The 542,492-nt window shown below is 30.9% G+C and overlaps 6 protein-coding genes across 7 annotated transcripts; 3 read left to right on the top strand and 3 right to left on the bottom strand.

Moving 5' to 3' along the window:
• The first annotated feature begins 151,385 nt into the window (after positions 1 to 151,385).
• On the top strand, positions 151,386 to 375,615 carry LOC131848040 (collagen alpha-1(XI) chain-like). The gene is made up of 25 exons (XM_059197796.1): positions 151,386 to 151,581; positions 182,631 to 182,680; positions 186,492 to 186,964; positions 201,966 to 202,031; positions 202,701 to 202,743; positions 203,475 to 203,503; positions 203,941 to 204,039; positions 204,300 to 204,425; positions 205,154 to 205,318; positions 205,413 to 205,535; positions 205,764 to 205,872; positions 206,468 to 206,557; positions 207,510 to 207,571; positions 214,172 to 214,378; positions 214,837 to 214,929; positions 215,375 to 215,651; positions 215,878 to 215,960; positions 216,694 to 216,795; positions 217,659 to 217,769; positions 218,326 to 218,471; positions 218,795 to 218,974; positions 219,650 to 219,802; positions 220,706 to 220,798; positions 221,387 to 221,431; positions 375,606 to 375,615. Exons 1-24 carry the CDS (start codon positions 151,544 to 151,546, stop codon positions 221,418 to 221,420), a joined length of 2,952 nt encoding a protein of 983 aa, XP_059053779.1. The 5' UTR covers positions 151,386 to 151,543; the 3' UTR covers positions 221,421 to 221,431; positions 375,606 to 375,615.
• LOC131848284 (uncharacterized) lies at positions 268,868 to 448,678 on the bottom strand. The gene is made up of 11 exons (XM_059198091.1): positions 448,305 to 448,678; positions 405,467 to 405,508; positions 339,732 to 339,841; positions 278,962 to 280,783; positions 276,676 to 278,805; positions 276,075 to 276,352; positions 275,476 to 275,682; positions 274,903 to 275,192; positions 271,866 to 271,977; positions 270,759 to 271,022; positions 268,868 to 270,186 (listed from the first exon to the last, which is right to left on the bottom strand). Exons 3-11 carry the CDS (start codon positions 339,798 to 339,800, stop codon positions 270,055 to 270,057), a joined length of 5,304 nt encoding a protein of 1,767 aa, XP_059054074.1. The 5' UTR covers positions 339,801 to 339,841; positions 405,467 to 405,508; positions 448,305 to 448,678; the 3' UTR covers positions 268,868 to 270,054.
• A 16,513-nt stretch (positions 448,679 to 465,191) lies between these two features.
• Positions 465,192 to 490,493, top strand: LOC131848129 (axotactin). 2 transcript variants are annotated; one of them, XM_059197891.1, is made up of 30 exons: positions 465,192 to 465,482; positions 466,606 to 466,740; positions 467,201 to 467,423; positions 467,913 to 468,049; positions 470,245 to 470,396; positions 470,755 to 470,818; positions 471,411 to 471,695; positions 473,676 to 473,782; positions 474,674 to 475,288; positions 476,625 to 476,805; positions 478,036 to 478,153; positions 478,519 to 478,667; positions 478,957 to 479,159; positions 479,831 to 480,042; positions 480,607 to 480,821; positions 481,862 to 482,035; positions 483,196 to 483,421; positions 484,082 to 484,329; positions 484,722 to 485,150; positions 485,608 to 485,811; positions 486,195 to 486,412; positions 486,703 to 486,782; positions 486,865 to 486,977; positions 487,233 to 487,436; positions 488,024 to 488,217; positions 488,930 to 489,082; positions 489,246 to 489,362; positions 489,545 to 489,683; positions 489,824 to 490,020; positions 490,367 to 490,493. In XM_059197891.1, the coding sequence occupies exons 2-30, from the start codon at positions 466,629 to 466,631 to the stop codon at positions 490,475 to 490,477; spliced, it is 5,580 nt and encodes a 1,859-aa protein (XP_059053874.1). In that variant the 5' UTR covers positions 465,192 to 465,482; positions 466,606 to 466,628; the 3' UTR covers positions 490,478 to 490,493. The 2 variants fall into 2 exon arrangements, with proteins under 2 accessions (XP_059053874.1, XP_059053873.1); XM_059197890.1 differs by having other exon boundaries at positions 480,592 to 480,821.
• A 600-nt stretch (positions 490,494 to 491,093) lies between these two features.
• Positions 491,094 to 492,247, top strand: LOC131848122 (mitochondrial carrier homolog 2-like). Its single transcript, XM_059197881.1, has one exon. It carries the CDS (start codon positions 491,163 to 491,165, stop codon positions 492,048 to 492,050), a length of 888 nt encoding a protein of 295 aa, XP_059053864.1. The 5' UTR covers positions 491,094 to 491,162; the 3' UTR covers positions 492,051 to 492,247.
• A 56-nt stretch (positions 492,248 to 492,303) lies between these two features.
• On the bottom strand, positions 492,304 to 496,469 carry LOC131848121 (U3 small nucleolar RNA-associated protein 6 homolog). The gene is made up of 8 exons (XM_059197879.1): positions 496,305 to 496,469; positions 495,773 to 496,085; positions 495,166 to 495,357; positions 494,611 to 494,811; positions 494,427 to 494,528; positions 494,041 to 494,247; positions 493,524 to 493,709; positions 492,304 to 492,730 (listed from the first exon to the last, which is right to left on the bottom strand). The coding sequence occupies exons 1-8, from the start codon at positions 496,394 to 496,396 to the stop codon at positions 492,320 to 492,322; spliced, it is 1,704 nt and encodes a 567-aa protein (XP_059053862.1). The 5' UTR covers positions 496,397 to 496,469; the 3' UTR covers positions 492,304 to 492,319.
• A 2,512-nt stretch (positions 496,470 to 498,981) lies between these two features.
• LOC131848033 (tonsoku-like protein) lies at positions 498,982 to 509,168 on the bottom strand. Its single transcript, XM_059197785.1, has 14 exons — positions 508,971 to 509,168; positions 508,632 to 508,889; positions 508,073 to 508,238; positions 507,289 to 507,565; positions 506,651 to 506,804; positions 506,115 to 506,319; positions 505,437 to 505,626; positions 504,860 to 505,094; positions 504,382 to 504,494; positions 503,558 to 503,744; positions 501,915 to 503,289; positions 501,298 to 501,473; positions 500,227 to 500,935; positions 498,982 to 499,529 (listed from the first exon to the last, which is right to left on the bottom strand). The coding sequence occupies exons 1-14, from the start codon at positions 508,981 to 508,983 to the stop codon at positions 499,184 to 499,186; spliced, it is 4,404 nt and encodes a 1,467-aa protein (XP_059053768.1). The 5' UTR covers positions 508,984 to 509,168; the 3' UTR covers positions 498,982 to 499,183.
• Between the last annotated feature and the right edge of the window lie 33,324 nt (positions 509,169 to 542,492).

The raw sequence follows: 542,492 nt of genomic DNA, 5'->3' as shown, positions 1-542,492 counted from the left end.
GAAATATTTTTTATTATCTTGATAATTAAAGAGAGATGTGGCCTTATTGTTTAATACCTCCACTCACACCTATTAGATAATGAACGGTTTGATCGTTGAGACTGTTAAGACTGGCGTCCATATGGACCGCAACGAGATCTTCGCTAATATTAAAATTTATTTTATCAAAATATTTAGTTAATATCATTATTACATAGTATAAAACAAAGTCGCTGTCGTTGTCTGTCCCTATGCTTGTGCTATGTATGCTTATATCTTTAAAATTACACAACGGATTTGTAAGATAGAGTGATTCAAGAGGAAGGTTTATATGTATAATACATGTACATCCGTGCGAAGCCGACGTGGGTAGCTAGTTATATTATAAACGGCCAGCAAGCAGTCCTGTCAACGGGGCTGTAACAGATAAACGAAAAATTAAACCGAAGGACGGCGGTTGGCTCACCCGCGACCATACATTCAAATATGATATATAAATGTGATGTAGCACGAAGCGGGTGCACCACTATCTCTCTGTGTGATGATGTGTGAGTTTTTTTTAAGTTATCTATTTTTTACTTTTATTTTCATTTTTGCAAAAAGTGTGTTAAGTATTATTTATACTACAACTTGGACAACTGATATTATATATCCATATTACCTCTGCCTACTCTATCTGTACTAACAATAATTAAGGTATTACTGCTTTATATTATTATTATTATTATTATTTTATAAGACCGTTTGCAAAATAAATTTAGTTTACCATTTATTGACCATCAAAAAAGTAACAGTCTGTGAATAAAGCTAGATATTATCAAAATAATTTTAATTCGTTTTTTATACTGTATATATTTCATAATATATGTTGACGCAACCGTATGAGTACATAAACTGAGATAATAGATAAAGATGTATATTCTTATTAAATTAAATGAAACTTTTTAATGTTTAATATGATATTTTAACGCAATTGCTATATTAAACGTGTATATGTATAGATGTGTGATGTATGTATGTATGGTGTTGAAGATGTAAAAGAAATAAACAGATTGTTTTGCTTATTCGCGTTGCGGAGGTGCGCGCAAGTCGAAGCGAGAACAAAAAACGCGGCAACCGATTAGTACTGCAAGAAAAACGCGAGAGGCGCTGCAGTCGCGCTCGCTCGCACGTCCGCCATAACGCGCGTTTATTTAATATTAAGAATATTACAATTTTTATTTTCTATATTTACGTGTCGTCTACACTCCCCTCCCCAGTGCTGGCACAGCACTCAGACCCCGTAGCTATACGTGCGACACGTACAGCTGACCTTCTTAGGATCCCAGACTTCAACTTTATGTCAACTACTCTGATTTTACCGTCTTTGCCCGGTATTACGGCTTCAATTAAGCCCTTCGGCCACACGTTTCTTGGAGAACTGGGGTCTACCACAAGCACTAGATCTCCTACTTGCAAAGGTCTCTGCTCTTTGTGCCATTTCGGTCTAGGTCGCATATCAGGTAGGACTTCGCATACCCATCGCCTCCAGAACATGTCTGCCAGCATCTGTGATATGCGCCACTGTTTGCGGAGGTACACAGCTGACTCATTATATGTACCGAGTACTGGTAAGTTGGAGGACGTCCCCAAAAGAAAGTGGTTTGGCGTAAGAGATTCATTTGTGCCTGGTTCCACGGTTACATGAGTGAGGGGGCGGCTATTTACCATATGCTCCACTTCAGCCATCAATGTGAGGAGGGTTTCTTCTCGTGGAGCTCGCTCTTTCATTATCACCTTCAGTGCTGTCTTAATGTTTCTAATTAGCCTCTCCCATGCCCCTCCCCAATGAGGACTAGCGGGGGGGTTGAAGGTCCAGGTAGTGGCAGTGCTATAATTAATGATTTCTTCATTCAGTTGTTGTTCATCTAGTTCCTGGATACATTTTTTTAGTTCTGTGTCAGCTCCTCTCATATTTGTCCCGTTATCAGAATACAGATACCGCGGCCATCCTCTTCTGGATGCCATTCGTCGCAGTGCCATTATCAATGCGTCGGTTGTGAGTTGACTAACTATTTCAATATGAATGGCCCTCACAGTAAGACAAGTAAAAATTACACCGTACCTCTTTATTCTGCTACGGCCGGCTGTTACTTCTAGAGGCCCAAATAAATCTAGCCCTGTATGAGTGAAGGGGCGCTGGTGATGAGCCATCCTCGCCTCTGGCAGGTCACCCATTCTGGGTGGTTGAGGTTGAGCTTTCTTAATCCGACATAGCATGCATTGTGAAGTGATATGCTTTACTGTGGGTCGCAATCTAATAATCCAGTACCGCTGTTTCAATTCATTCACGACCATTTCCTGGTTACCATGACATGCTCTCACATGGTAGTGCCTTACAATCAAGTGTGTGACATGACAGCGGCCATCAAGTATTACAGGTCGTTTGACTGCACTTGAAATTTCAGAAACGGCGTCAATTCGACCAGCCAAGCGAAGAATACCGTCTTCATCTAGCATCGGCGACAAGGTAAGTAATTTACTTTTCTTATCTAATTCTTTTTTATGTTTCAGGTTATGCAGGTCATCAGGGAAAGATTTCATCTGCGAGTACATCAGTAACAGGTTTTCAGCGCGCTCCATTAATCTCTGGTCTGCATTACAAGTAAGTTTCTTACATTTTTCTATGAAGCGCAATATAACACACGTAGATTTCAACAAGCGGAGCCATGAGGAAAACCGTTCAGGATCAGGTACAGCAGGTAAGTATACAGGCGTGAAGCTAATATTATTTATACATTCCAGGTCCATCTCAGACGCATCCAGCTGTTCACGCACTGTAGGCCACAAGTCTTCATTTTCTTTTAAAAATATAGGTCCATATAACCACTCATTTTGTAATGTTTTTATTTCACAGGTCTCTCGAGTGGCAATATCCGCAACATTCAACTTTGTAGGTATGTATCTCCATTCATATAATTGTGTGAGTTCATCAATCTCTCCCAGACGGTGAGCAATATATGATTTATAATTTTTATTATTGTTTCTTATCCAGTGCAAAACAGTAGCAGAATCACACCAAAAGTGCCTTTTTATTGGTTTTATTCTATGTTCTTTACATATACTATCTGCCAATCTCCCAGCGATCACTGCCGCCTGTAATTCTAGACGCGGTATGGACATATATTTCACAGGCGCGACTCGACACTTACTGGATACGAATGCAACTTGTATTTGTTTATTATTATCAATCCAGCGCCAATAAGCCACAGCGCACATCGCCTTCGACGAAGCATCGCAAAACACATGTAAATCTAGGTTTGTATAGCGCGATGTGCCCCGACAGCGATCTGTAGGTACATTCAGTAGGCTCGCCGGCGGAGACTGGTTATTCGGTGCACGTGTACCGAGAGTTTGCATCTCACTCACACTCGTTGTCGTAGCCGGCACCCCGTTATCTCTAGTTGCAAGTGTGTAACACCTGGGCAAGCGTATACTATTTATAGATTTCATTATGTTTATCCAATGTAACCATTTTATAAATATTTCATCTGTTATTTCGTCGTCCCATTTTATTTCAGATTTCCATGTATCTTGAAGAATGATCTTTCCTTTTATTGTGACAGGTGATAAAAATCCGTAAACATCAAAAATAGACATTAATACTCTCAGCATCTCTCGTTTAGTGGGTTTCTTTTGACCCGTCATAATCAGCTTGGGTATTCGTTTAAATGAGACATCGAATCCCAGCGTGTCATCGGTAGGAAACCAGATAAGGCCCAGCGTACGTTCTCCGTCATAGGGCTGACCATTTTTAAATGAGACAGATGACTTTATACTGTGATTAGGTAAATTATTAAATACTGTCTGATTGTTTGAAGTCCAATTTCTTATTTCAAATCCTCCCTGCTTGTGAATATAGGTGATATCATTCACTAGCTGGGCAGCTGTCTGTTCGTCCTCCAGGCTGTCTATATAGTCATCCATGTAGTGCTGCCTATAAACAGCTTGTACAGCTTCTGGCATGGACTTTTCATATCGTTTAGCATTTTTATTTTTTATAAATTGTGCTACAAATGGAGAACAGTTCGCACCAAATATTAATGAACTCATAGCATATGTCTTTATCGGTTGATCTGGTGATTCTTTCCATAGGAAACGGAGTGCATTTCTGTCTTCTTTTTGTACTTTTATTCTCAAGAACATATCTCTGATGTCTCCAGTGACTGCTATTTTATTTTCACGAAATCGTAGCATTATTCCATACAGTGAAATGAGAAGATCAGGACCTTTCCACAGGTAATCATTCAAACAGACATCTTCACTTCTAGCTGCGGCATCAAATACTAATCTTAGCTTTTGTTTGTTAGGGTTGTCAACTCCAAAATGTGGCAGGTACCAAGTTCTGTCGCTTGTCTGTGAACTCTCGATTTCTGAGGCGTAATCGTTGCTGAACAGATGATTCATTCTGTCCTTGTATCTTTCAGCGTAGCCTGAATTAAATTTTATTTTATTTTCGATGCCTTTCAATCTTGTCACAGCATTACGGTAAGAATTAGGCATCTTACTGTTCATATCTTTCCATGGCAATCCTACATGCCATTTACCATCTATTAATGTTGCAGTACGTTCCAGATGTTCACAGGCTCGTACTTCTTCTATATTCTGTCTCGGCTTAGTGGAAATGCCAACAGACTCTAATGCAAAAGATTGACGTAAGTCCTCATGCATATCTCGTAAAATACGTTCGGCTTCTGTACTCACAGGTATTCTATTCTCATACAGGAACAGTGTCGACCGCGGTGTCGCTAGTGCAGTGCAGCGCGACCGCAGGCAACCATGGATACACCAACCCAGTGGTGTACGAGTAAGGTAAGTTTCATTAGGTTTGCCCTTTATTATTTGCAAAGGTAAGAGCAACTCATAATTGTCCTGGCCTATCAACAGTTCCGGTTTACACTTTTCATCACTAATTATGTTTTTTATTTCAGATTTCATCAGTTCAAAATTACAAAGTTCATCGGCGGAGACATTTTGCACAGGTAAGTCCATATTTTTTACACAACGCGCACGAATTGAAAACATAGTTCCCTCTCTGTTAGATACATCAAAATCCATTATTTCACTATCACACACAATTTCACTATTGTCCCACGCACCACATACACGCATAGTTTGTTTATTACCGCGACGCAACCCTGCCCGTGCGGCGAGCTCGTCACTTATCAATGTGACAGTCGAACCGTCGTCTAGTAATGCACAACTACGAACTACACCGCTAGGTCCGTGTAGGTATATAGGTACAGTTTTTAATAACACTTTACAGTTGTTTATGTTTATATGGGTTATAGTATCTACGCGCGGCTCAGTCTCACTCACTTCGGTAATATGCACATTACTGTTCGGTTTAGAGTTTTTATTTATTGTATAATGCAACAAGCGATGATGCGATTGTCCACAACTGTCTATATCACACACCGGTTCGGGGCAGTTATTTTGTTTATGCTGTGACGTCAGACACTTATAACACAGACCATGACGTTTCACAAAGGTCCACCGATCTTTACGTAGTGATTTTTTAAACTTTTTACAGTCGGGTAACGCATGTTTAGATATCCGACAAAACCGACATACTGTTTCTTTACTACACGTATCACTGAGTTCATTATTAAATAAAATAGTTTGTGTGCGATTGCGATATTTATCACTATAACTATGCTTCGAATAACTTTGTACACTGACGAATGTTTTTGTTATTTTCACAGCTTCTTCACTTAAAAACTCGGATAAAATCACAAGTTTAGGCTTGCTTCTTTGGTTAAATAAAGGATAACTGTAATCAGTCCATTTCGATACCAATACGGTCGGTAACTTAGAGAGAATAATAGACACAATATTCATTCCTTGTAGGTACTCATCACAGCCGATGGCGGTGACGGCTGCCACGTAGTTTTTCACTTTAATGGAGAATGGTATTATATCTCTCTGGTAATCCGGTGGTATCTGGCGAAGTTTCTGTATGTCCTGTAGGATCCTTGAAATAATCACATCAGGGTTTCCAAATTGTAGTTCCAATGTGGACATCACGGCTTCTGGGGATGTAGCACCAATAAGTAAGGCTGTAACTGCCTCTTTAGCCGCTCCATGGAGACTCTTCCTCAAGCGCCATAGGTTCTCCCGTTCACTAAAGTTACAGACTTGTGATGATTCTTCATAAGCTACTTTGAACTGAAGCCATTCCAGAGGATCTCCTGAGTATGCAGGCAGATCTCTCGGTGTACACAAACGATTGATCAGCTTGTCATTATATCCACGAGCACTGGCAGCGGCTAGGTCCTTCAGTGCACTCGACAGTGCGTGCACCACGTTTTCATCAGTACCGCCAGGGATTACAGCTTGTGGCGGTGACGTGGGTGCTGTTTCGAGTGTACGAGTATGTTTAGCCACTATGGATGGTTGCAGGCCGGCGTCATGCGTACTCTTGTCGTACCTTGAGTTTTCTGGTCGTTCCGGCTGCAGCAACTTATCAACAACGGGTTCATGGCGTGTGGTACATTGTGTCAACGTAACTTGTTTGCTATTTTCTAACCACTCTTCGACTAAATCGTTATTTTGCTCACTAGGTTCCTTCGATTGTGAACTGCAACTGCCCTCCTCCATTTCCATTTGTGCAATGTCTGCTGCTAACTTTTGATCTATTAATTCCATACGAACACGTGTCTTTTCTTCCTCAGCTCTCAACTCAAGCAGCTTTCGCCTTTTTGCGATTGATGACGTCGTTGACAGCTTCTTATTAGTTGATTTACGGTCACTTTGTACTGTAGAAGGTCCAGGTAAGTTCAAATCCATCTCGTTCCCGGCTTCATCTGCAGCTTTTACCGAATCATTTGAACATTGCTCGTGTCGACGTGTATCTTCTAAATCCTTCTTTCCTTTCCTAGTGTATACCATTGTACGTGGTGGAGTTCGGTACATTAAGATCCGGCCGAAGACCAAACTTATGTTGAAGATGTAAAAGAAATAAACAGATTGTTTTGCTTATTCGCGTTGCGGAGGTGCGCGCAAGTCGAAGCGAGAACAAAAAACGCGGCAACCGATTAGTACTGCAAGAAAAACGCGAGAGGCGCTGCAGTCGCGCTCGCTCGCACGTCCGCCATAACGCGCGTTTATTTAATATTAAGAATATTACAATTTTTATTTTCTATATTTACGTGTCGTCTACATATGGATTATATTTAATAAGCGCTGAAATGTCTCCAGTATAAAATGAATTACGTTGCCCACGTCACGTATTAAATTAATTGCAGAAAATACATCACCCTTCTAAATTGCTTTATGCAAATGAAGTATATAACGGAATATTCAATGTACACGCTGTTTATCAATACAAAGGTATGAATCGGAAGGAGGGCCTGACGTCCTCTATTGTGTAGTGACAGGAACGATAACCTAGATACAGTCAATAGACATTCAATAACTGACGTTAGTAGAGACGGTCAAATCAAAATTAATTAATACATACATATATATAAATTTTGAACAAAGTTATGTTTAGAGTGTGAGTAATATGTATGTTAAAGAAGAGCCTGTGCTATATCGAAAAAAAATCATCTTGTTCAACATTCGTGTTCTAAAACTCAACAACTTGAAATTTTATCAAAACCCTAAAAGATCCGTAGTACGCAGTTCTGCATACTTGGAAAATACAAAACAAATATTAAAAAAAAACAACTAATAATTAAATATGAAATAAAAAATTTGGTTAATGTTACTATTACCTCTTAAGTTAATATAAGTTAATGTATTATAAATACTTTCTGCCTTATAATAGTCCCTAACTTAGTTTTAGTAACCCGCCCCAAGTGGCCGTTAATCCAGTTACCCGAGGGTTGTTGCCCCCGAAGATGATACCGGGGCTAAGGGACGCGCCCTGATGACCCAACCTTTACCCCCCTAGGGAGATGCAGACCAGTGTCCATACACAGTTCTGTAAACCAGCTTTCAAATTAAAAATCAGACAAGCGACTTAAAAATTCGTGAATTTCGATTGGAGTTTTAATCGGTATACGTGTTCTGATGTTTGTTGTTTAGATGAGTTTTGTAGCCCTAATTGCCTCTTATAATATCTTAAAGAAGAAATCAAATAATGATACTTGTATATTGTATCCTTCTTCCGTCACTACATGAAGAAAAACTAATAAGTAAATATGTTATACGTACATATCAAACAATTACCTAGATTTTCTCCGGTGATTTAAGCAATTAAACATGTCTTTTATATACTAACTTTGAAAATATTGTATATAATAGAATTTTATTTCATCGATTTCATATTATTGTCGGAATAAAATTCTAATGAATTATTCCCATGGGTAGTACGAAATAAAGTATTAAACATTACATAAATTTATTTTACTTCACTTTGTTAAATTAAATAATAATTTATTTAAATATTATATTGATTGATTTATAGTAGGTACATTATGTTTTCATATAAAAATAATATACTATAAGTCGATACATTGATTGTGAATGTGAGACAGTTCATAAAAAAAAATATCGACACAAAATTTCACCCAAGGATTGAATAATATCTGTTAGGTGAATAGGCAGTAACATGAATAGAGTAGGTTTCAATGGATAATCAGTAAAGTGTGAAATTTGACGTCTAGAAATTTTATATGGTCGTAATATTTAGATGTAGGTATACGTACCATTGCTGTGATTTTTCTAGTATACTATTTTTATATATTAATAACAATAATTGTCAAATAATAAAATTATTCCTCATTATTAACTAATTATGTATATGTAGATATATCAACGTTAACTATGATATGTTTCATTTCATATTAAAATATGAATTACGTTTGCGAACAATAAACTTGTGTAGACGCTGCAATGAAAATTCGAAGTGAAATTTAAATTTTTATTTAGCAATTTACGAATAAAACGTTGCGTAATAAATAATGAAATTCACGTATTTCTTGTAGACGCTTTTACGTTCCAGAAGGAATTTTTTGATGTTCATCCCACGTCGTGAGAATTTCTACATCCAATTGCTAAAAAGTAATGTTTTAGTCATAAAGTGGGTGTGTTTGATATCTTATCTAAGTTCATTTTGTGGGTGGGTATGGCCTAAAATTTTTATATAAACAATAAATAATTATCTAGATTCCTAAATGTCTACTCGTAATAAAAAAAGAAGATATCCTCTTAACTCAGAATTTTACATTGTTTTATCATAATTAATATTCATGTAGGTAGTAAGATTTAAAAATGTTTCGACTTCTAATATCATAAGATATTAGAATTATTATTAAGAACTTAAAATTAAAAACCTTAAAAAGTATAATATACTAACTAAAATATATTATTAAAAGGAGTCCGTTTAAGCAAGGTTCCGAAAATACTGGCAGCGTTCCGCCTTTGAATTGCTAGACTAATCATTATTATATATTATCATGTTGATTTGTTGCTTTTGTGTAGGAATTTTATTTATGTGGATTGTCACTAACAGAGGCGTTGGATTGTCCTGAAATTAATTTCTTATTATTTTTCGACATTTCTAGATAGCGTGGTATCCTGCCATTGGCTAAAATGGGGCTTATGATCTTTTTAATTAATTTGGAAGCTATAAGGTATTTATAAAATATATTTATTTTATAAACCAGTAATATAATGTAATCTAGATGAAATTAGGATAGGCATCCTGATTTCATCTGGAATATCATTGTTATTGAACATGGCATGGTATATATGTATATAACACTAACAAAGTCGTACTTTCGATTGCTGAAAGATTTTTTTTGGTGACTTCAAAGTCTCGAAACTAAACAAAAAATACACTGATTTAAAAAAATCACATATTACTTAATCATCTAATCGTATGTAATTTCATACGCAATAACAATCAAAATTAATTAACCAATGCTTAATTATATGATATTAAAACTAAACGACGCATGTGTATAATTTTAGGAGTCAAGTACAGCCGTATTTTAAGCGGGAAAACGCCCAACTGCTACTAATTACGTAACAGTTTGTCAAAGCATACTGGCGTATGTACTACACATATTATGTAGTTAGAAAATGAATGTATGTATTTAATAACATTTTATTATGATATTTAATATTGCACTACATTAAAAAATTTAAAAAGAAATATTTATTATGAAAATCTCGAATGTATATTTCCAAATCCAGGTAATTAGTTTTAACTTATTTTGGAAATTGACAGTTTGAATAATTTATAAGATTTGCTATGTTGCTGTTACTTTGTTTTTTATTTGATTAATTTATAAAGCTGTAGGTGGCACATTGAAAATTTTCTATAATAGGTTTATTGCTCTATTTAGCGGGTATTTTATAAAAACTATTTGATCCACATTGAAACTTCACAATTTGAGTCGCGCGTCTCTTCGCGATTCTAAAAAGCAATAGTAATAGATAGGTATTATTATAAAAAGACCATAAAATTATAAGGAGAAAACAAAAATAAACGAAATATTTATGTACAAAAAAATAGCCACTAAGTTTCACTTTTAATGCGACAAAAACACGTTATCTATACTCACATAAAAGTAACAGAGGTAAGAAAATAGTTCTCATCAATTTCGTTTTACATAACATATGCATGCGAACGCTTTAAAAGGAGCCGGGTAAATGGCTTAGGGATGATATTTGGGTAGTGAAATAACAAGAATTTGCAGTAACGTGTGCCCTCGTTATCAATGCAGGAAGCACTAAATCTAACATTGTGTCGTATAGGTGTGCTGAATTGTGTACGTGTAAATGGTAGGAAATGTCCACTGCGGAATGGATATGGGTAATAACATCCTATGTCGAATAGCGGGTAAAGAATTTTGAGGAAATGCCTCTCGCCTCTAAATTCAATTTGGCAACAATTTTGTTAGTATCACATGGCAGATATAAAACAATTTATAGTGAGCAGTATTAGTGACATCTATCACATACTTTACAAATGTTTAAAACAGGTTTTATTATCATTTAACCCGACTCATCTCAACACATTATCATGTTATATTATACTAATACAAAATAATTTAATCTGTATGTAATAAATATTTGTTCGTAAGCGCTAACTAAAGAAAAGCTAGATCAATTTATGAATTTAAATAAAGTTCGAAATTAGGCTTATGATAAAAAAAATAGATTATTTTCTCGTTAAAAACATAAGACCATACTTTCCTTTCCCGTACAAATTATTTCTAGCTTTCAATATAAACACTCTATAGAAATAGAATAAATAAGATTTTATGGATTAAAGCGGAAACAGAGTAAATTGTAGGTGACACGAAGATCACCCGGTCACCTAGTTAATATTGTTGAACCATTATCAAGTTTTAATCTCTCTTCCTTTTCTTCTATTCTTCACTTTCCATAAGGGGAAGGCGTAAGATTTTTACGAAGCCAGTTTAAAAAAATTATGTAAATGTAGGATAATACAAAGCACCACTCAAACAGTGAAAAAAGAATGACTCTAATCAATACAAAAGTTTTTGAGTTGACTTCCTTCATAAGAAAATCCACTCTGTTTTTTATAATATTATCTTTCCATGTTCATATAACTTACAATGTTCTCTTGAATAGATATAATCTAACATGCAGTAAAATTTTGAGCAAAAGGAGCAGGATAAAAATCAGAACTATGATTACCTGCAGTATAAATATATATTCGGAACTGTCACCAATATAGGGGCGGAAAGCGGACTTAATGACATGTGTAATCGTACTGCGGGTCACGTGTATAGAAAGTGGTCGCATGAAATGACCCTCAGATATCACGCAAACTAAACTTATTAATATCGATTGGAGCGATAAACACCTTAGAACCACAATAATAATGTGTTTACTAAAAGATTATATGTAGTCTACTTTTCAATTGGTCAATTAAAATTAATTTTTGCACTACCCTTGTGTAGTTTAATGATATATATATGAGACTTTGTAAAAATTCAGCTATTTGAATACTCCTGTATCATATATTTAAGGCACCAAATATCATACTTTATAAGCTGTATTTCGGTTGAAAGGTGAGAATTTAGTAAGTTGGAATCTGCCGACTACGGTAGTGGAAACACTATTAGTAAAAAAATTGCCAACTAAACAATAGACGTAGCATAGTGTTATAATATTATGCAGCGATTTAAAGTAATTATAATGTATATAATTATAATGTTTAGTTGTTAATAAATTTCTTTCTTTTTGTTTAAACTAAATTAATGTGAGAGGTGGCGTCATACTCGCCTTTGTCATGTTGGAATAAATATATTAAAATAACATGATAATTGCTAGTTGAGGAGCTTAAGGTGCCAGAACGTAATAAACCACCAACTCACTTGAACCCACGGTTATAATATTAACAAAATTCTTTATTTCCACAATAAAGATTTCTCTTTATTTTGGTCTTTTTGAAAACAAAGATAAATTAATTTTCTTTCACTTTTGCAATAATGGTAGTTAAATATAATCCCTATCAAAATAGCAACCATGTAAATAGGTAAGCATACAAAATATTCATGATGATACCACTTAGGAAAAAAATAATTTAAATAAAACAAATATTATATCAAATTTATTGAAAATAATATAAAGCTACAGTCTAACTGAAACGATTTCACTAAACCAATATTAGGTACCATTATTAAAACGAAATTTCCATTTTCTTTCGTAACAAAACGAATCAGAAGCTATCAAAAGTTGAAGGTAAGATAATTGTATTTACAGCTGTGGATTTTGCTACTAAGTTATTGTTAAGCGAACATTAAAAGTTATAAAGTGGAGTAACCGAACTTAGTTTAACGTGATCCGGAAACCAAGAAACGAGAAAAAGTTTGCATTTAAAATTTATCCAATATTATTTACAAAAGTAAGTGATGCGTATTTTACGCGATGACCAGAAATATAATGTATGTTTTTTATAATATGTTTATATAGGTAGGTATGGTTTGTTTTTAGTGCATCGTAAAGCGTAACATTGATTGGATTTTTTGCTAGTTTATATATCTTATTTCAATTATATGCACATTTAAATAATACTTTTGATTTATGATTATACATATTCTTATATAATTAATGTAACCTAAATTTATGCAAAATATAAAAATAATAATAAGAAAATTTATTTTTCCTAATTAAAACAATAAACTTTTGATACCAATTGATTACCAACAATTGATTTTATAGTAATTTTAATGAATAAATAAATGGAGATTATTATATTATATATTTCAACAATATGACGACCGCGAAATCATTTCAAAATATATTACGCTGTAATATTACGTGAAAAATTGGAGTTTTAACTGAGTGGAGGTAATATTTTCTTGGCAAAATAAAGGTTTGCTTGCTTCCTTTTTTTATGAAACCTATTTACAAGAGTTTGTTCTTTTTATTGCGGGCTACAATGGCCGTGTGTTTCCCTGACTTTATTTTTATTTTCATTTTCTCCTTTGTTACGTGTGCGATGATAAATAGAAAATGTTCCTACATTATACATTCATATACTAGTATCTGAGTATAGACAGATGATATGTAAGAATTATTTTATATTCAAAAACCAAAAAAAATACATATATGTAGGTATTCGCTTGTTATTTTGAGTTTGGTGAAATATTTTAGACTGTAATAAATAAGTTTAAAAAATATATAGATAAATATTGACAGTTATATCTAAACTTAATATTTCAAAAATTAAATATCGATTATTATTTTTTAGTATTTCCAACAGAAAAATAAAAATATCTAACTATAATAAACACAGTGGAAAGTATGACTATACGTAATATAATTACCATATTGAATAAATAATATGAATTTACATTCATCGTGGTAACACAAATTCCTGAACAAAATGTCTACGCAGTTCCAAGGTTTGATACTTTTTTTATAAAAATTGTGACTTGTATAAGTATTCAATTTAATATAGTCTTCTACTTGTCCGCACTTAATTAAATTATTATATAGTATAAATAATTTATTTTCATTAAACCGTAATATATTCATATAAAATTTCATTGTCTATTTACATACGAATCTGAGTAGTTTATTGATAAATAGCGTGCTAATGCACTATCCTCGAATTACAACTTTGCGTTACTGAACCACATTCAAGTACCTTCAACAAAACAAAGTTTATTCGTCTAACATACGCCCTTCAGACAATTGAGAGCATAAGCGAAACATTCAAACGTATCATATTTACTAAAAAAATTTACTGTTATAATTATAATAAAACTGCAATGTCAACATAAAATGCAATGATAATAACGGAAACTATGTAGAGATAGACTTAATCATGAATATTAATGTTTAGGTTTTTCACTAAATCTTTTTATTTTATATTCCAAATACTCAGTATGTACATGTACTATTAAATTTGACCGAAAGTTGAAATCATATGAGCTTCAGAATACTTTGTGTCAATTTATATTTCTGAATAACTCTTCAGTATTTAAAATACTGAGAACGAAACTAATCTAAACGATATTTTATGATGTCGTTGATAGTTGACAATACCTCTGACAGACAGTCGTGAAAATATATGTATTAGAAATATAATTTACGTGTTTGTGATAATTCAATTAAATAATATGCGTTTATATATATCTGTATATCTTTATAATAAATTTGTAAGCTTGTTGTGTTAACTAGCGAGTTTTGTAGTCTAATAGATTGCTATTGGGATTAGTAAGTTTGTGTCAAAAACTTTATCCCTATAAATAAGTTAGTTTAAGGTTAGAAATTTAAACTAGCTAACATACTATAGTAATATGAGGACGGTATGCTTGCTCTTTATAATCTTTTTTCGTTTCGTTTTTATATTTACAACTGGTACAAAAGTTGACGCCTCAACTTATGAAAATGGTAATCAGACACGGACGGTTAGTTGTTTTAGATTCAATGGTAGATAATGGTCATCAATATGTATTTATTTAGAATAATAATGTACCCAATAATACATAACTTCATCAAATCACAATATATTTTTACACAGAATTCCATTAACAATTAGTATAGACCTAACCACCTAGCTACTAAATATATTTTATGTTACCACAATTACTACCCTAAATATTGTAATATTAACTATGTACTATCTAATACCATTACGAAAATACCTAATACCCTGTAGATATATAGTATATGACACAAAGAAAACTACATTTATTTGAAACTCGGAGATAGGTATTCGTAGCTATTATATTTAGATATTTCCTAGTATGATAGAGTGGAGAATCACTAAAATTACCATTACTAGTGTACATTACATTATTTTCCACTCTTACAATATAATCGATTTATATATTAAACATATAGTAATATTTTATTCACCCCTCAGTTCACAGATAAGTAGAAATTTATGATACACGCGTATTCACAAGAACCGCAATCCTATTACAGTATTTTATTACGGTATTTCCCTACTAAATAGCTTTCCTTGGAGACTATCTTTACTCCGAAATCAATGTGTTTTCTGCAATAAAATAGCAGAGACTGTCCTAAATTGAAAAGGTTAGTGATTTCACAAATATGTAGTACTCTACATTTAGTATAACGAAATGTACTAATGATAATTATATTCTTTTTTTTTATAAAACATAAAGTATTTGTAACAAAGAAATTTAATCGCCACAATATGTATATCTCACTTATAATATTATACATAAACTGGAAATGAGGTATTATTACATTAGAGATGCAATATATATATATATATATATACGAGCGCACTTGTTCACTATTTCGTTCTGCTTTACTGCAGATCATAGATAACATAATATTACTGTAGTTTGACGAAATCGCAGTCAAACCATAGAATTTTTATATGATAACGGTTACGAATTGGGCCAATGACAAAACTTAAAGATATCTGATGAAATCCAGATCACAGCATACGAATACAGATCGATTGCAAATCGTTACGGTCAACAGTAGGCAATAATTCAGTTTCTTATCGGTTGAACCGATCCGCTGAGTCAGAGATTTGATCCTATTCCTACACGATTTGGGTTGATGTGATATTTCTGGCTGAAGGATATCGAAGGATTGGCCAATGCAAATATTGTGGTTGGAGTGGCTCTATAGGTAAGCATGAATAATAGAACCGGTCCCATGTTGCTTTACTTACATTAGCCTTGATTTTATATATCGGAATATACAACAAGTTATTGTCCATTTAAAAATATCGAAGTTTTACTTCTTTTTTACAAAATGTCTTCTTAAATATAATACAGAATTGATGTTAATTTATTATATATAAAAATAGTTGTATTTGGCGGCCCATCGCTTGCAATTATACAAGGCGCAGATCCGGCCGCACATGGAATACTGTTCTCACCTCTGGGCGGGAGCACCACAATACCAGCTACTTCCATTTGTATCATTGGTAATCAACGTCTATGTGACAGACTCGACCCATTGGCTTTGCGGCGTGATATTGCATCTCTGTGCATTTTCTACCGCATATATCACGGGGAGTGTTCTGAGGAATTGTTCGGATTAATACCAGCTGCTGAGTTTCACCACCGTACCACCCGCCAGAAACTGAAATACCATCCTGATCATCTGGATGAATGGCGGTCTTCCACAGTGCGGTTTTCTAGAAACTTTTTGCCTCGCACAACCACATTATGGAATCACCTTCCAGCAATGGTATTTCCGAACCGATACGATATTGAAACCTTCAAGAAAAGAGCTTATTCCTTTTTAAAAGGCCGACAACGTACTTGAAATTCCCCTGGTGTTGCGGGTGCTCATGGGCGGCGGTAATCATTTACCATCAAGTGAGCAGCATGCTCGTTTGTCCTCTGTGTTATAAAAAAAAAAAAAATTATAATAACTCCATACTTACTAACTTAAAAATGTTTTCGAAGTATATTTTTCTGAAGATACCCGGTAATTTGTGATGGACCCAAAAATGGTTATTCTCCTTTGTCATTGCTTCTTTCTAAATGGGAGTAAAGGATTTATTATACAAGTCTCTGCCAAAATAGCAATTAAGGGTTCCTTCACTTAAAAAGAACTTGGTTGGCGCCTCGTTCTATTAAAATCACTTCCAATGTTATTTGACTGACAATTGCTATTTCCTCGGTAATATTGTACTATTTAATATCAAATATATATACAGACTGCTATGTTACTTCATTTGCTATCACTAAAACAATTTACTATTTATTTGAACTGACTTTAATTTCGCGATTCTATGTAGTATAATACATAATTGAGCATATTAAAGGAAAAGTAATAGCTGTTAATTAAATCAATCAAATGACTTGGATTGGATGGAATCCAATATTTTTATTCATTACAGATATAAATACGAGTACGCAGATTATTAATTGTAATTATTATTATTTTCTTCATCTAAGATTTATTACATTGTTCAACTATTCTCATATAGACTCAAGTATTCAAATAACGCTTTAGATATGAAATCTTACTTGTATTTTTTTATAGAATAACGAATTTAATATTTAAAATACCAAATCTCACTTTAGGTTTAGTTTTGTTCGTTATTTAAATCATTACCTATTTCTGCCCTACTTTAGCCTTCATGGCATTACATTATTACGTATACGATATATACACATTCAAACAGTAGCCAGACTGCAAAGGTACGAATTTTATTCTGTTGTAGTATGACAATAGAAACACACACAAGCCAGCTTCCTTGATTCGCTATATAACGTCTGTCAAGAGAAGTCGTATGACTATAATATTAAATATTATATCATCCCCTGTGTTAGGCTGAGATCATTGTTATAGCTGGTACAAAAGGCATCGTCCTCAATAAAGGCAACGCAAGAATGACATGAGCGGAACCATACATATAAACTCTATGGTGATTTGTATAACTTTCTATATTCTGTGCTAGTAATATATAGAAATATAATTAATTGATTTAATAAAGCAACTGAATTTATTTATAAAAACCTAACAAGTTAACTCCTTTAAATTCGGGGGAAGGGAATTAGTAATGCTAGCAATGCAGGGTGCATTTCATTCAACCTCCAAGTGGTACTCCCACGAATATATAATAGTTCATGGTGTTTACATAACATGAAACTGATCTGTTGATCTTATCTTCTTCCCGCTAGCGTATATATATATACCTTTAGTTCCATTATTAATATTAAAAAAACTAAAAAAATACAGGAGATATAAAGGACACCACGCTCTTTTATTCCATAGTTTACTACTGTAATCCTAGTTTATGAGTTTCTTAATAATTAAAAAAAACATATATATAAAAGATATAAAGAAGAGCACACTCCTTTATTACTTAGTTTACTATTAGAACCCTAAAGGGCTACTTAACTGACCGACACACAAAAAAACTTTATTAATTGTATATCCTATTACCAATTGAAATTGAAATAAAAATCCGACAGTAAAAGCGGTGAAAGAAAGTTTCTTACGTAAATAAAAAATATTACAAGCAACAATGTCACGAACTACAACTTGCAGCGTAATTTCTCAATTTACTATTTTAGTAGGTCGTAAGAAAGTGAAAATTCAATATTGCAATTTCATTTTAGAACTAATGAATAGCTACAGCAAAATAAATATAGTTTTTTTTGTAATTGTATTATTAAAGCAAGTTTGTAATTATTTACCTGAGGTATACTTGGTGTAGATCGTAGGGTATTGTAGATTTGCATTTTGTATATTTCAAAGATAAATAAATGTATATAAAATAAAATAATATAAGTAAATAAATAGGTACTAATTTGGGATGCCAAAGGCATTTCAAATTACCATTAGCGCCATCTGTGTATGCGTAATGTTAACACTTTTATGTTTGGATTAGCTATGGGACTATTTCGCTAAATGAACGAATGAGGCGCTACTGTCGGCACTAGGATTGGTTCCCGCCAATTCTTCGATGTATAGCTATTTACCTGTTTGCAAGAATGTAACTCCGGCGTTTTCATGATGCCTTAGTTATTTAAACGTGAATTACTAAAAATGTTCCCAAAAAGTCATGTTTAACCATATGTGGTCATGATATACTATTTTAGACAATTGGGTCGAGCTCCGGTGATGTGATCGTAAGTCCAAGCAATTACTACTAGCGGTGCGTGTATAGTGAGAGACGAGTCTGGCTTCAAGGTCAGTGGTGTTTGATATTACGTGTCTTTACGATGGCCTTTGGTTCTGTTGGAGAGCCTTCTGGGGAATAATAATAGATATTTTCTTACGTTATCCTTGGGCCTAATTATTAGGTTTAAATACATTAAACTCTCCGTGTTGAAGGCTTTTTACACACCTCAGTCCATCTGTTGTTAACAGATGGACTGAGGTGTGTAAAAAGCCTTCAACACGAAGTAATCAAAGGACAACAAAGTAGAAAGCATCTACATGATGCTTTCAATTATTTTATTAGTATCTTAATTAAGAAAATAGTTCGTAGATGGTGTGTTGAAAGAATGTAATAATACTATATAATAATACTCTTTTCCTTGTTTTCTTTAGCCTGTAATTTGATCCATATCGAATATAATAGTTTTATGTCAAGCATTGTTTTTAACGCGTCAGAATTTTACGATTTTACTACATATAAAACTAAATACATATTTCCCTTTGCGTTGTCATGCAACGAATTTCTTAGATACGAAAAACATATATGACCCATAAAGAGACAAATCGCCGCCATATATTCATATTGTTATTATTTCAAAATATCTAGAAAGTTTAAAATTACCAAAATATAAATGAAACCTGTTATGAGTTAAATCTAATCTAATCTAACCCAAGTCATGATGATGTAGAGTACTGAAAAGTTATTAAACTATAGGAAGTATATATAACTATAATATAATAAGAACACATATCGAAGCCAAGTAGGCTATCTAAGAGCTACTAAACTAAATGAAAAAGGTCTTTAGCCCAGCAAGTTCATTATATGCTATTTTAGCAATAATAAATAGTTTTAATATGGCTATAATAACGTTTCTCTCAATAAAAATTAAGTAGGTAGCCCATTAACCCTTTGCCATGCATGTAATGTACGAGCTATAGTGATTTAAAACAATAAATGTGTAGCTTAATTGCTTCTCTTAAAAAATGTGACAAAATATATTGCGTTCTTTTAAGGCATGTAGTACAGCATGTGTCTATATACAGTACATTATGTAAATGCAATCAGAATGTTTTACAACTAATAAGATTTATTCATCATTTCAGCCCAAAAGACATCCACAGCTGGACAAATGCCTGCCCCAAAAATCTCCACGATGATCGGACCTGTGTTGCTCGCAACCAACGCTTTCCAGCAATCTTGACCAGATCCTCGGTTCACCTTGTCGGTGGCCTTCCCACGCTGCGGCTTCCGGTTTGCGATCGCCACTCGAGAACTTTACTGCCTAGGTGGTCATCTGCAGGATCATACTTCGCCTTTCATCAAGGATTAATGTTCCTTGGTGAGTGTTGATGTATACATATTATAGTAAAGTTCAATAATAGCAAGGCTAAGGCATTCTGTTAGAATGAAATTAATAAATCTTGACCTTTAAGAGTTATGTACCTAATTAAGTGTAAGCAAAACTCCATATAAACTTTGCGTGAACCGTGTTACGACTCTGAAAGCTGCTTGCTAGCTACTGCTTTGTAGAAGGGTCACATATAACTAGGCATAGTGGCCTAATAATTATTTCATGTTCAATACAAAATAGATATACATACCTTATTATATTATTTATGTATTTTTCAGTACATATATACATTATATATATTACAATAGAAAATATATTTAATTACCAAATGAATTTACAAGAGATAATACTTTTACCCAGGACTTTGTCTGCATTTTTGGATTTTATTGCTTATATCCAGTTCTCGTGATACAATTTATATGTAATTACAATCCCTAATGCTGTATAGTCAGAAAAAGATAACAAACAACCAGACAGACATAATTTCTTATTTTTAATCATTAATCCTGTCTAATAGTTTATTACCAATGTCCCAAGCTCTTTTTTGTTACTTTTAGACTAAATGGCAGTTATATCTTTTATATATTTTGTTTTCTAGGAAATTTGTTTGTCCAAAATATTTATTATCTATTATAATAGATTATCAGAAAATAATCATAAAAGAACTACGTTCTTCTTTGTAAGTGAATGCTACATTCCGCTATATGGACATCAAATTTCATTGTGATTGATTGAAATGTTCTAAGTGTCAAGGTAACAAATATTATCAACCATAATAGTATTAACCAAGGACAACAGCGCCACCCACCTGTGTTCATTATTATACAAATGCCCAAATAAAACGCGAGTTAAATACTCCAAAGTAAGTTTACAGATACAAAATAAAAGACAATTTGAATGCAGCACAATAAAATATGATTTTACAGTGAAATACGAACCCCTAAAACAAAATATCAAAATCCCGAGCTAACTCACGGGAGCAGTTTCTTCAAATATTTTATAAAAGCAACAGAATACTGAATACCTTTTTTCAGAACGAAAGACAACGATTTCTAGCACCTCGTCATATATAGATAAGATTTATATTTGTTATTTGTCTTTATTTTAATATTGTGTGTTTGGAATTTTACATAATAATTTTAATAAATCCGAATAAAAATATGTTTATATTTGCATCTGAAAACCTATATATATATACATATATATTTATTTAATTTATTCTTTAACGCATACTATAACTTGCACAAAAAGGCGAGCTTAATGCAGTATGCGGTATGATAACTATATAAGTATATAATATTAAAATGAGGATAAAAATAGAAAAATACTCCGAAAGTATTATTAAATGGCAATAATTAATTTTATGTATTTATTTTTTATAAATATATTTTAGGTGGTGTCGCATTGATCCATTATTTATTATTGTAATTTGATCACTAATAATATCATATATTAACCGTTTACCATCAAACAGGTCGTATGCATGTTTGCCACCTACGTAGTATAAAAAAATAGATGGATCAAGCTACAAAAGTCGTCTCCATCATCAATACTACGTAATAAAAAAATAATGAACTAATTTTCTACATACTGTAATCTTTAAACTTTTTAATACCTTCATTATAATATATATATCTATATTTAAGTTTCTCTATTTAAAACGTTTAGAACTTTTACACAAACTTTAAACTTTTCCTTCTATACGTACGTTGCCTCTAATATGTCAAGGTCAGGAACATATTTCTTTGTAATAGCAGTACTACTACAGTTTCCTTATCGTAAATAATGTATTCTTATGAAAACAAAACGATGAATACTGATTGATAAGGTTTTCATTAAGATATAGTAACTGATTTATTATTATTTATCAATATCTCGAAATTTTGATAATTCTTAATATCGGCTTGATTAACGGTCATTTTAAAATATACTATACATATATATAATAGTGTGCAGCTTTAAGTACTGGCTAACAATGGTGACTTAATTTGAATAAGTCTACCTACTATGTGAAAACGTATTCAGTAGATAGATTACAAAGCATTTTGATATTTAGTTTTCTCAACGATATATGTATAATATAGAAATAAAATATAACTTTTGTAGTCGGTGAAAACTGTTCGGGATTTTGTCTTATCTTATAAAATACACTACGTACGATTTATTTACAGTTCATTGATTCAGGATGCTTTCAACCGAGTACAATTTGCATATATGTAGGTACAATCGCGTAGAATAATCATTCACAATGTTATCGGAAAATTCTAAAAAATGATTGTACAAACTGGATTGGATGTAAAAATATGGTAGGTAATGAACGAAGGTAGTCGTTTTTCAATCAAAATGAATTTCTAATCGTATAAACTACACATTATATATCACGTTTATTAGTTTTTTTTGATCAAAGAATTGATATCATAAAATTAATTAATTCATAATTACATTCATGATGTATAATATAAAATTAATATAAATTTTATTTAAAAAACTAGAATCTTTTGACCATCATTCCCATCATCCATTTGATCATCATGTAACCCCTGGTGATAAAAAATTACCTTCAAAATCAATTCATAAATATAATGAAGTATTTAATAAAGTTTTCAATACAAATCCTAGGTTCACTATAATTAAAAACTTTCAAACACTAAACAAAGACTTCTGAGTGCTTTAAAAACAATTAAACAGCTGCTGAAAACTTAAAACCAATATGTTGTCAGAACCATGTTATTATTTATTTCGAAACGCCAATCTAAAGTAGATTACCAGCTCTGAATTCAGATAATTATACGCATACTTCTATAACGCTTTTATGAATATAAATGAAAGATAAAATCAATATAAGGAATTGTATTTAATCATCATTATCTCTATCCTAGTATGTATTTAAAATTTGCACAGTCTATTAATACAATATGTATAATTATAACCATACAATACAATAATTTAATAATAAATTTTATACGTCTACGGCTACTATGGCGTTGAAAAGTATACTTTTATATAGGAAAATTTTACAATACTTAATTTGAAACATAATAATATGATAGACAAAACTAATTTTAATTTAATGAAACAAAGCGGCTAATCAACTTACAAATTTAGTTGTGGTAATTATAACCATCGCTATCAAAGATAGTTAATGTTGTTCTTTCTTTACTTTCTATTGACGTTTTTGCTGATGTTTTCACTTAATACAACTATATGTAGCCAGTTCTTTTCCACCAGAGTAACCTTCTTACAAATTCACAAGAATCGCAAGAATGTAATGATATGTACTTGGTAATGTTATATCCCTTCGTAAGATACTTTGGTTGCAGAGTGCAATCAACAAACTACTTTGTAGCATTGTATTCGTAGTTTGTAGCGGTAATATTTCTTGTGCTGCTCAGGAATAATACCATGTTCACGTCATCAAAAAGAACTGACTTTCATCCTATTATTAAGGATAACCCAAAAGCCACGGGTCAGATCTAGATTTATTCATGTATGCTCTAATATATAGCAAAATAAGTTCTAGTGATACCAGGTAATTTGTACCTACTATCTTTGTAATTGTCTTTGTAAAGTGGAAACCGGACTCTCTTGATAAAAAGTAAAAACATTCAGTAACGGACTCGTATTACATAACTATATCATTAGTAAAGCACTTTCATCATATCAGTGTGCAAAAGTTTTAAAACATTCCTTGATAGTGAATGTTCATGTAACAAAATAATATTCTCAACTTGGAGTCCACACAATGGTTTAGAGATATAAATATTTATATCACCAATGGCTATTTACTCCCTGTGACGTTGCAAGCATCGAAAGGTACGAAAATTGCTTACAATTAGGTTTGCTTGTTTGCTTTTACATCTTTATGTCATTAAAAATATATTAGGGAATTAACTCATCTGTTTGTGGAGTTTGCCTCTCATAAAAAGTTGAATATAAAAGATATTAACAATAAACCATAACGTTATGCCGAAATCCCATTGATATGATAAAGGAAAATCACGAAGGGGAAATTGCTGAGGAAATCGTATAGAATAACAAATTCGTGCGTCATAATATGTCGTTAACTGGAGCCAAATAACGTTTGTGTTTATAACTGAGGTTTACAATGTAATCGTATTGCCTATAAATGGAGGCCTGTATTGCCGAAAGATGCTACTTGATACGAGTTATGTTTTATCAATATTTGTATGTATATATAACCTTGGTCAATGACTTCAGATCAATACCCATGGCTGTACAAAATATTCTTTAAATTGAACAATTAAGGAGTGTTCCTAATACTTACAAATCTATATATTAAAACATTTATTCTTTCCTTTATTATCCGAAAAAAGCATATTTTTTAATGTAAAAGATTCTTATGCAGATTCCAACAGTCTTATTCAAAGACATATTCTCCTTCTGAACCATTTTGGTGTAACAGCTTGTTGGCTATTCCAATTATTTTCGATAAATATAAAATTTATAAATTGAATATTATAATCAGATTATATTTTAAATAATTTTATGTGATACTTAATTCACAATAATAAAAACAATCTCAGAACAATTCACACAGCGCCATATAGTCCCAAGTTAAGCTAGCTAAAGCTTGTATTATGGGTACTAGATAAATGATAGATTTTTTTCGTAAAGTCTTACATACACATAGTAAACACTCAGACCGATACAAACTCCTGAATACATGTGTACAAATAATACTCTTGAATACATGTATTCGTACCGTGCAAGGAATCGAACCCGCGACGGCGAGGCGGTGTTCTAAACTGCAAGACTACCGAGGCCGTCAACCACGCCACCTAATCAAAACCTATCGTTTATCCCTTATGTACTTATGTATATATATATATATATATATATATATATATATATATATATATATAAACTTTTTAATATGCACCTATAGTCGCGCATTAAAAAGTTTTGAAATACTCCATGTAGGTACTCCTCTTACCTATTTTATCTTCCTAACTTTATGTTCTCTAGAAGATAAAAGCAGAGAACCTATTATTGATAGCTTCTAACCTCCCATATTTCTTACTTTGTCCGCTTACTTTTCATCTCAAGTATGCATGCTGTTCTTATGGAATACTTATTATCTATGTTAGATATACACAGTAGTCTATAGTATAGTATAGTAGTGTATAGTAGTAGTTTTAGAACTACTTAAATTATTGTTTTAAAAGTCTGTAAGTCTGTATGTTAACTACATTTCAGAATTCGTGTGGAGTTAAGTCAATATAAAATTCTAGTTAGTTAAAATTATTTTTTATATTAGACAGAATTTTAATATTTTAGATTTCGATATTTTCAAATTAACAAAAAGCTGTTAATTTTATAACGTGGTCCCTTCATTTTGTCAAATTAATTATTTGATAGAAAAAAACATATTACACAATTTTTTCTTAAGAATCTGATTTAATATGAACAAAAATAATAGTTATCACAGTATATGTTACAGATTTCCGAAAATCTAAAATACCATATTACTTATTATTACACATATCTGGACACTATTCAAACTATTATTAAAATGTCATGTATTAACATCATAGTCTAAAGATAGAATTTACTAAGATTAATATTAATATACGATAAAAAGTAGAAAGCTGTAAAAAAATATTTCTTCGTTTGCCAGCAATTTATAAAAAGTTAAAGATAATTATAGAATTAAATTGCTCTCTATTCGGTTAAGACATGAAAATAATACTAATTGGTTTCACAAAGAACAAAAGGAACTAAATAATTTTAATAGACATACCTAATTATCTACTTTAAAAGACAAGGAAAGGTACTCGTTTACATGAAATTAGGAATATATTTAAACATTCTTTATTTGAATAATTGTAATAACTACATCTAATTCTAAGAAACAATATAGACCAGAAAGTTTGTTCGTTTATTTTTGTTTCATATTGAAGCACCTTATTTAATAATTTAACTAGTACTCACAATTTTTTTTAATTTGTATAAGTCAATGATTTATATCACTAGCATGTGGCAAAGTTATAAATGAAAAGTAGTTATGTAATTGAAATTAATGTGTAACGGTGACCATTTACCATTAGACAGGCCGTATGCTGGTTTGCCACCATTGCTGTATTAAAAAAAATGAAAATTGGAAACATATTGAAACTGACTAGATTCTTAAATTCGAAATATAAGGGAGTTATAACATAGGTATTCTCTGCCAATCATGTGAAAGAAGTCCTGTGTGCCGAATCTCCCTTTGGTAAACATTTTCAAATTACTGTCTGAGCGACATCTTTAGATGACATGTGAATATTAAATTAATCAAATATTTACAACTTCATAAATGTGTGTTGCTAAAGTCAAGAAAGTTGCTTATAGTTATTATTAATAGCAATAAGATATTTTAATTTTGTGATAAATCAGAATAACATTACGTTTATAAAAAAATCTGAATATAATATGGTAATCCTGTATTCATTCATTTTTAAATTAGAATTAAGTCTTTCTGACATAAAGACAATTTTATACATGTACAGATACAGTCATAGTTTAGCCGTGCCTGGTTTTAAGATTACGAAAACTTATTTTATACCGAACTGCAAATATTTTGTATTCGAGATTTATTTATATACGTTTTATTTAAGCAATTTAAGCAAGTAAGTGCATAGTTATATTAAATAATATATATTTTGTAATATGTTCATCAAATATACTGAGTTATATTTATTCATTATTTATCTGAAGAATAATATAAACCTTATCAAAAAAGGATCATTGATTAACTTGACTAGTTCACATTAATTGATTAGTATCAATCTCTAGTTCAAGTTAAATAATACTGTTAACTGATTGACTAGATGATTAGGAAAACTATTTAGCAGTTTTTTATATGTTGTTACAAACAAAGATGTATATTGTTTAATTAGGTTGGTTCTGTCTAGAATTAACATTTTATTATCATGACCATTGTCATTATTTATAGTCCTCTATTTACTATTATATATCATGTTGCCTCGATAGACAGGTCTAAGTAGAGTACATCATTTGATTTCTTAATATATGTAATACCATGGCTATACAAAACTTTGTTCATATAAATAAGTTTTCTGTTATACTTTTCTATAATTTCCTTGCCGAGCGACATTGATTGAACATAAAAAAATCCAAAATGTATAATATTTTTTTCCGGGAATAAAATTTCTCTAAGACAAATCAATATAACCTAATTGCTAATCATTATAGTAAATACAAAATAGCCCTATGCTTCTACAAAGGTTATTTTCGACAATTCACATTTAACTATTCAAATATTATGTTTTTGCCGAAAGATTAACTCTTATTCTCAATATTTTTACATTGTAGTTATAGTACACAGTGTTCCATTTTTGTTTATTTAAAAATAGCACCACTGCTTTCAGTAATCATAACTTTAAATGTGTAGTTAATCAAAATTCCCATAAATCGTAAGTTATTTTACCGCAATTACAGCTAAATAAAACTTACGAAGCCACCGTCTCACGCTATCTTAACAGACCATTAGTCTCGAACGCTTAACGTCTACCGCTCTTCCTATAAAGAAACCTTTACAGCCCCAGCATTTACGATACGAAAGATTCGAACACATTTACGAGCACCGTAAATTTTAAAAAGCGACCGCGATTAAATTACTGTATTCGTACACAAAAATACACAACACAGTCACAAAATAATTACTTTAGTCACAGTACACGCGAAGACGCATTCGGTGACTCAGGTCCGAATTACGGCTGGTCGAGTTACGGCCGAGTCGCGTAGCAGTCGACCAACTCGCTACGGCGCCGCGGTGCTACTGGCTACGCTCGCGCGCTACAAACCGTACGCTCGCTATATCTTGGTTTATTATTCGTAGCACAGATTTCACAATCTATAATTATTTATTATTCAAAAGTAAATATAATATAAACAATTAACTATATGTTTAAAACCGTATAGTGGACTTAGGCTATCGGTTATTAAAAAGAAAGATCGCTGTTTTAATCCCAAGAGTTGGACATAGTTACAGCGTGTACTTCCCTTTTATGAAATGTATGTAAAAACTAGTGTATTTTTTGTATTTATACATATTTTGTTTATGAATATTATGGTAAAAAATAATTTTATATAAAAATGTACCCTTAATTATAGTAATTAATATATTTATAATATACTCGATTATTCTATTACGAATGTTTAATATGATTGAAGACAATTTGATTGATCGTTAACTAACATATGCTAGTTGTATATGATTTTTATCAAGAACATAAGTGTTCAATTATTTAATCGAGTACTATATTATACATACGTTTTTTTTATCAAATTATAATTATAGATCCCAATGGTAACTTAGTAAGAATGTAATGTTTAATATATATAATTGCCGGCCCTCGAAGGTTAGCGGTTTAGCACACCTCTTTGCTTCCTCTGGTCGCGAGTGCGATTCTTGCACGATACATAAAATTTGTATTCATGAGGATGATTTTCTATATTAATCTGGATGTTGTTATGTATATTGTTTCCAAAAAAATATTTCATTATTTTTATCAGTCGTTGAGTAGCTATAGCACAAGCTGCTCTGCTTAATTTGATACTAGATGGTGCTGCATAAATTATTCTCTTTATTACTAACTGGTCACCACTCCATTTTATCATCGGTCATTCTACAACTCCTTGAACAAAGCACGAATTCACAAATGTAAGAAAAATAAAACATTATCAATAATTAATATTACATTATTATAATGTATCACCAGTTGTTATAAAACTAAAGGAATCACATTTAAAGAATATCACATTTAAATTACTAATTTAAATGTGTGTTAACAACAACAATCGCCGTAGATCGATCTTATGAAATAAATTATCTTTTTATGAGTAGAATCTTATGGCTAACAATGTTATGTACATAAATAAATATTTTTATCGTTGTAAATACATATGTGATATTTTTTTTCATATATATTTTATAGTAGCAAAGATATTTCAAAAACAATGTTTAAAATCAGTACATTGAAAACATCCTCTAATTAGAATCCTTCTTCTCTGATGTCACTGAAAATGAAACCTCTTTTCACTTACCATACAAATGTGTTTCTTTAATTGAAAAAGTCACCAACCCTGTCGCACACACTGTACGAGAGTTCTGTAGACTAGACTGTACAAAAGTTCATCAATTTGCAGTCTGAAAACTGGTGTAGTAACAAACCATTATAATTGGAACCCTCAGAGAAATAACTTTAAGAGAGTTGAGTATGACAAACTCTTAATACAGGTTTCAATAATTTTCAAACAAATTGACGCATATCTTTTTAAGACTGCTAGTTATGTAATAAGTAAAGAAATCCATATAAGATTCAGATCAAATGTATTTGTTTTATATATATATATATATTTAGGTTGATTTTAGTATTCCCCGCGGTACCACTGATAATTTTAAGAGATAGATTTTTATTAATGTAATATTACGTAAAAAATACTTATAAACTATACCATGATATATCATTCCGAAAACTAAAATGACATACCTACATATTCTGTAAATTCCCTACCTAATCTGCAAGCGTAACACAGCTTACAAAGCAAGCTGCTTTGGAATTTCAATAGGTGAGACTGTGGTACCCACGCAGTTGATTATCTGCGTAGGTACCTGTTATATATCTGTTAAATATTTAACAGACTATTTCGGGTAGTAAATGCAAACTCTAAACTAGAGAAATGCAAAGGAAGCCTTCTAAAGCTATTGTATTCATGTTTGTCCTATTATTCTGCGACCTTTTATTATCATTAAAAAAGTTAAAACACAGTATTTACCTTTTTAGTATCTTGATCCGAAGTCTCAAGAAAATATATAGTTCATACGATAATCAAAAACATTAATGAAAATAAAACATGATATTATCTCACAAAGCAACCTGTTCAGCGGCTGAAATGATTGAGACAGAGAAACCCACGCAAACGACTTCATACAAAGTCTACTACTTCTGAAGGTTTTCTTCCAATTCAGTCTCATAAATATTTACTATTTGTAGTTCTACAAAGAAGAAACTATAAAATTTGTTTATACTATACGTCAAACTGTCGAATTAAATAAATGTTATTGATGTTTCTGAATTATATTACAGTCCGTTTGATGTATTCAATTTTCAATTATTACATATTCTTAAATTGAAAGATATTAAGAAATAAGCTATTTGTGTATTGTGTATTTACTAGTTAAATAGTTATGAACATAATGCAACATACACATATAACTTCAGATATAGTAACTATTAAACGCAATATGACCCATTAGTCCAAAGTAAGCTTAGTATGCTGACACTACAAGCGCCTTGTGCCGACTAGTCACAGATAATCCAGATCAATGATTTCCAAAGTAGTGATGCACTTTTTTTTTCATCTGTTCAAGTAACATACGAAATTGCATTCCGTATTTTATTTTAATTCCTTAAGGGTAACATTTTTACAAACTTTGTATGTCATATTTATTTATATTTAATTAACAGCCTAAAACATAAATTTCAGGCTTCAAGCTTTAAAAATGTCGATACAACGCTTCATCTCCCCTTTCAACCCCTTACAACTATTTCTTGCATTAAAAAGTAGCCTACATCCTTTGTAATGATTTAGACTATCTGTGTACCAAATTTAATTTAATTCGGTTTAGTAGTATGGGCACGAAAGCGCTATATCTGTAGAAAAACCTGCTTGTACCTACTGACATCGACGTCGCTGTGCTCCAGTCAACTGTTGACCACGGCTAGTGTAACCTAGTCGAAACATTGAGAAAAATAAATACCTTTATTTATCATAAATTCATTCATGTTAAAACTTGATTATATTAATAAATTTTGAATGTATATTATTAGAATTAAAGTAGGACATCGATATTATAGTCTACGAGGCATATCGTGGGAAGTAAACAACAATTACTTGTTATCGTAAAGCAGGAAGCAACCACCAAACAACATTGACAAACATTATCTCATTAATCTTGATAATAAGTAATTGCCTCATCGATCAACCCCCACATACGATGAGACATCGCACTAATGCGAAATAATTATATTCGAAGTAATATTCAACACGAATGAGGAATTATATCTACTACGTATAAATTATAATACATACAGTTATAATTTCTTTGAACAATCGAATTTACTTAAATAATTTTGAATTTTTCGAGCTGAACATTAATCTTAATAAAAAATATTGTAACAGACCAGACCCATTTAAAAGTTCGTAATAACCCATAACCTTCGTAAATTAATTTGAACAGTATAACAAACTATAGTGAAAATGCAATATAAAGTCTTGCCACTACTGCATTACAATCACTGAAGACAAAGAGATGTTACGTTACTTTTTATACAAAGTAATTTATATAAACAGGCTTCATCTAAAAAATTATTGTCATCAACAAACACTGTCCATTGTTCAGTCACGTTACGGGATTTACTTACCAAAAGTAACCCTTTAATATAACCGTTTACCGTCATTTTACATTTTCTATTTACCGTTATTAAATAGCAAGTATTGTGTTGTACAAAAATAGCAAATATCCTACAATTCGATTGGTAAACAAGAAAGCATATTTTTTTATTTAATTACTAGTTGATGTCAAAAATCATAAACTATGCACATGTAAATTAATAAACGTCGCATCGTAAGCGTGGGAATCCAAAATACTTTGCGTAGTACAACATTGGTATGTATGTACCAGATATAATGAAGTCAAACAAAAACTTTTGTAATAAACATGAGAGACGCTTTGACATTACGTATATTTTAATATCAAATTTTATCTAGCTCGGATATATTACGAGTCTTGAGCACTACTATACATATAAAATTAAAACAAATCTTATTACTAAAATAGGGCTAAAATAGATTTTTTTTAATAAACAGTACTCATTACTAAGTTATGTAAGTAACTTTCTAATAGAAATTAAAATAGAAGAGAAGCTAAAATTAACTTTTTAAAATTAACGCTTTTATAGAACTTAATGTTAATAATTTAGTTTGACAAGATGACACAGTGAAATTTATATAATTGCAAGAAACTTTCTTGCAAATGTACAATATTTTTAGAACTTAATAGAATACATTTTAAATAATTATTCCTCGTTAATACAAGGTAAAATAACGTGATAGCTAACAGTCTAAGTAATAAACTTTGAACACTAGTTGAAATTAACTTTACGTGTATATTTTATAATTAATTCATTTGCAGGGAATTTTATTGCACTACTGAATTCCATTGGCGTCTGCTTCAGTTCGTACCTGCGAAGCGATATCTCCATATATTTGTGGAACGAGTTTAATATGTATTTTGTGTGTGAATTCCATGATGAATTCCATCTCTAACTAATATTTTCTTAACGTTAAAATAGTTTTTTTATTTTTATACTGAAAATAATCAGAAGTTAAAATAGTAAGAGAGTGAGTAATGGGCGAGATGACAATCATTTTAAAATTAAAAATTCTAATTTTAAAGTATCAAGAAAATAGTAGCTGTAGTTGTATTTAAACTAATGTTACCTTATTTATGTGAACAATAATTCCAACATAATGAAGAACATAATACCTTACCCTTTGCCCTTTAAATAATAGCTTTGATCCCTTAAATAATTGAGGTACCACAAGACTTGAAGACTCGAAACCATGAAACGAAAAGAACATTTGTTGAGCGTTCAATTATTCTTGTAAAATATAGGGTCGTACTATTAATTACAAAGTAGAAATTATCAAAAGTTCATGGTCGAAAGTAAAGATAATCTTTTAGGAAAACACAATGTAGCCCTAGTAAGAATTCTAAAATAAAACAATGTATAACACAGATAAAAGAGTATTACATGATTTATAATTATGTCTATATATATATATATATATATCATTAAAATAAATATTAACTAATTGTTAACTGAACAAAATAGGTAAACGCTATCACTACGCTATATGATTTCAAGAGATACGTTCGTTGGGATGTCATTCAAATACCACAGCGTTGTATGAAGCAATTATCACTCATTAACGCGAAGTGCTAAGGAATAGACTTTTCTTGTGTATTTCGAAAGAAATTTTATAACCTGCGACTAATTAATAAGCGAATAAACATACTCCATACCAGGTTTAACTGTGAGGCCATTGCGTCGTTATTCTCTGTTATTACAGAGAATAACGACATTCTTACCAGTACCTACCGAAACCATGATGGTTATACTCCTCTATATACGCATAGCACATATACGCCCTCTACTGGTACCTTGCCAGCGAATACCTTTAGCGCAGGCTATGCATTTTATTCATAAGGTTTTACTATTACTTCAAATCACGTGAAGTAGAAAAATAGTAAAAAATACAGCGATATCCTTAGTCACAAACAAATAGCACCTTCTATAAACAAAAACAATAAAACGTAAAATAATTTAGAAATGTTACCTAATTTAAATATTTTCAGTACTTAATATTACCAGAGATAGATACTTCTCTAAGAATCATGTTTCCGTATAATTTGAAACAGTTGGTTAATTATAAAATGTAAGGGTACTTTAATTCAAAATTTCTCTTGATAATTTAACTAATTTTGGACAAATCCTTTTCCATTTCAATATTAGTCTTTCATTTTAATTCAACTTCGGGAACTTCTATCAGAATTGACTTAAGTATAGGAACTTAGTTTATATTAAGTTTATGGATTTTGAAAGTTTTCCATACTTATTTTAATGAGACTAATTAATATTTGAATACAATTCGTATACTACATACAACTATATTTTACCTATCAACTTCATAATCTGACAAAACCAATTCTGATTAAATATTGATTGATTATTTTATTCTGTAATGCTACTTAAATTTGGTGACTATTCAAAACTTGTTGTACGATATCAGAATTATATACGATATTGCAATTACGATTACGATATTGAGAATTAAACAAAAATATATTTTCAATACAGAACACGTACTCGCATACAAATGTTTGTGTTTATAAAAGGCTTTTTGTATTCAACAAGTTTATAAAATGAATACGCCGTCGAATGGAATACCAAAACAAGAATTATTCCTCTTTCACACACTGGGGATTCCTGACATTTTGATATGAATGGTGCATAGATAAAGTATTATTTATCGCCGACGTTGACAGTATATGGCTGGGCTATGAATGTTTTATTAGACCACAATAATTGTATTCGCACTTCAATCTCTTACGTAAATTGACTGTCTTGAATCACAACATCATGTAAAGAAAATCTTGCTGCCTACCTCGTCTAAGAAGCGGCCTAATATTATAATAAATTTTCATAACTATTGTCACAGATGAGGAAGTTTCAAACATTTGTTGTATCGATGTCGTGGTGAACGCAATACATATAATTATAATATTAATAATATAATATAATTATAATAAAAATAATAATAATAATAAAAACATATCTCCTACAAAAAGCCACAACATTAAATACCTGTCGCATAACCCGAAAATTCTTAACCTCCTCAACAATATCTTCACCCAGCCCAACCTCTCCCACACTTGGCTAAGGCCCGTGTAGGTGAGTATTACCTTCTTTTAAACATATAAAAGAAGAGAAGAAAAGAATAATAATAGTAATTATATACAATAGCGTGGCTAAGAGTACTTGGTATCTTTCGGTTTGATGTTGGTTGGTTTGAAACAAAGTTTCTTTGAATATAGATATACAATTTATCTACTTAGATAAATAAGAAACGTTAATTGTAAACATGTTTTATTAGTCCATACCTTGTTGATAGAGCCAATCTCTTCAGCCGATCCCTTTTGTAATCAACGTCTTATAAGAGAATTAACTAACTAATGTTATCCTACAACGATTTCTATGGAGATGAGATAGAAGTCAGGGTCAAATGTCAAGATTAGCTGAGCAAGGGACCTTTACATGCGCCAACAAGTATAGGATTTCGAAATAATTATAATTAGAAGAGTTTTGAATTTAGAAATAAACCTTTGAAATTAAAAAAAGAAATTAACTATCTAACAATATTACAGTCCTCATCATAAACAGTTTATATTACTCGCTGATAGCTTAGCAGGCTATGAGTGAAAGATTTTGAAAATCTGACAAGTATTTTTTTTTGTATAACTATTACATGTATAACTAAAAGACAATATTTTCTCTTTATGCATTGAAATACAGATTTATAGGTATATATAAAAATCACAATTTCTTTCTGCATAACATAATACTATTTCAAATATAATACTTTATTTAACATGCAATAAAATTGTGTTTTGATGCCACAAAATAGAATGTCAACACAATGACAATAATGAAATGAAGATAATGCATTTCGATAATTCATGAAATCTATTACATAAATTAATAATTCCTCGGAGAAAATTACTACTTAAAAAATATGTACTTTTATATTAGACTGACTATGTATAAACTTTAGAATATTATATTGCGTCTACGGGAATATTGGGCTGGTCTAAGCTCGTTTACTACACCCGCGTCTCTACTGCACATTCACAAGTACCAAAATTCATTAAGTACACTACTTTATATTTAAATATTGAATATTAACATATGCTAGATTCAGTTTAATATAATAATATTTAATATTATATAATAATGATTCACATTTACTATTAAATAAGAACACATATATAGCAATATCTATTATATATTATATGGCGAATTGCAATATAAAATTAAATATTGGCACTACAGTTTTTTAACCAAATACTATGTAACTTTTGTTGTCACTTCGATATAGAGTTTCATTATAGGTATCTCTTTTGTCTTACTTTAAGTTTTTAAAATAATATAGTATATATAATGTCCTATTTATTCTATTATGCACCCCATATCTATTATTAGTTACCGATACACTGTCATAGATTTTTGATAAATAGTTGTGAAACTAATGTGAAAACTGTGATAATGAATCATCTGAAGACAACATATACTGACTTGTTTTGAAAGGGATCGAAATTAATTCTCTTAATTGGTTTGATCGAGAATTGGAAATCGGGAGGGATACAGTGAGGTCAAACGTGATAACAGCCACATGGAGGGCTAACTTTTCTTGTTCTCAAATCTCAAGTAGATCTCATTTCCATTGGAATTCTATTCATATTAATTTAAATTACATTTTTGTAAAGCAATCTGAGATTGTACGAAATGTACGTTAACGGTACACTGGAGAGCTTTGTACCAAAATGTTTACTTTTACATTTACATTTTTTACTTTTTTGTTTAACACAACATTATTTTATATACAAACTCCTTGTTACTCTTTTACTAATAAATTTACAGAGAATAACGTAAAATAGTTGATTTATACAACTAGTCGTCAATATTTAAATTCAATTCTTTTAAATGTTGACATAACGATATCTATGAACAAGTGAGGATATACGTCTTATCATTTTCAAAAGACAAATGCTTATTCTCAATACAATTGTTTCTTTTATTCGGTATATATATATATGTTAAGCAGCGAATTTAGGTTACGCAATATTTTATTCAATTTCTTACAGATTTAGATTATTATTATTGTATCTATTTCTTAGTGTTATCTTGTATAGGTAAAATTACTACATAATGGAATAATAATATTTTCTTTCATTCCGTTACAATTAGCATTTATGATATCAAAAATATTCAATGAGGGAACTTGACTACCGTCACGACCATCTCTATTAGTGATCAAATTCTGACCGTTATTGAGTCTACACCTATATTGCGATACCTTTTTCATATTTTAGACTTCCGCAAAATAACATATACTTCGATAAAATAAGTAAAATTAGTTTATATCTATAATTTGGGTCGAGTCTTCATGTAAAATTTCCCGAATTACTATGTTTCACGAAAACATGCAATGAAACTAGGTTGAGAAAATAAATCCAACGTTAAAAATATAACACGTCATAATACTTTAATTCCAACTTCAAATAATTTATAAAATTATGGAGTTACTTAGAGCTGCTTAAAATTCATTTGTGCGCATAAAGTTGAGTCGAATATACGGAACCAGAGAAAAGAAATACAAGTTTCTGGGTCGAAGTGGGAACTTGAACGGTTATAACAAATTTAATAAGACCTCTCTTAAAGAGGATTTCTTTAAATATTTTAGTCAAATATGCAAATGACTAAAAGGAAGTTATAATCTTTCCTTGAATAATGAAATTTTAATTAATTCTCCTTTCAATAACGGAGGAAAAATTAGGCTGTAAACCCAATAATGTGCTTCATAAGCAAATTTTTGTATGGATCGGCGAGATAAGCGTGAAACAAATGTTGATAGTCCATTAATAATTTTATTCGATAAGATAAGAAGATTGGGCTTTTAACTGTGAGGAATAACTTTTCAGAACTGAATTTTAAGTTGTAAATGGGCTATAGGTATTACAAGTAACTAATTCCAAGATTCATAGTCGAAAATCTGTATTAAAAATACCGATTTCAACAGCTAGAGCAATTTTAGATACATCTAACCTACACACATCCATACTAATGTTGTAAATATAAAAGTCTGTTTGTTTGTTCTTTTCATGACTAAACGAATGAACTAAAATTAATAAAAATTGACGAGACGATAAATGATATCCTGCAGATGGACATTAATTTATATATATATAACGGTTTTAAAACGTTTGCTTATTTTTTATGTTGGCAAACAAGCCTATGGGCCATGATTATAAACGATTAACATCGCCTATGGATGCCTAAAATACTAAAAGTATCACACGCAGGTTGTCGAAACTTAAGAAACACCTTCATAAAAACCTATACTGTGGTCTTAAACTAATTCAAATCCAGCATATAATCGTTCGTTTGTTTAGTCCTTAAGCTCATAGAACAATTGACTAAGAAATCTCCGACAGATATAGGGTAGAAGAACTTTTAAAGGACTTGTCAACGGGCTGATAGGGTGACATGATTGATGTTTTATTTACGGGGGAACAAAGTGAAAATGTCATTATATATCAGGTGTCGATGCCGGCGAAACCTTCATTTTGTGGAGTGACATAAATAAACTGTATTATAATTTAAATATATAACATTTACTTCTTAATAACGTTTTAACAGAAATATAAAGCTGACTAATAAAGTTTTTAATAATCTTGATCTTCAACTATGAGTAACTAATTTTCAACAACATCTTTTCCAAAAAATATATGTATACCTTCACGACTGCCAGTCCAAATGTGATGGTCAGAGGCATTGTAATAAAAGCAATATTTAACTTTTGTATGATATACATATTTAAGTCCTGACTAATGAAGGTGAAACTGTTATAAAACCAAGATGGTAATGAAATGAATTGTGGCAGTGGCTATTAGTATTAAGTGCTATAAACTAGAAGTGTTCAATATTATCTCAAGCTAATGAGTTTACTTACCGATTACTTTAAAGTTCGTTGAATGTGCAGTCTTATAATATCGTAGTTACATATTCTTAATATATTTTTTTTTCTATAGATATTATAGTTATGTATTTTAGACTCATTTTATAATCAAATTGAGCTCGTTTAGTTGCACAGTCATGTTCGGGTTAGAATTTTTTGTTCCTTTATCGCCTAAGCAAGCTAAAGAGTCAATATAAATCACACGCCTATTTTTACTGAAGGATTTGACCGTCCCACTGAATAAGGCAACTTGGCGAAAGAGGGATGAACGTGGTTCAGATAAAATGAAAAATATATTTACTTGCGTCCATATGGTTGACGGGGGTTGTAACACTATGAATTTTTTATAAATCGCAATTCGTAAATCTGTTCTCGAGTTTTCCCATTTTATTTATCGCCAAAAATTATTTACATATCCAAGATTTCTTTACACACAGTGAAATCCTTTAATATCGTGATTATTTTGTATTAGAATTTTATGGTCAATTGTAATATATCTGAAATTATATAAAATACGTGGATTAAAATTATAGGATTAGTATATAAATATATATTATTCCTGATTTTTGACGGCCTCAGGGGTCTAGCAGTTTAGTACTGATGGCTGCGGTACAAATATCTGTATTCATGAGTAATTGTTTGTTTCAGTATGGGTGTATTATATGTCTAATACGTACGTATTTACAAAAAAAAAAATCTATATTTATATCAATTATCTAGTACGCATAATATAAACTCAGCTTACCTTGTGTTTATGTGTATTATGTGAATTATCCAGGGTATCATAATATATTTTATTATGTAGGTCTATTACAGACTCTTAAGATATCTCAAATCTACTGTCAGTTCAGGTTGCTTTCAAACTAAGAAGAACTGACAAGGAAATTAGCTCTTATTATTGCTAGTACATGATTAAAAAAATACAGATATATTTTCAAATTATATTAGGGAGAATGATGTGACCAGCAGCATAAGCTATTGTGCTTTTTATTAAAAGAAAATAATGTAATCAATGACCAAGTAACCCGAACAGACCTTATTTATTTCATTACTCAATAATTAGTTATTACTTTTTATTTTAATTGGAATGGTATACAAGTTGACGGGCCGCCTAATGTAAATAGTCATCGCTCTTTTATATTCGAGCACCACAGCTATCACGTCATCATTGTCGGCCGTCGCAGCACTCCTTCTAGAGCATTAATATTTATGCTTTCCTATTTAGTAATATCACTGACCTATTTCACCATGCAATCGAAACACAGTTCATAAAGCAAGCTGCTTGGCAGCTGCAATATTTGCGACAGGGTTACCCCCACACAGGCAACTTTGTTCAAGTCTAGTTCTATTAGCAAAAATTGGCAATTAAAGTTGTTAATTCCTTTCTATTAATACCTGGATTGCACTGTACAGATTCTAACATTCATTTTACAAAACCAATGGTTGTCTCATATGTCATACTCGTGAACGAGTGCTGCTTGTAGGGACTGCTCTAATCATTACTTAATCTTATTGTGTATTTATGTTTGACCCTAATAAATTAGTGCTAGTTGGTAATTTATACTCACACGTTTCGACTTAAAAATGTAAACTTACAACGATTATTTAATAGAGCAACACACAACTTTTTTGGTCATTTTTCTTATGATGAGGCGGCATACTGAATGAGCGGTAGATTAAAAAAAATGTAATGGATACAATACAATAGTGCTTAAATTAATAGAATAATATAATTAATAGAATAGAAAATACTTTATTCAAACAAACTATTTGAATAAAGTATTTTCTATTCTATTCTATTTAATATCATATAATATATATTATATTGCTGTTATGTCTACATATTAAACTAATAGTATGGTTCATTTTAATGGCCGTTTTGTCTCGCATGACGGAAATAACGAAATAACCTAGCACAATGGTTCACATCTGCCGTTAAACGGTTATAGCCGCGTGTAACTATTGTCTAAACTACCCCGCAATCGCTGCGCTTTGGCACGTGATATTAGGTTTTTCAAATTGCCTAAAAATATAATACAAATATTTTAAATATATGTTTTTTAATAGTAAATGATTACCTTGCTACATACTACTGCTGGACATTGGAGAGAAGAATTTAGCGCATTATCGTAGAAGGTTCATTATTGGATTGATGATAAAATTATAAGATATTTGATAAAATTTCAGTGTTAATCTTTTTAAAATATGTAATAATTTAATAACAAATACATATAAATAAAAAGAGAAAGAGCGAATTTTCGAAATTGAACAACGGACCAATTCACGATTTGAGAAATTCTTTCACTATTTGAAATATCATAATTGTTGTGTAACATGCTATATATTTTATTAATCAATATAAAACTCATAAATCTATGAACACCCGTCTTAAGCCGAGGCTAAATACTAATAAAAAATAATATTAGAATGAAAATTCAGTAGAATGGACATACAAAGTCACATAAGCGTTCATCTCTACCTTTATGGTTCAGAGCCCTAAAAATGTAAAATGTTTATCCCAATTCGTATTTACCATTGGTGTAATCCTCAAAGCACACAAAACATTTTTTCTATTACTTGTAATATGTTGGATGATCCTAAAATATACGTATTTCGAAATGTCAATGGGACATGTGGGAGTTGTAAAGCAAGATATATGGATGTTGTTATCATACACCACGGCTCTAAGATACCTGATACTTTTTAGGAATATATCGCAAGAAACTTATATAATATTATACAAGTTACCTAATAGCACTACTTGTTGCTATCACGTACATATATATACAATATAGGCTACGATTGCACTTTTATCAGTAGTGGTAGTGTGTAGTACATTTAAGTTACCATGACTATGGTAACATTTCGTACAGTGACATCTAGCCCCAATCTAATCAAAACTTATGTTGTGGGTACTAGACAATTTATAGATGCATTTAAACATATATTTTTAAATAAAGTCATACATAATATACATAAAAAACACACAAACAACGAATACATAAACATTTGATATAATAATATTTGATTGAACATAATATAAACATTTACATCGAACCCGCTACTAGCTAAAGTCGGTGTGCTACCACTAAACCATCGAGGCCATCCAATAGACTAAATATACAAAATACAATACATGAGCTAAATGGCAGATGCGGTGCGGCTATCACGTTGTGACTATAAAAACACGCTGCGAAATGGCGTTATCCACTGGCGTTGTGAATATTTGACATTCAGAACGATGAACACAAATACAGAAATGTGCATCGTCTAAATAATGTTGAATTGTTGGCAATGTTTTCTATAAGTGTGAATACATTTTAATTTGAACATAATAATATTTAGCCTAATTGAACATTAAATTTTGTGGATATTTTCTACCATTGCTACGTCGTCACACCTTCATAGTACTTCTTGTGCATTGCCATTTCTAAGAAATAAGGCTATATATAGTCGGCCTTAATTCAGATAGTCACGGGTTCAATTCCACATAAACATTCATTCATGACTATGATTGTTTGTATCGGTCTGGGTGTTTTCTATATATATTATGTATGTATTTACAAAAAATAAATAAATATGTAAGTTAGTACATCAGTTATCTAGTACCCATAACAGTAGCTCTGCTTACTGTGGGACTAGATGGCGCTGTGTTAATTGTCTTGGGATATTTATTTATTTATTATTATTTATATAGCATGCGCATAACAAATATCAGCTTTTAAAATTAACAATATAATGATAAAATGATCTTCCCATGCAAGACGTATATACCTATATGTATACATATATATATATATATATGTAAAATAAAATTTACGTCCGCTTGTTTGGACTTGGACAGGGAAGCTTGGGTCTAAATAAATTACCAAGGAATACCGACGCGACGCATACTGGGTTGAAAATGAGAAAAATGGATATTTCATTTTTTTTTCAAACGTTTGAGTAAATATGTCAATCGATAGGACTCTCATCCTCATCCAAAATTTTCTTAAAACTAATATCTGTACCGTACAAAAATTATTTCTTTTCTTTTATAGAATGCCAGACAATATGTAGTAAGGACTTAGTCGTTCCGGCTTTGAAATGACCTATGTCGGGATCTATGAAAAAATGCAATTACCCATTTGCCATTTTCGACCTAGTGTGCGACGGTCCCATGTTTCGTTTTTGATGTAATTACCTATGTTATGTCATGGGGCCTGCGGAATGGAGATGGATGGGTCACATGACGAAGGTGTTGTGAAATCGGTTTGATGTAATCGTGGTTTTGAATAGAGTTAATTTGATAGACAAATATAAATCTTTTGTTACAGTATGTGAGGTTTATATTTCTCTACATTTAAAATCAGATAAAGAAAATAAATTAACAGACTATAAATTAAATATACATCTCATTTTTTATTATATAGTTTAATCTCAATAGAAGAAGGAGTAGACTGGAAAAAAATATTTTATAATTTAGAGAATGTTTTTTTTTCATCTTTTAAATACCTTAATATTGGGGAGCTTTTTATTTACCTAAACGTTTAGGAAGCATTCAGCACCCATTATTTGCAAATAATTTTACGAAAATTTCTGAATGAAATTATAAACTTCCACAACACGATTTTTATTTAAAATTCAAAATTGATTGCAGTAGGGTTACCGTATAATATATTCGAGGATCTACAATAGATCGTTAAAATTAAATGTATTATAATAACTTATGACTATTCGTCCAGATGGAGCAGTCAGAGGCAATGTCAACAGTAGAGGTCGTAGGGAAACAACGTTTGATTGACATGCCAATATTTCGCTGGGTATACTTAAATTTAATGATCTCGAAGACGAGCCCACCACCATTTCTCAAATTATATTTGATTTTGGTATCGATATTCCCTTCACCTTTTAAAATATATTAGATATACAAAGTCTGACTTAAATTTATTTTAGATTTGAACTCATCACCTCTTTGGTGAAAGTCAGGATTATAAGACTTAACATAACCCTGACGTTATAAGAATAGAATAGAATAGAATAGAATAGAAAATCATTTATTCAAATAAACTTACATTGAAGCACTTTTGAATAGTCATAACATTTTTTTTTTTTTTAATCTACCGCTCATTCGGAATGCTGTCTCATCACAAGAAGAACAAGCAAGAAACTTGTGTGTTGCTCTTTTAAATAATTTATTCTTACTTACAATTTAAGTTTAAGTGTAAGACTACTAAACTACGATGCTGTCGTTGATAAATTTAGTTCAACAATAATAGTAGTTATTAAAAATACAACAAAGTAGTTGCAAGTTACTTTACATACCCATTTTAATGCGATTTCTATAAATAGATTTTAAATAGATATTTATATCCTAATATAGATAGAGTTCACGTTTGCGTGGGTTCACTTCGCAGTCTCAAAACAAGAAATAGTTAACATAACTACGTATTCCACTGACTAATAATAACTTCTACATGAACGTAACTCACCACTCGGTACTACGAATAAAATTCATATACTCACAATGTAAGTTAAACACAGACCTGTACATTCTAGGCGACTTTATACAAGTAACTTAGCTGTATACCATGATTCTCTAGATTCTGATGAAAATTATTAGTTCATAAATTATGCTAAAGTTTCAATGAAAATTTTCATATAATGTTTTAGGACAGAAAGAATCCCTAACTCGAAAATGGTAGTATTACAACATACTGTTTATCTGACTCTTTGACTTTTACCATTTTCCATCAAAACGGCTAATTTGATATTTATGGTCTGACTGAGGAATGGGAGTCCTAAACAATTCAGTTCAGGTTATTCAGTAACACTGATGTTTTATCTATTTTTTATGTACCCACATTTACCACAATTATAACAATTATTTAAACTACTATAATAGATATCGTTAATAGCGTGTAAAAATAATCATTCTGATATTATATTTATATCTACTAACATTATAAATATTAGAAATATGCGCACGATCTTCCTTATTGCAGGCTGTTCATATAATCTCTTTTTTTGGTCCAAATAATTGTTAAACTCTATCTGTTTGTTACCCTCTCCCGACGAAACTGCTGAATGGATTTAAATAAAAGGGTAAACATAGACAAAGACAGACGTTGGCTAACTTTTAATAAATTAAAATAAATTTACATATTTGTGGATCATATGTTAGGTAAAAATCAGACGAAATCAGAAGAAATGGTTAACAATACATAAAAAGAACGTCATGTAGCTACGTGATTCAGTTTTGTTCGTTATCAATAGCAACAAAGGACAGAAAATTTTCATCTTCAAAATTTATGATATTTTCAATGCTTAGATTTGGCGTAGTTTTCTGAACGCTGCCCAACCAATTTGATTTCGACGAGCTCTCAGTCGAAGTTAGACTTACAGTTTGACTAGTTTCCACAGGTAACATATGCACTTGTCGGCAACTTCAAGCGCATAGTGTTTCAACCACAAATATTATGGATATAATTTGCCTACCTTACACATTTTAACTTTGTTCATATTTATATTAATACCAATCCATGAAGAAAGCCTATTAATATTCGTAATAATAATAATAAAACCATATGAGGTTAACCTTCACACTGTCTTTCCTAGTAACAATCGCAATAATTCATGGCGAATTCATCATAGTACACTGACTGATCTGATTGACTTCCTCATTGTTTACTAGCACCCAGCAGCGCAGGCTATGTACCATTCCATCGTTATTTATTAACCTCTAACCTAAACATGCTTATAAACATTAGTTAGTTTATATGTGCCAGAATCTCTGCTGTTCTATATTTGCAGTATATAACTTTAATTTGTTTCAATTTATTTAATAACATGACAACGAAATACACTTTGTAAATAATCATTTGCAGTCATACTTATTTCAGCCAAGAAAACAGTTTGCTTTATAAGTTATGTTTCGATTCTAGACTAAGAAAAGGCAATGAAATTATAAATAAAAGCCTAACAAGTGTTGCTTTTACCACGATATCGACAGTGGATAATTGTTACAAGACTTTTATTAGACAGTAGCCTCTACCTATATTTTTGTTAAAAATATTCTAAATTAATAACGATAGTCTTATATAAAACTAGAATGACGGTTGATTTTGTTAATTTACCTGTGTACTGTATTTTTATGGAAAGGACTCAATCACGCTGGTCATTAAATAAGTTTTAAACTCGGAGCACTAGTTTAGCAGTGGTATGCAGTTTTAAACTTGTTTGACTTCAGGATTTTGTTTAAAACTGTACTAGTCAATTGTGGGCTTAATACAATTTAAGGTAGAAATTATATATAATCTCTGGTTTAATTGAAAATAGACTGGATACAATTTCCTTGATGCGAAATTCATGTTATTGGATCAGAATAATAGATCTGATATTGAAATAACTACAATGGCAGTGTCAAATTCATCCACAAATTTTGATAAGTATGAAAGGGATAAAGTGTATAATTATTTTATAGATTTATAGTTTTATAATAGCTTGCTAATTTATAAATTTGACCATTATAGTTCACTAAAAATACTTTACTATTGTATTTAAAAATAATAAAGAAATTATTATTGATTTTGAGCACTTTCGGCTGTTGTAAATAATAAACTGTTCATTTTGTATGATTATTGTAATAATAGTTGTTCACTGTGACATCGGTCACTTATTATTAGATAAAAGGTAGAAAACTATGTCTTCAAGTCAAATTTGATTAAGATGCGTATATACCGATGTTTATAATACTTGCAGTTACCTCCAACGTTGTCTACAATTTTTAGATAAAAGGTATCCTACATCCATCTTAGTTATACAATCTATCTACATATGAAATTTATTTAAGATCTATTCAACAATTCAGTACTGAAAAAGTAAGAAACGAACAGACTATCACATTCACAATATTCGTATGGACTACTAGCAAAACGTTTAAATCTCTAGCTTTTATTAGTTTTATTCCAGTCTGTATATGTAATTCACTGTTCCTATATACAGCTATGCGGCTGTAGTTGCTTGGCAGGAGAAATAGGTGAGAGAGTTTGGCGAGATGCCATGATTCATGATATATGAGACAAAGTTAGATTACCTTTAAATATAATAATAGAGACTATTCTCTTACCTATGGTGAATTGGAATGAATGAACTCCATAATTACATCCTGGGAAATTTCATGCCTGTTTCATTGTATGCATTCAATTTAGCGTTAAAATTACCTGCGTAAGAAACGACTTGTTAACAGCTGGAACATGCACCGTACAGGTCTAATTAGCCAACTTGGGAACTAGGTCAGGTATAGTCAGCACGGACAAAGCGTGCAAGTCAAGATAATTTTCGTAGTTTTAAAAGTTTCAAGTTCTACAGGATCACCTTTCTTGTTCGCTGTTAAATAATTGGTCGTAAAGTATAATTATGATCTTGGTTCAGAAGTATTTTTATCATGTATCATAGTCTTTTCATTGTATGTTATAAAAAGGTATTGATTTTTTTAACTCTCATCGAACATACACTGTGGGTGTCTGTGCATCACATACCAAACGAGTGGTAGATTTTCATGCGACTTTATTTGTTCGAAAGCTGGTTTAAACGAAGAACTTATAATTTATGAAGATTTCTTTAAACATTAATACTTTTCTAGTTAACAATCGGGTTTCATTAAGTTTATATGTGAGATTTTTTTTTATTATTATTTTTTAACTCAATGAAAATTCAACTTTTTTTTTATTCCGTCTATATCACAGACAAAATTAAAAAAACCTTTTCAATAATACTACGTATGGTAAGAAAGTACTTAGTTCTTTACAACTTTCCTCAAAATTACCTGGCAGCTCTTTTAAACCTCTTTTTATGTAGATATCTAAGAACTTCCCGAAGATGTAAAGTGTATCTTAAAAGTAACAGCTGCTGTGATTACCTGTACCCCTGTACAAACCACAAGGGATAGTGCGAATGTATGGGATTACGCAATATCTACTGAATGCAAGCTTCCTGCGTTCCTTTTCACCGAATGTTTCTATCGTTTGTTGTGATTTTGAAGAAATTTCTTATTTTCTCTGTATCGTTTTCGAATTCCTCATGGAATAAACGTAATGGATAGCACATCACTTGTGTATTGACGTTTTCTTACCTAAAGGGAAAATAAAGTATTCAACTGTTTCAAATAGATGCGAAAAATAAACAATTCCTATGTTCTTAGTTATTTTTCGTGTATGGACAATACAAAAACAGAATATATATGGGACACTTTTTCAGTTTATTTTTTTCTTTTCATCCCTTAATAATCTAATTTTGACAATGGATAATAGCATCAACAAACAAACATTTTTAATACTTTCACAGGCGTTATAACTTACTTTGATTCAATTATAACGTAGTTGAACGTTATAAAAACTGTAGGTATAATAAAAAAACATAATTTATAATACCTTTGATTGCAATAATATTAATTTTTATTATAAATTATATACTACAAACTCAACAAGCATACCATCTTATGTTAATGTAAGTATAATATATATTGCCAGAAATTGCATGTGCGCGTTACCTTCTCTTAAGAAAAATATTGTCTCTAGCAACAGTAGTATTTTAAGTAGAATCAATTAAAATATTTTATTTACAAATGAAATATGTGGTTAGAATTAATTTATTAATACTATTATAATTAAGGTGTGTTGAAACTTTATCTGATGAAAAAATGTAGCCGTTACTAGCCAATTGAATAATACTAAAATAATATTAATTACGTGAGCTTATAACTAACAAAAAATTACAGACTAAGAAAAATAAACTATACATTTCATATGTACCTTCTATAATATATATTCGAATTAGTATATATAATTACATTAATGCTAAATAACCATTGAGAATTATCACAGCGCTATCTAGTCCCACGGTAAGTAGAACTTGTTATAGGTACTAGCCAACTAATGTGAGTACTTAGATTTTTTTTTGTAAATACATACATAATATACATATAAAATACCCAGACCAATAAAAACAATCATATTCATGAATACAAAAGTTTGCAGAGTGCGAGGAATCAAACCCGCGATTATCGAAAGTACAGCGGTATGCTAAACCGCTAGACGTCCGACGCCATCAATATATATTCATATTTGTATGTTTTAGAAGTCGGATAAAAACAACTGGTATTAGCAGCACGCCAGGATACAAATTTACAAATGGCTGTTTACTCGTTGTTTTGCCTTGCAACCAAAGTCCGTAGTTTGGCCAAGATAATGGGCAGCTAGGTTGTAAATCTAACGTAATGGCTTAAAAATAAACAGACAAAACTACCAGTTTCATTTCGATTGTTGCTTTAATAGGTCTTTCTAGAAAAACTGTAAGACTATACTCTTGTATGAGACAGTATCCTTGGTTTATTAATACGTTCGATATTTTATGAGGTAAGTCAGAACTATTCTTCGCTGTCTATGGATTCAGCAGAGAATAATGACTAACTAAAATAATGCCATCTTCATTAAAATTGTTGATTTTCGTTATATGTATATTTTTTATAATTGGTATGGTAAATAACCTGATGGTATGTAGTAACCTCGAACATGATGTTATCATATGACACTAATGGGTTACGGAGGACTAAGATATTATACCTCCATACGCTACAATTTAACTTCCCTATTCATATTCATTCTAAACAGCCTACAAAGTTACTTATAGAAATATGTACACAGTTTTGCCGACTGAACAGCTGAATGCAATTTAATGAAATTTCATGACGATAAATTTATATTGATATGTGATGCACAGATGATAATACACAGATTATATTTTATTTAAAAAAAAATTCGCTAGTAATAGGTAATATAAAAAGAGATAACATTCGAAATCAACTTTTTGACTTAACTTCAACGGTAAATATAGGTGACAACCCACCTAATAGAAAGTAATTTATAAAAATAAAAAGTTCACTTTTATAATTATTATCACCTTAAATTCTAAAGGAAAGCACAGGTAATATAATACAGATTAAAAAGTACTCAAAGTATGAATAAATTGCTATATCGATTGAAAATGTAGGATTATATATTATAATAAATCTTTCATATAAAGCAGCAAAAGCAAAGAGCGAGCTTTAAATGAAATATGTCAATTTCAGGAAAAAGTATTCAACGTGAGCGGATTGTAGTTATAAAAAGATCTCTATTACCGTTAAATTATTTTCAAGTATACATACATGTTTCCAGTACATATTTATATATGTCTTGTTATTGCTAATATAAAAAACATAAGAGTATTATAACTATTATTATTAATATTATTTATTAGCCAATATAATCTTGCCTGGCTGATGATGATGATGATGATGATGATATCATCGTAGTTGCTGATCTCGCTGATGTGGTGGTTTGTGTTACACCAGAAAATAAGAAACGATATATCCTTATCGACACGTTTCCTACGATTTTTCCAGATTTGTATGTGAAAACAAACTTAGAAATATATATATATGTTCATATAATCTGTACCAACACCTACCAATAACAATAAAAAAAATCTCACGGCAACTCCCGACTCAGTGCACCGAACTTTCCGCTTTTCCTTCCGCAGGCAGCAGAAACTTACGGTAGCAGCTGCAAACCTCCTTGCCAAGTAATTATACGTATTTCAAAATTATTCCTCTCATCTTAGTTGTGCTCATTTTAGACGACTTACATTTTAGTTATTAGCCATTTCTATGTTTTTAATGTTTGTGTATTTATTTTCTTTCTTTTCTTTTCTTTCTTTCTATACCAGTTTTGTACATTAAAAACGTTTAATTTACTATATTGTTATAGTACTTGACAGTTTTCGCGTCATTTTTATTAACAACACAAACGTTTATATAATTTTCTATAATGTAATATCTTTGTATGAAATTCTGTATAAAAATGACACTGGTATGCTTTAGAATTAGATATATCATAAGTATATATAAAGTACAAATTTTCGTTTGTACATCATATACGTCCATGGCTCTGATATGGTGATATATGACAAAAATACCATAACTCTATACTCCTATAATGCCACTTGCTATATCAAACAGCATAACACAAGCTGGTTGTTGGTGCAAATAGCTAAGAGAAGAGGTCGCCTTAATATAAAGTCTACATTGGTAAATAACACATTATTATCATACTTCCCACAGAATAAATAACGACACCCAAATCTACCGTTACATTAATATTGATATTAGAGAGATTTCGAGTTATTTGAAATATTATTGAACTTGAAACTTATATAGATATGAGTAGCGAAACCAACATGAGCTTGACCTCTTCATTCTATGAAGTTACTTTGAATATCACAGAACAGTGAAGTTCTGTATTGAATACAGAGATCTATTCAATACAGAACTTCACTGTATTGATTTGAACGGTCACATATGAAAAACACTGAAAATAGAGATAAATATATATATTACATACCATAGTAATCAGAATAAATCAAGTATAGTATCTATAGATATACTGACATGAATCTCACATCATCATTCACGAATACTGATGTCAAAAATATCCCTTATTCAACGGAAAAAAAGACGAACGCAACAGAAACGCACGAGATCCCTTTTTCCGCAAATGATATCACAAGAAGCACAGATAGCGAAGTGTCGATTTATTGCAACCATTATCCGATTCCTGCATTCGTGGGCATTCTGACCGCTCCCTAGAGACCTTTGGAACGACAATCGCCGATATACAACGGAGATAACCGAAATACAAAATAGTGTTTCAGATACAGGGTAATAATATACCAATGCTATTACCTAATGTCACTAAATCATCCAGTTATTGTACGTACCTTTACTTTTATTTTGTTGTGTATATATATTAAGTTTAACTTATTTTTATTACACGAACCACGGAGCATAAAATTTAGCGTTAGCTAAATCAATAGTCTGTTTTTCATAGATTTTTACAATCATAAATGTTATGTACATTATAATGTTCTATACATTTACAATGATAATATAATTTATAAGCTTTCGATACTTCAACGCTGTTACAAACGTCTTGATCGCTAGTCGACAGGAGATGGTAGTGGATTTAAACAATGATTACTAGCAGACAACTGTCTGTTTGTTTTTCCCACTTTCCCGTCCCACTTTCTCAGTATCTTTCTACGTTTACTGTAACCACTAAAAATTGAAAACATTTGACAACTCGGAACAAAATACATAGTATTTTTTCGACTTTCTTATTTAGATTTAACTCTATTTTTAAGTATGCATAATATATTAAAGTCTATAAATTTAGGTATTTAAGTCAGCATTAGCTTTTATTAACTAATTTCTATTTCTACTTTTGAAGTCCTTCAACAATATAGCTATTTTTCTTCTGATTTATTATAATTTTTTGATATTTTTTTCCTAGAATACACTAAAACATCCTCCATATTTTCAAAAAGCCTGATATAATAGTGAAATCAAACTGCATATCATAATTAGATCAAATATAAAAAAATATATATCCACACCAGTTTTTACGAAGCAGAATGTAAAATACCGTTTAAAGTTCTAATCTTTTTTTAAAACGTCCTAAATAATACCTTCTGGTTATGTGTTTCATTAGATTATTCTTACCTATTTTAGTTAATCAGCACTGTTTGATCCATTTAAAACCATTTCGGCTTAAACAAGTGTAGATATATAATTTCTATTAATATTTTAATATGACATTTAAAACTCAATTTGAAACATAATCAGAGAAGCTTTCAAATATAACAAAGCACTTAAATCTTGACAGTAACATGACCTTTTATTTGAATATTAATATTTTAATTCACGAGAAAGCAGAGTCCGAATACAAAGTTTGCAACTAAGATTGTTATGATTTAATTTATAAATTGTAATACCATCATGTCGGACAAATTAAAAATAACTTGGCTCTAATCGCGGAAATTATAAATTAGTCAAGTCGGTGGAATGAGGGCGGTTGGCTCATAGCATATTCTGAATAAACCAACAGGTCTTTGCAATTTGCGGACAAAAAGCGCTTAACGCAACTCGAATATAAAACAGAAGGTTTTTTAATTATTTTCCTCCTCATTTTTGTACTTTATTATTTATATGCATTCGCCGGTTGTTTTTATTTTATTAATTTGGTTTTTATATTTTCAGAATTAATTTCACATTGTGCTTTCTGCTCTTAAACAATTAATTTTTGGAATGAAGACTGTTGTCTTTTCTTAACAAGTTTTGGTTATTATAATAAATATAAAATGTAAGCAAAACACAAAAATGAATATTAGCACTTGGTACTTAAGTATTTCGCACTTAGGCAGTACGAGAAATATCTGTATAAAATGAGAACATTTTGTTATTAAATTAATTTAGAGTTAAAAAATTTATTAAAATGCTGCTTTAATATATTGTTCAATACATTTTTCTTATTTTTCACAGTTCGTGAATAAAAGCTTTTATTTGCTATTAACAAGAAAGAAACAAAACCGCATAGCATGTTGTTTATACGTTATGTTCCGAAACGTACGTTTTAACTTGGTTGCCTATAGGGAAGTGATTAAAATATTTTTCGACTTATTGTTCTTTTTTAAACTCCTATGGTGGCAAACAAGCATACGGCCCTTCTTATAATAAATGGTTATGCCTATAGACGCATGAGACACCAGATATTTATTGTGCTGTTTTAAAAAACTAAACATTTTACTTTACTTAAATAGTTGTCATACAGACGTTTTACTACATCTCTCAAGATACCACAGACAAGTCTTATTGTGACAATTCTTATTATGGGAAAAACTTTTTTTAATTTGAACACATGAATAGAAAAATATCAGTATAGTGTAATGTTTTGGATCAATTTCTTTTTTCTTCTTATACCTCGACACAAGGTGGATGATTTTTTTTGTTTTATGTAGAAGTTAAAAAACGCCCAGAAACATTCTGCAAAAAGTCGTCTGCGGCGAGATTGAGGTACCCCTCAATCTTGCCTATTTCAGCTGAAAATAAGTTTGTTCTATTATAGGAATAAGGCAGAAAAATTAGTGGATATGAATATGACATCGTGGTACTACGTTATAGCAACGTATGAGTGGTATCACGGATCTCATAATAAGTACTACTTACTTACCATCAGGTGAGTTGTAAAGTTTTTTGTAAGTCCAATATATAAATAAAAAAATTTATTACAATATTATAAAATCCAGTATCTCTAAAAACTGACATGAAAACTTACGAACATTTTTCATAATTGATTAGCAATGTATTCATGGTCTTGAGGGTGTAAAAATGATACATCAAAATATAGGTAACATCTTTCATAAAAAGTTTTAATAACATCCTTTATAAGTTACTATCTGTTTAACACGACTTCATGTGTTTCTTATAGATAGAGGCTTTCCTATGTTTTTCCTAGTAATACAAATTATATCCAAGACAAATTTCATTAATCTATTTATTCGTCAAAAGACAACAAACAAATAGACAGACATACTTTAGAATTTATATTATTAATATGGATAATTAAAAGTATAATATCTAAAATGTTATATTATACTTACAATATAAAATATATTTAATGTAATATAATTTTATTACATAAGAACTCATGAAATCTAAGTTCGGAATCTTTTACGCTACGTTGACATGTAGTCGTTTCATGAACGTCTCCTACTAAATTCTCCATCTACAGAGGAAATTGACCCCAGAATTGTCTCTCGAGCGTGCTCAGTAACACTACGTGCCTAACATATTAATCGACAGCTGCCTCGCAACTCAGCCTAATTTAGTATTTGATTGGCATTGTTTATTTTGACCCCGAATTAAGTAGCAATAATAGTATGGCACATTATATTTGTCTCATTGCCAAAAAGAGGGGGTTAATATTGGTTATTAAGCAATCCTAGTAATATAAAAATGGAGATTATTAATGAACGTAACTAGTGCTCTAAAAGTCTACAGTGCCTAGGAATGTACAATATCATGTTGACCTCCACGTACTCCCCCCTAAAAACCTAACTTCATACTCATTCCATCATGCTACCCTTGTTAGCATGGACGAAAGCACCATTTCATCTCTTTACTGATCTTGCTTTGTGTCTCATAATTTTATATGCAATTCATATGCGAGGCTAACAATTTTAATAGTCATTGTATGTAAAACAATTGAATTTATTTTAAAACACACAAATACATTTAATTTATAAATTAAAGTTTCAAGGTTACGATATTGATTGTAGTTTCTTTATAATAATAATATAAAAGAAAGATCTCAGACCATTAATGTCCAGGTACTCGAGTGTTGCCATCTACAGTATATACACAATAAACAATAGTAATAAGTATTGTTTATTGTGTATAGACATTGATGCAGTGGTTCCAATTTACTTTCCTTATAACAGAACCACTCTCCCTCCTTCTAATATTGGTATAGATTAATCGATATAAATGAGACTAACAAATGTCACAGCCATAATTAAAATACATTAATTTCCTTTTATAGATCATTACAAGCGGCCTTTATTAAAGTAGTTAAATGAAGTATTGGCGGCCTGGTAACATTAGACATCGGAACAATCATAAAATAAACTGCAAAGTTCTTACAAACCGCAACATAAACATTAAAGAGACTATAAAAGAAAAAGAAGGTTACGCTTTATTTTATGTATTTTACGCACAAAACAATAAATATTATCTGATAATACCTAGATTATTGTTCAGTTCAGGAAAGGTATATTAATGTTTCTAAGGGTCGGCAACATTTTTAAAATGTCCATAGCCTATGGTAACCGTTAATCGTCGATGAGCCGTATGCTTGTTTGCCACCATCGTAGTATAAAAATGAGATATACTAGTTTATTAGTTAACAATATAGTCCTACCTAAATCGAATATTACTTTACGCTCTACTTCGTTACTAAGGTATAAAATTATCCTTGTTCGTATTCGTCATACTCTATTTACACATTTAAGTTCATTAAAACCCATTCAAAGATTTATTCATGAAAAGGTACCAAACAAACAAATAGATACACTTTCGTATCGTAATATATCGTATCTGTAATTTCCAAGTCGTACCTATTGAATTTCAACGTATATGTTATATTTAATAACAATTAGTTAAGCCGATCAAGATTGAAAACAGAACGAAAAACGATTTAATTATTATTTGGGACCAATATGCTAAGTAATTATTAAATCGTTTATTTTTAATATAACATATTTAAAATATAATATTGTTCTCATAAACCTTTTTGTTGTATCACTTTAGAAATGCCTTCATTTCTAACTCCATATCTATAATGGCTACAAAGGGCGCCAAAAGTTACAAGAAGCATGTTGCAAAGATGAGAGAGCTCTTTGATATACTATCGTCTGCAACAATGATATGTCTTTAAGCAATAAAGTCGCACTAAAATATAAATACAGTTTTCGTTTTATTTTTTAACAAGCTGGATTACTTTGTTCTCTGCGAGAGTACTTCAAGTAAATTGTTCTGTAAGATCTAGGAACTAGAGCAAGTTAATATATGTGAAGCAATAGCAATATATGACATAATATAATCTCCGTACTGCTGTTTATATACATACATATAGGTATATAGGCCATTAACTATGAGGTAAGAAGTCAAGTTGATTTCATTCTAGGTTCATAATAAAAAAATAGCAAATTAAAACAACAGTGTTTTCCCAAACATCTTATTTTAGACTATAAATTTGTTAAATTGCCCTTTCAAATTATACATCGGAATCCATAATTATAATTCCAGTTTACCTCAGTGTACAATTTTCCATTCGTTAATTTAGTTCATTCCGTAAACTCGGTCGGAAGAAACCAAAACAATAAACTGCTTGAAAAATTGTAGCCGAAAGCTATACGAAATATCTCACGAAAGTTTCATGATAAAAAAAGTTTGTTAAGCCATTTTTTAACAAAGAACACTTCGAACGGTTCTTAGTAGGTAGATAATTTTCCATTATAATACTTTCCTTGTGAAAAAAAAATTAACAATGTCCGCGCGCCGAATTTTTCCATTGTAACCTTTTGTTTGATGGATTGAGGGTCATTAATTTTTTAACGCACATTACATTTTTAAGGACATTAAGTCATTACCGTAAATTGAACACGGAATTATTTTGTTCTAGAAGGTTTCATTGATACAGTAGTGTAAATTATGATAATGTTATACATCGAGTTTGAAGGATGAGAAACTATTTAAAATATTGAGAATTTTATAAGTCTATTTATGTGATTTTAGTAGTATAAGTTTATTACATTTATACACCTACTTCGAATTATCACAAAATATTTCGTAGGAAAATTTTCAAGTAATTTATAATTGGAAAATATCACCGAAAACATACCAATTATTAGGAAAAATATGTTTTTCTCTTTTAAAATAATATTATATGGTTTCAATATTGGCAAGTATCTAACAGTGTTTATTATTAAGTATTAGTTAATAGTATATTAATGTGATTGTTGATGGTTTTTAAATCGTGAGTTGTTGTTGTGTTCGAAACACAATAAACGGAAATGTTTTTGAGTACAGATGGATTGATGATTGGCTGGATGTTTATTACTCTTTCAGGCAAAACAACTAAATGGATTTTATATAAACTTTATAGTAACATAATTTATACATCAGAATATCTAAAAATTTTATGCAGGTGAAAACGCGGGCACAGCTTATAATATATGTTTTAAATTTTAAATATGGTAAGTTACAAAATGTTGAACAAATGTAAAAAAAGTAATGATGATATAAAAGAACGACGGATTGTTTGCAATTTTATTATAAGATACAAAGAAATAACGACCTCGTGGACCACTGTACTAGATAGAGGTGAAAGGAAAAATTTTAAAAATATCAGAAATCAGAAAATACTGTGCAATCCCAACACAATGGGCAAAAGCAAAAAAACGACGACGAAGATTAAAAAATATAAAATTGACAATTTTCAATATAGGTGAAGATACCTACAGAAAATATTTTTAGTAAACTTTTTACTTTGTTTTATTGAACGGGCGTTGCATGAAAAATAAAAGCTTCCAAAATGCGTATTTCCGAACACGACGTGAGATAAAATTTTAATTTTCTAACACGTAACAGCCGCGATCGTCACGTACACAAAACTGCTGTTCTGCCGTACGTTGCGAAGAGAAAATCACTTTGCAATGAAGTTAGCGGCGCGCGAATAGCACCACTGAACCGCGAAATTAGTTCCAACTTTTCTTAGATGAACAACCGTCGTATGAAATGTAAACTCAGTTCGCTTTTCGAATTTAGAATAATTTGAAATTCGAACTCCCAAAATGGAAAAACAATCGCGTCAAACAAATTTGTAAAAAAAAGGAATCCCAAAATAACATTACGAAATAACAATAGACGCTGACAATGTAAAGGTCTTTCTACAAAGTTCTATTCTTTGGTTATTGAAATTTAAAAAAAACTTTTACATCTTTATTTTTGCTATCCATAAATTCATATGTCAGTATATATATATCAGTATATTAATGAAATGATTTTTGTAAACTAAATTGCAGGTCTTATTAATTAAAGTAGGATAGTAGTTATGCAATTATTATATATTTTTTTCTATTTATCTCCATACCAAGTTCTTTACTTTTACGTAAAGAGATACGTATGGTCATAATATTCTATACTTAAACACAACTTCGCCGTTTCAATAATTTAAATTTGTTTTTTTTAATAAATTGTTTATTTTCGCACTTATATATTGAAACGAATTATGATTGCTATGTCATTTCCGTGGCCTATATTCATCTTCCCATATACCCATTTGTCAAAAATCATAACATTACTTTTTTCTCATCCATCTAACTGATTCAAAAGCGAAGGTATTCATTTCGGACCAACGTGTTGCAATATTTTAGGAAGAAAAATTGTGCAGATCTTACGCGATGCGAATGCTAGGACTATTACTCAAGGTGTCATCTACTCAGGCAAGGGAACTGCGTGACGCCTGTTTTCCTGTTCCTAAAGAATATAACTAGCTATATAAGTCAGAAATAGCAAGGGTGAACAGTATGGATAACAGGATATTTTGTACGATGCAATTTTATTTCACAATTAATTAATAGTCATGAAAATATAAATAGTTACATGAAATACTCAAGCATTTGTATTTTTTTTTTAATTACTGCTGATAGCACATACATAATTTAAAGTAAATTATTTGCTATTCTGTACGGAAGGGTGAATCTTCCACTTTTCCACTTCGACAAAAACTGACTTAAAATAGTCAAAATATTAGTTATTATTATTAGTTAAAATATTAAAGTTCATATGTAGTTAAAGTATAAAAATACCCAGTTTTTTTTAATAATTTCTGCATGACTTCTGACTATATTATTTTATTGTTACGCCTAGACCACATGTAAGTCAAACCACTCCTATCATTTCTAAGTTTGTCATGGAAGAGATCGCTTCTGTAGTCAGAAGCCGCCCTTTGTTACTCTTTGGTGTTGCTCATCATTAAAAAAAATATAGGTAGTATTTTTTTCTGTGAAAGGAACGATAGAGTTTTATTTCATTCCGTACTTAGTACTACCGATCTTAGAGTAACTGTACCACTGGGATAGGGGATTTTTTGTAGCCACCTTGTGGGTTTTGGACAAAAGTTGGCAAACGGTTGGCAGTTGGGTAAAGGCAATATTTCGTTTGACAATTCACAGGGGATGTTGCTACCTATCCGCTGGTTATTTGGTTCTCTAAGTCGACGTTTACGACACCCACGGGAAGATAGGACCTTTTCTATGCTGGAGGTCACACAGCAATGGTGATATATATATTATTCTAATTAGGATATTTTTTAATTTATTTGCATAGCAAAGAAGCTGAAGGCAGTAATAATTGTCGCCTATATATATATATATATATATATATATATATATATATATATATATATATATATATATATATATATATATTGACAGTACAACATACGTCAAGTTCTTCCCTTTATCATGTGATACTCTTGATACACCTGTACAGGACTCCTTACATTCGGGCCGCTGGCTGGCACGACATTCCGTATTTCTAAATATTAAAATTTTTACATGAAAATTTTCTAATTACCATGGTTTTGTTATTAGTCTAGCCTTCTTATTCATATAATTTATTACGACATATATTTTTATAATATACTGTTATTATTCTATTGCGAATTTAATTATCACCATCGTTAGTTGCCCAGACCCCAGCGCGCTACACACAGTTCCATACAACTCATTATACCTTCTTTCCTCTGTAACATTACAATGTAATAAGGATTTCTTCATTTTGAAAATTGAAATTGTGTTTCGATTAAATGGTGAGACTGTTCAACTGAAACAAACACTTGCACAGCAAAGTCACCTGATTTTCTGTATATTAATAATACAGTAAGGTTTTAATTTATTGATGGTAATAAATCTTTTTACTGATGTCTATGGCGTCTGTAACAGCAGAGTCATTGTGAACATTATTGTCAAAATCTAGGACGCCTTCAACTTTTTATACAAGTTACATTTTTTATTACTATCCTTACCGTCCAGTTTGGCTAAATTGCGTAGAACTGAAAATAAACTCAAAGGGTACATATTTTTGTTACATATTTTTTTAATTAGTGTCGATGGAAGCATTTCACTCAATTTTTGAAGAACCTTGTATACTTAATAGAATGTACTTTAATTATATTTTGTGCAAATATTACCTACATTACACTTACGTAAGATTATAGTAAATAAGTATTTAATATGAACTGTTATTTTTAACAACAATGTAATTGAGTATATGTATAATATGATATGTGGTATGTTCATATTGTACGTCCGAAATGAATAAACTGGTCGTTTCCGTAATATATGATGTAACACAGTTATAGACAATAAATGCTTATCTTATCTTATCTTTGACTTAACGCCGCTTGTCCGAATATGTGTGTGTTCGGAAAAATAAATACTTGAAAACAATCTAAGTTTCATTTCGAAGACCTTTAACTCTAACAGTACATATCCAAAAATTCCTTAGCTTTTCAATTATGGAGAGAAATCTCAACACACACTATTACAATATTTTTTTCAGCAGTTTCGTGGAATATATAGATGAATCGCTCAAGACATTTGGAAAGGGTAAGAGGTTTCAAAACCGTATTACATCAATTCGTTTCTAAGAATTTTGAATCCAAGGAATTGGTTACTGAGGGTATTCTTTTGTTGGTTGACAGATCCTATTTGCAATTCAATTGGAGGAGTTCAGATCGTTACAGCTACGGAATGTTCTATGTTCACGACATTTTAGCTTTCTGCAGTGTTAGGCCGTTGTATTCTTATATTAGTATACAGATTTAAGCCTCTACCATTTCGTAGTATCTGCAAAGAACTTTGTATCTACTCGTTCAATATACAAATAGATAGATAAGTGATATAAATAAAACGCAACTTTTAGTAATGTAATCTATTTCTATCTATTAGGATTGTGGTCATCATCATCATCAACGTTCTTACATTTCCTCTGGTGTTGCAGTTGCTTATGGGCGGTAATCACATACCATGATGATCACTTGTCAGGTGAGCTGCAAGCTCGTTTGTCTCCTATACTATCAAAAAAAGACTAATTTAGTGTTTAGCTATGGTAAACATTCTATGAGGTCACTGCGTAAGTAGCTCTGTCTCATATACGTCGGTCGCTATGCAGTTTTCTTTAAAATATGTATTTCGATTGAAGTAGAATGCTGAATTAAGACATCTTAATTCTCCGGAATGCCACAGTGCACGTGAATCTCAGTGGTACATGTATATTGTACATATATAAGCAACAACTACCCCTTATATCATGGTTGACCAACAGATCGCTATTCCAATTAAAAAAATATGTTAATGCAACAACCAGACATTTTATGAGTATATTTTTATTCCAAACTTCCAACTGGTGTTCCTGTGGGATAATCAAATACTATATCTCAGAAGCGGAATAGCTTAATCCTGCGAGCACAGCTGCGAACATTTGTTTGCAGTAAGTATATTCATGCACAGACGTCTCGGTCTGTGGCATTGTGTATGTAGTTGAGGAATTAAAAAGGTTTATAATTTAATGAAATATTTATATAAGACAATACCTAAGTAACTAGCTGTTTACCATTATTTCCTCTGTTTTTATTGAGATAAATGATAACATATGTTTCTCTTCGTAATACACTCCATCTGGAGGAGGCATCTGTGAAAAAAAGGACGAACATTATAGATCTCAGCATATCGCAGTGCAAACTGAAACAAATAAAAATATAAATGTATTACGATTGTTTTTTTGATTCTCCAACACTACTATGTATACTTTTTTTTGGAAATATTTCATTTCTCAGGCTTCGCAATTCTTCGTCTTAATATGTGTTTACTTGACGTATAAAAGTTGGGCCTGATCCTGGATTCCTGGAGATTTCAATGCATTTAACAGGTTAATTTTACAAAATGTCTATATTGCGATTTATTTTTATATTATACAATACTATTAATGTCATAGGTACATTAAAAAATAACATCTAAAAAACTACTGGAAAACGTATTTTCACAAAATAAAGTGCAAAGTTTTGTTACTCGCTGATATTTTGATATAAAATGAACAAATATCGTATTACATGTATGTTTGTTTTGCAACATTCATAATTTTTTTAGACGGTTCTAAATATTTATAACATGTTTTGTATAAAATATCATTGGTGGAAATGGGAAACTATAACAAACGATGTTTACAGATTACAAAACATTAAAATCTGAACCGCAAAGTAATATGGATCATTCGTATATTATTAATGTACTGTATTTGCGAAATAATCTGACGAAAGCCTGTTTATTCCCCTCCCATTAAGCACTCATTGCGGAGGTGATCCCGCTCTTTTGTGAAAATGATTCTTTGTAATTAAACATTTTGCTTTTATTGCCTACACCCAGATACAGATTTAATATTTCAATGCACATTTCAACACAGCAATTGATTTGATTTTTATTTTCTCTATACAGGATTATAAATTCCAAGCAGAAATCCATTAATACAATATTCATACCTTTATACAAATTTTAATTAATTGTACTAATCATGCAACTGAACTTTACACAACTGCGGTTATGGGATAAATATAATATGAAAAGTTTAAAAATTAATTTCAAATTTCTGCTTTGTTTATTATATATTACTTACTAGACGTGCCCACGACTTCATGTACATTTGTATACAGCATACTTATTAAACAGCAATAACAAATAATAATATAAACTATAAAATATATTTATACTATTATAATTTGACGATAAATTTAATCCACCATATATATTTCGTATATATACGTGTATTAAAATAAATATATGTAACAAATTAGTGAAATAGTAAGTGACGTGTTGGAGTCATTTACAAAAAGATGTATATACTCGGCTTTATATTTAACTTTCCTGATCTGTCATGTTCTGAGAAAATTGTATTCGAATTCCGCCAGACATTTCTGTGAAAACTTAATACATAAACAGATAAATAGACAATTCAGCTTAGTCGATTTTAAAGATAAAGACTATAGCAATAATAATTTTTACAAGTATTTAGAATAATTTTGTTTTTATAACACAGGCTCAGATTTCACATTTGACTGAAACCTGTAAAGAACGGCTTTCGGCGTGCGACCTCGAAACAAAGAGTATTCTTGTTTCGCCACTCCTTACACTGAGACAATGCAGCTTTGTTCTTATGTCCGCGTGATTATTAACAAGAAAAATAACGGCGACTTTAAAATTACACGTGAGATGCCAAGGCACAATGGCAAGAATCTTAAATAAATACGCAAATAACTTGTTATTTGCGTATTTATGTTATCTGTGCTTAATATTAACTTCGTGATTAAAACATTTCGTCCAAAGATTAAGGTAGATTAGATAAATACCGTAATTTAAGACTAATAAAATTATGCATATTTACAAAGAATCACAAGTAAATAGATAGTGTAAACTTCCTCTATTATCACGTTATCATTCGACGCCTGTGATATATCTCAGAATTTTCCTTTCCGTAGTACACTAAAGTATCATGCTTCTATACCTTCTAATTTCACTGTAATATTAATTTTACTGCCCTTCAACCTAAATAAGGCTAACAAAGATTGTTGCGGTGGCTGAAATAGGTGTGACAGAAGTACCCACAAAGACCATCTTGTATCTTGTTGATACGGCACAATTTTAGCATAATAGAAATAAGAAAATCTCGTATATTCGAATGACTCCTAATATTTTGATTAATTATCAAAGTATAAAATAAGAAAGTAACATTATTATTATAGACTATAAAATATGAAAAGAATTAACTTTAAGGAATCAAATACTAAGAAAGCTATTGTGTGCCTCTTATTTAGAATAACTAATTAGTTATACACTCAATTTCGAATTTCTGTTTGAAACAGGTGAATTTAGGGATTTGTCGTGACCCATATAATGTAATTAAATGTGATGTTTAAACAATTATGCAAATGAAGGTAAGGTGAAACTTTGGTGAAGGTCTCATTATCAAACAAGGGTTGTACCGTATGAATACGAAATATTTCTACGTTACACCCGTCACCCTCTTTTTACGTTGTGTAAATTTTACAAAACAAGTCAGTCAATACTTCTGTGCTTTGTATTTTTTGGGTTTCAAGAGTTTCGTAAGAATCACTAAATAAATCTTAATGAATCACTGTTCTAACCCTTATTGAATAACTACTCTTCACTTACTGGAAATAATAATATGAACAATAGTTCATATTGTTCATGGACAAAGTCATGGACATATTACAAATATACATATAGCCAATACGTAAATTTTGTTGTGTCCTGATGTTTTAATTTTATTCATTAATCAGGACTTAAGCATGTACCAAAATATATGTCATGAAAGGACTTTTAATATTAATAGTAGTGCCATGTAAATTTAAATCTAGTATGTACTTATTTTTTTATTATATTTATTAAATAAATCTCTTTTTTCAACTACAACTCGTTTCTACTACTAAACTAGTACAGTTTACATACATATGTCTTATATAAATAAATGTTATATTAATGGATAAGGATATACAATCGTGTAATTTTACATAACACAATAATAAGTAATCAATAAATATTATTTTTAGAAAAGATACACTCGTTTTTCCCTTCGGAGAATACCCCATTAAATATTCTCGTTCGTGCTTCGCAAGTTATAACACGGAAACAAATGAATTCCATGAATCATCTCGAAGTCTTGATCTTCCAAGTGACTAGCTTAATAGCTGATTTTTTTCGTTTGTACCCATTTTCATAGTTGATTTATGGGTGATATCTTATAATGATTTCTGAGAAATGGAAGCCTGAAATAGTATTTAGTTGTTAAAATACCTCCTAAACTTTTATATATAATATAATAACTAGCTGCCTCACACAGGTATATTAGAAATCTTTGACTATCGCGAGTTTTCTGTAAAATAAGCATGTATTATAAATCTAATTCTTGAATCGCATTATCCATTGTTGAAAAGTACATCTAAACCCATTGCATACAAACAGCGGCGATGACTTCTTTCTACTTATATATAAGATATATATGCTATCATCTGCAACGTCATATTTTCTAAACGTTAAAAATTAACAACTATGTCTTGCTCTAATTCAATCAATATTTATATAATATGAATGAAATGTAAAGATTACTTCTTCGTTTATTAAGATAGTCTCGATTGAAAGAAGTCCCAAAAAACAGTTGATTTTAGAAGGCACAGAATGACTAAATGTATTTTCCTCAGGCAAACAGCCTGAAATAACAGACCTTTTATAACTACGAACATGCAATATGGAAACTAAAATAAACACATGCCTATATTTGCAAATGCATTCAGTTGGCAGTTAAGAAACAAATAGCCAACTGTTTTCAAACAGAACACAAACTAAACTCGAAACGCAAAGTCGCAAATGTCTGCCAGCGGCCAGTTCGAATACCATTTGGTATTGGCACTCGTTACATATTAAACTTCAATTTGTACAAAACAAATAAAGAACCGCTAACCCTATGAATATATATTATGAACATATGTACTTTTACAAAAGCCCGGAAAAAGTTAAGCAAACAATTCTGGCACGGACACATTACTTGAGAGAAAGAGTTTTATGTCATCTTGGATGACATAACAACAATAGCAAAGACATAAAGTAGATGGTCCACTAACTATATGTATATAGACGGTGACAATATCTTCAAAATAATCTTGACTGACTTATCGATCTTTATGTTGATTGCTATATATAGTATTTCCACTGTATACCTACTGTTTTTTTGCTGTGCTTTATTTTTTTAGAAACTATAGTTGTTAAATACAATTTGGAAAGAGAAACATCTCTCACTTTCATTTTTATTATCCCATAAGTATTATTAATAATGAGAATTAATTGCCCTTTTGTTCGTAATGTACAATTTTTGGTCGACCTCCACGTGGTACTCTCATGAAACCATAGTGTTTAATTCATGCTGTATGGCTAATTGACATGACTTCACGCTCATCCTATTATCCTCTGCTGGTACTATGCCAGCGTGTACTATTAACCCAAAAGCAGACACCATACCTTTATTACCTATTAAAAAATATACAGCGAAAGACAGTTATGTGCTATATTTTTTTTAACAATATGATGGAAGAACGCGACTCCTTTCTCTGTAGTATCACCACTAGGCTCCTCAATGATGCATCGAACTTGAAAGGTAATGTTATTTCCCGTTCTAATTGAGAAAGTTTTAAGTTCCCTTTTTTATTGTCTCTGCCGGGTGCCCATTGTTCACTGCGAAGTAAATTTTAACATTCCCCATCTCGACAATTATAAAAGTTTTAATTGCTCGTACTTTTCTAATTACAAAAAATACAGTCTCATGAGCGGGGGAAATATTCAGGGGAAACTTAGTACAGGCGTTGTTATGACTACGTCTGAAATTGAAGATTGGCTACCTTTTTTTACATAATTACGATCGTAATTTTTCTAAGATGTTTATTAATCAAATATTCTGAAGTACTTTTCTTTGAAATGTAAAATAATTACAGACTAATATATTTAAAGGTCAATGGACGTAAGTTACCAGCCAGGAGATGGTTTCATACTAAATAATAAGATAAATTGCAATGACAGAGAATATACTCATGTGTAATTAGATGATATTATAGAACTCGGAATTAATTTACGATGAACAAACATAGGTAAAATATGTGGAGTGAATTTGTACAAATTTGCCAAACCATAAGTTTATTTATAATGTCAATATCGTAATAATAATATCGGATATAATTATTATATCCGATATATACTTATTACTTTTTACTATCAATATAGTAAAAAAAATGTCTATTAAATAAAAATTGTCATTTTTAATTATTAGAATACTGATAATATGATAATAATATAATAATAATGAAGAATGACAAGATCAGGTTAAATCGTAAAAACTTTTCTACTTTTATAATTTTAGTAATTATATAATATAATATAAGTACATTTATAGTATAATCTTTCAAATATTTAAAATAAAATGTTTGTTCTTAATTAACTATTAGATAAAATATTTATATATGTATACTGTTTACAGAGAGTACATACATATAGTATTTAAAGTCTACAATAAATAAATACGTACTTGTAAGTACAGTTACTAATAGTGTATCATAACTTAAAAAAACATTTACGTCCTTACTAATGTACATATAATAATAATAGGAGAAACCCAGCAAAAGCTAAGGAAAGAAAAAATTTAATAATAATAATCTCAGGACAATTCACACAGCGCCTTCTAGACCCAAATTAAGCTATCTAAAGCTTGTGTTTCGGGTACTTGATAACTGATACAAGTACATAGATATTTCTTTTTCGTAAATACATACATTTTATACATAGAAAACATCCAGACCGATACAAACAATCACACTTCATTAATACAAATGTTTGTGACCACCGAGGTCGTCGTGGTAAATATCTTGTTCATACATATGGTATATTTACCACATAAATTTTTAAGAGCTTCAGATATTTCGAAACTCTTACGAATGTTCTCATCATGGGTCGACTGATATTAACTCTTTTTATAATGTATACAATTGAAAATAATAAAATAAACAATGAAAAAAGTTTAAAATAGTATATATGATACGTCCTTAGTATTTAGATTTAAAATTAAATTTACAAAAATCCCCTGCATACTAACATCGGAAACGTCTTCAGTGACAATGAAAAGAAAATCAGTGTTTCTGCACTTTAGTCTGTTCACAAAAACCGTTTGCATATCAGTCTAATCGTGAGCTACTAAAATCTAGATGTGACATTTTTGATATGTCAAATCAAATAAAATAAAAAATAATTTATTCTGCTTGGACATTTTTTGTATTAATATATTTTCCCCTACCTTAAAATTGAGTATATAGTCAATTAAAAATAACAATAAAATGTGAATAAACTGTAAGACATTGATAACAGATCATAGTAGAGTATTTTTCATATTATTCATTTGAGATGATTCTATAGTAAAATATAAAAACAAATTATTTCAATTTAAAGAATAGATATCAAAATTTCAGATATTACCCGTTCTGGTATAAAATACATTCACATTGAAATACTGTTTTTTTAATGATTCTTTAAATATATAAAATACTATTATATAATTATGTATACTATTCATCACTATGTATAAAATAAAAAAATCCAAATTTATGGAAGTACAATAGCAATTAATAACTCATATTATATATTTGTCACATCTTTTTAAGTATACTATCTACTTAAACTGATTATTATTTTGATTATAAATAAGAATAGTTCATTTACCTGAAATGGATTCATTTGAAATTAAAAGAACAGAAACAATGCTTTGTCGCATCCGCTTACTTCGCAAAGCGAAAGAAATCTCAAAGTGTCAGGAATAAACTTCTTTCTGTTGTGACCTTTTATCACTTTGCTCTCGCGATGTCACATCTTTCATTTGCGAAACCCGACCTCCGGAGTTTGCCATACAACTTTGTGATACAAAGTAGGTACGCTTTAGGTGCATGAAAATGTTTGTCTTACTAAGAATAAGGTAAAATTAGCTTTTGATTGAAACTCAGACTGCATTTATCCAACTTTTAATTTTCTAATGAACAGTACTTCTAAAAAAGACTTTGTAAAAAGTTGTTGAAATATCTTAAAGCAAAACAGTTGTGTTTGCTTTGTAGGATGCGTTTCGATTGAAGACTAAGACAAAGCAGCTGAAATTAAAGGATAAGATTCATGACATCTTAGTCCTTTGAAATGGCAACATATGAGTGGTGTATATATACCGGAGGTTGCCACTTATCATTAGTCGAGTAATACTTGTTTTCCATTTCAAATCAAACATAATAAAAAATAATTTATCGAATGTTCTATTTTGACAATCCAATTGGAGAAAGTTAGTAATCATCACTCACAAACACGACTATGACCAGCGTAGTAAATCTTAAGTTTTCTGAAATCTAAGATGTTGTATTTCAATACTCGCTAATTTCACTAACATTTTAAATAATTTTATAACAGAAACTACAGTAATAATCTATTAGTTTCTGTAGTTTCTGCTATAAATTTATTAATTTGAAATAATACAATGGTTTCTGGAAAGTTTAATTTTGCAATTATAATTGAATTTTACTGAACATTGAAAAGTAAATATAATTTCTTCTTTTTGTAGATGTCATGACGGGACAGTTTCCAAATTTTACTAGCGCTGATATAAACGTGAACAAATAGAATACATTTTTCTTAATATTATAACTATTAACATCATTCTATTTTAAATGGACATAAGACTTTATTAAATTTAGAAATTATTAATAACACGTGACTGTGTGAATATTGGTGTTCGAAGGAAATTCGATAGAGAATTCGAGTCACGTAGTCACAGACAGCGCGCGCAGTAGAGTTCATTTTCACAAATATTGCACTGCATCACTCTTGAGATTCTAATATCCGTGTTAAATACATGTTTGAATATGAAAATCTGTTGCACACATTGTAATATGTAGCCAGAAACCAACCAACAAGTATTTTGAGTTATCGTGTAATTTCGTTTCGGTATTTGATTCTTGTGAGTGAGAGTTATGTGATTGAACCAAAATAAAGTATGTGGTAATTTTTTTAAATTTGTTTTACGACTTCAGAGACGACTTGAAATGAGAGATTCGTGTTCGACACAATGAAACTGTTGCACTCATATTACGCGTCAAATTAAGTGTTAGCGTTAACTGAAGCCACTGTGTTTCAGAACGTCGTGGTTTACTACCTAGAATTACACAAGGTCGTGAGTTCAAATCTGGCCGAGAAAAACTTGTATGTTAATTTATATTTCTGATTAACAACAACTCTAAGAGACAGTGCTTGTGGGTATAGCCGTCACGGTATGTATAACATTTTTATACATACGTACGTATATGTATACTCTATTTTCTAATATACTAAGTTCACTACAATAGATATCCTGAGATACTTTTATTAATCAGCTTTAGGATTAATAAAACATTCTCGAGAGGGGTGAGTAAATATACGAATACAGTATATAAATTAATAAATAATTTATTTTATATCCGAACCAGTGAGTTCTAATGATTAAGAATCCAGTATAAGACTTTTCAAATCATGAGATGGGTTATCTCATGATTTGAAAAGTCTTGAAGTATCTTAATTCCATTGTAATCTTTAGTAACATATTTTGATGGCAAATTAGTGGATAAAATAGGTATGAAAAGGAAATAAAAATAGGCATGGAATAATGGAAGTTAAAGGCGTTCTTAGCTGGCTTTATTCTATAAACAACAACGCGGAAATAAGAAATCTGTATCCCTACCAGATAAAAACAGCTGCCACTTGACCCGCTCAAAAAGCACCTACACAATTAACTTGAGGGTCTGAAACAGATCAAAGAGCTTCTTCAGAATTGAGATTCTTTCCATTTCCAAATAATAAAATTAATTTTACTTCCATTGCATTACACGGATGGCACAATTTATTTGGAAGTGTAGTATTGTAGCGTTGTTTGAAGCCTCGTCTCGGATTACGATTTGCCAGGATAGCGGATAAAATGGGAGTAATAATAATTTTAATCAAAAACAATGAGATTGCTCGACGCAAATTGGTCTTCTTTCGCTATTAACGTTATGATGAACAGCCAGTGACGCTTGGCCGAGGGAGGTGTTAGTCGTCAACTGTTACACCGAAGTGTAATCTTTACATAGTCTAAAACAAAGATGCCGCCTCTGTCTGTTCGTTTATAACTTTTACTACTGCATAATTGCAACGGATTTTAAAACAGTATCCAGTAATAGGTAGAGTAATTCAAGAGAAAGATTTATATGTATAATACATGCGTGTTATAGTAAAGAATAAGCCGAGAAAATAGAAAGATTTGTAATGATCTATGTGAATCCGGGGTACTTACTTATGAAATAAACCTTAAGAAGAAATAATATAAACGTTAATACTGAATTAAAAAGAAATTAAATTGAAATATATAGATGAATACTTATTTATCACCAAATATGTGTGAATTGATTAGCTTCATTTATACACGAAGATGAGTAATTTTTGTATTTTTGTTTTCCAGATGAGAAAAATGTTATAATTATAAATATAATAATATCAGGATATATGTATATTACATGATATAGGGACCGAAATTAAATTAATTGGTTAATAATAGTGTAGGTACATTATCTCATCATCCTAAGGTAGCCTGGAAGAGATCGCTTTTTAGCGATAAGGCCGCCCATTGTTACCTCTTTGTCTTGTTTATTGTATTTTTTTTCATTTTATACATAATTGTATATGTAATTGTATTTTCTGTGAGAGGAACAATAAAGGGTTTCATTCATTCATTCATATATTTATGTGATGATTCCGTAATTTTGTAATTATTAAATTCAGTACTTTTGCGAAATAGAATAATTTTTATTAAATATCTCTTTTGTACTTTTTACTATGTCATTAATAAAAAATACCCTATTGTAATTTATTTTACAAAATTAAAAGCGATAGCATATTTTTTAAAATATAAGTGTATAAATGTGTTACGAAACAGTGTCAATGCGGTCTGTCTAGGGAACGACTTAAAGCGGGGTTTATCGTAATTCTTTTTTTATTCAACCTGACTTAAAAACCCTACTTGTTTTGGTGTGCGCCTGACTTATTTTTTCTACAACTACATAGAGGAGTTATCACAGCTATACCTGATCGTATACATAAAACAATAATTTAAAGGTAACTGGACAAAAATATATAAGTAATATTTATTTAAATTTAATTTATTTTATCTGTCTACATGTATTAATATTTCTTACAACACGTTGTAAGAAATATCAATACATACATACATAAAACATAAATAAAAACATAATTCAAACATAATTTTTACGAATTATGCACTTCAGGCTATTGTTAATTCAAATATTACAATATAATATCTTATCCATGATATAAAAATATTTATTGAGAATCGTATACATTTTACATAAAATAAAGTGCAAAGTTAAAAGACACCTAATGATGGCTTTTACTATGCGGTGTTTACAGCTTGTTCCAGAAGAACCTTCATGTGATGGATTGTTCTGATTATTCTGATCTATTTGTGTATCTAAATTGATCATAATCTGCCAAGTATTTTTTGTTTGAAAAAGTAATAAATATCCACTCCTTAAATTTATCTACCCATCCTCACAAATTTATTTTATAACTAGCTGACCCGCACAACTTCATCTGCATCTTATTTAGGTATTTAAAATTTATTATATTTCGTTCAATTTACATATTTTTTTGTTATAGCCTATGTGTTATGTACAAACTATATTTCTGTAAAGTTTCATCAGTGCAGTAGTTTTTGCGTGAAAGAGTAATATACATCCATCTGTACATCTATACTTATAAACTTTCTCTTTTATAATATTAGGAAGATATACAATATTTACATTAAAATTATTTACGTTTATAATATTTTGAATAAAATACAAAACATTCACGGTTTTCTAAAGAATTCAATAGTACTTGTATTCTATTTTCGTTAATTAAGACATAGTTCGACCTGATGGCGGAGAAAGCTCGGTTTTCCTTAACTTTAATTACTTAACCATGTGGATTGAAAAGTTTATTCCAATTTAAATAAGTCTCTGCGGCTAATCTCGCGTTAACTTCCAGTTTTCCCTTTGTGAACTTTTATTATCGATTGACGTGATACTGATTAATTATTTAACTAGTATACTTAGGAATTGAGATAATCCATTTAAATTTTAAATATATAAATCGAAATTTACTTAACTTTTAATATTGAATTTGTTCTTGTTATTGTTATTGTGACGTCTATGATAAGAGGTACGGTAGGGTAAGGGGAGGCGCTGATTCTTGTGAACTAATGCTACATGACTTGTAATTTCGATAGACTTCTACCAATATATTTTGCTAATTATAATTATTATTCACGTTGACACACACAAATACAACAAGAAGCTGTGTATAATACTAGCGACCCCTCCTGGTTTCGCACAGATGCATTACAAATCTTTGAATTTTGTGGCTTGTTCTATTATATCACACATGTATTATGTCACTCTATTTATTAATTAAAACTGTATTAAAATTCGTTGCGTAGTTTAAAAGATCTAAGCGAACGGATAGTGGGAGTGACTTTGTTTTATGTAAAGATATAAAAAATAATGTATATTATTATTATTATTATTGAAGCTTTAATTTAGATATTAGATTTTATTTAGGCCATTAGAGAGCTTTTGAAATGTACTCATTTACACTTTCAAATCAATACAATTTCCCTTTCTATGGGCGTAAACTTTCATTCTTTAAATTCCAGAAATAGTGTAGCTAATTTGATAAGAGAAAAAAACGATCAAGGAATAAAGTCCAAATTAGAATGGCTATAGCGCCGTCTAACTTTTAACAACGTCGCGTCGGACTGTTGAAAATATAGCTCCATTTCAATAAGTTCAGGAATTCGAATCTACAGTCCAGTACTACACAGTTTTTCGCTTATTTCCATTAACATTCCTACAGCTGTGGATCACAGTATGGTAGAAATAACACGGCCAGTAGCGAAACAAATACTTTTGTTAATATTCTTTACTTTGACTTGAATTGAATATCATTTGCTATTAAATATTAGATCTAATTTAAATTATTTATAGATGAACAAATATTATGTAATTATTTATTTTTAATTATGTTTAATATTCTATAGACCCTGTTTAAGTTTGTTTAAATATAAATCATGTAGGAGGATTTAGATATTCCATTCTAATTGTTTAGTAATTAATCAATTAAATATTTTCTAAAATAAAACTAAACCGTTATTGTAACCCTATTTTTAATAAAAAATATTCGTATATATAATATATATCAACCATTCAATCAGAGGCAGACCTAGGAAGGGGTTGGGGGATGTTACAGCATGATGATGGATTTTGATATGATTTGAAGCTTGTTTCTATACTTGACAGAGTGAAAGATCTCTGAGGACGATATCCGAAGCAAAATATAGTGGAGAAGAAAAATAAGGAACGCTGACCCCACCGCTAGTGGGATACATAGCTATGAAAATAGAGAAAGAGAGAGCACTTTAGGGCACTATACAAATTTTAAATATATGTTAATAATATATATCTTAGTTTATATTTCTCCTGTGTACATGGTAGATGGTAGTGGTTTATTATAACTTTATTTAGTTAAGTTAAGTTTACTTATTTTTATTTGTTAAGATTGATAAATATGAATTATCATTAGCTTGTTTGGCATACCAATTTCGTATTGAATATGTAGATTTTTTTATAATGTTGATTTACCGTTCAGTTGTTTCTTTTATCCAATTTCACTCATTCAGTACGTTACAGCAGTTTTACATTTATTCACGGCTATCGAGATTTTATTTAAAAATATTTCAGTATAATTTTTACGATCCGAAACAGAACTCTTTGTAGTATCATCATTGATCTGTCAACTTTTTGTTATTCGATACTTATTCTTTGACCCTTTTAGCTGTGTAGATTTTATTATGATACCGAAGAAAGGAAATCTGCAATTTTCCAACGATTTTCCTGCTTGGTTAATTTCTATTCGAGTTTTATATAGCTTCTGTTTAACTGATGATATAAATTATTTATGGAAAATTAGTCATTTTGCAGCCGATGTACGAATAATTCGGTAATTAATAATAATAACATGGTTTTAATATTTAACTTAGAGGTTAGCCATATACTCGCAAGATACATATATTTATACTCCATTTCAAAAACACGTTTGTCGTGTTTGTTTGTCTAACGCATCGATTATGATGCAGTATAATTATTTAAAAGCTGATGTGATCAAAATGGTACAATTTGAATATATTTTGAATATTAGTAAATATAGTTACGTATGTTTCTCTTCTTTCAATTTTAAAGCAATCTCTAACTTAAAAAAGCTTTATAATATTACTGAAATTATAATAAACACATTTCCGATTATAATTTTCATACATGTTGTATTATATTAGGTATATTTTATAAAACAGATCCGTCATAACTCTCATGTATATTTAATAATAGGATTACAGTGATATAATAAACAGTGTAACTCAATCGAATACTAGAGAATTCTGGTGAAGAATCAAAAATTTTATTTACGATTTAATAGACTATAAAACTGCATGAAATTATATTACTTAATCTTTTTTATCTAACTATAATGGCAAAGGAGTAAATCGTCACCAATATATGTACAATAACAGTACCACGGACATCACAAAATATAATAAGATGCTCTTGTATCGCGATTTCTGAGTACTAAGGTTTTAAGTCTGTATAGCACTATAACCTCACTGACATACCCAGTCTTTAAACCTGATCATAGCTTACAAAGTCAGTTGGTGGCGGCAGAAATAGGTGAGATCTCTTTATATTGGATAATAAGTTTCATAAAACTCAATGCAGGCCTTTTCATTTTCATTCATGTTGTCGCATGGTAATGTTTTAAGACGAATAATTTATGAAAAGAGGGTACGTGACGTGAATCTTTTAGCCGACGCCGAGAGAATATTTTAAATTATTTTTTGAAAACGCGATATAAAAACGGCCTTTTAAGTAAACATGACTAATACAGACGATTTAACTAACGCGCTTTTACTCTGTACTGCGCACTCGGATGAATTGAAATTTTCTTACATTCAGTTTTCACTCACCTTCAAGCAAAGAAGCTTCTTATTTCCACTGGAATATATATGAGAGCTACTTCATTTCTTAAATGTTGACTATTACTTTTAAACTATATGTATTCTTATTACATTCTAATGCTTCAGCTATGATGTACACATTATTTTATTGAAAATATTGAGTATTACAATGATTATTTATTACTATTGGTTACATAATTCTATGGGAGCATCATAGAAGACCAAGAAATTGGTGTCGGGGTAAGTCATGGATTTTTACCAGCCAGCTACTAAGTTAAGATAGTCCATCTATGATTTAGGTTACCATAGCTATCGCAGCACCAAATATAATGCCAAAATTGCCAGGAAAGTTCAATATTTTGTTTATGATGAATAATCTCAAGTACACAATAATATAGGTATTATTTTATTTTTTAGAAAAACCGCCATTGATATCTATAGTAATAGTAAATATATTCTGTCATAATAAGCTTACTTCTCCCATCGAATTCTGTTTTGTTTTAACATGAATTTACAATAAATTTACAGGAAATTACTTGCTAAACGTCGCACGTAAACATCCAGCAGGTAACAAACAACTGAAACAAATTAACAATACGTAACTACCGGTAATAAAGCATCGGACACCGAACAAAGGTCGGTTATATAACCACTGACAAACTGTAAGAGCGCGGACAATTCCAACAGTCAGACGGACAAATGCGTCGGAAGAATGGACCCACAATTTATGGCTTACTATTCGTTAACTCGCCTTAGACGCGAGGAATGTGTCTTCAACCTTGCCCACTGCCCATTTGGGACGTTCGGGGTAATTTGTAATTTTTTCACTAAAGTACCGGAGATATTTTCTTGTTATATGCCATTGTGGGGTCAAATTGGAGTGGCTTGTTTTGTTTTATATTATTAGCGAAATACTTCGTCCGCGTCATTTTTATATTACTTACAGTTTAGACTAGAAATATGAGATGTAGCCTTCAATCAAGTAAGGATACTGCAGAACCTTACGTAATAAGTTATGACTGTTTTATATGTAACATAAATCGAGTATACAATACGAAACATATCAATTAAATAACATACATATTTTGAAATATATTTAATAAATGTGCATTTGACTTCTGCTTCGTGCCAAATGCGGAACTCCCTCGTTTGCATGCCAAACAGCGCGAAGTAAAATGCTTTATAACTAGCCGTCACAGTGAAAGATGTTCACAAAATTGCATGACCTTCAGGTATTAAATATCTAGAATTAATGTATATTAGGCCTTAAAGTATATTATATATAATGCCAGAAGTAGACTTTGAATAATGATAATGACAATGTATTGTTGCATTGACTGCATCTCTGTCTCATTAATTTCAGCCAGCCGCAAAGCAACTTCTTTATTAGCTGTGTTTCGATTGAAAGGGAGATATAGGGGCAATCCGACATGAAGAGTGCTACATACTGTCACTCCTTATATACATACATATATAGATGACAGTTGACACTTACCACCAGGTAGGAGGTCAGCGTTTTCTATATCTAAACACTATAAAATGTATATATATGTTTTAATAGATATAGATCTTATAATGTTTTTAAGTAACAACAAATGTAACTAGAATATCAAATAAGCTGACGTCCTACCTGCTGGTAAGTGTCAATCATCGCATGTGTTTCTTCTACCTATAATATGTAACGTGTGTGATATAAATTGCAAAACTATTAAACTTGAATATTCTTATCGGGAACAAATCTCTAAGAGTTCCAACAGGGTAATATTCGTACAAAGCAAGGATCGTGGAGAATCCCAAAGTATTAAAGCATGAAAGGAAACTGTCCGGAACTTATTGAAGCAATCAGATTGTGCAGATTCCGTTTAACATTAGCGAAATTCTTGCCGGAATCCAATCGCATTAAGAGCCCATTTAAACTTTTTGCCGCGAAAGGATTCTGTAATTTCTCTCGTACTGAAAAATAAATAGGCTTCACAATGTCTGCCCCAAATACTTTTAGGCAATTAAATAAAAGCACCTGGGTGACCAAGCTTCGCCTGACATCATCTAGTATAAAATCAGTAAAATCTCTAAAGATTGAGACGTGAAAGCTATTAGAGTACAAAGTTTCCTTCAATTCGTTAAATCCGTTTACAAAATAGTAAACTAATAAAGTGTAATAGTTGCATAACACTTTTATGCTGTGTCTTTGACTCTTCGTATTTAACAAAGAAATAAATACATTGAAGGAACAAAAGCATATATGCATCAGCATGAATTGCTAAAAAAATATCAAAATTAAAAGCACAAAGATTCTACTGCCATAAATTGTTCTCATGTAAGGCTTCCGATATAAACTTGCAATCTACTGTAACAATGTGTTCCAAAACGATGGTCATGAAAACCTACAGCACTGCGGAGGTACGTGCCTGAAATTTACAAGTCTAATTTGGGCCTAAAATGAACGGCGCTTTAGCTACAGCTAAAATTTGAGGATATTTTTTATTACGGAATATAAAGTATGTTTTTATATTACAAACATGTCACAGAATTGTCAAAAAGTTATTACTTTAGTTTAACAAACTAAGACAAAATAGACTTTAGAATGGAAATTAAAATTTTTAGCGTATTTGTATAATGCTTAAAATTATTTCACAACTTTAACAAAAGCAGTGTCTTCATCAAATACAAGTAACGTCTAAAATCTTTATTCCTGAAGATACTACTACGATAATACCGTATGTGAATATAGACAAAAATTAAAATCCTGGAATGACATATCTCAAAGTTTTCTATTTGAGTCCACTACCGCTATTATTTTTTTTATATCTGCAAAGTACTAGATAGATTTGTGTAATAGTATAAAATATTAAATTGAAATAATTTTATTACAAGAACAGACATAACAAAATTAATTTGCGAGTTGTTGAGATAATAGTTGAGCTGAACTACTCATATGCCAATTACAAGCAAGTAAATATAATAACACGTAATAATGGTTGTTACGAGAAACAGTATCTACAAGTAGATATACTGAGAAAAGCAAGTCACATAGTTCAACCCTCATTACTCGGCAGAACTTTAGTTTGTATGCTTATCACACAACTGAATTAGGTCACATTCAGATAAATAAGCTGCTTCGAGTAAATACAGAAATAGTTTGCACAGCGTTTTGTATCGTTCTTTATTTATATATATTTACTTAATATTGTACATATCTTATATATAAAATTTTCGTGTCACAGTTTAGTTCCCATACTCCTCTGAAACAGCTTGACCGACTCTCATGAAATTTTGTGAGCGTATTGAGTAGGTCTGAGAATCGGCCAACATCTATTTTTCATCCCCCTAAATGTTAGGGGTAGTCCACCACAATTATTTTTTTTTAATTTTAAGGCAAAACAGCGTTTGCCGGGACAGCTAGTTATATTAAAATTAATGTAAATATTATATATAAATATTGTATTTATTGTATATATACTATATATACACAATACTTGACATTCCCACGTTTCGCATACTTGAATTCAACTTTGCAAGTAACGAGTCTACCGCCGCCTTAATGGATTAATTTTTAATTTGATATCCGTATTTCTTTCATTGGAAGACAGAATACTAAGTCCAAATTTTTTTTTTGTGTGTCCGTTAAAATGTAACTCACGATCTCTTGGGCCTAATTCACCCTGAATAAAGAAGTAAATCACTAGGCCAGGAAGCTCTTACTAATACAGCCAGTTATCTAATTTTTGTTTATGACTGTATATTAAAATTTTCGATATTTATGGTTCTATGCTATTTATTAATAAGCCAAACAGACAAAAGAAGCAAGCTTAATTCTATAGATGTTTTCTTTTAGTAAGTTATATTCTTGCAGACTTGAAGTGATTATTTCTCTCTCTTAGTTTTATAAAGGAGTTTTAAAAGTTACTTTGCAATTGTACCTACATATTTTCTTTGTTGGAGAATATACCGTTTACTTTATACAATTTTGCTTTATAGCTTATTAAACTTTGTTGTTTTTGTGCAGGTTATCAATAAGAAGTGTCTGTTATTCTACAGTAAGTTTCTGTAGTCCGTTGATACATTACATATATATTTGCTATTCTAATTACACAAAAAATACTTATATAACCGAATCACGAAAAACAAAGTGCATCTGAAAGTAAATTCCGAAATCTACATACAAAACTTATCATTATACAATGATATCAGTATGAAGGTTTTAAAAATTATTTTCAATTAACTACTTCTTTCGAAAAGTTTGATCTGATGATCCCTGTCGTGGCTAACTAACTAAATGTATTAGTAACTAAATGTAATAGTAGTATTAGTTTTAAAACTAAATTTACATCTATCAAGTACAAAGTAAAATACAATCCTCGGTACAGTACAACAAACAAGCTAACGAGATTGTCAGTTCAAATCACACAGCCATACAACATACATTTTGTTCTCAATTTCCGTAAAACAAAGTGTAACAGTACGACATTGCAATTACTAGGGCATAAATCTAGGTGTAGCATCTTACGATTCGCCGGCGAGATCCTGTTTGGAAGCAATACGCGTGCTGGTAAATGCTCCCAGTAGTTTATTGGGCAACGTGAGGGGAATACAGGACGACAGAAAATTCTCAGCAATTAACCGGGAGCCGTTCTTGTAGAGTCAAACGTTAATGTAATTAGAAGAAACGGTCGAATTATGATTGTTTTTGTACTTTTTTTCTGTTGACAATTGCTGACAAATATAATTACGATTGGCTGACTAGCGTATAACTGTTTAAATCGATTGAAAAATACAAAAATAGAATTTGCTAAAGTTAAATTTACATTGGCACACACAAACACACTGCAACACTGCCTAACAGGAAGCAAAACACAATAATGACTGTTAGAATTTTTAACGTTTTATACGTTAAAAATTCTAACAATCATTATTGTGTTTTGCTTCCTGTTAGGTTAATATGAGAAGAGCGATCGATTAGATCTCATATATGTATCATTTGTCTTTGTAATATATATATATATATATAACATTAATAAGTTATTGTATCAACTAGATGTGTTGAAAAAAAAACAAATATCAAACATTTTTTTCCGATCTACATTAACCCTACTTTTCATCTGTATCATTGCTTATTTATATAATCTATATTCAGATCATAGCTTATTCTGGTATGAGTATTTTTATTACACCATAGTGGCGAGCTTACTAAGCTAGTTTATATTCTGCTATTTCAGCTCGATGTTAGACACTAATCAAAGCACAATGACAGGCAGCTCACATCCGCTGGCACGTTGTCGTGGACGGACAGACATATTGGTGGACAGGCTGTAAGTTGACGGATTGTGTCAAGCTATCACACTGATTGGATTTAGTCCATTGTTTACCATATTGAACTCAAAAATATCTGAAAGTTGTTACATTTTGCCGTCTATTTCGGTTTATAAAATGTCTTTTGTATGAGTAACTCAGGCTAGCCTACTACATTGACAAATATACATAGCTTGATTTGTAATATATGCACTCAATTTCGATTGAAATGCATATAGCAATGAATTTACAAAATTTACAGATATGATATTATATTCCTCCGAAATGACAATGTCAAGTGCATTGCCATTGATGATGATAATGATGATGGGCACACGATAGTATGATGTACGTGGTACAGTTCATCCGAGTTATATATAGCGCCAGTTCTCATTTACCATCAAGACTATGATCAGTTTATTTCCCATTACAGTTACAAATAAAAGTCAATGGTCAATTTTAGTGTGACATAAAGCAAACATTAATTATAAATTAATTGTGAAACCACAAACGCTTGAAGGACCTTCATTATTTATATGCTCATAGCTTCACCGCTATGTCAAAATTATTATGTAATACTGTACTTATTTTCAACCCTGACAATATGATTTTAAGGTAGGTTTTCGCTTGAGAATTTTAATTCATAAAATAAATTCAGAATATCTTGTTGTGCCGTGGCGCACCTGTTATTAATTTTGATGTTTAGCGTAAGTATCCTTAGAGATTACCCTCAAAATTGTGTGGACGTTAAGGAATATATTAACAAATTGGAATGTCGAGATTCATCATAATTCTTGTTTAGATTTAGGGAACTATTATTTTTCATCATTTATTTAATTATGTTGCTAAATCATCAAGTAACATGTATTGGAACGTTTTTAACCAACATGCGTAATTAGACATTAAAGGAGTAATAAGACTTATTCAATTCTATTAAGTTACCGTATGCTTTAACAACCGAAGCCTATAATAAATTCAGTCTTCTGTAATTCAATATGTAGTTATTACGTTATTTTGTATTACTATAATGGGATTTCATAAATTTTAAAGTAAGTGTCGATCATTTTAGACTGTCAGCCGGTTGCATTATATACGTAATAATGTAAAATGTATAATTCATTATTAACGTCACATTTGTAAGAAACTTCAGTTTTATTATTCCGGAAAAACAATATTTTCAGATTAAGCACGCAAAAGTATAGTCCAGGTAAGATAGACCCGTTTATCTCAATTTGCATAAAATATTGTGTCGCATATCCCATAAAACCACACATACTTGTTTTGCCAACTCTTATTAACCATTTCCCAGTTCTTGTCAAGGTTGATGGAGTGTTTCTACGTGATAAAACGAGTGGGACGGACGGCAGAAGAGCTCAAATTGCGTTATTAATATTTAACATCTGCGCCTTGGATTGCCTCAAGGAAGTAATATTGGTTAATATCGTGAGTCCTTTGTGGTGTATGTATTGTTTGTAGGTCTATCAACCCTGTATATTTAACGGTACACCGTCGCTGTGTAAATAGTAAGCTTTATAGTAGAATAGAATAGAATAATATTCTTTATTCAAATAAGTTTAAATTTAGCACTTTTGGATAGTCATTACTTATTACTCTCTTTTTTTTATCTATCGCTCATTCGGAAAGTCATCTCATCGCAAGTAGAAGTAGCAAAGACTTGCGTGTTGGTCTTTTAAATTATTGTCGTAACTTTACATTTTGAAGTTGTACGAATACAAACTACCTACTAGCACTAATTAATTAGAGTCGAAATATATAATTAATTACAGTGATAAATTTATTTACTAAAATTATTTTATTAAAATGTAATAATGTAAATGTAATAATGATTTTTACTACAGTTTTAAAATTATACAAGTTCGGGAATATGTATATTATATTACTATATTTTTTTATTGCATTAAATATTATTGTGTTAGTTTATTTTTATATATATAAAATGTTAGACCTTTTAAAACATAATTATATTAGAATTCTACTGTTCTCTCTCTAACTCGTTTACCATTACATCAATCCGATGATGCATCAGTTTTCTTTTCAGTCAAGTTACATAAAAATTTAGTTAATGTGTATTTTTGCTACAGTAATCTGAATTTTTTTTTAGAAATCAATTTATACGATATAAAATACTGAATTCGATGAATATGTGGATAAAATCATATTCCTAATTTACCTGGATCTAGATGATTATAGTTCATATGATAAACCTAAAAAGGTTTACATGAATGTAGCCCCAGGCAAATATCAAATTGTTTTGCCAAAACCGTGCTTACAGTTTTTGTACCGCTAGGAATATACAAACTAACATGTTATCTAATCGAACTGTGCCTATAGACGTGGAAAATACTAAGAAATATACACATTATAGCGTCTACACTGAGCTATCATAATCAGACAGATTGTAGCAATCTGATGAAGCAAGACTTGTATTATAGTATGTGATCGATAGCATTTAATATTTAAATAAAATAGATCCTCAACAATAATAAGTATATAAAAATAAAGATTTACTATCAATTTATGTAAAATTGATAATAGATTGTTTTTATAGAATGGAGCTTTATAGCGACTGACGGATGACATGAGATAATTTTGTAGATGAACTATGGACGCTTCTGTTTGGTCTACAAGCGGGCACTCATAAAAAGAGGTAATGACGTAAAATTATTATTCTGCAATTATGTACACCATAACATTCCTTTACCGAGACCGTGTCTCGGGCGATAATAGTCTTGGGAGGAAGAACTGACATCTTCAGCAGCAGAACTCGTCTACGGCGAGACACCCCGATTACCCGGTAAGTTCTTCAATACAGCTGATAACATCACAGCTTAAGGTACTGAAATGAATTCTTCCTACATGGAGTATAAATACAACATCAATGTATAATCATAATGTTGGAATTGTTTGTGCAAAGCCATCTGCGTATATACTTTTGTCTCACCTATTTCAGGGCCCAAGTGAGATTTGGTAAAGAAATTACAGTGTACTTAAATCTATAGTTGTGCTTCTGCAACACTACTTACCGTCAGGTAGGCCGTCATATCCGTCTGTATTATATACAAACGGATTCCAGTTACATAAATAATAAAATTACACTTTTCAGGTTGAAATAGATTAATGCAATTTATTAGATATTTTATTATATACATAATTTATTTTTATTATTTACGTAATATATATTACCCAATAGTCGCGGTTTAGACTTCTCATCATCATCTGCTTTTTCCTTATCCCATTTATTTGTGGTAGGCGTAATATGTTTTTCTCTTCCATTCATCTCTGTTCGCAGTCATCTCGTTATATATTCCCTTTCTCACCATATCATCTTTCACACAGGCTATCCATCTCTTTTTCGATCTTCCTCTGCCCTTATAACCATCCACATTCATAGGTGACACCTTCCTTAGGATATGATCTTCATTCCTACGCATTACATGCCGATACCACGATTACCCTTTAACCTCTCCGGGTTAGACTCCTCGCACGGTACAAACATTTGTATTTATGAGTATGATTATTTGTATATGTCTAAGTATTTTCTATCTTCTATTGTGTATATTTAAAAAAAAACTATTTGTATTAGTTGTCTAGTACCCATAATACAAACTCTGCTTACCTTGGGACTAGATGACGTTGCGTGAATTGCCCAGGGGTAGTATTACTAGTTCGGTCATTACTCTAAAATTGTGAAGCTTTTATCTAATTTCCAGACAAAGTGGTTTATTTGCAAATAAATTCCCTGCAGATATTCTACGATTAATTGCAAGAGGTCCGTCGTAAATAATGAAAAAAAAACAAGCAAACAAGTAGCCAATTTGTAGTAGCAATAAACAAAACTACTATATACCACTATTTAAAAATTATATTTGTTATATTGCAAATGAATTGAATAGTATTGTTATTAACATTCCCATAAATATTATAGTAATTAACTATTTACGAAAAAATATTTTTATTGCATTACATGTACATAGGTACATATATTTCCATAAACAATGTGGGTAGTATTATAATCTTTAAAATTATTAAACGTTCTGTTACACTCTTAAGTTTTAATCTACAGGAGCAACTGCATGAACATAGAAATGTGGCTTTATTTGATGATTGTACCTGCAGTAAGTGGTTGCTACGTCAAGTAAATTGCGTGCACATTTACGTCTCATCGTGGTCTCAGTGGAGTCATTAAGCGTCACGGCGACTGTTCTATCCTGAAACTGAGGTAAGTACCACATATGCGACTATATACTATTAATATCGACAAGAACACATTCATTATAATAGTGTGTTTTCATTAAATATACATCATGTTCTAAATTTCTAATATTACGGGGTAATTTTCAGAAACCAGCTAATTTAAGAGCCACATTTTACAATTCGGTATCATTAAGAAATTCTCAACATAATTAACATATAGTTATAAAAATATAGTCTACTGTATATTGTATTAAATGTTATATTTTTAATTTTACACTTATTTATAACTGTTACTATTACTCTCTAAAGACTCTTTTTTAGTTTGGTAACCTTTCTATGAAAAGGTAGTTATAGTATCGCTAACCGTGTGACATCTGTCGGCTGCTCACTTAATCAAAGGTGAAATTAGAGTTGTCCCTAGAATACATATTCATCAGACCTGAGTGTATTGTTCCAAATCACAACAGCGAAGGAATATGGACGTTAGACATAACCTCGGTATGAACTATTAAGGTTCTACTTCAATATATCGGTTATAGTGGAAGTTATTATAAAATTTACTATACTATTGTCTGACATTAGTCCTGCAATGTAAAGTGTTAACCATATGCTATACGAGTAACGAAATATAAATCTGTTTACATTTTCCGACGTCTGTTAATCAGACCACCCTAGAAAATGTACACCAACATTGATGGCCCAGTAAATTCATTGCTCCCGTGGGACGGTTTATCTAATTATGCAAAACAAGCAGGAGTTTGTACGTAGTTTGTCGTGTACCGACCAAAACTGGGTAACAACGGTGAAATAATAAACGAAAATCTCCCTCAGTGAGGATAAAACAGAGACGGATTCAGAGCAAAACGACCACTCTTTATTACAACACCTTATGAGTGGCGATGCTCGTGTCTGTGGCTATATGATGACTTATACATATATAGTATTTCCACTTTATATACCACTGTAATATTTAGACGTTGAGTCGGTATATGAAATATTTCCACTCTGTGTTTCCTAGAAGAAAACTCTTAAAAATGAGCTCGCTATTTTTTTTTTGTGTATTGCTTATTATATACATAAATATCATAAATCAAAATAAATTAAACACTTATAAAAAAAATAACATTTTTAATAAGCATCTGGGTAGGAGAATAACTGCTACACTTATTTATTGGACAATAAAAATAGAATTAATAAGGCCTGTATTTCACTTAAAGTCGCCTTACCTACTTTCAACTTATTTGTTACCATATAGTCACGCAAGAAAGCCGTGACAAGATTCATAGATGCTACGTCGCAACGCATTGCAGTAAGTTGTTTTTATTAGATACAGGCTATATTGCGCATTTTTTCAATAAACTTATTTTGTGTGTCATCCGTTTATAATTAAATAAACGATTACTACAAGATGCTAGCTACAATGCATGAATGAAAATCGTATTTAAATTGCCTAAGTCTTTTATTTGATTAATGTTAACAAACGCTCAATTGTATAATCTTTTATTACATTACTTTTATCTAATGTATGAAAAAAAAATATGTTATAAGTAAATATACGAGTATGATGTAATACAATAAAACTTTACCGCTGTTCGATAGTTTCTCAATTTGAAAATAGACTAGCTGATTTAAATTTTTCATACATAAATAAACTCTCTTAGTTCGTCCCTGTCGTATAGAGAAATTTTAATATTACAATCAATGAATATTAATGCTGCATGAATTTATACAGAGCTTGTAGGCTAAGGTATTCCAGTAGGTAAACTATTCATTAGATCCTTAGTTATCATATTAGCCGTCATCAAATTGTAAGTTAATATTTATTAATTTAGGACAAAGACAGTAAGAGTATTTTTATTTACGAATAGTACACAAACTGACGGCCTTTATAATATTAAGTAGAAAATGTTACCCCAATATCTGAACAGCATCATGGATATCATGTCATCGGTGCCGCATTCCAATTAAATAAATGTGTAAACTCACTACTTCAGACTGAAATAGGATAATGCAACTTATTATATATTTTATTATGTAAATAATTATTTTAATATCATTAAGTCAGTGCTTATGACACTAGTTTAAAAAACAAAACAAAAATTAATTGTTCTTTCTATAATTTATTCTTAGTTCAGTCATTACCCTAAAATGGTGTACCGTTTACATTTTGCTGTTCTTAATTTTTAAACAAAGTGGTTTATTTATGAATAAATTTCTTTTGCAGATATTTCATGGTTCATTGGTAGAGATCTCGCTTTAGGATAAGACTAATAATGTACATAATAACAGATTATGTACATTTTTTTGTAATGTATATTTTTAAATAACGAAAATAAAAAAAAACAAAACACAAGCAGCATTAGCGTTAGCATATGATAGAAATGAACAAACTACTACTGGAATGGCCCTCATGATATTGAATGGTAAACGTCGCCTGTATTCATGAATAGTACTGTGGACATGATGTTATCAAGTGATGCCAGTTGTAACCCTCATAGTGCTACCACTTATACAGCTTACAAAGCAAGCTGCTTAGTAGCTAAAATATGTGAACCAGAGGTATTTGTACGAAGTTTACCACAGTAAACTATACGAGTATTCTCTGCTTTTTACATTTCTGAAATATTTGAATGTACCATATGTAGCAATAGAAAACTAGGTTGCGTTCTTTTATAAGAAATCTACAATCGTAAACACTGTACAATGATATAGAATAATTATAAACTCTCTAATTAACTCTGTTATAAGGATCCTAGTCAAGTATCGACTGTAAAGGTATATAGTAATCTAAACAAATATCATAAATAGAAATGATTTGTTTAATTATATTTTTGCATTCTATAATACATAATCAAATCAAGAACTACTTAGTCTATTTCAAATTTTTTTAACTGCCAGAGTGACATGGGCATATATTATATATAACTAAACCGCTGACAAACAAGTGACCCACCGACCGACCTACCATCACTGATGGTAAGTGGTAACCGTTGGCTATAGACTACGAACATCACGTTATTCTGTGACGAATTCATGAGTTGCAATTTCTGAAGACTAAGATGTCGCATATCACATTCACGTCACGTTTCTTATCCTATAATTTACCATATATTATGACTAAATGACCACGTATATGTTGTTTTGTCATAAATTAATGTTCCTATCAAAAAATTGGGGTTGATGGTAGAAGAATGAAAGTTTAAGGTAGGTTTAATCAATTCTCAATCTCAATCAATTCTACTGATTATTTTTATAAAATTTCATAAAAATCGGTCAAGGCGTTTCCGAGGAATATGGTAACTAACACTGTGACACGAGAATTTTATATATAAGACTAGCTACTCGCTCCGACTGCGCACGGGTATACATGCATTATATTTATAAACTTTCCTATAGAATCACTCCATCTTTAAAATAAACCGCTTAAAATTCCATTGCGTAGTTTTAAAGATTTAAGCATATATAGGGACAGACAGCGGCAGCTACTTTATTTTATACTATGTAGTGATGATAATGTATACAAAACTCACAAAGTCAAGAGGTCCCAAGCGATCCAAGGCGGGTCACTTGTATTATGTAATTCTGAGATAATGTTATAAATGTTCATAACACAAAGGTTTAAAGTGTTAATGAGTAGTTTGTTTTATTCCACTTTGTTTTGCAGTTTGTAGAACTAATGAACAAAGGAAGTGGCGTGTTAAGGAATTGTTGAGAAGTTGGTACGTATCATTGTTTTGTTGTAGTGGTCAGATTAATGTTTGTTTTATGTCTCCCTTTACTCTTAGTTAAGTTTAATTTATGAACTTTAGGTATCGTAAATAGAAAGTTTGCGTATTGTTGACTTGTTAATTAATTGTTTTCTTTAGGTTTCGTATCATATTATTAGAACTGCTGGGAAGATTAGGTAAGCGTTCCTATATGCTAGACAAAATGATCACTGGGTGATTGCTTAAAGTTCAAATAATAAAGCATAATGGTGAAATAGGTGTGGGCGATGCAATGAAAATAATCTATGCTAAGTTTGTAATAGCTATATATATATAGTTATAAACGGCTTAACAGATTTTAATAAAATTTGTCATAAAGATGTATTATATCACATAGGTTAAATTTGACCTAAAAATGCAGACTAAGTCGCGTGTACTAAACGCCAAAGTTTTTGAGGATTGTTTCCATTTCACACAAAAACTACTCAGTAGTTCGGAATGAAATGTGAAATATAGATAAGTAATATTGTAGATTAACATATTCACCCATAGGTAGCACTTATTTACTAGTAGTAGTTATATACTATTATTATGTAATTAATAACTAAACAATATAAACACTTAATGATTTCCATAAAGAGTAGCAGCTAATTATTGTTTGCAGAAAAAATTACTTAATTTTCATAAGAGTGAGACTTATTGCATGAACTAATTGTATACATTGTAACAACAACAGCTATAACTCAGTTCAACAGTTAAGTTGGCAATAATAAACTTTGTCGTAACAGATAAAATTGTAGATGAAAACTTTAGTTGAGAAATTGAAGAAATCTCTAAGGAGTGAATAAATTATGACAATAGCAAAGTGCAGTTTATATTGTAACCTATATAAAGGCTTATTCTGATATATTTATTACTTCTATATCTATTTCTGACAGATTATTAAATTTTTAAGACTACATTAAAATAGGCATTTGAATAAATTTCTCAATCTCATACATATATGCGACTTTAAGACATAAGTTACAGCATATAAATTAATTTCAAGTCAATACATTATATTTCAAGCGTCACTTGTTGATACATCCAATATTATCATTCATATCACAAGAGAAGAACTTTTACAAAATGATGAGCTTTGGATTGAACATGAAAGTTATTGTTGAAACGTTCATATGAATTAGATATATCACGTGATTGAGATACGATGAGATGAGATGGGACAACTTTCTTCGAGGGATACCGTTGAACTAAAAATGAAAACATACTCCGGAATCAACGACATACATATTATTTACTGTGTTATATTTTAACTCTTAGAATATATTTTAATGAAATACATAATATCACAAGTTAAAAATCGTAAATCAAAAATTACTATATCTCATGAGAAGAAAAATAGAATTGAAAAATATAAGGTTGTTAATACATAAGTTATAATTTTAAGAAGTATACTTCGCTACTGTTTAGATATCTTAATAATTAAAATAACATATTATCATCATTTCCCCATCTTTTATTATGTATAAAGGTTCTAATAATATTAATATATTCCAACCTATAAATTGTTTAACATAAACATTTTCATTTGCAAATGTATTTATTCTAATTGTATCAATATTTTATTTTAATTAGTAACAAGTGAGTGTAAAAGGATATATATTAATTAAAATATACTACGATATTAGTTTCAATATTATCCACCTATTTTAGCGACAGTTCGCAAATTGAAAAATATAGTTCTCTTGCACAAACAGTAAAAAATAGAATAAGTCCTCGCTATACCGTGTTAAACTTAACAAAGGTAGTAAAAATTATATCACCCTCGGGAACAAACGTGCTTGGCTTAATATCGCTCTGAATTTTAATTGTCGCGGTACTTTAACTTTGTTGATTGTTTGTTGCACAATTATAAAAAAGACGATTAATTTTCATATCTATTTGTTTCAAATGACGGCCTTGATGGTCAAGCCGTTTAGCACATTGCCTTATTCCGTTGGTCGACGGTTCGATTCCTTGGACGGTGCAAACATTAGTATTAATAAGTATGATTGTTTGAATCGGTTTGAGTGTTCTCTATGTATGTTATGTATATATTTACAAAAAAATATTTATATCTATTGTCTAGTATACACGTTCTGTTTATCGTGAAACTAGATGGCGACATGTTAATTGACAAGGTTTGTTTATTTGTATTTATTTATTATATATTACCTGAAAAAGTACACCGCCCATTCTTTGAGAATGCGATATATATATTTTTTTAATTCAACGTTAACATTATTTAATTAAAATAAAAATCCCAATGCTCCAACTACTAGAATTTAAAAGGAGAAAATGAAGAAACATAATACTATTTACATATAATACGATTTGCACTGTCTTTAATTTAAAGATACTACACTCGTTGTAGTCTTATGTTCAATATTTTATGGTATTAAACTATCATACTTTTTCTAGTTTTTAAACATAATTATGCCAAACTAACAATAACCTATTTAATTATGGATTGAATAACTTTAACCCAAAATGATCTGAAACTTCTGAATTGTCTGCCTGCGTTGAGGACACTAGGAAAAATCTCATAAGGAAGATTCCTTTGAAAAATCTCATGCTATGGGGGGAAGGGGATTGTTAGCAATGTGGACTCATGACCCCATTACTAGCAATGTATGTCAGGTTCCCCCTGGAAACCAACGTGATAAATTTCTGGTGAATTTGTCACGATGGGCTAACTGACCTGACCTTATGTTCATCTTATCAACCTCCACTGGTGCCCCGCCAGCGTAAACCGTTAGCGCAGGCGGGTGCTCTATTCCATTATCATCCATAAAAAAAACCTCATGCTATATAGACTCTATGGAAAACAGATTTCAAATAACTTATCTTCTTATTCTGTAGTATGTTTGGTGCTAGCACCTGAAACTGCTGTTAAAGTGTAAAATTTTCGACGAGGATCTCTTTTACATAACATGACTTTACTAAGCAATTATTCCTGTCATATTTATTATTTACAAGAGAAAATAATCCGGTTAAAGTAGTTACATAAAAAGCTAAAAAGATGTAGACTTACTCTCGCCAATTTCAGCCACAGATTTTCATAGATTTTAATTCATTTGGAGGGTGTGACATGGCAGCGAAATTCCTTGGTACAGAGAGTACTATCGTCGTCCTACCATGATAATGGAGTTTTTCATATATAAAAGCGACGGTTGCCACTTAATACTTACCACCTCATAATGAGCTTATTTGTCTTTCCAATTACATTAAGAGACAGTGAAATTTATTAGCATGGATTTCGTGCTGATGCCGGGTCCATCGTATGACAGAGGGGGAAACTCTGACCAGTTTCCAGGACTTGCGACACGGTTGTAGGTTTAAGGAGCCCCTTTTCCGTTATACGTCAACCTCACCTTCACCACTCGTATTTCTCTCCCTGCCCAGACAAATCAGATAGGAGCCTGCTAATACAGCTTCAGATACATATTGTAGTTTAGAAGTTACTGTAGTAAAATAGAAAAAAGTAGGACAATAAGCAAATATTGCAATACGTACCCTATTCGTTATTAGACTTTGAAGTTCTATTTTACAAAATAGATAATCGTATAATAAATACTATAATAAATTTTATTCTATTCGTTATTAGAGATATAAGCTTAATACAAAATTGAATATTCTAAATAATATTTGATTTCGTTAACCTTTAATTTTATATAAAAAGAGTAGGTAATTTTACGAATCAATAAACCCAAAATATAACGTCATAAATTTTATGTAAGTAAGTACATATAAAGCTAATCACCCATACGCTTTTATAGCTTCGTAAAACGTTTGAATATTATTCATTGATGGAAATTTAATGCATATAATGATTTGTCCTATATTTTTATAAATTATATTTACTATTTAACAAATGTATTACATTATTTTAATAAAACAAACAAGATTATAAAAAATACTACACTATAAAATTGTACATAAAATCTAAAATCAAATCTAAATCAGCGTAACCATTAACTAATTAAATATTAAAAATAATATATTTACATGTATTAACTAAAATTAATATATAATAAATTGAATACGTTACAAAAACATTGTACTCTGTATTACTCGCTAAGGTAAACATGTCGCCATACTTCTATACCAATATCCCCTGATTTGAACAAATACTTATGAGTAATATTATTTTAAATCTTATTATATTATAATGCATTTTTAATCCCCGACGCAAATATAGAGATGTTATAAGTTTTACGTGTATGTGGCGTAACGTAACTCCTAAACAAATAGACCGACTATAATGCTTTTTTGTTATTTGACAGCTACCATTACCGTGATCATTCTTAATTGCAATGTATTATTATTTTTCTTATTGAATCTTAGTACCTAATATGTTTATAATTTTTCGAGTAGTACTAATAAAAATACAGCCTTCATTCTACATACTACATTTATTTTTAAAGAATCTATACTTAACTTATAATAGAATTAGAACTTTATTGTTACTATAATATTAAAGCTAATTTGCAATGAAGTAACCAATTTCGCTTGATTTAGCAATAGATCTCTTCCGATTAAACGACTTGCACGTGGGTGATTACCCTACAATCTATAAAAGATGACCCCGCTTGTGTGGGCTTAAGTCGGATAGGGAACTATCACAAAACGATTTTATGACTATAAAGCTATTGTATTGATATATGAGAAGTAGATAAGCCCCAGATATGGATATAAAGCGAGCAAAATATGAAAATAATTTTAAATTCAATCCTGGGAACGTATTAGGTGCTTTGTTTTTAAAAGTGTGGGATTTTGTTCATCCTTTGGGAGCTTTGGCGCTTTGGATAATGAACGTTATATTTGTATATCTTTGTTTTATACAGGATTTAAGCTAATATCGAGTTCAATTTAGCTTACTTACATTTCATATTTTTTAGAGGCAAATACAATTAATGTCGTACAATAATGGTATTCTTTGCGTGAAATACAAACGTTTAAAAGGATTTTGGTAATATGCTAATTTGAGGAAGCAAACCTACTTGTATTATATCTACATTTTGATGACCATAGAATATCCATAAACGTTTTGCGTGCTTGAAGTTCACATGTATATTACATTAGATTAAATTTGTCATTAAAATTATATGTAGAAATGTTACCTGTTTGGTAACATTTCTTACATTTATCATGATATGATTATTTATATACGTACTCTAGATATTTTTCCTATGATAATCAAGTAAGTATATAATACGCACCATTCCACATACCAAGAATTGTAAGTGGCGACTAGAGGTATAAAACATGAATCGATTCGTTCATATTTCTGCCTGGTTATTGTGATAAATATTATATACTTATAAGGAGAAATTCCTGTCTAGAAATATGTTAATAGTCGTAAAGATGTTCATAAAATAAGCCAGTAAATTATAACTTTCAAAAATCATAGAGCGGAAATTGATATAAATGTAGAATCAGATTTGAAATGATAATTATTAAAGAAAACAAGCATATAATGATCATAGCATTTTTTTTAAATTGAAACAGGATATATACTTAATTTGTATATAAATTTACATGTATCTATTATGCCATTGTTTTTTTACACGAATTTTGGTAACAAGCAGATGGCTAACATTGTGGCAGAAATAAATGAGACGAAGGTATTGAATGACTTTGTCGAAAGACTACGTCAGTAAAAGTGGGATTATGATCATTTAATTTTATAAAAAAAGAATTCTATTTATATTATACGTAATATAACTAATATAACAGGTTATAGTCACGATTTTCATGTTTCTGTCTAGTTACATATTTTGAGATTGTCTACAATACTACTACTATTAACTAATAGTTCAAATGTCGTGATTATTACTTACTTGCTACTCGCCCCGGCTTCGTACGGACGTACATGTATTACATATGTAAAACTTCTCTAGAATCACTCTATCTATTAAAAAACCACTTAAAAATCCGTTGCGTAGTTTTAATTATTCAAGCATACATAGGGACGGACTGATGGCGACGACGACTACTTTATACTATGTAATGATATACATTAGATTTTAAATTAAACGTCACGATATTTAGTACCACAACTTGTCACACAATGCTACACTTTATTTATAGACCATTACCCTTAACTAGTAATGTAATTCATATATAGCTTAGAATTAGACTGATAGAAATTTTATCAGAATCGACTATCGACCAAAATAACTAACCGCAAACATCACACGATCCTTCAAACTAAGTCCCCTATTAACGCTTGACATTCAACTCAATACGCAAAACTCAATGGGAATACTTAGAGGGCCGAACATCTCACAGATAGATGAGCTTTTAACGGTATTACTTGTAATTCCGCTAATGCCCTTAGTTCGGGGTACTAATGGATTAGTCAGACGTGTCTCCTTACACTGTACATTGTCTCGTTCCGTATTAGTAAGGAAAATGGGATGTAATTGAGTTATAATCTAATTTTGTATTATGAAATTAATATTCTAGAGAGGTAGATTTTATAAAATTCGCCTGCATGGGTACCTAAGTCTCACTTATTTCAGCCGAAAAAAAGCTTTTTTTCAGCAGTGTTTTGGTTGTAAAGTGAGAAAAGTGAAATTAGATATAGTCCTAGTCCTCCGGAATAGCAATACATAATAACGTAATGTTCATATTCAATCCATTGTTATGTTTATATACTTTCGTACAATTAGAAAAAGTTACGGAAATAACGAGGAAGTATTCGAAATACCCGATATTTCAGTTGAATAACGTGGTATGATCCCGTGATTTTTCCAATGTGATGTTTATGTACATATGTAGGTGACATTACCGTTTACTATTAGATGGACTAGTAACTTGGTTGAAATTCCTATCATAATAAAAAAATATATAATAAAATACATATAATAATAAAAATAATTATACCTTGTCATAATAAGAATTTATTAATATGCAAAGGTTTAAATAAATACCATTAATTCCGTCACTTGCTTCTTTTAATTGGCTACAAAATTTTGTAACTTACTTCCTATTAATCATTAAGGGGGTCTTCCTATGTGACGGCCTGTTTTTTAGGGATATTTTAGGATTTTTTTTCTACGACCAGTAAATATTTAGAGCTTCAAGTTTTTTTATCATTTATTAACACATATTTGGACAGTATAAATATAAAATTTCAGCTAAAAATATTCAGTCAAACTAGAGTTACAGCGCTCTGAACACCCCCGCCTCGAAAAAAAGAGCTCCCACTTCCTCCACGATTCCGGCTGATCGGCTTATCTGAAAAAAAAAAAAAACGGCGTTTTAATTTGTAGGCTTAAAAGCACAGAATGACCTATAATCAAATGAATATAAAAAAAATTGGATTTTTGATAGACATTTGAAATAAAAGTTGCAAATTAGGCGTTTTTTTTTTTGTTTTTTGCTATAAAAAAATCGAAGTTTTGAAAATTTTCGATTGATAATAGTTCATTCCATGCGTTTACATATATTGAGTGTGCCCTGTAAATTTCAAGTAATTCGGTCCAGCCGTTTCTGAGATACAATGGAGGAAAGTTTGAAAAACACAGTTTTGAGAAAAACGCGTTTAAAGTTTCAAGTCCGTTAAAAACTATTGAAATATCAACTTACTCTCAATCGGCGATGCCTGGTCCATAGAGTATTCCTTCCTCTTCCTCGTGAAACTCTTTTAAAGCAGATTGTTCAGCTCTTGAGTCAATCCTGGCTTGTTTAACGACATCACTTACGCGCCGCTCAGAGCGTAAGATTCGCTTTTCATCCCGTTTCTCAACATACGCTTGGGCTTCACGACCAACAGGGCATCCCATAATCGACATAACTCCCAATAATCGCATCGCAAATACAAACCGACGATTAACCTCTAATGCATTTCCGATCAACGGGCCTGAGTTTATAACTGTCTGTTTTTCACACTCACACGATAAAATAATTTTAAAGCCTAGGCCTCGGAAACTTGATCGCGAAATAGACACGTCACTTTTACAAGTTTTACATATAACTATTTCAGAGATTGCAGCAAATACAGAAACAAACTCCAAAATGCAATATGCGAAATTCGAAGCGATGGGAACATTCATGTTCATGTTATTTTTAAGTTTTTTGGCCGAAGCTGATGTAAATACCGTATCATTTTGGTGGGTAAAACGGTTTCCACTAAACTTTCTTTTTTTACTACGACCAGGATGAACATTTCCACTCATACTTCCTTTCCGTCCACTCATTATGAAAAAAAATAATTTGTAGCTGTTGCTCTCTTCGAAGTTCAACCAAGACTAAAATAACTTCGGTAAAATATTATAACAATAGAAATTTCTGTTTAAGTCTGTAGAAACGTGTCTAAACTTGTATAAACAAATATATTAATAAAAGGGAGGCCAGGTATAAAGCCGACGGTACACAATAGGCCCGGTCTCTAACTGCCAACTCACCGCTCCGAACCGCTCTTTCTTTTACCTGCTGTATCTTTAAAACGACTTCGAATTTTCTAAAATCGCTTTACTACCGTATTCTAGACATGTTAAGGGAGCAATTTATGAAAAAAAAAAAATCGATTTTTTCAACCCATCACATAGGAAGACCCCCTTAAGCAAATGTCGATTATTTAAAATAACTGATTAACTAATTAAAAAAATAGTATTGACAGATATAAAATTTTTGTACCACTAAAATAGTTATGATGACCACTGAAAATTTCACAATACATTACTGCGCACTCAATTTGTACGGCAGTAGATACTACTGAGTACTAAATAGCTTTTAAGATACACTAAAATTGCATAGGCTATTTTTGAATGAAATTTTAAAGCTTAGTACAGAATTTGACGCAAAATTTTCTTACCCAAATAAAAACAATATTTAAATTAAATGAAATTCTTTTATATTCCCTAAAATGGTATATACTGTATATTTATGAAAATAAAATAAAATTATCATAAAGATATTGATATTCGTTAAATATGATAACACTTTTTATTTTGTGAAAACTAATCAAATTATATTAAGTTTTCGTCAGTCATGTTTGTGATTTGAATAGTACGAAACCTTAATTTGTGCAAAACTCTTCACACATAACAACGTAAGATAATAATTTTAATAGATTAAGCCACAAGTATAATTAATTTAGTTTACTTCGTGTAGATTTAATTGAATCTATTAACGATATATGAAATTCCAATACATTAAGCTTAACTCACATTATTAATAAGGCGAGAGTGACCTTTGTGTGTAAGGAGGTTATTATATTATAAAATAAGTAGATACCATCGTATGTACATTTTACTGTATCAACATTATTAACAATGCCAATTGTCCATAATGGAGAATATTAATATCAATAACGTACCATGTCGGGTCGACTTCGACGCGGTTACCTCTGGAAACCATCGTGATAGGTTCCTGGTGAATTTACCACGATGGGCTAACTGCCCTGACCTCAAACTCAACTTATCATCGTCCACTGGTGCCGCGCCAGCGCATACCGTTAGCGTAGTTGAACATTCCATAAATAAAAAAAACCCTCTCTTCACTCTATAACAAAAAAATATTTTAATGAATTATGTTACAACCTTATTTACATACAGCATCCATTATGTTAAACAAACTATTGATATTATTCCAATAATAATTTTCTTATTATATAATATTTCTCTTTTTATACAGTTACTTCCTGTTTTACTTGATCGCTATAATAAATTGTTGATTATTGGGAAAAATAATGGACCTTTTTCAATTAACGCGCCACCAATGAGCCGTGAGAGATTGACGTAACAGGAAACTTGGTGCACTAATTGGATGGGGGAATGCGGGTGACAAATATATTTGTTTTATTATATACCGACTGTCCGAAACTAAAGGCGGACCGTTGGAATTATCAGACATAAGAACATCAGATATCAAACTTACGAGATACAAATAACTAAACAACATTTTTGTTAATTTACTTAGTCTCTATTATGTTTCAATTTTTTTTATATTATAAACACTAATATTATAAAAGTAAGATGTCTTGGATCGCGAGAATCTATTCTACAATATCAACAGAAATGATACTTTTTGTACTTAGAAAAGTCACAAAATAAATATAATAAATAATAAACTAGTTGTACTTGCGGTATCACCCATGTGAAATTTATAGCCTGTATAATTCTGATGTATAAGCTATATTATTATAAAGATTAATTAAAATCTATTCAATAATTTTTACATGAAAGTGTAACAAACGTTCATCCATCTACACTCATAAATTCCTAGCAAACAGACAGGCTTTCTTTGTGAAAACGAAACTGATATTATTGATTTATATTTCCAATAATAGGTAACTATTATTTATTTTCAGTTGATAAATGATTGTATTTCTGGCCGTATCAAGTTTTACAATTCCCAAATCAATAAAAATTACCGTGAATATATAAATTGATTCAATAGATATTGAAATTGGGGGAAATATCCATTAAAACTTTTACCGTAATGGTTTTAAAACATCAAAAGCAATATATGGATCAGATATGGTTAGTAGTGTTTTGAAAATAGATAATAAATTATTACGGTATAGTAGTTAAATTTATGTATTTCATAAAAAAAGTCAAGAATGCACGGATCACTATTTCTACAAAACCACGTATCAAGTATTTATATGTAATGCAGGATTGATATCTATAAAATTTATTCTTAAAACTTATAATCCGTGGTTTAATAGGTCATGCAGAGAAGCCAGACAGGCTAAACAAACTGCTTATCTGGCTTGGACCACGGCTCGTTCCAACAGTGATGTTGACGTATCTGATGCAAGGCGGAATTTAAATGCTGCATCCAGGTTTAGTAAGAGAGTAATTGCTAGAGCCAAATTCGACTTCGTCAGTAAAATTGGTGAACGACTAGCACGACATCCTTCTGGAAGTCGTGCCTTTTGGTCGCTTGCCAAAGCTGCCGAAGGTAACTTTAGTCAGTCGTCCTTGCCACCACTACGGAAGCCGGATGATAACTTGGCAATCAGTGCAAAAGAGAAGGCCGATTTGTTGTGCGCTCTTTTTGCCTCAAATTCGACTTTGGACGCCGGGGACACCATATCTACTACCATCCCATGGTGTGGTAACTCTATGCCGGAAATATCCGTAACGCAACGGCGTGTCCGGCGAGAGTTACTGTCTCTTGACGTCCACAAGTCGAATGGGCCAGACGGCATACCGGCATTGGTGTTAAAGAAGTGTGCTCCGGAGTTGTGTCCCGTACTCACGCGCCTTTTCGCGCTTTCGTACTCCTCTGGGCAATTTCCGTCTTCATGGAAGACCACCCTTGTGCACCCTGTGCCAAAAAAGGGCGACAGATCAAACCCATCGAACTACAGGCCTATCGCTATCGCATCTCTACTCTCCAAGGTGATTGAGCGTGTAATTAACACACAGCTCCTGGGATACCTAGAGGAGCACGATCTATTGAGCGATCGTCAATATAGCTTTCGCCATAATCGCTCAACTGGTGATCTTTTAGTGTATCTCACACACCGTTGGGCTCTTGCCATCGAGAGTAAAGGTGAGGCATTGGCAGTCAGCCTTGACATGGCGAAGGCATTCGATCGGGTTTGGCATCAAGGTCTTCTATCGAAATTGCCCTCGTACGGTATACCAGAGGGATTATGCAAATGGGTCGCTAGTTTTTTGTCTGGCAGATGCATCAAAACCGTAGTCGACGGTAGTTGCTCCGATAGCATGGACATTAACGCTGGCGTCCCGCAAGGCTCCGTTCTCTCCCCGACAATGTTTTTGCTGCATATCAATGATTTGTTAACTACAGTTAACATTCATTGTTATGCGAATGACAGTACTGGGGACGCATTTTATACGGGCCGTGCTAATATCCCTCTTTCCGTTGTGGAGGCAAACCGCGAACAGCTTGTGTCTGAAATCGAGAGTACTCTTACCAGAGTCTCCGATTGGGGGCGACTGAACTTAGTTCAATTCAACCCTACCAAGACACAAGCCTGCGCGTTCACCGCTAAGAAAACCCCTTTTGCTGTGGCTCCGCAATTCCAGAACACGTCCATTACCATCTCTAAGAGTATTGGGATTCTCGGTATCGACATCTCTAGCACAGTTGAGTTCCGTAGTCACCTCGAAGAAAAGGTTAAGCTGGCGTCCAAAAAACTCGGTGTGCTCAATAGAGCGAAGCGGTATTTCACTGCGGACCAGAGACTCCTCTTATATAAGTCTCAAGTTCGGCCGCACATGGAGTACTGCTCTCATCTTTGGGCAGGAGTACCTGGATACCAGCTCGGTCCTTTTGACTCGGTTCAGAGACGTGCTATGAGAATTGTCGATGATCCCAATCTCTCTGACGGTATCGAGCCACTTAGTTTGAGGCGAGACTTCACTTCGCTTTGTGTGTTCTACCGATTATACAATGGACTGTGTTCTGAGGAATTGTTCGACATGATGCCTACGGCCACCTTTCACCATCGCACCGCTCGCCATCGACAGGGAATTCATTCCCACACGCTGGAACCTAAGTGGTCTCGGACAGTGCGGTTTCAGAGGAGCTTCCTCCCGCGTATACTTAGATTGTGGAATGAACTTCCTGCCGAGGTTTTCTCACGAGACTACAGCATGGGGTTTTTCAAGAAGGGTATATTAAGGTTTCTTAAGGGTCGGCAACGCGCACGTGACACCCCTGGTGCTTCAGGCGTCCATAGGCTACGGTAACCATTTACCATCAGATGGGCCGTATGCTTGTTTGCCACCATAGTAGTATAAAAAAAAAATCTATTCAAAATTCAAAAATCGTTACATAGGACATTTTAGCCGCTTATGAACGTAAATCTTTTTATATTCTGATTTTTTAACTACCGTCCAGTTCAGTGGATAGATTCAATGGAGAAGAACTGGCAAGATTCTAAGTAGAAAATCAATTGAATTTCTTTTTTAAAGCAGTTTATTAATTCAACAACATCTTAAAATTAAATTGACTTATATAGAAATGTCCAACGGCCAGACAGACAAATAATAAAATTGAAATTTTATAATTTCTGGCATATAGATGCAAAACGTAAAAAATGGAAGATATTGAATTTTTTCATACCTGGTTCAGAATAGAATTCAATTCGCAACGTTTTATAGATAAATAACAATATCATAGTTCCAACGCTTTGATTTTTTTTTTAATTTCATATGAAGCGGGCGTTTCAAACGAAAATTTATAGTAAAACTATGCACGAATATTTTGTTACGGTTGTACTCGTATTGTGCTCTCGCTTGTTTGAGTATTATTCGTGTAGTTGTAAGCGAGACTGCATAATAATATTACGCTCGTATTTTTGAGAATAGATGGTCTTTTTCTTATTTTCTGTTCATATTAACTATGATATATATAATTTCATTATACCGAGGGAGATTTTCAAACAAGTCGGCTGCAGTGATATCAATGTTACCTGTTTCAATCGCCAAGCAACTAACTTTATAAGCGGCATTTCGATTAAACGGTAGAATAAGGTAGGGAAATCTGAGGATATGAGGTATGACATCTAATCCATCGAAATGCCAAGGAGGTATCGTGAGCCTCATGTTACATTGACTGTTGTGCTGATAATATGGGCCGTCGTTGTTTGCTATTTGAAAAACATCATGAAAAATTAAACGCTCCTAGGCGACTGAAATAAGTAATAATGAGATACTAACGCAGTTTACTTTTTACAGAATCTACTAATTTATTAAACCTATAGAATAGTACTTTTGACAAGTAATTTAGTAATTCATCTATTGTATAAAAGTTTTTCTGTAATATATATATTTCTAAAATGTATTTTTACAAAATTGCGGAATAAATGAGGATATTTTTCGAATATCTTGTGTATCATTTACATGTTATGTTTTACTAAAAACATCTTAAACAGTGTCTTAATGCAATAACAATACTAAAACTATCATTTACGTAATAAATCTTCTAGTCAAGACAAACGTAAAATGTACAAAAAAAAATTGTCAGACAATCTCCTCTTTTCGAAGTCGGTTAAATAATTATAGCAGTGTAAAATACCTACATGTGTACGTTGTCAAGGCTAAGCTAAATATCCGTATCACTAAATTTATGGTTCAAATTAGCCCATGTCGTGCAATAAATTTACATACGAAACTCATAAGTTAAAATCTTGGCTTGTAAATTTGTAGCTAGAAACGATATTTGTATGTTATTAATTAGAGGGATGTAACATCATACTTACAGTCAAGATCCCACATCTAGATCTAGATTTATTATTAAAATTGTCTAACATATTTCGTATTAAGCATATTATGAATAAAACATTGTATCTTCTATTTTTGTGCTTACTGATAAAATATGGCGGAAGTTTTTGTAATCGCAAAATAAAACAGGTACAATTTATCAGAAAAATCAAGTTCAACCGACAGACCGTGATAGACTGGTTCACCTTTAAATTATATTTCAATTTTATTGTGCAGATTGTCAACATCTAAAATCTGTAACCATCTAAGCATTGCATCTAGAAAATTAGTCGGGAAATATGACTGAATTAACTTTGACCAGAAGATTGATTATATCACGAGGACGGACATAGGCTATCTTATATTAAAAAAGAAGCAGATGAAATCGTGTGAAATAATGGTGTAGTTTATATTATCTCACAGAAAGAGACCTAAGATTAAACACAATTAGAGGATAGAAAGGAAATGAACGTGTAAAGATTTGAATGTATCTATTATATAACAAACCTATTCCATACCATAATAAAAAGGTAGATTCCTACTTGACGTAAGAAGATATCTTCGAAGAGCCAGTTAAATAAATCTGTAAATATTTAGGACCGAGTATTAGCCGATTTGGGTTTTATATCTCATTTCGAGTTACCCTCATAAAATATGACCCCGTTTACTCCGTCATCTAATATATTACATGTCTTAACTCTGCCCAATCTCAAAAGAGGGGGAGTAAGGGTATATCGGATCCAAATATAATCCCCAATATAGATCTAATGATAACTTGCAGGAGTTCACATGGGATCTAGTTAGATCTATGTGATATTATTTATCTATTTTTCCATAGAGCACAACAGAATATATGCATGAAAAAAAAGAGTATAACATTGCAGCTATTACTTACTCTACATACCACAATTAAAAAATAACAAGACTGAGCTAACCAAGCAGAAACTACACCTGAATAAGAAAAACCTTAAAATAATTAAATGTGCTGCTGTGCATAATTTATTTAAGTACACATAATAGATGCAACAGACAGCTCACTTTCTCGAGGCTGCTTTGTGGTTGAAGAAAAAGCTATGTACGTATTCCTGAAGTGCATACCAATGTCCTCCCAGCGTATACTACAAATCTTCGAAACAATAAGGTTGTTCCAAGGAGCATGCGAGGATATTAGGAAGCTTTTGCGCTACTGGAAAGAAGTTCTGTAAGTATAACTGTCCAAATGCCAGCAAATGCAAATGTCCAGTTAAACGTGGATAAAAGAGTCAATTTTACATTTATAGTATGTAGACTTTATAGAAGGTCGCCTTGTTGTAAATATTGTATCATGTTTTATATTTTCATTAGAGTTAAAAATGCAAATTTTATTACCACTTTACTGTTATCTTCCAGTACAACGATGCTCGTTATATTCATTATTTTTGTATAAACTTTACGTCCTATAATCAAATATTTTTAAGAGTTAGTTTGGTTATTATATTTCCTAAAAACAAAGTAAGTAACTATCATAAAACAATTTTAATCATGATTAGAAACATTTTAAATTTTTGTGTTTACAGACTGTTAAAATAGTAAATCTAGTTTCAACATCAATAATTGTAATAAATAATCTGTCTTGCTAAATATTTTCATTCGTTAAAAGTTCGGTAGCATCAGTTAATAAATGTGGATACTGTGAGTGCTGAGTACATCTATCTTTCTTTTTACAATCTAGTCATGATAGTTGAACAAACTGCTGGCACCTACCGACATTGATATCGGTGCACTTCAGTCAGCTCATGACTACGCTACTATAACCTAATCGGAACTTCAAGGAGTAAGCATTTATAATAAAATTCGTGTTAAGACTTATATATTAATAACGATTAAAAACACATTGATATTTTTCAACAAAACGTATATGATTCTGAGAGACTGTTAAACAAGCGAGAATAATGAAGTAAAATTTTCTGAAAATATATTTTGTTTAGGGTTTCTAAAAGTTTTCTCAATCCAATTGTTTTCGTATTAATTTTATTTATTTTTTGTTCTGCAAGAATCTTTAATAAAGTATGAGAAATTAAATATATTACTGAAATTGAACAAACTGTACTCAAGTTATGCCATGAATAAAGAAAATATGTATTTATGTATTCCTTAATATACATATGAGTATATAAACAGATTGTTATAAGTTTTGTATGAATAAATAAATAAATAACCCTGCACAATTAACACAGCACCATCTAGTCTACTGGTAAGCAGAGCTCGTGTTATGGGTACTATATAAATGATAGAAATACATAGTTTTTTTCGTAAATACATACATATTAAACATAGAAAACACTCAGACCGATACAAACAATTATATTTATACTAATACAAATGTTTGCTCCGTGGGAGGAATGCAACCCGCGACCATCGGAAGTATTAATTTTTATTAATAATTATGTTGTCAGTGATTATTATTAATAACACTTGAACAATAACTTGTCATTTATATGAATAACTTACTTCATGAATATTATAATATTTACAATTAATAAGATACAATTAGTGCTTCCACATATGCTTAACGTCTTATTAATATGGAACAAACAAAACCTCGTATCGTAATTAATTATCCAATCTATTGGAACAATAAACCGATTGTTGTTAAAGCAACGTCGTTTAGCATTTGGTTAATTATCTGAAATTTCAATTTAACATACAAACATACAGTCACGATTATTATCCAAGATGGAGTAGTCAGGGGCATAGCTAACTTTTGATGCTATAACTGAAGTAACAGTTTACATTTTGTTCATTTCGGTATATTTTTGAACCTAACGGAGAACGCTACCACTGTCGCTTAGATTGTATTATTGTGTTTCATATCGAAGTTTTCTTCACTGTAGTCTGTCAGGAATATAAATATTCACTCATAGATTTTTTGGTGTTAGCCAGATTTTAACTTACAAAATGAACGTAATTCTAGGTAATAAACTACTAGGCGACGAAATTCATCAATCAAAATTTCTGACTTGAATTAAGCGCTATAATTAATGTTAATCAACTGTTAAGTCTGGTATATGCTGTTTGCTGATGACATTATTGTTATCGGTTAGGATAGAGTAATTTGTCAAAGCTGCAACAAAAGCTAGAGTATAATAGCATCAAGTAATTATGTGTATCTTAATTACATAGTATAAAATAAAGTCGGATTTTAAAGCGGTTTTTTTTTTATTATATAGAGTGATTAAATAGGAATTTTTATGCATATAATACATATACACCCATGCGAAGCCGGGGTGGGCAGTTAGTATATTATAAATTCGAATATATGTCTATATGTTTATTCCCTTTTCAAGACTAAATGATTTAATGCATATTAATGAAATATAATCAAGAATCATAGTTAATTAAGAAAGAGATCATAGTTAATTTCCAAATTACCAATTTTATATGGTAAAAGACGGTTAAAGATGTCCAAAGATGGTTACAATAAATATGCGTTACACGTATAGTTACATTATATGTTATGCACTATTATTATTTACCCTTCAAACTAAATAAAGATTGTTAAGTATAAATACATACATTTAGCATTTTTATATTAGTAATAATTGGTATTATAGACACATTTAAAGTCAAAATACACTTAAAGTCACGTCAGTACATAACTAATTTCTAACATATTATATAATAATATATGTTTAATATGGCAGGAAATCTACAAATGCACAACAAATTATATTTTCAAAATATTTTTTACGTGTGAATACTTTGAGACACTTAATAAACATCAAACATAATATATTAATTGTTCTTATTAGCTTCACTTCTTCTATTAGTGATATATAACATATAAAGCATAATTATATTCTTAATATCCAACTGGTCTCTGTAACCATTATATGAATTCCAAAAAGAAAGCTACACATATGTAAGTCCACAATTATATGACTATTTACAATTAAAAAGATAAGGATTATCAATATTTTTATGAGTCTATGTTACATGCTATTTTCATGGATTCTGTACCAATTTTAATAATTACATTTAGAATGGAATTATCAAATTATCTAAATTGGAGTTTTGACATATCAACATTTAAAGATGATGAAAGGTTGTGGGAAATGGCAAGAGCTTCATTGATAAAAGTGTGGTTCTTAATTTGTGAAAGATTGAAGAAGCAAAAGTGGATGATTTTGTCAAAGATATCGTATAACATGTTTAAAGTTTGAGAGAGACACAAATATGAATCTCTTTATAATGCGGAGAACACCAATAAATAATGGATAAGTACTACTAAGTCTATTTATTACACAGCATTAAATAGTCCGAAACCAAGCTCTAACAAATTAGGAAATAATTTTTAACATTAAAATCTAGCAGGTACGCTATCCATAAAAGTATGTAGTTAGTAAGTTCAAAAACTATTTTCATATTGTGAAATAATTGTGGAAAATTGTAGAGTTTCACAATTACTATGAACGACTGGATTTTAGATTATTATATATTTTACGTCACTGCGTTTAATGCAACTATTTCGAGTTAAATAAAGTTTCAAGCTTTTTGATACTCATTCAGTTTGCAACATTGAGTATTTTTGTATTGAAATTTATTCAAATGACGACGGTGTCAGACTTGTTTTTAATTAGACGACAAATAAAGTGCAGCAATTGTCATGCTTTAAATCCTCCTGACAGATGTCTTTCTGTACGATTTACAGTTTGAAACACTGAGTCAGTTTTGTAAAGCTTGAATATATCACACTGATAATACTGAGATAAATTAAATTCTATTTTAATATCCCTGAGATAGAAACATTAATTACTTTACAAAATACTCATATATAACCTAATGAAATAAAATAATACGTCTTTAATATTTCCAAATTGATGAAAGTTTTGTATCTATTATGACTGTCTTGCTATACATTATTACATTTAATATATATGTATAATAAAGAATATCTTAAAACAATGTTTCTTTTGTAGATGAAATGGCAAATAAGCTGACGACTCACCTGATGGTAAGTGCTAACAGTCCATTTGACCATGTGTACCACGTGACCCCTCCGATACTATTTATGCTTTACCATTTCGGAAGACTGAAATATCATGTCTCTTATACTGTAATACCACTGTCTTATCTAAACCAATAATATAGCTTATATAACCAGCAGCTTGGCGGCTGACAAAGTCTATTTAGGTAATTTTTTTTTATACCACTTAGGTGGCAAACAAGCATACGGCCCATCTGATGGCAAACGAAACAAATATATAGTTTATACGAGTAAATCTAATTATTAATTATTGTTCATTCAAAATACGTTAAAGAAACCATCACTGTGACTACAATAATAAAATATGAACTGTGCATGATTATTCTGTGAATGCAAAATTTATTACCAATACAGAATTAATGCGGGATTCAGCCTATAAAAACTGCCTGTGACGGTTTATAGCATTTTTACACAAAATCGAAACTAACCTGCAATATTTCCGTTTTCATGGTTTTTCATTCTTCAGTTTTTAAATTTTATCGTTGACTGTAAAGAAGGTTTACGTTGCTTTTACACCTTTTGAATATAATACGTTTTATGTCACAGAGAAGTTGAAAATTGGACGACTTTTTAACTTGTAACTTTGTAGGCTCTTTATGTGAACGCTTTCATTTCCACTGAGCAACTTTTTATATATTTTGATTGGCTGATACTTATTTAGCACTTTGTTTTCAACTGACTTTAAAACCGAGGAGGTTTTTAGTTTAACTACGTTTTCTCACAATTTACGAAAACATCTATTATTTTTCATTATATTTTTAAATTATTCTGCAAATATTTACTTTTATTTCACTAACTTCGGTATGAATAAAAGGTCTAGATTTACCTTGAATAAACACAAATGTTGGCTTTTTTTTATAGACTTTACATTGGCTTGTGGAGTCTACAATGCAGTGAGATATCTGATAGTAGACTTGTGGTATAGACGCGAAGAGAGTAAGAAAATACATACATTAAAAGACACTGACTGAGATTTTTTATTGTGATTCTAATGAAAAACAACTTAACGGACGATTCAAAGCGATACAAGGGTTATGGTATACATGTAATACCCTGCATACATTGCATTTCAGAGGACTAAGATGTTACACATCTGTGTTCACAACCTTGGTGACACCTTTGGTGTTTCAGACATCCATAGGCTATAGTAACAGTTTACCATCAGATGGACCGTTGTCTTGTTTGCCCAATTATAGTATAATTCTTTAATTTCACTAGCATGTAGCAGCACCATTGAATCAATACAGTTAAAAAAAAGCTATTTTGACGAATATGGGTGATTATTTACGTAGTCGATTTTGTCCAAAATCTACATCTGTTAAATTTATACAATCAATCCGGTAAATTAAGACGACATTGCGTTATTTTCCATGTTCTACGAAATATCTTCTTTCGCTAATTATCTGTATATAAAATCTTATAAATAGAACCAATATAAAACTTTCCATCGTCTTTTATTTTCAGTCACAACTTGAAAATTATATCCAGAAATAAACAACGAGTGCAAACACTTAAGTAGGTACCAATAATTTCAAATTCATTAATCATAGTTAGGAAGTTGAGACGTTGACAAGGTAAATAAAACTTTAGGCATTTAGCAGTGAGCAAAAATATTTATAATTATTTGTATGCTAGCTTTATTTATGTACTTCATTCTCGTGCTATTCAGAATAACAATATATTATGGCTATTATTTTTTATTTGTAAAATTGAATTAAATGTATAAAACTTTTAAGTTTACAAAAATAAAGTAGTGCAAACCCCGCCTAAATACGATTACTTGTTTTTAAGAATTGAAAACTAAAAACTCTTAAAAATCTAATTATGACCAACGTCCTTACAAATTATGAAAATGTTTAGAAAAAAGGAAGCGCCAGCAAAGTTCAATAGCTAAAATATAAGTATTTCCATCCAAATCTGATACCCTTCTTCACGTTTCAATTTGTTTTCTATTTTGTTACTGGTTTTAGATAAAAATACTGGTATCTGACGCAGATGCAAGTTTATGTTATGAATTTATGAATCTTGATACGAAAAACTGTTGTACGTCTAAGGCTCGTAAAAATATTTTCTATCTGTGGGGAATGGAATATTGCTTTTGAAACTTTGTAAGCCTTCGTAAGGTACGTAAGGTTCGTACCTATTGAAGGGTAAACTACACATAATTTTACATACTTATAGTTACTCTTTTGCAGAATAGTTTTAATACTGACTGTTACTATAATTTTCACTAGTAGATAATAGCCTGTTGTAATTAACAAGTGACTTATTCAAACATTCTTATCTATAACGTAGAATATCTATTATCAACTAATTGAACATTTCACATGACTTTGTAAAAATCTTCTATGTAGGCCCATCAGTGTATTTTAGTCACGAAGCAGCTTGCTTTATAAGATGTTTGTAGGTTAAAATGAGACGAGACAGTAAAGTCAGAGGATAAGAGGCATGACAACTTAGTTCTCTAGATTGTTAATGATATCGCAATGTCCGTAGTACTGTTCAGGTACTCATATAGACAGTCACTATCAGATGTGATTGTTTATTTGTCATTTCAAATACATACAAAAAAAACATTACAACGGTTATCTTGTATGTCACTTATAGTATATGAAAGAATTTTAGGCAATAAACTATAGGCCTGAACGTTTCAAAATACGCTTTACTTTTATGTTTTATAATATTTTAAAAGATTGTGGCAGTATACCAAAAGCAGCTTTAATTTTAAGGACCTGAAATCTATAGGATGATTTATAGGATCATTATAATTGGACAGCAATATATATTATATAACAGCAAACAATATAATATAGTTAACTATAAATACTGATATAACATAAATACGACAGAGTGCCATTGTATTATCGCCTTTTGGTAACGAAGTTACATTAAAAGTAGAGCACTAGATACTCGCATCTGTATCATAGAACTGCGCAATAACCATCACACTCTAGTTGGAGAAGCGTTCAAAGTTTTACCGCTTGAAATTAATACATTTCTCACTGAAAGCGAATTGTATCTGCACTCGATACAAGTAGTAATAAGATATAGTTGTTAACTATTAGTTGATCTCGACAAAACTTATATTGTTCTTGGTGGATAAATGGATTAAAATAAATATATCAATAGCGTGAATCAAATTTTATCGTAAATAGATCCCAGGTTTTTTGTTGTCACTTTTTTAATAATAGTAATTACCCTGGACTAATTATGTGGCGCCATCTAGTACCAAGCTAAGCGGAGCTTGTGTTATGGGTCCTAGATATTGATAGAAATGTAGATAGAAAACACCAATATCAAGAATCATACTCTTGAATACAAATGTTTGTATTGAGCGAGGAATCGAACCTCCGACTATCTGTAGTAAGGCGGTATGCTAAACAGTTAGATAACCGAAGCCGCGTATTAATTTCGTTTGCATGTATGTAGATTAGGACCAGGATTACCTGCCTACCTGATCGAAATGTAATTATTATAAAATTATGTGGAAAACATTTCACAGAATTGTGAATCAAAATAATCGTATTTTTATACACATAGCAAAGCCTTTTTAATAATAAATAATTTCCTTTGGAAATGTTATGACTTTAGTTTAGCAGATGTTTAGTTTTCACCTGATTTGTAAATTTAGATATGTAATCGTGTAGTTTATCTACAGTATATCTGAAGTTTTTGATTTATTATTTTCAGATAAAAGTATACAGCTACAAAGCCTTTTTCTAAAATAATCAGATACATGGAATATATAAATATAGAATATAGTTTCATTTCGAGAATTACGCTTTATATAAATCATAAAAAATATTTTATATTTATGAATTTACCTGCTATTTCATTTTAAATTGTATAATATTTTACTCACAAAGGCAATTAGGTATAAATAAATGTTATAACAGCAAATATCTCTGTTTGTAACGGTCGATTGTTAAATTTAATATATAGTGTGTTAATGAGCCTCTGTGCTCTAACGGTTTACACATCACCTTGCTTCCGATGATTGCGGGTTCGATTCTACGCATAATGTAAACATGTGTATTCATGATTATGATTATTTGTTTTGATTGTTTTCTATATATATTATATTTACAAAACACATATTTAAGTATTACATTTCTATTAGTTGTATAGTACTCATAACACAAGCTCTGCTTATCTTAGGACTAGATGGCTGCCGCTTAGTGCACCTCTCTGGCTTTTATACTTAAAAATATATACGGAACTGAGTGATATCTACGCTCTGTTTATATGGCTGGTGTTAGAAATATGAAGCTTATTTTTTTTTTACGATATAGGAATCCACTAAGGTTATAGAAATTGTTGTATGTAGATAGTAAATAACAAAATTACGGTACTTAATATATTTATATTATTTTGTTTAACTTCGCTGCAATTGGCATGTGTGAGACCACAAATATTCAATGTGGAAACCTACTAGTGATGAAACAAAACAATGTAATTCCATTAAGTCCACAAAATAACAGAAAATTTAATACAAAAAATACCTATAAAATTAAATAGTTTATATATAAATTATAATTAGGTATTTAAATAATAAAGTATAAAAATAGATAACTAATTAATAATAAATAAATAAAACTATGCAGTTTAAAGCCCTACACTTAGTAATACGTACATTGCACGTGAAATTTTAATCCGTCTGAATGTTCTACTTGCTAGAAACTGAGAGAAGCAATCTGTGCAAATACTTAAGGATATTCTAGTGGCGGCTTATCCAAAACCAGAAGATTAGAGATACCTATCTGATTAGGAGGTATCTTTTGTAAGATTCTAACAATTCGCTCAAAGGAGCGAATTGTTAGAATCTTACAAATGGTAAAATAAGACAAGAGGTAACACGGGATGTGCCGACCACAAAAAAGTAACCTCCCGCGATACGGTAATTAAGATGAGAATGGATAACGTTAGATAAGACAGAATTAGTTCAAAAAACCATGCAACGGTAATATGGCCTATTATGTTAGCGAAAAGAGATTCAGATTTCAGATATAGACAAATTTAGTTGATATGAGATTATAACAAAAGTACCTAGTACATTCCAATTCCATTCCAAGTACATTCCAATATTGAATTACTTTAAAACTTGCTTATTTTAAAAAGGATAATATATATATATATTATTAAAGATTTTGTACATTTCTCAAGAATGAATGACTTAATTTGGATTGGTTAGTGTAATTATTGTTTTACGTTTTTACATGCAGAATAATTAAATAAAAAAAAATATATATTTCTAGTTTCATAATTATATTTCACTGAAAATAATTTAGAACTTATGATATGTTATATTAAAATGTTCGATCAAACAGAATTTTAATCCTAAGCATGCAAAATTAATCAAAAACTCTCTTAGTTATTACTGTGTAAGACATTTTATTAGTTTAGTGAAATAAATGCTATTCTAGACGTTACTATATCTTCAACTTTAGTAGTGTAGGTAAATTTTAACGTTATTTACCTATTTTTTGCCGCCCGCTTGTACAGTTTATGTAGAATGCTCCATTTCCCCTCATTGTGGTAAGAGAATTCTTGTAGAGTTAAGCTCGCCTAGTTTACTTCATTTTTCCATATTAGGTTTATTATGGCCATGTTTATAATCTTATATATAAAATTCTCGTGTCACAATTTTAGTTAGCATACTCCTCCGAAACGACTCGACTGATTTTTATGAAATTTTATACGCATATTTTGTAGATCTGAGAATCGGCTACTATCTATTTTTTATACTCCTAAGTGATAAGGGTTGTCCACCAGTAACATTGTTTTAGTATTTTTTTGGATTTTATTTACTATAAAAATTACATTTTTAATGCCACATTATAAAAAATAACAATAACACAACTCTAAATTTTCACCCTACTATCACCTACCAATATTTTTAATAGTGTTTTATTTTTATTTTTATTTATTTTTTCAAAACTTTATTTTTCAAACTCTAACATTGTAATGTCATGATTTTCCGACAGTGATGAAGTGACTATAATAAAAGTAATTTATCATAGTACATTTATATAGTTTTTTCTTATTAATAAATCGTCTATAAAATTTTACATGTTACACTTTATACAGTTCTTCACACAATGTGCAGTTGTATAAATAACGCCTGGCAAACTGCCATAGCAATGTGTTTGTTATGTTATCTTAAGGCGAGGAAGTATATTTTTATGAAACGTTGTTCATAAGGGATTTTGTCGGTTTGGAAATTTATCAAAAATGTGGTACTTAAAATATAATGTTACGAACAATAACTTGCTATTTTTAAAGATAAAAATATTATACGATCAAACTTTAAAAGTACATATCGACGAAGTAAATATCGACTACATTTTGTGGCTTTTAATAAAGTATTATACAAGTAAATTATTAATATACTGGTACAATATATTTGATATTAAACTGAATAATAATTTATACTTATTCATCTTGCGATGACTCTGCGTTCCGAATGAGTGGTAGAAAAAAAATATGAATGTTCAAAAGTATTTATATAACGTTCATTTGAATAAAGATTATTTCTATTTCTATTCTTATTTTTATTATATAAAAAAAAAACATTATCTAATACATTCTTATTATTATTCATTTATTATAGTTTTAAATTTTTATTTAATAACAAGTACCGGATGACCTACCGGATACGTAGGTACGACATAAACTGATTACCTATTATTTCTGTATATTAGTAAAGAAAAAATAAGAAAAATATAGTTTTACGTATATTTATAATTTGTTTTAACAATACAACTAATAAGCATTGTTACACGAGTGGTTGTAATTTGAGCAATATACCTTTAAAATTTAACAATGTTGAACTGAAGTTCATCTTTTAAGATTCCCGTATTTAAGTTTACAGAAAACTACTCACTAATTACGGGATACCTGTGAGACAAAGTTGAATCCCGCAACCTTTGTGAACCGTAAATACACTGAAGTTGTTCGAAGGTTGTAAACGTGCATGTGGTCATTCCCCAAGTTCTAGATCTCACAGCTTTGTTAAACTTCAAACAGGCGAAACCTATCTGAAGTTTCGTTGGTACTCACTTAAACCGAATGTATCTTTATTCGTTTATCTTGGCGCAAACAGTACAAGGGTCTTAATTAACTCAAATAAATTTAAACTAATCTTTCTAGAAGAAATTATTGAGACTGATACTATATGTGTTTACTATATATTATTACATGATCATATTTACTACGAATTATGATATATAGTACAATAATTTTAAAATACACTATATTAAAGAAATAAGAAACATATTCTTTTATACAGTTCTTGATTGATATATGTATAAATAATATAATAGAGGACAGAACAATATAATTAATTATAATATAAAAAATAGTACTAAAGATGAATGCGAAAGTTTTAGACAAGTAAGAAAAGTAAGAAATATAATTGTCCAGCAGGGAATAAGATGTAAAAAGCGATGATAATAAGAAAAAATTAAGGATATTAGATATAGAGACTATATATGGGCTTACATTACATAGATATGCTTACATACATGATTCTTAATTATTTATGCAATTCTAAAGAAAATAAGCCATTGCCCGGCCTGTTGGTAAATGGTAACCTTAACCGTATACGTTAACAGTAGCAAGGACATCTCTAAATCCGTGATGACACTCATGCATGACATTTTATTCAATCGTTCTTTCATAGAGGAATAAAACCTTGAAATCAGATTCTATCACTAGGAATGAAATACTAACATTCATCTTCAAAAAGCAAACAAGACAAGGGTAAAAACTAGTGTTATAGTCATTTATATAATAGCTCAGTACACCGAATAGCACTCTTAATAAATTTGAACCGGGTCTCTTTGTCTGCCGTGCCTACACGTTTAAGTTTCTTCTACTAGTTTAGTTGGACCACCAGCGCATGCGGCCAGTTTCTTTGTACTTTACTCCCTACTGTTTGCTAAACTTTACCACAAACACATTCGTACTGCATACAGGTGCTGTATTTTGAATGAAAATTAAATACTTTCAAATAAAAAATACACGATGTTTGGAGAGTGTATAATGTGTATTGTCAATTAAACTTAGATATCCGAGGAACAATAATAGAAATAGAGTTAGAATTGCGGTTGTGCTTTCTAAAATTAGATATAGATGCGAATTTCTATTATTTGATTGACCCAGTAATTTATTTTCTGTTCATTTAATTCACTATTTTGATTATAACATCTCGATGGAACTTCATTATATGTATTACTAAAATTCTGTTTGTAATTACTGGTATTTATATAAGTCCATCTATATGTGTTTACAAAGTGTTATTATTAATGTTATTCTTAGTTAATATTTTTAGAAGTTTACTATCATATGTCATATATTATTTTAAAGTATGTAACTATACAACAATTTTTTTATGGAATAGACAGGGATCACCATTGGCACAGTTCTCTATACATCTACTTCCATAAAACTTCTCACTTGAACTATTAAACTGACTATACAAGAAGGATATATTTACGGAAAAGAGAAAAAAAAATCTCTCGTTCTGATACCAGTCGGCTTCAGCAACGTCACTCCGTCATGTGTCAATTAGGTATTTTTGATTGACACATACAAAATATAAGAGGAATACGTAGAACGGATCTGGCTTGAAGTTTTTAGAGGCAAGTACATTTGTTGTTGTTTGGAATTAGTGTATGCTTACAGATATTAGCTCTAAAACGCTGCATTGTCCATCAATGTAAGGTAAAAGTTAATCTGGGACTTATTATCTGGTTGATTGTCAGTTTGCTTGTACTATAGTTCCAGTTAAATAAAAAAAATATGATGAGTCAAAACTCAACTCGTAGTACGGCAAGGTTTACTCAGAACTTAAGATAATTACGCCAAACTAATTGTTAGATTGTTTGTTATACGAGTTCCTTTTTTTTAAATGTTAGTCTTTGAGACCTATCTGTGTTTTAGCTACTTAGACTAAGGTGTATCTACGTATCGCTTGTTATTGTATCTTCATAAAATTAAATAATGGCCCATTATAATTATTCTAGAAATGCCTACAAAAACAACACCTTCACGTTATAACCCATCAAGTCGTACGGTGTTTGAAAATAACTTCTAATTAATATTCCCAAACTCCTACGCCTGTACATAAAAATAACGTAATTTATTTCGATACAGGAAATATATTTTTTATCAACATAAATTATCTTATAATAGAATATACAAACTTTGGCTTTGGAGAAATTGAATGCAAACATTAATAAAACTGACTGTACAGGGCTGATGAACAGAGTATATCCCGAGGGCAATGAAACATGAGGCCTACCATTTTGGTTCCATAACATGTTTCTATAACAAATCTATACATTAGGTTTATATAGTCTGCTGTGTCTTGTAATTTTAGTATAATTTAACGCATGACGTTACCATGCACAAATGTGTTGCCAACAATTAGATTATTACTGGATGCTGTGAACCCAACTTTTCATATCATAAAGGTCAAAATTGACTCATATCCCTTTGTTTGTAAGTGTTGATCGACTAATTGTTATAGTCAGTGTTAAGTGTTGAATAATTGTTGATCGACAAAAGTTAATTGACTAAATTCACTGACTTTGAACACCAGACATACATTATTGTTTATTGTGACGTCACACTTGTATAAAATCTATAAAATTAAAGCCCGTATTACATATGTAATAAAACTGATTTAAAAATTTTATTTTTCTGTATAAAAAAACAAAAGTGAACTGTCCGTTTGTAATTTTAAATTAATAGCATTTCACGAAATGCATATAAAACTAAATAAGGTACCTAGGTACAACAAAGATATAATTTACTAGAAAGTACTAGAAACTCTAGAATAGATAGATTTTCGATGACATTTGGACTACGTCATGAGACTTCTGTTAATATATGTAAACCTATCAAAGGTCGCGTTCCAAACACAGTATTAGATCTATCTTAATTTACTACCATTTTTTATAGGTATGATAAATAGCCTATTTAAATAACAGCAAGTACTAGAAGAATAAATTACGTATTGCCGCTTGAAAAGAAGTATATAAATCTAAAGAATAAAAAACAACTCAATAAAAATAAAGAAAAGTCTTACTTAATCTTTTGTTAAAATGAGCGGCCTTATTCCAACAGATTTCATAGTATATATAGGCTTCATATGGATATGATATAATACCTTTTCAATGTAAATTTATATGTACTATCGGACAGAAAATAAAAATAAAATCAATTCAGAAATATTCATGCTAATGGGAGAAAAATAGTTCCGTGCTATGAGCTGTAAAACTATAAAGTTTCCATCGAGTGAAACGAAGATTGTGCGTTAAAATTTGACAGCATTAAAAAATGTATTGCAACAATGCTAGTGTCCGATATGTAGCAGAAAATGATGAAATGTTTTTCATTTATAAACTTTCCTTTGATGTTGACTACATATAGTATCTCACGTAAACATTGGAAACATTTTATTTCGCTGGGGAAAACCAATTTCCTTGTAAGTACTATCTTCACTCGTTTTCTCTTTCTTTGAAGGAAAAACTTAGGGTGACGTGGTAAAAAAGTACTCTTTGTAATTTTTTTATATCCTACTTTTTGTTGGATATTGAGTGTGTATAATTATTTTATGAGAATATTTTAAGCGATACTTTTATACATGACTAGCTTTGACTCGTGAATTCTTGGGATCACGTTTAAAAGAAATAAAGAGGTTTACATTCTTCTTCCTCTGAGTACGTTAATTTTATTACTGGTTAATCCGTTGTTTAATAGTGTAACAAATAAACTCAGTATTGCATGTGCAATTTTAATTACGATTTATTTCTATGGGCTAATAACATTAAAAATAGCATTAATAATATGGAGATACTAGATTAAGTGAAGTCATCGTCTCTGCAAAAAACAACAATAACAACTTGTATAGAGGATATAGTTACATAACCATTTAATTTATTTTATTTATACAGAATAAAATTAAGCTGTACTTCGGAAAAGTAAAATCCGTCTACTTGGCTGTCTCCGTCTACTTACTAGTATTTCAGCCGCCAAGCAGCTTACTTTGTAAACTGTCACAAGATAAGTGTTAGTTGTCAACATCTTAGTCTTCCAGAATGGCAAAGAATGAGTATGAATATCAGGGGCGCAACATCATAACGTGTCGTCGTTGTGCTATTTATGTCAATAAGCTACTATTACACTTATCGTTCTAATTACTGAAAAAAAATACTTATTCATAATCGTCCTTGAAGGACATATCAGTCCACCAATACTATTACTTAAAAGTATATTTTTGTTTGGTTGTTTATAAACAACACTAAACTGCAGTAGAATAAGTGAATTGATATTGAAGTAACTCTGCGTATTGGAGAATTCTCACATAAATCCGGCCGTCTATTCCGAATTGGCTCCGTTTGGCTCGCACATGTTACACGCACATGTTAGCACACGCTAAATATGAAAATAGAAATGGTTTTTGGGTGTCAATTGAGCTATAATCCGCGATTTATGAAATAACACTGTTTATTTTCCACTGTCTCTAATTTCGGTGCTAGACGTAGCATCAAATACGCAAATGCTTACAATGTTGTAATACGGATTTATGAATGAAATGCAAATATTTATTCGAATTTTTAAACAAACATTTTCTATATGCTCGCATGTATAGCTTTTGAACGCACATGAAGAAACCTATGAAGAAATAAAGAGAAAATACGCATACCTTATTAACTTATATGAATAGGTTGATGTATGCAGAGAATAGAAAATAGTTATATGTATATGTATCGCAGAATTTGATATTCCGTTGTTTCTGTTCACCTCATTATATAGAAAAAATGGGGTCTCCATTTGTGCGGAGTCCAAAATGTTGCAAAAAAATACATAATATATTGGCACAATAGTGTACTTTTTGTGTATAAAATTTTATATAACAAGTTTAAATGTACGTTACAAATCATTAAATCTATGTCTGGTGCCCTTGTAATGTACAAATATTAAGTAGAGAAATCTCAGTCCCAAATATAACAAGTCTTGAAAAGATTTTAAATTATCAAATATCAAAGGTTTGTATAACTTTGAAATAATACAATGACACTAAAATTAGTGTGCTGTAAATACAGCAGTGTTTTGAATAAAAATATTGAACAAAAGCATCACTATTTTATTAAGAATTCTATATTTAAAATAAGAATTTACTGTATGTATACAAATGAATGAAAATCTGTCTATAATTTTAAATTAACAAGCTCATAACTCACTAATTTTAAGGTAAAATTATAGGTTCGTACTTTCCCACCGCTGCCCATCAACCGCTTTCTGTTCTTACCTAATGGTTAGCTTAGGAATACCATATGCCATTAGGCTCGCCAAATTGTAAAATTTTTAAAAGTGTAATAAAGAATAAATAAAAAAATAAATAAATACTTATTATATATGGCACCTACATTAAAAAAAGTAATTTTAAAAGTTTTTTCTATCTGCATGTTTGTTTTTGCTAATCTTTGAAATGGCTCGACATATTTTGACCCGACTTCCGCTCGCAGATAGTTAGTTAGTTTTTATAAGGAGTAACTACTACTATGCTACTTTTAATTTAAATATTTTTACTTTTATTTAAAAGCTACATTTCACACGGTCCACGTCGCGGATAACTCCTATTCTTTCATATTACTACAGTCTAAAAGTTCTATTAAACAAAGGAACCGCAATTCGTGAAACTAATTCCAAACCCATTGATTAATTTATAGACCGTAATAACACTTAGTATCATCTAACGACAAATACATTTTCATTCGGGTAATAGTATTTCCTTAGAGATCGTTGAATTTGTAAATTAATGACTGACTATTTAATGAAGTAGTAGGAATGATATATGTCATCAAATTGTACTATAATCTATAAAATATATCCGTACTAATATTGTAATTGTAAAAATGTGTCTTTTCGTCAGCCTGTTCATTATAGACTTCACGAATTTAATAATACTACAAATATACTGGAAAAGCCGTCTGCGCGGGAACTTCAGTATCACTACTTGCAGTAGCCAGACAACTTAATTTCTAAGCTACATTTCGGTTATAGGATCAGATTAGGCAGTCAACTTACAGGATACCTTAGTCCTATGGAATGACAATGCATGAGTCAAAAATGAATCAAAATATACTTATAGAATACATAATAATAATTATATGTTAGCTCAATTTGCGCTGATGTTTTTATTAACAAAGATATATAATATAAAAAAGAGTTATTTATTTTTAAATAAGGAACCTTTTTATTATGTCTACTACATATGTATATATTTTCAGCTGGAGAGGGGGTTATTATGAGGTCTAGTGACCCAATTGCTGATCTCATGCTCATCTTATCATCCTCCACTAAACTCTCAAGTCTCTATAGTGAGAGCAGACGGATGTATTATTCCATTATCACCCATTAAAGTAATATATTTGTAGGTATTATGATGTATACCACATACCTAATGAACATGTAATAGATATGCGATGCTTGTACATTTTATGGTCACTTCACAAATTGACAATTTATTTTAAGCACCGGTTATAAATACACGAGTTGTGTGATCCACAATCCAATAGTGATATTTCTTCGTTAACAAGCAATTTGGAAGACTTCCCGCCAAATGAATTTTCTGAATGACTCGTTCAATTTCTTTAAACATGTTTACTATAATGTTATAAAAATAAAAGCCATTTGTAGCTAAATTATGTTTAACTATTTTTATTACAAGGATTATTGTTTAGAGGAAAAATTTTATTCTTGTACCTTGAGCTTGAATGCGGTTATCGTGGGCTACAAGCAGACTACTCTACAAAATACACCTAGCATATCATATTTGTGACATTTTACTAATCTAAGAAACATTAGTAATCAATCCCTCAATCAATCAACTCTATTTCACTCAATAACTCAATAAATCCCTTATTATTTACAGAAATGGAAAATATCATAATTAAACCTGTTATTGACTTTCTCTAGATATGTACTGTTGATTAATGTATTAGATTGTAAGCTGTTGGTTTTCTAATAAATAAATAAATTTACGTAAGTGGTTATTATTCTCTACTGGTGCTCGAAAGCGGATACCATTTTTGAGATGGGTGCATTTATTTTATATTCATCCATTATAAAAAAATTAATAATACAACTATAGAAACATCACACACATTATGTGTTGTTTTCGTAATTTAAACTGATCAAAGTGCAATGTCCATAAAATTTATATTAATTAAAATTATAAATTCGTATGTACCTGCCAACATTGTTATACGATATAATATTATTTTGTAGAGATATAAAATATAAATTGGATTAAAATAAAATAATAGTATAATACCTATCCAGACTATTTATATATATTACGTATACTTCTTTTCAAATAGCACCATCTAATCCCAAACTAAGATAACCATGCACTATGAGTAACTAAACCACTGACAGAATAATTCAATTAATTTATACTTAGTAATTACATACATAATATAGATACATCATAGAAAACACTCAGAAAATCATATTATTACATTTTTTATATCGTGAGAGAATCGGAATAACGGAATAAATCGGAAATCGGAAGTAACGTCGGAGTAATCGTAATCGGTAGTAAGGCACTTCCGATAGCCGAGGATGTCCTTTAGTGTGCTACATCACTAGCCCGCCTAGACCGTTAATATTCCTATAAATAATTCCAAATTTACATGACAATTACGTAATTGTCATCTAAATTTGGATTTATTTATAGGAATATAAGTCTTTTAGCCACTGAATGAGACAATGAACGTCAATAAGCATGTAATTTCGCTTAAGATATTTAAATGTGTAGGCGAGTAAATTTATATCAATTGGATCACAGCCCAAATAAAAATGTATCACCGAGCTAGAATATACGAGTATTTGTTTCAAAATATATAGTGATGTCACCTGAATCGAAAATGTTTCCTTTATTTATTTATATAGTACTAGCTAAACCCAGAAACGTTGCTTTGCCATAGAAATTAAAATCATTATAAAAAAATAGGGGTTGGTGATAGAAGGATGAAAATTTAGTATTTTTAATGCATATTATAAAAAAATAAAAAGAATGTCCAAAAAATCAATGTTCGGAGTAGACTCTTAGATCACTTAGGGGTATGAAAAATATATAGTAGATTCTCAGACTTACTGAATATGCACATAAAATTTCATAAGAAACGGTCAAGTTATTTCGGAGGAGAATGGTAACTAACATTGTGATATGAGCATTTTATATATAGTGCTAGCTGTCCCGGCAAACGTTGTTTTGCCATATAAATTAATAACGTTATAAAAAATAGGGGTTGGTAATAGAAGGGTGAAAATTTAGGATAGCATGTATTTTTAATGATACATCATAAAATAATATAAATAAAAGATTTTGACCAAAAAATAAAAAAATAATATTAGGAGTGGATGACCCTTATTACTTAGGGGTATTAAAAATTAATAGTAGCCGATTCTCAAACCTACTGAATATGCATATAAAATTTCATAAAAGTCAGTCAAGCCGTTTCAGAGGAGCATGGTAACTAACATTGTGACACGAGAATTTTATGTATAAGATAATATATTGATGTAAGTATATTTGGAGTACATAACATCTTGCAGTATTTTTTACCAAGAAATCATAGATGATGCACATAATAATTATTATCGCTGTAAATATTATAGATATAGAAATATATTACGACAGCCTGGGTGGTCTAATGGTTTGGTGTGCTAAACCACTAGATCACCGAGTTTTACTTCCGATGACCGCTGGTTTGATTCCTCGCATGGTACAAATGTTTATATGATTATTTGTCTGCCTTACTATTGTCTATGTATATTATATATGTATTTAGATGGCACAGGTTATTTATCTAATATATTTATATATATGTATACCAAACATACCGACAGTCATAGAACCACAGAGCATAAATAGAAAAATGTAAAGAGAATGCAAAAAATTTTTTTTTTTTAATTTTGATAATATTTCAGAATTATCACAAAATATTCTTAATTTATTTGCTAGAATTGAATAGCTCTGGATATATTAGTTACATGTATTTTTGTATTATATTTATAATGAATACCTATCGTTGAAATAAAAATATATTACTTTAGATGTTGCGTAACGATTTATTTATAGTAATATAATAATAACATAGGTACTTTAGTATTAATTTTAATTTAAATATGGTAAATACCACAAACGACACCAATTCTGTGGTTATGAGCCTTATAAATACTCTTTCATTAAATTTAATATAATAAGCAATTGTAGAATATTGGCAGTTAAACAGAAATACTTGAGGAAGCATTCGATTTTCTAATCCTTTATTAGATTTCTATAAATAGTATGTATAAAATTAATCCTTCCTATGTTACTTATTTGAAAATACGCTTATATTTCTTCTACAGAGTAAGTAACTACTAAGATAGTTTTTATATAAAATTATCTGCAATGGATCTCAGTCTCACCTATTTAGCCTCCAACTAAATTGCTTCATACGATGTGGTATGGTGAAAAAGTCAGATAAAACGTCTTACTCCTTCGGAAGGGCGAAGCGTAACGTTCTCCACGAAGTTTCAAGATAACTCATTTCATTGCAATTAAATAAAACAAAATATTATTTATTTATTTTAATTACTTACTACTCTTTATTACACACCACCTTAGAAAAAATACAAAAGAAAACAGAATGTTTAGTGTGTGTAGGTCCAAAAGGCGGTTTTATCGCTTAAGCAATTTCTTCCAGACATTATATTTAGTTCTAAAATAGGAAAAAGATTACAATATTTTTCTATTGTTTTACATTGGTTATTTTACTGTAGCATCGTGAATAATAAAATAAAAAAGACGTTAATCGTTCACACCAAACGCTAGCAGCGGGGAACTCCAGCGCACTGGAAGTGATAAAACATTAATGGCGCCCGCTATTAGCATCCAACAAAAAAAATGATATACGGTACCCGATCTTGCCACTGAAGCTGTTTAAAGGTCGTTTCGTGTAATAATATCGAAATTGCCACAGTAACAATGGTATATTGCCCCGTAATTTCATTTATCGTATGAAATTAGGTGAGTTGATACATAAATTAGTATGATTATCTGAAACATGATACTTTGCTGCTCCGGTGAGAGGAAACCACGGTCGGTGCAGTAGTGCTTAGTTACCACTTTTCATAAGGTCGTTTATCATAATTGAAAGTAAAAAAAAAAGTAAATAGATACAACCTATATCTTCAGTGACCTATATATTCAGTGAATAATATAATTTACTAATAATTCTTTAAAATATTTTACCCAATTGGAAAACGAAAAAGTTCTCAGGCAGAGATATCTTTACAGATATCATAGCTGCGTATCAATCTAAACATCGACTCTCATGCGAACTGATGTTTATGGAAATACCATAGTATATACCAAATGTCAAAATATTTAGTACTTCATGCTCAGTCTCTACTGGTGTCCATGTGAGTGCACTATTACAACCAATTCCATCCACATGACCTATTTAAAAAAATGTGGTAATCACCTTATGCTACTGTGCCTGCGATATTTGATAGAGATATTGAGTGGATTACGTATACAGTTGTAAATATAATTTACTTCGTTCCGATTGCAGTTGCACGTTACATACAAACTGTTATTTAGCAACAATACTTATTTTAAATGTGATGGATTATACTTTTTCTACTTCAATCAATGTGCCTAATACGGTCCCTTAATCCATTACATTTAAGACATTCTACATCTCTACATTTAAATAACATACATAATATAAAACAATATACAGAAGAGTAAACAATAGAACTACTAGCAAAAAACATATCCAAAATTAAATCTGTTAAAATACTAATAATTTCTGTTGGATCTATACCGCCCCCTTAACAGAATAATTTTGTAATATTTGAGTCACAACTACCTTTAACTTCGGACCTGATACACATTTCGTCAAGATATCTGCTATCATTTTTTCGGTCGGTAAGTATTTAATTATAATGCTATTATTAGCCACTGCCTCTCTAACGAAATGATATTTTATATCTATGTGTTTAGTCCTATTGTGATTCATTTTATTTGCAGCTATTTTATGCACAGATTGATTATCATTATAAATCAAAACTGGCTTACTACTTCTCTTAAGTAATCTGTTAAGTATATTATTCAAATATACAGCCTCCTTTGAGGCTTGACACAGAGCTACGTATTCTGCTTCGGTTGAGGAGAGTGATACGCATTGTTGTTTTCGGCTTTCCCACGATATAATATTTGTGCCTAATTTGAAAATAAAACCTGTAAAAGATTTTCTGTCATAAGACCCACCCCAATCCGCATCTGCATAGCCATAAAAGTTAACATCTATCGATTTTCTAAAAGAAAGACAATGATTCAATGTCCCCTTTAAATAGCGTAAAACACGTTTAGCACAATTGAAATGTAATTCATTATAACAGGAATTAAATTGAGATAATAAACTAACAACATGTGCTATATCTGGTCTAGTATTTACAGCTAGATAATTAAGACATCCTATTAAATTTTGATATGGCAAGTCGCATTCCGAATTTGATGCTTTTTCTAATTTAAGACCTAGCTCCATTGGGGTTTTAACTGGTTTACAGTCAGTCATCCCGAAGTCGTTCAAGACATTTGTTATATATTATTCTTGATCGAGATATAAGACACCATTTTCTCTCCTCAGCTGCATACCTAAAATATGCCTAGCAGGACCTAAATCTTTAATTTTAAATTTATTCAGTAGCCCCTCTTTCAGTTTCTGTTTTTCGTTTTCACAATTTCCAAAAACAAAAATATCGTCCACATAAATTACAACAATTAACTTTTTATCACCATCTAACAGTTTTTGATATAAACATGGCTCTATTTTAGATTGTTCGAAACCTAAATTCAACATTTCCCTATCTAACTCATTAAACCAAGTATTCGAAGCTTGTTTCAGACCATAAAGTGATCTTTGCAACTTACATACTTTTGATTCTTGACCTTTAACAATCGCCCCCTCGGGCTGATGCATGTAAATATTTTCTTTTAATTTCCCATATAGAAATGCAGTAGTAACATCCCATTGATCAATAAACCAATCGTATTCAGCAGCTAATGAGAATAGTAACCTTAAAGTTGAACTTCTTACTACTGGTGAATAGGTTTCATTATAATCTATGCCACGTACCTGTGTGTAGCCCTTGACAACTAATCTAGCCTTATATTTACTTATTTTACCATCACTATCTCTCTTGATTTTGAATACCCATTTGCATTGAATAGCCTTCTTATCAGGTGGAAGATCTACTAGCTTCCACGTCTGATTTTCTTCTAGTGATCGCAATTCATCATCAATTGCTTTCTGCCATAAATCACGATCAGATCTCGCTAATGCTTGCTTTATTGTTAATGGATCGCCATCAATTTCTGCAATAGCATTACAATGGTAATAATTTACAGGTCTACGTTCTCGAAGAGGGTATCTCCTCTCGGGTTCCACAGGATCAGCTTCGATTTCAGCTTCTGAACTCTCCAAAATCTCACTGTTGACAGGTTCATTGAGTGTGCTTGAATCAGCTTCTAAAGAGTTAATGTCATGATTTATGTTCCGTTCAGGGCATGTTCTTGTCACAGATTCTTTTTGAACCTCCTCCAAATTTATAGGAACCACTGTGCTTTTCATTTCATCAGAAACGTTATCGCCAGGAAAAATATATTCTAAAAATTTGACGTCTCTCGCAATTTTTACATTGCCCGTCTTTGGATCGATTAGTCGGTATCCTTTTGTTGTTGTGGTATTCCACAACAACAAAAGGTGGTTATTACCAACAAAGATCAAAGCTTCCGTCTTTGTATCAAGTTTTTGTCTCTTTTGTTTGGGTTTTAGAGCGTAAGCCAAACAACCAAAAACTTTTAAATGACTTACATCAATTTTCCTTCCTGTCCATAGTTCCTCTGGTACAGCATTGGTAATAGCTTTTGTAGGACTTCTGTTCTTTAAATATGTTACGGTGTTCACTGCCTCTGCCCAAAATTTCTTACTGAGATTTGCTTCATAAAGCAATGTTCTCACCTTCTCCATGATGGATCTGTTTGCTCGTTCAGCTACACCATTTTGTTCAGGTGTATATAGTACGGTGGTCTGATGTTGTGTACCTGAGGACTGCATCCGCTTAGAGAATTTGTTTCAATTGGGCCACATAACATGATGGAAATAATCCAATCATCTGATATTTCTGCATCAATATCAGCTAACTGCTGCGATAAGTATATTTTTTATTTGCGATATATACTTATTCATAGAGTCGAAATTTTCAAGTTTGCATTGCCAAAGCTGTCGCTGTAACGTGATGCGTCTTCCCCGACCTTTATCCTCAAATGCTCTGCAGAGTCTCAACCATACTTCTCTAGCAGTCTTCGCATTATATACATGAGTAAAACATCAGGAATCTAATAATAAACAAATCGTAGTACGGGCTTTACGGTCGTCATCTTTGAATTTGTCATCAAAGTGTTCCAACTCTATTATCTTCCATAAATCCTTATTTTCAAGATAATTACGTACTTGAAATTTCCAGTTGGGAAAGTCCGAAGCACCCTTGAGTTTCATGATACCGTACATTCCATGACTCGACGTATCGTCATCTGCCATTTTCAGAATTTTGATTTGTTTTCACCACTATATTCTAGAATTCACTAAATTATATTCACTTTAGTGCTAGTCCATAACCTGATAGAGATATTAAGTGGATTACGTATACAGTTGTAAATATAATTTACTTCGTTCCGATTGCAGTTGCACGTTACATACAAACTGTTACTTAGCAACAATACTTATTTTAAATGTGATGGATTATACTTTTTCTACTTCAATCAATGTGTCTAATAATATTAAGATTCTGTGTGCTTGATGCAGGAAAATAAAATAGACTTTAGAATGCTTTTTCTATAGATAGACTGGTTAGTTGTTTTCTACTTTGAATTATTATTTACTATAATCTATTTTGTCCTATGTAAACAATGATATAATATTATCTAACTAATAATACAACAAATTCATTTTTAGTATGCTTTACAGTGATTAAAAATGTTTACTGACTAGTTCAACAGTTACTTAATAATAACTAATACAAGTTTATTCGTTAGTTACTTATGTATAATATTCATATAAAAATAGTATCTTTATAATTATTTAATAATTACAATAGAGTGTTAATAATAATCTGTATATATTTATTTACCTGTCAAAATACTATTTATAATTTTATGTTATAATGGTGCTGTCTAATCCCCAGCATTTAGTAGAGCCAGGGATTATGGCACTTATCCCTTTATGCAGAGGAGAGATTCTTATTCATTTGTGGGTTGTTTATGAATTGTTGATTAGTTTGCCATAACCATAATTTCTGTATTCCATTAACGTCTGCATAATAGAATACGAATATGCAAACTATAGGGGTGGAATATATTTCAGAAGTGTATTTTTGTATTACGAGTATATTTGTAATAGGAAGGATAGAGAATAATGCATTGTTAGTGACGTAACACTGGTGATAGGAATGTATAAGATTTTTTTAATACATTTTATGATAATGATATGTTACACATGCTGGTTTAATGGTAAGGGAATAGTGGAAGATGGGGCGATGAGACAAGTACCTGGTTTTTTTTATGGATGATAGTGGATTTGTCCACCGATTTGTATTAATAGTTTACGCTGACCAGGCACCACTGTAGGATGGTAAGATGAGCATGAGGTCAGGTTAGTTGGCCCATCGTGGCAAATTCACCATGAATTTATCACGTTTCCAGAGGAAACCACGTGGAGGTCAACCTGACATGGTATATTACTAGCGTTTGTGTAATAATTATCAGAAATTAACCACCATGTTTTTTATGGAATAATGGTATGGAGTTTGCTAACAATAGGTTAACAATTACTACCAATATCCTTAAACATCACTCCTTATGTATAAATTAAAAATAAATATATGAGACGGGGTTCAAGTAATTGTATCTCTTTTTCTACGTTTTTAGCATTTTTTTCAGCTTCAGGCTGTCCTTCTGAGTATAGTTTAGCCTAAGCAGCTAAGAATATTCAAGAGAACAATAAATTTATTAACTACCACATTAAGTACCTACGTGCAAGTACGTCTGTTCATAGACATGTTTTTTGCATAAATCACAGTTGCAAGTAATATATAGTCTGTGCCCTTTATATGGCACCAAGATCACAAGCTATAACACAAAGTGATATAAAATAGTAATTGAATTATTGTTTGTCAGTTTAGCTTGTACATACCTTCTGTAAGGGATTTTATGTATTTTTGCTATAACCTAACCTAGGTTAGGTTTGGTTACAATTATTTTTAGACTATTCTAATAAAATAGAACTGTAATAGAGAAAATAATTAAGATTTGAAATAATGTTTCTTTACTAAGTTATATCTTTAGGAACCGATGCCACTTTGATTCCCAAGTAGGTATGTATCATATATAAAAAATAATAAAGACTATTACCGATCTCAGTGGTACCATTCATTCGTTACCTGGTAACTAAGCCCTTATATTTTTCTGTCTTAAATGTCCTGTAAAATCATTGCACTACTCACGTATTCACTTTCTCATACAATGAAATTACAAAATTTTAATTGATTAATTTGTCTCAATGATTTCTAATCTAATAACTATTTTAGGTTTAGTCATGTACTTTTAGTCGTCACGTAAACAGTTTCATTATTAAACATAATATTTTTAGTGTATTTTAAAGGAAAGTGAATTTACTTCCATCTTACTACTTCAATCCTTTTTTGATTAAATTCGCAGCGAGACCTGACAGCCTTAGTTTTCTCCGGAGACCGCACGAGCTTCATCGCTCATTGTGTCAATGTGCTATGTATCCCAGCTTATATTTCAGGAAAGTCCCAAGAGAAATAATTATTGTTCATGGTTACGTTCGTAAATTCGAAGTACGGAAAATAAAAAAAAATTATTTTTTAATATTGTAAAATAATGAAATCAAAGTATAAATATTGTATTATTAATTATGATTAGGTAACTTTTACGACTTATTATTTTTTATTTTAATATTTTTACAAAGTAAAAATATTAAAATAAAAAATATTTTGTTTCTGTAAGTCGTAAAAGTTACCTAGTTCAGTTTAGGTGGAACAAATACTAAAAGGTCACAACAAAATATCGAAATTCTATAAGTAATCGAAATATAGACGATGAAATAAGAATCCTAATATAAAAAATATTATCAAGAAAATATAGATTTTCGTAATGATGTTGACTGCATATGTAACAAAAATATTTTACAGAATTTAGATAGCTCTTTCTCAATTATATAGCTTTATTTAAATATTAGAGATATAGCTAACATTTAAATAAAGCTATCTAATTGAGAATATCTACTATTTAAGTTATTTGAAAAATATTATGCATCATATATCGCAAACAAGCTAATTAACCTATCGAAAATTGTAGTCTTTGCCCAATGTATAAAAAGTGCAGACAAAAGATATTGGTCATGGTACTCCTATAATAAAATAGTTTAAAAATATATTAAAAAGAATTCAGAATGTACATTCTTTAGTCTTTGAATAATTCTTACATTAAAGTTTAATACAGACCTGAGAAGATACTCGTAATATTTAAAAAGCTTGCTGTATATAATTAAAGTAGAGTCGCTTCAAAATTGTAGACTTGTAAGAATATTAAAACTAGTGATAAATTAGCTCTGCTATATATCTTAGAAGCTAAATTTCTTCAGCTGCTATCTGTATATTAAATAGCATTAAGAAAAAATATGTGTATAGATAATCGGAATTATATAATAACTTATATTTTATAACAGTGGTTACTGTACTAATACAAAACCTAAAATTTTCTTTAATAAATATTAAAAAAATTGTATATTGGTAATATTTTTATTCTGGTAATTTTAAAAATATTTCTATATAGTTTTTTATTTTATTATAGTTTTTTTTTCTTCGACTAGCAACACCAACGACAGTTGTCATTTTCAGCTGGTCGTAATAAATAAATAATTTTTAATAGTCTATCACACGAATATTATATTTTCGACATCGTTATTAGAGATATAATAGTGCAATAAGTGTCGATTATTGTTTGTGTACAATTTGGTAATGTATTATTTGCAAAAATCGACATTAAAATAGTGCACCGGTCATCTGTCAAACTTCTTTCGTTGGTAAACAACTAATTTTAAAAATATTTTATAACTATTTGTTGGATTTATTCAAAGAATTTCATAATTATACAAGTTTTATAGAAAATATTCATATTAAGTTAAATTGATATTAATAATTGTGAAGTTCAGTTGTTGCGTACGTCGAACTACTATATTTATTTTACAAAAGAAAGCCATACGTTATATTTATGGTATGGGTTCTAGAGAGTCATTACATCAATGCTTTAAACAATCAAATATCCTCACCGTTGCCTCACAGTACATTTATGAAAATATTATGTATACAAGGAAAAACTTAGATAGTTTCAAGAAATTTAAAGACTGTACAAGTAGAAACTTACGCAATAAAAATAAGTTAATTTACCTAAATGCCGTCTACACAAAGTTAGTAATTCAATTTATGGTAATTGCGTAAGATTCTATAATAAACTGCCAGAATCTACGCTAAATCTGACAGAGAGGCAATTCAAACTTTATATTAAACAAATGTTATGTAAAAAAGCCTATTATAGGATTTATGAATTTATAGATGATAGCAATATATAGCAAGTATAAGTTTATTTGCGGACAACGTTATAATTTATTTTTCATAGTGCTTTTTTGATATATGATAGCGTAGCGGCTTTTGTATTGATTGCCGCATGCATCCTCATGTAAAGTGCGAATACTGTAACAACCATATAGTATTTTTTGTAGCTGTGACGTGGTCGAGTGGAATGAGTAGTCATGCTCACTAAAATGTCCAGACATGTGGCGGCGTGGTGGGCCGGGTCATTGGGCTCCCTAAAATATGGTCGAGCGCAGTGATGGCTGGCTCATCCGTCATACTCGTGAACGAGTGCTGCTTGTAGGGACTGGTCTGCTCTTATTACTACGACTGATTTAATCTTATTGTGTTTTTATATTTGAGCCTAAATAAATTAGTGCTGGTTGGTAGTTTGTATTCACACGTTTCGACTTGTAAAATGTGAACTTACAAGGATTGTTTAAAAGAGCAACACACAAGTTTCTTGCTTATTCTTCTTGTGATGAGACAGCTTTCCGAATAAGCGGTAGATTTAAAAAAAATGTTGACTATTCAAAAGTGCTTAAATTAAGTTTATTTGAATAAATGATTTTCTATTCTATTCTATTCTATTCTTTTGTTATTTATATAGCAAAAAAGCTATCGATCTAATTAATGGTAAATGGTAACCGTCGCTTAAAACTATGCAAATGTACATCTATTGAAAAAATTAAAAATTAATGGGTTTAAAGAAATTTTTGCATAGAAAATTTAATTTTCTATTAAAAAATTATCCTTACTTTTTACATTACTATATGTATACATATTTATAACAAACAGTAACCTAAAATCATACTGACTTAGATTTACAGAATAATCGTAAATTTTCAAACAAAATGACATCACTAACTTGTGAGCCATAAATTTTAATTAATCCCATTTCGTGTATGACAGACAGATTGACATTACAGAAACATTCTAAGTATGATACTGTTTCTACAAATTCATAGGTTCGCGTTCATTGTATACTGCAATCATTCTGTATATTAAACCGATTTTAATTAAATATTATGCGTAATATAATAATATGTTATGTAATTCCATTTTTTATAGCTAAATTTATATCCTCCTTACTAAGCAAATTACTCTACCGCGCTATTGTAAAATAATTGAAAAGAAAGAAATCCTTTTGTGATGTAGCGATTTTTCATTGGTAATTCGTGGGTTCGGTATTTGCTCAATCAAATAAACTATTTGTATATATTTTCTATGCATATGTTTGTAATTAAAAAATATATACATATTCAAAGCAATCATGTTAGCAAAATGAACGTCGGCTTCCAACGACGTGATTGTAGTTTGAACTCCATAATGCGTGTAAAAGCACCTAACAATTCGTCTATCCCCATCGTCACCTCTGCTATGGGTAATAAAACCTGTTCAACTCTTGTACATGAGCCTTGTAATTTACATACTAAACTGTATTCATTACTTGCATATGTACATATATAGACAGTTACTTTATTTATATAAACTAATAGATATTATGTGATTGTATTACGGCCTTTGTAGTGAAGTGGTTCCTCATACGATGCAAACATTTGTATTCACAAGTATAATTGATTGTATTGGTGGTGTGTTTTTATATGTATATTATTTAGGTATTGAAAAAAAAAACATTTTCAACAGGACAATAAAAAAGCAAAGTTGCGGTTGACAGTTGATAGTTGTAAAGTGAAAGATTTATTTTTGCTTGTACTGTTTTTACAATTACTACCTGTCCATAGTATTAGCTAGATTCACCTATTTTACCGTTATATGTGAATTTAATATTCACATTCACGAATATTTATTATTGTGGAGTTAAATAAGAAAATATTACAAAGAAATGCTTTCCTTTCATCTCGGATATTGCAATCTCTTTGAATGTATTAGATCACATTATGTTTTACATTCATAATAATATCCAGTAGGTTAGTACATGGACAGGAATCTATTGTGTACTTTATTCTAATTAAGAGTAAATTCTCTCATAAATAAAGTTCCATTTAATAAAATTATTAATTAAATTTTTTATATAATTTATAAGCTCCATTCTTAATACCAATTAAAATACAATGAAGTTGTACCTTTGGAAAAAACTACAAATGTATTATAAATATATATAATTTATTATACAATATATATTAATACATATAAAACTACAATTTATATATTTTATTTATTTATATTAAATAAGCTTCTATTGTTAAGGGACCCTTAAAACAGAGTCCATGTGTGTACTATGTAAATTTATTTTATATGCATGTACAGTTGTTGTTTGAGGAGTTTATAAACAAGTATACGTACTCTTGACACCAAAAAAAAATATATAAACAAATAACAAACAAATAAATTACAACTTAAAATAACTACTCATAATAAACAAAAAATTAAAGGCATTTGCTGCAAATACCTTTAAAAATTAAATTGTTTATTGTCTGGAAGCTGATTACAAAAAAACTCATGTTCAATCAATTTAATGGTACCACAACATTGTTCATACATCCTTCTATGTGTGAGATTGCATCTCTTGAATCAGAATAGAAGATACTATATGTACACCGATTAGTTACATTCCTATTATATATATGAGTATAGATATAGATTGTTCTCTTATTCACTTAATACTAAATCCGGTTACAAAGGTGAGGCGGTTGTGTTGAAATAATTCTTTGCCATTTGACATTCATTACACAGACAGCACATTTATGTGATTTGCCATCTCTTTACTGACATAATTATTATAAAATCATTAACAAAGTAAAACCCTTCAATTATCCTGTTTTAGCTATAATATTTCTTTGAAATCGCTTAGATAGACGATAATAATCTGTTATTAATCAATTTAAAATAAGGCTCTCATTACACGATTACTCATTTTCAAGCGGTAAAAATAGTATACAGTAAAATAAATTTGAATATGTATTTACTCGTAAAATGGTTTTAACGTAAATTTTTATTTAGGAACATCTTTATTTGATTTATATATTAAATTATAATATCATGACGAGAAATTACGAGGACATTTATAGAAAATATGCCGCCTAAATATCGGACTGCATATATACCAAAGAATATGGAGAAAAATATTATAAAGGGGTAAAATAAATATTTTTGTGAATATTTTTTAATATTAATTCATGAATAAAATCACAGATGGCGTCGTATAGTCGTTTTATTTATTGTTGTCATTTCATTATTATTAGTAAATGGATAATACAAATGTACAAAGAAAAAGTACATACTAACATTACACTATTAGTTGTTTCCCGCGACTTCATATGTAAACAAGATTTTTTTAAGTTAAAACATAGCGTTTGTCCATCTTCGTTATATCGTCTTCATATCAATTTCATTAGGATTCAATCAACTGTTTATTCGTGAAAGCGTAACAAGCAGACAGATGAATAACAAATGAATAGACCGACACTCTTTAGTATTTATAATATTAGTATTGATATAGATTACAAGGTTTAAGTAACAATTATAACGGTAGAAAAACTGGTAGTGAAACCTGTAGTGTAATAGACGCTTTACAATAATTATGCGGTAATTATTTGAAGTGTCAGCAAATCATAGTCTATTGGTGACACTTCAAAGCGTTTAACAGAACTAGTTGGTGAATTATTATCATTTTATTAGCTCTACTATTTCTCGACTAAACTTGTTAAGGCAAGGACATAGTTTATAGAAGAAGGTAAAATCAAACACGATACAAAATATTGATTTGTATTTAAACGTTCTATTTAAATGGATACTAATACACTTTCAAGCTCATTAACATTTGAACAACCATTAGTGTATTAAATTTTATGTCAGCGCTGTAGGTAAATAGATTATAAAACAGATAATTTATGAAACTATATTATATACTACGTATAATTTTATAGTTCTAAGAAAATATGTAAATAAACAAGATTAAATACATGTTATGTTATTTTTAAATTATTATATGGCTTAAAAGTGTTTCATCTTAACTCTTATAGAGGGGAGACCCAAGCTAAAGCACAAGTCAATGAATACTCTGTAAATAACCCGTAAGGAATTTAGCATGAAAATAGACAGATAATTAAAGCAAGCAAGGCTGCAAGTTGCAATGCACAATTATGAACGCGGTACTCAATAGTAATTTATTGATATTTCTTTAACGTTATCCACACATTCCGGAAGTACATAGTGAATCATTGGCGCCTGATAAAAAATATGCATCATTGTTTAATAAATATTAGAATAAATAATGAAGTCTAACTATTGATGATTAGTTGCTTACCTAACCAGTATGGGTCGGATTAATTATAGAAAAAAGACTAGGTAAAGTATTTATTTATTTTAGTCTTTATTGCAGTTATAAATAGCAAACTTAATGCCATACGCTCGTTCGCATATTGTAATTATAATAAACGTATTACTAAATTTTTATTTATATAATAATTTGCGCGGGCAGCCAACTTCATCTAGATTTTTGCTACATTTTTTGTAGCAGCTTTGCTTCTATTGGTCGAAACGTGTTATGTTATGTACAGCTTATATATAACCTTCTTCGTAAATGATATCCCATGTATCGAAGAAAGAGAAGAGAGTCTAACATTAAAATAATTTTCAAAATCTAATAAATAAATGTTCCTCGGATCCACATATTAACTCCTCACAAACCTTAACTCTTATTCGCTTTATTTTTTAGAAAATAGATATATGGTATTATACTTATTCTTTCTTACATCTGTTAGTAAAGTTTGATATCAAATAAATTAAAATTTATTTCGGAAATATTCAGTTGATTGAATAAGGTCATGATCTATAAATACAAAATATTGAGTACTCTTGAAATCAGAGATGAAAACGCAGTACGCCTGATAAAATCGAATGCCAGACGTCGAAAATAGAACAAAACAGGTACGTTAATTAAAACTAATTATGGAATCCAACTCAACTTTTTGTAGTAGGCATTAATTTAGTCGTTCCATTATCTTCAACTTTATGTGGGCAATGCAAATAATATTTTGTTATTATTTACACGTTACCTACACACGACACCGAAATATCTAGCAGTGCTGGAAAGCTCTCTGGATCGTTACCTAGATCAACTCGTGTGTAGCGAAATGGATCCGATTTCTCATAATGTACCCGACGAGTCCGTTTTACACCCACCACAACACTTTAAGTGTTGTGTAGGTAAGTGTGATTGTTTCGAAAAAAAATATATACTATTATTCCCTACTTATTGCTGCATATATTCTGCGGTTGCGGTCAGAGTTGCTTCAATATTGCTTCTAATGGTTTTTTATTAGAAGTAAATAAATATTACTTTACTAGAATAATACGGGTCACATGTGTGTGACTTAATTTTGTTGTCAGCAACAGTGCTTTATGTCTTATATATTATTCTATCTGGTCATGCCACATAAAATTGAAAATAAATAATGCATAGGAACAGTACTTGTTATTTTAAAGGTATGTATAATTTAATAATTAATTAATTAATTATAATCAATATTGCTATTAATTACAATTATAAATAAAAATTAATTTTAAATTATGATATTTTGATTTTTACCAATACAAATAATATTGCCTACAAAATATGGTACAAAGTTTTATAATATGAGAATATTATAAGACTTAGAGATAACTTATTTATACGTATTTTCAATATGAGTGCAATTAAACCAGATGTTCATTACGGCATATAAGATAACATGTCATATTCCAAGATATAATAAGGACAATTCACACAGCGCCATCTAGACTCAAGCTTGTATTATGGCTGCTAGATATCTGATACAAATACACAAATACATTTTTTTTTGTAAATATATACAGACTGATACAAACAATCTGACTTAGGAATACAAATGTTTGTTCCGTACGAGGAATCGAACCCGCGACCATCGGAATTAAGACGGTGTGCTAAACAACTAGACCACTGAGGCCGTGTGGTCTAAATATAAACACAACTTTTCTAATTATTATAAGGTGTAATGTAATGGTATAAGTTTGTTTTATGTATATTTTATATACAGGAGTAAAGAATATGGCTCACAGAAAAATATTATAAAACTATATTTGCTTGATCTCACAGCACCACTTACAATCCCGTACATCTACAGAATACTGTTCAAGTTCCGTGATCTCGAGGGAGATTGCAACTGATTTTATAGTGTGAACGCCACTCACGATCATTTCAAGTTATATTTCATACATCGCATAGTGAATAACTAGCTTGAAAATACCAACGAAACTGTATTCAAGCACTACTACAGTGATCTTTCTATAATTAGACGTTTAAATATTTATTTATAAACTCTATATTGCACCAAATGTATATTTGTGAACAAAGAACATAATTTACATAGAGAGAAAGGCAAAAGGCGGTTATATCGTTTAAGAAATCTTATCCAGACAACCTTGAATAAAGGAATGAAGACAAAAAGGCATATGGCGCATGATTAGAATAGAAAAAAGTGATAGATTAATATGTAATTTAATTATGTTTTTATTTGCATAGTGTTAATATTTCTATATAAACTTTTTCTACTCCATGTATCTTTTATTACATTAAAATGCACGCAGTTATACATCTCCCAGACTGTTATCCTAAAAGTGGTAGTGAGAGGCATTGTCAATTAAAATCTCGACGTTCTGGTTACGTTTTATCGGTATTTCAGCCATATACACCCAGAGAAGTAACCCGAATAATTTAATTTACCACCACTGTATCAACAGTGACACGGCTAGAAATATTAATTTACAGACGTTTGTTTATCAATTAATTTTTGTACCGGCCGGACTCGAACTCCGAACTTAGGCTTAGGTTCGGAGTCATAGTAGTAAACCCCTAGGCCACGACATTCTCGCTGGTTACAATATAATTATTTTAAAATATTAAAACGAGTGCTAGCGTAATTTTACATACATCAAACACCCACCTGTTTCGGCTTTGCCATGGATCTAATTAAAATATGCACGCTTTCTTTTTTTTAATTAACCCTAAGGAAATAAATTGGACAGCATACATTTATTCTACATATTTAATAAAAAACGTTATGATGTGCCTATCGAATTTTATTTCGAAAACAAAATTAGGTAATCACTTAACTAGTTTTAGTAACCTAACTGGAGTAACATTCATGTTGCGTAACAATGTGGTCTGAGCTATTACCTGTAAACTTAAACTATATTGAATATCTACATACTCTAACAAATAATATACATGAGAAAGTTTGTCTGTTTGTTTTTCATTGCCTTTTTATTATTAAATGGCTGTTGAAGTCAAACTTTTAGATTTCTTCTAGTAGGTTCCATAAAAATTTTGTCATTGTTAGTAATAGATTTTTTATGTGATTGGAATTAGAACATTTCTGGAATCGCCGCATTTACATGAAAACGTGAAGAAAATAGAATTAATCTTTATTCAAATAAACTCAATAGAAACACTTCTGAATAGTCACATTTTTTATTCTACCGCTCATTCGCAACGCAAATTCATCACAAAAAGAATGAGCAAGAAACTTGTGTGTTGCTCTTTTGAGTAGGTATATGTTTTTTATATATAAATAATTACACAATGGAAAATAAGAGGCATGCGATAATCAACATAGAAACCGCTACGAACTCATTCTTAGTGCAATCAGATAACATTGTCAGCGCTTTGAAGTTAAGTTTTTCTACAAAAACATTATTATCGTTAACGAACTCTTCAATTTTATAATAATGCTTTTTTACAAAAGAAGTTTTTTATACGACATTTAAATCTCTTTTCAGACACATTTAGAATATATTGTTTTATAAGGCAATACTAATTTATGCATTCCTTTCCAATTACTCCAGATTTCGGCCAAGTCATAGAACATGCGAAAGTTAGTGTATTATCGATTTTTACCTAAGACGCGGTTTTCTGCCTAACATTGAAATATATTTTTTAAACTGTCTTTCAACTCATTCCGTAACAGTCACCATGCAGTCAACTTTGTGCAAAGTCCAGGTCGATTTTATAGTACAAAATGTACTTGTTATAGTCGTAAACTATTTACTTAAACCCATATCAGTGGTCACGCAACTGTCAACTGCTTAGAAGCCACAGTGGATTGACGTAAATAGCGCATGCTTGCAGTCTAGTTAACTAGAGGAAATCACTTTTCAAGCGTACATAATATGTTGATTCTATTTTTATTGCGGTTACTATCATTTTCTGTGCACGTTTATAGCATGTACTTTACTAGAGAATGCATAAAGAAATGTTGTAAATAAATGTATATGACGTCATTAATTCGTAATTTACAATTAGTAATTTTTACTAAGATAAAATCTTATTATGTATTTATATTATATGTGTAATTAAATTATTTTTAGATTTATTATTCATGTTCAACGTGATTCTATTTTCGTCTTTTCAAATGAAATATCTTGTAGCATCTTAAAAAAATAATGAGTACCTTTATAGGTATATTTTTAATTTTTTTTTTTTTTTTTTTTTTTTATTTTAATTTATTTATTTTTTATAACTTTGACTATCTATAACGGCATTTATAATGCAGGCGTTATATTGAATGCTTCATTAAGTTATTATTAACGATGATTGAAATCTTGATGACGAAAAATTTTGTTTATTTTGAGAGGTAACCCTAAAAATGAACTTATATTCATTAATTTAGCTGCAAACTAGATGTTCATGAATAATAAATAAATAACCCTAGACAATTAACACAGAGCCATCTATTTCCACAGTAAGCAGATCTTGTGTTATGAGTAGGTACTAGACAACTGATATAAATACTTAGGTGATATTTTTTTGTAAATACATATGCAATATACATATAAATTACCCAAACAGACAAATAATCATACTCATGAATATAAATGTATGTACCGTGCGAGCAATCGAACCCGCAACCATCGGAAGTAAGGCGGCTAAGCCGCTAGACCACTGGGACTGTCAACGTCAACTAGATGTTTTTTGCTCCAATTGTATGTTATAACGTTGTAATTGCGAAAAATAATGAAGACATGACACTTTAAAAGCTGTTTACGACTCTGACATTCAACTCCTTAGATGTAATTTGTCTCTGTCAATTTGATTTATGAGATAAAAAATGTGTCAAGGTTGACTGCATGGTACAATTAGGTTAGTAGTGATTATTGCTAGACATATGGTTCTACACTAGCTGATCCTTTGACTTCATACACGTTTATCACCACAATGTTTTGTGTCTAGCGATTTAGTATAATACTTTATTACTGATGGCCATGTGTTTGATTCCTCGTTCGGTCAAAGTATTTCTATTCGTAAGTATGATTCTTTATATTGGTCTGGGTGTTAGCTATGAGTATTATGTATCTATTAAAAAAAATTGTTGTTCACTACCAATAATGGAAGCCTTGCTTAGCTTGGGACTACATGGCGATATGTGAATTGTCCAGAGTTATTATTATAATTATTATTTTTATTACTTTGTATTTAATCTGACTACCATTATCATGAGTGTGACCACAAACAACCTGATCAGGTTTAATGAACTGAATATTTGTGGTCTCACATATACGGAATTAAACAAAATATTAAAATATAACGTTTTTGTTAGAGATCCAATTATAATAAAATAATCATAAAATTTTAAGTGAAGCTTAACACTATACATTAAAGATAATCCACTTAAATCGGTGAATAAATTTCTGAGATTAAATATACCGCAAATCAAACTGTCTAAATGTCTAATAATTGTAGTTTTGTATTTTATTGAGTTTCTAAAGTTCCCCAATAATAATTTCTCTGATATACACAAATATTTTGTACAGACAGCAATTAGGAACGTTTTTGTTATTATATAGTTCTAAGTAGTAACAAAGAAGCCGTGCCAGTTTAGATAACATGTTGTGACAATGCTACTTTTTTACAAAGACTATTATCTTTAGGATTATTGTACAACTCTATCTAAATATTAGTAACTTTTTTTTTTGACAGGTATTAGTAGTCCAGTGGTTCCAAAACTTTGCCCCATTTTCGATGACCATACGTATTCGATTCTCATGATGCAGATGTTTGAATTCATGAGTATGATTATTTGTATCTATAAATAAGGGTATTCTTATATGTATATTATATTATGTATGGCTTGAAAAATAGATTTAAATATGTACTTCTGTCATTTATCTCATTCCTGTAATATTTAGATTACAATCGAGTTAGCATTTAAGAATCTGATATAGTTTTATACACAAACGTAAATCGCAGTGGTAAAATTGTATAAGGCTGCTTCTATTGATTAATAAGATATATTGCTTAAAGTATACTTTAATCAGTAGGTAATCCATCAAATATGTAATTTGAAAAACAAAACAAATCTAATATAGGTAACAAATAAAGGCAATTCAAAAAAGTTAATGTACTGCCGTTTCATTTCAGAATGAATCGTTTAATTATGCCATCAATCATTTGAAATGATGCAAATGAATGAGCGAACAGAATCATTCATAACACTACAAAAATAAGGTTCGAAATAGGACAAAAAAAAGTAGAAATGTATCCGCCCTAATCCAGCGATTAAACAGGAATCAACGGGCCGTTATTATCAAATTCAATGGACAATGATACGCTGATGACGCGTTAAAATCAATAATAATGTTCGACGGATGCAAGGATCATTAGTTGGGTCGTTAATAAACGACGAAGTGAACGAGTGAAATATGCTCCTATGTGACGTCACAAAGCCCTATTGTTCGGGATTTTCGGCCGCGTGGGTTATTAATTGCACCAGGCTATACTTAGATTTAAGATTTACTTAGAAATTCAACCTACGCCGAGTATATTGTGTATTTATCATTTATCGATAAATTAAAATTGGGTTTAATTACACTCAAATATTATAAATAATTTTGAGAGACGCCCACATTATCTGAAATAATATGATGTAGTGATTTCCTCAGATTTATTCATCAAAATCGTGTTTCAAATGCCGCTGGCACCTATAATTGTCGATTAATTAAAATTTAATACATTTTACAGATTTTAACAGAAGTCTGATTTTAATTAATTAAATGTATTTAAATACAGCAACTTTATTACAACTTAAATATAAACGTATTCAGTGTCAAGTTATTCGATGCGTCTGATGATGCCATACGTATTATTTTTTTATTAGGTTAATTTGGTACCGGATTACTATTGGAGGACAATACAATGAGCATGAAGTCAGGTCAGTTATTGGTTTTGGTTCGTGACAGTTTCCAAGGGGAACCGCGTGGAGTTCAATCTGACATAGAACATTGCTATCAATGAGATCACTAGTCCACGTTCCTAACAAACCCCTTCTCCGAACATGAGCTTATACCGCTTTGCATCCCAAATTGTACGAATATGCGCAATATTATGGTAATTAGCTAAAGCGTTGAAGGTATAAAACCGTGACAAACAAGCAAACTCGCTTTCGTATAAACAAATGAACAAACTGCATACGTCGATGAATGAAGTTTTTGTCCGCATAAGTACTAGCATTAACATGCGTTCTTTGTATTGTACAACTCAACTCAAATTTCAATAAGTAAAACATAACCATTCGCCAAGGATTGTTTTACTTCGTAGAATTAGATTGACAGACTCCCACATTTCGAGAAGAACAAAATCATAATTATTATTATAAGAGTATGACTATAGTTTATGACTATAGATAGGTTAATGACCTGCAATTAACGTTAGGTCACAACACTGCAATAATAATATATTATTATTTTATTTTCAGACAACATGATCCATTTTGCAATGTAATAAGTTAATTTTTCTTTCTTTTATATTTCCTGTTTATTTTATTATATCGTTTTTTAATAATTTTCTATTTATCTATTCCATTTTTGTTATTTATTCACTGGTTTTTATAATTATAACTATTAATTATAGTCTAATTGGGCTGGTTAGATGTGGCAGTCTTGTTACGTCCTACCGTATGTTCCTGGACAATACCTAAAAATTAGTGGTTTACCGCTCGAATAAACAATACACTGAGGTGCTGCCTTTTTGCATATGCGCGTTGCACACATACTGTATTACGCACACGTTTTTTGTACCTATATTGTATTGTGTAAACTTACGGTACCACCAATGTTATAGTGTACTTACTTTATTTTTATATTACTGTGCCTTTTGTATGCGTATGCCCTTGTACGGAAATAAAAGTTTTATCTATGTATATAATTCGGTTTGGTAGTCCATCGTATATAAATGCCTCTACCTTACCTTTTCTGTACAAAAGGGTTATAACTAAGAATAAAGGCCCACACAGACTTTACGCATTTGTGTAAAAGGAAAATCTTACAAATAGTTTAAAGTTTATTCCTTTCATGCGCAGTTCTTTTACCTTTCACACGTTTGGCATTCAACATTTGTTGATTCCTACGATGTAAACATACAAAACATTAGAATGTGACAGCTATCTCTGCTCTGCTGCCTCTATTCCGCATGCGCAATTATGACACATCAGTATTTAGAAAACAAACACCGTGTCCGGTTCAAGGTATATGACGTCAACCGTTCCTGTACATGTGTATACTCAACTCTACTGATAATGTATATATATAATAAAAAGGCATAGTTTTTATTATTAGTATCTACTATCCAGTTCGGCTGATTGTTATTTTTTTATTAGGGTTAATAAATAGTGTGTAATATCAATTTATTAACAATTAACAATACGGTAATATATATAATATTATATATCATATATTATATACATATGTTTGTAACAACAATATTGTTATTGACGATTTTATAAAAATTATGGAGAGTATTAATGATTTTATGCCGTAACAATTGGCAGGAAAAAATACCAAGAATCAACTTATCAAATGTATTGAAATGAAATCGTAAATGGTTGTTGTTGTGTTAGTTTTTTTTTATTATTCTTTATTTCACAATAAAGAATGTATAAAAGGCGAGCTTAATGCCATATGTCCTTCTCTAGCAGCTAACCTTTTATATATATAAAAAATATATATTAACAAGTAGATAAGTTATATGCATTGTATAAAAGACGACATGCATAAATGGAGAGTATGCTCAGATATACCGATAGGATGGATCAATGGATGAAAATGACGTCTACTGCACAGTTACAATAGAATAAAGGCAAGCCATAAATGATAGGGTATTACAATTGATTCCCTATAATTCGAAAGTATTTCGTCGGAGATGAAAATAAATAAATAACGCACAATATATTTTACATAACCGTGTACATCCCATAGGATATTATTTTTCTGTTTACAAACTTGAATTGAAAAGTACAGTGTAAACAGTTTCTGAGGACGAACAGGAGGCAGAGAATAGCCAAGGGACGCAACTATAGCAACAAAATTGACAATACTGAGGTGAAAAATAAGTTCGAATTCAATTTACTTGAAAAAGTATTTGTTATAGTGCGGCATAATTTTTTTATATTTGACTATTCAAATATAACAAATTTATGCCGCAATAAAAAACTTATTAATAATAATAAATCTATTCATTGCCAACTTTTACGTATTTATTTTATTTTATCTATTTATGTTGTCGTAATATGCAATAGAAAAAGAAATTAATGTGCGTCAATTCATATTTTTGACTGTCTCTCCGGTAAAGGAAACATGGATATCGATATCGAGAGACAGCAGTAGCCTCGCCTCCTGCGTTGGATTCAAATATGCGGCGTAAAATATCGGCATGTCATGTAATGAAACGTAACGTATAGACATCCAATATCGACAATTTACAATGCTTCTAAATATAACGGTAAATGTGTATTAGATTTGTACAAAATACATATACCTGTAAATATATATAGCACTCCGAATGCCAACGACAGTCGTGAAATTGAACAATTATATATCAAATGGAACGTTATTCGAATTATGAAAAGTTTTTTTTTAAAGCCTAATATGAACTCCTCTATCAAGTGTTAGTTTTAGTATGTAATATTATATTATCTGTGGTTTTAGTAATATTTATTACCGTACCGTTATAACCTACTTTATAAATTTATTGGTGTATATTTATTGCAATTACATATGATTGGATTTTTTACTATTAATATCCTGTAGTTATAACATTCTTTATTATTTCTCGAACAATTTAATGTTGTCCCCGATAAATATACAAGTTGTTTAAAAATCATACATATATTAGATTCTGTATAATCTAAGTCAGTAATTTTATTATACACTTTATATTAGTTTACTTTATAATAGTATTATAAATATGAATATGAAAGAAATTGATTTTATGGAATCCAGCCAATAAAGCAAGTATGGATAAGTGTTGACTATTATTATTATTATGATATAACAAGTCTTTGAAATGTATTATAAATCAATTTTATACACATTAATTTTAAATTATTATACTTAATATTTACTTCAACACTGGTTTCGCAACTGAACAGTTTTAAACATTATGTATAGCGTAACCGTCGGCAAAAAGATATTGGTATTAATTTGGTTTTTATAAATTTCGTCTCAACGATGTTGATGTTTAACAGGCTGTAGTCTTAAACGATTATTTTTACATTTTACGAGAGACATCGTTATGGGCACAATTTCGGTTCGAATCCGAGCGGCAGCGAAACCGGTTCCACAAAACCAGACACAAATATATATATTATAAATTCGTAAACGAACTGTGTCTGTACGTTAAATATTTAAAAAATAACAATCGTAAACTTACTTCAGATTAAAAAGTGAAAAAAATAAAATAAACTTCATTATGTATACAATATTTCTGTGTATATGTGCACCCTAATCTTAGAAACAGATTTGACCGTTTGAATGCAGTTGATGTACTTAATGAAGCTAGCTTCCCATAATGTTTAGTCTTTATTTCATTGCTATAAGATCCCAAAAGTAATAGCCTATTGTTATTTCTAATACCCAATTACGAAGCAGCTAGTTTGAATACAAGATTTTTTTAAAACATTTATCTCCTCACTTTTATCCTACATTATATAACATTTATTTTACCTCTGTATACTAAAATGTTTACAGTACTGTTACTGTATAAAAAATCACGGTTAACAATTCTACTCATTCCATAACAGATATTTACATTCCATGATATTTTACTATGAATTCCTGAAATTTCGATGCTGTTTCAAAAATCCTGTTTTTTTATGTAATTGGAATGGGTCAGACACTAACACCTCACCTAATTATATCAAGCAACGCCATAGATATCATGATCACATGATACAGGTATCAACCTGTGATAATACTCAAACATTGTTATTCTAGAAGAAGACATCATGCCTCTTATCCTGTAATTTCACTGCCTAATCTGTCCCTACTACCGACACGGCCTGCAATGTAAGACTATGGAACTCCATAAAACTTATAACGTATTCATTTTGCACGACAGATGTAACGTAAATAGTTTCACAAAAATATAAATTACATCATTACCATTTATTTTAAATTTAATCAAGATATTATTATTCTATTTGCGAATATATTTTAGTAATGAATTCCGAACATGAACAATGAGGTGGGGCCAAAAGTCAGTAAAGTACTGCAAATTAATTTAAATGACATGGATATTTTACCATATTATTTATAAATAGTACATACTAATAGAATTCTACATTAAGAAATATTGAAATGAAATAGTATTTATTCCGTACAAACATAACACTCACAATTAATATAACACTAACAATAATAATAAAACACAAACAAAACAAAACAAAACATTACTAACAAAAAATAAACATGTACATATACATATAAATATGTATATATATATACAAAATAAACAGAAAAAAAGCAAGAGAAAGAAATATTTGTTCAATAGTGTTTATAATATATGCATAAATTTACGTTTATTATTGTGTTAAAGGACAGCGTTTTCAACTTTTAAATAATTAATAAAATTAAAGTAAAAAATCTTTCATTGTTTAAGACTGATAACTGTCTTAAAACAATGAAAGATTTTTATTAGCATATTAACATTATTATCACTATTGCTATCATTTAATTCCAACAAAGTCCTGCATCTTAATACCGGCCCAAAGAGACGAGGAAGACCCCTGTTAACTTGGCAGTCCGTTATCATGAACGACCTGAAGAACACGGAAGTAACCGACTCGACGACACAGTTCAGACTCGAAGACTGAAATGAAATGAGAAGAATGAAATGGGAAATGGCTAAGCAGAGAGAGAGCTATCATTTAATTCGGCCAATTCAATTAAGAAGAACTGACAAGAAAATCAAACAGTACATTTTTAATTATACTAATATTATAATAAATATGGAAAGTGTTAATCTATTTTTGTTACCTTACAACAATTTAACAGCAAGATGGGTCTCAATAAAATTTGACGCGAAGATAGTGTCCGTGGACGATAATAGGCTATCATTTATCTAAAAATTCAGACAGGTCATAATATAAAGACTTATCTAATATATAAATATAATAAATTATTATCTCAGAATACCTAATATTTACTACGTCTAGTAGGTATATCTACAACAAGATAATAAATTAGTATTTCACAGCTTCATTGTGATATCTGTGCAGAATACTAATACTCGTTGAACTGGTCTGCACAGAATTATTATATCTGATTGTAAAATTTATCTTTTGTTTCATGTTTTAGAGTAAAATAAAATATATGTGCGTATAAATAAATATTCTAATAAGTTGCAACTGTAGTTAAAAACTAATAATTTCAAATCGTAAATATTTTATGTCACAATAATGAACTGGTGAATAAATTGGTTCTATACGTATGTATACATCATACAGTCGACCCGCCCCAGCTCCGAGCGCATTATAAATCTTTGAATTTCTCAGCTTTACTAATATATTTTATAGTATATAATACGCATGTATATATATATATAGATATTCCTCTTGAATGACTTCATCGATAGATGAAAACTGCATCAGAATCCGTTGTGTAATTTAAAATATTATATCTAAACGTATAGACAGAGCCGTCTATCTTGTTTTATAGTATGTACGTAATGTTGCATTGAGAACACACAAAGATATAGGTATTCCACTATAGTTATGATCGATATTTATTTAACCTTTCAGTTTGGATTTTATACCTGCAGTAATATCGTAACAAATGATGAATAATAAGTCAGTTACTAAAAACAACTAGTACAAGCAAGTTATAATGAATGTACGTACAGTTATGTAGAAGCGTATATGTGTCATGTGTATGAGTTGTATGACAACCATCATTTGATAACGGAGTTTCCGTAGTACTTACTTTACATGTATAGGCGACAGTTTTGTTTAAGGGAGGATAATGGAATGGTGCACTCACCTGCGTTAACGATATACGCTGGCGGGGCACCAGTCGAAGATGATAAGATGAGTAGGAGATCGCGTCAGATGGTCTATCAATTTCACCAGGAAGTTAACAAGATAACAATAACAATAATAAATAGACACAGGCCAATTAACACAACTCCATATAGTCCCACAGTAAGTAGAGCTTGTGTTATGGGTACTAGACAACTGATATAAACACTTAGATGATTGTTTTTAGTAAATACATACATAATATATATAGAAAACTCCCATAATGATACAAACTATCATACTCATGAATACAAATGTTTGCACCGTGCGAGGAAACGAACCTGCGACCATCGGAGGTAAAATGGTGTGCAAAACCGAGGCCCACAAGATGATTTCCAGTAACCGCGTGGAGGTTAACCTGGTACGATACATTGCTAGCCATGGAAATAGAAATAGAAATAATCTTTATTCAAATAAACTCATTACAAGCACTTTTGAATAGTCATATTTTGATTCTACCACTCACTCTGAATCCAGATTCATCACAAGAAGAATGAGCAAGAAACTTGTGGGGTTATTAATCCACATTTTAACAATTCTCTTCCCATATAGATGATAGCTACCGAGAGCGCATAGCTTGTTTCCCATTCCATTAATAAAATAAATTATAAAATACCCATCAAAAATAATTATCTACAGTACTAAACGGTCTTGTTTTTCCTCAAATATAAGTCTTAAAATGGGTATGACGTGTAACTTTGTCATTAGTACAGTGTCATAAAATTAATTGATAGAAGCTGTAAGCTCCCGGCACAGCCGGCGCGGCGTGCTTACAATATCGCAAATTGCAATCCGGCGCCAGTCTACGATTAAACGTAAAGATGTCCGGATGCGTGTACGCATGTCTGTGATATTGTAACTCTGTGCGATGTTTTTGATGCTTGACAAGAGTTTACTAAATATAAAATATATCTTGTTATTGCAATGTGTAATTAACTGGTGGTATAAAGAGTGATTGTTTATTAAGTGAATATGCTTTTTTGGATATCTACCACCATGAGAAATATTCTGTAAGTATTAACTAGACTTTTATAAAATAAAATTTCATGTAAAGAAATTTTATTTGTATTAAATTAAATTAACAAATAAACATATGAATAAATAATTATAATGCATTTTACACATCAATGTAATGTTAAAAAAATATAAAATTAACAACGATAGCTTTATTACATTTAAATGAATTAATATCTTATTTAGGAAATACCTGCGTGGTTAAAAATATTAATATTTTTTTTAATATTCTCACTAATAAAATATTTGAGCTATAGAAAATTAATTAAATTTAAAGCCTCTCATTTTTTATTTGTAATACTGAACGTTATGCTCCTAATATTTGTAGAAAAAAGAGTTCTAACTTTAATAGAGACGTACACAAATAAAATATAAGGCAATATTGACACAAAAAAGTAATATCGTAATGATAAATAACCCGGTATTATTATCTAAAATTATATTATTATCATAAGATAATTGAATATATCGTCTGGATTGAAACCTTCGAAATATTAATAAAAATGTAAATTAAAAATAATGCATATTTTATAATAAAATAAGCATTATTAATAGTTAGCCGGTTGTGTTATTTAATTGTAAGTTGTATCTATTTGTTATGATTAGGTAATCAATAATATAAAATAAATAAGGTTTTTTTTACTTTCTTGGTCAAACTCAAGATATGGTATATCAGTAAACCAGGACAAGTTATGACAAAACATTTTGATATATCGCATACTACATTTTATCACATATTTTATAACAATAAGCTAATACAAGAAAAAGTATGTTATCTAATATATGTAGATACTTAAAACGTTATCAATATAAATGATTAACCTAGAAAACCAATATAGAGTACTGTTTACGATTTCAAAACTTGAATATCGAATCACAATATGGCGACCAAATAGCCGTCGCTGTCAATATACTAAAGCTGTTTACATTAGATACAGTAAAAATTTATGAAGTTACGTGCCGAGATGCAGTTACGGGCACTGTACGAGTAACATGCCGATATCCAAGGATGACGAACAATTTTATTATTCTACTATTTCCACCGAGGAAAACTTTAAAAAAATGAAGTTTGTATCCCATACTTCAGTCTTAGTAGCTTTCTTTGCAAGTTGTGTTTCGGTGGAAGGGTCGAGGTATAGCAGTGATATTACAGAATACGAGGTATGATATAGCCCTAGCCCTAGGGAATGAGCGTCACATTATTATCCCTGATGGGTCTAGATAGCAAACTTTGAAAAACAGCGAAAACAATAAATAAAGAACCCTCGACAATTAACACAGCTTCATCTAGTCCCACGGTAAACTTGTTTTATGAGTAATAGACAACTGATATAAATACCTAATATTTTTTTGTATATACATACATAATATACATAGAAAATACCCAGACCGATACAAACAATTATACTCATGAATACAAATGTTTGCACAGTGCGAGGAATCGAACCCGCGACCATTGGAAGTAAAGCTGTGTTAGACAGCTAGACTACAGAGGCCGTCAGTAGATCTATGCAGGACGCAGTGTTACAGGCTGACAATAGTCCAAAATGCCCAATAAAAAATATACAATATTTTCAAGTGATGTTACTAGTGCTATTCATATATATAAACGATGGGCATCACGTATTTACGTAAGGTATTACCAGCTCGTTGTTATTTATTTAAATAATAATTCTATTAAATAAACTACATAAAGTCAATTAACACTCTTATATCAAAGTAATGATGATTTAACTGTACATGAATTGCAAAAGTCTACACACAATTATACTGATTGACTAACTGCATACAGTGACTATATTGTAAGTTGATAATCATTCATGAAGAATATCATCCCTTCATTATGAATGACTAATCTTAATGAATAACGAGTTTAATATAACGTTATATACGGTTTATTAACTATTTGATATACGTTATTATTTGTTTTAGTTATATTTACTATGATGTGAAATACCAAGACGGAAAATCTGTATAAGACAGTTTATTTCTGCCAGTGAAATTCCTATCACTTGGAGGAAATTTACATGATATTTACAGCTTGGTTTTCAGGAATAAGATGGTTACCATGAACGTAACAATCTCTGTGGTACTGGCTGGCGACCTTTACCTATATACTAGTGGATGTAATACGAGTATATAGGTAAAGGTTATTTTGAGTTTGTTTGCTGTTATATAAAAAATAACTATCGTCTGTTTCCACAGAACCGCATTTTTTTTGTGTTTAAGATATTCTGAAAGCTTACAGTTTACTGGCTTTTCCCCTTCTTAACACTTAATTTTCATTTTTTGTAAAGTTGATATTATTTACACTTACATATTACTATTACTCACTTATTCATAAATTTATTACTTTTTACATTTAATTACATACATATTATATATTATTTAAAATCTAAGAATAAAAATTAAGGCAGATTAAGTTACTCCTTACAAGAATAGTTATCTGCGAGTGAAAGTCACGTTAAAGTCGATCTAACCGTTAAGAGATCAACATGAACAAAGATACAGGAGTGACGGACATAAATAAATATAATGTATTTTTTGGTAAGTACCGTATATACATATATATGTATATACGTGTATTTGAAATTAACAGCTTTTAAGAAAGCATGTACATATTACATGCTTTCTTAAAAGCTGTTAATTTCAAATTACAAACAGAGACTTCAATTTTATTTATTTGTATATAGTTAGAATAGTTTATATTGCAACGTATCACCGACGCCGCCTGTCTGTCAACAGTTTAATAGTTCGTAACTTTTTCTATCTGTCCACTTGTATGGTGAACTGCACTAACATAATGAGCAACATAATAACGCGTTCAATAAATAACAAGTCTGCTCTGTCTAGACTACTACATTATAAAATACTACAAACATACTAAATTATTTTAGACAGTTGTAGAGATAAATCTTATCCATTTTCATTTTATACTATGTAAGCTCCTTTTATCGTTCAACCACGTTTAAGTCAGGCGTATTAGTATAAATAAAATTTTATTGAAACTAGTTATTTGTAGTAGTTTCGCCCGCAAGCTCTTTTTTGTTTGGGGGGGGGGGGGGGACATAGTTTCCTTTCAAATGGATGACATTGAACCAATTCTCCAGGAATTTATCACGATGGTTTACATGGGGGAACCGCGTGGAGGTCAAGCTAACGTGGTATAATGCTAGCTATAGTTTTAATAGTCTACATTACTAACAATCCCCTTTTCCCATAGGGAGGTATGTAGTTAGTACCGAGGACCTCTAACCCTAGTGCTAGCAATGTCATATCAGTTTGCCCTGCTCGCAATAGTTTCTAAGCGATAATGGGATAACTGACTTATCTTCATCTTATCATTCAGGCGGATATAACGTCTGATATTCGTACATAATAACTAATTTTGTGTACTTACTAAAATTTCTAGTAGTATTTTTTTATATTGATAATTATAGTACGTACATAAGGACTATATTCGACTTTTTATACTTCTTGGTCCAACTATTTTTACAAAACATTGATATGTTAACAAACAAGACAATCAAGTCAATTTATTTGCAATAAATACCACAATAGATTTCAAATGGTTAATATATTATGTCAGAATTATTTTATATTACACATTATTAGCTATGTTGATTCGATTTATTTTTAGATGGTATTAAAATATTTTCAAATATGATTAACATTGACTTTGGCTGGTCGCAATCGTAATAAATAATAGAGTGCTTTGATCTTCTATTTTCGCTAGTTACAATAATAAAGACACACTATACTTAGATTGAGATTGCTCAAAAATATTTCATATTTTTAAAATTACGGTATTTTAAACAGGAAAATTTATCTAATCGTTTGTATATAGAAGAGAGTCTGATGAACTATAGAAACGATACTATTCTGTCCTTAATTGAAATATCGGAAGCTATGCCGAAATAATAGAGAATATTTTTGACAGATAAATGAATTATTAGTAGTACATTCAGTCGCTACAAGATTTATTTGCCACAGGTCACTGTACGTGGATGTTTGTTTAGTTTAAAAATGGAGGTGGGCTTGTACAATGTCGTCTGCGTGGGTACCTCTATCTGATCTATTTCTGCGATCAAGTAATTTAGTTTGTAAGTTGTTTTATTTTGATATATCAACAAAAGAAGTGAAAATGACCATATTAGTCCGTGGGAGATGAGATTGTTATGAATGGTTGCAAGTGGCCCTATAACAGGTCAACCTATACGCGGTCTTCCTGGAAATCGTAGCTAATTCCTGGTAAATATGCCTGGACTGACTAAGTTACTTGACTTCATGCTCATTCCATCATCTTCCACTTGTACCCCACTATTGTTTATCGTTACCAAAAGCATTCCCTTTTCATCCATTTAAAATTAATATGAGTATCCTCCGGAATATCAACATTAGCGTCATCTGAAGACGAAATTTTGTAGGAGCTGGTAATGATTATATAATAGTAAAAATAACCCTATACAACGTACCCAGCACCATCTAGTTCCAAGCTAAATAGAGCTTGTGATCTGGGTACTAGAAAACTGATGTAAATACTTAATTCTTTTATAAATTCATACTTAATATATATGGAAAATACCCAGACCAATACACACAATCATACTTATGAATACAAATGTTTGCACCGTGTGATCATTGAACGGTGTAAATCGCTAGACCACCGAGTTGGTCAATATAAGCAACGGTCGTTCTTTAGATCATCCTATTTCGATACCATTAAAAAATAGTTTGAAGGCCTCGGTGGTCTAGTGGTTTAACACACCGCTTTACTTCCGATGGCCACTGGTTCAATTCCTCGCATGGTACATCATTTGCATTCATAATATAATTGTTAGTATCGGTCTGGGTGTTATCTATATATATTATGTATGTATTTACAAAAAAAAGTAGCTAAGTATTTATATCAGTTATCTAGTACCCACAACACAAGCTCTGCTTACCGTGGGATTAAATAGCGCTGTGTTAATTGTCCAGGGTAAAAAAAAAGAAATAAAGTTTACATTTAAAATGAACTTTATTCTCTAACCATCAAGATCGTGTGTATCGAAGATTATACTAAAGAATTTTCATGTGTATCACTAAAAATTTTCAATATCGAACATGTATTGGTTGAGCGGTATCGATGAATGTTATTGTCGTAATACGTGACTTTACCTGAAACCGGGGCCCAATATCGTCACAGGAGATATCAACTGGCACATACACGCTTCAGAGAAAACTTAAGAAAATATGACACATATTTTCTACGAGGACAATACAGTGCAATAACAATATCCTCGTATATTTTTATAGTATTGAAAAGAAACAGTAAAATAGTTAATTTATTAGTGCAATTCAGGCTGCAAGTTAGTTACTCATGAAATCATCTGCTTTTTTTTCAGATTATGCATTTTCTATGTCCGCCCTCGTAAAGCAGTTTCGTCACGTTAAATTTTATTATTTTACATAATTATATGGACTAAAGGTATCAATTATACTATATAAATCTACTCAAAGTATTTACATAAATTAGGTATATATTATTTTTACTACTACTGTACTACTACCACTACTATACTCTTATAACTTTTGTACTATTATTTTATAACTATATACGAGAATGTATTTGTCTTTCTCTTTACAATTGTTTCAACTTCATCCGGAAGTCTTCTTCAGGGTAAGTAAGGATTAGGTACTTAGGATTAGGTATAGTTTTAGAAAATATAAAAGTAATATAAAAATTTCGAATTATCTTATTATATATTTCGACTTCGTTTGCGCAAAATTCCTTTCCTTCATGATCATTGAATTCGATACCATCTATCTATCCAAACATTAGGATTAGGTACATAATTCGAATATATATATACATATATGTATGTATATCATAACATTGTTCTGGAATAACTTACTAAAGCACTAAGTCATCAATTGTTTGGCTGTAATTGATCATATCACAATTCTTACTACTGTAATTGAATATCACAGTTCCTAGTTCTGTTTCATATTGTAAACAATGTTATATCATTGATAGAACACGTAGTGAATCATTACTTTACCTATCATAATGCAATAAATACTCCTCAGCGATATTAAATAATTTCTTGCTGAGAATAAATATCTAATAATATAAACCTAGCTGTTACCCGCGGCACCTTTTGCTTTAAACGCCTTATATAATGTTCACATCAAATTAATTTAATTAATTTCATTACAGTTATGAAACTGTAACAAATAGACGGACATATAGAAAGACGCACACTATACTTTTTTGACTTACGCACACTTTTGAATATATATAGGTACCTATATATATATATATATTCAAAAGTGCATATACGCCATACATAGATATGTATGGCGTATATGCACTGATATCAGTACATTAGTATTAGTGTACAGAGAGATATTATTATCCTGATAAGACACATAAGACCCCGCTCATACCTAAATTATTCTACTTTATATTTTGCTCTTTATTACGTATACCTATTAAATTCAAAGGTAAAAAAAAACTGGTAAAACTGGACGTAAGAAGGGGTAGAGGTGGGTAAGGGGTGGATTGATTCCGTTCGAGATCCCGTCAAACGAAATATGCAGTCGGCGGTCCACTTACCACAGGATAAAGATGTCTGGAGAGATTAAAAATGAGACCCAACAAAATTAGGTATTCCAGCATGTAAAACTACACTTCATTAAAAAAGTTGCTATTTAATAGCTATAAAAATCACATTAGCATTTACCATACATTTTTTTAAATACCACCTACGAAATTGGCTAATAGACAATTATTTTTATACAATAAATGAATTTTTCGTTAAAATGATTCTATAATAAAATTAATAGTACAAATTTTAATAATATTGATTAAAACCTAACGAAAATAAGTATTAGCGATGCCTTCATACTAAAATTGGGTGTGGGGAAGGATTTGACCTTTAGTCTACAAGTCCTCCCGAGAGTTTGGAATGGGCTCGTCCTTTTTCATCCGATTAAACCATGAAGGTCAGCTATGGTAAATAGCACAATAGAGTAATTCGAAAAAAACTTACCATACTTATAAACTGAAAAATATAGTAATTTTAATTAAAATTGTCTACTATCGCTTTTTTTTCAAATAAAAAATTAAAATGTTGTTAATCAAACTTCACTTGGAATATTGCCGTCATATTAAAACTAGTTATGACAGTTCAAATGTTATGCATGCAAATTTCTCAATCGTTTTAGCTTAGTAGTAAATAATATTATTTTATCCTATAATATATAATATACACTATTTTCTGAGATAAAAACATAACATATGTCCGTTCTCGTGATACACTACTACCTTCATACCAAATTTTATCAACTTCTATTCAGCTGTTTAGTCGTGAAAAGGAAATATACATATACAGATTTTTCCACTCCATATTAACATTGCATTACTTCTGCAATGTTAATATGGAGTGATTAATAAATTATAATCTACAATAAATAGGGCCTGAATGCATTTGACATGATTTTATCACACAGATTGACCACTTTCTAAATTTTAAGATAGATAACATACTAATTATCACTCCAATTACCGCAGCACGATATACTGTAATAAACAAATATATAAAAAATAAAACTTTAAAAAGTGATTTTTTTATGTTCGTTTGTTAAAAATGTTTAGTGTTTGGTTAGATAGATTATTCCAAATTAGAAAATAGGATATTTATTCATAAATAATATAAATCCACGGGATACGATAACTTATTTAATAATTGACGAGTTCCGAAAACACTAAATTAATAATATTCATGACATTTTATCAAGACTTTTCAGTGAAAAACACTTATACTGTTATGTTTGTTTTCTGTGTAGTAGTCATTTTCTGAATATATAATTAAAAAATAGGTTAATTACTGCGTTAAAAATACACCAGTCTCAGGTAGATTTTTCTGGTCTCATGGTTAAAGTCTGCCAATAGGCCATTGAACGATATTCGCATAGAAATAAATTGTAGGCCAAAGATAACAGTTGACCGATAAATGCGTCGGCAAACATTTTAACATGACGTTACCGGTAACTTCGTTAATTCGAACTAAATATATCACGCCAAAATGAACTTAATTGTCGCCTATTAGGGATTATTTTATATTGATGGATTATATCTTTGTATTTTGAGTATAACACTCATCTTTGATTCTAGAGTAACATCTGATAAAAAGTCTGCTCCGCTTACTGATAGAGTCAAAAAATGTGTTATCGTAGCAATAACTGATAAGTCATCAATGCATAGGAACTGATAACTAATCGCTACTGCATAAGAACAGAATAAAATCCGAAAATTTTATTAGTCATATGTGGTCGTTTGTACTAATAACTATTACAAGAAATATTATAGTATTTAAACTATAATATTATTATGTAAATTACAGTATAACAAACAAATATAAATAAAAGGTTTTTTATTGATGCACTAATGCGCTAATAGTATAGGTATGTACTCGTACCTATACTATTAGCGCAGGCTAAAAAAATAAAATACCCATGTTACCCACATGCTGTTTTATAACCAATTTACATCAAATATTAATCAAATATATTCACATAAACCTTCTTCAAAATCAGTCTATTGTTGGATGAAAACACATGAAAATCCGTTCAGTAGTTTTTGAGATGCAGCGGTGGACTTTTTTTATAATATGTATAAATAATTATGATTTACATTTAGCACACATGTTGCCAGCTGTTTTTAATCTAACAAGTATGTAAAACATAAAAAACATATGATTTATTTTATTTTACAACATATATTATAAATAAATTGTACTTGCATAAATTGTTCACTCTATTACTCTAGGCAACTAATATATCTAGAGAATTATTAGCTGTGATAATAGTACGGTAATAAATTCTGATCACTAATGTGTTATTATTTATTCGAAACGATGATTCATTACAATTTTATATTTGTATGATTATTATATTAAATAAATAATGTGATAATAATGTAATGAATCCCATTAAAGTTTATCTCACATATAATAATAATTAATTTATATGTGTATATTGAGACATCTTTCAATCTCTTTGTTCATATTTATAGAGTATATATATCTCTGGGCAATATATCACACAGAGCTATCTAGTCCCGAGCTAAGAAGAGCTCATGTTGTGGGTACTGGACAACTGATATAAATACATACATTTTGTTTATACATTCATAATATACAATACATAGTAAAGCAAAAAAAGCTTGTGTGCTGGGTACTAGAAAACTGATGTCAATACTTAATCTATTATATGTAAATTCATACTTAATATACATAGAAATCACCCAGATGAACACAAAGAATCATACTCATCAATACAAATGTTTGTACATTGCGAGAAACGACCCCGCGACCACCGGAAGTATGGCGGTGTGCTAAACCGCTAGACCACTGACGTCGTAAAAAAATAGATTAAATATAGAGACTGCACATATATGAAACATAATCAATCTCTCATAAACACAACTGAGGACCCTTGTGACTAAGGGTATTAAATTACAAGGTCACAACGCAATATATGTATATAGGTAGTCTAGAGGTTTAGCGTATTCGCTTCTCTCTCGATATTGATCATTTGTATTCGTGATTATGTTTATATTGACGTATTTACTGTATTATGTACTACGTGACCCGCGCAACGTCGTCTGCGTCACAGCACATGTAACGTTTTTGCAACTTCGTTCCCATTTCATTCATTCAAATCCGAGTAGTGAATGCGTAACAAATATGCACATAATTTTTTTAATATACATTCAAAAATTTGTACTATTAAAACACCAATTCAATATTTCCTACTATACTCTGTATTATCTTAAAAATGGCAACAATGTATATATATTGTTGCTATTCCAAATAGTTACGTGCTCGTTATGGGTTCGTTAATTCTGGCGACGAAATGTTGGCTGTTCTCCCAAAGTTATTAGTCTGGCGCCTGATCATCTTACAGTTTGAGTTGTTAAAAAAAACTAATACGAAAATAGTATTTGTATCAATATTGAATACAGAACCGTCATGTAGGTGTCAGTAATATCATGTAATACTAGAATCTTCAACACACAATATAAGCATATGGTATATAATAAGCAACTCTAGGAGTTCACATGCCCTTTATTGAAGTGTGCAAATCATCAAAATACTATTACTAGATAACACACGACCAAGAGAAGCCGGAGGATAGATAGTATAGTTTTTTTTTAGAAATAATAATAATAGAATAGTTAACCCTCCCGCGCTAATGGTATACACTAGCGGGGCACCAGTGGAGGATGATAGGATGAGTGTGAAGTCAGTTAATTTGTCTAACCTGGCGAATTTACCAGAAATTGACCAAGATGGTTACCAGAGGGTCCGCGTAGAGGTCATCCTGACATATAATGCTAATGGTTACTAACAATCTCTACCCTCCCAGTCGTATAGGTAAATGCTGGTAGGGCATTAGTGAAGTATGATAGAATGAGTAAAAAGTCAGGTTAGTTGCCCCATCGTGACGATTTTATTTAGGAATTGTTCCTGATTTCCAAGCGGATTTGAAGGTCGGCTTGACATGGTACTTTGTTAGCATTGGGGTGGTTAATCCCTATGACTAATAGTTTCTTCTATATCTCTCCCCAAATGTTTGGATTGGAGATTGAACCTAATTCCCCATGGTCGTTAGGTTCAATCTCCAGGACAGTACAGCAATTACAGGTGAAGTTAATAAGAAGAAGTTATACATATCTTACGTATGATAAATAGATAATTTGCTAAATTTAGTAAGGAATTATTTTATACGAGAATGTGTGAATCACCATATCTTTGTTGACATATGCAAAAATGCTGAAACGACAAATTCTTTGATAACAGCTACATAAAGTATACACTAACATATACACTAATTTTATAAACATTACATTCATTAAGTAAATCATATTAGAAGTAACCTACGTCCAACTGATGAATATATTAATTTTTATGATTTCATCATGATAAAAGTTATCATTTATGTCTTCTTATAAAATTTTTTTATTCGTCATTTTTTTATATACCTCCAGCTACCCGGCAAACGTTGTTTTGACATATAAATTAAAATCGCTATTTAAAAATAGGGGTTGATGCTAGATGGGTGAAAATTTAGGGTTGTATGTATTTTTCAATCCTAAATAATAAGAAAATGAAAATAATATAGTATGTCGAAAAATAAGAAATATATATTTAGAGGATATCCCTTAACACTTAGGGGTATGAAAAATAGTAGCCGATTCTCAGATCTACTGAATATGCATATAAAATTTCATACAAATCGATCACGACGTTTGGTAGGAGTCCATACTCACATTGTGACATGAGAACTTTAGATATAAGATTATAAATTAACATTAAAGATATATATTTTAAAATAGACTAGCTAAAGTAGATTACCCGTGACTCGCCCTCTTTTTTTTTAGATAATCCTTAGCCTATGTCCGTCCTGTTTAGAGATCTCCATATCAAATTTCATTAAAATCCAGTCAGTCATTTAGCCGTGAATAACAAAGACTATCATTGTCCTGAGATTATTATTAGCATGTAGTATAGACAGTAACAGGACCGCATCAAATTCTACCCTAAGACAAAAATTACAGCTATCTATATACGCAATTGTATAAAAATATTTACTTGGAAATAGCGCCATGTGATTAGCAAATATAGTATGTGTTGCGGTGTCCTACCTGAATGACGTGCCCTAATTAGCATTTACCCAACTTTCTGCTTCCAGCCCAACCAAATAGAGAAACAACCGCAAAGCTAAAAGTAGCCATATTCATAAGCTTATTAATGCACATAGATTCTAATAGTGACTCAGCACGTATCGTGACGAATACGTATGACGCCGTGACATAACAAAGACCGTGTGATATGAGGAATATTTATATCTTATTAGGTACACAAAGATAAATTAGATATATCAATCTTCAAAGGTATTTGTAGTTATTATTATCTTCACCCTGTAATCACTGATTAAAATAATAATAACATAGAAAAATACATTAATTAAGTTTCTTGCTAGTTCTTTCTTATCGTAGAGATAGTGATAAAAAATTTGAAGTGCGGAATAGGGTTAAAGGTAAAGGTCGGCTATGTACATGAACAATACTATAGACATCATGAAGTTATGATGCTTATGACATGCCTTTATAATTTTATTACTATATTTTCAACTTAAACTTATTCCAAAGCTAGAGTTACTAGAAAAAAAATTCGCTTACGTAGTCCTACAAAATCTACTGCAGTAGCAAGCCAATGCTTTTACACTACTGTTTATACTTCTCAGTTTCATAAAACATGTCAGTTCATGTGTAATTTGTAATAATGAACCATTGTTTTATTATTAATAAATTTTATTACAATAATAATGACATATTAATGTTCAAATCTGTCGAATAAATTTTATTTCATATCTGTGTTTTTGCTAGCTATAATAAATATATACATATATATATTTAGTGTTGGTCAGGTTCCAAGTAAAATATGTCGTTTTCAGAATTTCAAAGTCAATTGTTAATGTCCTCAAAAAGCCAACAAATTTACATATAATGCCTAGTTACTGTGATGATGACTCGCATAAATATATAAACAGAAGACTCACCTAACCTTGCTTTCAACAATAAATCTCCGCAATTTCCTCTTAAAATAAACGGTCTTGTTTTCATTTGTGATTTAATAATACAGCGGACAAAACATTGCGTCCATGTTGAGACTTAAACGATACAATGCAATGAAAATGCTATTAATTTTTAAGTCGGATGAGAAATAGTTGGTGCAATATAGCCTGTATAGAGATTTTTCTGAAACTCTTATTACTTATTCTTGTGTTAACACTCGTTTTATGCTCCTCAAAGGTGCATCTTATAACTTAGGCTTATATCATAAAAGTTTTACTGGACTTCCCTATTGAGACAGGACTCACTCATTATGTGTTTTAAGTACTTTGAATTTCGTTTTTGAATTCAGCTTTGAATTCAGCATATAATAAAGATTATTTTTTTATAATATCTACGTAATTTCGTATGTATTTTCGGATTTCATCGGCTATCGTCTAAATCATAGAGAGTGTTTTAAAGAATAGTTCTGATTGATGCCAGCTGTTGATTTTTACCATCGCACAGCTCGACAGAAATTGAAATATTATACTAGTCAAGTAGAGAATCGTGCCAGCCAATGTGCGTTTTGTCAGACACTTTTTGCCACGCACAATCGCATTGTAGAATCAGCAATAGTATTTCTAATCCGATAAAGAGCTTATTCCCGAATAAAAAGAGCTTATTCTTTTTTTTCGTACAGAAACGATGGCAAACTAGCATATTTTTCGCACTGATGGTAAATGATTACCGTAGCCTATCAACGCCTGAAATACCAGGACCAATACGACGCCAGCAACTAACCTACAATTCCTCTGGGTACTCATAGGCAATGGTAACTATGGTTATTACTTACCATTAGATGGCAAATAAGCTAGTTGGTACCGTGTGCTATTTGTGCTCAGAAAATTCTTGTGTTTCAACACGTAATAAATTCCTGAAATATGCGCTTTATGATTTGCGCATATCAGAAAAGTTTCATAGTAAATTATTTTGTTGTGTAGGAGACATATGGATTTAGCGATAAAAGTACTTCAAAGGTAATATATAATCAATTAACACAAAACAAAAGTTCTGTTAATAGTTATTTTGATGATACACGATCTCTTTCCTAAAACAAAACAAGGACTGGGACCCCATCACTAGTAATGTACCAAGTATCTTCCCCCTGGAGACCAATTGATTTCTTAGAATGAGCTAATTGACCTGATCCTATTTTCATTTTATCATTCTCCACTAATGCCCCGCAAGCGTATACCATTAGCGCAGTCTAGGACACTATTCCATTATCATCTATTAAAATATATATATGTACATAATATATTACATTTATATATAAACACAATGCTCAGGTTTCGCATTCTTTTTACAAAATCTATACAAATTATGCACGTAAACCTTCATCATGAATAATTCCAATTATGGGTAAAAACCGCATAAAAATCAGTTCAATAATTTCCAAAATTATCGCGAACATATAGACAAACACGGCTTGGTACTTTGTTCTGTAATATGTATATATAACTAAATTCATGAAAGGTAACAAAATCACAAAAATCTTTTTCTAAGGTTTTTGACACATACATGTATATTATAAATTCTAAGTGAAACCCTTATTGTTTAAAAAGTAAACAGACTATGAAGAAACTTAACCTAATCTATGATTTAGAAATAACGAGCAAAGGTTAACAAAACATTGTTTTTGGTTGAGAAATAATGCTAAGAAATAGATTGTTGGGATTTTAATAACAATTATGTCACCGTACCATATAATGATAACACCAGTATTGTTAGTGATCGAATTGACGGACGAATGTTGGATATTCATATTTTGTTATAACCGTAACATCAGTTATAACAAAATATGAACATCCAGACTCACTTTATAATAAAAGACAAAACAAATTTCTTTATAATAAAAGTATAGAATGTAACCAAATTAGTGCTCAATTTTGACCTATAATTGACCATCTCATTTGGCAAAATGTAGTGGCCCGCTTCACTAGCTTCGCCTGGGTAGTTACAACTGTGTGAGTTTTGTACATATGAACATAATATATATAATAGCTTATGTCATATTGGAATGATGTCAAAATGTCAAACATAGGAAGAATTTGTCAAGCAGTGTAGAATTTCCGGAGTTTATTTACCTGTTAACAAAATCCGCTGTCACTTTATAACATTTGATATTGATACCAAAATAATTACAGCGTATATATTTTTCATTATTTAGACACTTAAAACCACCTTTGAGCAGAGGATCAACAAACAGTGCTGGATGGCGCATGATGGAATGAATAAACATAAATAATAATAGTAATATATCAAATAAATTAATGATTATATTCAGTGCTCCATGTCTGCATTGATAAAATAAAACGATCGTATAAATGTATGGATTAAAAGTAAAGTAAATTAATGTCTTCTGCCTTTTTTATATATGTAGAAGCAATAAATTAATGGACAACAAATTTATAACAGTAATCGAATATAGTTGTACTAAATTAACCACAAATAGGTACCTCATTATCTTCCTCTTAATACCCCACATTAAACACTATTTTCGTTACATTCCACATTATAATACAACAGCCCGATGAATATGAACTTATATAATACTAAGTACATTTCGGTAATGATGGTTGACCTTAAGTGCCTCAAATAAGCAATTCATTACCTCAAACAAAATGTAACAATTAACATAATATGCAAATATTTCTCGCTCGGGTATAAATTACTAATTGTACCCGTTTCATGTTCAAGGCTATTCTGAAGTAAGCCAATAAATATTTAGGAAAATTACTAAATAAATAAAAACAAGAATGATACTTGAATGATGAAGTGATTTACCTTCATTGTATAATGACATAATTAATTTTATGAACCTGTGACGCACCCCGGCATCGCATTAAATAATTACGATCTAATAAGATCAGTTTGTCAGATAAGTTTTTTAAAATAAAGTTATAAGGACTATTATAACTTCCTAATAATGCAAGTTAATAAAAATTAAATTTTCATTACCGATAAAAAGAGATACACGGAAAAACCGATGTTATGAGATGTTAATATTAAATCTGTCCAATAAAATTAATTCAAATCCATCCAGTTGTATAATTTTCATTTAGTCGAAAAGATGATAGTAAAGTTCATATATCTTAAATGTTTATTATTATATATTATGCATATACCTACACTAATTATATACATATTATTATGTAATAAATATAATTTTAAAAAATAACGCAATAAAATTATGGTACTCGTAAATGTAACACATACCTAACAGAATAAGTGTCGTTCTATTTATGATTGTTCTTTTTATTCACAATTCGGTTCAGTTTTTCATGCATGTAAAACGAACGGGCAGGTTGTTCAAGTTTACATATTTTGAAAAAAAACTCCTAATGTCCTGTAAAAAACATACTTGTCAAAAAACATACAAAAAGTAAATATTATACATTTTTAAGGAGATATTGTATTAACATAAACTACTTAAAATTTCTTATTTTGTATGTATACCAATTACTGTAATAAACATTTTACAACAAACACTATTAAAGGTAACACATAATCTCTGTGATGTAATAAATTAAACCGAGTAACTCGCATTTCGTATGTGACAAAATTACTTCTGAAATTTCTTTGCCTTTACGATTTCTGTTATCGTAAGGCTACATTCCTACATTCGCACATACGTGTACGCGAGTTTCAACAAACTTCGAACATAAACATCAAAACACGAGAGATTCATCAAAACATTTTAACATAAAGGAATTGATGTGAAGCCGTATAAGGACATTATCTCAGAGGGAGTCAAGTCAATGCGATAATTGTTGCGATAGGACCGTCGTTACACTAATGCTTCGATGTAGGGCCTGCATTAATACACTTATTATATAAGGACATTGTAGATAATGTAGTATGTAGTAACAGATTTGATAACAACTATTATTTAGAAATAATTTTACTCTTCCATGGGTAATAAACTGTTAAACAGACGCACTTGCATTTCTGACATCAGTGTACAAAGTTCGCAGATGTATCTATGAACTTGTCATCTGCGAACTTTGCTACGTACTACATAAAAGCAAAATTGACAGTGCCGATATTATGTAATTATTTTATACTAGCTGTTTCTTGTTATTCATTAGTTCTGCTATTTTTTACGATAAAAGGTAGCCTATATCCATCCACATGATACAATCTATCTTCATGCTAAACATTAATGAGCCTTTCAGCTGTGAAGAGGTAATAAATAGACAGACACATTGCATTTATAATATTAGTATGAATATTTGTATTAATAAATAAATAAACGATCAAAGACGAAGTAAAGGTTACTAATAACTCAAGAAATATTTTTCTAAAACAATATTTCTTGATCTCCATCAAAATTATTTATACTTATCATAAGTTGTAATGTTGTAAAATCTTTGTAATATGTGAATAAACTTTTATTCAAATCTGTAACTACTTAGTTAGGGGGGGAAAGGGGATTGTTAGTAATGGGAACTAGTAACTCCCATTGCTGGCAATGTACTATGTCAGGTCGACCTCCCCGTGGTTCCCCCTGGACACCATCGTGATAAATTCTTGGTGAGTTTATTACGATGGGTAAACTGACCTGACCTCATGTTCATCTTATCATCCTCCACTGGTGCCCCGCCAACGTAAACCATTAGCGCAGGCGGGTGCACCATTCCATTATCATCCATTAAAAAAAAAAAACTACTTAGTTATAATAGTATATTTTTTCGGAACCGTCCCATTCTTTAACAATTGGTTTTTAATAATTACTATATACTATATTCAGTGCTATACTGTACTGTACTATATATTACTATATACTATAAGTTGATAGATTTCATGTATTATTTTTATAACACTCAATTTCCATTGACTCTAAATAGATTACAGCTATTTAGGGTGTCTAAATAGTCGTATTGTATCAAAAAATTTTAATTTTTTTCACTATATCGCTCGGTCTGGTATCTGATATAATATAATAAGAAAGGATAAGTACAAAATAAAAGTTAACGAACAAATAAAATTCTTTAATTTGCAAATTGCTTGGAGTCCGTACAATGCCTAATACATAATCAACAATAGAGTATGTAATACTATAACGTAATGTAGTCAAGCGTATTTGGTAATAGTTAATTCACTTGTAACGCGTTTACAATATATCTACATAGATTATAGATGTCGGTTCTTATCCACTATTAGTTTAATTAAGGTTTTAAGTTTCTTAAATAGAACAGTCCTTGTTTCAATAATGAAGAAAGAACGAATCTAAAATTGGTATATATTATTGTAAGCAATACTCAAAGAGTATCCATGAATTAGAAAGAAAATATCATATATAATGATGTACTAAAGAAGAAGAGTTTATTTGACTGACTGCTCTAATCTCAGGAACTATTGGATCGAATTGAATTTCTTCGTGTTAGTTGGCCCATTTAACAAGGAATGCTATAGGCTATATAATATATAGCAATGCCATTACGAACTAAGCAGGAATCAAAAATGTGGAAAATGTGACCTAGACGATGATGTGCGGTTCGGCTTGTATATACTAACTATCTATAGTGTTCATATTTATTTATTTATATATTATATCAAAGATCTATAATCTTGGCATATCTAGAGTGCAGTGAGCTCTACATTAGAACCTATATCAAAAGCTGCACTAGCAGGTTCCTATCAGATTTGGCTGGGGAGGGAGAGAAACATGAGTGTTGCAAGAGGCCTCTTAAACTTACACCCCGTTCACAAGTCCCGGAAACTACTTGGAGTTTCCCTCTCCACTATACGAATGAATCCGGCTCCACTAAGAAATTAGTCTCCAAGTAATAACACGAACAAACGTACAAAATTTCAATGAAATCCATATTATCATTTATGACGGCCTGGGTGGTGAAGCGGTTTAGCACACCACTTAACTTCCGATGGTCGCGGGTTCGATTCCTCGCACGGTGCAAACATTTGTATTAATAAGCATAATAATTTGTAGCGGTCTGGGTGTTGTAAAATGTAAGTATTTATATCAGTTGTCTAGTACCCATAATACAAGCTCTGATAGCCGTGGGACTAGATGGTGTTGTGTTAATTTTCCAGGGTTACTTATTTATGTTTGCTACTTACTATAAAGTACAACAGGATCTCATTCGCAATTCCATTTACATAAAAAAATTGTATTATCAAGACTTCAAGCTCGGCATTCATATTTGCAAATAAATTTACACCCTACATACATGTCACCACTTCAGTACATTTGGAAGTGATGAAAAATCAAGTCTGCTTACATTTTTAAATTATTTATTCGCAGCATACCCGCCTCTGTTTGGCTTTCGCTTTCACACTTGAAATCCTTATTAAGTTCAGAGATGAAAATATACTGATATTTTCTGTATTATTATTGATACGCCTACAGAGTATGTGAAATAATAGTAAGTGGGAGTTGTTAATGTTTTGAAATGAATAAATTTTATATCATTGAATCGATCACGTACTTATTGATACGTTTGCTCAATTTTATTTCAGTATTTGTATGGTATGTTGGTGTATGACCGCCTCGGTGATCTAGCTATTTAGCACACTTCCTTACAACCAATAGTCGCGGATTCTATTTCTCACACGATGCGTACATTTATATTCATTAGTATGATTGTTTGTATTGATCTGGGATCTTTATTATGTAAGTATTTATAAGAAAAATGTATCTAAGGTCATTAACGATTGATAGTGAAGTTATGGTGCCATTACAAAATGTATACTTATTTTAGAACTAGATGGAACTATGTGAATTGTCCAGGGATATTAAATAGAAAGTATGAAACTTCTTAATCCTTGAGTAAGCACCCAGATAAATCTGAATTAACACTAAACTGCCAAATAATTACAATTGTGTCAATTATATTCGGCGAATGTAGATCATTCGCCAAATATACTCCACAATTGGCAATTACAAGGCCTAAGTATACAATTAGCGCAACTGTCGTATAAGTAGGATACCTAGTTACTTAATCTATACATATAAATAAAATTGGAGTGTCTGTTTGTAATATTGAAATAACCGTTTTTTACTACATGCATATGAATATAAATACGGAGCATACACCAAAATAATATTGTTTACAATTTTTGTCTGTCTGTCTGTTTGTTCCGGCAAATCATTGAAATGGCTGGATCGATTTTGACGGGACTTTTCTTGACATGTACCTGATGTAATAAGGAGTAACTTAGGCTACTTTTATTTTAGAAAATAATAAATAAATTCCACGCGGGCGAAGTCGCGAGTACAGCAGTATCAAATAAAAAACTTTCATTAAATTTTTATTCCTTACTAAAATATTACAGAAAGGCAAACCATATCTATATCCAAACACGTGAAATAACTATATGAAAAACTTACGGTTCCGAAGTTTTTCAAAACTTTTATATCGATTTTAGCAGTCGTGACGTACAGGTATTTCCAATACGGCATCAAAGAGACCCGCAGACATGTAAAGATAACCTAACGTAACCCTATACAGATAACATAAGTAATATAAATTATACATAAATAAAATAAAAGATAAAACAATACATACACAATATTATATTATACGGATATGCAAAAATATGTCTATCTGTGTTAATGCGTTTAAGTTAAGCTTTTCGAGCTCAACTTAAGCGCCTTAACGGATCTTAATGAAATTTTGCGTGAAGATAGATTGTATAATCGAGTCGAGAATAAAATAATCTTATCTATAAAAACAAACGATGTCGCAAGTAATAAATAGTATACATATATCTTCATCTTTTTCTTAGTAATAAAAAAATCGTAAAATATTGACAAAGCTAAAACTGTCTGTTTATCTCTAAATCTATTTCTATATTAATGTTTTACATAACAATGGCTGGAGCAATTCGGACGAATTTACACAGAATATATAGTACAATATGGATCAACATGTGATATGATGCGATGGACTTCTAAACTACTGAACCGATTGCAAATTTGATTTGCGCATTGTGTGCTATTTGATCAAACTTGAAAGATGGGATAGCTTACATCTCAATTTATAGTCGATATATTATTGTATTCAAGAACCTTAGCGACAGCAACGCACAGCAGGGTCAGCTCGTAGACTATATAGAATAAATAAATCGTAGAAGAAATATGCTATCATGTATTATTAATGATGTATTAGTTTATAAATATATATTTTTTTTTGTTGTTTGATTGGCATCAATACAGATGTATATATGACCCTTCATAACAATAACAAATAGTATAAAATAAATGTATACGTATTATCTTCACAGTGATAACTTTAATTCCCTTATTTCTCTTTCAATTGAAGACTAATGATTTTCCAATAACCTAACTTGAGAGTGCATTCAGAATACGATAAAGCAAGACAAGTTTTATGGCCCTCTTATTCTTATACTTATATATCGAAGAAATTCGGTATCTTTATTTAAGTGACTAGTAATATGCAGAAATAAGTGGAATGGAATTGTTAGCAACGGAAAATAGAATATTACTCTTACTGTACCTCCACAGGGTCACCCCTGTAAACCATTGTAGTTAATAGCTAATAATTTGAAACAATGAGCTAGTTTATATAATACTAATCCTATTGTAATTCAGTATTGGTATGGTACACTATTATCACAGACAACACCATTCTATCTTCATCCATTCAAGAGAGAATTCTGTATCCATTTTAATAATATATATTGTATTTCCATTATTATTTATATTTAATAGTAAATATAAATGACTATTTAAATAGTAATTTCATATTATATAGGACGTGCTATATTTAAGTCATACATTTTTGCAGTGAGCAAACAATTTTCCTTTTTGTAATGAAGTTGAATTATAATTAAGCTAATTCAGGAAGCAAACGATTTATGTAGGCAGCTGGTGTAATTATTATTTATAATAATAAAATTCCTATTATAATAATTAATTATTATATATAATAAGTCATTAATATAAATAAATTCCTATTGGAACAGAAAACCACAGTTTTCGTCATAATAATTGGAATTCCTACCATTATCATTAATGTTTGCTAATTACAGTAATATTCGTGATAGTAACAACTTGTCTGCTTATATCCAATTATATATACTATATTTTATCATATCACAGCATGAGTAATAACTGAACTTCACTTCTATATGTACAGTAATAGTAGACCAATATTTAGAATAGTGGTAGCTGTTCTAAATATTATTCTAATGACAATAATAAAATATTTTTTTTCAGGTGCAAAATAATTTTATTAATTGCATATCCATGCAAATATTATAATATAAACTCGAAAACTCTCTGACTGTTTGCTTTTTACATTTAAAAGGCAGAATGGATCTCAATGCATGGTGTTAGGATTGATTGTATCTAACATGGACGTAGGTTTTCTATTATTAAAAAAACTCGTGAATAACAGCCAATAATATATACATAATCTACTAATAAACATAATAATCAATAACAATGCATATCGGTAAGATTTGCTACTTCTTGTATAATAATAAACCTGGACTATGCTAATATCGGTATATTTCAATAAAAAGTTAATAAATTGTACACGTAAACCTTCCTCGAGACCCACACGGTTGAAAGATGAAAACTGCATGATATTCCTTTCAGCACTTTTTGAGAATTAACATACAGCCAGACACGGCGGAGGAGTTTATTTTATAATATGCATAGATAATAATTGTACATTCGATAAAATCACATAAGGTTAATTTGAACTTTTAATAAAGCATATAAACAACACAATATAACAAAACATAAAACTACGTAATTAGATGTAATGAGTTTCGTATAACGAAGACTTTTGACATGGGACCGTTGATATTGACAGCTCTTGTATACTAATGAGATGCGGACGAGCCTTAAGACCGTAAGTTAATTTACATGTAAAAGGACTGGTCATTGTTTCCTTAGCCTATATCGCACACCTAGTACCAAACTGAATTAAGACAAAAGTTACAATTTCGTAATGTCCACTCTATAGAATTAGTTTTAAAGTCTAATTTCAAAAATTTGATATTTTTTATTTAATCCAATATTTTATTGGGTGTGCGATATATTCACATACATTTAACAACATATTCTGTAAAATTTTTATCCTAATTCCTCCAGACAGCTTCTATGTGAAACCTTAACACACGAATAGAAGAGTGAAGCGGATTATTAGTAATGTGGAAAATGATTTTTTATCGGACTACTCTAATGCTGTTGGTCGCCTTTACAGCTTCACCCGACGATAGGGGGCGACTGCAGATAGGACTCTAAACCCGCAGAAGGATTTATGGAGCGGCTGAAGGCCATCTCCCGTCTGACGGATACGACCTTAGTCTGAGGGCACCACTAGGGATCCGAATCTTGGCTCAGGCCGTCGTAATTTCGATCCCCGTTTGAATTACACGGATTATCGATCTGAGGGGAGAGATATGTATGGGTGTACAATAATGCAATAGTTACCAATAACAATAAAATAACATTGCTAATAATTTGCCATGGCAGATTGATCTTGAAACATAAGGATGTTAGTTTCATGTCTTCACTAATATTATAAGTGGAAACAACGAAAAATAATGAAATCATACATAATTTTTTATCGTGATAAGTTACCGATGAATTTGCCACTTTGAGCTGATTTGAGCTGAACTGATCTGTTGGTGTTCCGTCAGCGAAACCGTTAGCACAGACAGATACATCATTTCATTGTTATCCGTTAAAAAAAAACACACGTTGTCACGATTTTACAAGTATTATATGTAAAGATATAAAGCTACAATTATGTAAATGAGTAGCCACTTTAGTAAAACGTTGTCGATCAATCGATTAATTTTCTCGCCGACAGACTGTCGCATAAATAATTATGACGCTGTTTTATAACAGTGTTGCGTGAAATGACTCGTGGTAACCCGCATAAAGACCATTAATCAGCGAGATATTTTCCTCTCAAGCCGTTGATTATCTCTCCATTATGTCGTTTTAATATAATGAGTGACACGCATTACATTATAATAGAGATTTCTCCACATAATCGTTTTAGTTATAAGGATCATATTCTAAAAAATACCATTAAATTCGGCGCAGAACTCACTTAAACATATCCTGAATCAAACATATTGAGACTCGTGATACTTACATTTGGTCTGGCCTTTCTGAATAAATTACATGGTATTTCATATTTAAAAGAATAGTTTTAAGAATAGGTTTAAAAGTATTTTCTATTATTTCGTTGAGTTTATAGGCATGACATTTTGAATTCCAAATATACAATAAACTTTAATCATTTCTTTAACCATTCTACCCCTGTAATAAATAGGTTAAAATCTATGTTTTCCCGTGATTTCATTGCCGCGAACTTCTTATCTCCTGTTAGTTTCTTTAAAGCCGGCATAATAAATATATTTTTCTCTAACAATTTATTATTATTATATAATAATAACATAGAACCAACGTTATGTCAGATTCCTTCTCAAAGTCAAGGAAGTAATTATTTCACGTGCCAAACTAAATGGAATAGCATTGATATTCAATCAATCTATAAATAAAATATTACTAAGAATATTATTTAATGGAGGAAATAGGATATTTTCGTATGTCACCGGACATCCATCGTGTAGACTTGGCCTACTTTTGGCAGACGTTCAAGGATTATGTCACAGTCACGGCTTTGATTTCTAGTGCATTTTTATGTCAAGTTTATTAAAGATTAGGTTGCCAGCCACAAATTTAAAAAACTAGGTTTTGAAGTAGGTATTTCGAGAATATTTCACAGTTTAAAAATAGGATATAATAGAATAGCAATAATTAAATTAATATATATTATAATATTAAATTATAATATTAAATTACATGTGTATAAGGTATTTATAATATGGACAATTAATAGCTTCACTACATATTCATTTAATTAGTTATTTCAATAACTAAATAAATAAATATGTAGTTAAATTAAGTAAATAGAAAATCAATTAAATTATTTCAATAAAATTATATTATGTTTTTTAATTTTTAAATTTAAAACCGAATTTTGAACTTTAAAAACTTAGGACGCCGCTTAAATACTATTCAAGTTGGTAACTATTATAGATGCACATTTGAAATAGAGTTACATAGTCGCCTGTGACGTTGTCGTCACTTTCTAGTCTATTCAAACCGCCAAACTGCGTCCCTTATAAAATGTATTGAATTTGAAGGGTGAGTAAGTGAAGTATAAGGCAGTAAAATGGCCATGAAGACACAGTATTGGGATACTGTGTCTTCATTAGATTCGAAAGAACTTGTTGTTCCTTTCGAATCGCTACGCATGATTATCATATGACGCCCATAGTACCTCCACGGGCGTCATATGATAATGTGATACTTGTGGTGCTATTCACATATATATGCGGCGGTTACCACTAGCCATCAGGTAGTCTTTAAGATTATTTGCCATGCCAGTTACAAAATATTAAATGAGTAGCTGTGTGCCGCAGTTTTATACACAGTATAAATCAAAAATGTGTGAAAATGAATACTTTTGAAATTGTTGAATTTGACACACACTGAGTAGTCTTGATATTATATATTTAGTTATATCATAATATTCTACTATTTTTCATACGCGTAAACCAGTTATCGTTTATATCCATAACTTCGAGAAAAATAAAAAAATAGACCATTTTAAAAATCCTAGCTACAACTGTGACCAGAAGTAAGTCATGATAATACTTTATACAGTTCCAACAAAGTTTTAGAAGTATTCATTCTTACTATTCAGTAAAAGATAAGTTTAAACATCTTCAGACATCGTTGAATTGTTTTAAATAATGTGAACTTAGACATTTGTATCAAACATAAAAATATTCTATTGCTGTTACGTCACAAATATTTAAATGAATTATCCGCTTGGGTGTAATTGTTCTATAAACTTCAAAATAATAAATTATCTAGTTGACCGTGAAATCACTGAGATATTTATTACTCTGTGGAAGGTTATCGTTAAGTCTAATATAAATAAATTAAAACGTTAAATTACCATATAATAATACTATTTTTGTAATCGAGACGGGTTGTCGACACAGAAATAAAGTAGTAAAATATTAATAAATTTTAGAAATTATTTAAATCGTTTCTTTTTATTTAATCATTTATTATTATCAATATTCGACATTCGTGTAAAGGTATCGGGTAACAGAAGGTAATTCATATACATAATTACATCGAAATCTGATTGATAAATTAATAAAGAAATAAAATAAATAGTTACACTTATTTATAAGGAACAATCAATAGTTCTCAATATCTAAATAGCAGCCTTACTCTACAGGTTACTAAGCTGAGTTAATGATAAGTGGTGAGCATCAAAGATATCACAAAACACACTGAGACAACCGGGCACTACCCTAAAATAAATAAAAATTGTAAAAATAAACAAATCTAGAATTCATTTCACAAACTGTCCTCAGTGTAGCGTCAACTCTTGACAAATGCTGACATGGTACTTCTAGGTCACGAATAAAACTGACCTAGTTACGAATGATCTGACACTGCCATGAAAACTGGGACTATTGCCGTCATTTTGTAGTTCTTGATGATATTATCTCTCTACTACAACTGGTAATTGAAAACCGATTAAAATATGAAAAAGAAAACGCAGTCCATTTTCTTTTCCATATTTTTAATCTGTTACAAAATGTTTTCAGCAGTTGTGAACCGAATTGTAACGATAGAACAAATACTTTTATTTAATAACGGTAGATCAAATAGTTTAATATGTATAGGCGCTGATTTTTATGATGGTTTCTACATTTTGAGGAAATTAATATGAATAATGTCATAAATCAGGATAACGTTAGGGTTTGGTGGTAGAGAGTTATACTGATTCTGAGAGTTATACAAAATCTCCCGAAAGACAATTAATTCTTAAATAAAATTTAAGTTGAAATACCTATAATAACCACTATAAGTTATATATGGTAGTATAGTCAAAGTGCACATTTTCGCTTACTACTTTACTTTAAAAATATATATGAACTAAAAGATTGGGAGTGGTTTGTAAATGGCTATTTTACCGTAGCTATAGTACTATCTGACAGTAGGCTCTTTAATAGGTATAGAATCCAAATCGTACTAACTCTATTGTCGACATGCACAAGTAATCTGCATGAGGCTAAAACACGTGGAACAGTCTTGATATTTATTTGGTTTCCATCACACGTGGGAATATATGGTAAGAATGCCGCATCCAGCATGCATCCAGCATTCGCACGATTCCGAAAGTTATTTTAATAAAAGGGAGCCCATATATTTATCTTCCTGTCACAATAAAGTAATAAAATATTCATACCAAATGTCAATAAGATCAGTTTACTCCTTTAGTCATGAAAAGGTAATAAAGAGATTGACAAACACACTGTCGCATTTATAATATTAATATGGATTTGCAAAACAAACGAAACATAAATTATTAAGTTACCATAAAGTTACATTGTAATAATATCTACGTGGCTTACGAAAGCAATGCGAAATGAATGACATGTGACGTCACACGCAGCTTAATTAGTACCTGCTATACAAACAGTGCCTTAATCAACTCGAATATGAATATCTAATTTAATTTAACATGAAAGCAATTTCATGTATGAGTAAAGTATAAATATTCAGGCAGTGTAAAGGCCAAGTTTGACGATTATAATCTTTTAATTATATTAAATAACCCATTTTGAAAACGTTTAGCGACCAAATTTTAGGACCAACCAGTATGTGAACTAAAGATAAATAACAGAAAAAGAAGAATGGAGTATCTCAAACTTAATTCCTGTTTTTTTTTCAATACGGGATATTATCGGCTTAAAGTTTTTTTTTTGTTAATTGAAGTGAATTTAGGCAGTGTTAAGGCCAAGTTGTCAATTAATTTTTAATTTTCCAATATTAACATGTGGGTGTATAACTACCACAAGTAGAAGAAATAGAGTATCAATCTCTGGTCTACATTTTTATGAACACAAAATATCGACTACATATTTATTTAACTATTCATATAACGATATATTTAGCTACAAATACTAAAACCACAGATAAGTGTGGGATGTCAGTGGTTACAACTGAATGCGTGATGACAAAATTAGTTCATTGAGGATTATATTATTTATTACAATACAGTGCAATGTATTCTTAAACTGAGTTGACCTAAAAATATATGTATGCAATAATAAAATAATAGAATATGGTTTGAGTTAATTTTTTATTATAATAAGTAAATAATGTTGTAATAAGGCCATATACGCTTCAGGATGATTTTTGGTATAAATTAGATGGCATTATAGTACCTGAAATATTAAACATTATTATCCTAATTATTAAATTACTAGCGACCCGTCCCAAACTACGCAAGGGTTTTTCAACCACTTTACATAAATATTTAACGAATAAAACCTGTCTCAGAAGTCACTCTGCTCGTGGATGAAAACTTCATGATAATCAATATTTAATGCAGACGGGAATTTGTTTTATAATATATATAATATTTCTATATTAAAAGGTATTATATTTATTTTATTACTACATTAATGAACTATTGCGCATATATTTTTAGGAACTTCAAATTTGCATAACAATAAATGTAAACATTTAATTTTACGTGAATGTAGCACGTATAGCAGAAATAGATTAATATTAATATACATTTCACTATTCCTGAATTAGTAAATTCCTGCGGTACAACAAGTTCTATCGCCCAGAAATTATACTCTATGGCAATGAATATGAAAATTACGCCATCAAGTAAATTGCACGTAACAAACTCGTACCAGATAAGACAGTTGATGTCGTTACCAGCAATTTGACATTCGTAACACGTCTTAATTGAAAGCTGCGGTAATTAGAAGCAGCAGCGATTTTGCTTTCGGTATTCATGAATATATTACGCGTGTTATAAACTAAGAGATAAGAATTTTCATTGCTTAGTTTATATCTACTGTTGTTTTAGACTTTTAGTTGGAGGGAACTTGTTTTGAAAATTGAATAAAATTTATACATTGTTATCTGTACGTTGACAGATTCATTTTCTTGATAAATGAAACTAGAATTTGTATATATTTGTATACTTTACTGCATAAATAGATTAAATCTGCTTCCAGTGGTTTCGTCGACTAAATAAACTGCTATACATTTTATTTTAAAAAAAAGCTCTTACTAATAATTATGTTATGACAACAGCAGTGATATATTTCGAAATTATAAATTAAATATTGCAAATAATTATGTACCTATGTATTATATAAAAGTAATAGTAAACATAAAAACAAAAAGCAACCTAGTCAAAAACGTGCAAATACTTATTTCATTATATTCAAAAGTATGATTGTTTGCATTGGTCTGGTTGTTTTCTGGTATATTGTGTACATTATTATTGAACAAAAAATATGTTTCAAGTATTTGTATCGGTTTTCTAGTACCCATAATTCAAGCTCTGCTTATCTTGGGGCTAGTTGATGTTGTATGGATTATCCAGGATTATTATTATTATTATTTGTTTCACTATTTACTTTACAACTATTTATGACAATTCAAAATTGTAACAAAAAGACACCATTGTTATCATGAAACTCAATTTATAGAACCTGTTCAAATGGAATTCTTCCTCACCTTTTGAACCATGGAATGATAAGAATCTGATTTTCCAACTCCTTCAAAGTTTAAGTGACTAAAACACCTCACATTGTTTACGCCGTACAATGGAGTTAGAAACAAAATTAACCGTATTGTGCCTGCCTATAGTAACCTATTCACTAACTTAATATAATTAGCAGAGGAGAACAATGGCAACTGAGATATTTTAACAATCCCTGACGAAGGGTGAAAGGTATCAAATATTGTTACATAATAATTTTCTGATAATATTAACACTTTTAATCGATTCCGAAAAGATATAAAGTTCTACTGCGGGCTGTAAAGTGTGCTGACAGTTAAAAGGAGTATATTTTTCGATTGGTTTCTTTTGTTATGCCGAAAAAGGACTAAATTTGATTGTCCGAAATATCTTGAAGGATTATTCCGATTATTGAAATTAAAATTTTTATACAACCTTGAGTAGGAATTTCTCAGTTTTGGTTTAAATATATTATTACTACAGTTTTATTAATTGAAAGAGTTGGTTAGTACCTTGTTGATTGCATTATTTTTTTCTGTAACACAATCATTAATATATTGCATGTATTTTTTTTTGGTAATTTTATAAACTAGGTGGATGGCGTCGATATTCGCAACACAGTTTTATACTTCTGTGAATATCATCGTTTCTTCAGTAAATTAGTACACATGTTTTCTGTATTAAGTAAATAAATAAATAAATATCATTGAAGAACATATTCCTAGTGATTTACACATAACGAAGATTGGCTTTCAGTTAACTTTATTTGCAATATTGGTTTGTCTTACTGTTATCTTGTAGAATAAACTTGAACATTTGTAACTGCTAAGCTGATAAAACAAGGTGCAATTAACTTGTCGACTTTAGAGTCAGACGTTAAGTGGATGTTTTTCAAGAACTCAACTTAGTTTTTATACAGAGATCTTAACTTTATTTTTTGTTATAACAGTTAATAAATTATTCTATTTGATAATTTACATCATAAAGAGGAATATTAGACTAAGATTAAATATATTTTAATTAATACTCCAGTTACGAGTATTAATAATTAATTATTTTAACCTACCGTAATTCTACTGATAAACCGTGTATTAGTTGCGTTTCTCTGTCTCTGTGCTTGAATATCACAGTTTTTTGTAAGATTAATAGTCTTTTAATATAAGAAAGAATATATTCACGTACGAGTAGGCTAATAGTCTCGGATTAGAAGGATTGGCAAGGAATTTTACTCTTGCTTTTTTCAATTAGATCCTAAGTTAATAAATTAATGATATATTATTTGCCTACTGAAATTATATCATGAGATTTGTTTTGTAGTTTTCTAGAGAGTTTATATACTGAGCAATAAGTTTTTATAAAGTTTGTCATGACCATTATTATTTATAATTCGTTTTTTTTATATTTTAGAATAATTTACCGATTTATTATAAATTTTCCTTAAAAGACCTATTTATTATTTTTTTCTAAATGATACCTGTATCCAAGGGTCGAAGTGTCAAACCTCAATCTTTACCGAAAGGTTAACTCCTTTATTCTTTAGTTTAGACCCGAACTTGATAGATGGATTGGTACGGTCGTAACTGTTATTGTCCGGTTTACTATTTCACATGAAAATCAACTTTGTTTTAATAAATAGTGGGTTCTGAATTATATTTTATTTTATACTTAGGTACATATTAATATTTAGGTGTTCAATACTAGACTGAAAATAAATTTAAAGATATTATTAACTTAGTGTTCATAATTAAATAAGATTAATATAAATATTGTTTTATTTCAGGTACATCAGCGTGTGTTTCCTATTAAATGCAGTATTAATTGAAGCTAAAGGTTAGTACTAATTTTGCTAATGTTCAGTTTTTACTTCTCTTTTTATTTTTGTCCAATCCATGTTCCCAGTTTATCTGAGGTCGGGTATCCCTGTATATTTGCGCCAGAGAACAATGTTCTGGGCTGTCTTAGTACTAAGGTTGTCCCGGTCCATCAGTTAATGTTGTTCCACCAAGTATAAGGTCGCATGCCTCTACCCCTGGCAGAGTTTGGTATTTAAGTATCTTATAGGTTAGGTTAGGTTAGTTATTTTCTTCTCTCTTAGAAGAATTATTCAAATTAAAATTTCAATACCCAACACTAAATGCAGGTCCCCTATTGGCTATAAAGCATCTTTTAAACCACAGTACACAGTAGTGTATTTATTCTATTTTGATTTTACTTAAATTTACTTTGTCACAAAGTTTTGTTTCTTAATTATTAGAGAGACAAATTTCTTAGCATTCCATAGATTTACCGTACGGGAGCCGGGTTCAAAGTGTGGTAAAGTGGAAAACTCCGAGCAAACATTCCCGGGACTTGTCACCCGGGTGTAGGTTTAAGATGCCCCTTGTTAACGTACGTCAACACTCACCTTACCCAATCGTGTTTCTCTCCTAGCCCAGCCAAATCGAAGAAGGAGAGTAGAAATTACTGCACTATATAAATATATATTAGCTTTACCTTAAACGTTATTGATCGATAATAATATTGGTAACAGTTCATTCACTTATCTCTTAATATCATATATTATACGTATAGTCTAATTGTTTTACATATTTACCTTTCAAACAGTTAAAGAATTTCTTAGTCCAGTAACTCGTGATTTTGCTTTTCTAATAACAAAATTTACTCTTATTTTATAATCAGTATTACTACATATTAGTATAGATAATAAATTCTCAACTTTTATTTATCACTGAGTGCTTTACTGTATAATATAACATCCAAAAAAATTCATTATTATACATTAGAAATTACCATTATTGTATTATTTGAGTGTGAAAATTGAGTATCACAAAATGCTTAGTACCCTTTAAATATGGTAATCATTCCCACACACCATTTCCATACGCGATAAATATTACTAACTACCTTCAAAATGTTAATATCTAACACCTACAAATTGCTATGCAGGTATATTTGTTAACACCAAAACTATATTTTGTTTCAAAATGCTACCGTGACCGTCGCCATTAGTACTCGATCAAGATTAGCTAAAACAGCTCCTACTAATATAAAGGCGCGTCTTTGTGCCTCGTTTAGTTACGCAACAGATTAGTTACTTTACACCGCAACCTCAATATGCTAAATATTATATTATTAGTATATAGTCATTTATTGGGACTGTGAGGGGGGAAGTTACCTCTGAACTTCTCACTTTAAGAGAGTAACTATAGTGGTGTCCAAGTAAGCAACGTAGAATAATAGATTATCAAAATATATTTCTAAACAAGACAGAGTAATATAAAAACAAATTTAATATAATATACAATAATACAGATAAGTTATACGGATACATCAATACGACGACAGACGAGATGTAAAAAAACACTATCTGTTTTCAAATATTCAAACATACTTCTGCCATACTAGCCAGTCTAGTCATCGATTGTAAACCAGGGACGTGTAACAGCTAGTGTTAAAAATATTATTGAGATAAAGAAACAAATAAATGCAAGAAAGAACTGAACGTAAAACACACTAATCAACAATGAACGTGAAATTTTGTCTGTTTGTTAACATCTCACAATTAAAGATATGAACGAATTTCAACGAAATTTTACGTGAAGACAGATTGTGTTATGAGGGCGGTAGACTATCTTTTATCTAAAAAATTTAATGTAGTCACATTTAACAATTAGTTAAATGCGACTATGTTTAACTATGAAAGAATAAATTAAGAAAATGCCAGCATTAAAACCATTCGAAAACACTAATAATGGGGTAATCAATACTGTAATAAAATAATTCTATTGAGTATAATCAATATAAATAAATTATAACAAAATTTTACCAAGCTGAAGAGGAAACGCCACTACACATCCTATGTGGTTATAGCCCACTCATTCATAAACAAAACATCTCCTATAGAAAGTTTACACTCTATTCTGACGCGATAAATAAGCTCCTAAGAATATCCTTCAATTCTTGTCCCTGACGGGTCTAGGTAGCGAATTTTGAAAAAGGATGAGCACAATAGGTCTACATACGTTGCAGTACTACAGTTCTAAAGCACCGGGAAATAGCCCAAACCCCTAAATAAAAATATAAAGAAGCAGGTAATCTATACATATAAATAAAATTGGAGTGTCTGTTTCTGATATTGAAATAACCGTTTTTTACTACATGCATATAAATATAATACATAAATATATATAATATATAAATATGGTACATACACCAAATATTTTTTTTTACAGTTTTTGTCTATCTGTCTGTCAGTCTGTTTGTTCCGGCTAATCTCTGAAATTATCGAATTTTGACTGGACTTTTTTTGGCAGGCAGCTAATGTAATAAGGAATAACTTAGGCTACTTTTACTTTGGAAAAAGAACTACGCTAATCTACGTTAACTGCTACGCGGACGAAGTCGCGGGAACAGCTAGTAGTAAATAAATGAAGTTGACTTGCTTCTAAATCTGAACGCACCTCGGCGAGTGAATAAGGCACTACTAATTCAGCAATTTGTTTGCTTCCACTTTGACAAATAGTGATAGATAAGAAATTCGTGTTAATGGAGATGTTTATGCTTTAAAAATAAACCTTGTTTTATTTCGCGGTAGGTGTTATTTAACAGAGTTATTTAGAGAACATTATTGTGTTCTCAGCTGAGTTTTTTCTATGAATACTTTACTTTTACTTATTGTACGACTACCGTAAACCCGATACTTCCTCTAAATAAACTTTGGTCTATTTTTATTATTTTTGTTGTTTATAAACTATGTCTTGTATTACTCCAATCGTGACCGTAACTACCGACATAAAAAGGAAGAGGTTTTAAAATCATCTGCTTGTTTATTGTTTGTTATCTCAAAACATTTTTAGTACCTCGATGATTTTTTTATTTGAAAGCGAGTCACTCTCATATGTTACTCTGATATCTTTAGTAATGCCTATGTAATTATCGTCAACTACATTGATGATATTCTCAGCCTATTATGATTTGTCTACGTATAAATAGTTAACGATTAAAGTCAGTTTTTTCATGGCCTGAATGCACGTATAAATATTTAAGAAACTAACATAATTAATCTTACAGGTAACACACTTTTAACAAATATTAGTTGCGATATTATGATATTGCTGCATATATATTGTAGGCACTTTTTAAAATATATGATAGAACATCTAGAAAGCAGTACATATTCGTATATATATAAATGCTTAATATATATTTAATGCCATATTTAAATAGCAAAATCCAATCAATTATTATTAAAATATTAAATGTGTATATAGTAGAGTTTTAGAACTTCCTCTCTTTCACAGTTTGTAAAAGTTGTATAATAGTACGGTATTTCTCTATGTTGTGGACGTCGATATACCTTAATGTCATAATGTTCAGTATTACCATAATAAATTTAACTATTAAACGTATAGATACATTTATACTGATAAGTAATAATTCTTTATTTAAACTAGGTAAAAATTAACAATTTGACCCATAATTCCATTTCAAAATTAGGCATTAGATAAATTCTTCTTCTTTATGTACTTTGCAATGTTTTAAGTAAATAGTTCTACGCTTTGCCAATTTAAAAACTAATAATATTAGAAATATGTATAATAAAACCGATATATGAAAATAAAATTAATTACATTTGTTTCAGATTACAACATTATAGACTACTACAAAAGAAAACTTCTCATGGATCCTGAACAATATAAGGAACCTTCGCACTTTGCCCCCTCCGTATCCATAGATAACAATTATTTCTTTAATAACCAACTATCTATTCCGTTTACGATAACTTCTACCTTCAGTTCCAGTTTTAAGGGTTCTTTTTGTGTCTTTACCATAAAGACCAAACATAAAGGTCATGTGATTTTAAACCTGTGCATGAGCAAATCGTCTTCTACTAGTATGACGATAGTTTTAAGAACTAAGAACCAAAAAAGAGAATTATTAATTGATACAACTTTTACTAATGATGATGCAAATATATTAATATCAGTGAAAAAAAATAAAGTGACTTTGAAATACAAAGACGAGGAATGTCCCGAAGTTGATAATGAAGATAGTGTAATGAGAGATCTAGACATGTCCGAACATTTGTTGCTGCAAATAGGAGATTCCACACAGGTATATACCGATGTTTCATATATTATATACAGGTAATAAATTATAAAGATAGTAATAAATTGTCCGATACAAATATTTGTATTCATAAACTGTTTGTATTGAATATGGTATGTCCTAGCATTTAAGGCAATAGCAAAAATATTAATCGACATCACAGGAGACCGAAGAGCTGGCAGCTATCTCAGACAAACAATTAGTCCAGCTATTCAAAGGGTCCACGCTTCCAGTATCTTCAGAACTTTACCTAATGGGACTCCTTTTAATAATGTATTTTAGTTATTATATTCTATTTATTAGGGTTTTTATTTTTAGGTTTTTGTTCTAGTATAGATTAATTTATAAAACATTGTTTCCTACAGATAAATTTCTTTACGTTTAACGTCACGATTATTATCTGAGATGTGATAAATGCATTATCAATTGTAGTTATGGTGAAGATGAGTTCAAATCTGACTAATTTAAAAAACTATAATGACTAAATCTGCAGTGATAGAACACTTATAAGTAAATATTAATCCGAAAGGTGGCTCACCCACTGCTTTAGTTGGATTCCATATAGTCTAATGAATGAATTATTGTAAATATATACAAGCATATTTGAGATGAATACGTGCTGAGTTTCTTGTCAGTTCTTCTCAGCTCTAAACTACTCGGTACTGACAATAGATTTGATATATCGTAAGAATCTCTAATAGACCTACATGATAAAAATATTTTGACTGGATTTGGTTTAACTTCGCTAATTGGGGGCATGTTTAGTGTAGTATTCGTCATAGTGTCGACAGTTGTGTATATACATACAGCTATATAATAAGTTAGTAAATTTTTAGAACTTCAAAGCGTAAGTCATTGTAGATATTAATCTGCAGATATGACAGGAAATATAGCTAGCGCAGTGCCTGGTAAAGGACATATTCAGAATGATATAAACGCTGATTCAAGCAGCCGATTCAATACCGATTCGAGAACATTATTTTAAATTTATATATGAAAGACATACATTTATAGAACAAATAATACAGAGTCCTTTATAAGTACAAATTATAAAAAAATATTTATTTTCATATAAATACATGCAAGACTGTTATATACAAATAATATACGATGAAATTTTGGGAGAGTACGTATATAATAACTATAATAACCATACGTACGTATATATACGTATTTTACGAAAAAAAAAACAGTCATGGTGACCTGACTATTCTCTTTAATATAACATGTACATGGAGGAAACATCTAGCTTTTAATAAATAAAAATAATGATAAGTTATTTATTATAACTCTGAACAATTGACACAGCGCCATCTAATTCCACGGTAAGCAGAGATTGTGTTATGGGTACTATGATGATGGGTAGGATGACTGATATAAATACTTAGATATTTTTTGATAAATACATACATAATATACATAGAATACTCCCAGACAGATACAAACAATCATAGTAATGAATACAAATGTTTGTACCACGCGAGAAATCGAACCTAAACCATCAGAAGTAGCGTTATGGTAAACCGCTAGACCACCGAAACCATCTATCAAATAAAAATACAATATTTCTGTCGACAGTTGAAATAACGCATGGATGAACTACCAAAGTATTTTCAGAGTAAAATGTGCGCTTTAGCCTATTATAAAATGTCGACGTTTCCAACTATAGAGGAAGGAAGTAGTTTGTTCGTGAACATTTGTCATTTTTGAACTTGCACAAATGAGATTTTCAGGAACATGCGTTAATATTCATTACTGTCGTTGAAATACCTTCTATTCTATTTAAACTCTTTTTTTTAGATTTGTTTTTCGTTATATAATGGATAAAAAATACTTTTCGGATTTCAAAATAAATAAAAAAAAGGCATCTATACATCGTAAGATTGCTTGAGATGTGTTTTATTTAAAAAAATAATCTGCTAGTATTACGTGCCATGTAAATTGCACTTATGAAGAGGTTATTTTAGAAGAGATAATCAGAGACTTTGCTAACTTGCAATAGAATTAAATAACATGCTTTTTTTTTATTTTTTGTTTATTTCCACAGACAGCGGTCCGTGCCTTTGTTAATTTTATCTATCTCCATTTTTTCTTCTACTAACATTTTATGATATACCGCCCTATACACATATTGTAAATTACAATTAGAATCTAATCAAACTAAATCAATGAATTATACTTAATTAAAATCAAAACAAACTTAGACCGAATAAAACCCAAAAACTATCAATAAATTAAATTAAATTAACATTATATAATAATAAATTCAAGTTATCGATAACACGATTTAAACCCAGTTTTTTACCTAATTAAATGTAAGTTTTTGAATTACCTTATTATACTATATAATATATTACCTTATATACTTCCAATAATTAAATAATTCCAAATCAGATCTATATTACCAATAATTAACGGAGACGATAATGTATAACCAAGATAATTAAACTAAGTAATAAGCAAACTAACAAGGATAACTGTATTAGTATAATAGATTACAATACATCTTATAATCTATACATATAAATAAAATTGGAGTGTCTGTTTGTAATATAGAACTAACCATTTTTTACAATTTTGGCCTGTCTGTGTCTGTCTGTTTGTTCCGGCTAATCTTTGAAATGGCTAGACAGATTTTAACGGGACTTTTTGACAGGTAGCTGATGTAATAAGGAGTAACTTAGGCTACTTTTAATTTAGAAAAATAAAGTGAAATTCCACGCGGACGAAGTTACGAGTACAGCTAGTACATATTAAATTCAATAACTTGACTAAGAAACACTTTATTTTCGTACATCTTTACATCTTTATGTATATAGGTAAAATGTATATATATATAGTTTATTATCCATCCATCAATTACGAAATTTTAATACAATTTTTAATAATTTTATTTACATTTTCTTTCCACCTGTTTACAATATTTGTCCTGACTGGCTGACTTATGATCAATGACTCATTGTCTTATCTTATCATAAAAGATGTTTTTATATGATTGCTTTTACAATGTAAACATTATCACATGATTTTGGAGAAGGTTTTATTTTATTAAAGTAATTATAAACAATTCTTTGCAAGTAAATGTAAACACTTCATTCATATATTGTAAAATCGTTAAATTGCTTTAATTAAAGATGGCCAAATAGACTAAAATTAAAGCATTTAATAGGCAACATTGGAACCCTAAAACACCTTTATTTCCATATAAAAAGCGTTAAGTTTAACTGGATTCGCGTGACATTCAACCATTTATAAAAGTTAATTACACCAAGAAATTTTACTTCTATGATAAGCCAGCGCTTTTATATCTGCAAGAATATGGTAGACTATATGTCTACAGTTGTGAATAGTAATTCATAATTTGTATAATTTTGAATGGTTGCCATTGGGAATAAGGTAAAGAAAGTTTAATATTTAAGGTAAAAAACATAAAACATATATGGAAGAACGGGGTAAGTTTGATTTAATCTAGCTGTACTTTTATTTTGAACTTCCATAGTTAAATATTTTTTTAGTTATTTATTTTATTTCCACACTTACACTTACTTTTATTATTATTGATGTTCTCTGTAATTGGTGTTCTCTGCAAGAAAATTTCCCGAGGTATACTTTGCACAAAGTAGTTTACGCGTTGCCTCTACATTACTTATTTTGCCTTTATGCAGCTTGATTTGAAGCTGTTTCAATTAAGATATGGCAGCGAGACTGCAGGCTATGAACTGATGATGATATGACTACTGAATTCATCTTCCCAGTGGCAACACATAAGAGATAGGTACAACGAGCATCACTTGATGATGTTATATCTGTAGTGATCTTCGTGTACATAGAGGTGCCTTATAATCTAGTGAGCGAAATGCTAGTTTGCCAGTAACATAAAAACTGGAAAGAGTTAGAAGTTTGAACTGGTCCGAAAACTACAACTGATTAAATTTAGTTTAATTCCCGCTTACGCTAATGTTGCCAAAAGCCGAATATTAAATCAGCCGTTATGAGTTCATTAAGCTAATACTACGCTACATTTTCATGCTCGGATGTAACACGTGTTACTGAATTATTGTTTATACAAATTCAGTAGAGTAAGTTCAATTTACGGTCGCGTTGTTTGCCCGCGACTCGCTAATTGGAGTTTGAGTTTATAACGCATGTGTGCGTTAGCATTATCTGCTTTAGGATTTGCTGATTGTATTTTAACCTGACGATTTGTCCGGTTGTGTAAAAAATATTATAGTCTAACATTTTCATATATAGTTTAAAAATGATCAGCATAACGGAAAAAACATCAAAAATGTTTAAAAAAGTTCTTTTGAATTTATAAATTATTTATATATAATATATTCCTTAATAATGTAATGTCTTACATCAGATATCTTTCTCTCGACCGAATTTAAGTAGAACTTGTCATATGGTGGTCTGTGACGCCTATTTCAGCTGCCAAGCAGATTGCTTTGTATGCTGTGTTTCGTTTGAAGGGTAATAATATTATATAATGCAGTGAAATTATAATATTATAGAATACGAGGCATGACATCTTAGTCCTCCGAAAAGATAACGTAAGAGTGGTAGATAACATGAGCTTCGTAATGCTTTTTTTATATGAGTAATACCCATGACAATTATTACCCAGCGCTATCTAGTTCCACGGTAAGTAGAGCTGTGTTATGGGTACTCGACAACTGATATAAATATTAAGATTTGTTTATAAATACATTCATAATATATATAGAAAATGCCGATGCCAAGCTGATACAAACAATCATACTCATGAATACAGATGTTTGTCGTGCGAGGAATCGAACCCACAACCATCGTAAGTAAAGCATTGTGCTAAATTGCTAGACCACCGAGGCCGCAATATATGTACACATAAGGTTACACTCAGCATCAGGTGGTATTATCTTCATTATCATTCCATTCTTGTTTCTCATACCAATTACATAAAAAAAGTTTCATTTAATAAGGTTTTTCAGTTCTGTCTATATATTTTTTATAGTAGTATTCGAAATGACGAGGGGACCGGTAATAAATACAAACAGTTTTTATATTTATTTGTGTGTCCATGTCTGTATTATTTGCTATTCTTTTAATTTTATATTGTAGTCGATTCAAAGCAAATTCAATTTTCTCTTTTCACGATCCATTTCTTATTTGTTGTTTCATTCAATAGGACAATAATGTACAGAGCACAATGTACTGGCTACTTTACGATTCCTTCTATTTGGATCGGGCGTATAATAACATCTTGTGGCCTGGTATTCAGTTTCTACATTGCACAAATAGAGAAATGTAATATATTTATATTTTTAAGTTAGTCCGTATATTTATTATGGCCTAAATTTATGATCGTTTACCATAACTATACTCCACATTATAGATTTATTGCTGTAATAGGAAAAAGATAAGCATAAGGGATTGATAAGGGATATGAAAGTGTGAAAACAATGAAACTTTTTTCTTTACTCTTTTGAGTTAAATTATTGAATATTTCTTCTTTATTTCGTCTATAACATACGGACGAAGTCGCGGCAGAGTTAGTTAGCTATATTTTTGTCTTTTAACTACTCGTATACATTTATATGTGGCGACTTTCCGACGTTTGAAAATCTGTTTTGAAAATTAATAATATGACTCTTTATCTATAGATAAATTAATTTTCATTTAGTTTTTCTAGCATTACATTATAATTCTCAACTAGAAGAATATTCTAATAACGTTGAACTGTGATGTTTTAAAGTTATTACAATATTCTTATTTTAGATATAATATTTAAAAGGAGTTTTTAATGCTCATTAAATATTATATGAAAAGGATAGAACAAATGTAAAGTATTTTAATTTTATTATATAATTACATGCACACCGCCTGTAATTCTCTCATACTAGTTATTCTCTTTATTTTTGTTTTTTTCCTTTTTATCAGTTCAATGGACTTTTAAAAACATGTATAATGATAAAAGATATAAAACGAAAGAATAGATACGTGAGCTTCTTCTAACTTTAGATATGAATGTGGACATATTATTCTATTTATGTATGTATAAAATAAGTATCCAATTATATTTCAAATCCAATTACAGTGTATCTGAAGACAGACGGTGAGTCATGCTGAAAAATAAAAGATACTTTTGCTCCCTTTCAAAAGGACATAACAATATACAATATACGTATTCTGGCAATAATTTTACGGTGTTATAGTTGAGATAACAAGCGAATTCTTGAACTGAGCGGACTTTATCGTAAGCTATTTATTTTCTAGCTTATATTCTGTCTCAAACACTGACCGGGTTCAATGTTGCCGAAAATTTTATTCAATAAGCTATTTGCTTCACCTGAAATTACGATTTATTTGTAAATAGTAAACTAAATAGAGAAAAGTTTGGCGATTTATTTTTATTTACTTTGAACATCCTAGAGATAGAGAGAAAATCTCTATCATTTAACAAATTATGGTCAAATTGTGCTTTGTAAAAATTGTTTTTATTAGTTAAGTACCTCTGAATGGTTATCCGTAAAATTATAGTTTTAAATCTTTTATAGTAGTGAACTGATTTCGTTCCAAAAGTTATTAGGGTAGCCTAGTTTAAATATAGAGTATGTCGAAAACCTATTCAAGCATTAAAAATGTCTCATCTGAAATGGCTTTTCTTGATTTGCTGTGAAATTTAGTTTATATTAAGAAAATTAACTTTATGCAGTACTATGACATATAATATATTCTAATGAAGCTTAACAGTATTCTAACAATTGACATACATAATAGCATGCTTCACTATTGTTTCCACGGCATTACCTACAACTTCGTACATTTCCGGAATACTTAACTCCTGGATGGCGAAGTTAACGAATTGTAGTGCGCAAGTTAAGTCACGTAGTATGGGTGCAGACAGAAAAACTTTACTGTACCTGTCTGAACAACGCACACATAACCCCTCACTTTGAACTGATAGAGAGTGGTTTAAGTGATGAGCGGTAATTTGGATAGCATCTAGTAATATTATGAATCTATAGAATTGAAGTTAATGGCCGCAAAATGTATCGTGATGTTATTAATACAGGATACAGTCTATTTGTGTACCAAATTTTTTCATTCGAATTTTCGGGTTTTTGGGTTGCCATTCCTGAGCACTAAGATATCATGCATTTTATTTTATAATTTACAGTTCGTATTTATATAATTTTGACAGATTGCTGAGCTCAAACATACCTATCATCACATTATTAGTAATTTTATAAGAATCGATGGCAAGATGATATCCTCATAAAGTTATTCTGTTATTAATGTAATTTGTCAATTTGTATGACAACTTATTAATTAGTCAAGTTACTTGACCAGAAATGTAATGTCGAAGTACGTCTAAAGAGATGACATCGCCTACAAATATAAGATACCTACCTAGCTATTCCATGTATGTCAAATATGACCATTGATTTAGCTTTTAATTTACTAAGAGTTAAGAAAGACACAAAATTTCAAGAAACTTATTTTATTACTACTAAATAAAGGACAAAAATGTTAAACAAATATATATATATATATATAAGTAAATTTAAATTTAATTTAAATTCCATAATAGTCTTTAGATAGAGTTGTACGTTTTTGGCCTGCCTTCAAACCGTTAAATAATCTTACCATTCTTCCTGAAGTGATTGCTTTCTTTCACTTCATTGATACTAGATCTTTGACCTCTATTGCTTAGTCGTACTAATAGAATACAAATATGTATTCTATAACTTAGTCATTATAGTTTAACACGAGTTCTTTAAGTTTGTGCATGTACAGTAAAATATCTGGAGAATATATCATTCACCGCTACCGCTTATGAATTATGTTAAAACATAAAGTAAGATACCAAACGGCGGTTTGGGACTCTTTCTTGGGATTTGAGTGGGGTTTCTTGGTGTAGTCCGTTTTGTTTTGTTTTGTTCGTAGTTTCTTTTGGAAGGGCTTTAAAGGTAAAATAAAATATTTAGTTTTTTATAGAATACATATCTAATATTATTAATTCAAGATGTTTATTACTTACACGTTTTTGATACATCATCCTAAGATATATTAAAGAGATGAGATACGTAAACAAGAAATGAATATATTTACCATTCAATAGCATTATGTATTTTATTTAATATTACTTATATAGTATGTATGAAATTCCATAAAAGGTAAATGATAATACAAATAACAAATTGTATTATTTTTTTTATAAATTCAATGTATAGAAATAATGTTCGAATTTTTTTTTAAAGTGTGTAATTTTATCATTTTATAGTGAAAATTTAATTGAAATTAGGTTAATATTATTTTGATAATGACTTCTTTTTAAATATGAATTCGAATTCCGCATAGTTTTATTTATGACATCGGGTTTAATAAAAAAAGGTACCGTTAAGTTAAGGTGCTCTTTAATGAGCCATTCAAGTTGATTAAATAAAAAAAACTATATCTTAATAATACATTTAATTTTTTTTTTAATTCTACACTTTTGTTGAAGCCCCCTTTTCAGCATAAAAATGCTTGTGCCAGGACTTTTCCACAGGTTATATAGTAAGTTATAAAAAATATTATTAATTTTCTTTATTTATGTAATTCAATTTTACATGCGTACATTGTAGGAGTACGACTGAGAATATGCACGACTGGAAATAAGAATGCAGTGTGTGTATGTGGGAGTGAGTGTGTATGTGCGTATGTATGTATGTAATCTTATATAACAATTTTTGGCATTAACGATAATGATTCAGAAGTAACACAGTTTAGTTATAATTTAATGTTTATATTTAATCGGTCATTACATTTTTATAAAAGAAAATATATATCTTATATTCTCTTTTATTGTATCATATAAGAGTGTAGTTTGCTTTTATATAGTTAAATTATATACTGAATTGTAAACTGACTACAGCATTTCTATTAGATGTTTCGGCTCAATTGGCAAATCACACAACATTCAAAAGCCCTCTCATCTTCATATGCGAGTGAGTAAATTCAAAACGGGATCCTCCTTAAATTTGCCTCAGTTCTCAAGCGGAAAATCCAATGATTTACTGGGCTTAGGGCTTATCATAATCTCGCACGTCCCTCATATTTCACGCTAAGTTAGAGCCTTACTCTGTGGCAATCCACTATTTTCACTATTCAAATAACTATTGGACCACCTCGTTATCTTAGGTGCTATTGGCAGAGATAAATTTTATATTCAATTTTATTAATTCTTGTATTATATATGTACCATATTAGTACATAATTAAGCACAATAACGTGCAGTTTTTGTGGTTTTTTTTTTATTTGAGGAAAAACATGTTGCATTTGCAAACCTATATTGAGCAAGTACTACACCTATATAGCCGAATTGAATAGAACTTTTAAGTTATTTTAAAGTGATATTAAAATGTTTTTGATGGCCGTGGGTTTTATTTATAGCACGGTACAAACATTTTGAATATTGGCTAAGATTGTTTATATTGGTCTAAGTAATATATATGAATATTTGTTACAATTGGTTAGTACCCATTACACAAGCTCCGCTTAGCTTGGGACTAGATGGCGCTGAGTGAGTTCTTCTGAGTTATTATTTTTATTTTAGATAACTGTAATAGAAAATAAGGCTCACTTGGTAACAATTGACAATCGTCACCTATATGTATATATTAAGAGCGCAGACAAAGTCAAGTGCTTTATAATATCGTTATGACGGTAGTACTGCTCATGCTTATATACCACTTACTGCATTGTTTACATTTTTTTTAAAACATATTAGTATTAACTTCTGCATAATGTATAAGTTATAATATATACTGAGATTTAATTAGACAGACCCTGATATATTCCACTGACATTTTATAAGGTATGTAAGCAGAGAATTAAGCAAATCCTTAACGTTTTTCTTTAAATCAACGTTGTCACAATAAAGCACGCAAATTATGAAAAAGTGCTACATTACCAACAAAAAAAGCTATTTTAAACAAAAACAGCGTTCGGGACGCAGCAGCGACCCTTAAAATCCTACAAGCGGTACATGAAGAAATGAGTAGCTAAGGCAACACTTGAGAGAGGTATTCAAACGTCAGCCAAGGTGATCTATCTCCACAATATACGGCTGTACTTTTTGTAAAGTTTACAACTTCACGCGTGAAATTTACGGTCGAGAAGGCTCACTTACAAATTAGCCAGCGCTTTCGAGATACATTCCGAGGTGGAAAGAACCGCGCGTATAATTTTACCCAGCCCTCATATATTTTTTCGCACAATAAAAATGCAAAATTTGAATGGGATTTTCGTACGTTGCGCTTTGTACTCATTTTGTGGGCGGTATATTCAGTGCAAACTTCCTCGTGTATTCACAATTTTCTTTTGAGATGAAAAATTTTTTACTCGACCAAACATGAAAGCGTTTGTAATAAAACTCAATTTGGCTTATTTCACACGCCCCAAGTTATGAATTGTGAATGAAATATGAAATTCAAATGCATTTATGATGTCCCTATTGTTGGATAGTATGACGCATTTCGATAGTATTCCATTATCACACCAGAACAAACAGTTTCTTTGTTCGTTCCAATCTCGGCTATTTATTACAACAGCATTCCATGCGAAAATCGAAAAATCGGAAATATCAGATGCTCTCTGCTGTTCTGTAGTAACTCTTTTGGAGTTCTAAAATTACTACGTACTGTTTTACTTACAAATAGAGAATGGCTGGACCGATTTTAATTATGCCTAATTTCTGATAATTCTAATTCTAAATATCAGAATAACTATAAAAACATCGGTAAATTTCACGATATGAAATATATTTTGTAATATATAAAAAAAATAAGTCAATCAAAATGTAAACAGAATTATTGGAAATAAATGATGACTGCCAGCTTCTAATTGTCAGGGTTTGATGATTCCAGGCTAATCGGTTGTCCTATCAATGTTTAAGTTTCGAAAGTATGACATTCATAGCATCAGCTAGTTTAAGATAAAATAATGCCGTCATGGAAGTAAAACGTTGCCATGCCATTATTTATAGTTTCTAGCAGTACCCGTGACTTTGTCTGCGTGGAATTTAACTTCATTTTTCTAAAATAAAAGTAGCCTAAGTTACTCCTTATTACATCAGCTACCTGCCAATGAAAGTCCCGTCAAAATCAGTCTAACCATTTCAGAGATTAGCTGGAACAAACAGACAGGCAGACAAAAATTGTAAAAAAAAAATAGTTCGGTGTATGTACCGTATTTATATTCATATGCATGCAATAAAAAACGGTTATTTCAATATTACAAACATACACTTCAATTTTATTTATATGTATAGATGTATAGATATACCTTCATTATAAACTATCAAACTAGAGTCGTTTATATATTTATTTTTTTAAATGTAATTTAATATGAATTCAATACACGTAAATACTTAGCTGCAAAATGCCAGTCACGATGTTATTACAAATGTAAGTGCTGCCTCCCCCAGATCGGAGGAAGCTAAAAGAGATACAAACAGACGAATGGGCGACAGTTTAGTGCCTTCTATGCCGTTCGGTTAGGTAATATCCGTTCTGTCATAACTTCGCAGCTGCTTCGAATCTGCTTCCTTCTACAACATGAAATAAGAAACAATTTTGTTACATTTGGAATATATCTATAACTAATATTATTTGTATACTTACATTTATGTTACGCTATAATAGAACTACGTGAAATCAAATTTGATGATCAATACAATTTAGTCCACATTGCTATACTTGCATTATGTATGTACATATGTCTCTACTTATATATGGCTATAGTTAAAATAAAAGAACAAATCTAAGCACTTATGAAAGTATAATAAGTTAACGATAGTAAATACATAACGAACACAAATATGAATGAAAAACCAATATTAAGCCCGCAGACGAAATTAAAAAGGAGCTGGTGAGTGGATTCAAAGTAAATAGTAATATTAGCCTATTGACAAAAAATACAGGACCAATAAAAATAATAAGACGTAGACCTGTTTTTGTAAAGTCGTAATTAAATAAAGTAATAATAAAAAAATAAATAAATAAAGGTAAGAAACTTAACAAGATGCATGCTGTGTATTCATGTTACATACAATTTTCACCAATGTAATAGTTGGTTGAGAGGGGAAGGGGATTATAAGTAATGTGAACTAATAACCTCGTTGTTAGCAATGTACCATGTCAGTGGACCTCTACGCGGTTCCTCTGGTGTCCATCGTGCTAAATTCCTGGAATTCGTCATGATGGGCAAATTGACCTGACTTTATGGTCATCTTATCATCCTCCACCGGTGGCGTAGGGTAGCACTAGCGGCGGCACGGCACGGCACCATTCCATTATCAGTCATTAAAAAAAATACTTAGTTCAACACTAATAATTTTATATACATTTTATGATATAATCATGGAAAGCATCAAGGATATTAAGTTATACAACATATAAAAAAATCATATAGGTATATAACAAAAAGATACTCAGTCACCAAACTGCTAGCCTCTACTATAAATTCGGTCGATTATTTATTATTGTTTAATGCTCAACTTTTAATAAATCTTAGAAATATTTATGGAATATCGTGAAAAGTAGTATAAGCTCCGCTGGCAGGAGCGCGGCTCTTTAATTATGAATGAATAATTAAAATACACACATGTATATCGATTTTAATTAATTATTTTGCAATGAAATATTTTAGTCTCATTCTAATAATCATTATACATGGATAAGTCGGTAAGTGGCTGCCAGTGTTATTATAATACAGAAGCAATTATGCAACTAAATAAGCACATTCACGTGCTCACTTCGCTTCTCACATCAAAGCCATACAACATCCTTTAGTAAGCGAGGTACAGAATCCGTTTGGAATCAAACTGCGGTGAAACAGCTCAGGCAGTGAGTTTGTTGCTAATGTACTTAGACCTGCTGTGTCGCAGTCTGCGATGTCGCTAATAAATTTAATTTACTGTAGTTGTTAGTTTCTGTAATGCCATATTCCTGAAAGTATATGATGTTACCTTTACTACGGTTTGGTTAAAAAAAAAAAGTATAGCGTATACGCAATCTTTTTTCAAATTTGGACTACCTGGACTTAACTGCAGGCTATTGCTACTAGTAGGTCCAAGAGTTCGAAGTATGAAATAAGACAAGTCTATGTTAAGCCCATTCGACCAGTTCTTCACTGTTATCTATTTCTATTGTATTTATATATCTAATTTATTATAGAAATATATATTTGAACAAGTAGTTCTCTTAACTTACTCAGAGTCGTCTATTTTATAGAGAGTTAAGAAAGATACAAGATATTTCACAATGAAATATGTATAAGTATTACTTTGAAATATCTTTTCCAAATAATTATCACTCCAGTAAATTACACACACAAAGTATTTGATCTACATAACACGTGTTGAGTTGAGAAAAATTCAATCTCATAAAACATCGTCGATGAAAACCTTTCTAAAGTCAGTTTCATTAAAAATGTCGCTCCATCTCCTCACAAAGCAGAGACTCAATGATATTTTTAATCTCGTGCGGTAACAATGGATCTGGCATTACACAGGGGAAATGTTAAGCCTTACTCAGGCTCTACCTCGCTATCGTTGTATCGGTAACCAAAAATAAGTTTACAATAAAGTTGATCTTACTTTGTTAGATAAGTCATGGCTGAAGGGTAAGTAAGATATGAAAGACAAGTCATGATGTTTTGGTCTTTTGAAATAGTAACGCATAATGCATAACAGGTGCCATGTGATGTGATGTCCGTCATGCTGTTCTTATGTATATAAACAAATGTTCATACTTACTATCGTTATCCCCTTCGATCGATCTGCCATCCAATTTAAACAGGAATCAAAATTACTATGGTCTGTGCCGAGGTTCGAACCCCTAGCGGTGCTCTCAGACTAAAGTCGTACCCGTCAAGAGGGAGATGACCTTCAGCCGCTTCAAAAGTCCTACCGTGGGTTTAGAGTGCAATTTACACCCGCCCCCTATCCTCGGGTGAAACTATAAAGAGTAGCTGCACCCAACAGCTTTATAGTAGTCCGAAAAAGAAAACCATCATTGTATGACATTCCAGTAAGAAAAATATTCTCTATCATACCATTTACCATATTTCATATAAATAATGTTATAAATGTAGTGAATTTGTAACATTATCTTCTTATTCCACTGATTTCGACGAAAATATCATTAGAAATAATAATTATTAAATATACTTCAAAGAATCTAATCACTTTTGAATTACTCCAACGAATTCTACGAAAATATCAATAGAAATAATCATTATTGAAATAAACTTAATTTAATCACTTTTGAATAGTATTTTTCTCACTCTATAACTCGGAATGTAGATTCGTCATAATAATGCATAAAATATTTGACTGTTGCCCTTTTGAACAGATAAGACGAACAACTCGTTTTACATTATTAAGATTGTGAGAATACAATTTACGAATTATCTGGCATTAATGTACAAAAATATATTAATAAATTACCGTTAATGCTTAAGTAATAAAAAAATCAGTCATATTGTTCAGAAAAGACCAATCCCCACAAGTAGCACCCGTTCATGTATGCCGTCATAGCTGAGCTTATTTTGTTACACTATTAAGATAATACTTAAACTAAAAAAAATGCAAAAATGTAAATCGACTCTAAAATTTCAAATATACAGTCTAGTTTCAATAATTTGTATTAATTGAGTAGATCTGCTGTACTGAGGATGACGATATCGTCTTTCATAAAGTAGACCCCTCTGTACTCCTCTCCCTCTCAAATTAATAATAATTTGTATAAATTAGACGTAGTAAACCATTGATAGAATTCCATAGATATATTTATTTGTGAATACATAGAATACATCCAAACTAATGCAAATATTTATAGTCATGAATACAAATATTTCTACCGTGCAAAGCATGAAACCCACGACCATCGGAAGGAAAGCTATGACTTAAATCGCTAGACAACGAAGCCTTCAAATTATACTTAATACGATATTAATTGTCTTATTATTATCTTTTCAGAGCAGAGTAGATCGTTTGAATATATATACAGGAGAAGATCAGTATAGGATTATTAAGGAATTCTGTGTAAGTATTAATATATAAAATATAAATATAATATTTTTCACTATTGTACTTAACACATAATTGATAAGTTGAAGAATGGGAACTATTAGTTATGGAAAATCTTGGCAATATTGGCATCAACCTCTGACCTCCATGCAGGGTCTATGTAGAATCATGCTATAGTTGTTATTTCCCTTGTGGATTTGCCATTATATGCTTAAGTAACATACATCATGTACATTCATTCATACTGAAACTATGCGCTGGCCGAATATCAAAAAATAATGTTCACCATCATCAAGAAAATGAAAGCTAAGAAAAATATTTTGTTAAATTTGTATCAACAACAATAGAAATTTTGAAAACCTTCATTTTCAATAACAGATGGTCAGATTTATATATACTCTTTCTTCTTTATTGCACTTGTAACTGAAAATAGTATATGGATGTTAGTTGAAAGTGACGTGTTGAAGTGAGTTTGAAGAATTTTATAATCTAAATTGAGCGGCATAATAATTCAGGAGAGACTGAGATAGTCCACAACTTACATAAAAAACTCTTACTCAGCAGTGAGCAACGTTAATAAGAACATGAAAGAAAATAAAAAATATTAATTTATTTACAAAATAATTATAGACAAAAGAAAGAAAAACTACACAATTGTAAATAATATTTGTATATTTTTTTCAGAATTTACCAAGCCGGGGTGACACTGATCCATACTTGCTAATAGGTCAGTGATCTTAATTTACAGTAACACCGATTTTTATGATAAGAATTTATTTATTTTCCTGAACTGAATGCCACAAAAAATCTTAGTTGTTGATGTCATGTGGAACTTGTATATTTTATATGGTACATAGAAATAAATGTTATATCTCCTTATTTTTAAGCCTGTGTGTACTTTAGATGATATAGCATAAGTAGATAATATTTAATTTACCTCAATTTTGAGTTCATTATAATAAATAATTATAACTTTAATATAAAGTAGTACAGTGGTGGTACAAATACATTATAATAGCTTAATGTAATAACATTACAAAATTACATAAAACTTATTTATCAACATTTTACATCACTTTTACAATAATTTATTAAAAAACAGTACCAACATTTAGAAAAAAAATGTCGGCAGCGATAGCGATTCCGAATAAAGGGAGCAATATAAAAATTATTCAAAAATATGTACACAGGTGTGTTGTGTTACCAACACGGTCTAATTAATAAAAGTAAAAAAATATATAGCCGTATAGTAAATTACCAATAAATAAATAAATTCTTCTAAATAAATAAATAATTTTAAATAAATGTATATTGTTTTCCAGGGCAAAGTCAGAAATGTATATAATGTATCAGTGTTGACTGAAAATCAATCTTCAATTTCACATCCGTAAAAGTATTATCAGATCTATTTTATAACACTGATGTAATTGTTAATGTTATGTACTTTTTCAATTTCAGAGCCTGAAAAAGGTGACAAAGGCGCTAAAGTAAGTATTAAATAATAAACTAAGACAAACTCAAAGTTATTATTAAAATGATAAAACATCAAAATCGTAGGCTAAAACTTCTGTCTCATCAATCCGGTGAACTAATTAATTCGTAAAATTTGTTTTGGGTATTCCCTTCGACGAGGTATGACATTAAAATTACAAGCTTTAGAGGTATAACATGCTATGCTATAACATGTTAGTTCTCCGGAATGGCAAGTATGATTGACAACACATCTTAACGTGATGTCCGTGTACGCTGTTCATATATAAAAGTGACGATTTTCATTTGTCATCAGGTGACCCATGCTTGTATGCTATTCTATTTACATGAAAAAAGCATATTTTATAAAAGTCCAAATAAGTTTAAACATTGTTTTCTATGTGAAAAAGATACTTATTTAGTAATAAAAACACCTAACATTATTTTTACACAGGGTGAACCTGGAAAATCAGTGGCCGGTCCATCAGGGTCACAAGGACCTGAAGGTCCCAAAGGTCCACATGGCCCGCCTGGGCCAAAAGGAGAGAGAGGAGTGAGTGCCAATTATTTTATTATATCTTTATATTATAAAAATATGTATTTTAGAACAACTTTACTATATTTTTTTTCAATAGTTAATTCTGTTTATTAAATTCCTTGCGTATACTTCATTTATTTTAATATTGAATTCACGATTAATATTTAGATATGGGTAGTTTATATTCAACTTCGATATATAGTATTTTTTGCGAATATTAACTAAACTAAAACAATAACAATGCTTATATTGACAATGACTTTTTATTTCTTTAGGCATGTGAATGTTCGAAGTCTGAGATAAAATCAGTCCTTATGAAGTCATTACCAGATATGAGGGGATTACCTGGACCTCCTGGGCCTCGAGGAGATAACGGCGAACCAGGAGTAATTGGTACGCCGGTTAGTTTAAACTACGTATACAATAAAATAGTAAAAAAACCTACTTTCTGTTGTATGATATTCAAATAGGTAAAACACTACAGTGATGTTAAGATATTCTTAAAATGTTTAATGGTCTAGAAACATAATTAATAGATATTGGCATAAAAAATTAAATATTCATTTAATTTTATTTTTATAAAGTAGGTAAAGCGCAGTATTGGTAATATTAAATTTTAAGTCTTTCTTACTGTCCCAGTATGTTCTCCGCATCATATTTATCACCGCATAATATTTGTTTACCATTGCAAAATTTATTTATTACTAGCTGTACCCGCGACTTCGTCCGCGTGGAATTTAACTTTATTTTTGTAAAACAAAAGTAGCTTAAGTTACTCCTTATTACATCAGCTATCTGTTAAATAAAGTCCCGTCAAAATCAATCCAGCCCTTTTAGATATTAGCCGGAACAAAGAGACAGACAGACAGACAAAAATTGTAAAAGATGAAAAGTATTGCAACTGGAAAAAAAGAAGAAAATTTTCTTTCTTGGTGAGCTTTTGTTGAAGGTTGTATCAACTCGATTTAGTTCTATCATTTAAAAAATGTTAGTCTGTCATGCTACAAATAGTAAGTTGTTGTGTTTTACGCGTCGAGTTATCCAATTTCGCTGCCCTTTTCTGTAATAAATAATATCGTAATAAATTATGCTAGATAATTTGACAAAAACCTTTTATAATTTTCCTTAGGGTCATCGAGGTGAACAAGGAATACAAGGGGATAAAGGTACTAAAGGTGACAAAGGCGAAATGGGGGACTTCGGTCCACCAGGAAAAGATGGATCACCAGGCAGAGATGGTACACTTGGCCCGCGGGGACAACCAGGACCACCAGGAGTACCAGGTACCTGTAAGGTGATTGTAGAAGCATTAATAATGTATAATTAATGAATATATTGATTGAAAAATAAATTAATATTCTGGATTGTGTAATGTTCATATGACACAGGTCGCGGAAAAATCAAAAGAGGTATATGTAGCTGGAGAAAGAGGTGATCCGGGGCCACCTGGTAAACCGGGAGACCGGGGTGACAAAGGTGAATGGGGAATAAAGGGAGATAAGGGTGATCAGGTAAACATTTGCTTTTATATGTTTTTATGTTTTATTTAATTAAGTTTAGAAAGGTTCTTCGAAAAGAAATGAAGGAAATAAAATGCAAGGACAAGAGTTTTACTATTGCTCTTAATATTCTAGCCCTGTTATATTATTATATTCCATCTAGATATCTTCATATCTGGGCTTAATATTTGTAAACCACATTTGGTCGGAAATTAGTCACTGATTACAATTATTATTCAGGGTCATAAAGGATCAGAAGGATTGAAAGGAGAAAAAGGAAAGACAGGTGAACGAGGCTTCGACGGAAATCCTGGTACCCCTGGATATCATGGAACTGCTGGTAATAAAGGTAAACTGCTTTAATATACGGCATACTGATGGTAGCTATTAACTTATATCGTTTATTCATTATTGTTACCTTAATTTACTTGTAAATACTTTCAACCAATTGCGAAATTCATATGACTATATACGTATTTTTTGTATGAATGTTACGACAGCTTCACCGAAGTTTAATGAATTTTTATGATTTTTTAGTTATGGCTAAACATACGTTTGATTCCATTAAAAAATATTAACTATTGACAGATTGCCATTTAGGTAATAAAACTTATATGTAATCATCAATCAACATTTATTGTATCCTAAAGAGCCATACATATTTACATTGATAAAAGCTTAGAATTGAAGTTTAACTCAGGATGAATTTAATTTAAGCTTTTAGAGAATCTTTAGAGAAAAGAGAGAGATAATCTTTAGACATTCAGATGTCTAAAGATTCTCTATAAACCTATCGATACTTTTCATTATATTTTCAAATGTTTAAACATTTTATTGTAATAGACTAAATATTTTACTTTTACATAAAGTGATTGTTCACTGTAATTGCAGTGTATTTTATTTATTAAACTGTGAATTTTATTTTTTTCTTATAATTATTTCAGGCGAAAGAGGGGAAAAGGGTGAAACGGGTTCACCCGGCATTCCAGCAAAACTCTCTTCAATATTGGACATCGAAATAGACCCTGCCGAAAGTAAGACTCGGATTTATTCAATCGACACAAATTTCTTCACGCGCCCATACAATTTACTGCTTATTTAGACCTTTCCATTCTAGTACAAAAGATAGATGACCTGAATAAATTTCAATAACAAACAAAAGCATTCTGGTCACGTGAAAGTAATAACGTAAGTAGATTGAAACCCCTAACATTTTTTGCTACTATTGGCTTTGATCCTTATCCTAACTCGGTAGTCGGTACTGCTATATCAATTGAACCTCATAGGATAGATATATCTGCCTCTTTCAAACGTTATGCATAGTGATAGAGATAGACTGAGTATGTGCCACAAAATTCTTTCGTTCAGATAAGTGTATACCACGTCTGGCTATGTCATTTTTCGGTCGAACGGAACGCATTTGAGATTCTTTTATCTAAATCAATTTCTTTGTTTCTTTATCCTTTATTTGTTTTACATGTATCGTCGTAAGCAAGCGGAAATATCATTTGTTCCACTTATATAACTAAGTTCGATAGCCAATATTACTTTATAGGGAAAACGTTTCCTATGACAAAAAATATTTCGGTAATTGGATATGTAACTGAAATAGAACTATAATTATTATGCAATTTCAATACATGAATTGCAGAAATATCACATGAATTTATAAACATTTAATACCTTTTATAATAACCGAGCGCCTAAACTAGACTATACTATACTATACCCTGGTGATATAATTCAAGCCAATTTACTAGTTCCTCTCTTAAATTTAACTCAATGAATCGATGATCTCAAGTGTCATAAAGGTTGTGTATTTATATTAAATTACTACCGATATTCAGCAGTATTTTAGTCATTTGTAATCCTAAGATACTATCTACATAAATGTACACTAACTTTCAATAAGTAACTAAACATTTTTCCATTTGTATACATTGTTGTTATTTTGGTCGTAATAAAAGGCAATGTTTCAATTTTCAGGAAAAGAAATAGTTAACAAACTTTTTGACTTCAAAGGAGAACTTGGACTATCAGGAGAAAAGGTGATAGAAATTAACTCACATATAGTATTTTACTTCTTACTAATATTATAATTATTTTTTTGTATACTACGATGGTGGCAATCAAGCACACAGCCTAAGCATGGCATGCATAAGGTAAATTGTTACCGTAGCCTATGAACGCCTGAATCACGGATGATATATAAATGCGGATATTTGTGTGGGGGAGTGGGGATGGATGAATGGCTGGATGTTTCTTACTTTTTTACGCAAAAACTACCGAATGAATTTTCATAAAACTTTACAATAATATAACTTATGATTAACATATAGGCTATAAATTTCACGCAATGCTAGTATGTAATAATTGTAGAATTCTCTGTAAAGTGACTTTAGTGACTTCTTGTAGAAACTAAATGCCGTAATTGTGAAATGAAAAGATGACCAAGTGCAGCTATTTTTAGACAATCTGTTATCTAAGCCTAAATATAGAGAAAGCGTATTCTATTGTTAAAACGTTATAATATTGTAGAAAGTTAATGGTTTTATGTTTATTATTCCTTTATACAAAAAATATTTGGAGACAATTTGTTTGGTAACATGTGTAATTATTTTGTCGTTATAATTTCGTTCATAGTTTCTATCAAATTTATATATCATTCATATTTCTATCAATTTAATCTAAATTTAGTTTTATCCTGTAGATATTATTCATGTTTCGATAACAATCTGAAATGTCATGTAAATGAATTAATTTGCCTATCTTAATTTTTATTTAAATTTGTAAAAAAATTTTTTTTCCTGTTTCCAGTTTAAAATTAAGCTATTTATTTAATAATTCTAACACAGTCTGCAAATAATTAATTTACTTAAATTGTTTATCCTATTTGAAAAATATTTGAATTTAATTATTAGTTAAACAGTTGAATCGTTAATTGTTTGCAACATTAGTTTTGTTAATAATAAAAAAATATATGCACTTTAAAATGTTACTAGCTATTACTTCCATTAAAATTGTTTCTTTTATTTTATAGTAAAAAATAATTTTCTTTTAATAGACAAATGATATTAGGAAATCATTTGACTGCCGTTTACAATACTTTTAACAATAATTTAAACACTCGTGGCTGACCTTGGAAAGAGTTTAACTTTAGATAGCTATTAATCTACAATTGATACTACCAAGTAATCGATGAAGGGAGTTTAAACTTGAGTTTACCACCAGACCACCATTGATATTACGGTAACGGCTTAAAACAGTTATGACTGTGAGTTTGAAGCCAAAAGCAGTTTTGATACTTAATATTTATAAATATTATATTATAAAATATCAAATAAAATAGCCAGTATATAATCTAATAAATTAATTTAACTTTATCTCGGTGATCCAGCGTTTTAACACAGCGCTGTACTCTCGATGGTCGCGGGTTCGATTCCTCACATTGTGCAAACATTTGTATGCCTGTTTGTAGATATGTGGGTACTTTGATTATTATAATATGGGAGGTACTTAATTAGAATGATATTAGAAATAAAGCAGTCATAGCTCAGCACAGTTGTTTGATTGACGTCTCCTTTATACGAACATACATAACATGGCGCAGTCGGTCAAAAAGTAAATATTATACATATAGCTCTTAAACTTTGAATAGTGAACAGACTTAGTGCGTGTGTTCGTGAATTAAAATGGAGCTTGCCTTTACACCTCCACAGCCATTTGATTTTGAAAATAGTCTGACTAATGTCACTTCCGGAAATTTGAGTCGAGAATGGGAGCGTTGGAAGAAATCTTTTAATATCTACTATGAGGCGTGTGAAATATCAAAGAAGAGTGACAAAGTACAAATTAATATTCTATTGCATGTCATTGGAGATAAATGCAGAGAAGTTAGTGAACAATTTACTACAGAATACAAGAATGTAACGGAATTATTAAGGTTATTTGATACATTTTTTATACCGAAAAAGAACTTGGCGGTGGAACGACAAAAATTTTTCAAACGGGATCAAAAAGAATTTGAGTCCGTCGAACAGTATGTATTTGAGCTAAACAAGATTGCATCTACGTGTGAGTTAAGAGATTTAAGGGACGATTTAATATGCAGCAGATTGATATGTGGGCTTAGTGACGTGGCCCTTTCGGAACGATTATTGAGGGAACCGGAAATAAATCTATCGAAAGCATTGGAAATTTGTAGACTAGCTGAAATGTCTCGTATGCAAGCAGCGAACATTCAAAATAAATGCAGCAGCCATCAGATACATACAATTGCACAAAATATGGAGAATAATCAATCAGTGAGGGCAGACATGGTGAAACGTAGTAATAAACAACGGGTTCGAAGCAGCGATGGAAGCTGGCGTTCGTCGAGCGAGCAACCCCCCTTCCCGCCTTGGATCGGCGTTACGCTGCTGGTGTCGCGTTTTCAAATACACGTTATCGTACTAATACTTCAGTGAACTCACAAAACAATAACAGATCACGTCCTACAAAAGTAGTGTCGCCAGTTCAAAGGTCACATCTTGAGTTCGTTAAGTGTAAAAGTTGTGGATTAATGCACAGACGTAATGAGTGTTCTGCATATGGAAAATATTGTAATAAATGTGGAAAATTACATCACTATGCAAGAATGTGTACAAATTATATTTACGCCGTGAGGGATGACTCATCCGATCAGGTAATTTTTTCTATAAATAATAAAAGTGATGTCTGGTCGGTAGACTTAGAAATTAGTGGCCAAATTATTAATTTTAAACTGGATACCGGCGCGGACGTAAATGTATTACCTAAAAAATTACTTTATATGCTAAAAATATACGAAATTCAATTAACAAATACATCAATGAAATTGCATGGCTATTCAGGAAATAAAATTAAAGTTTTAGGTAAATGTTTTTTAAAGGTTTTACATAAAGATATTTTTTATTATTTACAATTTATTATTGTTGATGTTGAGTCGCCCCCTGTGTTAGGTAGAAAATCTTGTGAGGAGCTTTATTTATTAAAACGAATATTGTCAATTAATCAACATCCGTCCATCAGCAGTCAAAATATTTTAAATGAGTTTCCCGCCGTATTTGAAGGTATAGGGTGTCTACCGGGCGAGTATCAAATAAAATTAAGAGACGACGTGTCTCCAGTCATTCATGCACCTAGGAAGTTGCCATTAGCGCTAAAGGACAAAATAAAAAATAAACTTTTAGATATGGAGAAAAATGGAATTATTGCCAAAGTAGAGGGACCCACAGATTGGGTAAATAGTATGACTGTAGTTAGAAAAACAAATGGTGATTTGCGTATATGTTTAGACCCACGGGACCTAAACAAAGCGATAAAAAGAGAACACTTTAAACTCCCTACTTTCGAAGAGGTAACTGCGAACCTTTCAGGGTCAAATTATTTTAGTACTCTTGATGCAAAACATAGTTTTTGGCAATTAAAGCTACAAAAAGATAGTTCGGACTTGTGCACTTTTAATTCGGCGCTAGGTCGTTATAAGTTTTTGAGAATGCCGTTTGGTATCTCATCAGCATCCGAAATATTTCATAAACGACTGTATGAGCATTTTGATGACTTGGAAGGGGTTGTATTATTCATTGATGATTTATTAGTTCATGGTCCCACTTTAGAAATTCATGATAAAAGATTACGAGCTGTATTAAAACGATGTGCTGAAATAAATATAAAACTCAACAGAGACAAATGCAAAATAGGGATGTCGGAAATAACGTATCTTGGCCATAAAATTAGTAAAAATGGAATAAAACCTGATGACACGCGAATTTCTGCAATAAAAAATATGCCTACACCTACAAATGTAAAAGATGTTGAACGATTTCTTGGTTTAGTTACTTACGTTGGTACCTTTATTCCAAATTTGTCTGAAAAAACTTATATTTTACGTGAACTATTAAAAAAAGAAATTGAGTGGCATTGGGACGATCGTCACCAAAAATGTTATGAAAACTTAAAGCATTTTTTAGTTAACCCACCTGTTTTAAAATTTTATGACATAAACATACCAGTAGTGATAACTGTAGACGCGAGTAAAAACGGTTTAGGTGCCTGTTTAATGCAAAATAATAACCCGGTGTGTTACGCCTCGAAATCCCTAACGAAAACCGAGCAATCGTACGCTCAAATCAAGAAAGAACTTTATGCATGTGTTTTCGCTTGTGAGAAGTTCTATACGTATATATACGGCCGCTCAGATATAACGATTGAAACCGACCACAAGCCACTAGTGAGCATTATAAAGAAACCATTAGCAAATGCCCCCGCCCGTCTGCAACGAATGTTATTACGATTGCAACCGTACTCGTTTACACTCGTGTACAAACCAGGCAAGTACCTGTACATTGCAGATGCGCTGTCCCGTGCCGTCGCTACAAACTCTGACCCCCCCACCCCCGCGCGCGATTACTATGAAACCCAAGCGCAAGTGTGTATGGTAACTGCAAGTAATCCGTTGTGTGACTCTCATTTTTTAAAAATTCAGAAATATACTAAAAATGACGATGTCTCACAGGCGTTAATTAGTATAATACGAAAGGGATGGCCGTCAGATAAAAGTAAGCTAGAAGACAGATTAAAATGTTATTGGGATAGCAGGGATGAATTGTCTGTAAATTTTGGCATAATTTGGAAGGGATCTCGGGTGGTTATACCTAACTGTATGCGCCGGGAGATGCTTGAAAAGATACACATAGGACATTTAGGAATCGAGAAGTGTAAACTTAGAGCACGAGAAACCATGTACTGGCCGAATATGACATCACAGTTACAAGATTTTTTATCAAATTGTCAGTCGTGTTTAACATATAAAAATCAAAATACTAAAGAGCCGTTAATTCCTCATGAGATACCTGAGAGAGCTTGGTATAAAGTTGGAGTAGATTTATTTCACTTTAGTAATAAAACATTTTTAATAATAATAGATTATTATAGCAAATATTTTGAAATAATTGAATTACAAAATCAAACTTCAAATCATGTAATCAATAAATTAAAATTAATTTTTAGCAGGGTTGGTATTCCAGAGATCATAATGTCTGATAACGGACCAGAGTTCTCGTCGATGTCATTTAGAGATTTCGCTCGTCAATGGAATTTTGACTACGTGACGTCTTCGCCTAGGTATGCACAGTCAAACGGACAAGTCGAGCGCGCGATCCAAACGGTTAAAAACATCATGAAAAAAACGTTGCATAATCGTACTGACTTTAATTTGGCAGTACTAGAGTTTCTAAATACACCGATTACTAAGGATATACCGTCACCCGCAGAGTTATTTTATAATAGAAAGCTACGCAGTATTATTCCTTGTAATCCAAATATGTATAGGCCAAAGATAAACCACGATGTCATTAAGAAACTTAAAACTCGGCAAAATGCGCAAAAACTCGTGTACGACAGAACTGCGAGATTATTAAAGCCACTTTGTATTGGACAGAAAGTGAAAATTCGTCTGAACAATTGCTGGATACCAGGTACAATTTCAGGCATAGTAGATCCAAGATCTTATTGCATAACGTTACTTTCAGGGGGTATAATTAGGCGCAATAGAAAACACATTATAATAGATTCGAATAGTAGGGATGTTACCATAAGTTATCCCTCTTACGATGATATAATGCCTACGGCCACTTCCAACGTACCGTCACCTGACCATCCACCATTAGATTATAATAATTGTTATCGTACTCGTTTCGGCAGGATAGTTCGGCCTCCTGATCGGTGGGGATTCTCCGCGGAAAACGCTTCAAGGTCATGATATTGATAGGACATGACAACAATTAAGAGTAACACGTACACCTGTTACCTACTGTTAAATGTAATTTATTGATATTTGAATAATAGTCTAAATTTTATATTGTTTAATTCATTTTTCATAGAAAATAAATATGTAAAATCTTAATTATGAACTGCATGATGAAATAATAAATACCTATGTATGCTATTGAATTGTATTAAATCAAGTTACTTACGTTGTAATAATAATATTTGTTTAGATTTTTTTTATGTTCTTTATTGTATTCAATTCAATAGTATTATTATTCTAATTTAAATTTATCAATTTATATTAAGTTTTTATAATTAATTGAATATCTATTTGCATGTATTTATATTTCAAAACATGAATAGATAAATTATTGATATATGATATAGATGATTCTAGAAATAATAAGTTGTATCTTATTTTTTTTTATGGATCCAATTATTGTTATATGATAAACATTTTCTTATATGATATAAAAAAAAATTATTTGTAAAATTTACTGCGAAAATTTAATTTTGATAAGGGGATTGTGGGTACTTTGATTATTATAATATGGGAGGTACTTAATTAGAATGATATTAGAAATAAAGCAGTCATAGCTCAGCACAGTTGTTTGATTGACGTCTCCTTTATACGAACATACATAACAGGTTTGTATTTAGTCTCTTGTATTATTAAATATAATGCGTATCATTATATTTTATATATATTCAGATATGGCGTTTAAGTTAAAATTTACTTAGCAAGATGTGGACAAAACACTTGACACCTTACATTCACGACGACGTTCTCAGTTGAAAATATCTGTGACTGCCCCGTCATTAATTAAAGCACTGTAATATTTACATGTATTACATTTTAGGGGACGAAAGGTGACCCAGGTTTACCAGGTAGTCCAGGACCACCAGGAAATGATGGTAAGAATGGTAATCCGGGAGCTAAAGGTGGAACAGGACCGCAAGGGAAAAGGGGTCCTAGTGGACACAAAGGATCAAGAGGACCGCCAGGGCAGAAAGGTGCTACTGGATTACAGGGACCGCCTGGTCCTTCAAGAAATTTGGACACAAAGGTAATTCAAACATTTTTTAATAATATTGTGCAAATTATTTTTTATCAGCATCTAGCATTATTTAATTATTTAATATTTATGTAAATTGAATTATTAAACTAGGAAAAAACGTAATTTCGTACTTTTAGTACTTGATATGGATATAATATTTTAAAATTATTTATCAATTTGACATTTTTAACCTTTCAAACATTTATTTTCACTATATGGTAATAGTAATTGAAACTTGCAACTTAGTCCGCATGACCGGAAGTAATTAGTTGACATTCGTCTCGAATGGATCGTGTATACCAATTCCCAAGATGATTGGATTTAGCTATTAAGCCTCTAATAATGTAATTAAATAAATAAACAAACACTTTTGCATATTTTATTTTTTCTACGATAACTATTAGTATTATCTGTATTATATAATATTAGTATTTTTAGTTTACATTATTAGTATATAATGATTACATTTCTCGAAACAGGGTCTCAAAGGTGATCGAGGTATTTCGGGCCCTGCAGGACCAAAAGGAGTAAAGGGGGATATTGGGCCTAAAGGAGATGCGGTAAGGATTTCTTCCTTCTTTTACTTAACTTTTTATCGTAAAGACTCAACTGTATATAATAAAAAATACTAGTAATGTTTCTTAAACATAGCAAGTACAGCTTTCCTCCATAATTATAGTAATTTATCCATATGTACAGAAAACTACTTTAAAGAGTCACATTTTATAAGAATAAATTATAATTCAGGGCCTCTGTGGTCCAGCGATTTAGAAAACCGCTTTACTTTCGAAGGTCGCGCGTTCAATTTCTCGCATGATACAAACATTTATATTCATGAGTATAAGTATTTGTTTTCTAAGTATATTATGTTATGTATTTATACTAAAAAAATAATAGGTATACAGTTATCTAGAACCCATATCACAAGCTCTGTTCAGCTTATCTATTATACTATATTATATCATATTATATTATATTAATTAATGTTATTGACTATATCAATAGATTAAAGGAGACAAAGGTGATCAAGGAGGCATTGGCAAACGTGGCGAACCCGGCCTTCAAGGGCCAGCGGGAGTATGCACTTGTCCGAATACGACGACTATCCCCACTGCCGGCCCGCCTGGCCCTCCAGGACTACCAGGATTACCTGGACCTAGAGGACCCCCAGGTTTACCAAGTCCCACGGTATCGGGGCCAAAAGGAAATGTAGTAGTAAACACTTTTACAGGTGAAAAAGATGTCTTTTCAATCAACAGTGAATCCAATCAACACCCAATAAGTGAGTTTGTCTTGTAAATAATTTTAATGATTATGTGTATTTTTAAGTGCATTAACATTTAAAATAAACAAGTCTAAAATAAAATAAAACTAAATTAAATTATTTCAAAACTAATTTGTTTTGAAATAATTTATATACCTCTGTTGTACCAACCAATTAAAATTGAGTAAAAGATAAAATTTGTTTTGTTTAAAAATACTATTAATTTTTATGTTTCATATTTCAGTCAGTGAGACGAATCATCTAAACGATGACGATTTCTACAAAACAAATACAGTTGTTTTTAGAACGAGAACAACTCTCTACAAGGTGAGTACAAATATTAATATTTGCGTATTATTCATAAGGGCGAAGGGATGTTTAGCAGGCGGGTTGGCAACCGTCTACATACTTCTGTGCGCGTGATCTGAATATCTTGATTAGCTGATATAAAAAATAGCCCATGTCCTCTATGTTAAATACTACATATATCCCAAATTTTATTATGATTAGTTAAGCTGTTAGACTACTAAGTATAAACGAATTAACTCTCATATTTATAATATTAGTAAGTATTGTTTACTTACTTAATATACTATGATTTATAATATAAAAGTAAACTGATAATATAAACAAATTATTACAATAATTAATTACTAATATATACCAATGTCGCAATACTTATCATGAATGAATGAATGAATATTTCTTTATTTCTCCAACAAATATTAATAAATATATATTTTTGTTAAATTTGTATGTTACAAACAACAGATCTGGTTTACATGTGACCAGTATTAGCACATATGCATTGTCATTCCCGAGGAGTAAGAAGTCAAGCCTGTATACTTTGTGATATCAGTAACTTATCCTTTAATCGATACATATCTTACGAAATAATCAACTTAGTAGTTGAAATAGATGAGACAGAAGTACCTATGCAGACAACTTTATACAAAGTTTACATCGGTAAGACTGTTATTACTGTTATTAGTATACAATATTTTAAATATCAGATCAGAAAGAAAAGAAGTCAAGTGGTCATAGATAATAATAAAATTAATACTTACAGAAATCGTCCAGCATGCTATTGGGGACATTGGCTTACATTATACATGAGAAAGTATTATTGGTAAAGGTGGATAATGGATGGCATCGTGTTTTGGTAATCATTTTATTTGTATATTTGTAAAAACATATTGCAGAGTAAAACTTCTTTTTATCATATCCTTCGAGTAAATATATAAAAAATATACAAATATTATCTCCTCAAAACATCAAGTTTCGTTGTTTTACCTTATTGCATTGTATAATTTTATTTTGTTTGCGTTGTGACGTAGTGGTTTGCTACCCCGGTTTACACCGAAGTCATCATGAGTTCAAACTAGCTATGGTGTTCTGGCTAACACCAAAATAACTTTGAGTCTCTATTTATATTTTTAACTAATTATTCATTAAAGCTACGATATCAACCAAAAAATAATCCTAAAGACAGCAAGAAGCTTGCTCCCTGCCATGTTGGATTCAGCCAGCGCAAACCATAATGCACGCAAATTACCAATGGATTATCAACCATTAATAGAAGTATATATATGTACTTAGCGAAATATTTACGTTCACAACAATTACTTAACAGTTGACAATGCATTTACTACATTTGGGAAACCGTTGTGACAGTATTTTTTTATATTTGAATTTTAACAAGTAATAATTCTTTTGATCTTTCTTTTGTTTCATATTTTGGCATGGCAAATAATCAACCCCTTTTAGCGATTTTAAAACTACCTTTCTTTCTGATGGTAGCGGGTTCGATTCCTCACACGGTGCAAACATTGGTATTCTTGAGTATGACTGTCTTTTTTTTGTGTATATTCCGTATATACACATTTATATACGGAAAGAGATTAAAGAGGAATTTAAGTTTTGTTAATATCAGTGGTATAACACAAGCTCTGCATAGCTTGAGTCTAGATGGGACTGTGTGGATTGTACAGTGTTATTATTTATTATAATGTAATTATTTTACAGACGGATTCATTTATAAAAGAGCACACTACCGGGGCATCTTCATACCGAAGGCCATCCCGACATGACGGTCCAACCAGAACACTCACGAACTGTGTGAAAATGGGAACTTGTGTAAATAATTATTTATATAGAAACATAATAATAATCTTCCTTCCAATAGCGGCCTTAGTAGTTTAGCGGTTAAACACATCTCCTTATTTCCGATGGTCGCGGGTTTGATTCCTCGCTCAAATATTAGTAGACTTTTTTCTATGTATACTATATAAATATTTATGAAAATAACGTATTTAAAAGTATTTCTATCAGTCAATTAGTATATGTGTAATATTTTCTTTCTGTGATATAGCGTACCTTCCTTGTGATGTTAATTTTGATTGTAACAAATATTTCAAAGCATGTTATTTCCTATTAGACATAATTAAGACTTATCTGTAAAATTATGACTAAAAATCTAGAATGTACAATGTACTGACTAAAAAAACATAAAAAATGTATCAGTTGAGTCTTGCCACTCCATCCCCAATTCTCTACTTACAGAGTTAGATGGGAGAGATAGTGATAAAAATGTAATGTGCACAAGAAGCCGAAAGGTCCTATGTTAATAAAAAATTTAGTTTGAGGGTTTTGTATTACTATACAGGATTACAAATTTATTTAATTGTTACAGATACGTATCGCGGCTTTGAATAGAGCCTATTCAGGACGTATTTCTACAAATGGCAACATTGTAGGCGTGCCGGCCGCTGAAAACGAATGCCATATACAGGCAAAAAATATTAATTTAAAAAATTTTACTCCATTTATAGCTCGCAGGTATGTTTGAATTGTTTAGTGCATTATATAGTTAAAAGTCTAAAAAATATATCAACTGAATTTGAAGGATTTAACATTTAGAAAAGATTCACATGAATTTTTCTCAAGTGTATGATAATGGAATAATGCACCCGTTTGTTCTGATGGTATATACTGGATAGGCACCAGGAGCGATGATAAAATGTGTATCATATTGAGTCAATTAGTCCATCATGAGAAATTTAAGGTAGGCAGGAATTAACCACGACACTTTCCTGGTCCACGTGGAATGTTACATTACTGATATATTTGAGACATATAATAATAAATGTAATTTTTTCTAGCACACAAGCGCTCAGAAAATTGGTGGCAAATGACAAGTTGAAAGTAGTGAATTTAAAAGAAGAATTACTATTCGACTCATGGCATGACATTTTTAATGGATCTGGCGCTCCGTTTCAAAATTGGAAAAACAATATTTATAGTTTTAAAGGGAATAATATTGTAATAGACCACAACATTTGGTATGATTTTTTTTAATTATTTAATTACATGGATAACAATTTTTATTTGTATCTTAGTACACACATATGGGCTTAATTATAAAATTCAAAATATCTTTATCCGTGTAGGTCACATTAGATATACACTCTTATGATTTGTCAAATATACCGTCAGTTCAGAATGATTTCGAGATGAGAAGGACTGACAAGAAACTGTTCTCAAATAAATGTTGTACATTTTTACAAAAAATTTCAAACTTGGGAGAATAGAGTGACCACCAGCAAATGCTATTGCTGAAGCAAATAGCCCTGGCGGGCCGGGTGCTCCCTCTAACGTAATATAAGTAGTATACATTACAGAATATTTTAATCAATGCAATAGAATATGTCTGATTAGATAATGGCTCATAGCTCAGTGTGGAGTCTATTAATCAAAATGGATATTTTATGTTGTTCCTTATTTATTACTGTTTATACTGAAATTTGATTGGGATATTCAGTGGAGAAACGGTAGCTGTAAATACAATTTATTCTTTCATTAGTTTCATCACAACACTTCAGAGATGTCTTTTCCTATGGAACTGTAGGAAAGTACTAATTTCAAATGTGACGGATTAAACTTTTTATTTGAAACAATGTGCCTAAAATTATGAAGTTATTTTATGCTATTTCTATTATTATTTTTTTTTATTACAGGCCTGAAAAAGTAGTTTGGCATGGCAGCAATTTGTACGGAAATTATACAAATGACAATAATTGTTTGAATTGGGAAAATGAGAGTGCTTCGTATTATGGTACAGCATCGGCATTGTATGATAGTAACAACAGCGGTTTACTAAGTCAAACAAAGTAAGATTCTCCTATTTTATCTACAACATACATACAGTTATAAAATATATCTTTATCTTTTATCTTGTATGAATATTAACGCGTTAACTATTTAGTATTATTCAGGCGCGAATCAGCTTTGACACAGAATTGTTACTATCTTATTTTTTCTTTACATAAAAATAAAATTACGTTTATTAATCTCGATAAAACTCGAGAACGGCTGCATGGATTTGGCTAATTTTGGTTCTGAAACATTTGTGGAAGTCCAAGAAAGTGGTAAGAAAATATGATGAAATTTCATGGAAAATAGTAAGATAGACAATTTTACTTTCTCATATAAACTATTCATATCTGTCGAATAGGGTCCGTTCACAAATTTATTGCGTAACCAAACTTCAAAAAATGTAACATATTATTTAATTAGAATAGAAAATAGAATAGAAAATCATTTATTCAAATAAACTTACATTGAAGCACTTTTGAACAGTCATTACATTTTTTTTAATCTACCGCTCGTTCGGAAAGCTGTCTCATCACAAGAAGAACGAGCAAGAAATTTGCGTGTTGCTCTTTTCGAGGCGGAACGGAGTTCACTGTGTCAGTAATAAATAAATATCACTGTAAAATATTTATAAATAAAATTAAACCTGTCTGTGGAAAATGTAATATAAGGGATATAAACACAAAATTATACACGAAAATACGAAAATTCAATACACATGCAATTGCGCGCGAAAGAACGGATAAAAACAATCAGTCATTATTGCCCATTCGTTTCCGATCGCTTGTGAAAGAACGTGTGGTTCTAACATCTATTGTCAAAGCAACTAAATATAGTGAACATATATATGAGTTAAAGGATGATTTTTTTAAATTTACGCGTAAAGCGAAATTTATATGTACAATAATCTTTTTTTTCAGTTATCCATGTGACAGGAAATTTATAATTCTCTGCGTAGAGCAACACCCAAGTTTTATAACCAACGACGTTCTAAGAAGACGAAGACATTTTCCGTAAGTACGGATGGAAGACTGTTTATGTTTGTATGTAAAAAAATGTATATATTTTTATATTAAAGAATATCTGGCCAAGATAATTGGGAGTCGATTCATGTTTGTGTCATGAACGCCTGATAACAATCTGAAATTAATCAGAGAGACGACCGCGACGGTATGCTCCTTACGTCCCACTTTGAACTAAAGTACAAGTATACCCAATGAAAAATGAGTACGTCAGATGTTGCATTAACTACGACCTCAACAGTTGAAATGGTTCTGAATATGTGGAATAATTTTATATTTTAAGCACCACCGAATAAATAATACTAATAAATTGAGCTAAGGAACATCCAGACATAATGAATTAAAAAAAAAAGAAACATCATAATCGGTCCATTTGTTTATGATGCAACAATACCACAGACGGACATACAGATATAATAAACTTATAACTCTCCTTTGTGCCGAGGGTTAAAAAGTTAAAAATACGACTAGAAGTTTTGTTTTATTCTTACATCCTCCAACATTCTACTTGTTTTAGCTATAGGCTATTTATTTGTTTTCTAAAAAGCGATAATTTATAACAATTTAATTTATTTTCAGATCACGAACGAGACAAAGGCAAACGAGATTATAGTACACAATACGTAAAAGATATTGAAGAATATTCAATTATAGTTCTAATTTTAATAATATTTTTAATACGTAAATAAATATAAGATTTATTTAGTCATGCATCATGTTAAGATACTTTCATGATAAAATAATTTATTTTCAATATAACTTTGATTTCACAAAGTACTGAATGTAGGCTTCTAAAGACTAACATAAGAAATTGTCCTGGGCCATTCATATCTTTAATGGGAGTTAAACATAGAGTAGGAACATACGTATTTTTAGTCATCGCTCCATTTAATTAACAGTCGACACTATTAAACTGTACGGGTTGCCCCTGAAAACCATGGTGAATTTACCACTATGGGGTAAATGACCTGGCCTCATACTCATGTTATCATATTGCTTTGTAAACTCTGTTTCGGTTATATGTTGCAGATTAGGCAGTGAAATTGTAGGATAAGAGATACGACGTCGTAGTCCTCTGAAATGATAATGCTTTGGTGGTATCACGGATGTCATATAATAACGTGATGTATATAGATGATAGTTACCGTCTACCATTAGGTGGACCGTCAGATTGTTTGTCATTTGAATTACTTAAAGAAGGTTGCAGATAATAAACTCTACTGCGTTTGATTGTATAGTCCTTTCTCATCGTTCCTCCGTTCAGTTCTTCTCTATGGGCTCTTTAAGTACAGGCTATAAATTACTGTATAACTATAATAACTAAGATAATATATATTAGTAGTTTAGGTTATGAGATGGTAGATGACATTGTTGTTGTTCGATGTATGTAGTATTTAATAGTTAATATTTCCTATCACAAATCGCCGTAACAAACACAAAGAAATCTATGTCTTCTGTGGAAAATACAACAAATTATTGTTGTAATTCTTAAAAGAGACGAATTTCTATCTACTTTATAATCTATATTAATTAAAATTCAAACCAGTGAGATTTACTCCTTTTAGAAATTAAAAATATATATAGTAGAAAATAAAAATATGAGTTGATAATTGAATAATTTAGAAGTGGTTTTTTGGTTATTTTTCGCTATTCTAATGTCAGTAGCTAACTTTTACAGTTTCAACAGACGTAAGATTTAAATTACCTAAATTCTGATATTATTATATGATAAGAATAGTTCTTCGAACTACAATACTTGTTCTATGATAATTCTTGTTAGTTTACGAAAACTTATGATTTATTTTTTATAATTAAGTAAATAATTTAGGCGGTTTCAAAACTACCGCTTTTAAAAGATGTTCATATTACTCCTCACTCTTTAATTTATGTGATTTTCATGTATCCATTAAATATAAGATTAACGTAATTATAATTTATGAAAATTTAATAATCTTTGCTTAATATCACGAAATCTATTTGCGATACCTTTTCTTATTGCATATAAAATATTTATCTACAGATATTATGCCGTCTGCAAAAGTATTGTTGATATTATCTGAATGTCTTCTTTATGATATAATCTTATTGTAGTATAAACGAGAAAGTTTATCACTATTGTTAGATGTTACTCTTTCACGCAAAAACTACTGAACAGATTTTTATGAAACTTTACAATAAATTAGCTTATGCACAGTGCACAGAATAACATATAGGCTATAAATTTCATGCGGGTGAAATCACAGGCACAGCTAGTATAGAATATATTTTCTGATACTCTTTATTATATTTAAAACCAATGATTTTAATTGTATCTATAATTATGTGCCATAATTAATATTTTGTAAGATTTATTGTTTTTAATAAAAAAAATGTTTTATACCTAATTTCATTTCAATTTACCCTATTTGTGTTGTGTACCTTAATATGTGTCGATGTATATCTAATATATGTAATATTTAATAATAATCTTTATTCATAATTATACAGTATATATAAGGGAATATAGTCCTGGCTTTCCGTATAGGTGAACCTGTGCCACGAAAGCCAGTTCCCTACCTATGTTCCCTACATATTTGCAGATAGTTGTGTATATAAAGGAATAAACAAAATATATATAGCACGTCACAAACAATAGGGTATTATTTTGAAGAAACCCAACATTTTTTTTTCGTGATTGAGAAACTAGATTTTTTTCTCTACAAACTGGCAAGACAATGATATTTTTAGCGTACGTAGTTCCAAAGATATGGCAACACATTTCTTTATTGCCTGTTGAAAAGAAAAGCGCGGGAACTTTGAGGCGGGAAGTTCATTTTTTCTACAGTCTTTTGATATTAAATAATTTATAGAGTTAATTAAATCCTAGCCCCGTTTTTGTGCGATAAAAATGGGTGCTGACAGTGGCGGCACCCAAAACAAAAAAGGGATGAGAAATTCTCCTGCTAAACCACCACCAAATAAAAGGAAGAAAGAAGCTACTTTACCACTACCACATGAAGAGGAAAATTCAGATAAAGATGAGGACCCTACATTTTATGCGCCTTATTTAAAACCTAATTATATAAGGAGTTATCAAGAAAATTCACCAAACACAACATTTACTGTATTTATACAAAGCATTAAAGAAGAGGTTAAATTTGGTAATAAAAGTCCAGTTTACTTAAATAATTTATTCAGTAGATATGTAAAAGGAGTCAAGGAATTGAGACGAGTAAATGCACTAAAATATGCCGTAATATTTGACAATGCAAAAATTCATTTACGCTCCAGTCAAAACAATCGCATTATTGTTTACTCAGTTGCCGTTCAACATACACGGTCATCAGACGTCTTCTTCTCGAAATACAGCTAAATCACTGTTAAATTTGGCATGAAAACGTAAAATATAAGTATTTTATAGAATATTATAAGGACTTAATATCCTATTGCCTGTCATATTTAGCACGATTTACTATGTTATCTAGAAATAATATTGTATAGGTTGTAAGGTTTTAATAGAGATATAATTTTTACCGAAATTATATCTAAATGATATTTTATAGCCATCAATTTGTTAGAAATAATATTGTATTACGCGGTAATAGTTGTTCAGTGACCGACTATTATATGAAATATTACTTTATTCTCGGGCATTTATTTTTACTTTTATTTAAAATTTTAGATTAACTCAGAATTATGAAGAAAATTAATAGAACAGAAAGATTGCTGAGGACAGTGCTTTATGATCATGAGAGTAGTTCTGATCACTTCAAAGACGAGAATGATGATCTTTTTACCGATAATGATGACATTAATGATCCAATGTACATTTCCGATAAAAATTGTCTTTCTGAATCTTGTACGTCAATATAATATCCATAAGGGAGTCATCAAACCTGCGAATATATAGTATCTCCTGTTCTTCGGAAATCTTCTCAGCATGTAATAAATTCCTGTGCTTTGATAATTAACAGTCCTTTATTTGAGAGTTTCACAATACTACCCAAAAATATTAAAAATATACAAAATTATTGCTATTAGAATATTATCTGCTGTGATATTATAGGTTTTATCTCTCAACGTATCATCAAACGTTGAGAGATGAAACCTACGATATCACAGCAGAAAATACTCTAATAGCAACAATTTTGTCCGATATAAGCAATCATACAATGCCTAGGATTCCTCTGTATTCCTCATTTTAACAAATTTTATTTGGATAATGACTCTACATAACACAAACCATGTACGACAGGCTCTAAGAATATGAGTACTATAATGGATCGGTGGACTGTATGGGTGTCTAAATGATGAAAACACGTAGTTTGCAATAATAATATATTAATATTGTGCAATTGCGAACTATACGAAAGACAATGATAGAATAATTGAAATGTATCAAAAAACATGACGTATAAAAAGAACTGTTCTAAAAATATAGATTTAAAAATAATAAAAGTATCAAAAGAGGTTGCGGCGGCCGGTCGCCAACAAGTACCATGAGAGTTACTAAAACAATGAAGGTAATTTCCAAGAGGAATCGAAAACTAGGTTAAAATTAGTAGTCATAAGCAAAATGTAGACTGAAGAATTTGCTTAGAACTATAGTTGCGAAGAAATATAGTTTGTTCAATTAACAAAATATATTTTTTCTGTATTATTTAATATGTGAATTTTTATAGGCACCTAATTCCACACGCTGCCAAGCATCAAGCTCCGCTCAATGTATTTTTAAGAAATAGCAAGAATAACGATAAAACAATTATCGTATGGAATACGGAAGCAGAACAAGCATTCCTACAATGTAAACAAGACATGCGTGACATCACAACTATGACGTTTCCAGAGTCGAACGCAACGATCGCATTGATGACTGACGCTAGCTTAAAATGTGTTGGCGCAGTTCTTCACCAAAAAATTAAAAACGAATGGAAGCCAATTTCATTTTTCTCCAAATCGTTAACAGAAGCTCAAACGAGATACTCCACCTACGATAGGGAGTTATTGGGAATATATATGGCAATAAAACACTTCAGACGATTAATTGAAGGTCGTGTTTTCACAATATACACCGACCATAAACCACTAACTCATGCTTTTGCGAAGAAACCTTCGGTGGACGAGTCACCTAGAAGGATCAAATACTTGGATTTCATATCACAATTCAGTACAGATATACAGCATGTAAGCGGACACGATAACACGGTTGCCGATGCATTATCACGAGTCATCGAAACAATATCACTTCCAACCGTTATCGACTTATCCGACTTAGAAAAAAGTCAACAGAATGACATTGAGTTACAACAACTCAAAAAGAATAAATCATTACGTATGTTATTAATTCAAGTACCAAATACAAATAAAAAAATATATTGTGACATTTCCACTGAAATAGTACGTCCTTACTTGCCGCCAAAGTTCAGAAAAACTATTTTCGAAAGTTATTACAATCTTAGTCATCCTGGTAAAAAAACTACAAGAAAATTAATTGGCAATAATTATATATGGACAAACATGAATACAGATATAAATAAATGGTGTGAATCATGTTTAAAATGTCAGAAATCGAAAGTGCATAGACATACAAATTCACCGCTTGGTAAATATTTGCCTGCTACGCGTTTTTCACATGTAAACGTTGACATCGTAGGACCATTACCTACTTCGCAAAATAAACGATACATTATCACTATAATCGACAGATGCACTTCATGGCCTGAAGCTTTTCCAGTTGCAGATATAACTGCAGAAACTGTTGCAAGAGTTGTCTACGAGGGATGGATTTGCCGCTTTGGATGTCCAGACTACATCACCTCTGACCAAGGACGACAATTCGAGTCCGACGTCTTCAGAGGACTCGCCAAGTTGATAGGAAAATGTAAGGTGGGGTGACACAGTTTAGACACAGCAGTGCTTAGTAGACAATATTGAATTGGTCTTACTAGACATTATTAAATGCAATTATTATTTTGATGTATCTAGGTGACTGTGTCCCATACACACCTATTTGTGATAAATTTATTAATTTAATATTAATTATATTTTATAATTCCAACTATGTTAATTTTGTAAGTGCTAAGAAAATAGAACTGATGAGTCAAGACGACGATGACATAAGAATTGATGAGTCTGATCATTTGTAAAATTTAGAATAATATAATAATATTATTCTAAATTTTAAACTTTAATTTTAGTAACTTTGGCAGTAGCCAAAGTGATGATTGGTTTTGTTACATTGTGAGTCTTGTTTTAATTGATTTTTTAAGGTTTGTTTTGTTTGTAGGCTTATCTACTTTTATTATTTAATAAATTGAATTACTTTATTTCTTCTTTCGTTCCTATCCTATTCTATACTGTGATTATTAGAGATTAGTCTAACTAATTAGATTATAATTGATTTCTGTTCTCATTACTAAATTTTAAAACAAAAATTGATTTTTTATGCCGTTACATCAATTTCATATACTAATAAATCTGTATAATTATAATTAGGTGTTATTTTGGTTCAGTTAATCTCATTTTTATAATGTGAAAATCTCATATTTTATTCTTTTAGTAATATATTATTTCAAATTACTACTTGTAAATTTACGATTATAACACATTTCGTTCGCGTTATACAATCGTAACTCGGTCATTGCGGCGATTTGAACTGGTTATACAATACTATCTTCACCCGACCTTATAAAATCACTTATAAAATAAAAACTATCCCTTGTAACTACTTCATTTCTTACAAAAATTAAAGTAGGACAATGTCCCGTCAAATAGGTATATAAATTAGAACATTTAAAACCATATTCAAGGAGCTATGAATTTTTAAACTTTCAAAACGCTGTTGTTGTATATAATACACTATTGTTTGTGACGTGCGAATATATGTATGTATGTATATAGCACTTTTATTTTTCCCCATCAGAGGTACATAAGTAAACCGTAATATGAATACGAAGTATTCTCTAAAGAAAATAGAAACCATTTTCATCTTAAAAATTACGGATGCAAACTCGAAACGTTCCACGAATTGGAATTCCGACCCCGCGAGCATTATCACATTCATGCTGATGCATTTTTCTTGCAACTTCACTCCACCATGGTACTCATTTGCAGTAAGAGCGGTCGCAATGAACACTTTCGGCAACTTGGCTAGAATGCCCTGATTTTATTGTACACAAAGATGCACATATTAGAGAAGTACTTTTTTAATAATTATACCTAACAAGTTGATATGATAAGAAATCGCATTATTGATGAACGCCGGACGATGAATGATTACTTGGAACAATTAAAATTTATTTTTATTCAGGAAGGTTTCCTATCCGTTAGTAATGCAATAGACAATAGACAATATGCACGTTCTCAACCTTTATGACATAAATAAACTAAAACAAAATAAACTTTATACAAAGTAGTCGTTGTGGATATCTATTTGAGATACCAAATAGTACTTTCTGTGTAAGCAGTTTTTCAGTTGAATGAGATACGGCAGTGAAACTACAGGATGCATGAGTAGAGTACCTATCAACGGCGGCCTTCCCCATTGCGAGGTCTTTGTGAGGCCCTTTACCCTTCTTGAAAAGTTTATGATGGGATTTCGTTGATTGCAACTTTATTCGACACGCATACATGAGGACTCGATCGCAGTGATTTAACTTTTTAGTATTAAAAAATTGTAAATAAATAAAAATACATAATTAAAATAGAAAATAAAATTAATATATAAAAGTGATGATTAGTATCTGTGTTCTTTGGATATTTTATTAATAATGATCAAAGGACACCTGCTTTCGTTAATATGAATAATCATAAAATATATATATATACATATTTCAGAACTTTAATTTCTTATCTCGATCGGAATATTTAATCAATATATTTTAGGTATCTGAAGTGAAATAAAGTATTGGTATGTGGGATATAAATGCATATTTAAACGGCCTAACTAGATGTTATTTATTTTTCTAGGAACAAAATCTCATAATACTGTTTTTCTATTCATTAAACTCAGTGGCAAAACTATGCAATGACCGGGGTTATTTTCTGAAATTTGCCACCTCAATTTTAATGCGGCCAGGGTGTTGAAATTAGAATGTATGTAACTACCAATTTAAATATGATTTATGATATTTTCATACATCTGAGGGAACTTTATATTGACTTCTTTTTATGTAAGTCAGTAGTTAGATTTACGTGAGTAATGTATCAGTAATATAACAAATAAGCACTTGATTATAATTCAAGCAGTTTCTGTTTCATTTTGACTTCCTTATACACACTAATGCAATCAGAAAGTTTTCGATAAGAGATAAGATACCTTTATTTTCTAATATAATTAACGATCGTCTCATTACAACTTCACCCAAATCAAACACCGTATTTAACGTAATAGTAATCCCTAAATCTATTTGAAATAAAACCTTTAATACATACACCTTACATACAATGAAAGATTTTTTCATTTAGGTGCAACCTATGTATTACTGTCAATACATATTCATATACTCAGAAAATTCGCGCTTTTATAGTAATAAAGTACATTGAACTGTCATTTATTAATCTTTCATAGCTGATGTTTCCATATTGCAACAATACGCACCAAATTTACCGTTGAATAAAATCCAACACATGCTGAATTGAAATATTAATATTCATTAAATCCTGTATATATTATTATATATTATTCTTTGTTGTGAGAACTATAAAAAACTAAAAACTTCATTGTTTCACTCATTTATATTCGTGGTTTATTCGTTGCTTTTTATAAAAATAGCTACACTACAAATGAATTGTGCCAAATGATATTTCATGGTTTGCATGGAATTTTATAATTGATTGTATTCAATGGACTCTAGTTTGTTAGCACAACAAATATGTTTTATTAACAAAAAAACGTACACAGTTTTCGCATTTTTGGATAAAATACAGACCGGCAATGAGTATAATATTTTTCAGTTTGAATAAAAAAAAATCAACGAATTTTATTCCTACAAACAAAATACAACAAGGTTTTCAACAAAATTATTCATGTGCATATTAGAAATATACACATGTGTTTATAAAATGAACGAATATTTTTTTAGGAAATATTTGTATTAAAAATTAAGGGATGTTATTAAAAGGATTATAATTATTATGCATGGCGAGCCTATATCCCTAGTCCATATTTGACTACTCGCAGAAGTTCATCTAAGTGTGTAGACTAAGATATAGGTAAAGCTACAGTGCTTAGATATATACATCATACTACGTGCGCGTGTTTATTCGTAGATACTGTACACTCATTGCTACTTCAAAAATACACTTCAAAGTCAGGAGAAATAAAACACTTCATGACAAAAGTGTAATGGGGTCGCAATCACCACAACATAAAATAATATGTACACAGGGTAAAATTTTTTTTTTGACTACTCTACTGCTGTTACCCGCTGCTGTCCTTTTCAACTTCCGCGGACGATAGGGCGCGAATGCAGATGGCACTCCAAACCCACGGAAGGACTTATGGAGCGGCTGAAGACCAACTCCCACCTGACGGATACGACTTTAGTCTGATAGTACCGCTAGTGGTTCGAACCTCATGCTAAGACGTAAGTAAGTAAGTCGTAATTTCGATCCCCGTTTGAATTGGATAGGTAATCGACCGGAGGATTTTTAATCAATAAACTTCTACTACTTATAAGTATCTAGTGATTATTATATAAAAACTGAATTTGCAAAAGAAGATTAATTAGATGCCATTGATGATAAAATCAAACGACAATATAAATGAAGGGTCATACCCTTCATTTATATTGCCCTATATAACTTTGTTAATAAAATTAATAAAATAGTAAATAATTGAAAGAAAGATTATACTTTTAAAAATAATTAATTCATCCTTTAAGAGGTCATTTTCTAAACTTTCTTTAATCTATTATCCACATAAATAAAGATGAGGTATATAAATGCAATGTTTGAATACTAGTTCCCTTACAAAATGAAAGGAAGTGAATGTAGTTCCATTTTGATATACCTACTCAAACAAAAGGCATTTTGTTTTTCATGATACCTATATGAATCACTTTGTGCGCTTTGTTGTGAACTGAAAATTTGATACAGTATTAAATAACTCCTATTTGCAGCTTTGTATTTTAAACTTTCTGATAAAAGGCCGCATTTGTACTGTGGTGGAGGCTTTTCGGTCAAATACAATGTGGCTTCAAAGATAAATATGTGCGGTGGATACTCAGGAATATTTACATCATCAAGTTCATTTGGCACTCGCACTCAATAAAACGATTCCTGTATTATATAAATCAATATAAAAAATAAAACCAATTCAAAATATGTTATTATCTTATTTGTTAAAGAAATTAACATAGTTTTAATATATGTTAATTTCCATAACAAAGAAGGTAGTAATAGAAAATTAGGATAATTTTAAATTAATAATAACATTGACTCAGCTTTATTTCCTCAGCGCCATTTTGTCGCCAACTAAACAGAGTTGTCGTAAATGTGTTAGCTTAGCTTAGTACTTCTCAGAATAATTCTCTGAATTAAATGTTAACACTACTAAATTACTGTAATAGGAGACATTTTAGTAAGTTTATATTTATGCACTATACGGAGTGTTCAGGCGAGTACTTACAAAGGAGATTGGTAGTTGGATCGACGCCAAACGTGGAATCGTCATATAACTGAAGTGAAATCGTTGAATCTGGCATATGATAATACGTCCGGGAATTTTATAATATACCTGAACGTACCCTGGGATGTGATAAAAGCTTCTTTTTATATTTTAATATTACTAAAAAAATATAGAGATTTCAAATTTTGCTAAGTATCTGAACTATATAGGTGATACTGTTTTGCTGTAAAATATTAGAATAGTATAAAACCACTTAATATAGTTTTAACTACATTGTAATAAACAATCAAACTGCATCTGATCCATATTCGGAACTTCCTTAGTTGTATCATTGGCATCATGCAGGTTGTATTATCGGCTTACTTACTGAAGCAAAGGGCGCTTAATAATACTGGCCACTAATAAAACATGTGGACACCTAAATTTCAAATTTAGAAGAAACAAAGCAATTGAAAATAAGAACTGGAATAAAACGGACGCTCCATATTTCAATTATTATAAAACAAAAAAATTATTGATTTATTTGATATAATTGTTTTTATTAAAATATACACTCTAGAGTTCGTGGTCACTAAACTGTACTACATATCGGGACGATCCTGAGCAATGAATTTGATGTTACATTGCTTACTTTGGGGTGTTTGGAATGTGGAAGACATTTTTCCTGGGCAAAATCGTATTTCTCCTCCATTTTTCATTAATTATTTTCTTTTAAAAAATACAGTCCACTCACTATTTTCATACATTCTTTATACGGATTCGTAATTCATCAGCATCGAAGAGGGGAGAAGGGATTATTTGTAATGGGGAGAATACTATAATAGTGTATAAGGTTGACCTCCATGCAGTTACTTCTGGACACCGTGATGATAAGTACCATCATGATGAGCTGTAAGTATTAGCGCAGTTGATAAATTTCATAAATGTTATTTAACAATAAAACTAAAACCAAGATATGCCATTTACAAGAAGTACTATCATAATATTCCAAAAACATATAATATATATGCACACAATAACACGCTTAGATTGCGATGTTTCTATGTGGGTTAATGATCTTTTTAACAGCCTCGGTTATCTGGTATTTTGAACACACCGCCTTCTCGATTCTCGCAGCTTATAAACAAATCTGTATTAATTAATAAGATTATATGTATCGAGCTGGTTATTTTCTAAGTGGATTCCGTATAACAAACAAAATATACAGTCACGACTTTTATCCGAGATAGGGTAGTCAGAGCCTTTATCAACTGTCTATGTTATATGTCGAAATAAATAGTCGAATCTATGACCACATCACTGATTCATTCGGTTTATTATTATACCGATTTCCATAAGTACACAAACAGCAGGAATTTATATGTTACGTAAACTTGCTGTAACAGCATTTTCACTGGATGTTCAATTGACAACATTGTAAACTGAGTTAAATAGTCACTACTAGGACTCGTGTTGAATCAACAATAGAGTAGTATTAGCAATAACATATACAATAACCGTCCACACTAGTTTCGTTATAACAACACCGTTATATTACTAGTTACTTTTGATACAAAGATTTCTATTTTTTTAGTATGTAAATGCACACCTTTAATATCACCTGGTATATTCTTATAATAATTAGGCTCTAAATATTTCGTCTTGTTTATTTTAGACTGTAATTAAAGAAATAAATACTTTAGATGTACATAAGTGACAAAAAATATCTTATATGAACAAATTATTTTGACTTTGAATTTTTTTTCTCTTTATATATTTAGGAGCTTAGCGCATGCTCACTATTGTGTTAATAGTGAGCATAAACTTTGTGTTGACTTCTTAATCAGATACACACTTACATTACATCTAAGACTTTAGTAACTATAATAATCAAATAGGTATCTCAAGAAATTAGCCAATTACAGTAACTAAGTATCTATAGTAACTAGTTACTAGAAGAATACCATACGTCGGTACGAATGCCATACTAGTTACTTTGGTTGTGCTCAGTACGTAACATTTGCAACAGCTCTAATGAACAACAATCTTACACCTAAGTAGGAACATCAAAATGCAACATGACAGTTCTGTTTATTTCGAATAGTAGTACAAATCTAGCAAGTTACTTGATCATTACTTATATTGAATTTAAACAGAATCTATCTGGGTATAAAAAGTGTAAAACAAAGACACTTCTTTCGTCTTTTCGCTTCCTTACCACGTAGTACATTTTGACAGAGTAGTCATTATTATATCTGAAATTTAAATAGACGGCTGTATCCCATATAACTATGAAGTACCCACACATTTTCGAACAGTATTTAATTTTAATTTTAAAATTAATAGACTTGGCATCTTTTAGGTAATATAGTATATTATTAATATTAGAAGTATTAAAATACTTCCTACTAAAGAAGGAGCGAGACATTCACTACTCGTGACATATGAAAAAACTTTCATCCTGAAAGTTATCTGGCCCATTGCTATTACGTCTAGGGGTTCGTATTAAACGCGAACTTTTCATACTTATTTGTACGAGAAAAACCTTTCATTTGCAGGCAATAAATTGTATTTGGAGTGGCGTTATTAAATTAAACTGAGCACCTTTTGCTAGCGTCTCTCTTAATATTTTCAACGTCAGTTTTAGTTCTTAATAAGAAATGTGAAATCTTATTTTTCCTGACTCACTCGTAAATTAGGACGTTTCGCGAAATCTTAGAAAATATTGAAGCGATTTTGATGTTTGTGCTGAATCAGGCAACGATATAAATGATTCCTCCTTTACAATTTTTTTCAGGAATAAAGTGTGAGTCATTTCAGTTAGAAAAACAATTACCTAAATTTGTAAACTCTTTTCGTTTCCGTGTCTTTCTAAAGAGTAAGACAAAATTATGTGTCAAAATGGAATAAATTCTGTAGACAATGCAGGATCTGTACCAATTTGAAATACAATAAAAAATGTGATCTAGCTATTTAGTTTGCCTTAATTTCGACAATTTACGGGTTCTAATGTCGCATGATACAAATACTTGTATTCATTACTATGATTGTTTGTAATAGAATTATATGTGTTTTTACTAAAATACAATTATGTAGTATTTTTTTCTTAGTATTCACAGTATAAGCCTTGTTTAGTTTAGGACTAGACATTAGGCGGAATGTGAATTGTTCTGAGATATGTTTATTATTAACTTTCTTTATATCTTTTGTTAAATGTAATAAAAGAACGGACTAGTCAATTCAATACAACATTGTAGACAAGATAGATTTGATGGTTGTAAACTGAAGTCGAGTTTGGACTACGCTATTTTAGTGTCCATAACTGCATATTGACTTGCATACCAATAAAGCTTTATTCACCCTTACATTTGTTCAATTTAATTGAAGCTTTATTTTCAAGGAATACAAATTATTCTTATTTAATAGCTAATATTTATTTTCTAGTTATTGTGAATTTAGTGTTAATGAATCATGAATTTTAATAGACTTGGTATAAGCAAGAATGAAATATAATCAAATTTATCAAAAGTGCCTACTCATATTTGGTATAATTACTTTAACAAAAAATAATATACTATTCTGTTATATTACCAAAATTTTAAAAATTAAATACTTAGTACACTTTTTCAATTAAAAACAATTATAAAATTAACACTATACAATTAAGAACGTGTCTACTAAAGTCGGTAGAAATAATAGGTAATTATTAATATATTTTTATTAATGGTCTTTATATTTCGAAGCCGACTGTACCGTTAATTAGTCCCTGTTTTAGTACTTGGCACTTGACAGACATCTCATTCCTGTTGACAAGTGACGAGTACTAAAGCAAATTAAATTTTCGCCTACGTTTGTGCTTGTGGTGAATAAATTTTATTAACCAGACAAACAATTGGATATTGTTATTATAAATAATGGAAGCCTGTCGACTCTAATTGCTTTCGTTATTTTATTAAATCATTGGTAAATTAAAATTATTTCATTTCATTAAAATTTGTTTATTATACATTTATTGAATACTAAGTAGATATGAATAAGTTTGTATATTGTAAGAAGAATTGTGGCTTAATAAATTCATTATTATTACCATTACTTTTTTAATCTCGGAATAATTCGGTATTTTAATTTAGAGTTGCGGGTCACACTGCCCAAGTGAATTCAAAATGTTTATTATTATTATTAAAAGTATACGAGTGTTAGACATACATATACATTTAAAATTAAAATAAATCTTGTAATGAACTATCTATTGTATGTGGTAATTAAGTATTTTTCTTTCTAATAATAATTATAGTGTTCAGGTGAATATTTTCAATATTTCCACTTCCCGGGGATACCGCAGAAAGCAACGTAAGGCATAACGTACAGTGGCTCGTTTATCAAAGCGTCGGGCACTGAGCGATGCTCTAATATCCGGTACAGAATGGTACCATCTAGGAAATGCCATCGCACCACCGGATCTCGGTGTAAGTGGATGCGAGCGGATGCAAGCGAATGCAAGACGAGAGTGCACCTAAGAATTTATGATGTGTCGTCGATATGTCATAAGTCTGTTAATTTTTAACTTATATTAAATTAAAAGAGTTAAAAATTAGTCCTGATTATATTTCGTCTGGCTTTTAATTGCCATATTTAAACATAGCTTTACTAACTCTATTTATAGACGTAGTAGTAAGTCTAATTTAAAGCTAAATTAAATTTGATCTGATTGGCCATCTTATGATAGGTAACGCTTCACTCTTTTGACATTAAATTTAAATATTGTCAAGTAATTGTGTTCACTACGACATTGACAGTTGACTATTCCAAATGCATTACACTACCTTATCTATCTGGTACCTTAATAGCGTATACCGTTAACGCAGGCGGGTACACCATACCTACATTACCAACCATTCAAAAAGAAACCCCGATTAACAATCCTTACACCGCTGGCTAAAAGAGGAGGTCGGGCAGTGACTTGAAAACTTGAAAATTCACCCTTGGTTTTGCCTACCAAATTAAGCGAACGCAACCTGTTTGCTGACTTAGTAAACAAAAAGCGTCCGTTTTTGTCCCTTAACACAGTTAGTATAGTTGGAATCCTGCCAAATTCTGCGGGAAGTTTCCAACAGCTTATAACTAACTATCGCTGTTTTACAAACACTAACTTATTAACAGATTCCCGTGCCAGTATAAAAACTGTTACTTTATGAGTGAAATTAAATATAAACCATGTAAATATTATTTATTATCTGTTAATGGTAGTAAATAAATAGAGAGAGTTGTTTAAATAAATAGGTTAATGAACATTATATAACATACCATATCGACTGTTATTCCGAATAGGGTAGTCAGAGATCTCAATTGTCGACGTCGTGGTGAACCCAACACTTGACATATCCACATTTCACTGAGCATATTTTAATCCAAACTGGCAAGGGGTAAGTAAGCCTACCGTTGTCTCTCAGATATTTCTTTATTTTGTTATCGGTGATTACTTTATCGGAGAGTAAGTCTGATTTTCTTTATATTACTATTATTTTATTTATATTGTTAAAAATATATTGGTATGTATATAGATTTTTTATCAACTTTTTATAGAAATAGCAATATACGAATATACAACTGCGGTTGCAGACTGTAACTAATAAAATATAATATTATTTAATATTATTGCAGTTATAATTGAAAGTGTCAAAATATATGTACAATATTATTTTTTATTTTAAATGGTCCATACATAATAGTATAATTATAATTTTAATGTTTTTAACATAAAACATATTCGTATGATGACAATAGAAATACAATAGATAATATCAATGTATCATTGCCACGTATAACAAATGAACATTACATTCGCTCAAATATATCATATAAAAATATTCTATGCAAAACTAACATTATGCAATATGATATATTCGGTGGAGTAATAAATTCGAGTACAGTATCGGAATTCAATATGCAAATAGAAGGTACCCAAAATCACAAGGGGAAAATAAAATGGAAGGAGAAACAAAAAAATATGATAATCAAATGTACTGAACCCGGTGTTATATCAAATGTAGACCTTGATTCGGCGCAGAAAATATTGAGCGTCTCGGTTACTTATTCATAGATTCTGATGAAACATTCGACTGGGTATAATTTTCAATAGAAACAATTTCATTTTCATAGTAAAAAATGATAAAATATATTTTTAGCTAAAAATATTATTTATTAATAATACTTCATTCAATGTTACTCAGCTATGAGAATGAAACAGTTTTCAGTTGTATCTGTATAAGCAAATTTTGTACAAATACGTAGAGCGACCCGACTTCTTACAGAAAAACAAATGAAAAATTATTGACTATATTATGTTATGTGTAGTATATATATTTAAGATATCAATATGTATTTTCACAGTGATTACAATTCCTTTTTTTCCAAAAATCAGTGTGAACATATGTATTTATTTTTTTAATTTAACTACAGGTCGGGAAACTCCGCGTTGTTACATAAAAATATTTGCTCAGGAACGCCTGAGCAAGGATGAGCAAGTTTGATGTTGTTTTGATGTACTTTGTAGTATGGGGACGGAGGGTGAAAGATGTCCTTGGTGATATCATATTTCTCCTTGCATCTACAATATTTTCTTTCTTTCTGTAAAATTCAGTTCACTCTCTATTTTTCTCTTAATACGTAGTCGTAATCCAACACATATGTATAAATATATTCGACTTGGTGTTTGTCATTGTAATAATAATAATAATCTCAGGACAATTCGCGTAAATTGTCCTGAGATTGAGTGAGCGAGTGAGTGATTGAGTGCTAGACTAGTCTACAAACTAAACTACAATAAGTTAACTTGGGTCTAGGACCCAAGTTAACTTATTGTAGTTTGTGTTATGGGTAATAACTGATACAAATACATAGTTTGTTTTTCGTAAATACATAATGTTATACATAGAAAACACCTACGCCGATACAAACAATCATACTCACGTAAAGCGGTGAGCTAGACCGCTAGATCACCGAGGTCGTCAAAGTCATTAAGTTGATAAGTTTTATTCTGTGCTATGAAAAACAATCTCATAAATAATCTCAACAATCTCATCTCATATATATAATATAAAACATATAAGTTTTCTGATATTGTTGTTAAATAAAAAATAGTGCACGCCTGCACACATATTAGGTATGAGGAATTTTAGAATACGCAGTCGACAAGAATGATGTATCGTTTTCAATTTCAAATATTGTTTTCTTTCGAATACATTTTCAGGATGATTTATTGTAAAATGCTTATTTCTTCCATGTGTGAGGGAGTGAGAATATAATGAGACCTCCTCTTCATCTCCAGAATGTCTTAAAAAGCAGTTAAGAGAAAAGGCTCAGATACACCGGCGCGAGAAACGGAAAACACGTGGTACCTACCTAACGGCTTATTATTTCACGTAGCAATTCTACGTTGAAGCAATTATAATATTTTTTTCACAAAATATGTTATTGTATATGAATATGTTGTTTTTAGAAACAAACCCTCAATGGGGCAAACAACTAATTTTAGTGATAATTTTCAATACGCTTGAACAACAATTATTTAATAAATAGAATCCTAGATGTTGTCGTATACTTTATTTATAGTTATCATTTAATTGTCATCGATAGCTGTCTTCACATGTATGGTCTTTCACGTATGAATCAAGTTTCACGCAGGAAAGAATGTAGACAAGAACGCATTTCCGCGTTCTTCAATCGAGCGTGCACCTTTTTGATCCTCGTCTATGGAGCAAAAACTTAAAACTAATTATAAATTTTTAATGTATAAATATTATACGTACTATATATTTGGACTATAATTCCGTGGAATAAAAATAAAATTTCAATTTGAAACGACATTAAACATATGTGTAGATACGCGCGACAGTGTGAATACAAAAAATTGTTCAAAGGATTGTTCGTGCTGGCTTTACCGCGCTATATAGCGCATGCACCTGTTCCCGCATGAAAGAACGTGTCTTAGAAAGGCAGATAATAAATCTTCAAATGAACAATTTTGCGGACATCAGTAGTGATAAGTAAATTGCCGATTTCATGAGAACACGAATTCATCTTAATAACATTCTTTTTCTTTTAAAGTCATTGTTCACTAAACCTTGCAATAAAGTGTTACGTACAAAAAATATATTCAGCTTTGCAGTCGTTTGAAAAGAATGTGCTCACGACTGTAACAAAGGCAATTTGAATTTTTTTTCAATCAATATAAAATACGACATACCTATACGATCTATAAAAGGCTTTCCTCCCATTTATTAGGGCAGGTGAACCCTGCTTAAGTGGATATTGGTCTACAATGCGCTATCGACGTTGATTGATAGAGCCAGCCACATGTTGGGTGCCAATAAGCTATCGGTAATATGGGACACCTTTTATCCCAGATAATGTATGTAGTGTATCTGTATTCTGTACTACGGTAAATAGATTTTCTAGGTTTTTCCGTATTTAAATTATATCTAGAAATGTCTCGTGTATAAAGCGTCATCTTATGCTCATAATATCATAGCGAATTACTGAAATATTCGTGAAAATTTGAACAACGAAATGCTAACTAACTTACATTATGCCTGGCTTATTAATGCCTTATTAAACTACTAATTATAAGCTCGACGCTGAACGAGTGAAATTTAATAAGTATCATAAATATATTTATTAGTATAAATCAAAGTCGCGGATCCCATCTCTATACTTAGATCTCATAAACTACACAACTGATTTTAATCTAATTGTTAGCAATAGATGGTGAATGATTCAATATTTCATAGATTTCTTGTGATGTGTGAAAGAGTAACAAACATTATTAGTATATTAGTAGCATATTATTACTTTCATAGTAACTATAAATAGCGACATTATTTATAATTAATATTCATTAAGGCGTTTAGAGATAAAATAATAACATACAGATAGTTAGACAGTCACACTTATGAATTCTTAATATTAGTATGGACAATATAGTGTGATTACGTTTATATTGATATCAATATGTACGACTAACCATTGTCAATAAAAGGTGATAACAACAATCACAAAACGCTCCAAATGCTTTATTGAATAATTTTCTTTAATGCCTACTTATTCTAACCATAACAATTCACTTATACTCAAAAACAAAAGGAAAAACGAACGATAATAGGAAAATGGCTCCTAAAATAATTCCAAAAGAACCTCTGGCTTTAATAAGAAAGGGTTCTTGTTTTGTATTACGGCCTTTTTGCTAATAAAAGGTTGGTTTGCCAATCCACCTTAGGCCATATAGATTGTCTGTATTTTAGAAGTGAATTTTTAATATATTATAATGGTTTGTTAACTTCCATAAGATTCGTTAATAGTTCAGTTTTGATTATTAAGAATGAATATATTCATATTATAAATACGAAAGTAACTCTGTCTGTCTGTCAGTCCAAACTAGCGAACCGATTAAATATTAAATTTTGTACACTGATAGTGTAGACCCTGAAAAAGTATACTTATTAATATGAAAAAAGGGAGTGTAAGTTGTTGATTAAATATGGGTGTAAAATAAAATATGGGATGAAAGTATGCATGGAAATTCGTCATTGATCGCTTATTACACGCGGATGGAGTCGCGGGCAAAGCTAGTAATCAACATAATTAGTAACTAAAATTTTACTATTACGGTCACTACATAGAATCTACGATTTTGTTGATTCTTTTTTTTTAGTAGTATATAAAAGTACTAGTAGTTCTTGTAGTAATAGTAGTAGTACCTACACTATATATATATATATCTCATTACATACCGATTTAATTTGCAATGGGAACCCCTCCCGCTAGTTTGAATGTGCGATATTGTATTATTTTTAGTCTTTAGAGCACCAGTTATCTATTAAGAGTTCTATCTCTAAAATAAAACAATTCTATGACTAGTTTTACAGAATAACATTTTAGAACAAACCTCATTGTACTCGTATACATATGAACTGCATTTTATAGCAAATCTGTGCTATTCCGCAACGTTGACTATCGTTAACCGCTGTGAACGCCACACAGCTGCGATCAAATCGCTAATTGTATACCATTTAACTACATTCTGTAACTTTAACGTACTTTTATCTGCATATATACAAAAGAGGTGATTTTTATTATGATTGAATTTTTTTTTAATATTATATAAAATCTTCATTATGTTTTGAACCGAGTTTCTGCATTCTTTTTTAATTGGTATATTTATTCTAATTTTAACCTATTTTTAACTGTCCGTATACATAATATGTGATTTGTATTATGACTGATTTTTTGGAATGTTACATTATGCCTTTATTTTTTTTAATCGAATTTGTGCATTCGCACCTGGCATATTTATTCATATGATTATATTAAAAAAAATACAAAAATATCTCTAAACCAGCATTAACTATTAAAAAATATTAGATTTATGTGAGTGTCAAATATATAATAGTGTGTGTAATAGTTTTTTTATTAATTTAACATATTCTTATACGTAATAAAATAAATATGTATATGCATTCTGCACTCCTTCTATATGTACACTATAATTGGGGAATTACCTGCTCCTACGTCCGCGCAATTTTCGTAAAAAGAGGTATAAAGATTTCTGCTTCACGTATTTATATAATAAATAAAGTTTTTTTTTATTTCGCTGAAAAATTAATCTCATAAAGCTAAGAGTTTTCTTTCAGTTTATCATTATAAATATGAGGACATATTCAATATCACGGCAAATCTACCCTAAATAAAAATAGACGAGACTGTGTACAATGTCCTCTGTAGGGTTAACACTGTTTTACATATTTGTGCTACGCGTCAGCTCAGAAAAGAATAAACTGTCAGTTTCTAAACGTAACGCTTTTACCATATGTGATACCACAATTCATTGAACAGATTCACATTGAAGGGTACCATAGCTAGCATTGATAGTTATGGACATAAAGGCCATAACTATCAATGATCTTGTCCACCAGGTATACCGTCGGCTTGTAGCAACTCTAGTTGTACAAGAAAAGAATGCAAGTTTTAATAATTTCCCCTTTGAATTCCAAAAGACAGCAAAATAACAAAGAGCGGGTTCAATTTATCCATGTCAACTCTCGCGGGGCAGACACCGTGAAATCTCCACTCCATTAAATGTTATAGAGACTATAGAAACACAAATTCTGCTACGATTTTCTGTACTTCCTAACGTCACTCCAACTGTCAGTGCCTTAAATGTACATGTATATATATTCATGGATATCTACAGTTCCAATTATATACAGTGAACATACAAACTAAACATAAATAACAAAATATTTTTTGTATTAAAATAATATTCTTATGATCGCTAAGTAGTATAAACGAAATAAAACTATCTTTATTCATGTGGAGATATATTACAGAGACTTATGATAAATCAAATCTACTATAGCATCACTTCGGATATGTTCGAGTATATTTGTAATAGGTACATTACTTAATAAATTTATATTATAATACAATTGTAATGTAAATAAAATATTAATAATACTAATATTTATTAACAATTACAATAAAAAAGATACATCGTATATATAATAAATATTTCTCAGTCTCAATTATAATAGTCAAAATAATATATCCAACTTCATTGGAATTACTAAACTTTTAATGGCATCACTTTATCTAGTTTTGGACACAAATCCATTTTTTACAATATTATATCAAAATCGGCTTAGTCTATTAGTACGAATCATTTTTAATTAATAATCATTTGATGAAATAAAATGAAATATTATTTTCAAATGGATAAGTGCAAATGGCACAATACATGAATCACTTTAATAATTGTGTAAATAATTTTATTCTGTTTCTTACTGTTTATTTAATCTAAACTAAAAATTTAGCATAGAGATAAACCATAATATGGACTAATTCAGATACTCTTCATCTTGGATAAAGTCAAGGTTGACACGTATAAATAAAAGTATCATTAAAAATAATGAACACTAAATTGAAAGAGTATCTAGTGATCGGACAAGATATTCTAAACCATCTTTATCAGTGAACAATAAACGAGAGTGCAGATTAATTAAGGTTGTGCAGTTTACACCTTCAACTAATTAATTATAAGGTGCGAGTCGAGCTGAGAATACCGTAGTACAATCGCCTGAAAAGATAAACGGGGAAAATTAATAACAAGCATTAACTATGGCAACACAATCTCGTATAACACAACATGTTTAGAACTACGTCGATGTAATAAATGCGAAGTGCGTCTGTCAATTGTTCTATCCTCTATATATATATATTGATAAATGAGATTCCGTTATCTAAAAAAACAAATGTAGTCGGTGTAATAACTAATATTGCAATAAACTACAACATATTATTATATTAATATGTTGTAGTTTATTATACATACACTAGTTTATTATACAGACACAAGTCTAACTGCGACTTCGTCTGCACTTTTGGGGATAAAGTATAGTTTATATTCATCGTGAAATATTTCAGGACGGCAAATTTCATTCAAAGCCATCCAGCCGTTTAACTTTTTTATTTAATTGTAATAGCAAATAAGCTGACTTCACACCTGATGGCAAGTGGTAATCGTTGCTTACATATACTAACCGGATATATGACATTATATTTAATGATGATGTCCATTAGAAACAAATTTAACAAGCAGACAAACAATATGTTAGGCAGGAGTTGGCCTTCAGCCGCTCCATAAGTCCTTCCGCGGGTTTGGAGTGCCATCTGCACTCGCCCCCTAACGTCCGGTGAAGCTCTAAAAGGCCAGCTACCGCCAACAGCATTAGAGTAGTCCGAAAAAAAAAAAGCAATATGTTATCTATACATCTGTACATATAAATGAAATTGGAGTGTCTGTTTGTAATATTGAAATAAGCATTTTTTACTACATGCATATGAATACAAATACGGTACGTAAGTACATCAAAAAAACATTTTTTACAATTTTTGTCTGTCTGTCTGTTTGTTCCGGCTAATCTCTGAAATTGTTGGACCGATTTTGACGGGACTTTTTTGGCAGGTAGCTGATATTATAAGGACTAACTTAGGCTACTTTTATTGTAGAAAAATAAGTTAAATACCATGCGGACGAAGTCGCCGGTACAACTAGTATATATATAACATAAGACTATGGATGACAGAATTTATGCCTGAGAGACTATGATCTGCAGTAAGACAAATCAATTTTCGTTGTAATTGATTTCATAGTCCAACTGTGTAATGGTGTTCAAAATCTTAGCTAGCTCCGCTCTGTTAATTAAAAAAAGTCAGACTGATAATCCGTCCTGCTGCATTGCGGTGGTGGCAGCAAGAAGTACCAATTAAGAGGAACGACAAAAGAAATTACACATAAACTTTAAAACAATAATAATAACCCAGAAATAAATCTAATAGCTTGTTTATTATATATAATACTGTGGGTATTAAACAAATTATTGAAATACTTAAATATAATATTTTAAATATTTGACGGTTTCGGAGGTCTAACGGTCTATAATATTTTATTTATATTTGCGCGAATTAGATTCCACGCACGATACAAGAATTCGTATTTATGACTATGACACAAACGTATATAAGTCTTGGTCTACTATTCTACGTATATTATTTATTATATTTATTTAAAAAAAAACTCAGTATTCATATTTATTGTCTAGCACGAGCTCGGTTTTGCTTAGGAATAGGTAGCGCTATATAAAGTGTTCAGGGCCATTAGTATTCTACAAATAAAACTGCCAGACTAATACAAATATTCATACACATACCAATTGATTACATCGAAAATTAGAATTTGCGACTATGGGGAGTAAGGCAGCGTTCTAAACCGCTAGAGCACCTGAATGAAATTAAATTATAAAAAGTATAAAATGTAGTAAAAAAATTTTGGTTAAAAATATATATTATTTTTAAATATGTTTCATACGATATATATTTTTTATTAATAAAACAATTATACATTTTTAGTGGTCCTTATACTTGTTTCGAACAAGGTATAAGGGCTAGCTCAGCTCGAGACCAACGCCAGTGAAATGTCATTTAAATATTAAATTCGTTTTTATACCATATAAATCTAATTCTTAAATTTTCAATCATCTCGCAACCATATCATTATAATCTCGTTCTCCCAAATACACCACCGCGCTGCAGTCAGCAGGATTTGTGAATAAGCCACGCTCACCCAGTTCTATTTGTTGCCAGATATTCACATTCCTACAAACGAGTGCTTTTGGTTTTATTAAAAATATTTTTAATGTTACCCACTAGCCGACGCGAACTGGTACAACAACGATTTATGACCGTATATGAGAATTCATAAAGGCATCATACTAGTTGTGTTCATAAATATTACCTACATTGTTATTTAGTGTTATAAAATAAAAAAATAAAAAGTTTATGATTTACATTACAGTCTTGAGAATAAGACTTGCATGCAATTTGTTGGGGGCATCTAATAATAATAATAATAAATGAATAGGCTCGCAATAAGTACACACTCTGTCTCTCTCATACACACACACACTGCACTTACTTGGTTTCGGTCCGTAAGTATGGTATACACCACAAAGCGTAAAAAAACAGCAAAAACTAGGAAATTGAGGCTAATAATAATAATAATAATCACCTTTATTTGTCGCACATAATACAATTTTACAAATACTGCTTATAATAAAATTTTGAAGTAATAATCGAGACTAAACGATCTATATCTCATAGGGGACAGAGAGTCCACCCTCTCTGCTATTCTATATTATAATTTACTATTACCTATATATACATTTAATGTAATTAGAATGGCAAACAAGCTGACATATCACCAGATGGTAAGTAGTAATCGTTGCAATGTAATGTTGTTAATGTTGTAGACGTTGTTAATGTATATACATGAATAGCACTATGGACATTAAACGTTCTCATATAATTCGCGTGGTTTCCATTTTCTAAGACTAAAATTTCCCGCCTTTTCGCTCCATACAACAAAAACACATTACAAAGCAAGCTTGCCAGTTGAAATACATATAATTGAGCTACCCACGTAGACCACTTTTTATAGTCTACCTCGGTATATGTATATATTTAAATTGAAATCGTGTTTTGAAAATGAGATTTTGGAAAATCTTTAGCTAAGTGAATATATATATTTTCTTGTATTTTAATTGTATTTTAGACAATATAATTAGCAATCGTAGTTACCACCTTATTTTTATTTACAACGTAAGTAGTATATTTATAGAGAATTCTAAGTTCCTAAGGAATTTATAGAAATACAAAAAGTAAAATAATTTCTTCCTAAATAAACGCTGAAAATAGAAGTGATTACATAAAATAAGCTTCCTAGAAATAGATTTACAGTTTAATAAATACAGCATCAAGCTCTATTTTCGCTATTAAAATATTAATAGTAATTCTCTACTCAATATAATGGTTGGCTGCAAAGATAATAATAGTAAGAAATAAGAAGATTTACTCGTAAATTAGGGTGTTTTTTGTTGTTCTTCCTTAAGTCAGATTTTGAATGTGTAAATTTTCGGATATTAATAAAACATCCAAATCCATCTACAAGCACGGTGCAATGCTTTGTATTCATAATTTGTTTGTATTGGTGCGGATGTTTTATATGTATAATATTTATATATTTACAAAAAAAGTATGTATATCAGTTGTCTAGTACCTATAACATAAACTCTGCTTAGTTTGGGACTAGATGGCGCTGTATGAAGTATTCTTAATTATTATTATTATTAATTACTCTAATATATAGCTTAAACTTTAGTTTTTGCTAAGATTTTGACGCACATAAATATTTGTGTATACCAATTTATATACATACATAAAAGTACTGAAACTGGTAATAGATTTTTATAATAGAGTACTAGAGCATATAATGTTGGATGAAACGATATCACAAAAGGCACGGGGATTTAAACGGATACGAGGCGAGATTCACACAGATTTATCACGATCAGATAGATCGTATCTAACTTACTAGCTTGAAAAGAAGTCAGAAGTTAAAAGTCTCTGAAGCTCTTACTATGCTGGTAAAGAGTACAAAGGTAAATCAAGGACCTGATATTTGTAAATTATATACAAACAATTCATAGATAAAACTTCAAAACTTTTTATACATAAAAATATTACACCAAAAGCAATACTCATAGATAAAAATATCGTGCGAGGAATCGAACCCGTGACCATTGAAATTAAGGCGGTACGCTAAACGGCTAACCGAGACCGTCAATTGATAAAGTTTATTGTCTTTGTCGAGAGTTAAACTTCCGCTCAGTCTTTTATATCATTTATTTGTTATGAAATATATCAAATTATCAAAAGTAAGGAATCTAATATAAAAAGTATAGTATCGACAACAGTCTTCTTGAAAGTGATTTAGTTATAATTAAATATGTTTTTTATTGTATATAAATAAAATCATTATTAGAATTTCTTTAAATATTACTAATATGTAATAATTAAATAACATAAAAGTTATATGTTGACATATTAAAAAATCTATACATATTTTTAATAAATTATTCGTATTGAAACGAAATAAGACTTCAAAATTAAATATAATGTAAAAATAAATTTTAATGTTAACATTTTATTTTTCACTGAATGAAGCTTTTGTAAAGAAAAAAACGTTTACCTTACAAGAAAACAGCGGCAGCACGAAACCAACTGATTACAAAATTTGTATGCCGATGTAACTGTAAGATAATGCAGGGCGAAATAAAATACTGTTATACCCCCAAAAAAGATAATATCAACTGTTACTTTTTTTAGAGCCGAAATTAAAAAGAAAGGATTGTGAAATGAAGACAAGAATTTTGTATTTATAAACAGAAGAAAATAAATACAGGGTCATCTGCGTGGGTCCACTTATTAATTTTCCAGCTTGCTGCACCAGACTTGCTAGCATTTTATGCTGTGTTTTCGTATTTTGCTTTAAGACATTAGAATGGCGAAAAGGTCACGGTTCACCTGATAGTAAGTGCCAACAAGCGCCTACCTATATATAGATATATATATATGTAGACTGCAAAATAAATAATTACATTGTTTTAAATTAGCTAAAATATTATATAAATGTGTGTATGTTTCGTACAACATACATAAAAAATACAACAGGCATTCAATTTCTGAAAGGCCAGTTTCTGGCAGCCGCCTAAAAACTACATCCATTTCCAAATAACATCTCTGTTCCGTATTCCGAAATCTTAGTGTAATCAGGTTGTATCACCGTGTTGTTTACTGGAGCAAAGGGCGCTTAATAATACTGGCCACCAACAAAACATGTGGCCACTTAAATTTCAAATTTAGAAGAAAAAATCAATTGAAAATAAGAACTGGAAGGAAAAAGCACGCTCTATCTTTTAACAATTTTAAAACAAGACAATTATTCTTTTAATTAATATAATATAATTGTTTTTAATAAAATATACACTCTAGAGAACGTGGACACTAAACTCGACATGTTACTAAACAACGGTAAGTAAGTTTGGTGTTACATTGCTTACTTTGGGGTGTTCGAAGTGTGGAAGACATTCTTCCTAGTCAAAATCGTATTTCTCCTTCCTAATAATAATTATTTTCTTTTCAAAACATACAATCCACTCCCTGCTTTTATTTCTTTTTTGTACGGATTCGTAATCCTACAATCTCTCTCATATAAACGGCACGTACCATAAATTTTATTTTAACGAATTTCTTTATTGGACTCGTAATTTTCTATTGGGTTCGCCCAAAATTCAGCGGGAGACAAATAGTGGCGGGCATCGTGAGTGATTAGGCGACGACAAATTGCGCGAGGGAGCGCGATGTGCCCTAATTGAAGCAATCGATTAGCAAATGTCTCGGTAATTGAATACTCTCTAACGATATGTCCTCGTTCCTTTTTTGTTTTATATAATAGCATTACTGTTCATTGTGTTTTTCTATTTCTAATAGAAACCAATTCTAGTACAACTAGCACAAGACTAGACAAGAAGATAATAATCAGAAGAAAAGAGACTTTTATAGACGTCCTCGGTGATCTAGCGATTTAGCGCTTTACTTCCGACAGTCGCGGGTTCGATTCCTCGTACGTTATATATATTTGTATTCATGAATATAATTGTGTGTATTGTCTGGTTTTTAAATATGTATTTTTTTATATATGTTTACTATATATATGTATTTAATTATTCATATCAGATGTCTAGTACGCATACTACTAGACATCTGATATGAATACTTAAGTTCTGCTTAGCATAGGACTAGATGGCGTCGTGTGGTTGTGTGAATTATTCAGGGATTTTTTTATTCTTATTGACTATCTGTGACCGTACCTTGAAATAAGAATGATAATCACTTCCAGATAAAATCCAGAAAACCCACAATCCAGATAGAATTGGTAAGAACTATTGATACTCGTACATGAACAACATGTACCTACATCACGTTATCATTGATGTGCTTATCCAGAGGAATATGATGCCATACCTCAATCTGAACTCAGCAGTTTCACTGTCTTATATCATCCTTCAACAGAAACACATACATTATTTTTGTGTATATATTTCATTGTGATGCGTATTATTAATTGTACCTATTTCCACCACTCCTCAATTCCTCTCAGGAACTCAAAGGTTGACTGTAAGAAATACCTCTTTTGCGATAAGTCCGCCATTGTACGCATTTTTTTAAAGTCAATTGTGTTCTTTTATTTATAATTTTATTGTACAATAAAATATTACAAATAAACAAACAAGAGTGCTTGATAGCTGTAATATAATCAACAATAACAATAAGTAAAATCTATCTAAATACAGCAAACGTCATCATCAATGTCACAGCCCATTAATATCTCACTGCTGGATGTAATATATGTAATAACATAAAGTGTATGTAATAACATATTTCTTTTATTAATAACTAAATAAATTGGATTATAACATGTGACTCTATTTTACAATCTAATTTATTTAGTTATTACATTTTATTATATAGGATAAATAAAACCAGCTAATATTTGAACTCACTATTTCAGTTGTACGAACTGTGATAGCTGATCGCTAGGCCATGACACATTCAGTGAGCTTACTTACTTTTTTATCCCGGAATATAAAAGGGTTGACCTAAATTTACTTGAACGAAATTGTGTATACTGCTGATAATGTTTATTTTATATATTGAAGTGTAAATAATAAAATAAGTACCAAAGGAAGTGGCCATCACTTTTAAATTATGTATGACTAGTAAAACGCCATAGTTTCGCTTAAGTATTTCGACCAATTTTCCCAAAATCTCATCGAATTATACACTTGAACCTTCATCAAATCAATCTATTGATGGTTAAAAAATCAATTGTGTTGTTTCTGAGATTATCGCGAACATACAGATCGACACAGTAGAGTTTATTTCGTAACATATATGTAGGTAGCACTACTAGTTTATCAAGTACAGTTCTTTAGGAGTAGGTACCATATTATTTGAAGATGTACATATGGTATTATTAATAGTAAAAATACCTTTCATGAAATATCATTAATTCATATACAAAGTATTCCAGTACAATAATACTTATAAATTGCAAAACTCATTGGCTCAAAAAAGGCCACATAAATTAATATACCCAATAGAGGATAATGAACATGAAGAAAATGATCGCAATATAACAATTCTCTTGTTACAAAAGGATCATGTTGAATGACGGATGAAGCAACAAATTCAGACGGGGCTCGATGTAGACTTTGATTGTTGCAATTGGCAACACACCGTATGCTGCTCATACGTATTACCTAGATGTGAATGTGGTCTCATATAAAATATACTAGATATGCTTCGTTTTTTATACTACTATAAAAAAACTGGACAGTTTCTGTATATACACGATACGTTCTTTCACACTCGAATAATGTAGAGAAGACCGTGAAATTAAAGTTGATAGAGATATTTGAGTTATTGATATAGGATTATTTATAATAATAATAATATCTCAAGACAATTCACACAGTGTCATCTAGTTCAACACAGAATTTGTTATTCTGTGTTCTTATAAATTTGTGATTTGTATTACATTAAATATATTTCTGCTTTATATTTTCCGTTTCTTATAAAACATGCATCTTTTAATAGAAACTACAAAGTTAAAAGCTTTTATTGTAGTCTTTGATGTTACAAATTAACAAACCATCTGTTATTTACATTTTTATGTTGAAAACAGACAACATCTAAATTATAAAACATTCACATTCATTTTATAAAACATTCATATTCATTCAAATTATATAACACTCTAGGGGAATTTCTTTTATAGAATTTTTAAATAATACTTGAATAGTATTATTTCATATATAATAGGAATAAATATTCCTTTTTAATCTTTAGAATGTCATAAAATATATTTTACAACATTCTAAAGAATAAAGAGGAATCAATTGTAGAGTTACTCTTCATTAGATAGTAGTAACAATATATTGTAACAAAGCACATCGAAAACTAATATTCCGTCATATCTAGAAGACACTAAGTCCCTGCCTTAGTATGTAGTGCTCATTTCGCACTTACCCCTTCGGCAGCCCTAAAAAGGTCGAGTTCATTTGCCGCCAACGCTCCCTGTTGCCTGAAATGAGATCCGCTTGAAGTGAGATTTCTGAAGTTTGTGAAACATTTTCTTTGTATGTTGATGACTCATTCGTTCAATGTTCGAGCACGTTTTTCACTCGATGGCCGGAATTTCAGTGAAGGTAACAACAGTGTGACCGTTTTCTTCAGAGAGTTTTATTTTTCATTTCGCAGTATTTAAACGGACTTTAAAAAGAATAAAATGAACACGAAAAACAAATCAATAAAATACGAGCTAATTGCAATAGAATTCAAATTCAATTGATTAAAATTGATAGATGCAAAGAATATTGAGACGAACAAATAAATATTAAATCGAATCCATTTGCAACGGACGATATTTATTTCTATTGAATTTGCACTTTCATTGCATTATCGAACATCTATGTTATTCTAATATAATAATATACCTTCAAGCCAGTCATCCCAGATAAAGTAGTTAGAGGCGAAAGATAACTATCGATACTAGAAATGTCCACATTTTGCTTTGTGTAGGTATTTCATTCTAACGTGACAGGTGATAATCTACTTTAGTTTCCTAAATAGTAATATTAATAAGTGTGTATCGATTTTTTCTTTATAGTGCACTTAATGCACCAATATAGTGAATATCATTTTCACCGATCTTCTCATACCTGTTCATTGTTTGACATTGTGTTGTTGTTCTGACATTAGCAAAGAATCATTGTCTCATACGATGCGGTACGTCCCAAATGGTCCCAATTTCTTAGTATTCCGTGGATTTATCGTCTCCATCGTGTGATAGAGAGGAAAAGAATACAGGGTACAAGTCCCGGGAGCTGCTCTTTTCCTCTCTATCACACGATGATCTTGCTTAAGAGACACTCTACGTTAACACTCCTTCACCGTTCGTGTCTCTCCCTGCCCAGACTAATTTGGTACGAGTCTGCTAGAGTAGATTTAAATACATGTTCTATTATAGAACCCACTACAATTTTAGACAGGTCAAGATCTTTTAGAAGATTGAAGAGAGATTTCGCTGGTATACCTCTTGCTTTCACTGATAGAGGTGATGGTTTATTCTGTCATGTAATTATAATTTTATTGAAGTAGTAATATAAATAATTTTATTCAAATTAAGTTACCACAAAAGTGCACACATGTAACGAAAATTTACCGTACTAGCAAAATTTAATTCAAAATACGACAACATTGGTTGCTTTATATTATATATTGACTATCAAATGCTAATTGAAAGTCAATATTTCCAAGAAATATGTAAAAAATATTTTCCATAATATTAACATTCATTATCATAAATGCATGGAAAAATTGTATGAGCAAATTATATTTTTATAGGATTCTGATGATTCTCTCGAGATGAAATGAAAAATATAATAATAACATATCTTTCCTTATTTATTTCTTATTACATATGTTTACCTTGATTTCTTCCTTGTTCATAAAAAGAATACCAACGATCTAAATGAATATCTATATCAAAGAAAACATCATAGAAAGGTTAATGTAATAAATGGGTCACCGTAATACACAATTTGCATAAGTATTATATTACATTGTAACATCACAGAAAATTAATTAAATAATTATATTTTTAAGAACATGGTCGCATATAATATACTTGTTAATATAATTATTATATAAATCATTTTCTTAAAAACGTACCTAATACATATTTATTTGAGTATGTTTTATAGAACGAGTTGTAAGTAACAAAACCGTATAACTGTACAACATTTTTCTCATAATTATTTGACGACCTCGATGGTCTAACTTCCGATGGTCGTAAGATCGTTTCCTTTTTTGTATGTAATTACAAAATCTTGTATAAATGATTCTGTAACCCGTCTAGCCAATAACTAAAACAAGCTTTTCTTATCACGCGACTAAGATTCCCTGTGTGAATTGTCCAGTTTTTATTATTAATGCTCATAAAACGTAAACGCTGTTTAGACAAAATTATTTGAGAAATTATATAAATATTTCAAGATTTACATATCAGTTCCACATTTTAGGAGCTATTCACACAAAAGCTCTACTAATAGGAACGTTGTTCCCAATCTGGAGTGTTATTACGTTACAAACGACGGTGCTATCGTAGTCCAAAGGCCAATGTGAGGCATTCCGGAACGTAATAGTATGTCCTCAACGAACGAGGCCTCAAGCGGATCGATTGCAAACCCCAGGAATGTTTTGCTTTCGTTACAATGCTTAGAGCCAAATAATAACAAAAACCTTACATAAATAATAATATTAAGACATTTACTGTGTTTATTAAAAATTTAGAATGTGAAAATTGAGTTTATTATATTTTTAAGTGTTTCGTAGTCTTTCAGAATTTATTTCGTTGTCTTCCAGAATTTATTTCCATTACCGGTGAAAAATTATTTCAATACTCTTTTACCTGAAAGCAATTAAGTTTATTGTCAAAATTAGCGTGGTCAGAATGGGCAGTGAATAAAAATCCGTGGGCGATTCGCTTTGTGCTCTAAAAAGGTTCACTGAAAATAATCTTAACTAACTTACAGATCAATGAACTACCAATGAACAGGACAATCAGCTAGCCATAATTTATATAAATGATCATTTATTCGAAGTTTATGGCTTTATCTTTTTAAAGGAAGAAGTATATTAGAATAGTATAGAAGAAAAGGTAAAAGTATATTTAACAGAAACGTAAAATTACTCGCGAGTACAGTATATGTGCTTGATGATATCATAAAATACACTTATTTATACAAAAGTATTATTAATATAACAGAAGAACTAAAATTCGTTCGCCTACTCCAATTGCAACATTAAGAATAGTGTATAGGATAATTACAATATACGTTGGAACATCTTGTACAATAAAGAAACCAACTGCGGACGAAATGAGTCAAACAGTTGGTTTAGAAAGAGTATTTTATTTGTATAGAATTTTATATGAAAATGTAATTGTAACTGGTAACCTACAAATATGTGCGTGACCATGCCGTAAAAGCATTTAAAAAAATAAAGCAGCTTAGCGAGACATTGCATTTTTATTTACTAAAATTGATTTTAAATCAACAACCATCCTTCAAATCCTCGTCCAGGCTTCTACAATTAGGAACTAGTAGCCTTCATAACAAAGGTAAGGGCATAGTTAACGAGCTATAAATAGCAATATTAAATTTCCTTTTCAATGGAGACGCAGATGTCCGCACAAATTTGTTAACAAGCGCAAATTAAATTTATTATTGGCTCACCATTTTGCTGAACAGCTGTTGCCTACTATTTTCTTATAATATAAATTAATTTGATGGATTGCTCACAATCGTATTTAATAATGTACCCCGAATTAATACAGAACAGATATTTGTAAAATGTTCTGATTTATATTTTAGGTCGAGACCTAAGGTTTCATTTGCATGATTGTTTCTTGAAATAATATCGATAAAATCATACTAGGCAGAAAATATATACGTAATATATACTATTTACTATTCACACCATAATTTCCATACCAAAAGTAGTTTTTATCGATACGAGTCTTCAATAACAAAATTCTATTTCTACTTCTTTGTGGAAGTTATATAATAAAATTAAATACGAGCCTCAATGCACTAGATTTTTCTTATTCTCCTTTAGATATAAGAAATCCGTTCTATATCAGAATTAAATTACTAAGCCAATATTTCTTCGTGCGGAAAATTGGTGATTTTACGTACAAATAGTTTTTGCTGAAGTACGTATTTATTTATTACGTACATCTTTTATTTATTTTTAAAACCAAATTCATTATACATTTGAGATTTCGTATTTTGTACTGATTATTTTTAAGGTTCATTCCATTTTTTTAAATATTATTGTACATTTAGTAATTTATTGTATATGTACATATTATATTATTATTGTTCATTATCCAAATAAAATAAGTGTTACAAACGGAGGACTTAATGTTAGTTTTAATGTTAGAAGTAACTGTATATTTATAATTATCATTTTATTGTCATAGCAGAGTTAGATAGCAAAAATTATAAGTTACTTTATCCGCTGAAATGGGTACCTACTTGTAGTGCAGCACTTTTCTATATAGGTACTATCGTCCTTTTGTAAAAGTAAAGTGAGATAGCAAAGTCCTAAATAAAATGACAGATTATAATGATTTCGATTTAAATGGCAAAGTTTTAGTACAATTTAAATTATTCAGCGTAGCTACATCAAAATTGCCGACAGCCAGAACACCGGCTGCAATAGAATAGCGTGCGGTCGAAACTAACTAGACTGCTAATAGTAAGTAATGAGCACTTCAAAAGTAGGGCGTTTAATTCCTCGACAATTTGGATACGATTTAAACTTAAAAGAAAAAATGCAGAATATTACGGCTTAATTCGTAACCAATTGTTTGTTCAAACGTTCAAATATCGGGTCACATTACTAGTAATAGAGCCTGGAGCCCCCATTTCTAATAATGAACAATTTCATTTAATTGAGCAACGCGCACATGACACCTCTTATATTTCAGGCGTCCATAGGCTGCGGTAACCATTTACCATCAGATGGACCGCATGATTGTTTGCCACCATTGTAGTATAAAAAAAAAATTACTGATGAAGTCTTTATTTATTTATTTATATTTATTTATTTATTTATATAGGAAATATCCAGAACTATATATAATATATAATATAACTATATATAATACGATAATATCGTAGTATAAATACAAATTTAACAAAATTGCCCTTTTATATAATCTGTAGAAAGTAATAGCAAATTAGTAAAGAGATCAAGGAACAACCTATAAGATGGCTAAAGTGCATAAATAGCAATGGTACATACTTTTAATTAAAAAAAATATATTTATTTTGAAAAAATCGACTTTAGGTTACTCAATTACAAAACGCCAAATTCATAAGTTAGGACCTAATATTATTGCCATGGTAATATTTATTACAAAACCGTGAACAATAAGTTGAAAACACTGCTACTCGTAATATTTTTTATATTTGTTCTTAAAGAGTAAAAGATTTTATTACATTTACAAAAGATTTTTTCATCACTCCAGTTTCCAAGTTATGTGTTTCCTTTTCATTTTATAAAGACGAGTCCTATATCACTCTGCATATGTAAAAGTTGTTATGTTTACATTGTGATAGTGAATAATAGATAGATACAGTATAGATAGAAACCGTTATTGAATATGTTATTTGAAGCATAATCATGCTACCTTTTAGCCGTTGTTATATTCAGTATGGTTCAATCAAAGAATGAAATAAAGCCCAACCCAAAGTGCTATTATATATTCTGTGCCCAAACAAATACCCGGGCAAGACTGCAATCAATTACACCTTATCGCAAATTTGTAAGCTATCCCAAGATCTACTTACTTGTAATAAAGTCGACTATTGTTTGTACCTTAGACACGAGTACTAAATACTGTTTGCAAATAGAATGGATTACGGTGGAACTACCATAAAGTTATTTTTTTGCTAATCTGTACATTTTGTGTGCGCTAATCTTGGAAAGCTTAGAGCTTAGTCAGGAAAAAATATTATTATATAAATTATAATACCTAATAAATAATAAATAAATAAAATAAATTTATATTTAAAGCAAACCGGAACATAATTATACTAGAGATTATTATTTAAGTCTATAACAAAGTGTAGTTGATTAATTATAATATAAGTATATTTATAATTAATTTTAGCTATTACTTTTATTATTTAAGTAATGATTACATTTATAGACAATTATTATTATGTTATTATATATATCATAGATCTTTATACACTATACGAAATCTATAAATTGACGACCTCGGTGGTCTAGCGGTCTAGCATACCGCTTTACGACCGATGGTCGCGGGTTCGATTCCTCGCACGGCACAAACATTTGTATTCATGAGTATGATTGTTTGTATCGGTCTGGGTATTTTCTATGTATAATATGTATGTATTTACGAAAAAAAAATTATCTATGTATTTGTATCAGTTGTCTAGGACCCATAACACAAGCTTTAGCTAGCTTAACTTGGGTCTAGATGGCGCTGTGTGAATTGTCCTGAGATTATTATTATTATTATTATTATTATTATAAATTCTTAATATCAAGAAAGCCATTTAATAATTTTAATTAACTTCTCATAAAAGAACAAAGAACATTACAAAGAACTTTATCTATACTGAATAATATATTGGATATGATTTGTATAATAATAACCTAGGATGTTATTGAAACGAGAATAACTACAAAGGTCGTAATTAAAAATATTATATAGCCTTTCCACCTTAATTAATCGCTTTCAAATGATTGTTATCTCATCAGTTAATTTTCTAACATGAACGTTCAACTCCGACAAACCTTGACGCCAATGGCTTATGTAACCCTTCCTGAAGTCAGTGTCTATTCTTAGAAGTTAAAAGGTATGAAATTACGCCGACGGTTTTGGGATTAATTAATCAAATATCACCGAAAACTAATATCATTAATCGAACATTGGGCAGTTACAAATATAACTTTAGGTAAAAGCCTAGTGATTATCTTATATTAGGGAAAGTTTATTTTAAGTTAATGAACTTCAATTTGTGAGGATCAACTTTCTCAATTATGTATGGTGGATTATACGGAGTAATTAGTTTTACACATTACTTAACAGCATATTGTAATTTGTTGAGTACATTGTCCTCGTAGTTTACTACGATGAGTTACACTTAAAAAGTCACGAGTTCAAATCGTGACAGTCCTGACGGTAAGTTTGTGCGTTTGTTTGGCTAGAATTTATCCGCTTCAGAAAACCTTCTGTAATTCGTGATAAAGAAAGAACATTGTTATTTAATAAAACCCTTTTGAAGCTATGTTTGTTGGAACACCTTTTCAGTATGAAAGTTGTAATATATATGTAATATAGACAAATTTTTAATTCTTATAATCAATCTTTTGTACAAATAAAGAGTACATTATATCTAAGCTTATGAGTATCGTATGAACTCTGTAATGCTATTTATTTATATTTTATTCTTTACGCCTTCTATGACAGTTTAGTAAACTTTCCCTATAAACAAAATAAAAAATGTTAAGTAATGTTGTTAGTTAAACAATGTTAAGTAGAGAATTGTTAGAAAAATATTGAATGACTCATATTGTACAAAAAACTCCAAATAGTGAATTACTATACTCGTGTACAATGTGATGATTTATATACATGAAATTAATTAAATATATTAGAAGACATGAAAAGAGCTTGGCAGTTTAAACTTCCGATTAACGTTAATATTATATTATGAGTATTACACTGTTTTCATCTTTGGTAATATTTTAACGTGGACGTTTATTGTGTTACTGATTCTATAAATAGTAATTCTATAATAAATTTGTGGAATTACTATTTATAGAATCAGTATAATAATAGACTATTAACAAAATTAGCTTATTTTAGTATTTAATATTTGCTAATGGGTTTTGTTCAACTTTCTGAACAACTTTATATTCATAACAGCAGATCTAAAGATTCGGAAGATTATACTAAGGACTCCATACGGAACTGAACCATTCAATAGAATAAGTTATGGTTATCTCTACTATTTTTTTATGCTACGTGATGGCAAACAAGCATATGTATGGTCCATCTGATGGTAAATAGTTACTGTGGCCTATGGACGCCTGAGAGACCAGAAGTGTCACGTGCGCGTTGTGGACCCTTAAGAGACCTTAATATACCTTACCCTATTTCACTACAGTTACTTGCAAAATATTTATATGTATAATACATGTGTACATTATGTATATAAAGCTTTTGGTACATATACATAATAGAAGAATTTAGATTCCTTTTTAACTTAAATTAGATAAATTTTGACTGTGGTTTCAAACTAACACTGCTTTTAATTCCCAAAATTGCCATTGTGATAATTAAGTCCAGGTATAACACAGGTTGTATGTTGCGATGTATATCGCATAAAAATAAAACAATCGAATATAATAATTCCATATTCCATATTCTCAACGATTTTGTTGTTATAAAACAAAAATAGCAGGAGCAGAAACATCAATTAATAGTCGAGTGACTTTAAAACGGATTACGACCAAAACGGGGATTCAGGGAGATTACTGAGATAGCGAAGACAACATCAGCATTACGGCTGTAAGGCGATTAAACTGAAGACAATAGGTTCGTTTGTGTAATACCTATTTATATTAAAAGGCCTTTTCAGAGAACTGTAGCTGATTTTTAATGTGGGATTCTTGTAATTTTGTCATTATTCAAATTGTTTGTATATGTGTCTAATGTTTGTAATTGATTCTAGTAACATTGAGTATAGATATCTTGACATATCTACTACATGTGTTATGTACATATTATTAGGCATTCCGCTACCTATTTAAATGTACATATATTACATATCATCATCATAACGTCAAACATTAAATAAAATGAAACACTCTATTTTAGAATTAGTATTAGTATTTAGTATGTTATGTGAAACCTTTACCAGAACAATACAGAAGATCCCGATACTGTTTATTTAAATAAAAAAATATTGCAGTAAAGTACTGATTTCATGTAATGTTTCACGAAGTTCATCTTTAAGAATTTTCTATTATAAAACTACTTCGTACATTTAATTTTTTAATTGACCGTTAAATACTTATAAAACATATCACATTTCATTATTTTCCTCATGGAATTCAAATTAATCTGACAACTTGTCTCTGTAAGACGGAACCATCGACATTAATTAAAGTTAACTCAATTTAGTAATCAACCGATGCCCTCTTAACTTTAGTGTATCCCCGATAGAACCCCATTACCTAAGGGTTTCAGTTATACTACTATATACAGTACATACAGTACTACTAATGTACAACTCTACCCTTCGGTTTTACTGGTAATCTAAATAAAAAAAGCGACTGCCATCGGCCCCATAACATCAACTAAAATTAATGAGCGCTATTCCATATAAAATTAATGAGAAAAAATTATTTCTTCATAATTTTATTTTAATAAAAAAATAAAATTACAATTACTTGTGTTAACTTAACATTATTGTTAACAGTACAAGTTGTCTTCTTAGAATAGATTTTTTAAATTTACTATTTTATATATACTATTATATAAAAAATATTTTATTTCCTATATTACGTAAAGAAATATTTACATTATTCATAAATGTACATGTAAGGAGCTAGTTTCTTTCAGCTTATCACTGCTACTTTAGATAAAACTAGCATAGAGTTAAAATCCGCCGACTCTTGAATCTCTTATTAATTCCTTGTTCCTTTTAATATTATTCTGTCTGTACCAACGTCTACAAATGGAACTAAGAAAATTCTTAGGATATTTTTTAATTTATTACAAGTATATAAAGTATAGAGTAAGATTAAATAATAGAGACATATTTAAATACTATATATATACTGTAAGTAGTCGTTTACGTAGGTACCTCAGTCTTACCTATTTCAGCGGCTTGTTTTGTAAACCGTAATTCGACTATAGGGTCAGATTAGGTAGTGAAATTAAAGGATAAGAGACGTGACATATTAATCCTTTCGAAAGGCAACGCATGAGTTGTTCATGGTGGTATTCATGTATGTAGACGACGGTTACCGTTTACCATCACATGGGCTAGCGGCCTATTTATAATTCCAAATACATAAAATACAGTAAGTAAAGGCTATGAGAAAGGATAATTATAGAAATAAATAATATAAATTGTATATAATATATACACACCGATCATTACCTTTAACTGTGGAATTCAGACAGAATAGAATACCTTTATTTATGTCAGTTTATAATATACAAGTCAAATTATCTTTCAATTGATAGATTAGATTGTACCTACTATAACATACATGTTAAAGTTCTTTTTTGAGTAAATATAGTGTCCCACAGGATTATGCTATTAAATTAATAGCACTAAACATGATTACGTAAAGCGTTATGATTTTTCTATGCAGATAAGGGGGTTAATTACAATCTAGTATTCACAAATAGTTCCTTAATGTAGCATTAATGGGCGTTTTACTATCTTCGAATTCGTCAGCTATTAGTGTAACATGTTAAGAGATAAGCCCATACACAGCGTATTAATTAACGGGATCCTCTTTAGGATAGGGCGGTAGACATTAACCCATACCATTTGTTAGCGACCATCCACTGTTTGTACAATTACCGTCGCACATTTGTTTTATTTGCAAGCATCAACGTTGATGAAAATTTTGGGTTTGTTATGTCGGGCATTAGTTGCTTTTGTCATTGCGAGAAGTAGGTTAATATCGGAAATGAAGGGTCCAGGGTGTTATTACACATACAGTGATTATTATACATTATTATTTGAAATATTTGTTAGGAATTGGTTTGTATAGTGGCAGAACAAAAATAGATATGTGTCATTACTTTTTGTCTTTATTCAATTTTTATTCGGCTGTGTTTCTATATTGGTTTTTTCTATGCTTTAACTTTTCTTTTTCATACGTAATATATGTATAGATAGACTTTAATAAAGATGAAATTTTAATATTATTATTTTCATTATTTAAGATATTTATCAAGATTTGTTTATGTAGTGACGGAATAAAAATAGATATGTGTTATTACTTCTTGTCTTTATTTCGTTTTTATCCGGCTCCGATTTCATATTGGTTTTTTGTATGCTTCAACTGTTTATATGTAATATATAAATATCATACTCTAAAACTTTAATAAGAATGACATCTAGATATTAAGCGATATGTGTTTTTTTATCGAAAATAAACATGCTTTATATGTAGCTGCAAATAAACATTGTAAATACTTTTTATTGAGCGCTCCCAAGTCGTGAATGAAAAAGGCTTCAATATTATTAAATAAACGTATGCTGCTCTATATTATACTTTTCACGTCATTCAGTCAAAACATGGAAAATTAAAGTGAAATTAATAAGTGTTAATTTCATTTTAATTTTCAATAATGACACATAAAAGAGCTTTGAGTTTACATCATTAATAGACACAATTGTATCAATACATTGACAACCTTTGAGCGTTAAAATATTAATGTCCATTTACCACTTAATTTCCTGAGCAAAATCCGCAAATGGCCCGGACAAAATTGAGTTTTATCCAGTTTATATTATAATAAAGAATTTTGACTCAACAAAAGAAGAGGATATTATATTATTAATAATACGTAATAAATAAAACATCATTGTTACATTAAATAATAGTTCAATAGAATAAAACAACTGACTTTTAACGTTATGATGCACTTGTAACTGTTTATTTCTTTATAATTATGAATCGATGTTTCAAGATATCATCATATCTGTGTAATATTAAAAAAAGATACAAATTGTATTTAAATAAAATTCTTTGGATATGTGTAGTAAGAATAAACAATAGTTATTACGTTTTGGTACAACACTACTTACCAATAGACTACTTTTAAAATCTACTTTTCTAAAATTACTTATGCTGAAGTAGTAGAAGACATATTGTATTTGTTTGTTAAAGGACTCGTAATGTTTGTTTATACTAGAAGTATAATAATTTATATATAGCAATAGCTATATTAAAAACAATAATTTAGAAAAATCCTATTTTTCCTCCTTAATGGAATGAGAATAAAATTATTAAACCAAAATGTAATATGCTTTGCGAAATTTAAAGTGCATTTTGAAGTACAAGTCAATCTATTTAACTTGACGTTAGCTGGACATGTCCTAGGATTCCAGCACCGTAGAAAAATATGCATTGGTACATTCAGAGATTTACAGTATTCTATTTACGTTTTACGTTTCATTAGAAGTGGCACTTTTTGTTTTGTTCAGAGGTCTAAGTTTCATAGTATAATGTAATAAATACTATACGAAATAAGTACCTACGTCGGTGAGCCGTAAATTAATATTTTACCTTTGATCAATACCCTGAACGTTGGAACCATAAAGTTTTGTTGTATAGTGTTACATTAGTTAGTTATTGAGATTTAATTCTCTTAGATAGAACTGTGTAAGCAAGTTTGCAACAAGAAACAGTTGCGGTTATCCGCCGCCAAGTTTGTTCGACAGATTATACAGATTAACGTTGCAAACGAGTTGTTAATTGCAGCTGTCTTTTCTATTTACTTATTTGTATCATAAGATCCCTTTCTTAATTTCGTTCACATTTTTGTAAGAAATTGCTAATAGCTATATAACTGCCTTTTGTTATGCACATTTTTTAACATTACTGTTCTAATTCCTTATTTGCTATTTGAACGCAATATAGAGTTAATATTATTATTTCTTTCAGATTTATTACCGAAGTAGCTTATGTACAAAGTTGCCAACGAGCCAATCTTTGTTTCAGTACTTCAGCCACGTAGTAGCTTGGTAAGTTGTGTTTCGGTTGAAGGGTGAGATATGGTAGTGAAATTACAAGATACAGATGAATTACGCCTTAATTCGATACTGTGATATCACATGATATGAAGCGCGTAGTTCATGTATATACACGACGGTTGTACCTATTCTTTATACCATGAGATAAGCTTACAGCTTTACCATTTTAGTTTTACTTGCATTGTATTCGATATGTACGTTATGCTATATATTTGCTATCACTGGTATATCAAATAAATCATTAGCTAATTGAACAATAGCTAATGATTAATATGCCAATAACAACGTTTTGCCTACAGAGATTAGTCATTGGCGATGAATAAATCTTGCTCGACGCAAAATCACAATGAGAAATGCAAAATTGAAAATTTCCTTTTATATTGTATTTTCTGTTTTCACAAACTGTTATCTTTAGATACTGAACCAACAGGAATGTTGAATTAATTTGCATTATTATTTATTGAGTGTTGTTTTAAACTTCTAACTTTGAGCAATTATTCGAACGTAGTCTAATTTGTGTTAAGTAGTTACAGTAATAGGTATTGTACCTTAACATAACAATTTCGTAAATAACCCAATCAATATTAGCGATTTGTTATTTAAAATAATATTTGAAACAAAATTTACATTATAACCAACCCACTTCATTGGGCGATAAAGATATTTATTTACTTGTCAGTTACTGTTATAGAACGCCGAAAGTAAAATAGTTTACGTCTTATTCTCAGATCTATTGAATATATACACAAAATTTCATTAGAATCAGTCAACCGATTCAAAGAAGTATTGTTACAAACACTATAATGATGATAATGTCAATTTCATATATTAGAATAGATAACTCAAGACTATAATCCATAAGGTGGAGATTTTGTACAAACACGGTTACATCTACCCCGGATATTTCTGCCTCTAAGTAATTTACTTCGCAAGCTGCGTTGCGGTTTGAGGTATATGATATGGTAGTAAAATTAATTATTTAATTCTCAGAAATGGTAAGAGGCAGGAGCGGTACCACAGAAATTATAGTGTAGGTATTTTGGAGAATTACGATGTTAGTGTAGCAATTCACATATTGATTATTGACATCATCTCGTAATACCAAGGATAAAACACATTCCATCGACCGTCGACAACTGATCATTGTCTGTGAGCGGTTTATTTTAAACAAACACTTAGTATTTCAGCTGTGAGCGCTTTATTGTAGAAATAAAGACATATTTATTACAGTAATCAATGAGCTATTAATATAGGTACAAACTTTATATCTCTTACGACATGTCTTACGACATGTCTTCCTATATGTTTGTCCTAACAGATCAACAAAAAAAAAACACACTTTTGCCTTTATAATTTGCATTAGGATTATGAATGTTGAAAACATAACGTTAAAACAATAATACTTGGAAAGCATACGTGTAGAAGGCAGTAATTCGTTTAAAATAAGAGACACTAAACGTATCTTCGAACTTCGTCTCATCCTTAATTGTATAACGATGTGAATAACAATTCTCATTTAAAATGGATCAATGTCTACAATTTTTCAGTTAATTACAGACCATTTAGGAGTAACAGTGCAATTGCGAACCGTACAACTTTAGTCGCATCTGCAGTTAAAGATGAACTCTCAGTTATTTATAAAAAAATCTAAACCCATAAATTTTACCCCGATAGCTAAAAATTGTTAATAACATAATTACATTATATCATTAGATAATAATTCATAACATACACGAATTATACAAATCGAAAATATTCAAGCGAGGTTATTGTTATGTCAGCTGCATCATCTTTTTTATGTACCTTCATATTCGAAATATCATCTATATACAGGTACATTACTACGGACATAACACTATCATGTTACATCTGTAATACCACTCGTATTTGGCCATTCCAAAGAACTAAGATATCCTGTTATTTCATTGCCAAACACACCCTACAACCGATAAACACACCGATAACACCAACACCAAGGTTATCAGTTACCCTAACGGTACCCTCAGACTAAAAACTAAAATCGTATCCGTTAGGCGGAAGTTGGCCTTCAACTACTCCATAAGTCCTTCCGCGGGTTTGAAGTGCCATCTACACTCGCTTCCTATCATCCGGTGAAGCTGTAAAGGCCAGCTGCGGCCAACAGCATTAGAGTAATTCGAAAAGAAGGCTCACATGACAATCGACATAGTAAAGTTAAGAATCCTCAGAGATAACTTTATGGTATTAAGTCGTCGTTATTAAGTTCATATACTCTAAAATAATAATACTATCTTTTGAACACTAGGAGTATAATTTAATTTAATTAAATTAAGAGACTTGCACAATATATGAACACTGGAAAGAAATAATGTCGTTACAGAACTTAGTTCGAAAGGCAAAGTGGTGAATCAAATTAAGCGAGTAGTCAATAGTCGGTGAGGCATTTGATTAAAACTTGTTGAGAACACTCCAACTAATAAAGTTTGTAACGTGTAATTAGTAAGTTGCCTCTTCCGCGACATTTAACCAAATCAATTTTACCTGTTTAAAACTATAGGAGTAACTGTAACACCCTTTTGTAATCGAAACGTTAGGTATCTAATAAAATCTTATGATACCCACCTAATTTGTTTTAGAGAGATTAAATATAAAACTGTTGTCTCCACTTCCATAAAGCCAAATACCAAAATACGAATCAAGTTGTTACGAGTTAGGAAATTTTGTTATTACAATACCCATATGTGTAGGCTCAATTATTCTTACTACGTTTGCAGTTTTTTTGTGAAGTAGTGCTAAATTCTCATATTTCTAACAAAGGTTTTTTTGTTATAAATACTAGAAAAAAGCCCTAATTGTAAGTACCTAGCCAAATTTTTTTTTGTTCAACACTTTTAGTATATTGTATTTCATAGAAATAATTATTGAGAGAAAAGAAACATGTATGTTTCATATGGAATATATTCTTACGTTACATATAATAGAGGATAAAGTCGTTATTCCGTTAGTAATTATAAACGTTTATTGTATAAATAGTAGTCAACTATATAAAATAATTTTGTCGCCTCCCCGAAGATTAATAACGCCTCCGCCATATTGATTCGGCGTTTATTACACATTTGCGAAATGAACTCACATGATCGACTCTGAAGACGATATGAGACTCAGTTTCTTCATCACGTGACGTATACGTAACGATTATATATAAATTTTATATATAAACTCGTTTCAACAATAAAGATTTTCTATTCTATAATAATATATATTAATTATACAATTTTACGGAATATTGATTTCGATGATTCTTTTTACAATACATTCACGCTCTAATAATATTTCGTTACGACTGTTGTCGTGACCTAGTGGGTTATCCTGAATTACTCCTAAATAGTAGTGAATTCAAATTGTCAAGTTTATTTTTGAATAAATAATATTTAATAATACTGAAATAACATACCTACTTGAACAAATTAGATGACGAATGATCTAATTTGTCATGCAAAGGTATAATAAAAAAATGGCAATCGTAAACTGATCTTTAGGTGTAAACAGGCTCGTTCATCGTAAATGTTATAATTAGATACATCGTTATTTACCCCGCGCTGAAGCAACGTCGAGAAATGAGGCACAGAGCTGTATTACATTTCGCCCGCGGTAGAGTTTCATATCAGACCTAATATTGTGTTTTCTTTATACACAATCCCGTGTTACAGCGATTGTAATAAAACTCCGCATCGGTTAGAGATGTTGTGATAATAAACTGAAATTGCTTTAGTATTAAATAAGGAACAGTTGTTTAGAAAGTTTTGAACAATTTTCGAGAAATCTAATGGGACATTCTCATGTATTTAATTTGAGTTAACCATATCTACTTTTCTTACTCATACATATTTTCGACGCTGTAACGCTGCATCCTGCCATGAACTATTCTATTAGTAATATTAAGTGTTTGTAGATGTAAAAAATATAAAAACTACTGAACAATATATTTTCTTTTTGTGCATAGTCCTCTTCTAAATATTGAACCAAAACCAAGTGAATGTAGGGCAATCTAACAGAAAAAAACAGAAGTATTTTATTTCCTTATTTGTGAATGGACGTAATAGTATTCAGCTTTGTTACGACAAAGTTAGTATTAATATTTAAAATAATAACTTATGTTGAATAATTTATTCTTTGAATTTTCACAACTGTTTCAAAACAGAAATTAGCTAAATCGGTCCAGTCGTTTTCGAGTTCTAGCGAGATTAACAAACGTCATTTTATTTTTATATCTAGGTATACGAGTACCTGAAGGGCTAACTATATTCATATATTATAAACATAATTGTTATTGCCGTTGCAACACTGTTGATAGTCTCCTACGATAGCGTCGATACACGATACGTCGTCAGACACCCTTGGGCGTGCAGTCATCCTTCACGACGGTGGACGGCATATTAGTGGGGACCGTGCTACAAAAGTCTTTAAACTTCCGTCATAACTCAAATCTAATCATCACCCTTAATATATTAGAATCAATGATATTCAACTTAAATAATATAAAAAAATAATAATTTAGAAATAAAACAAGTATTCAGATTTATTTAGTCATTAATTTATTCCTGTCCTCACTTCTAGTAATTACATAACAAATACAATATTGTTTAAAGAAGAAAACTTTTATTGTTCCTAAAACTATAGCAAATAGGCATACTGAAAATATAACTACATACAATAAATACATTTCAATCTGTATATTTTCTTTATAAATATACTATTTAACATACGAAAATCCCTTAAGACTAGCCAGGAAATTATTATGAACTTTATATTAAGCATGAATAAGTAATATTCTGTAATAATTACATTTAAATGGAAAAGGCTTCAAGCAAGGTTTTTTTTGTGTATTTTCCTTCAGTAGAGGATAGTTTATCACAGCTATTAAAGTTAATTATGTACAATGACATACTTTCTTAAGCTATGATTTGTTATTAGTAATATTACGAGATATAGGGCACACAATGTTAATAAAAACACTACATTTTGGTGTAAAGCTAGTGTTAAAACTAGTGGCAAATGTTTTTGTAATATATTTACAATTATATATTGCTATTTAATTAAGATTTCAGTATATATTATACTTACAAAATATGAATATATTGCCTTTTACAATTATCTTACGAGACATTTGAAAATCAAAATTGTTAATTACAATTTTTACAAAATGCATGTCATTGTTTTGTTTAAATACTACTACTTATTTAGGTTCTATTTATTATCTAAATATAAAACGGTGCATTGTTTCATTTAAATAAAGATGAATTTATACATAAAAGAAAGACACGTATATACGAGTACCTTAATATTGGGACTATCATTAATATTTATTTTGTCCGTTTTATATTTAGAAAACGTAAAGACAAAATATTACTACCGCCATATTATATTTAATTACACCTTAAAAAGTTCCCAATAATAGTAATAAAGCTTTCTCCACCGAAACATTTTATAAAACTTCACACCAATTTATTCGTGGTATATGTAGTATATATATAATATTTGTAATATTAGTTTAATTACAATGTATGTAAATGCAGACTAATGTATTGGTTCAAAAATAAATTGAACATTTATTTTTATGTATTTTAAATACTTTTATATTTTCTCCAGTAAAATTATTACGTATATAAATTTATGGCAAAGTCTACCTACTGATTTAAGCATGTTTTTAATTTACCATGACAAAAAAACTAGTTATAAATTTCAATATAAATGGAAACTCTTTACTGTGTAAGTTAGTTTCTTGTCAGCATCGGGTTTATCATAATATTTGCAAGTGCGTTGCGTCGTTTCCGCCACGTGCCGGCACCCTGTGCATGGTATTGTAGCTGGCGGTACCACGTGCGGGTACGGGAGTTCTCTTCCGCCTACAAGTAAACAAAGATTCATGTTTATTTCCAGAGGACAATAGACATTAAAGTGGACTTAAGGGGATAGTTAGTAATGGGGAATAGGGCTTATTACTAATTCAGGTCGATCTCAACACGATCCCGCTTGAAAACCATCATGGTTAATTGTCAGAGTCTAACTAAGTCTAATAAAATAAAACTAAGTCTAACTAAGATCGAAGGATATTATTAGGAGCGATGCGAATTTTATCTCCTCAGTACAGAGTGTATACTTTCTAAGGAATATTTTGTATATGCATGCAACATAGGATATGTAATTATCCTCTACTGGAGTCCCGTCAGCTTATAGGATAGCCGTTAGTGCAAGTTGGTGAACTATTCATAGACTTTGCACAAAGTTATCTGCGTGGGATACCTTTGTCCCACTTATTTCAGCCTCCAAGCAGGTCATAAGACAGTGAAATGACAGTATATAGATGCATAATAATAGTAAATTCACATGTTATAATATAATATAAATACAAATCCGTGGTGACAGTTTCTACTTGATCAAAAGTGCCGTCAGTTTGTTTGCCCTAAAAAATGCTCACCTTAAATATATAAGAATCCTTAGTCGTTATTTCATGTACTTCGAAGAAGTGTTCAGGTTCATGGTCTGCAGCAACCACGCACCGGTCCAGGAACAACGGCTCCCTCTGCAGTGTGTATCTGCCAGCTTTCTCTCTCACGAGCAAGAGAGCCGCCTCTCTCACTCCGCTACGTGCGAATAACGCATCTCCCTCCCTTTCTCTAGCCTCACGGTCTCTGGCTTCTCGAATTTCTCGTATCTCGTTCGTTTTGTTGGCGGTCGTTGGCTGGGGATGCAATAAGTTGTCGATATTGATGATTAAAAATATTATAAAAATATTTTATACTGTATTTGTTTATACATAATAGGATATATGTATAGCAATATAAAGTTTGTGAGTTTGGATGTTCGTGATAATTTTCAAATACTAAAACTGTACTAATAATCTGATTTGGAAAATTCTTTTATTACTGGCTAGCCCATTTAACAAGGAAGGCTAAAGGCTATGATAACAATCCCGCTACGACCAATAGAATGAAATAAATTTAATGAAAATCTTGTATAAATGGAGAAAATGTAACGCAGAGGATCTAGTGTATACTCGTATATGTATATAATACAAAATCTAGGGAATATATTTTAATATTTTTTATGATATTTGGCTAACTGTATATTGACGAACTTGAATCATAGGACAATTTTATTGACCTCAATATTAGAATGGCTGAGCGACAGCAACTCGTAGCCGGGTCGTCTTATAAATTATTTAATTTATAGAACCAAGTTTCCACGAAACCTATCACGAATTTTGAAAGTCTATCTTGAAAGTTTCTAGAAAGATCGGTAGTAAGTTTATAGTTCGCGAACTGAAAAGACATTTTTAGTATAAGCTTCGATCAATTTACGGTATTTTAACTTGAATTAAATCTTGATATTTCCTTTCTCTTCTACGTGCATTTGAACTCATTTTTTATAGAGACTAGTACATTTTTTGTATTTTGTTGTGTCATCTCTATATATTACTGTTCAGCGTTCATATAATATTTAATTATACAGGACAAGTACAATTTAGGTAAGGTTCCTGTAGTTCTTACTGTATGTATTAATTAAATAATGATACGTTAGTTACCTTTCCATTGGTTACCAAAAGGGCGTTGATTGGCGTCAGCTTGATCGTGCGCCCTTTCCTCCAGTTGTTGTCGTTTGGCTGGGTGAACAGCAGTTTGCCTTCCATTGCGAACCTTATTAGTAGGACACAAGGTTTAATTTATTTATAAAATTTAATTTGTAGTATATATAAAAATATTATTTTTTTCGTGCATAGTCACGACAAAAAGCAAAATATTTTTATTTTCAATAGCATAATAGGGTTTTTATTTCGAATATATTATTCAGTATACAAATATATGAGAGCATCTTGGCCTCGTGAATTACTACCCCGGCTTCCTTCCAAAACATTCGTGAGTTCAAATATGGTCGACAACAAAAACAAAACAAGTATGAGTTTCAATTTGCATTTAAGAAAAAAATATAATACATATCTTGAAATCAGGAATTTATAATAATTAATTTAACTTTAAACCTTAATGTCTACGGACTTAAATTCTCTCCGAAACACTGTAATATTACTAAATTGAGATGGAAATCTCGCCTAATACCATGATGTATTTTAATTTTAATTCATACAAGGCAAATTCCCAGGGTTATTGCGTGTGACGTCACATTTCATTTCGCGCACCCCAGTTGTATGACGAATTATGTAATTATTATAAAGCGAAATTACTTTTTTCGTCATATTTACATTCATTTGTTTTTTTTATCGTTACAGTTTAGTATACTTATTATTATTATAATGAATATTTTTTTCTCAGATAAAGTCCAAACTCCAATTATAAAAAGTCATTCTTCTATATACGAAACATGGCGTTGTGTAGTTTCGCAGTATCCGAATAGGTTTTAATTAATTCTTGTATTTTCTGCTTTTTTACTTAAATATAAATATATAATTTCTTGATTACCTTTCCACAGTATAAAATGTAGTTGCTTCCGCTCTCAGTTCTCTTGGATCTTTTAAACTACGCAACGGATTTTAATGCAGTTTTTACCAATTGATGATTTAAGAGGAAATTTTATTTGTAAAATACATGTATGTTAGTGTGAACCCGGGGCAGGTAGCTAGTATTATATAAAAATATAATTTTTTTAAGTCCAATTATAAATTAGTGGCTATAAAGATTACAAAAATCTTTCCAATAATCCACTAACTTGACCATAAAGCGATTTAATCTAGAACGACTTAAAGGAAACGACAGTTTTATCGTCTAATAACATATTTTTAAACAAACATTAGAGACAGCCGTCTTCAAAGGTTATTTCCTTTTTACACGTATAATTACTTGTATTTGTGTAGCTGGAGCAATAAAGAGCCCCCGGGAATAGCTCTTGATGCCGTTACTGGTACTAAAGCGACGATTATCAGGTTTATGGAGCAAGTGAAAGGAGCTGGCGAGGCTGATTGCATTTGCTCAATATAATAATAACCATAGTAATAAATATATCGGTGTATGAGAAGGGAAACTCGAAATAAGACCGTATTCCAGGTAGTCTAACCAACAGATATTAGAATGTAAAGCTCAGTATTATAATTTATGTATGCTTATTCATACGTAAAATAATGATGAATAACTAATATATTTTACTCTGCTAAAATACAGTATAGTTATATCATGTCGTTTAATCACATGGAATAATAATAAACAATAATAATAATATATTATTATTATTATTCCATGTTAACAATAACAATATAAATATACATTTGTAGGACCTAGGACAATTCAAATAAACGTACTGAGATGTTTTTTTTGTAAATGCATACATGCATATAAAACACGCAGACCAATACAAATAATAATACTCATGTATATAAAGGCTTGTACAATGCGGAGAATTGAACCCGCGGCAATAGGACGTATGGTGGTGGCATAAACCGCCAGATCACCGAGGCCATATAAGCCGTCTAATAACAAAGCATTAACATAATATATTATTGTTATTAGATTTATTAATAATAATAATATATTATGATAATAAGACGGTAATATTATTTTTAAAAAAATTATATTTTACGGAAATACTACTCAGTATAAAAATTATTTTTAGTAATAATAAAAACAATAATAAATAAAAACAATACTATAATATATGTAAAAAGCGGTTGATTTTTTAAATTAATATTGTAAGAAATCCTTATATTATTTAGTCTACAAGTATACTTTATACTTAACATGTAAAAAAGTTGTTTGTTTATGTACTTTATTAATTATTAGTATTGTCAGTTTTTGACTCGGGACATAGGAAAAACTTGTGACCCACAATGATTCCAGTAATGGGGTCATTTGTCCCATCCACAGGGACTGTGCCAGGACTATTCGCCAAACATCTTGAATTATCAAGGACTTAATGTCTACTTCAAATTGTAAGATCCAAACTTAGTATTAGACAATCAGATATTGACACGTAGAAGAAAGGTTCAATTTAACCACTTTGACCCTTATGTAATAAAATTATCCAGAAACATTTAATGAAATTACACAAGAAAATTAATAAATGATACTTGATTAAATTATTTTTTCTATGAGACAATATTTTAGATAAATAGAAGACAATGTTATGTAAAATAATAACAGTTATTATAATTAAAGAACAGCATCACTTTTAACGTTGCCGTCCTTCCAAAGGAATCCCGTACAATACAAACTAAATACAACAAATAAGCTACTTCTAAGTTACTAGGGTCATTTAATATTTATCAATTAGAATAGTCGTATCTCTTATAAAAATGCTAGCAAATCGCCTGTAATTTACCAGCTGTTATATATACACATGGTAATCACTTAGCGCTTAAATTTGAACATTATTAAAGCTGTATTGTCAACGACTATACTTCTATTATTATAGACACTGCCAGTCGCACAGACAATAAATATAATAATTAATATGCAATGTTTTTTTTATTGACTTAATATATTTTTAATGTACAATTTTTAAATGATATTAGATTTCTGCTCTCCTTCTCTGAATGAACTATAAGGGTGTGAAATTTTATACTCGCAAAAACTTTGACGAAAGTTTTTGCTTCACGTACTAATATATAGATAGCGTACCTGGCGTCATCATGATTCCAATCCAAGACGTCGACGGCCATCTTCCTCAGCCTTATATCAGCGACGTGGAGATCATGAGCCGTCCGCCTGGCTGCGGCCAGCCGGCGCCACAGCGGCACATCTCTGGCTGCAGCAGCGGCCGCGGCGGCAGCAGAGTTGATCTCCTCGAGTCTAGACTCGACGCAGCGCTGGGCGCCGCGGACGTCCTCCCGCTCGGTGGCGCACGCGGCGGTCGCCCGATACAGCCGCGAGAGAAGGAGGGGATATTTTGTCACGCGTTGTACTGGCACCTGAAGTTAGGATATACGACAATGTATTGACATTTTTAAAAGTCGATTATAATAGTTCATTCAACCTTATACATGATATACTTTAGATAAAGTACGATGAATTCTGAAACTACAATAACAACAACAAATAATATTTGTGTCTTTGTTCATAAAGTGCTTATATAAAATCCATTGTTGAATAATATTTGTATATTTAATGTTATACGTTAAAAAAAGCGTAAAATTTGTGCGCAAATAAATACTAGGACTATAATAATTCTATTATCAGTATTTGATAACATACCATGAGAAATGAGTTTAAATTCATCCGCCTCAAGACCGTGTTTTCCATCTGCGAGACGCGTAAGAATATCCTCAGAAGTTCCTTCTCCTTCTCGAGACCGGCCAACAGAAGTGCAGCTCCTGCTTGTTTTACACAGTACGACTGGAATGCTGTCAGCATTCCGGAGCACTCCAAAAGAATCTTACCAACATTCACAGTTAACAGATCCTAGAAAACATAATATAACATCAACTCTAGTCCTATAACAAATATTAATAATTATCCATTTTGTTGTTATCCATATATTATAATATATAGAAATATATAAGAATACTGCTTGTATATTAAATGTGAAAGTTAAAAAATTCTTTGGATGAATATGGATATTTGTATTTGTGACAAAAGTGACAGACTTGCAATCGCAATATATTACTACCTATAGGATTGTTGTTCTTATTCTATAGGTATGTAGAATTGCAGCGGAGTTTAGCAAGGCGTTGGTTCTAAGTGTTACGTAAAAAATTCCAATTTCTTTTTGTTTATTATTTAAAGTTAGTAAAGTCGTGAGATAAAGCTAGATATTATATAAATACGTTAAAATAAAAAAATGAAAGTGTTACCTCATCTCCTTGATCAACTGCAATTTCGAGGCCGTCTCGTAATTTTTCAGACAATACTTGATTATTTTCAATTAATTCTTCTACGTTTAAAAATATTGCACTAAGTTGCTCTTGAGTAAGAAGGCCAGCTACCAACATAGGTTTATAAAACTCTTCAAGTATAATTTGTAAATCCCTACCATATTTTTCTTCAGTTTCGACTATTTCCGTAATAATTTCTTTTCTTTCTGCTCTTTTTTTAGCACATTTGCGACATACTAATGGGGCATAAATATTACCTGAAATATTTTAAAATTAATTGAATAAGGTGCCAATCATTTGGTATTTTTAAAATAATGATTTAATTAGTCTCAAGTTCTAAGTTCATTTGATTGTATGACAAATTTACAAAATCAAATTAATCAAAAACGATAATGGGGTATAAAATATTTTAAAATAAAATATATCAACAAGAATTAAAAAATATCTAGCCTAGTGAGTGCTTTCTATGCCATCTGTAAGTTAATGAAACATTACCTATTTTTCTTTTATAAGGATAAGCCTTAATGTCAACAGTAAAATTTTCATTTACACATCATTAAAAATGAATAAGATAATTTACCTTGTTCAGTTAGTTGAGTTTCAACTGCACTATCACAATCTTCACATAAATGAATAGGTGTATCCTTATCATTTATTGTATTACAGGGTGACGTTTTGCCTTGCAATCTGCTTCTTGACGATTTACTAGTCTCTGAACCGACACCAGAATCATTTCGTTCGATTTCAGCTGATGTTTTCTTACATACAACAACTTTATCTAGTGTCTCGTGATTAATTATGAGGGAATTATCTTCACTTGAATCAGAGGCATTAGATAACTGACTTGTATTGCTACTAAGACGTACACTAATGTTTGCAGTACTATTTTTTTCTTTGGATGCGTCTAACATATTAGACGAATCATTCCCATTAACATAGCTTGTGACGTAAGCTTCTTCATCATCAATGCCTCTTTCTTTGGCATCAACTAAATATGATAAAATGTCATATTTTGAGGCACCCTCAAATATTGAACGTGAACCACTACGTTTCTCATCGTCTAATAACATTAAAGAATTAGGTGGTGGGTTTGACGGTAGTGGCGGTGGCATATCTCCTATTTCTTCATATATAGGATCGCTATTAAGGCGAATAGATTCATAATGATGATCATCATCGGTGTTATTTGCAATTTCGATTTCACATAATGCAGCATCTACCAGCATCTGGTAGAACTTTGATCTCGTAGAATTTGTATCGTCTTCAGTAGATAATTCACTTGCTGATGCATTGTAACAATCAGACATTGGTTCAAGATCTGAAAATACTCCCATAGCCCCGCTCTCATACTCCATACTTTCATAGGGAGCAGAGCAGCTATTTTCATCATTATCTGTACTCATATTAATTTGTTCTTTATTATTTCTTTCACTGCTTAATAAATGTATATCTTTCTTTAATGTATCTTCCGGAATTATAGCAGTAGTTTTATGTACTTCCATTTTTAAATTCTTTATTGAATTTTCTATTAATTTTTCGATTGTTTGGTTGGTGTCATCATAAGCTCCTTCTTGATTTTTGGTCTCTTGCAATTTTATTAAAGAATTTTCAATTAATTTCTTTACCAAGTTTGAATCTAAGCCTTCTGCTAAATGACCAAAGAACGGATCATCAAATAGTTTTGTAACGAAATTATTATTATCTGATTTCATGTTTTTATTACTAGTCGATGAATATTCTAAAATATTAGGGTCGTTTGTCTTACCGCATACATGAGGGATTAAATTTAATCTTACAGCTTCTACGGGATCGCATAATATTGTTGATAAGTCTGATTTATTATTTGAATTATTATTATTCTCATGTTGAGGGCAATATTCTTCATATGCGTTGTTATCTTCTTTATATTTAGCATTTTCTGATAACACAGCGCCTATGTATATCTGACTTTTAGACTTTTTAATTTCTTTTTCTGGAGAGCCTACGCTTATAGTAACAGTTGTGCCTGATTGATATGTATTACAAGTATTCCCACTGTCGTCATTCACCACTACGGATGATAAATAAATAGGTGTATCACTACTGACATTCATTGTTGAATAACACTCGTTACCGTTTATTTGTATAGATGTTTTTCTAGGTTCGTTTTCTAAAAATCTCATCGATTGAGAGGGACCTTTTATTTCTTCAGATTCATCAGAATCAAATTGTTTTACTCGTAAAATTGTCTTTTGTTCATAGTCATTAGCATCAGACCATTCATCACTAGTTGAACTTGAAGAATTATTGCGAACAAAACGAGTTTTGACATAATTATGTTTCTTTGATTTTGATCGCTCCTTAGTTTTTAATCTAGGTGGAGGTTCTGGTGATTCTAAAATTCCACGACGCAAATCATGTAAAATATTACGTGTTATATCACTGCTATCACTTAAATCACCTGGCTCATTATTATCGTTGCATATTAATCTAGCATCAGCATCATTATTCATATTATTTTCTGGTTCAGCTGGTCCTGGATTAATTTGTTCCCGGTGGTGACTTTCAGTTTCATTACCAAATGTAAGAAATACTTGACTTGTATGGCCATGTTTGCTCTTTGGTCGCAAAGCCATAGTATCTAAGAATTTTGGGGGACTTATTGCTACAGAAGAAGCCACGCGTTCGGATTCTGAACGACGTAATACGGGAACTTTCGGTATTACATTATCTAGAAAAACAAAAGGACTGTAAATAATGACAAGTTATACGAGTGTATATGATTTTAGATATTATATACAGTATTATGATTTTAGAGACTGTATTTTAAATTATATTATTGCAATTTAAATTAATATTATAAAACAATAATTACAATTAATCTTACCTGTTATATTACGATTACAATCCAAATTATTCTTCATATCCTGGATTTGCTGATTATTGTTAACTACAGATGGCGTGCACGTATTATTAATTTGGACATCTTCATAAACTCCAAGATCATTTTTTGAATCTTTATTAGTTACATCTGATTCTATAAAATTGCTGTCTTGGGTCAAGCTGTGACTTACAACGTCTCCTTCAGCAATAATATCTTCCATATCGGTATTAACATCTCCAGGTATTTCTCTGACAACGTTTTGTTCAAGGTTAAATTCTGCAGTATATATAATTTTAGTTTCATCGTTTTCTACTAAAAATTGGACGCGCTTCCGCTGCAATATATTCTGAGAAGAAATCTTATCTTTGGGTTTAGGTAAATAAAATTGAGAAGTATTTATACGTTTAGTTTCAAACGAGTCATCTGAAATGTCACCTTTTAGGTGTGAATCATTCCCTCCATAACATCTCGGCTTTTTTAGGATCGACTTAATAGTATCAGAATTATGATTCTTATATTTATAGGTACGAGAGCTTTCAGTAACTTTTCGATTAAAATTTCTTTCAGGTAAACGCTGATTATCGCTTTCACTGTCGTCATCTGTCTTAATATTTCTAACTCTTCTTGGGGGACGTTTTGGCGAAGCACTTTTTTGTTTTGAACGATTTGAAGTAGCTATACTTAATATTCTTTTACCCGTAGTTTTACTTAATGACATTGACTTTTTACTTTCATTTTTAATATTTGGTAATGTTAGAGTGGTAGAAGCTTCTTGCGACTTTTCATATTTTTTGAGATCATAATTTATTGGATCGTACACGGTAGCTTCTTCTACTGTTGATTTTACTCCATCAGCGATTCGTATCCGTTGTCCACTTATAGCTTTAACGTTATTGTCAGTTCTTGATTTAGTTACTTGTCTATTACTTTTTATAGACTCATGAAATATATCACCGTATTCGTCATCAAATTCAATTTCTACCAATGACTTTGAAGGCCCACTTGACTTCACTAAATCATAAGGATTAATGTCACATGATAAAATTGACTTCTTAGTATCATTTGAATTTGTTTCTTCTTCAACCCAAATTTCATTTACACGACTAACTGATTTACTTCTACATTTTCTAACCGATTCTGGACTTGGTCTCTTTGATTTCATACGACAAGGACTAATGCTCTTTGCTCTGGATCGTGTTGTTGAGAATTGACTTCCAATACGAGCTTCATGTGGAGGTGCTAATCTACTCCTTCGCATTAAATCATATGGATCAGCTTCTCCATTTGTTTTCAAAATAGTAGGTCTTGATTTGGCTCCTTGAACTCTTACCGTTCCGGCTCTAAGTATACCAGCTTCTCGAGTTACTGACGGTGGACCTCTCACTGTACCTCCTACAAGTAAACGTGGACTTTCTGTAATTGTTAATGGCAGACGAGATCCTTTGCATTTCTTACATATACTGACTTTGGTTGAGCTTGATTTCTTGGTACCATTTAGATACTCAGGACAGGAACATAATATTACTGCATAGTTGTGTGGTTGCGGTTTTTGAGGAGTGCTTATTAAGACGGGGCCAGAAACTTCAGGATAAGCTGTGAAGACACTAGGTCTAATAGGTGGGGTTTGAGTTCGAACGGACCCATAAAGCCAAGTTTCGGCATATTTCATTGATTTAGATAATGCTGATCCTCCTGGACCGCTGATGGTTCCGTACATGTAAGGGATATCTGGTGATTTTTCTGAGGATTTCGAACTGCCAGATGTATTTAATTTTAATTTGGACGACCATTTTTTCTGTCGTGTACTCTCTGTAGTGTCGTATATCTGTAAAAAGAAAAACAAAATTCTTCATACGATAGTACAATATCTACATAGATAATAATATAATAAAACATAATATATTCGAGAAATATTACCGTTTAGAATTATTACTTTGCATTTATTTATATATATTACCTATTAGTGAGCGTTTATTTACCGAAGTAAATAACCTATATCTAACGGTAAGATTGTAACTATAATATGTGAACGTAAGTAAAAATGACGACTAAAAATAGAATTATGAAAGCATTTTTATTGTACTACTTAAAATTATATCACGTAATTTATTCGTATTGAAACTCTAACTAATAGGTATTTAAATAAAAAAACTTTCTTGTATAAATACATATATTTGTATTTACAGATATAAAAATTAAAAGGTACCAGTTAGTATAAACCTAAAAAAAAATTAAAATGCAAATTGCGTGTTTACTCAATTCAAAGTAGATATTTGTTTAAAAAAACTATTCACTTGTTTATTTTTTTAAGCAAATACGATTATGTACATACAGGCACTTCATTCAAATTTTATTTATCCCATAATATTCTCGCGTTTGATATTCAAACGAGAGTGTAGCAATTAAAACAAAGCATCATTGTGGTTTATTTACACAGCTCTTTTGTTTTTCGTCGGCCTGATTAGCAGAGCCTCCTAAATTCTGAAAGTTGGACAGAATCCAATTAAGCTCAATGAAAATGTGTGAATGATACCCCTTTTTTCTGCCACAAACAATGTGATAGCAATCTTTCCAGTACACTTTGTTTAAAACGTAATCCCGTGTTGCTTTATTTACAACCTAGTAACTAAAAGTATCATTTTTATATATTACTGGTATATTTAGAGGATTACTGTTTTTATTTTTATTTGAGACGATAATTTATAAATTCTATTGCGATTATTTCTGTTCCTTACCTCTTCACGACTAAACGACTTTATTATGTATTGTATCATTATATGTCAAAGGCAAACATACTCTCTTTTATCTAAAAAATAATCTGAAAGAGTGTGAAATATGGGATGAAAGTTAAGATATATTAGGTCGCGGTTAAGAACGTCAGTATTCCAATAATATTAAGAACAAATTCTCAATGCATTACAGAATCGGTTTTAAATGGCTGTCAAAATTATATAAGCGTCTCGAATACCTCACCGTCTTTGTACACGAGAAGATGTGGCAAGCAAATTGTAGCTGTCCAATTTATTTAGCAAGGGTAATCAACATTCCGCGAATACTTGAGAGCTATAATTTTTCGGAGATTACATGAATTCCTTTATATAAATAGAAATAATTTTATGTCACCTTGAAGTCACGTCATATTTTAACTGAGTTTGAAAAGTAAGAAATCCTAAAATTTATTGTAACTTTATGTGTGCTTATATCACGATGTATTCCGCACTGATGTAGTTTCTATAATCAAAAGCCAACTTTACATTTTAGAGCTATATATTCAAGTTTATGCATGACTGAAGTAGCTTTTAATTTATTTTTCACTTCGTTTTAGCTATCACGAATAACATATTTATCCAAATCGCTTTTATTACCTCTCAATAACCTAACCGAACCTAAGCAAAATACTACATCGATTTCTGATTGGTATACGGGGCAAATTGAATGGTTCCATTCTAATTAGAGTCCGGTAGCTGCTGGCTTTGTTTCACTTCCCGCTATGCCACAATACTTTCCGGTATACTACCTGGTGCTTTTGATTTGAGGAAATTGTATACATTCCTTTCAGAAAGGTAAAGGTAAGTGTAAACGTTCCGTTCAATTTGAGTTCAAAGTTTAGAATAAACAAAGAATTATGTCTTCTCCTATTATATAATAGGTCAGGAAGGTAGGAAGTAAAAATAAATACTTAAATTAATAAGTCATAGTTAATGAAGCGATCGTAGTATACTAAAAAATATCAATATATAAATAATCAACGAATCTAAAGTTATATGTCTACTAATATTACAAACAGAGAGAATGAATATTATTTATTATCTGCTGCATTTATAGTATTTTGTTTAATTCCACTGCCATTAGCATGCGTGAGACCACAAATATTCAGTCCAGACACTATCGCTACTGGAAGCGGTATGATCTTTCCTATTAATGATCAAATACCGAGCGTTATAGCACCGATTTAAGAATTAAATTATTTCACTGTTTGCAAGATATATTATAGCAGAGTGAAAGCCGGGGCGGCCTAATGTTACAAAAAAACTACTAACGTACTAAACTATATAATTAATATATTATTTTCATTTAGAAGTCCGATATATTTAATGAATAATTATAAAACAAGCTCAAAAACAGCATGCAATTATCTTTAACACGTGGATAGTTAATATAATCTGTGTAATACGCTTATGCGATATACATATATGTATTTTCTTTACTAGACCAGATTTCACCATATAATCCTACACACGAGGCGAGGTGATAAAGCAACAATCCCTTAGAATGTGCCCTAGTTAATTCCACCAAGGCGTATTGTTACCCGTCTAAATGGTATCGTTTTGGATATTGCGTGGTTTTCAATTTACTCGAACAATAGCTTACACTGATAGCCTGTTGCGATTTGAATACACGGTTAAGCAAAATTGTGCGGTAGCAGTAACGGTCTTAATAAAAATATGGTATACTATACACAATGGAGAGTAGAAAATGGTCTTTTCAACCGATTTTTATAATATAAACACAAAGAAATTTCGATTAGACATCGATTTCGGTTTTTTTTTAATTTGAACTAACTTGAGTGCACTAAACCGTTACAAATTGAATATGTTAGAACACAAATACGTGATTATAAAAAAATAAATGAGATGTTATATATAATTCTGTATAATTATAATCTAATACTGTATAATTCAATACTATGGAATGCCGTAACAATTTTTGTGTTTTCTTTGACTGGAAACTTGGATTGTTTTGAAGAGTGATATGAAAAATCGTGTGTAAAACCTGGTATGGTGAGAATCGTAGATTTAATGCTCTGTATTTTAGTTTTGTAATCCATTGATAGTATTACCATTATTACTTATACGAAACATATATTATATACTCAAAAAAATATATATCGTCGCCAATTTGAACCGATGCATAATAAATTCTATAATTATTTGATGATCTAATTGTAATAATCTAATTGTTTTAATCTAAATTATTATATTTTCAACAATATTTTAAAGAGGATACTAAATAAAATTGAATCATATTATAAAATATCGTAAAAGTTCAAATATTGATCTTTATCGCTTTTGTTTATTAAGTATATATTAAAAAATACGTATCTCTTATATGTTAATGATTAGGGATATAACAAGAATATTTCTAGAATTATTATAAACATGAAACTAATGCTTAGTAACTTCACAATATTATAAATATGAAAGTGAGATTCTCCCACAAAGTCGCAGTCTGCATGTAGTGTACTAATGAAGTAATTACGGTTTACTTGCCGGAGATAACCTCAGTATACGAAAACTAAAGTGCAAGTCACAAGAATAAAGTTCCACATGTATAAAGTAACAGCTAGTTAACTAAGTTGGTACGTACAGGTAGATACAATTAGCTTGATAAAGATTTAAATCGAGGTAGACTTAGTAAGAAGTCGTCTGTATATGTATGTATGTATGTATGTATGTATGTATGTATGTATGTATGTATGTATGTGGATACCTCTGTCTCACCAATTTGGTTGTAGGGTGCGATTGGGCAGTGAAATTACAAAATAAGAAGAATGAGTGGTAGCACGGATGTCATGATAACGTGATGTCCGAACTGCTGTTCATGTAGGTATATAGATGTTATCACTTGCTATAAATTGAGCCGTCAAAATCAATACTAGAATATAAGAAAACAACGTAACTTAAACAAGTCTACTGTAGGCAGCAGTACTTTCAATATAATATATTTTCATTTAAAATATAAAATAAATATGAACTAGAAATTCTCCTCATCTTTGTACGGGTTGTTGCAGCAATATTTAAGAAAATTAATTAACGTACGTATAGCCACTGATATTGCAGTATTGTATATGCGAAATAATATGGTTATTTTTTAGTTTGTCAAACAACAAAATATTTTCTGTTTTAAACATTTATTTATATAAAAAATAAATAGCGTCATGGCACAGTAATTGAACTGAATGGGATCGATGTATAATAAGTAAGCTTCCACGACTGCGGTTTGTAATTTAAAACATAGATTCTCTAGGGAGTTCACACATTCGATACCTCTGGCCTTACTAGGTAACCTGGTTAGCCAAGTGTATGTAATATTATAGTCTATGACATATCATGTATCATTGCACATATCATTTAATATTTATTGATAACATCAGATACCAGTGAACAACATTTTATTGTTTAACCAGTAATTCAATAAACTGACTCTTGTAATAACCTGCGAAGGGCGAAACGTCTGTATTAATAAATAAATGTATGTATTCATTATAAATATGTTATAGTATATTGAGTTTCTAAATACACAATAAAACTCCAATATAATGTAGTCTAATGTTAAGACGAAGTTACTAATAGCTAAGAAAATATTTTAAGTTTCATTCTTTGAATATCTAACTTACTTGTCAATAGTGATGCTCAGCTACACAAAAATAGATTTTAAAATATTCAATAACATTATTCTTATTTTCAATCCATCGATATAATACTAAAAGCTTTTAGAATTTCAAACTTGCAATTACATTAAAATGAAATAGTGAAGAAAGATGTGCTCTTAAAAGATTACATGCAATATTTCGTTCAGACTTAATATCTATCTATAGATATCAATTGACTGAATTATTGAATATCTTTTCAAAACGATATGAACTAATTTGTTATGAAACTAGCCTGTGAATAGAACTGAGTTATGTTTGAAACTCGTTATTTATATTGTAAGAATATCAGGGGAATAACGATTAAATTATGTACCAAGTCGTTGACAGAATACATTCGTTTATACGAAACAGAATCTTCCTGTTCATCTCGAGTGGGAACGGAAACGTATCAGTATTTTTCTTATAGTGGGTATAACTTGATAACCGAATAGTTGGGAATTCCTTAAAAGGTTATCGGATGTACGTAGAGGATGTGATCAAATATCTACCGCTTTATTTAGAGCATTCGGTTTCATTACGGGTCTAAAGGTACGCTTTTGAAGTTATATAATACCCACAATATTACAGTGGGCTGTTAAAATATCTAAATCTATTATACATTTTTAGGTCATCGCTTATTTATTACATTATATAACGTGTATATTTTCACAATTATGATCCTGGATGATGTAGGCATTGTCAATTATCAATATTATGATGCACGCAATATTTAACATGCCAACATTTCGTTTGGTATATTATTATTATTTATTTAATTCAGGCTAATGGCCTATATTATAAATGCGTTATAAACATATGAAATAATAATAAAATATACATTGTTGTCAAACTCTGTCGTCACGGCACTGAAGACGGCAGTCTACCACGGTGGCGCAGATAGCAGTACTTCATGAATGTGGTCAGCATGATGTGACCGGACTCCAGTTGCGTCACCCTCAATGTAAAATTTCTCCTGGTCCGTATGCAGTCCATAATATCCTGCTTTTCCTATATATAGGTACACTACGTGGAGGGAAGCCGGTCTTCCAATATACATATAACTTGTAGTTAAGTTTTCCAAATAACTATGTCAAGTCAAAGTGGTTTCATTAAAAAGCGTGTTCTATTAGTAATGGGGTTATCTTAAATTCCAATCCGTATCTTCTTTGCCATATAGGGATCAGACCATAATTACTACTACTGCTTATTGAGACAGTCATCTCGAAATTGTCAATTACTAGAAAATTCTTCACGTTGCTTCGAGTTAGCGTGTTTTAATTACAAAGTTTTCTTATAATATTAATACATATTTTAATTTCGCAATGAGAACATAGTTTACCCAAGCTCTACTCTAAATTCTGCATAAAAAGTAATATGCATTTTTTTATTAATTTACTTTAAATATTATAAAAAACCCTTCATATATAATTACTTGATTGGCTTACAAAATAAATATTTGAATTCGTAAATTTTGTTCAATTACTTTGTAAAACTTACTGATATGTACGATTGATACTCGTTTTACTTTATCTTTTTATTAATCAGTAGAATATTTTCTAAGCTTTATTGTGGTGTTAGTGTGAACTACTACAGAATCCTAAATATGCGTACCCAACACGTTCATGGTTGGGTTTATTTATTACAAAAGTGACATCCACCGGTTTTTACGGGGGTGCCCCATATGGCGTCCATGTCAACATTAGTAATTTTTATGTCTTACCGTAATCCTATTTTATTACCTGCTCTTTTCCACAATTTAACCTCTACAGCGCAGTTGTAAGCCAGGTCTTTCGCGAGGATTCGATTCTTTGTTAAGTCAATTTATAAAATAACCTTTAATAGTAGTATTTACGAGTATATTGAATGTACACACATGTATATTGTCTATGAAAAATGTTATTTTTTTTCTGTTGCAATCCAAAATATTATTTACGTCGTAAAAAATAAAAATATTATCATTTTGAATTGCCACCTAACTCAGATGTTAAATTTGACTATATTGTTATATCTTCGCCAATAGCTATCTGGTTTAGATAATTTATAAGTTGTTTTGTTGCAATTCATTTTAGTTTCATATAAATTAAGGTACTTTTAACGAACACTTGCGTCATATCTGTAGTATTGATATTTTCGTTGTTCTGTGGTGAGCTATTTTTCTTTTATATTCATAAAACAGATTTACAATCCGTATATTTGGCTAACAAATGTACTTGCGCAGAACAACGGAAGATAACTCACGAGGGCGGCGCGATATATTACCGCAAACTAAGCATCTCTCGGCTCTCGACAACAAGCGTTACAGTAAACACAAGTCAAAAACGAACATATAAATATACAGCTAAAAATGTTATTTGTGCCTTCAGAATCTGTACTCATAAAAGATTAGTTACAATATATATTAGAAAATAGTAAGAAACGTCTTAAACATTAAAATAACTATTTTTATATAATAAGCTCATAGTGACACTAAGTCCGTATTTAATGCGAGAGCCCGGTGCCTATTCGTTAAGGAACTTTTATATATAAATAACAAAGATTCCAAGAAAAGAAATTTTTAACACTTTATAGAAATTGAGATGAAGTGGAAGAATCGGCCCAAGAAAAACAAAAGAATTACTACTAATATATGTAGAATAACTATAGAGGCAACGGATACATGACCCTACCTTCATCTGAAAACTCCTATATTTATACACATTTTTACGACTGTTGTCATAGATGGGCCAGTCAGTGATAATATTGTAATATTGTCAACTGCGGACGTTGTGGTGAATTTATTTGACAAAATATTTAAATGTAACATAAAAAGGCGTTGTCTCTTGTACCATTGTCATTGAGATTAAATTAAAGGACCTGGCTATTTCGACTTGCAAGCTAATATTATGCAACTTATGAGCATCCATGCGAAACCGGGGCGAGACGCTAGTACCAAGATAAAATACCACATATCGTTTGTCAGTATATTCTAACGCAATCGAGTAACTCTATCGCCATCTTGTCACGACGGAAGGATAATCGGAAAACGTTTCCCAGTTATCTATCCATATGTGCCACCATTTATCATCGTCGCCGACATCGGGTCCCTCTCACTAACCTCTTCAGGGTGTTCTATTTCTTTATAACGATATATCAGGCCTCGACCACAGATAAGTGTTATCAATATTATACCATTTTATTTTGTATATATGTAAATCTTATATATGTAATCTTATATATTGGTAACAAAACGAATACCAAAATCACCTCCAATCTGAAAGGTAAGTCGAATCAGTCCAATAACCAAAACAGACTTTATATTTAACATTATTTTAACACAAGAAAAAATTAAGTCATTATATAATAACTTATGTTAGATTCAAAAATTAAATAATGAATGATGATATGACAATGTGAGTTTGTGTTTATTTATTTATTACCTTCTTTAAATTGTATAAATTTAAGACATCTCTAATTTATATAACGTTTTATGAAACGTATATTTAAAACACTATGAGACAATTTCATTCTCTGGCGCTTGCAAATCACAGACAATCGGGTCGTTTTTAAAACAAAGCACCCGGTTACCCAGTCTTATTCGGCTCAGACCACTTTCACGATATTCCATTACGTTTCAAGTTACGATAAGTAACCATAGACGGTAACCGAACCCTTGTAACGTACGACATTGTATCATGTTCCCTGCGTTGACATATTTTTTCAACGTGGGGATACAAAAGGTAAAATGTAACATATACTGCTCTTTATAACAGATGCCCCTTTCTAGCATAATTCAGTGGAACATGGATTTTTAAACCTATTCTGAATAAGGTATGAAGTTAAAATATCAAAATAAATTCTATACTCGTATATGACTTCAAAGTAACTGTCATAATGTTGTTCTCTTTATATGTTAACTTAAGATTTTGAATATAGTTTCTATTTATTAAACTAAAAAAAAAATCATTGCTGTAGAAATTTATTATTTTTTTAAATTTCGTTATCATATTTTTCATATACAAAATATTAAAATAAATATAATGGTATAATTAATAAAATTTTAATGAGCTATTTACCTATATTATTCTACGGAATACCAAATAGTAGTAACTAATTACATTAGATGTGGGTATATACTGCTCAATATAATATAAAGTTATAATATGTTGCGCTAAAATATTATTATTTTAAGATTTATTAACATTCATTAATCATTAGCGTCAACAGGCCTTTTAAGATGTTTCCTAAAGTTATACGTTATTCGCAAACATTAGTTTATCTATTAGTTGTTCATATTTTAAAAAAATCTATAGATATAGTTATATATAGGAAATTTTAGCTTTCAACTTGGTATCCTAGGCACGACCACTAGATTAGCGAGCGAAATATTTTAATAGAGCCCGCATTGCTACGAAGCTTCTACGCATTCAGACAACGCCTGCCAAAACCAATACGATCTTTGTGTTCATGGTAAAACAGTGGCTTTTTGCTAGCACCTCAAATTAAAGAAATATATTCTTCTTGCCTACCTTTATGTTTCATTTCATTTTGTTTGTTTCACATAAAATAGATAGCGTAGATGCCTAATACTAGAATTGAAAAAAATATAGAAGAAATAAGAATATTGTTACTATGCTCTAGTACATATGAATGTACAGTACTTTAATACAGTATTATATGAGTATAACATAAAAAAACAATTCAAATTTAATATTTATTTATTTGTTAAAATTTTAATGCACAACATTCCTGTATGGAATTAAGATGCACATGACGGACACATGACGGACGAACATCTTATTCTAACAATTACAAATATAGTATATAATGTAGACATGTCTGTTTAAATTGTGTTTAAAATCATGATATTTAAATGCGCAGACCGATTTAGTGATAATTAGATTGAAATCTAATATTCATTACATTCGATGTTAACCACTGGATTTTAATCATATAATTTTGAAATATTTTCTTAAACGTCTTGAGATATATGTTAACAATGTATTATTATTATATGAAACGAGTTAACTCGCGAAACTACTTTTTTAATGTGCAATAAAAACCTTAATCTATACGAGTAAGTCTGTATTTATTACAAAAAATACATACGACGTAATAAACCTATGTATATATCTAACAATGAATGTTTATGCTAAGATGTATTAATTGTGTCTGACGCGTGTCGCCTTGTCCCATTTGATGTAAATCTTGCTTCAAACAGTGAAATGCCAGTTCTGTTTCTCATGTGTATGTATAGTATATATATAATATATTTACTGTTGGAAATATTTGCAACTTGTCTTTCACCAAAATTATAAGGCAGTATATATATATACAGATAATAACCTGTATAGACGCAACAATGATTTAGGTACCTTTGTTGATAAGGGACAATGACATTTTAAGATACAACCTCAAAGGTAAAGACTGATCTGAAGGTTCTTATCGTAAGACTGACAATGATACCTTATTTATAGAAATAAGGTATTAAATACTTAGCCAAATTTGTGCTATAAAGGTTATCAAAATCTATCAATATAGCTTTAATTCTTAACAGTACAGACATATGATATCTTTTCCAAGTGAAACATAAAATGAACTACTCTATTAGGTCTACCACAACGTTGAAACTAGCAAGAAACAATATGAAGTAAAAATAAGAAAATGGAAAGATATAAAAGAAATTCTTCGAATCGGAGGCGTATCCTATATTTACGGAGGGAATAGAATAAAGATAACAAACGAGCTAATGCTATTAACGGATCCACTCGATAAAATCAATCCGTATAGCAATCCACCTGCTTTGGTTGGGGTGAGATGGGGGAACGTGTAATTTGGCCTGGCTGGCAATTTTTTTGTCGAGATTTTTCGTTCGTTTTCGTCCAACATCCACAGATAACGGAATATATATTATACGCGGCTGTGCCGACGATTTTCCCACCTATGCGTTAGAAGTCCTCTTTTTAATAGCACGTCCGTATTGTAGAGATTGCATAAGAACTGCGAAACTAGTTATCTTTTTTTTAATATTATTAATTTCAATTATTAATATTACTAGTTTATTTATAATTAATCTTTTTATTAACTTTAATATTATTTTGGCTACAAAACATTTCTTTAACTTTGAAATATACCATATATTACAAGTTTAGATATAAAATAAATGCACCATGTACTTATTACTTATTGCAGAATCATTCTATCACATAAGTTGTAGCATATAATATATAGATCTTATCCCCTGCTTATTGCGAAAATTTATATTATAAATAATAAAGAGTATATCTGTCCGTTTCTTAACTTTTTATGACTATTCGCGACTAGTTTCAATATAATACTTTAATAAAGTCTTTATTGCGAGGATGAACAAAAGCTGTATGTTATCTCACAAATACTTGTAAAGTGCCGGGTAACAGCTAGTTATTATATATATTTCTCTAATAAATAGATATTATTTTCACTGTACTACTTATTGCGTTCGTTATAATAGTAAATTCAGTAGTAGTCTATTTTCCTGTATGGAAAAAAGAAAAATGAAAGGTTTTACACACAGACGAATAATTAGACAATTAGTAATTTTTCGCATCGACTGAGTTTTACGATTCTATAATATCTAAACAGAATACTAATAAAACGACCAGTAAATATCGTCAGGCGAAACAAATTGATATTTATGAAAATTGTCAAATTAAATAATCAAATGTATTATCAGCCCACATACAACCTTTATATTATTGTTGACTGTAGAAAATTCTGTTGATATTTTTTGTGCTATTCGCCCGACGCGTTTTTATTTGACAAAAAGCTAGGCGCTCTAGCATGAGAGGCTAGCCCGCTTTTTGCGTGCTCGTCAACGCTGTTATTTATATAGTCTGTGGATATCATTCACGCCATTTTAAGCTCTCATTGAGGTATATTAAAACATGGAATGCCATAACACAATTCCACAACGGTAAATTAACTTGTGCACTCCGGTCGGTTTAGTTTACGTATTTGGCAAATATTTTATTATGCATATAATAACAATTCACTGTAGTTTGTTTATTAATCGGAAATGATTTTTTATTTTACAACACATTTGTGTCGGGAACATGTATATTTAATCAATATAACGTTTGCTTTTTTTGAGATTAAAATAACCTATGTCCATCCTCATAATATAATCTATCTTTATATCAAGTTTCATTAAAGTAAGGTCAGCTATTTAGTCATGAAAAGCTAACAAACAGTTTCACATTTATAATATTCTTATTCATTACGGTTGCAATACGCCTTGATTATTTTATTATATTTCTGCAACAGACTTGGTAGAAAAATACAACTAGAAATCCGCATTTCCTTGAAATTACCAAATATTTTGATGTACGGTTACAATAACTAGTATGTATAATAAGAAAGTCGTATTCCTTCATTATATTCAAATATATAGTAGTAACAGAGGCTTGCCAACTTAGAGGATAAATACAAAACTTTCCAGTCACGTATCCGGTATTCCATTTCAGTTGGTATCATTCATGGAATTTATTGTATTATCCCAGTTACATTGCTGTTTCATAATATACTAACCAAATAAAGTTTAGTAAGGGACATTGCGGGTCTTTCATTCTTATTTTTTTACTAGTAAATAAATAATACTTATTGAATAATCATGGACATATTAGCATCACTACACTACGCAAAAAACTAAACAGCTAATAAATATACACTATCCTCTTGTCGTTAATAATAAATAATATACAAAATATACTATAGGATACAATACTAAAAAATTATGAAAACCCATTGAGTTAGAGCTCATTTTATTTGTCTCTATACCTTACATTACAGACATTAATTATGGTCGAACGATGAATTCGTAGTATGTTTGTATATTATATAATAATTATAATACTAATAATTTTAGGTATAGCAAAATCAAATTGAAGTCTCTAATTAATTATATCTAAATACAGGTGGTATTTAGATATAATTAATTAAAATTAATAAAATTAATCTAGAAATAAGAAAATTACGGGATCTTACCTCATTTTATTTACATTTATTGAGTTATTATAGTAATCGTTTAGTGAGTAATAGGCTTTCCTCAATAATTATGATTCAATAGATTTAAAGGTAATTCCAGTATATTCTGTGGTAATATATTGTAAATTTTTATACTTATTCCCTTAAAAGGCCTATTGAGTTTAAAAACGTATTGAACTTTATTAAAGGTTGCTATACTAGAGCACCGAGAATGTAATTATACTATATATTATAATAGTTTAGTTTTAGTCTATACATACATAAGTACAGAAGTTAACTATCTCGCGGGTAGTTAGGATGTGAACAGTAAAGTTTTCCTGTACAAGTCGTATAGTGGTAGCGCTGCGGTTTAAGTTCATGCGGTCTACTTAGCGGTATGCGATGGATACTTTATTAACCCAGTATTCATTTAGCAATATTATACTATTAACTAGCTACTCGTCCTGACTTCGCACTGGTGTACATGAACTATATATATAAACCTTCCTCTTGAATCAGTCTATCTATAGTCTTAAAGATTTAAGCATACATAGGGACAGACAGCGACAGCGACTTTGTTTTATACTATGTAATGATTATACTAACTTTATACACGAGTATGAATAAAAGCGTAGATGATTATATTTTTAGAGTTACACATGTCTACACTTGTGTATAAACGGATGGTTGGAAAAAAATATGAATACTAAAAACTTGACATGTTCTACATAAATAAATAATTTTGATTTGAAACTATTTGTTTGTTTAAAGCTAAATATAAATAAATTTATATTCCTTAATATATCTTCATATCACCCCTTTTTCCAAAAAAGTTAGTAAATTATACCATGGGTAGTATATAAAAAACTTTTACAAGACTTAATTATATGTAAATACTTTCATTTTGATGTTTTAGGTACTTCTGAGTTACGAGAGTTACTAAAAATGTCTCATATCTTTGTCATATTTCCCTCTATTCTTAATAAATCAATGCAATATTCGTTTAAGACCTATAAAATCCTTTATATTTTAATAAGTAATTAAGTAAACATAACATGCATTATTATTAGAATAATTGACTATTGGATATTAAGAAATAAATCTAGTGATTACGTAATAAACTAAAATTACTTATGACAATAACTATCCGTACACCTAGTAATTATAGTTATCTCGGAGTATGATTGCAATTAATATAAATATTTAAATCATATATAGTATTTCCTATATTAGTGTAAATAAGAATGGGTTTGGGTAACAACAAATTATAATTAGTTTACTGTTTTAAAAAAAATATTGACTAGTAAGAAAGTCACCCAAATCTTTTTTACACGCATAAATTATCAAAAATTACTTTCAGAGATTCTGCCGGTGTAGACTAGACAAAAAAAATATAAAAACACACGTAGTTTGAAACTGTCTAACAAAGTAAGTAGCACAGATAAGTTGTAAGTGGAATAGTTTGTGTAGCTACTATGGGGTCTCCCATATTATTGGATAAGTAACCAAAACTTGTGTGGGGTACACCTTAACCTTATAACCAAAGTTGCAACTTTTCTTTGGATATCTTTGGCACAAGTCACAAGAAGTAATACGATTTAGTAACATATTTCCGTTTATGGAATGAAAGTAATAAAGTCAATATTAAGTCTTTTTTGAAGTAAAATATTTCATTACTTTCTTAATTATAAAACGGTGTTTTTTTTTTTTGTAGATTCCAATTGTTATCATTGGTTATTAATAACTTGTAGCTACATAGTAGTGATTAAGTAGTAAAAAAATTAATTTTAAGTTAAGTTAAGTTTAATAATAATATTGTATTAATATTATAATATATACATATACTGTAAATATTATAATAAGTATATGCATTCATATTATAAATTCGCAGTATCATGACCTTGGTGTTGTGGTTTAGTACACAGTCGTACCATCCGATAGACAAGCAAGATACCAACATATTGTACATATGTATATCTGTTTATTTTTTAAGTAACCTATTAAAATAAAAAGTTTTTCAATATTATTAACTAACCACTAATCACAGCACAAGCTCGGCTTATTTTGAAACTAGATCGCGTTGTGAGATTTGTCATGGACTATTTATTAATACCGCATATTTATTAATATAATTAATAAATATGCGGTATTAATAAATAGTAGTTATCTTATTAATTATATTAATAAATATGCGGTAACAATTAACGCTAACGCTCATTAATTTGATACACTAACTTAAGAAGATCCTGACGATTCGTTGTCGCGAGCTGTTAAAATTTTATTGAACGCCACTTTTATGTTGGTATATAAAATTGAGTATAGGTTCTTGTGAGGTGCGAAATCGGTCTATTTTTATGTCCGCGAGAGCCGTAACTTTTGAGTGGATTTTTTATTCCTATGACAGTTTCCAAACTGTATTCGGGTACATTACATAGGATTTTTTTACGTTGGACATAAAAAAAATTCGAGCGGTTATTTGTACATTTACGAATTTCTTTTTATATCTACTCTTTAAGCGCTATATTTACGCATTGATGGAGAGATACAAGCCATAGTAAGTGACATCTACGTATGTAAATGTCAATATTTTTATTTATTAGATCCTTTCCTGTACGTGGAGTTTATTTGGAAACCAGTAAGTAATATTAGAAGGGTAAAGTGTATGGGTCCAATACGTTCGATGAGTAAGTATCCTCTCGCACAATAGTCGTGGGTTCGATAACCCGATATTGTTGTAAGGAAATGCGATAAGGATAAATATTTACTGTAACTTTTCAAATACACATATTTAGCTCGAGTGTGGGTAATGGTGGGCACAAAATAAACATTCTTTAGATGATTTGAATTTAAATAATAATAATTTAGATGAATATAACTTAGATGTTGATCTGAATTAACATTATTCAAATAAATTATAGTTTTTTTAAGACTCAGTGAGAATGGTAACCTGTGAGAGCGATTATCCTGTCTTTCATCCACAGTACTTTGAAAGTGTCATCTAGGGAAACAAACCAGATATATTTATTAACTAAACACCAATCAGTTTTTTTATATTCTTGCTACTTATTGTTAAACGTCGGGCAATAAATCTGTGATATCCATATGGTACTCGTATATGTAACAGCTACCACCATTAGGTTAAAATACGACAGCTTATGTCGTATTTACACCATATACATATATATAAATATTCGCATGTTATTCATCTTTTTATATGTTGCGTTCATTTTTTATGTATTACTATTACACATATGTGCTAAAGATACAAATAAATCATTTATTTATCTATCTGTCTACATATGTATGTACCTAATATCTTACGATCATGCATTTTCTAAGTAATGAACATAAAATAAATATATTCCTTAAGTTCTTATGAACTAACCTTGTTACAGAATGAGTAAACGCTTCAAATTGCCAATAAAATAACATTTGTCTTAATGAAATGGATGGGTAATATTGATCTCATACTTCGAAGGAAACTGAATAAAGAAGAAAAGAAAAAGCTTTCCAATTAAGGGAAATTGCGTATTTGAAATTTGTTTTTCCACATAATTTGTTATACTCCATTCTAGCATATATTTATATCTATTTTTAATAAACTTTATTATACTTTTGTTATCGCAGTAACATGTTATAAAAAATAAATAATAATAATAACGGCTACACGAATATAAGTAAATATAAGAAAAACAAAAGATATATAATTTCACAATGAACAAACATGTGTTTATTTCATATTTCTGTGAGTAAAAACTTCGCTAAATTAAAGAGATTTTTATAATTTATACAACTCTCATAGTATATAATTCACAATAATGCGTATATGCAATATTTATATTCAAGCCTGCCAAATATAAATTAACACTAAGGTTTCATTTTAGTATTTAAAGACATCATAAACCTACTCAGTAAACATAGTATTTAACTAAATACACGTCTTTAAGGTAAATTGATTTTACTGTGTCTTGCATGAAGGCTTACATTTTAAGCTGTAATTAATTAAAGGTGCTTAGGAACAATGCACATGTTCTTATATACCTATATATGTTCCTATAGTTGTATTGTAATTTGTATCAAGATAGATTTATAATGGATGTAATGTAGAAACAGGCACTTATAGCTATGCGAATGATTTGCTTATTCAGACTAATATTATTAATGCGAAAATGTGTCTGCCGGCTAGTTTGTTTGCTTGTTATCTCATGACTGAACGGCTGTGGGGATGTTAATTAAATTTAACAGAAAATTAGATTGTATCCACAGGGATCGACATATGTAGGTTGTTATATCAAATAAATGTCATGAAATAACATAACTGACGTTTCGACAGCAGACTATCAAACGTATCGAAATTCTATTTTCAATTGATTGAAACATTTTGTATATTAATGATACAGAGCTCGTTTAGATCCATTGCAATTATATGAAACATCAATCGTATTGAAAATTTCAGATTTTCAATTTTTGTTGGTGGTTTTATCCTAACAAGATTAAATCAATAGTTTCGCAACGTTATTGGAAGTTCACTCGCATTCTAAAAAATGTACACGTATTTTTAATACAACTGCATTAGATAACATTATTATTAAATGAAACAGAATTAGTAAAGAAGTTTCAATATAACTTTACTTCACGACTAATTAAATTTACATTAATATTCCTTTTGTTTTACCTGTCCAACCATAGATGCGAATAATTAAAAAAAATCAAACAAAATAATATATTAGAGTGCTCCAAAAATAGTAAAATAAGTTTATTTGAAGTACAGTCTTTGGTGATCTTTTCATGATAGCTTATTTCCACTTCACGCATAAGATCGCAGTGACAACGAATTTGCGACCATTTTCGAATGTCGTACAGGTTAGTTTTGACATCATTTCAAATAAATTTGATATCATTTCAATTGAAAGAAATGATATAATACTGAGATGTTATAATGAGTAAAATTTTTAATTTTTACGAATAAAGACATAAGTTTCTGTACCTTAATGAGGTACGAAGAAACAAATATAATATAGACTTATATCGTTATAAAATTACACAGAACAGTAATGAAGTTTATTATTCATATTATTTCAGTGTTTAACTGAAGCTTTAACAACTGGAGGATTTTACATCGCATTTCTAAAAATACTTGTTGAAATTAAGCTCATTATCCTATTTGCTCGAATGAGAAGGTATTAAGAGCTTAAATTTTCTTACCAATTCATTCCTACTTACATTACACCGTGCTTGTTCTATATGTAATTACGACAAATAAAACGTCACTTAGAAACAGGGATGTCAACTATATGAGAAACCTCGTATAATTTTGGTCTTCTATACAAAAAGATTTTCATTATTATATACATATCTGTAGATCAAATTACTTTGAGCTTAGTGAGCATAACTGAGCTATTATACGAGATTTTATCAGAATATTTATTACTTTGTATGAACCTAAGACTTTTAAGGTTGGTAACCCTGCTTACCAATAACTATTACCTTAAGTTTACCTCATTATAATAGGACTTTGTACATTTTGTGCAGTAGGTCAGCTCAACATCAAACTTACCTGAAACAAAAAAACAATAACTATAAATATTTTTTTTTTATATATCGAAGAGACTAAATAAATAGCTTATCTGCATACCTTGTAATATTAATCTAACAGCCCACTTAATGGACAATGATATTGTCATTGTCTATCCTGAACGGCTTTATAGAAATTAAATGACATCTGTGGAATGACTCATATGATGCCATTCCTGAAGACTACGCTATCGTGCTCTATCATGTAATTTCTCTACCAAACCACGCCTTTCAAACCGAAATACATCTTACAATTTTTTCAATAGAAATAAGCGAGACAGGACTTTATACAAAGTCTATCTCTGTGCTTGTAAAAATATAGAAATAATTTTACAACACTGTGAATAATCTAAATATAGAAAATTTATATTAAAATTACGAATTATGCAATAAACTGTATCATTATATAATTTTCAAATTTAAACTAAGGTCGATGCCCCAACACCTTAACTAATTGTTATCTATGCATCTGACTATGGCTCCATGATGCAAGATACCTCTTGAATACTAAGTAGCCCGTTTTAGTTCACTTTTGTTATGGTTCCGTACGTGTTCCTAGAGGTTAAACGAGCGTCATGGTATTTATATATGCAGCACAAGTATTCAGTGACAAATGATAGTAGAATGATAAAAAATACCAAACATCTGGTTACACGAAATATTAACATATTTTTGTACCAAACACATGTATGGTATTGTTTACAAATATACTTTCCTCATACGTCTACATACGCCTTAACTAATACTAAAAAGGAAAGTTCTTTTTTGTTATAGATGAATGAAATAAAGGTATACATTATAAGCCCCGTAACAAAAGCTGTACTTTATTTAAAAAAACTATATCATATCTTTAATAATTGATCTGGAGTGAACCAGGCCGTTGGAAAAAAATGCCATGCCATCACAAAAATTACTACAGTTATTTTTCTGTGGTATTTTTTGGCAATGCCTCTGACTACCTCATCCGGGTAAAGCCGACCGGATAGACCCGTCTGACTGACATACCCATTTGATGGGAATATTCAGTGAACATACAGCAACAAAATCAATTTATTCTAACTGAAGACTGTATAGTTATACACTGTTACTTAGCAATAACAATATTAATTGCAAATGTGATGGATTATACTTTTTATTCCACAATCAACGTGCCTAATACCATTGACCATGCACTATTAAGACTGTACATACATATGTAGTATTATTAATTAATATGTCTAATATAATAATCTAACATATTAAAATGTTGTCACATTTAATAATTATTTGAAACTCTAAAAATAAGTTTGACCTTTGACTATTTTATTACAATTTCAATATAAAATAATGACATACAATACATTTTGTGATTGACCCATAAAATCCCTTGTAAACTGTCCCTTGTCCGTATAGATATTAAAATAGCAGGGGACAACTAAACTTTAACTACATCAAAATGAACCTTAGTCAACATTGAATAATAAAACTGTTTTAACCAGTACCTATATAACAATTCAGGATAATATATTAATATACTCGAAATATTTAACATTATAATATGTCTAAAGATATGATAAAGATGTTTTCACAGAAATTCGAAATCTAATTACGTCTCGAATCATTCTCGCATAAAAGTTCAAATAGCTTTTCGTAAGTGAACCATAGACATTTAGTGTAAAACGGAAATTAAAATATCTGTGAGTAGTACTATTACATGACTATTAAAACAGTTTCTATATACAATGTGTTTAGAAATTCAAGGACCTTTACCTGATATTTTGCATATGGACAAAGGTAAATTAGGATAAAAATAGAGAAGGCTTAATTTGTAACTTCTTAACTTGAATTCTTTAGAATTTCGAGTCCACACCAATGTTATAAACGCAAGGGAGTTTCTGTCTTGCTACTTATTAACGACTGAACAACTAACTGAACAGAAAAATTTAATGAAATTTTATATCATGACCTAGACTATCTTTCTTTAAAAAAAAAAGCTAATGAAATCTAGATATCAGTTATCAGGACTGTATTTAAGCAAGAAATCATTTTAAGAAGATATAATTTAATTTCAAATCAAACACTAATAAAATAAACATTAAAGTTATACATACATATGCATATAATGTAATTATTGAACAACATTAAAATTAACTGAACATAAACTAACTATATTATTTTATTAAATTACAAATTATGTGGATAAAGTGGGCATATTAATATTTTATTGCTCATTTACATTATGTTAATTTCTCCTGTAATAAATAGATACATACTAAGAAATCCGTACAGGTAGTAATTACCTGTCTACTACAGCTATATCTCGTAAACTTTATCTTTTTACAACTACAACTATGTTGTATATTTATAATTCATAAATTTTCCCACCTCTCATCTATTATAAAAATATGATATCATCAAAAACACGTCACAAAGAGTAACATTATAACATATTAAATAAAAATAGCAGAAGTCTGATGAAGCACACGATATTAATATTAATATTATTTATTAGGTATTTCCGAAAGTCAATTAGTTTATTTGATTTCATTAATTTGGTAGAAAATTAGACTCTATCGCTAAAACGGGTTTTATCATTTTTTATAATATTTAGGAAAGAATTTCTGGTATCCAGAATTCGATTTAATTATATGGAAATTCACAAATCATAAATTTAATAGTGCCTTATATTTAATCATATAGAACTTAATATGAGCACTTTTGAACAGTCATATTTTTTATTCTCTCTCATTCTACTCATTCTCGGAATTTAGACTCATTACAATATATAGAAATTTGCGTGTACTTTTAAGTATATAAACTATTCAGTAATTTAAATCCTAACTAATATTATAAATACGAAAATGTATCTGTTTGTCTGATTGATCTTTTCACAGTGACATAGTGATAAGTTCAGCTATTTAAAGCGCATTTTATTATGAAGATAGATTTTATTACAAGGACGAACAGAGGCTAAGTTTCTTATCAAAAATCCTACATGAAGTCGCGGGTAACACTAGTTATTCATAAACGAAAACACACATTGTTTCAAATTAACATTTCCGACTACATAATTCATAGTATCTACTAAATAGTAAAAATATTCGTATATTTTTTTAGTTACATGTTGCGTAAGATTAAACATTCGTAAATTTCTTTACTAGAACTCATCTTATTAGAACTTAGTACACATTTGTAACAGTTGAAACCATCTGTAATATTAGATTATCAAATATACTGTTTCTAATATAGATGTAATAATATCATATCTGATCTTCATTTCATTAGAACGAATACAACCTCATTATGAAGTATTTTGCAAGAAACAGAAAATTTAGTACATACTGCAACGACAGGTGAAAATGAACTTGTAGTTACGTCGTGAAAACCACGATAAATAAGTAGCGTAAAGCAATTAAGATAATTAATATGGGTAACCTACATTTTAGTGTTATAATAAAATTCAAGCAATAGAGTAATAAAATTTACTGACAAATGGGTTTGATAGCCATGAATGATTCTTATTAATGATTAGCTCTACCTCGCAGCTTTTTCCATGTAAATTAGCAGAAAGTAATATATATAGTATTTATTCTTAGTATTTGTTTCCATTACATTAATTCAGAATATAGCCTACTTCTATATATTCAGATGTACCTGATCAAATGTGTTTAGGCATTTAAAACAAGCAAGAATTAGTAACTAATATTAATCAATTAATGACGTTTAAAATCGTAATAGAGTAAACATACTAATATAACGATCTAACTTAGCTAATATGACTCTTTTACAATTTTTACATCTAGTTTCAATTATTTTGAATGATTTCAGATTTATTTATTTGCAATTTAAAATAGGTTACATTTAGCTTGTCATTTACAAAATCATAAGTTAACAGAAATTAAAATAAATTTTAATTTGGCTTTGACATTTATTAATTATAATTATATGATAATGTAGATAAAAAAAAAATATATTCTTTTTTACACAATATTTCACAAGTGATAAATTGGCTATTACTTTTTGGTATATTTTTGGTAAACGATTATGGATCATTAGCTTCAATGGCAGTTCCTGCATGAAAAACTTAGTTAATCTTTTTTTGATATAACAAGTTTGTCTTATAATGTATTATAATAAATAGTTCATTATAATATGGTACCAAAATATGTTAAAAAAATCATAAAAGATACATAAATAACTTAACAATACCAAAACTAAAAATACTAACATTGTAAATCCAAAAAATCTGTCTGTTTGTACGCTGTCCGCTTGTTATATTTTTTCGACAAAACACCCCAATGGATCTTAATTAAAAAATATACTGCATCGCAAAGAAACATATAAAATATAACCAAAAAAAACAGACGATATCACAGGTAATAACTAGTGAACTAATGAAATATAAATTTATAAAGCCAAAACAGCACTCTCGGAGACCATTTTATCTGGCCTGCAAACTTTATTTCAAATTGGTTGATATCAAAATTTCATAGCAAACAGTGTTGAGAAGGAACCAACTTCAGAACAAACAAAGTTGAAACGGAAACAACAGCTTATAAATAAAATAATTAAAAAAGGCATCTAATGGCCTACTTGGACGGGCAGTTCTATTAAGTTCATGTAAAATTTACTTTATTTATCTATGTATGTATTGTATGTGTACTATAATGTTATTGGTGAGCATTACAACTTTTTACCATAGAATATACAATAGCATAGTATGTCTGTTTATATGTTACATTTTAACGAATCTGTATGAAATGTGCTTCAATATCTTGAAGCACATTCACGAGATTGGACATATGACATTTTCATATTTAAGCATTTTATATACATATTTATACATTATATGGTATATATAATACAACAGTTTAAAATGTATATTACATCAGCACTTAACAGTACCCTGATGAATAACTGGTATTATAATTGCTCATAATTTGTTTAAACTCTGAGAAGTCTACATAATCTATATTAACAATAATTAAACGGAAATGCAAGTATACTAAATAAATACATATACTAAGTACATATACAATTACAAAATTCTCAAATCATCATCATCTCTCTATAAGGTATGAGTAAATTGGAAAAAGTAATGAATTTTTATGGAATTATATAAGATTAAGAAAAAAATATGGGTGATTATGATAATTTGCTTGTTTAATTGTACAAAATGATGGACTAATTAAAATTTATTATAAGTATTTTTAAATTACATGTATAAATAATTTATGTTGACTTAGCAGCTATACATTTATGTAACCCCATTTACGTTATAAAAAGAATAACAATATACGAGTAACCACCAAGCAAAAAAGAAGAAAAAAACCAATCATAAACATCAACATCTTCAACCTGAATACTTCCATCGGAGTAGTTCTCATTTTACATTTTTCTACAGCATCGCAGTTTTGTTGCGGAAAACTCATAAGTTTCACAACAGAATATTGAAGTTTTACTCAGTAACATCTGCGCTTTATCTTCTTTTTTATTTCTATCCATTTTCTAGGCTATTTCAAAATAAGCATTTTTTTATTAACTAACTTCAAAAACTTCTCAATTATATATATATATGTAGGATTTGAAACTTGGCGGTATGAACGAATGGGAACGAATGAGTATGAATGAATGGAAACAGAGGAGCAAATGGATAGAAACGAAAGAGTGAATGGATGGAGAAAGGAATGAATGAAAAAAGAGGATGGGCATCGCTCTCTTCCTCGTAGACTGCCATATAGTTAGGTCGTTTCATGTATCATAGTAAATGTTTTTTTTTGTAATATAAATAAAAGGAGTTCTATAAAATAATCATCCTGTTATTCGCGAATCCTCATTCCCACAATTTTGGGGGCTCGCCCGGGATAGAGGATCAAAGATTACTTGGATGTTAACGGATTTTTATGGAAGGCGGAAGTACCCGAATTGCGGCGCGGTACAGACGGTGACGCGGACGAAGAATACGAATGTCGAGGTGGACACGTCGTATTTAAAGATTATATTAAATTACAAAAAGAATGTCTAAAGACGAAAATAAGATGGAACGTGCATTTCGCGAGGCGGCGTGGCATCCAGTTGAAACTTTACCGGTATTCAACGGGACCGATAAGACTATAACGGCGGCGAGGTGGGCGCAGGAGATAGAAGAGAACGCGGAAATATTTGGTTGGAGTGCTACACAGCAATTAATTTTGGCGAGGAGATCGTTAGCCGGAAACGCATTACTATGGTTAAAGTCGGAGAAACCATTCAAAACTTATGACGACTTAAAATGTGCTATTTTGAAAGAGTTTCCTGATAGCATAAATTTGAAAGAGCTGCACGAAATCTTATCCAACAGGAAAAAAGGAAAAAACGAAAGTTGTTATGAATATATGCTGATAATGAAGGAGTTGGGCAAGCGCGGCAAGTTACCTGATTATTGTGTTGTTCAGTACATAATAGACGGTATTATAGATTATGAGATAAACAAGGTCATGTTGTACGGGGTTACTACCTATGCCTCGTTAAAAGAAAAATTAATGATATACGAATCCATGAAGAAAAAGATGTACGTAACTACAAGAGAAAGAAAACCCATAGTAACGAAAGAACATTACAGAGACAGCAGAAAATGCTACAAATGTGGTGAAAATGGTCATATTGCGACAACATGTTCGAAAGGAGTTAAGTGTTACAAATGTCATTCATACGGCCATATTTCGTCGAACTGCAGAGCTGCATTTGTCGAAAGAAATTCAAATACGATTGGGAATGATAATAAGTGCATCTCAATCACTTCACCTACGACGGGAGCGGAAGACCGACCGGAACGACGATCAATGTGTGTGAACGGTGTGAACATAGACGCGAACATAGAAAATGGCGACGTGCGTAGTGGCAGCAATGTTGACAGTGGTGACAGATGTCATTCGCTCGGGAACTGTCAATTTGAAACCGTCATGAATACGAAGCGAAATAGTTCAATCAAAACTTTGGAGATAAATGGCGTAATAATCGAATGTTTAATTGATTCGGGGAGTGACGTAAATCTGGTGTCGGCAGATGTATTTTTCGAACTAAATGTGAGTGCCTATAATAAAGAAAAGATAGTGTTGCACGGACTGGGATTGTCGACTGTTTACTCTATAGGAAAATTTCAAACAGTACTAAAAATTGATGATTGTTATTTTGAATTATTGTTTTATATTGTACCAACAAATGCAATGCCTTACAAAGTGATCCTAGGTCAACCATTTTTGGAAAATGCGGTAGTTATTTTCGATAAAGGTGTGGTAAATGTAGTTTCGAGGAATGTGCATTGTTTGTTTACAGATGACAAACCGGTTAGTTATGTACCAAATACTCAGATTATGGAGACAGCTCAGCTTATAGTGGATCAATATAAGCCCTTACAAACCAAGGAGGCACCATTTGAAATGCAGATTATCCTGAACGACGATGTGCCGGTGGCACAGCGGCCGCGTAGACTAGCCTATAAGGAACAAGAAGCAGTTGATAAACAAATTGGTGAGTGGTTACAAAATGGTATTATTAAACCTAGCTTTTCAGAGTATGCAAGCCCATTAGTATTAGTTAGAAAAAAAGATGGTAGTATAAGAGTCTGTGTTGATTACCGTAAAATAAATAAAAAAATTGTTAGGGATGAGTTTCCTCTACCAATCATTGAAGATCATTTAGATAAACTTTCTGGATACACGATTTTTAGTAAATTGGATCTCAAAGACGCTTTTTTTCATCTCAAAATAAATAGTAACTGTACAAAGTATACATCTTTTGTGACACAGAATGGTCAATATGAGTTTATGAGAGCACCTTTTGGTTTGTCCATATGTCCGAATTATTTCACACGTTTTATCACTATTATTTTCAGAGAGCTTATAGCAAAGGGGTTTCTATTAATTTTTATTGACGACTTAATAATATTATCAAACACATATGATGAAGCCATAGATCGACTTCGTGAAGTTTTAAAATTAGCTTCTGAATACGGATTACATATAAATTGGAGAAAAAGTGACTTATTGACTAAAAAGGTGGAATATCTTGGTTATGAAATTGAAAATGGAGAAATAAAACCGTGTAGAGACAAAGTTGAAGCAGTTTTAAAGTATCCGCAACCTAAGTCGGTAAAACAGATTCAAAGTTTCATTGGATTGACATCCTATTTTAGAAAATTTATTGAAGGGTATGCTTCTATAGCACGAACATTAACAGACTTATTAAAGAAGAATAATGATTTTATTTTCAGTGAAAAACAGGAAATTGCATTCAAATTGTTAAAGAAGTTGTTGTCTGAAAATCCAGTATTAAAATTATATAACCCAGGACTCGATACCGAATTGCATACAGATGCATCTATCATGGCTTATTCAGCAATATTATTTCAAAAGGATTCTAATGATGGGAGTTTACACCCTGTGTACTACCTAAGTCGTAAAACCTCAGATGCAGAGCAGAAATACACAAGTTATGAGCTGGAGGCATTAGCCATAATAGAGGGTGTTAAAAAATTCAGGAAATATTTACTTGGCATAAAATTTAAGATTGTTCCTGATTGCTTAGCATTTGAAATGACATTAAAAAAGAAGGATTTATCAACTAGAGTTGCAAGATGGGTATTGTTATTACAAGAGTATGATTATGAGGTGGAGCATAGAAAAGGGAATCAGATGCGGCATGTTGATGCTCTTAGTCGCAATCCTTATGTTACTGTTGTTACCAGAGGGTTACATGATCAAATCAGGAGAGCACAGGAACTAGATGAGGGTATAAAGGCGATTTCAGATATAATTAAGGAGAGGCCTTACAAAGATTATTATGAACAGAATGGAATCATATACAAGGGTGATCAAGGACAAATACTTATTCCCAAGGGATTAGAAATGGAAATTATTAAAACAATTCACTCGAATGGTCATTTTGGCAAGAAAAAGATGTTAGAAATGTTAAATGTAGATTATTATATAAAAGATTTATCTTCTAAAATAGATAACTTCCTTGTAACCTGCGTACCATGTTTGTTGGCAACGAAGAAAGAAGGAAAACAAGAAGGTTTTCTTAATTCCATAGAGAAGGGCATTATCCCACTTAGTACGTTGCATATTGATCACATAGGACCACTCTCAGAGACTTCAAAATTGTATAATTATATTTTAACAATTGTAGACGCATTTACAAAGTTTGTTTGGCTCTTTCCAGTGAAGACAACTACTACTAAGGAGACATTAAGTAAGTTACTTATTCATCAGCAGACTTTTGGAAACCCAGATCGAATTATATCAGATAGAGGAACGGCTTTTACTAGCAAGGAGTTTGATGACTATTGTAAAGATGAGAATATCCAACATATTGTTATCACCACTGGAGTACCCAGAGGAAATGGGCAGGTAGAAAGGATTCATCGTACTTTGGTGTCAGTCTTAACAAAACTGTGCATAGAGGATAAAAGTCAATGGTATAAGCATGTGAGTAGAGTTCAAAGGGCTCTAAATAGTACTTATCAAAGAAGTATAGGAACCAGTCCTTATGAGTTAATGGTGGGTGTAAAAATGAAACAAAAAGAGGATTTAAAAATTTTTAGTTTATTACTAGAAGAAAGTAGAGACGAATTTGTAACAAATAGAGAAGAAACGAGAGAACAGGCTAAGATACAAATTTTAAAAGTACAAGATGAAAATCGGCGAAATTATAACAAAAAACGCAAGGAAAGCCTTAAACATAATATTGGTGACTATGTAGTAATCAAGAGAACCCAATTTGGTACTAATATGAAATTAAAGCAAAGGTATTTAGGACCTTATAAAGTTGTTAAAGTCAATGGCAGAGACCGCTATGATGTACTGAAGGTCGATATTGCTTCTGAGGGACCTATGAGGACGTCCACTTCAGCAGACTATATGAAGAGGTGGCCAGAGGTTAGTTCTTGAAACTCATTTACTTACCAAATTATTGTAATTTTCCAATTAAGTTGATGGCTGACCTTGTGAGGCATTAGTATTAGCTTATGGTGAAGATAAAGGATTATTTGATTGTACCTATTTTAGTACTTAGTTTATATTGTATTTGATTATAGGAGTATAGGTACTGTACCAGTTGTATTTTTTTCTTTGTGTATTATTATTATTTTTTGTACTGTGTATTATGTTAAAGTTGTGTAACTATGTTATAAGAAGGGTCATGTTTTAATTTAAGGTGTTTGGTTGTATTTTCATTCTATATTTTGCTTTAGTGTGTAGTAGGTGTGTATGAAAAGAGTGTGTTTAGAAGAATTGTAGAGTGAAAGACGGACCCTGAGGTCAGGCTCCAATGCAGGATGGCCGAGTTGTAGGATTTGAAACTTGGCGGTATGAACGAATGGGAACGAATGAGTATGAATGAATGGAAACAGAGGAGCAAATGGATAGAAACGAAAGAGTGAATGGATGGAGAAAGGAATGAATGAAAAAAGAGGATGGGCATCGCTCTCTTCCTCGTAGACTGCCATATAGTTAGGTCGTTTCATGTATCATAGTAAATGTTTGTTTTTGTAATATAAATAAAAGGAGTTCTATAAAATAATCATCCTGTTATTCGCGAATCCTCATTCCCACATATATATTTTGGACGTATTTTATGGGATAAATTCAGCGAGGACGAAAATTAAAATAATATTTTTGTGAACTATAACTCAGTACCACAATTTAAAATGTAATAGCAGCAAGAATCTTAAATAGTTTAATTTTTAAACTATAAAAATGTCTTTATGCTGTGGTCTTAAATGTCGATAAAAAAAATGCATTAAAATGTTTAATATTCAAATCCAATATAATCGGTCTCATGAACCCGTAATTTACCTAAATAACAGAAAGTCTAATAATCATGTTCTAGTAATATTGCTATGTTCTTGAAACGACTGCCTCTAAGAATTTATTATTTCAACTTGTTTATGAATTTAATTAAAGATTGTAAAACGTTGTTTTTGTTCAATTAGAACGGGTAGGTAAAATTTTAGATGCCGCTTAATATCTTCAGTAAATCTCATAATTAAACCGTTACTGATTTTTTATAACCCATTAAGGGTCATGCCGAAAATAATTATTATAATTAAATTGGCAATAATATATTTTTTTATTTTGTATTGTCTGTGAATAATTAGGATTCATTCGATTGTTTTAAGAGAAACGAATACACATGTAATGTAAACAAATTTACGAAAAAAAATGGTGCGAGACATAATATAAACACGAAAGTGTCTATACGTGTGTTTGTTATGTTTTCACATCTAAATGATCAACGGAATCTTAATATATGACATGGAAATGGATGCATTCACGAGGACGACATAAGCTATTATTTAGTTAAAAAAGCAAATAATGTCGCAGTTAATAGTTAGTTACTCAATTATTAACAATTTAAACTACTACAAATCTGTAGATTTGTACAATACAATGAAATAGGTATGCAACATAATAACAATGTTTTCAAAGTCAAAATAATTTCGTTTAGGACATCACAATTTGTCACAATTCGATCATAAGCAGATTTTTTATTTTTAGATATGGCAAACAAAGTTGACATACCTGATCGTAAGCTATACATATATTGTAGATGAACTATATTACGGCCGTCATGTTAGCTTATAACACAAGTGGTACCAATAGTGCACCAGAGCCGTGAAAAACTTAATAAAAAAAAATAACAAAAATGCGCTGCCATTCTAAAGGACTAAAATGTTCTGCCTCTTACCCAATAATTTCACTGCATAATAGCACCTCACAACCGAAACATAGTGTATTAAGTACAAGTACTACGTGGTGACTGAAATAGGTGACAATAGGATAGCTCAGACGCAGACGACTTTTTACAGTCTACTACTGTAAAAATTTGCATTTTTATTTGTTCGTATATACTGCGGTGATTCATGAAGGATTTGAAATCTAAACAAAATGACATGAATGGTATACATTAATCAATCCTTCACGTTAATTATCACATCAACCTTCTTAATGAGATAAAATTATAAAAATATACAGCGGTCAAAAAGCCGAGTTTAGTTAACACGACCGGCCAAAGCCATGAGGAACTGCGGTCAAAAGGTGCACTCGAGTGTAAGGGTTATCAGGTGCCCACAATTATCAGTATTCCCCTTGGGCCGGTACTCCACCCTTAATTACAGTATCGGAGGGCCAATAACGTGGAAATTCGCCGAACCCAAACTCTGTATTATTCAACCTTTTGAATAACATTCATGTTTTTACAGTGGCACTGTAATTGTTATCTAGGGCGACCTTTTTATCACATTCTATATTAACTAAAGGAATATATTTTTATAATGTTTTTTTTTATGTAATTGGAATGGCAAACAGCCTGATGATCCACCTGATGATAAAGCGTCATCTTACGGTAGAAATGTGGGATAGAGTACCCATGATTTTTTTATTTTATATAATTAGACCGTCACAGATGCCAATTATATCGGGTTTAATATTTTACCTATAAATTTTAAAATGTCTAATATAGATTTTGTTTTAATTTTCTGCTAACTATAATAAATTAGCTTTTCACCCAGTTTCGGCTTGACGTTAACATCTAGGACAGCCGGTATATAAATGTAGCATATGAAGTTGGCTATATGCTACCTTATATAAATATGTTTGGGATATAAAATAAGTATAACTTATTTAGTACCACAAATATATTCTGAACATAAAAAAATAATATCATTGATATAACGTTGCTATCTCAATCTAAATAATGTAATTTAATCGTTTAGAATAATTATATTACAATTATTCGCAACCGCTAGAGAGTGGATTATTACGAAAAGCTGGAATTATGAATTAAAACTAAAATGGCAGATGGCAACGTCGTATAATTAGTATTAAAAGACACAATTTAGTTACCTTTTGTAATGTTCATTCTGAGATTTCAAATATAAATTGAGATTTGTATTCGAGCGTAACATAACTGTGACAATAAAGTCAGAAGAAATTCTTTTAAATAATTAATTGTTAGTAGTTCTTTATAAACTAAATAATGTCTAGAGCTGTCTTCAACTACCTAATTTTATGTTAAAGTCACTCTCAGAAGTCGAACTTCTGAAAACTTCGATTGAGAAGTGGTGTCAGTATTTGAGTTTTAAATAATTTATATTTCACAGTATTTTTTTTACAGTTCCGAACTAAGTTATTTTATAGTTAATACCGTATTTAGAAAAATAATTATGTTAAAAAAAATTACAAAATTTAATTATATTAAAAAGGAGATATATGTATATAATTTCTCTTTAGTTACCTATGTAGAGGAAAGGACTAGTTGGTAACTAGATAGAAATTAGATATACAAATATGAAATATTATATATTTTTGACTATAATTATAATTCATGTATTAAATTATATACAAGTACAGAATCCTGTACACCTTAATCCTAATCTAGTTACATAAAAAATAACGCAAGAGATATCAAAAAACGTGAAGATAAAGTTACAAACAGTACATTAAAAATAATATTACCTACTTTATTTAATCTTTTACGCTATAGTTTTATATGATTCGAATTAACACAAATTTAATGGTGTCGGCCTTTGAATTGTTTAGACATGACACGTGACCCACTGCCTTCATTAATCAAGTCTTATCCACAAAAATGTCTACGGCATATGAAATTTAATAGTGCAATTATAACTGAGTAACCACAGATTAACAAGACATTAATGCAAGATCAATTATTTGTTACTAACACGACTGTTTTATCTATATTACGTGTATATATGTGTTTACCACAAAAATAAATTAAATTATCACTTAATTATTATAATAATATGCACTAGCATTCATTCTACAAGTGCTGCTTAATTATGTAAATCCAAAAGTAGTTGTAAATAAATATCTAGATCACAAAATAATAAACTGCTCATTGGTGGAATTAGGTGAATCACATGTAAGATTTTTACTATTAACTCGTAGGATATTAATCAGTAATCCGTGGACTATAAACATAAACTATCTAAAAATATTAACATAATTTATTATTTCCCCCTTTGAGGGGTATTTATGCTTTCTTTTGCGTATATATCGATACATGTGTAGCAACAAATTCTGAACAATTAATTCTAATTCCAGCAGCCGTGAAACCTAAACACACGAACAGACTAAGACACTTTTGCACAAGCCTACTATGAAACTTGAAAATTATCAAGATAAGTTACGCAGGATGACTGATGGAATTACTAATGTACATGTATTGTACACTAATATCCTCCCAGGATACGAGTATTCTGTATTCTTATGTATGTATTTATTCTTATTACAAGATATTATTTTTTGCTAATAGGTATATATGCAAAGACATACAAGATGCGGAAATAGGCGACTCAGGTATACTCTATGCAGATCACATAATACAAAGTTTTCCTTAAATTTTTATAATACTTGTGGTATTACTTAGTTAGGCCAGAGATATTAAGTGCCTAAATTAGAAATACCACCGCCACGTGGATAGTGTTAGTGAGAGTGAAAATACTTTCTAGCCGTTATAGTTCACTGTGCTACCATATTGGTGGAAGGGCATGTTTGACTGGTTTTAGTGTATTGTAAAGGAAAATAAGCTGACAGCTATCAGATGATGTTCGGTAATAGATTTCTTTCCAGTTTACTAATGACGTAGGTTATTTATGAGCTGTGCTGGTCATGTGAACCTGTTCCCGTGAGAATTCTATTGCGAAAAACAATCAACTTATGCATGTATACTTTATTACCGTAAATAGTAGTGGTAGAGTACTGGTCTTAATGTTTTAACAGTAGTAATGATAAATTATAGTATTTATTAATCTTATTTATAGTATCAATATTTGTTTACTCCGCATTCATTATTTTTTGTGGCAAACTAGCATATGACTCGTGTGATGTTTAGCGTCCTCTTTGTCTGAAAATTAAAAATCCTAACCTACACTTTTTGAAAGACCCTATGCTGTTGTCTCTTGGGAAAGGGCAGTGCAATAGTTTTGAGTGTATGTGAAAATTAAATCCCTATGAAAAGATACTGTCCGTAACTGTTTAGGTTTCAGGATATAAGAATAAATCCAGATATGAATTCTTTGTACCAAACGTACTTAAAATCTGCTATTTATCATTATATTTACAAAAAAAAAAACTATTTTATAATGTGTCTGTCAGTTTGATAGCTTTTTACGACTAAAATTCTAAATTTATCATAAATAAATTTGGCAAATAGTATAAACAAAACAAAACCATATTTTTTATACGTAATGTTTTTAAAATCTTAATAACAAATGTAATACAAATATAAAACAACTATTTTAATTATAATTATTTCTTATTTTAAGTTATAAATTCTCAAAATTTCAAATTTAGAATGTTTAAGTTTTTTCTTTTTCATAACAATAAAATCTCGCAAGTTGGTAGCAATAAATATTTGAAGTCGGCAACTTGCACCGGAGGGGTAGAAACTTAAATAACAGTTGGCGCGAGAGTTGTCTTGGAATATTTATACTTGCGTATACAAAGCGAGAGAAACAATTAGTCGACGCTTGCACTAAATGTGTTTAAATTATGCAAGCCTTTAAGGAAGTAAAATAGTGTATTCGCGTAAGAGATATGGACTAAGGGATATAAACTTTAAGATAATAAGTAGCTAAAGAAGAACTTCTTTTTTATCATAAAAACAATTAATATTAAGTCATATATGTATTTTATTACTACGTACGATCATTTCATAAACTTGCTACATAATAGCCATTGTTTAGACTTCATATGGAAGTCTTTTTCAGGGTGGGTACGACAAATTCGTTACAGCGTCTCATCTCGAACTGCATTAATTTCCAGTAATAATTATAAATATTAGTGTAAAATAAAATATGTTTTAAAAACAATAGAGCCTAATATGTATTTTCTTTTCGAATAACATAATATTAAATATTCCGAATTCACATTATATTTTAAACATGTTGTATAGTCAACTTTTATTGTTTAAGTTAGGTTAATTTAATTTAATAATTTCTTAGTATGTCAACTAACTAATATTAATAGAATTAAAAAGGAGTAACTTCTAAATTAACTATTTACTTATCAATGTTCGTATTGAGAGGTGATAGAACCTATGACCCTTGGGAAGTATAGCAGTGTTAAACTGCTAGACAACAGAGGATACGATAAATAAAACCATACACTCCATTTTATTACGCTTATGTGTATGGTTACTTAACATACCCAACGTTTAAAAAAGCAAATAAATAGAAAAAACTTAGTTTAATATCAGGAGTAATAATATTCTATAAAAATACTGCAATTTCGTGTTAATACAACATTAACGTGCTCAAGCATTCGAACAGTTAACGCCTGAGTTATTTCACAAAGAAAAATATAACTACTTACTTATGTTTTTCTTCAATTCTATATTTGCTTTTAACTTTAATAGAAAAATGAATGACCGCATTCCTCGCACAATCTAATCGAATTTGAACTTGCAACATCAAAGCAGTAGGAGTAAGAATTTTATATACAAAAAAATACCTATATGTAACAGAAACGTGCTCTGTATTCTGAAGATAACAAATACTGCAGTCAAATCTTTTAGTTTAAAAAATTAGCCTATAAACAATTTCACCAAAAGTAAGTGAACAAAAGATCAATAAATCTATTTTTTAAATTCAAATTTAAAATCATAATCAATTTGCTTTAAACAATGCCTAAAACATAAATCTACTATGCATAATAAATTATTTTCCCGCCATATCATGTCGATCATTCTTCGTTCTATGTTATTCTATGTTCGATTCCATTTTCAAAATAACTTTAATAACTTTATTTGCTATAGTGACTAAACGTAACATTATAAATTGTTAGTAGTGTCAACAAATTAATATTGTATATTCAAAATTATTTACTTACTTTTTATTTTTCTTTACTTTTAAATAAATGTCATTAAAAAATAATTCCACTACTAAAGAGGTTTTATGTGTGAGATTTATATACCTGTGTGATGTGATTTGTGTACCTAAATATATTGGATATAGCCATGGCGATAACATTAATTTATTTTCAATTAACACCAACAATAGCTTTCGCACAATGCACTCAGGCTGGGTTTATGTTCTGCCATGTATTTAGTGTTTACTTGATACCAGTACCAATTAATTCGTATTTTCGGGATCTTAAATTAGGTAAAAGCTTACACCTAAAAGTATATATCGAATTATGGATTATATACCTATTTTTAGATGTAAATTTAGTATAGATGTATATAAAATATAAGTATAACAAAACAAAGTAAAGTAAAACAGTTATGTAAAATTACCGTAATTTTAAAACCAAAGCCTATACAATTAAATATATTTGAATATATCATTTCTATATACATACTATTCTAGAAACAAAATCTACACAACTACTATGTAATAACAACTCTGAGTGTTAACAAAACTCCTCTCCAATTTGTAACAAAATAAGTCAGTAATTAGGGTTCTGTTGTGTGAAAAAGTCTACTTTGTAACGAGATCATAAAAATTTATAGAACAAAATGGAAACGGCTATCTGTAGTTAATACTTCACTAAGAAACTATATTAGCTTCTACACACAAACTTGCTGTTAAAAACCTATTCACATCAGACGCTTAGCACTAGTCATAATAATATGTAGTATTATTTTTAAAATAAACTATGGCGATCATAATCAACATCACTTTTTGTTAGAACATAGTACTACTCATACTGATATAATGCGAAATCGCAATAACTTCAATGTACGGGTACGTCTAGTCCTCAATGAAATATTAAAGTGCCTGTTTATAAGTGATTTCATATTAAGAGATTAATCTTGAAATTGTTTTGTACTTATTTACGACTAATCCTAAAATGCCTTGAAGATTTAAAGTAAAGTAACAATAAAGACACAGGTTACTTTTAAGTTAGAAAGGCACAAAATTATAGCTGACAGCAAGTACTATAAATACAAAAGTATTTCTGACTAAACCGCTGAAAGTATAATGAAAGTTGATGTGTGTCACGGACGTATATAAGCCACCTTTTGCCACAAAAAAGCAGACGATTTCACGTGTAACAGCTGTTATATATACCCTCATAACTATTAGCTCAATTACCGATAACTAATCAGGTATAATAATGACTTGCTTCGACATATTCAAAGGCTCCAAAACGCTATAGCAAATACTATTCAGCACCCTGCTTGAAATCATGCTTATAATTTCATGCTCTCCGTCCATTCTGAATTAGGCCTTAAAGCATCGTGTAACTCCATACATGTAGTTCCGCTAACTATAGTTTGAGATGTTACTTCATCACTTATTAAATTTCGCTCTACTGAAGTCAAACAGAATTGGCTTCTGTTGTAGATGAACCTCGCTACACTCTGAGAGCACTACGTCACTACACATTATAACTTTGTCGATAATACAGTATCTTTACTAGATGTACAAGTAAATTCGTTTGTTTTTTTTGTTTGTTGTATGTATAAAGAGGCTCTATATGTCATACATCAATTGCTCAATCTATAACCATAAATTAGTGTACATCCAAGTAGTATTTTGGAACAGAGAAGTACATAGGATATTTTTATCATATATACATGGGACCCCTAACAATAGGTAAAGGCGAGGTATGAGCGATGATGATGTACATAAAGCTATTGCCGTTTTAGGCACCATCTGCTTTCGTAGGAACAATAGGAAATTTCCAAATTAATAAAGAAAAATATTTTTTAATAATTTAATGCTACCAAGATATGAAACTTAATTATCGTAACATACACATGTAACAGTAGGCCCTGTATACAATAACACTAGTTCAAACTCACGAGTGCGTCCACGTGATGGACCAGGATAAAAACACCTTCTATTCTGCTAAATAAAAATATATGTAAGTACTATGCAATACACAATACATATAATTCTTATCAAAATCGTGAAGAAAAAAAAACTGTATTTGTTATTTTTCCAAAAAATAAGCTCGTTACTGTAATAACAGACACTTCAGACTGACTGTGTTTAAAATTCAAATTTATTTAAAATCAGCTAAAAATTTAATGGATATTGAGAAGGCGGCGCTCCTTTAGGAATTAATTGGGGCTTTAATACTAATGACCTCATTTCAGGGTTAATATTATTTAACAAAGAACACGATGGTCTGTTACTCAATGCTTTTAATAAAATTCATTTAGGTCAAGCAATGAACGTTCATATAATATACTTCTATATGTAAAAACACTTATCATAGCTGACGGCTCTATTACGCATTAACTAAGCTACATATTACGAATATTTCCTTTCTGGTGTAGGTATCCAACTCAGTGCATAGAGATTCAAATATTGTCATGGTTATGAAAAATAACAATATAATAATAACATTCCAGGACAATAAAATTGTGTTAATGTTTTTATAAAAAAGCAATTTTGATTAATATTCTCTATAAACATATTTTATAGCCTGCAAAATTGCATCTGTATAACATTTTGTTTAGAAATCAATTTAATTAAAACAAACACTAAATATTAAGTGAAGCTTACACAGTATACTAGTTATACGGTTAAACCATTTCTATAGCGAAAGAATTAAAAAAATATATTTAAGGTACCTTTACGTTAATATCTTTCATTGACAATCAATGATTAGTGACATTCTTTATATTATATGTACAGATTACATCGTCAGATTAGTCTTATTGGATGAATCTCAATAAGAGATTAACTTTTATAACCACAATTATTACGCAAATGAGAAACAATCACGCATATAATTTCCTTTGAATGTCTGCGTGCTGCAGTTGAACATTTATAGATGCTAATGTACATGTCAGGGTCTCGCCGATTAGACACTCTCTTTATAGGTCGTTTTGTATAATTTCTATTGCCTTACCGCAGATACGCGTGCTCTAACTGTTATGATGTTTTCAAATTATATTGGCTTTTGTACTTATTGTTCGTATTAAAATGTAATTGGCGGGGTATATTGGAAGCTGAGAATGTTCCAGAATATTCTTTGTTCAAACAGCTGATTCTTTTCATGTAATTCGAATTGTAAGAAGTGTATAGTCTATCTGCTGGTAAATGGTAATGTCGCTTTATACATGAAAGCACCACGGACGGCTCTTTATTATGCGACTCCCACGTGGTGCCACTCCGGAGAACTAAAAGATAGATAAAATATTCGTTAAATAAAATATAAAAATATACGTACGTTTGACTCTTGTATCAGAGAGTACGCAATTATATAATAAAAATAATAATTATGTTAAAATATTGAGGTATAGAAATTCGATTTCAATAAAATCTCAATATCAAATTCCTATTTGGTTATAGTAAATTACTTGTTGATACCAGATTCTATTTATTTGCCTCTTGAAAGATCTGGTTTGATAAATATGATATATTATTACTTAATAAAGATTATTACTTCCAAATGCTACCGTGTTCCGAATAAAGTGTAGTATAAATTAATTTCATCGATCATTACTATCAAAGTAAAGAGAGCAATTATTCATTCTTTGATTTATAGTCATTTATACTTTCACTTGTTGAGAAAAGTAAGTGAATAGCGAAGTTTCTAGATTGAGATCAGATTGTACTTTTATCGGAAAAATAGACATGGAGCATGTCTATTTTTCTATTGCAGTTTCCATCACATTACAAAAGTTGTTCTTGTCAGGGCTTTCTATTACGTCTGACATGTTAGTGACATTACGTCTTTTCTTATCTGTACATATATATGAAGTTAGCTTCTGTATAATTGTACCTGCAAAACTCTAAAATAAATATAGATTGACTTAAAATTTACGCAACGCTATATAGAACATTATTTGATTGGACATACATACGAGTATATATGTATATATAAAAATATTTTAACTTTTATATTGAGATATTACGAAATAATGAATATAAAATCTCGTTATTTACGAAGCATTGATGTCTACAATAATATTTATGTATTACAAATTTATTCATAAATAATTTTATAAATAATTAAATTACATATTTCACATCAATCGCTGTTCAGCTAGACATTAAATTTCTTTTTTTAAAGTCGGTTAAAAATAAATAAACAACACCTTGCCATGGTGGTACAGTGCAAAATCCACGAGCAATCTCAACTCCTATAGCGAACGTAAAATTTATAGCAACAATAAAATGTGGGATGTTTCCTCAGAGCGGTCTAAAAGCGGCCACGCTCGGATTGTGAGGGTTAATAGTTGTACAGTACCTATACTCCTGTTATAAACAGAGAGCGAAAACGAACAGAATTATGGGTATTTAAACCAGAGGTCTACTCAAAATATTCGAAGATACAACACTCCGTACATAATTACGACGAGAATATAAAAGAGTAAGCTTAGACATGAATACTTCGCCAATACCAAATAATGGGAGGAAGCAGTGATTCAATGTAATGACTGTTAGAGAATAAAATATAGGATACTTTTTAATTGGAGTTCACGGAAGTAGAACAGCGATATATAGCTATGTACTAAATAAATATGAAAGAGCTACCATTAAATTAAATAATATTCCATCCTAAATTCCCAATTACTTGTGATTGCCTTTACTTAATCAATAAATGTACTCGAAGCATTGTTATGTTTTTGTTACCATTCAACGTTGAATAAATAGCACAAAAGTTATTTATACCTTTATTTAAAAACCTTCATTTTTTTAGACATTTTGGATTTTGTACGTATCACTTTCACTGAATTGTTAATGTATTAAACGATTCAATATTCTGCTATATAATCGATATTAAAATAAAGTTGTTTCTTGTTTACCAACCTCGAATATAAAAAAAAACTTTCATAAAGCTAGTATATGAAAATTCAATCAGCAATATTTTATTATATAGGACGGTTAGATATATAATTTGCCAAAACGTCTGATCTCTTATGGTTTGATAAATAACATTTGTAACGATACGTTTATCTTTGCAACTGGAAATATTAATGTACCCTTGACTGAAATGAAATTTATTGCAAAAATGTGGTTTATCACTGATAGTTTAACATAATGATATTAGTTCTGACATAAAACAGACAAGATGTGCTGTGCTATTTATCTATTGCATTATTATATAAACTATCTTAACAATATCACTATTATATTATTAAGAAATTATATATCTAGCAAACCAGCGAATTCGGTTCAGTTTTATTAATATAACCATACCAATACACTAAAATGTGACAAATTAAAAACTTTTATTTACTGACAATAAGTTTGCTGCTTAATATATAAAAAATAAGCAATCACAATATATTAGAAATATGTAATAAATCGTATGTTAATATTACTATTATATATAAATAATATATTAGATAAAGAAAAATTATGCACAAACGAAACCATGTTAAATTTTCTTACTATCAACTAATCCTTGACATTTTGAACAAGTTTTTGTTTGAAGTCTAAACATTATTTTTCACCTTGGCCAACTTTATTCAGTCTTTTTATATAACATTTTTAATACATTATATATATTCAGTACCAACAAAAATCTAACAAGTAGTTTACAAAATATAAATTTCAAGGTTTTAGGGAATCTTATGCATAATGGTTTACACTTGTCCTCATATCGGCCAACTTGTTTGCTATTTGAGATAGGCACATAAAAAAATATTGGAGAAAAACACAACGGAATTAAGAACTTTCCTCTTTTTTGAAGTAGGAAAAATATATTATGATGTCTGTGGAAACATGAAACAAAATAACAAAGGTCATATAATTACTGTATAGAAAAGCGGTGCTTAATTAGAAATAATCCGATTTTATCTGGAGGCAATTACCGATAAACCAATTGGAGATTGGACGATAAATACATAATTGCTTTCATTATTTACCAATTTCGTCTTTCGTGTGATAATACTTCCAAGTTACATATAAGTATATTTTATACAGAAATTTATTATTACATTTTTTAGCTTTAGCGTAGACAGACAATATTGATCTGGTGTTGGAACTTCAAGCAAAACAAACCTTAAATCAATCAAACCTTAAATGTATTAAGAATAACTTCTTTGTATCCAGTTAATATAGTTGCAGTAGTTAACATGTAGATTATTAGTTCAACTCTATTTTTTTAAGTATAGGTATTACGCGATGTAAAGACATTTAACACTATACACACAATAAGACACTAAGAGATAAGTTTTTAAACTCTGTTATTTAGAAATAGAGAAATAGCTTTATTAAAATAAACTGAATATAAGCACTTTTGAATAGTCATATTTTTTCTAATGCTGTCTTATCATAAGAAGAATAAGTAGAAACTGCGTGTTACTATTTAATTAAATGTTCAGAATTACATTTTTAACAATTTTGTGTGAATATTAACGGCCAAATAGCAAAGTTGATATAAATAAATATTTACTTGAGTAACAAAATAAATCAGTCATAATTATCAGTGCAGACCCTACAAGCAGCACTCATTATTACAAGTATTACTGCTTTTCACCAGCATTCGTCCCTAAACAACATATAAACACACTGTAGCGCGATGTTTTGCACCTCAGTACTATACTGTTATACATGATATTGTATATAAGATGTATGTATGTTATACAGGTGGCCTACCTATTTTTTTTATTTCCTCTAACATCTAGGTAGTGAGTATACTGGTGTAATAATTGAACTACATTAGTATGTTTATTGGATAGTATGCTACATGGCTTATTAGTAACGCATTCGACGCAACGAGTCGTAACGTGAACTGACTTTACACAGAAATGTATAATATGTGGAAATGTAAATAAATGGCAGATATATGGTTGACATAAATATTACTAATGTAGGCATAACACTTTCAAATTAATAATATGACTTAGGGTTAAGATGATTTGTATTTTTTTAAATATTGCAGTGTCATAATTATTATCAATGCAAACATGATGTCTTCATTGTACACATTGTGCTTTGTGGCGGATGCTGATCACACACGAAACCGGTTACTTGTAGTTTCGTAACAGACGGCCGATGTTGTGTCGTGATAGGAAAGTGGAGAAATTTTAATTTATTAACGCAATATGTACTTAACATATGTACCATGTATAATACATGTAAGTATTCATCTGTACACATTCGTCTGTAACGCGTCGATCGAACCGTCACGTTTACAAAAGTTTAAATTTACTATTTGTTTAACTCTATATACATTCACGAATAAAAAAAAATATGAGTACTAAATAGCGAATTCAACAAGCAATTAAATAAATAATAAGCTGATACTTTGTCTACTTTATATTGATAAAAATACACCATATCAGTCGTCAAGTCTCTCCTAAAAATTCATCTTCATATGAAACTATAAAATTAGCAGTCGTTTAATCGTCAAAGGGTAACAAACAGACAGCTTTATTTACGTAATATAATTATAGAAGATAGATACAATTAATTAGCAAACTAAACTCATGTATTTAAAGGCGACCTTATTGCTGAAAGTAATTATTTATAGCTTTGTTTAATACAATGTATGTATATATTATTATGGATTATGTTAATTTAATTGCACTTAGGTATGACTAAATATTGACAATAACTGTAAACAAAACCCATACAAAGTGATGTAGTATAAATGGTGTTTATTTAAAACGTATTGGCCGTGAATAACGACAGTTATTGTATACAAAAGATAATTGCCGTTTTGGAAGCAATTATACTGGTTTCCATTTCACATTGTATACAAATAGATTTCAGAATATTTTCATGTTATGTAAGCAGCTTTACAGAAATGGTGTTAAGGTTGATAATTCAATGTGAACATGAATTTGAAATATGAACATGCAGAAAACGCTGAAATATTATTCTTTCGGAAATGTTATATGATTGTTCATAATTCGCAGCAAATAAATTCGACAGGGTATTCCATAATTAATCAATTTTAAAATCTATTCTTCTATTTGTTTCATTCAAGAATTTTTATTGTATAGGTACATGTATGTTAAGGATTATGTATTATATTTTTAATTTTACAGTTTTTAATTTCACAAATATGATGATGATGATGATTTCCTATTTTATAGATTTTTTGTCCCTCTGTCTCTCATTCTTTCCATTTTAAGAGTACGCTTGCAAAGGTACTCAATGTATTATTTCTATTACTGTTGTTTATATGACAAACAATTGTTATACTTACTAAATGGAATATTTTCGATTGTATCCAGTATACTTTGGAAGGTGTGAAACCGTTATACCATCAATGGCATCAATATTGAATAATTTCTATCATCAATACAACGCACACTCATAAAACTTAATGGAAACAAATACCCTTTTCCACCTTATTCGCATTTTACCTCCAAGTAGATATAGAACAAGCCATTTGCGACATTTTACCTTCAAAATTATTCCCTGGGGCATTTGTGTCTTTTCGTACCCTTTCCAACTACCTACGTAGCCATTTTATATTCATACGATGCCAAACATAAGAATTATAATGATTTTAGCCGTAACTGGTTTTTGAATTATCAATTAAACTCTTAACATTTGACCTTATTAATAATTGATTTTGTGTGTCAACTAGCGATCCACCCGGTTTCGCACACGTATGATTATTGTAGGGATCTATTATTATCTATAAAAAGACTATAGTCCAACTTATTCAGCTGTATACGTATATAGGCGAAATTGTATATGTAAAAATAAACAATATACTTTTAAATAGTACTAAAACCTTCATAATTGGAAGCGAATTCATTTTACAGAGAGAATAAAAGGATTATTAATTCTCTTTGTATCTCAAAATTATTAAAACCAGAAAACAATACATAAAACATGTTCATACAAGTTTATCTATGTAATTAGAATGACGAATAAGTCGACAGTACACTTGATGGTAAGCGAGAACCGTTCCGTATTTACGTCATCCGCACAGGAACGTTATCATGTGGTACCACTAATTTCCATTGGCAGAGGACTAAGATATCATGCCATTTATACTGAAATTTCACTGCTTAATCGCATCCTAGAACCTAAACACATTTTACAAAACGGCGGCTGAAATAGGTGAGATCGTCATACAGACGTCTTTTACTTATGGTAATTATGTTATGATAATTAGAATAATTATTCTCTTCAAATGTATCATCCATAATTACATTTAATGATAATTGGTACAAGTACCATAACAATTTCCAGTGGATAAGATCTATATAATAGCGGTGTAATAATAATAATAACCTAGTAAGCCTCTCACGACCTTGCGAATATTTTAATCAACGATATTATATAGAGGCATATATATTCTATGCTTATGATACCAGTTAAGAAAATGAATTAGATATGAGATAAGCAACCCTATTATGTTTGACCTTTAAATGCATATTTATAATGATAACTGTATTTAACCAGTTTTTAATTAAACTGAACTAACTTGTATCTACTAATTTAGATAACTTAGAAATACAAGTCTGATTCCTGTCGGATTGAACTGTTAGAAGGTTAATGTTTTCGATTCTATATTATGGTTTGTGTCGGTCTGAGTGTTTTCTATGTATATTATGTGTGTACTTAAAAAAAATTAAGTATTTAGTTGTCAGTTGTCTAGTTATGGGATATATACACGCTCTGATTAGCTTGGGACTATGTGGCGCTGTGTAGCATATCCTGAGATATTATTATTATTAACAAAGAAGAGTTAGATTAATATAGTTAGAGTTAGAGTATATAATACGTAGAGTTACGAATTTAAAAATATGTATTAATTATATTTATATAACAATAGTTATAATAATACCCCTGGACAATTTGAAATAATCAAAATGACATATTCTTATAGCTCATTAGAGCGATCGCAAAGTCAGATACGAATGCAAATCACCCGTTCATAATAATGCGATCGAAAACCGTATACATAAAATTACAATATATCTATTTACAATGTAGGCGGTGAATTTCAACATTCTCCATCTAATGTGTAACAACAATGACCGATAGTTCGAAATTTGAAAGCGTTAGACGATCGGAACCTGCGCGTACGCACCTGTCGCGCCTTTCGCAGTCTATTGCGCAATGCATCCGTTTACTATGTTTACTTTAGGCACAGGCTACTTTGGACGTGGTTATTGTTGTATAGAACCTTATGAAAGTTGCAATATGATTAATGTTCCATGTAATAATAACGTTTACTTTTAATGTAACATAAAATTAAATTGGTATACAATAAGAGAAGTGGTTTTATTATAACTATCTATCTATTTTTTCTTGTGATTTATAATAAAGCAGTGTTGCACCCCACTGAGTAATGGTATTAACGTGCTGTCACTATTGGAGAATAGTAGGTTGAACATGAGTGCAGATATCCTAGATATCGAAAAGATAGACAAATTCGAAAGGCATTAACCACGACGGTCACTAGACGGGACCACATGTACCGAGTATTATGCATTACTAGCAAAAGGTCACTAGTTCTCATTACTAACAACCCCTTTTCCCTATCTACTCATATTTGTATAACGACATTTCGTTGATTTCATAGAAAAGTCAACTATTTCAAACCCAGTCTTAAGACTGAGTAATGGGGAATTTGTGGCGAAAACAGCTACAAAATGGGCAACTGACAACAGGAAAAGGAATCAGGACGAAAGAGTCATGGAGAGACCCCCAAGACCAGACAAACGCAATGCAAGGACGATGATAATAAAAATATTTTAGACTGTCGATAGATGCTAGTGGACCATGACTAAATTTTAGCACAGTATAGAGATTACTAGAATGATGAAAGTAAAAGCTATAGGTAAGATACTCCATAAAAGAAATAGGTATAATTCGGGAGCTACAAGTACAATGTACTTAGATATAACAGACACGAGTCAGTTTAGAAAAAATGGTTTTCCTTGAACCTCGCCTCGCCTCGTTCATGGAAATTACATGCTCCATCGCTACGCAACGCAAGTAATTTATATCATTCATCATTTATATGAGAAATTAATATAATTTAAATAGAGTATCTGTGTATATTCGTTTCATATTCTAATCTTAATTCAGAGAAATCACTCAGTTGACTGGCACATTTCAAAAACTCATTAAAACAAACCCACCCTAGTTCAATAACATTCGAATGTCGAGTTTGTTGAAGTAGGCTTGATATAATTTGATGTCTTTTGTAATTAGCTAATTCTGGTATGTTTTAGAAGTATCTTGACGAGAAAGGTAGGATAATTGAGATCATACATCTAACTGGTAACGTATACCATTGACGTATACATTGATAAGGGTCAGATGATAAGAGGGATAATGATCGATGTCATTATTATGAGTACTTCTATATTTCTGCCGTAAAGCAGCTATTTTTTACGATACACTGTATACTGTATACGGTTAATTATAACAATTCCGTATACAAAGGCACAATTTATTAGTTAAGTATAAAGACTTAAGTGTCTATGTATGTCTGTTTGGCCGTTACATTTTCATAACTAAACATCTGAACGAATCGATTAATAAAAAAACCGACGACTTTGTGTAAGACAGATATATTGATAACGCCAAACTTTTTACAAAACATATTCGTACATACAAAATTATTTTAAATACATAAATTAATATTATTGCGCATGACCTAACTTGAGATATTATTGAATATAGCTGAAATATTTAACTTTAATATTAATAAAAACTAACTTAATAAATTATTGACGTAGACACCGGGTGATTTTATCGGCGGATAATTCGTGCAGGACTGGTTTGAAAGCTAGTTGGATCATTTGTTTGTTACGTAATGTGGTCGTTTAGCAAATTAGAAATAGTAAACACATGATAAATCGAACGATGTTTTTAATACTTGCCAAATTTACATGTATTATTAGCATTTATTGGACCAGTTTTTCTTTTGTGAAAGTTTTTGATAATATCAAATATTTTTATTTTGCTATGACATAATCTTTTGTGTAAATGTTTTACGATTGAATAATACTAATACATTACGGATTAGTATTATTCAATCGTCAATATAATTTAACAAGTTAATTATGTTTTGTTGACAGTTAATTAAGACATTTATATGACGGCCTCGGTGGTGTAGCGGGTTAGTATACCGCTTTATTTCCAATGGTCACAGGTTCAATTCCAATTCATTTTTTTAAATGTCAAAAATATAAATCTCGATTCATACAAACAATATGTTTACAAAAAAGTCATTCTTACAGTTGTTAATGTTAGTACCCATAGTACTAGCTCTGCTTAGTTTGAGATTAGATAACGCTATGTGACTTACCATATCCTGGGTTATTATTATTAACGATGTCTGTTAAAGTTTCATACAAGAACTATGGACAGATTCGAATAAAATTCATCGATATAGATAATAGAATTATCGCTCTGGATACTTTATATCTAAATTCAGTCGGCCTATATACCTCAGTAAGATGTACTGTATCTTATACATTGTTATCTATGCTAAATCAGAGACAGAACAACATTCCTCGATGATTGTAACTAAATATTAGCGTATGTAAGCATCCGCATGCCAGTACATTATTTTTGAGTGCATATATGTATATACTATGTATGTGTATATATGCTGCATTCAATAGCTGCACTACTTATTACACAGATATTAGCCCTATCCTATAAATCGTGAGGAGAGAGGATTATAAGTAATAGGGACTAGTCCTATTAATGTACCATATTAAGTCGGAATCTACGCAAGCTCTTCTAAGAATCCATCGAAATAAATTAGTCTATCATCATTCAGAATCCCCATGATGGCTTAACTGACCTTTTTCCTCTTTATCCTATACCATCATCATCTGCTTCTTCCTTATCCCATTTACTTGGGGTCGGCGTAATGTTTTTCTCTTCCATTCATCCCTGTTCGCAGTCATCTCGTTATTTACTGCCTTTCTTACCATATCATCCATCCATCTCTTTTTCGGCCTTCCTTTGCCCTTATAACCACATGCATATGTAATACTTTCCTTAACTATATCCTATACCATATGCAACAAAAATATCCATGAACATTTAGAATCTCTTTCATCTATATCCACATCAGATATAGTTAAATAATAAAAGTGAGGAACAAAAAGTCATTGTAATAAATAAAATGGAATAGAAAAGCAAGATCATGATGATTGATTAACGTTAATTCATTAATGGAACTCAATCTGGTATCTATTTGGTTGGGTCGCTATCAGTTTAGTGCCTAAGTACCTTTTTCCTTTGTCTGATCCATTTAGTTCTTTTTCTAGCCACAGTCTATATAATACTAATTGCGTGATAACGCAAGTAACGATATCAACATATTAGACTGCCGTCTATTGATGTGATATTAAACGACAACTATAAATAAATTTGATTAATGAAGGAGTTAATATGAGTGACCTAATTAAAAATATCTATAACATTTTTTGGTTCCCCATTTGCGGGTATATTTGTCAATTTTCTTTAGTCTATGTTTATCCGCTGATATTTAACAGGTTTTGTGAAAAATTTATTATAATTCATCGATTTGCATTCATACAGTTTTCGTTTCGTCATAATTTTGCGATTTTATAAAGATATTTTAATACGAAGATATTGATATGTACAAATATAATATAATAAGTAGACACAAATAGGTTGTTTAGTAACGGGACGGTTTTCAATCGTGACCCATTACAGATTCCTGCATAGAAATAGAATAATGTGGCCTTACTTTCAATTCAAAGGTTCGCTCACAATAGTTTTTAACTAGTCGTATTACATATTGAAAAGCTAATATTAACATCACGACTTGTATTGGATACTAAATAAGGTCACCGTATGTCTGAATGTAGAAATACAAAGGATATTTGTTTCGTAATTGGGTAAAATTTGACTCTGACCTATCTATGGGACCTCGTATACTGCACGACACGAACCATAGATGAAGATAAGCAATTGCGATATCTGATACAAGAAACCACTGACCCAGGAATGCCAAACGTACAAAGATACTCGGATATGAACGAGATTTTTGACCTTCGGCACGAGGACGTTTTTATCCATTTGTAAGGGGTTTTGACGTAACAAAATCGATCGAAATACGAAAATGTATGAGATTAGAGAAGGGAATTGAGACACTGTACGAGATTAAATGAATCTTCAGGTCATTCAGGTCAGCGTGTACAGTTGTTAGACCTCTTTAGTCATTAGAGTACCAGCCTGTAATACTATGGCCTATACAGAATAATTGTAATAAGTTAATGCACTTTTTCGTATATGGGCATACTTTGTCAATATCACCATACGAGATCTTATTTGGTGATAAATACCTTGTTACAAAATTTCGACAAGGAATGGGGTCGTTTACATTTGGTCAAATTTATGGTACTCCCCATCCCCTCGAGGTCAGGAGGGGTCAAAAATCCCGAAATCGTGTGATGTAATTTATAGATGGCCCCTTATCGGTAGAAATAGTTGACATGTGTATATCACTTGAGCTTGGCATACTCATTACGACGAACCTTATAAAGACCTAAACAAAATTATATATGTTTTTATTATTAATTATATGTCGCTATTATGAGATTACTATAAAAGCTATGAATTTTGGTTTCTATGTTATGGTATATTTAAAAATATTAAAATATTGCGATATATTTAAAAAAATTAATACTAAGCATATTGATACTACTGTGACACGTAGGTACACAAATTGATATAGAAGTAAATCTTAAAGTATAGGTAAAGGCGATGACAATTGTGGAAATGATTTACTGTGTACTTATGAATTTATTTATTGAATCAAACTTATCACAATAGTTGAAAAGAAGAGGACATTTTCCAATATATAAAAACCGGAAGTGGGGTTCCCTCTTCCGGTCAATACAAAAATCATAGTTAATAAAAACGGAGAACATAAACAGTTGTACAGTTTTACTATTTTTACTTAAAAATACAGACTTAAAATATTCTAACAAAAGGTTTATTCAACTATTCAAAATGTATGTTACGAAGAATTCGATACTAAGAAATGCACATTCAAACGCTGAAACGAAATAAAATGTTGATTTGATCATGGTACATACAGTTAAGTCAGAACTGGTGCAAATTATTATCCTCATTCAGAAATATATGCTTGTTAGTGGTCAAAGCGCACGACCGTTAAATTAATTATACACGGTCATATGTTACAGATTAATCAATTAATTAAAAGAGATTTTATTAACACGATATTCGAACGTTCCGGATGACTCTGCAATATAAGGCGTAGTCTACCATCCACTGGTATGATTCTAAAAAGTCATATCATTTTTAATATTACCGAGGTCGAGGTCGATGGTCGTCTGTGTGAATACAACTGTGTCAACTGTTTCACCCGCCAAGGTTTGCCTTGGTCTCGGTGGTCTAGATGTTTCGCGCACCGCTTTACTTCCGATGGTCGCAAGTTGGATTCCTCGATACATGTATTCGTATTCTTTTTATTTCGGACTACTTTAATGCTGTTGGCAGCAGCAGACTTTTCAAGCACCTTAGTATGTTTTCTAGTACCCATAATACAAGCTGCTTAGCTTGGAACAAAAGAATTGTTGAGGATTATTGTTATAAAAATATGTTTCAGATGAAGGATGACACAGAGAAATTACAGGGTAAGGAAGCTTAAGATTTTAATTCACCGAAATAGTAACGCTTGAGACTGGCATCACATGTCCTGACCTGATCACGGAAATAGTTAACAACTACCATCCATTCTACCATTAACAATTACCATCAGGTGAGCCATAAGTTTGTTTATTATTCTAATGATATAAACTATAGATATCGATAAATGATTGTTTAGACATAAGAACTATTTGTGTTATTATTCAGTCTAATACCAACTAACCAAAGTATCATCGATTAAAATATAACTAAAAATGTAATAACGCAAACAAAATAGGTTGAAATTATTATAATAATAGTTTTAATGGAACTGGTTAAATAACTGTTACTGAATAATGTAGAGAGTGCATTAAAATATTAATGGTATAATTAATATTTGTAATGCCTACATTATACGTCTGTAGTGATTAGTCGTAGGAAAATGTTGATCTTTTTGATTGACGTAACTAACTATTATCTAATTCTAACATTAAAGCAGTGTGTATGCAGATAATAAATGATATGAAAGAAATAAATAAATTTCTTTGCTTTAAATTTGTTTTACATGTTTTCGATAAGTTTCGTCGTTGCTTTAAAATTGGTACACTGTTACAACGATACGACCTGGGACTAATCTCGGGATTGTAAATCACAACCGTAAGCCCGACTTCGCACATATTGATATTCTAAAATTCACTAATAGTATTTTTTTATAAAATAGCCATTAACAACTGATTTACAGTGCATCTTACTATAGGTGAAAGATTTTTTTTCTAGCATAGGAGACAAACGAGCCTGCGACTCACCTGGTGGTAAGTAATTACCGCCACCCGTGAGCACCCGCAACTTCCGATGAATTGCAAATGAGTTGCCTGCCTTTTAAGAAGGAATAAATATAAAGTATTTATACTTTTATTCTTGTAATAGGTTAAGTATTTATTTAAATTAATGACAAGTTGGAGTCGTGTCGTATCAATATTTAAAGAAAATAATGGAAAATCGTAGGAAATGTTAAAATATCCACCAATAAGAGCTTGGCTCTTAAATTATAAATGTATAAGTGAAGTATTTTTTAAACAAAAATAATATTTCGTGCACATAATATCAAATAAGACGACTTGCCCTCATTAATTTTAAAACCAATTAATAAGTATCCTTAAGGAGTTTCCTACTTCCTACTTTCTTTTAGATTAAAAGAAAAATCTAAGTGTCATAATACTTCCGTGATAATAATTCTCTACATAATAGAGATGACAAGCTATTTTGGATGATATTATCGCGCGGTAAAAGCTCATTAACTGGATACCAAAAATAAATTACGATATCACACTTTGTTATATAATGACTTCATCCGATTTTGCGTTTTAATATCTAAGTAGTAACACGCAAAATACTATAAATATTATGCAATATTAAATTTCCAAACATTTGGTTACATCATTATATAAATAATTAGTCCAAATACTAACATCAATAAAATTAAACACAAAATTACGAATAATTTGATTTGAACAAAGAGAATATTAAAAACCAATCACAATTGTTACTGTTATAGAAATGACTTTGTCTATTTTTTGAGATAAAAGATAGCCTATTTGATAAAATTTATCTTGATGTTAAACATTCAGTAGTTTAGTTCTGCAAAAGTAACAAACAGATAGAACTAGACACACTTTGTCATTTATAATATGAGTAATCCCTAAATGTAAGTTAGGAAATCACATTACTAGCAGGCAATAAGTATCTACCGAAAATTGTACTATTTCATGCAAATGTGTTTTTTTTTTATACTACTATGGTGGCAAACAAGCATACGGCCCATCTGATGGTAAATGGTTACCGTAGCCTATGCCCGCCCGTGCCCGTTGCCGACCCTTAAGAAACCTTAATATACCCTTCTTGAAAAACCCCATGCTGTAGTCTCGTGAGAAAACCTCGGCAGGAAGTTTTAAATGACAAATGACTATATAACATATGAGTCGTTATAGTCATTTCGACGGTATATTTTTCATTTAAATTCATTGTCATACAGTACAAATACAATAACGTATTTCAGATACAGTCTTGATATAACAATAATAACAACATTGTGAAAATGCGAAAACTCCTTCCACGCTTGTGATAAGGTTTCAGGTAAAAAAGGTTGTAGCATTTAGGATGAAAATTTCATACAATATGTTTTTAGCGGCTATGATGGTACCACTAATATCATATTGTTGTCTGCCTGCACGTAAAGGGAGGCAAAGAGATGAAACCAGGAACATTTATAGAGAAAATGGTTACAAGGTATATACATGTGATAATATATATCAAAAGAAATGAAGAACGAGATTCGGCCCCGAATGACAGGCTTGTTGATTCCCAAAGAACAAACCGTGACTGGGCAACAGTGTTGTTGCGCGGCATAAGAAAATTCGCCAGATGTTGTGAATGTAGGTCAACGAATAGGCTAAAGAAAGCGAAGAAAAATACATCCACAAATGTAAACGCGAGTGTATTTAATAAAATAAAATACATTTCTGCTATTGATATGAATTTTGTCGAATAATCAGGTTTGCTCATGCTCGTTTCGAGTCTGAATACCGTTTGCAGTCAATGAACACTTATGAATGAACGTTACAATAAAACCCAAAATGGGGATAATGTATTCAGGCGCTCCCTTTGTTCCATTATGCTCACTTGCGGTGCACTTATATGACGTCACGTGGGTACTATACTATTCCAATATTACATATAAGATAGACGACGTGAAAATTCACTAAATCTATAGGAAACATACATATGAATATCTTGTGTAGATTTAACATATCATAAGTCTATATAAGAATAAAGATATTCTGAATTAGAATTTTGAATATATTTGAGATAAAAGATCTATTACCACGTAATTTTCTATACGTCAAATTTCATTAAGTCCCGTTAACCCATTTATTAGTGAAAAGGTAACAGACAGATAGACATCATATCACATTTGTGTTATTATTATGATTATATTTACACAGTAACTTGTTATCTAAATTTATATGCAGTTTGTACCTTTCGATACATGCAGACAGAGAAATTATGAGCTTCCATGTTTACTACAATACATTAATGAAAATCAAACGATACGGATAAGATTTTTGTGACATAAGCCTAAAAATGCACAAACAAAATTTCTAACAATCTTTGTTCTTTGTTCTATTACGTTAATAAATTCCCGTAATAATAGTTTTTCTCACATATCTTTCAGTTCCATTTTTATTATAAGTATACAACTGTTTATGTCTATATACATAAACGTATCATTTATTCCTTGACGTGACAGTAAGATTATATGAACCATGAACTCACATCAAAGATCACTCGCGAAAGTCCATATCAGTGTGTAATTACATACTTGTCACATTCCGCGTGGAGGTTTTCACTTTTCTTCTATTTCATCACAGTGCGTTTACAAACGGCTTCAACAAAAGGTGACACCATAAATTCTCACGGATCCATCTCACTTTTAACAATCTAGATTAAACTGCATAATTGTGGAGTACAATGTCATAATGACGCGTTTTATTGTCTAATAGATGACACTTTGTACATTTCTTTTGTATGCAATAAATCTGTTCAGTTTATATGTTCCATTGAATGCCTACTAAAGTTTTTGTTAAGATAAGAAAATTATAGTATATAGCATTCGTTGATACACAAGATTATGGTTTTACACTTTACAATATAATACACCAGATTCTTATATTTTCTTTTCTCCTGCAATACGAAGTCCTAAAATAAAATCTGTGATAATACTTATATACACTATAAAATAATGTACACATACTTGTAATAATAATTATATTAATATTATTCCGCTATTTTAAAACATCATACGTAAATAAACCGATCAGCTAATTTGCAGTTTGTATTATTTTTTTAACTATTTTGCTTATTTGATTAAGTGAGCGCCATTGTTAACATGTTTATATATAGGTATCCTTGTACATACAAAACAGTATTATAGTTGAAATGTGTTCCTAAGTTTTTATTTTACATTATACAATCAAAGAAATACCACAAATAAATAAAACACATATAAATATAATAAAGGCGCCCTTTTTGCTGAAAGCACAAAACACTGTTATGTGGCTGATAGCTATTTTTTCAACGTGACTATAAAGAACTAGATAATATCCAAATAAGGAAAATAAAAATATAACGAAAATCATGCTTTTAAGAATAGAAGGGTAAGTATATCGTATAGTCCGATCATGTCGTACAATACCCGTAATATTCCACCATAAACCACTTATCACCCCCGCAATCTTGAATAATACCATCTCGAACATTAACAGGGCAACACAAAAGGCAAGTCAATAGCACTTGACCGACAAGAAACGGTGGCATTGTGTCTCGACTGCAAATACAACTTATTACATGTCCATTATCGGCTGACCAAACATCCGCCATGATTGTACACGTCACAAGCGTGCTCACGTGTATGCATTGTACGAATCCTGTGCGTATAAAACGTCACTAGTTGTTTTTTTAATTACAGCTAATAAATTTAATGTTATGTTACATTCTTAAATTTTATATTTAGAATAAGATAGTTGACTTAGCCATAGACAAATTTCAATTGAAGTATTGTATAGTTTTGTGTTATATAATCGAAGAGTTATTAATGAAAAAGTGCAAAACTAACCACTGTAAGATAGGAAGAAATGGAAATTAATTTATAAATATAAAATATTCTCATCTAAAAATAGACAATTGGAAAATTTCTCTATGGTCACCATTTCTCTATGTGAGGCCTGTGATATCACTCATACTTTGCCATTCCTAAGGACTAAGATGGCATGTCTCCTCATCATGAAATTACACTGCCACGGTTATAAAGGATGCTGCCATGTGGCTGGAATATGTAGACAGAGGTATAGACTTTACCAGTGTCTATTTCGGTAAATATATTACATTTATTTTTCAATATATCGCAAATAGCCTCCTACCCATTACGGTAAGTATCCACCAGTCCAGAGGCATTGGACATCATTACACTGCTACACATCCAGTACACCTGTATAAGAACTGAACTATATTATTTCCATCTTTTACTACCATAGTTTAAAAATAATTTACTCACATTATAAATATTCGAAATAAATAAAAAAATATATACTTTAAATAAAGCAAATCCCAAAGATTATAACTGATGGTGATATTAAACCGCTCATTACGGAAGCAGCCATAAGGAATCAACAACAAACTGCGGCATTTTAGGAGCACTGTAATTTTATTCATATATACAGTCGTTATGTCATCTAAATGCAGACAGGTTTCTGAGGAGACAGTTGAAATAACAATTTTCTATTTGCCAAAAATACAACGTCAGTTTGATGTTTTAGGAGCCACCTATTTGCATTGGATCAACTTTCTTGAAATCGTAATTATTATGTACATTACAAACCTGCCTACTTCTTAATGTCTTGAGATTTTTACCTGACTACCAAAAAAGAATAATAAAGTAACTCGGGTACGGGAATTGTAATCTTATAACACTTATATATTAAAAAAATATATCTTACACTAGCTCAATATCTCTAACATCGTACATTAACCGATTTTTATAGGTAAGGTAAAAATTCTCGTATATGTCTCGTATACAAACAATCAAAATGCTTCCCGTGTTTTCTATCGAGAGATTGTCCATTGGCAAGAAACTCTATTGTTAGCAGTTATATTATATTCTGTTTGTCTTTAAGTGCCAATGTTTTGGAAACAATCTTGGAATATCACTTTATCGGTATAAAATAAACAAGTAGCCAGAATAAACACTGGTTAATTCTTTCAGTTCATTTATTTAATACTTATTAACTACATTACTTATTTATAAAAATTAAATAAATAATAAAAATATATAAAAACTAAAAACCTACAGTTTACACATATCTAATAATTTTTATTTTTATTTATTTAATATTAACCTATATCTTCCCACTGCTGGACAATGTTCTCTCCAATCTCTTACCATGGATAATATAATAATTAATAAAAAAGGTATTTTATTAATTTATAGGGCAAGCAGTAACTAAGATTAATCTTTGTAAATATTTTTCAAAGATCAATTGTAATCTACTCTGGGACCGTTCAAGTATTACGTCAGCAGATTTATTATAATTATTTACCCCCCCCCCCCTATTTACCATCCCCTTTGTGAGCAAAAGTAAGCAAAGATCTTACTCCCTCCCCCCATGCTTACGTAAACATTTTTCAATTAATATATTGTTTTTTTTAGCAAAGACAATGTGAGGATTGCCACTCGTGTAAAAAAGTAAATAATTACCGATGATGTAATCATCATCTAAACTCTCCTACTCCCCTTGTTATGCAAAATAAGCAAAGTAAATAAATAGTGCTTACGTAATACTTGAACGGCCCCTTTGTAGATACTCACTAAACATTTTCTAATTAAAATTACCAAGCCAATTCCTACGCGAAATGCTACAGATTTAATACCTAACAAAACATTTTAAACTAATCAGTCAACATCACTAATTCTTGAACAAAATATATACGTTAAAAAATTCTCACTTTATAACCCATTCACTTTCTTTTCATAAAGAAGCACCTTCTTGTTCACAGAAATAAATGACAAAAAAGAAATAATAAGAGATGTAATATTTAATTTAATGTATAAATATCTCGTGTCGTGTTCTAGCTATGTGAAGGATGTAACCTGTTCCGTTAAATGCTTCACAGTCATAAAATTTAATTTCCGCTACATACAAATAGGTATGTTTATTACGAAATGAAACGGTTAGATACGCTATTGGGTATGGTACTCGAGTATAGATTAAGAAATTTTATTTTATACAAATTAATCACTAACAGGCATAAATATACTTTTTCTGCCTTTCTTTTATCTCAATAGCGCTCATTAAAGTTTAGATACTCAAATAAAGTACTAATGTATTGATATTCTATTACTAGTATTAACTATAAGAGATTATACTGAACTGATTTCTCAGAATGGATTTCAATTTTTTGTCTGATCTGATCTTCTTTCAAATTATCTATTGGCATCCGACATCCGACATCTGTGTAGATAAACAAAGACATCAAATAAAATTATATATTTTAGTTTATACCTTATAAGGTTTATTTTACATAACTCAACGACAACTCTACTACAACGATAATGAGTAAGTACTCAGAGTGAGTAACCTACTAACGAAGACCCGACGAGTTACAAGTTGTCTCCCTTATAATCCTATACTATTTTATCCTCTTTATTTATAGTAATATTAAATCGCAAATATTACTTTATTTCATGTCTATTACATTTCATGCTTCTAATTGACTAATAAGGCGACCCAGTGAATAAATTCTCTGTAATCGAGTATTTTTTTAATTTTTCTTTACCTGCGTAGTTATACACACAATAATCCTACTTTAAAAGCATTACTTTACAATCTTTGTAAATACCTACTTACAGAAACAAAACAATAAAGTGTAGCGAACAAACAAAAGTCATAGAACAATCTAACACCCGGATTTGTCTCTGTTTAACATCAAACTAGAACAGATCAGCAAACTTAATTTGAAATACAATAATGCTCGGAGCCCTTTTTCAAAGGGATCATCCTCTGCAAGCTCCAGCGTATACTCACTCACTATTGAGGAACTCCCACTACCGAAATTAAGTGGGCCATATTGTTATTCATGAATTCGTTTTAGAAGCAAAGATGTTTCGCTTTTTGTCCGACTTTAGTAATATTATTTTAGTCTTGAGCATAACATGTAACCTTCCAGAAACAGAATGGTGCTTTACCCTTATTGGCATAATTTCCTGAACTTTTTCACTGTTCATTTGGCTACAATCAGTAAGTATAAAGTGATTGCAGGCCAAACTGAATTAGATGCCATTAAAGTCTTTGTGCTGCGAAATTTAAACTATACTAGCCAGAACTTTAACAGCGGGTACCACTTGGCTAATGGCAATACAAGGCGCCGAAGCCAGAAGAGAAAAAAGCGGATACTTCTGTCTACCAGTAATGTCGCTAAGCTTTGGTTTAAAGAGTGATATAGACAATGAAATTACATGGCCATGATAAATTAATCTTCAGGAATGACAACGCATGGTTGGATAGACATATCTGTTGTCAGTGATAAAGTGCTATCCATAGAGCTTTTCATGTATTGCTACTGTCCATCAAGATGGACAGTCAACTTATTTCCTGTTCCATTTAATTAAAAAAAAAATGAAAATATTAGTGGTTCGAAATCAAAATTTTCTTTTTCACGCCATCTATGTAAAACATGACTTACCCGTTGCGTACCGTAGCAGGGGTCGAGGTTGCCCCCCGGGCGGAACATCGCCGCGCTCACTGCTGCCATCTGCCGGCTACCTCAGTATACCCTTCCACCGCGACATCGCTCTGAAACAAGCAAACCGGGTTGTTAGTCAACTAATACTGAAGATAATGAATGTGGACAGTATAAACAAAATACGCTTACTGCTATAACCCCAGATGGTGTAACGCTAATTTTTTTATAAGATCTAATATAACGAAAGTCTTGTAATGAGTTAATAAATTTTACTCTACAGCTTTGTAGGTATCATCGTCAGTTCCAATTATTTTTATTCTAGTTTTTATAGTAAAAAGGCTTTATTCGAGCGTTGAATTGCAGTAATTACATGATTGAGGGAATGTTTAACCGACGTCATAAATAAGGAGATTATAATTTTGTTAGTGCTTTATTTTTATGTTAATTGACTCAGACCTTTCGATTGCAAAATATCGTTTATATTTTAATATATTATTCTGCGATGTTAACCGCCTTAAAAAATAAGTAGTTTCAATTAGTTCTTTTTTATGTGTGATTTTTAATAATACAATATTAACATTCCTTAATTTCAAGACTTGTGCAAAAAATATGTATAGAACTAAATATTTATAAAAACAACAAGGATGTATGTACTCTATTAATATGAGGTCGAATGTTCATCATTCAAATACCATGATCATAAAGACATGATCAAATAATTAATAAGAGGAATCATGGCTTCCCAGGGAACATACGTTATTTGTAAATTAAAGCCTACAAATTAATGTTTATAGGTATACTTATAAGTTATTAACTTAGAATGTCTTAATGGTAGACAGAAAAGCATATTACATTAAAGAACATTTATAGATTTATTAGCTGTGCCCGCGGTTTCACATGAAATTACGCCTACGTGTTATTCTGAGGTATAAGTTATAATATTGTAAAGTTTCATCAAAAACCTTTCAGTAGTTTTTGCGTGAAAGAGTAACAAGCATCCATCCATCTATCCATCCATATTCAAAAACTTTCACGTTTATAATATTAGTAAGATTTTATATTATGCGTAATTAATTTATGCAAAATATAAATGAGATTCAATATAATATATAAATGGGGAACAATAATTATGAAGTTACAAAAATAGCAGTCGTTTTATTACCATTATTTCATACTATCGACTCACCCAAACCCAGACAAAACCAGGGCGTGTTGATAGTATATAGTCGATGGCACGGGTATTTCGACGAATTTAAATAAAACCTTAACGACTTACACACGTAAACTTTCCTCAGAAATCTCCATTTGACAACTCCATTGATGCATGAAAAATGCATCATATAATCATTACTTTTTTTATGTTTTAGCATTTGGTTTACTAATATATTAAATTAAGGGATATTGTCTTGTATTAATTTATTTTAATAGTATTAGGATTACAGTTGATTCTTAAACATTTTTTAAGATAGTACTTACATCAAATTTTGGTTCGGGGCTTGTAGCCGAGTGAGTCCCCGGCATATTTTTTTTATATTCTTAAATATGGAACGCTGTTCGTTCTAAATTTCAAAACATTAATAAATATCAGATAAATGAATTGTTATTTTAAAAATAGAATACCGCTACCACAGCGTCTACCACTTATAACAATGAGCTACAGAAAATAATAAAATAGATGTTCTCTTTTCCTAACCACAAGTACCTACCTACTATTATTATTGTGCAATGCGCGAACGCATCCGTAAGCGTCGGTGCACTTGATGTCATTGACCCCGCTTCCTAGCGACAGTTCCCACACGGGTCGCGGTAATGATGCACTGTTTACAATGTAACAGGTTTATACGTAGGTAAAAACTAGTGCATGGCATTGGATATACTCTATGTACAAAAAAATGAGTATTCTCGGGTCGTATTGTGTTTCTAGCAAATGAATCAGTCATAAAACCGAATAAATAAAATTTCGAGTAAATTATATAAAAAATAATCTATCAAAATCATATTGTAAACATTCTTACTAAATATATACCCGTGGAATTGTTCAAAAATTTTTTATGTTCCACAAAGAATCATATTACAAATTCGTGCAAAATTTAGATGTAAACATCATGCGAATAAACGTAAAAGCCAAAATATACATCAGAATCCGTCTAGTTTTGTTTAAAATATCCTGTTACATACTGGATCGCCGCTGGATCGTATAATATATAGCATATGTTACACTAACAATACGAGTAGATACCTTGCAAACACTGAAATATTTTTTTAAACCGGTCAAGTTATTTTTGATGTCATGTATTATAAACTTACAAATAATAAAATCTTTCTTCTTTATAATAATAATACTTAAAATAACACTTTAATAAATAATACTTTAAAATAATATTACTGTAGAGAACTCGATCTTAGCGTTGGTATCTACTTAAGAGATACATTAATAATGGACCCTTTTTTATAAATTAACATCAACTGCATTCTACCTGTACGATGACGTCATCAAATAGAAAGTAGTTCCTAGACCAATTGATTAATTATATCTACGAAGTTAATATATTATCTATGCTATCGATATCATAATTACATATATGACTGATTTCGTAACAGCTGTTACAATTCATTCTATACATAGAGTCATAATTAATATTTATATCCAGATCAAAATCAGAAGTAGATTATTTATTGCCGACGTAATCTTAATTCTATATATACACATATAGTTGGCCTCGATGGTCTAGCAGTTTAGCACACCGCCTAACTTACGATGGTCGTGGTTCGATTTCTCTCACGGCACAAACATTTGTATTCCTGAGTATATGGTAATTGGTCGTATCGCTGTGGATGTTTTCTATGTATATAATTATATGTATCTACAAAAAAATATCTCTTGTACAAGCTCTGCTTTGCTTGATCTAGTCCAGGTCTGAATTTTCCTAAGATGTTATTATATACGAGTATAGTACTTAGGTGTTTAAGGTATTGTTTTAGAGCTCATCTTGTTTTAGAGTTCTCTACTTAAACCAATTAGAGAGGGGGGAGATGGATTGTTAGTAATGTAGACTAATAAACTCATTGCACTATGTCAGGTTGACCTCCACGCGGTTCCCCCAGGAAACTATCGTGATAAATTTGGCACGATAGGCCAACTAATCTGACCTCATGACTCATCTCCACACGTGCCCCAGCAGCGCAAAGCGTTAGTGCAGGCGGTGAAAAAAAACCGTTTGGGACAAGAATTGAAGAATACTTTTTTATGAGCAAGGTTATTTTCTTCCTCAGGAGAGTGTAATATTTATAAAACAGTGATACACGATCACATTCAGAATATAAAATACAATTTTATCTATTGGCATCAACGTTGTACGAATTAGAATTGAAATATCGTCAAACGTGAAAATCAAGTCCATTTATCATTTACCAATCCGATTTTTAATTACAACCTACGATTATTGTATCGCTCCGAAAGGAAGTAGAAAACATAAATTGTTCAATGCAATTGACTTAGTGAAGTTGTTTCACATAAAATTATTACCATTGTAAATATATCAAATTAATCAACAAACATAATCTAAATTGAATAAACTACAAGTACTCGTAATATTTGGTATGAGTACTCATAGTTACAAAGAAAAAAAAGAAATATTTGATTAATATATCTAATAATAATAATCCATAACAATTCACACACTGCCATCTAGCTTCAATCTAAGCAGAGCTTGTGTTATGAATACTAGACAATTAAAAGAAATATTTAAATATACCTTTTTTCGTATATACATACATAATATATATAAAAAACCTCCAGACCGATATAAGCAATCGCACACAATCAAACAGCCCATACTCGTATAAAACAATAAATTATATTATTATTTGATACTAAAATTTTGTTGTTACTTTGTTACCCCACACATACTTAAATTATTGAGCCTATACTTATACTATATTGGTGGCAAACAAGTACATCAACGACTACTGACTGTACGTGTTGTCTCTGAAGTAATTATATCTGGTAATCATTAAGCAATTTTAGTTTATTTTTAGATTTAAAACAGATCCTTAACTCACGCTTTCCACATAATAGTCGTTTATTTTTGAACCTGCATAACAGACACTTTCCGTATAGTAAACACGCAATCAAGCAAATTTCACAAAGGGAATCATCCCACAAACAATACTAAGAGACACGAAACAATCACAGAAATTGTCATGAAAACAGCAATTTGTGCAATCTTTGCTCAATTTGTCACAGAAATGACATAATTGTGTGACCTCCAACGAAATCGTCTCAAACGTGAAGCCGGTCAGTGAAAGTATTGTAGTGAATCATAATGTACATACAATCATTGGCTTATTGGGAGCACTGTAGTAATGTAAGTATACCACCTTCCACTTTACGAGCTATGGTCTAGCCATTTAACATACGGCCTACCTTCCGATGGTCACGGATACCATCCCGGACAGCACAAACATTTGTATTCATAAGTATGTTTGTTTGTATTAGTGATATTATTTTTCTGTGTATATTATGTGTTTACAATAAAAATGTATTTAACCACATCGATCAGTTGCCTAGAAGAAGCTTTGCATATTATGGCACTAGATGGCGTTGTATGAACGTTTCAGTATTATCACAGATAACATAATATTATATAGTATTATTATTATTATCTTTCATAAATTACAGCATATCTCCCTATACAGTTAATTGCCTACTTATAAGGGATTACTACTTCAATATACTATTGTCTTCTAAAAAACTCATTAATACTAAAGATACATGGATGTTATATACAACAATTATACAGAAAAGAATGGTCCTGCCCTTATGACATCCTAGCCCCTTTACTAAACGGAGCTATATATACTTTAAATTACACAAAGAAAACTTAAATACTTTTCAACTACAACAGCTAAATGTATACATATTATAATACGCATATAAAATATAAAAATAATAAATAATCTTCTTATGTAAGTTATGCATATAAGTTTTTGTAACCAACTGATAAATATTAAATATTACAAATCGAGTGCACTAATTCTATTATTGAATAGAAGAAAATTAATGTAGAGTTGCAGTTATTATTCCCATAATTATTTAATATGACACTATAACAATAGCACGTTGGTTTTACCGAAAATCGTGAGATCATTGCGTAAAACATCAATTGTGTGTCGCCTTCTATATTGTGTGCAATACTGTGTATAAGTTTTTATCGATCTAACGACATTGCCATTCACAAAAAATAAAATAATCGCCCAATAACCTTACTCCAATACTGTATAGCTACAACCCAGGGGTGCCAACTATATGGGATGAAACTTTTAGCATTTTCATCCTTGTCTTGTACAGGACTAACGAAATCTGTGTTTATACGAGATTTTGACCTACAGAAATCGGTTAAAATAAGATAATGAACGAGATGAGAGGCAAGTTGAGCACATATAAGAGATTTTGTATTTCTTCACACGATACTAAATACTTTATAGTTGGTAACCCTGCTAATTAGCTATTAGCCGTGGCCTAGTGATTTCCTTCCCCGGTTGAAACCGAAAGGTCATGAGTTCAAATCTGAACGATACCATAATAAGTATAAGTAAATAAACCGTAATACCAGGGGGGACAGGGATTGTTAGTAATGTGGACTGTTGACGCCATTGCTAGCAATGTACCAATATCAGGTTGACCTCCACGCGGTTCCCCATGGAAACCATCCTGATAAATTCCTGGTGAATTTCTCACGATGGGCTAACTGACCTGACCTCATGTTCATCTTATCATCCTCCACTAAACCTCCACTAAACCCGCCAGCGTAAACCGTTAACGTAGGCGGGTGTACCATTCCATTATCATCCATAAAAAAAAACCGTAATACCAAACCAAATTACTGGAAAACACGGTGAAATTGCCTTTGTTTTGTTGAAAAAAATATACCCAATAAAATGTGGACTGTATGTCTAGCTATGGCTTTGACTACCATATTTGTAATAACAGTCGTAATTTTATTACTATTAATTTGTCGACTTACTTTTATAAATTTTAAACTATATCTACGTAAAAAGATGGCATCCAGTAATTATTTTAAGTTAATATATATTTCTTTTTTATTAGTGTATCACCCTGTATTGACCACAATGTCATTGACCTCAATAGCAATCAAATAAGCCCTGCGTAATATTTGCGTAGCCAAACTGAACGTGAAACTTTCTTGCAACCTACATTGTTTATCATGAGCTATATCGTAAGAGATTGGTACCGGCGTTGTATCAAAATACACGACTACACAGCATGTAAAGTATGATAACATTACGTTGTCATAAAAGCGAACAGTATGTTGTAATAAAACGTTTTATACTCTTTTATTTTTATTACATTGTAATAGAGAATGCTCCCATAGTCGGTAACAAAACTATTGACCAAATAATGGGTGCCATTACGTAGTTTATTTAATATTTCGACATGTATGGTAATATTCAAAATATTAGTGGTCGACCAGTAGTCGAAATTCTACCATAATTAATTTAAATATATTGTAATTAATGAATTTGTTATGGTTATGATTGACATTCAGTAATACTGTAGACAAATAATACAATCTGTTCTGATTTTGACCACAGACTTTAACAATAAACAATCTACGAAAAAAAAACATGAAAATAGAAAATAGTCCCGTTTTGTTAATCCTATTAGTTAATTCCTCTGTTGACCTTGTGGAAACAAATATAAAAATCTATATAATAAAAATTTACATTTCAATGTAATTCAAAAATTGTATTAATCCGAATTGTATGCACAGGATATTTGCAACAACTTTCTTTAATATTAAACATTTAAAATTAAATGTAATAAAAAAATACAAATTTGATCTCATTTTGAGCATGCTTGTCAGCCACAATCGTGACTTGTAAATGCGAATGAACCCGGCCAATCAGTGGGGGCGCGCCCACCGGTGAAATGCAACGAGCCTCTTTGAGAATATAACACTTTGTTTACACTGTACAAGCGAGCGACAAATTGAGCTGTTAACGACTTTTATTGCACTTTTGAAGTTATAAAACGTTTCAGTTATAAAACAACCTACACACGACACCAAAATGGAAGGTTATATTGGAGCATAAGTGGGAAGCGCCCTGAATCATTTCCTAAAACCCGTCGTGTGTAGCCAAATCAGGGCGAATTTTGGATGGGATGTCCGTCGGCTGATGAGTGATTTTAGTGTCGTTTATCGTTATGTCTCACTTTTCGACTGATTGAACATAATTTCTTACAATATTTTCATGCTTGGGGAAGGTATTGTTAGTAACGGAACCCACTAACACCGGTATTTCATATCATTATCATCGACTAAAAATATATTTTCAAATTACTTTATAGCAGAACACATTATTAATTAGTATGTTTAACAAAAAATATTAAAAAAATTAAAGATATTTTCTAATATATCCATAACACCTAGAACAATCATACTTTTATATACAAATGTTTCCGTCTTCAGAAGAATCGAACCTTCGGAAGTAAGCCGATGTACTAAACCGCTAGATCACCGTGTCCGCTTTGCTTAATAACTTAAATAATAACATTAAAGGCAACTTAAATATTTACATACATATCTTCACGATTGTTATTCTATATGGGTAATCCGAGGTATTGTGAACTGACAACGTTGTGTGACAAACGTAACGCTTGCACGACCATTAAAAAGAAAATCAGGCATAAGTAAAAATTATTTAGTAACATTTTTTAGTAAAACAAAAAAGAGGTCGCTACGATTGGCAAATTGCGCAGTTTAACTTATGACCTGAACCTAAATAATAAACAAAAAAGCATTGAGTCACGGCCATGTATACCTAAGTTTGTATTGTCAGTGTTGTGGAATGCCTAACTAGATGTTACCCGCGACTTCGACTGTTTTTTTTTAAGATAATAATAGCGTATATCCGTCCTTGTGTTACAATCAATCTTCATGTCAACTTTCATTATAAGAGTAACAAATCGATAGACAGATACACTTTAGTATGTATAATATTAGTATTAATAGGGTCCATAGAGTCTAAAACTTCATATAAATGAATGATTATATAAATTGCTTTATATAAACCGGCGATTGATTTGATAGTATTTGTTAATATTAGAGTCTCGCTACAAACAGCCATTAAACTTGGCGCTGGCACAAAGCAAATCCTATTACATCGAATATAAAGCGACACCCCTGAAATGATAATCCCGTTCATATAAAGCGGAGTTATTTAATTTTACCAATATAAAGCTGAATTGTTTGCACGGTATTTCGAAGATTTTTCCACATGATATTATGTCCAGCTTTGTAACTTAGATGTTCCATCGGTACTTCCGTGGCAGATTACCGTCGTGACCACTTTAGATTCAGATATAATTATTTTATTAGTCTAACTCTAAGTGTATAACTGTGGCTAATATTATGGGTGGAATAGATTTGTTATTAATGTAGATTAATGAACTCATTGCTAGCAATGCACCAAATGAAATGGACCTACATGCGGTTCGTACTGGAAACCAGCTAGTGATAAATTCATAGTGAACGCCCATCGTGGCCTATTCACGTGGCCTTAACTGACCTGACCTCATGCTAAACTTATCATCCTCCACTGGTGTCTCGCTAGCGTTAACCGTTAGCGCAAATGGGTGCACCAATCCCTTATCATCAATATAAAAATATAAAAAAAAATACTCAATATTGTTACATAAATAATATTCAGTTGCCTGAATTAAAATAAATAAATATAAAAAAAAATCCATTAAACCTGCCGATGAGCATTCCCTGGGAAATTGTGGAATATCAGTACTAAACATATATTTTTTATTGTACCTATTTCCACCACTCCACAATTCCATATATATATATATATATATATCTTATATTTATATAAAGGATAAGTCCGCCATTGTACGGATTAATTTTTTTAAGTCAATTGTGTCCTTTTATTTATAATATTATTGTAAAATAAAGTATTACAAACAAACAAACCATTTCAAGTCTGCGGTAAAGTAAACACAATTTTCATTACTCCTATTCAGCTTACAAAGACCAAGCTTCAATACCATTTCAATATGGCGCAGTGTGGGCGTTGTAAACTGCAGCAAAATTATTTAGGTATAAGGACTAGAAACCGAGATAGGATATAGCCAGTAATCATCGCCAACGCAAATATTCTGTTATCCTAATGGGACCGTCCCGGGATGGTCAACAATAGTTAGTTTACATAAAAGCTAGATATTCAAAATATTATATTATAATCCGCAACAATCTTGTCATCGTTATCATAATTTCATTTGTTTACAATCAATTGGTACTCTAAACATAGGCTTCCTCCATTTCAGTAAGAAGTAATATTTTAGTTATTTTACGATAGACATCTATATTAACATTATAAAGAAATTATATTTTTGTTTGTTTATAACGAATAAACTCAAAAAGTATTGGACCCGTTTCAAAAATTCTTTTACATTACATTATCTCTGAGTAAAACATTTTTTTTTGTTAATACATACATAATATACATAGAAGACGCCCAGACCAATATAAACAATCATGACTATGATTGTAATACAAATTAACAACATTCGAACAATTGAACCCGCAACCATTAGAAGTAAAGCAGTGTATTAAACCGCTAGATCATCAAACCAGTCAAATGTACTTATGTCACTCTAATAATATTATTTAAAATATAAACAAATAATTCTCAATTACAATCAGCTACCAGTAAATATAGTTCAATAGAGCTCATTTGTCATACAAATATATACTCATTACTATTCCCTTTGACAAGCGCACCAAAGAAACATAGATATTCCACGGTCGTCCGCAGTTATCCAACAAAAAACAGGTTACTGGACCTAAAGGGCATACCGCACGTACACCGGAACCAATAGGAAATTTTCACTAAAAACGGCATTAACAGTCACTATACAACAAGTGCTACTTTCTAGCCAGTGAAACGTGCGAGCAACATGTTAATGTTCTTTGACGTGTCGACGTATGAGCGAGCGTATTAGGCAATATTGGACGCGGCAATGCTTCGTTCGAATGGGCGAGTTGACTTGACAGCAACTATTCGTATTATTATGAGGGTCTTGACACGAATAATTTTATATAAAGATATTACGTGGTAAATAAAGATATTTACCACGCCTATCGAAATGTCGAGAGGTAAATACCTTCAATTACCATAAAATTATTTGTGTTACGATCCGATCAACAATATAAATAATGTGTATTAAACACGAAAATTTAAAAATAACTATTGATAACAACTAATTGAGTAGTTATCAATAGTTACCCATTTTCTACGTGATATTGTAAAATGAAACATATATTGAACATATTATTGAAATGAATAGAACAACCATTTTGCTGTAAAACATTTTGACGAATTTAATTTTTATAAATATTTGAAATCTATACTTATTCCTAAAGAGTGATTTTAATATATTTTTTTAATCATAAAGTAATAATATTCATACAATAAAAAAAATTTAAACGTTTAAAATATTACATTAAACCACTTATAAAAACAATTACTAATCTACTCGACTAAATACTTTCGTTAATTACAACGGACAAGCGGCCACTACTTGTTTGTCGTAATAGGTATTGAGCTGGGTGGGCATTTTACGCGGCTGCAAAAAGATGGACAGACAAGTGTGACAGCAAAAACAATAGCGATGCTTATTACGGACACACAGAGCGTTGCAAACTAAACGTTATACATAGTAATTAAAACTGAAATTATATTGTTATCCATTAAACTATAAATAAAATTTTGTATTAATTTAAATGCTTGCATAGTCAATATAATGTTATATACTGGGGTGCATATTCCTAATAAGAAAAAATCCTTTACACGTGAATTCCTCAATGTTTATAACAAACACAAATTAAAATTTTACCTGAATTTCCAAAATATTTTAGTATCAAGTATAGGAGTACTATACTATACTGACAAAAAATATATATCTACAATAATCGAGGAAGGTAACTTTAACAATTTTAATTTAAATCGATCAGCATTGAATTCAGATCTTTTTCTTTATAACGTTGTGCGATTAGTCTATTATTATGGGACACTTTATAAAATAATAATAATTTAGACAACGCTTTCTAGTCACAAACTCAGTTAATACTATTTTTACAGATTTAAATCTCGTACATTATTTTTAAATATGTATACATCCAGATAAATTCATACAATTATACTCATGAATGTTCGTAGTGTGAGAATCGAACTTGCAACAGAGGCCGTCAATTTTATTAGCTACTTATTATTTTTTATTTTTCTTTTTTACATTCAAGTACACTAGAATCCCATCATCTGCGATGACTCAGTAATTACAAATAGTAGAAATATTTATGCTTTGCGCGATTCGACCCCGGAATCCTTTACTTTGCAGTAAATTGATCTAACTACTTGTAACCCTCCGATTAGGCCATTGCAGGCATTAGAGAGTAATGGGGCGTGGGTCGGGCAACCTCCTAGTATGGGCCTGCCATTGGGAGGCTTCCCCATCCTCGTGGATACGTCCGCGGGGAACGGTGGCCGAGCAATGGTTTGGTTCTGGTACGCCCCGGGCGGGATAGTAGTCGTTCCTTCGGGATACGGCTACTATGTCGGCCAGTAGCCCGGCAGGTTGGGCGTGTTCGCGGTTTCCCATGCCTCGACAAGGTCGAGGCTGCCGGAGCCGGCGAACCCCCCCAACTTTCTCTTCGTTTTTATTTTTTGGTTGTTACTTCTTATTTTGTTTTCGTTTGTTTTGTCTTCTTTTTATTTGTTTTAATTTATTTTGGTTTTTATTTGTCTTTGGTTGTTTGTCTGTCTTTTTCTGTCTTTTGTCTTTGCTGTCTTTTTGGTTGTTCTTCTTTTTTCTTTCTTCGTCGTTGGTGGCAGGAGGTCGGGACCACACCCGTTAAAAGGAACAATACAACTCATGGCTGAACGGAAAAGTATATTACCCCAGGGAGGTACTGGTCGCTCTGCGGCCGGAGAATCCTCCCCCACCGCACCGGATTTGCCGGGGGTGGGCCGTCCCACGTACTCTGGGGGGGACACGAACAGCGATGAGGAAAAGTACCAGAGGGAGCTGATGAGGAAGTACGGGGCCGTCAACTATCTCGAGGCCCTCGAACTGCACGTGGCGGACATGGACTCGGAATGCACAGGGTCCTCAATGTCATTCCGGTCCGATGACAACCTTGGGGAGGCGAGAGGGAGTACCTCGCCCCCCAAAAAACATCGAAAGAGGAGGATCGCTGAGAGGGGTCAAGAGCTGGACTCTGACGATGACGAAGCCAACCACGTGCAGCTGTCATCTGCGGCACGGAGGAGCAGGGCCAGGGGCCCTCCAACGGCCAAGAGGGGAGCGCGAGCGGCCAAGTCTGCGGCGCGATCGGGTACAGGGGTTTCGGCCTCTGAACCCGAATCGTCCAGGTCCGTCTCGCGCGCCCGCAGGGAGTCAGCGGAGAACGCCACGCTGGGCGCCGACGAGCTGGGCGCCAAGGTTGAGGATAGTGCCCTTCAGGTCCTTGCTGCAGTGAGAAAGTCCAGCAACCTGAAGGGCACTATAGTCGGTGAGATCAACCGCGCCATCCACACCATCCGATTGGCGTCGGGTGCCCTGAGGCAAAGGTCGTCGAACCCGGAGGAGGAAGCCCTCAGGCGGGAGATCCGCAAACTCCGCGAGGAGTTGAACATGGTCAGGGAGATGAAGGCTGCGATGCTGAAGGAGTCTGTCGAGGAGAGGAAGAAGTTCCGACAGCTCCAGATGGCGTCGCAGTCTTCCGCCGCGTTGGCCGAAGAGCTGGCCGCGTTGAAGGCGGAGAGGGAGGAATGGCAGAGGCAGGCGCGGGAGAGCGCCAGACATCTAGAGGACCTTAAGAAGTCCAACGCTCTAGACCGCGCCGCCCTGCATAAGACCATGCGCCAGCTGGAGGAGCTGCAGACCGCCACCGAGCTCCCGCCGGTGGTGATTACGGGGACTACGGCGGAAGCGCCGGAAGGTGCCACGCCCCGAACCCTGTCAGAGGACGCCGAAGACCGGATCATCCGGCGAGTAGGCGAAATGATGAACACCCGCTTCGCCGAAATGGAGGAGCGGATTTCGGCGAAGCGAACGCGGCCGCAAAAGGCCGCCAAGAGTACGCCTACTGCCGGATCATCCGGTGCAGTGGCTGACAGGGTTCGAGAGCCCAGTGGAGGACATGCCTCACAACCGTCGACGTCTGGAGCGAACAAGGAGGGCTGGGCGACGGTTGTGAGGCGTGGGAAGCGCAAAGGTGCTGGCGCAAGCCAGGCGGGTCCCACCAGCGCGCGACCAACGAAGGCGCCAAGCGGCGGCCACAAGGAGCAACCGCAGCGGACGCCTTCCGCGCGGAAAGTGAAAGCGCGTCCCCCTCGGTCATCGGCGGTCGTCCTGACCATGAGGCCGGGAGCCGAGGAGCGGGGCGTCACCTACGGGTCGGTGCTAACCGAGGCGAAGGCCAAGATCTCCTTGGCCCAGCTCGGTATCACCGACCTGAGGTTCCGCGTGGGAAGGACCGGAGCCCGTATTCTTGAAATACCCGGTACCAACACAGGGGAGGCGGCGGACGCGTTGGCCGCCAGGATCGAGGAGGTCCTGTCCGAGGACGTCGTCCGGGTCTCTGTCTGTAATAATATTGTTTCAAACGTGTTGTGTTGTAATATACTTATTAATAGTGGCTGACGTGATCGTCGCTGTTATGCGCGAGGGGGGTTGCCTGGAGTCCTCGGTGAAAACCGGGGAAATCCGGCGCAACTCCCAGGGTACGGGCTCCGTGTGGGTGCGGTGCCCTGTGGCTGCCGCCAAGAAGTTGGCCGAGGCCGGCCGGCTACGGATAGGGTGGGTGATGGCGCGGGTACAGTCGCTGGACCCGCGTCCTCAGCGGTGTTATCGGTGCCTGCTTACAGGCCATGTGGGCATCCGATGCACCGCCGGGGAAGACAGCAGCGGAATCTGTTTCCGCTGCAGCGAGCCCGGCCACAAGGCCGCACGGTGCGCCGCGCCATCACCGCACTGTCGGTACTGTGCCGCGGCGGGTCGGAATTCCGACCATAGAGTGGGCGTCACGAACATGTGTCGCCCGCCAAAGGCCCGAGCCGCGGCACGGGCCACAGGTGGGGGGGGGGAGTCGATGGACACTTGAGTAAAATCAGGTGTGCATCGACTCCAAAATTGACCCTAGGGTGGAGGATTGTTAGGGCAATCCGAAGCTCGCCGGGGAGGTTTTAGGGTCTGGAGGTGGCGTGCAGAGACTGTTCCCTGCACGCCTAGATGGAGGTCCCTTCGATGGGAACCATGCCGGTGGTCTTGGTGAATGCTTTGCGTATCCCATGGCCACGGCGATTATGTCGAGGAGGAACAGTCGTCAGGTTTTTAGCAGGTAGGAGTCCGGCAGTATCCATTCTTCCCTAAGGGAATGGTTCTCCATGATGGATTTTCCTGACGTGAAAAAAAAAAAAAAAAAAAAAAAAAAAAAAAAAAAAAAAAAAGGCATTAGAGAGTAATAAGACATGTACAACTGCACATTTCCTGTCGCCATCTTGTAAGGCCATTGTAAATATGTAATTTATTGCAAATGTTCTACGCCAATCATTTTCCATAGTTTTTATCAGTTATAAATAAATCAGAAATAAATAAAATAGTATAATCGACGGCCTCGGTGGACTAGCGGTTGAAAACACCGCTTAGATTCCGATGATCGCTGGTTCAATTTCTTGCACAATACAAACATTTGTATTCAAAGTATCTTATGAGTGTATTTACAAAAAATGTATCTATATATATATCCATTAGTTCTTTATATAACGCCATAACACAAGCTCTGCTTAGCTTGGGACTAGATAGCACTATGTGAATTGTCAGTATTATCATTATTATTATTATTAATGTAATAATATTTGAAACAATTTTTATAGAACAGAGATAAAAATAAATTAATTACATATTAATAATGTTCAATTTTCATCTTGATTTTTCTCATAGTAAGTGACAGGAAAACACCGTCAACAGTCAACTATAATTATTATCATGTCCAATCCCCAAATGCATAACTATTACAATGTTTGATTGTTTGATATTATTTTCATGTATAGGTACTATTTTTAGTCTTTGAAGTGTACATAGATAGTAGTGCCATCAAAATAAATAAAATAATTTCATTATTAATGTATTGGTTGTTTGTCGGCCACAAAAAACATTACACTAACCGAAGCTATTACAAATAGGTACAGGATAGACTTAATTCCATTTCGATAATTTAACACGTAGATACAAGCAATACCGGATGTGTCTCGACACAAATGGTGTTGATACATCACGTCGCTTAACGTAGCAGTTTGGTACAAGTTAAGGGATGATAGAAATATAAAATAAAAAAATCATTTTACTAATATTATAAACGCTAAAGTTTGTGAGTATAGATGGATAGATGGACCGATAGATGACTGTTTCATGCAAAAATACTGAATAGATTTTAATGAAACTTTTCAATAATATAGCTTAAACATCAGAATAACACATCCTTACTAATATTATAATTGCGAAAGTAACTCTGTCTGTCTCGTTTTCACGCCAAAACTACTGAACCAATTTAAATGAAATTTGGTACACAGATAGTCTAGACCATAAGAAAGGACATAGGCTACTTTTTAATTTAAAAAAAAGGGCTGTATATGTTTGAAAGGGGAAATGTTTGTATGGAAAATCGTCACTTTTGAAGGTAGAAAGATGAAACTTTTTTCGTTGGCATGAAGTTCGAAGTCGCGAGCACGGCTAGTAAGCTATAAATTTCACACGGGCACAGCTAGTAAATAATTATAATGAATACTAGACTACAATGACGTCAGTTATTGACATCATCAAGGCCTTGTTCTTACATCAACGACATACACGATAGACTGAAGTCAGGGTCTACAATCCTGGTTTTTAAATTAGACAGTGTGTGTAAATGACATATTTAAAAGAAATACTTAAATAGTTATAAGTATGAGACGACCTTATACACAGCGGTTTAGCATACGTGCATGATCTTAGAAAAAAGGTTCTATCTCTACATATATAAGATTACGATTACGATATACTTCGAATTCACACCATTGGAATATATATATAGAAATATATATTCCAATGGTATTATTTATATGTGTATTATGTTTATATATTATCTATATTCATTTGTTTGTATTCGTCTGATTCGTTTTGTATGTTAACAAAATAAAATTTTTAACAGTTGCCTAAATTGGACTCCATTTGCTTTGAAAACAAATGGCTTTGTTTTATTTATTATGCAAGTATAGGTGAATAAAAGTCTATTATTTAAAAATCAAACACCATTTTTAGATATGTTAGTGTCCTTGTTTATTTGTATGTGCACATATGTCAATTACTATCACTAAAGATTTTGAAATCAAAATCAAAATATCTTTATTCATGTAGGTTAGGCTATTACAGACTCTTGTCTGTTCTGAGTGCTTTCGAGTTGAGAAGTAGCTCAGGTCAACTCATTTCATAACATGTAATATTATTATGAATTAGTGTCTATGTCATATAGGTCATGACGTATCTGACTGTCTTATTCAAATACCTTCAAATTCACGACTGACTTAGTGATTGGGCAAAAAGCATACAATCACATTAATGTATATTACTGTAGAGATACCTTATCATATCGCCATTAACTATCATTTCGTACCAAAGCAACGTATATCTATTTCAATATTACAGCAATAATCGTATTACGGATGAGGCCGCGTTAATACAGAATCAATTTCGATTTAATTCAGGAAGTTATTCGTCGCGAGCACATAGCTACCGGAATGTGCAAGAGATAAGTTTAATGATGCGTTATTTGGTTCAGCTAGCGGTAACGTACAGTATGAAATGAACAATGTATTGATGTAATCAACTAACATTAATGCGTCATGTTTACTAAATGAGTTATATAAAAATACATTAAAAATTTATGACAGAATACTTGGTTATGTCAAAAAAAAAATTACCAGACTTATAAAATATAATTAAAAATATGTATATAATTCTTTCAATGAGATGAAAATGTTGATAGGGCTGGTGGGGTGACACGCCTGTTAAAGTTCGTAACGAATATATTAGAAGTTCCTTCAGAGTAGCTCCTATCATGGATAAAGTGAGAGAAAGTCGCTTACCATATTCAAAGATGCGAAGACGACTACCTGAGAAATACGCAACATACCAAACTCGACCAGAGGTAGAAGCAGGCCACCCGCCACTTGGTGGAACAATATTAAGAAAGAGAAGGACTAGGAGAACCCAGACAACCCTCTGGCGCAAAGGTACAGGGAAACCCTACCCCAGATAAGCTGGTAATACGGGTTGGACAAAGAAAAATAAGTGTTATTTTTTTTTACTGAGTGATAATGGTACTATGTTAATGTGATATAATAAGAATAAGATCAGATATGTTAGTTTCTAAATTTACCAAACATTAACCACAGTGATTTTCAGTAGGAACTACGTTTTGGTTAACTTATAGGGTATAGGTATTGCTAGCAATTGAATCAACTAGAGTTCCATTAGTAACAATGCTTTTGCCCCCAAATTACTACTTGTAATTGTTTTATAACCATACTAAAAAATTGTAGCAAACTCATCTGTAGTCTTACAGACAAAACAAAACAGACAACTATTCTGGCAAAACCAGATGACCACCTAATGATTATACACTCTAAATAAATAACTAATACGGTTCTGTTTTAACACACTTTTATTGCTATAGACACTTGATAATTCGTAATTTATAACAAGAATATTTTATTTTTCAAATTTAATAAATTTCGCTAGTTTTTCTTCACTTAAAATCAGTGTTATGCGGAATAAAATCTCACGCGATAGGTGGCACTATCGATTACCTCAATTAGAAAACCGTACAATGATTTTCCTACATTTCCAGTCAATCATCAATAGAGCGTGATCAAAAGTTATCGATAACTAGCATGCTAACTGACACGAATAATAAAGATCGAACTAAGGAAATGATGCACAGTAATATTATCATCCTTCTAGATCTGATCATTAGCACCAAAGTTCAGCACGTTTATTATAAGTAGAAAATGTTTGGTGTCTTTTCGTTGTTATACAGAGATAAAGAAGATACAAATAAATCGTTTGTATATAATTAATTAAATAATATATAATTAACGTGTTATTAACCACAAACTTATTATCACTATCGCCTAAAAGGTGGTATTGTCAGCATTAAAACTTAAAAAAGCATCTAAATAGAATTAAATTGTTAAGTATGTTCATGTGTTTTTTGTGTACTCGTACAACGTAGATACACACACTCGAAACAAATTATTCTCCTTTCTTCGGTAGGCAGGTAAAATAAGAAACTGCTTGCTAATTTATCTTACCTAAATGTATTGAAATGTTTGTGAAAACTAGCTAATACTAGTAGCTGTAATAGAGAAAGCGTTAATTTGTTTGTACAGTGAATGAAATGTAAGGTCCGCGAAGAGTAAACGTCGTGATAAGGTAATAGGAAAAGGAGATTTTTCATATTTTATGGGTATATAAGTAACACTAAACACAACTAAAGGAAAACGTCTCGTTGTGTTTCAGTAAGAGCAGTTTTCTTTTTACTTAAAACTTTTCCAAATTATTGTATTACTGTGGCTTTATAATATTTATTTATTTTTATTATTACTTGATTGGTTTGATTTTTGAAATAAATTATTAGTAATTTAGGTAATTTAGTTATGTTCAATTTTATAAATAAATGTTAGATATTGGTTCCTTATCTGTATTTACTTATGTTAGTGATGCACTGTATACGTATAACAATAAACTCTGCTTATTTTAGTACTAAATGACTCAGTCCTGAATTTGATTATAATTTATCTGAACAAAATGCTTTTGTTTCTTCCCTGTAGAGATTAAATACAATATATTTTTAAAATGTGTCAACTTGAAACAAAGATTTCTAAAAATAAATACCTACTCTAGTTCTGTATACATACTCACATACCGTCGACTTTTCCGCAGTACGTGACATTTTTCACTTCACTGCGTCCATTACAATGATTTTGTAAGACCAGTAACAACAAAATCTGATATGGACTATTCTCATTTACGTAAGTAATGTAATAGGTCACGTATACAGGCGTGATAGTAGTGCCTGTGTGTTCGCATACAAAATATAGATTATATTATAAACACGTACGACAGACAACCATTTAAAGATATTATATCACTCTTTCCCATGAAACCTTGAGAAATGTTGTGTCGAATGATAATGTTAATCAGAAGAAAATGATGACGGAATAAAATAAATTTAAGGTAAATCTAAGTTATTTATATATATAAAGTTATTTTCCAGAAAAAAGAAATTAATAATATAAAAACAAGGATTAATTTTTAAAACATGTCCCATATTAAAGATAAAAAAGGTAACTCATAAGAACGTGTTCTTTTCATCCTGATTATCATATTATGCTAGAAGTAATGAGTAATAAGATCATCATTTATAAACGTAATATATTGAAGTTAGAGAAATATAGAACTACATAAAATTTTTCTAGCCAGTTTGAAATTTGTATAAAAAATAAATTATTATTCTAATTAAGTTATTCAGACATGATGTTATGTCACATTTTATGTGTATTATTTTTTCTACAATTATTAATTATTATTAATACTTTACAAATTCTTGTAATATGTTTCTAATTCGGGTTATGTTATGACTTTGTTAATAATCCAAATATGAAAATTTGACCTTTGTTGTTATGTATAGAAACCAACTATGATATAGTATACATATTTTATACAAATTATAATGTGTCTTAAATACGAAGGAGGTTCATTATAAGTATAATGCATACAATGAATAAGTTTTAATTGAGCTATCTCAGAGCTTCCTACAACGTGTGCTATGGATAGTAATTAGTGCATCTTTGTGTATTCATTAAAGTTGAAATAATATGTGTAAATAAATACGCAATCTGATACAATACGTTATGCAATACCTCTAATTACGAGCACAATTAGAGTGAAACGTTCACACACACTGATTCTACGTTTATGTGGAATGATAATAAAAATAAAATAAAACTAAAATAAACCATTCAAACAATAGACGAATAAAAGCTACACTCTCAGTCCAATATAAAGTACTAAATTGAAATTTAAGTGTATTTAAACAAAATCAAACTGAAGTTATTTTGATGGAATTAAAGAAAACTTAATTTATTATATTAATACGTGAAGTATATATATTTTTAGGCCGTTTTATTAAAGTGTGAAACGAGTGTGAAATTTAGCATAATTAAAAATATGAAGCAGGAATTCAGAACTATTGTTTATATAATTATTAGTAATCGTAAATTATTTATATATAAATATATTACACAAACACATATGTAACTGAACTTAAAAAAATCTAAATTATGTTCTAAATTTGAACACTGGGAGACCACGTGCTATTAGTACTACGATATTGGAAAGATATTCGATTACCAAGCTGTAAATTAGTTTAGATATTTAAGAAATGATAAACAATACATATAAAATATAACCATTGGCTTGTGTCTATTAAAACCCGCTTCTCGTTCGTTTGACGCGACGTCCATTCGTCAGGTAAATAGAGACGATTTATAATAACCAATTACAAATTGCAAACGATCAAAACACTATAAATCAGCAGGAATAATTGACAGCATGAGTCTTGGCCTTTGAATGGTAGGATTGAGGTTGAACAGGAGGTTCAGGAAGCTTCAATAACGAGAACAGATGGGTTCTAACTGTGTATAGAGTGTAAAATATAATATAATAGATTTTATTTAATTTTATCTAACAAACAAAATCGGAAGAAACAACAATTGTGTATAATTAATATAGTTTTTACTGTGAATATGCTAACTAGCTATGCATAATTTTATTTATATATTAATAATGTATTTTTATTACTCTTTCACTTAGTTGATCAATATTGATAAGAATTAATATTAGTCAGTTCCATTGCAATATTTAGTAAGTAAGTCGTAATGTTTATTTTTATATATACTTGATATGGTGCTAATTTAGATATTGTATTTTCAATATTATATTATAAATTCGAAAGGGTGTGTCTACCTGTGTATTTGCCTAATCAAATTCTATATAAAATAGATTAAGTTCTCCTGACTTACTCTTTTATCTAAAAAGAAGGAAATGGAATCCCCATTAACAGATAGTACTTAACAATTACACAAATGGTTAAATCCTTTTCTTTCTTTATGTAGTATAAAACTTGCCACGATTGTAGTATAAAAAAAATTACCGAATTACTAATACCAATAAAATATACATATATGGAACCGCCACGGTATTTACCAAGCCGTTCAGGTTTGGCGAAGATAACGCGTAACATATACATAAATATACCACCAATTCAAAACTTATTCAGGTTAATGGTCTCGACAGTAATTCTGAAAACAATACATTAGAAACGCTAAAAGCGTATATAATTGTTAATCGACTATCCTTTGTCTCATTGTGATCACTAATCAATTAATCAACTTCATACTTTAGCTAAACCGGTTAAACATATAACGGTGAAATTCATTAACCTAAAAAACTCGATGACTCTATAAATATTCAATCAATAACGCCAAAAGCGTCAATCTCGAACATAATAAATTATATAGTCAGAATAACCAATCAAATCTTTGCCTATCCATGAGTGTTTTTTTAAAATGAATATAATAGAAAGGTGCATCTCGCCTGCGCCAAAGTTATACACTGACAAGACACCAATGAAGAATGACCATGAAGTTAACCCGTCATGACGTATTCACCAGGACTTAACTACGATGGGTACGGCGTGGAGGTAGATTTAACATGGTAAATTGTTAGCAATAGGGTTACTACTTCTCTTTACTGACAATTCTACCCTACCAAGAGTGTAAGGAAATACTTTTTTGCATAAAGACATTTCACTTTTACCGGTGACTTACAGAGTCCCAATTGTCATCTTAAGCAAGTAAGATAAATAGTTATCTGAATGAACCGGGTCATCCGCATTCCCCAAAAAAGGGTGCAGGTTAAGGACCTCGAGTCGAGCCCCTTTGCCCCAACATCAACTCCGGTAGAAACAACCGCTGGGGGACTGAATTTAAGTTCTTGTGGGCGGATATTATACATTTATAAAAAGACTATACCTATGAATGAAGCAATAAATGATAATGTACTTAACTAGTTTAAGAACTAGTGTCATATTTGGGGATTATGATTTTTTCTGTTGTAAGTTATTATCTCTTCACACACCGGGGAAAACAATCTAAAAGAATATTATAAATGTCACAATGTGTTTGTCTGACTATTTGTTACCTTTTCATTGTAATAAATATATGGTGTAACGAGAACAGACATAGTTTATCTTTTGTCAGACGAAGTGGCGGATTACAGAAATTTCTTCATAAAATCATCAATTATTTAAACTAGATATTACTTACTTAATTAGTCGGCTCGTAATGACTTAATGCTAAATAAATAAAGTTTTAGCTTCATTGTTATTCGTGCAGAAATATAGAAAAATTGATATAAAAATAGATCTCTGCTATTATTTATGTTTGAAATTTATGCTAAGCATATTTAACTAACTATTTAGCTAACTTCGTATATACATAATAGTAGACTAATAAATTTTATAGTATGTAATTGGATTTAGTACAGAATTTCTGATAATCCAATTCTCATAGGCTTACTATTACTACATTTACGCGGAAGAGCTTTTACTCATCTGAGAGTTCTACAAAAGTAGACTTAATCAAAATCAAATGAAGCATGATAAATGTGTTGTTTAATTTAACAAATATTAACCTACATTGTATTACGTAGGTATTGTTTTATGTAATATTTATCTAATAGAAAACAGCCGTTAGCCAACAACGATCGAAACTAGATCACTGTCATGATAATGGATATTCTGATAGTATATCAATCGATAGTTATGACATATCTATTAAAAATCACTTTTTTAGTTAGTTATCTAATGTGAAAAAGTGAATTACAGTTCTATTTTCAAATTTATTTTATTTTCTATTGTCGAAATTGTACGTGTAGCAAAAACTTTGTAATTTTTTTTACGAAAATTGCGCAGATCTTGTAGTTACTATAGAGAAGGAATGCAGAGAGCTAATATTTTTTAATAAAATTATGCATAAAATATACTATATTGTCATTGCTGGTTCAAAGACATAATTGTTATGGTCAATTTTCGACCACTTGGCGACTACTAGTGACAATAAATTGATTTTTCTATATAATGTCAACAAACAGAAACAAACCTTTACTATTGCAGATTCGAGATACCTTTCTATTACAGGTCTAAAACCGCTATTTAAATAATCTTTTCCTTTTCATTATACGATACTGGAAATACACAGGTGTAGTCGTTAGATGTCATTTATAAAAAACAACATTTTTTCAAAAATGAGAATGTAAAATTGACAATATTTTTAAAGCATGCGCACCAACTAGTCGGTCGACTTACTTAATCAATTAAGAAAGAAATATTATTACATTCCCACCATGTTTCTTCAGCAAACTTCAGTATCACCATACTCCCAGATTTTGGTATATTATCAGAGTCTGGTATATTCTTTACGACTAAGCCCGCAGACAAATTCCTCGATCTTCAATTATGCCATAATGCTCATGGTACTTCCGACTTGTTGCTATTCGTAAGAACTAACCCGTCATGCCCAGTAATTTTACTGCCACATTTCACTCTTAAAAACTGAAAACTAAGCTTTACCTTATTCATCGTAAATTACATAGTCGATAAGCAAAATATGAGATCATTACAAAGAGTGACCTCAACTAAACCCTATTTTTGGGATTACAACGCCGAATTAACGTATTTGGATATCGCAACCATATTTATGTCTCTAAATGTCTATATAGGAAGTAAAGACAAGTATAATCTGTATCATATTTATCTTTTAAGCTAATTCCATTTACTTTAGGTTAAACACTGCATTCGCTGTTCATTATATATGTGTAGGTGAAGAGGTATACATATACTAATAAAAGATATACATATATCTATGATATATAAAATACATATTGCTATTATTTACCAATACTGTGTGAATACGTAAAATTTAATGTAAAGATTTTTGACAGACTCGGTGGTCTAGCAATTTAGCACACCGCTTTAGTTCCGATGGTCGCGGGTTCGATTCCTCGCTCGGTGCAAACATATTGTATTGAAGAGTATGATTGTTTGTATCGGTCTGGATATTTTCTATGTATATTATGTATTTATTTACACACGCTCTGCTTATCACTTTTTATACTATAATATATTCATTTCATGAATAAAGTTAACTCAACCATTCTAGATTTCTTTATTTTACAGTATTTTTGCATGTATTATATAGAAAACCATCTGTTTCCTCAGAAATTCATTTTCCATCACTATAAAAATATTTTTTAATAGCAGATGTCAAACAAATATAATACAGTCTATGCTCATATTATTATCAAATATTACACAAAGAGACAGTCATACGAACACACTTTCGCATTTATAGTATTAGTATGAATGTGACACAAAATCTTAAATATTTATGTAGTTGTCTAAATTATACATGCGTTTATTTTGTAAAATATAAAATTATATGTCACATTAGTTATATTAGTCGCATAAGTAAATTACCATATACCATTGTTCACTTAGACAAACATTTACGCATTTCATTACTTGTTTAACATGCAATAAAATATTGTAACAAGAGCGGAGATAAAAATATAATTGTCTATTGTTCCACAGTTCACCCCACATAGGAAACAGAGCGCGATGGATGACGTACAAGCTTGTTTGCATCTCGTTATTCTGAACTGTTAATAGGACAAAAACGATTCATCGTTTTTGTCCTATTAACATGTCAGCTATGATATAGATATAGCTAAAAAACAATAATTTAATTATTTTTTACCTCGGTGGTATAGCGGTCTAGCACACCGGTTTACGTCCGATGGTCGCGGGTTCGATTCCTGGCACGGCACAAACATTTGTATTCATGAGTATGATTGTTTGTATCGGTCTGGGTGTTTTATATTTATATTATTTATGTATTTACGAAAAATAAACTATGTATTTGTATCAGTTATCGAGTCAAAGCTTTAGCAAGCTTAACTTGTGTATATAGGGCATTATGTGAATTGTCGAAAACAAAATTTAATTAAAAAAGAATTATAAACAATTCTTTTCTTTCGTACTCTGTCGTAAGCGAAAAAAATAAGCTTTATATCTTTTTGCTCGACTAGTAGTGCAGTAAGAACTTACGTTTCTTTCTTAAGATTTTCCAAGTAATTTTAGACAACTTCATCAGTTTTCAATGCCGTACCTGAAACAATAAACAAATAAAGTAAGTTATTATAGAAACATCAGTATTATTTCATTCTACGTTACATTATAATTATATTGATGAGATCTGCAGATGAATCTAATGGAGTGATATAGCCAACAATAGCATCCGTTGCATGTTAGCATGCTGTAATTGTTGCCTTGAGCTATGTAGCTCATAATGTCAACCGGAGCGGGACTAAAAATTTTGTCCCGATCCCAAAAATTGGATGATGTAAACGTGGGTATAAATTATAGATATATAAATAAACTATTTATTTTTTTCTATTATTTTACACATAAATATTTTACTTAGCAACGGCTAGAGTAAACGGGATGAAATTTTTACTGAATATTATGATATGGGTCAAAATAATGACAATAGAAAGCCGAGAAAAATACTCTCAATTTTATGAATATTTTAAATACACCATCCTGTTATGATAATTAATTAATTGAGTTATAAATGGAGATAGATGTAGATGTTTTATTTATTATTGTCGTTGATTATCACCCATAGGAGGGTGTTTATAAATGCATAGGCACACTAAGTTAGAGGAAACACTACTCATAAATATTTTGATATAGTAATGTGCCAAGAATACAATGTCAAATAACAAATTTTGATTCTCTAACAGGCCAACATAATCGTGTCTGTGCTCGTTTCACAATCATGTCTATTAGGGTGGCCACGCAACCGTTCATGAGCGATTTTTTTTCTTTTATACATTTACAATGCACGTTTAATTTAACAATGTATTACAACACACGCTCGTTGCACACCTGTCGTTTATAAGATTCATAAATAAAAGACTATTGGTTTATAAGTAATTTTGTTTTTTGCGCTATATATTTTGCTCATTGTTTACTTGTGCGGTCGACACCTTCTTTCCGCATCAGTTATCAGATACTCAAATTATGCGACCGCTCAATTTTCCATTACGGTTTGTTGGTAAGTTGACCTATATTGTTACATAGGAGTAGACATACAGTGTCAGACAATTTCTCACGAGGTATATGATATTGTCAAGAATTTTGGAAAATCTCAATCAATCAAAGTTGCTAAGGTGTTTTTTTTAGATTGCATATTATACGGAATCTATTCCACACTTTGTCAAAAAGTACAATAGGTTTCATATAGTAAAAATATACAGCAGTGAACGAATGATAAGTAGAAATGATGATGAAAATCATGACCGGTCTACATCTGAATATAATTACAAAGTTATAGAGATTCCACAACCGGCCGTGCATGCCCGAGACACACCACGAATATGTAGGTAGTATGTTAAGTGGAAAAACAGATGTAGGGTTAGAGGCCATTCTCTCGGTTATCTCGCTTATTCTATAAGAAATCTGGTGATAATATAAATAAGTAGCTACTCGCCCCGGCTTCGCACGGGTGCACATGTAATACATATAAACCTTCCTCTTATTTAGTAAAAAAAACCGCTTCAAAATTCGTTGCGAAATTTTAAAGATTTAAGCATACATAGGGATAGACAGCAACAGCAACTTTGTTTTATAATATGTAATGATAATGATGATACATAAAATGTTACAACATCGGAATCAAACAATGGTTTTGTATATAAATATATGTTTAGTAAATATGTAGTATGTTTAATCTATATTATTGAAATCAACTCAACTACCATATATATATAATATTTCTATATTATCTTGCACAACAAAATGAATATTTGTTTGAAAAAAGCAACATACAAGTTCCTCGGCCATTCTTATAAGCTAAATCATTCCATACCAAATTGGTAATAGAATCAGAAAATGTCTATTCAAAATTGCTTGTATTAAATATATTTTAATAAAGATTTATTGTATTCTATTTTTAAAAACTTAGATTACAACAATAGATTTTAATCGAGCGTCCAATTCATTCATTACTCGTATTTTCTGAGAGTAGGGAATAAAATAAAATCCATTCAATTCCTCAGAAGCCACTATTACAAGCCGCTGAATCCAGCTGTTATTGGACCGAGATGATTGTCTTTATTCTACTAGCCTGAAGTGAGTCTGATATAAAGTACACAAGGACAGACTAGACTGAGAAAATTCTAAAACTAAAAAATCACTGAAAAGATTTTACTAATATTTGAACTTCCACCTAATAGCATTATGATAAGTCATAATAAATCTATTTGTATTATACACGGTTATATTCTGTCTATTTTATGGTGACATAAAATCAGAACCACAAAAAATAACCTATAATTTAGTGAAACATAAAAGCTATCTATTTACATCGGTTAATAAAATTTAAATAAGTATCAGAAACACTGTACCCTTCAAATTTAAAATGTTAAATAAAGTCTAAATGAAGACTTAACTCTAGTATAATATAATGTGATTTATTTTCAAACAAACTAGTTTTTTCTATTTTACGATCGAGTGACTATTCCAAATTGCTTTTGTGTTGAGGTCTTTAGACGCGCTTAAAACAAATATTCAACTCTATAATTTAAGCACATCATTACATGTTTACATAACAAAGAATTATAGTAATTACTGAGACTACAATTAACTTTTGCTTTCGGATATTACTAAGATTCACTTTCATATAGTACAATGCTCTGCAATCAAAATAGTTCATATGATATCAACTATCTATGAAATCTTTAATTTACTGTAAAAACTAGAGTTATGTATAATATGATTTTAGAAGAATCACCTCCCTCGTAATGAGGCATCTTTGGAACGTCAGTCCGCCCATAACACATCTGGGTTATCCAAGCAAAAAAATAGCTTATCCAAATAAACTATTAGTTAAATAAATGATTATCTTTGCGATAGAAATATCCAATGTGGTTTCGTGTCGGAATATTTTTTTAATTTTCATGAAACGTATTATCAATCCGTAAACAAATAGGTAGAAACAAAGATAGATAGTCAGACCGCCGCCGCCGACCGCCGACTGCCTTATATCCAATGGTTGCAGGTTCGATTCCTATCATAGTACAAACATTTGTATTCATGAGTATGATTGTTTTTATCGGTATCGTAACTTGTGTATTTACAAAAAAACATATGCTTATATTTATATCAGTAATACCAATGTTGGAAGGTGATTCCACAATGTGGTTATATATGGCAAGAAGGTTCTAATAAACTGCACGATGGAGGTATATTTAAATCCAATGAAGTAGCTTCCGTCTTTCGGATTAATTTAATGCAATATCGATGTTTCCTGCTACATCTGAGAGTCCGTAAGTATACATTTACAGACAAACATTTTTTCAATAGCCATATTCGAACTCAGAACGTTTAGGTTCATGTCAGACTTATAAATAAACTACTAAACCACAAGGATATCAAAATCTATCTAATACGGCAATAATTGTTTATTTGAATTATTATAGACTCACGTACGGCTGTTAGTAAACCAGTTTCATTGTTTCAAATTGCACATAAATGTTTACGAAACAATTGCATACTGTTATTATTATGTCTTCAAAGCAGCTGTTATCCAATTATCTTGGCGTCTAGAGAGTTTACCGAAACGTTCATAATGTAAGATGCTTTGCAATGTTTGCTATATCAGATAGATATAGTATTGCAGATTTACTTGTTTGTTAGAGCAACACGCAAGTGTCTTGCTCGTTCTCTTGTGATGAGTCTGCGTTCCGCATGAGTGGAAAAATAAAAAAAGGGGACTATTCAAAAGTGCTTATATTAAATTTATATAAAGATTATTTATATTTCGGTTGATGAAAGTATACATACACATAGCTTTTGATACTCTTTGGACTCGATTGAAATATATCATGATCGTACCCTTCATCATCTTTTTTTTACTACATATTTACTCTCTTTCTCGCAGTACAGTTCATTAAAAATATTCACATACAGTTTAATATTGATGTCTGTAAACACAACATTTAGTTAATATTTAACACGTATTTCAATGATACTTTAGTATGACCAAATAATTAAAAAAAATATTTCAACAGTAGTAGTAATAAAACATTATTTTATAATGTCTTATTTTTTAATATTTTTTCTCTTTTTTAAAACAGTCTATTTATAGTTCTATATATCGTACTGTGTATATGTAATGTATCATTTAGTATTTGTTTATTTATTTAAATAAATAAAAACAATCCAGGAAACATTGTACTTGTCATTTCTAGGTAAACGGAGCTTACCAATTATATATGAACTCGTATCTTTTTTTATACCATACTGAGAAAGGTAAATAAGTTAACGGGTCAGTAGAAAGTAGGCAGTAAACGTCACCTATGAGTTTAAACAGCTTTAAACATAGAAAATTACAAATTACTAACAATGTATTTTGTAAAGTCCACAGTGTAGTTCAATTGTGAAGACGGCAGTTACCACTTTCCAGTTGGGCCGGCACCTTATTTGTCTTTGTCATACAAAGTCACATAAAATAACCTATTTTTAGTTTAACAAGAAATCATAAATCAAGCGAAATTTTTTGAAGCACGACAATAATAATATAGACGGTAAAAGTCATTTATTAATACAAAAATAAATAGCCACAGCAATTTCTAACTTACAGCAATAGAATAAGAATTTATGAGGCTCAGTTGACTATTTGTACGTAGAAACTTCTGGTAATGATATGCTAACGGTAAAAAAATACATCACGCGATGTCAATAAGTAGCTACAGAAAGAATACAGAATTTATGTAACCGATACATTGTGTTCCACGCAATGACAATGGAATAAAATTCTAAAATCGAAATAGCTCGAATCTAGTTCGATATATAAAATAAATTTCTTTTTACAATTTTTTAAAACGTCGTTTAAAATGTACCTGTCGAATTAAAAAGAAATTGAACAGTTTACAACATTTATGAATAGAAGAAATAATCAATATAAGACCTATACTGGTATACGCCGTTATCTGATCTTTAAAAAAAGGAATGAAAAGGAAACTCAAACGCTTTTAGAAGCTTTTTTTACATAGATTCATATTCGGTTCAATTTTCACAAGGGCGGTGCAAGCTCTTATAAAACATAGTGTTGATTGCTCTGTGCATAGGTCTAACTATACTGTTATGTATGTGTATTTATTGGAATCATTTAAATGGTCAATAAAAATTTATACGTAATAAAATATTACGTAGGTAAATGGATGAATAAAATTATAGTTGAATAATAAATTCGTAACGGCAATAAATTATTTTCTCTCAGTACTACTTAGAGTGGAATGAATTATTGCTAATTGTACTATTATATTCTGTGGTTTTGCTGTCAACTATTTTTAACCAACTTGTGGTTAATGTTGTAAGGTAGACTATATTGTGAAACTTAGATCGAATTATTATTGTGACTATGTCACTTGTCTAATTTGGTTGGGTGATTTTAATTCGCAAAGATAATTCTATCAAACCTTCGAACGGAGAATATTAAAAGGTATTTAAAATTAAAATAACATAGAAAAATCCCATAGTAGGTAGCAACGAATGTGGAAGCAAATTAAGCAGGGTTTGTGCTGTAGGTATCTAATAAAAAACTGATTGTTTTTTTGCAATTACATACACAATAAATCATAATAATTATACCTATGAATACATATCTGAATAATGAGAGATTTATGTTAGAATTAAATGTTTTAAAAACTCGAATATTTTTTTGGATAAAAATGCTTGTAAAACTGCGCTAATCATATATGCTGACGGGGTATCAGTGCAGGATGACAGGACGAGTATGTATCAGGTCACTTAGCCCATGATAGCGATAATTTACATGTGGGACCCCGTGTAGGTCGAAATGCAATGAGGTCACAAACTACAATCTCCGTACATCAGCATACTCGCCGATATTTTCCACGCAAGTAACGTCGCGAGAAAGAACTAGTAATAACTATAAATCACACTGATTTTGCGCCAAGGCATGTTTACTACAGTGAATATAAATAGTAAAACAACAGTTAACAACCTCGGTGGTCTAGCGGTTTAGGACACCGCTTTAGTTTCGATGATCGCGGGTTCGATTCCTCGTACAGTACAAACATTTGTATTAATTACTATAATTATTTGAATTGATCTAGGTGGTTTCTAAATATATTAAGTATGTATTTACCAAAAAATATCTACCTACATATCGATATCAGTTGTCTAGAACCCATAACACAGCTCAGCTGAGCTTGGCACTAGATGACGCTGTATGAATTGTCCTGATATATTATTATTATTAAATTACAAAGTAACCAACAATTACAACGATACGAGATCCATTGATATCAATGGGCGTTACTCTTACACAAGTTCAATCTGGGTTGATTGTAGTGCTCGTAGCCAAGTTATCTTATTACTAATGGATATGTGTACACAGACTATTCCACGTGCAAAACCTGTAGGAGTACTTACGCAAGTTCTAGGCGTGGGCAGTCAGGAACTAAGATTAATTACTTCAAAAGGCAAATCAGGTAAGTTAATAGGAAACCTTATTAGAGTGAAATATTTATATAAGTTAGACCCTGAAACGTGATACGGAATATCTTAGAGCAAAAGCAGGAACACCTGATATGAAATGAATTTTAAAAAGCTGTTTATATTATGTCTTAATTATATATTTGGAATAGACTAAAAGAAGTTTGAAATAAATGCTTGTATATTTAACAGTTACATCTATTATATCTATTATTAAAAATGCTCTCTGTTATTTACTATGTAGTTTCCCAAAAAGCAAGTTTTGATTATAAATTTTAATAGCCAGTATTAAATAAAATAACTAAACCCCAAGAAAGTACCTTATAAAGAAAAACTGATATTATACTTTAGTATTAACACTTGCACTTTTGCGATTTCTTGTTACTTATTACAGTGAAGTCTCTCGAATTAAAACAAACACATATTGTTACTCAAGAGTTCAAACCCTAAAATACATTCACTACTAAAACAAACATGAACCCTGTATAAAGTTAGCTCAACTTTTTTATTGGTTTTCACATGGCAAGGACAAAATCTATATTCGGCTGTTTACTGGTGATAAAAGTTACGTATGAATCGGTTGATACCTAGCCATTTTCTTTCTTTAGCTCGCCATTTTGCCTTTTGCCTGATACAATAAGGCGTGCGTTATAGTTTTTCAATCTGAATGTAAGTCTGTCATCGTATCATTAAAGTATGGCTGACATGTGTAATTTTATAAAAATGCTAATGCATAGTATTAAAAATAGATCTAATCTTCTTATTTATCACAAAGGCGAGAGTTTGCAAGGTATGATAGATGTATGAATTTATGTTACTCTTTCTAACAAAATATATTGAACGAAATAAATTTGGAACAATGTAAAATGTCCTATTTTGATCTATAAGATTAAGTTACCACCAGAATTCAAGCCGGTAGTGGTGCGGGATACGACTAGTAGACAATATCTCTCCATTTATATTTCTCCATCACAACATTGATAACTAACGAAAGTACAAAAAAACAATAAGATATTTTATTTCGAGACTGACCTACTTAGAAACTTGGTCATTGTACTAAAAATATGTGAATCTTATTAGGTGCTTACATTTTTATACGCGCCAATAAATTGACAATTCTCTTTAAATTTATTGAAACGTAAAAGGGCATTTTACGCCGATCAATAACAAAATGATTGTACATTCTTAAGCCACAAAGTAAAAAATTACAAGTCGAACACTTAGCAAAGGCAATAAGTGTTTGCTCTCACAAAATCGAACGGAATTTCACGCCCCACTTAATTTGATCAATTCTAATAAAACGGAACATTTAGAATTTTCGGACCAATGAAAGGCGATGTTAAACCGCGAAGTTAGTACCGTATAATCAACTATATCTAACTATTATGGTTAGCTGGCGTTATCATGGGTTTTCATAAAGAGTCTAACGAAATGTAGGTTTATGTAGTAAGAGTACTTCTACTAAAGAATACCGATACAATTTCGATGTCACAGCAACATGCAAACAATGTTCCATTTAACCTACTTATAATAGGATACTTCTGCCGATAGAAAAGTTACTTAAAGGTATGTCAGGACGAAAGCGACCGCGACGTGATATCTGAATTCTTTATTGCTTCAATTAACTGTTCAAATATTTAAATGTGCACTTATTATTTATTAAAGTGTTTATTACAGTGTATTGAAAACTAAGCAGATCATTTGGACTGCCTATGCTTTATATCGTGACAGAATCTAAAGTGAAAAATAAATAAGATGGGCCGTATGCTTCATTGCCATCATCGTAGTTATATAAAAAAAATATATTCATAATAAATGTTTATTAAATATTATTTATTTATTTAAAGTATAAACAATGGATGACGCGAATTTTAATAAAATTATATCGGTTTTAATACTAGTAACTGTCAAAAATGCTTATTACGGACTTATTATGTAAACTTGTATTTTAATTTCATATTAATAATACTAATAATTTATTTGCATTATAACATCCGAAATGGGCAAACTGTCCATTTGGCGATTAAGATAAGTACAAAGTATAAATCGGTAAAAAATAATTATAAAATAATGTCTGTCTATTTTCAGTAATGGTGGAAATAATTTTCTTTATTTACTTTAATAAACGATGTGTTTAGATTTATCTTAATTGTGAAAGCACTAATGGCTACTTAACGATACCATTAAATAAATATGGCGGCCGTGAATGATCAGTAATAAATTTAACAGTCATGTTTTTGTAACTTAGTCTCGTACATTTACTATTTACTTTGAAGCATTTAAGTAAATAGTAGATATTAAGAGACGATAATCCATTATCACTTTCTTCCATCATCATAATTGGAATCACTTCAACTAAAGAAAAAGAATCAATTCAGTATTCGCTTTAAACAATTATCGCAAAACGATTTCTAAGTTCCCATTGCTTTCACCGTACAAAATTTACACTATTCGAATGCAATTCACACTCCGTGAACATTGTTCTTTGTGTGAATAGAATACCGAACTCAATACCGCACAATGCAGATAAAATTACGTGTTCATTACATTACACTGGATATGATACAGAGATGAAGATCAAACGTAATAATTACATTTTAATATACGCCGTTTTAATCAGATAGACTCAACAATTGAGACTCTTTAAAACAGGTACAATCGAGTTTCTATTGTAAATTCTATTGAAATTATATTGAAAGCAATATTGCAAAAATATGTAACTGGCAATGAATGAACTTGGGACTATCCTTAAGGACATATTTTAATTTTTATATGTATAATGATGATTATTTTGAAGTAAAAAGAAGAATTTGTGTATATTATACAATCGTAATATTAATAAATCAAACATGAAACTTTCCTTTAACCAATAAATAACAAAATGTATTCAATTAATCATTTTCGCGCGGCCGTTAATTTCTACGACTTATTAAGTACGACTTATTTAAACTATAATTTCATTCATTTACTTCTAATTGGTGCATTTTTCATTCACAAATATCGATCACATGTTACACTCCTACGCTCCAGTAAGTTACACCGCCACAAAAAAGGTGAGACGAGTTTGTGAAGTACGAATCGAACAATGGCTTACTTTCCTCTATTTGTAACCTGTCATTATTTCAATGGACCCATTTGATGCTCCGATGAATGGGGTACAGTCGTAAAGTTGAATCAAACTTTCGTTTTACAATACAAACAGTATTGTTCAGTTTCGGTCACCGGGTCACGATACCTACGGACGAATTATCTTTGTATTTTCGTTTAACTAAATCAATTTCGTGAAACTTTCCGGTGTTACTATGAAAGTGTTTTAAAAAATAAAACTGAGAATATCGACTGCTGTGAATAAGATTTAGCCTTAAAAACAACTCGTAGGTACAAATTAAATTTACTAGAATTCCATATAATATACTTGACCTGGCTAATTGAAATATGAAGTACAGATCGATTCGTTGGGCTGGGAAATTAATATATAAATCTAAATTATTGTATTGAACAGTGACTTGAAATGTAAATATTATAGCTTACAAAATATTCGAATAGAATTTAAAAGAATCATTTATTCTGTATGAATACAGCATAGTTATGCATAAAAAAACGTATTAAGATTACTTTCTTATATCCTCTTTTCATTTCTCTTCCCAGTTTTTACTTTTCAAGTTTGAAGGAATACATATGATATCCACTAATATTATTTTTACCAAATAACACGTACTTTATAGATGTTATTGGGACTCATTCATTTTTTTACATATATAGAATTCGAATGAATGAATGAAGATACAAAATAAATCAATGGTTATGTAGTCCTTCGAGTCGGATAGCATCACCATTAAAATTTTAATATCTTTATACTAAGCTTTCATTTGCTATTAAATGGCAAGATTGTTGTTGGATCTTTTACTTACCTGTTATATTGCTATTAAATGACTTCTGACATACTAATTTAGCGTTTGATGGATGTAAAGGCCCAAATATTATGTTAGCTAGTAATATTCCGATAGGTATGTCAAAATATTTAATGCTATTTTGGAGATTATAGTTATAGTGTCTTTTCTTTTCAATTTCTTTGATTTTAACTTACAACATACATCTAATTATAATCGCGGCTACATTATTGATTAGAGATCTCCACCAACAAGACCGCGATACTTAATATACGAAAAAAATATATCCTTTGCAACGAATAAAATATTATTGAAATCTGCTCAGTTATGGCAATATATGTACAATTTTTTTAATGTAACAGATATAGTAAATAAGCTGTAAACCTGATGGTAAGCGGTAATAATCGTACATGTACATGAACACTACATATTATCATGTGACGCTCATGATAGCATTGCAATTCTGGACGACTAAGAGATATAATAATAATAGTCTCTGGACAATTCACGCAGCGCCATCTAGTCTCAAGTTCAGCTAGCTAAAGCTTATCTTATGGGTATTAGATAACAGATACAAATAATTTTTTTTTCTAATTCCCATACATATTACACATAGAAAACACCCAAACCGATACGAACAATCATACTTATGAATATCCGTAGGCCGTCATATATATCTATTCTCCCGTAATTTCATTATTTTATCAATCGAATAATAGCATGCTGCTTGGCAGCTAAAATAGGTGAGACTGAAATACCCACGCAGTCTACTTTTTACAAATTCTACCTCGGTAAAATATTAATCTCGCTATTATGAATCCACGCCACAAACGATTGATACACAAAGACTCGCGGTAAAACCAGACATAATAATTTCTTTTATTAAACCGTAATTGTGATCAAACTCTTGCATAACTTCCTGAGTTGCCATGACAGATAAACGTTCATAAACGTTGCTCTGTAAAAAATATAAAATTCTTTACCGCATTCATTTTCACTCGAGAACGGGTGGTGCTTGTTTAGCTGGTCTACTCTAGGACTGATTTCTTTCTCGTATATACTTGTAATACTTTTGACTGTGTATGAGTTTTCAGTTTTATGGCTGAAATTCTTTGCTGAAAGTACTCACCGAAACACATTTGTTAAATTGCATTTTTAAGTATTCCAATAATTTCCAAAATTATTAATAATATTTAAGTTTTCCGATAAATAGGGGTATTCTCATTCCGATAAATTTCATTATTATCTTCTTCTTTGGTCGTACACTCTTGACAGAGTGATATTGACTTTCATGGTGGTATCAGTGGATTCTCTTCATTGTACATTATTCTAGGAATCGTTTTTAATTTAATTTATTTTATTTTTCGTTAACATATTTAACATATTATGTTATGATTTCTTTACAACTATGAATTTAATGGTATTCAGTATTTTCGTCTGGCTAAAATTTTTAGTTATTCCAAAAATAGCCATAAGTTTAAAAAATAATATATGCCCCATACATACTGGAGATGTCGCTAGTTTTAATTACAGTCTCTAGGAAATCATTAGAACTGGGCGCTAAAAAAATGTCATTGAATTTATTTCCATGATCACTCAGGTACATCCACATTAATTAATTATTACGTAATGGTTGAGTGAAGGGCAAGGGACGACGGGACGGAAATATTAGACGAATATATTACGCCAAACTTGTACCGTATACTGTCAACTGCTTTCACAAGTATTACTCGTCAAATTTTAACTAACTTTCTAGTTATTCTTACATTATTTATTATGAAACGAAAGTTCTAGTAATATGATAGGGTATAGACAGTATGGTTAACATTTTAATCAATAAATATTAGTTTCATTTTATTTCTTCTTAATAAATCTCTTCGGCGAAAACATAGATCTTTAGATCTTTATTATCCATAAAGATCTAACTTCACTTTGCAAGGTATTTTGTTCATCTAAACACTGAACATTTTTATTTAATAATTATAGTAAACAATTACATCCACAGCACTTATGTAGAGATAATTCTCTAATAAATGTTATTATCACATTAAACTTTGTTAAATTTAATAATACTTAAAAATTAATTACATTGTAAATTAATGAAGCTATTAAATATTTCCTACATCAATTTATAGTTTAACATTTTTTTATAAAATCGCATTGGCAAACAGCAGATAACCAGCTGATTAAAAATGGAAACCATTGTGTGTAATACAAGCAGCAACGCAATACAATGTAATAGCTGTGGTATATGAGGATGAAGTAGTTACTGTACCTACTAATTTCACTACCATATAATAAGAATAATACAATTTCAGGACAATTCATCGCCATCTAGTCCTATGCTAAGCTGAGCTTATTTTATAGGTAGATAACTGATACAAATATATACATACATAGACAGACTGTTTAGTGGCAGAATTGGTTAAAGGGATGGCGTTTACGCTATTAACTTCAATATCTCAATCTAAATCTGATTATTATATAATTTTTTTAATCATATATTTATTGTTAATGCGCAGGATTTGAGGATCTCAGTTTCTATTTAGTATAATTGTCCTTGATTCCATTCCCGGCGTTGCTTGTGCAAATAAGCGTACGTTTCTAATTGAATGAATTTTCATTGCATTCAGCTCCGTTTAGTATTCTGGTTATTTGTTAAGTCAGAAGTAAAAGTTCAGTGAATTCAGGAGTAATTTACATTTGCCACCCCAACACATTATATGCGTACCCCTATGGCATGCAGTAGGCATCATCATCATCATCATCAGCCCACTGCAGTCCACTGCAGGACATACAGTAGGAATAATGAAAGTTAATTATTATTTCTATCCTGTATTTATAACTCCAAACTGCAAATATGATTAACGTATTAATTTGATTTTAAGATCATTTCCCTTAATCAATATATTATTAATACAACTCAATATAATAGTAACAAACAAACTATTAGATGTCTAAGCAAACCTCCTGTATTTATTGATATCAATCAAATTAACCGTTATCTGCGATGCATCTGATATGAAATAGTCTATTGCGATTACAATAATGCCCCAAGATATTAAATCTAGACCGAGTTTCTAAACGCCTTAAGGTAGATCAACCTATACAATAGCAGGCATTAGTGGAGATAATTTTGAAGTAATGTTTCACTGGATTTACCATGTCGGATAGTCTTAATACCGTTCTATCTATTCTATTATTTGCGACGTTTACCTAGATTTCTAATAACAAACTCCTAGTCTATCCGTTGGTTAATAACCGGGATTATACAATTTCTTGTTCCACTAATATTTAGCCGACTGCTCCAAAAAGGATATTTAGTGCAACATAAAACGTAAACGGTTACTAGATTTTTATGAATGAAGTATCGTACTATTAGTATAATACATATTAATATAGACAAAATACAGGTAATTCACTAGTTATAAGTAGATATACAACTATTTTCGTTTCTCAGAAAACAGACAAATGATAAACATTATGCCACGCGTGTCACGTGACCACGAGATGTGTGTAATAATATTCATGAATACAGCCGACGCGACGGTGACCACAGGCAGCTCGTTTGTCATTCCAGTTACAGAAAAAATCGAAAATATTCATTAAATATCGTGTTTTTGGATCATTTTCTATTACCAGCCAAGATTTCAGAGCCACAGGCCCAGTGCACCGTGTTCTAAATTCACACAATGCACTTTAGGTAGCTAAGTATATCTGCGAATCTATAGTTAGGTCTCTTTTAGAACCGAAGCAATATTTCACAGTAGAAAGCAAGGAAGTGACGACGCAGCCGGCGTTACTTCGGTTCAATACACTGAACCAGTTTCGAACGGAACCTTTCATACCTACTGTTTTGTTTCATTTCCGTACAACATTTTGACAAAACATGTTAATTAACAGGATAAAGTGTAAGTCTAAACAATGGAGAACAAGATAAAGTAAAAAAAATAGTGTTGTAATAACAATACAGGTGTTTGTACACTTTAAACTTAATTGTTTTCTTTTTGTGTAAGTTAGTACTTCATTCGTATCATTGTAAACTCTCTATATAACCCGTAGAGCAATTAATGCAAAGATAAAATATGAATACCTAAAAGGACATAATAAATTAACTCTGGCATGAAATTAAATGTTTAAACAAATATGTAGACAAACATTATTTATTTTCTTCAACGTATTAATTTCTCGATTTAATTATTTATTTCAAAGTAGTATTATACACATATTCATTTATTTACCGACAACTAGTTTCGGTTAAGCTAATAACTAAAAGCATTAGGTTCATTTACTTTAACTTAACTTTAGACAAAACCCATTGCTTTTCGTACAACTCTTGTTTAAACAGTTTACAGCTTTTATCTGTACCGACAAACATAAAACGGTAGTTGATAAATGCATCAATATTATTAATGTAATTACAAGTTATTCAAACAATTTTAATGCACAAGAAATGAATATTCATAAGTGTGGTACCTACAAATAGTACCTGAGGTTCCGTTACTTGTCCTAAATACGCTGAGACGGGTGGCCCAGTTCTTGTAGTTTTACATATCAATAGAGATGTAGGGATAGTGGTAATAATGCAATCGCTTTATTGCCAGAGAAAATTTTAATGGACGGCAATCGAATGTGTGATATTGTAATATGACGGTCTTGGTGGTCTAGCGGATTAACACACTATTTTAATTTCATCAGTTGCGAATTCGATTCTCCCATTTATTATTCATGAGTATGATTATTTTTATTGATGTGGATCTTTTTCTATGTATATTATGTATGTACTTTTAAGTATTTTTGTTAGTTTTATAGTACTCATAAATTAAGCTCGAACTAGATGGTGGATTCATTGTTATTATTGTTAAAACTTGGGTATCGTTTATACTAATATTATAAATTGTCCTAGCTAACTTATCAATCTGAAGTTTAAACTTCTAAATTTGGGAACCAGAAACTTGCTATATATAGATATTATATAATGTAACCTGCTAAATCTGGTAATCTGCTAAAGACAGAGTTTTGAAAATTTCAATTACACACTAAGTGTGCGAAAAGAAATGCAGCAGTTAGTCTTTCATTCTAATAGTTTTGTTACATAATTATTGTAGATACACATACGGTAGGTTATATTGTTTAAGTACTTTGTCGCACCATGTACGAGTAAGTCTTTTATTTTACCTAATCGGTTCGGAATCCTAAAAATGTTAAATTATTCGTGATCTAATATAAATACTTGTACGTAAATGCTTATGTTTATCTCATCCGATTTATGCGAAATTTTATAGGCTTATTCAATAGGTCTGAGAATCGTTACACATTGTTACCATCTATTTTTCAGTCTTTACATTCCAGAATCATTCCAGAACATTTTTTTTAATTCTTGTACGTTTATTTTTTATAATCAAAATAAAATAAAAATACATGCAACCCTAAATTTTAACCCTCCTACCATCAACCCCTATTTTTAATAGTAATTTTAATTTATATGGCAAAACAAATTTTGCGTGGTCAGCTAGTAATATCATAAAAATGTACAAGTTTAGTTTCTTGAAAGTTACTAGAACTGAAGTAGCTAATTGAACTGGACGGTAGAGACTGTAAAAATTAACAAGCATGCGACCAATTGCGATCGAAGGTACCTATACCAATAAACAATTTAACTTACGTCTAACTTAAAAAGAACTACATATTTATATAGGACTTCCAATCGTATTAAAACGCAATCAATCTAGAAAATAAGAGAGCTACACTATAGTCGAGCATCAATAAAGATGTTTTCTAAGAAATATCGTGTTTCACTAGGTGCGGCCCTTTGCTAGAAGTTGTAAGAGACTAGTCAGCCTTGATGCACTTTATTCTTGCTTCCTTAATTAGTCTTAAGTTTCAAATGTATACATACTCAAGTATTTATTAAGCTAGTAATATTAAACGAGGAATATTAGAATATTAATAAATATATGATTTTATGTACTGGTATCTTGGAAATGACTTAATTAGTGGAAACTGTACACCTCATTAATGTACTTTAAGATTATATTAAGATTTAAAATTGTGTATAAACAAGAAGGAACATCTTTTATAAGTACGAAAAGTATTAGTAACCTAAATAAAATATTGTACCTAAACGTTTAATGTATAATTAAGAATATAACACAAACAAATATTCCATAAAAAAACGACGTTCGTGAGGTAATAATTATTCAAAAGATTTCAAAAACAATATTCAAAATTATTGCAGAACTAGAGAAATTTAAGCATACTATGTATACACAAAAAACACTGTCGGTTTCTTTTTGATGATGAAAGAAAAATAGATATAAATATATCTAAGAATATTTTATGTGACAGATCAATAAATAATCTGTTATTTATGCATATGCAAAACAACGTAAATGACATGTAATATAATTAACACAATTTACTTTAATTCTTTACCAAAGTTCAAAGTAGCATTTATAAACTAGATAAAACTATTAATATTCAAATTGGTATTTATTTTAACTTTAGCAAGCCTATATCATTTTATAATTCTAAAATGTTCTCTATTAAAATACCTAACTTAGATTTTTTACAATACCTAACATAAACCTTTTTAAACGACTAGAATATGAAACAAGATGTTTGAAGAAAATTGACCATTAGCTAAAGTATTATAAAAACGTATAATATTATCGACAGACATAAACAGTATCATGGACACTTTAAAATATAACATCTACTCGTGAGACCATTAACTAAGGTAGACTTTACAGTTACGATTTAAGACTTCATGCTGTCATCCAGACAACTTCTGTTTCACCTATTTCAATCGCCCAGCAGCTTGCTTTGTAAGCTTTGTAACAGTTATAGGGCAAGTTCTTTAGTAGTGAAATTATAGCCTAAGAGACATCTTAGTCCTCAGGAATTGCAACATATTAGTAATAGTAGAGCCACATAATAACGTGATGTCCTTAGTGCTGTTCATTTATATTGGCGCTGATTACCACTTACCATCAGGGAGCCGTCAATTTGTCTTCCAATGCAATTACATAAAAACTTTCGTGAGAACAAAATATTATACTTCCACGCTTAATTTCACTACCCTTCAAACCTATGTATAGTTACGCCCTAGAGAGGTGCTATAAGTAAGCTGTCATTACAATACAGAAAATGTCACCGCTCTGTCATAACTATTCTTTTTACATATAAATGTACCACATCAATCATAATAGTACACTTATAAATGTGATAAATATGATCTATTATATGCAACTAATACGAGATAGTAGTCTTGTTATAATCATTAATGACAATACGAAATATGCGACGTAAGGTCAGCATGTTTTCACCTCCGGTTCTTTGTTTCATTTTTTCTCTATCAAATAACAACAAGGTTACTACTGTTAACTACTGTATTGATAATAAGTGGTCTATAACAATGATTGATATGTTCATAAGATAATATGTAATAATAGTACCCATTGTTATAAAATTACAAGACAGTGACGACATCGAAAACGTTACCGGAGTCGACGAATACTTAAGGCCACGACCTTACGTCCCAAATGCCCCTAAACCATAGTTTGAGGCATTATAGGAGGACCTGCCTTCAAAAGTATTGAAGACGAGTTAGAGTTATGATGATTATTAATAAAACTAAATACCTTATTGTTTCACTTATAGTAAAAAATAATTTAGAATAGTCCATGTTCTAAATTGGTCTTATTTAGAAGAAAAATCTATACACACGAGAAATATGCGGTCTAATCTAAAGCCTGTCAATCGTTTTTTAATCTAATATGGTTCTCTGTTACGCGGCATACTTTTGTATGTTTTTGTATGTTATCCGATAGATTTTCAAGAACTAATATTTTTTCATGTGGCACACGTGATGGTAACCGTCGATTATAATTATACATCAACAGCAACACGAATACATTACTTTATCAAATGACGGCCGTGGTACCAACGATGCGTTGCCCATTCTCGTAATTTCACTGCATCTCACCTTTCAAACGAAACACATTTAACAATACAGGCTGTTTGGCGGCTGAATACGATAGACTGAGGTAGCCACATAGATGACTTCGTTCAAAGTCTACGTCGGTTATTTATTTTTATCAGTAGAGTTCCCTGCCAAGTACACACATGTAAATTATATTTGTATACGTAACTAGGTATGATTTTTTAAAGTAAAATAATTAGTATTGTTTGTTCACTGTATGTACATTTGTACACTTTTGATTGAATGATTTTGCCTCACTTTTCTTTTCGATTAAATAACCGAAAAGAAAAGTGAGGCAAAACCATAATAACTTTATACAAATTTACTGCAAAATCATTGCACTAAATAGAAGTTATATTCTTAATATGTAGCTGATGGTAAATTAGAGCCGATCCACCTGATATTGAATTGACAGAATAATTTATTTTATGACTTAAGGGTCGAATAACACGGCACAATTTACCTTATAACATCCGTCTGGGTATAGCTTCTTAGTATCTGAAGTAATGATAATTAAGTTTAACAACACGAACACGATACTTTCGCGTTGACCATGTGAGTACTGACACAGTGGCCAGTTTCTGTCGTAATTAGCCGACATAGCGATTATGGAATTATTTACGAGCATTACAGGGTTAACGAGTGAAGGGGACAAATTTAAAATATGCAACAATAAAGAAATATAGATAAAAATAAGTTGAAACCATGTTGAATAGAGTGGAACGGAGATCATTAATTTTTCTATAAACTTGCAGTAATTTTCCTAACGCAGGTAACTTGAGTTGAAAGGCATGCAAAATTAAAAACAGATTACAATCTTTCAATTTCTGATTAACCTACATAATACAATTTCGATGTTCCTAATAAATTATAGATTATTTTCTAAGTGTCTATCAACGGAACTAGTCACGGAACAAAAAGTATACCTCCATTCAATATAATCGCAAGGCTTTCAATTTTTGATCGAACTATAAAAGACCATTTCACCGGTTCTAATGAAATTCGAGTACACTTAAAGGTACAAAGGTATCTATTGTAGCAACTTAGTCACGGAAAATGACGTCTGAAGTCACGAGGCGCTATTCATTGTGGGAAATAAGGTAAAAACAAAAGCGAATCAAGATGAAAGCGCGCACGGGTCGCATTTTTTCACAAACCATCCGAACACTCAGAAATCTCAGACCTTCACAATAGCGGGGCTCGTAAATAAATGAGATTACTACGTAATCATCTCACAATCGTAAGATGAGAACGAAAGTGTTGTTACTCAACTAAGTTCGCTTAAATAATTTGTGGCTGGATAATTAATAACTGAGCTTTCGCTTTCGTAGCACTATTGCGTTGTATGAGAAACCGACGCCATGACAGTGTGCTGTCATATGTACGAGTATAATGACAATGAGGACACATTGTAATGAAATAAATAAGATATAATACCTACATATACTTGCATGTAAGCGAAATGACAATCCAAATTAACGAGTATTTCTTTTATTATTACATCACGTGATAACGATAATTCTATTGCAAATAATGTTGTATTAATTTGAGATCCCAGAAATATTAGCTTTATGTTTATACTGTGTAGTCTTGCAAAAACAGTAATAGTCTACTGCGTATACTTTAATGTCTTCGGTTTTGTTCAAATTTGTTACTATATTAACAATTTTTAGTTTCGTACAACACTACATATTTTTTCTGCTCTATACTTTTCTCAAGTTATTATGTGTCGAAAGGTACAAAGTATGCTATACTTTGCACCTCTCGATATATCAGACTGCTAAAAAATCATTCTAATAACTAACAAGTTAACTTAAATTAACAAGTATCCTTTCATACATGGATCCGCAGCTTATTAAGAGTCATCTTAGGCAGATTTGAATAGTCAATAGATGTTAAAATAAGAAGTATAAATACATCACGTTTAAAATTAGTACTGTTTCTGAGCAACAATAGTAACACATACGTGAGATTGTGATTGTGACGTGATTCATCATCATCGCAGCCCGGAAGACGTCCACTGCTGGACATAGGCCTCCCCCAAAGATCTCCAAATCCGTGACGTGATTGAAACATTAAAAAATAAATTATGTTTACTCCTATTGTTAGCTTCATCAGTTGCCTTATAAAAATAAACACCGTTTTAAGCGCTAACTTGGATGGAAAGACCTCCCATTTCTAATTATATCACTAAAAATAATACCTCTAAGTTTTTCTAAAAAGGAAATATTAGTAACTGCATTATTTTAGTTGTTTTAATAATTTTGGTAGTGGTAACGAAACAGAAATATAAATATATATATCTTTATATTTAAATTAAAGCATAAGTACCTACTTACCAGGATTTAATCCAAACTGATAACTCGTAAATTACATTATTTAACTCATACCTGAAACAATAAGAAGTAAGTAAATAAGTAAAGAGAATATAGATAGATAGATAAACATTTTATTTACGTTAAAAGCACTGCCCAGAGACACGCATGAGAACTTATGTAACAAAATATATTCTGTGACATCCATATTTCGATGTACATTATAAAATGTTCCACTCTCCCGTAAGGTCAGATGATCGTCCGTCAGCAGTAATTCATATAGTATAGAATTGGGTGGGCGTTAGACGGACACAATACCCAATTGGTATAAAAATAACCCGAAATAATTCACACACCTCATCTTGTTCCAAGCTAAGCAGAGCTTGTGTTTTGAATACTAGACACATAGAAAACAACCAGACCAATAAAACAATCAAACCTACTCATAAATACAAATCTTTACATAGTGGTAGTCGCGACCATCAAAAGTAAATCCGAATGCTAAACTGCTAAACTATCAAGAGCGGCAATTCTATTACTAGCAATGTACCATATCAGAGCGCAGAAGCTCCCATGAAAACGATAGAGATTATTACCTGGTGAATTCGCAACGATGGGCAAACTGACCTAACTTCATGCTCATGCTATCATCCTCCAATTATGTCCTGAGAGCGTATACCTTTAGCACAGGCAGTTGCACCATTCCATTATCACTCATTAAAAATATATTGTTACATATTAAAAAACTAGGCATTTACTAAGCAAGAAACAGTAACAAAACGAGCAAGCAACAAATCGCGAGCAATAAATTAACTTTCGCTTTGTCGCAACTTGACGACATTATTGAAATATATCACCAGCAGACCTTGACGGTGATTCGCGAAAAAACATACAGAATATTATTGATTGGACTGGATTAGTTATTATGTAAGCTAAAAGAAAGTAATGTTCGGACCGCGTAATGAGTGTACCTAACAAGCGTATATACAAGAACTATGATTAGTGTGACAAATTGTAAACTAGGTATGGGTACTACCTCTAAAACTAAGTTCAATAAGAACTAACATGCTGACTATAATAAATATAAATTATTACTTATTATATTAATACGATACGACGACCTTGGTGATCTAGCGTTCTAGCACACCGCTTTACATCCGATGGTCGCGGGTTCGATTCCTCGTACGGCACAAATATTTGTATTCATGAGTATGATTGTTTGTATCGGTCTGGGTATTTTCTATGTATATTAAGTATGTATTTACGAAAAAAAAATTATCTATGTATTTGTATCAGTTATCTAGTACCCATAACACAAGCTTTAGCTAGCTTAACTTGGGTCTAGATGGCGTTGTGTGAATTGTCCTGAGATTATTATTATTATTATATTACGATATAAATTTTATACCCCTTATTACGAAAATTTCCCGGACGGAGAAGTATGAAATTTCGTACACTCATAGTTTATGTAGAGAAGAAATGCAGAATATTTAGGAGTAGATAGCACTGTGTGATTTGTCCAGGGTTAGTATTCTTTTTATTATATTAAAAATTATCACAGAATATACCCAAATTTAAAAAAAATTATATATTCCAGTTCTCTTGGAACTGCCTTCTAAACTAGAGCATGATACAAAAGCCTCATAAATCTATAAATAAAGATATATATACTATATTTCAGTCATAATAGTAATACCTTTAATAACCTGTTAAATGGTCACATCAGAGGCATTGTCAACTATTAATGTTGAGAGTTGTGATGGACATAACACTTCATATGCCAAAATTTCATTTGGTATATTTAAATTCAACGTGGCAGGAGGCGGGCCTAGAACCGTCTCTCGAATTTTATTTACTTATAAATGGATATATTACAGGTTTTGTAAGGTTCTTCCAAGTTGAAGAAAAACTTTATAGCAATAAGATCGCCTTTTGTTAGTAGTTTTCTACTTACTGTTTTCCTTTGCGTTTTTTAATATCATTATTATATTATCAGAACGACAGTTCGAATTACCACACATACAAATTTTATTAAGTGTCAGTAACATTTGAACTGGCAACCTTTCGGTACAAGACCTAGTAACTAGGCGACGTCGCTGTCATTTGGAGTTAAAATTAATATCAAACTGAACTTTGAATTGCAATAACTATATATTGCAACTACTATCACACTATATCACTCTCAATAGTAATAATAAATTATATTTAAACGAGTTTTATTTGTGAACAACAGCATATAAAAGTAATTGTGAACTGTACAATTGCCACACATTTCGCCACAAAGTGTGACCTTTCTGTTATTACCACTTTGGTCACATAAGATTAGTAGTCTATGAAAACTTAATGGTCTACGCCTCCAGCATACTAATACTTTATTGGTAGCTATTGTTGCCCAACGTTTTTTATATGTGCTGGCAATTATTTTTTAAATAGCTTTTGTAATGTACTTTGATAGTTATTTAGACACTTAATTAATTATGTAAATAGTCTAGTACCAGTTTAGCACGTGACTGATATAAAAACTAACAAAATTATTACTATTATAATAACTAGATTAATATGACAATCTATTTATATTGGAGTAGAAACCTTCGCAATGTTCCAAATGTGTTATTGGAACAGTAAATACTATATATTTTCAGATTATTAATATTATTAAGTGTTTGTACTGAGTTTTGCTTTGTCTGATCATGTTTTATATTTTAATTAATGAATATGATAAAAACAGGACTGCTTATATATTTTTTTAATAATAATATATAGGTATATCATATTATAGGTGATTAACAAAGTACATCTAGTCCAAAGCTAAGTATAACTTGTGTTATGGGTACTAAATACTTATACCCTTTTTTGTAAATAAGTACCTACATAACTTACATCGAAACCACCCAGACAAACTCAAACAATTATACTGAATGTTTGTATTGTTATAGGAATCCAACCCGCGACCATAAGAAACAAATAATCGCTAGACCACTGTAATTAATATAAAATTTGTTATAAAAACAACGTAAACCGAGAATATCAATTACGAAATAGATTGATACCCGTAATTTATATGTAGCATTAATATTTTTATGTACGGAAATTAAATGAACTTACCATGTATTCATGTTTTGTGACATTGTTTCGACTTCATCCAATGATCAAAAAGATGAAAGTATAGTAAATTAATTGATTTCTAGTATAATACCAAAATTTATGTAAAATTTAGTTCATACTACTCTAATACTTTCTATAAAACTGGATTCAAGGATATTAGAAGGGTCCATCATAATCTAACATCTATTACATATTACTTAATCATCTAGCATGTGTTTATAAAAAGTAATCTTAAATGCCCAGTCATTAAAGATGAATTTTCAACCTATAAAGAGAGTTAATAGAATTTGGCCAAGATTGAACTGTTGCTCTAAATATTTGATTTGCAATCCTACGCCTACGGCACAAATTCCAATATGGAGTGGTGTGTACTTAAAACTATATTAACATAGGTACTATATGTATGTATCGAAGCCCTGTAAGGTATGCGCGGGCGCAGAAATGCCACGCTCTGCTCCACCCGCATCGATATACCAAATGTCAGAATCGTGATTTTTGTAGAGAAACATTTCGTAAGCTATAATACGCAAAACCTCGCACAATATAGTTTGTGAAATGGTACTAAAATACTCATACTACATTAAAGTAAAGTAAATATGAAACAATTACAATTGTAGATCAGAGTTTTATTACAATCTAATAAAGTACATTCTTATTAGTAAGGCTTTTTAGCAACAAAAGAAAAATAATACTAATATTGTTATAAATAGAAAGTAAAAGTTATAGAGCTTTCAAAGTCATATATGTATATGTATATTATCATATTTTAATAAAATAAAGTTCTATTTTCTTAAAAAATAACAAGAAGAGATATATGTACATATCACTTATTTGTTTAAATTGTATTAAGAATAATAAAAAAATTATTAAACCTAATAGGCTGTTTACTTCTTCCAAATATAGCGACAGCAATATTCAAAATGTCACCATCCAATAAAAATACATTAGTGGCGCTTTTTCTGAAAATGGCCAACCTACGAAGGTTTCCAATCATTTGTCTAATGTATTTATAATACCATCATTATTTATGAACCAGAGAAAGCAGGTACACTTCAAAGAGATCCGCTCGAATGATTTGAATGACACTAAACTATGTATGAAAAATGAGGTGGTGTCATTAACAGAATATATTACCAAAATTATAATAAACAATTCTTTACCACTAAAATTTCAGATGTCGTTGACTACATCATCTGAAATTTTAGTCGTATAAGAATATAAAGGAAGTATTGTCAAATGACACCATAGTGAATGCAATACTTGACGTAGCCATATTTTACTAAGTATATACATTAGTACATAGAATTAGAAGATTACACAGAACAAACCTACCTCTATTTCTCAGGGTAGTTATTAAATTTTTACCAATTTTCAATCATAAAATGTTATTCTAAAATATAAATTGAATTGTTTTCGGCGTCAATCCGACTGGAAGTCATAATTTCTGAAGCCTGAACGGCGTAGTAAGTGATAATCTGTTTTGACTTATTTGACGGCTTTTCATTTCGATTTCTAACAATGAGAAATAATTACAATAACATGTAAATAAATAACTTTCACATTTTTATCATACAGACATATTGAAATTATTATGATATCTATATATTTATACGTATATTTATCGTCTATTAAATAGTAAAATACCAATAGACAGCGACGATGATGTAAATTTACAATACAAGCCATCACAATTCGATACACCCGTTTATCTATCAGCCGCATATAATTTCACAAAAGTATGCCATTCAATACTCAATTCTTTATTTATTTTTTCTTTTAATGTTTTAATAAAATCTTGTGCAATGGTTGTTACATTTTCTGGCCGTTTATTGGTTATGCTTGACCTCCGTTTACGGAAGAAATGCTAATTACAATGTTGCTACTTGTGATCTACCAAGTTTTTCTGAGTTTGTTTTTGTCTTACTATTATAATATTTTTAACATTATACACTGAACGAACAATACCGATATACTCAAAAGAGTTTCGCAGCTAAATAGTGGCAATAAGCCTGCCATGTATGTCGAAGCAGAGATAACAGATGAACATATCCCTAATGTGGTACCTAGGATGGATAGCATAAGCGTAGCCAACTTGCAGATAATCTTATGATATGAATAAGAGGACAGGGCCGACCTGGACAAACAGCACCGCAGATCAAAGAAAGTGAAAAATTATGCAAGAGACATACGTCCAGCAGTAGACTAATATATGTTGAAGAAACAGAAAAACTATACCACGCATGGTAAGAATTACCTTGGTGTTAATCATAAAATAATGAGATCAATTGTAAAGCAATTTTAATTCAAATTCGTTCAACCATTAAAGTATGATTTTGTAACAAATAACCAAATATCTCCTTTACAAGTTCCTACTAACTAGAACATAATATCCTTATAAGGATCTGTAATCATATTTTCTTTATTAAAAACGGTTAAACAGATTTGTTTGATATTTCTTACACAAACATACGAATCGTAAACTACAAGTACGACTATTTTTATATAAATTTGTGCAGACATAGACACGGAATATATCTCGCTTGTAATAAATTGCCCAAAAGACGATAATTGTGGATATTAAATTTTAGATATACAGCTATATCTATATTTATATGTATCCTTATTATAGGGCAAGATGTATCATACCACGACAATACGATTAGTACTTTAATAATTTACTGTTAAAGTTCCACTTCCCTAAAAATCTGTAATATTTTTTTCAAATAAGTAAATGTAAGAGTTGTGAAATTTATATTTTAACAATGAGTCAGAAGATTTCGCCATATTTTTATAAATCCTTATTATGTGTGTTAAGGTTCCGTTTAAGGCATATATATTGCAACAAACAGAATGATTAGCGTTAACTCACAAATAGAACAGTCACGATGTACGAGTAGTTACAAATACTTCGCAATGTGAAATACATCTCCATTGATATAGATTCATTTGTTCCAGTCGATTGATGAAACAAAATTATGTAATCATATATGAAATATGACAATGTCATAAATTTCCAATACATCAATATAACAAAACAGTGCATATTGCTTGTTCATAAAATAATATATCGTCAATACTTTCATATCATGTCTCATCATATATATCAAATACATATATGTACTATCAACATATAAAAAAGTAAGATAGTAATAATAAAGAAAGACGTAAAAATAATGAAGCCTTTTAGAAGAAAAGGAAAACCAATGATTTTCTCTTTCTTCAACAGAATACTGTCAAACAAATTGGGCATGCCAGACATTTTCTCATAAAATGGCAATGGGCCTGATTTTATTTTATGAACGAATACTATTCCGGTTCAATAGATAGGTATAAAATTGATTGATCGAATAATTACGTCAAGAATAACATAGAATACGATATTGCATCGCATACATTTAAACGCTATTTAAATGTATGCGAAAGTCTAAAATTTCAAAAAATACTAAGTATTTTATGAAATGACTTAATTTTTAAAAATTATTTAGTAATACTTATGTTATCTGTGGTGATAGTAATTATGAAGATTATTAATTGGCATAGGACAATTCAATAAGACCAGTACCATGTAATATTACATTTATTTATTTTAGATAAATAAAAAATTCTTATGTTCATTTACTATTGCATAATATTAATACTGCCTTTAAAAACTGATTCTGCGTACTGTTAAAAACGTCCTATATAAATAAATACTAGTAATAAATAAAATAAACTTTAACTTTCAAATATAAGTTAACTAACACGCGCAACTTCGTCTGCGGCACATTTCCCTGTTTTTGCAATATCCATTGCAGTCCTGCTTTTTTTAATCATTGCGTGACCTTCCTCGATAAATACCACAACAGAATACTAAAATTATTTTCCAAATTTAATCAGTAGTACCGGAGATTATCCAAAACATCCAAACTCACAAAACTTTACCTCTTTGTAATACTCGTATTAGTATAGAGAGCTATATTAGCTATCTAAGTAAAATATCACACCACCACATCAAATACGTATTTTTTTTTCAAGTACATCTATTATAAAATATAATATATAAATTGTCCATGGAATAGTTTTTTTTAAGATAGCAATTTAACCTCTTTTGTTGAGAATATTTATAACAGCACACGCGAACGATGGCATAGCAGCACATGTCAGTGCCGTACCGATCAGTACCGTGAGCGCACTCACCAGTGCCATTCAGGACTGACGCAGACACACTTCGTGGAAGGTGAAGGTCGTAGATGAATTTATCATTTCCAACCCATTCCGATATGGGGAACATTGTCAGCTGTTTCTTTATGTTTCCGTTTTGTATTACTATGTCTGCAACTCTGAATTGCTTCTGAGGGTTATTTTTATAAACAATAGTATTATCCCATACTAGTTTTTACAATTTTAATATTAAAATTTGTTATGTTAGGTAACTACTAGGTAAAATATAAATTGCATGTGAAGGCATCAAAATTAGAAACTCAAATTAAAAAAAACAGTACAGGCACATATGGGTAGGACTCCTTTGGCCACAATTAGTATTTTTTTAAATTAATTTCAATCTTTACGTATTCAGTTAATTCTATATATGTGTTACAAAATGACTTAATTACTTGTAAAACAAATTAAAAGTATCGTATATATAAGCAATCGTTCTATACCGACCCGTTTGGCTAATGTAATATTAGTTCCTATAATAGGGAGATTTATTGTTTACCGTGAGACATCAAGGGGTTGTTATGATAGGCTATCATAAAATAAAAAAATATAAGCACTAATAAACCTTAATAGTCATATATTTTCTTAATCTATCGCTCATTCGAAAAATAAACTCATCACAAGCGAAACATGAAACGTTGATTTTATGAATAAATGTTGTTCAGCCTTACATAGTTAATATTTTTTGTGAATGCAAACTACAAATAGTAAGAATGACTAAATATATAAATATAATAGCTACTTGTGCAACAAAACAAATCTGTCATAATTATCAGAGCATACCATACCCTACATACCCTAGAAGCAATACCTATGTATATGTACATTCCTATATTTATATATATATATAATATATATACAATGATAGTTTTGCATTTGATATAATCTACATTTCATGACTAAAGAAAATATCGCTATATATATAGATATAGGATAGTATCCATAATATTTTCTGAAACGAACTTTATTCGCTTTATCAGTTGACATTTTTAACCATAAAAATGTTCATAAAATAACCGTTAAGTTTTCAAAGTCACATTTGTTATCGGCGATTCATCCTTGAGTTACACCGTTAAAAATTAGCATTTATTTCTTAGAAAGGAAGAAATTGTAATTTTTGAACAAAATGTACTGAATTCTTAAGTCACGAACAATTTTGGCATAATACAATATACAGTTATAGCCTAGTTGGAGGTTTTTCTCCTAACATTTATTGAATGTTTATAATTTTTTTGTACAGTAATCGTACCTATTTACTCGGTGTGGTAACTTTTTATGACAAATTCGTTTACAAGCATTCTACAGCTAGTGTTATAAATATTTTTATTGAAATATTAAGTCCCAAAATAGACAAAGTAACAAGAATATTATTTGAAACATTTTTCTATCTGTTCTAAATTCAAAATGGTAAAACAGATATGGTGCGATTTAAACGGAACACACATAGAATCTATGAACGATTTTAAATTTGGATTTAACATCATTATTATAGAATAATACGAATCACACACACACACGCACTGTTAATTAAGAAAGAAATCATAAAAATGTTATTAAATTGATGAATATAGTCATATCAGTTTGAAGTTTATTATCCTAGGTAGTTGTTTTGTCATTATTATAATTATAATTTTTATAAGATAAATTATAAAACAAAGTTTTATTGTGGCATTTAGTAAAATGATACAATACGTTGCTACAATGTACACCTATTTATTTTTATTTAAAACAAGACAAATTTTATTTAATTACTTAATAAAATTGCAAACAGATCACCGCTTATTTCACAAAACACAAACAATTTGTATTTCTATGACGGCCTCGGTGATCTAGAGATTTAGGACTATCTATCTACTGCCTTGCTTCCGATGGACGCGGGTTCGATTCCTCGTACAGTACAAACTACAAAAGAAAGTAAATCATCTGTATTTACGAAAATTGCATATATTTTATTGTATGATTTTCACACACATTGTTTTTGTTTATTGAATTTAATAATATTTTAATTTCTGATCTCGTGAATAGAATTATTAAGAGGAATTAAAACATTACATAAGTTCTGGCAATTCCAAATTTAAAAATTTAGAAATAATCATAATTTTGATTTTATTTGATCATTTCAAAATTTTTGCTGTTCTTATTTCGAAATTATGTGCACCTAGAATCGAACACGATATTGCGTATTTTTGCAATAAACGTAACAGTGTTTTATTAAATTTCACGTTACATTTTCTGAAATGTTAATTGTATGTCGACAATACGAATAATAAAAGTCATTGAAGCACGGCAAAACATTATAATAATTATAAATTATGAAAAGCGACAATCTGAAAGTAAATTGTATATTGTATACAATAATATTCGTAAACAACTGTAATTACCTATTTGCTATGGTAATTAGTAGTAATAATTACTATGAATCGCAAGGAGGTAAAATCTATTATGTTTTTTATGACGTAAATACATCTTACAATTTCTTACATAAATGAAGTAAAACAAATGTACTTTCACGACTGATATTCGACATAGGGTAGTCAGTGGCTAAAGGAGAACGCAATATTTGGCATGCTTGCATGTAGTGTGATATATTTGAATATAAGCAATATAATCTCTATCTCGGATTACTTTTTTTACGGAAGTATGAATTAATGTTTTTTATTCTGACTAAACTCGAAGCTATAAGCTTTAGGATCGAAATCGGGGTAGTCCGCCACTGGTAGATGAAGCGAAATATTTTTGCAATTATAATGGCAAATAAGTTGATGGGCTACCTGATGGATAGTAACCCCTGTATATAGGGCTGCTGTGCTGATGTACATGTGTACATCAGCACAGCAGGCCTACCACATCACGTAATTAAGTGACTCCCGTTTGCCATTACATAGAAAAATGTTATGCCTCTTACCCTGCAAATTCAATGCCTACTTACCCTAACCACCGTAACACAGCTTCAAAGCAAGGCTGCTTGGTGGCTGAATAGGTGGTAGACAGAACTACACACGTAGCGACTTTTTACAAACAAAATTACCAAATAATATTAATTCTAATAATAATACCATTCTCTAGTGGTTATAATTAAATGTTGTATATATTTGCAAATTGGCTTCGTGTATGTGGGAGGGACAATACATAGGAACCACGGTCCGGTGAACTCATCGCAAGGTCCGATATGTCAGCGATAGTATAGGATATCCGTTCCTCCGTATGTCCGTTGGTTTGGTGTGCGCTTATATTAAAACTAATAGTAAGTTATGAATGCTTCCGTATAAAAATATATACTTTTTTATAAGGAAATGTACATATCTTTGGATCAACTAAAATCTATTCTGGTTTATTCAAGGATTACCTTATGGTTAGTATCTTATGGAGCACCATGTTATAATTAATTAATCAGTTAGGTATTACTTATTAAATTGCCCGTTAAAAGATATATCTATATTTTGCTTTTATTTGTCTTAATTTCTTCGCTTACTCCTTAATCACGCAACGGATTATGATGCGATACTCATTAAGTATTATCTTTTTCTTTTTACCTTATTTATTCTTCTTTATTTTATCTTTTTCGGAAAGGTTTATAATTTATAATAGACATATATTATACGACCTCAGTTAAATAGACTATACCCAAATGGAACCATGGTACGAGTTTATCGCTAGTTTTCTTTTATTAGAACTTTACTACTACTACTACTATTGATTAGAAATTAGAACAATAGTAATGACTAGTTTTTTATAATAACGAATATTGTATAATATGTTAAATCATTTTCGAGATTTCCCAGCCGCCAAATAAGGTATGATCAATTAATGTGGCTTCGATAAAACGGCTGAAGGCTATGTGTCGCAAACTATCTTGTTAACATGCTATGCTAACATTTATCTTTTAGTTTCCAATGATTTTCGCATGAGACTGTGTCCATACTAATTTTTTTTTTTTAATGTCGGGGAAATTATTATGATGAGCAATTGTTCTTATTGGTAATGGACTGATTCCTGATCCCAGTAATATGGACTAATAACCTTCATGCAACAAACATGTCACGATGTCAGGTTGACCTCTACGTGGGAACCACCTTGGATCGTAAAAATTGTATCGTGAATTTACCACGATGATCTAACAGACCTGATCTCATGCTCATCTTATCAGCCTCTACTGGTGTCCCGCCAGCGTCAACCAATCGCACTATCATCCACGATTAGTCACTGATCTTGTTACTGACAATGGGGGAGAGGTCCCCCCATGTTTCAAGAGATGGTACTGCCCTTATGAGAACAAATAGGTACTAAAATGAATGCTTGCAAATACCTCTATTACTATTTGTAATAAAAGTGGTTGCATGGTTTATCATCATACAAAACATATTTTGTAGTGACGCGGGAATTTATATATAGAAAAGGCGCCAGTCTAATATTTAAATCTGCTTCCAACGCATCATTAGTGATGGTGAAATTATTCAAGCCTCACCTCTTTTGTATACTTATCATGTTTTCATTATGCCCAGCAAAGGGATTCTAAATTGCTGGCTTTGAAATCGACAGTGCAAGGACGAGAACACTATATGCCAAATATAGACTCTATTATCAAGCATTGTAATATCAGATTTGAATGTAAATAATTTGTATAGTCGATGGCAACACAAATCTTAATAGTATCAATTATGATGATCGATTGTTGGCGATTGCAAAAGATTGCCTTTGTTAGAACATCCATTGTGTTTATAATACAGGACCAGGTCAATGGAAATATATCGTTTTTAGATTATTTTTAACTAAACTATTAGATTTACAAAATTAGAAAACACACTCTTATAAAATCGTGCTGGTCCATAATTTTCATATTAATTCGAAATAGTTTTCTCTAAACATATTAATAGATACATCATGTCTTAAATCTGCCTATGAAAAGATTAAAGACATTCCGACAGGTCAGTAAGAGAAATCACACACTGGTGATGATAATCGATTCAACCGTAACATCAATCGATTTATCGAAATGCATAATTTGAGAGCTGTCAAAACATATTTATTGTCTATGGATCGTCATACAAAATGCCGCCAAAACGAGATTTACAATATATAATAATGGTTCTTCTAAATTGTAAATAAAGATTTGTGACTATAATCGAGTTACGATTCTATTAATAATTATTCATTACTTTCTTTCTTTGATTGGATATTATTCAAAATGTAGTTTAAAAAATGTGATTTTTATTTTTGCGTGGTTATATAATAATCAATGAGTATAAATTAAAACTGATATTTTTTTTATTATTGGCAACAGGTAATGAAAGAATCTGAGTACTTGCTAGGTATCATTCATCATCTTAATTATTTTCAACCATTTATTCTACATTGCCAAAGATAAGTTACTCCCATCTCTATACGTAATACATTTATTACATTATATAAGTTTACAAAAATAAAATATAATAATAATAAGAAATATATTTCTCAGAAGACAAAGTAACCAATTATAATCGTACTTATTTACGAGTACAAATATTTCAGCATTTGCACTTAAAACTAAATAATTATTGCTAATTATATACATATTATAATATAATAAATTATTAGACATTATAATTTAATGTGTAGTAGCTTTTTTTAAACACTAACTGTATATTCGAAATTGATTTCAATGGCATGGCGAATCTTCTTGTTTTGTATGATATTATATCACCTATATTTATTTTTAAAAAATAATAAGATTTTAAATTCTGCGTTTAATTTACTTACTGTAGGTAAGTTATTTTCATACATTCTTTATTCTCCAAATTAGTAGAACAAAATGCCGCTTGTTAAATGCGAGGAGCAACCAGCATTTTACTGTACACAAGCTGCTTGAATATACATTGTGATATGACAATTAAAAAAAACAAGATCTGACCAAAAACTCGTAGGGAGTAGGTCAGTTGACTTAAAAGTTCAATGACACCAAGAAGGCGGCATATGAGAACACAACTCGCGCTTGCCGGGATATGCCAATTATGATTAACATCTTGAGTATTTATATGTATATATAAAATTAGTATGTACACATACATATTAAACATTAAAAAAAAATAACAACCGAATTATTATAAAACTAGAGAATTAATAACTTTATAAAGATGTGATGAGAATTTATTGCTACACCATACCTTTACTAACAAAAAATCAAAATTACAAATCTGTACAACCAAAACCTTTTGCCAAACTGAAGAGGAAACGCCACTACACATCCTATGTGGTTGTAGCCCACTCATGCATAAATGTAATATCTCCTTTGGAAAGTTTACACTTTATCCTGAGGAGATAAAAACTATCGCTCCTAAAAAATATCCTTCAATTCTTTGTTATCCCTGACGGGTCTAGGTAGCGAACTATCTATATAGGTCGCAATGCTATATGTCCGAGCACCTGACAAAGCAAGCCCAAACACCCGAAAAAAAAAACCCAAACCTTACATTATAAAGGCTGGATCCAACAGTTTTGGATACAAGCACCAAACGAAACACTCTAATCCGTTTAGGTATTGGTATTTGGCGCCTTTCTATCGGCCATTGTTTGACCCAGACCCCTACGTTATATAAGATGTTATCAGGTGTTATTCAGCCGGCGAAAGCGCCAGGTGCCGTACCGCCTCGGAGAGTTCGATTATTATCAGTTTTCACCGTAACTGGTTTGAGTCGTGAATCTTAATTTTGATAATCTGCCTAATTGTTTAGTAAGGGTTTTAATTGATTCAGATAGAAATGATAACTTTCGATTGTTGGTAATAGCTAATGAAACAGATATTAGTTTGTACTTTATAGATACAGATGATTTATGAAAAGAATAAGAGCTGTGTTTCTTGTCGATTCTTCTTAGTTCGAAAGCAGCACGATTTGACGGTAGATTTATCATATCATAAAAGTCTGTAAGACCTATTACTTGAATAAATATAATTTGATGAATTTACTGATTTTTATAGATTAATTTATAATCCTTTATTGAATCAGTATCTGCTTTATTAAAAGCAGATACGTTGAAAAATATAACAATAAATTAAAGAAAGAAGAAGGTGCAGAAGGCGGTCCTATCGCTAACGCAATATCATCCAGATTATAGATTATGATTGAATTATAGATAGAAAGAAAATTGTCAAATCCGAATTAGTCCATTATTAGTAACAAAATAAGGCAAAAACCACACCCCTCCATTTGAAGAAAATTACAAAGGTATAGATAAATATTTTGTTATTTTTGTTGTTCGTGTTAATTAAGAAATAATAATAGACACAATGCTTGAAGCTGATTTTAATATTCCTATTTTACTAAAGCAAATTGGAAAAGCAGGTAAATATCAAACATTACACCATAATAAAACATTACATGACTGCACAATGAATCGAAACGCTTTGTTGGAATGGATGATATTCATTTTTTTACTTTATATATAAAATCCGGAATATCATTTATTATTATTTATTTAAATGAAATTCAACATTGATTATTTATTTAAATGAAAACTTGTTTGGATAACTTTTAGTGGTTTCGATCTTTTGTTTAATTTTGAACATGAGAAATCGATTCTCTCAAAATATGAATACACAATCGGCGGGTCGTTGACCAGACCTTTTGTTGTGGGTAGGTATAGTATTTCCTCAATACATATTGGTGATATCTCATTTAGAAATATGTAGGTAACGGTGTAGATACTGTTAGACTATCTCTGCCTTGTTATATTTATTTTTTAACAGGACTTATAAACACGACACAAAACGCAAAGTAATTTCTAGAATATTAACTATCATATAGATGTAAACACAATTTAATTAGGTACATACGAAAATGTCATCACAAATAAAGTCGGAGTTTCTAGGGATATCTATATAGATTTTTAATTGTCAAGACAAAGTTTGTATGAAAGAAAATAATCAAAATATAGGACAGAAAACTGTAAACGTTCCGTTAAAGAAATTCATATTAAAAAATATGTACAGAATGACTAACAGATCGTATTTTCTTCTAAAATGATGCACCGTGCATTTACATACTCGTATATTATCTACGGAACCACTACTATTAGAAACGAAAGTCACTTATTCCTTTTTTAACATAAGTATAAGTCTAACAAACCGACCGCAAAAAATATCAAACAATTTTTAAATTTGGCTATAAATATCAAATTCAATATTTCTCAGATTAAGAATTTTGGTCCAACAGTTGCTTATCTCTTTGATTAATAAGCGTATTTTAACCAAGCCTTTAATAAAACTTGAATGAACAAAATACCTACCTTAAAAAATAAAGAAGCATGTATATCTTGTTTTATGACATTTAGATTCTCTCCACAGTCTCATATTCCAATGTACAGACAGAGAGATGACTAAGATAAATCAGAACAGACAAAATTATACACATATGTACAGTACTTGTTGTATAAACTAAGAAGTATTTAACGTATCTATCTATATAAGAAAAAAAACTGAAAAGAAATCTTTATTGATATAAAAATTTGCTCTTCGATCTAAAATTTAAAGATAATAGTGGACAACATCATATTAATGGATAACTCTGTAGTATAAATGGTAGATTATAAACTATCTAACTTTGATAATTATGCTCGGTTACTTTATGTCTTTTTCACGATTGATAAATCTTGCAAAATACATGTAAAACAGTATCTAATTATTGTGCCACATTATTATGCGTAGAAGAAAGTGTACCAGTCACGCCACTAGACTTCGATATTTGATTGATATCATATTACCATACTATCAATTTACATCAAATATTAACTAAAAACATGTATATTTCAAGTTTTAATTACAACGAGTTTTTACTTTTTATACTTAGAAAATTGGTAATAAATAGATAAAAAACATGAGTAAAATCTACACAATAATGACTAAGAATCTAATATTAAAAAAAAAGAAGTACTTCAACAACTATATAATGTTCGATATTTTGAACAAATAAGTGACATATTTTTAAACAAAATTAAACTTTATTAAATATTAATTAAATATGACAAAGTACTTAACTATATACTTATTGAAAACAAATATAGCTCTTTCTTCCTTTGTTTTTACTATCGAGAATATGCACAATTTTTATACGGTCCTAAAAAATCTGTACTATATATTATTATAAATGCTAATTTATCTGTCTGTTGATGAACTCTCCACGTCTAAACAACTGAACGAATCTTAATGAAAATTGACGTGAAGATAGATTTCAGCATAAAAACCGACATAGACTATCTTTTATTTAACTAAACAAAGGGTAATAGTTAGTAAGAAAACAACTAAACTCAAATCGAGTTAATCGATCGTGATATGTATTTATAGCAAGATTGATGAGGTTTTGCAACCAATAACCCCTTGCATAATTTGAAAAGTGAGTAAACGTTTTTATTGTGCTGTCTGTTATTTTTTACGCCATTATCTCTGGTAATCCGTCACTGATACGATCTATACGTTACCGTACGTTATAAACTACCGGACGAACTTTCTTATAAACTTGAGGTTGCACCTATAGTTCTGTTCAATTTAGAGCCGCCAATCGTTAAAGGCACGCCTTTGTTGCAGATTTTTTCTATATCTGTGGACTATTGCTGGCTTTTACAGAAAAAATCGTAGCGATTGCAAAGGGCACTCCAAAGCCGCGGAAGGACGTATTGAGCGGCTGAAGGTCAACTCTTGTGATCCTGAATACGACATTAGTCTGTGGGTACTGGTATGACTACAAACCTCGATTCAATCCGTCGTAATTTGAAGTCCCAGTTGAATAAGACAGTGAATCGATTAGAAGTGAACAGGACGGGGTATGGATAAAAACGAGTTAGCTATGTAGAAAAGAACTGCGTCTACAAATAACATGTTTGAAGACGTATTATTAATTAATATTTTACTTGTTCTTTATAAAAAAACCTACCTATCAATATATTTGCATTATTATTATTGTGCTATTTGATGCACAGATAATATAAATCTGACTAGGTGTGCGTCACGATTATTTAATTATTTATGTATATATTTTTTACATTATACATTCATAAAAATCGAAACTAAGTTTTTGCAATGGCATCATGAATAAAACATCGGTCTGAAATTTTAGGGTATCGTCAATCTCGAGAGAGACTTCAAATCAGTGTGAATTATTCCAGTTAGACTTTGAATATAAAATTAGTTTTTTTTTAGAATTTCATTTTTATTGTACTTTACATAAACAGCAAAGCATAATGCTGTCATAAGTGAATTTGTGTTTCCCCACAATCATACAATTTTTAAATAAAAAATTGGGAGAATAGAGTGACCACCAGGGTATGCTATTGCAAAAGCAAATAGACTAATCAGTGTTTGCAAACCAAACAGACCAGTCCCCACAAGCAGCACCCGTTCACGAGTATGACGGAGGACCAGCCATAATTATATATATTAATAATTAAGGGGATTACTTTATTTTGTGCGTTTTTTTTTAATTTGATGTAACTGGAACATCAATCAAATAGGCATAAACAAAGACGATCCACGCAGCCAATTTTATTCGTATAAAATGTTCTAAGTGGGTTTCGTATTTGTAATCTGCCGTAAAATACACAATATAATACCAGTTAACAACACCTGATATTATTAATGTTATAACCAAATCTTCTGGAATTGTTACAAAATAAAAATCTACGATCAAAATCATCAAATCTTTCGCAACGCCTTTTAGCGTGCATCCGTTGTAGGAACGGAACTAGGAAGTTGTTTACTGTAAACCAATGTATGTTAGAATTATTTTGTTTCCAACAACACTGATTATTTTAACTTCCATATGTGTTAATTTAGTATTACGTAATTATAGAGATGTACTATTCACACGATTCATTGAAAAATTACAGAATAAGGTGTGAACACGCGGAAAATAGCGATTATACCAAATAGTTTGTTGTGATTCGACAAAATTTTATGTGCTATTTCTTTCCGTTTACTGACCTGCCAGCACATGTATTATAATTTTAAACTATCCTTAACCAACTATTCAGTACCTGTAGAAAACATAATCAACAGCAGTGACATATTGTATTGTTTTCTTGTACCAGTAATTTTGTACACGCATAAAATTTGTGGCGGATTGTGAAATATACCTACTTTTTTTCTTTTTATCCCGATCGGACCATTTCTCCCGTCGAATAAATGAATGAATTAGAACTTTTTATTGTTCCTCGATCAGACTATAAGTCTGTAAATGAACAATGTCAAAATTGATTAAATAATTTAGATGTCTGTAACTCCATTGTGCTTAAAAATGATTGAACAGATTAGGATTAAATTTGATGTACAGATAGACGTAGTTCTAACCGCTAGTAATAACCGCTTAATGTTATATTTGTCCGAATATACTTTTTAATTATATTTGAAGAAATCCAAAATATGTGTCCAATCTACTATTGGAAAAAAAAGATTATTTATATAAATTATTTGTAATAAATAAACTCAGAAAATACTTAAAATATAAAAAAACCTAACTGAACTATATTATCCACTAGTAATATGGCCTTTACTCCATGCGGATAGAGTCGCGACATACAATTGTGTTATATAGAATTGTGAAATAGAAAATTTCCTTTCCGCCTAAAATTATTACATTTAATTATTTGCCTATCAAACTTTTCCATGACGATTGCACTGGCTGGCCTTTTAACCTATAGTAATTATATTTTGCATAACTGTATCTCAACTAGAATAAGGCGCGCCGAGTAGCATTTTTCGCATAAATTTTCAAGTCGCATTTCGATAGAGATCGCATTAATAACTGATATATATGCAAAAAGAAACGTAGGCTGTGTTTGTAATAGTTTACCTTGAATAATAGTTACGTTTAGCGTTATTTTACAGTCGTAATAAGTGTCATAATAGTTTTATATGATAATATACCTACTGTGATGTCGTGGATGGTGCTATATCAATAACAAAGTTAGTTTTATCACTTTATTGGATGTGAAATTAACATTTAACAGCAAACTTTCACATAATTTTATTTTTATTAAAACAATGAAAATCAAGCATATGGCCCGCCTGATTATAGGTGGATATCGAAAGTTATAGTAACGTTAAAGTACCGGGGATATAACATACATTTTACCTCGTGTAATCCTATCAAAAAACTATAATATTGTTCTTAGTATTAATTTCCGCTTTACGTGCACAAAGATGAATTACATAAATTTCTATCGCAAATATATAAGTGTCTTCACACGAGTCATACTAGTGTAAGTAATATACGTAATAAGAAATTAAAATCATCGTCTTTTACTATATCCTTATTAAGCCATGATTTGTCTGTGAACGCCTCAAATGATCGGTTTTAAAGACAAAAAAGTATCTTATGTAGACACTTTTACAATATAAATCAGCCCATAAGTCCATTATAATTGTACATACATTCCATCATACCTGAAATATTAGCGAATCCCCACGTAGTCACGCACAGCAAATCTGTAATTAAGAAAAACACGTTTTAAATGATATATTCGCAAACTTGAAACATAAAAATAAAAGATTTAAATGCAATTTGTATAACATACTATTAAATAGCAGTTAAACATACGAGTAACGCCTATATCATTCGTTATTATGACAGTATGAGAACTAAATTTAGTAAAGCACTTATGTACAAGGCGATTACTCCTGAAGAAAGTGAAATTAACGAAAGTAAAAGGCAATCCGACGGGTCGGCCGCTGTCGTATAGACAAAATGTGATGATACGACTACGTTTAAACCTGTTTGGGGACATTGGATTCTTAATTCTTTAGATTATTAATAGAAACCACGAAAAAAGATTATAAATATTATAATATTCCGTGACATTTCATTAGTAATTGTCTATGACGTTAGGTGTTACTTATAAATGTATGATACCTCATTTTGCTATATTATATAACTTTTAAAAAAAGAACATAGAACACTAAATTTAAATTTGTCATTCTGAGCTATATCATTGGAGGTAAAATACAAAATCCTTTACATTAGTACAAAATATTTGTTTTATTTTCAAAAGAACAAAAGGATAGTACAAACAGTAATAATAGTGACACTAGTGACACAAAGAACAAAGCATCTTATTACACCTGTACGTCATAGTTATTCTATTTCCTACAGTAGGAATAACCACTGTCAAATGGTTGTTCCATAAGTGTAACCTTGGAAATATGTACAAAAAAATAATACATTTATTGATTATCTAAATTATCCCAATCGACATTCGAACCTGTGCCATTTATGCAAACAAGGATCCTACTACTTCGCTATGCGTAAATGTAACAATAATTAAACTATTATTAGCGTTTACTAAAATATGTATATAAATTTGGACATATATGTAAATGTAGCGACAGAGTTCTATTACATGCAGATACATATATCTGGCATACTTGTTTAAATAATAAACTATTTTAATTAAACGAGATCTAATAAAGGCTGCACAGATAAAATAAAAAAACAATATAGTATTGTTTTTTTTTATTATAGTACAGATTTTTATCAAGAGTGAATTCAATTATAATGTTTCAATTAAAATAGCCTTTATATGAAAATTGCAATTAAATTTATCTGTTTATAATTAACTTTTCTATATACAGATATATAGTCAAAGAAATAAAATAAAACACAACACTGATTTTTGCAAGGAGGGTTAAACAAATACATTATATTAGAAAATCTTTTGATTAGTATATTTAATATATTGTAATAGTTAATATATTGCACGAGCTTTATCATGGTATATACCTACCTAGTATTGCACTAATATGTTTCTATAAGTATCTAATACAAATAACTTTCCTATAAAAGTGAAGCAGACGCACAAAAAACATGGTCCGGGCACCGTGTACCATGTAGTTACGCAAGTAAAATCACTTTAATATCTGTACAAATACTCTGGTTAAGTACAAGTAATAAACGGCCAGCGAGTATTAAACGCATAGAAATTCTTATTTCGAAACAAGGAATTGATTTGTATGAAATAATCTTAATAATTTAGGTTCATACTCTGTAAAAAACGTACATATCAAAACTGTTTTAACATTTGTCAATATAAGTTGTAATATAATTTTTATTTGATCAAACAGGATATGAAACAAACGACATCCAACTTTTTCGTCTAATAAGACACAACAACGGTGGCGAATAGAGACCTCTTACAGAACGATGGTGAATAGACACCCAATACTTAACGGTGGGAGGGAGAGGCATTGTAAGTATGAGGAACTAGACCTCATTGCTAGCAATATATGTAATATCAGGTCAAACCCTACGTGGTCCACCTGGAAATCATTGTGGTTAATCTGTCACGAGGGGCAGCTTCACGTGAATTTATTTTCATTTTATCATCCTACAATGGTGCACCACCAGCGTATACTGTTACCATAGACGGGAGCACCATTCCATTATCAACCATTAAAAATATTTAAACATTTAGCAATCAAAAATATAATTTAATAACTACTACTTACGAAGCAGAGATAATTTGTATCATCGCTTAAATCATTTGGCATACACCAAACAAGTCTCTTACAGCAGATGGACTGCCTCGAGGCACGTTCAACGTACAGACGCCATTGAACTGCGTCTCTATTATTGAATTCTAATATGTACTATAATGAACTGTCTAGTGTTACGAGATCGTTTGTAACACCCGTAGGTGAGTGAACACTCATTGATTTAAGCAATGAGGTTGGTGTAAAACGCTTCTAATAACTGCACACGAGACTAGACAACGATCAGTCAGCATCATTGTATTTTCGAAATATATTCCAACGATTTTCGTCTGACTATTAGTCATAGACGTCAGTCATAGAAGATGTCACGTCACGTGAAGGGTATCATAGAAATAGTGGTATCAGCTTATCTGTCATCAATATATATTTGGCACGCATAAAACTAAACTCCATTAACAGTACAATTACAAATTTTGAAGAATCTACTTTAAATACAAACGTATTAAAGTTGATTTCCGAAAACAAGCAAATTTTGAGTTAATACAGTTTACCATTGTGTGAGATATCTATATAGAGAATGGAGAATTATTTTGGTCCACATTTTATCTTTTAATGTGCGAATAAACAAATATAATGTATTATTATTTCACAAAACTAGAAAGATATTTCGTACGTAATATTATAAAAATGAGTTAAGTAACTATATTCTCACAAAAATTACATAATTAACGAGTTTTTTTCGATTTGATTAACCACATAGAGCAGATATTTAATTTCTTCTAGCTCTTACATGGACTGAGACTTAATATAACAATAACAAATTATTAATACTTATTTGATTGAGTACTACAATTACATTTAATTTTGGAGAATTAACGACAGTAAATTAAAATTTAAATACATGCCGTGCTCTGGTTTGACTGCCTTATTTATTTATAGTACTATTTATTCCACAATTTTAGCTCATACAAATGGCTTTGTAGCTTATTGGAAGCGGATATATTTTTTAATTGGAATCGAAAACAAAATAATTTTTTTTATTTCACATTATACTTAGTTCGAATAAGTACCACAGTAAATTTGATATAAATTATAACTTACTTACGCATATATATTTTTATATCACTTTTTAATACTACCGTAACTATAAAAACACTAAAATTATATAACATTTAATTACGTACAATGCATCTATAACTATCAGTCAATAACTATAACGATATGCGATAATCGTTACTTTAACACGTTGCGTAATGCGTAAAAAGCATGCCTACATTACTAACGATATATATATATATATTTATTAGAAATACCATATACAGATATATTAAAAATACTATAAAATGCATGTTTTCCGTTCATCATGACGTTAACAGACATTCTTTCTGGCTACCCCCATCCGGGATAATAGTCATGGCGGTATGTTTTGTATGTTTTACGATAAAACTAATTTATTATTTATATAAATATACTATAACATATTGTCCGTGTGATGGAGATAGCGAGCAAACAGTAGAACATTTGTTCAGTAGCTGCGCCATATTTGGAAGAGCCCGGCATGAGCACGAGCAAACGTGTCGCCTGTATGAGATTGACTCCCCTTATAATTTGACGAGCCTCATTAAGAAGCCGGAAACTTTTGCTTCTTATGATGTCCTGGCTAAAAGTATTATTTATAAGTTAAAACAGATTAACAATACATAAGTGTACACTACATACAAGCGAAAACTTTTTATGATTAAATTTTATATTTAAGTATTAAATCTATTATATATTTTAATATAATATTTTATGTATAATATATGTGTAATTATGAAAATATGTATAATATAATATATATCCCTACAGTGAAAACTTCTATTAAAGACTTCCCCTGTATCAAATCGCAGCGGGAGCCTAAGATTTAAAATAAATCAAAATATGTACATTAAAAAAAAAACGGTGAAACAAATAAAAGGGGAAAAAAAAAACATATTTAATAACTATGTATATAATAGTTCTGAAACGCTATAGTTGTATATATTTTTAGTTCAATTTTGTTTAACTGACATTATTTAAAATAATATGATAATTAAATAAAAGGAAAATCTATATTGTAATTCTGTGAAATCTATGCATAAACCAAAACTATTACGACATTGATTACCTTCAGGCGAGCTGTATAATTGTTGTACAATATAAAAAACTACTATATAGCTAACTATGTCACGAACAGATAAAACATTCCTATAGACATTCGAGTCGGAATGTTGAAATGGTATACAGTATTCTTTTGTGATTTTATTTCTTTTTAATGCCACAAAGACTCGCAGGGCCAAACTATCCACGCATTGTTAACAATAACTCTGTACCTTTTCATATGCATTACAAACCCACCTCATTAGTATTAGCTTCTCATTCGGTGTTAACCTCTGCCACTTGTACAGTTGAACATTCTTACAAACAAAGCGTTTATTGTGTAACAGAGTTAAAAATTAAACACACATGGATATGGCAAGTGTACTGTTTGTACAAATTTTAGCGACTGGGTAAAATATTTTTTTTTTATTTAATTAAAATGGCAGGCGAGTCGAAAAGCCACCTGTTTGATGTAACCGTCGCCTAAATACATAAACCGACATGACGCCAATGAAAGCACACACGCATCGCCATACCGGTGGACTAGATGTCAGTCCTATTATTCCGTAATTTCACAGCTTTATAGCGAACCAACCTATCAACCGAAAAATAACTTTCAAAGCAAGCTGTTTGGTAGTTAGAATAGATCGACAGAGGTACCATTGCAGTTTACAGTGTTTACAAATTCTAACTCTGTGAAAATTTATAAAATTATTCATCAAAATCTTACGATTTATTACAATTTGTTGTGGCCTTTTAATTCCTATATGACCTCTAAATATAGCGGATGTGTTTACATAGATAATGATTTGTAGAAAACACATCCGCTTTTAATAAACTGCGTCTGGCGTTTTTATGGAATTTTTATGTTAATTGATGGTCTCATATCTGAGAATCATTTAGATTTTTCTGCTAATTAGCAGGTATATTTAGCGAAATATCAGCAACCACTGTATAAGATTTTTTTTTGTTGTTGTTTAGTTATAAAATTTCAAATGAATGATGCATGCTGGGAAGATCTCATTGTATTAGTTAATCTGCCTAGCCTACGTATGATCAAATATACAATAATGTTTTAGAGAGAGTTGTATTAAATAGTATAATTAATAATAATAATCCTAGACAATTATTGTGTGAATTGTCCTAAGCTAAGCAAAGCCTGTGTTATGGATACTATACAACGGATATAAATACTTAGATACATTTTATAATATGTATATACATAATATACATAGAAAATACCCAGACCAATACAAATAATCATACTATTGATCAAGCGGTTTAATACTCCGCATCGCCTCAACTCACTTCTATGGTCCCGGGTTCGATTCCTTGCACGATACAAACAAAAATATTCACAAGTATAATTGTTTGTATTGGTCTGGGTTTGTCCTGTGTATATTACATATGTTCAAAAAAGTATTTTTATTAGTTGTTTAGTACCTATAACACAAGCTGTTTAGTTTAATTGACTTCTATGTCTATATTTTTTGAATTGACCTAAATTATTCTATTTATATATACATTTTTTATGTTTTCGAAATTCTTCGGTGCTTATTCTTAATGTATTATTTTAGTGTAATTAAAAGTATGTATATAATATTTTTTAATAATACCATGATATTATAGGAGTGAAAAGTGATATTTTATATTGACTCCATCGATATATCAAAATTTCTATATACCTACCATTTATTTTATTACCATCCATTCATACCTATTAAAGACCTTCAAATCTCTCATGTTCCCACCAGTAAAGCTGTAACAATATTTATTGTAGTTTCATGACTCAATTGCAATACATCTTCAGATTACACTAATCACTTTCATAATGACGTTCTCATCTAACAAAATGCCATATCCATCGCATAGAATCGCCACGTTCATTGTTCCCCCGCCGTTATGTAAGTGTGTGAACATGTCTCTCTTAAAACATCACTGTAACATGGGAAAAAGCTTTCTATCTGGGCCTTTTTAAATAAGTGTATTTATGTTGTTACACATCTTAAACTTTCTTTGATTACTCAAGTTGCGTAACTTTAGTTGTAATTGACTCGCGTGGACAGGCATTACTGTCTCTATTTCCATTTTACCATTCTAATAAGAGCAACACTGAAATACATAGCATAATATGTCAGCTTATATAGGTGACGAACAGATATTTATTTATAACAGAATTAGTGTCTATAAATAATCATTTATGGGTAAGTACAAATACACCTAATAATAGGCTACAAAATAACTGAAATAAACTTGGAGTTTTTCATTTTTATTCTATTGATTAAATATATAAATACGTCTAATCAATGCTAACATAATTTAAAAATGGCTATGCGATTAAATTTATACATATATAAGGTCAAAGTGGGAGCAAGAGGTAAATCTTCCTACAAATTTCTACGGGATATTGGCCTGTCTAGAACTATAGTAAGTTCTGTACTAAAACGTGTATCTAAGATGTACTAACAGGCTCACACGAAAGGGAAACACGAGCAAAAACGAAGATAAATGTTGATGTACGTCGGCAAGGAGACCCTTAAACTTACACAGGGGTTCGGCATTTCCCTCTGTGCCAAATGATGGAGCCGGCACCTGAACGGCGAATCTATGGTAAGGTAAGAACTACGTCTCAATGAAATGCAATACGAAACTGAATCAGTTTGTTAACGTGTCATGTCTAAATGCTCTCATTAAATTTCATGATCGATCATCATGAAATTAATAATAGATGGTCATCTTTTATCTCAGACCGAGTCGTCTAAGAACTGAATACTCGTAAATACTGCATAAAATCTACATCGATAAAAGTATATTAATTACGACGTCATTATTTAAAAAAAAATCTAATCTTATTACAATGGGACATTTTATTAAGATTATGTTGATTATTAAGATTATGTATTATGAGAATACTTTTAAAAACGGACTAACTTAAAGCGACAAACTAAATTACTTATAACGGTAACTCGATTATTAACAGTTGCTGAGAAAAATTTCCGCTATAAAAGCTAATTAGAAAAATTACGGTACTCGATGCCACAGGAAGGGCGTCATAACGTGCTGAGTGAATTAAGAGTAAGCTTCCTTACGAGTATTCGAATATATATATATATATATATATATATAATATATACCTATAGATACCACCGTATCAAAGTATGCGTACCCTATGTATTATCAAAGAGTGCACCTAAATGGCGAGAATACCAAATGAGCCCCTAATCGTGAAACTCGCTATTTATGCAGAAATTATAGTGAGAGTCAAACTCGAAAGTGGACAGTTTCGCTGGATTGTCTGAATAGATGTAAATTAAAATCTTTAGAAACTGAATAGATATTTAAATAATGAATTACAAAGAATAATATATCGAACAATAGTCAATCTTATAATCAATGTACCAAAAATTTTTACTTTATTTTAAACAATGATTTGGTACAATAGTACATTGTACATGCTGACTCGACCCCAAGACTCCAGCAGGATGCGTCTGTGCTTGGTGTGGTTCTTTTAGTGAATAAAAATTCCACTCGCTTCACCTTACTTCCTCCAGGATTTGAGAGATTTTTTCAAATATTGCAAAAAGATATAATACAAATACATAGGTAGTGTTTGTTTAAAATATTATTAATAAATTAATAATATACTGGTGAACAGATTTTTTAAAATTAGTTCATTGTCGCATATACCATTTATTGAAAAGGGTCGTAGGCCAGATAACAACAATAATGAAAATTGTTGCAAAAATGGAGAAAATGTGACGCAGATGAAACTGCGCGGAATTGCCTATATGTACTATATAAAAATACAAAATGCGTTTCGTATGTTATGAGTCATAACTATCAATATAAAAGAAACCTGACGAGAGATACGACAAAAAATACAACCCCGGAATACGTTTGTGCTACACAACAGACAACTGTACAAATATGAGTAGAGATACAAGCAATGAAAACCCTAAAACACTATTCTATCGACCTTAATAACGCAGCACAACACACACAATTGTGTAACAATTTAACCAACAAGAATATTTTAAAGAATTATTTGTGTATTACACGAGTCAGAATTTACAGACATCTGTGTTAATACAAGTGTTACACAAAAGTTCTAATTAAAGGACTGCGTGTTGCGTAAATTTGTTGAAAACTTTTGGACCATGTAAAACATTGAATGTAACAGCAAAAACAAAAACAAGTCAAGAGTGTATTAAACATCTCCATCATAGAGTACTTTTATGGCAATAAAAGCTATTTTTCAGTTTGTCAACACTTGTTTATCATAATGGCTTAATTAATGTCATCATCATCATAAGCCTACTGCAGTCCACTGCTGGACATAGTAATTAATGTATTTTAATTAAATTCCTTCTAAATCATTTAGTAAAACTATTTAATTTTGATAATAAATTTAATTTTATCTACTCAATTCTACTTCAATAGTTACGTTAAAAAATAGTACTAAGTATAATAAAAACAATAAGATTTCTTAAACATATTTCAGTACCAATTTTTACCATGTTTCATACTTCCATGATTGTCGTACAGTAAGAATGAATCAAAATCAGTAACTTATGTTACTTTATTACTGATATTCCATAACTACGTACATTATCTTAAAGATTAATTGGTTGATCGATTACTCACGTTCCTAGTGTCGGAACCGATTACGATGTTTGAATTATCGTTAAAAATCATATTGTTTTACACAATAACATGCACGGACGTGATGGCATGCAGCTTAAAATTATTTCTAGATTGATCATTAATTTTACAGCTACATTTAAAGCTATTTAGATAGTTTAAATTTAGTAATGTGTTAGTTATTAATACTAACGTTTCAACAAATTACCAATGACGAAGACCTCGGTGGTCTAGCGGTCTAGCACACCGCTTTACGACCGATGGTCGCGGATCGAATCCTCGCACGGCACAAACATTTGTATTCATGAATATGATTGTTTGTATCGGTCTGGGTGTTTTCTATGTATAATATGTATGTATTTACAAAAAAAAATATATATATGTATATGTATCAGTTATCTAGTACCCATAACACAAGCTTTAACTAACTTAACTTGGGTCTAGATGGCGCTGTGTGAATTGTCCTGAGATTATTATTATTAAATTATTTTTGTGTACTACAATAATCATAAATGAATATTATTTATGTAGATAGGTGTCCAATGTATTTCTATTATGTATTTTTTCGTATTTCTATTATGTAAGTTATAATTTTTTTGTTATTTTATTGGATACTATACTTAGGAAATACTGAATCGATTACTTAATAAGTAGCTGTCTAACTTTTCTACATATTGTATTTTTATTTCTGCTTTTTCATTAGATACTTAATTTAATAAGATATACTTTTTTATTATTTTGTTTAGGTTAAAATTTTCGAATTGACGTTTAATCCTTCTGTTTTTCTTTAGTAAAAAGACATATATTTATAATAATATTCCCATAATTATTTTCACACGATAATTGCACTATCGGAGAATTCGATAAGCGTTATGCAAAACCGACATGTCTCAAATCAAACACGTTTGCACAGCAAACAGGAAATATTGTGTCATTGTATAGCTAATAGCGTTACATTTCACACTTTTTTTTTTACAAATTGTAATTGTTAGCACTTGTTGAATTGTTCGAAATATGAATTAACTTAATTGTATATAACCAAAATATATTCCAGAATGATATATTTGGATCCAGACTTTCGTTGGATGTTATTGTTAACTAAATTTAATCTATTATGTCGTTGTTAGGTATATGATTTCTACTACGAATAATAACCGATGCTCTTGAATTGATATTTTTATTAATAACTCTCTGTATTAATGTATCCACGATATGTGTAAAGTTGTTTCGAAAAGCAAAATATTAAGTAAGTAGGAAATTACTACTTAACACAGAAATCAAAATCTAAGTTTTATTCAATAAGTTTGAATCTTTTGTGCCGATGCTATTTATGACAAAGTAAGTATTATCTATGCCTTATCGACATCATTATCCAACTTCATATAAACTTTCAATTGACATATAAAAAGATGGTGTAATTATTAACATATATTACATATTGTAATAATACCGGAACAGTATGTTTACACGTAATGTTACGCTCATTACAAAATACTTAAAAATAATTTCGACATGTAATACATACATATTTTACTCGTCATTATATTAGCGTGAACACTTTTGTAGGTGATGCCTCGAGTAACAATGTGAAATACGGTGTCATGTCAAAGTTCATTTTAGAAATTGTAAATACCTTTGTTTACCAGTAGAAGAGTTTTTGCCTGATTATCTACCCTCCATTATTATACACATTTCTGCTATGATTTAGTGTAATTGGTTAGAATATTACAAGCGTCATCTCTCCCCATGTTAGAATAAGATATAAAGCTACTATGATGCTACTATACACTGACCAATGAAATTAGATAACAAAAGTTATAGTAACGAATTCGTACTAAATAGCTAACAGAAATAACTATCTATTTGAGTTTCATTTTCTTATTCTTTTTCAGATAATAATAATAGGTAATTTTAGTCTAAACTAAAGTATATTCAATATAATTTGTATATTATTTAGTTATATATATATTTATAAATATATTAAATATTTCCGAGTGATTAACTAAAAATATACACGTAATATACAATGTCCTAAAACATTGGTACCAATTTTCGCACTAAACAATTTTCTTCGAATATATCTGTAGTTAACGGTAATGATGTGAAAATGGCAAATAATGTATCCAATTATCATATTGACCTATAACGAAAATCATTTTGGCCTCATTGGAGCCACAACATTCTCAAAACAATGTCACTAGGCCCCGTCACCGCAAACAAAGAGTTTGTAATAATAACAAACGATAAACGTGAAAAAATAAATGCAGTTAAAGACAAGTGAAAGTCACCTTCCTCTTCACATGACAAATAATCATTTCTTCATCATTGAAGACGCGGAAACGAGATGATGCGTCTGTCCTGATATGACAATAGTGTCACGTGATGCGCATAGTCTACATAAATGTATTTATTTTAATTGGATGATACAACAAACAACAAAGTTGTTGTAAAAGATCTTATTGTCGAAATATTTAAAAATATATTCGCTGCAAATGTAGAAATTTCAGATTTCTCATCATGTAATTTTAAGGAAAAACTATGTTCTTTGGCGTAGTTATAAATTTCTTTAAGGATTAACATAGACAAAAAAATCAGTACTGAAATTTTTTCTCGATTGTTACGATCGATCATATAATTTATCTTAATTTATTTTTACAGCGCAAGAACAAAAAAAACTTACAATAAATAAATCCTTCAATGAAATTAATATCAACTATGATAGTATTGACATAATTATCTATAATATATTTTATTGTAAACGTACAACTCAACTTCTATAAAAACAAACAAGATTACAAATTACTAAAATATTATTATGTCGTTTGTCATAAAATCTAAGCTACAATTATATAAATTCTTCATAATTTAATCTGTAATTATATTGAAAATTTAATATGCAATTTAAATAGAGAGATATATATGTAAAATAAGGACTTTAATGAAACGACATGACCATTACATATATATAAACGTTACACTACGCAAACATGCATTAATGCAAATTAATTGCAGATAGGCGCAAGCAATTCGCAATTATGAGTCGTCAACGTCACTCTGTACATTGCACAGAACTATGTTTTCCACTTAATAATGTGAACCGAGTTCAATACAATCCTATATATTAAATTTAAGAAATTTGAACCCATATATTTAAGACATAAAGTTTATTTTTCACTGGTTCACATGAATTTCATAGACTAATCGAGATCTTGTTATAGAAATCGGAGGGCCGTAACACATCGAGAGATCTTCGGATGCATTATAGAGGTTTCGCTTCGGTGGAATATCAAGAGGAATGGTATAGAGCAGCTAACTCTTGACTTTTATATTTTTATGATGGTGTATTTTATTTGTACATAAGTATAGTACATAAGTTAATCTCGCGACTTCTTGCCCGTACCTCTAAATTGTTTAGTTATAAACCTAGTGGAATATGTAATAAAACAAATGCAATATTTTAAATGAAACCTATCACAACACATCAGAAAAAAACGAACCCAAATCGGTTGAGCCATTTCTCAGATTAACGGGCACAAAAGTACAGACAAGCTTATAAAAAAATTAATAATAAAACTCAATAATAGTTTCTTTTATATATTTTTCTTGTACAGATCGGATATATTTTTATTATATATAATATAAAAGTACATTACATTTGTACATGAATAGTGTTTATGTATAAGGTAAAGTCTCTACACACTTATTTTATCGTCATAGTCATGCGCGTATGATAATGTTTTCTAATTGTTAATTCCAATAATTGCCTACATAACCTATCCTATAATGTAACTAATGTGAAAGTTTGTAAAGATGTTTGAATGTATGGATGTTCTTTAATCAAGCGGGTGGAGTATAACGAAAGATACACAGATAAACCATATGTTAAAATCTGTTAGATATACACATAAATTTTTTAAAATCTTAAATTTAACTATTAAAAAATTAAAATAAAATTAGGGCCCCTTAATCCTAAACCCGGGACACAAGTCCCAGGACCAGCACGGCGTTTACCTACGCTACTGAATGGACCCAGCTTTCGCAGAGTGAATCCATGGAATGGGGGGGGAAAGAGAATTGTTGTGGACTGATGACCCCAGTGCTAGCAATGTATCATGTCATGTTGCCCTCCACGCGGTCCCCCCTGGAAACCATCATGATAAATTCCAGGCGAATTTACCACGATGAGCTAACTGACCTGACCTCATACTCATCCTATCGTCTGGTCCACTAGTGCCCTACCAGCGTAAACCGTTAGTGCAGGCAGATAACCATACTATTATCATCCTTTAAAAAAATCCTTGGAACGCTAAGAAGTTCGTCTCTGTGTTCATTTTTATTTCTATTACGTGTGCACCAAACAGAACTTATTAGACACTCAAAACAAAAAAATATGTTGTTTATTAGAAACAATGTCTTAGTTAGATTTAATGAATTTGCATTTAAAATGCGTTTGTGATAATGGAACTTGTTTTTGCATAATGTGAATTTAAATGGTTGTGATGTTTCTTAATTAAATTTGAAATTGTAAATATATTGCGAGACCAAACTTTGCGAGTGTAATGTAATGACGCATACAATAAACATTAACCGTTTACATTAAGTTTCTATTTATATATATTTTTAACATACAACCTCTTGGCGACAAATAAAATATTACAAAAGAATTTTAGTGTTTAAAAAATACAATTTAATTCACATTTGCTGCCAAATGCCACATTTCTAAAAAAATTAATTTTCAAACATTGTTTTGCTAATTGTTTTTCATTTTTTTTGAGATTACAATCTATTCTCAGACTGACCATGTATACCTACAATCTACATACAAAACTTCATCAAAATCGGTTAAGCTATTTCGGAGAAGTATGGCAACTAACAATGTAATAGGATAATTAGGTATACATAGTTAATAACAATTTCTATAATATCTATAGACTAAATCTTTCCTTTTTTTTTATTTATTAAAACTTAATGCACAAATGCAAATAAAAGGTACATATGGCAGACTTAACACCATAAGGCAGTTATCTTCACTATTTTTGTATGTACGCACAGCATTTTGAAGTTCATACACACTTTCTAATTTTAAGTTGCATTTATATTAAATGTTAGCACTAGATTAGTAGGTAGCTACCTAGTTAATCATGATTAGACAATTAATAGGTAAAAGTATTTTAGAAAACATACCTAAGCAGTATTTCGAGTTCGATATTGTCTTATCGAAACCTGTTCTAATCGAGTAACTATACATTATAACGCATACTGACTTCAACGAGTGAAAATATCTACTTTCATTGTTCAAATATATCGATGACATTTGGCAACTGATAGGTTTCACATTACCAAATATATAGTGTTAGAGAAAGATCAAATTCATAATTTTGTGAGGCCATTAATGCCGTTTAAATAGAATCCAAAATATTACTATGTTTTACATAACATAGAAATAACAATTTTCATTTTTGTATTTATGCCCCACACATTAAAAGCAAACATATTGAATAACAAAGGGACCTTATGTATATCTAATATATATTTGGCATGTTTATGAAACGGAAACATAGACTTCTCTTTATAATGCATACTCGTAATAAATGTACACATAGGTACTCGTGCATACGTGTAGTATGCACGAGTACCTATGTGTACATTTATTGTTTTAGAGGTTAAAGATTATTGTCGATTTATATTTAACTGACAGATCATGGTCAGGATTAATAGCTTGAAGGTATTAGGTACTAATTCTGCCTTCTTAATGTATACGGTGGACTATATTTTATATCCGACGCTCTAGGTATGAATCTGATCCGATAAACAAACAGCTCGACATTGACACTTAAATCGCAACAGGATCTGAAACTGGCTCAACTTCAACTTATCTCTGATTAAGTATTGTTTGTATAAACAATAACTATAAACTGTAGGGTTGAGTTAGTAGTTTGTAAAATTACAATGTAATTTCAAAACTATTATCGTAAAGATTTTTTTATACATATTTCAATGTATAAGATTTAAATTTAACACAAATTTTAAACGAGGCTAGTATTTGTATGTCATACAAATACTAGCCTCGTTTAAAATTTGTATTTGTACTTTTTGTGTAACAAGTAATGCACTACTAGGCAAAAGGAAGTTTACGATAAAAAATCTTAATCTTACACCACTATAGGAAGTAAAGCTGCATGCTAAACCAAAATCTGGATTCATTGAATCATTGAGTCTAGTCCCAATCAATTAGGAGACCTACATTTATAGTGTACCAGTGGTGAGTGCCAATACAGTACTGAATATTGATGAAAAAATATTGGTATATTAAGTACTGTACATCAACAAAATGCCATAATTAACGCAGATATTCCGTATTTATGAATGCGGATGCAAATGTAACTAACAAGTTTTCAAACGACTATTTTATATAATAAACTGTTAGACCATTTATATCCCAGCTACAAATATAGCGATATGAAGTAAATATTTAATAGTTACTTATCGGTGGTAACCCTATTATGCATTTACACCGAGGTGGACTACAACTAACCTTGACATAACCAGGTATTAACTGTGAGAAAGTTTAAATATGCACAAATACATTGTAGTTCAAATAAATAGGTAGATGTATATATAATAGTTATATATTTATAGACATCGACTATAGTTTGTACTATCAAGGTATATCCAAAACTACTAAGTCTAGAAACATTGAAATTATACTACTATATTATAGACTCATTTTAAAACGTAACCTTCCGATATTTGTATAGGATTAACCATACCAGCACCACGCGTGCATGGTCGCTTACAACTATAGCTTATTCCTATGTCCCTTGGTTACGGAATTACACTTAACAAACTTCATTCATCTTTTTTATTATTATTTTATCAATTTTAATAAGCATCCTGAAATTTTACTATTTTTTTTCTACCATGTAAAGAAAAAAATATTGTTTTAGCGAGTCCCCATTATTTACCGATCGCATATTTGTTGACAAACATACAACTTATAGACACATTTCAATACTTTTTTTTGTATATAAACCATATAAGTACGTCATAAAACACTCAGTAGATGCCAAGTTGTTAACTGCAGACTAAGTAAAAAAGACCAACATACAAAGTAAGCAAATTCAATTTTTACAATGTGCACAAAAATCACGACTGTATGAAAAAAGTTAAGCAATTTGGCCACTTTAAAATGTCACTGACCAATGTCAAGTGCGATCTTATAAAAGAATTCACAAAAGCTGTTGTGCTCTTAATGTTTGGCTATTATTTAATTTTACCATTAAATTTAAGGATTGTTGGTATAAAGGAATGTATAGTTATAAGGTCATTGTTATTTGTAAATATAGTTTAACAATGCCAACTATTTACATAATTATCTACTATTAGATAGATAATCGTTACCAATCTACCTAATAGCTATATTTCGCAGCATTTTTCGGGTTTTTTTATATGAATTTAAAACATAACAAATTACATATACAAATATTTGTATGAAATTTGCCATATATTGTTATTTATAACATACAAATAACAAACATAGCTATTTTCGAAACTTTCACATTTTACATTATTACGATTAGTGATAAGGTTGAATTTTCTTTAACACATTCTTGCTTTGTTTTTTCTTTGACTTCTTTTATGTGTGATAAAAATAATGTTATTATTAATAATGTTACGACTATTACAAGCGTTTTTATTTATCCCTTGTTATTTATTAATATCAATACTATTTCGATGACCTATATTTTAAAGTAATATATTTATCCAAAATAACAGATGCCTATTGAAAACTCTTGACCATGAGACCGCGACGGACTGCTTTATTCTTAATCGGAAGACAGCTTCCGGATTTATGCGGCGACAAATCAATGCACAAACGTACGAGTATTTATTATTATCGCAGGCAATCGTGCAGAATATGGTATTTTCATTGCGTCTACCATTTCACACGACTATAACGTGCCGTATTTATGGCCGTAATAACACGGGAAGTTGACGATTCCTTCGTATTTATTGCTTACAGAAGGCTATTTTGCTGATTACTTAATACTAAAGTGACATTGCTAGATGGTAAAATAGATTATTATTCGATTCGGTATTCAAATTCTATTTGTACAATTTTGACAAATATATGTATTATGAATCTCATAATAGACGATAAAACTAAAGAAAGCACATGAAGGCATTATTTACAAGAAAGTAGGTACTTACGTATTTGTGGTAAATTCACCATTACAGTTTTATTTTTCAAATGTTCTTTATTTATAAACTACTATGACAGAAATTCTGTGGACTTAAAATATAATTTTTTCTATGAAAAATTTTAATAACATAAGTACATACATATTTGAACTCTGTACAGCATATTGTAGAACAGTATCACGAAATATCATTTGTCGTTCGATCGAACCTACAATTTTAATTGTATCCGAGTACTTTTTATCATTAACAAATTTAAATTTAACCGGTTTCATATCATTTGAATATAAATTAATAGGTTTACAAAAACGTTATTGTTATCAAAATTACGGTAGTTTTAACTGTATTATCAATTTGATTAATTCTTTTTACTGATAAGCGTGACATGTGTTTATTATTACTCTTAGTTCCAATAATAGATGTAGCATTTGCTATCTAGATTCGAACCAACGTCTAAAAAATTCCTTATTATTGAAATTACAAAGAATAAACCTACGCGACCTGGCGACTTCCATGGTGCTCGTGGGTACAGCGTGTGCTTTTTTTGATTAATGAACCCACACACCCCCTCGTCAGCCCTCTGACGGCGGGAAGAGATTTGAAAATTTTTCCACAGGAAGAAAAGGGATAAAAAAATATTTGACACTACATCCCCCCCAACTTGAACTTGATTCTCTCATAGTTCTATTAAAAAAACACTGTTTACAGTTATGGCATCAAATTTAAATTACTATAACGTTGCACTGGAACAATGCAAATCACTGATCAGTCATAGTGACTGTCCAGTCGTTGACCTAACGCGAAATACAATTTTCCACTCCGAGACACATTTAGAAAACATCTGGCTTCTACAGTAAATGTCCGTTATTATAATAACCTTTATTGGAACAGAATAAGATATTTTTCATTTATTATACACCAGCTTCGGCTCTGGTCGGGTGATTCGTTAAAATGCTGCAAGTACAGTCGGCTTCGTATATATTAGGTAATAAAGTGGTCAATAATACGTTGCCAACAAAATTTATATAAAGTTATTCTGTAAATCGAATCATATATTCTTCACCTTAAGCGTAAGATTAAGTATGGCTATAGTCTACATTAAAGATCTATTCTTTCTTTAGGATACAACTTTGGAACAATAATATATTACAATAATTATACGCAGAATGTATACGATATTGAATTTATGACCCCCAAGAAAAAAATATTTTTATGACACTAAGATGTATGTATATATATCAGTATATACATACATCTTAGTGTAATTTTTTTTTATATATCCTTTTTTTAATACTACGCTTAAAAACAGATTTTTTTAAGAGAGAGATCAAGCTGTCTTTACCAATGAGAGAAATTTGAAATGAAATACATCTCTTTATATTTATTTTAAATTATAGGCGTATTTACGTTTTATAATTTAATTTGATCAGTATTAGTGACAAATTAAACACGAGTACCTATTCAATACATATAGTTAAATAAAACCACTTATGACTTTGATACATATAGCCAAGTACTTATCAAAAACAAATTAAATTATGTTTAAAATTGTACTCTACATACAATGTATCTATAAACACAGTTACGGACGGTGAGTTTTAATGCTTTTAGGGGTAATGCAATAGGGTAAGGTATCCCATATCGGAAACCTTCATCCGTTACCGAGGACACGGCATATCCCCTCCGTTGGGATTAATCTGAATATCCGCAATATTTGTCCGGCTTCCATTACCGTTGTGTTTGTTTTCAATTATATATTATGTATGACATATATAGACAAAACTATCATAACTACCTATTCCTGGGAAATATATTATTTGTATTTGACTATGAAAATGCTTTGTTAATTACCAATACAAACTACATTAATACTAAACAAAAAAGATATTCGAGCATATATGTTTTATATTAAAACTTCTCGTTGAACAACATTTTGAAAAGTTAGGAAAGAAGTGTGTGTACCTAAATATGGATTTATTTGGCTTGATGTAGAATAACTTTTTCTTTCAATAAGTTTATAAAATACTTTCTATTACTCAAAATACGTAATCATAAAGTGATGTCAAAAAAATATTTATAAAATTTTCATTATTTTCAAAATACCGAAAAGTACGTCGTATGTATTTATTAATTATTCATAAAATAGCCAGCATTGAATGGAATACATTACCGTAACTAGAGTTGTCTACGGTCCATCGTTCACAGTTTGTTGGACAAGCCGTGCCTAGATACCATCACGGGAGACCTCGATAGTTTTTACATCGGTTTCTCTTTTACCTGTTCAATGACTTGGTCTTTATTAGCAGAACTGACTGCAGTTAATCAACCGTGAACTATCACATATGCATAAGATATGGATGTGTAAATGGAATGTGTATACCCAACCGATATGACAGAGAAAATATGTGAATTATTTTTAAAGTGTTTATTTCTATGGAAAAAATATTTGATCCGTTGTAATTTATTTTGCCTACGAGTTATTACCAGTTACTTTACACGGACAAACGTAACGTTTCAATCTAAACTACTATATATAAAGTGAACATTTTTTATTTTTGTCTGTAATAAATGAACTTATAAAAACTTGATCCATTATTAAAAGTATTCTGACACTTATGTTTAACTAATATTGATTAAATATTGTAGATAAATAGATAGATTAATCGTCTAATAAACTGTTACCAACTACTTTTTCATAAATATGGACAATACATAGTTCATGTTAAAATATTTGTGTCATTATGTAGGCATATACGGAAACTTATTAAGTTTACTAACGTGTTCAACTATGCTACAATATATAAAATAATATTTTAACTATAAAACTAAATAGAAATCGAATAACACGGGCCACATTATGTTTAGTTACCAGGAATAATTGCACTTAATAATTGTAACCTTTTTTAGCCACTGAAAGCTGAATTGTTAATAAATTGGCTGTATTTTATTATTTTTAGTAACCTATATTGTTTCGCTACTGGGCAAGAGAAACCAATCCTTCCCGCCGTTCTTTATTTTTAAAAATTCCCTACTATAGGTACTCGTAATTGCAGCCGTTCGAAAATATAGTGGGATTCTAGTAAAATATAAAGATAATAATCATACTAAGGAGGATAAATAAAGTCACGCATGTTTAGAAAAAAATGGTGTATTAAGTATATATCTTTTTACAACTGTGATACCAACTAAGCACGTTTCCTCTCTCAAAGATGTAACACACACGCCCAATTATGGCACGATTTTCGCCATACGCTTTCTAAGTCATGATACAGATTTGGTCACAGCCATATTAGCTGATGTAAACAGACTGATACAAGAGTTTTGAAATGATTGTCCTCTTTTCACTATCAGGGATAAATCTTCTCAAAGATTGGAGAAAACGTTACTCGGAAATAAGAGATGTGCTTTATATTAGACATAATACTATACTTTAATTTGGATTCAGTAGATGCGGTCTGTTTTTTTTTTTAAGATTTACTTAGTCAACATAAAATTTGCTAAGTTAATTGCAAATAAAAAATATAGTATATATATGAGAAAGGTATTCATTCATTTAAATGAATATGATATATAAGATGACATGAAATTCTCATAATGAGATAAATGAGAAACCTTTCTCATTTCCATAATCTTTTATGCAAATCAATTTATTTTCGCAATTTGCCATACATTTAAAGATGAATATAGTGGTAAGGTAATAATATTACAATATATGTATAACATTTTGTATTACTAAGCTAAAATTAGTGGAAGGGAATCATTACTAATGGGTATTAGCATGTGTTAGCATACATCATATCAGGTTGATCTCCACGCGGTCTCCCTTGGAAACCATTACAATCGGTCACGAATGGCTAACAGACCTGCCTTGTTATTCTTATTATCAGCCGCTGCTGAAGCTCCGTAGTAGAAGTGTATACCGTTAACATTAGGTGGGTACACCATTCCATTATCACCAACAAAAAAAACAATCTAAAATTTACTCTGATGCAGAATTTTCCATTAATAGATTATTATTTTAATAGTATATTCTTAAAACCTGTATTCATCATTTCTTTATTCTTAACTATTGATGTTTCAATAGAAAAAAAATGTAAGTTTATGATAATTGTGGGTTCAAGCATTTTAGCGCGACCTTCAACTTTAGCTTCTGCAACATTTCGTTAGGTCACTGCGAACTTGTTTTCCTTGCAATGGTTGCCAAATTCATTTAAATATATATTGAGCAGATCTTGAATTTTTGAATATGATACTTTATATTGTAATAAGGTCACAAGGGCAATTCAAGTTAAGCAAAAGAACATTATATTTTCTTGTAACCTAAATTTTCCTTAAATAAAATAAATTTTGTGGTTCGATAAATAAGTTGCCTTCTAGTACGAGTATTATGTTATAATACTTAATTTTAATATAATTATAATCTAAACATTAATTTAACAAATAAATACAAACATAATCCAACTTTTTATTATTTGAATTTTAAAATTACTAGAGATACTTAATTTACAAATATTTACTGTATGAATAAATATTTACTTTGTAATGTAATAAATTGATGTAAAATATCAAATATTACAAGTACCTGTAAATATTTTAAGTCTCAGTTCTTAATTTAGTCCTACCAATATGAAATATGTCCGTTCTTTTAGCAATCACTAACATTATGCAAGTGTAAGATATTTTCATTATACAATAACCTTATTAGGTACATGACATGTATAGTAAGAACAATGACATATATTGCACAACAATCATAATAGATCTAGACCCGCGGTTGTACTACTACAAAACATTTGATTGTATAGCGGTTAAAATGACATGCCAAAAGGATCGCTCTCATGCCTCAATCATGCTTCATAAATTACTAGCTCAGTCTGGCCTATTATAAAATTGTGCAAACTCCAGTAACAGTTTGTGGTGACTATCGCAATATAGTTCTGATCTCTATTATTTCAACATCTCACCGAATTAGCATCAAACATATTTTGCATAACTTTATGTTAGATGTATGATGGTGTTTTCTAATAAGAAAGCATGTATTAGAAAAACGTTTTGTAATAGCATAAAAACTAAAATACGATTACTGGATAAGAATCTGAACTCATAACTAACAACTGCTAATGATATATGAATTTATAAGCTTAGGAATTTATATTAAGTATCTTTTTAGTTATAGAGTGAAACTGTATAGCCCTAGTACGGCTAAAAGCATTTGAATAGAAGTATATTGTTTTATATTTCAATAATTGGCTCCTAGGATACATTGTATATATGTATTTATATATTTATTTAATTCCAAAAATTATATGTTTCGAATTTAATGCTCTGTTCTATATTAAACTACATAACGAATATTTTAGTCGGTTTAACATAATATAATATATTTATCTTTTCGCAAGGCATTAACTATATTTTATGACACCACTGTTACTTAAAGTTGCGATATGTTTTATGAAAGACTATTGCCTGATGTTAGTTTTTGATAAAAACGTTTACAGGTCACTAGTGAATGTAAAATATTTCAGAAGAGAAGTCTGTTTTTTTTTTACATAAATGAAATAGGAAGCGGACGATTAACCTGATGATTGTTATTAGATAATATTACTCGTGCTCGTACACGCCTATAATACTCGTGCATTTGCACTCCACGTATCTTGTAATTTCACTGCCTTATCTCACCCTTCAACCAATTCACAGTTTACAAAGCATGCTGCATGGCGGCTGCAATAGGCAATACACACAGTTTAACCATTCAAAAATTAAGCCAAGGGATTATTAAAAAAAAATTAAACAAATTTAAATACAGATTCATTTAACTATTCCAAAACTATAAACATTTGTGACTATATTAGACGATCTTTTAATTTTTGTATTTACTTAAATTGAAAATATGTGTACACATGGCGATAGGAGTTTTCTAAAAATAAGAGGATAAATCTACAAAACAGTTCTAGAACAATACAACGCGATAACACATGTTTGTACACTCTCACCTCCACAATAAACGTGCTACATTTCATTTTCAAAAGACCCAATAATTTCAGGCTGGCAGTGATTTCTTAACAACAACACTGTCGCGTGAAAAGAGACAGTTGGCGAGTTATTGCTACTCAAATGTTGATTGTCGTAAAACTTAATAATGATGTGTAACTATTCACAGAACAAACGAGCTGACAATTGATACCGTATAGTTAGCGATAGATTTTCTTTGAACATTACTTCAACGGCATATTTTTTCGAATTTATGAATAAGAGTCTTTTCTTTCCACGACATGAAAAGTTAAAGAAATAGTGTCTATGTAAACTAATGGTAAACTCAGAATGTAATAAGTTATGAAATGAGAAAATATTAATATGTCTAAATAAAATTAGTATGTGGTTGATTGAAACCTCAGCGAAAAAATTCATGTTTGTACCATATGGCTCTGTAACTTATGTTGCTTGTTATATTGCAGCCGGTGGAATGTATATTTAATAAGTCAATAAATAAAATTAACAACGAAACAAAACAAGAAGTAGTTTAAAATAATTTTTAATTTTAACGATTAACCTTTGTAATTAATATTTTAATAGATTCTGTTATATAACGATAATGTCTATTTTCATGCTACATAAAAATAACAGTTTCTTTATTTAATTAAATAGGTTAAATATAACATTAACCCCGAAAAATTCAATAGAACATTCCCTAAACCTAAACAAACAATGGTAGAACAATTTGAATTGTGTCATGGTGATTATCTTACGTAACTCAAATAATGTCTCCATTCCCATGGCGGTATTATAATTGCCCGCTGACATGGACGTGTGAAATACCTTTCAAATGTTTATTTTCGGAGGCGACACGATAACTAAGCCTTACTGATTATTTTAGTCCTGAGGATTCCTTAACGTTTTTTATATAGCTTATAATAGGTAAAGTAAAGAATCTGATGACCCATATTATTAAGTATACAGATTAAATATAGTCTTATCTGTATACTAATAAAATCGTTTGTCCTTGTTGAGTATTAATGCACAGCCAAAACAACTCAGTGTGGGGAACAGGATCATAGGTTTATTTTACAAGATACTGTTACAAGGTAAGATAAGCATCCTCTAAGGATTTTAAGTAAAAACCATTTTTTAAATATTTCATCTTAATAACACCCACCTACGACAACAGTCAGTTATCAATAGTCTATCAGAAGATGATATACACATTGTTTATGGGTACACTAAAATAATTTGAAACGAAAATTTAATCATCCGTACTAAAAATACTTTCAATGCAAAATGCATAGTGCAACATGTTCTGTGTTTTTATATTAAGTTCAAATACATGCAAGATAGGCGAGTCAGAAGAGAAATAAATAAAATTCTTTTATATGTGAATGTAGGTGCTAGGTATCTCTCCTTGAATGCGCAAAGAAATCACCGGTCGTGCGCACGCGACGTTTTCCAATACACCGTACACGTCTCGTTCCACCTATAGAATTTACCCACATTTTTGCTTCTTAGTTATATGTACTCCTACATATATTGACGGCCTCGGTGGTCTAGCGGTTTAGCACACCTCCGTACTTCCGGTCGCGGGTTCGATTCCTCGCACGGCACAAACATTTGTATACATGAGTATGACTGTGAGACCGATACAGGTCTGGATGAATAGAATAGAATAGAAAATCATTTATTCAAATAAACTTACATTGAAGCACTTTTGAATAGTCATTACATTTTTTTTAATCTACCGCTCGTTCGGAAAGCTGTCTCATCACAAGAAGAACGAGCAAGAAACTTGCGTGTTGCTCTTTTAAATAATTTTATTATTACTTTACATTTTTAAGTTTAAGTGTGTGAATACAAACCACCAATTAGTACTAATTCAATTAAATACTCAAAAAGAAAAAATATTGAATACATAACCAACTGGTTAAACAATTAATAAGAGGAAATCAGTCATAGTGATTAGAGCAGACCAGTCCCTACAAGCAGCACCCGTTCACGAGTATGACGGATGAGCCAGCCATCACTGCGCTCGACCATATTTTAGGGAGCCCAATGACCCGGCCCACCACGCCGCCACAAGTCTGGACATTTTAGTGAGGATGACTACTCAAAACACTAGACCACGTCAAAGCTACTCACAATTGATGTTTTCTATATATAATATGTATGTATGTATTTTCAAAAAATATATAGGTTTAGTACTTTGAACATTTACTAATTTACCTTTATTTTTTTTTGTAATTGAACATAAAATGAACACTCATTTTTAAATAGAGTTTTGGGAAAAAAAAATAAGTGGATATTTCCTCCTTTTTATCTAAAACTGAAATGAAGTATATACTAGAGTTCAGAGGTAACACTGAACTCCGAATCTAAACGTCAGGGATAAATAAAATGTAATTTTGAATATGTAAGTGTAACGTAACAAAACTGAAAAATATCGTTTCAACAGAACATTATGACGTGAGTTCTACGAACTCCCGTTTAGTATGGCTAGAAATTTACTACAGTTATAACCATATGGTCGCATATATATTTACGAATGGATAATTTAACACAAAATATATTCGTACATGTTGTCAATTTACAAAATTACGATGTTATCGATTCATATCATAATTTCATTTTGGTTCTATACCGTATTTCTATTGAATTAAAGTCGGAAATATAACTAACGTAATAGGTAAAATTTCATATACGGCATTGATCAAACAGTTACTCCTTTCCACCTGACAGCGCTCAGAACTGACAAGATGCTAAGGTCACTATGCCCGAACCCCAGAACAATGAACACCAAAATGATTGACGTATACATGGCAGTCTCAACATAATATCTTTAACTCTTATTACTATATAATAAAAACGATTATTGTTTAACAAGAAACCTATGGTTACAATAGATATAGCCAGAATGAAAACTATAAAGCAATCTTGTTGCTAAGACATAGATTTGAATTTAGAATGAAAGATATTTGTCTTATCACACGACTAAACATGTTAAGTGAGGACAATGTGCTATTTACTTATTCAGAATTCAGTTTGTCAAACTACTAATTCACAAGTCAGGCAAAAGAGCATTTATAATCAACACTCCGATGATAGCATACATCAAACGCAGTACATCATATACTTCAGTCTTACTTCAAACTACTAAATAAATATGCTTTGTTTAACAAACAAAATATCTTGAATTGTGTAAACACTATTGATTACAAATGCATCATAGCTACACAAAATAATACGAAATACGAAGACCACACGAAAAAATACAATTGAACAAAATTCACTTTTAATAAATAGTGTAATAAATCGTAAACCTACAGGAAACTGTAACTAAATATATCAAACAAATTTATATATAATTAAAATTCGTTTGCACAGCGCAAACAAGCAACATCTTACCCCAAACGTATACTTTCTCCATTCCTACTACTACATCTTACTACTCTCTACTCTACTTACTACATCTCGAGGACTTGTAGAAGGAAAGTCGGAACACAACAGACATGCTGTGCCGAAGATGAAGCAATGGTGATAAATGTATACACGTATCAAAACTTGTAGAAAACACTTCGGTTTTACAGAGGTTCCAATCAATGAATGAACTTGAGCTTAAAAAAAGACAAAATGTGTACTGACATACTAAATAATTCATACTTATCCATCACATTCAATCGATACGAAACATACGAGTACATGATGGAAACCGAGATGAAGATCGAGTTCAATTACTTTTATAAGTTGTAGAGAAACTTTCAAAGATTTCACCAAATGTCAAAACAAATAAATATATGGTTATTGCAAAAATATTACAAAAAAGTCATATTCTAATATTGTTTTTAGTAATTCGAGTATTACTTATTTTATTACTATTGTATGTTTTATTATGTTCATATTTAGTATGAACAAAAGTTTGTACATATGAAAGTCCTCTTGTGGCCGTCTCTAACATATTGTTAGGAATTTATCATATGGTATCGCGATTACCCTGTAACTTTAATTATGCAGGGTAGGTCTTTTTAAAGAATCGCCTTATGTGCTTTAAAACACTTCCTTTTTAATTATATTAATTTGAGAATATTTAAAACAGACATTTAGAGGGAACGTTATTATCCAGTTTATTTACTTACACGTAATGATGGAATAAGAGTAAGTATTTTTTTTTAAATGGCTCCATTAATATAAATTATAAAATTATTTCTTTGCATACAAATTGAAGTAGCCCCTTAATGATTGAAATAAAAACAAAATTAATACTACTCTATTATTACTAAGGATAAACAGAATTGATTATACTCGTAAGTACACCCAGGAAATTGTTTGTAATAAATGAAATATACATTCAATACCAGCTGAATCCCACTGGGATTTAACCCAGTCATAACGCAAAACGAGGTTCACTTATATTAATATGGTAATGACAATTACTGTATTTCATGCCGAGTTACCAACGGTAATGACAAAATTGTTTTTGAACAATACAACGTAAACGTTGCTACTAGGCATATAATGGGTATACGACTAATGTTCGTTATTTTATATAGTGAACTTTCCTCTAAAGTGGATATTTCAAATAGTTCTGGTAATCACTCTATTATACAATATATTGAGTCAATAATGAAATTGTATCAAATATTTTTATTCTATTTTTATATGTTTGTTTATCAGTTTTAGCATTTTAGCATTTCATATATATGTACGATCGGAATGATTTATGATAAAATTAGCACAATCATTATTAATATGCTAACTTTGAAAAATGCCGCCTAAAGGTTAATTGTTAATTAATTGTTACCTTTTTTAAACTATATATACCGAAATAAAAGTATTGATTAAATCCTAGTGAAACCTATTTTACTGTACCACCCGCGTGAATTCAAGTAATAAATATCCTATTCTCGCAAAACAATCTATCTTCACGTCAATTTTCATTAATAGCCGTTCAGCCATATAAACATACAGAAACACTGTCGCATATAATACTATACAATAAATTGTAGTTTCGCTCCATGACAGTATTATTTGACGACTTGCAAGCCCAAAGTAGAAAGACTAGAAAGCAATCCCTCTTGCTCCAAACACAGCTGTTCCATCATATATGCATATCTTGTTTTATAATACATGTAAACTTACACAAAATGTCAAATGGTTATGCATGTGTGGGTGATAGAAAACGTTATCGATGTTACGGTGTAGATATTCGATATTACTTATACAGTGAAACTGAATATATAATACCTACGGAAACTGAATCTCTTGTGGTCAGATGATTTCTAAAAATGTTTCTATATATATAATAAATGCAAACACGTCAATAGGATTTTGTCATTTTTAGCATAAGTCAAGAGAAAAGTATGAGACGATTTCTGAAATTGTACGAAGCAAAATGGTCTTTCGTGCTCTGGCCTTTAAGTACAATAAATTATGAAATGTCAAACCAAGAAAATATATAAAAACCAAAAATACATTCATTCACGCAAACATACACTTTAAACGATACTCATTCCGGCAAACAGTTGTAAACAAATTCAAACTATGACCAACAGGTGTCGTCAGCAACGTATTAAAAAAATTGCTAATTAAATTTGTATATTCATCTCCATATAATGTTTATGTATAATAAATTTCAAAACAGACTATTGAACTTTTCTTGTACTCGTATTCTGTTTACTCAAGCACACCGGATAATTTAATAGATGACATAATCAATGTCATAGCAAACACAAGATTGTGTTAACAAAAATAATAAAGAAGTAGTAAATGTTCAAAAGATAATTAATTTCTAATGATATTTATAGTTAAACATAAAAAATGGTGTCAAACACATTCAATATAAATTTAAAACTATTTTAGCTGTGGAGGTGTTAGTAGTCTGGCAAAACTTGTTACCACTTAGCAAGTAAATAATGAATAAATTAAGCACATGACTGTCCAATTTCATACGTTACCTTGACTTGTATTTGATGAAAAAATTCCATGTAAAAGTTGTATTCATTAAATAATTCTGCCACATATTAATTGGACTATATTCTTTTATTGTGTGAGATCCAAGACCAGATTTCTATTATAAGAACTTAAGAAAATATTTATTTACCTTGTTTGAAGACTATAATTATTATTATATATTATTTTACTCCTTTATTTCTTTTAAAGTTGTTTGTGGGTTGAAAATAAGACGCTTAACATTTTTTTATAATTTTTCTGGTAATGGCGGTCCCAACTAGTGCTATGTGTCACCAAGGATATTATATGTCATGCTACCTAATATACCACAATAGTTTCGTGATAATCACGTAATTGTAATCGTATATGGTTAGCAGGTAACCTAACCACACTTCGTTTTCAAGAACATCAAAGGCTCCATTTTGCTTTAACGGTACAAGAGCACGAAAATGTACAGTCAACATAATATTGCAGTGTTGGATGGGCGTGATCCTACCTTCATATTCAATGTAATGTAATATTCTTATTAGTTTTCTTTTTAATAATTTAGATACCAATACAACCCGATCCGTTACAATTAGTTTCACTTATCATTACGATAGTCTAATAGATATTTAAAGCGTATTGAAATAATAGAGTACTTCCCAGAATTAAAAAAAATACGATTACAAACTCGATAGTTACCAAAAAAACATTTGTGTGCCAATTTCTATTTCAGACTAAATTTCCGGGTGCATAAACACATCTAAAACATCATTGTACGATGAAAACCTGCAGTAGCTCTACCCTGATTGGGATAATGTATTCACAAATTAATATGACATGTTAAGTTTTACTATGTAATATTATGTTATCTGTGGTTTCACCTTCACCACATATAACATTGAATACGGCATCTAGTATTAGTGAAATGCGAATATTTTTTTTATTTAGGTTTACATTTTATCCTGAGACTGCAATTCATGTCTTCGTAAATCTAATATTAAGCCACTATACGCACACCAATCCAAAGACCACACTCAACGTTGCTTAACCTAATCAGTTTACAGCGACCGACCGCGTGCAACTGAGCTCTAACCATTACAGATTACAGTAACATTACTAAATAAATACAGACAATTTATATCGTCGTAATGCGGAACAAGATTTAGATATTTTTTATACCCAACAGGTTAAAAGTTGGCGCCGCAGTCACTAGCTATCATATTTCCTTGTCACGATATATAAAACTTGAAACTAATAAAGAACGAAACAAACTAGTTTGCAAGAACAAACTCTAAATTATCGATAAACTTGAAAATAAATGAAAAAGTGTTTTTATTGCAAATTTTAATGATATAATGTTTTTAGTGACATTATAACATTACTACGCGAATAGGTACTCGTATTGAATTCGTAATTTCCTATATATAATAGGTACATTAATTTATTTGTATAATTTTGTAACAATATAAAACATATTATTTCATTTCTTTATTATGAAAGAAAACAATGTATATACATCAGGCTTACATAATATTACCATTTTTTATTATTATAAAATAATTACTATGTTTGCAAATATTTCTACGTTTTGTAGCCAGATCTACTGATTTATATTAGATATATATACATCAAGAAATAATATGAGTTTTTCTCTTTCAACACTCTTTTTATCAACTTAGTAGAACCGTATAAAAATCTTATACGGTTCTACTTCCGAGAATTCAGTTATCTGTCATTTCGAGAATTTCTCTGGAAGGTTCTGCAGATAATTTCTTCTGGACAGTTATTGGTTTAAAATTTTTTGGCGTTCAATTTTTTCACTTTCGATGGACATTTAAAAGAATAAGTGTCAAAATTAAAAATTATGATCCGTGAACATTTTTGAAGAGAATCTTAATATAAGTGCAATAAAGATCAGTATTGCAACCCACTTCGATGCAAAAATAAAATAAAATTTATTACTATTGGCGAACTACATATACTAAGGTAGTTCTTCTAGTTATATTAAATTAGGTTTATAGTTAAGACTATAAACCTACTGAACCTGTAGAAGTAGGCATATTACTTGCTTAACGATAAACAATTTAGTTTTTAAAATTAGGTGTTCCATACAATATTATATCATAAGCTTGTTGTATTACGAGGTTGGAAATAGCCTACCTTTTTTTAAAAAGAAGAGGACGTTGTCACGCATAAAACTACTTCTATCAAATTTTGATTTATTTATTAATGATTTACAATGCGCTAATAAAATTAAAATAATTAATATAATAATTTTCCTGTTTATCATTTTTTATAAAAAATACTATCTTGTCTGTTTGTCAATTCTAATTATTGAGTTTCAATTACGTAGGTACACTCTTTTTGTTTTACAATACAAAGTCTAGGTCATTTCAAACAGCTACCCGGAACAAATCTTGTTTTTTTAACTGTTCTAATCGATTAATTCTATTCAAATTAATCGATGCAACTGGGAAGTATGGTACGCTTTTTTTTAAACTAAATTGAGCACGGTTGTCGAATTCGTGGACGGTAAATTGATTTGCTTCTTTAAATGTTGCTTGTTATGTGTACAAATATATTAAATTGTAATTAACAAGACCTAATTGGAATGTTTTATGTCGCAATATATACCCAGCAGGAAGACTCAGAAGCGGCACCTCCCTAGTAATTTTGGAAAAACCGTATTCAGGCCATAATGATCTGAGTTCTGAACGAGGTGTATTAGAGGAGACGAAAGTACAATACTTAATACAGGTGAGTACAAACGAATTAATAGAAACGACGAAAATATAAAACAAACGAATTCAAACTTTCATAAAGGCTGAAATATCTTCAAACGTAGTTTACCTATTAGCTTTATATCACTATTTTTAAAATATATATCTCTAACTATCGAATACACACCCTATAATAGCTTAGATAGATTTACTAAATATTGACGTTGTTATAAATAAGGAGGTCAAAATTGATAATATTACTGACATAGACTGGGGATAAGTAATATTTATTTGCTCTTTCTTATATCCAATCTGTCCCAAATACCTGAATTGTTCGAGCAGACTGTCTCTTTGACTGACAATGGTGGTACAAATTGCTTGCACCGCCGAATTTCAATGCGGTGTTTCGAAAGTGACCGTAATTTGTATGGAAATTGTTCAACTTCTTGCGCGATGTCCCAAAGACCTTTTTACATGTGTAAAACTCGTGCACTTATGCACATTGTCTATTTTTGTACAATACTAGCTCCTGCCTGCGAATTCGTCTGCTCTAACCTTCATTTTCTATTTGGTTCCTACTCAGATTATCACAATTGCAGCACATATTCGTCTCCGTAATATAATGTGAGATCAGATTAGTGTAAATATGTAAGTTTATTATTACTAAACTTATCAAAACTAAAATTATAAAAGTGAGTCTGTCTTATTGTTACTTATTCACTAACTGTAACTAAACAGATAATAGTTTAAAAATTGATGTAAATTTACATTATATCACGAGTACAGACTTAGTCACATTTGTATTTTATTTAAAAACTCAGACGAAATCGCTAGTAATAGCTAGTATATCCATAAAATTGATAAGTAAAAAGAAAAGTTACATGAAACACAATTGCGTCATCGGCTTAGTCACGACTTTATCTGGGTTGCCATTTACTTACGATGAACTTAATACGGTATTACCATTACCTATAAATTGACCGCAACTCGATTTTCTTACTAGGTGATTAGGTACTACCCACACGAGGCTCCCACTATTAGTTTAAATGAAAATGAAATTTACTGTACACTTCAATTAGATTTCTATATACCTATATAAGTGTATATATTTTTTTATAACTGAAAATACAAAGAAGCGTACATATTTTATTACTAGCTGTGCCCGCGACATAACCTGCATAGAATAATGACTTTGGACAGCATTTTTTAACTATTTAGGCTAAATCATTTGATACCCTTTCAATACCTTACAGCTCTTTTTAGTATTAAGAATAAGCAGTCTCATCTCGGTCTTTAGACTATCTTTAGCAAATTTCATTTAAATAGGATCAGTGCTTTAGGTATTAAAGCGTAACAGACAATCAAACAGAGTTACTTTAGCAATTATATTAGTATGAATGTAATTGCAAAAAAAAATCTCACTGTGTACTCTATTAAGGATTATTAGGATGAACAATCACAGAACAGTATTGTGAAATGATAACCGTAGCCTATATACATGATTAACACCACGGACATCACATTATCATCTTACAGCAGTAACAGCAGTCCTGTGATATTTCGTCTCTATATCTTGGAATTTCAAAGTGGCGCCGGTGTCGGAGAGGTTAAAAAGTATGTCGTAGTATGTGCATGTAATGCGTAGGAATGAAGATAATATCTTAAGGTAAATATTACATATAAATGTGGATGGTTATAAGGGCAGAGGAAGGGCGAAAAAGAGATTGACAGACTGTGTGAAAAATGATATGGTAAGAAAGAAATTAAATAACGAGATGACTACGAATAGAAATGAATGGAAGAGAAAAACATATTTCGACCCTAAATAAATAGGACAAGGAAGAAACAGATGATAATGAACTTAGAAGTACTTAATAATGATACAATTGTAGAAACTTAAGTTGATTTGTAAAAATATGTTACTTGTGTCACTCCGTTTTATCCAAAATGTTGAAGTAACGTGTAAATGACAATGTGGAAATAGTTTTTTCATATGTGCTAGTGATGGGGCAAAGGTCTAAAGTGGCGAAGCAAAATGTTATTAACTAGAAAAGACTATTGTTATCGAAAAAAAGAGATTTCATATTATTTTTGATATGGTATTGCTTGTCCCCATTAATAATGTTTATTTAGTAGTTGTTGAACAAATTATAATTATTAACATTTGAATTTAAAGAGATTTTCTTAATACGAAGCTCATGTAAACCAATAAAAATAAATCGACGAAGCAAATGTAAAACATTAAGTAATATCAGCAAAATTGAAAGAATATTCAATTTATCTATACGTAATGTTCTCAACAACAGTTGTCATACCGTAGTCTTCATAAAGTCAACTGCTACTGACTGCCTCCTGTGGATTGTAGTCGTTGTTTGCGATAGCAAAGAGCCAAATAATCATTTAAATGCAAAATTCAAATTTGGAACATCAGGCATGGAACATCAATACTGTATTGTTTTACTTTATATACATTTTTTCACTTCCCGAACATACCGTGGCGTCACTATTAAATTCAGTGTACAATAAATTCTAACCATTTTTTATTTCATTATTATAACAATTTCAATATAGCAATATTCCTCCAGCTTTTTTTTATTTAAAAAAATATATCTTTTTGACTCTTTGAAAAGATATATTTTTTTAAATAAAAAACTACGTTTCAATAAGAGAAGAGAGATGAAAGGGAAATGATTGTTTAAGCAGGAAGAATAAAAAATTCGAAGAATAAACATATTTTGCCATTATATAATATGGTTACGCAAACCCTTTGTACCATTTTACAAAAAATTGTTATTGTTAATATGTAAAATGTACGAAGAATAGTAATGTTAGTGTGATAAAATACTACAGCATTTACATATTGCTTGAGTGTGCAAATATGTTTGTTAATGTATGTGTTTAAAAAAATAAAAATAGAAATCGCCATATTTTATCGAGGTTTCGAAACGATTCGTTTTCATAATTTTCCTTATTCGCGTTTGCTTCGAATATATTATACTATAATCATATTATATGTGACTTAATATTTTTAAAACATCAACCCGGCCTGGACTTCATTTTTTAAATTAATCTTAATTAATATTGATGGTGAAAAAAAAAAATACTGCTGTTATCCGCAACTCCGTCTGTTTATTTATTAAACAAGAAGTAGCCTAAGTTACCTCTTAATATATTGCAATCATTCTTGGTGTAAATTGTTTTTAAAAACCATCAAAAGACTTTCCCTATTTATTATAACTATGGATGTTAAAAAATACAAGTTCAAAGTTTATATGTAATGTGTACTATACATACATCGTACACATATAGGGGAATATTTAGTTTCCATATCGCAGGCACAACTGTTAATTTTGTGAACACGCTGTATAATCTAATGTCTCTAATTAAAGTAAGCATTTCTTCATTGCATACATACATTTGAATCATTTCAATTTTACAAGCCACGAGTTAACATGCTTTACTTTTAAATGTCAGTAAAATATATAACTCGCTATTAGGGTTTAATGTGCGAAAATAACTCTGCACTATTCATTAGTATAAATTGTTGGGAATGTTGTATGGAATCATTTTCGAGGTAATTCACATATTTATGCCATTGTAGTGTAACAATACGGAATGACGCTTTATACCTGTTTAAAATGTCAATTCCATTGTGCTATTTGAGACTGCGGACAAATTATTATAATGCGCTTAAAGTTGAATTGTAATAATAAAAACAAGGCAAGATTATAATGATTATGTTTAAAATTAAAATGTTTTAAAAACTATTTATCATATAGATACATTATTGAGCTGTGTCCACATCGACCATTTTTATTAAAACTATTTTAAGAACAATTTGATTGCTGTAGACGATATCTCTAAGATATAATGTAATGAATAACGAAATTTAATGGGTTACCTTATGTGTCGAAATCCGTGACTTGATAAATAAAATATTTTTGTAATAATATAACAAACATGATCTTCATGAAATTATTTTTTGCTAGCTCTGCTATTTTGTCTGCTTTTTTATAGTTAAAAGATAATGTATATTTGTCGTGACAAAATCTACCCTCACCCCAAACATTAAGATCCGTTTAGGCCTGTCGTGAAAAGATAACAAACAGACAGGCAACATTTATATACATACCAACATTTGCTATAAAAATATCACAAATAAAAATCCATTTATCAATTTTTCCACGAATATTTTACAGTGGAATTTTATACAAAAAAATTAATAACAATAACGAAACGATATTTACAAATTCGTGTTATCATGACAAGAAATACAAAAACTCTATATTTGGAGGCGATTACTGCATTTGAGCCAATAGCATCGGTGAATGCGGTGGTGGCGAGGTTGTGCCGAGGTCGTATCGAGGTCCGACTGTCCGCTAGAACGCGGCACCTCTAAAACATTGGCTCTTAACTGGTGGTCCGCAGACCTCCACTGGTCCAATTACGCCAGTGAATATCTACTGAACTATTCTTTAATTGGAATAAGAAAACTTAAATCACACTTAAGTCCAATAGTCCAAAAATTCTACAGACTAAAAAAATACTCGTCCATATTAATGTTATATGCGAAGGTGTGGTTGTTTCAGCTTTACTATAAACGCCTTAACAGATTTTAATAATATTTAATGTAAAGTTAGGCTATCACGAGTATGCATATGGGTTATCTTTCTTCCCACTAAGGTTTCTAAAAAAAAGCAGACAGTATCGGAAATTATAACTAGTATTATTCTAGTAGAGCAACTTATTTATATTGCATATATATTATTATACTAACTGTACCCATGACTTCGTCGGCGTGAAATTTAGATTTATTTTTCTAAAATAAAAGTAGCCTAAGTTACTCCTTATTACATCAGCTACCTGCCAAAAACAGTCCCGTCAAAATCGGTCCGACCATTTCAGAGATTAGCCGAAACAAATTGTAAAAAAATTTATTTTGATGTATGTGCCATATTTATATTCATATGAATGTAGTAAAAAACGGTTATTTCAATATTACAAACAGACACTTCAATTTTATTTAAGTATATGTATACTTAAATAAAAATAGATGTATAGATAAAATATAAATAAATGGGCAGAAACTTTATCAAGTTGTCCCTTATCACTGTAAGATTAAGAACCACTGCTCTAAACGGATTTTCTTTATAGACCTCACGATCTCTTGGCGGCGACGTCTTGCATGGAACCTTGAGATGCTGCACTTTAATTTGTAACTCTACTTTAGTACTACCGAAGTTGTTTACTTTATAAATGGCGGATTAAATGGAACGTCGAAAATAATTACAGTGGTATTACATACTGATTATGATGGAATTTAAAGAATGCAAATTATATCATAATTATTTTAATTAATACCGTAATCTATACAATAAAAAATTTACCTATGAAAGATGTATGAGAAAAAACAACATTATTGGAGGCTTTTTTAACAGAACTGAACCCATGATTGGTGAACGATTATTATAATTTTTATATGTGTGTGTTTATACGTACTTGTATCTATCTATTTGGGTGCGGTTTTCATCAATTTATTGTAAGCTTCCCTTAAAGTGTATAGTTTTTTATTAGAATCAGGAGAAGAATTACCTAATACATATATTATATTTAAAATACGTATAGTCAATTGTATTTTATCTCCCAAAGACAAAAGCGGTATAGAAAAATAAATTTAGCCTATTTTGATTATCTTTTTTTTACGCTTTCGATCAATTGTAATTACAAAAATTATAAATTGTAAGAGGAGGTAACTGTTACCTAAAATACAGGTTTCTACTTAGTTTACGTACCACGGTACAATACAAACTGTAAATATTGGATGAAAAATATTTTTTAATTAAATAGAGTCACTACCTAGTATTATAAAACAAAGTTGCTGTCGCTTTCTGTCCGTCCCTATGTATTCTTACGAGTATATCTTTAAAACTACGCAACGGATTTTGAAGCAGTTTTATTTTTTTAATAGATAGAGCGAGATTTATATACAGATATAATAAATGTACACCCGTGCGACCCCGGGGCGAGTAGCTAGTATTTTATAAAAAGAACATCTTACTACTACTGTCAAACCGAAATTTATTCATGATTATTAATGATTGAGAATTCTTCCACTGCCTTTAATATCACAAAAATGATAATTCCGTAATTGGCATTCAGAAGCCTCATTCGATGTTGTCCAGTGAAACTCAACACAGAAAACGTGATAATTGGTGGCATTCAACGTTACCTACGTTACTGTAATTATTACACCATACAAAAGCAGTAACGTTAAGTAATAATACCTACTGCTATAGTGCCATTTATAAATGAAATATTTAAGTAGACAGTGATATCTTAACTACATTCAGATTTTCTGATAACCTCTATAAAATCTTATATAAATTTATATCATCATATACAAATTTAATACACATATATGTAATATAAGAAAAACAATAAAAATAAATATATCATACATATATACAATAATATTATCAATAAGAAAATACATTCGATTTTTTGTATAAAATATTTATAATAAATAAACTATAAAAATACACTGTTTGAAAATTATATTATTCTAGAATGACTTAGGTTATTTAAATAATATACAGAAAACTCACAAAATAATGAGCACACTGATGAAGTCGGGACAGGCCACTTGTCTTTGATAAATACCATAAGATATAACAATAAAAATGCTTCTACTATAATAATAGGTATTTAGGAGTGTATCATGTAGGTACAAAGTATAATACATTTGTTTATTCTATATTTAAATTCATTATAAATATAGCATGCATTATTAAGCCTTTCTATTGTAATTATTATAAAAAAGGTGCTAGCAATCACCTGATTAAACTAAACTATCGTAAAGGCCCAAATCGAATCGCAACACACACAATATTAGTGTACCTATAGAATATTTAACAATGAAATCTCCTTGCTCCAATTAAGCTGCCCTTTATCGTATTTAAAGTGGGAGGTAGCACACGAAGGTAACCAGTTGTCTACATGCCCATAATAATATTGTAAATATTATGAAAGTTAAAAAAAATCATGTTCCCTGAGTATAAACATTATTTTATAATAAAAAAACTTACACAATTTAAAAAAATATCATAAAATATTTAATATAATACTATTATACTAACCAATAACGCACAAATTAACATAACCTTTATAAAAATATTATTTTGAACAGATTCAAGTTTGGACATATAAAAGTGCCTAAAAAAATGCCAATCATAAAATACAAAAGCAACAAATTTATATTCGACTTTGTTTTTTTAAGGCATCCAAATATGTAGACCTGTAGTGTAACCCCAGTTTAAAAAAAAATTAAATTAATTGTATTCTTACTTTAAAAATACATCTTCGGCATTAAAGGTTTTAAAGAGTTAAAAATAGAACAATAGAACTATGATCTGTGGATGAAGCCATCAAGAAAAGAATAAAGTAACATACCTAAAAACAAGACAGTCTATCTGTTACGAGTCGCGCTGCGACCACTCAATGTATCCATTAAGATTTGATGTGGTTATGGTATAACATAATTTAAAATTGGTGTAGTTCATTACCCCACTTTATAAGTTGTTCTATTGTCCTACTTATAGGGGCAAATATAGTGTTTATTTAAGCGTTGTTACATTAAGTATTAAAAATTATATATTTAGGATCAACGAGGAGTTTTTATCACGATTATCGTATCGAATATGTAATATACGAAATTAAATAATACTGAGTTTAAACAAAGAGAAGTGCATAAAGCCTATACTTAGTTATAAATGAATATTTATAATTAAATCTACGCGGTAAAAAAATCGTAATGCTAATAGTGCCGGCGCGGCGCCACCTACGTATTTATATCGAATGTAGAATGACAGATTGGGAACGTAATATTCTGATAGTGGTTTTTTAGTGAGTAATAATCTCACACACCTCCCTTGCCATGCCTCTGGAGGGGAAGTGACATTGTGAAAATAATGCACCACTAAAAAAAAGTTATATGATTAATATACAGTTGAAAAGATATTCTATAAGTGTTTTGGATATTTGATTTTTTTCATTCTTATTTTCGTTTCATATTTAGCATATTTTTGTATAAAGAGTAATAATATAATTTCTATATGTAACTGATTATTCTTTCATTAATTACCATCTGGTACATCGTATGTAATTATTATCAATGTCAAAAAATATAAACCAGAATCGTGGTTTATACGGTACGGAAACGAATAAATCCTCCTACTTACGTGAGTATTCATCTGTTACTAAACTTTTTATGCTCTTTTATAAACAAAATATTGCTTGCTTTTGTAGCTTGTTTTAATAAGTTCTACACAACTAAATATGTGCTTACGAAGGTAAAGCTAAAAATAACATAGAAAAATGACATGCACAAGTGACTAAAATGTCCTGCTTGAAAAGTTTTTGTGGTTAAATTTGTGCAGTGTGTGATTTTTTTCTAACGTAATAGTCAAGGGTAAAATAACGTTGGCATTTAGACTAATATTTAAGACGGTTACAAGAAACCGTTCTTGACCTTTTTAATCAAAAGGTCACAATAATTTTTATCATTAGCTCCAATAATATTATGTCTATTTTAAAACCCAATTTATTATTTTTGTTTCTTCTGTCCTCAGATAGTCGTTCCGCTATTTCACAGAAGTTCGTTCTTTAGCCCTAAAATTGCAATGGCAAATATATAATGATCCACCTTAGCATGTTACTATTTAATTTTTATTATTAATTTCTATAACATAATTAATATTTATTGCTTAAAATATCCCTAATATTGTAAATATTGTAGTGATTGTTTGTTTTTTAAATCTTTGGTCCCAATTGTAACTTTACTACTTAATTAATCCTCGTGAAATACAGCATAAATTTAGAACTACTAATTACTTTAAATTCCATCCATTAAATTATTCTGATAATGCGGACGAAGTCACTGGTGAAAACTAGTTTGTTGTAAATTCAAATTCCAAAGGCAAACCTCACGAAACATGTTATAAGAACTTATCAGGTGTGAACACATGTTACAGGATCCACATGTTTACATTTATAAGCTTTCGAGACCTTTGTTGCGCACGATAACGCTTGGTTTATGGTCTGAGATAAAGACCTTGTTGACTATTCTAAAGGTAGGACTGAAAATGCACAGACATGCATAGGGGACTATAAGAATGTGAGCATTCGTGACTCGTTATAAAATGTTGAATGAATTGAGAAAGTCGGCTCTAGAGACAGTTTATGGCGGTATAATTTACAACTTCCTTTTAATAAATATTTTATAACTGATCTGTAACAAATACGTTTGAATTCATACATTTCAACTTAAATATGTAAAGTTACAACAAGTATTTAAAACAGCAACATGCAAGTTTCTTGCTCGTTCTTCTTGTAATGTTACAGCTTTCCGAAAGAGTGGTAGATTAAAGAATTAGTATGACTAATTAAAAGTAAAATTTAAAGCTTAAATTAAAATTTTTTTGATTAAAGAATACAAAGAGGCAATTATTTTATAGATTACTAGCCATTACCCGAGTATATCGTGCGTAGCAAATTTCATTCCCTATTTCACACCCTCTATGGAATAGAATAAAATGAAAAATTTAATATTAAAAAACGTGACATAATTTTGTTCAGATTAAATTTCAATAAAGTGTGTTCAACTGTAAAAAGTTAAGAAACAAAAATTAATATAATTAAATTTATAAAATTAGTATGGACGTCAAAACTAAATGATAAAAATGTGATAGACATAAAAAAATAGAGTAGATGTAGGTGTGTAGCTGACAACTTATTGCCATCATTAAATTTTTAAAATTACGGAACTGATTTTAAGTCGGTTTTTTTAATAGATAAAGTGATTCAAGAGGAGGATTTATATATATAATACATGTACACCCGTGCGAAGCCGGAGCGAGTAGCTAGTTAATATAATAAATGCATTTCTTATTAATAGCGTTCTTACTGGCTGTTGTGTAAAACATTAATACACAGATAAATTAAAGCAATGATAACTAATGGCTGCAACGTGTTTCATGATTTCGATGTCGTCACACGCTGTCACCACCGTTGATTGCACCGTTTTGCACAACAATATTTTTGTAAAAATTTAAGTAGTAATTGTATTTATCTGGGACTTATTTGACTTAGGTAGGTCAAATAGTTTTTAGTTTAGGTACGTATAGTTTTTAGGGGGGAAGGGGATTGTTAGTTTGCTAGCAATGTACCATGTTAGGTCGACCTCCACGCGGTTCATCCTGGAAACCATCGTTATAAATTCCTAGTGAATTTGTCACGACGGGCTAACTGACTTGACCTCATATTCATCTTATCCTCCTTATCATCCATCCTCCACTAGTGTCCTGCCAGCGTAAACCTTTAGCGCAGGCGGGAGGGAGCACCATTTCATTATTGTCCACAAAAAAAAATACGTATAGTTTTGTAGAGAAAGTTCAAATAAATTTTATTGTAATAATCAATGAGACATCAACTTCGAAAACGATTTTTAATGAGCTCTCGAAATAGACATCAAATATAAACCAATATCAATCAATAACTTGTTAAGACAACTCAAATTCATTTTGTTTAGACGTATTGCAGGTATTTTGTCTACTATCATAAAACAAATAAATACAGCTTTAATTAGAAGATTTATATTTGTGCCATGTATACAAAAAAGAAGCTCAGAACAGGAGTGCCGTACGCAAGATGAGTCAGAGACCTTTTCACCCGAGGACATTGTTTATTCTGAACGCAAACCAGATCCTGCAGTGTTTTGTTTAACATTAACGTTACTTAGTGAATTAAAAACCTAACTTTACGTTCATATAGGTATTTATACATTATAGACTCTTGAATTTAAAATTAACAATATTCAATACAGCTTCATTTGACTTTTTAACAGTTGTAATAAACTTATAAAGATTATTTTTAGAACATAGTCTAAGTTTGTACATTTTAATACTCCCACCTTCTTCCAAAGTCAAACAACTTGTGAAACATTTCGAGTTTTCCCAATGAGACTCTCTTTATAACTTTTACTTGTTTATATTGAATTTATAACTCATCATGACCTTACCAAACGTTCTTTTACATTGTAGCCACCAGTACGTGTCTGATAAAGACTCGAATCAGTATCATATGAAAGCTTTCTCCGCTACCGCTAAAGTTATACAATAAGCATAACTGTAAACATCCGCTCTTACCTCTGCTTAGGCAAGTCCGTTAAAATTCCGGTACACTGCTTTATAGAAACACTAACACTTTGATTTTAGCGAGTCGATCGACCGTCGGATCCCCGCACCGTTATTCACGTCATATGTGTGTCAAATAACGAGAAAAATTCTCACAATCTCCGACGGCACTCACTGGAAATCTCTGTTATGAACAGTCGAACACAACACTGCACAGTTTATAGTCACTACAATTCACATCACATCACTACAATTTTGAATTTGGAACGGTGCAGGAACGATGCACTTGGCGCGTGTTGCGCGCGCGGCGATTTGTCGCGGTCGCGTCGGCGTCGCGTCGCCGGCAGCTGAGTATGGCGCGGCGCAAGCGTGTACGCTCACCTCTCTCTCGTTTGAGCGACTGGCGCGCTGCCTTCACCTTCGCCGCACGGCCTGCCCGTTTCGCAACCTCTGCTCAGCGGTTTCCTTGCAACCGTGGAGTTGCATAGTAACAGCTCTTTTAAACCCCACATTAAATGGTATCAATTATAAAAAAAAATATGCGTCTGATTTTACTTTGTTGTGCTAAATTTAGGTTGCCGTAAATTCCCAACCTTAATTGCAAAGTAACGCGACATTTACAATAGCTGTCACGCACAAATCAAACTTTGAATTCGAATCTTATTTATTTTTATAGATACGTAGATATTTTAAGTTATTTACCACGTAAATATTATTATTTACGTGGTAAATAACTTAAAGTTGGAAAGTTTATACTTTCCAATAACTTTCAGGTATAAACCTCGCAGTAAAACCTATTCTGATAACATAGCCTGATAACATAAATTAGAGAATATCTATGAATGCAAACCACCTAAAATGATAAGCGTAAAATACCTCTCTACCTTCAATCCGCGACTTCGTTGTGTGCGTAACCGTGATTGACTGAAATAAAAAGTTGTTGAAGTAGGTAAGTATATTCGCTTCATACTAAATATTACCACAGATAACATAACGTATTGACTCAATTTTATTAAACAAACATATTCTGACGCGTTTATAATATTAGCTAGAATTTATCACAACCTCTATATCACTAGTGGACCTAGTTAGTTAAACCAACTAGGTCCACTAGTTGACGGAAGTCCAGTAACCCGTTGACGAGACGTGCTCCGAGAAACATTTTACTCATATACATTTTATAGCGTCAATATACCTACTTTTATATGCAAACTGCCATCCGTCAATATAAATGTGCTAATGAAATCGATTGGACAGAAGCGAACTGGTTATACTTCGATACATTACTGGTGCTTTTATGCAGAATAAATACTTAGTTTTTTTACATTCGAGAAGTGTGTGTTGACCGGTACACTAACTTATAATCTGGGTTGTTAAATTTAAAACATTTGGCCTCATATGAAAAAGACAAAAATATATTTTACTTTTTATTTGGCACTCTTACCACGTATATAATATTTATTAGTATCGGTAGGTCAAAATCTCATACAAACTTGTTTTTATGTAAATAATAATAATAATAACTCTAGATAATTCACACAACGCCATCTGCATAGCTTAGATGATATGGCCATGTAATGTGTAATGACGAGGATTACGTGGTCAAAAAAGCCTTAAGACTACCCGAACGCAAAAGAGGCAGAGGACGTCCTCCAGCCACCTGGTTGACCAGTATGAGCAAGCTTGTCACTGCGGTAAAATTGCCCGATCCGACAACCCAGGACAGATTATCAGGACAGAGCTAAGAGGAAGAAGAAGATACGTTTGTATACGATATTATACATAAAGACATAAATAAAGAAACAAGTTGATGTGCTATACCGCTAGTGGCTGCCATGTCCATAAAATTTTGCAAAATTTTAAAATTGGAATGCCAAAAACTAATACCTTATATTTCGACACATTAATTTATGACGATTCGTACTTTCGATTCACACAGAATTGTCTTAAAAATGTTAGTTATTTTAAGTGCAAAAAATACAAAAGGTAAACTGTTTGTTAATATATTTATCAAAAGGTGTAACCACATTTGAATAAGATTAAAAAAGTTTCTATTAAAAAGTATTCAAAATTAAGTCTATTTTAATAAAGGTTATTTATAGTATTAAATGAAATGTGATTAGATATCCCAGTTATATATAATAATTTAATATATTAAATCAACCAGGTAATTGTTACTAATTATTTTTCTTTGTACAAAGACACTTAAATATGTAAATATTTAGTTAGGAAGAATGACCTAGTACTCTTGGCGATTTCCCGCGCGTGAGAACTATCGAACTAGCTCTTACTATATTTGCATATAATCTATTAATCACCTATGTATATCAAAATGGTGAAACCTGTCATTAAGTAGTTTTGATATTTCAACGAAATTCTCAAACATAATTATGTACATTTATTTTTCAACAACACTGACACACTAAACTAGATCAAGCGTTAATATCTTTTGTAAGAAACTCAAAATAATGCAGACAGTTACTAAAATAACAAGTTTTGTTTTAATATAACAGTTATTAATCAATTTTAATATTATAGGTTAACGCTTTATGTCTTATTAAATATGTATCTATTAATTATGTTTTCGAAATCGTTGACATTTTTGAAGACATTACTAAATGTTTACTCTACATTTCAGATTCTTAAATATTAAATGAATACATTTAAAAATAGTAGTACATGTAAATTTATAGCTATTTTATAAGTAATTTGATAATTTTAATTGCATACATAAATAGTGTATATCGGATAACTAATTCTAACGAAAAACCTATAATATATTTACCGTTATAAAAACTCAACCACTATAGCAGTCAAAGAGTGTACAACTTAAGAAGAATAACCTTATATTCAACATCTAGAACATTTTTGGTGTAATTGAGAAAAATTCATAGGATGTACTCGTAGCTGGATACATCGTAAAAGTAAAAATATACAAATACGAAACCGGTTTTAAAAATATTAATATTTGTAAATATATGTGCTTCTTACAGCGTTGGACGTTTCTTATTCAATTATTATACAATTAAACAGCTTGGAATAAAGGCACTGATGCGTTCAGATAAAATATACATCTTATATTCTAATTTAATTCATATGGGTAAGTCTTGTTCTAAATCTTTATATTATTCTATCTCGACCATGCCTTTCGATGAGAATTGGTCTCTCATAAAGTATATTGACATGATGTTATAATCCTGTATTACCAATGTAATCTGGAACACTAGTATTATTTCTGGATGGCAACACCCTCTAAAGGCATTTATTACCACCTACTTAATACACATACAAATGGACCTCATTTGAAATGGGATAAAACGTTTGCATGCTATAGGCACTATGAAATGTGTGAATTCAGTAGTTTAACAATATGGAAATCGACAATCATCATTCACAGATCTTCACAATTACATGCGGAACATTTGTTTGAAAGACAGTTTCTAGCTCATTTTTCTTTAACTGAATCTACATTACGAAAAACAAGTATTTAAGTTAATTTTATTTAAAGTAATTATTATTTCCATTCCAATATTATATATTTATATATTTGTTAATAGGTTGTACATGTAGAAATAAATACATAGTTCCATACTCACCTACATTTTGAGCATGCAAATTTAAATTAAAGTTAATATAAAATTTATAAATTTAACAAAAATACCAAATGATCCCAGAATACTACCATATGTTAAGAAAATTATTGATTTTATTAGCATAGTGTTTTTATTGGGCTTACCGAAGAGCATTACTTTTAATTTTTTTTTAATTACCCATACATTTGCAATGCTTATGATAATTCTTCTACTTATTGATATAAAAAAGGCAATAAGTATTAAACGCATGCATTCTAAGTGATACAGTGTCGAGTCGAATAACTGGCTGATGTGTTTTACTATGTCTTTAATGGGCGGATGTTACGCGTCAATTTGCAGCATGCCAAATTATTACTGGCAGACAGAAATGGGATTTAAATAAGCATTTTATATAATAACCACTATGATGTGAACGTAAGTGCATTTATGTAAATACATGGGATATGTTGGGTGTATATACCTAATAAGCGGAAGACAAACACCTATTTTTGTATTAAAAATAAAGTATTAGGTACTTCCTGCTCTACATTACAACAATTGTTATTTGGTTTAGAACATTCACTAAAACTGAAAAGTGAATAATTATTAATTCTGTAAAAAATATTAATAACAATTGTTCATATCAAAAGTATTCCAAAACACTACATTAAAAAAATGTGTGTATAAATTTACAAATTTAAGATAATATCTTATACATATCTTATATGTTTGTAATTTACGCTTTAATCAGTATGAGTTATGATTTGGGTGCCATTTGCCATAGCGATATAGATCTATCAAATTCACCAGACCACCACCGCGCGGACAGACCACCAGAAATTAATGAACTTATTTTTCTCCGTAAAAAGACTTCATTAATTTCTGGTGGTTTAACTAAGATATGATGGCTGATTTCAACATCATCCTTTTCGTCTTCACTGTCACATTATTACCGCCGATGACCCTGTCATCATTCCATCATCATCTACAAAAACGCTTATAGTCATGAACAGTGTTGATGCGTGCAACTCAGTGAATGTGAAAGTGGAAATTCTTTGGCAATTTCCGTCGCTACAAGTAATTAATAATAATTTGACACGCTATTGCTATTATGTAACTGTTACATGTCACTGTCGTTCAGCTAAATTTAATTAATTGATTACAAATTGTACTTCAATTTCATTACAATTATAATAAGATTTTTCTGGTAAGAATATACCATCTATTATAGTCTTAAGTGAGGACTGCATGTAGCAAATGTTCTACTTATCCTATACTAGATACTCGCCGCGACTTCGCACGGGTGTACATGTATTATATATATAAACCTTCCCTTGAATCACTCTACCTATTAAAAAACCTCATCAAAATCCGTTGCGTAGTTTTAAAGATTTAAGCATACATAGGGACGAACAGACAGCGACAACGACTTTGTTTTATACTATGTAATGATAATGATATTTACTTTTTTATTATTATGGTTCGGGATTAGTATTGTTCAGAACAACAGTGGACGAAGTTACGATCGCCACATAGAGAAGAAGTGACTTTTATATCAATACATTTATTTTTATTTATTCATCCAAACTTGTTCTTTGAAAAGAGCCACAGACAATATCTAGGTCGTTCTTTCGACTAAATATTATTTCAGAGTTTTGAGGAAAAATTATACAAAATTAACATACCAAGATAAACAAATTGCCTCTACTCTCTTCCCCATATATGTATTTGTATTTCAAACACATTGATATTATAAGCAAATAAGCAAAACCAAATACATATAAAATTAACGTTGACAAAAATCTTCTGTAGGTATGTATAATTGTAAACCATTCACAGTTACGTTAATATTATCAATGTATTCAACTAGAATTCCCACAAAACAAATTACAAGCTAGTCATTTACGCAACAGAGAATTTTACGTGCAAGCAAGAAAGTTACATGAGCAGTTCTTTAATAACATCGCAAACGTTGTCAATCCAAGAAAGCTGACGCAGATGCATTGCGAAGGTACTCGCCATTCAACTTCAATTAGTTTGGAACTTTCTCTTGCAGCTTAAAACTTTATTGAACGTTTTCGACTCATAATGAGTGTTAAAACACGAGCGCTTACTATGCGTTAAGTTAAGTTATAAATTAACGGTTTAATAATATATATAATTTACTTGATTTGAAAACTTTATGTAATTTATGCAATGCTTAATGTTTGGCGCAACGATTGTATATTAAGCATTAGTTTTCTTTAATTTCATAATTGTTATCTCATACATTTTTATTTATCTACTAATATTATAATATTAGCAAATATTAGTAGAAAATATAAGTGTGAGTGTTAGCTTATTTGATAATCTGTTTGTTGTCTCTTCCAACAATTATTATGAAATTTTATATTCCGGTTACTATCTGTTACCCGCAACGTCTGCCTATGTGCGTTTTCGTCTTTTTCGTCGTCATACAATATATATTCACGTCAAATTTAATTTAGTCGTGAAAAGCTATCAAACAGACAGACACACTTCCGCATCTATAGTAATAACATGTACATATAATTACTATAATGAGAAGTACTGTTATGTAACTTCTTACCACGGCCATGAAATCACATCTAAAGAAAACCTAGTGAAAATATGAATGCAAAAAATTTTCATGTGCATGAAGTCACTGTGTATACTTTGTTTATCCGTATATCAATTTCACAATAAAATTACTTATGCAGTTGCAATTAAAAGTTGCAGTTGCAAATCAAAAATTGTTGACATTGAAGTAATAGTGAGAATACTACAGATAAATTATAATTATGAATCATCATAATTGTCTACCAATCACGCTAACAATGATATGGTCTTGTTATATACATGTATAAACAGGTAATTAATTTACAATGCATGTTAGTAGTACTTACATATTATATTTGTACCAGTAACATACATTATATAGAAAATAAAACATTTGAATGTCACTGAGACGTTGAAATGGCAGAATAATTTAAAACATTGTACAGAAGAAACAGTAATAACGTATTAATGACGCTACCAATGCAGTCACGCGACCGAACATCTAGTTATATGTATGTGAAAATAACTATACCCATTATGTTTAATAGTCTAGTTAAATAGTTTATTTTGCCACCTGTTTATTTCTAATAATTAACGTAAACCAATAAACAATGGAGAGGGGAATGTAGTAATTGGGACTACTGACCTCATTGTTATGAGTAGCAATGTGGTATCAGGTGGACCAAAGTGAATTCACATATGACTCTGGTTGTGGTACCCTGAGGTACATAGTGGGATTTTTAGTACGTAAAGGTCTGAGATATACCATCTGTTTCCCTCCGTATGTAGATGATATTGAAAAAGAATTTACACACTTTAAAAAAGTGCCTTTGTGCTAGAAGTACTAACTCCTGAATTATACGTGATATCTAATAAATTTACCACGATAGTTCATTAGCACTGGCGTAATCACCATACATTCCTTTTTCTGTTTGATATTTCTAACTCAAACGCGTACGTAAATAGTAATGTAATTGAATAATGTTTGCGACTTAGACGAATCAATCAATCTTTTTATCTAAATTCAAACGAGCAGTGTCTTATGACATATTGCAAATTACATTCTTGCAATTAATGAAGAGCCTCTTAAAACAAATAATTATTAAAATCAATTAAGAGCTGATTGTTTTTTTACATGTCCGTTATAAAGGTAAGAATAACTTTAAAAAATGAATTAGATAAATGTTCATCCTATTAGCAATCTTCCCAAACGATGATAAATTTAATAATAAATATACTTATTTACTTCACATTCAACGTAAATATCGATTATGTTATCTGTGCTTATCGTTATGAATACAATTGTCGAAATACAATTATCGAATCGTAATCGATGGAAAATAAACTCAAAATTATTTCATATTGACTTCCGATTCGATTCTGTCAAAAGTCAAAATTGCAAATACTAAATTTATGTAACAATCCGACCGGCACCTGACCATCTACTTAACGTTTGTTGTTGAATGATTACGTGTAGACAATGTATGTACAAAGGTATCATTGTCATCATATTTGGGTCGATCGCAACACTTGATAAACACGGACAGAGCGGTCGCCATCGCATCCGACACCGGACGTTCAAGTTTTATAACGCGTGTCCATTGAATCTAACGGCACGATATTTTTTACTACTCATAATTGAAATACTATACAAACTAACAGCATTCCTAATGGTAAGTACACGAAGTACACGAAGTAAAAATATCTGTAGAAAAATTAATATATCGACGAAACCATATTGGATTTACTGGAAGCGATTAATAAGCTATCAGTCATTTCTTTACTCTTCCATTTAATGCACCGTCATTTTTTCGCCGTTCGATTTCTCTTTCTCTCTATTTCTCTCTTTCTCTTTTACTCACCGTACCACTTTATTCATTGTTCTATCTAATGTATATGTATGGCTAAGAGCTTCACATGTATAGCTAACAATAAAACTACATGGTAAATTTATGAGGAAGACACATGCTAAACAGTAAGATAAATTTGTGTTAAAATAATAACAATTTACCAAAAAATAAATAATTAATTTTCCTATTTACTACATTACAAATATTGTAGTAGTATTATAGAAGGACAAATAAATAGCACTTCACTTGAAACAATAGTCATAGTTTAAAACATCCATCCACTCGCTTCTTTATCAAAAATAAAAATCTTTGTACACTTTTCTAAGTAAATGAGTTTGAATTTATTTTAAATAAAAAGTATTGATATTCCATTGTTACATTTTATTTTTAGATACGTTACAATTTAAACCTATAGTTAGTTAAGTGTATGCATACTTGCCGTATAGCAATGGGCACAAATCTCTTAAGTGATGGCATTTCCACCGTTCACCGCTTATCCATTGAACGGATTTTGTATCTGCCTACTTACATAATAACAAAAACATGCAACTTATTTTGCTTCCAATCACTTCGATGGATTTATATCGTTCGTTTTCTAAGCAATCATTATAAGACCTTTCAGTTCTGTACATAAAGTTATAGGTGAAGATTGAACATCGACCCGTCTAATACCAAAATGCAGCCCTAATTACGCTTTTATATACTCCTGGCTTAATAAGAGTAAACGTATACACACCTACGTACACGCATAAGTGAGAAAAATTTACAACTCGAAGTAATTATTGAGTTTATCTATTACAAACTAAATATAACGTCTTTTTCTTTATAATATTCCTTTAGAGGTACTAAAACAGTTAGAACCTGTTGGTTTTGTTTGTTCTATTTATTACTGGCGAGATATGATCCAGCAGAAACAAGATAACATTTATAATATCATTCAAAAAATGTATAGCAGAAGAAAATATAGAAATAATGGAAGAAAAATTTATATATTCAACCTATTAAAGTTGTAAATATTATGAAGAGGTAAAGTTTATGAGTTTGGATGTTAGGGGTAATCTCTTGTACTATTGATCAAATTTCGAAACTTATTTTACTGTTCGATACATTACTTATCGAAGAAAGCAATAGAATATAACACCACGCTGTGACTAATAAGAATGGTGCTGCAATAAAAAATATTGCAAAACGGAGAAAATGTAACGCAGACGAAAATGTGTAGTGTAAAGTGACTTTACACTACACACACACATACACACATAAAAAATGTGTGTATGTGTGTGTGTGAGTGTAAAGACTTCAATTTATAAACAATCCAAACGAGACTTCAACAATGCTTAGGTCTACCCTAATATTGGTAGGTAAGTGCGAGTTACAAATAATTCATCGTACTAACAACACCCACACAAAGGTAAGAAAGTAAACACCCGTCCAACTATTGAATATACGACGACATAAAATGGATCCCATTGCTATGAGATTATTTAATTTAAAAGTCGTCATTGTTTCCTGTTCAATTTAACCTATGATATATCGCTATCACAATGTTCCAAAAGATAAATATATACTAAGTTATATACTCATACGACCTCCCCCAGTTTCACTCGTTTGAGTTGTACAAACATCAAGAGAGTATTGTTTGTATAACGTGTTAACAGCAAAGATATCAAGTAACATACATACACAAAAAATAGTTAAGTTGAAAACCTTTTTCTAAAGAAATACGATTCAAACCGAATGTTTTAAAAAATCCTCTGATTAGTTTGTATATGATAATAATGTTTTCGCAGAAAAAATTTCAAATTCGTAGTACTGACAATATTATGTAAATACAATGATTGCGCTAAGAATGAGTGCGCAGCGGTTTCTGTTGATTATCGCATGCCTCTTACATGTTACTGTACGTTTATTTATTTAAAATAACATTATTATTATTAAAGAGCAATAGCCAAGTTTCTTATTCGTCCTTCTTGTCTGTGTCTGCGTTTCGAATGAGGAGTAGAATATAAAAAATATGACTATTCGAAAGCGTTTGTATTGAGTTTATTTGAACAAAGATTTTTCTCGTTCTATTTCATATTAATTGTGTGAAAATAATGTTGATATTCTGTTATATAAAAAAAATTAAATGGTTACTATAATTGTATGTAACAGTTTGAAACCATCGTCGAGAAGTTAAATGAAATAATGAGGAAAACCGCAATAAAGGTCATCAGTATCAGTTATTCAATTAACTGGCAAATAGCAAATGCGATGGTCAAACAAATCTAATGTTTTTTAACTACTATTATTATTTTGTGGTTACGAATATACCGGTTTGCCCATTATGATTAACAGTAAATAATAAATGTCTATTATTTATACTACCTATTGGAATAATTAAACACTTTGATACTTCTTTTCGGCTTTGACAAAAATCATTCATTTAAAAAAAATATTATATTTACATTAATATGCAAAAATTACGCTCATACTGTCACTATTGATTTTGTAATTAAATAAGTATTAATTTAATTGAAATGAAGGGTATATCTAAATTTTATAATAATCTAAATATATTTACTCTAGACATTGTAATTAAAAGATTTTGTATATTTGGGTCCTTGGGTGAAAGCGCTAAACTCAAGAACTATTGATACGAATTAAAAAAACTCTTTTAGTGTTTGTCTATTCATCAAGAATTGGTATAGGGTATATAAAATCACACTACAACCAATTGAAGAGGGGCATCAAAGATAAATACAGATGAACTATAATATAGATACTAAAATAGCGCGAGTCATTTCTAATTTTATGTTCTGTTATAATTTTAACATTTAGCGACAACTTATTTGATATTTTTCTATAACACTTATTTATTTATTTATTGTATAGGTATGCATGTGAAATTATAAATAAATAGATATTTTTCTGGAAGCAACCAATAATTTAATATAGGTATCTGCTGTGCATCGAGTGGGGGCGCAAACATACTGCCACTTCTACTAAGGTCAACCACATGATAATAGGATCTTTAAATGTTTTGAGACCTATTGAAAATACTAATAAACAACTTATTTGGTAATAATACCACTAATTAGGTAGAAACATCTCTATTATTATGTTGTATATTAATGATTATTATTATTGTGTGTTCAAAAAAGTAGTCTTCGTTTCTTTGTCTTTGATAAATAATAAGTCAGAGCGTGAGGTATACCAAACAAAATCTCTCTACAATTTTCTAAAAGATCTTGGACTATCTAGAAGTATAGTAAGTTTTATATAAGAACGTGTATCTAAAGCTGCACTAGCAGATTTGCCTGGTCAGGGAGAAGAACATGAACGATGAAGTTGAGTGTTGACGTACGTCGACAAGGGACTTTCCTTGACTTGACTTGACTTGACTTGACCTTTACCTATACCCGGGTCACAATTCCCAGGAACTCTTCGGAGTTTCCTTCTATGCCACATTGCCACCTGATGCTAAAAAGTTTCTCTTTACACTACCCCTTTTTCACTAATTGGAGAAGACCAATGAAATCATACACGAATATAGACACAATACATGTATATATTTGAAACACCAGATTCTCAAATTAGCGTCTCTGACATCATAATAACAAATCGCCAATTTAAGAAACAAAACGTTTTATAATCGATTTGTACATAAGTTTTTACAATCGATATCGAAATACGACTCACTATTACGGATGTTATCAGTCATTTTTGACTTCAACTTAGTCTACGTGTAGCATCTAGTAAATTTATTATTAATATACTAAGATAAAAAAACATATATCCACCTGCATCACGAATACTACTAGCATGCCAATTTCATAACGATGCGTGAATATTTCAGGGTTGTCAACCTTCAAACATTAGCCTCGTACGAAGAAATAAAATCTGATATAATCTGGGTCATTAGCTCAATTCGGCTCTCTATCACCTTATATCGTAGTATTTTGGTCGATTTTCGTAAGTCAAAATGTCGAATAAACTTATACAAAAACAAGAATGTCCTCGTACCAAATGACAAAATGTTGTATTTATAGATCCCCGTGCGGTTGCCATCCCTAGGCGATTTAATTGAGAAGACATCGAATAAAAAACAACTTAATAATGTAATATTAATAAGAAATAGATTATTAAATTCGTTATAAGTTATTGAAGAATATTATATTGTACTTGTTTAATCTTTTATTACTCTGAATAAAATAAAAACTTCTTAAAAAAAGTAGGGAGTGAGCCTACCGCCGTCTCTTGGATAAATTATTGGTTTATTATTCGTTTTTCCTTCGTCGCAGAGTCAGTCGGAATAGAAATAAATATACAACATTTTCTCTCTAGATGTGACCTCACAACTTCTTAGAAGTAAGGCGAGGTAGTACACCCTAGGCAATGATGAACAAAGCAATATTTATTCTTATATATGCATCTATTAGGTTCTATATGAATTTATGATTATCAGACATTGCCTAACTACTTACCATTTCATGAACCACCTTATACCAGTACAGGTTATGTTTCTCGAGGACACTTAGTATTATAAGGAAGTCATAGTTACGTAAATTATCAACATCATTTGAACAATTTATTGTCCAGTACTGAATATAGTACTCCCCATAGATTTCCACAAGTAACTGTTATTATGTGAAGTCACGTGTTTCCTGCATCATATTTAAGGTCCTTACTTTATTTGGTACAGCGCTTTATACTGTATTAGCCAATACAGAATCGCCACTAGACTATTATTTTCGATTGAATATATGCTGTTTGGACTATAGAGTGAACATTGAATATTGGCAGTTTTAAATTCTTCCCACTATTGGTTACTTTCGGTCTGCTTAAATTCTAATTCCTAATTCAAACGCAAGCATTTACTATAGCGGTCTATAGTGTAATTGCTTGTACGAGTTTGTTACTAGATAACCTTTATTTTCCATAGCTAATAATTAATCAGGCTATACAATGAGACTTATAGTAATAAAATTACTACTTCAAACCATCTGATTCTTTTTACTATTTTCACCATTTTAGTTCCGTGACAATTCTAGTTTCCATCATGATAAAAATATTAAAAAAACAAGGCATAGTATTTGTAGCGAAACAACCTAGTATTCTTTATTTTAAAACTTACGTAATGTTTTCGAACATTCATATTCAATAGTGATTACGTGATGCACTTACAAAAAAAGAATAAAAATATGAAAATAAAATATTCTCGTATCCGGGACGAACAAGTTCCACTTATTTTCTTTTTTTATAATGTTATATAGTGCTTACCAGAGATATACTTACTGTTATATTTTAAGTAGCTTGCATATAAGGTATCGTCATCACAATCTCGCATGTATCGTCCACTGTTGAACGTAGGTGTTTACAAATATCATTGCCCGTGACCCTAACAATTATCATTTAAATCCATTGAGTAAGAAACACCAAAACTACTTGACTTTTATTATATTAATAAGACTAAACTCTGCTCGTATATACCTAAATATATTGTTAAGCCCTAATGAGTTCTTCAATGGACTATATTTTAAAGATTATAAAGATTATATTGCTCAAAATTATACAAATATCGACGATTATAGTACGAGTATTTACGATCCCAGTAATTTATGAACCAACCAAAGATCAAATGTTTCATCAAGTATCAGACTCCGAAATTTATTATTTTTTACAAAACAACCACTTCCATCTGCAACCAATTCATTTAATTTAAAAATAAACCTTATTTATTTTAAAAAAATCATTACAAGTATATTTTGTAACAAAATAAAAACAACTTACTTCGGTCTTCACGACAACAGACATACCTATGTATATATGTATGTACTCACACTACATTATTTTTAATTACATCAAAATACGAAACCAATTTTCATGAAATTTCTTTGAGACCAATCTTACAAATCAACTTATTAAATGAGTTCAGAAATAAATTACAGGATAAAAGACACAAAATGTTAGTCTTCTGGAATGGCAACGCATGAGTGGTATCGCGTGTGTCACATGATAACGTGATGTTCATGTATATAGGGAGACGGTTACGGTCAGGCAGGCCGCTTATTAGGCATAATAATTTAAAAAAGAAAAAACCAATGGAGTTCACGTAACAAACAAAAAACTATCACAGGATTATTGTAACAAATTACGCCATCGTACATTATAAAGTTTGACATGATATTTGGACATTGATCTAGAACTTTATTACCACGTTCTCCTTCTGTCAACCTTTCTTTTTTGCTGTCCATAATTAAGTTCTGAAATAGACACTTCACTTATCATGTTTATTATCTTTAGATCATAAACTTACTGCTATATTTTAAAGTGTATTATTAGCTAATCTTTGTTTCAACTTGTGTCTCGACCTGGGTTCAGCAAGTAGGTACATCTCGTGAGCTTTGTATATAATAACATGATTATATAAATATCATATATCACACGCTGAAATAATGTATCTTTCAAACGATGAAATAATTTCTAAAACCGATGAAATGGTTCTGTGAAAAGTTTTTGTTATGATTGTTATAACTCATAACAAAAACTTTTCACTCTGCTTATATTGAAGTCGCTATTTGAAATCAAAAACATACTTTGAATGATACTATAAATCGTGAGTATATCAACTATGAACCTAAAATTGTACCCTTTATAAAAAATATAAAAGTATATATTTGTAATAAAAAATAAAATAAGAAGACACATGAGTATCTATAGACTTTGTACTATAGGACAATCGTCAAATTCGTGGCATCACGATATAATACTTTATCAATAGTAATTTCGCCGGATTTATTATTGTCACGCATTTTATTGTAACCAAATATGGGTAGTATTGAAAATGAAAGCGTTGGAAATTGTTTATACAATGGAACAACGGACAAGAAAGTAGTAAAGTTATTGTTAAAGATTTTCAAAATATATTTGCGTGATTTGAAATCGTGTTTAAAATACTTTTTAAAATATGTGGCAATTATAATTATGATGTATTTACAAAATATACAGTAAATAAGATATTTACTGCGGTTTATCCTCCGCAAAAGTCATTAATTTATTCATAAAATCGCTAAACTTTTTAAATATGTTTTAGCTGTGTTAGAACGGTGTCGCCCTTTTTTCTCCAAATAATTTCTTCATTTGACGAAAAATACCAAAAACCGGATTACGGTTTAAAACTTTCTGAAACTGTATCGTTCATCAAGATCTTTGAAGTGAAGTGAGAAATTCACCTAACTACATTACATTTACATTACATTACAGGTACATCAGGCAGTCAATCCGGACAAGTTTCTTTGTCAGTAAGTACATAAATGCATACATATGTACTGCAAGTTCTGCAATACTCGAAGTTATATACTTTAATTTAAATTAAAAAGGAATTTATTAAGTACTTTTAATAATTTGTAATATTAAAAGAAATATACCAATAAAAGTACTTTAAATCACTTTAAATAATATCTTCTAATAACGACGATTTACGACCAAACTTTAAGCATAACAAGGGTAGGTACCGTTTTACAGCGTATAAGATATATTTTTGTGTATACGTGCAAATTAAAATAATAAATGAATTTGTGATATCTACACTAATATTATAAAGAGGAAAGATTTGATTATTCGTTAGTTTGCATTGAATAGGATCCGAAACTACTGGATTTATTTGAAAAATTCCTTTGCCATTAGATCCCTACATTATGCCTGATGAAAACAGAAGATAAACATTTTCATAAATGTTATTTTTATATTTCAATAATGCAATCCAATGTGTGAATAAATACCAAATATTTTCGCTAGCCGTGCAAAACTCGTACGGTTAGCGGGAAAAAAATCGGGAAAGTCCGCAAATAACTTGTATTATTGTCATATATTTCGGTATAATATTTCAATGATAAAGAAATTGGCAGTTTACCTGTTGAAAGCCTTTTCTTACATACAGTATATGTATATTATGTATAAATAAATACATTACCCGTCCTACGGACTAAGGAATTACTCTTAGGAAACCTATAGTTTCAAACGCAAGATCCATTTTGATGTATATTGGAATATTTGTGTTTTAAATGTTTCTATCAAGCCTAAATATTATATATGTTTATACGTGACGCTAATTAAATATTAATGTAAAATAAATTACATAACCTCTTTTTTACACATAACAAAACATAGATTACGTGTTGTAAAATGAACTCTTTAACTCAAATCGTATCAAATTGATGTTCATTGCCAATTAACTGCGATTAAATTACCAGTACGTGGTAAACAGTGACTTATTCCACAAATGCAATGTTAATTAAACACGGAATGCATTCATACGACGTGCAAATTGTACTTTTAAAATGTATTTTAAAAGTGCAATTATTATATACAGTTTTAATTATTATTATTACTAATAATATGACCTAAGGATAAGTGATAATCGTCGCCTATTTACACGTGAAAACCACCACCATAATCCAAACAATATCACATGATACGGTACTAAGATTTCATGCCTCAATAAATTCACTTACTTCAACAGAAACACATGTTACAAAGCAAGCTGGTTTGCGGGTAAAATTGGTGACACACAGAACTTTATATAAAGTCTACCTCAATATTTTTGCACTTGGATAAAACCCATTGTATCCTCATTGACAAAAATTCATGTACTATTATGAAGATCATATACATCACCGTTTTTGTAATTTTATTACTGTTTGAAAAGTACGTTATTCCAGAGTAGACATTAGCTCGTTGTAGTATGTTTATATTTACAAAACTAAAGATCACCCGGGTAAAGCCGAGGTTTTTTTTAATAAAAGGGATCTTAAGTCGATGGAATCGCTCCGCTCGAGTCCTGTATCCTATTCCTGGGAACGAGTTTGACCCATGAGCACAAATTGTCACTGTTATTACATGTTGTTAAAGTTCGCGTCAGTGCTCGACGGCTAACGGGGGGCGCATTACCAACGAGCTAGAGCCCGTGATTTTAAATTTAGAACATTCCAAATTCAAATATCTGAAGATAATAAATTATCAATTTCATTTTGTGTTTGACATCTATGCTAAGTGTTAGAAAAAAGTATTAAAATGGCGGGAAATATCTAAAAATTTAATCAAGTTGTTCCAAATGTAATTTAGTTTATTTACAATTTTTTTTTACATTTTATGTTGTGAATTATGTAAATTAATATTTATTTATAGAGTGTGTTTTTCATGTGTATTGAATAATTATTATTTCTCACTATGTAAGTAACTACATCAAATATTTTTTTGGTAATATATATAGACTATAACATTTTGCATCTCTTTAATATGTATATTAATACTCAAATATCTATTCTTAATATGAAAATCCTGTTCTATAAAATTAAAAACTGTTGAATCCATATAGTGATACTCACTCCAAAACCAATGTGTCAACCTAAAGCATCATCTCGAGACAAGCGGTTACTTGAGCCAATTTAGCCGAACATCGCGTCTATTATAAAATGACCTCTGAACTTACTTTCGCCTATACAAGTGGCAGTTCAATTTAAAATAGAAGCATTTTAGTCATCCCACACTACACTCTCTGATTCCGTATTTCCGCTCAATACCCTATGTCAATTCATGCAATGGAAAACCGAACCTTAGTGTTGGAGAATAAAATTTATATTCCAATGTCCTTATTGATTTTTAAGAAACCACCGTTTTTTTTTGTATAAACAGTTTTAGACGTGTGGGTTTATAACACTATCTATAAAGTTTTTATTGTAATCTATACCTTTGAAAACTGTAACTTACAAAATTCTAATTCCTATGTAATCACAGATTTTGAAGAATAAAGTGATGAAATAAATTTTCTATAAAAATAATTTTAGGTAATTATGAATAGACGTTTTTTTTGTTATTCGACCGCTCATTCGCTAAGCTGTCTCATCATAAGAATAACGATATAAAACTTGCGTATTGCTCTATTAAACAAAGATTGTAACTGTGCTATGAGAAATGCCCTCATATATTGGTATCGCTAAGAATTAAAATGTGAAAATCCATATCCGACATTAAATCTTAATTCTTACTAAAATTAAAAGCACGATAGTCTATGAGTCTGGATGTTTATTACTCTTTCACGCAAAAACTACTGAACAGATTTTGATGAAACTTTACAGTAATATAGCTTATACATCAGAATAACACATAGTCTATATTTTTAATTTAAATTCAAATATAGTGCTAGTTCAAGTATAAAGCTAACAAAGCAAGCTGCTTGACGATGTTGAGGTGTAGGTAAGATAATACTCATGATAACAATTTCGTACAAAATCTACCTCACTTGAAATACTTTATAAATAAAATTTCCGAATGATATCCTATTAAATATTACAGATAAATGAACTCGATCGAGCAAGATGAGAACGCCGCTGAATGGAAGAGGAATAAAATTAATTCTACTTTTTATTTTGTACGGAACAGCTGATGTTCAAACCAGTTTGCCGGTAGATTTAACATCAGAAGAAAAAGGTATACTTTTGTTAGTAATTAATAAAACCGTGATATCATCTAAACTATAAGTATACCCTGACAGGGCAGCCATACTAAATAAAAGGATTTAACCATCCATCAAGTCAGCGTAATCATCAAGAATAGTACTTCTATAAGTTATGCATCTAGTACCCATAACTGAGGTTCTGCTTAGCTTGGATCTAGATGGGGTTGTATGTTATCTCCTGCGTTATTATTACATAATTAACCTATTAATGCAATGGGGTAAATAATTTAATAATGGAAACTCCATTATTAAAGATCCTTTCGAAAGTGGTTTATTTAAATGTATATAAAGATATAGTTAATTCTGTCACATATATTATGTACTACTGCAATAACAATAGCCACCGTAGTTTAAATTGAGCTCATTTTCTTCGTCTCTGATGACTGTTCACACAAATTAATATATTTTAATAATATTTTACATCTATTACAGCATTACCACCAACTACATTATCTCTCACATCTACTTCATCAATTACCACTACAGCCAATATTTCCACTTCAACCTATGCCACAATTATACCACCTATACCGCCAAGCGATAGAGACAGGTTCCTGACCTTCGCAGAGTCTGGCCATCATCGCACGTTCATGTTTGCTAAAGACAACACTTATATACAGTTGGATGGTGATATAATACAAAGATTTCAGTTGAGGTAAAACTACATAAAATGTTACGTTAAGTTTTCCGAAATATAATCCTATGACACCACACTAGGGTATTCCTGTATCGTGGAAGTTAAAGTTACACTGGTACGGCTATGAAAAAAGAATTCTTAGAATCCATTTCTTTTTGTTAACGATCAAAACATTTAAATAGTTTTGTTGTCAATGTTCTTTGTAATCTTTTAGTACTAATATGTGATATAATAATATATAACTTGTATGTATTTGTCTATATATAAAATTCTCGTGTCACAGTTTTCGTTCCCATACTCCTCCGAAACGGCTTGACCGATTCTCATGAAATTTTGTGAGCATATTGAGTAGAATGGCCAACATCTATTTTTCATCCCCCTAAATGTTGGGGGTAGTCCACCCCTAATTTTTTTTTTTATTTTAAGGCAAAACAACGTTTGCCCGGACAGCAGCTAATTTATCTATAATAACAAGGATATAATAATAGGGCTTTAATACATTTTCAGATTATGCAGAGAAATATCATTTAAATTCCGTACGAGGCTTCCTCATGGCCTGCTAGTGTATCATAATGTTAAGAATCCCGTATTCAAGATGCAGCCTTACGCTTTATACGTAATCGTGGAAAAAGGTGAATTAAAAGGTGAGTGGAGGTGTATTATTTGAATAATATACCTAACATATAATCAGAATGATTTTATATTATACCAGATTAAGGAAATTGCAAATTACGATTTGACGACAGACCAAATTCGAACTCATGTCTTTAGGCTTTACAGAAAGCCTAAAGACATGAGTTCGAATTTGGCCAAATAAACTGACCTGACATATCTAATAATAAAAGATATTGTGTATTAGTATCTTGGCCACGAATTATTCATTGATTAGACGATGTTTCTTAATATGCATTACAAAAAGACGGCGACGACCGCATGATTTAAATAACAAATAACGGTGTTTATATAATAATTATCCTTTATTTGGAAACTGTGATAATAAAACAACGAAACTGAAATAATCAAAATTGACATATAAAATAGAAATATCGAAGAAACTAATATGTAAAAATAGAACAAAAGATAAAACTGATCAAGTTGCCAGTAACAAGAACTATAAACAGAACGTCTAGACGTAACGCCACTTGTAGTAATAAATTACGACCTTAATATGGATTTTTAGTAGATAACAGCAATATCACTTTTGATTAATAAATTGGACATGTTATTACATGGACAACTACATAAGCCTTTTTAAACCCACGTACAAAATATTAAGCTTTTGATTGACATGGCAGTGGTTTCATAAATTTCAGAATACCGCTTCATACAAATTAACAGCATATACTCGTAATAATATAACGACAAGTTGTTTTTGTAAGCTGTTACTTATATTTCAAGATTTTGTTTACATTAATTTGAAAGACATTCTTAAATAGACTCAGTTTATTCTCAACATGGTATCATCAGTGCACTAGCCAGAATGTCTTTTTGATTAGATTTTGCAGGACCATATATAATGGACCATAATAATATATAAATCCTTTATAAGATGCCGGCTAGTACAAAATTTGTGCAAAACACTATCCGTGGTCATGAGGTGACTGCATAATGTGTATTAAAAGAAAGTTTAAAAAAGAGTATTTTAGTAAGTAATGAGTAATTTCCTAATGAGAATATAATTAATTAGTATATTCTGATTAGGAAATATTCTTTTGAGGAATACCGTGAGCGAAGAACTGTATATACATAGGTACATTACGCTGGTAAATATAATTATGGAAAGATGTTTTTTAATAAGGCATAATATAATTGTGCGTGTGAAAAGTAAAACAGATAACAAAAGAATAAGGATGATGATGATGATCAAATAATAGACAAAAAATAATGTTTAAAGAAGTGCGTCGTGCACAGATAGAGAAAAATAAGAAAAGTTGGATGGACTGTGTGAAAGATATACATAAAAGAGGAGTAAACTATAATTTCTGTTAAGGATTAGTAGAAGATGTCATATAATGCTGAACCAAAATAATAGAATAGATAGACAAGGCAATGATAATGATATTGTAATTATAATTATTAGACTTTGTCACGTAAAGCACCTGTACGTAAAAGTAGTTAAATGCATCGATTTTTGGTGTAAATTCAAGGCTAGATAACTATGGCCGTGAAGAAAACTTACTAAAACTTTAAATTAAATGCAGTATTACTATTGTCAACATTCGTGGTGGTACCAGGGTATATAGAACCTTGATGTTTGAACACGTAACCTTAAAAATGTTCCTGTACCTAGTACATCCTGACTACTTTACACATTCTTTAAACAAAGTATTCAATGCTGAATAAATTTCATATAAAGTATTTAGTTAATGCTTTTATTAAGTGCACTTCTAATTCAAAACACATTTATTTAAAAAATCATAATAATTTGTTCTATTGACGGGCGCGATGGTCTACCGGTTTACCATACCGCTTTATTTCCAATGGTTGCAGGTTCGATTACTCGCCGGTTCAAATATTTGTATTTGTATATTTTTTTCTTTTTAAATTTTGCTATTTTTTTATCCTATTATTTGGAGTAGCCGCAGTATGTCATTTGAGATATCCAGTAAATAAATATGTAATCTTTATTGCTCATTTAAATACAAAAATTAAAACACATCAGAAATTTTGTGAGCAAAGGATGACTTATCTCTAAAAGAGATCTCTTCCAGTCAACCTAAAACAGCGTCACGCTGTTGGACACTGGACACTGGCTGCTTTATTTACCTACACGGAAGTGGCGTGTATGTAGGTAAATAAAATGCAAATAATAAATGAGAGAAATATTACAATTTTCAAGTGGTGCACGTATTCGGCAAGCACCTTACTTCTGTAACGGTGGGCCGCGCACTGAACAGGGACCAGTGGCACAGTGTGGTGGTCACCATCGACGTACACGGAGCGCGGCTTATCGCAAAAGTTGATCAACTAAAAGAAGAAGTTTATCTAAAGGTCAGTCCTAATCAGAACACACTTATGATACTCATCCGTTAACTCTGCCTCCTCTTTTAGGTACTTGCCTTAAATAGAAGAGCTGCAAAGAAGTATGAATTGAAAATTAAAACCATGTACTAATATAATAACAATTTATATAATTGTAAAATTAACGATTTTAAGATCTTCATTAAAAATTTAATAACAATATGCAAAACTTGATTATTCTTCATGCCTACTAAAAAGTTATAAAAAAGAAATTCTTTAGTTTAAAAGAATAATTTAATACAATAATATCTATGTTTGATATTTATGTAGTATCAAACATAGATAAAAATTACTAATTATTTTTTCTGTAAAGTGCTTTTCATTTTAGGGATTGAGTTTTGACACGAACTATGGTATAACAGACAACTTAACATCTGTCATTTTAATTGGAGGTAAGTCTCTTAACATTGGTTTAAATTATAGTTTAAATTATCACTCCCTATTATCTTTATTCATTTCTACCCATATTTACGACAAACAAATAAATAAATTAAATATAATAAATATATAAAAAGTGACGTTTAAAAAAATATATATTTAAAACTAATATACATATTAATTTAAAAAATCTAGTATGTAGATTTTCGCCCGGCCATAGCTTTGCATCTATTATCTAATTAGTATAAGTAATTATAAATCATTAATAACTGAGGAGAAAATAAATAGGTCCTACCTAATATAGATGCTACATGTAGCACTTACCTATAAAAGTGAAAAAAAATCTATATCTATTTGTACTCCTGACTTATTCTCCGGAGATGGAAACACTGATAACAAACTAGATTAATTTGGGAGACCTTGTCTCGGCCCCGATCAGGTTTTTTTTAGGTTCAGGTTTAATTCAAATATACCCAGGGAAATATCAAGTTTTACGTTCTCAACCACATCGATAAGGCGACACAGCTTCTCAGTACCCCATCTGGGATGGCAGTCACGAAGATGTATTCTTTTTATTAGTAATTTTAATGTAATTTTAATTCTCAGGTCTTAGCTCAGAGGAAAAGCTACACGGCGTTAAATATATAATAGAATCATTTGTTGGCTGCATTAGTGATATGGTATTAAGTTCAGGGAAAGCTGCCTCTGATCTTCTACCTATAGTACCTCTCATTGCTACGAAACATGAAAACGTAAAGGAGGGGTGCATAGACAAATGTAAAACAACAGAGAATCTGTGCTTTGAAGGTTCGAGGTGCATCAACGAATATAATGGATACAGATGCGATTGTTTTGGTACTTTGTATGAGGAACACCTCTGCGATGTTTACAGTTTGTATATCATTACTTACATCTATTTAATTATTACTACTCACTATGAATGTTTCATAGTAAGTAGTAGACTTTGATTTTAAAATTTTAGAAGTATAACTATGTATCTTATTATTATACATTATCTTATTTGTGGTATAACGAAGGTAGACTTTTTAAAAAGTTGTCATCGTCGGCACCGCAGTCTCACTAATTTCTACCGTCAAGGAACATGCATTAGATAAACAAATCTGTATTGTTTTTTATTATGTAATATTATATTATCTGTGGTATAGGTATATGTAATGTATATATCTATACAAACGAAATAGATTTTTTATACTGTATGTACACTATAAGAAACCTACCTTAAATAAACAATAATCTTATGTGATGCTTATCTTAGTTAATTGCCGGACAATTATTTCTATTGCAATTGTATAGTAACAATACCTATCCCATAAACTTGTAGGTAATATAAAAGATATTATTGCATCAAGTTTAACATATAAGCATCCAAAAACTTGTTTCAAAAAATACAAATCCTATGTAATATTTTATTACGTAAACATCTATACAGTAGTAAATTTTCAATACCCAGTTAAAGGCATTATATAAATTTTATTTAACTATCTGATAAAGTATCTATTTACTCACGTTTAACTTTATTGCACATCTAAACTACTGAACTCTTATTTTGATTTACCTTACTTAAAATTTATTATATCATAAATAAAATTATGAGTCTCATGGCCTTGTAGATTAAATCATTATTTGAATTATAGCACTCCACTCGCAAACATTGTGATGATGAGTTGTATACTAAAACTTTATGATATGATATCTCTACTTGCGCGTCTATATGCGCGTGACTACGATTGATCTAGACAGAAGTAGCCTCGACAGCCTCAGTGGTCTAGCGGTTTTACACACGGGTTCACTTCCGATCGCAGATTCGATTTCTCGCAAAGTATAAATATTTGTGATATATTATCATGATTATAATTGTTTGTATCGAGCTATGTGTTTCTAATTATACACATCGGTTATCTAGTATCCATTACACAAGCTCTGCTTAGCTTGGGATTATATTGTTTCAAATGTCGAGAAATATATATTATATATTCCCTTAGTCCTTCTCTATCCCAATTCCTGCATATAAGTTCATTTCTTTTATGATTAGTTAAGCCGTACGTAGTAAATAATAATATGTAATAAATAAACAAATTCTGAAAAGCATAAATTGCTGATTATTTTAGGTTAAGAACTTTGCATAATAGCCAATAGCCCTAAGGTTCTTACTCATTATGAGTCATAGTTGATTATTAAGGTTAAAACCAGCAGCACGTGTTTCACACTCACAGATGGAGTCAAAGATAAGACCTCCTTAAAACTTAAATTTCTTTATCTTAACAAAACTTGCAAAACTTATAATTTTTTTCTAATCTACACCCAGGCGATTAGGTCATGGCCAATTATTTATTCTACAATTTAGTTCATTTCTAAGATTTTATCGCTCTGGACTCGGCAATAATATCAATGCAGATATCTGATATACAATTACTTAAAATAATATTATTTTAAGTAATTGTTAAATCTATTAGTAAATATATTACTTAAAATCGATCAAATGAAAATCATCATTAGATCATCTGCAGTTACTGATTAATTCTGCGCTAAACAGCTTTGTAAAATATAACAGTAAAGTTACAATATTCAGAGACATGAATTTTAATCCCCTGGAATTGCAACTAATGATACCACAGCCATTACACGATGATGTGACAAGTGCTGTTCATAAATATGAGCGACAATTACCACTTACCATCAGGTGGGTCAGTTCATTTGACGTTCTAATTACATAAAAAAATATACTGCATCAAAGTCAGCGCTGTTCAATGTGTAATCCTAATTCAATAAAGTCAAAACATTTAATCTACCACTCTCACAATTTGTATATAATTATGTTGTTTTTATTTTATATTACATCACCCATTGCAGCGGCGACAGTGCTCACTTTACGAGGCTCCAGTTATGTGTCGTATCGAGTTTACGATTGGAAAGATCGGGTGCACTCTACCAATACGAGAGTAAGCCTACATTTCAAGGTAAGTCTCCCTTACTTTCTACAGTCATGTGTTGAAAAGAAATCAGAGATCAGTTAATCCATAGAATTCTAAACGATAAGGACGTGATATATGTGGACTCCATAAGTGTACCAAAATAGCACCCAGTAGAAAAAAATTGCGATCAGTCAGTCTCTTACTCCACTACACTACATAACTATCCAGTGGAGTAAGAGACTGATTGACTGGTCATTAGACCACGATAATTCATGACTTATCAAACAAGAAGTTGGTTTACTTATCAGCTCCAACATATTGTAAGAGACATTAGAGGATACCATATCACATCAGTACAAGAAAAGAAACAGTAGATATTAAAGCTTATGCTATATCTTTATGTATAATTTAATCTAAAATTTTCTTCTTAGCTAGCATTGTAGGAATTAGGCTAAAGGCGGTTCATGCCGTAAGATATCATGTTATCAATGAAATAAGCAATCCAGATGAACAATAAATTAGAAAAAAATATTAGTAAATATATGTAAATATAAAGTAGATATTTTTAGTATAATCCATTACGTGAGAATACTATTATTGAATTTAATATATCATATATCATGTCGTTATTAGCACAGTATATCTAAGTAAAATAAAATTATAAGATTCCTGTTATGCTAATTGGATATAATTTGACTAGACATTGGCTTTCAATTGACGTTGTTTATATTTTTTTCTTTACATATTAAGTACACTAATTTTATATTAAGAATGTCATGTTTTTGTTGCGACGTAATTACATATGCAATGTTTCAATATATACCTATAAAGTCAATAGACCAAAACTAAAAACACAGGTATTTCTTAAATCTAAATAAAGTCAAAACGTCAACCGTCATAACAAATTTATTGCACAAGGTGTGTCCATTCTTACAGACGCGTTTCGATGACTCAGCTCTGTTCTACGCCAGTGGACAAATCGATGACAAGCATCATTATATCGCGCTATCGATACACCAAGAAAAAGTAGCCATCCAAATAGACCTAGGAGATGGCCCAGTGGAAGACTATATAGGCAATAAAGTAAATAATAACGAATGGCACAATCTCACTGTTGTGTTACAAGAAAAAAACTTAATCGTATATTTAGACGCCATAAGAGGAGATTACGAAGTCCCGGGTGATGCAAAATTCGTGTGCATAGATCCCGAAATATATATATGCGGTGGTCCAGACTTACATAAAATGAAAGGACTAAAATCATTCAACAATTTCGCCGGCAACTTAAAATATGTTTATTACAATGATGTGTCGATACTTTATGAACTGAAGCAGAATAATACTAAAGTGCACTATATTGGCGTATTGGATCCTGAGTTCGAAGAGATTGATATAGAAGTGATTCCAATAACATATCCTTTTGCAACATCCCATATATGGTGGCCGTTGAATCAGAGTCACAGTATAAACTTGATTTTCGATTTTAAGACCAGCAAGAATATGGCTGTGTTGGCATACAGTCAGATTACCTCAGGCCAAGGTTATTGGGAGGTAAGTTTAAATATAATAATCATCGTCTGCATATGGATGTACCATATACAGACTGTTCAACTTTACAAGTTCGTTAATAATCTTTAAATGTTCTAGGTATAATCGATTTAGGTCCAAAAGTTTACTAACTTATCCCTAAGTTCTGCAGACACTATCTTTAGATCTTTTTATAAAGAATATTTTATCACCTCTCTCGCCAAATTTATACCGCGGTAGTTAAAAATTGCATTGTATCTTGAAAATGTTACAACATACTTATTCAATACAATAAAAAAAAATGCAACAAGTAAAAAGTTGTGAAAGTGTTACTTTATATCCAATTGAATAATTCAAAATAATTAAAATTGGATTATTTGGAGAATATGGTTAATTCAAATTTTAAAGAAAATGTTTTAGGAGTCTATGAAGGTAAATGTATTATTATAAGTACCTATTCTAAACAAATCATATATCCTGTTACCCAAGGTGTGAATTTTTGTTGTCAGACTGATGTTTGTTTCAACTTTAAAAATTTTAATGTGGCTAGTGGAAATAAAAAATCGAAGTATGTTAATCAATTTTATAGCTTAATTGTATATTTTATATAAGAAGATAGTGTTGTTGCGATTTTAACGATGCTTGTAGGTATTATGTTTGATGAATCATAAATTATGAAATACTTTTCCTTTATGTCTTTAACCTGAAGTGGCTTTTTGTAATGAAAATACATACCTATTGCCAATTAGCTGGTGACTAAAACTGCTAACGGCTATAATATGGGAAACCCCTATTTTTAATAATATACGGTATATGGAAGAAATATTGGCCATAAATTAATAAGTATAGATATGCAGTGTAGTGTAGTTTTGTGGTGTTAATGTTGAAGTTATTATTTAGAAGAATAGGTGACAAGTTACAATTAATTTTCAACTTTAAAGATTTAATTGATTTCAAAAACAATCAATTTTACATATGTAATACGTGTAATAACGTAATTTGTGGAATAGGAGGTCAAATGTATATAAATCCTGATAGCAAACCTGCAGAAAGTAATTAGGTCCGATAACATTGGGTTGCGACATTTCGCACGTTTTTATACTCTTCCATATAAGTACCTAACTACTTCGAACGTATTAATATTATATTTCGTGATCAATGATAGCCCTAATTGGCATTGTTATACATTTATTCAGTTTGGTCCTGATTACGTTTCAAAAGAACCGTAAGACAACTGGTTTGGATTCAAATCCATATGAGATTGATTGAGAGTACATCTACTGGCCTGCATGATAATAATCTGTCCTCATCTTAAATATTGGTAGTCCTGATAATGAAATATTTTTCCAAATAATTGTAGGTCCGAATGGTTAAAGAAGAAATTAGATTCGAACTAGTACCTGACGTCGGAAAAAATGTTACAGTACTGAAATCGGTAAAATTCAATGTAAGCAATGATTGGCATACAGTAGAAATAGATTATAGGAAAGGAAGGATCAAATTGACAGTGGATTATCATAACAAACATGCCCAAATGTTTGGTAAGTATATCATACATATTCCCATAAGAACAGTAAAGGCCCAGACAGATCAACTGAAAGAAAAGGATCGAAGAGGGATCCCCACATTACACAACATATTGGAGTACCCACAGTACACCTCATACTCTGGTACTCCTGAGAAATAAGATAACAAAAGTTAGTTTTTCTGTCAAATAACAATACTAGAGGTATTTTAAATTAAATCGAAAAGAATAAAATAAAAATTATTAAAGATTAATAGGGATCGCAGAATACTACAACTTCTATTTAAAATTTAATTAAAAAGAAAAAATGCGGTTTGCATTTTTTCTTAGTCTTTATAGAAAATCGTCTACGTGGGTAACTCTGTCTCACTAACAGGCAATTTCGCGATTGCCAGTTGTTATAGACTTGTTGGCCATTCCATTAAAAAAATATAGTGCACTGCCTCAACTTTTTCTTATCTTATTGTACCTACCTACGACGTATATATTAAAATGTTTTTAAATAAGGCAATTAAATGTTTATTTACTTTTTATATTAGTGTTTCACCGAGACGATAAAAAAATTGTAAACGTCGTAAAACATTTTATGCTCTTGCTATGTTCTCGATTATCATTTAGACTGTCACCTTGTTTATATTGACACCGTACAACACAACATTCCGATTAGTGAAACGAAATCAAGTGTAACCAACTAAACAGGATGTTTTGCACTTGCAGCTACTAATATCAATAATCTCATCTTTAAAAATCATTATTAAAATATTTACACATAATTGTAATTCTAAATACGAGTAGCTTAGAAAACCGATAACCGATTAAGTATAAAGATTCTCAACCCTTTTATAAGAAAATACAATGAAGGGCGACTCTAAGATAGCGTCAACTTCAAGATTCAGGTGATTCTGAACAATTAATATTACCGTCTATGGAAGATGCCCATGTTTAGTAATGGGACTCTGAATAGCAAAAATCGATGGTAATGATAATGTAATCTTTAAAATTCGAAGATATTTTTTAATGATAAAACCGACTTTTGTACCTTCATACTTTACAAATTGTGTTCATTAGTTTCATTTCAGATGTAATGAAGAGTAATAAATACAAAAAGTAATAATTATCTTATAAAGTAGTCGAAGACATTGTCCACTATTCCTGTTGTAATAAATATCTCATGTTCCTTCATTTATTAATTAAATAATTAATATCTCAATGAAAAGTTGAAAATCTATATTACTATATGTTACAGGTCTGGACTTCCAACTCCAAGACAAGATCGTCATTGGCAGCGGACTCAAATCTGCTAACTTAGGTCTGATTGGATGCATGAGGAATATTAAAATTAATGGCTTGCTCATAGAACCAAGGTACAAAAATAGTACAATTATTAATATTTATTAGAACATGATACTATCCGATTTTTTATTATGTTTATAATTACAAAAGTTGAAGATAGATTTCAATGATTCTTCTGCTAAATTCACTTAGCTAAATTATGTCAAGTACATACTTATTAGGACCAGTAGGGAACAGTTAAATCTTTACCTATAAAGTTACCGAAAACATGAAGATTAAATTATTGAAGCTATAATCGTCGCCGAGTTATAAAATACAAATAGTTCATTCCTTTAAATTAATTATATGACATATCATGTCACCTATATAACGCAGTATAAAACACGTCCCTTTATGTGAATAATCCAAAGTTTTATTGTCGCTTTTTATTCAACAGATACGTTATAAATACCGAACGAGTTGTTGGTGAAGTGGCCATCGACGACTGTCGTTATGTCGATCCGTGCACTAGACCCAACACTTGCGAACACGGCGGCATCTGCTCTATTAGAGAAGATAGAGTTATCTGCAACTGCGACAATACAGGTTAGATATATTGTGTGATGTAAATTTTAACGCATTAAAGATACGAGTTCCAGTTCCAGATAGCTAATTATCTTAATTAATTAGCGCTATCAATATTTACCATTAACTGCAAATTGATCAAAATATATATAAAAAATGTTATATAGCCAACCTTGAACCTTTGGAAAGTATAGCTGCTAGAATTTTTCAAATAGAAACAATGATTCGGAATGGTTTTTCCAACACTTTTACTATACATACACACTAAAATTCATGAAAAAAGAAACAAATAAAATTACAAACATTTTAGGCTACATCGGTGAGAACTGTCATTTCGCGACATTCCGTAAGACATGCGAGGAGTTGGCTCTTCTTGGATATACCAGGAATGATGTTTACCTCATAGACATTGACGGCAATGGTCGATTTCCTCCGGCACATGTAAAATGCGAGTTTCAAATTGAAGCAGACTCTTCTACCACTGTTGTTGAACATAATTTACCCAGTCAAGTAGTAAGTACATATTACTCATAATTTATGTCAACAGCATACTTTATGCGATGTAACACCACCACTTTTGTGAATTGGTAGAGAATCAGAGATTGTACTAGCTATCATTTCTTTTAAACCATGACAACAACTCATATGCGAGTAGTACCACTCAGTCGAATTGCAGAATGTTGCCGTATCAAGTTTACCATAAAATGTTGTAGTGACTGTATTTCATTACCGTCCAAGGACGTATTCGGATTATTACCAGCTGCTGAATTTCATTATCGCACGTACTAAAATACAATCCTAATAATCTGGATGAGGCGGTCCTCTGTCGTGCGTTATTGCAGTTTTTTTTTTGCCACGCACAACCATATTATGGAATTACCTTCTAGCAATGGTATTTCGGAACCAATACAATATTGAAACCTTCAAGAAAAGAGCTTATTCCGCCTTAAAAGCCCGACAATACATTTGCAATTCCCCTAGTGTTGCTGGTGCTCAAAGGCTGCGGTAATCACATACTAACAAATTACTACGCAAGCTCGATTGTCCCCTATACTTTAAAAAACCGTAAATTTGTATATATTTAGTATACAGTATTGACAAGTTAGTCCCATCTTCTGTAAACAGAAAAGTACTACCATAATAAGAATTTCATTATATTTACAAAATTTTCCTTAATGTTTTAGGATGTACGCTCTGCTCTAGGTCAAGACTTCAGCTTCAAAATCAAGTATCGAGAATTCACAGCAGAAATGCTGCAAGAACTAATATCGCACTCGCTGTTCTGCCGACAATATATTAAATATGATTGTAATATGGCGCCTTTGGAACTACATAGTGCAACATGGTTCATATCATCGTCAAATGACACTGTAGATTTCTTAGGGAACGTTAAGAGGTATAAGTATTACCAAATTGTGGACGAATGATGAGGTATTTTATTTCACATTATTGTATTTTAATTTTACACAGAAGTAGTTTTAGTGTAGTAATATTTGGCAATTTCCAGACGTGAACGTTGTACCGTAAAAATCCAGTTGCTTCATAACGAGAAAAATTAAGTGCATAGTATTGTCTTAGGAATAATATACTCCAGACGTTAAAATATTATTAGCAGCAAATATTATAACACGTATAACTTTGTTCCCCGTACTATTGAGAACAATGATGCCTGACAACTTAAGGATAATTTTTTGGTGCTGTGGTCTGGCTGGCAGTCATAAAGCGTAATAATTTAAAAAAATAAAAACTCTTGTCCTATTAATTAAATACATGAAGGGACTTACCTGACCATGGTAAAGCCTTCAAGGGACTACTTTGTAAAAGGGTCAAGCTTTCCTGTTATCGATAGTAATAGTCTTTATTACGTGACTGTTCAATATATTATACTAACCTCATCATTCGTCGATTAGACGTTATCTTCAACCAAGACCCTCCAGTTGAGTAGGTTTGTATTCTTCAGAGGTTACTGTCCGTGCGGAGTTAATGCAACCTGCGTCAAGCCAACACAATCCTGCAACTGTGATGCTAATGACAACAAATGGCATTCTGATGAAGGAACTTTAGTCGATCCCAAGAGTTTGGGTATAATCGAAATGTTCTTTCTTCAGCAAAAAGATTTGACAGAAGAAGCACAGGGAAGAATCACATTGGGCCCATTGGAATGTGTAGAAACAAGTTAGTCAATTATCTATTTATAGTGTTTCCTTCATTCGTTCATAATTTAAGAGCCGCGTTCTTGGCGATGGAACTATTGCCATTTTCCACAATTCACTCCAACTTTTTCCTCAATCTGTTTGATACCTACCATATATAGCTATGTCTTGATCTTCCCCTTATCCTCTTTCCTTCAATAATTTTATTCATAATATCGTTGTGTCGTATGAAGCGCCCCAACATTTTCCCCGCAAATTTTTAATAATATTTATCATCTGTCTCTTTTTTTAACCCTTTGTCGTATTATTACCAGTCTCCACATATTTTCACAGTGTCATAACAAATACTTTAATTCTGCTACTAATCATGAGCGAATTGCATTTTTTGGTATAAACAAATAATCTTGCAATAATCTCGGGCTTCGTAATCATCAGACCTTCATTATCATTCGTCAACATCCTGATAAATGTATTGAATTCAAGCTCGGTTGTAATAAAACTACGACTGAAATCCTATTACCCATCTTGCCAATCCGTTATTAGATTAGTTTTATTACTAGATTTGTGTAATGTCTCTAAGTATAAACATTACTTACATCGTGTAAAATTTCTAAGACTATATATCTACGTACTTCCATTCTATTTAAGTACTTCTTAAATTTATCTTCTTTCGCTCAACTAGTATCTAAGTAGTAATCAAGGCCAGCTTTCCTAATTTCCTTTCTCCACTTTACCCGATGTTACGCATCTCTCTCTGACAAAAAATATTTTTCTTGTCTTCGAATACATGAACGTTTCTTAGATCACCCACAAGCCTCTCTATTTTTTAGCCTGTATACCAAACGAAATTGATTAATATCGGAAAATCATTTAATTTGTAATTATTGTTTGTTTGTAATATTTTATTCTACAATAAATTATGTAAGAAAGGACACAATTGACTTATAATATAAATGCGTACAACGGCGAACTTATCCCAAAAGAGGTATTTCTTCCAATCAACTTTTGAATGACTGAGAGGAATTGTGCAGTGGTGGAATCAGGTACAATATATTATTACAGATACGCAGCGATATGTGGTAACATTCACCACATCACAATCGTATATAGAAGTGCCAGGTTGGCGAAAAGGTGATATTGCGTTCAGCTTCAGAACAACTGGGACCAGTGCTATACTCCTGTTCCAACCGCCTATAAGACCTAATTACCCGTCATTCATGGTTGCTTTGACTAGTGGTACGTCAAATTTAACTATTTTATTCTTCCATAAAAATGTATGTAGTATTTAAGTTTCCATTGCGTTGTTTAGGCGTAAAAAGGTAAAAGCGATATAGATATTTTTATAATATTAGTATAGAGTGTGAGACATTCGCTTTTTTAATAAGATGTTATTAAGTATTTCATTTACGGTAAAATTACAAATAGATTATTAAATTGGAAACCTAAGAATGAAAGTAGTTAAAGAAATACATTTATTGTCATTATTTGTATTATATTTTGATGGCATTAGTGACCAAAGGGTTTAACACATCGTTGCACAATGTAAACATTTGTATTTTTGTTTGTCTGGATATTTTCTATGTATATTATATATGTATTTACAAAAAAAAACTGTTTATGTATTTTTAAGTTGTCAAATACAGATAATACTAGCTGTTGCCTAACTTGATACTAGATGGTGCTATGTAACTTGTCCAGGTTTATTTTTTGTATGTTGAATGTTTATATCGCCTAAAATCAATGAACTGTAAATTTAACAATTCAGTTAAAAGTTCAATATTAAAAATAGATTTAAAGCATTTGATACAGCGTTCATCTCCTTTATCAAAGCAATCATGCAAGCAAGTAAATGAAATGGAATAATGTCTATTTTGCATGCCCTTCCACGGCGAAGATTGGGATTATAAGCGCAAAGCGTGAAATTACACATTCCACCAGCCATTACGAACTATATTATACCACCCACATATATTGGAAGAACTTTGGCATTTACATTTGTTATTTAAAACAAAAGTCAAATGTAATAAATCATGATCATGATATTTATTATATAATTCGAGTTTGTGCATATACTTCAATATATTTAAAGAAATAGTAGCTTACGTTTGAGAACATGATTTTATAAATTACACTTCAGCATTGCAACAATAAAATATCAAATGTACCTACGTATTAAAATAATATTAAGTTGAAATTTAGACGGTACAACGCCAAGTGTACCTAATGTGTGTAAATAATGGTGTAGAAACTTTTCTTCCACATTTTTCTTGTATGAATCAGAGTTCTGATTAGAATCTGTAGGTAGAATTAAAACACGAATATTAAATAAAATATATTAAGTGTATTTCAAGAAACATTATTTGTTTCGTATCCTGACATGACACGATATATTGCAGAGCATGAGCTGACCTTCAATTTCACACTCAACACTGGCACTACTAGGAAGTTAGTGATAAACTCTAAAAGAAAACTAAACGGTGGTGAATGGCACAAAATATGGATAGATTATAACTTCTACCATGTCAGATTTATGTTAAATACGGAGTATCAAATGTTGAATTTATTACTGGAGGAGGAATTCGGACCTTTTGAGGGATCTATGTTTATCGGGGGAGCTACTGCGTAAGTAGTAATATATGTATGTATGTATATTTTAGGTAATTGGAATGGAAAACAAGCTGCTGATAAGCGGTAACTGTCTATATACATGAAGACACTAAAGATATCACGATATCATATGACTCTCATGCATGCCATTCCAGACAACTGAAATGTCTTCCCTATCCTGTAAAGACAAAATATTGTAGTAGGTACTCTCAGCGTTAGACCCTACCAAATCTCTTAACTCTTATCAGTAATATTTTTGATAACTGTATCAGCAACTTTGCCGGCGTAAATTCGGCTAATGCTCCTGAGTATTCCAGAACATGATCTATCTGTATACCAAATTTCTTTCGACTTCATCTTGATGTTTTGACTTAAAAGAGTAACAAGTAATGGATATTTCTCATAAACTTTTTCTTCATTACATAGTATACAACAAAGTCGCTGTTGCTGTCTGTACGTCCCTATGTATGCTTAAATCTTTAAAACTACGCAACGGATTTTGACGCGGTTTTTTTCAATAGGTAGAGTGATTCAAGAGGAAGGTTTATATATATATAATACATGGGCACCCTTGTGAAGTGTACGAGTAGGTAGTTAATAATATCAGTGGTATTAAACATTCCACATACTCTAATTTTCTATTGCAGTTGTATCAGGTCTGGTCCTTAATTTCAGAGAACACCTGAAAAAATCCGCTGTAAACCAAGGTCTAATAGGTTGCTTTAGAGGTCTAGTTGTAAATGGCGAAGTTTTAGATATATACAGTTATATGTCTGTCCATCTCTCCGAAATTATTAAAGACTGTAAGCCGTCCTGTGTGCCAAATCCATGTCAGAACAAAGCGACATGCAAAGAGCTGTGGTCGTCTTATGAATGTATATGTAAGAATCCTTGGGCGCATTTAGGAGTGCATTGCGAAGAGAGTAAGTGATTTTATAAAAACAGATATTTGTTTATTATTCTTTAACGTAGTACTAGTAGGTAGGTCAAATACTACCCGTATTTATTATTCTTCATAAATACCTAACTGAAAATGATGCAACTTTTGCCCAAAATATAAATTTTTAAGTGTTACTGTTTGTATACAGTTGTACTAGATTAAAATATTTTTTGTTTCTTCTCTTGAACTAAACTTTGTTCGCATAAAAGGATGATTGTATTTTTTCTATAACTAACCATTATTATTTAATGTAATGCCGGTCAATATCAAAAGAAATATATTATTTACATTGTTCAACAATTTGTAACTTAAATATTATTTTTTATTTCGAAAATCTTACATAAATAACATTCAATATTATTGCATGTATTTCAGATATAAACAAAAAAGCTTTAACGTTCCAAACAAAGGAATCATATCTAAAGAAAAATTATTTAGTAGACAATGCAACCGATGCAGAAAAACATAGATTGAAAAATATGATGACTGAAAATGTATTAATGAACTTGCGAACATACGATCAAAACTCTCTAGTACTATACGCTAACGATAACTTGAATAATTTCATACATCTATTCATACATAATGGGACACAAATCATTTACTTGTTTAACCATGAAGACGAAATCATTCAGATGAATGTGACGAATGAAAAGATCAATAAAGGTGAAAGTGTACAAATTGCTATTATAAGAACGGAAAATACAACAACATTGCACGTGAACAATAAAAATGTTGTAATAACAAAAGTGGCGAAGTTATTGACCAATTATACGAACAAACCGTGGATCAATCCAGAATTGGGTAATGGGTAATATTAATATCTAAATCAAACAAAGTAGACGTACCTACATATATAGTTGAGAAACAAATTTGTTACTTTTAAATATAATTTTTCTTTACATTACTATATTGCTCTTTTTTATAATACCATATTTAAATAATTCTTTGCATGTAGATATTTGTTTCGTTGACTTATGCGATATACTCGTAATTAGTCTTTACATCTCAATATATGATTATATCAATATAGATTATATTATCTGTACCATACATAATTAAATCTGTGATAGGTACATTGGATTATACGATATATATTAGATTTAATTAGAAAATGTAGTATGATTTCAAACTCGTCCATAATTTTCTGCAGAATAACATAACTAGAATTCATTAGAAGTCTGATCAAATCTGATATCTGATCATCGTCTTTATTTCCTTTTTCGAAATTAATATAATAGATTTAACATAATATTTTTAGAAGTGATACGTCCACAAAGACCGCCAGCTCCGCCAACTGACTACTTCCAAATAAACCTCGGTGGTTATGATCCATATTCGTTACATCTGGCGCCAAGAGCAGATCTTCTTCCCCAAGGAGGATATGTTGGCTGCGTCAGAGGATTCAAAATCGAAGATCATGTTGTTGATTTATCTAAGAAGGTACAACAAGACCTCGACCAAGGTAAAATTAATTTTAATAAATAAACTAAATGAAACGATAATTATTAAGTAAATGGTACAGTATCTGCCCAAATTTACATTTTAATTAATTGAAAACATTGTAAATAGTGATTAGTGCCATAAACAAATTAAATGAGTCTTATTTATTAATAGGTACTTTCTCGGTCTACACTACAAAAAACTGAAAATTAAAATCAGTTTTAGATCTGATATTAGGGCAAAAAAAGCAAAGTTCATAGAAGTTTAATAAAATTTCTAAACAACTTATAGAAATAACCAAAACATTCTTTTTATTATAATATACATACATAGATCCACTAAAACACTTAAAAATGCCTATAGTATATTAAAATCTCTAGTGTTCTGATCACCGACTATACACAGAACTAGAGGGAGTTTTACCGGAATGCAATATGAAATGCGACTCCGAGCCTTGCAAGAATGGGGGAGTTTGCACTGAGGACTTCACCAACCAGGAAAGTAGTTGCGACTGCGAGCTCACTAGCTACTTTGGGGAATACTGTATGGAAGAGAAAGGTGCAGACTTTAATGGAGAGAGTATATTGCAACGAAAATTTATACTTTCTGGACCTATCACAAAGGTAAAATCCTTTCCTGGTGCGTATATTCAAAAAGCTGCTTTATATGAATTAGAATACTACTTGCTTCTTAACCCTCCGAAAAAAAAATTACTAAGCTGTTATTATTAGGTATATCCTCAACGCGACACGCCTATTATACCAATTCTATAAAAAAATCTTATAATGATATGTATAAGGCAACACATTTTGAGTCCTAAGTTATCTTTAAATATACTACTGTAATTCTAAACTTCTAACTACCAAGAAAAATATCTAGTAGGTATTCTTCTATTAATGTCTAATGTTTTCAGGTCAAAATAAAATTGGCATTTTCAAGCAATGACCTTCGCCAGAAGAACACAGTTCTTCTATTGGTGCAGACTGAGAATAAGTAATGGTTCCATAATATTTTATTACTTATTTTTATTAAGTAAAAAAGAAATTATCTATATCTAACGATTTTTATTTTTCAGGCGTAGCTATTATTTACTAGTTGCAATAACACAAGATGGTTATTTGAAATTCGAGGAAGATCGTGAAGAATCAGCATATGGCGCTGAAGTTAAGAATAGGAACTTTTTAAATGGTAACGTAATTCTTAATTCTATTGTATTTATATCTTCATTTCTTCAAACAACATTGTAAAATATATAATACAATTATAAAATAATATATTTGGAAACCGATCTATTAGCTTATGATGTTATATCATAAGCTTCTTTTTATCCAATAATATTTCTAGCCAAATAAGAGACCCTTAAAAATTCCTATTACAAAAACAAAATGTAACTAATTATTCTTTTATTCAATTTTGTATTGAAAGTAAAAATATTTCTTGTAGGTGCTCGTCACACAGTTTATTACACAAGGATAGGCCATGAAGCTACATTAATTATAGATAGAATAGAGATACCACTGGAGAAATTACCACCGCAGAGCTTGTGGGAAGTGTTTGATGTGGGTTCCAATGAGGTGCAGATTGGAGGTCTAAATACCACCGACCCGAGACTCAAGATTTATAAAGGATATAATGGATGCCTCTCCAGTGAGTTCTTGAAGCAAGATAATTTGCCGATAATTAGTTCTGCCTTGCGGTTTCAGTTTCCGTTAAATGAGACTATGATAATGTTTCACAAAAATAGCAGCTGTCCTCGCTCTACGAGCAATTTATTGCATCTCTCTCCCGCACTATGACTTAGTCTTCAGTTAGCATTTCTTCCGATATTTTAATTTTTGCTTAAGATTATAGCGTTACAATATATTACCTTGCTTACGCATTAGATTATTAATTCAACTGATCATTCCAGAGACTTACGCATTCAAATATACAAACCCTATACTATAAGTCTTAAATTACTAGTTGACCCTTGCCACTTCATATCTAACATTCCCCGTTTTGTAACATTTTCAGTGTTGCACAATTGCTATTGAGCGTAGCGTGATATTATATAGCCTTTCTCGATAAATAGGCTACCCAACATTAAAAGATTTTTTCAATTGAAACCAGTTGTTATCAGATTAGCGTATGCAATAAAACAAACAAATTCTCCTGCTTCTGTTATATATATATATATATATATATAATATATATAGTAAAAAATATTAATGACAGTACTTCTTTTCATGATTTAGATATATTTGTTGAAGTAAACGAATACACAATGAAACCTTTAGAAGAATATATGCTGTTCACTCGTTCTGACTCTGAAAAAGTTAATGCTGTAAACGCTCAAGGTGTAAGAAGTGCACAATGTTCTGCCGATTTTGACGAAGCCTGGCCCGAACGGGACCAGCTTGGAGCTACACATAATGGCAGCTTTCTCATTGTAAGTTATTTTCATAATATTAAATTGATTGTTGTCTCATTAACTTACAAAATTAGGATTTTCTTCTAAATTTTTACAAAACACACAGCAAGTCATGTACAGAACTTGAAGTAGACTGTTTCACAAATACGTCACTAATTAAGACAAACAATCAAATAAATGGACTGGTAATTTGGACTTGATGAGGTAATACAGTTGCTATGCAATCCGTACTCATTTTATACACTTTTAGTTTATAAAATGTTAATAAACATTTAATAAAAAATCGTAACCCTCTGCTCCGATTAAGCCCTAATCTTATTACGTATAGTGTTGTATTACAAGTAATCATGTAAGTAGTCATGACAACATGCATGAGGGAAGAAAATAGAAGTAATAAGAAATGTAGCAGATAAGCCACACTTCGGTACAATTGGCCCTTGCTTCATTCCTTAAATTTATCAAACCACTTAAAAATATTGGATTTATCTTATATTTTAGTCTTTGAACCCTAGTGAGATACTTTGCAAATATTTGAAAATACGAAGTACCTATCTAGTTACTTTGGGATACTTTTTCGCAGATAATATTCCAAATTCCATGGCGGAGTCACCGTCAATGCAGAAAGTAGGACCGTAGTTTGATTTATCGTTTTTATTACAGATCTTAGGGTATCTACATTCAAAAATGTTAAAAAATAAGTTCATTTGAATAGACCATATTTCTATTTCAGAGTGGAGACAAAACTTGGGTAGAAGATCCTCCATCGAGAATACCCTACATATCTTTGTATCAGCAACCTGATGCTGAAGAGGAGAACACTGATAAATTCTTCATAGCACTGATAGTCATATTCTTATTGGGACTTTGCTACACTGGATCACACGTAAATTTATAACCATACTAATGGTATCCCGCGGCTTTGCGCACATGAATTAGGATTTACGATAGAAGTATTTTATATCGACAGATAGATTAAGTCCGCCATTTTTTCCAAAAAATATCGGTGAATAAATTTAAAATAAATATATGTTATTATATATTTTCAGATGTGGCGAACTCACAAGGCTCACAAATTGCGCCTAGAAAAGGAAACTGACGAAAACATTATGAGGAGTAAAGAAAAGGCCACAAAATTACAAGAACCAGCGGTTTCATTCGTGCAGGTAGGACGTATAACCGGAACAATAGTAGGTACCTATTCATTGCTCAGTATATTATTCTCCATTAAAACTTAGATCCATCATACCTGAGACTTTTATGCATATCTTTCATTATTAGTCTATCCGACATTCAGTTTAAAGAAATAAATAATGAAGTTTATTAAATTATAATTGTTTTCTTGCAGTTAAGCAAAGAGGATAATGAAAACGGTAAAGAAAGTGATAAGAAAATCAACGGTGTCACAATAGAGATACCTACTGTTTTGGTAGAAATGGTGAATGAAGATAAGCCAGTCGTAAGGCGAGGCTCACTAAGATTTAAAGGTAAAATATAAAAATGCAGCTTATTTAGATATGTTTATGTTGGAAAATGGTACCTTGTTAACACCTGAAATCTGAACCTGGAACACAATTTAGACCAATTTTTAGCAGTTTTAATAATCTAATACTATCCTTTATGACAGATATAGTAGACAAAGAAAGGGCTTTTGAAACACTCGAGGAAAGAGACGAAAGTCTAGAAGACGACGAATCTCAAGAAGACGCTACTGACGCTATACATGAAGAAGTTAGTGAAGATGCAGACGATTCAATAACAGACGATGAAACCGCAGATGAGGATCCAGAAGAAAGCGAGGCAGATCCAATTGTTTCTGTACAGGTGGAAGTCTAAATATAAACAATATTGTATGCACAAAATAATGCGTGTAATTTTTAGAGTAAAATAACCTTACTTATGTTAAATTTAAATGAACCTAGTTTTTTAGACATCTCTGAATAGTTGATAGTAATCAACAAAGTAAGTCAAACAAGTCAATTTATTGTAATCGTTTCCATTAATACGAGTTCATCCGATTAGATATATTGAATGAATCATAAATGTTGGTTCCAATCAAATTATGAATTTAGACAAGTAATTAAAGACGTTATATTATAGACGTCAATGACGTCTGATGGCTGGATGGTTTGAGATCAACCCATTTTAAACTAGTATTTCTATTTTTCAGGATATTGATCAAATTGCTACCGATCATCAAGGGCCACCGTCACTTATAACTCCACTACCTTATAAAATAGATGAAGATGGATCCAATGAATTATTAGCTTTAAGTGCTTAGAAGATTAAATAGCATTACCTAGTATGGTTAATAAAAAATAAATAATATACCATCGTTTTTAATCTTTTTAATCGCTTACATTTTATATCCCTTTCTAATATTTTGAGAAAATATAATAACATTATTATAATATAACATTTATGAATATCATCTATACTTGATTAATAATTTTTACTTAAGTCAATAATTTAAATCAGTGGACATCGTCATCTGACAAAATAAAAAACAAAACATAAGTTATTTTATTTTTATTTTTACCATTCACAATACTATTATTAATAAAAAGTCAACAATACTATATCAGTAAGGAAGAATGCACAAAAATTTATATTAATGGGGATAATTTTTTCATTATGGGAAAATGAATTGATTATATATTATTTCCATATACCCAATGTGTAAAAATATATTACCATGATTCCTCATTACATTATATACCATAGTGTAAAGTTAGATTTTTTATTACAAAAGAAAAGTACATTAAAGCATTTACACATAGGAGGAAAAGGACAAATAAAAAAAAACTCAACACCGTCTACAACTAAATACACTTCACCGGTTTTTCTTACAACCGGATCACACCACTACAATCATTTGACAGTCGCTCTATAAATTCTCTGATTTATCTATGGCCAGTCAGTTTTGATTTCAGAAGGGTCCTCAGACGTCTGTAAATTGTCAAAGTATGGACGAAGTTGAAAAAGAGAAAATAGCTGCACTGCCATCACAATTACTAGTCACAACAATATGCCACCCAATGGAATATGCAAAAGTTCTTATTCAACTGGGCTACGAGCCATTGCCTCCGCGCCGGTCGACAACACTCTTCGGCCGTCCTGCTATGGTATTACCTAACGTTTTCCAATACATAAAGTACATTAAGGCCTCAGACGGATTTTTTGGATGCTATAAAGGTCTGTCGGCTCGGGTGCTCGGATTGATAGCGACCAGTCAACTCACGTCAAAAGTGATTTATGTGTGTGGCATCGACCTGCCCGAAATCAATGACCCACCGAACATCGTTACTGATGAAGAACCTAAAGTGGAGGATTACATCAAGCTTGGTCGAAGAGATATGATAATGCACACTGCCTCTGTCATCGTGTCCTACCCATTCCATGTAGTCGCTCTGAGAATGATGGCCTCGTTTGTGGGGAAGGAAGAAGAATACAGCACGCTGCTTGGCGCCATTGTGTCCATTTACAGAGACGATGGAATACGTGGCTTTTTTCACGGAATTATTCCTAAAATGCTTGGTGATTTGACATGTGTGGCTGTCACAGGTGTGTTGGCGTACTATGTAAACAAATATTTGGTCAAAACCAAAGATCTTAGATATTACACTGTTCCGTTGTTAACATTTGTTACCAGCACTATCACCTATCCACTAGTTGTGGTATCTACATGCATGGCCGTTGCAGGCTCTAGCCTCAAGGCCGGCAATCCACCTGCAATGCCTAAATATCCATCATGGCAGGCATGTTGGAGAGACTTGCTCAGAAATAAACAACACAAACGTGGTTCCTCCCTTATCTTTAGGTACTACATAGCTCCAATTGCCGCTATGCAGTAGTCACCCCTGGGACTAGTATAATTGCATTTAACTATTTGGATTTATTTGCTAAGTGATATTCCACAACCACCAAGTAGTTTCAACCTCTTGTAGAGAGTTAAAATATTATGTATAATTAAATGTAAATAATAATAGTATAAATGGTGTACTATGTGGATACTTGTTTTGCTAGATTGTTGACTCAAGGTGTGGTTATATTTAAATAAAAATATTTTATTTGTCAGTAGTATTATTATTTACAAAATATTAACAATTATTACATTAGCATGTTATTTTAATTTTGCCAAAGTTTGAGCTTTAATAAAGTTGTCTACTAATTCTTTTTTAAGTGAACCAATAGCTCTTCTATAGATATTGGGTGCTGCTTGAACATTTCCCTGTTCAGATTCAAATTTCATGTATTCCATCCAGAGATCCACATTATCCGTACCATGGTGTTGTATTAACATTTCATAACATCTCCTTATATTCTTCATGTTTTGTTTATCTTGTAGCTTTTCTATTTCTATCATAACCTTGTGTACTTCTGGTTGAAGAGGAGGAGTCTTAATTAATTCATCATACAGATCTCTTGTAGCTTTCAATCCATTATAGTCATACATTTTCTGAAGGAGTTTTGGTTTTATTGTTAATATTACAATACTTTCACAATTCTGAAATTTCTTATGCAAATTTTTAAGCTGAAAATAAAAAAAATAGTAAGCAAAAGTGCAATAGATATTTTTCACTATTCCCTTTGAGAAAGTACATTCAATTTCTATTAATAAACATGTGTATCAAAACATAATCACAAAACTATTGGAATTATCAAAGATTACTAACCAGTATTATCAATTGATAATCACTGATCCCAGATATTTTTTATTTGTTAAATTGTCTAGCATCAAAGCTATAGGTTTTTATACTCTTTAGTATAACAATTAATATCCTTGTTGCTTATAAATTAATAATAGATATATTTCCAACTCTAAAACAAAATTTGTTTATGAGAATTGAAAATAGTTCAGTTTTTGTTCTGTAAATTTAATGGATATCAAAAGTGGGTCTTGATCTACAATAGTTATCTTTATCTTTATGGTGACAAGGCAAAAAATATCTTGTTATCTATTCTTGTTATTTATTCTTTAATAAATATATCTAGAGGAACTATGATGAAATTTTTACAGAATATATTATTCAACATGAATTAACATATAAACTAATATTTTATTTCTTAATAAAATATACTTCATTTATTGTTATCATTTCACTATATGGCCTCAGTGGTCCAATGGTTTAGCAGAACACGACTTCAGATGGTTACTGGTTTGATTCCTTGTACAATGCAAACATATGTATTTACAAGTCTAATTGCTTCTGTTCTGACTCTTTTTTACATATATTATAGATGTATTTATAAAATATAAATATTTGATCTGATAGAAATACTTGAATATATATTTAAGTAGCAGACACTTTATGTTAGAAACTTACCATATCATTTGATTCCACATTATCTAACAGAACATTCCATACATGCAATGCATTATTGGTATTCAATACTTTACTTGCTTCCTGTGCTATTATTAACATTTTCTTTTCATCTGGCTTACTTAATAAGAGTTTCTCTTCCCATACACACCTGGCTTGTGGATTTTTCTTCGATGCATTATCCAAAATCTAGAAGCAATTTATTTCATTTCATTAAAAGGAGAGATACTCCTTTTAACATAATTACATGAAAATTTTATAATTTACTGCCACACAGCACATCAGCCGAGTTTCTATTCATAATACAATGGGGAAGAAAAATATGGCTTTCATGAAGATTATATGCTCTTTTATATATTACAATAAATTTATAATTTTAATTGTAAATGCCTACAAAATCGTGTATGATAATTAATTAAAATTTTAGATTGTCATTGTTAAATGAAAATTAGTTAATTAAAAAACATCGTGTGAGGCTACATGGAGAATCAAAGAATAAAATAAAATATACACCACTTACCTCCAATAGATCAACAGTTGATATTTTATCATCTAATTTCAGAAATGCAATACCAAAAGCATACAAATCATTTGTAAGAAGTCCATTTTCATGTGCAAATAACCAAGCTTTTTTCACAGCACTAATTTTCTGGTAATCACTGCAAATTCTTTCATTTACACCAAGCAGATCCTGGATATATCTTGAACACAACTTCTCATCTGGAAACTGATATTACTAACTATAAAACTAAGTAATTTTAGAGAGTCTTATAGTTATTTAATCAATAATAATCCAGCTACATTGTCAAGTGCATGCAATTTATTTAAAAATATTGCAACAATAAATTATACATATAAAAATTACAGTATTAATTATAATGAACTTTATAATAAAAAAATTATTACCCGTTGTAAAGCCTCTTCGTACACTCCCATGAAAATATTAATTTCTTGGGAGTAATTATATTCTGAATTTACAAACTCCTCACATTCCTCCCAGTGACAACCCTGGTAATACAATTAAAATTAAATAAAGTATACCATATATATAATAAACAAAAAAAATCTACTTTCAACTTGCAATTCTTACTTCTAATTCTTTTGATGCTATATATGACCAAACTTCCTTCTGATCAAGTTTAGACCATATTTCCGTCTTTATATTATCAGTTAACAATTTATCTGTTTCATATTTAAGGCACAAATCACAAAGTTCAAACAGAAATTTCACATTAGTGATGTTCTTGATACCATTTTTCCACACTACATCAGCTATTTTGATTTGTTTTTCCTGAAATAATAAATTATGTATTTATAAAAGTATCTAAAAGCCTTAGTATAATTAATTATAACAGTAAATATATAATAATAATTTAAAATAGATGTGCTAATTCAATTAATGTATACAAAACCTTCACAAATTATAATACAACTAGCTCAGAAATCACTTTATTGATGGATGAAAACCACATGAAAATCCGTTCAGTAGTGTTTCAGATTAACAAATGGTAAATAATATTTAAATACAAGAAAATTTTATTATAACCACAACTGAACCACCTGATTATTATGCATTATGAGTTGTTATAATTGTGGATATTATATGAACTGATTTATATATTTAAAGTGCTCAATTTAAAATTACCCTCTCTTCATCTGTTTCCACTTGGTATAGCAGTGTAAGTTCTGTTTCAAAAAGTTCCAAGTACAGTGCTTCAGACTCTGGGTGCCTGTGTATCCCCTTAAGCAGGAACTGCTTAGCTACACTCAAATTTTTCTGCTCTAATCTCTCCCATTTACTGGCCAATAGCCATGTTTTTGGTTTATCTCCATGAATCTGAAATTAATATTAATATTCTGCATTGGTTTCATCAAATTCTATAATAAAAATATTAACAATATTTATAGATTTCTTTGTGTTTTCACTGGCTTCAAATAAATGTTTAAAAACTTTACTTCTTATAATACATAATCTGTTTTTAAATTTATCTTATTAATAATCTAAACATAAAATTGTGTGAGTGGATGGATGTTTGTTACTCTTTCCCAGAAAATTTACGGAACGGATTTTGATGAAACTTTACAGTAATATATATATCAGAATAAGACACAGGCTATAAATTTTATGCACAGCTAGTAAAAAATAAGTTGTATTTTATTAGAACTCAGTTTAGTTAACTAATATCATTCTTTGGATAAAAATACTGTTTATAGATTATAGTACTTACATAAAACAATATTTTTATACATACCTGAAGCATCTGCCCAATAATACCAGATATAGAATGTTCAAAACCAACACTCCTACAAAACTTAATATATTCAAAATATATCTCAATATCATTCTGAAATCTGTATATGAACTGTTTGAAGACTTTATTCATGCGTTTTGCTATAGCATACTCAATATCATTCCTTTTTTCAGTCATTTTATTCTTTTTTCTTCGAAGCGAAATATTTTCCATCAAAATCAGCTCATAAGCAATGTAGTTTATGAAATCATCCTTAGATTTGACTCTCCGTTGAATCCTATATTCAAACTCCTTACGTTTTCGAGATATTTCTCTGATCAAAATATAAATGACAATTGTAATATTTAATAAAAATGTAATGATCTGTGGATATATATAGTAACAAAATATACAAACAAGAAATTTATTAAATTAAAAATAATAAACAAATGTTTAATGTTACTTTGAAAGTGTGTATAATATGATGATATAAACTGTGTCGACTTGATAAGCATCTTTACAGTAACAAATAGGTAGTATAATATTTACTTACCTTATTTCTTCATCGTTAAATAAGTTAGTCCGCCGCATTTGTTCTAACTCATTTATCATATTTTCTATGCGTTGATTTACTTGTTCAGCCATTTTTACTATTTATTATGTTGTTCTATATTTTCAAATGTGTAAAATAAATTAATGGATGTTAACAAAGGTATATAATTTTGCAGTATCAGTACTAATATAAGACCTATCAAGAGGAATATACAATATTTTAGGTTATAACAAACAAGTTAAACACATGACAAAAGGTACGTCGTTTGTTGACGTTATTGACTTTGACATTGAGATGACATAAACATCATCAATAATAAATTAACTAATACAGCAAAGGAATATCTTGCAAACAGTTAAATTATAGTAGTTAAAAGGACTATCTTAAAATAAATATACGTATGGAATTTATTATACATAATAACTATATACCTCGGGTATACTCGTGGGAATTCGAAATCCGTAGTAATTTCAGCTTAACGTGTATGTGTATTTCTTAGCTTAGCTTTATTATTATAAATCAGTTGCAGCTAGAAGGCTATCGATATGTATAGGTATATAAATATATAAAGGTCGATAAGATGACCAACATGGGACACAAGTTGCCACAGCATACTGACTAATGCTGACCGACTCTCCAGTAAAGAAAAAAACAGCTAACAACCGAATAAATATCCCTGCGACATGACATTTAATAATGCGGGTAGTCCTCATTATAGCCCTAATAGCCCAAGAGCCCACGACTGCCAGACATACGTCATTTTAATAAACGTGAAAGTTCCTGTATGTGTGTCCCCAACATAGGTAAGAACGATCTCCAAATATGAAACCTGGATCGTGGTTCCTTTGGCAGGTACCAGGTAACAAAGGTGTAAAAAAATTCATATCAAATTCGTTATTTTAAGAAACTCCATATTTTCATATGTTGTTCGTAGCATTATTATAACTTGCGCTGCTCATTGCCAGACACGTAGTGTGGTTCCAACCCCCCGCCAGACCCCCCTAAACTATAATATTTTAGAAATAAACTTACATCATTTTAATAAAGCTGAAATTTATATATATTATTGAGAGTTCTCTAAAACTGAGTTTCCTAAATTGCCAGACAGTTTTCTTGGTTCCTTATCCTACCAGACTCATTGAAACCGTATATTGGGTAACAACGGTGTATACAATTTCATATCAAAATCGTTATTTTAAGATGCTCCATTTTTTCACATATTTCTCGTAACAGTATTATAACTTGCTCTGCTCGTTGCCAGACCCTTAGTGTGGGTCCAACCCCTCGCCGGACCCCCCTAAACTATACTTTTTAGAAATAAACTTACGTCATTTTAATAAAGCTGAACTTTATATACATTATTAAGGGTCTGGCAACGAGCAGAGCAAGTTATAATACTGTTACGAGCAATATGTGAAAAAATGGAGCATCTTAAAATAACGAATTTGATATGAAATTGTATACACCGTTGTTACCCAATATACGGTTTCAATGAGTCTGGTAGGATAAGGAACCAAGAAAACTGTCTAGCAATTTAGGAAACTCAGTTTGAGAGAACTCTCAATAATATATATAAATTTCAGCTTTATTAAAATGACGTAAGTTTATTTATAAAATAGTATAGTTTAGGGGGGTCCGGCGGGGGGTTGGAACCACACTAAGGGTCTGGCAACGAGCAGAGCAAGTTATAATACTGTTACGAGAAATATGTAAAAAAATGGAGCATCTTAAAATAACGAATTTGATATGAAATTGTATACACCGTTGTTACCCAATATACGGTTTCAATGAGTCTGGTAGGATAAGGAACCAAGAAAACTGTCTGGCAATTTAGGAAACTCAGTTTGAGAGAACTCTCAATAATATATATAAATTTCAGCTTTATTAAAATGACGTAAGTTTATTTATAAAATAGTATAGTTTAGGGGGGTCCGGCGGGGGTTGGAACCACACTAAGGGTCTGGCAACGAGCAGAGCAAGTTATAATACTGTTACGAGAAATATGTGAAAAAATGGAGCATCTTAAAATAACGAATTTGATATGAAATTGTATACACCGTTGTTACCCAATATACGGTTTCAATGAGTCTGGTAGGATAAGGAACCAAGAAAACTGTCTGGCACTTTAGGAAACTCAGTTTGAGAGAACTCTCAATAATATATATAAATTTCAGCTTTATTAAAATGACGTAAGTTTATTTCTAAAATACCTATTATAGTTTAGGGGGGTCCGGCGGGGGGTTGGAACCACACTACGTGTCTGGCAATGAGCAGCGCAAGTTATAATAATGCTACGAACAACATATGAAAATATGGAGTTTCTTAAAATAACGAATTTGATATGAATTTTTTTACACCTTTGTTACCTGTTACCTGCCAAAGGAACCACGATCCAGGTTTCATGTTTGGGGATCGTTCTTACCTATGTTGGGGACACACATACAAGAACTTTCACGTTTACTAAAATGACGTGTCTGGCAGTCGTGGGCTCTTGCTCTATAACGGTATATCTTTTTAAATAGGTATAAGTCAATAAAAATTGTTTAGCTTTTTATGTATCTCTTGTATATGTCTATTTATTTTACGTATATATACCTAATATCAGAATGAAACTTTATACTTTAACATTTTGCTTTTCAAGTTTATCTATGTACGAATCATTTATAGAATTATCGATTTTTACACTACAATTTAATATCTTGATTACTTGGAACATGTGAACAGGAAATAAAAAAACACTAACTCATACATTAAAAGTATTAATTTCTATTCATAAATTAAATTATAAACTATCAGCTCTGTCATTGTTACTTTACACTGATTTTATTGTTATGTATACAAATTGTTCACAAAACTTATTACTATACATAAGGCACACTTCATTTTGCAGTGAACTTGATTACGCCTCCATCACAATGTTCTATAACACCCCTTCCTTTGAAACAGTTTAGCCACGTTTTAGAAAACAACTTGAAACTCTCCCTTTCAGCATCAGTTTTTGAGATTGGTGTGACATTTATCTCCGGTATACACCTCCCAAAGTCTATTGCTGGTAGCCACACTTGGAAATCTGAATCAGGTGAATACTTAAATATGTCTTGACAACCGTCCAAATTTATCTGAGGTACAGGAGGCTGACGTTGTAGTAGTTTCTTCAAGGTGATGAACGTCAGAAAATTGTTTTTGAGAGTTATGGACTGCAAATGCCTGGCGCGACCTAGAGATCTGGAAAACATGTAAGATTGCATAAAACTGTGGAAGTAAAAATTATTACAAGGATAAGTAGAAAATCTTCACTGGGGCAATTTAATGAGAGGACCCATTGCCCCGCTAAAGATGTGTGTTTAAGTTTAGAGTGAAGTGAAGATGAAGTGAAGTGTTATGATGAAGTGCGTCCCAGTGAAGATTTTCCACATGTTACAAAAAAAAATTAAAAAAGTTATGTCCATGGTGCTATTCATGTACAGGCTGTTTGCATTACAATAACATAGATAAACTACTGAATTATTAAGTGTGACAATAGTTAATATGATTACAGTATAGACAGATGTAGACATACATTTACTTAAATTTAATAGAGGTAGACTTTAAATAATTATATGTATTAAAGGTTCCAATTAAAAGGTTAAATTAAAGGCTCCTTGGAAGGTGAAACCGAGGCACAGTTTCACCTTCCAAGGAGCTTGGTTTGTAAGCTGTTTCAGTTATTCTATGTAGATTACACAATGAAATTGTAATTTAAGAGGCGCGACATCTTAGTCCTCTGGAATGACAACGCATAACTGGTGATCTCACATGATGTTCATAGATGCTGTTCATGTATATAGGCGACGGTTATCACTTAACAGCAGGCGCTGGAAGCGTGTTTGCCAATTCCATATTAAAAAAATAAATAAAGAAATACAATTTGAGAGAAACTAACCTGAATATTCTCATAAACTGTCCATCAACTAATTTACAATTGGACAAACTGAATCGCCGTATCTTCAAATCTTTAGCTGAATCCATAAAAGTCGCTATACATCCTACGACACTGCCCTCCACGCCTATATTATCCAGTTCCAAATCCGTCAGCAAACTAGCATTTAACGACGTTACGAGACAACTGACCATTACTTGTTTCACTTCATTGTTGCTTATATTAATGGATTCTATGCTATCGAAGCTCATATTAGATTTAACAGTTTCATTTATAGATTGGTCTGTTATCATACAATTATTTATTTTCAGTACTCTTAACTTTATATATTGACACAATTTTACAATATTTCTAAAACCATTATCCGATATTGGGTTACCACTTAAATCTAAATCTTCCAATGTTTGGCAAACAGGTCTTGTGGACTTTTCGAAGATATTTAATAGGTGTTTTGAACCATCGGCGCTAATGTTGTTTAGACTGATATCTAAAATCGTTAATTGCTTCATTGTACATATGCTTTCAGCTAAAAATTTAGCGCCGTCATCGCCTATGTTATTGTCCGAGATCATGATCGCTGTGATGTGGGTTTGATGGGTCATAGCACGGAATAATGGCCTAATTTGTAATGATGACAGTGTTTTAGCACCAAGTGCTAGTCGGTGGGTAGTGTGACTTCTGCCAACGGCCTGTTGGACCTCCTCAGATGGTGCTGGAAAATAACATTTAAATTTAGTTATTTTATTTATTAAATTAATTAATTCGGTTCTATTGACCAATAAAATGTGGGTAAAAGGGGAACTTATTAAACTATAGACAATATTTAACAGAAATTGTTGCATACTTTAGCCAATTAGCCACATATTTATTTATGATTATGAGAAGTAATTACTTGGAAGGATAATAATTAGAAATATAATGAATTGAAGAAATCGTTTTTCAGCGATAAGACCACCATATTATACATAACAGTTTCATTTATAATTAATTACCAACAATAACAATGTGAATTATACAAAATCAACTACATATAAATAAAGTTCAGAAGTATAATAATAGATACAAATTACTTACATATTCCCAGAGCATCACAGCACTCCAAATACCTCTCCTCAGCCGGTGACGCTTTCCAATTGGTAACAGAGGTTTTTAATTCAGGTGACGCTAGAACAAGGCTTAGCGGGTCGTCTTCAGACAGTATAGCTCCGTCAGATGTCATTAGGCTAAATATTGGCCTAACACCTGTTAATCTGATGGTAAAAATATGAAAATAATTATAACATATATTGTGAAAACTAATTTTTATTTGAATAAATTACTGCACCTCTTCACATGCCTTTATTTGCAATCAATTGACAGTATTTAGTGTTTGTTCTAAGTTGGACATAGTGCAATCCAATCTTAAACAATACCTGTTGCTCGTAATATATAACAACTTATAACACATACCTGAATCAATACAAATAAAATAAAATACATAAAAAAAGCCTAGACTAATGTACAAAGGTATAATCAGGAATACAGATATCAGTAATAAGTAGCAATCGAAATACATTACCGTCGATAGGTAAGAATTTGTTAAATTGCTACACTACCCATGTTGAACAAATTGTTACAGATAATATTTTTTTTATTGTTCATATCAGTGAAATTATGAAGCAGTATGATTGTAAAAAAAAAAATAAACTTACTTATAATATCTAGATTTAACTTCATCAACCAGCCAGCTGATTGTTAGTTTGTTTATTGTATCCAACTTTAAAGATATAAGTAATACTTTATCTTCAACTTGCACCTTCACAGCAGCAGGTGGTAATATCTGCGTCTGTATTGGCCGACCATTTTTAGATGACTGCATAATGCTTATCGGTTGTATCACATTCATTGGTTGCACTATATTAGGGTTCATAGTCTGCATAATATTGAAACCGTCATTGACATTCTCGCTTGATTTCCGAGAGAACGAAAAGGTAGATGCCTCTCGTCTACTATCCTTTTTTGTGCTTCTAGTTACTTCATTATCACTTCCACTATTACTCGACTGATCAACATCCTTCTTCCTTTGAAATCCAGCTTTCAATAAAGTACTTTGAGTCTTCCACCGCCGTTTTATATTCTCTCTACTGTCTTTTGATTTAGATTCATTAAGTTCATTCCTTATATATTTAATTGAGTTGACAACATTTTTCCTAGGACTTACATTCTCATTTCTGAAACTATCTGAATCAGAACTGTTTTCACTTATATCTACTATATTACTCATCCGTAACCTATTTTGTTTAGTGTTCTTATTATTATCCACAAGAGGTTCTATCTTATTTATTTTGTCAATATTGTCTTTTATGCTATCGTAAGATGGTTTTTTGGCTATGACAGTCAAAGGATCAGTAAGTTTTCTTTTCTTTCCCTTATTTATACCTAAATCATCATCTAGCCAATCATCATCAACTTCGTCTGGGTCCAGGAAAGCAGGTTTGGCTTTTGCTTTCTTTACGTCAACTTCCGGAAATTCGTCAGTAGTTCTGTTCCTTAAAGCCGATATTGCGTTTCTGTACTCTTTTACACCTGAAGCTGTACTTTTGTTTTTATTCGATCTAGTGTCATCAAAAGAATCATTTGAATCATCCGACGGAAATGCAGTTTGATGTGTAACATTTTGCGATAGATTAATATCATCATCACTATCATCATCAATAATATTTCGTCGTTTAAATACCGGCGATTCTAATTCTCTTATTTTTACTGTGGATTTTGACGTACTAGGAGGAGTTCTATCAATAATGGGTTTGACAGGAGTCTTCGATTTAGATCTGTTTAGGACTTGATCTATTTTACTGTGATCTGTTGTGTTATTTTTTTCAATAAAATTGTTCATTTTATTGCATATATTATTATACAAAACTTCTTCATCTCTTGTTAATATAGTTCCTGCGCGCCATTTTTGTAAGACATGCAACGGGGTTTCGCCAAAGTCAGTTTTTAGAGATGGCAAAGCACCTTTCTCTAGTAATAGCTGAACTACTTCTAAATGTCCATTACTAGCTGCGTCATACAAAGGAGTTATACCTGAAATATCCACAAGCATAATCACAAACTTTAGCTTTTAATGCTATGTAGAAATTAAATGCATTTGGAGTATTGTTACTTTGAAGAGAAATAAATTAAAAATGAAAACCACTCTAAGAATATAAATATTCTGATATATCCTATATACATCTTCATAAGTAACACTATGTAATTTTAAAATATTATAAACCAAGTAAATGTCTACAGTAAACATAAAAGAAGTGGAGTAGTTTACTAATAATAAATAATGTACCAAAACATATCTCACCATCACAATTTGATCCTCCCCTGTCATTTACGTTACCACCACTATTAATTAGTGTATTAGCTATTTCAATATGCCCATGTATACAGGCTTCATGTAACGGAATCCAGCCAGCATTGTCTCTTACATTAACAGGATGACCTTTAGCTATTAACCGTTCCACTAACAATTTATTGCCAGATATTGATGCCTGGAATTTTATTAAATAATAATATCTGTTTATAAGGTATAAGGTACTGTCCTGCTTTGCATTATAGTTAGCCATGTGATAATGTCTGACCATAGTCAGTTTAAATAGTTGGTAAACCACATTTCTCTAGAAATATCTTTAAAATACTGCATAATGAAAACTAAATTCACAATTTCCTTAGTCGTTGCTAATATTATACTTTCAATTTATAAGCATGCATGTTGTGACTGTTTAAAGAAATTCTGTCACTGACAAACATTATTCCAGTGTACTACATGCTACATTTTATGGTAATATAAAAAACAGTATTATTATTTGCAGTCTGTAATTATTTGGGAAATAATATTTTGGGAATTAATTTGGGAAAAATAACAGTATTATTATTTGGGAGATCTGTAATTGTCATTAATATTATTGCATCCACCTTACAATAATATTAATGACAATTACAGATCTCCCAAAATACATTGCCACATCATGGTACCTCGCTTTCCTTGCCATTTTGCAGAACTATGCTATGTAAATGTCTTGTATTTCCACTTAGATATCATTAAAATATATTAGTTTTTAAATTTTCAGGTCAATCTACTTTAAACCTAATGACAGTGTAGTTTGAATTTAAATTAAAATTACTTACCACATGTAATTGTGTTTCACCTTTCATATTCTTTTTGATCGCATAACCTCTACCTCTTTTTCTGACTTCACGTTTGCTCTCCGTCACATTTTCTTCATTAGTGTCAGACAAGTCTAGAATATTAATAGACTTCTTATTATGTTGCTATTGATCACTGTTGTCATTTAGCAGAACTTTGTTTTTAGGTAACATAAAAGAATATACTGACAGAATTTATGAAATAAGAATGTAGTTACATTCTATTTTGTATTCTATTACTTTCTAACACTTACATAGACAAAAAAAGCTTATTGCTATATTCATAAACAAAACTATTGTATCATAAATTCATAATAGCGCTGTCACTTTCATTTGTTTTAATTTATAGATACTAAAATGTTACCTACTTACTCAGAAAGTGATTATAGTATGGGGGGTATAGTCTTTGCAGAAACAGTGAGTGCAGTCTACTAGTACATTCCTAATTGTGATTTCTTACCTGTGAGATCGTCGAGACATATATCATCACCAATGTGAGTGGTATCCTCATCACATCCACCAGCTGAACTCTGATCATCTTCAGAATTTTCTAAGTTATCAAAATCGTCATAACCTAACATTCTCAATTCATCCCTTGTACTATCCATCTTATCCATTTCGTCATATTCCTCTTGATATTTAAGTAGATTTTTTAAAATCCTTACTTCATACTTCCTTTTATTCCATTCTCTTGCCTATAAAATAAGTTACATTTTATACTGGTATAATAGATTTCTATAAGTGGTTTTATTTTACTTTACAAATAAATTGGTAGTTTTGGTAATATTAAAATTATAAAAATATTATATGTATTAAATTGATACACAAAAGTACATAAACTTTTTTCTTTATCAACTTACTCAGACTCATAATACTAAATTGTTTTCTATTGATATTGCATTGGTAGTACAATAAGATATAAATATACTCTATTCTTAATTAAGAAATTTACATTGTAAGTAATATTAAGTATAAGAAAATTTAAAAGATTAACTTAAAAGCTATTTAGTTCTGTTTTGAATTGTAAAATGACTCACAGCATTCCTTGCATCCAAGCAAGCTTTTTCCACTTGTCCATAAGGTTTCTTGGCCAGGAATGATGCTTCAGCTATATTGTACAAAGTGGTGTATGCCTCTTTGGGTACATCTTTTATTAGTTCATATTCTTTTTCATAATAATGTAAAGCATCATTGTATTGGCCCATGTCTTTGTATGTTTGATATAAACTGTAATATGAAATTATTAATTTATTGTCTCTACATGCACACTGGTTCCAGAAGTTTAACACCAAGCATAGGCCACATGTGGTACCTACAACGTTTCACTTATATTCTAATTCTATATCTATCAGATAGATAGTGATAGCAAGATACAGAGATTTAGATCGGCAGTTTCACAAACGCTGATAAACTGTAAGCAGAGCTTGTGTTATAGGTACTACACTACTGATATAAATACTTAGATTATTATTTTGTAGCTAGATACATAATATACACAGTAAAATCTATATATGAAATGTTCGCACCGTGCGAGAAATCGAACCCGCAACGCGGGAGTAAAGCAGTGTCCTAAATTGCTAGACCACCGAGGCAGAAAAGGACTACAATATTATCCTAAATGTCATTAAAAACATTGCCGTCTAATAAAAGTAAACTATGTAACACATGTTATGTCTCTCATTAGGTTGTCAATGATGATGATACTATCCTCTTACCTAACGTAAATGGGTATAAGAGTCTTCCCACAGTCACCAGCCAACTCCGCATGGTCCAACATCTTAAGATAGTATTCAACAGCACCAGCATAGTTCCGTAAATGGCATGCACCATCCCCTAACTTCTCATATAGTTTTTTGAAAGATATGTGGTCACTAGGATCAGTGGATATTAGAAGGTCCTCAGTATAACACATCGCCGCAACTGTGGATGATATTATTACATTATTAATTTGCCACCAATGTAAAAAAAAAACAGAAAAAATAATATCTCAGGACAATTTCCACAGCGTAATCTAGTCCCAAGCTAAGCAGGGATCGTTTCTTAGGTACTGAACAAGTGATATAAATACATAGAAAACACTGACTGATACAAATAACCATATTCATGAATACTAATGTTTGTATAGTACAATGAATCTGAACTGCGAACAACGGAAGTAAAGCGGTGTACTAAACCGCTAGATCATTGAGGACATCAAAATAAGAAAGCAAAGTTCATATGTATTTTTATACTATTGCAATTTACAACTAACCAACTCTAAGATTGGACTCAATATTTTCACATTCTTCTTCATCAGGGGTCTTCAACTTCCACGCTTTCAGCAAAACTTGTTTAGCACTTTGATAGTCTGACATTTTGCATAAAATATCAGCTTTCGAAGAAAGTGTCTCACATGTTTTAAGAACCTGAAATAAGTTTGCAAGAAATTATAATTATTAAGTTTTCAAACATATTATGTATTGGGTGACAATATATAGTACACAGTATTATTTTTAGAGATAGACATAACTGTGCTTATATGGTAAATTTGTTTTGCTTTGCAGATATCATATAAGATGGTAGTAATTAGGCAAGGAATGTGTGTTAGCATTGCTAGCTATAAAAAAAAAGTTAAAACTTATATAATTGTGTAATAGATATTATATAGGTTTATTAGAATATATTTATATTACTTTTTCTTGTATCTTTATTGTGATTATACAACAATTTTATGGAGGTCAAATGCCTTAAACCAACCAATGTGTACAGGGTTGTCAAAGTGTTTTGGTCATTGGATGGATTCAGTTCAGTTTCAGATTCAGTATAATAAACAAATGTGTTATTAACTAACTGAATATATAAATAACTATTAAAGTGAGGAGTAAATACTATAACACAAAGAAATAGTACCTTATCTTCAAGTCGACTTGCAACTTCAAGTGCTTTATTCAAACAATTCAATGCCAGAGTGTAGTCTTTCTTTTTATTAGTGTACAAGGATGCCTGAGTTGTGTAACAATTGTGCAACACTTCATATAAATCTTGTCCTGTGCATATTGAAATTGCTCTCTTTATACAGTCAACTGCTTTCTCAAAGAAGCCAAGATGTTCCTGTACCACTCCTATATTTAGGAGCAGACGTGCTCTCATATCCATTAGTTCATGTTTATTTATCTTTCCATTTAAACTGTAAATTAATATAATAAATTGATAAGTGTATTGTTTACATTACATTAGTTTTATGCATAAAATCACAAGTCTTTATATTCTAAAACTGTGGAGCAGTTTTAGAATATAAAGACTTCAAAAATCTTAATACTTATGATGTTATTCTATGATAGTATTGTGTATGGAATGACAATAGATATAACTATATCTTGTTTATAAAGAGATTGAATAAACACAGTGCTAAGGGTAGTTTGCTATAGTACATCAGTGAAACCACATCCAAATCAATTATTAAGCAGTTCATAAGATTAATATTGACAAACACACAGACAATCAGACAAATATTGTATAAAACTTAAAAATAGTTAGTTATTAATAGTTAATAGTAGTGTTTCCTAGTTTGTTTATTATACAACCAGCTATTACAAAAACATGGCTTACTCTAAATTAATCAATATCTACCTACATAAAAATTAAAATAATATTTGAAGCATATTTTTCGTTTACAATTTTATTATTTATTTACCTTTCACACAAGACAAGCCCTTTCATAAAAGCTTTCTCTGCAGCTTTCAATGATATTTTAGATTCATTCTCATTCATTGTGCTTTGTCCTTGTAATAAATAAATTCTGCCAAGAGTTGCCATTGCTCTCTGTTCTTCTACCTGATTACTCAATTCTTTAGCCACAGCTGCAAAAGATAAATGGCATATTAAAATAATTGGCTTCTGCTATAACTGAAGTAATCTTCGTAAAATAATCTCTTGTGCACTGTGAGGTTTACCTCAGTCAGACCTATTTGAGCTGCCAGATTGCCTAATAGGCTGTTTCAGTTGTAGGGATAGATTAGGCAGTAATTAGTAAGTGAAATTATAGAATAATAATGTTAAAAAGCATTATTATTCTATTTCACTGCCTGATCTCCTCTGGGATGGCAATCCATGAATGGTAGCAGGTATTACATGTTAGTTTGATGTTCTTAGTGAGTATTTTAGGTGATAATTATCACTTACCATTAGTTGTGCCGTCAGCTTCTTTACCATTCCAATTTTATAAAATAAAAAAAAAACAATATAATATTCACCCAAATGGCGCTCTTCAAACTTCAGAGCCTTCTCGAATTCGGCTAAGAGCATGTACATCTCACCAATCATACGGTTACAAGTGCCCCACTCCATTCTGAGACCCAACTCTTTGACAATCGCTGCTTCATTTTTGTATTCATCTAGCGCATCGTTGTAACGATTATGTTTGTAGTAGAATGTAGCCAGATCATTGCAGGCTTCAGCTAAAGTACGCCTGTTGCTGCCATTCAACGCTTTTTTCTTTCTACGAATAAGTTCTGAAATAAATAATAAATATAAATAGATAACATTTTAAATCTAATAGAAGGAAAAACTCAATATGACAGCGATAAACACACTTTCTTCTTCCATGTCTACACTAAACTGTTATCACATTATTCTCGAAAATCTTCAAATAAAAATATAATCATATTAATAGTATAATTACAACATTCGAAATATTGTTCTGTACTGTTTATTCATACAAAATATTTCAATAAAAGTTTGATTATCAAATTAGTTATTGGCAATGTTGCAAATACAAAAGCCAAAAGCATATTTATTTACAACATAGTCTTTTCTGCATTTCAGACTGTCAACTGCACAGAATACTGTCAACTGTCACTCAGTTGGCGCCATATCGGGAGACAATGAAATAACAAAAAAAAAAAAGCGCGGGAACGCTTGAAAGGAAGCGCGCTATTTTAAAAATTTTATTATATTTTATTTGGTTTATTCAATTGTATATCGTATATATTGTGGTTAAAATAAAATAAATAACCCACAACATGGGGAAGAGTAGAAGAAAGCGTAAAAAGCCTGTATCTCCAGATGGTCCAGATAGTGACTGCAAATCTTCAACTTCATCCGAAACTGACGAAGTGGAATTAGATCAGAAAGAACTGTATAAAACTTATTTCGTCACGGATTATCATAGACGTTATCCAGAGGATTCCGGTGCAACTGAATTCGTTGTATTCGTTGAGTCTAGTGACCCTAAAACTATAATAGGCTCTAGAGACCTTCTATCTCTTTCATCTTGTTTAAAAAGGTTTAATAAAGGAGTCAAGTATCTCAGAAGCTTAAATAAGTATAAAATAGGAGTATATTTTGAGAAACCTGGCCTTGCAAATGCTTTCCTAAATAATTTTACCTTTCTTAAAGAATACCAATTTAAAGCGAGTATACCAGCTGGATCCACAGAAGTTACAGGAGTCATTAGGAATGTCCCATTAAACCTATCCAATAAGAAGATATATACCATGATATCAAGTTATAAAAAAATTATATGTGTTCGGCGGTTTCTACGTAAAGTTAAAAATGATACTAACTTTTTTCTACAGCCAACTCAGACCATAGCAATCACTTTTGCAGCTTCAGTTCTTCCAGATTATGTGGACCTTGAAGGATGGCGACACGATATATCACCATACATCGCTCCTGTGAAGCAGTGCTTCCGTTGTTTGAGGTATGGACATCTAGCTAAATATTGTAAAAATGCAGAGACATGCTCCATATGCAAAGGAAGTCATAATTTTAAAATATGCGATACACCAGTAGAAAATGCCAAATGTTTCCATTGCGATGGTAATCATGTTAGTATTTCCTCCAAATGTCCAATCAAACAAAAAAAAATTATAGAAAACAGAAACAAAGCTCAAACATCTTCATATGCAGATGTATTTAAATCTTTCCCATCACTAGGTACTAGACAGAATAAATATAATAATGATTTGATTTCTTTTCTTAAAAATGATGATAAATCTCTTGGTCTCTTAGTAGAGTCCATAGTAAAATTGATTACATTAAATAAAACTCAAAATACTTCAATTTGCACAAAAAATTTATTAGACATTCTTACTGAAAATTTCAGTAACAAAAACATTAGCTCTCAAAATTCACCTTAAATAATTTAAATATAGCTCAGTGGAACGCTCAAAGTCTGCTGAGCAATCGACATTTACTCACACATTTTCTTTACAGTAATAACATACATATTGCACTTTTATGTGAAACTTGGCTTCGGCCACATCATAAATTAAAAATAAAGGGTTATAAAATAGAACGCAATGACTCAGGTAATTACCACAACGGTGTTGCTATTATCATACATGAAAACCTTCATTATAATAGAATTAATATGTTTTCTGACGATTCAATACAAACTTTAGTCATTCAGATCAATATAAACAATGAAAAAATATCATTAGCTACTATTTATTGCCCCACCAATTGTTCAGTACCTTTCACAAAATCTAAACTTGTTAACTTTGTAAATAATACTCCTAAGCCTTTTATAATTGCTGGTGATTTTAATGCACATCACACCATTTGGGGTTGTGATTCAATTAAACCCAGAGGTAGAGATATTTTAGAAACTTTAGATGAATGTAACCTAGTTTTATTAAACGATGGTCATGTCACTACTGTAGGTAGTCATATTTGGAAGCCAAATGGCTTGGATTTAACCATAGTTAGTCCTTCTTTATCCCTTTCATGTAACTGGTATGTTTACGAAGATCCGTTAGGCAGTTATCATTTGCCAACAATAACACAATTAAATTTACAATATTCCAATTTTTCTTGTAAAGGAGCAAATAATTGTGTATCAGTTCCAGTAAATCGGCGTAACTTGCGACTTGTAAACTGGGACAATTACAGTAAAATTGTTAATTCCAAATTACAAGGCTTTTCTGTCAATGAGAGCGATCCGTGTTCAACATATGACACTTTTTGTAATATTATTTTAAATTCTATTGATATTGTTCTAAATAAGAGTTCATCGGCACATCAAAAACAATACAATTGTAATTCTTCTAGCAATTCTAAACTATCAAAATATAAGCATCCTCCAGTACCATGGTGGAATGACACTTGTGCAACAGCTGTTCGTAAAAGTAAACAAGCATATATAGATTTTAAATATGATCCTACCACAGATAATTATATTAAGTTTAAAAGATTGCAAGCGGAAAAAAAACTTACTATTAAAACTGTGCGTTTACAAAGTTGGCATGAATACTGTTCTAATTTAAACAGAACCACTTCTATATCTAATGTTTGGACAAAAGTTCGAAAATTTAATAAGAAATATATAAATAAACCTCGCACTTACAACTCAGGTAACGATGATATGTGGTTAAATGAATTTTTACACAAATATACTCCAGATTACGTTGCGAGCCCTTTTACAACAGTTCCTAACAATTCTGATAAAGCTAAAGATATTTTCTTTGATAAACCTTTCAAATTAGCAGAGCTTCAATCAGCATTAAAATCAAGAAGGGACACAGCAGTTGGGTTGGATAATATTTCATACAAAATGTTGAAAGCATTAAATGGTAACAATTTAAATACCTTCTTAATTATTATAAATTTATTATGGTATAACTCTATAATTCCAAAAGAATGGAAAACAGATTATCTTATTCCTGTGTTAAAGCCTAATAAAAATTTATATGTTGCTGATTCTTATCGGCCCATTACATTAACATCGTGTATAGGAAAAGTTTTTGAACAATTGCTTAAACAAAGACTAGAGTTTTATTTCGAGTCTCAAAATCTATTGCCGTCGAATCAATTTGGATTCAGACGAGGATTTTCAGCTCGGGAAAGCTTAGGGCATTTTTATATCGATATTAAGAAAGCTTTAGAAAATAATCAACATTTGGTAGCAATTTTTCTGGATATAGTGGGTGCATTCAATAATGTAAATCCGAAGATTTTGGCAGATATCTTAATTTCTGTCGGAGTTTCAAATAAACTAGCAATATGGTTATATAATTTTATGAATGGTCGAAAATTATACGTTAAAGTTAGTAATGTTTCATGTATAGGTCCTCGCTTATCTCATGTAGGAGTATCACAAGGTGGTATACTCAGTCCTTTATTATATATTATTTATGTTCATAGAATTAATGATGCTTTAGGGCCTTATGTCCATAATCTCCAATTTGCTGACGACTTAGCTGTATATTGTTATGGTGACAATATTGTGGATACATTATCCAAAATCAATATTGCTCTTAGTAATCTTTCAGTATATTTTTCTTATGTAAATTTGGAAATCAGTCCTTCTAAAAGCAAAATGGTAGTGTTTAGTAATAACAATTTAAATATAGACTCATCTAGTCAGGTGAAATATATGAGCGCTATTATTCCAGTAGAGCCAGAAGCAAAATTTTTAGGTGTAATATTTCAAAATAATTTAAGTTTTAAAAAATATGTCGATTGTGTATCAGATAGAGCCATGATGTCCACTAATATTCTCAGATCTTTGGTCGGCACTACTTGGGGAGCAGACCCTAAAATTCTGTTAATTCTTTACAAGTCGCTGGTTCGAACGCATTTTGAATATGCGTTCTTCTGTTTTTGTAACAAAGAAAAATATGTTGATAAATTAGAAAAACTCCAAAATATAAATTTAAGATTAATTTTGGGAGCCATGAGCACATCACCAATAAATTCGTTGCAAGTTGAATGTAATATACCCCCATTGCCGTTACGTTTTGAATTGCTAAAACTTATGTTTTTACTGAAACTTTATTCTGTTCATGATAACCAATTATTACATAAATTAAAAAATCCATCCTCTCCTAATAATTTCCTCTCTAATAATATAACTGAAATTATTAAAAGTCTACATAACTCCAACATATTTATTAATCAGAAATTAGTTCACAATAGCAATCCATATGATTGTAATTTTTTTAAAACCCCCATTTTTATAAATAAGAATTTACATAATAAATATGATGTCTATGATTACATATCTCAATGGAACAATTATAGGCATATGTATACGGATGGTGCTAAAAATAAAGACTGCACGGCTATTGCTGTTTATGATGCCAAGGAAAAAATATCATTCGGTACAAAAATATCGAATAAATCGAGCATATTTACTGCTGAAGCTTACGCTATTATCTCAGCGCTAGACTATATTGGTGAAACGAACAATAATGATAAATGGGTCATATTAACGGACAGCATGAGTGTCTTGTTGGCCCTTGCGAATGTTTCTTCTAGTAAAACATCTTTCGTTATACAAAATATTCAAAGGAAAATATATGATTTTAAAAAACGGCTTAATATGGATATTAATCTTATCTGGACTCCAGCTCACGTTGATGTCACTGGCAACGAAAAAGCTGATGAACTGGCTAGGTTCATCACAAACTGTCAAATTCAAGGAAAAGAAAAATACATGTTAATCCCAGCTTCAGATTTTATCGTTGAAATAAGAAAAACAATTAAAACTAAATGGAAACAACAGTGGGAAGAATCCATAAAAGTTAAAGGGAAATGGTTCAGAGAAATACAGCAAGAATTTAAAACGCCATGGTTCGTTCAAGGAAAATATGTGGAAAGAAAATTTTATTCAATTTTATGTCGTCTTAGAATTGGACATGGAAGATATAAAAAGCATTTGCATAGGATGAAAATGGTTTCGTCTCCTATATGTGATTATTGTTCTGCCGACGAAGATCAATCATTAGATCACTTGTTTTTTGAATGTCAACATTTCGCAATCCAGCGATTAATATTTATTGATAAATTGATCAATATATATGATAAAATGGAGATCCCGCGCTCCATCCAGAATTTATTAAAGAACACAGAAACATACAAACCCATTTTCGAGTACGTAATATCAACATTTCAAGATATATAACTACTGAAGACAAGTATTAGAAAAAAAAAAAAAAAATACGAAAATATTACTGAAGACAATGGCTGTATGGGCTGAGTCCTTTTGCCTTTCCCAAAAAAGGGAAAAACAGAACCAAAAAAAAAAAAAAAAAATGAAATAACATGCTAGAATGACATTTCTACAATAGCAGTCAATTTACTAATGTCAGTCATAAATGATACTGAAGACAGCGGCTGTATGGGCTTAGACTCTTTGCCTTTCCTAAAAGGACCAAATAAAAACTAAAAAAAAAAAAAAAAAATTCTACGGTCGTTATCAATTTTCTTTATGACAGTCAATCAGATCAGTATGACCTAAATTCTTATTATTTTTTGTATACTTCCTGCCCATATAATAGGACTTAAATCCAGTCCCCCAGGGTTATTGCCAGCCGATGACGGCGCAAAGGGGTTCACCCCGACCTGTCCTCAACCAACACCAGGAGTGGACATGGACCCGCCTTATTCTTTCGGTGTGGTCAGGGCCTACAGGTCAGGCGGCCATCCACCGCACGGCTACCGTTAGAATATTGCTACTCTATAACCTCGGCACTAATGGAGAGAAGCAATATCGGGGGGTTTAGCCTGTGGGGGTGGGTCCGGTTTCATTCATGCAACATTTTTTTACATAGGGAAAATGGAGACCTGTCCTAAGCTCTAACCATTCCCAAGCCGCCGTTCCCACGAAGATGAGCGACCTAGCAATGACCGAAGCCCAATGAACGTGGACGTTGCCCGTCTCACACTCCATTCGTGCAACCCATATGCGCAGTTTGTTGACCTTTGTTGCCATCTTTATCGCTTTTACCATTTTGATTTTTGGTCCATTATGTAGTAGCAAAAGGCCTTTTAATTTTTAATTTTAACTTCTACAAATATGGTCAAACAATTAAACATTTTCAATCTGACAAAATTGCATTCTTTACAGTTTTACAATTTGCCTAAAAATAATAAAATAATTTACGCAATTAATTTCCATCACTGCAATGTTAAAAATTGCGAATGCAGTAACGCTGTAATTTAAATAATAATTAAATAAACCTTGACAACATTCGTGGTCTAGCAGTTTAGCAAATTGCCTAATCTTCCGATGATAGTGAATTCATTCCCCGCATAATGCAAAATTTTTTTCAAACATGACTATTGGCATTTGTTTGTATTTTATGCGTGGATATTTACAAAAAATATATACCTATTTAAGTTTTTCTGTCAGTTGTTAGGTATGGTATGTTTCAAGCTTTTTTTTGGACTAGATGCTGCTGTGAGAATTGCCCAGACTTATTTATTTAGGGGCTATCTAGTTATTTCCCCCCTTTTTGCAACATTGTAAGTAGGTACATTGCAGCTGCTATTATATTGGCTGTAGCGTCATGTTATTAGCCTATCACAATCAACATGTCCGTGTACGTATTGGTAAAAGAATTCTCAATATCGGTTCAATAGATTCAGAAATTTACCCCTACAACTTTGCAAAGTCATAAACTTTATCTCTTTATAATATTAGTATGGATAAGTAGGTACCTATACTTAAAGACACGACATATAATATATGTACCAAATTTAAATAATATACCACCACCAACAAAACAGTGAAATTGAGAATCCCTTCCGCTGTGAAGTCGGTTGGAAGGGGTCGATAACCATTTATCGTAGTCAATCTAACCACAGTGACATTATGGCGGCTTGAAGAATATGACGTATTCGCAGTTTTATGCATATCAACAACATTCCTATTGTCGTAGAAAGAGCGACGGCCCGGCGCCTCATCAGGCGCCACTGGTGACCTTCCCCTTTTCATAGGAGGGGGAATATGGACCGAACCATTCATTGGAACATATCCGACCTACTTAACAAAACCTGATTAAATGAATTGATGGTGATATAAAATAATTTCCAGAATGTGAATAGCATTTCGTAGTTATATTTACGTACTTATGTATATCTCAAACGTGAAAGTGTACCATCATTTGATCTAAACAGAACAGTAATTAAAACTTGTTTGGGCGATATGTTTATATATATAAGGCTATATTATATATATATATATATATATATATATATATATATATATATATATATAAACACCTCTTTGGGCACTTTGTTGATCACGCCACAAGCCAAACACTTGCTGATTCCACCTTTTGCACTGAATAACTTGACTCCTATCGCGTATATCTCAGGCGGTATGGCAACGTCGCATTCTATTTTGCGATGTGGCCATATATATTCGTCGATAGTACGATATACTCGACACATTTTTTACTAATAATTCGTGCATGACTGGCTCCGAACGGCTAAATTTTTGGTATACAAAAGACTTTTTGGCTCTGAATATATTTCAAAAATCAATTAATTATGTTGATCACTTTATATACTCGTCCTTACTGCGATACTTATTTTCATCCGAATATATATAGATACCGTAACGGTCTATCAATTATGAATTTATTAATTTACTAATCTAGATATTTTATATTCGCAATGCTCCATACATGCAAGCTCCAGCAACGGTGGAGGCAGGGGGGAGCACCGTACACCGCACCCCGCGCACACAAACAAATTAGATATTTTTTGAATACGCAAAGACTTTTTGGCTCTGTATATATATTTCAAAAATCAATTAATTGTGTTGATCACTTTATATACTGGTCCTTACTGCGATACTTATTTTAATCCGAATATATATAGATACCGTAACGGTCTATCAATTATGAATTTACTAATCTAGATATTTTATATTTGCAATGCTCCATACATGCAAGCTCCAGCAACGGTGGAGGCAGGGGGGAGCACCGTACACCGCACCCCGCGCACACAAACAAATTAGAATAAATTAAATTCATAAGATTATTTATATATTTCGACTGCCTCGGTGGTCACACCGCTTTACATCCGATGGTCGCGGGTTCGATTTCTCGCACGGTGCAAACAATTGTACTCATCGGTCATCGATTGTTTTCATCGGTCTGGGTGTTTTATATGTATATTATATATGTATTTACAAAATAAAAATATCTATTTATATCAGTTCAGTATCAGTCTGTGTTAATTGTCCAGGGCTATTTATTATATTTTTTATAAACAGTTATCTTTTTCCATCGCACCGCTCGCTATCGACAGTGAATTCATAGAAATGTCACTCTAAAAACAAAAATAGTTTTGTGTTTTGTATTTCAAATACTAAATGCAAAATAGGTATTTTCAAAATACTTTTTCAAAATAAAGTACCTTTTGAATTTTTGTCCAAACCTCAGATATTTTAGGTATATCAATCATTACATAGTGTAGTATAAAACAAAGTCGCTGTCGCATCTAACAGTACATAAATAAAGAAAGAAGACTTTTTGGCTCTGATACCGTAACGGTCTATCAATTATGAACTAAATAGTTGAATAAAACTGAATAAGCAGTTGCTCCACTCTATAGGTACTGCGTCGTCGTCGTATGCTGTTCATTTTTTCACTCGTTTTGGCGCCAAGAGAGGGTCACATAGTCGTGGTCAAGTTAAGAACTTATAATTTAATTTTGATAACAATAGATACAAGTAAAAAGTAGGTATTATATTAATGTACGTAAGTACTGTACTTAAAAATATTTATTCTTTATTGTACATTTGAAAAACTTAACACTTAAGGACTTGTACATATACACGTACATACTGCCATTTTCTCTTAAAGACATCCAGAGAAGCACTATTTATCAAATACGCGGGGTGCACCGACCTTTGACCTTATAACAGCTGATTCGCGCGTAACGAATTACATTGCTATTTTTTGGTATTTTATAGTGGATATTTCACTATAAAATATTATTATTTCTTTAGATTATGACGTAATAACATAGTTTACATGATTTTAAGGGAAACATACGATAAAAAAAATTCCCGTAAAATGTAAAAGATAAAAAATGGTTATTGTTGGTTATCCTTAAGAGATAGACATATACCATCACGGACTTTTTTGTTGACCTTATATTGATACATCTTAAAGCACTAGACAATACGCATTTTCATTAAACAGTAGTGTATTTTTATTTATTTATTTAACTTTAATGCACAAAAAAATTTGTACATGTGGTGGACGTAATATCTTGCCGCGTTAATTACCAGGCAACTATGAGTGGTGCAGAAAAAGATTATTGGCGGTGCACTAATATAAATAAGAAATGTCAAAAAAAGATATATAAATACAAAGCAAAATACAATTTTTTATAAAAAAATAACAATATACATACATAAATATATATGTAAATATAACCCATAACTGTATAAATATTCTATATAAATAAATACATAATGATCCGATAATCAAATTATAAGTACAGTCTCAAATTGAAAGTAAGAAAAACAGAAAATATAGACAGAACTATAGGGATATAACAGAAAGATGTGAAAAAAGGAGGACAGTAAAAAAGTTAGAAATTTAAATAATGTTCCCGCAATTTCTGTTTAAATGAATTTATTACATTATTATATATATTAGGCATACGACTAGCCTTGTGACTGTTACTTTTTTTTTAATCTATACATCTATACATGTAAATAAAATTGGAGTGTCTGTTTGTAATATTGAAATAACCGTTTTTTACTACTTGCATATGAATATAAATACGGTACATACACCAAAATAACATATTTTACAAGTTTTGTCTGTCTATCTGTCTGTTTGTTCCGGCTAATCTCTGAAATAGCTGGACCGATTTTGACGGGACTTTTTTTGCCAAGTAGCTGATGTAATAAGGAGTAACTTACGCTACTATTATTTTAGAAAAATAAAATAAAATCTCACGCGGACGAAGTCCCTGGGGCCAACTAGTCTATAGATATACCGAGATTTAATGTTTAAGTTGCTATTATGTTGTTGACAAAATTTTACTGTAATGTTACTATTACGTTATCCTACACAATTTGTATTATTTTGGATGAATAAATAAATAAATAAATAATAATCTATACATATATAAATAAAATTGGAGTGTCTGTTTGTAATACTGAAATAACCGTTTTTTACTACATGCATATGAATATATATAAGGTACATATACCAAAATAACAATTTTTATAATTTTTGTCTGTCTGTCTGTCGGTCTGTTTGTTCCGGCTAATCTCTGAAATGGCTGGACCGATTTTGACGGTACTTTTTTTGGCAGGTAGCTGATTTATAAGGAGTAACTTAGCCTACTTTTATTTTAGAAAAATAAAGTTAAATTCCACGCGGACGAAGTCGCGGGAACAGCTTGTTTTTAATAAAAACGGTTTATTTGATAGAAAAAACATCTTTTTTGTGGTACTTGAGAATGTTGAAGCCTGTTGTTTGTAATATTGAAATAACCGTTTTTTACCACTTGCATATGAATATAAATACGGTACATACACCAAAATAACATATTTTACAATTTTTGTCTGTCTGTCTGTTTGTTCCGGCTAATCTCTGAAATGGTTGGACCGATTTTGACGGGACTTTTTTTGGCAGGTAGCTGATGTAACAAGGAGTAACTTAGGCTACTTTTATTTTAGAAAAATAAAGTTAAAAACCATGTGGACGAAGTCGCGGGAACAGCTAGTGTATAATATATTAGAGATACCTACGTGTTTTTTTATTGATGATTAGCTGTACACGGGATTTCGTCCGTGTGGAATTTCACTTTATTTTTCTAAAATATAAGAAGTTAAATTCCACGCGGACGAAGTCGCGTGTACAACTAGTTGTCGGTAGTCTAGCGATTTATCTAGCACACCGCTTTGATTCCTGCTTGGTGGTCGAGGGTTCGATTCCTCGCACGCTGCAAACATTTGTATTCATGAGTATGATTGTTTGTAACGGTCTGGGTGTTTTCTATGTATAGATAATATATATGTATTTATGAAAAAAAATCTTTGTATTTATATCAGTTGTCTAGTACCCATAACATAATCTTCAGCTAGCTTAACTTGGGTCTAGATGAAGCTGTGTGAATTGTCCTGAGATTACTATTATTACTATAATAAATCTTTTCAAATCAGCCGATGTTTATTTTTGCCATAATACGTGCTGTTACCATGTGATAATATTACGTACGTACTTATTACTGTTTTAAATGTGATGCGTTCATTATTTATATTTCCTTTGAATTAAAGACAAATGTATATATATATATATATATATATACAATGTACACATTAAGTATATGTACATTGTATTATATATAATATAGCCTTATATGTATAAACATATCGCTAACATTAACAAGAGTGGCAGTCATAATTATTCTTTTTCTTCTTAAATGATGTTGAATGAACTTATAAGCAATATATTTTATTATTTGTAGTTATGGCCTTATAATCCTTTTCATGCGCTTGTCTCATAAGAAACAGTGTTTATTTCCAACAAAGCACTTATAGTAATATTGGACAGCGATGCGCTCGGTGCAGAAATAGAATATTAGTTCCTCTAAAAATATACTTGCATCCATTCCATTCCCACTTCGAACGACGGCTTACGGCAAACATCACCTGGTGATACGCTTCGCTTTCCCGCCACGAAATCGGTCGACGAACCGACAAATCTGGGCCAAGAAATCATATTGCCTGTACATATTCTGCCCAGGCATTCTAGGCGGATTTGCAATTTGTTGAAATATTCTCTCAGGCTATATATCGTATCGTTTCTATCTGTCCAATAAACAATTCTATTGTTACCCGACTGATGAAAAGAGGATAATGTCTATCTTTTGCACAAGGAATCATTACGACGGCGACAATACTTAAGTGTTAGATTTCTAGGCTGGCACTCAGAATTAAATTTGAAAGTGAGTCGTACGTATCTACGAGTAACTGTAACACATACTTCGTTTCGGTAATATGCTCTTGTGGATTCCGTAGGACATAGGACTGAGATGCCTTTTTTGAGTAATTTTACCTTTTCTCACCCGATACATAGATAACCGAAACATAATTATCTTAAAAGACAACAAAGAAGTTCAACAAAATACGCAAGTTTCTTGCTCGTTTTTCTTGTAATGAAACAGCTTTCCAAAAAAACAGTAGATAAAAAAATATAAGTAACGACTATTTAAAAGTGCTTCAATGTAAGTTTATTTGAATAAAGAATCTTCTATTCTTCTTGGCGACTGAAATATATCAGACACGGAGACGACTTTTTACATTTTACACCTTGTAAAACCAGTAGATATATAGGTAGAATACCAAGTCCAGTATCGCGCACTAGTTCGTAGACACTTTTAAATGCTCGCTATCTCGACAATGAAGTCGAAGCAATTGATTCATGTGACATGAAATATATTTGTAGGTACACTTCGTAGAATTGTATCCCACTAAAATGAAATGAGCACTAAGAACGTTCGCGCCGAGATTCCATTTCTAATTAAAAGCAAGTGATTCAGTGCTGATATCTTATTGTGATCCATTTACTACGTGCAATTGTAAATGTCTATATCTACGTACTAGATCCTTCTTAACGACAGTTAAGAAGGATCTAGTACGTAGATAACAATAACTCACGTCTAACAATAACTCCGTGTCAATTCTTGAACCATATTTATATACCGTCATTAAAATTTATTATCTTGCTTCACCCCGCGACCTGACCTGATTTCCGAGTGCATATTTGTAATCTTTGAATTAATATCTGAAAACGCTTACCCTAAACGCACGAACGCACGTTCCTACTTTGACGCAATTTCATATTGATCTGACTTCATAATTCATTTTAGCCTACCATTGCTTAGTTGCAGGTCATGATGGTTTCTGTAATCTGTTGTTATTCAAATGACTTTACGTTTTCTTAATTTTACAACGTATATTATTTAATTAAAAATTGTGTCTGATGTAATTTATTTTAATCAATAAAATGTCTTATCTAAGTAACAAACTAGAACACTGTTTTGCTCTTCGTGCAATATCATCAATACTGTAACGCCAAAAATACCACTGGAGCAACGGCCGGGAAGCCGGATATTATTACCGAAATCTTCTATTATGTATCGATTGAAGACCAATCGGGAACTGTTCCTGTAAATGAAAATCGTTACCGGCTCACGCTGACACAGATAATCACGGTACAAATGGACTATTAAACCACACATTATTGGCCACTAAACCCTCACTTTACTTGATGTACAATGAAAGGGATTTTGACGTCTTAACAGAGTTAATGGGCCGTATTATCGTAAATTATGCTGTTAATACAATATTTTCACTCAAACATCAAAGGTTGGATTATTAGAAACGAAACATTTAGCTGAAGTTAAAAGTTTGCTTTGGTACACTCGGCTATGTTTTTATCGGTTTCCAAACATCTGTAATAATCAGATAAGTTTTGAAACGTGCGGATGTACTAGTTTGTTGGTTGTTTCATTTGTAATTTACTGTATTAGGAAAGTAAAAGGTATCGAGTCAATTTTCCAACGGAGCGTGTGCGTTGTTCAAAGAGTAAGTAATCCCACGCAAACTGTTCCAGCTTTGAGATCATAAATTACGTCGATATATCGGCTGTTTCTAGTTCCTGCTCCGGAGTTCTTGTATTAAATTAAAGTTAAGTAAATAGATTTTACATTGAAATAGTTCAGAAATGCAGAAATTATGACGATTTTATTTAATCCAATAACACAGTGCCATTCGTTATCTTGTAAGTACCTATACAGGTGTTATAGCAACAAAACATAACGTCGAACAAAGCTTTTTTTCAGGGGCAGTGAGGTGGGTTATTATTATTATGATTATTATTATATTATTATTATTATTTCTTATTACTAAATGATTATACATTAATTACAAATAAAAAGGAAGTGAATTTTGATAATAACAAAATGGTTGGCTGACAGAAAACGAAGCCAAATGATTAAAGTTATAGAAATAGGCGGATTACAACAAAATGAAATAAGTTTGGAAAATAGGTACTAAATAATATAAATGTTGGTATGTAATAAAGTTGTTCAAACTCAAACTTTACAAATACAAGATATTCTCAGAACAAGGGTACAACTAGCTAAGTTGAACTCTCGTTCAGGGTTGGTTGGTTAATGTAATTATTCAACGAGTCTTCGGCTTCGAAGTTAACGTTACTAGGCCGCAAGCGACAGATCAACAGAATGCCACGCGCAACTGTTTCCCCTAAAGCTTAGATTATGGCCTAACTGTTTTACATATGAACATGTGAATAAAAGAGTATATCTATTATAAAATATTGCAGATGTAAATAATTCTTACGTAAATAATGTATATATAATGTGTTTTTGCGTATAAATACTGACGTATATAGTTATCGACAGACTTAGCTGTAATTCCATGATACCTAAATGAAGCATGCCGTAGATCCGTTCGTAGATTGTTTATGGTAGTGATATTGTAAAATATTGGTAAAATATTGTTGCAAAGCACTATTTTAATATACATTCGACCTATACATATCGTGCAAAGGCTTTTTATTTTAATAATAACGATAGTTGTTTCTAATTAAATGATTTTATGGCTATTTAAAAGCGAATAATGTCAAAAAGAAGTAAATTCTGATGATTAGAAAATAATGATATTTACTTCAGAATCTAATAAATCATAAAACTAACTATATATATACAATTATACATATATATATGTTATTGAGATATATATATATGTAATGTTAGTATTGATTGTTATTATATTAAATTAAAATAAAAAGTGGAATAGTGCAAGTGATCTTTTCAAAAACGATTATTGCGTAGGATGTTGATGTCTTTTGCGAAAAGATAAAAAAAACATTCTATTCGGACCATATCCGTCGATGGTAAGTTCATTGCACTGTTTTACCGTTTATTCAAGAACGTTATACACAAAAAAATTTAGACATCAAAACAATTTTAATAATATCGGAATTTATTTTATGGAAACTAGTCAAATTACGTATGTACAAATAAGGTAAGCAGTTTTGAGTTGAGTTAAGGCTAATTTCGTATTCGTAAAAGGTTTATAATTGTATTATATACTAATGTATATGGTATAATACTTATTTATATTTATTACTAAAATTATTTACTACAAATATATTGCAAAAAATCATAAGACGCTCAGTTATTAAAGGGTTGTTAAGGAAAAGCAGATGCAAGCAGAATTTATTTAAAATAGATTACTTATGAACAATTTGAAAAAAGTCCAACGCCAGTTACAATCTAAACCATAGTTATTAAATACAAATAATTGCAAATCTTTTTCTGATTAAAATAAAAAAAAGCTATGCCAATAGCGAGTTCTTAATATAGCGATGTCTCAATAACAAATCTTTAACTGCACACAGTCTGTTTTGTAAAATAGATTAGTTAGCAGTCCTATTCTTTACAACTCTACTGACCCTACACACTTGGTTTATTTTTATTCTATACCTTCTCAAATCTTGCTAATAAAATATATGAGTCAGTAGATTTTATAAAAAGTCGTATGGCCGTGTCTACTTATTCCGTCCGCCATGCAGCTTGCTTGGAAGCTATGTTTCGGTTGTAGTGAGATAAGGCAGTGAAATTACAGGATAAGAGGCTTTTAATCTTAGACCTCCTGAGTGACGACGTATTAGTGACATTGAGTGTTATATGATAATGTTGTGTCAATCGATTGTTCCCGTATGTATATATAAAAAAAATGTTTTGGTGTTCGCGTAGAGTATCTACTCTCATGAACATTTGCGTGGCGTATGGAATAAGGAAGAAGTATAAATTTGTTTTCTGAAAAAATATGTTTAAAAAAAAACATTTCAACAAATCCTATACCTACATTTAAAAATACGTTTAAATGTATATAACATTAAAAATTAGTAACTTATTAGTTTTTAATGTTATGTAATACCTGTTGTATAAAAATTCACTATATACCCCATATACTCATACATAAAAATTATCAATCTCCGAATGGCTTTATTGTTGTATTTCATTTCACTTAAACTTACATTTTAGGTAAAAATATTTTAATGTAGCTATTAACTTGCTTGAAATTAAGCTTTGTTTATATAAAATTTTAAAGATGTAAAATTGTACAACGATTGTTTAAAAAGAGCACCAGCCATGTTTCTTATCCATAGAAGAATGCCTTAATATACATTCCTATTGTGGCGGTGGCACAAAAAGTTACATATTTTATAGAATAAAGATTTAATGGAATAGAATAGAATTTGAAACAATTCTATTATATTCCTTGCTCTTATTCCAACTAAAACAATTGAATTTTAATATTTTCATACGGATATGTCTACATTTCTCTACTGAATGATTCTCCACTGTAGGCTTATGGAATTTTTAGTATTTGCTATGAACGATGCAGGCATTGGAGCACTCCTAATATCCGATACTTCCGGAACAATATCGATATTGGGACTTATAGTGCCGTAACGTATTCGTGAATAGCCTACACAGAACCTAGTTACCAAATATGGATGATCAGTCACGCCATTGAAACGAGCTCTCTTTTTGAAATAACTATTACACTAAATGTGTACTGAACCGTTTGTCTATGATTGAACCATCATTGTTCATATAATGGTGGCCAAGCGGAACTAGCGGATACTCGGATTGTTATTGTACGTGTTATCCTGACGTCATGATTACACCGAATCCAAATCTTCTTCTATAGATACTTATAATAAAAATGTCATAAAACTGATAGAATAGAACTGAGCCTATCTGAGTGTGTATAGGTCTGAGAAAATGTAATTCTACGATTTCCAGTAATATATATATGTTTTGATTGTTTTTACTTCCACTTAAAATGTTGTAGGTACATGTTTTGTTCGAATTGGTTTACAATCAAAAATTCTAAACTGTTGTTATTTCGAAGACCATGGATAAAAGTCGGGCTCAGCAATGGATTCAAATTTAATTATTGTCGGTTGTTGTTTGTTTCTAGAGTTTCTAGAAGTATACTTTGTAGTAAGTAGTCTTCTTTTTGTTTATCACTAATTCTACAGTCAATAGCTTTACTTTGAATCTTGTGACTACATCTTATATATAAAATTCTCGTGTCACAGTTTTCGTCCCTATACTCCTCCGAAACGGCTTGACCGATTCTCATGAAATTTTGTGAGCGTATTGAGTAGGTCTGAGAATCGGCCAACATCTATTTTTCATCCCCCTAAATGTTAGGGGTAGTCCACCTCTAAATTTTATTTTTTTATTTTTTAGACAAAATTTTTAGTTTCTATTTTTTTATGATACAACATACAAAAATACATACAATCCTAAATTTTCACCCTTCTATCATAAACCCCTATTTTTTTATAGCGTTATTAATTTATATGGCAAAACAACGTTTGCCGGGACAGCTAGTATGTATATATATATAGTGTATATACGTAGATATACCGTATCTATCATGATATTACAAGATACAGAGATAACATCTTAGTCCTTAGAAATGGCAATGCATTAAAGCTATTATAATGTAGATACAATATTTTGTGATAACCTTATACTGTTTATATATATGCATAGGTTACGATTGCCACTTTCCATTCTAATTTAATTAAAAACTAAGATTCATTAGATTGTATCATACATTCTTTAATTCAGTGTTGATATCTACAAATAACGCAAATAGAAAATCTTTCTACATTTTTCCTAAATGTGAGCGCTGTGCTGTGTGCTGTGCTGCGCTAAATGTGAGTGATGAAAACTTTATCCGTTGTTTCGTTATGTAGATCTTACGTGACACATATTTAGCTTGTGTTATGGAGGCCATATCTCCGTATCCATTGCCCCAAATAAAACTCTCCGACTCACCTGAAATTTTACGGCCCATTGAAAAAGCTACACGTAGATTGCGATCACAGCCACAGATAGTATAATCCATTAACTGCTATGCCTGTAACATCGTTACCCTCCGGCATTGCATTTACATACAGACTGTCCGTGAAAATGTATTTTCATTTACGCTCAAATTCTATGCACATTTTGTTTCGTTGTTCAATTTCCGGTAATAATACCTTTACAGTAGCGATTGGTCGGTAGATTACTGTTAATTTAAATTGGAAATTAATAAATGATCCATTTTAACGAAAGACTTTTAACCTTACTAGGTTAATCTACTGATTACGACTACGGCTTAGACCCTAAAAGATCGTGAGTTCAAATCCAGCCGATGCAAAATAAAACCTCAGTCCTTATATTTTTCATACTAATGCTCTGGTGATATAAATTTTGGGAACATATAGAATTAGTCTAAAATTAAAATATATTCTTCGAAATCTGGCAATAATTTATACATTACGTCAACAATATAAAGTCTTTAATGAACTTGGGGGATAATCTGAGACTTATACCGTAATATTTGGGTTTACAGCTTTATTAATGGATGATAATGAAATGGTGAATCCGCCTGCGATTAGGGTTTATACTGGCAGGGCACTAGTGGAGGATGACAAGATGAGTATGAGGTGAGATAAGTTAGATTCACTAGGAATTTATCACGATATTTTCCATGGAGCGAGGAGGGCAACCAGCCATATCACATCGCTATTATTATTAGTTGTTTATGCTATCTGCATAAACAACTAATAATACCTACTTACCTTTTATTACTAATAACCCCGTTAATCGGAAGTAGGAGTTTTGTTCGTGGGATATTCAAAGCATCGGGATTTGGTAAGAAATGTTAGGTGAAGCGTGAAATTGAGGAATCGTGGTAGATTTTACTCTCGTAGCTCTTTTGTGCTTGATCGAGCATATGTGCCACTGTTGTATTTATAACGTAGCGATTACTTGGACACTAGTCGTATTGTTCATTGATTTCTAAGTTTGATCATAATTATTTTGGAACATGCAACTTTTCCTATCAATCCAAATAAGAAAAAGCATTTACAATAATCACCTGTATGTAAAGTGTAATAATTAATTTAAAAAAAGAAATTCTGTAATGCCAAAATATCATGAACTTAGAGTTCATGATATTTTGGCATTACAGAATTTTAAACCATTACATCATTTTTAACATTAGACACTGAAATTATAAAAGATAGACCCAAAAAGTTCCCAAAATAAATGCACTCCAGTTAACGTCCTGAACCTTTTTGCTGGTATTATTATACAAAAGTCTAAATGAAAAAGGCACCTGACGCAAAAGCAAAATGTCAGTCGCGAGCCATGGAAAGTGGAAAGTATATCACTGTAACCCCTCTCTTGACGAGGGTGCATTTGATGTATTCAAAATAGCATTTTATTCAACTCTCTCACCTAGCCACAATTTTATTCAGGAGGAACGAATTGACGCTAAACTAAAACTCGTTATTTATGTCTCTTTTCTCGTTACTTTTGATAGTTTTATGGAGATTTTTGTTGTCGAGCTTTAGAAATATGATATTTTTGTTAAACATTAACATTTGTGTACTATTTATACTCTAGATATAATATAATAATAATAATTTAGGGCTAAACAGACAGCGCCATCTTGTCCCAAGGCAAGCAAAGGTTGTGTACTAGACAACTAATACGTAAAAAATATACTTTTTAAATTTATGATCAATATATATATATATAAAACCAAATTTCCGCTACTTCAATTTTTATAATGTGTGTAATTTGTACTTCGAGTAGAAAAAATAGGATTATGGGAATCAGTTATTTCAATAATTAATGTTAATAAAGACCCCATTAATTAATCCATATATATATATTAACATTATTATTATTAATTATATTAATATTATATTAATTCAATATCATTAGTATATAATTAAATACTAGAACATTTGAAAGAATAACATGTATATAATATTACATATCATCTATATAATATTACATATGTACTAATAAAATGCCACGATATTTCACACAACGTCATCTAGTTCTAAGTAAAGCAAAGGTTATATTATCGGTACTAAACAACTAATGTCAATTACGTATTAAACATAGAAGCATCTAAACCGACACAAATAATATATTCATGAATATAGATGTCTGTACCATGCGAGGAATCGAACCCGCGATTATCAGATGTAAGGCGATGCTCTAAACCGCTAGACCACCATGGCCGTTAAATATAGTACATAGTCTATGTTAACTTACCTGTAGGTATATCTTTCCTTCGTCAGCATATTAGAAGATCGAGTGTACCTACTAGCCGTCCCGTGGGTCGTGTAAAGTGATTCCACTCTGTCAGTAGGTCAACAAGTTCAACTGCGACATTGCTATGTGGATAAATGTGTTTTTATATAGGTGTTAAAAATGTTTTCAAGATATTGAATTACATGTTACGTAAGAAACTGAATATACAGTTCGGGTTGATTATATGGGTATCTGTATATAATTAAATATATCTTAACATACCTAAATATATTTAATGTATGTTTGAAACTTGACTTTTTCTAAATGGATAGATTTGCATGACATTTTGTATATATATTTCAATGGATTCCTGGATAGTTTAAAAACAAAACTGGACCGGTGAGTAGCGAAGCTATATCGGATAGGACAACATCTGCCGGGAATCTAATATATAAAATTCTTGTGTCACAGTGTTTGTAACAAAATTACTTCTTGACCGATTCTTATAAAGTTTTGTGTGTATATTGAGCTGAGAATAATCTGTAATAGTATTTTTCGCCCCTAAGTGATAAGGGTAGTGATAAAATAATTGTTTTGTGATTCAGCATTACAAATACGTACAACTCTACATTTTCACCCTTCTCTCATCAACCCTTATTTTTAATCCATTACATAAGGAATATGAAAAATAGAGGTTGATGATGTTTTATAGTTTGTATAAACAAACTATTAAATATCACGCTACAACTCTTAGGACAGCAACAAGTAAAAGCCAGAATAAACTGTAAAAACAGCTCAAAGTGCTTAGGCATAAAGAATGGCCGCCAATATAAATTAAATGGTCGATGAAATTGCGAGGCACAGCTAATAATCTATACATATAAATAAAATTGGAGTGTCTATTTGTAATATTGAAATAACCGTTTTTTACTACATGGATATAAATATAAAAACTGTAAATACACCAAATTAACATTTTTTTACAAACAAACAACCAAATTACATTTATTACAAATACAAAAACAAACATACAAATTAACAATTTGTCGGTCTGTTTATTCCGGCTAGTCTCTGAAATGACTGGACCAATTTTGAAGGGTCTTTTTTTGGCAGGTAGTTGATGTAATAAGGAGTAACTTAGGCTACTTTTATTTTAGAAAAACAATAGTTAAATAGTTAAATGCCACGCGGACGTAGTCGCGTGTACAACTAGTGTATACATATAATATAAACAGTGATCGCGTACCTGTGACACGCAGTAAATTAAATTTGTTCATTGGAATTATTGGATGAAAATTTGCAAAGTTTCGGACACGTCCGACCCACGAACGATTGTTGTCCACGTCTGCACCTGACACAAACGTGTTCCGTAAAATTACTATACTTTTTAGGGTCCCGAATTAAGGTAAAAGGAAATATTTATGCTGCTCCTTTGTCCAGACGTCCATCTGTTACTGCATGACATTTCTGAAACTATAGATGATGATGTCATCTGTATTCATGGAGTCGAGTGGATTCGAAGGTGGTTCTATCATCTATAATTTGTTACCTTTTCAAGACTAAACGGCTGGACGAATCTTAATGAAACATGAAAATATAATAGATTGTATCACGAGGACTGACTTAGTACATAAAAGGACAAAAAGGCAGTTAAAGACACGGGTAAAGCCCAGTATGCTATATATTGTATAAATATAATAATACAAACAAAGTTATGAGTACACGGACGCCCGGGCGAAGCCGCTCTGTTGTATAAAAATCTATACGTTACCTACTACCACAAATAACATAATATTACATACTACTACTTTATTCACACGTCAGTATTTCTGGAATATGATATTTTTTGTTAAACATTAACATACTAATTGTATTCTAGGTATAATATTATTAATAATAACGCAGGCCGTTACACACGGCGCCATCTAGTCGCAAGGCGCGTAAAGCTCGTATTATAGGTACTAGACAATAGATAGAATAGCGATAGAAATATATAGATATATTTTTATTTGTAAATATCTATATAACTAACTACCCGCCCAGGCCTCGCACGGGTGTACATGTATTATACATATAAACCTTCCTCTTGAACCACTCTATCCATTACTAGAAAGTAAATTAAAAATCCGTTGTATCGTAAAAGAGCTAAGCGAACAACTTCATTTTATACTATGTAAAGATATACATAGAAAACACCCAGACCGATACAATTAACCGTGTGAGGAACGAACCCGCGGCCATCAGAAGTAAAACGGTGTGCTAAACCGCTAGACCATCGAGGCCGTCGAACCAGGTCCTGATAAATTACTAAGTACGATATAGTGAAAAGTATCGAATTGTACATTCACCCTGACACAAAGTCAGTGACATCACCTAGGCCTTGTAGGCAATGTGTTTTATTATTCAAATTACAGTACGATGACCTATTTCCCATAGATATAAATGTTTAATCGCGTGTAAAAGTACTATTAATTACTTAGTGTTTAAAATTGTTATCAATTACAATGATACTAATAATAATTCTTATAATTTACATAACACCAGTAGTCCCGTCCCAAACTAATAAGAGTTACTAGCTCTTCATAGTTCGGGACTTGACTACTGATATACTACTAAATAACTGCTAGAAATACTTTTTTCTTTTAAAATAATGTATGTACATAAATGCATAGAAAATACCAAAGCAATACTAATCAGCAAAACAATCTAAGTATGGTTGCTTGTATTGGTTTTGTATTTTCTACTGACTACAATGTTTTATGCTAGTATCGTCCGAGAATCGAATTAGCGACTATTGTAAGTAAGGCTTGTGCTAAACGGCTAACTGACGGAGCCGTCAAATAAAAATAAATATAGCTCTTATGAGTTTCTATTGATTTTAACCACAGCATTTAGAATTATTTGTTGGACAATATGCGAACTTGAGCCTTGGATTATCCTGTGGTTTTAGCGTTCATCGCCAGCGTAGGGATGGATGGACGAACCGAACTCCGATTTTATAGATTGTAAAATAATATCGCTCCATTTTATTTTAAATATAAGAAGCAACATGCCACGTATATATTAACATAGCTAGGACTTACTTCATTAAAAAAAATAAAAGTATACTCCAGAAAAGTAGTATAACATTAGCTACCTGGTAGTGAGAGTCCCGCTAAAATGGTTCTAACCATTTCAGAAATTACCAAGAACAGACAGACAGACAGAATAAATATTTTAAAATTATTTTCAAGATGTAAGTACAGTGTATTTCATATGCAGAGTAATTTTTATTTATTTGTATAAATTATTACAATATGAAATGTGTTTAACATAATTTTGGTGATGCGTAGACGAGTATATGTATATATATTCTGTGGTTTTGTTTTCGCAATTACAAATTACATTATCTTATCTGTGGCATTACATTATTTATAATATGTTTTAGGTTACCACAGAAAAATAAAATAGTAGCTAAATATTTGTCTTCGAATTCGAATTTAGTTTAAATTATTCGAAATATCGGCGCAATTTATGAAATTAAATTACTTTTTCGCAAGAATCTATGAAGCCTTATAAAGTCACGGTTTAAATATAAATACTTCGTTCATAATGAATTACAAATTTCAACCTAAATGTTACGGGGCTAGGTCTCATAATTATAAGAAAGATAATTAAGACCTAACCCCCTACACACCAAGGTAGACTTCAGACTAAGTTGGTTGTCTGGGTAACTCTGGTCTTACATCTTTCAGCCGTCGAGCAGCCTATTTTGTACGTTTCAGTTCGAAATTACAAGGTACTCCTGGTATGACATCTAGCCCTATGGAATAGCGACGCATTAGATACAGTGGGCGACACATGATGATATGTTGATGATGTATCCGACAGTTACCATTTTATAATATAAATAAGGGGGTGGGGGAGGGGATTGTTATTAATGTGGACTCATGACCCCATTTCTAGCAATGTACCATGTCAGGTTGACCTCCACGCGGTCCCCCCTGGAAACCGTCGTGATAAATTCCTGGTGAATTTGTCACGATGGGCTAACTGACCTGATCTTATGTTCATCTTATCATCCTACACTTGTGCCCCGCCGCGTAAACCGTCAGCGCAGGCGGGTACACAATTCCATTATCATCTATAAAAAAAAAAAAAATAATACAGGGGGAAGGGGATCCACAATACTAACAGTATTGTGGACTAATAATCGATTGTTCGCAATATACCATATCAGGTTGACCTCCACGCGGTTTTCCCCTGGAAACCATCGTGGTAAATTACTATTTGCCAAGATGAGTTAACTGACTTTACTTTATGCTCTTATTATTGCCCCGCCAGCGTAAACAGTTAACGCAGGGGAACCAGCCATTCCATTATCATCCATAAAGAAATATCCATGAACAATTTCCATGCCATCTAGTCACAAAGTAAGCAGAGTTAGTTTTATGGCTATAAGATAACAATTTTTATTATAAATATACGCATAATATGAATACAAATATTTGTACAGTAAGAGGAATAGAACCGACGATCATTGCACGCAAAGCGATGTGTTAAACCGCTTGACCACTAAGGAATTCCATTCCCACTTAGTTATTAGGTTAGCTTATTTGCCATTCCAATTACATAAGCAACAGCAAACAGTAGTGTTGTTTAAAAAAAACACTAGGCACGTTACGTGGTAGAGACAGATGAAGTTTTAGCCGCCGGCTTTGCTCACTGGGTCAACAGGTTCGCTCGAGTACTGACTGAGCTCAGGGACGCGCAGTCTCTTTTACCGTTTCTATACATATATAGAAATGTAATAAACATTACAACCCGTACTACGTAAAGCAATATCATTACATAGTATAAAACAAATAATAAACTATATATGATATTTTTTTTCGTAAATGCGTACATATTATACATAATAAACACTCAGACCGATACAGACAATCATACTCATGAATACAAATGTTGGTGCCGTGCGAGGAATCAAACCCGCGACCATCGGAAGTAAGGCGGTGTGCTAAACCGCTAGACCACCGAGGCCGAATATTATTATTTTTATTATCTTTGTGAATATTTGAACATTACAATACATAAGTGTACACTACATACAAGCGAAATTAAATTTTATATTTAAGTATTAAATCTATTGTATACTTTAATATAATATTTTATGTATAATATATGTGTAATTATGAAAATATGTATAATATAATATATATCCCTACAGTGAAAACTTCTATTAAAGACTTCCCCTGTATCAAATCGCAGCGGGAGCCTAAGATTTAAAATAAATTAAAATATATACATTAAAAAAAAACGGTGAAACAAATAAAAGGAGAAAAAAAAATTTTGAACATTGTTTAGATTTTAGATTTAGTTAATAATATTGTACTTCAATTGTAATAACGACACAACACTTTTAGTTATAAATAAAGATATACATATGTAAATAAATATACCATTAAATCACACGTTGTTTTGCTGTGTATGGTTTTCCCCATTTGGGATAACAGCCATAAAAGTATAATATTATTATAATTCATTATTTTACGGAAATTGAATTCATTGCTTATTTATGTCAGTTGCGTTTTATTCAGCTACTATTGACACTACTTAAATACAGAGGCTCCAAATTGTCATACAAAGTAAATGCTTTGTGGAATTTGTTGTTTGTCAAATTTCATTAATTCTTGATAAATCAGGATTCAGTTCCTTTTTTTATGCCGGCCCTGCTGATACCGTACCATTTTTTTTTCGCGAATGATAATAGAATGGTGCACTCGGCTGCGCTAACGGTAAACTCACCAGTGGGGGATGAGCATGAAGTCAGGTCAGTTCGCACATCCTAGCAAATGGCAAACTGTCATGTTTTCTATGGGTAACCGTGCGGAGGTCAACCTGACAGGGTACATTGCTAGCAGTATGGTCACTATCAATCTCCTACCCCTTATGATACTTGCCCAGTATGGCTATAGACATGAATATCACAACGAACATCTCATAATTATGTGACTTCATAAACATAAAGCTGAACTAGGTGAGACAGATGAACCCATAGCAGTAGCAGACAAAGCGTACAAAGTCTACATCAGTAAGACCTATTTACCGTCAGAGTGCACACCTACTATACATAGTTCACAAATATATTCAATTAAATAAATTAGTCATTATGTAGAATCAGTCATTTGTATAATTTACGTCAGAAATTGATAAGATGTCTATTTCAGTACTATTCAGGTTAGTTACGCAAAACTCAGTAAAAGATAACAGTAAAAATATCTACTGTTACCTAAGTAATTAACTTGATTACTTTATTACGCTACTGTTGACATTAAGTGTATTGAAGTATGCGAGTCCAATGAGGCGGAAAAGAATGTGCTGAAAAGTAAATATTAACTAGTATTCTCTGACTTCGAACGGGTATACTAGTGAAGAAAATCATGTTACCTGTAACCTGTAGAATTCAGAACAATGTAAGAAATTGAACATCTGAATGTCCGTCTGTCAATTTTGTCAATATCTTTATAATATATAAAATTCTCGTGTCTCAGTCGCCGATTGGCAATACTTCTCCGAAACGACTTGATTGATTTTGACGAAAGTACGTATATACGGTAGGTCTGAGAATAGGTTGTTATCTATTTATTATACCTCTAAATGATAAAGTTATAAAATAAAAATAATTTTTTTTTAAACCAAGTATTATACCATTTTTTCATTCAATGTAATACTTCTTTTATACGTGCCACTGAATAACACAACAAAAAGTAATTGATCAAATAATTGTAAGCGTTCTGAAGTAATGCATTTATTATACATATAACAAACACATTTAGCAGTCCCTTAATATATATATCTGACTATATTGTTTCTCTTGCTTGATATAGTTACCGAGTTCGGAATCAGCATGCTAGTTATTAAGCGGACTGCGTCTTCAACCGGATGTCCGATGATCTATTGTTTTCTTGTATAGACTAGTATAGTCTGCACTGTCTGAGAATTGTATTTAAAATCTAGATAGATCTGTTTCTATGTCGTTTTTTTCTTTGACTGGTTATTGTCCCCGGCTGTATTTGCCCGAAATTCATTAATGGCAGGGACATACCATGAGCTTTCAATACTAATCAATACTTGAATGATAAATGGAATAATAATCATTTTGTAAAATATTAATTAACTCATAACGGTTAGGTATAGTGTAAAGATTTTCTAGTCTTCATTTCTTTCTTTTATCGTTTATGTTCTCATTCAGTTTCGTAGTTGGAAACACTTATGAGTGTGCTCTTAGTTTTATTTCCCAATCGCATTGTAAGGAATGGTCCGTGCTAAAATTGTGAAGATGGTTAATTTTGTGCAAGTTGGGCGTGCTATGTTCCCCCGCGCGGTATTGATTTTTGTTATTTGCATCCCGTCTGCTCTGCTGTATATCTGCTGCTATTGTTAGACGAATAGTCATTTATATGTACTCAAAAAGGAGAGCGACCTTTTCGGTTGATATTGAACGAACTCTGAAAATGACAAAAATTGGGGACCTTATCTCAGTTACTATTTATTTAGGTCTGTTTATTTAAAGAATACCTTTTTAATTGATAAACGGGGTATTTTAATGAAATGTTAGAGATACAGTCCTTTTTACGTGGAGAGGACGTTATTTCGAAAGCTACCTGATGTACCTTCAGTCTGGAAATAGTCACGAGTGTCAGTATTTAGGTCGCGTCCGCTCCATTTATAATTATCTTTGCTGATGGCGTCGCTTCATCAGCCATAAACTCCATAATATGACAGGGCGTGGTTCCGTATCTATCGCATGACGAACGAATTCTTTGTTACGTTACGAGTAACTTTCATATATCAATGCCGCTGTGCTTTCTGTGACAACTTTTTTATAAGCGTTGCGTGTTTTACGTTTATTTATTTACTTTATTGCCGAGAATAGTATTAGTGACATCCTTTCGTTTTGATTTTACTTTTTAATAAATTATATTGCACGTTTTGCTTGAAATATTACCCTAGAAAATAAATATGCTTGCTTTGATTGAATTTAACTACCTATTGATTCATCTGCTTACGATGTAGATATTAGCCTATATTTAATACTGGCCAGATGGCTTAGTGTAGGGTTTAATTGCAAGTTTCCTTCTATTATGTGCTACAGCGTATTGTGTTATGACTTTGATCGCCTCTTACGTGTTTAATGGATTGAATGGAGTGGTGACACAGTGTATGCACGCTCCCTATGCGACGAATTCATTTATAAGGTAGATATACTAACTATAATAAGATATTGACATTGGATACGTAAAATTATTTGGATATCTCATTATTGCTACTAAGTAGCTTGTTATGGAAAAAATAGAGAACGATTCTGTCTTTGAATGCAAAAGAAAAATAATAATGTCTTCTTGATAAGGTACCGATTTAAAAATTTACGTTACGTGACGTTGAAATTTTAATACTATTTTGTAGTTAGTAGCTAAATTATAACCTTTATTTTTTTTGGGTGTCCTTGTAATTCTTTCTTTTACTGTAAATCACAAATAGATTTTACAAGTATCTATTCAATTACTGCCATAGTAAAGAAAACATATTTGCCTTGAAAACTAAGAATATTAATACTGCTTCCATTGTTCACAACATTTACACATTTCTGCAGACAAATCCACGGCAAAAAAACTAGTGTATAATAAAGCCAAAAACCTTTCATTATTCTATACCTCCGAGATAAGTTATAGTCCGGCAATCTTAGCGGCACTCTGATAGTATCCCCTCCTGTCTGGAGTAAATTGAGTAATTACCGACCGAGATTACATAGTAATTTGAGGGGCGGAAGTGCGGAAGGTATCGATCATCCTATTAAAGATTCTTCATTCCTTTACTAACATATTTACATTAAAAATAAATAGTATGTAAAACTTTATACGACAACGCGGGACTGTCAGTGACAGGGTTGACAGGTTTGTCAATAATATGTTAATCTAGATATCATATCATTTGCCACACACATACATAACCTTAAGAAAGTAATAAATTTTAAACTATAAACTTAAACTAATGTGTTATTACTTCAGCAACAGTTACCTAGGTTATTTCGACCACGGGTACCAATTTATATAATTATGAAATGATTGCAAGCACATTTATAAACGAATAGTAGATATGTTTCTTTCGTTGAAAAATTCCTTAGTAAAATAAAGAAGAAACATATTTATCCAACATAAGATATTATGTCGGCATTGAAAATGTTGTTTTTAACAATTTTCAGATAAAACTTGTTTACTCTTATATTATTTTGCAGTTTGAATCAATGTCGCCTTCTATGTCCTCCTCAATTAGCCATAATTTTAGCCACTAAATGCTCATAGCAGTACTTGATTTCTAATAATTTGTCTAGACTTTGTAATGACAAAATCTCGCCCTTTTCGAGATTCGGCAGTTCGTCGAACCGTCTGCCCTTCATCTTGCCGTTCACTTGCTAAGATGAATTTAAATTTTTATTTACTGTGCTATTGAATAGAACATCATATTTAAATACGTTAGTTACTGAAGCATATTAAGATACGAGTAGCTTAATTTAATACGCAATGATGCAGAATACATTAAATACCAACCAGTAGGTATACAAAAACTTCTTGCAAATATGAGTTTTGAAGATTAGTTACAATTCATTGAGAATTTATTTCATTGATGACAACAATTTGATGTCAACTTTATAGTTATTTGATATATAGAATAAAATCAAAGTTATAAAAAAATAGCTGGGCGAAATAAAAACGTTCAGTCCTGTGATACATTGGCTCCTCATCAATCATTTTCATTCTCTCTCGACGTTTTATATTAAATATATGCAGTAGTACACGTTGTAGAATATATATATATATATATATTTTAGCCTAATTTAAAATTCTGCTCTTACGCGAAGAGTCTTGCAATAAAAATTAATAAACTTGGTAATATTCTATCGTTTAACAAAACAATCTCTTTAATTCAGGCACCGACCAAAAAAAGCTCGAAAGATTTTTCTAAATTACTTCCACCTTATTAAATACCTACTAAAATAAAAACTAAAGTATATTACTACAAGATAATAAGAGATTTTTTAGACAATTTTTTACATAAAATGACAACAGTTTATCGAGAATACCTAATAAAGACTTTATATGTGAATCTCATTGGTTTATAATAAGATATTTTTTATTTATCCTCGCATTTTATAAAAGGTTAGTTTCGGTGTGAGTCTCCAGTGTAGGACAACTAATATAGGATCACTAACCAAATTACACTTGGCGAAATTACCTGGAATTAACCACAATGGTTCCCAGAGGGATTCAATAGGGGTCGACCAGATACCTAACAATAGGTGCATTAGTCCTCCCCAATCCTATTTATTAAAAGAACATACAAAACAGAAACTAATTTAATAATAGAAAATTTATTTGTCAAATATGTACAAATAATAATTTTAATTAATTATTCTTTAGATATATTAGTCGAATATGTCCAAATAATAATTTTAAGATAAGTCAAAAAGCAAAACTAATAAACAATTAAAAAGAAAATCATTTACTTTATTAATTAGTGTTTAATTACTAATATATAATTGCCTTTTAAACTGTGGCTAGCCTTAAATTCTTTAACTTTATACAAAGTCTAGAGTAGCAAAAATAGTCAGCACAATAAACGACGTTATAATTTTATGGGAATAAATTTGTTGCTAAACCTTTGCCCTCAAGTGTTCTCAATGGTATACACCATAGAATCGCTAATAATGGCGTATCTTAGCCAACAGTCACGGTACGTTAACACGTTCAATATTTCGCTTTTTGCGTTTTGAATTAACATGAATGAAACATGATGTCATACTTATAAAAACTTGATATCAACTTTGGTTAAGGTTACAAATTAAATTTTGATGTGCTCGTGTTTCAAGAAAAAATAAGTTTTATTCTTATAAATTTGGACTATATTGCATACCTACTCTTAAATAATCATATTTCGAAGCATATAACTGTAGATTTTAATATGTTTCTAATGTTAATGGTTAACAACTACGATAATAATAAATAAATTACCCTGAATAATTAACACTGCGCCATCTAGTCCCACGGTAAGTAGAGCTTGTGTTGTGGATAATAGACGATATAAATACTTTGTAAATACATAATAATATACGTAGAAAATACCCAGATCGATACAAACAATCATGAATACAAATCGAACCCGCGATCATCAGAAGAAAAGGGGTCTTATACTGATAGACTACCGAGGCCGATAATATATAAATTGTGAAGGTGGTGAAAATATACATCTATTGAAGGCATTTGTTTGCGTTGCGGTTACCATTTTCGATCAGGCGGGACGTTTGCTTGTTTGCTACCTGTCTGGTACAAAAAAGAAATGAGTTCGCTTTATTTACCATAATTTATTCATAGGTTTAATGAATTCCAACGCGACGTAGATACCTAATACATTTTAATGTCATCGCAAGTCTAAATAATCTAATCGCAAACATTTGGTGTTCACTTATAAATTGTAATTTTGTTTGTTTGGTATATATAAACGTCACATTAATTATATCTATAATAATATGTATACAAGCAAGTTTCTTGAAATGTAAGTCTGCTTTTCGATTCAGCAGTTAGAATATAAAAAAATATGTTCTATGACTATTCAAAAGTGCTAATGCTAAGTTTATTTGAATAAAAATAATGCCTATTTTTAAATATGTGCGACTTCGTCTGCACGATCTCTCTCCCCCAATTACACCCCTTCTACATAAAAGACAGCATATTTTCGTCCTTGTAATACTATTTATCTTCATATCCATTTAGTTGTGAAAATGTAGCAAACAGACAGAAACACTTCTGCATTTATAATATTAGTATTAATGTCTATATGGATAAAAATCTGTTTAGACCGATATAGCAATTAAGATATCTTGATCAAGATATGCACACCTGATCTTTTAGGTATATCATAACTCGATCGGTTATGTTTATATTATTCGGCATCGTCATTTATTAATCATTTAATTGAAATGCCTAACAAAAATTATAATAAATGAAAAATATAAGCAATAACATTTTAAGTAAGCCCCAAATAAAACTGAAACGTAAAAAAATAACCCAGAAACGCCCGTACAGATCTTCATGATCTGTAGGTAAGATCCATCTCAAAGTCGTTAGTTTGCAAACAAAATACTGCATCAAAATCGATGTATTAATTTAGGAATTAAGATGCCACAGACAGACGTTAAATTTTTAACACCTTTCCACCCTTTTTATATTAGAGGTTAAAAATGAAATAATACGTGTGCCTGAAATACTCGTACCTGTCTATCAGAATTATCACTAAAGAATAGTGCTATGGTAGTTCAAACATTTATTTATGTTTCATAAATTTAGTTACGGAGTCAGGTAACGAGGGGATGCCATCCTATACTGGGCTTCAGGGTTGGCAACCTTAAAACACCCTTGTGTAAAGAAACATAATATCTCGTAAATTAGCTTAATTTGACTCTCTAACCTCGTACATCATAGTATATTAACCGATTTTCGTAGGTCAAAATCTCGTACAAACTTATATGAGGGTGAAAATGATATCGTACCAAAGGTCTAAAAACCTCGTGATTGTACGGTTGGCATCCCTGCTGGGCCCGGAATGTCAGGACTGTTACGCAAATGGCGATCTCCGCCCACATCTGCCGTTCCGATCGCAGTGGGGTTATGCATCCAACTCTGCATACTTTTAGGAGGGGAGGCCTTTGAGCACGCGCTGCTGTCATAACTACATAAACTCTTATTATTCTCTCGTAACGGTGAAATTTTACCTTACACCAGTATAATATTATTTTGATGTGAAACGCGTATTGTCCATAGAAACATTAGAGAGAAATACGTAAACATATACCAGAACGAAGCAAATTTAATTTTAGTATATTTAGTTTGTCCAAAACTACTAATTATGCTCTGTAGTCTGAAAATAATATCTTCGCAGTGTTTACCCATTTTAGAAAAATAGTGGGTTTGGTTAAATAAAATTAAATAAATAAATGTAATAGATTAGGTCTTTTATCTATTTATTAATAGGTATATAATAGATTAGCCACCTATCTCATCTTCAACTTGTGTGTTGTAGTCATGTTGTAGTTCACGAATATTTTTTTCCAAAATAAAGTATTGCCCCTTATATCTATATAATGCAGCTCTCTTTAGATTATA

Source organism: Achroia grisella, unplaced genomic scaffold (genome assembly GCF_030625045.1).
Source record: "Achroia grisella isolate CSIRO2021 unplaced genomic scaffold, CSIRO_AGI_Agris_v1 utg546, whole genome shotgun sequence".
NCBI lineage: Eukaryota > Metazoa > Arthropoda > Insecta > Lepidoptera > Pyralidae > Achroia > Achroia grisella.
This window is presented reverse-complemented; position numbering and strand designations above follow the sequence as displayed.

What these genes read in the sequence shown, in the direction of transcription:
- LOC131848040 (XM_059197796.1), top strand. Translation starts at nt 151,544, where the DNA reads ATGCTTTTTTGGATATCTACCACCATGAGAAATATTCT. An exon ending in ACCACCATGAGAAATATTCT is followed by an intron (nt 151,582 to 182,630) that starts GTAAGTATTAAC and finishes GTTTTATTTCAG; the next exon opens with GTACATCAGCGTGTGTTTCC. An exon ending in GGATTATTAAGGAATTCTGT is followed by an intron (nt 202,032 to 202,700) that starts GTAAGTATTAAT and finishes TATTTTTTTCAG; the next exon opens with AATTTACCAAGCCGGGGTGA.
- LOC131848284 (XM_059198091.1), bottom strand. Translation starts at nt 339,800, where the DNA reads ATGGCAGCAGTGAGCGCGGCGATGTTCCGCCCGGGGGGCAACCTCGAC. An exon ending in AACTCAACTAACTGAACAAG is followed by an intron (nt 276,353 to 276,675) that starts GTAAATTATCTT and finishes AAAATATTTCAG; the next exon opens with GTAATATTTATGCCCCATTA. An exon ending in TTTTGGTAACCAATGGAAAG is followed by an intron (nt 271,023 to 271,865) that starts GTAACTAACGTA and finishes TTGCATCCCCAG; the next exon opens with CCAACGACCGCCAACAAAAC.
- LOC131848129 (XM_059197890.1), top strand. Translation starts at nt 466,629, where the DNA reads ATGAGAACGCCGCTGAATGGAAGAGGAATAAAATTAATTCTACTTTTT. An exon ending in ATAATTTACCCAGTCAAGTA is followed by an intron (nt 479,160 to 479,830) that starts GTAAGTACATAT and finishes TTAATGTTTTAG; the next exon opens with GATGTACGCTCTGCTCTAGG. An exon ending in ATAATGGCAGCTTTCTCATT is followed by an intron (nt 488,218 to 488,929) that starts GTAAGTTATTTT and finishes TTTCTATTTCAG; the next exon opens with AGTGGAGACAAAACTTGGGT.
- LOC131848122 (XM_059197881.1), top strand. Translation starts at nt 491,163, where the DNA reads ATGGACGAAGTTGAAAAAGAGAAAATAGCTGCACTGCCATCACAATTA.
- LOC131848121 (XM_059197879.1), bottom strand. Translation starts at nt 496,396, where the DNA reads ATGGCTGAACAAGTAAATCAACGCATAGAAAATATGATAAATGAGTTA. An exon ending in TTATTGGGCAGATGCTTCAG is followed by an intron (nt 495,358 to 495,772) that starts GTATGTATAAAA and finishes TATTAATTTCAG; the next exon opens with ATTCATGGAGATAAACCAAA. An exon ending in TAGCATCAAAAGAATTAGAA is followed by an intron (nt 494,529 to 494,610) that starts GTAAGAATTGCA and finishes TTGTATTACCAG; the next exon opens with GGTTGTCACTGGGAGGAATG.
- LOC131848033 (XM_059197785.1), bottom strand. An exon ending in GGGCTTGTCTTGTGTGAAAG is followed by an intron (nt 507,566 to 508,072) that starts GTAAATAAATAA and finishes ATTAATTTACAG; the next exon opens with TTTAAATGGAAAGATAAATA. An exon ending in GCTTGGATGCAAGGAATGCT is followed by an intron (nt 505,095 to 505,436) that starts GTGAGTCATTTT and finishes CTTATTTTATAG; the next exon opens with GCAAGAGAATGGAATAAAAG.